Below are 538,149 nucleotides of genomic sequence, written 5' to 3' on the forward strand. Positions count from 1 at the left end.
CCAATCTGCCATTTATTTGTTGATTGTTTCCTTGGCTGTCCAGAAGCTTTTTAGTTTCATGTAGTACCATTTATTTATTGTCGCTTTTGTGGCTTGAGTTTTTGGTGTGATGTCCAAAACTCATTGCCAAGGCCCATGTCCAGGAGATTTTCCCCTATCTTCTCTTCTGGGAGTTTGATAGTTCCTGGTCTTACAATTAGGTTCTTTATCCATTTTGAGTTGATGTTTTGGTATAGTGTAAGATAATGGTCAAATTTCATTCTTTTGCATATGGAAATCTAGTTTTCCCAGCACTATTGAGACTACCTTTTCCCATTGTGTCTGTTGTCAAAAATTAGTTGACCATATATGTTTGAATTTATTTCTTGGTTCTCTATTCTGTTCCATTGTTCTATGTGTCTGTTTTTATGCCAGTACCATTACTGTTTTGATTACTAAAGCTTTATAATATAATTTTTCTTTTTTTGAGACAGGGTCTCGCTCTATTGCCCAGGCTGGAAGGCAGTGGCATGATCATGGCTCACTGCACCCTCAAACTCTGGGCTTAAGCAATCCTCCCACATCAGCCTCCCAAATAGCTGGGACTACAGACATGTGCCACCACACCTGGATAATATTTTCTACTTTTCGTAGAGACACAGTGTCACTATGTTGCCCAGGCTTGTCTCAAACTCCTGGGCTAAAGCAATCCTCCTGCCTCAGCCTCCAAAAGTGCTGGGATTATAGGCTTTAATATAATTTAAAATCAGGAAGTGTAATGCCTCCAACTTTGTTTTTCTTTCTTGGAATTGTCTTGGTAATTCATGGTCTTTTATGTTTCCATACAAATTTTAGGATTGCTTTTTCCATTTCTGTGAAGAATCGCATTGGAATTTTTGTAGGGATTGTGTTGAATCTGTATATTGCTTTAAGTAGTATGGATATTTTAACAGTATTAATGCTTCCAATCCATGAGCATGGGGTAGCTTTCCATTTATTTGTGTCTTCTTCAATTTCTTTCATCAATGTTTTACAGTTTTCAGTGTAATTTTTACACCTTGGTTAAATTTATTCCTAAGTATTTTATTTTATGTTACTTTTTCATCCTATCATAAATGGGACTGTTTTCTTGCATTCTTTTTCTGTTAGGTCATTATGTGTATAAAAATGCTACTGATTTTTGTATGTTCATTTTGTATTCTGAAACTACTCAATTCATTTAGTGGTTCTAATAGGTTTTTGTGAAATCTTTAAAGTTTTTAAAAATAAGATAATGTCATCTGTGATAGAGATAATTTTACTTCTTTTATAATTTGGATGCTTTTTATTTTTCTTGTCTGTATGCTCTTGGTAGTACTTCTAGTACTGTGTTACACAGAAGTGGTGAGACTGGGCTTCCTTGCCTTTGTCTTTTACCACATCTTAGAGGAAAAGCTTTCAGTATTTCCCCATTGATTATATGAAGAACTAACATATGTTAGCTGTGGGTTTTTCATAAATGGCTTTTATTACGTTGAGGAACTTTCCTTCTATACCTAAATTACTGTAAGTTTTTATCAAGAAAAAATGTTGGACTTTATTGAATGCTTTTCCCAAATCAATTGAGATGATCATGTGGTTTTTATCTTTCATTTTGTTAAATCTATCACATTGATTGATAAGCATGTTACACCAGACTTGCATGGCTAGGATAATTCTCATTTGGTCATGATGTATAATCTTTTTTACGTATTGTTAAATTCAGCTTGCTAATATCTTATTGAGAATTTTTGTATTAATATTCTTCAGAGAGACTGTCCTATAGTTTTCTTTTCTTGTGATGTCTTTCACTTAGGTATCAAAGTGAAGATGGCCTCATAAAGTTAATTTGGAAATACTCCCTCTAGCTTTATTTTTTGGAAGAGTTGTATTAAGAAGCATTGGTATTAATTCTTCTTTGAATGTTTGGTAGAATTAAGTGTGAAGCCATCTGGTCCTGGGCTTGGCTTTTCTTTGTTGGGCAGTTTTTAATTTTTTTGGTTCTTGTTTTTTTTGTTGGTGGTGTTGTTGTTGGTGGTGGTTTTTTGTTTTTTGTTTTTTTTTTTGAGAGTTTCGCTGTTGTTGCCCAGGCTGGAGTGCAATGGTGCAATCTCGGTTCACCGCAACCTCCGCCTCCCGGGTTCAAGTGATTCTCCCGCCTCAGCCTCCCACGTAGCTGGGATTACAGGCATGCCCCACCATGCCCGGATAATTTTGTATTTTTAGTAGAGACGGGGTTTCTCCATGATGGTCAGACTGGTCTTGAACTCCCGACTTCAGGTAATCTGCCCGCCTTGGCCTCCCAAAGTGCTAGAATTACAGGCGTGAGCCACCGCACGTGGCGTTTCTTGTTTTTTTTGAGATGGAGTCTTGCTCTGTCGTCCAGGCCGGAGTGCACTGGCTCACTGCATTGGCTAACTTGACTCACAGCAACCCCAGCTTCCCAGGTTCAAGCAATTCTTGTGCCTCAGCCTCCTACGTAGCTGGGATTACAGGCACCCACCACCAGGCCCAGCTAATTTTTGTATTTTTAGTAGAGATGGGGTTTCACCATGTTGGCCAGGCTGGTCTTGAACTCCTCACCTCAGGTGATCTACCCGCCTTGGCCTCCCAAAGTGTTGGGATTACAAGCGTGAGCCACTGCTCCTGGTTTTTTATTACTACTTCAATCTCTTTATTTGTTATTAGTCGGCTCATGCTTTCTATTTCTTCCTGACTCAATCTTGGTAGCTTGTATTTTTCTAGGAATTTATCCATTTTTTCTAGGTTATCCAATTTATTGGCATATACTTATTCACAATAGTCCCTTATAATCTCGTTTTTTTATTTCTGAGACATTGGTTGTAATTTCTTCACTCTGATTTTTTGAGTCTTCTCTTTTTCTCTTAGATGATTTATCAATTTTATTTATTTGTTCAAAAAACCAACTCAGTTTTATTCTTTCTATGGTTTTTCTGTTCTCTGTTTGTTTTATTTCTGTTCTGATTTCATTGTTTCCTCCCTTCTGTTAATTTTGGGTTTAGTTTATGCTTCTTTTTCTAGTTCCTTGAGGCATAATGTTAAACTCTATGGGATCTTCTTTTTTAATGTAGGCATTTGTTGCTATAAACTTCTCTCTTAGAACTGCTTTTGCTGCAGATGTGTTGTTTCCATTGTTATTTGCCTCAAGATTTTTGTAAATTTACCTTTTGATTTCTTCTTTGATCCATTGATTGCTCAAGAGCATGTTGCTTAATTTCCACATATTTGTGAATTTTTAAAGATTCCTTCTGTTATTGATTTCTAGTTTCATACCTTTATGGTCTGAAAAAATACTAGATATGACTTTATAAGCTTGTTAAGACTAGTTTTGTGGCTTAATATATGCTCTATCCTGGAGAATGTTCCATGTACACTAGAGAAAAAATGTGTATTCTGCTGCTGTTGGGTGGAAAGTTCTGTGTGTATCTGTGAGGTTCATTTGGCCAAAAGTGCAATTCAAGTCCAGTATTTCCTTATTAATTTTCTGTTCAGTTGCTCTATCAATCGTTGAAAGTGGGATATCAAAGTCTCCTACTATTATTGTATTGCTGTCTATTTGACCCATGTTCATTAATATTTGCTTTATGTATTTAAGTATTCCAATGTTAGGTTCATATATATTTTCCTCTTGATGGATTGACCTCTTTATCATTAAATAATGACCATCTTTGTCTCTTGTGACAGGATTTGACTCAAAGTCTATTTTATCAGACGTAAGTATAGCAACCTCTGCTTTTTTTTTTTTTTGAGACAGGGTCTCATTCTGTTTTCCAGGCTGGAGTGCAGTGGCACAAACATTGCTTACCACAGCCTTGACCTCCTGGGTTCAAGTAATCCCCCTGCCTCAGCCTCCTGAGTAGCTGGAACTACAGGTGCATGCCACCACGCTTGGTTAAATTTTAAAATTTTTTTGTAGCGATGAGGTCTCCCTACAATGCCCAGGCTGGGCTCCAACTCCTGGGCTCGAGTGAGCCTCCCACCTTGGCCTTCCAAAATACTGGGATTGCAGGTGTGAACCACCATGACTGGCCTCCCTGCTCTTTTTTGGTTACCATTTGCATAGAATACCTTCTTTCATCTCTTTACTTTCAGCCTGTGTGTATCATTAAGGCTTAATTTGGTCTCCTCTAGATAGCATATAGTTGGATCTTATTTTAAAAATCTATTTAGCAACTCTATGTCTGTTGACTGGAGAATTTAGTCCAACTACATTCAGGATTATTATTAAAGGAAGGACTTACTATTTTTACTTTGCTATTTTATATCCGGTTGTTTTGTAGCACCTTTGTTTATTTCTGGTTGTTTTGTAGCACCTTTGTTTATTTCTTTTTTAATTAAAAAAATTTGTAATCCTCTGTACTAAGAGATTCTAAGATTTGTTTTCTTTCTCTTTATTGTTTGCATAACTGTTATGGTTATCATGAGGCTTACGTAAAACATCTTATAGTTATAGTCAACTGTTTTTAGCTGATAACATCTGTTGCATGCAAAAACTCTAGACTTTTCTCCTCTACATACTGTGGGTTTTTTTCTTCTTTCTTTTTTTTTTTTTTTAAGAGACAAGGTCTTGCTACATTGTCTAGACTGACCTTGAACTTCTAGGCTCAAGTGATCCTTCCACCACAGCCTCCTGAGTTGCTGAGTTTACAGGCACATGCCATGCCCAGCTACACAATTTGTGTTTTTGATGTCACAATTTACACCTTTTTATATTGTATATTATTTAACAACTTATTGTAGCTTGTTATTTTTTTTATCCTTTTGACTTTTGACCTTATACTAGAGATATGTATAATTCACATACCACCAGTACAGCAAAATACTCCAAAATTGGAGTATTTTGGGTTTATCTACATATTTATCTCTACTAGTGACTTTTATACTTTCATATGTATTCATGATAATTATCATCATCCTTTTGTTTATACTAGAACTCCATGGCTGGGCATGGTGGCTCATACCTATAATCTTAACACTTTGGGAGGCCAAGACAGGAGGATCACTGGAGTCCAGAAGTTTGAGACCAGCCTAAGCAAGATGTCAAGACTCCATCTCTACAATAAAGAAAGAAATAAATATTAGCTGGGCACAGTGGTACATGCCTATAGTTCCATCTACTTGGGAGGAATTCAAGGTGGCAGTGAGTCATGATTGTGCCACTGAATTCCAGCAACAAAGCAAGACCCTGTCAGTGAAAGAAAGAAAGAAAGAAAGAAAGAAAGAAAGAGAGAGAGAAAGAAAGAAGAGAAGAAGAGAAAAGAAAAGAAGGAAGGAAGGAAGGAAGAAAGCAAGAAAGCCCAGCACTTTGGGAGGCCGAGGCAGGTGGATCACCTGAGGTCAGGAGTTCGAGACCAGCCCGGGCAACATGGTGAAACCCCGTCTCTACTAAAAATGCAAAAATTAGCCAAGTGTGGTGGCAGTTGCCTGTAATCCCAGCTGCTCGGGAGGCTGAGGCAGGAGAATTGCTTGAACCCAGGAGGCGGAGGTTGCAGTGAGCCAAGATTGCACCATTGCACTCCAGCCTGGGGGACAAGAGCAAGACATCAAAGAAAAAGCAAAAAAAAAGGAAAGAAAGAAAGAAAGAGAAAGAGAGAGAGAGAAAGAGAGAAAGAGAGAAAGAGAGAAAGAGAGAAAGAAAGAAAGAAAGAAAGAAAGAAAGAAAGAAAGAAAGAAAGAAAGAAAGAAAGAAAGAAAGGAAGGGAGAGGAAAGAAAGAAAGAAAAGAAATAAACATCTATTAGGCATTTATTGTAGGGCAGGCCTAGTAGTGATAAGTTTCTTCAGCTTTTGCTTGTTTGGGAAAAACTTTATTTCTTCTTCATTTCTGAAGGTCAGTTTTGTTGGGTGTGGTATTCTTGGCTGACAGTTTTTTTGTTTTTGTTTTCCTTTCAGCACTTTGAGTATATAATCTTATTCTTTCCTGGCCTATAAGGTTTCTCCTGAGAAATCCACTGGTAGTCTAATGGAGATTCCCATATATGTGACTTGATACTTTTCTCTTGCTGCTTTTAAAATTCTTTTTTTCTTTAAATTTTGACAGTGTGATTATCATGGGCCTTGGTGAGGATGTCTTTGGGCTGTATTTATTGGGGGATCTTTCAGTTCTATGAATCTGCCTCTCTATATCTGTCCCAAGACTTGAAAGGCTTTTTTAAGCAATAATTTCACTTAATTTGAATTCATTATCTCTTCTCCTTAACTCCCATATTTCATTATCTCTTCTCCTTAACTCCCATAATGTGAATATTTATTCACTTAATGGTATATATTCAGTTATTATTATAAATAATAATAACTAAAATAGTTAATCATAATAGTTAATATTTATTTAATACTTAGTCTTTTCTTTTCTTTGAAACAGGGTCTCCCTCTGTCACCCAGGCTAGAGTACAGTAGCATGATCATGGCTTACAGCTGCCTCAAGTTCCTGGGCTCAAGGGATCCTCCCACCTCAGCCTCCTGAGTAGCTGAGATTATAGGCACATGCCACCAACAGCTGGCTAATTAAAATTTTTATTTGTTTGTTTTTTTGTAGAGATGAGGTCTCCCTATGTTGCCCGGGTTGGTCTCGAACTCCTGGGCTCAAGCGATCCTCCCACATCAGCCTCTCAATGTGTTGGGATGACAGGCATGAGCTATCACGCCTGGCTAATACTTAGTATTTTCTAAGTGTATCATGTAGGAACTCATTTCTTTCTTATGACGATTCTATAAGTACAGGTTCATGATCTATTATTTACAATTCTGAAATTGAAAATGGTCTGAAAACCACTTTTAAAAACTCACCTATAGTCCCAGCTACTCATGAGGCTGATATAGGAGGACTGCTTGAGTCCAGGGGTTCAAGACCAGCCTGGGCAACATAGCAAGATGCCATCTCAAAAATATATATTTGGCAGCAAATCCTGGCCTGAACTGGCATATGTCTATCTATAGTCTTTTACTTATTCCTCTTAGTATGGTTAGTCATACATTTTGCTGCAGCTCTATAAATATATTTGATTATAGAGTACTGCCCTAGAAGCTGTTGGGGTGTTGCATAATACAAGGTATATTCATTGGATTACTTTTCAAAACCTAAATAATTCTTAACTCAGAAAACTATCTGGCAGGGGTGATGAACTAGTATAGATAAGGGTGGTGAACTGGTACTATCATTATCCCCATTTCACAGCTGAATAAATTGAGACTAGAAGTTGCCACTTACTCAAGGTTTCATTGTTAACAAAAACAATAAGCAATGTAGTTAATAATATTTTTGAGGGCTTCTTGTGGCAGTCACTTGGTTAAACGTTTTATGTGCATTAATGTAATCATCACCACAACCCTATGAGTACTATTATTACCGTCATTTCCCAGATGAAGTTTAGAGAGGTTTTAAAATTCCCCCTCAAGACACTGTGATTAACTGTGGTGAGAAAGGATTTACAAACAAGCCAGTCCAATATCAATGTATTTGATTATTACACCATCCTTTACAAATCTACACCACCAGTCCTTTCCTCTCTTCTAATGCCATTTAGACTACATACTCAATTATCTAAAATTAAAAAGATTTTAAAAATATAACTCAGATATTTTACTTACTTGCTTAAACTCTATGCTTTCTACTTCATATAGAGTAAAGTCCAAATTTCTTACGATGACCCCTTTCTACTTCTCCTATCTCATTTCCCAACAGAGCAGACTTCTCTTACGCCTTTGCACTACATATACCCTTTTCCTGGAAGGCTCCCAGGCTGTCACACATTTAGCTACCTCTTGTCATTTAGGGCTCAGCTTAAGCTAATCCTGTTTTTCCCTGATTTACCCAGTAAGAGGAGGTCTTTAATCATATCATTAATCCCATCATTCTCTTTACGTAGCACATAAATATATTTTCAGTGTTGATCTGTTTATTTTCTTTTTCCTTTCATTTGAATGTAAATTTAACCAGAGTAGGCACCTTGTCTGTTCTGGTTTCTTCAGAAGTTCCAATCTCTCATATGGTAGGTGCTTAATTTTGGCTAAATGAATGTTGTACACAATCAGTAAAAAGCATCTGCTTGTTATTGAATGGTAGGAGATAAACTGATGAGGCAGGTAGGTGACTAAAGTGAAAATGTAAAGATATCTCGAACATCAACTTGATGAGATTTCAATAGTATAAACACCGCCAAGCATAGTTTCTGATACAGAGAGATGACAAACATTTGTTGAATGACTGGACAATAAATATTATCACTAACTTGGATCTTGAGGCAAATTACTTAACCTTTCTGAGCTTAGTTTCTTTGTCTACGAAGATTAAAAGTAACTTTTCAGGGTTTCCCTACAAATTATATGGATAATGCATGTCATGTGCCCAGCATAGAGCAGGTACTTGTTAGTTTCTTTCTCTTTACATACATATATGCTACTTTATGGTTTACAAAGTTCTTGTAAGCTCTTCTAGATTCATGACCTCATTTTATTCCCACAATCTTCTGCAGTACCTCTTATTAGCCTCATTTTACAGATGAAAAACAGACTCAAGGATTGAGACGTAGCCTCTTCAGGTAATGAGAAGCCAATGGACCTGCTTTATAAGCATAGGAGCCACATGATAAAAAGCAGTGAGGTTTTTTTGAAGATTAATCTGTTGGTGGCCTATAAAATGGGCTGACTTGAAAATTTGAGAAATATTATTTTACTACTAGCATAAAAATCAAGTTTAAGGGCCGGGCGCAGTGGCTCACACCTGTAATCCCAGCACTTTGGGAGGCCGAGGCGGGCGGATCACTTGAAGCCAGGAGCAGGAGACCAGCCTGGCCAACATGGCGAAACTCCGTCTCTACTAAAAAAATACAAAAAAATTGGCCAGGCGTGGGGCCCTTGTGCCTCCTAGCTACTCCGGAGGTTGAGGCACATTTAGAATCGCTTGAACCCGGGAGGCGGAGGTTGGCAATGAGCCGAGATCGCGCCACTGCACTCCAGCCTGGGCGACAGAGCGAAACTCAGTAACAACAACAACAACAACAACAAAAAATCATGTGTAAGATGACAACGGCCTGGCAGAAGTGTTTAAAAGCCTAATGAACTTAAAACTATTGAAAAGCCAGATAAGTCCCCCAAAAGAACAAAAATTTAAGAATAGTAGTTTTCAAATCTGGCTGGCTGAGAAAATGATGGTACAAACAACACAAACAATTGAGAAATCCAACTTGGCAAAATCGTTGGTCGGAAGACCTCTCCAATACCTAGGCAGAACTTCTGGCAAACAATGACAAACATCTGAGCCATTTCTTCAGTGTCATAGCGACTTCTTGCTTTCACTCCTCCCACTGGCTTCACCACCTGGACAAGCTCATCTTAAGGTCCTTCTGATCTTGCTTCCTAGCAGTCTGATGGGAAGCAGAATCTGGGTGGTATGGAATTAGAAACCAAGGTTTTGAAGTTCCAGGACTTGGACTAAATCGACTTTTTCCTTCTCTGTTAAATAAGGGGACTCTTATTTCACCTCCTTCCCTAGTCTTAAGACTAGACATCCTCTCCATATCAGCACAAAGCGCTTTTATTTAGGCGTCTGCCACCAAACCCAAGGCGCTCGCGCCGAGCGGAGCCCCTGTCGGTGAGCTTACGTCACTTCCGGCGCGCTGACGCTCAGTTCTGCGTGCCGACGCCCGCGTCAGCAAAGAGCGGAGCTGGGGGTACCCGGTTTGAAGTCGTGCGGGTCGGAGGACTGCCGCCTCCGCTACTGTCTTGGACCCCTGCTCTCCGGCCGCCGCGGGGACGAGCTCGGGTAGGCGGCAGGGCAGATGCCCGAGGGCCTGCGCTGGAACGCTCCACGCCGCACCGGCCGCTCCCCTGTGCTCCGCGGCCTGGGCCTGCGCCTCTCAGCTTTCTGGAAACTAGCGCCTCAGCTGCGCGGCGCGTAGGTCGCGGGGAGCTCCGAACCGCCGGCACCCGGCCATGGCGGTCTCCAGGTGGGTCTTGCTCCAGACGAGCGAACTGAAAGGCGACTCAGGCAAGGCATGGGCTCCTCTCAGAGCCCCTACTCCTAGAGAAGAGCGGTTCTCATTGTCACTGGGCTCTGGCGCTTTCTTCAGTAGACTTCGGAGTTCGCCCCGTGGTCGGCGGGGGTTTGGGCTCGGGTTACTCCTGGGTGAATCGGTTCAGTAATGCCTTTTTCGTGTTAAATAGACCCCTTAGCACGTTAGAGCTGTTTTTTCTCTTTCCTCACCATGTTTCTGTTCTCTGGTTTCTCTTCCCTCTTTCGGTTCTAGGAGAGTAAGTCTCTTATCTTTCTCAGTATTCTAAGGCTGGTCCCTAACCTCCATTTCATGGGAAAACTTGGTAGTTAGTGTCGATGGAGGGGAAACCTGAATTACTATTATCTAAGAGACCGTCTAATTACGTTAACAGTTTTAATTTACGTTTTTAGGGGTATGTTCTTTCCTGAGATGTTTTTTAAAATTAAGTATAATTTCTCCTTTTGTTTGGCAGTAAACATTCCAACGTCAGCGTTGTAACCTTAAGCCAATTATCGTATTAGCATCATTTTCCGTAGCTAAGGCGTGGAAGATAAATCACAAATCTTATATTCTTTTGAAATATTGCCTGTCAACAGGAAAGCCCAGGAAAACTATAGAAAAACTAACAAGACATTTATTTGTATAGCGATAGGAGAAACATTCTTCTTTCCTCCAGTGTGATAGAATGGTTGGAAAGCTTTTGTAGGCGGATTTTGGTGGCCCTGTATACATGTGATTAAGGGATAGTTCCTCTGTGATAGTAATCTGGTGGATTCACCAAGTTCTTTAGAGTTGATATGGTAACTTTTAATGAGAATTGGATTCTTTTACCGTATAGACTGAAGGAATAAATGATGAAAACAAATAGTTTTCCTTCTTTTTTATAATTAACTGAACACATTCTTGGAGCATATTAAGTGCGCAAGTTTTATCTGTTTTGCAAGAGAAAGGATAACCCATTCCTTACAAACTCCCTAGATGACTGATGAAATAGTGTGTGGGAGAAGCCCATGGGAGTTGGGTGAAGGGGGTTGCTAGGTGCCGTAATATGGGGCATCTGATTTTTATTTTATGGATTAATCTATTCAATGTGAGTAAATTCTTTTTTTAAATAAAACTGCCTTGAGAGAATGCAAGTGACATTTTACATTTTTGCAAATATAGAAAGGTGTATCTTCTAATTTGTTACCTCCTGTATAAATACATGAATATATACATTGTAAATGCATTGCTATATAAACTTAATATAACATTTATCAGGTAATACAGTGTTTAAGGAAATGAGGACTTCCTTTCTTAGAGTAACATGTGTATTATCACAGGATTGGATGTAGCTTTATAAAGACAAAATGAAAATGTTTAAAAAGAACCTAAACTTCGGGCAACATTAATCTCTCTCTCTTTTTTTTTTTTTTTTTTTTGGTTTTTATTTTTTTGAGACGCAGTCTGGCTCTGTCACCCAGGCTGGAGTGTAGTGGCGCGATCTTGGCTCACTGCAAGCTCCGCTTCCCAAGTTCAGGCCATTCTCCTGCCTCAGCCTCTCCAGTAGCTGGGACAACAGGCGCCCGCCACCACGCCTGGCTAATTTTTGGTGTTTTTAGTAGAGACGGGGTTTCACCGTGTTAGCCAGGATGGTCTCGATCTCCTGACCTTGTGATCTGCCCGCCTCGGCCTCCCAAAGTGCTGGGATTACAGACGTGAGCCACCGGGCCGGCCTACACTAATCTCTTTTCGGAATTTTAGGACACTTAATATTTCTGAATGACTGAGTGGGTTTTGAAGGTACTGTCTTTTGTTCTGGATGTTGTGTTTCGAAGACTAGCACTCTTTTTCTGTAGATTTTTTTCTTGTTCACTTTTTAAAAAGCCTGTCATGTTTTTATGAAAGAGCTATTTCTGTGCTTAAACATTTTGAGACACCTTGTGTGTTTTGGGGGTAGTGTCAATTCTTGACTTTTTCATCTGTGGACTTCTTTGAATGGCAAATTTTAGTTTCAAGCTGATCTTCTCTACGCACGAAGCATAGTTCTGTGCTAACCAAACTTCCTTTCTCTCCTGTTGGTGCAGACTCATTTTAATACTATTTTATGTAAAATAGGTGGAAAATAGCCCAGGAGGTAAAAATCATATGCCAAAATCAAGTCTAAAATATTTTTTGCACTGTTTATTACATATGCGTAACTGAAGAGACACTGTAATATTTTTAAGACATTTCCACCAGAATTTCCAACAGATGGGAAATAGTAAATTAGTACCATTATTCCCTCAATTGTCTGGTCAAGAAATTTGAGAATATTCTTTGACTTCCCTTTTCCTCCCACTTCCCGTGTCCAGCCAGTTACCAAATCCAATCCTGTATATTCTGCCTTTCTAATCTTTCTCCAGCCAATCATTTTTCTTTCTATACCGGTTACCACAATCCTAAAACATGCCACCATCTCTAGTCCAAGACACCTTTAGAGAGACGCTTCCCTTTTGTCGCTGTAAAGCTACATCCAATCTTTTGAAAATATACACTCTAGAAAATATACATTTCTAGCCCTAGGAAAGGAAGTACTCATCCCTTTAAATATTGTATCACCTGATAAATCTCATATTAAGTTTATGTATCATTGTATTTGGTATTCGGACTAGACTGTTTAGTCCAAGACAGGAGCCTCTCTCCTTTTCCTGCCTTCCATGGCATCTCATTCAATCTGTTCTTCACTTCAATTGCATTATTTACTGATTTGCAAATTTGAACATGAACTTGGTCATCTTTCTAATTAATACCCTTTAGTCGTTTCCTATTGCCCTAGGATAAAGTCCGCATTCCCAAACAAACGTATTTTAGCAGATCCTTTGTGATCTGGTTCCTGCGTCGTCTTTTTAGATTCATCCTGTGTCAGGTTCTCTGTACTTCCCCTTCACCTTCTCTCTTCTATCCTCCACCCTCCCCAGAATTCATTTTCTTACCCCCTACTCTTTATGTTTGGAACACTTCTTAGCCCCATCTCAAGTATGGCTAGGTCTGACCTTAGTTTTGTTTTTTTTTTTTTTTTGAGACGGAGTTTTGCTCTTCTTGCCCAGGCTGGTGTGCAATGGTGCGTTCTTGGCTCACCATAACCTCCACCTCCCAGGTTCAAACGATTCTCCTGCCTCAGCCTCCTGAGTGGCTGGGATTACGGGCACGCACCACCACGCCAGGCTAATTTTGTATTTTTAGTAGAGACGGGTTTCTCCATGGTGATCAGGCTGACCTCGAACTCCTGACCTCAGGCGATCCACCTGCCTCAGTTTTTTGATCTAAGCATATATATCACCTTGTTCAGGACTTTTTCTCTGGTTTTACTTCATCTGAGCTATTTGCACCAATACATATTCCTGTCAGTCATAATATTTATATTTTGTAATTGGTTAATTGTTATCTTACTTGCTGGATACATAAACTCTGTGAGAGAAGGAAATGTGTCTTTGATTTTTTCCATCCTCAGAATGCCTGTTTCTTAGTGGGTATTCAGTACATGTAAAAAAAATGAATGAGTGATTTTGCTTCCTGCTTTAATACCTTTTGAGTTGCCATATGAGTTGCCTCATAAAGCAAAATAATGGTATTCAAAGATATAACAATTATTATTTAAATTATTCACAAGAAACACCGAAAGCCTGTAACATATACTAATTTGTTTTTTGCTGAGATTGACTTTGTGGAAGCAAGTCAAGTAGCTAGTGAATGACTAGCTGACTTTCCAGCATCCGCATCTTAAGGACAACATTGTTCTCTACTCCTACATTTGTAGGAGTATGATTTTACTGTAATTTGTGCATAGTAGACTATTTCCAGTGTTTTTCAGTGAGTGCTTTTGAGTTTAACTACTTTTTTTCTTTTCTTTTTTTCTTTTTTTGCAGTAAGGAAGACTTTATAGCTTTTAATATTGGCCATTTTCTAATTTTAACAATCATCAGAATATTTTTTTTCTTTTTAAAGCTACCTCCTACAGGAAGGAAATTAGAATAATTTTTTGAAGTTTATAATACAGTAAATTCTGTAATAGCATGGTCATTTATAATGCAAAATGGATATGATGTATTTTGTGTGGTCATATATTTTAAACCCTGCTTAATAGGCTTGGTTTTACTGTACTTTCAGTTGTAAGAATGTGGCAGATTATGAAATGCATGACTGTTGATCTGTAGCTGAGTTACATCTTGCAAAAATAATTTTGTTACTCTCTGAAATTGTAAATACAGTCATAGCATTTGAAGTTCTCTGTGAAATGCAGTGAAATATCAATGGAAAATGATATGACTCTTTTAGACCCTTAGTACAAGACTCAAAATACAGATGTAGGAGTAGAGGAGAATGTTGTCCTTAAGATGCAGATGCTGGAAAGTCAGCTAGTCATTCACTAGCTACTTGACTTGTTTCCACAAAGTCAACCTCAGCAAAAAACAAATTAGCATATATTACAGACTTTCAGTGTTTCTTGTGAATAATTTAAATAATAAGTGTTATATCTTTGAATACCATTATTTTGCTTTATGATGCTTTTTCTCATTATCATCTGTTACTTAGTTGGGATTTTGCCACCAACAGTAAAAGCTACCTTTGCGATCGCACCACTGCACTCCAGCCTGGGTGACAGAGCAAGAATCGGTCCCCCGCCCCCTAAACAAAGCAACCTTAGATGGATTTCTTAGGCATTTTGTTGTTTGTTGTTTGTTTTTGGAGGCAGGGTCTCACTCTGGCCTCCAGGCTAGAAAGCTGGAGGGCAGTGGCACAATCACAGGCTCTAGTGACCCTCCCATCTCAGCCTCCCAAGTTGCTAGGACCACAGATGCACAGCACCATGCCTGGCTAATTTTTTTTGTGTATTTTGTAGAAGTGGGATTTCATCATGTTGCCTAGGCTGGTTGCAAACTCCTGGGCTCCAGTGATCCACGCGGCTTTGCCCCTAAAGTGCTGGGATTACAGGCATGAGCCACCGTGCCTGGTTTAGGTTTATGGAATCTATAGCTGTGTTGGGAACCATGACTTAATACAATTTTTAAAACAGCTTGTTTTTGCTACCTTTGCCTGTTTATGCCACAATTAATGGAACTGATTATTGTACATTGGCTAGTTAATAGGAACATAGTTTTTCCTCAATCAGCTAGAGAAGGTTTCAAAAATACATAGTTTTCCCTCAGTGATCTGTGCTGTAAAGGTCATGTCTACAATGTCTAGACAGTACTTATGATATGACTGTTTTAAAAGCCATACCTTAGATTTCTCACATATCTTTGCATTTGAAAATGTTACAGTGTTCAGAAAGGGTTCAGAAAAAACAAAAACGCATCCTCTTATGGAAGAAACAAATTGCTACATATGAGCAGACCTTCGCTCAATTTTGTTCATTTTCTGTTTGCACTGTTGATACTTCAGAGCAACATTGTTTCAGTAGGCCTATTCTGTCAAATAAAAGGAAGTTTCTTGATGTAGGGGATGTTGAGTGGATCCTGGACAGGAAAATGTTAATGTAGAAAAAACTACCAATAAAGGACAACACAGATTTTCTAGGGCTATTCCTCCATTACTGTTAATTTATTTTTAATAATTTTTTAAAAATAGAGATGGGGTCTCTCCATGTTGGCCAGCGTGGTCTTAAACTCCTGCCTCGAGCATGCCTCCCACATTGGCCTCCCAAATGCTGGGATTACAAGCATGAGCCACCTCACCTGGCCCTTATTGTTAATTTCAATCCATTATAAGATGACAGAAGGGACTGTTGTAAATTCTAATTTATCAAATATCTCATACTTTAAAAAATTTAGAGATAAACCAGAAAAAGTAGAAGAGGCATTATCAAAGCTTTTCCATTTCAATCCCAATGGTAAATTCCTCCTTATTTCTTTGGTTTGTTTCTCAAGGTACTTGTTTGAAGTATTATTTTTAATTTTTTTTCAATTGTGACACACACATAAAAATAGACTGTTTTAACCGTTTAATAATACACTTTAAAATGTATTATGAAGTTTACATGTTAATACATAATATATATTAATATGAAGTTTTAAAACCACCCATACTTCTGCTAAATAACCTAGATTAGTATGTACTATGTTTTGTCATTAAGATAAAGTCATGCAAGAGGCTATAGGTTGTTCGATCAGGGATGGAGGGTAGAAAAAAATGTCTTGAAGGAAATAGCATAGCTTGGTTGTACATTTTCACCATTCTTCATTCATTTAACCAATACTAACTGAGTGCTTTCTGTGTTATAGGTGCTAGAGGTATAGCAGAGAAAAACAGTGTGCTCTCCATTCTCATGGAGTTTATGGTCTGGGGTAGAATGGGATAACTTATCTAGCATACGCCTGCCCTTACACCTGGCTTTGGTATGGTTTCACACCTTCATATTGATTCTTAGTGTTCTGTATGATATCTTTATGTTTAAAACAACATAACATTAACATAGTTTCAAATTATCCACAACATGACCTAGAAAGTATATGTTTAAAAACACTAATCTAGAGAATTTGTTGGAAGTTGTTTCTTTTGAAACATATTAATGATAATATGTACACTGTGCTAAGTTCCACATATTAAGTACACACTGTGCACTGTACTAAGTGATGGTCATGATCTTTCCTTATTTCCTAAGTAACACAGAAAAGTAAACATTCAAATCATCTATACTTAAAATTTTACTGTACTTTTGCTACGTATAAAATATGTGTAACTAAATGGATACTCTTGACTGATCATGCTTTTTTAGTTAAGGACACAAAGCTATCTTTGTGAGGCATTCTGTCAGTTGACCTTCCCTAATTTATCAGAGAGTTTAACTTTATTTCGAAAATATCAGTGTGGCTTTTTGTGCCCCACCCCCCGGGATGTTTTAGAGTGGAAATACAGCATGTGTTTGTTTATTAACTATGAAGTAGTAATCTAGGACACGTTTTATTGTTTAAAATGCGTGACATTTCTTTGTTTATTTTTACGGCTTTACTGTTATGAATTAACATAATGCAAACATCTGGAGAGGAGAGAGGTTGGATTGCAACTGCTAGCATAATCTCTACAAAATTCTATGTACTCTTTCCTTTTTCTAGGCAGTCTTTAGAATATTTGCCTGAAATCACAGGTTACATGAATCATGTCTTGTTTAGTTATTTCTTGGAGTTAACATCCAGATTGAAAATGGGCCAGATTTCTTATTCTCAATAAATTTATAACCAGTGGATATTATAAAATATAATTTTCTTATGTTTTACTTATCCTTCTATAGTCTTTGGTACCTTCCATGCAGCTTGACATCTGTTACCTGTGTCTCCTCTGTCTGTCTGTCTATCGTTCAGAGAATGAAGAATGTTACTTTTTTCTGCTAGCTGTTCTGCAACAGAAGTTTTAGCCAAAAGTAGTATGGGAGTAAGTACAGTGTTCCCTCAATCAGCCCTCCTTTTAACTTTCCCTTCTCTTCTGACCGTCTAGCTTCCTTCAGACCTTTCCCTCACCAAGGGCCCTGTCTACCCTCCAACATAATACTGACTCTGTCTCACGTTCTTTTCCTTTCCCCACCAGTTCACTGTACCAGCCTTTTCCATTGTGGCCTGGCCCTGATGCTTACCCTGCTTGCCTCATAGCTGGCTACCCTGAGATAACAGGTTAGACTGCCCTCTTGTCAGATCTTTGTCTGCTCATCTCTTTGTTCTTTTGTTCTTCCTTTTATGTGGTGTCCAATCTGCTCTCCTGGAGAGAGGAATGGGGCTATGAAAGGGGCTTTAAGTCAAGAGAATCAAAGAAGCATTCTTGTGTCCCCATTCCTCTATTCAGGGAGGCAATTTTGGTTACTATCCAAAGTGGAAGAAGTAAGGATAAACAGGCATGGAGTGGATGAGAGAATGAGCTGATCTGCTACCTTAGGGCATTTGGCTGGTGGGAGAGCAGAGGTGACGTGACATGGCATTGGGATAAAAGGCTCTGCAAAAAGGAGAGGCAAGAGGAACTGTGTGGCTGTGGGACAGGATCAGCATTAGGTTAGAGAGGAGTCTATAAGGTCTTTGAGCAGGAGTTCTAAGTGAAGCTGGGTAGCAGGGGACCAAAGGAAAGTTTAGGAGGGATGGAAATTATGGAAGGAATACAGTGCCTATTGCATGGCATTTTTCAGCTTGCTATTTGGGACAGGCTTAACTGCCTTGTTCAGAATGCTGAAGTACTGCTGTGCTGATCTTTTCATTTACTGAAACATTACCTTACCAACCCATTTTTTTGTGTAATACTGCTATCACAGATTAAGGATGTTTCTCAAAGGAAGCAGGAAAAAAAAAATACAAAATACTTTTTCTTTCCTTAAAGTTGGTTCTTAAACTTGTCCCTAAGAAACTTGAACTTTTCCTTAAGTATAGTTTTAGTTACAGTAAATATCAACTACATAACAAATATTTGAATACTGTGCAAAGTGTTGTGCGAGATAAAAAGAATGATTGAAGGAGATGAAGCCTAATGAGGAAAATTAGACATCATGTGACTAATGTGAGAGATGCCACCAAATAGCATGATAAATACTTAAGTAGCTGTTCAAGTTGAGAATTCATGTGGGTTTCAGAAAAGGAAGTAATCTCTGTTGCATAGTAGTTTGAAATGGTTTCAAGAAGGTGAGGGACTTCAGCTGAATCTTGATGAATGGGAGCTAGCTGAAAAGTTGAACAAAGAGAAAATATTTTGTTTGTTTGCTGTAGCACATTTTATTCTCTTGTTAGAGAAGCAAGCTCAGGCACACCTGAAGATCACGCCTAATCGTGTATCTGGTTAAATTCCAGGTGATATACCCATATTCTCAGCTGTGCCTCCCACCAGCAGTTCCTGTCTCACACCTGGGGCCGTTATATCTGCACAGCTGCCTGCTGTTGCAGTGAGGCAGAGTACCTACTCACTGCAACCACAACCAGTGACCATTCTGGGGATCTGGCAGAAACTGGCCAGGAAACCATCCCCTCAAAGAGGGGTGAGCCACTGTAACCCTAGCTTGGAGGAGTGTGAGAGACATTCTAAGTGGAGAAAACAGTATAGGCAAAATTGTGGAAACCAAAAATACCCATATTTGGGAGATACTTTTTGTTTTGGATTACTGTCTAGTAGGTAAGTGTGAGCCATTGAAAGTTTTAGAGTAAGGTAGTGGTTTATTCAAAGGGTGCTTTAGGAACTTAATCTGGCAACAGGATGACAAGGCAGTTGGGAGTGTGAAACTGGCACTCTCAGAGGGCCTGGACTTGGGGAATATTTGTTCTGGATATAATTTAAACAAATAACAGTATACAGTTTCCTCAGGGAGAAACTGATGAGAGTTGAGCAGCCAAGGATTGAACATGAATATTCTCCCAATATTAATATTAAGAGTATTAAGAATGGGAGAACTAAGGAAAGAAGAGTTTGGAGAACAGGGTAATATAATGTGCAACCTAGGAAGGAAAGTAGTGTAAGAATGGGGTGCTTGCTGGTCACAGCTGTCAAGGAAGAGTCAAGAAAAGTTGGCCTTTTAAAAAACTATTGGATTTGGAGCCTAAGAGTTCATTGGTGACCTTCAGGTGTGATATTTCAGTGTAGAAAGATGGAACCTTGATTTATATGGATTAAATTGTATGTGATGAGGAAATGTTGTTTTAAACACTTGTTCAAGATGCTTGACAGTAAAAAGAAAGTGTTCTAGAGAGTGGAGATCAAGCAGTTTATTTTCTCAGTAGGGAGAGAGCTCTGCATATTGGAAGAAGAGAATGGATTAGTAACACTGATTTGAGATATTGGAGAAAGGATAATTGAATGAGGGTAGAAGGGGGATGGTATCAAGACAAAAGTAGGTCAAGAAACCATTTTTTCCCTTTTTTTGGTCTTACTGTCTGATTGACTGTTCACCAATCCTATAGCAAAAGCCAGTGAATGAATGGGTAAAGGCAAGTGTTTAGACACAGTCTCACTTTGTCACCCACGCTGGAGTGCAGTGGCGTGATCTTAGCTCACTACAACCTCTGCCTCCTGGTTTCGGAAGCAATTCTCCTGCCTCAGCCTCCCTAGTAGCTGGGACTGCAGGTGGATGCCACTACACCCAGCTAATTTTTGTATTTTTAGTAGAGATGGGGTTTAACCATGATGGCCAGGCTGGTCTCGAACTCCTGACCTCAAGTGATCCTCCCACCTTGACCTCCCAGAGTGCTGAGATTACAAACATGGCCATGCCCTGCTGAGTTTCCTTCCATTTTACTTCATGTATCACACTGCTGCCGGATTAATCTTCCTAAAGCGTAGTTTCAGTTCCATTACTTTCTTGACCCAAGACCTTCATGGTTGCAAGTTCATTAAAAGGTCTCCACAGTAGGATTCCAGCTACTTCTGTAGCTGTATCTCCCACTCTTCTCTTAAGTATACCCTGAATTACAACCAAACTGTGTTATTCATTTCCCTAAATATACTCTCCCTTCTCTTATTGTTGTGTTCTTGTTTTCCATCTTCCAGGTATTTCTTCCCCTTTCCCTTTCACCACCTAATCTCCACCAGTGTTAAAATTCTTTTCTACCAGTAAGATCCATCTCATACACCATTTATTTTATGAAGCCTTTTCAGTATTACATAGTTGGGGATATAGTATTTGCTCCTTTCTTTCACAATCCTCAAAGCACTTTGTACTTCTTTTTCTGCCATGTATCGTATTGTACTTGCCTTACCTGCTCCCCTCAACCCCAGTAGCAAGTTCCGTAAGAGATTAGGCATCTCTTGTAATCCTAGCATAGGTCACTTTTATTTTTATTTTTGCAATTTTAGAAAAAGTATTATTTTAATTGACACATAATTGTACATTATTATGGGGGTACAGTGTGATATTTTCATATACCTATACAATGTAATGATCATATTAGCATATTATTCACCTTAAACATTTATCATTTCTTTGTGTTGGGAACATTCAAAGTGCCTCTCTTCTAGCTGTTTGAAAATATACAGTAAATTGTTTTTTAGTCACTCTACAGTGCCACAGAACACTAGAACTTGTTCCTTCTATTTAGCTGTAAATAGGTTAACCAGCCTCTTCCATCCCCCTTGCCTCTCCTACCCTTCCCAGCCGCTAGTAATCACTATTCTACTCTTAACTTCTATGAGATCAACTTTTTAGCTCACATTTATAAGTGAGGATATGCAGCATTTATCTTTCTGTGTCTGACTTATTTCACCATAATGTCCTTCCGGGGCTTATCTATGTTAGTGTAGGTCTTCCTTCATAGCATCTGCTCAGTGCATTTGTTGGCTCAAACTTGTACATATGAGGAAAAACATTTCAGAATAACCATTGTATTTTTGTTATTTCAGGCTCGATCGCCTTTTTATTTTACTGGATACTGGCACTACTCCTGTAACAAGAAAAGCTGCTGCACAGCAACTTGGAGAAGTGGTGAAGCTTCATCCCCATGAACTCAATAATCTCCTGTCTAAAGTAAGAACTTCTTTTTTCTTTTAGTATAGTACAATTGTAGAGACTTATTCATGGATAAGAACACAAAAATAAAGGTAAACATCATCTTAATTTTTAAACATTTTTGCTATTTCTTTTTTTCCCCCTTGGTCACAAGACTTAAACTTTTTTTTTTTTTTTTTTTTTTTTTTAAATCAAGTTTAGTAGTTTAAGGGATTTGAGTATAGATCCTTTTGCCTGTGGCACAAAATTGAATCTGTCCCAGTTTGGTAATGAACTAAGTTGTTTATCTGGTTTGTTAGTGGTCTAACTTGTTCTTAATGACTAATAATTATATTATAGTTGGTAGTCTTTGAATGGATGAGTACTCATGGGCAATGATTGAAATACATGAGAAGTTGGAGTCTTATTACATTCTTAGTTATCAGCTGTTTGAAAATGGAGGCTTTCTGCTTTGGTGGATCAGTGTTTTCATAATCCTAGTCCATTTTCTTCCCTTAAGCAACTGCTGTATTTTTACTGAACTCTGTATGCTTATTGAAGTGTACCTGTATCGTAACAAGTGGCAAATTCTATACATTTAATTTCCTGACATGGAAAGTAAAGCAGGAGTGCTTTGTGTAGGAGTAGGGGAGTTGGGGAGGTAGATACAGGGTAGTGTAGGGGAGCAATATGTTTGCCCAGATATTGGGAGCTCCAGGATCTCTCTCTCCTTTCAGTTTGACCCCTTTTTTCGTTCTCATCTGTCCATCTCTGTTGTGTATGAGTGGGAGTTCCAAGCCCTTTTCAACATACACACATCTGCACTATGTGGTTGCTACCAGAAGGACTAACAGTGACTTTCTTTCCAACATAATTCCCACTTACATATTATCCGAACTTTCTAACTAGGATGTAGATGGAGAGACAGTGATTTGATACCTAAAGGCTCCATGTTCTTAGAATGAAGAAGGATGCATGTTAGGCAGTATTCGTGTGTAAGGTGGAGACAGAGAGAGGCAACATATTTCTTCTCCTCAGCCCAAGAGAAGAAATGGAGGACTGAATGACCTGAAACTATGAAACAATGAACAGGCCCCATCTGTGCTGAACTGAGAAAAGTTTTCCAGCCTTCCAAGTGAGTTCTGGTCTTCTTCACTCAGACCTCAGCATATTGGCTACCATCAAATCATTCCCAAAGAGGCAGAGTTTGTCTTTAGCACTGTCTCACCGTCTTTCCTCTTTTCTCGGCCGTCAATGTTTTCCTGTTGCCCGTTGGTTTTGTTTCTTTCTCTTTTCTTTTCTTTTTTTTTTTGAGACGTCTCACTCTGTTGCCTGGCTGGAGTGCAGTGGCGCCATCTCGGCTCACCGCAACCTCTACCTCCCAGGTTCAAGCGATTCTCCTGCCTTAGCCTCCCAAGTAGCTGGGACTGTAGGCGCGCACCACCATGCCCAGCTAATTTTTCTATTTTTAGTAGAGACGGGGTTTTTCCATGTTGGCCAGGATGGTCTTGATCTCTTGACCTCGTGATCCTCCTGCCTTGGCTTCCCAAAGTGCTGGGATTACAGGCGTGAGCCACCGCACCCAGCCGGTTTTGTTTCTTAAACAGCTTTATTGAAATATAATTTACATCTGTAAGTTTCAATTTAGTGGTATTTAGTATATTAACATTGTGTACAGCAGCCATCACCATACTGTAATTTTAAAACATTTTATCACCACAAAAAGAAGCCTCATACCTACTAGCAGTCACTCTTCAATACTCCTGCACTCGTGCCTGACAACCACTAAACTAATTTTGTAGGAATATTTGCCTATCCTGAACATTTCATATAAAATGAATTGTAATCTATTGTGATTGATTTCTTTTGCTCAAAGTAATGTTTTTATATTGTAGCATGTATATTCATTTTCATTGCCAAATAATATTCCATTGTGTGAACATACATGTGTACATCTTACTGATTTTTCGGATGATGAATATTTGGGTTGTTTTCACTTTTTGGCTGCTGTATTATGAAAAATGCTGCTATGAAAATTTGTGTATAAAATTTTGGAGGTTTTTTCCCATTCTCCAGAGTATATATATACCTGGGAGTAGAATTACTGTACCATATGGTAACTTTATGTGGAACTGCTAAACTATTTTCCAAAATGGTCCCATCATTTACATTTTCAACAGTAGTGTATGAGAACTTAGATTTCTCCACATCCTTGTCGATATTTCTTAACTGACTTTTTGATTATAGCAATCCTACTGAATATGAAGTGGTTTGAATTTGCATTTCCCTGATGACTAATGATATCAGGCATATGTATTTATTATTCATTTGTATGTCTTCACTTGATCTTAGCCAAAAAGCAGAGAAGCAATACATTTGTATATCTTCTTTGGAGAAATGTTTACCTAGATCCCTTGCCCATTTAAAAATTGGGTTATTTGTCGTTTTATGATGGGTTGTGAAAGTTCTTCGTATAGTTCTTCATATACAAGGTATCCAAACTATACAAAGGTGTATTATTAGGAAATAGATATTTGATTTGGAAATACACTCTTCTGTGAGCTTTCTACTTTCTTGAACATCACTTCTGCTTTTGGTGTCGTATCTAAGAAACCTTTGCCTAGTCCAAAGTGACAAAGATTTACCCCTAAGTTCTCCTCTAAGAGTTTTATAGTTTTGGCTCTTACTTTTGGGTTCTGTGGTCAGTTTTTTAGTTAATTTTTGTATATGTTATGAACTAGGTATTCAACATCATTCTTTTTTTTTTTTTTTTTTTTTTTTTGAGATGGAGTCTCACTCTGTCCCCAGGCTGGAGTGCAGTGGCGCAATCTCAGCTCACTGCAAGCTCCGCCTCCTGAGTTCATGTCATTCTCTTGCCTCAGCCTCCCGAGTAGCTGCAACTATAGGCGCCCACCACCACGCCCAGCTAATTTTTTGTATTTTTATAGAGACGGGGTTTCACCGTGTTAGCCAGGATGGTCTCGATCTCCTGACCTCGTGATCCGCCCACCTCGGCCTCCCAAAGTGCTGGGATTATAGGCGTGAGCCACCACGGCCGGCCAACATCATTCTTTTACATGTGGCTTTCCAGTTATCCCACCACCATTTGTTGAAAAGACTGTTATTTCTCCATTGAATTGTCTCAACGTCTTTGTTGAAAATCAGTTGACCATAGACACAGGTTATTTATTAATTCTTAATTCTGTTCCATTGATTTGTATGTCTGTCATTTTGCCAGTACCACACTGTCTTGATTACTGTTGCTTTGTAGAAAGTTTTGAAGTCAAGAAGTGTGTGTTGCCAAGTGTGGTGGTACATGTCCATAGGCACAGCTACTCAAGAGACTGAGACAGGAGAATTGCTTGAGGCCAGGAATTTGAGGCTCCAGTGTGCTATGATTGCACCTGTGACTAAGACACTGCATTTCAGTCTGGGTACCATAGAGACTCTGTCTCTAAAAAATAAAAATAAAAGAAGTGTGAGTCTACTTTTTTTTTTTTTCAAGATCGTTTTGGTAATTCTGAGTCCCTTGCATTTGCATATACATTTTAGGATCAGCTTGTCCATTTCTGCAAAAAAACAAAACAAAACAAACAAACAAAAAGCTGGGATTTTAATAGGAATTGTGTTGAATCTCTTCATTAATTTATTGTATATTACTGTTGTAACAATCTTAAGTCTTTGAATCCATGAACACAAGGTGTCTTTATTTATATCTTTAATTTCTTCAACAATATTTTTAGTGTTTTATAGCTTTCATTGTACAAGTCATACACTGCTTCTGTTAAATTGATTCTTATTTTCTACATTCTGATGCTACCGTAAATGGGATGGTTTCTTAATTTCATTTTCAGATTGTTTAATGTGTGGAAATACAATTGATTTTGTGTATTGATCTTATATCTTACAACCATACTGAACTTGAGTATTTGTAACTTTCAATTCTTTGTATTAAGTAATGGGACTTAATGAATAATATGTACTTTGCTTTTTAGTATGTTAAATGGCTGTCATTTTTAAAATGCACTTAAACATTCTTTAATTACAAGTTTCTTTTTTTTTTGAGACAGAGATTTGCTCTTGTTGTCCAGGTTGGAGTGCAGTGGCACCATCTTGGCTCACTGCAACCTCTGCCTCCCAGGTTCAAGTGAGTCTCCTGCCTCAGCCTCCCAAGTAGCTGGGATGACAGGCGCGTGCCACCATGCCTGGCTAATTTTGTATTTTTTGTAGAGATGGAGTTTCACCATGTTGGCCAAGCTGGTCTTGAACTCCTGACCTCAGGTGATCTGCCCACCTCGGTCTCCCAAAGTGCTTGGATTATAGGCATGAGCCACTGTGCCTGGCCACAGGTTTCTTAAATCCCCTATTTAAGGTGATAGTGATTTTTATGTGAATGATAGAATCTTGTAAATTAATTTAATAATTTCTAAGGTGTTTTATATATATTTGGATGGCTGCCAAATTATACATTAATAACAAGTAAATTTGTATTTCTCTGTTCTGGCTACCTTGCACAAACAATATTTTTGTATACATAACTTGTATTTTATAATTTTTAAGGTGTTGATATATTTAAGGAGTGCAAATTGGGATACCCGGATCGCAGCAGGACAAGCTGTTGAAGCTATAGTGAAAAATGTACCTGAGTGGAATCCAGTGCCAAGAACCAGACAAGGTGCTTTTAAGTGGAGACAGTAGTTTTAAGTAAAAACCTAACTGTAGAATTAATTATAATATGCATTTTATATTTTAATAATTTCAATTTTAAAGTCTTAATTTCCATGGTTTTAGGTACAGCTTTGTCAGGAAATGATACTGAATAAGGTGATTTTTCACCACATTGAAAAAAAATATACTGGATATAGAAAATGTTTTTGTATGCATTTTAAGTTACACATTCTACAGTATGCTTGATTTACAAAGGTTATTACTTCCCTTCAAGTAATTGACATTCTAAAAAAAGAAGTTAAATCAGTACAGTGTAAATATTTGAAAGTCTATTTTTTTCTTGTTGCTGAGAGAATAGTATAGGGTAGTTATTTTCTACATTTAAGCACAATTATATATAGATATTTGGAGTGTTAAGTCTTGTTTTTTATGTGCCCTTTTTTAGATTTCTTGTAGTGGGAAAAAATGTGTTCTGATTGCCTGCAGTGATATTTAAAAACAAATTACGTGCTTCTGAAAAGCTGGAAAGTTGCACATTTTAATTAAATCAAAATTTAATGGTACAACTAGATTCATTTTCAACTATTTTATTTTATTTTATTTTTTTGAGACAGAGTCTCACTGTGGCACCCGGGCTGGAGTGCAGTGATGCAGTCTTGGCTCACTGCAGCCTCCGCCTCCTGGGTTCAAGCGATTCTCGTGCCTTAGCCTCCCAAGTAACTGGGATTACAGGTCCATGCCCAGCTCATTTTGTATTTTTAGTAGAGATGGGGTTTTGCTTTGTTGGCCAGGCTGGGGTGGGGGTTTGAATTCCTGGCCTCAAGTGATCTGCCCACCTCAGCCTCCCAAAGTGCTGGGATTACAGGCATGAGCCACTGTGCCCGGCCTCAACTCACTTTAATAACATCACTTTTATCATAAGTCTTAACTTGCCTAAAACAGTTGGTTTATATTTCCTGATACCTGTTATTTTGAGTTATTTTGTTAATTTGTCTTCTCTCATTAAATGAAATGTGTGACTAGAGAAGTTGTAACTTGTTTTAGAAAAGAGCCTTTTCCTTTTCAGCTTGTTATCCCCACTTAGTTTGGTACATAAAGGTGGTACAACTTAGTTCCATTTTTAAAAGACTTAATTTTTTTAAAAAACTAGCATTACACTAGCATTAAATTTTTAACTAGCTGTAAAATTTTTAGTAAGTGAATTTGCTTATCATCACTAGAAAACTTAAAATACTAATAGAAATTCATTTTAAGTTAAGCAGTTATACTTTAGTTAACAGATGAGTTTCATGCAGGTGCCAGCTAAACAAACTATTAAGTCAATGAGTTATTATATTTTAACATTTATAACATATAGCTTTTTGAGGAAGGAATACAGAACATTTTATAGATGTTTTTAGACCTCACATGTATATATGGTTTTGGCAACTTACCAGGAGATTCTTATTTGCCCAGAGTATGGGAACTGAGTCCTGCTGAGTGCATAGTTGCTTCGTGGCTCAGCGTATTCCTCAGGTATGGGGAGGGATGATTCTTATTAGCCTTATTCATGAATACATTCTGTGAATATTTTTATCTTCTAACTGAGCTATAATAAACTCATTCTGTTACCTTGGTATTTTTAAATTCTTACAGTAAGTGGAGACAGCATGGTATTTAACATATACATTTTAACATGGGAATGCATTTCTTTATATACATAACATTTTGCTTTTGTGGTTGGACACAGTTACACATATACTCACTAAAATCTGATGGTTGGTGAAAGAAGAACCACCAGTTTATTCATAGATAACTAAGAACTGATCATAAACCCACAGTAGCTTTTCTACTTCCTCCACTTTTACTTTTCTCAAAATATTACTGTCTGGGTACAATGGCTCACGCCTGTAAATTCCAGCACTTTGGGAAGTTGAGGCAGGAGGATTGCTTGAGCCCCAGAGTTTGAGACCAGCCTGGGGCAAGATGGTGAGACCCTTGTCTCTACAAAAATAAAAATCACTTAGCTAGGCATAGCTGTGTGCACCTGGAGTCCCAGCTACTCTGGAGGCTGAGACAGAAGGATTCCTTGATCCCAGGAGTTTGAGGATATAGTGAGCTGTGATTGTGCCACTACATTCCGGCCTGGGCAACAGAGCAAGACCTTGCTTCTTAAAAAAACAAAAGCGTGTGTGTGTGTGTGTTGTGTGTGTGTGTATAACTGATGCAACTGTGTGTGTGTGTGTGTGTGTGTGTAACTGATGCAACCCAAGTAATGATATGCTGTTTTCTTTCATTCCACACTTTGGCTATATGGTCAAATTAATATTTTTAAACCTCATGTAGAACCTACTTCCGAAAGTTCTATGGAAGATTCACCTACTACAGAGCGATTGAATTTTGACAGATTTGATATATGTAGATTGTTACAACATGGTGCATCACTCCTGGGATCTGCTGGTGCCGAATTTGAAGTCCAAGATGAAAAATCAGGTCTGTAGTGGTTCTGTAGAAGAAAGTCTAAAATTTGTTTTTTCAAATGAATTTGTCACTTCATATGCTGTTCATTAGTTACACACAAACTAACATGTCATGAAATGTAAATTAACTGAAGTTTGCAGGTGGAGGGGATGCTATGAATTTGAAGGTAACCCAGCTGTATTTGGTTTAAAGCTACAGTATGAGTATTTTTCCTCCTTTAAGTGAATATGTGCATCATTGGTTGATACATATTAATATTTCAGCAACAATTGTATTAGGTAATATAGAAATTATAGAGTGTTACCCAAGAGCCCCAGTTTAATATATTATAAAATCAGGATTAGTACAGATTGTGGTAATGCTTTCCCAATTCTGGAAATTTGAGAGATTGTTTTGTTTTTATCACATATTTCTGGTATTAATTGGGTTTACTCATGCTGGTGTCCAAAGCAAAAACTAAGAGTGAAAAATAAGACTTGGATAGATATTCATGCCTGTAATCCCAGCACTTTGGGAGGCCGAGGTGGGCGGATCACCTGAGGTCAGGAGTTCGAGAGCAGCCTGGCCAACATGGCGGAACACCGGCTCTACTAAAAATACAAAAATTAGCCAGGCGTGGTGTCAAGTGCCTGTAATCCCAGCTACCCGCGAGGCTGAGGCTGGAGAATTGCTTGAACTTAGGAGGCAGAAGTTGCAGTGAGCCGACATCACGCCACTGCACTCCAGCCTGGGCAACAGAGGTTGACTCTGTCTCAAAAAAAGAAGAAAAAAAGACTTGGACGGGTATTGTCCTAATATTTTTAAACTTACAGAATCTATCTGAATATAAAATAAATGTGTTAGCCATTCAAGATAATGGCCTGGAGTGGGGAAAAAACCTTGATGTTTTAAGTGGATTTTTGCAAGTAAATAAGTTGCCTTTTTGACTAAAAAACAAAACAGAATAAAACTCTGTTCTGTTGCTAATTAACCGTCATTTAGAACCTTATTAATATATTCACTTTTTTTATCATAAAAAATTGTCAAATTCTCATTTCATCTTGTTTAGTATGGTTTCTATTAAAAGATCTAGTTATTTTTGCAGAGAATTAAGAGGATAATTTGCTTAAGTTTTGGAAAAGCAGTTTTTCTAATAATGGAGGTAAAAGTCTTCAAAAACTTTTCATTTATATCACTAAACAGTAAGTTTACTGACTTTACTAGTGTACTCATGGACATTATCAGAGATAAAAATTGTATATGTTTTGGTTTTGCCGTATTCTGATTTCATAGATCTATAAAGAAGTGTAGGTAATTGTATTTAAAAGAAAAGCCCGGCTCAGCATGGTGGCTCACACCTGTAATCCCAGCACTTTGGGAGGACGAGGCAGGTGGATCCCCTGAAATCGGGAGTTCGAGACCAGCCTGGCCAACATGGTGAAACCCTGTCTGTACTAAAAATATGAAAATTAGCTGGGTGTGGAGGCGGGTGCCTGTAATCCCAGCTACTCTGGAGGCTGAGACAGGAGAATGGCTTGAACCTGGGAGGCGGAGGTTGCAGTGAGTGAGATCATGCCATTGCACTCCAGCCTGGGTGACAAGAGTGAAACTCCATCTCAAAAAAAGAGAAAAGTCCTATAGGTGATTCTGATATGTAACCAGGATTGGGAACTGCAGTTTCTTGGGAACTCAGTTTTCTCGTGCTACTAAGTCAGAGCTTGCTGAACAGTGCTTGTTTAAAACCCTGTAGTTAGGTTTTCTTTAAATGTTGATCTGTGTTTGTCCCCTCCTATGTATTAGTGACGCCATATATGATTAGTATACATACTGGTCTGGGTTTCCTTTGTAGCTTATTTCCCCCAATAGGACTTCCTCTGGAATGAGAGGACCAATTTTTGGCTCTGTGTAAGTGTATTGGGGTTGTGATCAAGCAGTCTTTTGGATGCCTAATGTTTTTCCCTACTTGGTAGAGCAGTCTTTAAAAAAATTTTCGGCCGGGCGCGGTGGCTCAAGCCTGTAATCCCAGCACTTTGGGAGGCCGAGACGGGCGGATCACAAGGTCAGGAGATCGAGACCATCCTGCCTAACCCAGTGAAACCCTGTCTCCACTAAAAAATACAAAAAACTAGCCGGGCGAGGTGGCAGGCGCCTAAACCCGGGAGGTGGAGCTTGCAGTGAGCTGAGATCCGGTCACTGCCCTCCAGCCTGGGCGACAGAGCGAGACTCCGTCTCAAAAAAAAAAAAAAAAATTTCAAGCAACTTTATTGAGATATAATTTATACATTATATAATTCGTCATTTAAAGTGTACAATTCAGTGGTTTTTAGTATACTCACAGGTATGTGTAGCCATCACCACAGTCAATTTTAGAACATTTTCGTCACTTTAAGAAGAAACCCCATATCCTAAGCTATCACCCTTTATCCTCCTACTTCCTCCCCTCCTCTTCTTAGCAACCCCAAGTCTACTTTTGGTCTCTTTAGATTTGCTTATTCTCAACATTTTATATTTGGTCACATACCACATAACAGCATTTAAGTCAGCAACAGACTAAGACTGTATATACAGTGGTGGTCCCATAAAAGTATATTACTGCATTTTTACTGTACGTTTCTATGTTTAGATATATGAATACTTACCATTGTGTTACAGTTGCCTGTAGTATTTAGTAACATGCTATACAGGTTTGTAGCCTAGCAGCAACAGGCTATACCATACAGCGTATCTGTGTAGTAGGCTCTACGTTCTAGGTTTGTGTAAGTACACTGTGATGTTGACAACCACAAAATCACTGAATGACGCGTTTCTTGGAATGTACTCATCATTAAATGGCATGTGGCTGGTAAATGGAATCATACAATATGTGGTCTTTTGTGAGTGGCTTTTTTTACCTAAGAGAATATTTTCAAGGTTCATCTATGTGATAGAGTATATCAGTACTTTTTTTTCTTTTCTAAATGTTATTACTCTTAAGGGATATATTAGGTTTTTTAAATTGTGGTAAAATATATATAATAAAAAATTTACCATCCTTAACCATTTTTAAGTTTAGTAATATTAAGTATAGTCACATTGTTGTGCAGCCAGTCTTCAGAAGTCTTCATCATGCAAAACTGAAACTATACCTATTAAACGTCAAATCCCCATTTCCCCCTTTCCCCAGCCCCTGGCAGCCATTATTCTTTCTATCCCCATGAATTTGACTACTCTAGATTCCTCACGTAAGTGAATCATACAGTGTTTGTCTTCTTGTGATGGGCTTATTTCACTTAACATGATGTCCTCAAGGTTCATCTGTGTTGTAGTATAGGACAGAATTTCCTTTTGTTTAAGGCTGAATAATAGTCCATTGTATGTATATAGATTTTGTTTATCCTTTCATTCACCAGTGGACGCAGGCTTATTCCACATTTTGACTGTTGTGAATAATGCTGCTGTGAACATGGATGTACAAATATCTGTTTGAGTTACTGCTTTCAGTTCTTTGGGGTATATACCCAGAAGTAAATTGCTGGATCAGATGGTCATTCTATTTTTAATTTTTTGAGGAGCTGCCATTCAGTTTTCCCTAACAGCTACATCATTTTACATTTCTACCAATAGTACACAAGGGTTCCAGTTTCTCCACATCCTTGCCAACTCTTGTTATTTTCTGTTTTTTGATAGTTGCCATCCTAATGGATATGATGTGGTAGTATTTCATTTTATGGCCAAATAATATTCCATTGTATGAATACCACAGTTTGTAAAGCTTTTCATTAGTTGATGGACATTTGGGTTGTTTCTACCTTTTATCTGTTTTGAAAAATACTGCTGGGAGGCTGAGGCGGGCGCACCTGAGGTCAGGAGTTCGAGACCAGACTGACCAACATGGAGAAACCCCATTTCTACTAAAAATACAAAAATTAGCAGGGCATGGTGACGCATGCCTGTAATCCCAGCTACTTGGGAGGCTGAGGCAGGAGAATCACTTGAACCGGGGAGGCAGAGGTTGCCGTGACCTGAGATCATGCCATTGCACTTCAGCCTGGGCAACAAGAGTGAAACTCCATCTAAAAAAAGAAAGAAAAATACTGCTATAAAAATTCATGTACAGCTTTCTGTGTGGACATATGCTTTAATTTCCCTCAGGTAGATACCTAGGAGTGGAATTACTGGCTCATATGGTAACTGTATTTTACCATTTGAGAAACTGCCAGAGTTTTCCAAAGTGGCTCTGCTATTTTACATTCGATTTCTCAACATCTTTTCCTGACACTTGTTATTATCGGACATTTTGATTATAGCCATACTAATGGTGTGAAGTGATATCTCATTGTGATTTTGATTTGCATTTCCCTGTTGTCCAGTAACATTGAACTTCATTTCGTGTATTGACCATTCGTATACCTTCTTTAGAGAAATGTCAATTCTTATAACTTGCACGTTTTTCGTTGGGTTGTTTGCCCTTTTCTTATGAGTTGTAAGAGTATATGTTCTTAATACAAGCTTCTTAACAGATACGTTATTTACACGTTTTCTTTTTCTTTCTTTCTTTCTTTTTTTTTTTTTTTTGAGACGGAGTCTCACTCCATCACCCAGGTGGAGTGCGGTGGTGCGATCTCTGCTCACTGCAACCTCCACCTCCTGAGTTCAAATGATTCTCCTGCCTCGGCTCCTTCCCACAGTAGCTGGGATTACTGGCGCCTGCCCCTACACCCAGCTAATGTATTTATTATTAGTAGAGATGGGATTTCACAGTGTTGGCCAGGCTGGTCTCTAATTCCTGACCTCAGGTAATCCACCAGCCTTGGCTTCCCAAAGTGCTGGGATTATAGGCGTGAGCCATCACGCCCAGTCTAATGTACACATATTTTCTACTGCTCTATTGGTTATCTTTTCATTTCCTCTGTGGTATCCTTTGAAATAGAAAAGTTTTTAATTTTTATGAAGTCCATTTTTTTTGTATTTTTTTTGTTTCTCAGGTTTTTGGTATTATATATAAGAAACTTGCCAAATTCAAGCTCATTTACCTCTCTTTTCTTTTTTTTTTTTTTTTTGAGACAGAGTCTCGCTCTGTTGCCCAGGCTGGAGTGCAGTGGCCGGATCTCGGCTCACTGCAAGCTCCATCTCCCGGGTTTACACCATTCTCCTGCCTCAGCCTCCCGAGTAGCTGGGACTACAGGCGCCGGCCACCTCGCCCGGCTAGTTTTTTGTATTTTTTAGTAGAGATGGGGTTTCGCCATGTTAGCCAGGATGTTCTCGATCTCCTGACCTCGTGATCCGCCCGTCTCGGCCTCCCAAAGTGCTAGGATTACAGGCTTGAGCCACCGTGCCCGGCCAACCTCTCTTTTCTTCTGAGAGTTTTATAGCTTTAGTTTTTAGTTCTTTTATTAATTTTGAGGTTTTTTTGTATATGTTTTGAGGTTAAGGGTCCAGCTTCATTCTTTTACATGTGGCTATCCTGTTGTCTCAACACTATTTGTAGAAAATACTGTTCTGTTTCCCATTGAATTGCTCTGGAACCCTTGTCAAAAATCAGTTGACTATTGACACATAGGTTTATTTCAGGACTCTTAATTCTATTCCATTAATGTCTATTCTTATGCGAGTACCACATTGTCTTAATTATTGTTGCATTGTAGTAAGTTTTGAAATCAGGATATATGAGCCTCCAACTTTGTTCCTGTGTTTCAAGATTGTTTTGGTTATTCTGAGTCTCTTGCATTTCCATATGAATTTTAGGACCAGTCTGTCAATGTTTGCAAAAAAAAAAAAAAAAAAGCCAGGTGGGATTTTGATAGCTATTGTGTTGAATCTGTATATACATTTGGGAGATATTAGTGTTTTAACAATATTTACTCTTATGATGCATGAACATTTTCATTTGGTTTTAAATTTTTTTTCATTTTATACTTTACAGAATACAAGTTGTTTTCGTAAATAGAATTGTTTTCTTGATTTCATATTTGGGCTTTTTTTTCCTTGTATCTTTTTTTCTCTTTGTTCTTTAGATTGGGTACTTTGTATTGCTTTATCTTTTTTTATTATTATACTTTAAGTTCTAGGGTACATGTGCACAACGTGCAGGTTTGTCACATATGTATACATGTGCCGTGTTGGTTTGCTGCACCCATTAACTCGTCATTTATATTAGGTATATCTCCTAATGCTATCCCTCCCCCATACTCCCACCCCACGACAGGCCCCAGTGTATGATGTTCCTCGCCCTGTGTCCAAGTGTTCTCATTGTTCAGTTCCCACCTGTGAGTGAGAACAGCATTGCTTTAAGTTCGCTTGCATTTTGTCCTGTTATCTTCCATTAAGCTGTTAAGTCTATCCAGTGGTTTAAAAGAATTTTTTTTTCAGATACTGTATTTTTTAGTTTTAGAACTATTTATTTATTTATTTAGAGACAGGATCTAACTCTGTTGCCCAGGCTGGAGTTCAGTGATATGATCATAGCTCACTGCACCCTTGAACTCCTGGGCTTAAGCAATCCTCCCATCTTGCTAGGACCACAGGCATGTGCCACCAAGCCTGGCTAATTTTTTATTTTTTTTTCTGTAGAGATAAGGGTCTTGCTGTGTTACCCAGGCTGGTCCCAAATTCCTGGCCTCAAGCGATTCTCCCACCTCAGCCTCCCAAAGTGCTGAGATTACAGGTGTGAGCCACTATGCCTGCCCCAGACCTTCTTTTTTATTTAAAAAAAAAAAAAAAAAAAAGTTGTGTTGGCATATTTTGCACATTATTTAATTCACCCTTTTAAAGTGTACAATTCTATATATTTTTTAAATTTTTTGTATAGATGCGATTTTGCCATGTTGCCCAGGCTGGTCTTGAACTCCTAGGCCAAAGTGATCCTCCTGCCTTGGCCTCCCCGACTGTTGGGATTACAGATGTGAGCCACTGTACCCAGCCTGGTTCTTTTTTATAGTTTCTCATTCTCTACCAAGGTATCCTCTGTCTTTTATTCATTGTGACAGTATCTTCTTTTACAATGAGCATTCTTATGTTAGTTTCTTACAAATCTTGCATTCTGGCCAGGTGCAGTAACTCAGGCCTGTAATCCCAGCACTTTGGGAGGCCGAAGTGAAAGGATGTCTTGAGCCCAGGAGTTTGAGACCAGCCTGGGCAATCTAGAGAAACCCCACCTCCACAAAAAATAAAAAATTAGCTGGTGTAGTGGTGCATGCCTGTGTTCCCAGCCACTCAGGAGGCTGAGGTGGGAGAATTGCCTGAGTCTGGGAGGATAAGGCTCCAGTGAGCTGTGATCATGCTACTGCACTCCAGCCTGAGCAGCAGAGCAAGACCGTGTCTCAAAAAACAACAGAAATCCTAAAACCTTTTAATTCTAACATCTGAGACATCTCAGAGTTGGTCCCTATTGTCTTTCTTTTGAAAATGGATTACATTTTCTTTTCTTTGCTTTTGTTTAATTTTGTCAGTTATTCTGCACATTAGGAACGTTATGTGGTGTGGACTAGATTCTGTTATGTTCTTCCAAAGATTGTTTTGCTTGTTTTTGCTTGCTTATTTTAGCAGACATTTAATTTGATGGAACTCAAAATTTCAAACTCATTCTTCTTTGCTGTGGGCAATAGCTCAAATGTCAATTTTAGCTTTTTAGATCTTAGCTTTAGCTGCATTGTTTGGAGTTTGCTCTGTGCATGCATAGTTCAGGGGTCAGCCAGAGATTTGGGCTGAGTTTACAGATAATTTTGGCCTTCGTCTCTCTGGTTCTCTCTTTTGGAGGGTTTTCCCTTTCTAACTTCCTGGGATTGCAATGGCCCCTAACTCTCTTCTCATGCTTCAAGCCAAGCCAGAAAGACTGGGTTTTGGCCAGGTGCAGTGGCTCACGCTTGTAATCCCAGCACTTTGGTAGGCCAAGGCAGGAGGACTGCTTGAGGCCAGGAGTTCAAAACCAGCCTGGGCAAACATAGTAAACCCCATCTCTAAAATTAAAAATTAAAAAAAAAAAAATTAGCCAGGAATGGTGACACATGCATATAGTACTAGCTACTCAGAAGGCTGAGGCAGGAGGACTTCTTAAGTCCAGGAGTTTGAGGCTGCAGTGAGCTATGATTGTACCTACTGCCTGGGTATCAGAGTGAGAGACCTTGTCCTTAGTTGGGGGAAAAAAAAGAAGACTAGGTTTTCAATTCAAATTTTAGCTGCCACACATTTCGTGGACTGCCTCTATCTTCAGGCTAAATGTTACAAAAAGGGAAAACTTTTTTTTTGTAGCTTTTAGCTTTTGTAGCTTTTAGCTGTTAGTGCTATTCCCATCTTTTTAAGTACTGACAGTTCCCCTAAGTAAATGCTTTTTTTTTTTTTCTTAGTGCCTTTAGGTAGTTTGTTTTTTCTGTTTTGGCCAGAGTTTGTTAGGTGCAGAGGGTTAGTCCAATAGGAACTAACTCAGCCATTATTAGAAGCAGATTGTTATTGTTTTTAAAATATCAAATTTTTTTCAATAAGGTATAACTCTCTTTTACAGCTTAGCTGTTTTAAGGGGAAATTTTTATTTTTAAATGTCCTTTGGTATGTCCTGTTTTGTCTGTTTTGCACCGAAGGATTGAGGGTTTTACTTGAGACACTTAAAAACCTGTCTACTTTTATTCCCTTATCGTTATTATTTGGGATATTAGGGCTGTATCAGCTCAGAATACATAAAGGCTACACTTGGAGTAAGCATTTGTTTGTTGAGCCCTTTTACCATTGAACAAAATCTAGATATTGGTTTGTTTTTTGTTTGTTTGTTTGTTTGTTTGTTTGTTTTGCCCAGTGAGAGCTTCCATAGGAGGTACAGGTGTAGCTATAAAATAAAATTGATTTGTTTCCATAGAGATGATTTTTTTTTTTTTTTTTTTTTTTGAGACATGGTCTCACTGTGTTTCCCAGGCTGGACTGCAGTGTTTTGATCACAGCTCACTGCAGCCTTGACCTCCTGGGCTGAGCAAGCCTCCCGCTTCAGTCCCTGGAGTAGCTGGGACTACAGGCGTGCACCATCATGCCCTGCTAATTATTTTTTATAGAGATGGGGCCTCCCTACATTGTCCAGACTGGTCTCAAACTCCTGGGCTCAAGTGATCCTCCCACCTTGGCCACCCAAAGTGCTGGGATTACAGGTGTGAGCCACTGCACCTGGCCCAGGAATGAATCTTACTATTTTATATATATTTGCTAATTGACAGTTGGGGAATGGGGGAATCTCAGTGAGAACTCCCAGAATGTTTTGTTAACTAGAACACTATTTTCCAATGTGATTAGGTAACAGAGTTTATGAGATGTTCAGAGATGATCATGAATGAATATGGTTGGTTTTATTGGCAGAAGGGATGTTTTAATAGTGTGTTTATTTTGATGGAGTTCAATGTGCACATATTAGAAAATTTCTTAACTGATTTGGGGAAAACGTGTTTCTTTTCTGTTGAAAGGTGAAGTGGATCCTAAAGAGAGGATAGCACGCCAACGAAAATTATTACAGAAGAAACTTGGCCTTAATATGGGAGAAGCAATTGGAATGAGTACTGAAGAACTTTTCAATGATGAGGATTTGGATTATACCCCAACTTCAGCAGCCTTTGTAAACAAACAACCTGTAGGTAAAACGTTTGGTTATTTGATTGCAAGTAATAATACAAAGGGTTTGCTTCATTTTGCTCATGTAATTATAGTTTAAGAAAATGTTATACTTAGCTCTGTTCATTGCTGCTTAGTGCCACCATGATTTAGCATCTTTTTAAACTGGATTTCTGATGACAGATTCTATAGAGTCAGAAGCTCAACCTACCTCCCAGACACTGGACTGTTAAGTTGTATTAGACCTTTTAGGAACTACTGGTATTGAAAGATTCTAATTGCTCCAATTGCTCTTTTTTTGGTATGTTCTTTGATGGAGGGAAAAGTAATTTTTTGGAGGAGAGAGAGATAGTAAGGGCTATTATAGTCAGATATGATAGTAGAAGTGTTTAGTGTTATGATTTATTCTTTTTAAGTGAGAAATATGACAAGACTTGCAAACACCCAAAAAAGGGTATATAATATGAAGTAAAAGGAAGTTTTTTGCCAATAGGACACAAACATTTCCATGTCCCGTAGACAACCATTTTCAAGTTACTTGTGCATCATTTCTGAAACTTCTGTGTACAAGTGCGTGTGTGTGTGTGTGTGTGTGTGTGTGTGTGTGTATTACTTTTAAGCCATGTTTGCCTTTTCTCACTTCATACAGCTTAAGGTATCAGTGTATTCAGATTGACCGCATTCTTCTTGGACAGCTTCATGGTGCTGTTTTGTTTTGTGTCTGTACCATAATTTCACTGATTTCTTCCTCCTCCTCTGTTCCAGTTCCCAGTGGATACATTTGTGCTGCTTAACTTTTTTTATGCCACAGACTCTTGAAGCGCTAGTAAAAGCTGTGGTTCTCTCTTCAGAAAAATGCACATACAATGCGATATTACATCGCAAGGGGTTCTGTACTCTTTTACCTGACCCCCAGTGTTCTTTTAGGGGTCCACGGGCTGCATTAAAAATTCCTGCTTTGCAGTTATGAATCTCCTATCTTGTCATTCCCTTGTTCATTTCCTTTGCTTCAGTGGAGATTGGTTCTATTTGCCTTTATACGAATGGCAACTTAAACCATTAGAATTTGTAAAGTGTATTTTTTAGGGTTGGGGCGGTGTGTGATGATGAATAACTTTCGCAGACAAGGGGGAAAAGGGCAGATACTAGGAGAGAAAAAAGAGAGAGTATGAAGAGGGCGAAATACAGCAACACCCTGAAAGGAACAGAAGGAAATGGGGTAGAAAGGAAAGTGTAAGATGTAACTAGAAGATAAAGAGGAAAATAGAATAAAATAATGGAGAATAAAAATGCAATAACGTGATCACAGTATGAGTAATTGAACATGGTGTAATAAAATGAATGAGCAGGTGTATTAGAAAGTGGGCTATTCACATCAGATTAATTGGGTGTGGGATAGGCAACACCAATTTGGGATTTGCAAAATCCAGGTTTATGTATCATGGACCTTTGGGGGAAGTTGCTTAAGGTTCATCGTTGCCATAAGTCATTACAGCTGCATTGCTTGTATATGTGCCCATAGTTCTTTATCAAGACTGCAGCAGAACATCCACACCAGTGACCTTAACTGGTTGCGGAAGTATAAATTTCAGTTGAATCTTATGGGTAGGCACAGAAGGGATTTTTAGGCTTGAGCTTAAAAATCTAACACACAGACTTTATAGTGTCTTCTGTGAATGGAAAAGAGCAATAAGAGTTAGGCGGTAAGTAGTTAAGAGGAAAGGGGCATATGAGCTAAGCTGAACAATAGCATGCTGGACCAATCACTTAAGGCTATAATTTACTTATTTATTTATTTCAGCAGATGGTGATGATCAGTTTCTTTTGTTGACATTTATTCTCATAACTTTTTGGTGATATTATTTTTATTTTGAAGTCTTACCTCTTCAAAGCCTTCTCTGTGGGTTAGGATCATACATTTGTACCTCATAATGTAGCATAAAAAAAGTTAAGAAGCATTATGTGTATCTGTTGGGAGTTGGAATAATAGAGAAGAGGGAGGAAAAGACTGAAATTATGGTACATACAACAGAAGAGTGTGAGTCTGTCAAAAAAGAATGTGATCGATGTATATACACTGAAATTTATAGACTTAGTCTTCTTCTGAGGCTGAGACTATAGGTATTTAAGTTCAAAAGTTCCAACTCAGCATTCTTTTATTCTTTTAGACTCTTCAGGCAGCTGAATTGATTGACTCAGAGTTTCGAGCAGGAATGAGCAATAGACAAAGGAACAAAGCTAAAAGAATGGCCAAGTTATTTGCAAAACAGAGATCCAGGGATGCAGTGGAAACTAATGAGAAGAGGTAGTAATCTTTTTTTGCTTATTCACTTAAAACAAGAGGGCTGTGTGGCTTTAATCTGTGTCTGCTTGATTTATAGAAACATTCTGCTGACATATTTAGCTGAGGAGTACTGTTTGGATTCTCTTACTCAATTGTCAGAGAGTATTTATTGTTACTGGGAACTGAGACCACTTCCCCAGAAAAATCCACATGTACAGACTTTTTTCCTACTAATTACCAGTTTTGAATGAGGGCTGAGGATCTCCAAAGGGAAGAGCATTCCAGGCAGAAAAAACAAGTTTAAATGCCTTAAATGGAATATTCAAGAAACAAATAGAAGGGCAGTATGGCTTTCTGTACTGGGATGAGTGCACGCAGGAGAGTGATAGAGAATGAAGTCAGAGAGGTGTCTAAGGACCACAAGTTAAGAATACTCCCTTAGTAAAGTGGGAGGTATTGTCACGATATTACCTCACCTGTTCCTTAAGCTGGGGCTATGCTAAATAGCCAATGATAATCTAGGTTAGTTTATGTAGTCCTGTTGAAGAAAAGAACTCTGTGGGTAAAGTCACTGTCCTCTGTTTCTTCATGAGTTGCTAAAAGTGATCATCTTTGCATGGCTTGGAGCAGCATTTCTCAAAGAGTGGTTCAAAACTATTTCCTTCAGGTGCTCTTTGAGGAGCTTGTAAAAAAAATGCTGTTTTTTTTTTTTTTTTTTTTTTTTGGTTTTAGTTTTTGTTTTTTGAGGTACAGTCTCACTCTGTCGCCCAGGCTGGAGTGCAGTGGCACGATCGTAACGCACTGCAGCCTCAAACTCCCAGGCTCAAGCAGTCCTCCTGCCTCAGCCTCCCAAGTAACTGGGACTACAGGTGTGCACCACTATGTGTGACTAATTTTTAATTTTTTTGTAGACATAGGGTCTCCCTGTGTTGCCTAGGCTGGTCTCTAACTCCTTGGCTCAAGTGGTCCTCCTTCCTTGGCCTTCCAAAGTGTTGAGATTATAGGCTTTGAGCCATCACACCTGGCCAATAATATATATTCTTGGATCCCACTCAGATCTGTTAAATACGAATCTTTAGTGGTGCTCAGGAAATGTTTGCATAAATGCTGAATTAATAAAAAGCCTCGGAAAATAGGATTTGCAGATGACAGAACTTTTTGTTATATGTGTTCACATAAAGCTAAAAAGTGTTTAGTGTTTAAAAGCTAGACAAAAAGGGGGATAAATAGTAAACATATACTTGGTAGAAATTTATACTTGAGGCTGAATCTTTAACTGCAGACTTTTTATTCAGCTTGTTAATGACAAGATGTTAAGAAAGTTAGCAGCTCATTAAGATCATATAGTAACCTATTAAGTTTTTCTACTGGTTTTTATTCATACAAGCAGTTTTAGCCAAAGATTTTAATGTTGGAAATATTAGACTTTATTTTTCAGAGTTCATAAGTCATTCATTTCACAAACATTTATTAAATACCTTCTATTTGCCAGGTATTGTTCTAGGCCCTGAGGACATGAGTAAATAAAATAGATAAGAATTCCTGCCTTTGGAGGTTATAGTCTGGAGGGAAAGAAAGATGGAAAATAAATAAGTAAAATAGAGTGTGTGTGTCTGTATGTGTATATATATAAAATACAGATCATGTTAATGATAAGGGTTAAGGAAAAGAAGATAAAATAGGGAAGAACATGTGAAATATTTTTGGGGTATAGAGTTTAGAGTTTGAAATTTTAGATAGGATGGTCTGCGAGGCCTTCATAGAGGTGAATTTTAAGTAACAACCTGAAAGAAATGAGAGTGCTAGTCCTGTGAATATCTAGGAAAAGTTTCAAATAGTTTTAAATAGTTGAAGAAAATGTTATGCTTTCCAAATAGAGGGAATTTCAAGGACAAACGTCTGCAAGTGGAAACATGCCTAACAAGTTCAGGGACTTAAGGTGACCTACTAATGTGGCTAGATGTGGATATAATTGAGGGAAGAGTAATAGGAAATGAGGAAAGGGAGGCTCAGATTTCTTTTATCACCTTATAGAAAAAATGGTTGACCAAATAAATTTCACTATTAAGATGGAGAGAGGGGAGAAGTATTTATAGAAAATAATGCTGTATATGCTTTAAAATGTGCTGAGTTTTTCATTTCTAAATGTTGAATAAAAGTAGTTTGACTTGTCCTCTCCTTTCCAATATTAGGCTAGCCTCAATATTTTGGGTCTTTAAGTCAATACAACATTTCCTCAAATTTCTATATTATTTTTTCATTGGTCAATTGTTTATCTCTCCATATTTTTCAAGAACTGGTAAGATTATACTGTATTGCTCAGTATATTAGTTTTCTCTAGTATATAAAAGCCTAAAAACATTAGTGTTATGCTGGACCAGATGCAGGTTATATGCAGGTTATAAAAAAGATGAGGAGCTGATTGTAGAGAGGAGGGAAAACTGGCCTATTAAATTCAAGATCCAATTTGAAAAAAAGAATTCACCAACCTATAGTGTACTTAGGATATATTTTGCTCAAAAAATTTTAAGCAGTTAGTCGTTTGATACATGGCATTTTAAGTAAATCATATAAGCAGAATATGGTGTAAAACATTTGTTTAAATGATGAGTTATCTTAAATTCGTCGTGATTCACATTATCTTTTATTCATTTCATTCATTGTGGTTCACATTATGCTTTATTCATTTTCTAAATGGTGACTTTTATTTTTTAGCAATGATAGCACTGATGGGGAGCCAGAAGAAAAGAGACGGAAAATAGCAAATGTTGTTATTAATCAATCTGCAAATGATTCCAAAGTCTTGATTGATAATATTCCAGACAGCTCTTCCTTAATTGAAGAGGTACTCTTGAAAGACTCTAAAGTATCCATTAAAATTGCTTGTAATCTTTGGGCCAGCAGCAGTGATTCACACCTGTAATCCCAGGACTTTAAGAGGCCAAGTCGGGCGTATCACGAGGTCAGGAGCTCAAGACCAGCCTGGCCAACATGGTGAAACCTCATCTCTACTATAGATACAAAAAATTAGCCAGATGTGGTGGTGCACGCCTGTAATCCCAGCTACTTGGGAGGCTGAGAATCGCTTGAACCCGGGAGGCAGAGGTTGCAGTGAGTGGAGACTGCGCCATTGTACTCCAGCCTGGCCGATAGGGCGAGACTCTGTCTCCAAAAAAACAAAAAAAAGAAAGATTGCTTATAATCTTTTTCAAACTAATATATCCGTAGAAAGTATTGAATAATCTGTCTATTGAGAGAATTTTTATTGGTAAAAATACATCTTAATTAGTTAAAAAATTAAATTTTTAAAAGCTTGATTGCTACTACTAGACCTACAAATAAAATTTATTGAGTTACTTAAATTGTTAGCATAAAATAGACCTTTTGAACTAGTAGTAATTCTGTTTTTCTTATTCAGACAAATGAATGGCCTTTGGAAAGCTTTTGTGAAGAACTTTGCAATGACCTTTTTAATCCCTCCTGGGAGGTAAGATTTCTTCATTACAGTTTCTCTCAGCTCTGTTTTCTGTGCTAATGAAGGGAACAATGTCAGGAGCAATATACTTTTTTTTTTTTTTTTTGAGACAGAGTCTCGCTATGTCGCCCAGGGTGGAGTGCAGTGGCCGGATCTCAGCTCACTGCAAGCTCCGCCTCCCGGGTTTTTACGCCATTCTCCTGCCTCAGCCTCCCGAGTAGCCGGGACTACAGGCGCCCACCACCTCGCCCGGCTAGTTTTTTGTATTTTTTAGTAGAGACGGGGTTTCACCGTGTTAGCCAGGACGGTCTTGAACTCCTGACCTCGTGATCCGCCCGTCTCGGCCTCCCAAAGTGCTGGGATTACAGGCTTGAGCCACCGCGCCCGGCCAGGAACAATATACTTTGTCAGAGTTCCTGTTCTCTGTTCATCTCAGGACTCAGGGCATGTCGTACCATTAACCTAAATAGAAAACTATAGATTGATTTTCACCTTTCATATCCTTCAGTCATATTCTTTAGTGAATTGTTTGTTTCTTTTTGTTCTTTCCATTATAATCCAAAGGCTTGAATATCTCTCCCAGGCAGTAAAAAAATACTTCCTTTCCTTTGGAAGTGGACAATTTTGATTGATCAAGAGCAGTAGTTTCCAAGCCAGCTTTTTAGCCTCAGAAATCTTTAGAGAACATCTTGAACAGTTCCCAATGTGTAGAAGAGAAGAAAGAGTGAAGTTCCTCTGCTTGAAGTTGAGGATTGATAGTTTCAAACTATTGTTTTTCCCCTCTGTTGACCTCTGTGTAATTTAAAAAACATTTCTTTAGAATACCTTTTAGTTGTGTTTCCTTAGTGTAATTCTGTTTAAAGTTACTCAAGTCATAACTCATGGGGTCTTAAGAAGTGGATACAGTGTCAATAGCTTGTCCTTTTCCTTTCCAGATGACACTGCAGAAAGTAGCCTCACCTTCTCAAAGAAAGGTGGTTCATCCCCAGGATGTGATGCATTAATCATAAGACATTTTATTTGTATCGTCTTCTTTTGGCACTCACTTATCACTGGTAGCTTTGGAGCTTAGGTTTTTTGCTTTTTGGTTTTTTGGCAATGGAGTCTCACTCTGTCTCCCAGGCTGGAGTGCAGTGGCATGATCTTGACTCACTGCAACCTCCACTACCCATGTTCAGGTGATTCTCCTGGCTTAGCCTCCTGAATAGCGGGGACTACAGGTGCGCACCACCACACCCGGCTAATTTTTAAAATATTTTTATTAGAAATGGGGTTTCATCGTGTTGGCCAAGCTGGTCTTGCTTGAACTCCTGAGCTCAAGTGATCTGCCGGCCTGGGCCTCCCAAAGTGCTGAGATTACAGGTGTGAGCCACCGCGCCCATCCTGGAGCTTAGTTTTGATGCACATATTTTGAAAATACATGTGTTGGGATTATAAAGAACACCGTGGGCTGGGTGTGGTGGCTCACACCTGTAATCCTAATACTTTGGGAGGCTGAGGCGGAAGATGCTTGAGGTCAGGAGTTTGAGATCAGCCTGGCCAACATGGAGAAACCCCGTCTCTACTAAAAATATAAAAACTAGCCAGGTGTGGTGGCAGGTGCCTGTAATCTCAGCTACTTGGGTGGCTTGAGGCAGGAGAATCGCTTGAACCCGGGAGGCGGAGGTTGCAGTGAGCCAAGATCGCATCACTGCCCTCAAGCCTGGGCAACAGAGTGAGACTCCACCTCAAAAAAAAAAAAAAAAAAAAAAAAATATATGATACTTTGTTTCCTCTCTCTTGCTGTGGATAGTGCTGAATGAAGGTAGAGGATAAGGGAGTGAAAACAATGTGAATTTATATCTCAAGAGGATTTTAGAATAGCTGTTTTCTTGCTTGATTTTAAAAAAAATTCCATATAACCAAAAGCAGTCTGAAATTTATATGTGTAATTCTTCTTAGATAGTTGAAGAAAAATACATTCTTGTAAAGTTCCAGTTAGTTTATTCTAATTTCTTAAGAATCCAGTATCCTTATTTCGTGTAGAAGAAAAATCAAACTTCGTTTCTTAAACATTTAACCTCTAACATTTGCTTCTTGATTCTTTTCAGGTTCGACATGGTGCAGGCACTGGACTTAGGGAAATTCTTAAAGCTCATGGGAAAAGTGGTGGTAAAATGGGTGACAGCACTTTAGAAGAGGTAAGTGTATTAACGTAACAATTATCACCAAGTATTAATAGTTGGCATCTTTTTCCAATGTAGGGAAGTAACGAGTATGTGCCGTGAAGTAGGAATGAGAGGTAAATAAGAGGAAGAGATATGAAAAGGTAAATATCATACAATGGATTGAAAAGTAGAGTAAGATGAATAAGAGGCTAGTTGAGAGGTCAGTGAGCAACATAATTGCTATTGCCTGGAGACACTGGTAATAGTATAAATAATAGATATGTGACCGGTGTACTTGATATGAGAACAACCTGAAGTAATTAGTTTCTTAATTTCTCTTGGAGTGTAAGTAACATAATATAATCCATGAATTTTAAGAATTTTGATATAGTATTTCTAAATTGAGTTAATGATCAAAGGGGATATGGGATATGTTTAATATTAGAGACATTAATTGGGACTATTCTACTTTTTGGTTATTGTCCCTACAGCTAAAATAATCTGTTCCCATATTTGTTTTTGATTTTGGACCTAAGGTGTCCCCCAAGTCCTCAGTACAATGTGTGATCTTTGTTTTAAAAAAATACTATGTTTAAAAAAATGTGTGTGTGTGTATATATATATATATATATATATATTATGTTTTAACAGATGATTCAGCAGCATCAAGAATGGTTGGAAGACTTGGTTATTAGACTCCTTTGTGTTTTTGCATTAGACAGATTTGGAGACTTTGTTTCTGATGAAGTAAGTATCATTTAAGGGAGGCTTTGCCCAATCAAATTTCAAATTCTACAAAATATGTTTTTTGCAAATATGAGTTTTCTTCCTTTTTCATCTGTAGGTTGTGGCACCAGTTCGTGAAACTTGTGCTCAAACATTAGGTGTGGTTTTAAAACACATGAATGAAACAGGAGTTCATAAGACTGTGGATGTGCTGCTAAAATTACTTACACAAGAACAATGGGAAGTTAGACACGGTGGTCTACTGGGAATAAAATATGCTTTGGCAGTCCGTCAGGTAAATATTTCAAGTTTTGAAGCATATGTGGGAGAGATTTTTCCTCTCATAGTTTATTTTCACAAATTAGAAGAAATGGCCTTAGATTCTTACTGTTACAGAGAAGCCAGTCTTCCAAGATTTGCCTTCTTGAGACAGTGTTATAGAGATAGGTGGCGCTCATAAAAATTTAAGTATAAATCAAAAGATGGTTAGTTACATTGTTGCTTTTTAAGGTCAAAGATTATTTTTCCTTTTTAATCCATTGCTACAGTTAATTCAGTGCTCTTCATGATTTGGTTTTACTGTTTTAACTCATTTGAATATTAAATACATGCTCTGAGGGCTATACAACATGATGCCAAGTTATGCAGTATACATACAGGAGTAGACATCAAAGTGTAAAGAAGACAATCTGTATGATCATGTACTTTTTACATAAACTGTCAGTGTGTGTGTGTGTTTTGTTTTATCCTTTATGACAAAACTTACAAGAAGAAAATGCATGTAGTCTTATTATTTTCATATAGGGAAATAAAGTTCTGAAAAATTAGATGCCTTGCTGGTGGTCACAAAACTAGTTAAGGTTAGTACTAGAACTAGAAACTAAATGGCATGTCTTATAGAACAGTGTTTATCGTAATGTTATATATCATCTAGGATGACAATACCTGCATGTGCACACAGTCCCCTACTTAGGAACATTTATGTACCCTTAGTAGGTTATTAAAAACAGATATATTCTGGCTGGGAATTTGGTTATTAGGTTGGTCCACAAAAGCCTATTTCATATATAAATATATCTAAAGTCCTTTACTAAACTAATAAGTGCTATGTAATCTATATATACACATAACATTTTTGTGGAAAAATTGATTCTGATTACCAATGTGAGATGCCAGTAAAGCATCTCTTTTCTCCTTCTCCCTACTTCCCCACTATAGAACTAGTGACAGAATTAGGGACTTCCACAAATAGTTGTCTTGACTCTGAACATAACAGGTCAGCAAAGAGTGAGTGTTGACTAAAAAGAGACGTGGAAGTAAAGGAGAGATTATGAATGAGGAGCTAGAGAGAGACCAGGACCTTTTCTTACCAGTTTAATTTCCCTGAATACTTTCCAGTTGGTATCAGCATTGTCAGGGTGTTAGGCATTGGCCTATATAGGCATTTCACTATCCATTATGGCTACTTAATGCTTCGTGCCAGCTTTTCTCCTCTTCCCATGCTCACTGTATAACAGATTGGAACCTCGCTTTCTGTCTCAAAAGGCAAGCTCAAAGGCCTTTTGAAGTTTTCTAAGATCGTCTCTTTTTTTCCCTTTAACTGCCAATAACAAAGCATTCATGATTCTGCTGAGAGACCCGAGCTTTCTGTTCAACTCTTTCTCCCTCTGCTCCCTTCCTTCCTCTTCCTGGCCCTTTTAGTTCTCTTCTCCCCTTGGCAGCCACCCTCTTGCCCCCCATAAACAAAACCTTTTTTTCTGTGTTCTGCACTCTAGCCTCTGTAGATAACAGCAGACTTATATGGAAATGGAAAACACCTTATAGGTTTTTGAAATGTTATCCCTATTTCATAGTGAGACCAGTTCTCAGGGAGATTCCTAGTATATGATCACAGGAGTAACGTCTGGGGGCTGGCTCTGTTGGGGGAAATGAAAAGACATTAAATTGGAATAATGAGAAGTGGGAATGTATGGCTTTTCTTCCACTCTTCTCTCATTCTCCTTTTGGTGGCATTGAATGAGATATGGAGGCTAGGATTCTAGCAGAGGGGTTTGTGTGTGTGTCTGTTCACACAGAGAATTCATAGTCTTACCTGTAAAACATGTTTTGATGGTTTACGTCTCATTGGATAAAGCGCTTAATGCCCTTGTAGTCTTTTTCAAATGGGATTACTTAGGCTTCTCTTGATGTTATATTTTTGTTTATGTGATTGTTTTTTAGTAGATACAGTCATAATGATATTTCGGTCAGTGATGGGCCACATATATGATGGTGGTCCCGTAAGATTATAATACTGTACTTTTATTGTACCTTTTCTGTATTTCGATATACCAATACTTATTATTTTATTAGTAGCTGCCTACAGTATTCAGTTCAGTAACATGCTGTGCAGGTTTGTAGCCTAGAAGCAATAGGCTGTATCACATAGCTAGGTGTGGTGTAGGCTATACTGTCTAGGTTTGTGTAAGTACACTTTATAATGTTCACAGAATGACATAATTGCCTGATGTATTTCTCAGAATGTATCCATTGTTAAGCAGTGCATGACTGTAAATACTGGAATTTAGCTGTCATGTGGCAAATTGAAATTTTAAAATGTTTTCATGTACTGTTTTACAGGATGTAATTAATACTTTATTGCCTAAAGTTTTAACTAGAATAATTGAAGGACTCCAGGATCTTGATGATGATGTCAGAGCTGTTGCTGCAGCATCATTAGTACCTGTAGTAGAAAGCCTTGTCTATCTTCAGACACAAAAGGTAAATTAAATATTTTTACAATTTCTTCCTATAGAGCTTGTTTTCATTTGGGATATGGAGTATTAGAAAATACATTGAGTACATTTTTCTCCTTCATCTTCAATTTTTTTTTGACCAGCAGCCCTCTGATGCATGCAGTCTTGATTATATATTATACTTTGGAAGAGTTCATTGGATCCATTTGTCTACTTTCCCTTCATGTACATAATATATAGGGAACTTCCTTGAGAAGAATGCAGCCATGTCTTCCTTATTTTACTCCTGGTTTTTAGATATATTGGAGTTTTGTTTGTTTTGATTTTTTTTTTTTTTTTGAGACAGAGTTTCACTCTTGTTGCCCAGGCTGCCGTGCAGTGGTGTGATCTTGGCTTGCTGCAACCTCCACCTCCCAGGTTCAAGCGATTCTCCTGCCTCAGCTTCCCAAGTAGCTGGGACTACAAGCACGTGCCACAACACCCAGCTAATTTTTGTATTTTTAGTGGAAATGGGGTTTCACCATGTTGGCAAGGCTGGTCTCGAACTCCTGGCCTTAAGTGATCCACCCACCTCAGCCTCCCAAAGTGCTGGGATTACAGGCATGAGCCACCATGCCCGGCCTGTTTGTTTTGATTTTAGTTTTTGGATTTTTTTTTTAAATTTAGTCTCCCCTCCCCTCCCTGTCTCTCCTCTCCTCCCCGTCTCTCCTCTCCTCTCCTTATTAATTACTAATTATTAATTAGTATTATTAACAAGTGCTGTGTAATCTGTATATACACATAACATTTTCTTTTCTTTCTTGGATCTCACTCTGTCACCCCGGCCGGAGTGCAGTGGATGACATGTAGCCTTACTCTCCTGGGCTCAAGCAGTCCTTCTTGCCTCAGCCTCCCAAGTACCTGGGACTACAGACGCATGCCACTGTGCCTGGCTGAGTTTTTTAAAATTATTTTTTGTAGTGATGGGGGAGTCCCCCTCTGTTGCCCAGGCTGGTTTCAAACTCCTAAACTCAAGAGATCTTCCCAGTCTTGGCCTTCTAGAGTGCTGGGATTACAGGTGTGACCCATCACACCCACCCCTCTAGTCTCATTTTTTGAAATGACTTTTTTAAAGATCTGGCTGACTTTCTACCTGATTATCAAAATCAGAACACAAAGTTAGAAGTATAGTAAGCAGTATTTTAAGAGCTTAAAAACTAAAAAAAATTTTTTTTTAATGATGATTGGTACCACTTTAAATGCAGTAAAATTACATAGAGGAGCATGTCTTGTGTCTCCATGCTCTGTTGTTTTCAGAGTTTAGTTTTTTACATAAAATAGTTTTGGCTCTTTTATTTTCTGAATTCTACCCGTTATGAGTCTGGTCAGGAAGGGAAGTATCAAAGTAGAGTTGAATGACATTAAAAAGAAGGTATAGAAAATTGTTAAAGGCAAATAGTGTCACCTCCTTAACTTTGCTCAAAACTGACACTGTCCAAGGTCGTTGGAATTGCATGTGTTGTTGAATCAGTAGTGACCCCTGGGATACAATTTGGCAGGGTTTGTGAGTATTTTGTACAAAATTGATAACTTTTCTTGAAAACTGATCTTATAGGTACCCTTCATTATAAATACATTATGGGATGCTCTTCTGGAATTAGATGATCTAACAGCTTCAACAAATAGTATTATGACTCTCCTTTCATCCTTGTTAACTTATCCTCAGGTCCAACAATGCAGGTAATTATTTCTAATTAGCGGAATAAAGTAAAAAGTCTTTATATACCTTTCGAGATAATTTAGCCTAAACATACAATATTTTAGCACCTTTAAGAATAGTACTGTTTAAGCTGGAGATGCCAAAGACTACTGTTTTCAGAAGGCTTTGTCTTTTTTACTCTTCAGCCATGTGGGCAGCAGCTTACAAAGATCATTTTTTTTACCCTTGAAATATTTCAGTTATATAATTCATCATCTTGTTCATCTTATAATTGTTTATTTAGAAATATAATCATTGAACAGTATTTCCAGTTCTAGCCCTAGAATGTAGAATTTTAGCTTTATTTAGTAATAGTTAACAGAATTATCATCAAACATCAGCTTTATATTTTCTAAAACTTGCCCCTCTGTGAACTTTTTTTTTGTAATGTTCATTTCTTCAACTCTTGTTCTTGATTTCAGTAATTACTTATCAGTAAGGGAATACATAATAATGTAATATAATGTCCAAAGGCAGAGATCAAATGAAGCCAAAAACATACATCAAAAATTTCACGTCACCAATTTTCCTGTCCTGATACATGAATCTCAGCTCAGCTAATTAACATTCCCTACCTTGTAGACTGGCCCTTGAATATTATTAGAGATAAGTGTCCTTAGAGATAGAGAAGAAAAAATTATTATGCAACTTAAAAAAATTCACAGATGAGAAAATTACTGTTCTTGTCCTAGTGAGGGCGTTCAGTGAACGTTCATATAATTATGCTTATACATGGTTTCTGGCTCTGTGAGTATTTCCCATGAAACCCATAGATGTATAAAAACACATGTGGAAAATATTTCAAATAATACCGACCTAGTGGATGTACCTTAATGCTAAGTTTACATTAGTTGGACAGCACTTAAGTAGAAAGAGCAAAGTAAGTGCCTATAATAGCAAAAGAAGAGAAAAATTGAAGTGGTAGTACATTTATGGGGTTTCCTGATTTTCGATGTTTCTGTTGCTAATGAAAGCTGTACAAACTAAATGAGTTAATGTATGTGAAAGCCCTCTTTAAGATGCAAGATGAAGGGGTTTTTGATTACTGTAAATCAAGGATTAGTAATCTTTTTCTGCGAAGGCCCAAATAGTGGGTATTTTTGTTTTGTGAGCCAGACAGTCTGTCAAAACTACTAAGCTGTCACTGTAGTGTGAAAACAGCTGTACATAGGTAATACGTAAGAGAATGAACGTGCTTGTATACACAGAAAACTTTTACTTAAAAAAAAAAGAGTGGAATGGATTTGGTCTATGGGCCTTAGTGGATGGTGTCAGAAAAACTGGGTAATATAAGAAAGAATATAGTGAAAATTCTATTAATTCAATGTGAAATAATGTGGCTTTCCATCTTTTTTGTTTCAAATTTGCTTCATATATTGTGATACTTGGCAGATACTTTCTTCTAGCTTATGTAAGAAGAAATGTAGCATGTTATTTGGAGCATGAGCAGTTAGACACTTAACAAGACTCTGTTATAATGCTTTTATGTATTTTGTGTCTTTTTTATGTCTATGTGTACCTGTGTTTAAGTTAGAATATTATAAATAAATTTGCCAAATATGAAAATAAAATACAAGAAGTAGTGTTCATACAAACCTGCAAGTAATGAAAATAGTGTTAAAAGATAGGCCTCCTGGGAGGAACCACAAAAGACCAAATAGTTACAGTGGCATATTATTTTTTGTTCATGTCTTTTTCTGTGGAGCCATATATTTCAAATGCTGCTTATGAATTATTTCCTAGTTCCAGGTAATTTTTACAAATGACTCATGAATGTGACAGGAATCCTATGGCCCAAGTTAGTCTAGACTTGGCTTTGTTTGCTTCCCCATTTAAAACTTAAATCTATGAGAAGGAAGAAATTTGAGTTATCCTAACTTAGTAATGCTACACCAGGATAATAAATTTCAAAGTTGCTGCCCTACCACCACTTGCTCATTTGATATGTGACAGAGATGGCCCCAAAGGGAGATGGAAATTTTGTGTATCTACCCATTGGGGTTAGCCTTGGGAAAGAAGTTAGGATTAGCAGTCCTGATCATGTAGGCTGACTGCCAGCTAGGATACATGTCCTATTTTCCTGAGAACAATTATATTGGGAAGTCCTAACTTGATAAAGGTGACTCATGGCATTAGTGCCATAGAAGAACCTGATGTTAGTATTTCCACCCTTCTTTTTGACTGCATTTGCTCTGGCTCTTCTGGTGCTGCAATAACAGTTGTGAATGACATTGTTACAAGAATGTTCATATGAAAACGGTATTATCTTTTAAGAATTTATTCGTCAGGAAAGTCACATGATGTCAGCATCACTAGATCCCATGAGAATATTTAGATAATGTATCTACAGAGTTTCAACTTAGAATAAGTAAGATTAATTTGTGTCTTCTTTATTAGTATTCAACAGTCACTCACAGTTTTAGTTCCACGTGTCTGGCCTTTTTTGCATCACACAATATCATCAGTTCGAAGAGCAGCATTGGAAACTCTGTTTACATTATTATCAACACAGGACCAGGTAAGAACTGACAACTATAGCAATCTTGAAACTTATATAAATTAATTTTATAAAATAAACCTGATCATTAGCTTACCCTTGCTGTATATCCAAAGATCAGTACAATGTTGGGCCTAGTGGTATGGTAACCATGTAGATGAATGTAATCACTGTAAGAGCAGAAATATTTTAATATTTTGTTCTAGGTTGTTTTGTCAGCCCTTGAAATCATGCTTAACACATAGGAAGTCCTGAGTAAATGTTTGTTGAATGAATGATTGATTGAATAGTCTCTCCCTGTCAGAGACCTGTTATATAGTCTTTGCATGCTCTTTGTCTGTGTGGCTGACAGTTGGGTGGTTGACAGAACCCATGGCCTAGATTAGAAGGCTGCATTTGAAGCTCTGTAGTACAACTCTTAAAGACTTACCGTGGAATTCCCAGGCTCTTGCCTTTATTAAAAGATTTTTCAATCTTAAGAGCATGCTATTTTCAAGGATAGTGTACTTCAGGAGTCACATTGAAATGTCTGTAGAGATCATTCAGATAATATCCGTGTGTAAATGGAGCCTGTGGTGAGCTTAGGAGTCCTTGCCCTGTTTATAAAAGGCTTCACATTACCATTTTTAAAATAGCCTTATAGGTCAAACAAAATACCTAGATTTAGGGAACTATCAATAAGAAGTTCAGTTTTCTAGCATGCTGTTAAGAGGTACTACGGTTTGGGCCAATCATTTTTTTAAAATAGTGACTAAGTAGTGAATAAGTGCCTTTTTTGTGTTCACTAACCGTGGATTCTCATGTGAATTAGGAACATTTTGTGTAGACTTGCTTTAATGTGCAGCATGATAGTGTGTTGAACTTCTGTAAATAAACATCTGTAAATTTTATTTTGCATTTTGTCTAATCCAAATTTTGGTTTTGTCTAATCCAAATCTCTGAGAACAACTGTCAGATCTGTTTTACAGTTAGTTAGTCTGTTTTACAGTTAGTTCTCAGTTGGTCATCGTGGGCTGATATGACAGCTGGCATGGGTTGTTCTTAATTTTCATTTCATTTTTGCTTTAATTTTATGATTTTTGCCTAAATGTTTGTGAATTTTTAAATTCATTTTATGTAGACCTTTTGAAGTTACCAAATTTTTTCTCTTTATATGGTTCTTTTTGTATATATGGACTTTATTTTTAATAGCAGTTTTAGATTTACAGAAAAAATGAAGGAAAAGTACAGACAGTTCCCGTATACCCTTTTATCCCTCCCACTACCCACACATAGTTCCCCTTATTGTTAACATCTTGCATTAGTGTGGTATACTTATTAAAACTGATGAGCCAATACTGATACATTAAAGTCCACACTTTACAGTAGGGTTCATTCATTCTTCTGTACATTTTGTACATAATGTACATTTACACATGTACAATAATGGTATGTACCCACCATTACAGTATCATACAGAGTAGTTTTGCTATCCCCAAAATCCCCTGTGTTCCACCTATTCATCCTTCCTTCCCTGTCCCTGAACCCTTAGCAGCCACTGATCTTTCTTACTGTCTCTTTAATTTTGTCTTTTCCACAATATCACATAGTGGAATCATATAGTGTGCTGCCTTTTCAAATTGGCTTCTTTCACTTAGCAATATGAAATTAAGGTTCCTCCATGTCTTTTCATGTCATGGTAGCCCATTTCTTTTTATCATGGAGTGATACTGCATTGTCTGTACCAGTTTATTCACTTGCCTTCTAAGGACATCTTAATTGCTTCAGTTTTTGACAATTATGAATAAAACTGTTATAAACATTCATGTGCAGGTTCTTATGTAGGCATTAAGTTTTCAGCTCACTTGGGTAAATACCGAGGAGCGTATCTGCTGAATTGTGTGGTAAGAGTATGTTGATTTTTATAAGAAACTGCCAAGTCTCTTCCAAAGTGACTGTACCATTTTGTATTTCTACCAGCAATGAGTGAGGGTTCCTATTGCTTCGCATTCTGGCCAGCATTTTTTATCAGTGTTTTGGGTTTTAGCCATTCTAATAAGTGTAGTAGTATTTCATTGTTGTTTTAATTTGCAGTTTCCTAGTGACACATGATGTTGAGCATCTTTTCATATGTTTATTCGCCATCTATCTCTCATCTTTGGTGAGGTATCTGTTCAGCTTTTGCCTATTTTTATTTATTTTATTGTATTTTTTAGATAAGATCTCATACTGTTGCATGGGCGTGATCATAGCTTATTGCAACCCTGAACTCATGGGCTCAAGTGATCTTCCCATTTCAGCCTCCTGAGTAGCTGAGACTATAGGCACGTACCACCATGCCTGGCTAATTAAAAAAAAAAAAAAGAAAAATAATTTTTTGCCTATTTTAATACTGGGTTGATTTCTTATTGTTGAATTTTAAGAGTTCTTTGTATATTTTAGATACAGTTTCATATTGTTTTTTAAAGCCCCTTTATTCCTTGTTAGGTGATTAAGCCACCTGCAGGCTATTTTTGACTTGTGGCTTCATTATTTATTTAGTAATATCAACTTTACGTTACTAGAAAATAAAGTGTTCTGTATAAATGAAATTTTCAAATAACTGAAATATCCTTTTTGCCACAAAAAGATAGTTAACTATTAAAATGACTGCCACAGTAGATCATCCTTTTAAAGTATATTGAACATAAGCTAACTTTTTTGGTGAATCAGTCACCAATATTATTTGTTGGTTATTAGTTTTTATACTGTTTATTATAGCGTACTGTGGGAATATTGAGATACATGAGTCACTGCTTGCAGTAATTGAACTGTTTTTTTTCGATTGCATTTGCCTAATTTTTATCTCCTCTGCTGTCAATTGTGATTTCTCACTTTTGTTAATCTTGTAATGTCTCCTCCCTTGTTCTAAAATTTTTACTATAAATTAGATCCCAAGATTGTTATAAATCACCGTTGGGCCTGGCACGGTGGCTCAGGCCTGTGATCCCAGCACTTTGGGAGACTGAGGCGGGCAAATCAGTTGAGGCCAGGAGTTTGAGACCAACTTGGACAACATGGTGAAACCCTGTCTCTACTAAAAATACCAAAATTAGCTGGGCATGGTGATGTGTGCCTGTAATCGTAGCTACTCAGGAGGCTGAGGCACGAGAATCGCTTGAACCTGGGAGGCAGAGGCTGCTGTGAGCTGAAATTGCACCACTGCCACACCTGGGTAACAGAGTGAGACCCTGTCTCAGAAAAAAAAAAAATTCCCCTTCCAAGTTTATGTTCCTCAATGGTTATGGGTATTGGCTTTTAAAATTTCCTGGTTGTGAAAACATCTCTGTGTTCTTTGATGTTAATTTTCATGTCCAGGATTTTTTTTTTTTTTCCCTTTTGAATTTGCCTTTGCTGGCTCATAAATGAAGGCTTTGGTACTAGCCTTCGTTTCTTTATCATTTAATGATGATTCTTTATCATTTCCTATACCAGAACGCCATTGTCTTTGTATATAATTTGTGGCATGTCAGCCACCTCTTAAGCATAGGGCCTCAATGTTTATTAAGTAAATTAGTGTAAGATTCTGTGTTGGGTTTTCTGGGAAATAAAAAAAAGAAATCTTATGTATTAGCCTTTTTTTCACACTGCTGATAAAGGCTGGGCAATTTGCAAAAGAAAGGCTTAATTGGACTAGTTCCAACATGGTTGGGGAAGCCTCACAATCTTGGTGGAAGGCAAGGAGGAACAAGTCACATCCATGTGGATGGCAGCAGGCAAAGAGAGAGCTTGTGCAGGGAAACTCCCGTTTTTAAAATTGTCAGATCTTGTAAGAATTATTCACTATCATGAGAACAGCACAGGAAAGACCCACCCCATGGTTCCCTTATCTCCCACTGGGTTGCTGCAACAACACATGGGAATTATGGGAGCTACAAGATGAGACTTGGATGGGGACACAGAGCCAAACCATATCATCCTACATGTTTCTTACCTTGGAAAAGTTTACAATATGGTTGCTGTAAGACTATTACATGGTAAGTTTAATAACCTCTGCAAAGAGTTAAATAACAGAAGACCAGTATGTGAGAGGTGTCAGAGAGCAGCATTAAAAGATAAACTAAGCTGAAAGGTCAGGAAGATTAGACGATGTGGTTAAAAAAAAATTCCCTCACTTCTCTTTGATTCATATCTAGTATCTTTGATATGTACTTTCACAGACATTTTACTGAATATGTCAATTTCAAATTAGACAAGTGTACAGAACGTGTTTTGAACAAAAGTGCTTTTCTAGTCTGTTCCCTTTAGCCTTTTAAATACATTCTACTTCCATATTTTTCTTCCAGTTATTCTGACATGTTTGTGGTCCTTTTTTGTTGGAGTCTTAATGTTTATTGTGTTTCCTGTATCCTTTTGTGTTGGTTATCTATGCCTTTAGCTTCTTTTTTGCTTATTTTTCATAACTTTTTGATGGCATCATTCATGAAATTTCACTTGTGTCTAACCTTTATCTTCAGCGTATCTCTTTACTGAAAGAGATGCTGTCTCCGAAACTTAATATTGATACTTCCAGATTTTGTGCTTTGTCACTGCCCTGATCCTTGCTGTTTATTATCTTCACCACCAAAGACTATGGCTATAGCACTAATCACTCATTCTTAGCAGGCTCTGATTTTGGTCCCCACATAGATGTTTTACTATTTTTGTTGGCTATTTCGTTCTGTTTTTTCAAATAATTGTATAAAGCCAAACTTTTTTTTTTCTTTTTCTCTGAGATGGAGTTTTGCTCTTGTCGCCCAGGCTGGAGTGCAATGGCATGATCTTGGTTCACTGCAACCTCCACCTCCCAGGTTCAAGTGATCCTCCTTCCTCAGCCTCCTGAGTAGCTGGGATTACAGGCATGTGCCACCATGCCCAGCTAATTTTTGTGTTTTTAGTAGAGACGGGGTTTCGCCATATTGGTCAGGCTAGTCTTAAACTCCTGACCTCTGGTGATCCACCTGCATCGGCCTCCCAAAGTGCTGGGATTACAGGCATGAGCCACCGTGCCCAGCCCAAAGCCAAACCTTTTAGGAAGCTTTTCTTAATACTACCATCTATTTCCTTCTTTTAAATTTTGGGATTTTTTTTTTTAATAGAGAAAAGTGCAGGGAATTTTATGAAACAACATTCATTTATGTTTACACAATCCGTAATTGACATTTCTTATAATTTTGTCTTGTTTCAAGTTTTTGTAATAAAAAAATTAAGTTATAATCCTATCTTCTAATTTACCTACTTCTCCCTTCTATGTATTCATAAAAATTATCATCCTTTCTCCAGTATGCTCCTTCAAAGTTTGGAATTTTCGTTTCTGCACAGTCATAGTATTTCTAAAAGGAAAGAATTTTAAGTTTCAGAAGGATTTGGGGGACGATAGCCTCAGTTACTCACAAACTGGTTAGTAATTTGTAATTGCCTAACACTATACTAGGATTAAATTCCTGTCTTTCTTGGTCTTCTGATACTTGGCTCTGGTCAACATTTCACCCTAATATTTCCTAATATGTACTCTGGAGTCAAGGACATTTTCTAAATCCACTCCTGTATCCTAAGTGTAATCATGTTCATTTGATCAAAGTATCTTTGGACATGGCTCCTTGTCCCCTGCTCCCCTACCCCCCCTCCCTCGCACTCTCACCTTCCTAAATTTTAGCTCCCTTTCTTCCTCCCTGTACCTTTTCTTTCATGAGACAGATCAAATCTTTAGTGCCACAAAGCATCTCCAACTTCTATAACTCGTTTTATCTAAATCATTGTTTAAAGTCATTATTATGAAGTGAAAACTCATTTAATTTTTATTGTTAATCTTGTGATTCCCAGCAACATTATTTGCTTTCTGAAAAGCTGTACGAATAAACCATCTCTGATGCTTTTATCTGTTACTGTATTCCTCTCCACAAATTGCCTGAAAGTTACTTATTGATTAATTTATAGCTGTGTGCAAACTCTTTTTGTAGTGCAGTTCCATGATTCCTTTCCTGCAACTTTGAAAGCCAAAGCTTTTTGTGAGTTGGGTCAATTTATAAAACTACTAATTTGGTGGCAAAACCTGACCATTCTGAAGAGAAACTGCTTAGTCTTTATCCCACTTAATGTGCCTATTCACACATTTTGCTGCAGAAATATTAATATATTTTATTTAGGTGCTGCCGGTATTCTATTGTAGATACTATATAATATACACTGTATATAATTCATTATTCTAAAATTTGAAAAATTTCTGAGTTTCAAAACACATCTGGCTCCAGGGAATTTGGATGAAAGATCATTGACCTGTCGTGGTAATAAAAATCTACTCTCACTTTTAATTTGTGTTCCTTTTTCTGAGCTGCTTCCTTGCCTTTGATTTCTTGGTGGTGGTAAGTATTCCTAATTAGTCAGCAATCCTTTATGGAAGCAATCATAATATAAAGAGCAGTTAAATAGAGCTTTTTATCACTGTTGTTAACCCCTTCAGTGGTATAATTAAAAGATCCCTTAAATAGACAGGATCTGAGTTCTAACCTTGGCTCTATCATTTGCTAATTTATGACCTTGGTCAGATTTATCTAACCCTCTCTGGTGATTATCTCTGGCCTCTCTCAGAGTTACATGGATCAAGTGAGATAATGTATATGAAAGTGCTTTGAAAATGTTAATGCTATACAAGTATAAATAATAGTACAGATACTAAAACAATAATTAGTATTTCCATTCTGAGCATTCTTATTCTGGGGTATAGGAATGATGTTTAATTGTGGTAATAATATAAACTATTGAGGGCTTACTTTATGCTAGGAACTGTGCTAAGCAGTTTACATGAGGTGGCTACTGTCATTCCTGTTTTGCAGATGAGAGAACTGATAATCAAAGATTAAGAAACTTTCCCAAGTTCATATAAACAGCTCACTTCAGTTTCAGATCTTATTCTGGTGTTCAGCTTTTACTAAATTTTATATGGGGACAAAATAATTATGTGTCTAATTTCTTTCCCACTTCTGAATATGGAGTTGTTTTAACTACAAAGTGAGAAAAGAAAACTCACCTGAATTACTAGTAGCTGTTTCCTGGTTTCAGTTTCTAACTTCTCAAGCTATACCTCAGTAATTCTAAAGTAACTTTTCAAGATCAGACTTGGCTATAGCTCAGTGTATCACTGCCTTGTAAAGATTGATGCTTCTGTTTCCTTGAAATTATCCTGGTTATCTTTTGTAATTTTTTGGTTTTGTTTTGCTTTGTAAAATCAGTAGATTTTATAAGGGAGATGTCCTTATTTTTAAAAGGTATCCATTATTAAGTATGTGTGCTGGCATGCACATCTCTAAAATGTCCTTAAATAGAACCACAGTTAATACAGTTGTCTCTGAAATGTTATTTCCTTTATACTTCCCTGTGGCATACCATAGCATTTGTGAAAATATATTGTTTAATCCGTGTGCCTTCTTCTGTGATGTTAACATGTGAAAGAATTGGCAAGCTTGGCTTCCTGGGGAGCATGAAATAGGAGCTCTTAAGAAAAAGCATGGCCGGGCACAGTGGCTCACTCCTGTAATCCCAGTATTTTGGGAGAACAGTGCAGGCAGATCACTTGAGGTCAGGAGTTTGAGACCAGCCTGGCCAACATGATGAAACCCTGTCTCTACTAAAAATACAAAAATTAACCGAGAGTTGTGGGTGCCTGTAATCCCAGCTATTTGGGAGGCTGAGACAGGAGAATCGCTTGAACCTGGGAGGGAGAGGTTGCAATGAGCCAAGAGATCACGCCACTGCACTCCAGCCTAGGTGACAGAGTGAAACTCTGTCTCAAAAACAAACAAAAAGAACTAGTTTTATTTCATAATGATTTATAATCAAGGTTTAACTTTTTTTGCTAAACTAGCAGCTTGGTAATCAAAGTGAACGACTTTACCATTTGTCCTTTCTATATTGTCTCTTTGGCCAGTGTGTTTGTATGTGCTGAGTATACCTATTAATATATATATCTATCAGTGAACTACTGAAATATCCAGATTAACTAGTGTTGATAACTGGTAACTGTTGTTGCCAGACAAACTCCTAGACATGAATCTCCTATTTTGCCTTCTTTACTGACTGGGTCAACTTTTCCATTCCATTGCATCTCAGTCACTTTGTGAGTCATTCCAAAATTTCAGTTACCAGTAAATTAACTTTTGTTTGAAGGGCAAGTTTAGTTATTACATGAAGATATATGTGAGATTGGGTTGGAATCTGAAGCATAGTTTAGAATGTTAGAAAATTTAACATACACAAATAAGTAGGAAACAAAGAGCCTGAACTAAGACTTTGGCCTTAGAGAATGCTAGCATAATTGGGTATTGCCAGATTTTATAAAAATATGAAAAGGAGAGAGCAAAGTTGAAATATTTAGCTGATCTTCAATAAATGTTGGTTGGAGAAATGAATAGAACAAGGCATTATAAACTGTCTAAATATGGAAATTTTCTTTTCCTTTGGCTGTGGATCAAAATAGGGTTTCAGAGCAAATTAGTAAAATTAGTGAAAGAACTCAGTGTGATTCATCACCAAGTTATAGATTCTCTCCTGATAATCTTCCCTGCAGTCTGAGAACATTTGATATGCTAGTAGACATGATGAATTGGCCTGCAGGCAAGAATCAGGTGTTTGTGGTAATGCTCAGATTGCTCCTTTTTTTTCTGAGTGTACCCATTTTGTGGGAAGATTAAAGTGGGATCATAACAAAAGGGTACAGACAAGATCTTATCCCACCTGACATGCCAAATCTGCCAGTTAGGGATCTGTTGCTGAGCCATTTTTACAATACAACATTCCTGACACCAAATCTGCGGGTTTTCTTCCTTACACCAACCAATTATCCAACTCCCTGGATGCCAGCTGGGTATCATACAATTCAGTTCAGTTCTGACAGTCTACCTGGAATTAGTGTCAGCTCCTACAAGTTAGAGGGCTCAGTCACACAACAGATACCAGTTGCAAGTGTTGGGCCTTCCATACTTCTTACCTACTATCTGTAAACTGGATTCTCCTGACCCTGTCCTCAGGTTTGATAACTTGTTAGAATGCTTCCCAGAACTCAGAAAGGCTGTTAAACTGATAATTACAATTGCCAGTTTACTGTAAAGGACACAACTTAGGAACAGCCAGATGGAAGGAGATACACAAGGCAAGGTATGGGGATGAGGTGCTTGGAGCTTCCATGCCTTCTTTAGGCACGCCACCCTCAGCACCTCTGTGCACTCACCAACCCATAAACCCATAAATTTAGGGGTTTTATGGAGACTCTATTATGTAGTCCTGATTGATTGAGTTAGTAACCATTAGTGAGGTATTAACTTAATCTCCAACCCCTCCAGCTCTGGAGGTGGGGAGCAGAAGGCAGGCTGAAAGTTCTAGCCCTCTAATCACATAGTTAGTTCCTCTGGCAACCAGCCCCCATTCTGAAGCTATCTTGGGGCCTACCAAGAGTCATTTCATTAGCGCAAACTGAATTACGGTTATTATGAATAATCCCTATCACTCAGGAAGTTCTTTGGGTTTTAGGAGCTCTGTGCCAGGAGCTGGGGACGAAGATCAAATACGTGTTTCTTTTTAAGACCCTGTACAAAATGCTGAGAAAACATTTCTTATGTTATACGACTTTGGATCATTTCCAGTGGCCAGGATGGATTTCAGCAACTATTTAAGTGCCTGCTGTGTGCTTGAACAATTTTCTAGACAGTGGTAAGAGGCAAGGCCTTTGCTCTCCTGTAGTGCTTAAAATAGGAAACTAGACAGACAGGAGAAGACAGATAACTAAACAAGAATAACTTAATAAGGTAACTGTCTGATATGGGAGGTAGAAGACACTATTGGATCCTAAGTGAGATGGGTGATGGACAGGGAAGGCATCAAGTTAGAAGTGAAGTTTAAGCTGAAACCCGAAGGGTAAGTGGAATTTAGCCAGGGGAAAATAAGGGTAAGAGTCAGAGGAAGGAATAGTATGTATAACTCTGGAGGCAGAAGAGAGCAGGATGGCACTAAATTAGTAAGTGACAGGAAGTTGGTTTGGTGGAGGGCAACATGGAAGGGGGATATAGATGGTTAGAAGTTTTACCTTCATTTTCAGGTACAGTGAAACATCCATGAGTCCTATTTCTGTTTGTCATCAACTCTCCTTATTCTGAGTCTCAGGAAGGCAGATCAAAGGAAGAAATACCATTTCCATAGTTTTGCCTTTTCCAGAATGTCATGTAGTTGAAATCATACGATATGGAGCCTTTTCATATTGACTTCTTTCACTTAGTAATATGCATTTAAGATTTCTCTGTGTCTTTTCATGACTTGATCGTTCCTTTTCTTTTTAGTGAATAATACTCCGTTGTCTGGTTGTACCAGTTTGTTTATCCATTGACCTACTGAAGACATCTTGCTTGCTTCCAGGTTTTGGCAGTTGTGAATAAAGCTGCTATAAACATCTTGTGCAGGTTTTTGTGTGGACTTTTTTGCCTCCTTTGGGTAATATCAGGAAGCACAATTGCTGGATGTTAAGAGTATTTTTAATTTTTGTGAGAACCTTCCAAAATAGCTGCCCCATTGGTAGGATTGCAATTCCTACCAGCGATGAGTGAGAGTTCCTGTTGATTCATATCCTGGCCAGCATTTGTTGTCAGTGTTCTGGATTTTGGCCATGCTAACAGGTATAAAGTGGTATCTCATCGTTGTTTTAATTTGTATGTTCCTGGCAACATACGATGTGGGCCATCTTTGCATGTACTTATTTGCCTAGACTTTATTTTTCAGAGCAGTTTAGTTTCAGAGCAAAATTGAAGAGAAAAGTACAGTTTCCATATATCCCATCCCTCATCCTCAACACTGCCTCCCCCACCATCAGTATCCCATACCAGACTAGTACTAATGTGTTACAATCAGTGAACCTACATTGACACATTATTATCAACCAAAGTCTATAATTTACATTAGGGTTCACCCTCAGTAGTATACATTCTATTGGCTTGACAAACATGATGTCATGTATCCACAATTACAATATCACACAGAATAGTTTAACTGCCCTAAAAATCCTGTGTTCTACCCTTGTATCCTTTCCTTCTCTAGTTGTTTTTAATAATTGTAAAGTAGAATTTAGTACAGTAACGATGTTTGTAGCCTGAGAAGACAACTACAGTTTATATCACATGTATTGGTCATAAATATAGGGGGAAAATCTTCCTGTATAGATGTGACTTTTGGGGACCTACAGGCAACTGCTTGGATTGCCATTGTTGGGGTTGAGGGTCAGGGAAGAGAGTTGGTAAATATGTTGGGGGGAAAATCAGAAATTAAGAGATGTTATGGAAGAGTAACACCAAATTATTTGCTTATTGCTATTATAGCTTTCCTGATTCTGTTAAGATTGTCCCTAATTCCCTCCAATGAGAAAAGAAGAACTTTTTTCTTCCCAGCTTCCCTTTCCCTTTCAATGAAAGTAGAGTTAAGACATAGCGAAGTAGTGAGAATGCTCCTCCAGTTGATGACTTATGGCTTGTTTTTTTTTTAACTTTCATTTTAGGTTCATGGGTACATGTACGGGTTTGTTATATAGGTAAACTTATGTCATGGGGGTTTGTTGTAAGATTATTTTGCCACCTAGGTACTAAGCTTAATAACCAACAGTTATTTTTTCTGATCCTTTCCTCCTTCCCACCCTCAAGTAGACCCCAGTGTCTTTTGTTCCTCTCTTTGTGTCCATGTGTTCTCATCAGCTAGCTCCCACTTAAAGTGAGAACATGTACTTCTCTGTTCTTGTGTTAGTTTGCTAAGGATAATGGCCTCCTGCTCCATCCATGTTCCTGCAAAGAACATGATCTTGTTCTTTTTTAAGGCTGCATAGTATTCTATGGTGTGTGTGTACCACATTTTCTTTATCCAGACTACTGTTGATGGACATTTAGGTTGATTCCAGATCTTTGCTCTTGTGAATAGTGTTGCAGTGAACATATTCATGCATGTGTCTTTATGATAGAATGATTTATATTCCTTTGGGTATACGCCCAGTAAAGAGATTGCTAGGTCAAATGGCAGTTCTGTTTTTACCTCTTTGAGGAGTCATGTGGCCTTTTTAAAACTTGTTTCAAACCATGTAGCGAACATAAAACCCTGGTCCTACCTTTGTCATTAGTTTTCCATTGGCTACAAATTATAGGTAGCTTTCTAAGTTAAAAAGCATTTATTATCCCTAGAACGTGTGGATTTCTGCAATTTCAGTTAAAATTTCCAAATTTCTCATAGAGACACTGTATTTAATTCTTTAAAAAAGTCATGTGGAGGGCAGGATACTGATAGGTACTTTGAGCTAGTTAGTAGAATTTCTCTGATGGACATTTTTTATCCAGTGAGCTTATAATTGTTTGAATAGCAATAGACAGTTTGGAATTCCTTATTCTGGGAATTCTAGACACACATTAGATACTTGGTTAAGCACTATTTGGTTGCTTGATTTGGGTGGGCCTTTGAATTGTTAGGAAATTCCTTAAATTGAGGTTCTTAACCCAGGCTTTAGGAGATTCCCTGAACCTTGGAAGGAAAATATTGTTTGTAATTATATGTTTTTCTGATAACACAGTGTACATAGTTTTCATCAGAGTTTTAAAGGGCCCCTGACCCAAAATAGATGAAGAACTTTTACCTTAATTTTGTAGTGAACTCCAAGTAGAAGTTTCTGGGTTGGATATTATAGTATAATTCATTACTTGGATTATTGGTGAGCACATAGAACTTAAACTCTGATCATCTGGCACAACAGCAGTAATCTGAGTATTTTACAGATTTTCTTGACAAAGCAGTGATGTATGATATAACCAGAGAGATGTTGCTGGTTAGAGGATGGTTCCATATGGAGGATGATTTCAACTTTGAGGCAAAATTGTTGTTAATGATAATCAGACTTTTTCCAGCTTCTCAGTGATTATATGCTGTTATTTCTTCAGACCATTGGTATAGTAAATAAGGTGTTTGTTGCCTCAAAATCTTGTCAAAGTTTATCACTTGTTTAGCCTTTTTAATGAAACCATGCAATCTTTTCATGGTAGTACTTCTGTTATTTGACATACAATTCTTCAGGTAAGCTAACATCCAAGAATTATGTGCTACAGCTTTTAATTCTGTTTTTGTTTTCAGAACTCTTCGTCTTGGCTTATACCTATACTGCCTGATATGCTCCGACACATTTTTCAGTTCTGTGTTTTGGAAAGCAGTCAGGAAATTCTGGACCTTATTCACAAGGTACACAGCAAATGTATTTGTATTCCTTTTCCTGGTAACTTTTGTAGGTTTTTAAAATTTTTCATAATCGCTGTTCTGTTGATCATTTATATCTCTTGGAGATTTGAAAAGTCTAGAGATCTGCAAGATGAGACAGAGAACTAGGCTTCTTACATGTAGCATGTAATAGTTTTGATTGGCCATGCTTCTTCCTCCTATTATCTGACTTACATGTGTGTTTTAAGCACTTTCTGATAGCCTCAATACAGAAAATGAAATGAGGAAAAGATTGCTTTTTTCTGGCCCTCATCTTGTTGTTTATCAGCATGCTTATAGATTCTGCAAAGTACCTTTTGGGATCTATTGGTAATATGAGTCTAATTATTGTTGAAACTTGTACTTTTTTCCCTACTTAGAAAGAGTGAATGTATGTGTTAGAATCATTAAAGGAGGAGCCATTTGATATATTTAATAGCATTTATGGGGGGAAATGGTACTTTTGTACCTTTATAATCTGTTAAATTACTCTTGACTTGTTGGCCTCTAAAGTGACTCATTGTTAACAACCTTGGATGAACAGTGGTGGTCTTTCCATAGGCTAGTCCTAGCCCATTAAATGTTAGGCATCAGGAAAGGTACCTTATCCTTATTAAGTAAGATCATGAATCAAGACTTACACTGTTTTAAATTTATACTAGGTTATTACCACCTCTGAGTTTAGCAGAGAATATTAGGAGCTATTTTTAAGTGTGTGTTGGATATAGGACAGCATTAATATTGAGTCCTATGATATATGCAAAGGATTTATTTCAGTGACTTACTGAGATTTTGACAATTCTATAGTACTTTTATGGGCATGTTTTTTTTAAAAAAGATAATTATGTTCATTTTTTAAAAAAACTTTCCTTTGCATTACTTTTTTTTTTAGTGTACAAACCTATTAGAAAACAGTACTATATTTCAAAAATAAGTCTCTATATTGAATTTCTAAATCTCTGTGCTATTTCCTACTTTAAAAAACCTCAGTATTCCTAAAGATAAGTGTTAGAGTTTAATAATTTTTTTAGAAAAAATTCACTTTCATGTCCCCGTTTTACCCTGCAGGTTTGGATGGAACTGTTGAGTAAGGCTTCAGTTCAGTATGTGGTAGCAGCTGCTTGCCCATGGATGGGTGCTTGGCTTTGCTTGATGATGCAGCCTTCTCATTTACCTATCGATTTAAATATGTTGCTAGAAGTAAAAGCTAGAGCCAAGGTAAGTGTAGAAGCACATAATGTATTTGTGTGTTCATCATCTAATTATTAATACAGTAACCGTATTAAAAAATCTGTATTGCCTTGTTATAAGTGTGATTTAATTAACATAAGTAAGGAGAAACCATTATTTTATTAGGACCCTGACAAAATGAATAGTAATGTTTATCCATTAAAACTTTGTGAAAAGAACTGTATTTTACTGGGATTATTTTAAAAAGATCATATTTTTATTGTTGCCTATTTAGTTTTAATGATTAATCTTTATTGTTTTTCTTTTTTCCCCTCCTTCTGTAGGAAAAAACAGGTGGTAAGGTGCGCCAAGGCCAAAGCCAGAGTAAAGAAGTACTTCAGGAGTATATTGCAGGGGCCGAAACCATCATGGAAGACCCGGCCACCAGGGATTTTGTGGTTATGCGGGCCAGAATGATGGCAGCCAAGTGAGTGTACATTAAGTGCCAGGTAGTCATACATTTACAAGTCTGGCCTTCAGAGGTTATTTAACCAACAAAACATTCCTCTGCTGTCTCCATGAATCCTTCCTTTCTTCATCACACTAATTATAGCCTAAGGAAAAATTAGAGTAAGTAAATACTTCTAATTATTTTGAAGCTTTAAAAATAGGATTTTTATCTTCTTATGAAGACAAGATAGTCATTATATCTTCTGTGGGAAAAGTTATGGGTTCAGAAAGCCAAATTTTACTTCAAGTAATTATAGGAAATTGAAGTAATTTCTCGAAGTATGGGGAAACTTTACTTCAAGTAATTTCTTATAGTAACTTCCTTTTTCTCCCTCTTAGGTTGTTGGGAGCACTTTGTTGCTGTATTTGTGATCCAGGTGTAAATGTGGTAACTCAAGAAATTAAACCTGCTGAATCCCTGGGCCAGTTACTACTCTTCCATTTGAACTCCAAGTCTGCTTTACAAAGGATTAGTGTAGCTTTGGTAATCTGTGAATGGGCTGCTTTACAAAAGGTAAGATTTTGCCCCAAAAGTAAGAAAGACAAATTAAGTAAAGCAATTTCCATTAGCTGTTAGGCTTATTTACATTATAATTTACAACAGAAAAGTGCCAATTTTCAATGTATAAAAATCCAAGAGTTATAGAAAAGTGTCCAAATTATATTGAACATTATTTCTCTCCCATTTACTTTTAACTCTGGACTTCTGTCTTAGAACCCCTACTCACACCTCCAACTACTAGTTATGCTCATACTTAATATTTGCTCTTGACTGTACAGTCTGTTAAGAAATGTCCCTATTAAAAACCGTGTATATGTGAAGGTAGTCCAGAAACTATTGGTCATCCATTCCTCTGTATATCTCTCAGGTATCACTGAAAACTACAAAGAATGAGGCTTTGAGTATTAGAGATCTATTTGTGTGAGTAGTAGCAAAGGCAGAATTTTTGGTCACAGGAAGAATAACATCTCTGTATTTAAACCAAAATCTTCATGTTTCCAAATAAACCATTCCCTTCCAGCCTCTTTAACTTTTAACTTCTAGGGAGAGTGTGATTTTGTATAAGACATACTTCTGTAAATCAAAGAAACTTTCTACTGGCTTTGTTTATTCCGTTGACTGGAATTCTGGAAATTTAACTGTCTGCACTTGCTGTGAGAGTTACTCGTTACTGCCTCTTAGCAGTTTGTCAAAGCTATGTCTAAAAGTAATTGAGCCATGCTCCATTGCAACTGACACCCCTGCTTGGCCTCTGGAAAGAAGCAAAGCTCATCTGTTTTTAGGCAGGAGTTGGTGTGCTGGAGAGGCAGTGATGCTATGTTTTTGTGCCTCTCAGACTCAGCAGCAAGTGTTGACAGTTCGGTTTCTGGACACTCACAGAGCTTCATGGACTTACTCTGTGAAGCCCAGGCTGATCGCCCAGGCTGATCACCCAGATCCCACAGAACCCCTCATGGCTCACCACTGAGGCCATTTCCCCTCGGTTTGGGGCAGAAAACAACCAGAGAGAGTGGGAAGGGTTGGTTAAATTTGGGGGCAGGTAAGTAGCTTTTAAATTTTGTATCCACTTTTACAGTATGGCATGTGAAGCTTAGGGTTCACTGTTATCCAATAATGAGTTTTTAAATAACATTTTTAATTAGTGCATGATAGATGTTCTTTTCTGACTGATTTTTTTTTTTTTACAGTAATATACTTTAAAATCTGTGATATATATACACGTAAACTTTGGATAGGTAGAGAATGAAATTGTAATAGTTCCATATGCATGTTCTGTAGTCATTCATGTTAACATTTTACAATAATTTGGGTGTAATACCCTTTTTTCTGTGCAACTAACTGTTGTTTGGAGAAGTAACAGATTATAGATTCAATATAAGAAAGAATTTAGAACTTGGTAGTCTGCAAATGATGATTTCTGTATCTGTAAAGTTTATGTTCATATAGTTGCCCTATTTGTTGTCTGTTGTATTTTAGGAGTGTAAAGCTGTTACCTTAGCTGTGCAGCCACGTTTACTTGATATCCTTTCAGAACATTTATATTATGACGAAATTGCCGTTCCATTCACGCGAATGCAGAATGAATGTAAACAACTTATATCATCATTAGCTGATGTACATATTGAAGTTGGTAACAGAGTAAACAACAATGTTTTAACAATAGATCAAGCTAGTGACTTGGTGAGTAAAGAAATAACTTTCTTAATTATAGATAGAACATGAAATATAGGTTAGAAATTTGTCATGACATGTTTATCACAAAAACACATTAATTTGTTGAGTCTATATGTGGCTTGATAGCCTGTCAACTCTACCCTTTAGAAAAGATATTTCATTGTATAGGCTTTTCTTGAGATAAGAGAATAATGGAGGATTTTTTTTTAAAAACTAAAATTCTGATAAATCAATGCACCTTTATTAGAAAAAGCTATTATATTTTGTCATTTCAGTTTTGTTTAACACTGCAGAGTATAGAAAAAACTGCTTCTACAAGTTCCTGAGTACTACTTCCTGCTCTCAGCCTATAATGAAAATATTCAAACATATAGAAAAAGTGATGAAATTACATAACACTCATACTTAACAGCTAGATTTTATAGTTAACATTTTACCAGATTTACTTTATCACATATGTATTCACCTACCTACCCCTCTATCCAACCATGAATCTATCCAGGGCAGTTTTTTTTTTAATGCATTTCTAAGTAAGTTTCAGATATCATTATACTTCAGCATTTTATATAATTAACTAAAATTCAGTATTTGTTTATGATTTTTTGCTATTTTGAGGCAGAATTTATGTGCTAAAGCACACAAATCTTAGGTGGACCATTTGGTGAATTTTGACGGATGCATATACCTATGAAACCTGAACCCCTGTCAAGATACAGAACATTACCATCACCACTTCCCAGTAATCTCTGCCTCGCCCTGCCACCAAGTAACCATTATTCTCATTCCCCCCACAAAGATACATTACTTTTGCCTGTTCTAGACTTTCATGTAAATTGAGTCATACACTGTACTCTTTGGTGTAAGGGTTTTTCTTAGAATGGTGTTTTTGAAACTAATCTGTGTTATATATATATCAATAACTTATTCTTTTTTTATTGCTTGAGTTTTATTCATTGTATTATTATACCACAACTAGTTTAAGCCATTCTCCTGTTTATGGACACTTGGGCTGTTACCACTTTTTGTCTGTTGTGAACAAAGTCGCTATAAACATTCTTCTACAAGTCTTTGTGGACATCCGCTTTCATTTTTCTTGGGTAAATATATAGGAGTGGAATTGCTAAATCATAAGGTAGTTGTAGGTTTAGTTTTAGAAAAAACTATGGACTGTTCCCCAAAGAGATTGTATCATTTTACCCTCTGACCATCAATATGTGAGAGTTCTGGTTACTCCACATCATCAGTATTTGATGTGGTCAGTCCTTTCACTTTTAGTGATTGTGTGATAGTGTTACTGTGGTTTTAATTTCCATTTCCTTGATGACTAATATGTTGAATACTTTTTAATTTTTTATTGGTCATTTGTATATTTTTCATTTCTGAAGTATCTTTTTCAAAATATTGTCTACTTTGAATTAGGTTGTTGTTTGTTATTGAGTTGTGGGAGTTCTTTATGTATCCTGGATTCCAATCCTTTGTCAGATAGATGCTTTCTAAATATTTTTCTGGCAGTGAGTGGCTTGCTTTTTGATTCTCAGTGCTGTCTTTGGATGAGCAGATATTTTAAATTTTGGTGAATTCTATCAGTTGTTTTCTTTCATGGCTACTATGTTTTGTGACTTAAGTAATCTTTTTTTTTACTCTCCAAGTGGCAAAGGTATTCAGATATGTTTTCTTTTAAAGTTTTGTCATTTAATTTTTATGATTTATCATTCATTTGGAATTAATGTTTGTGTATAGTATGGAGTAGAGGTTGAGGTTTGTTTTTCTTATAGATATCTAATTTTTCCAACATTATTTATTGAAAATACTTTCCTTTCACTACTGGTGATTGTTTTGGCGCCTTTGTCAAAAACCAACTGAAGTTATAAAGTATGGCTGTGTATCTGGGCTCCATTTGTTCAGTCTGTTTGTCTTTCCTTATGCCAGCATCCATGCTTCATTACAGCAGCTTTGTGCTTAGTAAGTGCATGAGGTTAGGTGTAGTATATATGAGTTCTTCCTTTTTTAGGTATAGGATCAGAAGTTGAGCCACTTCATTTATGTTGGTCCCCATGAAAATAGTAATCTTCATTTTTTATCCCCATTTCTAGATGAATAATATAGTTGAATTTTTTTGCTTTCACCTGTGAGAGAAAGCTAAAATTGCTGTTTTTTTCCCCCTGGGTTCTCTTCTTTTATAACGTTATTTTCCTGATTGTTGTTATTCTGTAAGTTTTCCTTTTTGCCTCCTCTCCCTATTTTTTGCCTGTCTGGAATTAAATCTCAAATTTTCTTGAGTCTGGGTTCCCTGCCTACTATTTCTGGGAACTTTTATTTTTTAAGCTCATCAAATGGCCCCTTTAAGATTTGCTTATTCAGATCTTTTACTCTTCAGTTGTTTTGACTTGGGCTAGAAGACAAGCATAAATATCAGAATCACTGGGAGAAACTTTTTTTTCTTTTTTCTTTTTTCTTTTCCTCGAAGAGACTTTTGAGGGAAGGGCAGTTTTCAAAGGAGCCACTTTTTGTGTCTTTCATTGAATCCCTATTTTCCTGTTACCTGCCAAATATAGACATTTCCCTGCTGTCTATCTTTGTCTCTTTCACCATTCTCATGATTTAGTTCCTACCCATGTACTGTGTGGTATCTACTGTCAATCTTTCTTACATTCTCTTTTAGGCATTTTTACTTAAATATCTCACTGTCACTTCACACTGAACCCAACAAAAACTGGATTTTTTTTTTTTTTGGACAAAGATATTCTTTTTATTCCAGTCACAAATCTTGTCAGCATTTTCTTTCAGAAAGTCTCATGTGTTTAGGCCAGGCACAGTGGCTCACACCTGTAACTCCAGCACTTTGGGAGGCCGAGGTGGGCGGATCATGAGGTCAGGAGATCGAGACCATCCTGGCTGACACAGTGAAACCCCATCTCTACTAAAAATATAAAAAATTAGCCGGGCGTGGTGGCGGGCGCCTGTAGTCCCAGCTACTCGGGAGGCTGAGGCGGGAGAATGGCGTGAACCCAGGAGGTGGAACTTGCAGTGAGCCGAGATCATGCCACTGCACTCCAGCCTGGGCCACAGAGCGAGACTCCGTCTCAAAAAAATAAATAAATAAAATAAAGTCTCATGTTTAATCTCTCCTCTATTTCCATTATCAGAGCCCAGTCAGATCTTAGTACTTTATATCTAGGTCCAGGTTCATCTCCAGGGCTCCAGGCAGCCTCTGGTCCATTTCATCCTGCATGCTGTGCTAGACTAGCAATGCTCTTTTTGTGCCACCCTGAACATCCCTCTCCTGCTTAAAAACATTATTTTCCTTTTCCTTGCTTTTTCATTTTTATCTTTCTTCTTTTCATCACCTTCTTCTAAATTCTCCATCTCTTATCTCCTCATTATTTCTCGGACTTTCTCTACATGCCCAGTTAGCTTTCTTCTTGCAGAAGTACACTACACTCATTCACTTCTGCTCATTCTCACTTCTGGGCCTGAGCTTCTCTTTCCTTTGCCAGGAATTCCCCACCCCTAACCCTCTGTGCTCATCCAGAGTTCATCTCTTTTTCTGCATGTTGTGCTCAAGCCATGATAAACTTTTCAATTCCATGGACAATGTCCTGTTTTCCACTCCCTACCTCACTTTGTTTGCCAAGATGTCCCTATAATCCCTGATTGGCCTGTTCTTTAAAAACGAAGCATAAGTGTTACCCTCCTCTGGCAAGTATCCCACTAATATCTTCTTCTAAGAAGGATTAAGCAATGCTCTGTATTCCCACAGCAACTTGCACTTAGTGCAGTTATATGTTACATTTTCTTAATTCTTTATTTATATCTCTCCCACGTTAGTCTCTGCATTTTTTGAGCATATTAAGACATTATGTCTTATCTTTTAATAAATATTGGTTGAATGAATTAATTTGGGGGTAACTGGGAGGCTTTTCCTCAGTTGTCTACAGTCATTGAAAAGTGACATGAGCATAGTGGATTTAGGACAGTGTTTTGAAACTTTTTAGCATTGTAACCCTGTTTCATATAAATCTTATACATTGTACATTTCAAATGGGTAATTTTTGTGGAATGCAAATTATATCTGAATAAAATTGTTAAAAAAAGATGAGCTGAACAGTCTTTTAATGGGGCTTGTAAAGTAGTCTGATACAACAGTCCTGTAGTCTTAGACAGCTGTTGGTAATTAAGTGAATGATAACTGCACCATTTTGTTCTGTTTTGTTTTGTTTCTTTTTCTTCCATTGCCTGGGCATCTCCACCAGAAGGGAGGTTAAAGAAAGAATGAGAATGATTCAGTTAGCAACACTTTGCCACTTAGTAAACAGCCCCTCAAGTTTTTGTGAGTTTTAGAGTTGAAAATATTTTTCCCAAAAAGAAGTTTGTGAGTTTTGGAATTCCTTAATGAACAGTTAGTTTATATTTGCCTATAGCTTTCTCGTTTCACCGGAGTACTCTGTGGGTGTTAAATGTGATTTTCCTCAAAGCCATTAGACATATTTAAAGGTTAGGTAATTTTATTCTTCTCAAGAGAATGTCTTTCTTAAAGAATATAATGCTAATGTTAAATTTCAGTCAGATTAAGATAAAGTTTAGTTGGGACGTTTCAGACATTAGTTTACTGAGTACTAAAACAATACTACATATTGTGGAAACCAAAATTGAAACAGAAAGCTTGCTGTCTACCCTTTAGGAGCTTACATTCTGTTTGGGGTTGATATGATTAATGATTTTTAATTTCTTTTTTTTTTTAATAGGTCACTACTGTTTTTAATGAAGCCACATCATCTTTCGATTTAAATCCTCAAGTGTTACAACAGTTAGATAGTAAACGTCAGCAGGTCCAAATGACAGTTACAGAGACCAACCAGGAGTGGCAAGTGTTGCAGTTGAGAGTGCATACTTTTGCTGCCTGTGCAGTTGTGAGCTTGCAGCAGCTTCCGGAGAAATTAAATCCTATCATAAAACCATTAATGGAGACAATTAAAAAAGAAGAGAATACACTAGTGCAAAACTATGCAGCTCAGTGCATAGCTAAACTCCTTCAGCAGTGCACAACAAGGACGCCCTGTCCCAATTCAAAAATTATTAAAAACCTCTGTAGCTCACTTTGTGTGGACCCATATCTAACTCCTTGTGTCACATGTCCAGTACCAACACAAAGTGGCCAGGAAAATTCTAAAGGTATATACCTAAACTTTTATTTGGGGTAGAGAAATAACCTTTTAAAGTTGTTTTTGTTAAGTTATGGGTATAATTAAAGCACAAAGCCAGTTCATGTTAATGCTTTTTCCCCTTCTGAGATAAAAGACTTAATTATAACAAAACTCTTTGTTACATGAATTTGCACATATTGCTTATCAGTCACAAGCCTTTAAGTTCAAATAAGCCATTCATAGATCTGATAGCTGATATAAGATGACTGAAATCTGTAAGACAGGTGTTCACCTTTACCTTTGCCTTCAAAACCATCATTATATGGTTTACTGTCTCAAACTAGAAAAGTTGATTGTGTCAAATGTTATTTAATGAATTTTTTTTTTTTGCTTAATCAAAGGAGCAACCCTATTGACTGGAAAAGTTATTATAAAATCTTTGGTTTCCCTAATTTAGTGCATGTTTTATGAGATTAGTGAACTTTTAGTACTTTTGGTAAATAATACTTAACCAACTTTTTTGTTTTCACTTGGAGAATTTATATGGAAAATGAGAACTGTCCTCTGCAGGCGGGTCTTAAAGACCAATGTTTCCTTCATACGACTCAGTCCTGTATGATTTTTGTATGTGTGATTGTTAACAAGATATTGGGAGAACAAATTATTTGAAATGTAATAGACTTACAGCTTTAGTGCAGCATAGATCTTGAAAAATATGTGAATGAACTAGAAGAAGATGGACATTTTGAATATTAACATCTTAAAAATGCAATGGGGTCATTCCCTGCCCCCCCCCCCCCCGTTACCTGCCCTACTCCATTGCTATGTAAGGCAGCATTATTTTGCAGTGGCCAATGTTTTTTTGAATTCATGGTGACTCTGGACTTTCCTTTTAGAGAAAATTTGTTTGAGATATTTTTTAATGTTTCTCGTTATGCTTAGGCACAATAATTTTTTAAAAAGTAGTAGACCAGGCCGGGCACGGCGGCTCACGCCTGTAATCCTAGCACTTTGGGAGGCCGAGGCGGGCGGATCACCTGAGGTCAGGAGTTCAAGACCAGCCTGACCAAAATGGAGAAATCTCATCTCAACTAAAAATACAAAAATTAGTCAGGCGTGGTGGCGCATGCCTGTATCCCAGCTACTTGGGAGGGTGAGACAGGAGAATGGCTTCAACCTGAGAGGTGCAGGTTGTGGTGAGCTGAGATCGCGCCATTGCATTCCAGCCTGGGCAACAAGAGTGAAGCTCCGTCTGAAAAAAAAAATTAATTAATTAATAGGCCGGGGCCAGGTGGTGCCTCATGCCTGTAATCCCAGCACTTTAGGAGGTCGAGGTGGGCCGATAACTTGAGGCAAGGAGTTCGAGACCAGCCTGGCCAACATGGTGATACCCCATCTCTACTAAAAAAAATATATAAAAATTATCTGGACGTGGTGGCACGCGTCTGTAATCCCAGCTACTTGGGAGGCTGAGGCACGAGAATCACTTTAACCTGGGAAGCAGAGGTTGCAGTGAGCCAAGATTGCACCACTGCACTCCAGCCTAGGTGACAGAGTGAGACTCCATTTCAAAAACAACAACAACAACAACAACAAATTAATAGGCTGGGCATGGTGGCTCATGCCTATAATCCCAACATTTTGGGAGACAGAGGCGGGCAGATGGAGTGAGCTCAGGAGTTTGAGACCAGCCTGGGCAACATGGTGAAACCCTGTCTCTTCAAAAAATAAAAAAATTACCTGGGTGTGGTGGTGTGTGCCTGTAGTCCTAGCTCTTCAGGAGGCTGAGGTGGGAGGGTTGGATCGCTTGAGCCTAGGAGGTGGAGGTTGCAGTGAGCTGAGACCGTGGCACTACTGTCCAGCCTGGGCAACAGAGAAAGACCCTGTCTCAAAAAGAAAATTATATATATATATATATGTGTGTGTATATATATATACACACACACACACTAACTGAAGGCACAATAATTTTTTCATGTGCTGTTTCTCATTGTTCAGATGATGACTCTGCGACCTGAATTGTATTAGGTATAAATCCTATTTAAATAAGACTATTTTATTGCCATTCCATTGTCTAAAGAAAATGTCATTGGCCTATAAAAGTTGAGGCCTAAAAGACATAGTTTAAAAATGTTGCATCTCTTACGGAGCCGAAAACATTTGGTATCACCAATATTATGATTAAAAGATTATTTGACTTTTTTCTTATTAGGATCCACCTCAGAAAAAGATGGAATGCACCATACTGTCACCAAGCACAGAGGTATAATTACACTCTACAGGCACCAGAAAGCTGCCTTTGCTATCACAAGTAGGCGAGGTCCTACCCCCAAAGCAGTAAAAGCTCAAATAGCAGATCTTCCTGCAGGAAGTAGTGGAAATATTCTTGTTGAACTTGATGAGGTAAATAGTTTTTTTCTTTGAATGCTTTGATTTTAAACAAATATCTGGCTTACAAATTGAGAACTAAGTTGTATTAGCTTCCAAAACTGTTTTTAAGTGAAAGGACTGGGATTAATTTTTGGAGTACTCCAACAATATGATCCAGAAAAATGGCAAACTTCAAATTTCTCATGTCTTTTGTAATTTTTACCAGCTTAACTTTATCTTCCTAGGCAAGACAGCCTTGTAAACTAATTCAGTCCTATAGCAGTGACTGTAGAGAAGGTGTTGAATAATAGTGAAAGCTAACTTTTCTCTGTCCTTTCAATGCACAAATGTCATATAATTGCCACCCACCTGACTTTTTTAGTCAATTTGATGTTTATTAAATGCATAGTGTGAGGTAGGGTTCTATATTTTCCATATGAACAGCTATTTATCCTACTATTGAATCCTTTCCTCTCTGATTTATAATGGCACCTCTGTTATATATCATGCTTCATATGTGTGAGGGTTTCCATTATTCAGGCTTTCCATTATTTCCCATTGATCCACCTGTTACACAGTACAGTCTTAACCAGTGGTTTTTTAAAAAGTGTTTTGTTTTGAAAATCTCATAGTCACATTATTAGCAATGGAATGAATGCTCTCTATGCATTGCAAGGCATAGGAATTTACCTCGGTTCAGCAGTAAACCATCAATACTAAAAGACATGTTTCTGTAAAATACAGGTCTCTTTTAAGTTTCTTTTTAAAATCAACAGCTTATTATCTATATTTCCCTTAAAACATTCTGTAAAGTCTTTTTCACTGACAATATTTCCCTATAATAATTTTAATAACAATTTTACTGTGATTTTGATATTTATATCTCTGTAGTTTGCATAGTTATTCCTCCAATTAAACATAATTTAAAAAATATATATTAATATCTTTGGGGGGACAGATTTATGGACTAATTACTACTGAATAAGAATTATTAATCTTGGGGTTAGCTTAAACAGATGATCTTGTTCTATCCCTTAAGTGAGTATAAATAAGGACACATCATTTTGTCTATCTTCTCTTTAGCTGACAAGTTTCTTTGGGGTAGAGAGAAGGAAGAAAAAAAAATGTCACTTAGGACTATCTCTAGAAACAGCACATATCCTTCTGTTCCTTATCCTCAACCCCAAAAAAGTGTTTTACTTTTGACACAAAAATCTAGTTAGGTGTTGTAGGCCCCTGTAAATTTAATTATTGGGAAATGTTTATAATTGTGATAAACATGTCTAATAATTGCTTACTTGGTTAGTGATAACCTTATGAATTCTTAGATGGTGACTTTTAAATTCTCTTGATAAAATTTTAAATGTATTATGATTTTTTTCTGAAATTCTGTTTTTATCTAACATTTAATTTTAAGGCCCAGAAGCCTTACCTGGTACAACGGAGAGGAGCTGAATTTGCTTTGACAACTATAGTAAAGCATTTTGGTGGTGAAATGGCAGTGAAGTTGCCGCATCTCTGGGATGCTATGGTTGGCCCATTGAGGAATACAATCGACATAAATAATTTTGGTATACACATATTTTTATGAGTCCAATTTTTAACAGATTTTAATGTCTATTAATTAAATATTTCCTTATAAAATAAAAATGCCTCTATGCCTCTACCTGTTTATTCCAGACCAGCTGGTAAGTTTTAAAATGGAAACTTGGTTTAAAAAACACAAACACATTTATTTTAAAAAAGAGATACTTGGGTTGGGCGCGATGGCTCACACCTGTAATCCCAGCACTTTGGGAGGTCCAGGTGGGCGGATCACTTGAGGTCAGGAGTCTGAGACCAACCTGGCCAACGTGGCAAAACCCCGTCTCTAGTAAAAATGCAAAAATTAGCTGGGTGTGGTGGCACACGTCTGTGGTCCCAGCTACTCTGGAGGCTGAGGCAGAAGGATTGCTTGAACTCTGGGAGTGAAAGTTGCAGTGAGCTGAAATTATGCCACTGCACTGCAGTCTGGATGACAGAGCGAGACTCTGTCTCAAAAAAAAAAAAAATTTTTTTTTTTTGGAAGAGATACTTGAAATGGATCATTATGTTTAAGTTCTTTGGTTGCTCTACATGTAGTACTCCAGCACTTAAGGTCTTGGCATTTAATTTTAACACTAAAAAGCAAAATTGACTCTCCTATGCTAGCTGAAAAAGTGCTAAAAGTTTTTGTGTGCTCTAGATTTTGAAAAATTATTTGCCAGATAATACAGACAATATATTTTAACAGATGGAAAATCCCTCCTGGAAAAGGGAGATAGCCCTGCTCAAGAATTGGTGAATTCTCTGCAAGTTTTTGAAACAGCAGCAGCTTCAATGGATTCTGAGCTTCATCCCTTGGTAACTAACTAATGCAAGTGTAATATACAAGTGATCTTATTAAAAAGTCTTAAGGTTTAAAAGGTACAACTTTGATGTCATCCTTAGTAATTGCATTTTTCTTTGCTGTGGTATAACTAGATTCCTCCTTTACTAACAGTGCAACTCTTGTGGGCTTTGATGTAGACCTGGCTGCTTGAATTTGAGAGAAAACCCAACCTGGAAGCTTAGAATGTGGGGGAATTGAGGGAAGGACTCTGATGGCACAGGAGCCAGACATAAATAGGGAAGAAAACTGCAGCCCTGTTCATCCAGATGATCCTAATAATATAGCTCCAAGAAAGGAAAAGCATATATAATGAAATCTGTTTCCTAGATAAGTATAAAGGTGAAAGGAGTTATCTGCCTAAGGTGAAGCTGGTCAGTGCAAAGATAGAACATTGGTTTGTGATTTTTTTTTAAAACTATTAAAATGTTTCTTATAAAAGAATTAGGACAGAGGGAGGAGGAAAATAGAGAATTCCCTGGTTTTTTTTTTTCATAAGAGAGTATTATTCTTTTCATGTATCTTCAATAAGAAGCTCTCTGCAGTTTACCCCATTTTGAAGGATATTAGCCCAGTTCTCTTTTGTTATTTAACACAAAAGGGAAAATCTATCAGAGGGTAGAGAAGAATGGATTTTTTTGTACACAGTAATAAAGTATGTCCTTTTACTTGTTAAAAGTTCTGCTGATTTACTATTAGTAAAGAAAAGTAGGCCAGGCGTGGTGGCTCACACCTGTAATCCTAGCAGTTTGAGAGGCCAAGGTGGGTGAATCATGAGGTCAGGAGTTCAAGACCAGCCTGCCCAATATGGTGAAACCCCATCTCTACTAAAAATACAAAAATTAGCCGGGCGTGGTGGGACACGCCTGTAGTCCCAGCTACTCGGGAGACTGAGGCAGGAGAATCACTGGAACCCGGGAGGCCGAGGTTGCAGTGAGCTGAGATTGCGCCACTGCACTCTAGCCTAGGCAACAGAGCAAGACTTGGGCTCAAAAGAAAAAGAAAAAAAGAAAAAACAACAAAAAAAAGAAGAGTCCATCTGTATGGTCTTAACCTCCATAATTAGCAACATGCATTCAGCTGAACTGTAAGGCACATCAAACTGTTGAACAGATACCTGGCTCATCAGCATTAATTCTGGTGTTCCATGCAGCAGACATTTAATAATAAGGTGCTGTCATAATGCTGTTGTGATTATAACACCTATGGTAAGCCAGAAAGCTACAGTGGAAGATACCTACCGAAGTATGGTGCTAGAATAAAATCGGTAACACTCAAGCCACTGAATAAAAAATATGTACCTAAACCTAAATTAGTGCTACCAAATTTAGAGGGGGCTGGTGATGTGTGGTGCTGTTTTTCCAGCCTCAGTAGGAGAATCTTGCCAAGTACTTTTCGGTTTGTTTCCTGTTAATTTTGGAAAGAATTGAGTGTTCCTGTATGCCTAAGAGAGGATATGAGCAGAAGAGAGGTTCTATACCCTTTTTTCCCTTCTTTTTGAAAGAGTTGTAATACATTAGTTTGGATTTGGATTAGATTTCTATTGAGAATGTTTTGACAGTAATGTTTTGAAGTATTTGGAGGTATTTTTAGAGTCACTTAGAATATTGAAAACTTTCCTGAGTATGGGCTATTATAGTTACATATTAAACAGTATTTTCCTAATAAGAATTCTAATTGTCATTAACTTTTTGTTTTTAGTTGGTCCAGCATTTGCTACATCTTTATATGTGCCTTCAGTACCCCAGTACTGCAGTGAGGCACATGGCTGCTCGTTGTGTAGGAGTCATGAGCAAAATAGCTACCATGGAAACAATGAATATTTTTTTGGAGAAGGTTCTTCCATGGCTGGGAGCAATTGATGACAGTGTCAAACAAGAGGGTGCAATTGAAGCACTTGCCTGTATCCTTTTTTATTTGACAAACTGTTGAGGAATTATATTCATTTCACTTAAGGATAATTAAAATGAAATTGATGTATTCAAATATGCACATAAATAACCTGCCTTGTTCCAAAAAATACCTATTCTTTTTACATCTTATTTTGAAATATTTTCGTATTTTATTACAAATATGTTACAAATTGATTTGCATTTTATGATAAAAATTTTCACATGGAAAGTTTGGAAAATTGCTATTAATTTTAAAACATCTTTTTAATAGGCAAAATAGTTTTATGTACTTTATGAACTATATGTCTAGTAAGTGATTTATTTGTTTATAATCAGTATCTTATTAATCAGGTATTCTGTAGGTAGTCCTTATGTTATAAACATGTTATGTTTTTAAAGTTTGTTCATTAATTGGGTTTAAAATGACCAAAATATACTAGATAATTAGAAATATACAGGCAAGCCCTTTGCTAAGGGTATGGCAGCAACTAACATTCTTTAACTCAAAGTATCTGAAAGATATTTCACAGAGCACAAAAGATGGATGAAGATCAAATCAGTAGAACTCTGGTTCAAAAATACTGAAGATTACAGGAGAACTGCGCTTACTAGGCTCACTATATCCTGCTGGTGATTGTCAAGATCCTGGTGGGAAATTTGGAATTAATCTTTGAGTGACACTCAGTTGTATTCCTTTACTTACAATGTGACTTATTTTATTTTGACATTGGAATTCCAGACGCTTGTAGCAATTTCTCTATGAGAAAAATCTTATTAGTAAAGCTTCTTCTGGCCTTCCTCAGAAGAAAACTGTAATTTTATATTCCTAATCATGAGAAAGTTACATAATATTTTGCAAGAAGCAACAAAATGGGCAGATACTGTTATAATTGAATCATAGGCCTGGAGGGTCAGTCTCTTCCCTCATAATACAGATGAGAAAATGATGAGCCTTTTAAAAAGTTACAATCTTGGTATCAATTTGTTTGTGAAAACGTGTGTCTCGGAACCATTTCAAAATTTCCTTAATCGCTTACTCAGGTGTAATGGAACAACTGGATGTTGGTATTGTTCCATATATTGTCCTTTTAGTTGTTCCTGTATTGGGAAGAATGAGTGATCAGACAGACAGTGTGAGATTCATGGCCACACAGTGCTTTGCAACGCTAATTAGACTCATGCCGCTTGAGGTAAGTCAAAGATACTTGCTGTATAGACTTAATGTTTTCTATAACTTGATCCATAATAATTGTAACCCTTTTTAGGGCAAGGTACAAAGGCTCATGCCTGTAATCCCAGCACTTTGGGAGGCTGAGGCAGGTGGATCATCTGAGGTCAGGAGTTTGAGACCAACCTGGCCAACATGGGTGAAACCCTGTCTCTACTAAAAAAATACAAAAAACAAAACTAAACCAATTAGTTGGGCATGGTGGTGTGTGCTTGTAGTCTCAGCTACTCAGGACCCTGAGGCACGAGAATTATTGGAACCTGGAGGCAGAGGTTGCAGTGAGCCAAGATCGTGCCACTGCACTCTGTCCTGGGCAACAGCAAGACTCCATCTCAAAATAAAGAAAAGAAAAGAAAATATTAACACTTGTCAAAGAACATGTCAGGCTAAAAAAAAGAAGGCATTATTTCAAAAATGTTTATATTACAATAATTAAGATTTTTAGGCTTTTAATTGGTACTTTTTTTCTTTAACACAGAGAGTTTTAATTTAAGTAAAACAGGAAATCGGACACTATGATTCCTAAAAAAATTTACTAATGCTTTTCTAGAAATAGAATTGTTCCTAAGTTTTTCTGGTAGCATCTACTTGTAGACTGTGGGCTAAAGTTTAGGCAAAAGATAAATTTGAGAGATGGTAATTAAGACTGTAAAAAGCAAATGAGGTCTCTGTGGGAGTATGAAAAAGAAGACTAGAAGGATCATGTTGGAGCATTTTGGAGTACATTCATGGGGGCGCAAATAATGTGTGGCCAGTGCAGGAAACTGAAGTGACTTGAAACACAGAAAGAGCCAGGAATAATTCAGGAAATGGTAGGTATGGCATGTCATCCATGTTGTAACATGTACAAGTACTTCCTTTTTATTGCTGAGTAGTATTCCATTGTATGGACATACCACATTTTGTTTATCCTGTCACCAGTTGATGGATATTTGGATTGTTACCAGCTTTTATTAATAGTTATTATGGGCTGGGTGAGGTGACTCATGCCTGTAATCCCAGCACTTTGGGAGGCCACAGCGGGTGGATCACTTGAGGTCAGGAGTTCGAGATTAGCCTGACCAACTGAAAATACAAAATGGTGAAACCTCGTCTCTACAAAAAATACAAAAATTTGCGGGGTGTGGTGGCGTGCACCTGTAATCCCAGCTACTCAGGAGGCTGAGGCAGGAGACTCACTTGAACCTGGGAGACAGAGGTTGCAGCGAGCCAAGATGGTGCCACTGCACTCCAGCCTGGATGAGAAAGTGAGACTCTCTCAAAAAAAAAAAAAAAAAAGGAACAATACTACTCTGCATTTGCATTTGTAAGTCTTTGTGTGGATGTGTGTTTTTATTTCTTTTGAGTAAATACTTAAGAATGAAATGCCGGGTCATACGGTAAGTTCGTTTAATTTTTTTTATAAAACTGCCTAATTGTTTTCCAAAGTAACTGTATCATTTGACATTCCTACCAGCAAAATAATGAGTTATAAATAGGATAGCGTCTTTGAAAAACAGTTTGGTTATATCTGGTAAAATTGAAGATACCCAGCCTAATGACCTGAAAAATTCATCCTACATATATACCCTAGAGAATTCAACACATTTTTTCAAGAATTTTTTTTTTTTTTTTTTTTTTTGAGACAGAGTTTTGCTCTTGTTGCCTAGGCTGGAGTGCAATGGTGCGACTTCAGCTCACTGCACCCTCCACCTCCCAGGTTCAAGCGATTCTCCTGCCTTAGCCTCCCAAACAGCTGGGATTATAGGCATGTGCCACCACACCCTGCTAATTTTGTATTTTTAGTAGAGACGGGGTTTCTGCTTGTGATCAGGCTTGTCTCAACTGCCAACCTCAGGTGATCCTCCCGCCTTGGCCTCCCAAAGTGCTGGGATTACAGGTGTGAACCACCATGCCTGGCCAAGAATATAACATCACTTATAGGAGTCTAAAACTGGAAATCACCCAGATGGTCATGGAGAGTAGATATGTAAATTGTGTACTGTTATACTGCAAGAAGACACAGACACATACAGTAATATTCATGAATCCTTAACATAGGATTCCTTTTTTATTAAATTCAAAAACAGGCAAAAGAAATTTGGTGATAAAGGTATAAAGAAAAATAAGAAAGAAATTACCATAAAAGTCAGTGAAATGATTACCTCTTGAGGAAAGGAGAGAGAAGGTTATGATTGGGAAGGAGCGTATGGGATCTTCTGGGGTGACTGCAGTGGTATTTTTCTTGATCTGGTTGTACAGATGTTTGTTTTATAATTTACTAAACTGTTTCTTAGATCATTTCTCTACATGTATATTTTACCTCACACTAAAAAGTGTGTGAAAAAAAATTACTGCAACAACACAGATACTAGACCATGGTGTCAAAAGACCGAGGTGTCATTTCCAGAATTGTTTTCATCCTCTGCTTCCTACATTTTAACTCAGATTCTTTTAACTCCGAGGCCTTCATCCCACTTTTAAACCAAATGTGTTGTACTTAGTCTCCTTGGCCGTTTCTTAGCTTTGAAATAAGTGAGCAGTGGGAAGCTATTATGTGTTCTTTAAACAAAGGAGATGATGACCGCAGTTTTTGTTTGTTTTTAAGGAAAATTAGTCTAACAGCTGAAAGTCATATTTTAGGAAAATCGGTTTAATAGCCATTTAAATATGGATTAGAATTCAAAGTGCACCAAAATAGAGCTCACATCCACTGTGAGGTGATAAAGGGTCTAAACTCTAACACTTAGCAATAGTCTTTTGGGGTTTTCTTGGTTGGTTTTTTGTTTTGTTTTGTTTTGAGATGGAGTTTTGTTCTTGTCGCCCACGTTAGAGTGCAATGGTGTGATCTTGGTTCCTGCAACCTCTGCCTCCTGGGTGAAAGCAATTCTCCTACCTCAGCCTCCCTAGTAACTGGGATTACAGGTGCTAGCCAGCATGCTAATTTTTTGTATTTTTAGTAGAGACGGGGTTTCACCATGTTGGCCAGGCTGGTCTCGAACTCCTGACCTTAGGTGATCTGCCCGCCTCAGCCTCTCAAAGTGCTGGGATTACAGGCATGAGCCACCCGGTTGGTTTGTTCTTAAGGAAAAACAACAATACTTGATAACAGAGTGACAAAAGAGATTTTGAACTTTAGGTATTGAGAAAAGATTAGTAAGACTCACTTTGATAGATGTGAAAATTACAACACTACTGTGATACAGATTTTGCTGCTGGCCATGATGGAAAAACGGGCGACAAGATTTATCCTCCTACCTTAACTAGAAAACCAGACAAAACGTACCAAACAGTGGTTTTCAGGCATTGGACGACAGGCAGCACTGGTAGTGAACTATGAGAGAAACGAAACAAATGAAGTACCCTGGCTTATTGCCTGAAGCCATATCACAGAGAAGGGAAACCCAAAGAGAGCCCAGTAGTCTTGCTGAACTGAAGAGTTAAGACAAAATTTGCAAGACAGAGTACCTGAAGGTAGATACTGCACAGACAGGAGGTAGCTGCACAGAGAGAAAGCTCCAGAAGTTCACAGGGGGTTCTCCCAAGCTTTTGGCTGAGTATTCATCTGCATGTACTATGACAACATCTTTGAGACTGGGGAAAGAATCACTGTAGAAAGGAATAGGTGGAGCAATTTCCAGACCTCACACAGGGCTGGGAATAGTTTGTATTTCCACTAAGGAGATTAAGAGTAACAAGACCTTCTACCATACTGAGCATCAAGTCCTTAGAAGCATATTGCCTCAGTAATAGGGCCAAGTTAGCCCTTGACAAAAGGCTGATTTGGATCTTCCTGGATAAAGCTTAAAAGCAAGCCTCAATGGGATCTAATTAATTTCAGCTGAACTAAATATTGCCCAGAAAAAAAAAAGCCTCAACATTATTTAAAGGAATAATTAAAAAAAAAAATACAGCACCCAACAACATAAAACTTAAGATGTTTGACATTCACCAAAAAATTACCACACCCAAAAATATGTCCAGTAACTGGGGGAAAATACAGTCAATAGAAACAGTCCCCTGAAGAGACCCAGATAATAGACAAGGACATTAAAATATACTCCAGGGCTGAGTGCAGTGGCTCACCTCTGTAATACCAGCACTTTGGGAGGCCAAAGCAGGCGGATCCCTTGAGCCCAGGAATTCGAAACCACCCTGGACAACATGGTGAAACCCTGTCTCAAAAAAAAAAAAAAAAAAAAAAAATATATATATATATATATACACACACACACACACACTCACACACACACATACACATACACACACTCCATGTGTTCAAGGTAGAGGAGGAAAGCATGAGTGTGATGAGCACAATGAAAAATATAAGAATGACCCAAATTGAACTTCTAGAGATGAAAAATGCAGTTATAAATAAAAACACACTGGATTGCATTAATAGCAGGTTAGACATACTGTGGAAGAGAATATTAGTGAATTTGAAGATATATAGCAATAGAAACAAGAATGATGCCATGAAAGTTCATTCCTGTTCCTCTTTATTTTGATTCTCTCTGTTAAGTCTTCATAGAAAAAGTCATCTACTTTTCCGAAATGCATGTTGTCAAAGAATCTTGGAATATCAACCAGTGATTTTTATAGAAACACTAATTCCCTGCACTGTTAGTAACTTTTGCTGATTTTTATGGGAATTGGAGTGAGAAAGACACTCACAAGAGGGGTTGCTGGCACTGAACCAATATTTGTGACGCTTGGGTTTAGGGTTTCATTGTTAGGGAATGGACCTAGCTATGTAGCCCTATGTCTTGTCATTTCTTAAAATTTCCATGAGAATAAATATATGAAGATTTTGTTATTTGTAAAGCATTGTGCAGAAAGACTTTAATGATTATCATTATGTTGTTAGATGTTCTAAAATGTTCGTTTTTATCTTAGTAGATAGTTAATTCCAAAACCTTTGAAAATAGACTCATTGTACATACCTCACTGCCCTAATGCTATTTTTAGTGTTATGTGGAATATATATTTTAGTTAGATTTAATTGAAATTCTGTTTCCAGAATTTTAAATTTCTTAAGTTGGGAGACATCATAGGGCAGTAGTTCTCAAATTTTTTGGTCTCATGACTTTTTTGGTCTTTCATTTTTTATTAATAAAAAACATGTGGCCAGGCATGGTGGCTCACGCCTGTAATCCCAGCACTTTGGGAGGCTGAAGTGGGCAGATCATGAGGTCAGGAGTTCAAGACCAGCCTGGCCAACTGGTGAAATCCCGTCTCTACTAAAAATAGAAAAATTAGCCAGGCATGGTGGCACGCACTTGTAATACCAGCTACTCAGGAGGCTGAGGCAGGAGAATCACTTGAACTTGGGAGGCGGAGGTTGCAGTGAGCTGAGATGGGGCCACTGCACTCCAGCTTGGGCGACAGAGTGAGATTCCGTCTCAAAAAAAAAAAAAAATGTTATGGTGTCCAAAATGATGTTGTGAAATATATCAGACCAATTAATATATCTTAGTTCATACACTTATCATTTTTTGTGATGAAAACCCATTTAATTAAATTTTAATCTTTTAGCAGTTTCCAAGTGTACATCATCATTAACTGTAGTCACCATGCTGTACAGATCTACAGAATGTATTCATTCTAAATAAACTTTGTACCCTTTAACCAACATCTATCCATCTCCCCTCAGTCCTCTCCCCTCTACCTACTAAGCACCTAGCAACCAGTCTTCTACTCTGCTTCCATGAGTTTGACATTTTAGATTTCCACATATAAGTGAGGTCACATAATATTTGTCTTTCTGTGCCTGGCTTGTTTACTTTAGCATAATGTCATCCAGGTTTATTCATGGTGTCACAAAATTTCCTTCTTAGAGGCTGAATAGTATCCAATTATATATAGATACACTACAGCTTCTTTATCCGTTCATCACATAGACGAACACGTGGGTTGATTCCAAATCTAAGCTATTGTGAATAATGCTGCAATGAACACAGAAGTACAGATACCGCTTCAGTGTACTGATTTCATTTTCTTTGGATATATAGCCAAAAGTGGGATTGCTAGATTATATGGTAGTTTTATTTTTAGTTTTTTGAGTAACATCCATACTGTTTTCCATAATGCTGTACTAATTTACATTCCCACCAACAGTATGCAAGGGTTCCCATTTCTCCACATCTTCCTCCACACGTTTTGTCTTTTTAGTAATAGCCATTCTGACAGTTGTGAGGTAATATCTCATACCAGTTTTAATTTGTATTTCCCTGATGATTTATGTTGAGCATTTTTTCATATATCTCTTGGCCGTTTGTGTGTGTGTATGTGTGTGTGCGTGTGTGTGTGTGTGTATATATATATATCTTTTTTTTTTTTTTTTTTTGAAGAAATACCTATTCAGATCCTTTGCCCATTTTTAAATCTTATTTTCTCTCTGTTGAGTTGAGTTCCTTTTATATTTTAGATACTAACCCCTTATCAAGATTTATGGTTCACAAATAATTTTTCCCATGCTGTTGGTTGTCTCTTCAGTCTGTTAATTGTCTCTTGTGCTATGCAGAAAGCTTTTTAGTTTGATGCAGTCCCATTTGTCTATACATGTTGAGTATCCTTTATCTGAAATGCTTGTGACTAGAAGTATTTAAGATTTCAGATTTTTGAATGTTTGCATTATACTTACCAGTTGAGCATCCCTAATCTGAAAATCTGAAATCTGAAATGCACCAATGAGCGTTTCCTTCATCTGTCATGCTGGCATTAACAGTGTTTTCGGTATTTGGATTTAGGATGCTCAACCTATATTTTGATTTTGGGTTTTTGTTTTTGAGACAAGGTCTCACTCTCTTGCCCAGGCTGGAGTGCAGTTGTATGATCATGGCTCACTGCAGCCTCGAACTCCTGGGCTCAAGTGATCTTCCCACCCCAGCTTCCCAAGTAGCTGGGACTTCAGGTGTGTGCCACCATGCCCAGCTAACTATTTTGTGTAGAGATGGGGTCTCCCTCTGTTTACCCCAGGCTGGTCTTAAACTCCTGGGTTCAAGCAGTCCTCCTGCCTCAATCTCCCAAAGTGCTGGGATTACAGGGGTGAACCACCATGACTGGCCTGTATTTTGATTTTGTTTCTTGTGCTTTTGGAGTCATATCCAAAAAATTTGCCCAGACCAATGTCAAAAAGGCTTTTTTCTATTTTTTTTCCAGTAATTTTATAGTTTCCAGTCTTACGTTTAATTTTTTGATCAATTGTGACCTGAGTTTTGTACTTGGTGTAAGATACAAAGGTCCAGTTTCGTTCTTCTGTGTGTGAATATCCAGTTTTCCCCAACACCATTTATTGAAGAGGCTGTCCTTCCCCCTTGTGTGTTCTTTTGTCAAAGATTAACTGTAAATACATGCATTTATTTCTGGTCTCTCCAATCTGTTCCATTGGTCTTTGTCTGCTTTTTTGCCAGGATCATACTCTTTTGATTACTATAGCTTTGTAGTATATTTTGAAATCAGGTAGTGTGATCCCTCCAGCTTTGTTCCTTTTGATCAAGATTGCTTTGTCTATCGGGGGTTTTTGTGGTTCAACATGAGTTTTTTTTGTTTGTTTTTATAGAAAGCTTATTCAGAGGGATAATAGAGAACCATATGAGTTTTAGGATTGCTTTTTCTACTTCTGTAAAATATGCCACTGGAATTTTGGGGATTAGGGATTCTCAGTGCAGTGTAGGGATTGCATCACATCTATAGATCGTTTTGGGTAGTATGGACATTTTAACAATATTAGTTCTTCCAGCCCAAGAACATTTATTTTCCATATTTATGTCCATTTATTTGTGTCCCCAGCAGTTTCTTTCATTAATGTTCTTTTTTTTTTTTTTTTTTTTTTTTTTTTTTTGAGACGGAGTGTCGCTCTGTCGCCCAGGCTGGAGTGCAGTGGCCGCATCTCAGCTCACTGCAAGCTCCGCCTCCCGGGTCTACGCCATTCTCCTGCCTCAGCCTCCCGAGTAGCTGGGACTACAGGCGCCCGCCACCTCACCCGGCTAGTTTTTTTTGTATTTTTTAGTAGAGACGGGGTTTCACCGTATTAGCCAGGCTGGTCTCGATCTCCTGACCTTGTGATCCGCCCGTCTCGGCCTCCCAAAGTGCTGGGATTACAGGCTTGAGCCACCACGCCCGGCCGATCATTAATGTTCTATAACTTTCAGTGTATAGATCTTTCACCTTCTTAAATTTATTCCTATTTTTTGTTGTTGTTGCTGTTGTAAATGGGATTGTTTTCTTGATTTCTTTTTTAGATAGATTATTGTGTCAGTACTTCGTTACACTCTTAAAAATTGACACCAAAGAGCTGTTGTGTATAATATTTTCTGTAATAGATATTAAAACTGGGAAATTTTTAAATAATTCATTTAAATAACAAACCTAAATGTTAACATAATTAACTTTTTTGACGAAAAATAACTTTTCTAAAACAATGTGTGAGTGACAAGAGTGACATTGTTTTATACTATTGCAAATCTTTTTTATGTCTGGTTTTTGTTTTTGTTTTTTTGGGTTTTTTTTTTTTTTTTTTTTTTTTTTTTTTCCTTGAAACAGGGTTTTACTGTGTCACCCAGGCTGGAGTACAGCAGCACAATCACAACTCACTGCAGCCTCAGCCTCTCCTGGACTCAAGCGATCCTCCTGCCTTAACCTCCCAAGAAGCTGGGACTACAGTCCCGTGTCACCACACCTGGCTTTTTTTAAAATTTTTTGTAGAGATGGGGTCTTACTATGTTCTGCAGGCTGGTCTCAAACTCCTGGGCTCATTCCTCCACCACACCCAGCCAGTATTTCTGGTTTAATGGTAGATAGCTGGATTCTCATGTTTGCTTGGGCATTCAGTCTGTTGCACTATGTTTTGGTTCAGGATATATAAAGGAAGTCCAGCCTCACAGAGATAGTTAGAAAAAGGAGCAATATTTTGACAGCCTTCTCAAATAATTGTGGATATTATTTTATCTGATAACATACCAGAACTCAAAAAGAGAAAGTTTGTTAAGTGTTATGTGCAATATAAATCCTATCAATGAATGTTTCATACTGTCTTACATTGAAATTCATTGGTTTGTCTTACACTTTTGTGATCATGGTATCTGCCCTTCCAGGTAAGTATGTCTTATACTTTTGAATGAATCTTTTATTATCCATACATGTTTTGTAACATTATGCATCAGTCATTTGGAAAATATTGGTTCATTGAGTTATGTAAATCTTCCACAGGTGGACACAATTCATTATATAATATTTTAAAAAATCATGTTTATTATCAACAGCAGAAAATTGTTTTTATTGGAAACTGTCAATTTATCTTGTAAATACGAATTTTATCAGTGACAACAAGTTAATGTCAGTTGTTTTCCTTGAAGTGACAGGTTCATTTTTGAGAAAATGTCAGCCAAATACCAAACTCAGAATATCCATAGTTTATCAGTCCTTTCAAGTAAAATGTTTTTCCTTTAAAAAATGGCTATGTTAATATACTTTCTTTCTCCTGGGCACAGTTTGTCTAAATCTAAGTAGTAAGTATTGTCTGGTGTTTCCAAGTTTAATACCCATAAATCTTTATTTTAAGAATATGAAACATCAACCACCAACAAAACATATGGTTGGGTACACCCAGGATGGATATGTAATATAAACACTACTGAGTTTGTCAGGGAAATTCTTGGAGTATTAAAGACTTCATATTTGGGTCTTTTTTTAATGGCTAGTTCAGCTTCTCAATAGATTGTACTTTGATAAGCAGCAGAATTCACAGTTTTTTTTCTCACAGAATGTTAAAAAAGACATGCATTAAAGGGTTGAGATTTATTAAAATAGATCATTTTTACTGCTTTATCATATTTTTTGTCTTTTTTTTTTTTTTTTTTTTTTTTTTTTTTTTTTTTTTTGAGATGGAATCTCGCTCTGTCACCCAGGCTGGAGTGCCATGGCATAATCCCAGTTCACTGCAACCTCTACCTCCCAGGTTCAAGCGATTCTCCTGCCAGCCTGGGAGTAGCTGGGACTACAGGTGCACACCACCGTGCCCAGCTAATTTTTTTATTTTTAGTAGAGAGACAGGGTTTCACCATGTTGGCCAGGCTGGTCTCGAACTCCTGACCTCAAGTGATCTGCCTGCCTCGGCCTCCCAAAGTGCTGGGATTACTGGTGTGAGCCACCACACCTGGCTTATCAAGGACATTTTAAAGTAACACTGGCTATTTGAAAAAATGCTAATGTATGGTTCTAAGAAATATGACTGCTAGCACATTTTGGTGCCATTGCCTTGATTCTTTCTGAAGTACAGGCAGTTTTCTTCGTTATAACTTTTGCAACATCCACACAAATGTCAACACAGTGATTAAAAGCAAATAATGTTCTCCTTTTATTATGAAATAGTTGAAAAGGTCTTAGAGATCCATAGGGGTCGTGCAGACCACATTTTGCGAACTAATACTGTAGGGTATCAGAACAGTAAAATTGAGAAGTGCCAGTAATAGTATTTAATTCAAAATAAACTATGCAACTTTATATGCCTCTTCATCAAATAATGCATGGTGTGGGAAAATGAAGTTGTAGATTGTGGTCTTTCAGATATTCCATATGTATTTACTTAGTAGTCAAATTGTAGCACCTTTAATACTTGTCCATTTCTTTAACCTCATTTGTCTTCAAGTCTTTGTACAATTTTCAGAATTATTTTTTCTGTGTGTTTTTTTTGTTGTGTTTATTTGATCTAAGAATGAAAACTGAGTGCATAGTTTTTAATAACTTAAAAAAAATCATTTTAGGCAGGCATTCCAGACCCTCCAAACATGTCAGCAGAATTAATCCAATTGAAAGCCAAGGAGCGACACTTTTTGGAGCAATTGTTAGATGGGAAAAAATTGGAAAATTATAAAATTCCAGTACCAATCAATGCTGAACTCAGAAAATATCAGCAGGTAAGTTTTATACTTATCTTGTAAATAGGAATAGTGAGTTTTCCTTTCAAATGAATGTTGAAGCCTTGTGGCTTTTTTTTTGTTTTTTGAGACAAGTTCTTGCTCGTTGCCCAGGCTGGGGTGCAGTGGCAGAATCATGGTTCACTGCAGCCTCAAACTCCTGGACTCAGGCCATCTTCCCACCTCAGCCTCCCGAGTAGCTGGGACTATGCATGTGCACCACTATGGCCAGCTATTTTTTTTTTTTTGGTAGGGGCAGGGTTCTCATTTTGTTGCCCAGGCTGGTCTTGAATTCCTGGCTTCAAGTGATCCTCTCACCTCAGCCCCCCCAAAGTGCTGGGATTAGAGATGTGAGTCACCATACCTGGCCTTAAAGCATTTTGTAAAATTGATTTAGTAAAATCTTGTGTTTAGTGTCTTATACCCATTTATTTCACTTTTGCGTATAGAAAGATTTTTGTTTTGTGCAAACATGTTTATAAGAAAATGTTTTTATAAGAAAAAATAAATTTATGATGTATTCACATTTATGATTTTTCTCTTTAACAGGATGGTGTGAACTGGTTGGCATTTCTTAATAAGTATAAACTTCATGGAATTCTGTGTGATGACATGGGTTTAGGAAAAACTTTACAGTCCATCTGCATTCTAGCAGGAGATCATTGTCATAGGTAATTTAAGATATTATTTTAAAATAAGGTTTCCAGATTTGGAGAAATGTAAACAAGCTGGTTAATTTATTGTGTTTTGCTATTGTAAAGGGCCCAGGAATATGCAAGATCAAAATTGGCAGAATGTATGCCACTTCCTTCCTTAGTGGTTTGTCCGCCAACATTAACAGGCCATTGGGTGGATGAAGTAGGTAAATTTTGCTCCAGAGAATACCTCAATCCATTGCACTACACTGGACCTCCCACTGAAAGAATAAGGTAAGAGGTGTACGACAATAACAAAATATTTCAGCTTTTGTCGTAATTAAGATGAGGAACAATAACATTTATTAAAAGTGAATTCTAATTAGCTCTTTTGGTTATGTGACATAGAAACTTCACTTATGAAAAGTGAGTGTACTTTGGGAAGATGTAATCAGTGAGGCTTATCAAAATTGAGGACTTTTAACCATTGTACAATAAGTTGAGCTTTCCTGGAGCTGCTGAACTATCAGGAACCAAAGCCGCTTTTGTATGCCCCTTTTGGGAGTCTGTGACTGTAGCATCTTTTTGGTGCTTCTGTTTTATTGTCATTTTCTACCCACTTTCCTGAGATCTCTTTGAGCCATGTGCAGGGGAACATGCCTGTAGTCCTGAATATTCAGGAGGCTGAGGCAGGAGGATCGCTTGAGCCCAGGAGTTCAAGACTAGCCTGGGCAACATAGTGAGTCCCCCTCTCTTAAATAAAAAAGAGTTCCCCTTTGCCTTGTTCCCTTTCCTTCCCTCTCCCCAGAAGTACTTTTTGTCCACTATGGCTGCTTTAACTGCTGCTGCAGTCATGACTGCACTAAATTTTAGAGTTCTTTCAGCTTTACCCCTTCCCTATTAACTAATACATCTCTTATGTTCCTAACTGTAAATTTTTTCAAGTGGAAGCTCATTGATTTGAGTTCATTTTTTAAGGTTGGATAGTCATAGTTGCTGATTAGTCCATAGATTTGCTGTACTCCTATGTTAATAATAGCAAATATTATTAAATAATGTTATTAAAATTTTTTAGTTTTTAGCACTTACTGGCCAGGCACTATTCTAAGCAGTTTTTTTTTTTTTTTTTTAATGTAAAATTGTGTATTATGTATAGAAGGAGCAGAATTGAAAAAAAACTAAAATTGTATATTATGTATTCTCACAGTCACTTTGTGAGGTAGGAATACTGTTGTTCCAATTTGCAAATAAGGAGTCTAAGGCATTGGGCCTGGGTCCAAGGTCACTCAACTAATGAAGTGGAGAGAGTGAGGATTCGAATACAGGCAGCTCAAAAACTTGCACTCTTGAGCAGTTTACTGTAGTGCCTCTTTGATAGAATTCATTCATTTGTAAATGATAGAAATTCAATTCAAACTAGCTTAAGCAAACAGAAAATTCATTAATTCACTAACTTGAGAATTTCAGGGGTAGATTGTTGCTTCAGGCCCATCTAGATTACTCTCATTCACTCTTCCTCCCCTTACATAACTTATTGTTACTATTGGGCTTCAGTCCACAGTTGGTAGATAAGATGACAATGGGCAGTCTCTGGCCCATATTCTCTTAGTTTGGCAACTATAGTAAACAGATCTTCCCTCTCTCTCATGAATATATCAGTACTGGAGATGACTGACTGGCCTTGTTTGGGTCATGCTCCCAAAACAGCCTTTGTGGTTAGGGGATTAAATATTGTGAATAGCTTAACCTGGTTAAAATGCTTCATTTCCTTGGTGATTATGGGGGCACATGATTGGTAGTTCCCCCACATCACCTAGAACAACATGGAATGATAAAGGAATAGTGCCCCTAAGGAAGAGGTGTTGGCAAGTAAAGTTGAAATATCCACCATATTTTCAGTCTAATGTTCATCTCTTTTCTAATGAGACTGAGTAGGGCAACACAGCCAAGTCATCAGAAGAGTAGCCCTTCAGGGTCATGTATGTAGAGTAAGCAGAAGGGAATGCTGGGCTTAGTGGGCAGATTGAAAGCACTTTATACAATGGTAGCTATTAAGAACTTTTCAGGGTCTCTGTTTTCTAATTTTATTCATTTCTAAATAAAGGTTACAGCACCAAGTAAAAAGGCACAATCTAATAGTGGCTTCATATGATGTTGTGAGGAATGACATAGATTTCTTTAGGTAAGAATTAAAATTTTTTTTTTTAGAAAAATTAATATCAAATTTGAAGACTCTTAATATTTTCCCACTTTAAAGATTCTTCATATAGTTCCGGACATATAGCAAAAGTTGTAAAATTTTCTATTTATTCTCCCTTAGAAATATTAAATTTAACTACTGCATTCTTGATGAAGGCCATGTCATCAAAAATGGAAAAACAAAGTTGTCAAAAGCAGTAAAACAACTGACTGCTAATTATAGGATTATTCTTTCTGGAACACCAATCCAGGTAATTATTTACTATTCTTTTTTTTTTTGCCAGGTGGAGGGTAGGCTTGGTATTTGGCAGTGAATTAAAGAAGATTTTTTTTGTAGTTATAGGAATGATAATTTTCCAGTATATAATTATTGCTTGTTTAACGGTTCATTGTTAAACAAACCAGGTTTTCAAAGTCATTTTTAAAATGTAATTTTAGACTATGTAAATAGAAATCTTGTGTCAAAAGTATGAAAGACATAAAAATGAGACTCTACTCCACACTGGCCATTCTCCTTCTGTAGTAGTACACTGCAGTCTGATTTAGCATTGAAAAGCTAGAGCTGAGTCAGAGATGAATCATTATATAGTAGAAGTGTGAACACCTGATGTCAGGAGGAAGTTGAAGGCAAGCGATTGTAGAAGTTTATTTTGGAAAAGGAAGGAGATAGGTATGTAGATACCTTTAGATACTTTTGAGAAATTCTCTTGTCCTCCAGAAGAATTGGTTGCAAATGTTCACATCTAGCTTGGATAGTAAACTTTGGTGGGAAGACCTTCAGTCATTCTCAGTAGAGAAGTAAACACCATGTGACCTGTAAGATCCCTTCCAACTTTAGAAATTGATGGTTCTTTATGTACTTACCTACTCGCGCTCTCTTTCTCTTTCTTTCTTTCTTTTTCTCTTTCTCCCTTTCGTTCTTCCTTTCTTTCCTTTCTTTCTTTTTCTCTTTCTCTTTCTTTTTCTCTTTCTTTCTTCCTTTCTTTCCTTTCTTTCCTTCCTCCTTCCTTCCTTCCTTCCTTCCTTCCTTCCTTCCTTCCTTCCTTCCTTCCTCTTTCTCTTTCTCTTTCTTTTTCTCTCTCTCTTTCTTTCTTTCTTTCTTTCTTTCCTTCCTCTCTCTCTGTCTCCCGCTTCCCCCCCCCCCACTCTCCCTCTCTCCCTCTCTCCCTTCCCTCTCCCTCCTGGGCTCAAGCAATCCTCCCATCTCAGCCTCCCAAGTACCTGGGGCCATAGGTGCATGCCCCCATGCCCGGCTAAATTTTTTTGGTATTTTTTGTAATTATAAGGAAATAATCCCCGTACGAAAGATAATTGGTGTTCCTGTTTACAGAACAACGTTTTGGAGCTGTGGTCATTATTCGATTTCCTCATGCCAGGATTTTTGGGTACTGAACGCCAGTTTGCTGCTCGATATGGTAAACCTATATTAGCAAGTAGGGATGCTCGAAGCTCCAGTCGAGAGCAAGAAGCAGGTATGAAAGAGATGTAATTATAACCCTGTGTAAGTGAATATAATTTATTCTTAACTTTTTTTGAAGCCGTTTTCTCTTAACTATTAACAGGTGTTCTTGCTATGGATGCGCTGCACCGCCAAGTACTGCCATTTCTTTTGAGAAGAATGAAAGAAGATGTTTTGCAGGATCTTCCACCTAAAATTATTCAAGACTATTATTGTACTCTTAGTCCTCTCCAGGTTAGGAATCTCGTGTTTATCATTGTTAGTGGTATGTTTATTAGCAGATCATTTTGTATAAGCCACAAAACTATTGAGTAAAGGGGCTTAGCCTTTGGCTTTATCAGATGCAGATAAAGCCTAAATGATGTGGATATAAGTTTGAGTGTATACATTTTGAATATAGCATGAAAACAAAATTCAGTATCATAGTTGCTTTTAAAAATTTTTTTTAAGAGACAGGGTCTTACTCTGTCACCCAGGCTGGAGTACAGTAGCTCAGTCATGGCTCACTGCAGCCTCAGCCTCTGGGTTCAAGTGATTTTCCTGCCTCAGCCTCTCAAGTAGCTGGGACTTGCAGGCACATACCACCATGCCCGGCTAATTTTCTAGTTTTTGTAGAGACTGGGTCTTGCTGTGTTGCTCGGGCTGGTCTCAAACTCCCAGGGTCAAGCAGTCCTCCCACCTTGGCCTTCCAAAGTGCTGGGATTACAGGTATGAGCCACCGTCCCAGCCTATAGTTGCTTTCTTATGTGTCTAGTTAATTGAAAAGATTGCAAGGTATTAAATTGGTAAGGAAACAAGCCAGTGTTTATAAAAAGGCCAAAAATCTGCCTCTGAATGTTGTCAGGCTGTCCTCACAACATTATAGGTATTATTAATCCCCAGTTTCGCAAATAAAGTGATATTCAGAAAAGTTACCTACCTCGGCTACAGTCAGAGCTAATACACAATTGTACAGTGCTAATGGCATGAGTGATTTCTCAGAAACGCATCATTAGGTGATTTTGTCATTGTGCAAATATCCTAGAGTGTACTTACACACACCTAGATGGTATAGCCGGTTGTTCCGAGTCTACAAACCTGTGCAGCATGTTACTGTACTGAGTACAGGCAGTTGCAACACAATTGTATTTGTATATCTAAGCATAGAAAAGGTATGGTAAAAACACAATATTGTATCTTATGGGACAACCATTTTATATGTAGTCCATTGTTGACCTCAATGTCCTTGTGCAGTGCATGACTATATATCAGAGCTGAGTTTTAAACCTCGGTCAGTGGGACCTCACTCATTCCCTTTGAAGTATTATTTCATTACCTAAAAATGTTCAAAATAAATTTTGCCTTCTGTACAGTTCTGATTTTGTACATAAAGACCATTATTAAAGGAATTTATTGTGAGCCTTTCCTTGTACTTTTCCGAGGAGCTACATGGAAACTGTTCCTTGTCTTAGTAAGACATGGCCTCGGGGTCAGAATTTTCTCTTTGAAAATTTTTTTATGTTCTAGGTTTGTATGTGTCAGTCTATCTTACTATTAGGATTTGATTCACTATGGTCAAATGAATAAGAGATATACATACCCAGAAACGTACTTTTTCCCCCTCCATTGTATAGATGGTTAACCTGTTAGCAGGTATTCATCTGTTCATCTTGGGCAGGATAAGAAGTTGAGAGTTCTTTGATTCTTCTATACTATCTGCCTCATCTCTCAGGTTCCCCTTCCTTCATTTGCAAAAATTAGTATGTCTTGAATATTTTTGAAGCGAAATGAAGACTTCTTAAAGTAGGTACAGTAAAGATGTCACGTGAAAAAAATCTGTGGTGATTTACTGGTTGTGGTGCTATAACATAGGCATAAAACACATGTAAGTAATCAATCTAGAGAAAGCGAGCTCCAAAGAGAAGTGGCATTTTGGCTTTGTTTAGCATTCACAGATTTTGTATTCTCTGATTTCTGTCCTTTAGCTCTCTAGATTATCTTTTCTTTCACATTATTTTAGCTTGTACAAGGTAGGAACCCAGACCCCAGCGTAGTGCTTTAAAACTTGACATATGTTCCCCTTTTAGGCTAGCAGTAACATTCTTGTAAAATTTGATGTCCTGAAACATACATACAGGGTCTTGATCGTGTAACTTCATTTAAGGAAGATTTTTCTCATTTACTGCTAAGGGTTCAGATTTTCTTTTATTGGTAATGTATTTATTTTCCTGAACAGTAGAAAAATTGAGTCTTGGACCATTTGACTTGTATTTTTCATATTTTAGCAGCCCAACTTAATGTGTTCATACTTGTTTTCTAAATGTAGTTTTAAAGGAATTCACCAAGATGGAGTGGATAACCTGTAATTCCTGTAGTGAATTAGAGATATCACAATTTGTTTTCATTAATGAGGGCTGATTTAAATTACTACTGTTATTGGCCTTTGCTAGTTATGTGTTTTAAACAATTGAAAATAAATATACTTAAACTTCTCCCATGGGGGCCATTTTACAGGTTCAGCTCTATGAAGATTTTGCTAAGTCTCGTGCCAAGTGTGATGTTGATGAAACAGTTTCTTCAGCTGCACTTTCTGAAGAAACTGAAAAACCAAAGCTGAAAGCTACAGGCCATGTATTCCAGGTATAGATTACTTCCTACCTTTTTTTTTTTTTTTTTTTTTTTTTTTAGATGGAGTTTCACTCTGTCATGTAGGCTAGAGTGCAGTGGCACGATCTCAGCACACTGCAACCTCTGCCTCTTGGGTTCAAGCTATTATGCCTCAACCTCCCGAGTAGCTGGGAGTAGAGGTGTGCGCCCACCACGCCTGGCTAATTTTTGTATTTCTAATAGAGATGGAGTTTCACTATGTTGACCAGGTTGATCTCAAACTCCTGACCTCAAGTGATCCACCTGTCTTGGCCTCCTCAAGTGGTGGGATTACAGGCATGAGCCACCGCGCCTGGCCCATTCCACTTTTTAAATGTTGAAGAATGAATTTTAATGAGGCACTTTTTATATGGAAAAATAAAATACGGATCTATGTATATTTGTTTCAATATTATGTATATATGCTTGAAAATAAGTTAAAATACCTATTTAATATTATCTTTATATTAGTAAGCACTTTAATATTAAAATTAAATGTATAAAATGAAATATATGTTTGTATATTACCTGAAAAGAAGGGCTTTAGAATAGAGAATCTTTTGCTTTTTTATTCAGAAAATATTAGAACACCTACTACATGGCAGTAATTTTTCAGAGCTCTGGGGTTACTTAAAACAGCGGATAAAACAGACTCCTTCCCTGGTAGAGATGAAAAATACTTAGGTATATATTATGTGTAAGACAAAGCTGATAATGTGGTTATAGTGTATCAGAGTCCAGGGTAGGTTGTGGTTTCTTAATTGAGGGGCTAGGGACTGCCTCACTGAGAAGGTGACATTTGAGCAAAGATCTGAAGGAGGATTGAGGCATGCAGGTGTATGGAGGGGAAGTGATTCCAGGCAGAGGATACAAAAAGTATAGAAGTCTCAAGTCAGATCATGCCTCATATGCTTGAGAGAATAACAAAAAGAGGTGGCAAGTGTCACTTTAGCTTTCCCTCTTGAATAGTCCACCACAGAAAACCTCCTGCCAATAGATTAAGTACTGTAGTATTTTTAAAGATAGAAGAAGGAAAAGGTAGTTGTGAAGACCTAGTTTTTTGTTTTTTTTTTAAGAGAGAGAGTCATGTTTTGTTGCCCAGGCTGGAGTGGTGGGATCATAGCTTACTGCAACCTCAAACTCCAGGGCTCAAGCGATCCTCAGCCTCAGCTTCCTGAGTAGGTAGGACTACAGGTGCACACCACCACACCTGGCTAATTAAAAAAAATTTTTTTAGTGATAAGGTCTTGCCATGTTGCCCAAGCTGGTCTTGAACTTTTGACCTCAAGTGATCATCCCTCCTCAGCCTCCTAAGTAGCTGGGATTATAGGTGCAAACCACTGCAGCTGGCCTCTCCCACAGTTTTTAATCCTAGTGCTCAGCACTGTCTTGAGCCTTGCCAATGGAACTTACTAATAAAACAACTCTGTGCCAAGGCTGAGACCCAGATCTTAAGCCAAGTAAGAGGCAGAAGAGAAAGTATGGCTGAATCAGAGAAGAGACCATATAAGGTTCTGTTTCACAAATATAACCACTTGAGACAGTCACCTAGCTCCCCTTCCCTGCTCTCCTCTCATCTGCTGAATCAGAATGTCAGGTTTATAAGGTCCTCAAGAATTTTTTTTTTTTTAAAGACCAGGTCTCGCTCTGTCACCCAAGCTGGAGTGCAGTGGCATGCTCTTGGCTCACTGCAACCTCCATCTCCAGGGTTCAAGCAATTTTCCTGCCTCCACCTCCCAAGTAGCTGGGATTACAGGCACATGCCACCTTGCCCGGCTAATTTTTGTATTTTTAGTAGAGACAAGGTTTCACCATGTTGCCCAGCTGGTCTTGAACTGCTGACCTCAGGATCCACCCACCTCAGCCTCCTAAAGTGTAGGGTGGATTATAGGGGCAAGTTACCGTGCCTGGACAGAAATTTTTTTACTCATTGAAGATTGAGCAGCTTTTGTGTCCAAAATGATGCCTGGTTCCAGAAGCATCTGTCTGCATTACTGGGTACTTTGGGAAAGGGTTTTAAAGAAAACAACTAAGATGCTCAATTTGCCATGTGAAGCTCATTGTCTGGTAGGAGAGACAAACAGTACAATTTATATGCGTTGTAAATGTCTGCATATAAACTGCACAAGAATCTCAAATGAGACATTTGAACTGGTTCTTGAAGAATGAGTAGAAGTTTGCCAAGCAAGAAGAGGAGGAAAGGCATTCTATACAGCACAGGAAATAGCATAAGGAAAGATACAGAGATAAAAAATATTTGTGATATGCAAAATTGACTCATACATACTTTTTCTTCCTCTTAAAGGCATTACAGTACTTACGTAAACTGTGCAACCATCCAGCATTAGTCTTAACTCCTCAACATCCAGAATTCAAGACCACTACCGAAAAACTGGCAGTTCAGAATTCTTCTCTACATGATATTCAGCATGCCCCTAAGCTCTCAGCTTTGAAACAAGTATGTATGTCTTTTAAGTGCCAAATGTGTGTTGCACCCCAGGAATATAAATTCTTGATAAATTTGCTTTTCTTAAAGATTACTACTGTGTTTACCATTTATTTTTAAATTTGCTTAAATTTTTGATACAGCTTTTTATAAAAATGTGGTTAAAATATATACAGCACAAAATATGCCATTTAAACAATTTTAAGTGTGTAAATCTGAGGCATTATATTTACAATGTTATATAACCATCACCATTATCTTACTTCTAAAATGTTTCCACCACCCAAACAGAAACTCTATATTCATCAAGCAATAATTCTTCATTCTCCCTTCCTCTAGCCCCTGGTGATCTCTATTTTCTCTATGAATTTGCCTGTTCTAAATATTTCATTTAAGTGGACTCTTAAAATATTTGTCATTTGCAGTTTGTTCATTAGTCAGTTTTATGGATATACCACATTTCATTCATCCATTTATATGTCAGTGGACACTTGGGTTGTTTTCACCTTTTGGCTATTGTGAATAATGCTGCAGTGAACATTGGCTTACAAGTATCTATCTGAGTTACTCTTTTTAGTTCTTTTGGCTAGAGACTAAGGAGTGGAATAGGTAGGTCATATAGCATTTCTGTATTTAACATTTTCAGGAACTGCCAAACTTTTTTTCACAATGACTATACCATTTTACACTCTCACCAGCAATGTACCAGGGGCTACATCTTCATATCCTTGCCAACACTTGTTAATTTCTTTTAATTATAGTCATCCTACTAGGTATGAAGTGATAACTCCTTATGGATTTGGTTTGCTATTCCCTAAAGACTAATGATGTTGAGCATCTTTTCATGTGCTTATTGGACATTTCCATATCTTCTTTAGAAAAATGTGTAGTCAAGTTCTTTACCCATTTTGATCGGAGTATTTCACCTTGTTGAGTTTGAAAAGTTTTTTTGTTGTTGTTTTTTGTTTTTGAGATGGGGTCTCAGTGTGTTGCCTAGGCTGGTCTTGAACTCCTGGCCTCAAACGATTCTCCCACCTGGGCCTGCCAAAGCCCTGGGACTATAGGCATGAGCTACCACACCCTGCCGAGAAGTTCTTCGTAATTCTGGATATTAAACCCTTATCATCAGACTTATGATTTGCAGATATTTTCTCCCATTCGGGAGGTTATCTTTTTACTTTCTTGATAATGTCTTCCCTGGTTTCTGATGAGAAATCAGGTGTTAATCTTACTGAAGATCCCTTTTACGTGACCATTTGCTTTTTTCTTGCTGCTTTCAAGATTCTCTTTGTCTTTCAACAGTTTATAATGTGTGTTGATGTGGATTTCTTTATTTTACTTGGAGCTGCATACTCTTACCATTTTGCTGATGTCACCCTCTTGGTGTTGCTTTTAAAAATGAATTTTTTAAAATTCTAAGATTTCAAAAGATTAAGAGAAACAATTTCAAGCACCAAAATGTTAGCACTAATGCCATTTAGTTCTAACTACCCTTATAAACGAAGATTTTAGTGTAAAATCTAGACTTAGTAATTGTTTTAGCTTGCGGTCTGTAGTTATTCTGGCCTAAAGCTCATTGAGAACAACTAATGAGTGAAGATTTTAGATTCCACATAGGTTAGTGTGGAAAATGTTATCTAATAGTGTATCTGGCATATATATCCAAATATATATCCTTATATCACTAAACGTAAAATGGACTGTGGACTTTCAGACTACAAAACTGAAGAATGATTGTTATCTTTAGATATAAGGAATGGTTTTCTTGTTTGACCAAACCTTGGTATAGGTCTTTATATAAAATGTTCATGGTTTTCCTAACATAGCTAGTGTGTTAGGTAAAGCTGTAAGATATACTTAGTCAAGGAATCCTCTAATTAGATCTATTTTCAAATAAAAATTGAATTTCATCCATATTTGAATTATACATAGGCTCTTACAGCTTTTTTTTTCCCCCCCAGCAGTTGCTGCTTAAATTGATCTCTTATTTTAGAGTATGCTTCTTGTCACCCTGACACATCTTGAATTAAGATGCTTAGGAAGTCTGCAACTTAAAGAGACCCAGATTTTTTCTGGCTGTCCTCATGGAAGACTTTTCTACTAGCCTTCTTTTCCATTTTCTTGGTTCTTTTCAGCCAGAGTGAAGGTTCTGTCTCAGAAAGGATAAATTTCTTTTTTAAATCTAAGTATGTCTGTGATGAGAAGTGTTACTTGCTTTCTAAAAATCTGTTAATAGAAACATGTTTATCAGCAAGTAGTGCTGAGAGAAGTATCTAATATTGCCAAAGCTAGAATGAAAAATTCCAGGAGGCTGTAATGATGAACTAAAACTGTAGGTGAAATTTAACGGAGATAAGCAGAGTCAGTTTTAAAACACTTAGGTGTATTTTGACTTTGTGAGCAAATATTTTATATGAGGCAAAGTTGAGTTTGATTTGATGGCAAATTCACTATAAGAACGGTGTGAATTAGTTGCCAGTAAATAAAACTAATAGGATCTTGGCTGGGATTAATGACTATATAATGGCCAAAATGAGGGCATCGTAGTTTCACTGTATTTCATACTAGTCAGAACAAATATTGTGTTTTTTTTGTTGTTGTTGTTGTTTTTTTGAGACAGAGTCTCGCTCTGTTGCCCAGGCTGGAATGCAGTGGTGCGATCTCGGCTCACTACAAATTCCGCCTCCCGGGTTCACGTCATTCTCCTGCGTCAGCCTCCTGAGTAGCTGGGACTATAGGTGCCTGCCACCACGCCCGGCTGATTTTTTTTTGTATTTTTAGTAGAGACGGGGTTTCACCGTGTTAGCCAGGATGGTCTTGCTCTCCTGACCTCGTGATCCGCCCGCCTCGGCCTCCCAAAGTGCTGGGATTACAGGTGTGAGCCATCGCACCTGGCCCAAATTTTGAGTTTTATAGTTTTGACCAGTACAAGTGGAAGATCAAAATGGCAAAACATCTAGAAGCCATTTTATATGAGGAATGATTGAAAAAACTGAGGTAATTTAGCCTGTGCTGAAGTTAGGGCAAAATAAAATTGAAATGCTTTCTAGGGAGTCAGCTGACCTCTCAAACACCCATTATTAGATGTCCTTGGTAAATATTTGCTAGAGTCTAGTAATCAACTTTTCAAGGCCCTGAACTAGATCAGTCTCTCAGAGCAGACTCGGGTTATAGATTAGTGAGAATACCAGAGTATCAATTCTGCTGCCAGACAGGAATACTCATGTCAAATGGTATGTCCACATATTCAGTAGGATAGCTGCATCTGGGAAAGATTGCATTAGGAAGAATGTCTGGTAAGTATGGACTTGGAGAAGTCCTAGTTGGATATCCTTAATTTAACTGGTTATCTTTAAGGTTTTGACATTGCTGCCTATGGAACTCAGTAATTGAGTGTGCATGATACAGACATTCTGATAAAATTTCACTCTGGAACTCTTATGGGATCTGTATAGGAAGTTGCACTTATAACACTTTTTTTTCTAATCCTATAGAGAGGGTCTTACTCTGTCACTCAGGCTGGAGTACAGTGGTGTGGTCATAACTCCAACCTCAAACTCTGGACTCAAGCAATCCTTTCACCTCAGCCTGCCAAGTAACTAGGACTACAGGTGTGCACTACCACACCTGGCTAATTTTGTTTTGTTTTTTAGAGATGGGGTCTTCCTATGTTGCCCAGGCTGGTCTGGAACTCCTGGCCTCAAGCAGTCTTCCCACATTGGCATCCCACAATGCTGGGATTATAGGCATGGGCCACTATGCCCAGCCAATATACATTATTTATACTGGGTACCACACAGTCACGTCTCTCCTGAGACACCTTAGATAGGACTTTTTAAAAGAAACAGCTTGAATAGTAATTTGTTCGCAGATTTAAGGGCAAGATGTAGGGATAATTACATCGATCAGACTTATTTATTTGGAGGAATGCCTCCCCTGTATACCATATACTACTATATAATAAAAATCTCAAACTTTAAGGGCTGTGAGGTAGAAGAGTGAGAACATGTATTCTTCCTCAAGCATTGAATTGTGACAATAGATGTGAAATGTTGTCTACCAGGGAAGATTATTAGAGATTCAGTGCCCAAAGTTTTTATTGGGGGCTGGTCACATATACTCCCTTTGCCTAGCATGGATCAAAATTCCAGACCCTCAGAAGGCAGGTTTCAGCCTAAATCGTATTATTTGCACAATAGTTTAGGCACAGTAAACTATCATTACCAGTTAGGGACTGATGGGAAGACTCCCGAAATCCAAGTTCCAAACTTCAACCATACAAAGAGGACTTTCTGAGGAAAACAATGTCCTTCTCTGTACAACACCCTAAGTGTTTTACATTGAATTTGGAGTTTGCCTGGATGGCGTTTTGGTTATCTTTCCTATCAGAGCTTTTGTTTTTTTGAGTAGCTTCTGTTAGTAGAAAGGAGAAAGCATCCTGCATGAAGATCTTAGATTGGCCCGGTGAAGTGGCTCATGCCTGTAATCCCAGCACTTTGGGAGGCCGAGGCAGATCACCTAAGGTCAGGAGTTCGAAACCAACGTGGCCAACATAGCGAAACCCCATCTCTACTAAAATTACAAAAATTTGCTGGGCATGATGGTGGGCATCTGTAATCCCAACTACTCTGGTGGCTGAAGCAGAATATCTTGAACCCAGGAGTTGGAGGTTGCAGTGAGCCAAGATCACGCCACTGCACTCTAGCCTGGGCAATACAGGGAGACTCCATCTCCAATAAAAAAAAAAAATCTTAGATTTTGTTTTTGCAACCTCCGCCTTTGGGGTTCCAGCAATTCTCCTGTCTCAGCCTCCCAAGTAGCTGGGACTATAGGTGTATGCCACTACACCTGGCTGTTTTGTATTTTTGGTAGAGACAGGATTTCGCCATGTTGGCCCGGTTGGTCTCGAACTCTTGACCTCGAGTGATTTGCCTGCCTTGGCCTCCCAAAGTGCTGGGATTACAGGTGTGTAAGCCACCACCACTGGCCCAGCCAGCTCTTAGATTTTGAACAGAGTTCAGTAATACCTGAAATACTATGGTTGAAGAATAGTACTATTGGGTATATGGTTTGTCAAATTGATCTAAACATAATTCTCTTGGATTTTATTCAACCATTTATTTATTGTACTTGCTGTGTGCAAGACACCGAACCACTTTAGGAATAAGTATAAATGATCTATAGCAAAGTGTGGTTTCTGCCATTAAAGATCTTGGTCTACAGATAGAGTAATAAGCTCTCTTGAAAAGAATCCAAATCTAGCTAAATGCTTCTTTTCTATAATTTTTTCTACCAAATGTTGCTACTCTGTTGTTTTCTTCATACATTATTGAATAACCCTTTATGAACCAGTTTGCCTGTGGCATCTTCTTTGTCATTACTTTCAATAAACATTTATTGAGGCTTCAGCCTCAAGGATTGAGGAAAAGGTAGGTAGGTTTGTTATTAGATAAACTTCTGGGCCGGGCGTGGTGGCTCATACCTATAATCCTTGCACTTTGGGAGGCCAAAGCAGGAGGGTCACTTGAGCTCAGGAGTTCAAGACTAGCCTGAGCAACATAGTGAGACCTTGAGTCTATAAAAAAAAAATTAAATGAAAACTTCTGAAGAGGTGATCAGGGAACTCTAAGCCTGAGCACCTCAAAAACTAGTTCAGTGTGCTGCAGGGTGACAGATTGCAGCCCAGAGTGCTAATCTGCTTTCCAGATTTCAGGTACATTTAACCTTTTCTTGCCACAGAGAGAAATGTCATAGTGAGATTGCTTATCTACTTTTATTGAACACTTATGTAGTTGTTGTTTTTTTTTTTTCTTCTTCTTCTTCCTAAGTTGCTGTTGGACTGCGGTTTGGGAAATGGCAGTACTTCCGAGAGTGGCACAGAGTCTGTTGTGGCCCAGCACAGGATACTGATCTTCTGTCAGCTGAAAAGCATGCTTGATATAGTAGAGCATGATCTCCTCAAACCTCACTTGCCCTCTGTCACTTACTTGAGATTAGATGGCAGCATACCTCCTGGTCAGAGGCATTCCATTGTTTCCCGGTATGTGGCTTCTAAGACTCTTATTTGTAAATAAATATATTACTACTTACATAGAAGTTTGTCCTGTGAAATATTTTCATTGGCTAAGTATCTGCAAATGTGTTTTTTCAGTTGTTTAATCCACCCCAAATAAACCCTTTTATATATAGAACTACAGAAATATAATCGAATAGATTATTTGTTTAGTATATGAAAAGGTATGACTATAATAGGAAAGCACTCTGAAGAGCATGAAAGAAATTTAAGGCATCAACCAATAGTAGGGATGACTACTTCCCCCTTCCTTACCTTTTTGGGAGGATTAGGGTGAGAGGAACCAAACAAGTGACTTAGATAAAATCTCCATCCTAATTCCTGTTGGTGCACTGAAAACAAGTTGGAATCTGGCCCAACTAGGAAGCAGAACTGGTGAGTGCAGTGTTCACATGTGGTCTGCAGCCTCTACTTTAAAAAATCTCAGTGGTTGCTTTTTTAAAAATGCAGATTCCTAGGTTCTGCTTAGTCCCAAAGCTGCTGACTTCAAGAGCAGGCATTTTTAACAAGCATCCCAGCCGGGTGTGCTGACTCACGCCTGTAATCCCAGCACTTTGCGAGGCCGAGGTGGGTGGATTACTTGAGGTCAGGAGTTCAAGACCAGCCTGGCCAACATGGTGAAATCCCATCTCTACCAAAAATACAAAAATTAGCTGGGTGTGGTGGCACATGCTTGTAATCCCAGCTACTCTGGAGGCTGAGGCAGGAGAATGTCTTGAACCCGGGATGCAGAGGTTGCAGTGAGCAGAGATCGGATTGGGCCACTGCACTTCATCTTGAGCAACAGAGCAAGACTCTGTCTCAAAAAACAAGCATCCCTAAGAGATCATTAGGCACAATAAAGTTAGAGACCCCAGGAAAGGACTTTGGAGGCCGACAGGCTCAGGTTTGACTGCTGACTCTGCTATTTAAGCAGTGTTCTCTTGGGCCTGTTTATCATTCACAGAGCCTCAGTCTAAAATAGGGATATTGGTAATAATACCCTTATAGAGCTATGGTAACAATGAAAATAATGCATATAATGCATATAAAATACAAAGCCTATTGCTTGACTCGTAGTAAGGATAATAAATCGTAGCTTGATAGCTGCATCTTTAATGTTAGTTTGTTCTTTTTCCTAGAAGTTACTAGATATCCTTTGTCAGTGTCTTCTAGGATTAGTATAATAGTAGCAACCCTAACACTCTCACCTTCTCTCTTCCCTGAATGAAAGTCTAGCCTGTTCTCATACTTCTGTCTGTCCCCATACTTTAAAGGTTCATAGTTGGGTTTATCTTAATTATAATTAACATTTAATTATATTTTTGCAAGTTAGTCCTTAACTGATGTTACTAAATTCAGTGCAGTTTGCCTTATTTTGTATTTATGAAATTCCTGACTAGCTTTAGAATGCTCTCTTTTGCTAAAAACATTATACATGTTGGGAGGATATTTTTCTCAGATGATCACATAAGTATCCCTATTGTGGATTTTTAAAGCAGCATTTTCATTTGTGCTCTTTAGTTTTTATTTAACAGTTTCTGTTATAGGACTTAGGAATGGACTAATTTTGTTTTTGTTATCTATACCTTTAGGTTTAATAATGACCCATCTATAGACGTTCTGTTACTTACCACTCACGTTGGTGGCCTGGGACTTAATTTGACAGGCGCCGACACGGTAGTCTTTGTGGAGCATGACTGGAATCCTATGCGAGATCTACAAGCCATGGACCGGGCCCATCGCATTGGGCAGGTAAAAGTCAATTTTACCTCACAGATGTTAACCTGTGCATGAAAATATACTCCCCGCAAAAGATGGGAAACCTTGGTTTAGTTCTTGCTCTGGTGTTAACATACATGTGTTACGATCTTGGACAGATCACTTAACTTTTCTGTAGTATCACTTCCTCATGCATTAAATGAGTGCTAGCACTAAGAAAACCTGGATCACTGTTCATCCCTAATATTCTGTGATTGCTGCACACATTTTGAGCTCATGTGGCCAGACAAAAATCCAACCCTAATTAGGTAGTAGAAAATAGTACAAGTCTAAAGACACTCTGACTTGTTGGAACCTCAAAGCTTAATATGTGTTACCGTTGTTTAACTGTTTTTCTTATCCAGAAACGTGTGGTTAACGTATACCGATTGATAACCAGAGGAACATTGGAAGAAAAAATAATGGGGTTGCAGAAATTCAAGATGAACATAGCGAATACCGTTATTAGCCAAGAGAATTCTAGTTTGCAGAGCATGGGGACTGATCAGCTTCTTGATCTGTTTACTCTTGATAAGGTAAAGAAACAACTTGTTGTATCTTTAATGAGTCACAAGCTTCCTGTGACTGCTAAGTTGAAAGTATTAAAGGAGCAGCAAAATGCATTCACTTTAGTATCCATGAGATCACCACTGGAGGGAATTTTTGGTGCCCAGATTAACTCTGCAGCATACTAGGGAATGTGTGAAGTTTTGATTTTTTTTTTTTTTCATTGATGTCTTCAATGTCTTGCCTCAGTTTCTTTCCTTAGTCCTTTTCTGCTAAAGCACAGCTTATCACTGGAGTCAGTAAGACTAATGGATGAGAGTTCTTGGCCCTGCCTCCTGTTAACCTTAGGCAGATTATCTCTCTGAGCTTCTATAACTATTTTACTACATGGTTGTGAGGTAAGATAATATATGTAAGCAGTCAGAAAGGATATCTAGTGGAGATTCTCAATAAATAATAGCTATTATTATTGCAGATGATGGAACTAATACATCAGATAACAATCTATAATTAAAAGGATGCACAACTTGGAAATATTAGTGAGTCTAATATTGTAAAACCAATATAGTTGGATTTAAAGTCCTACATAGGTTCAGAAAATCCACTGCATACTTAGTATAAAATTATGGTGTGAAATAGCCTTATATGATGAAATTAAAACTAGCTGTAATAACAGAAGTGTACTTTCAAGTAAGAGAAAATCGTTCTGCCATATTATGTATATGTTAAACCACATTTGAAATATGTCTAGTTTGGGGTGCTACATTTTAAATGGTAACAAATTAGGTCCCCGGTGGCCAGAATGGAGGCAGGTTCTTCAATCATGTCATATTGAAAGTCAAGATAAAGTTGAAAGAATGAGACATGTTTAACATAGAAAAAAGAAGGCTCAAAGAAACATGCATAGCTGTCTTCAAATAGCTTTTATTCTGTTTGAAGGAATATTCTTATGGGTGACTTTCAGTGAGTAGAACTGGGCTCAGAGGGATGTTTTAGGGAAATGGCCTATTGCCATAAAAGGCACTATTTAGACAATTGGCAGAATTTGAAAACAGACTATATATTAGAACATTTTAATATCAGTGTTAGGTTTCCTTAATCTGATCTTTATATGGTTATGTAAGAGAATATTCTTGTTCTTAGGAATATATGCCAGTTCCTCTCAAAGGATAAAAGGACATGATGTCTACAACTTTCTCTCAAATTGTTAAGGGAAAAACCTGATATCTAACTATATTTCTGACATCCATATATACATACACATATATAAATGGGGAGAGAGATTGATAAAGCAAATAAGTTCTTTGATATGTTCTTATAATTCTTCCATAATTTTGAAGTTCTTTCCAAATAAGAAACTGACAAATAAATATGTTTGGAGATCATGAATTTCCCCATCACTTAAAGTACTCAATTCTGTTGAATAATTGTAGTATTAGAAACAAGTGTGATTTTAAAGAAAAATACAATTTGTGAAGTTAACCTCTCTTTATTTTTTTTTTTGCCAATTTTTCTTAAGGATGGCAAAGCAGAAAAAGCTGACACCTCTACTTCTGGGAAAGCAAGTATGAAATCAATTCTTGAAAACCTGAGTGATCTTTGGGATCAAGAGCAGTATGATTCAGAGTACAGCCTGGAAAATTTTATGCATTCTCTCAAGTAACTATCAAATATTGTAAATGCAATTGCTGCTAGTTCAGTTACATTTCTGCTGATATTCAGCAAATTTCTAAGTTTATGGTGAACTTTTAACTCAATGTGTAAATAGATCTGGAGAATATTCAGCATAATGCTGGCTCTTGTTTCACTGGGGGAAACAAGTTATTCTCAAATATTTGCACTGTATTAAATTTAAATGTTAATGTGAAATGGTTTAAATTTTACATGCTGAAAAGCTGCAGAGCAGAGGAACCAAACCAGGTTTATTTGTGCTACCAGGAGGTGTTCTTACTGGGAACAGGCCTCCTATCTTTAGTCACATTGTACAGGATGATATCCATGAGTACTTTAGTGTTTGTGTATGTTTTTTCTTTTAAATAGAACTTGTTTTTATAATTGATTTAAAATAGGGCTTTTTTTCTATAAAAGCCTTAATGAGCCATAATTTTAAGAATATAAGAATAATGACTATGATATTGGTCAGTCTTAGAACATAAAAATGTCAGACAATGAATTTAATCGGGCCCTTGGTGGAAACATTTATATATTTAATGCAGATGCATAGTGTTTTTCAAATCTTTAACATCATTTTTTCAACTTTTAAGATATAATATCAACTATCCTAAATACAGGTAATGGTATATTTAAGGCTACCATAACATCCTATTTAGAGGGTGGTTTTTTTTAATTTATCTAATGGCTACAGTATAGCCAGATTCAAATAACATATGTACTCAATAGGTTTCAATCATATAAATAATATATTTTTTGTAACTATGAACATATACAGTTTTCCAGAAGTAGATTTTACACTGTTTAGAATTCCAACACCTATGGTGGAAAGACTGTTTATTGTAGTAATGCATGGCTGAAGCATAAAAGGGAGAGGTAATTTCTTTATATACACAAACATACATGAATATGCATATCTATATGCATAGATGTACCTATCCTGCACCTACAAAGGTGCCTGACATTGGCACTAAAATCATGTAGTTATACTGGGCAGCAATAATAATTGGGCATGAGGCTGATTACTCAATGGTGAGGGTAGGTATATGTAGATAGATGTGCATGTATGTGTTTGTATATATAATTTTATAAGTTTCACACATAAATTAATACATGCCTGTGTGCATACATATGTATGGGATATATTTGTATATATATGTACAGATAATAAACATCCCCAGGGTTTGTGGCTGGCCATACACATAGGCATCAGTTTAACAACCATCAGACCTCAGCTGTACAATAACAGGTGTTTTGTTTAATTAAAATTATACTGTTCTGCAGCATTTAGACATTTGTCACATTTCATTAGCTTTGACAACCATACTGTAACATTAAACCTAGCATTCCACAAGAGAATAAATATAAGATTGAAACTGTAAAATATATGCAACTGTGTGTTATTTGTAGGAAACGGTCACTAGAAAGAACAAAAGATTATTCAGGTGTACAAGTTTTTTTTCATTGTTTAGGATTTTAACTCAAAACTTTATGTAGAAGAACATTTCAGTATATTTGAGTTGAATATTTTTTTATTAACTATTTATTTGCTAGTTCCATAAACCAGCTCTTTAACATAGCTCATAGTAATTGATATTTTCTAAGAATAAGTACAGAGCGATATATATTATTAAAGGGCTGTGAAGGAGCAAAAGAAATCACACCACAAAAATTAGTACTTTTTCCCAATTTGAAATATCAGAGCTAGAAGTCAGATATTTAGGCTGTTTAAACTTTCTAAGAGTTTAATCAAAAAGTATGTATTTCTAGAAGGATGACTAGGAAAATGATGTGTGGTTGCTTCTGAATGGGAAACAGGAGTCAGGGCTGACAGGAAAACTTAGAATGGCTGTAACATTTTTAAAATAATCTTTTGAGTTGTGAAATAGTAAATCACACATTCCAACTTTTCCATAGAAAGGAAAACACGTAAACAGGTAAGAACTAAGTATTCTCAATTAAATGACCCAGTCATTGTAGTACATCTTAAGAATAATGAAGAGATGTGGAGAATTGAACTGAGTAATGAATGATATTAAAGAACTGTCAATTTTATGGATGTGATGATTTGGTAGTTGTTTTTTTTCAATGTATGGGTGTGGGAAATAAAACAAGCCTGATTGATAGAATGTTAACTATTTTAAACTGGGAATTGGGTTCATAGATATCCATTGTACTATTTCCCTTGGTTTTTGTGTGTTTATGATAGGAAATAGCAAACTTAAAAATATAGATTATTAGGCTTATTATTTGGGTTTCTTGTAGGAAAATCTTAACATTTGGGGGCCTGGGTATAATTTTTGTTTCTTATATACACTCATATATATGCTTATTGTATATGCTTATTTATTCTAGAAACATTTCTCCAAAAAATATTCTAGTGAAAGGGTAAAAGTCTTTGATGTTGGGACTGATTGAACTGGTATAGCATTATTCCTTCTGGATGATTTATATAAACTTATTCAAAAGTAAATATTCCTCTGAAGCTATTTGAGAATGTGATCACTTAGAGACAAAAGTGGAACTCGAACATAATAGAAATTATAGAAAAGTAACAAGCACTCCATCACACATATGTTCTAAATATTTAATCCTAATAGGATCTTCTACCTCCTACAGACCTCCCATGCTGGCGCCAGTGGAGTCTAAAGTGAAATTGGGCTGGGCACGGTGGCTTATGCCTATGGGAGGCCAAGGCAGGAGGATCACTTGAGCCCAGGAGTTCAAGACCAACCTGGGCAACATAGGGAGATCCTGTCTCTACAAAAAATAAAAAAAATAGCCAGGCACAGTGGCATGCTTTTCTAGTCCCAGCTACTCAGGAAGCTAGCCGAGTTTGAGGTCGCAGTGAGCTACAACTTCACCACTGTGCTCTAGCTGGGTGACAGGGCAAGACCCTGTCTCAAAAATAATAATGTGAAATTGATAGCAGGTACACCTGTTGTCAGATGCCAGAGGACTTAAGATGAATCAATAAAACAAAAACTTGAGTTATATCAATTAATAGAAAATGTTTCCTATTTATACACAGCATTTTCTTTCTTTTCTTTTCTTTTTTTTTTTTTTTTGTGATGGCGTTTCTTGTCGCCCAGGCTGGAGTGCAGTGGTGCCATCTTGGCTCACTGCAACTTCTGCCTCCAGGGTTGAAGCCATTCTCCTGCCCCAGCCCTCCCGAGTAGCTGGGACTACAGGTGCCCGCCACCACGCCCAACTGATTTTTGTATTTTTAGTAGAGACGGGGTTTCGCCATGTTGGCCAGGCTGGTCTTGAACTCCTGACCTCAGGTGATCCACCCGCCTTGGCCTCCCAAAGTGTTGGGATTACAGGCATGAGCCACCATGCCCGGCCTATACACAGCACTTTCAACCACCATCTGTAAGGAGATACAAAGTGCCTCCTGCTTCAAGAGAGGGTTCCTATGAGTCTATAATAAATTCACTAAAACCAGTGAAGTTCTGTTAAATATAGGGGCTGAGATCCTAATTTCCATGTAGAGACAAGAGAATTAGTCCCCTCCATAAATCTGCAAAGAGATCACGTATTCAAGTAGGAATAGATCCGGGAGCACACACACACAGTTATCTATATGAAATCAGAATCCCCGGCCTTTACGACGGGTTTAAGTGTAATGTCTGGGTTTATGCTAAGTGTTTTATACTGTAAGAACCACAAGTCAAGAAAATAAAATCAATCCTGGCACCCCAGCAGAAACAAATACAAAAACTGCCCTTTAGGGAGAGTTTCTAATAGGGTCCTATAGGATTATCATAGAAGGAAATATTAAGCCTACATACATACCATCTACAGGAGGAAAAGTCAGCAGATACAAGTAGAATTAATTCTTTAAGAAGTGCAAATAAATCATAAAACAGGAAAATACTATGAAAGATTAGACATTTGAAAACCAATAAATGAGAAATAGTTCTGAATGCATTTTACACACAGTTGAAGAGAGAATTTGTGAACTGGAATGTTGAACAAGAGAATCTTGTTAGGAGGTCCAGAAGGAAAGGGAGATCATGGGAACAGAGACAAGTCACTCTTAGGACTATTTTTTATATGCCCCTGCATCTAATCCATCAGCAGTTTCTACCATCTCTAGCTACAAAATATATTTCAAATGTCTTCACCTGTCTTCATCTCCACTGCTACCACCGTAGTTCTGTGATACCCTAACGTGTTAACCTGATTGACTCTCTCTTAGCCTGACGATTCCATTTGGCTCCTTCATTTGCTAAACACATTAAGGGCTCCTTACCCACCCGCTTCCTCAAGGACTTAACTTGTGCAAGCTGACTCCCAGCACATCAAAGAGTGCAGTTAACTGATAAGTTAACAGTAGTGGCAAGCTATGTCCACAGTTCCCAGGAATTCGCTCTGGTGATAGTACTCTAAAGCTCCCGTGTTTGTGTCTGGCAGATAACACCCAGAGCCCCCACACCTATCACCTTGTGATGAATTTAAAGCCCCTGCACTTGGAACTGTTTGTTTTCCTGTAACCATTTGTCTTTTTAACTTTTTTACCTGTTTTACTTCTGTAAGATTGCTACATCTAGGGTCTACCTCCCCTCTCTAAGCCAGAGTATGAAGGAAAATCTAGCACCTTCTTCAAGGCTGAGAGAATTTTGAGCACTAGCCATCTCTGGGTCATTGGCTAATAAAGGACTCCTGAATTGGTCTCAAAGTGTGGCGTTTCTCTGTAACTTGCTTGGTTACAACAGTTCCCACCACCACCTTGCCTCTCCTAGACTACTATTGTCTTACTGGTCTTCCTACTTGCCGAATCCTCCAGTGTCGTCTTGTCATCCTCAGACCAAAACAGAATTCCTTACTATCAGCCCTACAAGTTGTGGCCCTTGCCCATCCCTCTGACTTTGTCTCCTGTCATATCCAACTATGTTTACCTCCAATCAAGTCAGTATGCCCTGCTTGCTATGCCTCAACATAAAACTACATGTGTTTCCATCTTAGTTTTGATTCTCATACAGCTGGGTAAATGGTATGTATCATGGGGGAGATGGGGAAGACTGAAAAGGGAGTAAATTGCAGGTGGGTGGAGGTGGAAAGTAGGAAGTCAAGAATTCTGTTTTTTTCATGTTAAATTTGAGGTGCCTGTTAGATGTATCAAAGTAAGGATACAGAGTAGGCAGGCAGATACAGGAGTCTGGAACTCAAAGGAAAGGTCAAGACTGGAGAGAGAAATTTAGAAGACAGTATTTTAAGGTATGGGTCTGCATGAGAGCTCCTGGGGTTTACTTATATAATGGAATCCTATAGAGCAGGAAGAAGTCAATGAGTAATAAAACATTGTTGAATCTCCAAACAGCAGTGAGTTTTTAAAAAGTATACTTTGAGTCCATTTAGATGAAGATCAAAAACAAAATATTGTTTATGGCTATATAAAAACACAGTCACACATTTGGTTATTTCACATTTTAAGAATAAAAATTGTCAGTCATATTAACATTTACTGATTGTTTCCTACTATGTACTAAACACACTGGGAGAAACTCAAAGACCAGTGAGGAAGGAGGATACCGCAGCCAACAGCTGGCATTGTTACATTAGTTTTAGAAAAGTAGCCTTCAGGCAAAAAGTATTACTTGGAGTAAAGAGGGTATCTCCTAAAGATATTCAGGCCCAGACGTAGTGGCTCACACCTGTAATCCCAGCACTTTGGGAGGCCGAGGCCGGCAGAACACCTGAGGTCAGGAGTTTGAGAACGGCCTGGCCAACATTACAAGACCCCGTCTCTACTAAAAATACAAAAAAAAAAAAAAATTAGCTGGGCATGGTGCTGCAAACCTGTAGTCCCCAGACACTTGAGAGGCTGAGACAGGAGAATCGCTTGAACCTGGAAGGCGGAGGCTGCAGTAAGCCAAGATCGCGCCACTGCACTCCAGCCCGGGTTACAGAGTGAGACTCAGTCTCAGAAACAACAATAACAAAAAACATACATCCAAAAAAAAAAAAAAAAGATTCGGTTAACCAGGAGAATAAAGCAATTCTAAGTTGATACGCACTTCAAAAACATGAAGCAAACATGGACAAAACCACAAAAAGAAATGGACAAGTCCAAGGTCATAGTGGGATTTTAACACACCTCTCTCAATAAAACAAGAAGAAAACATGCAATAAGATAGAGACAATTTTAGTACAGTGAACAAGTGTGATTTGACTCATATGTATACTCACATATATAGGTATGTGTGTGTGTGTGTGTATAGAGACAGAAAGAGATACTTTTTTTGTTTTTGAGATGGAGTTTTGCTCTTGTTGCCCAGGCTGGAGTGCAGTGGTGCAATCTTGGCTCACTACTACCTCCACCTCCTGGGTTTAAGTGATTCTTCTGCCTCAGCCTCCCAAGTAGCTGGGATTACAAGAATGCACCACCATGCCTGGCTAATTTTTTGTATTTAGTAGAGATGGGGTTTCACCGTATTGGTCAGTCTGGTCTTGAACTCCTGACCTCAGGTGATCCACTCGCCTCAGCCTCCCAAAGTGCTGGGATTATAGGTGTGAGCCATTGCGCCCAGTTGAAAGAAACTTAACAACTTCAGAATACAATCTACATTCTTTGGAAGCTCATGTGGAACAAGGACCCAAAGTGACCATTATGCTGAGCCATAACTTCTGGCAGATTTCAAGAAATTGAAATCATACATACTGTCCTCTTTCTCTGCTCCTATTCAACAATATACCTTAGATCCTAGCCAGTGTGGTAACACAGTAAAAATAGGAAGACAATACAGATAAGAAAGAAAGCAAGCTTGCTTTATTCACAAACAACATGAGTGGGTGGAAAATCCCAAGAATCTACCAAAAAAAAGCTACTAGAATTAAGTGATTTAGCAAGCAACAAAATCCAGGAAATAGATGAAAGTTTTACAAAATATGTAAAAGGTCTGCTGAAAACTATACAACAGATAAATCAAAAAGGCCTTCAAAAATAGATGTACCATGTTCATGGAACACTTAGAAGTGGTTAAGGTAATTTTATTTTTTTTACTTCAATTAAAAAAGGGATTGAAAAAACTGCTAACAAAAAGAAAGCTGGGATAGCTCAAAGAATTCCTAACAAAATTATTAAAGAGGGGCATTGTATAATAAAGGGACCAATTCTCCATGAAAATAACAATTTTTAATGTGTACACACATTTTAATGTGTAACAACAGCATCCAAATATGTGAGGTAAAAACGGATAGAACTGCAAGGAGAAATAAATCTGCTATAATAGTTAGAGGCTTCACACATTTCTCTCAATAAATGACAGATCTAACAGGCAGAAAATCCTAAGGATTTTCTGAACAATAGTCAACAGAAGAGTAAACATACTTCTCAAGCTGACATGGAGCATTGACCAAAGTAGACCATATTCTGGGCCATCACACCTCAACAAACTTAAGTACGCTCTTAGACACAATGGGATTAAACTACAAATCAATTAACAGAAAGATAGCCAGATAATCTCCAAATATTTGGGAGTTTAACACGTGGGTCAAAGAAAAAATCTCAAGAGAAATTAAAAATATTTTGAAGACAGTGAAAATACAACTTGATAGGATGTGGTAAAAGCACTTGAGAGAAATTTATAGCATTGAATGCAGTTAGTAATGAAGAAAGATCTAAAATCTAAGCTTTCACTTTAGGAAATTAGAGAAAGAAGAGTAATATAAAACTAATGCAAACAGGAGAAAAATAAAAATTAGAGCACAAAAAATCATTGAAAATAGGAAAGAGAAAAATCAATAAACAATAAATCTCTGACCAGGCTAACAAAGAAAAAAGAAGACATTGCTCATATCAGAGAGGCCATCCCTATTGAGAACACGGGCATTAAAAAGATAATAAAGGGGCCGGGCGCGGTGGCTCAAGCCTGTAATCCCAGCACTTTGGGAGGCCGAGACAGGCGGATCACGAGGTCAGGAGATCGAGACCATCCCAGCTAACCCGGTGAAACCCCGTCTCTACTAAAAAATACAAAAAAAAATATATATATATATAGCCAGGCGAGGTGGCGAGCGCCTGTAGTCCCAGCTACTCGGGAGGCTGAGGCAGGAGAATGGCATAAATCCGGGAGGCGGAGCCTGCAGTGAGCTGAGATCCGCCACTGCACTCCAGCCTGGGCGACAGAGCGAGACTCGGTCTCAAAAAAAAAAAAAAAAAAAGATAATAAAGGAATATGATTAACAACTCTCTGCCCACAAACTTCATAACAGATGAAACGGATCAGTTCCTTGAAAGGCACAATCTACTAAAATCCACACAAGGAGAAATAGATAATCTGAATAGGCCCATATCTACTAAAGAAATTGAATCAATAGTTTTCTGAAACAGAAGACTCCAGACTGAGATGTTTTTACTTATGAATTCTACCAAGTATCTGAAGAAGAAATGATATCAATTCTCTATAGTGTCTTCCAGAAGGTAGACGCCAAAGGAATTCTTCCCCTGCTCATTGTATGAGGACAGCAATACAGAAGCATCTCCCTCACCACCAATCCACGGTTGCTGTTTCCTTCTTTTTTTTTTTTCCTGAGACAGAGTCTCACTCTGTCGCCCAGGCTGGAGTGCAGTGGCACAATCTTGGCTCACTGCAACCTCCACCTCCCGGGTTCAAGTGTTTCTCCTGCCTCAGCCCCCCAAGTACCTGGGATTACAGGTGTACACCCACCATGCCTGGCTAATTTTTGTATTTTGTAATTTTGTATTTTTAATTTTTGAAGTGACAGGGTTTCACCATGTCAGCCAGGCTGGTCTTGAACTCCTGACCTCAGGTGACCCACCTGCCTTGGTCTCCCAAAGTACTGGGTTTACAGGCATGAGCCACCATTCCCGGCCTCCTCTTGTTCAGTTACCTGTGGTAAATTGTGGTGTGAAAGTATTAAATAGAAAGTTGCAGAAATAAACAATTTGTAAGTTTAAGCATCGTGCTGGGTAATGTCATGAAATCTTTTGCCATTCTGCTCCGTTTCACCTGGGTGTGAATAATCTTGTCTACCCTGTATACATTACCACCCATGGTCACTGATACTGTCTGCTCCTGACATCCAGCCATCAACATCATTACAGCTTGATGATCCAGGATCACCTGAAGCAAATGATCCCCCTGAGGTATTAATATCATCACGTCAAAGTGGCCTAAGGCTACCTCACAATGCCCGCACCATTCACCTCACTTCCCTTCGTTGAATTTTATCATTGCATCATCACAAGAAGGGTGGGTATGGCAAAAAAGATTGAGAGAGAAACCACATTTGCATAACAATTATTCTATTTTATCAGTGGTTGTTGTTAAGCTCTTACTGTGCCTAATTAAACTTTAAACTTTATCATAGGCATGTATATATAGGAGAAAACATAGTATATACAGGCTTCAGTAATATGTGGTTTCAGGCATCCACTGGGGGTTTTGAAACATGTTCACCACCGATAAGGTGGGGGCTATTGTGGACTACTGTACTCTAATATAAAACCAGATAAAGACATTACAAGAAAGATAAACTATGCACCAATATCTCTCATGAACATAAATGCAAAAATCCTTGCTATAGAACTTCTAGAAAATAACATACAAGAAAATCTAGATGACCTAGGATTTAGTGATGACTTTTTAGATACAACACCAAAGATACCATCTGTGAAAGAAAGTAACTATTAAGTGAAAGATGCTAGGCCAGGCACCATGGCTCACGTCTGTAATCCCAGCACTTTGGGAGGCCAAGGCAGTCAGATCACTTGAGGTCAGGAGTTCAAGACCAACCTGGCCAGCATGGCAAAACCCCATCTCTACAAAGTAAAAAATAAAAAATCAGCCAAGCATGGAGGCACATGCCTATAGTCCCAGCTACTCGGGAGGCAGAGGTTGCTGTGAGCCATGATCGTGCCACTGCACTCCAGCCTGGGTGACAGAGCAAGACTCCACCTCAAAAAAAAAAAAAGAAAGATGCTGTCAATAGAATGAGAAGACAAGCCACAAACAGAAAACTATCTGTAAAACACATACAGGACTTGTATCCAAATTTTGAAAAAAGAAAAAAAAAAAAAAAAAAAAAACTCTTAAAACTCAACTAAAGAAAACTATTAACCCAATTAAAAAATCGGCAATAGCTCTGAACAGACACCTCACCCAATAAGATACACAGATGGCAAATAAGCATGTGAAAAGATGCTGTATGTCATATATCATTAAAGAATTGCAAATTAAAACCACCAGGTACCACTAAACACCTCTCAGAACAGTGAAAATGCAAAACAATACCAAATGCTGAAAAGGATACAGAGCGACCGGAACCCGTTGCTGGTGGAAATGCAAAATGGTACAACCGCTTCAGAAGAGTTTGGCAGTTTCTTACAAAGCAATACAAGGTCTTACTGTACAGTCAAGCACTCATACTCATATTTACCCAAATGAATTGAAAACTTATGTCCACACAAAATCCTGCACATGGATATTTATTTTGTCAGAACAGAAGAAACACACAAAATCCTGCACATGGATATTTGTCAGAGCAGAAGAACTTGAGCACATGGCTATTTATAGCAGCTTTATTCATAATTGCACCCAACAGGAAGCAACCAAGATGTCCTTCAGTAGGTAAATGGATTTTTTAAAAAGGTACATTCATATAATGAAATAATACAGTGATTAAAAAGAAATGAGTAATGAATCCAGGAAAACACATGGAGGAACCCGACATGCATCTGCTGCATGAAAGAAGCCAGTTTGAAAAGGCTACATATTGTGTGATTCCAACTACATGACATTTTGGAAAAGGCTGAAACTATAGTGACAGTCAAAAGTCCAGGGGTCCAGAAGAGAGAGAAGGGATGAAGGGCTAGAACACATGGGGTTTTCAGGGCAGTTAAATTCTTCTGTGTGACACTGTATAATGGTGGTTAAATTATGCATTTGTTAAAACACAACAATGTACAGCACAAAGAGTGAACCCTAATGTAAACTGTGGATGTTAATAATAACGTATCCATATGAAACAATTGCTGATTCTTAAAAATGTACCACATTTTAGCTGTTACTTTTCCAAGCACAGCTACATTAAAAAAAAAAAAAAAAAAAAAAAAGACCACACTAATGGAAGAAGATGTTAATAATAGGAGAAACTGGGGGAAGGATGTTGAGAGGCTCTGGGGGAACTCTGTACTATCTGATAATTTTCTGTACCATTTGAGCAATTTTAAATTGCTCTGTAAAGCAACTTAAGAATAGCCGTAAAGCACTCCTCAGCAAATGTAAAAGAGCAGAAATTTTAACAAACTGTCTCTCAGACCGCAGTGCAATCAAACTAAAACTCAGGATTAAGAAACTCACTCAAAACCACTCAACTACATGGAAACTGAACAACCTGCTCCCGAATGACTACTGGGTACATAACGAAATGAAGGCAAAAATAAAGATGTTCTTTGAAACCAATGACAACAAAGACACAACATACCAGAATCTCTGGGACACATTTAAAGCAGTGTGTAGAGGGAAATTTACAGCACTAAGTGCCCACAAGAGAAAGCAGGAAAGATCTAAAATTGACACCCTAACATCACAAAAGAACTAGAGAAGCAAGAGCAAACACATTCAAAAGCTAGGAGAAGGCAAGAAATAACGAAGATCAGAGCAGAACTGAAGGAGACAGACACAAAAAACCCTTCAAAAAATCAATGAATCCAGGAGCGGGTTTTTTGAAAAGATCAACAAAATTGCTAGACTGCTAGCAAGACTAATAAAGAAGAGAGAAGAACCAAATAGACACAATAAAAAATGATAAAGGGGACATCACCACCGACCCCACAGAAATACATACTACCATCAGAGAATACTATAAACACCTCTACGCAAATAAGCTAGAAAATTTAGAAGAAATGGATAAATTCCTAGACACATACACCCTCCCAAGATTAACCAGGAAGAAGTTGAATCCCTGAATAGATAATAAGAGTCTCTGAAATTGAGGCAATAATTAATAGCCTACCAACCAAAAAAAGTCCAGGACCAGATGGATTCACAGCCGAATTCTACCAGAGGGACGAGGAGGAGCTGGTACCATTCCTTCTGAAACTATTCCAATCAACAGAAAAAGAGGGAATCCTCCCTAACTCATTTTATGAGTCCAGCATCATTCTGATACCAAAGCCTGGCAGAGACACAACAAAAAAAGAATTTTAGACCTATATCCCTGATGAACATGGATGCAAAAATCCTCAATAAAATACTGGCAAACCAAATCCAGCAGCACATCAAAAAAGCTTATCCACCATGATCAAGTGGGCTTCATCCCTGGGATGCAAGGCTGGTTCAACATACGCAACAATAAACATAATTCAGCATATAAATAGAACCAAAGACAAAAACCACATGATTATCTCAATAGATGCAGAAAAGGCTTTTGACAAAATTCAACAACCTTTCATGCTAAAAACTCTCAATAAACTAGGTATTGATGGGATGTATCTCAAAATAATAAGAGCTATTTATGACAAACCCACAGCCAATATCATACTGAATGGGCAAAAACTGGAAGCTTACCCTTTGAAAACTGGCACAAGACAGGGATGCCCTCTCTCACCACTCCTATTCAACATAGTGTTGGAAGTTCTGGCCAGGGCAATCAGGCAGGAAAAAGAAATAAAGGGTATTCAATTAGGAAAAGAGGAAGTCAAATTGTCCCTGTTTGCAGATGACATGATTGTATATTTAGAAAACCCCATTATCTCAGCCCAAAATCTCCTTAAGCTGATAAGCAACTTCAGTAAAGTCTCAGGATACAAAATCAGTGTGCAAAAATCACAAGCATTCTTATACACCAATAACAGACAAACAGAAAGCCAAATCGTGAGTGAACTCCCATTCACAATTGCTTCAAAGAGAATAAAATACCTAGGAATCCATCTTACAAGGGATGTGAAGGAGCTCTTCAAGGAGAACTACAAACCACTGCTCAATGAAATAAAAGAGGACACAAACAAATGGAAGAACATTCCATGCTTATGGATAGGAAGAATCAATATTGTGAAAATGGCCATACTGCCCAAGGTAATTTATAGATTCAATGCCATCCCCATCAAGCTAACAATGACTTTCCTCACAGAATTGGAAAAAACTACTTTAAAGTTCATGTGGAACCAAAAAAGAGCCTGCATTGCCAAGACAATCCTAAGCCAAAAGAACAAAGCTGGAGGCATCACGCTACCTGACTTCAAACTGTACTACAAGGCTACAGTAACCAAAACAGCATGGTACTGGTACCAAAACAGAGATATAGACCAATGGAACAGAACAGAGCCCTCAGAAATAGTACCACACATCTACAACTATCTGATCTTTGACAAATCTGACAAAAACAAGAAATGGGGAAAGGATTCCCTATTTAATAGATGGTGCTGGGAAAACTGGCTAACCATATGTAGAAAGCTGAAACTGGATCCCTTCCTTACACCTTAAACAAAAATTAATTCAAGATGGATTAAAGACTTAAATGTTAGACCTAAAACCATAAAAACCCTAGAAGAAAACCTAGGCAGTACCATTCAGGACATAGGCATGGGCAAGGACTCCATGTCTAAAACACCAAAAGCAATGGCAACAAAAGCCAAAATTGACAAATGGGATCTAATTAAACTAAAGAGCTTCTGCACAGCAAAAGGCAGTACCATCAGAGTGAAAAGGCAACCTACAGAATGGGAGAAAATTTTTGCCATCTACTCATCTGACAAAGGGCTAATATCCAGACTCTACAAATGGAACTCAAACAAATTTATAAGAAAAAAACAAACCCATCAAAAAGTGGGCAGAGGATATGAACAGACACTTCTCAAAAGAAGACATTTATGCAGCCAACAGACACATGAAAAAATGCTCATTATCACTGGCCATCAGAGAAATGCAAACCAAAACCACAATGAGATACCATCTCACACCAGTTAGAATGACAATCATTAAAAAGTCAGGAAACAACAGGTGCTGGAGAGGATGTGGAGAAATACAAATGCTTTACACTGTTGGTGGGACTATAAACTAGTTCAACCATTGTGGAAAACAGTGTGGCAATTCCTCAAGGATATAGAACTAGGAATACCATTTGACCCAGCTATCCCATACCCAAAGGATTATAAATCATGCTGCTATAAAGACACATACACACATATGTTTATTGCGGCACTATTCACAATAGCAAAGACTTGGAACAAACCCACATGTCCATCAATGATAGACTGGATTAAGAAAATGTGGCACATATACACCATGGAATACTATGCAGCCATAAAAAAGGATGAGTTCATGTCCTTTGTAGGGACATGGATGAAGCTGGAAACCATCATTCTCAGCCAACTATCGCAAGGACAAAAAGCCAAACACCGCATGTTCTCCCTCATAGGTGGAAATTGAACAATGAGACCACTTGGACACAGGAAGGGGAACATCATACACCAGGGCCTATTGTGGGGGAGGGGGAGGGGGAGGGATTGCTTTGGGAGATATACCTAATGTAAATGATGAGTTAATGGGTGCAGCACACCAACATGGCACATGTGTACATATGTAACAAACCTGCACGTTGTGCACATGTACCCTAGAACTTAAGTATTAAAAAAGAAAGAAAAAGAATAGCCACAGGGGCAGGATGCGGTGGCTCACACCTGTAATCCCAGCACTTTGGGAGGCTGAAGCACATGGGTCACTTGAGGCCAGGAGTTTGACCAGCCTGGCCAACTCGGTGAAACCCTGTCTCTATTAAAAATAGAAAAAAATAGCTAGGTGTTGTGGCACAGACCTGTAATCCCAGCTACTGGGGAGGCTGGGGTGGGAGAATAATTTGAACCTGGGAGGTGAGGTTGCAGTGAGCCAAGATCATGCCACTGCACTCCAACCTGAGTGACAGTCTCAAAAAAAAAAAAAAGCCACATGATAAAAACAATCCTGTCAGAAAACAGACAGATACAGAGACATTTCACTGAAGAGGATATTAAAAAATGGCAGATAGGCACATGAAAAAATGTTCCACATTATTAGCCATTAGGGAAATACAAGTTAAAACCACATTGGGATATTACTACACAACTATCAGAATGACCAAAATAAAAAGTAGTGACAATATCAAATCATGAGGATTCAGAGGAACTGCATCACTCATATATTTTGGTGGATATGTGAAATGGTACATTTGCTCTAGAAAAGAGTTTGTACTTTCTTAAACAGACTACCATATGACCCTGCAGTTGCCCTCCTCGGCATTTATCCCAGAAAAAAATGAAGAGATATTCACTCAACCACCTGTACATGACAGTTTATAGCAGCTTTATTTAATAGCCCAAAACTAGAAACAATCCAGATGTCCTTCAACAAGTAAATCGTTAAACAAACTGGTGCATCCGTACCACAGACTACCACTTGACAATAAAAAAGGGATGAACTATTGATACATACAAATGGGATGAATCTCCAGATAATTATGCCAAAAAATGAAAGTCCCAAAAGGTTATATATTGCTATTTCTGTTTATATAATATTCTTGAAATAAGGAAGTTACAGAACTGGAGAACAGATTAGTGGTTGCCAGGGTTAAAGAAGGGTGGAATGGGAAGGAAGTGGTTGTAACTATAAAAGGGAAACCTCAGTGTTCCTTGTGGTGATGAAAATGATCTGTATCTTTACTGGATCCATGTTAATATTCTGGGAGGTTTTAGAAGGAAACTGGGTAAAGAATACATGGGATTGCTCTTATTTCTTACAACTATATATGAATCTATTTCAAAATTAATGTTTAATATTATTTCAAAATTAATGTTTAATCAGACTATAATGTAGAAGTGGGGCCCATAGATCTTGGATGTTAAATAAGGCTGTATAGGCTGGGCACGGTAGCTCACGCCTGTAATCCTAGCACTTTGGGAGGCCGAGGCGGGTGGATCACATGAGGTCAGGAGTTCAAGACCAGCCTGACCAACATAGTGAAACCCCGTCTCTACTAAAAATAAAAAATTAGCCAAGCATGGTGGTGGGCACCTAAAATCCCGGCTACTCGGGAGGCTGAGGCAGGAGAATGGCTTGAACCTTGGCGGGGGGGCGGGCGGGGGGCAGGTAGTGGAGGTTGCGGTGAGCCAAGATCACACCACTGCACTCCATCCTGGGCAAAAGAGCGAGACTCTGTCTCAAAAAAAAAAAAAAAAAAAAAAAAAAAAGGCTGTATAGGCAAATCGGTATATGTACTGCGAGCGTCATTAGCTTTCAACGTTTGATGCTCACTGCTCAACAATCAACTGCAGAGATTAATGGATGAAATTTTTCACTTTATTTCTCTACTCCATGCCTTCTCCCAGACTGTCTAAAATTTTTTTTTTTTCAGAAACTCCTCTAGGATGTTGGTAGGCTTAAGGAAGAACAGAAAGGAACCTGAAGGCGGGGAGAGAAGAAAACTGGGGGCAGGGAAATTGAAGTCTGGGTGACTAGGAAAACAGGCCAGCCTGGGTGGGCAGCTGGTGGCAATGGCAAGCCAGAAAGGAAATCTGGTTTTCAAGAGTGTAAAAAGTGAATTATATGGAGGTTGCTTGGAAGAAAATTCCATTTTGTCCAATATCTGCTTTTAACTTTCACAGGACTCCTGTTTTCTTGTTTTAGTGCTCCATTGAAACTTACAGACAAGTACACAGATCATAGTGTACAACTCAATGAATATTCACAAAGTGAACACACTTTATATCCAACACCCAAATCAAGAAATTCACCAGCACTCTCAGATGCTGCTTTCAAGCCCCCTTGCAGTTACTCCTTTGCATATTTATATAAATGGAATCGTACACTGTGTACTCTTTTGGGGCTGGCTTATTTTGACCAGCATTAAATGTGTGAGATCTTTCTGTAACATGGCATGTTGTAGGTCTTCATTCTCCCTGTTGGGTAGGATTCCATATGTGGATATGCTATAATGTATCCGTTCTAATACTGTAGGCCATTTGGATGGCATTCAGTTTGGGGCTGTACAAATACTGCTGCTGTGATTATTCTTGTACATGTCTTTTGAACGTACACGTATTTTTGGTGGGCATACGCCAATGAGTGAAAAAGTGGGTCACAGGATATAGACAAATTCAGTTTTTATAAACCTTTTCCAAAATGGCTGTACCATGCCGTAGTTTGAATGTGTGCCCGCAGAAGTTCCTGTGTTGGAAACCTAATCCCCAGTGCAACAGTGTTGGGAAATGGTAGCTAAGAGGTGATGAGGTTGTGAGGGCAGAGCCCTCATAAAGGGATCCGTGTTGTTATCTAGAGAGTGGCTTAGTTATCATGATAGTGGGTTGTTATAAAGCAAATGTGGCCCCTGGTGCATCTCCCTGTCTGGAGTGTTCAGTTGCTCTTCTGTCACGTTATGACACAGCAAGAAGGCCATGCTCTTGGATTTTTCCACCCCAGAACAGTGAGAAACAAATTTCTTTATAAATTACCCAGTCTCTGGTATTCTGTTATAGCAGCAGAAAATGGACTAAACATATCACCTTCCACTTTTACCAGTACTTACCTAGATTCTTCCTACCATGTGGCATTTTGTGTCTTTTAAATTTTAGTCATTCTAGTGGGGGATGTACTGGAATTGCACTTTGGTTTATTTATTTATTTATTTATTTAGAGACAAGAGTTTTGCTCTTGTTGCCCAGGCTGGAGTGCAATGGTGCGAACTCAGCTCACTGCAACCTCCACTTCCTGGGCTTAAGCGATTCTTGTGCCTCAGCCTCCCGAGTAGCTGGGATCACAGGCATGTGCCACAAGACCCAGCTAATTTTTTGTAATTTTAGTAGAAATGGGGTTTCACCATGTTGGTCAGGCTGGTCTCAAACTCCTGACCTTAGGTGATCTGCCCACCTCTGCCTCCCAAAGTGCTGGGATTACAGGCGGGAGCCACCACGCCCAGCTGCACTTTGGTTTTCATAAGTAATGAAATTGAGCAAAATGACCCTGTCCTTTAATAAAGAGACCAGGTTGCACAACTCATCACCTTAGGGACTGAGACGTGCCAAGGGAGTTTTTCTTCCACTTACGAAGGGAGTTATTTGGTTTAGGCCTGCACTGAAGGTGACAAGTTGGATGTTTCCCTTAAGCTTAATGGTTGAGACCAGGTGTGGTGGCTCACACCTGTAATCCCAGCACTTTGGGAAGCGGAGGTGGGTGAATCACCTGAGGTCAGAAGTTCGAGGCCAGCCTGGCCAACATGGTGAAACCCTGTCTCTACTAAAAATACAAAAACTGGGTGTGGTGGCGGGCGCCTGTAGTCCCAGTGACTCAGGAGGCTGAGGCAGGAGAATCGCTTGAACCCTGGAGGCGGAGGTTGCAGTGAGTCAAGGTTATACCACTGCACTCCAGCCTCCAGCCTGGCCAACAGAGTGAGACTCCATCTCAAAAAAAAAAAAAAAAAAAAAAAACAAAACAGCTGAGCCCAAACCAGCTTAACCAAAGGTTTGACCAATAACAACAAAGAAGAAAATGACATGACTTGGGCTGACCCTTGAGGGCCAGAATTAAATGTTGAGATGAGAGCTTTTGCAGTTAAAGCAAAGTCCTCTTTATCTAAATACAAACAATGCCCAAACCTCAATTTTATTCCCTTCATACTACTACGTAATGGGAATGAATACAGATAAATTTCAGTTACGTTTCAGTGACCAGCAACACTCCAGCCTGTGAAGACCCACTTGGAATTCAAGACTTGATATAAAGATGATGATGATGATTATGATTAAGACGGAGTTTAAGTTCTTGTTGCCCAGGCTGGAGTGCAGTGGCACCATCTCGGCTCACCGCAACCTCCGCCTTCCGGATTCAAGCAATTCTCCTTTCTCAGCCTCCCAAGTAGCTGGGATTACAGGCACTCACCACCACGCCCGGCTAATTTTGTATTTTTAGTAGAGACGGGGTTTCACCATGTTGGTCAGGCTGATCTCGAATCCCCGACCTCAAATGATCCACCCACCTCGGCCTCCCAAAGTGCTGGGATTACAGGCGTGAGCCACAGCACCGGCCAAAGATTATTTTAAACTAAAGACATTTGAGATTCAACAGATGCAAAAGTGAGCTTTTTCGGAGCTTCCTTTATGTGACTAAAGGCAGAAACTTCTGAGAGTGAAGCTGCCGTAAATCCCCTCCCAGGGAGCTTTAGTGGGCATGAAAAGGGATGGAGACCATTGGCACCTACATAAATAAACATCGCTAGAAACTTTCCTATCTCCTAAAACTCATTTGTCTTTCCTAAAGAAACCACTTGATCTTCCCATAGATGCCCTTTTCTATGAGAGAGCTCCCCCTCTTTCCCTTATTGTGGGTTATATAAACCCCATCTCTAATTATGGAGGAAGCCACTTTTGTGCACTTCCATGTGTGTATGGATAAACTTTGTCTTTTGTTAATTTTTAGTTAATCAGTAGACCCTCAATCAAACCTGATAGAGGAAAGAGTTTTTCCTCCTGACAATCCTTTGAATGGCAGTAGGACCCACCAGTTTGGGCTTTCCTCATCCCATTACTTTCCTCACCCCGTTAATCAATACCCTTTGTAGAACAGTTCTCGTTAAAATAGTTTTAATATCATATATTTGATTTAAAATTTATGACTCCAGCGTGGGAGTGCTTATGTGAATATTGCTTCACACACGTGTGCCAAAGGTCTAGTGAAACATCACCACGCCTTAGTGTTAAAGCTTACTGTCCATCCGCGCTGCTGGCGATGAGTTTTCCTTTTGGTAAAGCCAGGACCTTGGACATAACCTCTGGCCGCCTCATGGGGCCTGTCCCGCACAGCCATGCAATTAGCAAGCGGGGCTGCTGCAGACCTCAGGCACAGGGAACGCCAGGGCTACCGACTGATTTTCCCCCTAGTAACTTTTTTTTTTTTTTTTTTAATCGGGACAAATGTGTGCTCCTAGTCAGACCGAACCTCTGAAAGTAGAATTTCAATTATGGCCTTAATGTATGTTGTTATTTCTAATAAAAGCAGACTTAAAAGGGACTCAAACACATTTTTCTCCCCATTTGGGTCAGGGGAGGGGGACCAAAGGGCACGAGAGCTCCAAACGTTCCATCTGATCCCAGCGGAACAAGGGCTGAGCCTCCTGATTCCCCTTGGTGAATAGTGGGGCACCTGCTCGCTGCCAGGTGAAAGCTCGTGCTGAACAGAGCAACGTGCAAAGCTGCGCCTCGCGCAGAGCCGGGAGCGACTCTCCCAGGGTGGGTCCTGAGCTGCCCTTCAGGCCGGTGGCACGGAGGGGCGCGATCCAGCGGCGCAGGTGAGCTTACCTGCAGGGGCTGCGGCCAGGAGGAAATGCGCCACCGCCCAGGCCAGGGCCCCGGGTGCGGGAGGGGCACAACGTGGGACCCGCAGGGGGGACCCAAGGGCTGCGGGCGGGAGAATACGGGTGGGGCGGCCTGGGAGGGAGCCTGAGACAAGACCCGACGGCCCCAGCCGCTCCACGTCGCTCTGCAGCGGCCCCGTCCACTTCCAGGCGTACACGGGCGCGACTGGCCTCGACCGCAGTAGGAAGGCGCTGCACCGGCCCGAGACACAGACACAGCGGCTTCCTATCATGGGGGTGATCGCTGGGGAGTTTAAAAACACCTGTGGCCAGACCCCAGCCCAAACCAAGTGAATCTGTCTCGGGGACCAGGCTGGGGGGACGCTGGTCCTTGCTTGTTCTGAAGGCCCTGAAGGAGATTCGCTGGTGCAGCCACTTGTGATCCGTTTTCTAAATGGATTAGTCAGTGCCTAGGAGATGGCTTCTAGCACATCCAAAATCGATAAGGATTTTTAAAAGACTCATTTTCTGAAAAATCGGAGAGCCAGGTGTGAAAGATAAAGCGAAGTGGCGCACCTACCTTTCCACTGACAGGTTTGGTTGCGATTTTGAGAATTGGCTTCATGTGGCAAGTCTGGCATAAAAACCCAACTGCACCTCTAAAAACGCGTGTTCACATGTGTCAACAAATACTTTGTTGCAAATATACTTGCGTGTTTTTCATAAACGAGTGTTATTTGTGTCAGAGAAAGGGTGAATTTTGCTGTACTTAGTCTGCTTTAAGGGGATTTGTCAAAAAAAAAAAAAAACTAATCAAGCAAACTGGAATGCACCAATGTTCCCAGATGTGAACCATATACTCCAAGCTATTCCTCAGCAAATGCAAAGGATGACAAGTGTCAGTACTTCATACAACTAGATTTAATAAGTTGTTATTACAGAAAAAAATGAAGTCCAAACTACAAAGTTTAAGCAGTTGTAAGCAGTAGCTGCATTGAGCTCCATGTTTAGTCACAGTACTGTAGTTCCATACAAGCAATATTAGTCCAAGCCCCAAAGGCAGAAGCTGAGTAAGGGTTACTAGCAAAAAACAATCTAAGAGAACAAGTAATAAAAGATACAATACATTTAAAATTAGTTGTTAGTTGAAAAACAAATACAGAGATCTTAGCTGTGAACACCCTAAAAGTTAAGTCCATTATTTTGACAGCAAAAATACAAATACCTAATACTTTATACCCCAACAGAACTATATCCAGGTAAGAAAAAGAGCATAAGTTATCCTGTATTAGCACCCAAGTTTTCTACTTGTTGCAATTAACTTTGTCATCATACAAATTTAAACATCCCCGAATCATATAGCCACTTCTTGACCCATTTTGGGGTATAAAGTCAACAGCATTAATTATAAAACACTCTGTGGTAAGATGGAACACTATTGCAGCTGAGATAGAGAAGTTTAGTTATTATAAAAGAAAAAAAAACAAAGAAATGTTAGCTGACATACCATACAAGCTAGTGAAAAGCAACAATCCATTCAAATAAGCCATTTTTAACAAAAAGATACATTTTTTTCACTAATCTGTGACTAATCTTTCACTCAAACCTTGCAAGTAGAGATGTCACAATACTCAAATATTTAGGTAGGAGCTTTACCCAGTTAAATGCCATTTTGTTGCTAATATAATAGATAAAATGAAAACTAGCAGTTATTCGCTAATTGCATAAATGCAGTACATTCTGCATTAGCCCATGCCTCACTAACAAGCTATAAAACACAAGATATAGGCAGAAATCTAAGCATAATCTTTATACCACTAAGCAAGAATTTTCCGATTTCTTTTCTTCTGTTCCTAATCATTTATTTGTAGTTAATGTAAAATTCCAACCAGTAGTACCCAATTTGAGTTAAAATTTTACATCACAACTTGATCTAATCTATATATTATTTACAAAACTGAATACATAGAGCATACCCAAGACCAACTCTGGACACAAGTTTCTCTGAGTTATTGATGAACCTCACCTCCACAGCGATGGAGCTGAAAGAGGCCATCAACCACTAGTAGAAACATATCATCTATCTGGAGCAAGTCATTGGCTGTTCTGTTTACGCAACACCAGTTTTGCAGTTGTAGTTTTTGCTTTGACTGTAGGTGCTATTGCAATGACACATTAATGACTGTGCCTTAACTGCACAGCTTCCAGGTGAGGAGGGTGTTGGAAAAGCAGCAGCAGAAAGGCAGACAGATCATGCACGCAGTTGCCACAATGAAAGGCAAACAAGGGGCACCAGCACAGGAAGCAGGCGTGGGTGTGGAGGAAGATGCAACCCGACACATAGTCAGGGTCCACAGACAGTGGTGACATCCGAGTGTGCTTCTTCAGTGCCACCAACTGAGCCTTACAGGGAGGCAGCACGAGTGAGACCCTGCAGGTGAGGTCTGCAGTACACCACGAAGGCGGTGTCCTCTTAGCAACTTCCTGTACGACTCAGACATCACCACTGTCAGTGCTCGGAAAAGATTCGGCCTGGGAGAAAGGCACTGTCTCACACAAGGACAGCAGTTGGTGGCAGGTTCTCTCTCTTTCTCTCTCTCTCTCTCTCTCTCTCACACACACACACACACACACACACACACACACACGACATAATGAAGAGTTAGAGGGGAAAAAGCAATGAAACATTCCGTTGACTTAGCCAGATTTGAAACCCGGTGGTATTCCGGTTGGGGTGACTTCATTCTCAGGGCCACAGGTTTGGCTGCACCTGGTGTTGTATAAATCCACCGTGACATCCCTAGAGAACTGCACTGTGACATCCCTAGTCTTACACTAAACCACTGTGATAAAGGAAAAGGCTTCTCAAAATCTCACATGTTCTGCTCATTCTGTCATTTTATTACCCAATTATCCGTTACATTTCCAATCACTTTACATAACCAACCATTTTCATCGTTGTCACACTATTGTAAACCACATCAGCAAGTTAATACATAAAGCTTTGCATTTCAAAAAACTAGACACTTTAGTAACAATATTACAAAGGTTTTAGCTTCAAAAATAACTGAAAATGAAAAAAATAAACTTTTAAAGAATTAGCATCATAAAATTAATTTATTCCAATAAAAATACAAAATAATATTATGACATTGACCAGATATGAAAGTCCCTCCCAGAAACAACTCTATTAATGATTGAGAAAGCACTCCTTAAAGAAAATACGAAATAAAATGAAAAATATGTAAATATGTTTAATTTTTTTCTTAGCAAAAAATCTTTCTAAAAATAACAATGAAAATTTGTCTCAGTACAAAGGCTACATTACTATTGAAAAAATACCAGCATGAAGAAAAGGTACATATTTGACAGTAGAAAAATGATTTCAGTGAATCACAATGTCTAAAGTTTGCAATGAAAATAAATCTGCAATAAAGATTTATGCCTTTTTTCTTTTCTTTTTTTTCTATTTTTTATACAAACAGTACAAACAGTATTGCACATAACAACAAATAGTCGAGGTTAAGTTATAGCCTTCAAAAAATCGACTAGTTCAAGTGTCACACCAAGGAAAGGCCACAGCAGGACCTGTGTTACCCAGGGGCTTCCCAGTCAAGTTGCAGGTCAGAACACCTCTGTGTTTTAAAAAATAATTTTTTTGAAGGACCCTCTCTTTTAATATAACATTAACAACTTGGGGGCACATTTATTTACAAAACAAAAGGGAACGTGTTATAATTTAATAAACTAAAAAAGTTCTCTTTAAAAAAATACAAACAGAAGAACTCTTTCACAATCCTGGTCAGTCGCGCACAATCAACGCTTGATTAGAAATATACAAATTAAGGGAAAGTAGTTTCCACCATCTATTCACAACGTTCAGCACCAAATGGAGTTTATTTTTTGTAACCTATTCTTCAGGACAATGTTTTTTGTCTTCACTTTAGCTTTATGCTGTACAATCTTCCAGCTTTTTAAAAAATCTCAGTGTTATTTTAATACATGAAAGAGGGGCGCTTCTTCAAAAAGTTTTGCTTCTTTCACATAATTAGGTAGATTTCTGTAGGTTAGATATGATCTTTAATATTATAGTTATAAAGCTCTAACTTCTTCATTTTCAAAAAACACAAATAAGCATGAAAAAAATAAAGTTACCCATCTGTTAAATCATTTTCTTGCAGAATTAAATTAATATATATTTTTCTGAATAAACTTACTTAGAAAATATCATTTTCTTTCCTATATTTCAAAATTGAGGTATTGCAAAAGATCATGTCAGTCAGAAAGCATGCCTTTTTCCTTAAAAACAAAAAAAAAAATCTGCCAACTTTTGAAAACTGTCTAGAATACAAAAAGTAGTAGTGCATAACAAAATTTCTTGTACAGATGAAAAAAAACCCCACAAACATAGAAAAAAACAAACAAAACCACACCGGGGCTGGAAAAAAGCAATTATTACCAAAAAGCCTTAAAAAGGGGAGAATTCTAAAATAAGCATTTTTAATCCAGTAAAAAACTATTTTGTTTTTCCTTTTTGAAAACAAACTATAGCTTGAGAGTCAGTAATTGCAACCAAACATGGGAGAACGAAACAAAAGCAACACTAACTTAAGACAGTACAAGGACATCACAGCACAGAAAACACAGCGACTTAAATCTATTCTGCAGTGTCATATCCAGTCAGATTGTCCCCAGAATTCCAAAACATAGGAAGAAGATTAAAAAAAGATTTACATAGTCTTGCAATCATTGTGTGTGTTTATATATTACTATCTGCAGCCCAAGGGTGAATGCTAGAAAAATGTCCACGCTAGTGCTAGCAGGCCTCCATTCTAGACCACGCTAGGGCTAGCAGGCCTCCATTCTAGACCACGCTACGGCTAGCAGGCCTTCATTCTAGACCACGCTAGTGCCAGCAGGCCTTCATTCTAGACCACGCTAGTGCCAGCAGGCCTTCATTCTAGACCACGCTAGGGTTAGCAGGCCTCCATTCTAGACCACGCTAGGGCTAGCAGGCCTCCATTCTAGACCACGCTACGGCTAGCAGGCCTTCATTCTAGACCACGCTAGTGCCAGCAGGCCTTCATTCTAGACCACGCTAGTGCCAGAGGCCTTCATTCTACTCAAGCTTAACAGGATAAATCCAGGGAATTAAGTAGTTAGTTTCTCACCCAGACAACCAACTCTGCCCAGGCCATCTTATTTTGTACAGACATTTCTTTAGCATCACCATTACACAACTTTCTTAAAAATGTGCCTAGTTTGTCAATCTGACAACTTATCTCTATATCCTGTATATATTCTTAGTGTTTGTAAGCTAAGATGAGCTCTTTGGTTTTCTGGACAAGGTCTGAAGCTATGTAAAATGGTGCAAGCACTAAGAGATTGTAACTAAGAGCTCATGTGTTAGTTTATAATATACCAGTTATGAACTGTCAAGTTCGTTAATGTCTGACAGAGGCTTTAAACAGTTAAGTTTGATCACAGTTAGACATAATCACTTTACTATATAAAATAAATTGCACAATATATAACAGAGCACCGCAAAGTACTTCATCTACCATCCACAAATTTGCTTGAAGAATATCCTACACCTAGGTTTTATATCGGTTGTAATATAGGTCATTCTGTTATGGGCTCTTCTCATTCAGAGCATTCCATTTACTGAGGCATGCCTTCCTCTGGTCAATTACCAATTCTTTGAATGAAAAAAACTTTTTTTAAAAAATGAGTATTTTATAGCTTATATAGATTCTTAATTTGTGCATTGTGGGAACGTTTTATACTAGACATTGGATATAAAATTTATTGCATGCAGCAACCTGATTAAGTAAACATGCAGTCAGAAATAGTGACCTTCCACCGAAGCTTTCTGAAGTCTATTCTGATCTCCTTTCGGCAGCTGACTCTATCCCTAAAATCACAAAAGTGTGTTGTTGGGTTTTTGTGTTTAATTGATATCTTAGCCTGAATAGAGTATTATGGTATTAATAATACCATTTTAATAGCAGCAAAAGCTATTGCAGCATAAATTTACATAATACTAAAAGATCTAACCAAAATCCTCGGCAAAACAAAAATCAAACATGAAGGAAAAATAAAAGATCCAGCTTATGAGGTATCCTTACAAGTCAAAATAGAGAGCAACTAAAGGCTTATTTTCATGAAGGGTTATCCTTACTCTAAGTGACCCGAACTAATGATTGCTGAATTGTTGTGAAGTTTTTGCTACATCTGCCACCTACTCACGAGTATTACCTTTGGTAAGTCTTGTTCTAGGGGCAACTCTCTAAGTTTCTGAAAATAAGTGCATGCTCCAGTTCAAAACAATCAGAACAACACCACCACAGCAACAAACAAAAGAATCACAGACAGTAGCCTGACGGCCGCTAATGAGAATGGCAGCCTACATACTGTCACGAGTGACAAATCAGGTATAAAAAATTAAGGTACCAAGCAGACAAAGGTGTGAATCAAAGTGCAAATCAGTACCATTCTACACTCTGCAATTCTGCATTATACTGGACACTGAGTTCAGTAATATGACTGTAAATAATAATAATAATAATAATTAATAATAATAATAAAAAGACCCAATTCTTCTTTAAAAATCAAGAACGAATGCACAGATTTCCAGAACACTGTAAGCCCTGAGGCAGTGCCCTCTCTCTCCCCTCCTTGTTATCTACTCCAGTACTGTGGCTGGGTCGGCCGTGGCTCAGCTCCAGCGGAACGGGACGTGACGAGGGCGGTCGCCTCCCTCCTTCACCAGCGGTTTGTGGAACTCCCGCCCGGCTCGGGAATGTATGCTCGCCCAGCAGTATTCACAGTAATACTGCAGACAGGTGACGTTGGCACAGAAGAACGGGGCAAACTTCCCACCACAGCGTGTGCCCTGGCACTCATCACACATCTGATCATCCAGCACATATGGCTTTACTTCAACCTGGACCCAAAGAGGAAAGACAGAGAAAAATGGTTTAGCAAAGCTTCCTCACATGTCTTGCTTTTGAGAGTTTATAGTATAGCTTCACGGTACGTCTCAATCAGATGCTGCTTTCAACTCTGCTGATACTGGATGGTAATCGACAGCATACACTTTGGAATAAGCTCCTTGATTTACTTCTTGTGTGATATGAGACAAATTCTTAAAATCTCTGTGCCTCTGTTTGCTCTATGACTATATCTGTAAAATGGGTATGTTTTCACACACATAAACACATCTAACACACACACATTTGTGTAATCTGTAAATGGGTATAACAGTGTTTACATCAAAGGGTGCTGGGGAGGATTAAGAGGGGCTGAGCTGAATCCTGAAAGCTGAATCCTGAAAGCTGAATCCTGAAAGCTTTGTCTGACAGTGCAGGACAAAGAACACTGCAGGGAGAGGAAGCAGCCAGGACAAAGGCCATAAGCAAGAGGAGGCAGGCACATCCTTGGGAGATGCTGTGGCTGGAGCCAGGCCTGAGGGCAAGAGGCACACTGAATATGGGAGGAGCTGAAGGGTACACTGCTGTGAGGCTGTGCACCTCAGTGTCGTAGTGATGCAGCTCCCTGAGACTAACACCCCAGTACTGCATACCATGGACTGGAGAGGAAAAGGGACTCACAGCTGAGGTGTTAAGAAGCTACTATAATAATTGGGGCTTTTTTAGTTTTGGAACTTTCTCTGTTACCTTAATCTCCCCCCAACACTGGAAACTTCAATAGAAGACAACTTTTCATCACAGCCCTTTAGGGAACATTTTTATATCTAAATGAAGCAAAGCTGTATGACTGAAAACCAAAAGAAGAAAAAAGTTACCACGTTCTCACCCACTTTCCTTTCCTAGAACTTTAGAAAAGAAACATCATTAACTTTATTTTTAATTATTATTATTATTTTTGAGATGGATTGTCACTCTGTTGCCAGGCTGGAGTGTAGTGGTGTGATCTCGGCTCAATGCAACCTCCACCTCCCGGGTTCAAGCCATTCTCCTGCCTCAGCCTCCTGAGTAGCTGGTATTACAGGAGTGCACCACCACGCTCGGCTAATTTTTTGTATTTTTAGTAGAAATGGGGTTTCACCATGTTAGCCAGGCTGGTCTCAAACTCCTGATCTCAGGTGATCCGCCTGCCTCAGCCTTCCAAAGTGCTGGGATTATGGGCGTGAGCCACCATGCCCGGTCGAAATACTATCTTATTGTGGTTTTGATTTGCATTTCTCTAATGATGGACAATGTTTAGCATTTTTTTCATGTGCTTGTTGTCCATTTGTGTATCTTCTTTGGAGATACACAACTCAATGAGGAAATGCATAGAGAATAATTCACATAAGAATTCACAGACAATTCACATAAAAATGTTTATATTAGCTGGTTGTGGTGGCATGCACCTGTAATCCCAGCTACTCAGGAGGTGAGAGGATCACTTGAGCCCAGGAGTTCAAGCCCGGCCTGAGCAGCATACTGTTTCCCTGGCTCTTAAAGAAAAAAAAGAAAAAAAAAAAAAAAAAGATGTTCATATTTACTTGTAGTCAGGAAAAAAAATTGATGCCATTATTCTCATCAGACTGGCAAACATTTAAAAGAGTGATAACTATTTCTCATCATTTGCTGATAGAAATATGAATTGCTACAACTTTTTTTTTTTTTTTTTTGAGATGGAGTCTCACTGTTGTTGCCCAGGCTGGAGTGCAATGGAACAATCTCAGCTCACTGCAACCTCCACCTCCTGCAACCTCCACCAGCTCACTGCAACCTCCACCTCCCGCAACCTCCACCTCCCAGGTTCAAGCGATTCTCCTGCCTCAGCCTCCCAAGTAGCTGGGATCACAGGTGCCCACCACCACACCCAAATATAATTTTTATATTTTTAGTACAGATGGGGTTTCACCATGTTGGCCAGGCTGGTCTCAAATTCCTGACCTCAGGTGATCCCCTGCCTTGGCTTCCCAAAGTGCTGGGATTACAGGCGTGAGCCACCACACCTGGTCTGCTACAACATTTTTGAAAAGCAAACTAGCAAATTATTCAAATTAAAAATATGTATACCCTTCAACCCAAGAATCCCAGTGTTGGCTATTGTTCCAGATGCAATCCCAATGCTTGGAAATATAACCACCAGAAGTGAGGACATATGTAAAGTATATCTACTGCGAGACTTGTCCACAATGGCAAAAAATCAGAAACAAAGTAAATGTCTAGCTACAGGGAAACACTTGAATAAAATATGGGTTATCCATTCCGATGGAATATCATGCAGCCATGAAAAAGACTTAATTATGCTCCATCGGTTGATGAGAAAATATTTCCATTACATAGGGACATTAGTGGAATGATGGCTACTGCAAGCTGTAAAATGCTGAACAAACATACGTAAGGTCATGTAATACATTTGTGCTGATATTTGAAAATGCAGTATTAATAAAACAGCACCTTCTGTCTATTTGAGCTTCCAACTAAGCTTGGTAACAGTGCTCCTTACTGGCTAAAGGGTTTTGGGGGATCTAGTCTACACAGTAGTTCAGAAGATGTGTCATGAAGGCTTTCATGACTGCCTTGAGGCCAGAGGCACACAGTGATGCCTTATTTACCAGCTTTCTTAGGGAATAACATATACTTCAAGTTATTTTTCCAGAAACCAGGCACTTCTCCTTTTTGGTGCCAAAATATCTTGAATGTTGATGTTTTTTGACAAAAATCTTGCTAAAATGTACTAGTTCCCCTCCCCCTCTTAGATAGGAGACATTATGAACATTATTCCTAAGGAATGCCAAGTAATACAATGCAGTAGAGAGTTTTCACTTTTTCTGTCAGCCCCCTTCAAAATCTGGTGGTCCGTTATATCTAAAACACGTTCCAAACACCTCTTTTAGGTTTGCAATTTCCAATCATTTTCATTTTGCCTTGAAAGTTAGAAAAATCAAGTTTGTGAAGAGCTGAACATTAAATGCCAATAGATATGACTCTTAATATGGTGAAAAAAAATAGGCTGGGTGCAGTGGCTGATGCCTGTAACTCCAACACCTTGGAAGGCTGAGGCAGGAGGATCCCTTGAGCCCAGGAGTTCGAGACTAGCCTGGGCAACAACAACAAAAAAATTAGCCCTGCATAGTGGGATGCACCTGTAGTCCCAGCTACTTGGGAGGCTGAGGCGGGAGGATCCCTTGAGCCCAAGAGCTAGAGGCTGCAGTGAGCCAAGATCCTGTCATTGTACTCCAGCCTAGGTGACACAGTGAGACCCTGTCTCAAAAATATATATGTAATAATAGTAAAAATAAAAAACAGAATGTGGCTTTTGGATTGCTACTGTGCTCTCAGGGGCCTTTCCTGAAAGCTTCCAGAGGGCAGTCTTCCAGAGGGATGAGCGGTGCTGTCCCTGCAGAGCTGCTCCTGAGGGTGTCTGAAGAGCAGAGGTTTGCCTAACGACAAGACACACACCATGATGATCCACAAACACAGACATGCGAGTTAGCTACTATGACCTCTCAAACAGCAACAGGCAAACAGTATTTCTGGATTGAAATCAACAAAAGAGAGGCAGAGCAAGATGGAAGAACAGAAGTCTCTGCCGATCAACCTCCACCTGACCCATGCCCCACAAGAACAGGAAGTTAGTAACAATCTACACAGAAAAAAACACCTTTAGAAGAACCAAAAATCAGGTAGGTCCTCCTAGTACCTGGTTTTATCTTCATATTGCTGAAAGAGGAACTGAGGAGATAGAAAAATAGTCCTGAATCACCAAGTATTTAAACCAGCCTGCGCCTGAGGGGAATCTCCAATTCCAGCAGGGGGAACTCGAGTTCCCCCAAGCCTCGCCACTGTGGGCTACAGCGCTCTGTGTCTCCAAATCAACTTGAAAGTCAGTCTAGGCCATAAGGACTGCAACACTTAGGTGAGTCCTAGTGCTGAACTAGGCCCAGAGACAGTGGATTCAGGGGGCACATGGCCTACTGAGACATCAGCCAAGGGAGGGCTGGCATCACCCCTGCCCTAACCCCAGGCTGCACAGCTCATGGCTCCAAAAGAGACCTCTTCCTTCAGTTTGAGGAGAGGAGAGGGAAAAGTGGGAAGGGCTTCGTCTTACGTCTTGGATACCAGCTCAGCCACAGAAGGACAGGGCACAGTCAGAATTGTGAGGTCCCTTTTCCAGGCCCTAGCTCCCAGGTGACATTTCTAGACACACCTTGGGCCAGAAGGGAACCCACTGCCTTGAAGGAAGGACCCAGTCCTGGCAGCATTCATTACCTGCTGACTGAAGAGCCCTTGGGCCCTGAATAGCCAGCAGTGATACCCAGGACCTTGGGTGAGCCTCTGAGACTTGCTGGCTTCAGGTACCAGCAAGGCCACAGTTGGGTAGAGCAGTGGGCAGGCTCCTGGGGTCCCCAACTCTAGGATTTGACTCTTGGATGGCATTTCTGGACCTGCCCTGGGCCAGAGGGGAGCCCAGTGCTCTGAAAGAGGGTTTCAGGCCAGGCAGTGTTTACCACGAGCTGACTTAGGGCCTTAAGGGAATGCTGGACTTAGTCTGGCAGTACTTCTCATGGCCTGGGGTGGCGGTGGTGGAAAAGTGAGACTCCTCCGCCTTTGGAAAGGGGAGGGAAGAGTGGGAAAGACTGCAATTGTAGTTTGAGTGCCAGCTCAGTCACAATACAATAGAACACCAGGTAGACTTCTAAGGTTTCCCACTTTAGTACATGATGCCGGGACAGCATCTCTGAGTCTGCCCAGGGGCTTGGGGAAACTCACCGCCCCGAAGGGAAAGACACAAGCCTGGCTGGCTTTGCCACCTGCTGATAGTAGAGGCCCAGGGCCCTGAGTGAACACAGGCAGTAACCAGGGAGTGGTTACGGCAGGCCTTACGCAAAAGCTGGCTTCAGGTCGGACACAGCACAGTCAGAGTGGTGGTGGCCACAGGGGTTTATGTCACTCCACCCCCAGCTTTAGGTGACTGAGAACAGAAAGACTCTTTGTTTGGGAGAAAGTAAGGGAAGAGAACAAGAATCTCTGCCTGGTAATGCAGAGAATTCTCCCAGATTTTGCCCAAGACCATCAAGGCAGCACCTCTACGAGTCTGCAGGAACCGTAGTAGCTAACTTGGGCTTAGGTGACCCCTAAAGCAGAAACAGCGTAGAATACAACACCCAAGTCCTTTCACATATCTGGAAAGCCTTCCTAAGAAGGACAGGTATAAATAAGCCCAGGCAATGAAGACTACAATAAATACCTAATTCTTCAATGCCCAGACACCAAAGAACATCTACTAGCATCAACACCATCCAGGAAAACATGACCTCGCCAAATAAACTAAATAAGGCACCAGGGACCAATCCTGGAGAAACAGAGATATGTGACCTTTCAGACAGAATTCAAAATAGTTGTGCTGAGGAAACTCAAAGAAGAGACAAAGGTCACTATATAATGATAAAGGGGTCAATTCAACAAGAGGATATAGAAATTTTAAATATATATTTGGGCCGGGCACAGTGGTTCACGCCTGTAATCCCTGCACTTTGGGAGGCCAAGGTGGGTGGATCACCTGAGGTCAGGAGTTTGAGACCAGCCTGGCCAACATGGCAAAACCCCGTCTCTACGGGGTACAACACCCCTGTACTATATTAGCAGGCATGGTGGCAGGTACCTGTAATCCCAGCTACCCAGGAGGCTGAGGCAGGAGAATTACTGAAACCTCAGAGGTGGAGGTTTCAGTGAGCTGAGATCGCGCCACTGCACTCCGGCCTGGGTGACAGAACAAGACTCCGTCTCAAAAATACATACATACATACATACATACATACATATATATATATAAAATTGATTATATATGTATGCACCCAACACTGGAGCACCCAGATATATAAAGCAAATATTAGTGCTAAAGAGAAAGATAGGCCCCAATACAGTAATAGCTGGAGACTTCAACACCCAACTTTCATCATTGGCTAGATCTTCTAGACCAAAAATCAATAAAGAAACATCTTTATTGATGAAAGATGCAGACTTAATCTGCACGACTGAACAAAGGGATCTAACAGATATTTACAGAACATTTCATCCAAAAGCTACAGAACACACATTCTTTTCCTCAGCACATGGATCATCCTCAAGGATAGACCATATGTTAGGTCACCAAGTAAGTCTTAAAACATTCAAAAAATTGAAATAATATCATGTATCTTCTGTAACCATAATGTAATAAAACTAGAAATTAATAACAAAAGGAATTTTGCAAACTATACAAATACATGGGCCGGGTACAGTGGCTCACACCTGTAATCCCAGCACTTTGGGCCAAGGCAGGTGGATCACTTGAGGTCAGAAGTTTGAGACCAGCCTGACCAACAAGGAGAAACCCCGTCTCTACTAAAAATACAAAATTAGCCAGGTGTGGTGGCGCATGCCTATAATCCCAGTTACTTGGGAAGCTGAGGCAGGAGAATCGCTTGAACCTGGGAGGTGGAGGTTGCAGTGAGCCGAGATATTGCACTATTGCACTCTAGCCTGGGCGACAAGAGTGAAACTCCGTCAAAACAAAAAAAAAAAAGAAAGAAAAAACAAATACATGGAAATTAAGCAATACGCTCCCGAATGACCAGTGGGTCAATGAAGAAATTACGAAGGAAACTGAAAATTTTATTGACACAAATGATAATGAAAACAGAACATACCAAAACCTATGGATAGAGCAAAAGCAGTACTAAGAGGAAAGTTTATAGTGTAAGCCTACATCAAAAAGGAGGAAAAACTTCAAATAAAGAATCTAATGATGAAACTTAAAGAACTAGAAACGCAAGAGGAAACGAAATCCAAGATTAATAGAAGAAAGAAATAATAAAGATCAGAGCAGAAATAAAATGCAACTGAAATGAAAAAGACAATAGAAAAGTTAAACAAAACCGACAAACTTTTAGCCAGACTAAGAAAAAGAAAAGATTTAAATAAATAAAATCAGAAATCACAAGGTCAGGAACTTGAGACCAGCCTGACCCACATGGTGAAACCTCGTCTCTACCAAAAAGACAAAAATTAGCTGGGCATGGTGGCACATGCCTGTAATTCCAGCTACTCGGGAGGCTGAGGCAGGAGAATCAGTTGAACCTGGGAGGTGAAGGCTGCAGTGAGCCGACATCGCGCCACTGCACTCCAGCCTGCCAACAGAGCGAAACTCTGTCTCAAAGAAAAAAAAAAAAAAATCAGTCAATTATATCAACAGAATGGAGGATAAACACCATATTATCATTTTAATTGATGCAGAAAAAGTATCTGATAAAATTCAAAATCCCTTCATGATAAAAATCCTCGGCTGGGTGCTGTGGCTCACTCCTGTAATCCTAGCACTTTGGGAGACCGAGGTGGGTGAATCACTTGAGGTCAGGAATTTGAGATCAGCCTGGCCAATATGGTGAAACCCCGTCTCTACCAAAAATACAAAAAAATTAGCCAGGCGTGGTGGCACACACCTGTAACCCCAGCTACTTGGGAGGCTGAGGCACAAGAATCACTTGAATCCGGGCGGTGGAGGTTGCAGTGAGCCAAGAGCATGCCACCGCACTCTAGCCTGGGTGACAGAGCAAGACCTTGTCTCAAATATATATATATATATAAATCAAAATAGATTAACATCTTAAATCTAAGACCTCAAACTATGAAGCTACTGAAGGAAAACACTGGGAAAAATCTTTAGGACACTGGTCTTGGCAAAAATTTCTTGAGCAATACCCCCCACAAACAGACAACCAAAGCAAAAATGGACAAATAGGATCACATCAAGTTAAAAACCTTCTGCACAGCAAAGGATAAAATCAACAAAGAGACAACCCATTGAATGGGAGAAAATATTTGCAAACTACCCATCTGACAAGGGATTCATAACGAGAATATGTAAGGAGCTCAAACAACTCTCTAGGAAAAAAATCTAATAATCCAATCACATATGGGCAAAAGATTTGAACAGACATTTCTCAAAAGAAGATATACAGATGGCAAACAGGAATATGAAAAGGTGCTTAACATCATTGATCATCAGGGAAATGCAAATCAAAACCACAATGAGATATCATCTCACCTCAGTTAAAACGGTTTATATCCAAAAGACAGGCAATAGCAAATGCTGGTGAGGATGTAGAGAAAAGGGAACCCTTGTACACTGTTGGTTGTAATGAAAATTAGTACAACTACCAGGGAGAACAGTTTGGAGTTTCCTTAGAAAAGTAAAAATTGAGCTAACATATGATCCAGCAATCCCATTGCTGGGTATATACCCCAAAGAAAGGACATCAGTCTATCAAAGAGATATCTGCACTCCCATGTTTGTTGCAGCACTGTTCACAATAGCTCAGATTTGGAAGCAACCTAAGTGTCCATTGGCAGATGAATGGGCCAGGTACGATGGCTCACACCTGTAATCCCAGCACTTTGGGAGGCCAAGGCAGGCGGATCACCTGAGGTCAGGAGTTTGAGATCAGCCTAGACAACATGGTCTACTACATGTTGTATCTACTACAAATACAAAAATTAGCCAGATGTGGTGGTGGGTGCCTGTCATCCCAGCTACTTGGGACACTGAGGCAGAAAAATCGCTTGAACCCGGGAGGTGGAGGTTGCAGTAAGCCAAGATTGCACCATTGCACTCCAGCCTGGAAGACAAGAACGAAACTCTGTCTAAAAGAAAAGAAAAGAAAACAAACAAACAAACAAAAAAGCATATGAATGGATAAAACAAATGTGGAACATATACACAATAGAGTTCCATTCAGCCTTAAAAAAGAATGAGATCCAACTATTTGCAACAACATGGATAGAACTGGAGATCACTATGTTGAGTGAAATAAGCCAGACACAGAAAGACAAACATCACATGTTCTCACTTATTTGTGGGATCTAAAAATCAAAACAATTGAACTCACGTACATAGAGAGTAGAAGGATAGGCTGGGAAACGTAGTGGGGAGCTACAATGGGACAGGAGATGGAGACAGATAATGGGTACAAAAAAATCAGAAAGAATGAATAAGACCTACTATTTGATATCACAACAGGGTGACTATAGTCAATAATAACTTAATTGCATATTAAAATAAGGAGTGTAATTGGATTGTTTGTAAGTCAAAGGATAAATGTTCGAGGGGATGGATATCACATTCTCCATGATGTGCTTATTTCACGTTGCATGCCTGTATCAAAATATCTACTATCTACACCCACTATGTATTAAAATTTGGCTGGGCACAGTGGTGCACGCCTGTAATCCCAACACTTTGAGAAGCAGAAGCGGGTGGATCACTTGAGGTCAGGAGTTTGAGACCAGTCTGGTTAACATGGTGAAATCCCACCTCTACGGAAAATACAAAAATGAGCCAGGTGTGGTGGTGGTGCCTGTAATACCAGCTACTCCAGAGGTTGAGTGAAGCAAGAGAATCACTTGAACCTGGGAAGTAGAGGTTGCAGTGAGCCGAGATCACACCACTGCACTCCAGCCTGCCTGAGCAACAGAGTGAGACCCTGTCTCAAAAAAAAAAAAAAAAAAAAAAAAAAAAAAAGCCAGGCATGGTGGCACACACCTGTAATCCCAGCTAAGATTACCAACAAAAATGAAAAATAAAATAAAAAATAAATTAACAAATTGTTAAAGAATAAAAGGACATAAGGAACAACAACAAAAAAAATCAACGAAAGAGAAGCAGCTGCATGAAGGATTAAGGGTGCTTAGTTTGGCTCCTACTAAAGGGTGATTATTTTGGGTCGAGTGGCCTCACCCTCGTCACTAGTATTTATGGAGTGCCTATTCGCTGTCAGCCACCATATTACAACTGAAATGAACTGTAGACCAATACAAAGTTCTTCCCTAAAATAACTTACGGTCTGTAAAAGAGTTTCTGAAAAGCATTCCCAAACCATTTGTGGTTTTTGCCACATCCCAGTGCTATCTATACAATTACCTAATATTTTAGTAGATTATCCAAATTAACTCTATTTTTCCCAACAAACAAATATATAACAAAATAAAAACTGGCTTATCTGTTAACCTCTGCAATTACCTGGAATATCATTAACCTCTGACACTTCGGACATACAAATCTGGTGGGATCACGTTACTGACCTATATTACCATTAAAGCTCAAATACTAGAGCCCCATGCAGAGCTGATCACATCATTAAGCTGACCCTCTGTTTCAAAGGGCCTTGCAGGCAAAGGAGATGAAGGAGATGAGAAGTACCTACCGAGAGACACTTAGATTCATACTCATAAGCCTAATGGGGATTACTATACCCAAAGATGCTGAAGAATACATGTAATTTATTGATGAGCTTGTAACCACTAAGGATAAGATGGACTGATATGGAGCCTTAGATGAGTGGCTATAGAAAATGGTAAAGGGGCTCGGGCACGGTGGCTCAAGCCTGTAATCCCAGCACTTTGGGAGGCCGAGACGGGTGAATCATGAGGTCAGGAGATCGAGACCATCCTGGCTAACACGGTGAAACCCCGTTTCTACTAAAAAATACAAAAAACTAGCCAGGCGAGGTGGCGGGCGCCTGTAGTCCCAGCTACTCGGGAGGCTGAGGCAGGAGAATGGCGTGAACCCGGGAGGCGGAGCTTGCAGTGAGCTGAGATCCGGCCACTGCACCCCAGCCTGGGCAACACAGCGAGACTCCGTCTCAAAAAAAAAAAGAAGATGGTAAAGGGAATAATATATTTAGAATGTTACAGACAAAGAGAAAGCCGTACTTTGTAAGTTTTGTAAGTTTAAACTGATGTCAATCCTTAATTGTTTTGTTTCTAATGAGCTAGAGAAAATATTTCCGTCTGCAGTCATTTTGTTATTACTCAAAAAACTGACCTCCTGAAATAAATAAAGCAATGGCTAAACAACTCTTAGTGGCAGAGAACAGATACTAGGGAGACCACAAACTGTTCGCAGGTGCAGAATTCCTTCTTCTCAGACCTCAAAAGTTGTAGTAATAGAAAGGAGGCATTGGCCAAGGTCAGGCTAAGCTTGAGTTATGTACTAAAAGTTCTATTAAGGACAGCCAAAGACTGGCCTCTGTTACAGTCTGTCTTTGGTGGTGGGAACAACCAAATAAATCAGTCAGATACCAGCCAGGCCCGGTGGCTCACGCCTCTAATCCCAGCACTTTGGGAGGCTGAGGCGGGCAGATCATGAGGTCAAGAAATCGAGACCATCCTGGCCAACATGGTGAAATCCCGTCTCTACTAAAAATACAAAAATTAGCCAGGTGTGGTGGCACGCACCTGTAGTCTCAGCTACTTGGGAGGCTGAGGTAGAAGAATCGCTTGAACCCGGGAGGCAGAGGTTGCAGTGAGCCGAGATCACGCCACTGCTCTCCAGCCTGGCAAAAGCGAGACTCCGTATTAAAAAATAATAATAATAAAAATAAAAATAATCTGTCAGATACCTAGTTATCCTAGGCACGTAAAGCATACTTATGGGTGACTAGAAGGCAAGTAGAAGCAAGGATTTCAGATAACAGAATCAAAGTAGACAAGCTGGAAAAAGAAGCAAAGTGAAGTGATATAATTTAATAGGAACAAATATAAGGCTGGCATCTACTCAGAAAAATTGGCAGCACACAGCCAAAGTGTAGTATTAGGTCAAAAAAAGAAAGAAAAATATTGGCAGCACAAATACAAGGTGTAAGTCAAAGTGTAAAGAAGATGTAGTTAAGCAGCACATCAAGCAAGGCTTTAACTCAAAGAATCAGGAATATGAAGAGGCTGACAAAAGAACAAACCTAATCTAAGGATCTGCTGCAGGTCATAAGAAAGAAAACAATGAACTGGAGATCGTGGGTGTGAAGGGCAGAAGAGAAGATGTGCAGAGTTGCCACACAGAGGAAAGAGACAATGACATGGGCACCTCTGTGCTTAAGAGAAATCCAGCAAACAGAGGTCAAGCCAGAGAACACTGGCTTCAGGTGGTGATTTCGGAGAACTCAGAAAACAGAGTAGGTGAGAAGTAGTGTGGGGGCTACTTGAATGGAAAACATTAGCTCTGAGGTTGGGTTCCTCTTCTGGCTTCAAAGGAGAAGCTCTCATAATCACATTGTTGGGGTAAACTACTGGACACAGGGATTTGAGTGAGTACCTTCTGTTTCTCTCCAGACTACCCAGAGATTTAGGCCAAATGCTACGAGGGACCATTGCAATGTCAGGCTTTATCAACAGAGGCAAAATATTTAGACCACTGAAAGGAAGAGCCAGCTGTACTCTGGGTAAGAAACCTCAACTCTGGCTTTCCATTTTGAGGACAACACTTTAGAAGGATATAACATTGTCAGAAGGACCTGACTCACTTGGAGATCCTACACTATGCTGGCTGAAAGGAGGCCACGATTCACAATACAGACATCTAAAATATGGCCATAGACATCCACAGCATTGCCAGGAACAGAAGTAGAAACTCCAACTAGAGGCTGCCCCGTGGTCACTGTTTAGTGTGAGCTCAATATACTGTGTGTTTCAGAAATACTCTGATAGCTCTTAGGAATGAGTTATATTCATTAAAGAGGTACACTTCAGTAATGAGGAATTTAGTTTCTTTGAACTTTTTTTTAACTCACTAGGTTACTTTGAGAAATCAGACCAAAGTAGTTATCCATGATAAAAAGAAGTGACAAATCGACTGATAACATAAGCAAGCTGTTGACACATTTTCAACTGTGAAAGGCAATACAACAGAGCTAAGTCTAGACACAAGATAACCAGAGCTCACTGCCATGATAGATAATGTCCCCCATATTGGGTAATCAATGTATTAGTTAAGATGGTTGCAAATATATGACTCAATCAAGAGAAGAGCATTTCTTTACTTTTTAATTTTTTATTTTACTTTTGAGACAGGGTCTCGCTCTGTCACCAGGCTGGAGTGCAGTGGCATGATCTTGGCTCACTGCAACCTCTATCTCCTGGATTCAAGTGATTCTCGTGCCTCAGTCTCCCGAGTAGCTGGAATTACAGGCATATGCCACCATGCCTGGCTAATTTTTGTATTTTTGGTAGAGACAGGTTTCACCAGGTTGGCCAGGCTGTTCTCGAACTCCTGGTCTCAAGTGATCTGCCCGCTTTGGCCTCCTGAAGTGCTGGGATTACGGGCATGAGCCACCACACCTGGCTAAAGAGTATTTCTAAAGTAAGTATTATTTCTGACCAATAGAGGAAAATTTCAACCCCAGTTCACTAATTTTTTTTTAGACACATTCCTGAGGTCTGAGAAAATCTAAGGGAACATAGCACCTCAAATAAGTTTAATAAATTATATTTAAACTACAATAGCTTCATTTAAAAAGTACATCTGGGACTCAGTGCTTTAACATGAGCCCATTTAGAATCAGTTCAAGTCATAATTTGAACTCACACCTGGGTTTTGCCTGTCCTTTAAAAAGTCAGCTCGGCCAGGTGCGGTGGCTCACACCTATAATTCCAGCACCCTGGGAGGCCAAGGCGTGGAGATCATTTGAGCTCAGGAGTTCAAGACCAGCCTGCGCAACATGCTGAAACCCCATCTCTATCAAAAACACAAAAAACTGGCCGGTTGTGGTGGTGCACTCCTGTGGTCCCAGCTACTCGGGAGGCTGAGGTGGGAGAATCACTTGAGTCTGGAAGGCAGGGGTTGCTGTCAGCTAAGATTGTACCACTGCACTCTAACCTGGGTGATAGAGTAAGACCTCGTCTCAAAAAATAAAATAAAATAAAAATTTAAAAAAGATTTTAAAAAGCCTGGCAAAATCCCAAAACTATGACTCTTCAGAGTCAAATCAAGCAGAGATCAGTAATAATGTATCAAAGTTCTCCTTTTTTTTTTTTCCTGAGGTGGAGTCTCGCTCTGTCGCCTAGGCTGGAGTGTAGTGGCTTGATCTCGGCTCACTGCAAGCTCCGCCTCCCGGGTTCACGCCATTCTCCGGCCTCAGCCTCCCGAGTAGCTGGGACTACAGGCGCCCGCCACCACACCCAGCTAATTTTTTGTATTTTTAGTAGAGATGGAGTTTCACCGTGTTAGCCAGGATGGTCTCCATCTCCTGACCTCGTGATCCGCCCACCTCGGCCTCCCAAAGTGCTGGGATTACAAGCGTGAGCCACCGCGCCCGGCCCAAAGTTCTCCTCTTTAAAAAATATACTATGCAATGGCTAGGAAAAAAGCAGCACTAAAAACTTGGTTTTAGAACTATTTAAGGGAACAATGTTTAAAAAATGAAGGGTTGGGCTGGGTATGGTGAGGTGTGCCTATAATCCCAGTTAGTTGGGAGGCTGAGGCACTTGAGCCCAGGAGTTCAAGTCGAGCCTGAACAGCATCTCCAAAAATAGATAGATAGATAGATAGATAGATAGATAGATAGATAGATAGATAGATAGATAGATAAGTAAATAAATAAAATTAAGAGTTGAGTGTAAGTGTCCCTGTTTTCAGATCTGGCCTTGATGCAAACCTGGGCACCCCATGAAAGGGCCCTGGCTGACTTAGGCCATTTCCTAATATCTGGGGCAACAAAGCTTCTTGGAAAGCCCATTTATTTGGTGTGCTAAAAGCTTTTCAACATAATGTGATCATAATCTTCTTGGCATGTGTTATAGAGCACATCTAGCCAGGCCTAAAAACCACAGTAATCTCATTAATATTCCCACTAAATATAGTGTCTGGTTGTTAAAGCAGGGCCTCCACCAGCAGACAATACAAAGAACGTCTAAACATATATTTTGGCTGGACGCGATAGCTCACATCTGTAATTCTAGCACTTTGGGAGGCCGAGGCGGGCGGATCACTTGAAGTCAGTAGCTCGAAACCAGCCTGGCCAACATGGTGAAATCCCGTCTCTACTAAAAATACAAAAAAAAATTAGCCGGGCATGATGGTTGGCGCCTGGAACCCCAGCTACTTAGGAGGCTGAGGCAGGAGAATTGCTTGAATCTGGGAGGTGGAGGATGAAAGTGAGTCGAGATCACGCCACTGCACTCCAGCCTGGGCGACACAGCAAGACTCCATCTCAAAAAATAAATAAATAAAAATAAATTTTTAGTTTTTCAACCATGAGCTGGAATGCTGTTGTTTAGAAAGCAGATGACAGATGCCTAGAAAATTAAAGTGGCAGCCAGGTGTGGTGGCTCATGCCTGTAATCCAGCACTTTGAGAGGACGAGGTGGGTAGATCACCTGAGGCCAGGAATTCGAGACCAGTCTGACCACCATGGCGAAACCCGTCTCCACTAAAAATACAAAATTAACCGGGCATGGTGGTGCATGCCTGTATCCCAGCTACTTGGTAGGCTGAGGCAGGAGAATCGTTTGAACCTGGGAGGCGGAGGTTGCAGTGAGCCAAGATAGCGCCACTGGACTCTAGCCTGGGCAACAAGAGCGAAACTCTGTCTCAAAGAAATTAAAAAAAAAAAAAAGAAAATTAAAGTGGCAGGCTGGGTGCAGTGGCGCACGCCTGTAATCCCTGCACTTTGGGAGGCCGAGGCAGGCGGATCACCTGAGGTCAGGAGTTCGAGACCAGCCTGACCAACACAGAGAAACACCGTCTCTACTAAAAATACAAAATTAGCTGGGTGTGGTGGCGCACGCCGGTAATCCCAGCTACTTGAGAGGCTGAGGCAGGAGAATTGCTTGAATCCAGGAGGCGGAGGTTGCAGTGAGCCGAGATCACACCACTGCACTCCAGCCTGGGCAACAAGAGCAAAACTCCATCTCAAAAAAATAAATAAATAAAAATAAACAAAATTAAAGTGGCAATGTGAAAACAGCTTTTCCACACCAACAAGGTTATCCAAAATTCTCAGATATAGTTATTAATTTTAGAAGCAATCTAGGGTAGATTTTTAAAAATCCGAGGGGAAATAATTGGGATTTTATTTTCTTTTTACCTTACAAAGGATGAGACTTACCATTTTTCACATTCTCAAGTGCTAGGGGATGAAAGATTTTAAAATTATCTTTGTGCCCCTCCCACAGTTTAAGAACTTACTTATTTTCCCATAGCAGGGCTTCTGTGTCAATGTCTCTGCCATATGTTTATGGAGTGCAAAGAGATCTATGAGTGCTGCTCTGTTTAGCCCTAAGATAATGTTTTCATGAAACACAGAAGGGTGGGCTGATAGTATCCGGCACAGTCTGGTTTCCTGCTATGCTGCTTGGAAATGGGGCTGGAAGTATGGGTATAAATCAGTCCAAAACCAAGTGCTAGTAGTAGAAAAGTGTATCATATGGTGAACAAAGGGCAAGAAAATCATTAAAAATGTGAAACACATAACTATCATGGTATCAAGCCCTGAGGGTATAGAGATGCAGAGCACCCTGGCTATACCACAACCTCATGGGCCTCTGTTTCCCCTAGCCTATGAGGGGTTTGAACCAGCTCTTACAAATAGGAATAAGCATTCACCAAAAGACTGCTAACTTACTTCTGACACCTGACTTCCAGAGTTGAATCTGAATGTTCTACTGAGATAAGCATTTAGAAAAAAGGCAATGGACATTTTTCCAATTCTTTATCTCATAAACAACCTCTACACTCAACTATGAGCAGGAAAGATGAATATTTAAATCACTATAAAGAGTTTTCATATTAAATATGATCACGAGTCCAAAGGAGGAGACATGAAAGAACAGAGAAGGACAGGAGAGTCAGAAGTCAGGACTTGGAAGGAGAGCCTGGACAAAAGGTTCTATTCCATTCAAAGATCTTTATCTTCCTTTAGATAACCCAAACTCCCTTTAAAAAACTATTTCTAGTCAAGGGCTCTGAGACTCCTAGCACTTCAAAATAAGCCCAGGTAGGATTAGTTCAGATGATATTTGAACTCACTTCTGAGTGTTGCTTCCTCTAGGGTCAAGTCAAACATAGCTATAGACACAACTAGGAAGCTTTCAAGCCAGGTCAGGCAAGAACCACTAAGAGCAGCAAGATAAAGGCTGGGTTGTATGAATCCCAACTAAGGATAGGAGTAGAAATAGTCTGAGAACAGGTCATCTCACCCTCACTTCTTTTGCTATTGAGTCATTGTATATATTCCCGCTGTGGTCAGGAACAAAGTACGGTATTATCAACATTTCTGTTAGTATGGTTCCTAACGGAAATATGGGTCATATTAATCTTCATGTAGGCTAAAAATATACAGCCTTTGGTAGTCTACTAAATTTATGCCCAATATGTGTCTACTAAACAGAGAGAGAGAGAAAAAAAAGATTAAATATATTAAGTACTTAAGGTACTTGCAAAGAATGGTACAATGGATAAAAGGCCATTAAATAAAAAATTGACTACTCTAAAGAACATGCTACTCAAAGCAAATATTATGTGCTTAGCTATCACAATGCCCTTTTTGAGACAGGGTCTTACTCTGTTACCCATGCTGGAGTGCGATGGCATGATCTCGACTCACTGCAACCTCCACCTCCGAAGCTCAAGTGATTCTTCTGCCTCAGCCTCCTGAGTAGCTAGGATTACAGGCAAGTACCACTACCGTCTGGGTAATTTTTGTATTTTTATTAGAGATGGGGTTTCACCGTGTTGGCCAGACTGATCTCGAACTCCTGACCTCAAATGACCTACCCACCTCGGCCTCCAAAGTGCTGGAATTACACTTTGTAATGAGCCACATGCCAGCCACAATGTTCTTTAAATAAAAAGTATTAGAAAGTCCAAAACTGGCAAACTGAAAAGCGCCCTGGTTCCCAACATGAAGCTAAAATAGAGTCACGGAACACTTTGTCAATGGTGTACTGATTTCAACAATGATTTTTCCTTCTTATATGGAGAAATTTTAGATGTGACAGATAATCTCAAATAATCAAAAGACAAAGAATTACAAATACTAAAGGGAATATCAACCACAACGTCAATGCCCCACTACTACATGGATATGCAGCTGCTATTTCCTGGCCCTGTCCCAAACCCTCTGTAGACAGAAAGTACATGGTAGATGGGACACACTTGGACAAAAGGGACTAAGAGAAAGGGAAAAACAATCAACTGCTTATGAAGCTTCTGAATTTGAGCAGGAAAGAAGGAAAGAAGCTGCAAACACAGTGTTTTTCTCAATTGGGTTCTCTAAAACATTATTTCCAACAAATGACACATTTTTCCATGATCAAAATAAATTTGTGAAAAACTGCATATTGCCTCCTTCTTGGGTCTTCGCAATGAAGATTAGTATATGAAAGATTATAATATGTCATAGAATAAACCAGCCTTTCTTTAAACGAGTATTTCCAAACTCATTTGACTCAGCGAAATTTTTAAAATAAAAAAAAATTTTAAATTTTTTAAATAAAATAAAATATAAAAAAATTTTTTAAATAAAATAAAATCCCAGGAGACTCATGTTTTATGGAGCATACGTTAAGAAACATTGAGGAACTAATTCTAGGGACATTTTCCCTAGAATATGGGTAGAGAAGACCTGCCTGCTGAGATCTCTCCCCCTCCGTTTAAAAAATTCATATATGGCCGGGCACAAGTGGCTCACACTTGTAATCCCAGCACTTTGGGAGGCCGAGGCGGGTGGATTACCTGGGGTCAGGAGTTCGAAGCTAGCCTGGTCAACATGGAGAAACCCTGTCTCCACTAAAAATACAAAACTTAGCTGGGCGTGGTGGTGGGTGTCTGTAATCCCAGCTACTCGGGAGGCTGAGGTGGGAGAATCGCTTGAACCCAGGAGGTGGAGATTGCAGTGAGCCAAGATCGTGCCACTGCACTCCAGCCTGGGCAACAAAACGAGATTCCATCTCAAACAGCAACAGCAACAACAAAAATAAAAATAAGAATAAAAGCCTCATATATGAGCTTCAAGTCAGTGACAGGTTTAAAAAAAAAAAAAAAGAACTCAAATAATCAACCAACTTTACCCTGATTTTGCCTGAAATATTTAACTCCCTTTATCACCTGAAATTCCAATTAGATTGTTTTTAATAAGCATGTTCCAGAAGAGTTCAAATATTAGTCATCCATGGTTTGACATAAATTAATGTTATCAGTGCTACTGTATATTGACAGAGTGCTTTACAGTTTTCAAAAACACTTTCATTTACACACACACACACACACACACACACTTCCTTCAAGCTTTATAATAAGTGGTACAGTCAAGACTAAAACCCCAGATTGGCTGATTCTAGTCTAGTATCCTTTCTACTAGTAAAAATATTTCTATGGAATGAATTGGGAAACTATAACCAATATACTGCATGATGCATTTAAAGTTGTAAACATCTGATTTACAAATTTCTAGGGGACAACATGACCAAGCTGAGCTAGACAATGGTTGTGTTGGGGGGCAGGGGGAATTGCCTCAGATTTTTATAAACAGATTTTTCATATCTATCAAGTCATATGTTTTTGCTAGGCTAAGGGAGATTCAACTGATTCTACATTTTAAAAATTTTCTCATGACCACACAGAGCAGACGAGGGTAGAAAACCGGCTACATAAAAGCATTACCCATTTTCAGTGATCTCATTTGCACACCACAAAAATCTTTCATATGTAAATAACCTAGATTTCCATTACATTAAAAAAAAAACTGTATTTAGCAAAGCTTTTACATCTTAAGAGTTCATTTGGCATCACTTCTAAAAATACCATTAGAACAGAAAGAATATGTACAGGTGCCATCTTTGGCTCTTATTGTGTTTAAATACTTTAAACTTAGTTTTTTACAGAAACACCATTCAAAGGAATATAAGCAAAATTTAATCCTAACGTGTATTTCATTTCAGGTTCAAAATCTTTTCATTATCAGAGAAATGATACTGGTAAAAATACCACTTTCAAGACTAAAGTGAAAAAAGCCTTCAATCCTTTAAATAACATACCCAGTTGTCTACATCTATAAAAGGAACTTAGTCTTTACATGTGTGTCTTGACCGACATCCAATCAGAATGTTGACAGATTGGCACCTATGTTAACTTTAAGTATCAACTTCAACTATTTCATTTTCCTTATATCAAGGATACTTAGTGGAACTGAATAAATACTTTAAAAGGAAAAAAAAAAGAGCCAACAATTAGCCTTGGACATATGATTAGGCCATAGCACAATTTAAATAAGCCAGGCTCAGCAATCATACAAATCAACATCTGTCTGTACAGCCTAGTAACCTCCCAGAGCACCTCTTCAACTGTCATGGTTTCTCTGTGCAATGAAGTGTGAGGTAGTTAGGCTGGTGTTCTTATTACCTCAGGATAATGAAATCAAGCCTCTAAAGGTTAAGTAGCTTGCCCAAGGTCATACCACGATTGGAAAACAGCTAGGAATAGACCCAGATCTCTCAATTCCTAAGCCAGTACTTTTTTTTTTTTTTTCAAACTACAGCAATGGTTCTTAGGAGGTGGGGATAGAGTTGAGTATGGAATGTATCCCTGCTTACATGCTAATGGTCATGCCTGTAACTGCCCCACCCTATTAGAGTTCTAGGGAGCCTCTGTCACCCATGAGTGTAACATACACTTCAAGTATGTGGAGGCAGAAGAAATGCTGAGAATTATGTGCTGAGTATCATACAACATTGATGTTGTCAACACATGGACAAATAACCAATTAGCCAATAACTAGTGAACATGAGCCATAAGTAAGCCTTAATTGATTTATTTCAAGACGTTAATGACTTTTTTCCTTGGAAGTAAAAACTAAGGCATGAATCTGTGTCTTTTTTTTTTTCTTTGAGATAGGGTCTCACTGTGTCACCCAGGCTAGTACAATTGTAGCTCATTGCAGCCTCAAACTCCTGGGCTCAAGCAATCCTCCTATCCCAGCCTCCCGGGTAGATGGGACTAGCAGCATGTGCCACTATTCCTGGCTAATTTGTTTTATTTTTGTAGATACTGGGTCTCACTATATTGTCCAGGTTGGTCTTGAACTCCTGGCCTCAAGTGATCCTTCCACCTTGGCCTCCCAAAGTTCTGGGACTACAGGTGTGAACCAGTGTGCCTGGCCCCATCTGTGTCATTTACAACAAAATGTTTCAGACGCTAGGCCCATTGGTTCATGCCTGTTATCTCAGCGCTTTGGGAGGCCAAAGCAGGTGGATCACTAGGGTTAAGAGTTTGAGACCAGCCTGGCCAACATGGTGAAACTCTGTCTCTAGTAAAAAAAATACAAAAAATTAGCTGGGCGTAGTGGCAGGCACCTGTAATCCCAGCTACTCGGGGGGCTAAGGCAGGAGAATAGCTTGAACCTGGGAGGCGGAGGTTACTGTGAGCGAAGATCACGCTACTGCACTCAAGCCTGGGTGACACAGCGAGACTCCATCTCAAAAAAACAAAAACATAAACAAAAAATAAGTTTCATAACACTAAAACTACCAACATCTTTACTAAATTTTAAAAAAATTAAAGAGATGGGATCTCGCTTTGTCACCCAGGTTGGAATTCAGTGGTGCAGTCATAGCTCACTGTAGCCTCAAGCTCCTGGGCTTAATAGATCCTCTTGCCTCAGCCTTCCAAGTAGCTAGGACTACTGGCATGTGTCCCCACACCTGGCTAATTAAAAAAAATTTTTTTTTTTTGGCGAGATGAGGGTCTTGTTATGTTGCCCAGGCTGGTCTTGAACTCCCGGCCTCAAGCTATCCTCCTACCTTAACCTCCCAAAACATTAGGATTATAGGTGTGAGCCCCTGGATGAGCAGCAAGGCTCAGGAAGGGCATCCAACGAAGAGAGCTCTGCCCTCAATTGTCAAGTATCTTGAGAAAGTTTCCAAACCTCTCTTAGATTCTCCTGTGTACAAAACAAAGGGGGTTGGACCAGATCATACCTAAGGTTAAGTCCAACTTGAGTGTATTATAAGTGCCAAAAAACACTTTTGATATTCTAAACAGCGAAATCTAAATTTCTTTATTATTTGAGTGTCTTTAAGTACAAAAAGAAAGCTGTGCAAAGTGCCCTCTGGTGGACAGTTGGATATGTGAAAGAATGGTATAAAAGGTCTTCCATCTGGGCCACCTCTCTTTTTAACTCTTTTTAATTTTTTTTAATTAAAAAAAATTTTTTTAAGAGAATGAGGTCTCGCTACATTGCCCAGGCTGGTCTCAAACTCCTGGCCTCAAGCAGTCCTCCCAGCTCAGCCTTCCAAAGTGCTGGGATTACAGGCATGAGCCACTGTGTCTGGCCTCTTGTGTCACCTCTCAATCATCATTCATTCACTATAATAACTCATTCATGCATTAATTCAAAAATAATTAATGTGTGCCCACTAGATGTCAAGCATTGTGTATACTGTAGTTAAACTGAAAGACACAGTTATTGCCCTCCTGAATTTGTATCATCTAACAGAGTAGATGGACATTAAACAAAGCATTATTTCATTATACTGGCATTTAATGCCACGAATGAATGGCAGACATGTATTACAACAACAATCTATGGGGGAGGTGTAAGCTCCAATGAAGAAAGGATTCTTAAAAATATCACAATTAAGCTGAGACCTGAAGGAAAGGTGGGTATTAGCCAGTCACCGTATGTATAATGACCCTGAGAAATAGGGGAAAAGGCCAGCTGTGGCTGGCTCAAGATAAGGAAGGGAGAAGTGAGTGCTAAGGCAGAAGTACATAGTACATGAAGGGTCATTTAGGCAATTTTAAGGACTTTGTTTGACCTTTATCCTAAGGGCAGTGGAACATAATCAAAAGGTTTAAAGGAGTGAAAAGACATGATTAAATTGTGAGTATAAAAAGCTTGCTCTGGTTGCTATGTAAAAACTGACTTGGAGATGGGATAAAATTGAATTGGGAGCCCCAGGGGAAGATATTCTGGATGTCCAGGTGAGAGATGACTCTAGATGTCTAGTATTCAGGCTTCCATGGCTGCTTCCAGTCCTTGCCCTAATATATATCCTCCTACTTGATTCTGCACATTAGTGAGTGCCTGCTGTGTGCCAAGCACTTCCATTCAGACTCCTGAGCAAAAGTGACAGAATTAAGATCATAGCAGCGCTGTGAGGAACTCCCAGCAGAAGAAGCCTCTTCCACTTCTCTTAGTCCTCCCACATTGCTGATGTGTACATTTATCAACCTACTCCAACAAGAGGGACTCTAATCACAGTTATAGCAGGGTTCAGAAGTTTCCCCCAAGAGCCTGGGCTACTTTGTTCCTGTGACTTTGAAGAGTGCGGCTTAAATAAGTAGGATCCTCTCTAAATTATGAGCTGAGTAATTACAGAGAATAAATAAAGTGTATCCCCTATAACCATTCCACTATTGTTATTATGCTTATGATCTTCTTATTGCAGACTTAAAGGCTGTACATTAAAACACCTCTATGTTCCTTAAGACATGAAATACAGGATGATTAAAAAAATACTTCTGTTCTAAAAGTGATTGTGATGGCTACACAATTATGTAAATATACTAAAAAACATGCAATTGTACACTTTAACTGGGTGAACTGTATGCTATGTGAATAGCATAAAACAGCTCAACAAAGCTGTTACAAACAACAAAAACACCTCTTCCTTAAAGATCATGAGATTATGGATGAGTAAGATGACAGCAGAGATGAAAGTACCAAATCTACAGGATAACACAGATAAATTAAATGGTGCATATTGACATATTTTATACTCATAAGCAAGCCAAAAAGTCTCTTAAGATGGTGAGAAATCAAATCTATAAAGCTTGTATTTCTCCCATGAAACACTCCATATAAAAGCTTCGCCAAAGATCAACAACAATAATAAACATATAAATTATCAAAAGAGATATCTTTTTTGGAAAAAGCTGGCTGGATACAAAAGAGGTAAAGGAGATATACCAGTCAATTTCTTCTTCATGTACCTTCCACAGTGTACATAAGAAAGGTGCAACCTGAGGGGACACGCATCATATGGCCCTACTGCGTTCACTGTCCCAGCACTTAATGAATTGTCTCACTCGATGGTCAGGCATTGCTGCTCTGCAGGTGGCCCCCTCCCACTCTCCTTGAGGGATAAGGGCTGCAAAGACGAAGTAAGTGACCCTTCAATGCCATCTCTAGTTTTAAAAATTCACTGCATCTATATTTATAATGATGCAGACAGTAAAGGAGGATGCTTTGAGTAAAAAGGTAATAAAGGTTGATGCTACTTAAAATAGTCAAGGTATTGGTTTAAAGCCAACTCTGGGCTCGCATCAGAAGGCAGGAGATGAATGCTATGACCAAAGACTGAAGTTCTCTGTAGAGTCCGCAGCACTCAATAGTGCTCTATTTTCCTGAGGAGATATAAGACAGCCACTACATAATCATCACATAATAATCCATGATTTATTATTATTTTTTTTTTTGAGACAAAGTCTTGTTCTGTTGCCCAGGCGGGAGTACAGTGGCATGATCACAGCTCATTGTAGCTTCGACCTCTTGGGCTCAAGCAATCCTCCCTCCTCAGCCTCCCCTGATAGCTGGAATCACACAGGCACGTGTCACCATACTTGACTAATCAAAAAAATTTTTTTGTGTGTAGAGATGGGGTCTCCGTATGTTGCCCAGGTTGGTCTCGAATTTCTGAGCTCAAGTGCTCCTCCCACTTTGGCCTACCAAAATGCTGGGATTATAGACATGAGCCACTGTGCCTGGCCTACTCATGTTCATTGATACGGGAAAGTAAATAAAGGTCTCAAAGTAGAGGAAGAAAAAAGAAGGAAGAAGAAGGAGGAAGGAAGAAAAAGAAGGAGAAAGAGAAGAAGGAAAGAAAGAAGAGAGAGAAGAAAGGAGAAGGAGGAGGGGGGAAAGAAAAAGGAAGGAAGGAGGGAGGGAGGGAGGGAAGGAAGGAAGGAAGGAAGGAAGGAAGGAAGGAAGGAAGGAAGGAAGGAAGGAAGGAAGGAAGGAAGGAAGGAAGGAAGGAAGGAAGGAAGGAAATGACTGTGGCACCTCGGAATCTGTAATAGCAAGGAAAAGGGACTGTGTACACAGGTGGACATGTGCTCCTGACTTTTGGTACTGCAAGTTTCAGAACCTTTCCATGAGATATCAGACTACTACTAAAAACCTGGAGGGGTTATTCAGGAAACAAGGTTTGCCTAGTGATAGAAATTATCTGTAGACAATCATGGATGATCATTTTTTCTGAAAAAGAAAAATGGCATTACCTAAGGAAATACAAATGTGCTTATATGAAATGGGAGCTCTCTGGAAAGCTTAAATGTAAGCTTTACGAGAAAGATGAATAAAAATAAAACCATGAATGAACCTAAAAATGTACCTATGAAAGGTATAGTTAACAGAAGCTCAAAATGCCAGAGGCAATAAAATAAAGTACTACTGGCTATATTCTAAGCAAGAAGAAAACGAAGGGGACAGAGTAACAGTTTGGGGGAAGGGAGTGTAATGTTCACAGATGAACAGTGAAAAAGGAGCCCAACTCAAGATGGAACTTGGCTTGCGTCTCATAATAAAGAAAGGATGTTGGGCCGGGCGCAGTGGTTCAAGCCTGTAATCTCAGCACTTTGGGAGGCTGAGGCAGGTAGATCACTTGAGCCCAGGAATTTGAGCCCAGCCTGGGCAATATGGTAAAACCTTATTTCTACCAAAAATACAAAAAAATTAGCCAGGCATGGTGGTATGCACCTGTGATCCCAGCTACTGGGGAGGCTAAGGTGGGAAAATCACTTGAGCCCAGGAGGTTGAAGCTGCACTCCAGCCTGGGTGACAGGGTGAGACCCGGTCTCAAAATGAGAAGAAAATGGAAGAAAATGGGAGGGGAGGGTAGGAGAGGGGAGGGGAAGAGATCTCCATACTGGTCAGAGCAAACAAAGAAGATGGAGCTGATCCCTGACGGGAAAAAGGGAGAGTAGGGACTTTGCCACTTTCAATGACTTCCAATATTCCCCCTCAGATGACTCTCATCCCAGGGCACTGAAGAAACTGTTGGGTCCTTTCCCAGTGTCACATGGAAGCAGCATTCTTGTCCCACCATACACATACACAGTGTACATACTGCTTTCTTTTTTTTTTTTTTTTTTTTTTTTGAGACGGAGTCTCGCTCTGTCACCCAGGCTGGAGTGCAGTAGCCGGACCTCAGCTCACTGCAAGCTCCGCCTCCCGGGTTTACGCCATTCTCCTGCCTCAGCCTCCCGAGTAGCTGGGACTACAAGCGCCCGCCACCTCGCCCGGCTAGTTTTTTGTATTTTTTAGTAGAGACGGGGTTTCACCGTGTTAGCCAGGATGGTCTCGATCTCCTGACCTCGTGATCCGCCCGTCTCGGCCTCCCAAAGTGCTGGGATTACAGGCTTGAGCCACCGCGCCCGGCTACTGCTTTCTTGAACAATATCTCTTCTGGGCTTCTCACCAATCTCATGGGCTATTACTATTACCTTCACTGTACACTGAAGCTCAGAATTTAAGTGACCTGCCCAAGGTCCATATAACCCCAGGGAGAACAAGACCAGATCTAGACCCAGGCCACCTGACTCGGGACCAGTGCTTTTTTCACTAACCACTGAACCTTTTTGCTACTTCTTCAACAGATCAACTTTTAAAACTCAAGCTATAAAATATTAACAAAAATCAATATTAAGTACATTTGTAGTAAGATGAATACTTGCTGGTTAAATACTTGTCGACCTGCCATAAGGATCTGGCTTTTCAGAAGTAAAATTTCATTTAATCTCCAGACCATCCCCAGGAAGGAGTTACAGATGAGGACCTGAGGCTTCCGGCCTTAAGTAACTTGCTTGGGCTTGACAGTGACTGACTGAAGCAGCAAAGGTTTAAATGTATTGGAATCTGTTCTTGCTCCAAATTCCCTATTCTTTCCACTACAACTGGCTGCTACCTTAAAGTGTTCACCAAAGGCTACTCTGAGATATAGACAGTATATGGTTAACCCAATTATAGCAATCAGAAAAGTCAATGGTTTTCCTGAGCCCTGAGAAGTCTGATGTTCCAAACACATTTTCATAGCATGTTCTACAGTCATGCTAACAAAAGCAAAGCCATTTCTCTCCTTTTTAGCCTAGTTCTAATCTTGTGGGAAGAAATACTGAGGGCCTGAGCCTTGCAGTAGTTGTGGGAATAGCAGTAGGCAACCAAACAAATAAATAAATATCTGATTTTATTCTGGTTCTTACAGGGGCTCAATGCCTACTATAAATCCCTGGGGCAAGCATATCTCCCTCTACTAAGGAATAGGACAGGAGGTCAGTAGGATGGAGGCAAAGGGAAGGCAGAGACATGGGGAAATGGAGACCTCCTCTAGACTTTATTATTTCCAGGATCTACTTCCTGTACAGTCACTAGTTCTGGCTTTAGAGGAGAACAAAGAAAGCTACTTCCAAATAAATAAGAAGCCAAGGCTCTTCAGATTAAATTCATTGCCTAGGTTCACCAGTGATAGTCGCGATAGAGGTCTCAATGTAATGGAATCTGGTACACGACTCCCAAATGTACAGGCACAAGCACGTCTACCAGCAACAGCAGCAGAAGTTAAAAGAACCCTCAAGTAGCACCACGTGTTAATTCAACAAAGGTTTATCAAGCATCAATGACTAAATCGAGCAACGGGTAAATACTGGGGATCAGACAGAGAATGAGACAGCACCACGCCCATCTTTGTGGAGCTTACAGTCGTGTGGGGGATTACAGTTACAAAAGGGCATGCTCAGATTGCTATGGATACTTAAAAACCAGGAATGAAGTTGAATCTTTATTATGCCTTTGTATCTCCATGAATTTAAAGTGTTTCAAAATTCTAAATTATTTTATTCATTTTAATTAAAACCAAACCACTACCACTTACTCTCAGGAAGCTCGGTGAAGTAGCAAATAGAATATTTATTCTAAGTCCTGGCTCTTGTACTTTTTGATCAGATACATGTCTTAACAAAACTATAATCCTGAACATGAAAAATCCATCACCAGTTAAAATTTTTACCTAAGAAACTTGCCTGCTACACAAAATGAGTCAAAGTTGACTGTAAAGGATATCATGTGAAACTTCGTATGGAACAGATTTACTACTTTATTAATTCTAGTCCAGTGTGTGCCCCAAGAACATTCTTTACTAGAAGAATTAATAGTCACTACACCGTTGCACAGGCAGGTGTTCAAGACTTGGTGCTACTCTCCTACATGCTCTTTTCATTTATTAATACAGGGTCCAGATTGGCTCTTACTGCCTTCCATACCCCTAAGCTTCCTGACAGTGGCAAAGCTGGGATTCAAGGAATTTAAACTCATGCCAATCTACAAAACCAATTAAGTACACCAACTGCCTAAAACTCTACTTCATGCCCCCTCTTTACATCAGAGGTAGCACTCTTAATGTCTCTAGAGGGCAGGCAGGTAACACCGATGAACAACATGGCCGGTAATGCATACGCATCTATGGTGTAAGCAGGAGAAACGGAGTGAGCTGAAGGGGAGACTGAAGGGAAAAGCAGCTATTTGATTCCAATGATTGCCACAATGTATGATCTTGCAGTTTTCTTTTCTTTCTTTTTTTTTTTTTTTAGACGGAGACTAGCTCTGTCGCCCAGGCTGGAGTGCAGTGGTGCGATCTCGGCTCACTGCAAGCTCTGCCTCCCGGGTTCATGCCATTCTCCTGCCTTAGCCTCCCGAGTAGCTGGGACTACAGGCGCCCACCACCACGCCCAGCTAATTTTTTTTTTGTATTTTTAGTAGAGACAGGGTTTCACCCTGTTAGCCAGGATGATCTCAATCTCACACCTCGTGATCCACCCGCCTCAGCCTCCCAAAGTGTTGGGATTACAGGCGTGAGCCACCGGGCCCAGCCATCTGACAATTTTCAAACCAGAAGTTCAACATCTCATATATACTCCTGAATGTTTAAATGTTAATCTAAGTTTCTTTGTTGTTTGTTTTAAGAGCACTATGTAGGTCAAGCAGGTCACCAGCTCTCCACCTCTGCTAACACACTGTCAGTGTCATCTTCTGAACAGCACTAGTTTGGTATGCTAAATTTTGCAAGATTATTTTCATAAGTGTAACATCACTCTGGGGATGGGTGAGGCAGAAGATTCCTTAATGCCTTAAACATCAGTGGTGCTCTCTTCTTCAGGTAGCCTAGATGGACTCATGGACTAATGCCATGCAAGGTAGAGCTGCTCACTTACGATCATAAGATGCCTTTCTTCCCAGGAAACCACAGAACAAACTTCTTTTCTCTCCCATAGCAGTTCCACCCTCAGTAGGTGCTTACCCGTTTGTCAATGTCATTGTGCTGAAGCTGCACAAAGCGAGCACTGATGGCTGCGATGTAACTCTGCTGATTGGAGAATGCCACGCGGCCAGCACCTTTGGGGTACTTCAGCTCTGGGTCCGTATCAATGCCAGCATAGCAGACACCACCGTACAAACGGTCCATGATCATTGCCAGTTCAACTGCAAAAAACAAAACAAAACATGGATGTGTATAAATATTTGGGAGGTACTCCTGCCCAGGAGAAGGAAGAATTATTTAGAGATCATGCAATGTAATTAAGAAAAGGAAAACGCATGTTAAGTATCAAGAAGACTGTCCACACCAGTCTTACAACTCAAGTAGGGAAGGTCTTAATAGGGTGTTTTGCAATAAAATGGAAAAAAAATTAGGAATTTACACACATACACACAAGGATTTATATAATCAGAACTTTAGCAGTAGTATTGAAGAAATGAACTACCAGTAATCCTCCTGTTCTAATTTCTAACTGGTTAGTCCAGTAGAATGTGCCTTGGGTAGGCAAGGCATTTCATGCTGCCCTAACAAGTTAATAACAAACAGTCCTACTTACTAACCTCTAAGACTAAAAGAAATTACTAGTGTTACACTACTATATTAGGACTAAGCTATAGAAAGGATTAACTGCTTGTTTTAACTAGAGACAATTTATTTACAGCCTTAAAGTAAATCTCCACAATTTAAAAAAAGTAAAGATTTTAGAGTATATTCTAATCCAACTGTGAACTCTTCATACTAACCTCTCCCATTGAATTCTAAATAATAATACTAGTAATGATAATAGCCACAATAAACATTTACTGAGCACTTACAACCTACCACAGAGCACTAAGGTGCTACACAAATAGTAAAAACATACCCATGCTGTACCTTGCTATAGATCCAGAGGTGTGGCCTGTACTCCTTGTCACATTTCTTCTAAATATGCCTTTGTTTGTTTACTGAGACAGAGTCTCGCTCTGTCACCCAGGCTGGAGTGCAGTGGTGTGATCTTGGCTCACTACAACCTCCCCAGTTCAAGTGATTCTCCTGCCTCAGCCTCCCGAGTAGCTGGGATTACAGGCATGCGCCACCACACTTGGCTAATTTTTGTAATTTTAGTAGAGATGGGGTTTCACCATGTTGGCCAGGCTGGTCTTGAACTCCTGACCTCAAGTGATTCGCCAGTCTTGGCCTCCCAAAGTGGTGGGATTATAGGCGTGAGTCACCATGCCTGGCCTAAATATGCCTTTATATTGGTATAGTTATAAAACAATAAAGGTCCCATTAGAAAAACATGTAGCACTTACCTGCATACCAGATTGTCTGAAGGCAATTGTTTACTTGATAGTGGACAGCACCTTCTCCAGGTATGACCATTCCTTTTAGGCTACTCACATAGTATAAGTCCAAAAGACTCAGCACTACCCCTGGGAAGTGACCCAAGAACCTGTTTCAACACCTATATATGGTATTTGGAAAGGAGAAGACAAGGAAGACAGACAATGACCTGGGCCACAGCCAATGTGCAAAGATCATCACATAGTAGAGCTCCACAGCAATCAGTATCTGGGGAGATGGAGAGCAGCACAACTCTTCTCTTCTAGGAGAAGAGTTCTGCAGAATGTACAAAGGGTGAAGGGCTGAACAGTAGAAGAACTCCACTAGATGTCTATGAACAAAAGGAAAGCCAAGCATTACTGGTTTCTGTACTACGAAACTGCTGAGGCAGTAAGTAAAACTGTGTTGCTACGTCAGAGAGGCTATCTTTACACTTCTCCAAAAGTTCTTTACATACCAGATTGCCTATTGGTGACTATTTTCTAACTGCCTATTTTTAATAGGAAGGACAACCCATAACCAACAAGTAATTTTCAGAAGGTGAGAAAATAAGCTAGTAAGAACTAAGCCTAAGAGTAAGCGCCATTAAAGACAGAGCAGCAGAAAGTTATCTCAATTATACCACTATGGTCAGAATTACTAAGCCATATCAGCCAAGGGAGCATTGTCTGTTAAAGCCAAGTAGCTGCTTACTGCAGTCTTGGGGCAGGATCCAGGAATCACATTCATTCAAACAATGTAACAGGAATTGTGCGCATACCCTGAATATCAGAGGTCCTTATACTTCATCCCAACAACCTCTGATGGTTTGAGGATCTCCTCATATGGCTATTACTGCAGTAACAGAGACCAAGAAACTGAAGGCAGAATTAATTGTTAATTGCAGTCATTAATGCATTTCCCTTATTGGTTGAATGGGTTTAGTGAAATAAGTAACCTCAGGACCCTATAACTTAAATACTAATTTTCAAAAGACAAGGCTTCCTCTGTAGTGAAATAAGAGAAGTAACAATCTCCAAGCCTGGTGAATGGCCAGGAAAAGAATGCTGGCAAGGAATTGAATGGCACTTGTCTTCCACCATAGGAAGGACTCAACAAAGTGTCTGATTTAGAAAGAAGGCACATGAGTGGTAAGCTTGAAACTCCAGCTAAGCAGAAGAGTTACTGTAACCACAGATTTTTCTACACCACAGTGTTCTCCAAAAAATCTTCAGGATCTTCTGATGCCAGAGAAGCACAAACATTCCATTACTTTGTGAATCTATCTGTTTGAAATCATCTGCACGTTCCAAGGATTAGATCATGACTGATGTTGCTGGCAGTTAAGTACTTTTGATAGGAAGCAGAAACCCTCATCTGCTTATGCTCTTATGAAAACTAATTATAAATAAATAATTTCCATTTATGAACTTATATATAGTTGCTTTTTTGGCCACCAAAAAGTCTGCAGACATTTGAGTCAATTAGGTCTCACTTAAGTGAAGGGCAATTTGTTGAGAAGCTAGAAGAAACCAAGGTGACTTAAGAAGAGGTTTTTGGGAGAAGAATATGAAAATTTCCCATCTCTCTCTCTACCCTCATCTGTATTTTAACTACAGAAAGTCTAATACTATGACCACCCTTGAAGAGAAGTAAATGGTAGTCAAACAGCTGCTGTTTGTACTTGGTCTTCTGCTCAACCAGTAAGTCTTCATTCAGCATACTTCCTGCAGGCTGAACTCATTTAAGTACTAAACAGAATTTCTAGTCCTCATTTGAAACCATCCTCTGCAGAGGGCAAAGACAAAGTAGCTCCCAGGAGCATGTTCTTAACATTTCACCTGAGGAAGATAAGGGTACCAGAGCAGGGCATAGAGGTGAAGGAATCCAGCGTTCACATAGAGGTGAAAACAGGTATACAGTCCACGAGGAAGTCAAGACTTTCCAAACCATTTTTTATTTTCTTTCCCATCCAGACAGTGCTCATGGGTCTGTCTGGTCATGGTGGGAAGATGGCAGGTCTAATAGCTATGGTTCAAGGGTATACCGTACTTTGGACAAGATGCTCTGTGATCCTAAGACAACTTAAATTGTCTCATGAACAACTTCCATGGTAGCAGCAACACAATGAGTCTAATCCACATGCTGGCTCTTGTGATGAGAGTCACTGTGCTGCAGACTGGAGGGGCAAACTAGAATACTGCAGCAATGTGGAGCACATAGCATCCCCATGAATTCCTTTGGATTGTGATGACTATATCTCTGGAGTTGAATGTAAGCTTCAATTATGGTTCCTTGGATTTGCTCCTGATTCTTTTTTTTTTTTTTTTTTTTTTTTTTTTTTTTTTTTTTTTTTTTTTTGAGATGGAATCTTGCTCTGTTGCCCAGGCTGGAGTGCAGTGACACAATCTCGGCTCACTGCAACCTCCACCTCCTGGGTTCAAGTGATTCTCCTGCCTCAGCCTCCCAAGTAGCTGGGATTATAGGTGTGAGGTCACCATGCCTGACTAATTTTTATATTTTTAGTAGAGATGGGGTTTTGCCATATTGGCCAGGCTGGTCTTGAACTCCTGACATCAGGTAATCCGTCTGCCTTGGCCTCCCAAAGTGCTGGGATCACAGGCGTGAGCCACCGCTCTTGGCCTGCTCCTGATTCTTTACAAAGATGTGAAAGGGTCTTTAGTTCACCAGAGAGGAAACCCATGATGACTCCTCCCAGTCCTGCTTCACCTCACGGCCCTATTTATATCATTTAATTATAATATATTTCAAAGCCAGCTAAGGCAACATGTGAGCCTGAGATACTGGACAGCCAAATGAGATAGAGTGGAAATGAGGATTCCAGAGGAAAATAACACATTCGTCTTTACAGATTCTAAACTGTGAATCTAGAATCCGTATTTCTTCTCTTTGGAAATAAGGACAAAACAGATAGGCAAGAGGCATAGGGCACCTTAAGATATCTAAGAGGTCTCGACTTCTGAAAGCAGGAAGATTAAACTTGACGAGGGCTTCCTAGGTTTACCACAATTGTCAAGGGCAATTCACATACTTCAAGGGGAAGAAATGTGCTCAATAAGCTTCTGCTCTGCATCAGATATGTCGGGAAGTTAAGAATATTTTCAAATAGATGGTATGAACAATGAACTAAATCAGACAGAGTGCACTGGTACCAAGTTGACTGTTACTACTGTTACTGAGACAACACCTCAGATCTCAGCTTAATAAAGCATCTTTCTTTCGACCTGAGAAAGACCAATTACTCTATCTGAACTCTGCTTCATCATCTCTAAAGCACAGTCTACCACTTATAATCTCGCAGGGTTACTGTGAGAATTAAACATCCATGAGAGCTCTGGGCACACTGCTAAGGACAGAGTAGTATTCAAATGTTTAGTTTTGTCCAGGGTTCTTGCCCCACTCCCATCCTGTGAATCTCTGCTTAACATTTAAGTTGGCCTGGTTTCTGCTCTGTAAGTATCAATTCATCGCAGTGTTATTTTGGCTGTAGGCTAACATCACACAGCCTGCCACTGATATGGCAAAGTTTGACATCAGCTATGGATGAGGGTTTGCTTTTGGTGCAGAGGGAGGACACAAACACATACTAACATTAGAAAATCCTTATCCCTAAAGGTAATACAGTTAATCAAGTCAGTATGCCAAATCTGGAGTTTATCCAGGACAACCCATACTGAACTTAGGACATGGTGAAAAAGCTTCTACTGTTGAAAAACTTGATACAAGATGGTTTCTGCCTGCAACCACTTCATAAAACAACAATAAAGGATACGGTTATAATACTCCTGTTTCCTAAATCACAAATCAGGATATGGTTTCTAATACATGTGAACTATGAAATGTTTATACAAAATGTCTGAAATAAATGATCTTAGAAAAATTCAGGATATATGTTCTCTAGATATATGCCATATATCTCTGAATATTTACTTCAGAAATTTTTGCCTCCCACAGAAAAACCATCCTCACAACAGTCAGGGCAGGTAAGGAAAGACAGAAAGAAATTTCAGGATTCATCACAGAATATTAGTAGGGGAGAAAAAGAAAGGAAAGAATTATCAGAGCAATTGTTAGGAAAGATAGGGCTGAAAGATGAACGAGCAAACAGTAGGCTGTGGGGACTCAGATGAGCACTCTCTCGAGATCGATCTGTTTTGCAGGGCCTAAGGAAGTCATGAAGTAAAGAACAGTTCATATGCTTCTAATGAGAAAGACTGAAAGTTTTTCCAGCCTGATCAAGGTTGGGAATGAATGGATCCAAAAGCTTGGTCACTGAGGCAGTCTTCCAATCAGATGCCAAAACCAAGAAATTTGGGATCAGAGAAATACTCATGTTAATCAACTGGGGAAGAGTACAGAGACCACATACCTCACTTCTACTTGTTCCTGGTGGTATCATAACCCCCAAGCCTGGCACTTATTTTCTGTCAGAGTGAAGAGGTATGTATTCTGGAGAGGTCCTAATGCCATAGGGATATGCAACTGGGCTATTTCTGTATGGAGATTTAGGAAGACATGTTGCTCATATTACGTGAATGAAGCATAGTGGCAACATGTTGTACTTCCAGGTGGCAGCAGGAGAAGAATCAAATTGCCCATTTCCCTGTACTGACTCTGAAGAATATGTGAGCTTTAGCCACATGGTGGCATGGTGAGTCCACTTACAGGCTTTCCTAATGTGAGGGTAGGGTGAGATGGGGAGTAGAAAGAAGACAAGATCTGATAAACACCAGGAGACTTCAGGCAAACCATCCTTGGCTTGCTATTGTCACCAATGGGAGTGATGAAAGGAAGAGACAGTAAGAATGTGGATTATTTGACATAGAGAAACCCACAATCAGGCAATAAGTAAGCTCATCTAAATTTTCCACTGATATTTTCCCATTTTCAGCTTTTCTTTTGTTTTCCTTTCCAGGACTGTGATTTTTTCCAACCTATTTTTTTTTCTTTTTTTGAGATAAGGTCTTACTGTCACCCAGGCTGGAGTGTACTGATGCAATATCAGCTCACTGCAGCCCCGAGCTCCCTGGGCTCAAGCGATTCTCCTGCCTCCGGAGACTGCGCTACAGGCGTGTGCCACCATGCCTGGCTAATTTTTGTATTTATTATAGAGACAGGGTTTCACCATGTCGCCCAGGCTGGTCCAACCTGAGTTCTTAAAAGGAAGGTTTATCAAAGAACCAGAAACTCAGGACAATACTGCTTAAAACAGGTTGCCTTTTCATTTTAGAGGTGTTTGTGTATTTCTGTTTAAAGGGATAAGGCCTGTATTCAGAATAACTATCAGTGATATTGGTCCTTGTGTTACAATGAGGAAATATCAAAGATAAATAAAAAAAAACCCCAACTCACAAGATCCAAAGGAATAACACTTCAGTGATAACATTTTAGTCACTGTGACGTATTAAGGGATACTTTTTGGCCCTTAATAAGGTAAAAATCCACCTGGACATCTAAAATCTCACCTGTTGAGTAGGGATGCCCATATCTAGTCCATGATCACTCTGCATAAAATGCTTAAAATAGTTTTAGACTTTCCAAAATTCCATAACTAGAACATTCCTTGGAAATAATAAAAAATGCTCTAAAGTATTTCAAAACCAAATTTGAGAATCGTGTTAAAGAATACAATCTGGTCTCCAATTAATTGAGTTCACATTCTGTAAGCACATTTATTTTCTCCTGACATTTTTTGACTCTGTATATGATGACCTCTTTAACATGATAGTGGGATATTCAGTTTTGCATGACACATACTTTCTTAGTGCCAGTAATACAGTAGATGCTCAATAAATGTTTATCGTTCAAGTGAACTATACTGTATTCAATTTCAGCTTGTCTAGCAAAGTCACAATGAATTCTTTAAAAATTGTCTTCTATTCCAAGGTATACATCAGTTCCCAAAGCTCAGTGTGTTTCAAAGAAACCCAATTCCTATGATTATAGATAAAAGTTGCAGATGTTAACTTTTTGTCTTGATAACATGGCCCTCTAAACTAGAAGTCTTGGGATGAATGGTAAAATTCTAAGACAATAATATAGATTACTTTGCCACCTAGAAACTAGCTACGCTTAAGGGAACACTATCAGTAATACAAGTGATTTTAGATTACTATCCACATAACTATAAAACAAAACATTTTAAAACAAAACACTTTAGCGTAGTTGAAAAAAGAGAACTTCTCCCGGGCACAGTGGCTCGCACCTATAATCCCAGCACTTTGGGAGGCCGAGGCAGGCAGATCACGAGGTCAGGAGTTTGACAGCAGCCTGGCCAACATGGTGAAACACTGTCTCTACCAAAAATACAAAACAGCCGGGCATGATGGTGAACGCCTGTAGTCCCAACTACTCCTGAGGCTGAGGCAGGAGAATCGCCCAAACCCGGGAGGTGGAGGTTGCGGTGAGCCGAGATCATGCCACTGCACTCCAGCCAGGGTGGCAGAGTGAGACTCATCTCAAAAAAAAAAAAAAGGAACTTCAAATTATGAAAGGTATAGTATAGTATCTAGTCAGGGAACACAAAATCCCATTTCTTACTAGACAACTAAATATAATTCTTGTCTAATCCTAGAATTTGTGGCATCTTGCAGACAACAAATATTAAAGAATATAATTTCAGGTTCAGGGGTTCACTTCTTGCAGTGTTGGTGTGATCATACAGCAAGTGTGGAAAAGAGATCTTCACAGGATTTACAGAAGAAAAATGATATATAGGCCCTTACCTATCCTTCCAAATCATTAAAACAGGAAGAATAAAGAGTGAATAAACCTCTATGTCTGTGCCTTAAGATAGACATAAGACGTTACAGCCAGTTCTGTTATTTTTTATAACTATAGGACTTTTTCAGAATATTTTTTCAGATTCCTATCTAGGAAAAAAAAGGAAAGGGGCTAGAACATAAAAACTCATTTGTGACCGGACGTGGTGGCTCACGCCTGTAATCCCAGCCACTTTAGGAGGCTGAGGTGGGCGGATCACCTGAGGTCAGGAGATCGAGACCAGCCTGACCAACGTGGCAGAACCTTGTCTCTACTAGAAATACAAAAATTAGCCAGGCGTGGTGGCACACACCTGTAGTCCCAACTACTTGGGAGACTGAAGTTGGAGAAACCCTTGAACCCGGGAGGCGGAGGTTGCAGTGAGCCGAGATGGCACCACTGCACTCCAGTCTGGGCGACAGAGTGAGACTCCGTCTCAAACAAACAAACAAACAAAAAAACTAATTTGTGCTTGTAGATAGTTGCAAAAGGAAAAGCTACAATACTAGCTATGATTGTCCATTTGTAAAATAAGAAAAAGGATTTCTGTCCCTCTCCACTCCTAAATATAACACTAGTTAGAAAAATTCAGAAATATTCCACAACACCCCCATCATTTTTTTTAAAAGCACAAACAGTTTACAAACAAAGGTCTGCATTTGCCCCCATCTCATAATGCTTTTCACATTTGAATTAGCCCTTCTTAGACTTTCTTCTCCGACTGCAGATAAAAGGGAAGCATCTCTGCTGCTTTGCTTTCTACCTTTTGTTTGATAGTTTTCCATTGGAATGAAGAAAATAAGACCCAGTCAGAAAAAATATGTTTAAAAGTCCTTCAAAATGAAATTATTAATGTCTTTATATAGGTTTAAAGTTATCTTTTAGGTGTAGCCTGGAGATGGGATTTGGATAAATATGTTAGAAATGTTGAGGAACTTTCAGAATTAAGAAGTCACGAAAGTCATACAGCTAAATAACGTTAGGTTACATTTTATAATTCTGTTTCACAACATGATTTTAATGATCTCTGCTTTTTGTTTTAATTTTTAGGTAGAACTAAGTCTATGTGCATATAAATAACACAAAAGAAATGTACTTTCACAACTACAGTGGCAACAGTAACATTTTTTGTTTTACTTTAAAAAAATAAACTTAATTATTCTAAGTGCTTCAAAAACTTAGATCTTAGAAATAATTTTGTTATACTCCACTGGCATTAATACTGGTTATTAGGAGGCTGATGCACAGCTGATTGGATTTGTCTTTGGATTTAAATATGTATTGAAGCCATCAGTTCAACAACACTTCAAACTCTCCAGTCAATTATGATTCTGCTCAAATCAAGCAGCACAATTATTTCATCATTGGAAAGTAACTTAAAAAAAAAACAACAGGGAAGCTTTAAAAAAGACAGATTTCTGTCATACATAACAATGCTGACTGGCATAAGAATGCACACTGCTAAATGTGTTATTATTTTTTACATAAGGGATTAAATAGGAAAGCACTAAATAAAATTCATTTTTTCAACATAACTGTTTAATGAAATTCACTTTTGCACCATAACAAAATAGAGCATTTTGGGAGAAAACCTTTAATCCTGAAAAAGCTCAGTGAAAACGACAACAGCCTTCTTTTTGGAGACTATGTATAGCTCACTGGAAACCTAGAAAATATTTAAGACTAAAGGCATTGGGGATTTTGTTGTTGTTGGTTTTGTTGTTGTGGTGTTACTATTTCCACTCACCAGCTCGAAGGGGTCGTGGAACTCCCCCAACAAAGATAGTTTTTCTGGGGTCCAAAGGCTGAGAACCATCCATTACAAAGTCACTGTCACTTAGGTTCCATGGTCGAATTTGCACCTGAAAAAAAGTCGTTTACTTGGTCCTTACTTCATTTCCAGCAACCCCAAATGAGAATAAGATGACTAAAGACAAACCCACTGATTTGTGCATTTCACAATGAACATGACCCAAACAAAATCCAGTTAATTAGTTAATGTAATCCGCATTAAGTACCTTTCAATAGATCTCTTGGGGAATCTACTTACAGGTACTGTACTCAGCACTCTAGACATATGACATATAACATGAAACCACTGGAAACCACCTCTGCCTGTGTTTTTTTTTATTGTAAGGCAGGCTTTTAGAGACAGTCTGCATTTTGAATCAGATTCATTTTAACACACGATAGAGACTGTTTACAATGTGTCACAATACACCACTTTGTTTTAAGAGTTCATCTAAAGTACATCAGGAGTATTTTCTAAAAATTATCCATGTCTGACTTTTTAATTCTCATCACCTTCCAAATTCAAACATATCTTTCAGCAATATGATTTAATACAGATTAACACGCAGCAAGTTAGCATAGAATTACCAGAGATAACAATATAGCACAAAGAGAGTACTCTCTGGCCAGGCACGGTGGCTCACACCTGTAATCCCAGCGCTTTGGAAGGCCGAGGAAGGTGGATTCCTTAAGGTCAGGAGTTCGAGATCAGCCTGGCCAACATGGTGAAACCCTGTCTCTACTGAAAATACAAAAACTAGCTGGGTGTAGTGGCTCACATCTATAGTCCCAGCTACTCAGGAGGCTGAGGCATGAGAATCACTTGAACCCAGCAGGTAGAGGTTGCAGTGAGCCGAGATCGCGCCACTGCACTGCAGCCTGGGTGACAGAGCAAGACTGCCTCCGGAAAAAAAAAAAAGAGAGAGAGAGAGATATCTCTTTCGGATTTATCTGATTTTGACAAACGAGGCTGGTTAAATAAAAGCAAGCCTCAAAGTTTAAGTAAATTTTGTTTAAAGCAGAAAAAGAAATCTTTGTGGCATATTTCTATTTGGTCATTTTTCTTAACTGGGACTCTGACTTAGTGCCCATAGTTTGTACTATTTTATCACAGAGTAAAAAATAAGGTATTTCATTAGAATTTTAACCTTAAAACATGAGCCTTTATGTATATGATTTTATACATGAAACCTTAAAACATGTTATCAAAGAATAGCTTAAAACAAAACAAAAACACAAAAACATCCTCCTGCATGAGAAGGCAAATTCTGCACTGCCTCAAAACCAACCAGTTAGGCAAGTAGCCAATATGCTCTGAGAAGCGGGCTGGGTGCAGAAAGGGAACCTGGTATCTGTCCTCAAGGAACATGCCATTCCCCCTCCCCTCCACCAATGACTAAGATAGAAAACAAAAAAGTTGACTTTTCATTTCCTTAGTATTAATAGAATTGTTCATTTTCCCCCTTGCTCAGACATCAACACTCAATGCAAAGAAACATATGGGATAATTTCGTATGTGGCTTGGCTTATACCCAGGAGTACTCCCACTTGAAAGGTAGCACCTGTGGCAATTATACTTTCAAAAATTTTGAATTAACTTTAAAACTGGAATTGCTCAGTTAGAAATAGTCTACTTTTTTTTTTTTTTTTTTTTTTTGGAGATGGAGTGTCTCCTTTTTGCCCAGGCTGGAGTAAAGTGGTACCATCTTGGCTCATGCAACCTCCAACCCCTGGGTTCAAGAGAATTCTCCTGCCTTGGCCTCCCAAGTAGCTGGGATTACAGGTGACCGCAACCACACCCAGCTAATTTTTGTATTTTTAGTAGAGACAAGGTTTCACCATGTTGGCCAGCTGGTCTCAAACTCTTAACCTCAGGGGATCTACCCGCTTCGGCCTCCCAAAGTGTTAGGATTACAGGCATGAGCCACCGTGCCTGGCCAGTCTACACATTCTTTAAGATTGCTAAAAAAATTCACCCTCACCTAACTTTTTGCCTTTATTATTATTATTTGAGACAAGAGTGTTGCCTTATTGCCCAGGCTGGAGTGCAGTGGCATTATCTCGGCTCACTGCAACCTCTGTCTCCTGGGTTCAAATGATTCTCGTGACTCAGCCTCCTGAGTAGTTGGAATTATAGGCACCTGCCACCACACCTGGGTAATTCTTATATTTTTAGCAGAGACAGGGTTTCGCCATGTTGGCCAGGGTGGTCTCAAACTCCTGACCTCAAGAGATCTGCCCACCTCGGCCTCCCAAAGGGCTGGGATAACTGGAGCGAGCCACTGAGCCCAGCCACTTTTTGCCTTTTATGACACTGTTGGCCTCACCACTTAGCCAGAAGACACAAAATCTCCATTTCTTCCCTAGACCCTGAAAATTTGGACCTGTTTACAATACCGTTCACATTCAGACATTTGCTCCACCTTTATTGCATGAAAAAAAATGCAGTTCTTTCCGTGTAAACTTTGGTCTGTTTGACTAAATTATCATTCCCTTGACATTTACTACAAAGGCAGATTCACTAATACCATAAAGCATTACTTTTAAATGCCTTCATGAGGAACTATTGCCTATTACTAATTTTTTCATTTAATACACAATAATTTCCTGACACTGTGAGAACAAACAGTAAAGATTCCCTTAAATACACACATACACACACACACACACACACACACACACAGATGTATCTTTTTCTACACACAATCTCTCTTCTGATCTCATTCCTAATAAAGCAGTTAAGGCAGCTTAGGGACCTGGTAAGGTAATTCCAATCACTTTATGTTAATTGCATTCGATCATAGATAACTTTATTTAAAAAATGAAAACTATTCTTGTGTAGTATCCAGTGGTCTGCTTTCATGCTCAATTAACTGAGACAGGAAATACAGCCTTTTATCAATAGCTGTAGGTTACCACTGCTCAAAAGAACTCTGCAAAAGATCTCAAACCTTCCTGCTGAGAGCTTTCATTATTGCCTACTGCCTTTTCTGCCCACTCCCCAACCCCCGACCTCACTTCATCACATTGCACACAACCCATTCCTTTATTCTTGGCATTGTAGATAAGGTAAAAATATAGGAAGAGGGCTCAAGACACAGTGCTGATTAACCCTATTCACAAAACCTACATTTCCCAGCTGCCACCAGAAAACAGTTGCTCAGAGCTGTCACCTCTGCAGAATTAATCAACATAGAACAATATCAACACACTCTATCTACTAAGCAAATAATAATATTGTGGTACTACCTGTATGAAAAGTTACACTCACACTCTGGTTTCTCTCTGAAATCTAAGCCCATTCTCACATCAGGCCTGTTTCTCCAGACCTCAGGTCCTGATATCCATGTTCTATCCTTCTGGACTTACTCTTTGTTTGGATATATTTTCTGGTCCTGATTTTCTGTGTGTGTGTGTGTATGTGCATATATATATATATATATATATATATATGTATGTGTATATATATATGTATATATATACTTCATTGTTATATCATACTTTATAAGCTAATTCAAATATTTTGTGGAGAGTATAAATAAAATAACCACTTTTTAATTATCTTCGTTTAATAATTATTTTTGAGAATAGATGAAATTATAATTCTGTCCTAATTCAATATAAATTTCCTCTCTCTATACAAAACTGGTCCTCCATGTCTGAGGGTTCTGAGTCTGCAACGAGGGTCAGCCAATCTCAAATAGAAAACTTTTTTTTTTTGGAGATGGAGTCTCGTTCTGTCACCCAGGCTGGAGTGCAGTGGCACAATCTCAGCCCACTGAAACCTCCACCTCACAGGTTCAAGCAATTCCCCTGCCTCAGCCTCCTGAGTTGCTAGGGCGTGTCACCATACCCGGCTGATTTTTTTTTTTTTAGTAGAGATGGGGTTTCATCATGTTGGCCAGGCTGGCCTCAAACTCTTGATCTCAGGTATCTACCTGCCTCGGCCTCCCAGAGTGCTGGGATTACAGGTGTGAGCCACTATGTCCGGCCTAGAATATGTTTTAAAACAAAAATAACAGTAACAATAATACAAATTTTAAAACTACAGTAGAACGACTATTTACATAGCATTTACATTGTATTAGGTATTATAAGTAATCTAGAGACAATTCAAAGTGTATGGGAGGATGCACATAGGTTACACTATTTTATGTAAGGGACTCGAGCATCTGTGGATTTTGGTATCTGAGCGGGGGTCCTAGAACCAATCTCTTATGCAAACTTAGGAACAACTGTACAGGGCTAACTCTGTGAGTGTGTGTGACAAAGAAGGTGTGTGAGTGAAACAACTCTTCCAGTATGTTGTCAAGTAGGCGCTTTAGGGGCAGTAAAAGCCTCAGCATCCTGAGGACAAGTATAAGGATGTCCCCCAGAAACAGTAAAGATTCCCTTAAATTATCCTAACATGATTCCAGCACTTCTTCCTGGAGCAGCCTGACCACATTTGCTTGTAAAGGTGACTCTAAAAAGAGTTTGCTGGCCAGGTGCAGTGGCTCATTTCTGTAATCCCGGCACTTTGGGAGACCGAGCTGGGCAGATCATTTGAAGTCAGGAGTTCGACAACAGCCTGGCCAACATGGTGAAACCCCGTCTCTACTAAAAATACAAAAATTGGCTGGGTGTGGTGGTGGGCACCAGTAATCCCAGCTACTCAGGAAGCTGAGGCAGGAGAACCACTTGAACCTGGGAGGCAGAGGTTGCAGTGAGCCAAGATTGCACCACTGCACTCCAGCCTGGGTGATTAGAGTGAGACCCTGTCTCAAAATAAAATAAAAATAAACATATAAAAAGAGGGGCTACAGTATCCTTTGGGAAGCTCCAGCTCTTGGGCCATGCCATGTCCTTACAGTAGGGGGTCACACAAACTCAAATGGCCATAGGGTCAGACAGGTAGCACAAATGTCAAGCCACGTTTGGGTTAGTATGCAGGCAGTAACACACTGGAGTAAACTACTTCTCAGCTCCAGCAAGTAGTTACCACTTGCCTATGTATTGTCAGACTTTTCTCATTTTTCAAGAGTGGCTAGAAATTCAGATTTTTAAGTGAAACTTCAAGATTCTAAAATAGGAACTAATTCAAATGTTAAAAGTCACTATACAGGCTAAATAAAACTATCTGCAGACCAGATGTATGCCACGGGCCCCACCCAGTCCATGATCTTTGGCTTGAAGAGTTTAGTTACCACACAGCTCACAATGATGGAACGTTTTGTTCCATTAGCACATATGAGAGAAAATACAAAAATCGTTTTTCTTTAGTTTCTCTCTAAAGCACGTATTCCTATGGAAGCTCTCCTGAGGACTACTTTTGGCTGAATTACATTATCTTCTAAATTCTTATCTTCTTTTTCATATAACTGCTTACCTCCAAAGGCAAAATCTTTTTAGGAATAAAGACAAAAACCAAACACAGTGCTGAGTGCTATAAATATAATAATTTATACCATATAGTGACTTTAACATCAGCCTTTAAGAAATCTAAAAGAATTTAACATTAATAATATCAACAGTTAGTAGTGAAATCAGTAATATTCCTTTTCAAGGTTTCTCAAAGTGTGTTCTGTGGAACATGGGTCCCTAAGGTTGGTCTGCCAGATAAGCAGTGTTGGGGAAAAGCTGTAGATTATCTTCTCCTTCTTGGCGTTTCATGGCACCCATTAGTGTACTTAATTAAAGGCTCTAAGAAATTCTATAGAAATCTTTTCAGCCAGGTGCAGTGGCTCACACCTGTAATCCCAGTACTTTGGGAGGCCAAGGTGGGTGGATCACCTGAGGTCAGGAGTTTGAGACCAGCCTGGCCAACATGGTGAAACCCCATATCTACAAAAATACAAAATCAGTCAGGCATGGTGGTGCATGCCTGTAATCCCAGCTACTTGGGAGGCTGAGGCAGGAGAATTGCTTGAACCCAGAAAGTGGACGCTGTGGTGGGCCAAGATCACACCACTGCACTCCAGCCTGGGCACAAGAGCGAAACTCCACCTCAAAAAAAAAAAAAAAAAAGTCTGGCCGGGTGCAGGGGATCAAGCCTGTAATCCCAGCACTTTGGGAGGCCGAGTCGGGCGGATCACGAGGTCAGGAGATCAAGACCATCCTGGCTAACACGGTGAAACCCCGTTTCTACTAAAAAAAACACAAAAAACTAGCTGGGCGAGGTGGTGGTGGGCGCCTGTAGTCCCAGCTACTCGGGAGGCTGAGGCAGGAGAATGGCATGAATCCGGGAGGCGGAGCTTGCAGTGAGCTGAGATCCGGCCACTGCACTCCAGCCTGGGCGACAGAGCGAGACTCCGTCTCAAAAAAAAAAAAAAATCTGTTCAATGTTGTTTAATTCAGCATTTCTAAAATTATTTCCATAGACCCCATTTTTTGCATGATACCTATTAATACCTACACTTCCAATAATTCTGCCCTACTATACCTTGCTCTTTTTTTTTTTTTTTTTTAGACGGAGTTTCGCTCTTGTTGCCCAGGTTGGAGTGTGATGGCACAATCTCGGCTCACCGCAACCTCTGCCTCCCAGGTTCAAGTGATTCTCCTGTCTCAGCCTCCCAAGTAGCTACGATTACAGGTATGCACCACTATGCCTGGCTAATTTTGTATTTTAGTAGAGATGGGGTTTCCACCATGGCTGGCCCAGTTTGAAATTTTTATCAATAAAGAGTAAAATAATTATAGCTCCATATAAAAACTAAAGTTTCATCCTACTTAAAACTGAAGGTCATTAATAGGGATAAGATTAGGTCAAGGGCTAGGAAAAACAAGACATGCAATATGGGTCTTTTCGTCGCCTTTTTTTTTTTTTTTTGAGACAGGGTCTCACTCTGTCACTCAGGCTAGAGTACAGTAGTACATGGAGTACAAGCATGCGCCACCATGCCCAGCTAATTTTTGTATTTTTTGTAGAGACAGGGTTTTGCTGTGTTGCCCAGGTTGATCTTGAACTTAGGGGCCCAAGCAATCCACCCACCTCAGCCTCCCAAAGTGCTAGGATTATAGGCGTGAGCCACTGTGTCTGCCCTCTACAATGGGTTACTTCTTTAATCAGAATGTTATATGATAACATCATTTCCTAAAAAGAAAATTTCATTGACAATTGACCAGAACCTCTTAGTTAAAATTAAATATAAAATGCATTTTTGGCCAGGCACGGTGGCTCACGCCTGTAATCCCGGCACTTTGGGACGCCGAGGCGGGTGGATCACCTGAGGTCAGGAGTTTGAGACCAGCCTGGCCAACATGGTGAAACCCCATTTCTACTAAAAAAAAAAAAAAAAAAAAAAAAAATTAGCTGGGTTTGGTGGCAGGTGCCTATAATCCCAGCTTCTTGGAAGCTGAGGCAGGAGAATTGCCTGAATCCGGGAGGCAGAGGTTGCAGTGAACTGAGATCACGCCATGCACTCCAGCCTGGACAGTGAAACGCCGTCTCAAAAAAAAAAAAAAAAAAAAAAAAAAAGCATTTTTGGCCAGGCATGGTGGCTCATGCCTATATAATCTCAGCACTTTGGAAGGCCAAGGCTGGAGGACCACTTGAGGCCAGGAGTTCAAGACCTGCCTGGGCAGCATAGTGACACCCTGTCTCTATGAAAACCTTTTTAAAATTAGCTAGGTGTGGTGGCTAAGGTGGGAAGATCGTTTAGGCCCTGGAGTTTGAGGTTGCAGTGAGTTGTGATGAAGCCACTGCACTCCAGCCTGGGCGACAGAACCAGCCCTTCTCTCAGGAAAATATTTTTGTTGTATCTAATTTAATTACAGGATAAGAGAAAACACAAGTTTTTGTTTCTGTTTTCCCTCCTTGCAGCAGGGAGAAAACATATTTGTTTTCCCCCCAGCAGCAAGGAGAAAACATAGTTGTTTTTTTTGTTTTTTTTTTGAGACAGAGTTTTACTCTTGTTGCCCAGGCTGGAGTGCAATGGCACGATCTCTACTCACCACAACCTCCACCTCCCGGGTTCAAGCGATTCTCGTGCCTCAGCCTCTCAAGTAGCTGAGATTACAGGCATGCGCCACCACGCCTGGCTAATTTTTTTGTATTTTCAGTAGAGACAGGGTTTCTCCATGTTGATCAGGCTGGGCTCAAACTCCCGACCTCAGGTGATCCGCCCGCCTCGGCCTCCCAAAGTGCTAGGGTTACAGGCGTGAGCCACCACGCCCAGCCTGAAAACATAGTTTTAATACGAATAGTTTGTTTTTTGTTTTTTGTGGTTTTTTTGATGGAGCCTTGCTCTTGTCACCTAGGCTGGAGTGCAATGGCACAATTTCGGCTCACTGCAACCTCCACCTCCTGGGTTCAAGTGATTTTCCTGTCTCAGCCTCCTGAATAGCTGGGATTACAGGCGCCCGCCACCATGCCCAGCTAATTTTTGTATTTTTAGTAGAGACGGAGTTTCACCAGGTTGGTCAGGCTGGTCTCGAACTCCTAACCTCAGGTGATCCACCACGCCCAGCCGATAAGATAAGAACAGTTTTTGTTGTTGTTGTTGTTGTTGTTTGAGAGAGTCTCACTCTGTCGCCCAGGCTGGAGTGCAGTAGCACGATCTCAGCTCACTGCAAGCTCTGCCTCCCGGGTTCACACCATTCTCCTGCCTCAGCCTCCCGAGTAGCTGGGACTACAGGCACCCACCACCACGCCCGGCTATTTTTTGTATTTTTAGTAGAGATGGGGTTTCTCCCTGTTAGCCAGGATGGTCTCGATCTCATAACCTCGTGATCCACCAGCCTATGCCTCCCAAAGTGCTGGGATTACAGGCATAAGCCACCGCACCTGGCCATGAACTGTTTCTAACACAAACCTCAAGACTTCAAATTTCTCAGCATAACCACATATCCCTACACCTAGAGTTCTCAGTTACAATTTAGTATTTAGATATTCATCTACCAATACATATCATCAAGTTCATTTTTAACTTCTCACTCTGTATGGTCCCTTCTTTAGATTACAGCATCCATCATATGAACATCCTACTGCATAGGATTTCATTTTCATCTGTTCATCTCAAGGCAGCTCCAAACGGCAAACTGTTCGGGCAGCCAGCTCGGGAAACTACCTGACTAAAGACCCCCTCAAAGCCATATGCTCTTTTTCCCATAAAGGACCTGGTTCAGAGCTCAGCTACTTCCCCCATACTCTGATTTCCTTTTTCCTTTTCCTCTTTTCAGTACCCTTCAAACTCAAGCTCTTTAGGAAAAAAAGTCTCCATTATTCTCTCCCCAATCCTACAATCCTTTTAGTCTACATAAATCAGAAAAACAATACTGCAGAACCATCAGGACTGCTCTCCCCAACAAGCAGCAGCACCCCAGCTCATCCCAATAGCCAGGATGAGTCAGCTAAACCTAGGTCTGCTGACATACAGCTGCAACAGCTCAGTTGTAGTGGTGATGAACTCAGACCCACCCCAGCTGTCAGCAATTCTATTTTAAGCATCACAGACTTCACAAAATGACTGGATTGCCCCAGCAATATCAGAAATAAACTAGTTTGTGGCCAGGTGTGGTGGCTCACACATGTAATCCCAGCACTTTGGGAGGCCAAGGTGGGTGGATCACTTGAGGTCAAAGTTCGAGACCAGCCTGGCCAACATGGTGAAACCCTGTCTCTACTAAAAATACAAAAATTAGCTGGGCATGGTGGTGTGTGCCTGAAATTCCAGCTACTCAGGATGCTAAGGCAAGAGAATCGCTTGAACCTGGGAGGTGGAGGTTGCAGTGAGCCGAGATTATGCCACTACACTCCAGCCTGGGTGACAGCCTCTGTCTCAATAAATAAATAAATAAATAAATAAATAAACAAGCTAGTTTGTGGTTTGTGAGGCATCTTTATCTCTTCCCTGGCATAAGGAGTTGGTTTATTATTAATCACCAAAACTAAGAGCCACAATAATAATTGTGGTTTGGACTCCTCACAGCACACTGATATTGGCATCTCATTTCAACATAATTTTGACCACATAGCTCCCTAACAAATAGGTCAGCAAGTTTCAGGAGTTTAGATGCTATCTATTATTCTCAAGTGCTGAAGAGAAAGAGAGGCCTTCCCTGCATCTTCTGGGGGCAGTGGAGAGAAAGGAACAGCTAATCAGAGTCTTTGGCCTTAGTAAGACTTCTATATTCCAGGTAGCTCTGGGGGCTTCAGTCAGACCTCCGTCAGGCCTCAAGGCAAAAAGCTGTAACTCTCACATTCAGACTATTCCTCCCATTCCCTAGATACAAGTAGTCTCCAAGTAGAAGGAGAAAATCTTCGTCAAAATAGCCAGGATTCTTCCTAGACAGGGAGCCAAAAGTAACCCTAGGAAATTCTTTCACGTCCTATTTGGATACTCCAAGTCCACCCTCAGGTTTAGGAAATAGTCCAGGTACAAAAAGGAAACTCCTACCCCCATCACCAGGCTGCAGAGCCTATTATCTGATGCAAGGCGACTACAGGCTTTACAACCCCTTTGGGACCTTCAGTTACTGATGAACAATTCGAACAATTCGGTACACTGTTTCATAAGGGCACTCAGTGCAGAAATAGAGCATGCATAAACTGACCCATGAAAATGGTTATGCATATCTTTGCACTGTATTTGATTTAATAAAGCCATTATCAATTAAATGTTATGCCCAGAAGACTCAAGTCAACACCTTCTCTCTAAAGGCTTTTCTGACTGTCTTAGAAACATCTGAGTACTCTGCCCTTGGAGCGCTCTCCCCATCACAACTACTCCCTCTAATACTTCCATGCAGCTATTTTAACTTTCAGGTTTTCAGAGCATCTGTGGCTCCTTAGGTCACTTACTGGTCATATGTCTATTTCCCTCTATTGGACTCTAAGATCCTCTAAGGCTGAAACCATATATTTGTGTGGATCCCAACTGCGCAGCACAGTGCCTAACCATTAGTGAGTGCTCTGTGCAAGTTTGGTGTGTAAACAAATGTTTTCCTGAGGGGCTGACACTGGTGTCACAAAACATGTCCAGCAGCTGCTCTTCCACAGCTCCCAGATTACTCTCCTCACTCCACTGAGAGCTACCTTCCAGGGGTAGGAAAATAGGGTGTATTTGGTCACCAGTGAATGCCCAAGGTCTTGGGCTTAATGAGTGCAAATCTCTGATGCCACTAGGTGAGACCCACTCAGTGATCAAAATTATCTAGTGTTCATCATCACTGCTGATGCTGCTACATCACTCAGAAAGCATAAACATGACAGCTGATTCCCTTTTGAAAGAAAAAAGAAATCAACAGCACGTTTGAGCACTTATATTGCACTACTGTGCTGGGCATTTTACAGTCACACTTAAACAGCACCACACTATATGCTCTAAAAATTATCCCTACTTTAGAGCTAAGGAAGCTAAGGATCAGAAGAGGGAAGTCATCTCGGAACTGAACTCCAGGTTTATAAAACAGTCTACATGTACTCTTTCCACTACAATCATGTTGTGTGCCTGCAAGACTCCCTGTTCTCCAGGCTACTGGCCACCAGTCACAGCTTCCAGAGAGGCTCCTGGACAAGTCAACATGAATTTTTACTGGTGAGTGATTAACAACTCTTTTTTCTCCAAACTCTTTATGCCTATTTGCAATGCATCAAGAAATGACCAACGGACATCTGTTGGACCTATTAACAAAACCAGCAGTTAGCAAAGCTCAAGAAAAATGAGTTAGCAGTGAAACTAGCACTGTATCCAGCTATTTTAACTTTCAGGTTCACAGTCTCAGGCAATCTTGTACTCCAGCCAGACAACTTCGTCCAATGTCTACATAAATATGAACTTTCAGCTCCATGGTACTAGGACAAGGATGTTGTTACTGGCATGCTGATCACTAAAACTCTTGAGAGGAATGTACACATAAAAGTTCAGGTTACCGAAGTTTTTCCTGGGAAGATGCCTATTCTTTGAATGAGCTTCATGGAATACTAATTCCACAGGAATCTACACGAGTATCATCCCCAAAGCAGGTATGTAAAATGCTGGATTAAACAATTTTACACAAATGTATATATTGTAAGACTTCTCAGAACCTTAATATATCAATGTTTCCCAAATGATTTTGGCTAAGGAAACTTTAATTAAAAGACAAAATGGATATACAATGCACAAAGTGCTCAAAAAATGACACCTATTACCATTATGAGGAAACCTTTTGTCAACGATCCTCTCAAGAGATTAGTCTTTGATGGGAGAAGTATTCTTCAGAACACTGGAAAACACTGAACATTATCCCTTAAGGAGTGGCATTGGCTATTTTGTCCACTAGCTACCATTTAGTACAATGGAAATGCAACTTTTTTTTTTTTTTTTGAGACAGAGTCTTGCTCTGTCACCCAGGCTGGAGTGCAGTGGCACGATCTTGGCTCACTGCAAGCCCTGTCTCCCAGGTTCACACCATCCTCCTGCCTCAGCCTTCAGACTAGCTGGGACTACAGGCACTTGCCACCATGCCCAGCTAATTTTTTTTTTTTTTTTTTGTATTTTTAGTAGAGATGGGGTTTCACTGTGTTAGCCAGGATGGTCTCGATCTCCTGACCTTATAATCCGCCCACCTCAGCCTCCCAAAGTGCTGGGATTACAGATGTGAGCCACCACACCCAGCTGGAAATGCAACATTTTTTAGACCTCCCTGGGAAAAAAATACAGCTTCCAAAGATTCGAGCACTAAGAAACTCTGGACCAATTTGCAGATTCAGAGACCCAGGGCAAAAAAATCAAATGTATAATGAATAGGAGATACTTCTCTCACTTTGGAAAGGAAATTCCTTCTTTGAAGAAATTCCTATGATGGAAGGTGTCCAAACCATGATTTCTTTCTTTTCTTTTCTTTTCTTTTTTTAGAGACAGGGTCTCACCGTTGCCTATGCTGGAGTGCACTGGTGTGATCACAGCTCAGTGCAGCCTCGAACTCCTGACCTCAAGCAATCCTCCTGTCTCAGCCTCCCAAAATGCTGAGATTACAGGCAAGAGCCACTGTGCCCAGCCCCAAACCATAATTTAGACCAAGAATTCAAGAAACAAATAAATAAATCAAGATAAGAAATGCTAAAGATTTCCAAGGTGGGATATGACACACATGCTGATATGGCTTAGCCGTGAATTCTAAGATGGACATACAAAACCAGATTCGAATGGACCAAGATAAAATTGTAGTTATGTGTTAGGAGGTACCAAGCAAAGAATGAAATACCTTTAGTAAACACATCACAAATGAAGGATTGAGGCAATCAATCAAGGTGCTCTATAACTTAGTCTCTATCTATTTTGCTCAATTTAATTCTCTCTATTCCCGTTCATATATTTGTGCTCCATTTAACCAACCTAAATATTCTCCATTCATGTCACACCATTTCCCATTTCTGTGTTCATGTTTTTACCTTTCTCTGAAATTTCTATTCCCTATACTTCCACCCTTCTCTTGGCCAACTCCACATTCTCCTCATCCTTCAAGCCTAATTCAAATGACACTTCATCCAGGAAGTTTTCTTTCATCATTCTAGGTATAGGTGAACTCTCCAAAGTACATAATCTGTATCTTATTCTTTTGTTTTGTCTTTGTTACTTTGGTAAATATTTGAGAACCTTTTATGTGTTAGGTTCTATAGACACTGTGTATTTATATACTTGTTTTGTGGGTTGTTTTTTTTTTTTTTTTTTTTTTTTTGAGACTGAGTCCTGCTCTGTCTCCCAGGCTGGAGTGCAGCAGCCCAATCTCAGCTCACTGCAACCTCTGCCTCCTGGGTTCAAGCGATTCTCCTGCCACAGCCCACCAGCAGCTGGGATTACAGGCATCTGCCACCATGCCTGACTAATTTGTGTATTTTTAATTTAATTGAATTAATTAATTAATTTATTTATTTTTGAGATAGAGTCTCCCTCTGCTGCCCAGGCTGGAGTGCGATGGTGCAATGTCGGCTCACTGCAACCTCCGCCTCCTGGGTTCAAGCGATTCTTGTGCCTCAGCCTCCCGAGTAGCTGGAATTAGAGGCGCCCACCACCACGCCTGGCTAAGTTTTGTATTTTTAACAGAGACAGGGTTTCACCATGTTGGCCAGGCTGGTCTCGAACTCCTGACCTCAAGTGATCCACCCACCTCAGCCTCCCAAAGTGCTGGGATTACAGGCATGAGCCACCGCACCCAGCCTATACTTATGGACACAAGATTTTATATCAACTTATAGTACGTTCTGATTCATAGTAACCAGTACTGTGCCTTGACCACAGCAGGTACTCAAACACGGTCTGAAGGAAGGCACACCATTTTAAAAAGATGGCTCTAGATGGGGCTGGAGACAGCTACAATAATAGGTAACATTCACGATACATGACGTGGTGATCAGGGAAGGATTCATGAAAGAGATGGCATTTGTGAGGAGTCTTGAAATAAGGGTAGGAATTAGAAATTGAGATGGGAGGCCGGGCACAGTGGCACACGCCTGTAATCCTAGCACTTTGGGAGTCCAAGGTGGGTAGATCACCTGAGATGAGGAGTTCGAGACTAGCCTGGCCAACATGGTGAAACCCAGTCTCTACTAAAAGTATAAAAATTAGCCAGGTGTGGTGACACATGCCTGTAATCCCAGCTACCTGAGGCAGGTGAATCACTTGAACCCAGAAGGTAGAGGCTGCAGCGTGCTGAGACTGCACCACTGCACTCCAGCCTAGGCAACAGAGCAAGACTCTGTCTCAAAAAGAAAAAGAAAAAGAAAAAGAAAGAGAGAGAGAGAGGAAAGAAAGAAAGAAAGAAAGAGAGAGAGAGAGAGAGAGAGAGAGAGAAAGAAAAGAAAGAAAGAAAGAAAGAAAGAAAGAAAGAAAGAAAGAAAGAGAAAGAAAAGAAAGAAAGAAAGAAAGAGAGAAAGAAATCGAGATGAGAGCACAGATATTTCCGTTTGGTTAAAATATGGGGTTCAGAAGGAAAGCAGAAAAAGGCAAAGCTGGAAAAAAATTGAAGCCAGACTGGGAAGGTCTTAAATAGCTGGGAAAAGGATCTGGACTGCTTTTGTAACTAAAAAGGAATGACTGAAAAGTGCTACACATCTCACTGACATATAAACAGGGGGAGGAAACACCAGAATGATAGACAGATGGGACAGAATTAAAAACTGAAGAATTAAATTGGCCTTTATTTCCAGATTCCTTATTCTTATTCTTATCCTTATCCTTATTCTTATTCTTATTCCTTATTCTTTTCAATTTTTGTTTTTCAAGTTTTAAGTGGATGACCACATTACCTGAGCAATAACATAAAGAATGGATCCCCACATAAACATACTTTAGTTTGGTAATATGGTTATTAAATTTATAGCAAAATCATTCTGTCGTGTTTCAGGATATAGAGAAACTGTGATCGTGCTATAAATAAATCATAAGGAACAGGAAGCAGGAAACTCCTCTGATACTCCTTTTAAGGTGTTTGCTATCCCACATCTCTGGCCAACATGTTCTAGAATCTTAAATAGCTCCTTCCCCACCTTCTTTTCAAGATTACTCTTTTTCAGCCCCTATCTCTGATAGACCTTCTAGGTCCCTTGCTCTATTAGCTTGCTGTCTGGAACCTTCAGGTTCAATCTATTAATATACTCAAAAAGTAGTCACTCTGATGAGAGGACCACTGTGAACAATGTCTGCCTGCTTCACTGGAATCCCTGGACACAGCTGCACATGGACACAGCTGTCTTCTCATATGCCTGGGATACCTGAACTATGAAACTCCTCTTACTGGAGAAGGAAAAAAAATCATAGATCTAGAAGCTCCTCAGTATCTCTTCTTGCTCTTGCCAATTTGTCTTCCCATTCTTTGGAACTGAGGAAGTCAATCAATCAGGCCATAAATACAGTTCCTTCTGCAATCTTTCAGGACCAGAACTATGCACAGAACAGTCTGAGTTGAGTCATTTAACAAAACGTAGTCACTGACCAAAAATATCTCCCTAATACAACCTGAAATCCACAAATTTGGAATTCATTTGAGTTAAAAAAACAAGCATGATCCTGGACAAGATAGGTGAAAGGAGACCTCACTACCAGGTTCTGCATTAGAAAAACAATCTGATTAATCTGTTCCAAAGGGAATAGGAGTTTGAGGGGAAACGATGAGAAAGAAAGACAAAGGGTAGAAAATCTGCAAGGTCATTTTGGAACATGGTGTATTTCCACGAAGAAATCCAGGGAGAGTCAGAAAGAATGAAACAACAGAATGAGGGCACTGGGATCCTGAAAGGTAGAAAATAAAGGCTAGCCAAGCCAAAAGCTGGGAGCAAGGAAGCGCCATGGCTCAAAAAAAGTTCGGTGAATGAGCTCCAAAGTGTGACTTTGCCTTGAGCTACTGCCAAGGTCCTCATTTACTTCCAAAGGTTCAACACAGTTCTTGCTTTTTTTCCCCTCATGGGAGCATGCACAATGAGGTGGAATGTACCAGAACCTAGGTAGGGATGTATGAATAAATGAGGCGGGGGGGTGGCAGATGTGGAGCTAAAACCAAGAAAGAGAAGGTTTCAAAAATAAAGCCAAAAGAGTGGAACCCAAAGTAGGATCCAGTTCATTAAAATTGCAGGTGTTTGGGGACTTTTAAGTTTCCTATCCTAAGTTTTACTCAAACTGTTTATGCTGGAAATTCTGAGTATGCCTGGGTCAAAGAAATGTGTGATTGGCAGTCACCATTCAGAATTCACCAAGCTACAATAAAACTGCTGCACTTGAGCTCAGAAAATGAAAACTGTAATAAGGCAGAATTTGCCAAAACACAAACAGTGAAAGTTAGTTTCCCCATAAACATTTCCAAAACAGATAATTCTACTAATTATTTTCAAAAGTCCTTCAATCCAAGGGTAATACATGTGTTTCGAGTGAAAACACTCAAGAGTAATGGCATTGCCACCACAACACCTCCGTCTGACCACTACTGCTGCTCACTCCCTGCTCAAGAGACATCCTGTCCAGCTGAAGGCTTGTCCCACAAGGCATGTTATTCTCCTTCCCTACAGAGCCAGTGACATGATTCTTCCAAGGTATATAAACTCTGTGTGCTCATCTCTAGCTTCTTAACCTATGTGGACATAACTACCTCAATGTGTACTACTATCCCTCTGCCTTTTTATGTAGAAAAATATATTTCTAATCCTCTCCTATAGCGTGTGATCTTAAACCTTCCTAGCTCACTCCAGCTTCTCTCCAACTGACATGCCAGTAGCAGAGGCTCTCTGGAGGTTGAGAATTTGCCTCTCAGATATCTGACCCTATCAAACTGGGTACAGATTTTTTTTTTTGAGACGGAGTCTTGCTCTGTCGCCCAGGTTGGAGTGCAATGACGCGATCTCGGCTCACTGCAACCTCCGCCTCCCAGGTTCAAGCAATTCTACTGCCTCAGCCTCCCAAGTAGCTGGGATTACAGGCACATGCCACCACCCTCAGCTATTTTTTTTTGTATTTTTAGTAGAGACCAGTTTTCACCATGTTAGCCAGGATGGTCTCGATCTCCTGACCTCATGATCTGCCCACCTCGGCCTCCCAAAGTGCTGGGATTACAGGCATGAGCCACCGCACCTGGCCGGGTACAGATTTTTTTGTGTGTGGAGAGGGGCTTGTTTCTTCTTTGGGTACAGACTTTCTAAACTCATACCACTCCAAAATTTGGCAACAGCCCCCCAGATTTGAAAATTACAGTCACACTTTTATACTGGCTAAAATCCTTGCCTCTTTTTCCGCATCATTTGCTTACTCTCCAATGAATATTCTCAATATCCCCATTCTTTAGTAGTTCTCTCTTCTGCTTTAAGTGCGGCACTCTCCCCTTTATATGTGGCCAAGTCCCAATATCATTTTTTAGCAAACAGTCGCAAACCCTGTTCAAGATGTCATCATCCTTCTCAACAGATATTGCCATGTAAGTGAGTTCTAATCTTGCTCTATTGAATCCTACGTAGGACTGATAACATTAGCCAGTTAAATTTGTACAAGTATCTGGCCTCTACCAAATGCTTTCATATTCATTTTCCTCTTATCTGAGCCTCTCAACAACCCAGGGAAGAATGATTCTTCTTCCCATTTTCCAGGTGAGGAAACCACAGTTCAGCAAGGATTAGATGATTTATTCAAAGCCAAGCAGATATTTAAATGCAAGAGTCAACACTCAAACTTCTATATTCAATCCAACTATTTCCCCATGCACATTTCTGAAAATAAACCTAGCTGCTAAGTAGGCCCCACACTTCTGGTGCTAGTCATACAGAGGCCGCTGCAAGCCCTCTGGTATATATAGCTCTGGTCTCTTGCACACCCTGTGTCATATTTTTGCTCTATTTGCCACACCTAGCACGAAGCCTTGACATACAAACTCACCTCACCCCACCCCTGCCAACTTCCCAGAGATCCCTACTTCTGTCAAATAAACAAAGTTCTTTTATTCTGCTCTGAACATGATCTTGCCCCTTCTTCACTGATATCTCTTCTGCCAGAGAAAGGACACAATCTTCCTCCCTTATCCAGTGACTTACTCACTCATACTCTGGCTCAGAAGCCACAAACTGTTAACCACAAACTCTGTATTATGGTTTTAGCTCCACGTTATCTGCCCTTCCTCTCTCCTGCTCTGTTGAAACTATCCATTTTACAGTGTAAGCTCCTGACCCAGAAGGCTCTATTTAACTAGCTGTGGGTACCACCCAGCACAATGCCTTGCATTCAGAGGCACACAAACATCAACAATTATGACCTTTTTCAAAAATAAATAACTCCTGTCCTTGATCTGAAATAATGACGGAAACCAGCTGCCAAAACCGCTAAGAGCATTATTTACCTCAATTCAGAATTTCTGAATAGGAATTAGCTTAAAATAGCTGTAAGTGAAAGACAAGGACATATTTGTTTACACACAGTCCCAAAGGTATAAAATGAAATACTGAGTAATTTATTATTAGTTTCCCATCACCAACGAAAGTCCAACTCTACTGCATAGCAAGGCCAAGCTGGGTAAGAGGATCCTAGTTACCAGCATTTCCATTATCAGAAGGAGGAGGTCAGCTATTCCAATCGCTTATGTGCTCTGGAAAAGCAACAGCTGGCCATGTATTACTTACTGGCTTATCCTTGATGGTGGGGCTTGACACACACAGGTACAGTTTCCCATCTTCTTCCAGGCAGGCATCTATCAAAGCTTGTACTGAGCTTTCCTCCTGGAACAGCAGAAAGGCATAGCCTTGGGGAGAGCAAAAACAAAAGGGAGAATCAGTACATTAAACTCAAAGTACCAATTACAAACTATCTGTTGTTTCATTTTGGCAAATTTTACTAAATCGAAAAAGTTCAAGTGGGACAAAGGGACTTTGTCCAGGAACTAAGTTAGGTGCTCATTGATATTATCTTAATTTTTATAATTACTCACAGGAGCAAGTTTAGAACACATCTACGGAATTTCCACTAAATACATCTGGTTGTCCTTAATGAGGGCATGTGGACTCACCATTAGCCTTAGCCACAACTAACAAGTACCCAGGAAACAAGCACCACCTGCTTTCCAATTTCTACCAAGCTCTAGGCTGGCCACATGCCACAGGGATAAACCTTGAAAATATTATGCTAAGTGAAAGAAGCCAGACAAAATATGTCCAGAACCAGCAAATCTATCAAGACAAAAAATAGGTTAATGGCTGCCTAGGACGGGGAGGCTGGAGGGAATAGGCACTGAGTTTCTTTTTGGGATGATACATTTTCTAAAATTGATTGTGGTGATGATTGCACAACTCTGTAAACATGCTGAAAACCACTGACATGCACATGTCACATTGGTGAGTTGTATGGTATGTGAATGATATTTCAACAAAGCTTTTTTTTAAAAAAAAAAAGCTAGAGCTTTTCTACCTAGAGCTTGGTAGAAATTGGAAAGTAGGAGGTGCCTGTTTCCTGGCTACTTGTTAGTTGTGGCTAAGGCCAATGGTGAGTCCACCTGCCCTCATTTTTTTTTAAAAAGCTTTGTTACAAACACACACACACAAAAAGCTTCATGAAAAGTTTTTAAAAAGGCCAACAATAAGCTGGTGTGCTTTTGCATGCTATTTCTGATGATGGTGCTCTGCTTCTCTAAGGGATGCCCTCTTGGCAGAGTACAGTAGGTCTAGAAAAATGGATACTAGCTGCAGGATTTCCATAGACACAGCCAGTTTTGTTCAGTTTAATTCCATAAGATTTACCAAGTAACTGATGCAAGTGGGACATATCCATGGTTTATGAGAATACTAAAATGAGCAAGACCAGGTTCCTCTTTTTTTTTTTTTTTTTTTGAGATGGAGTCTTGCTCTGTCACTCAATCTCAGTGCAGTGGCGCAATCTCTGTGGTATGATCTTCGCTCACTGCAACTTCTGCCTCCCGGGTTCAAGCGATTCTCAGGTCTCAGCCACCCAAGTAGCTGGGATTACAGGTGCCCGCCACCATATCTGTCTAATTTTTGTATTTTTAGTAGAGACAGGGTTTCACCATGTTGTCCAGGCTGGTCTCACACTCCTGACCTCAAGTGATCCACCCGCCTCGGCCTCCCAAAGTGCTGGGATTACAGGTGTGAGCCACCACGCCTGGCCCCAGGTTCCTCTTGTAAAGAAACTTACGAAGTACATGAAACATTTAGACAATTAACTACTCACTACAAAGCTGAGGGAGATAAGTGGGGGAAAATGTGTCACTGAAATCCTAAGGAGCAAAGGCCCAACTTGGGAGAATCAGCAAAGACTTTAAAGAGAGCAACAGATATTCAAGGGCCCACCTGTGGCACTCGTGGCCACACTGGCATTCATAAATGACAACTGAGCAAAGGCCCATCATGAACCAGTCTAAGCTTTCAACTTCTCTACAACCCTGCTAGCTTTGCTAAATCTCTCAGCTGTCATTCCTTCTGCTACTAACCTCAAAGGAACCATCATCAATAGTGTTCTCCTCTGGTACACTGCATATCAGAAGAAGGTAAATGGCAGAGAAGGATACGAATCCCCACATACAGAAGATTCTCACACATCAGAGGTGTTTAATTCATAATCAACTGGCTAAGAAGCAAAACTCTCTGGAGTCCTGGGCAACATGTAGTGACAGTGGCAATGGATAACGGCTATTCATTTTTAGCCTTTTCTCCAACTGCCCATCTACTACACAGAGCATCCAAGCAAATACAGCAGAAAAAAAGACCAGCCACTCCCCAGCATAGCAGGCAGAAACTAACACACAGGGGAAGGCACCAAACTGAATGGGCAGCCATGTAGTTGCAAGAGAGAGACTGCCAAGGTTTTAGGACCCAGAGCTGTTTTCTGGGCTTTAGTCTCATGCTGCATAGGTCAGAAGATTCTGTTGGTGGCTAGTCAGGAAAAATAAAACCTGATTGCAAAACTAGAAAAGATAATAAATACATCATTTCTTCATATCCTCTTTTGCAAACAGTATTGAACTATCATCAGGTGCCAGGGAATCTTAAAAATTCAGTATTTTCACTTAATATGAGAACATTAATTCTACTTGCTAAAGATAATATTAGAAATAAGAGGGTTAAATAGTCCAAATATCACAAAGAGGAGGTCTCAGCAGGTTCTTTAAAACCTCCTGTCTTACCAGGTTAAATACTGGTACAGATATCTACAAAGATTGTAAGCATATTGAATATCCTGCAGTCAAAGTACCCATCTATGTATATACTGTATTATGCACACATCAAAAAGGCCTGGTGATAGGGCATGCCCAGTGAGTTGGGGCTTTCTCTTATTCCTTGCCTCAAGAAGGCCTCCAGGCTGACTCCATCTTTCCTGCACATCACTGCCCACCCTCTGCAATCTTCCACATCAAATCCAGTTTTGCATTGACCTTGGGCATCCAAAGAAAGGGCGGTTGTCTCCCTACAGCAGCTGAGTAGCTCCCACAAAAGCATGCAGATTTTCACTTAGGCCCATCTCTCAGCCATAAAATATCTACACTGGCAGTAGATAGAGTAAAAACAACTGGGAGTCACAAGTAAAAGCCTGCTACAAATACTATTATCAAAAGAAATATCTACAAACAATTTTTCCTTTCCCAGGAAATGGTCCATAACAGTTTACCAACTTCTTCAGGATGGCTCTTTTACTATAAATAATCCTGTGTCAAAACAATTATCTTTACTCTGAGGTCACCAAGCTGCCATTCTCTGCAACGGCAATATTCTCTCAGCACTGCAGATAAGAGATATGGCTGAACTCCCCCCAACCCCCAAAATCTGGGCTGTAGTCCAACAATTTCTTTCAACTCTACTTCCCACTTTAGGCCTTCCAACCAAAACAAAATTCACCAGAAACACCCAAAATCACTCTTGAAAACAACTTTATGATATCTTCACCTGCTAAAACACCTTCTGATACTTCAATTGAGTTCAAGCAAACCCAGATGACAACAGAAATCAGAGGATTTTTAAAAATCAGGAAGAATCTTTCAAACACATTTCTCTTTTGATCTTGAGAAATTTAAAGTCAAAGTAAACGAAGTAGAAAAAGATCCCTTCAAGAATAACAAGATCAATGTGAGGCAGAAATTCATTCAATGATTTACTAAAAGGTAAATTGCACATGGTACTATGAAAAGCGTTCTGGACTAGGAGACAGAAGCTCTAGATTTGGGTACAAGTCCTAACATTTACTAGCTGTGTGATAATAACAGCTAATAGCTAACATTTGTTGAGATTTACTGTGTACCAGATACTGTTCTAAGTTAACTCATTTCATTTTCACACACACCCTATGCAGTAGGCCCTATTTTGAATTCTGCTTCATATTTAAGGAAATTACACAGAGTGATTAAGGGACTAGTTCAAGATCACCCAGTAAGTGGTAGAACCATGAACTTGAATATTAACATTTCTGAATCTTGCCTCTCTTCTCTGTCAAATGAAGAAACCAAATATTTGTCCCAATTACCGTACAGAGATGTAGGTTGTAAGATAATGTATACAAACGTATTTCATAAACTAGGGAGTTATGTGAGCATTGATTTTTCTTTTACTGCATTTTCAATTATTTCTGTAATAGATAAAATTAAAGTTTTTGCATATGGTCTCATTATAAACATTAGAATTCAAATTAATAATATGCACTTTCTATTTTGCATTTACAAGCATTTGGTGAATAAAGAGAAGTAACCTAGATACTGAAGAAAAGCCCTAAAGTTACTTGAATGACAGGCTGAATATTACTGCAAACAAACAGTGGATGACTGAATATCTGCTTTCATACATGATTAGCCATTTCCCCCACGAGAATGTCAGATGTAGTATTATTTTCTGATTTTAATACATTTTTAAAGTAAAAGCCAATTATGCCTATAAATAGAGCTTCTCTATTAGTTTGAAAGGTATTAAAAAAAAAAAAAAACTTGGCCAAAAAATTATCAACTTCCTCTGTTCTCTCTTGCCCTCTGACCCAGTAACAGATAATATGATTATAAAACTCTTCCAGTTTCAGAAATGGTAACCTGAGAAGTATGTGGGGGCTTCAGTGATGTGGTGAGCTATGAGAGGCCCTCAGCTCCAAGCCTGTCTATGAAGGCAGATGGCTCTGGAGGGAACAGGAGCAGTTCCTAGTCACTGTCACCAACACAACCCTGGGTTACAGGTAGAATGGATGGCCGAAAATTCCTTGCTTTCCCACTGATGCCAGACAGGTTGGGGAAGAAGGGTAGAACACTGAGGGATTCTTTTTCAACAATCCTAAATTGACAAATGCAATTTTCTGGGAGAAAAAGGAACACCAAGGTTTGGGGAGGAACTTAATTAGGATAATTCCATTTCATTGACCAGGTGTGTGAAGTGTAAATTTAATTAAAATGTTTTTTTTCTTTTTGTTTATTTGAGACAGGGTCTCACTCTGTCACCCAGGCTGGAGTGCAGTGGTGCGATCTTGGCTCACTGCAACCTCCGCCTCCCAGGTTCAAGCAATTCTCTGCCTCAGCCTCCCGAGTAGCTGGGATTACAGGTGCCTACCACCATACCTGGCTAATTTTTGTATTTTTAGTAGAGACAGGGTTTCACCATCTTGGCCAGGCTGGTGTGGAACTCCTGACCTCATGATTCACCCGCCTCGGCCTCCCAAAGTGCTGGGATTACAGGCATAAGCCACCACGCCTGGCCGATTTTTTTCTTTTAATACCTGAGAACACATTAAGTATAACAACCTCTAAAACATTCTTGGCTACCTTTCAAAAACAAAGGTTCCTGATCTCTTAAATACCTAATTTTTCATGTTACAATTTTTTAATACTTGATCCCTAGTACAAATTATCAACAGCTCTACTACCACAACTATCAAGTACTAAATGCTCACAATGTTCTAGGCACTTTGCTAATAAATATTGTACATGTTAGCTCATTTTATCTTCACAGTAACTCTATGAGGTAAATACAGTTGTTATTATTACCATTTTACAGATGAGGAAAATGAAGCTCAGAGAGGTTAAGGGAATTCTCAGATTAAAACCTAGGAATGAAATCTGGAATTAAACCAGATCAGTTTCCAGAGCCCATTAATTTATGCCATCTCATCTAAAAATGTCAAGATAAACTTTTCAATATCCCTCATAAAGAACTTGCCTTTAAAATGTCCTTGTGACAGTGACCATTTGACAGTTTTTTTGTTTTGAGACGGAGTTTTGCTCTTGTTGCCCAGGCTGGAGTGCAATGGCGCGATCTCGGCTCACTGCAACCTCTGCCTCCTGGGTTCAGGTGACTCTCCTGCCTCAGCCTCCCAAGTAGCTGGGGTTATAGGCGTGCACCACCACGCCCGGCTAATTTTTGCATTTTTAGTAGCGATGGGGTTTCACCATGTTGGTCAGGCTGGTGTCGAACTCCTGACCTAAGGTGATCCACTAGCCCCGGCCTCCCAAAGTGCTGAGATTACAGGTGTGAGCCACTGTGCCCGGTCTGACACTGTTTTAATAGCAGTAAGTGGTCACCCTGTGCTTTAGTCCTATAATTTAAGGCCTATGTACATATAATTGCTCCAAAGTCCATAAAAACTATATTAAAGGATATTCTATAAAACAATGGGCATGGACTCTTCCAATGATATAAAAGACAAAAAGCCTAGGAAACTGTCTAAATTAAAGGAGATTAAAGAGATATAACAACTAAATGTGGAACCCAAGATGGCTGCACTCTTGCTGAGACATGTTGGTCGACATTGCCTCCGAGCCCACTTTAGCCTTCAGTTCTGTATCAGAAATGCTGTTCCTTTGGGAACCACGGCCAAAGAAGAGATGGAGCGGTTCTGGAATAAGAACACAGGTTTAAACTGTCCCGTATCTCCCCGCGTCACTATCTATAGTTGGTCTCTTCCCATGGCGATGGCCATCTGCCACCATAGCACTGGTACTACTTTGAGTGCAGGAGCCTCTCTTTTTGGCATGTCAGCCCTGTTACTCCCTGGGAACTTTGAGTTTTATTTGGAGCTCGTGAAGTCCCTGTGTCTGGGGCCAGCACTGATCCACACAGCTAAGTTTGCACTCGTCTTCCCTCTCATGTATCATACCTGGAATGGGGTCTGAAACTTGATGTGGGACCTAGGAAAAGGCCTGAAGATTCCCCAGCTATACCAGTCTGGAGTGGTTGTCCTGGTTCTTACTGTATTGTCCTCTGTAGGGCTGGCACCCATATGAAGAATGGAGGTTCCCAGCATCATCTTCTTATGCATTATTACATTCACCCATCTTTCTGTTTGTCACTCTTATCTCCAGCCTGGGAAAAGTTCTCCTTATTTGTTTAGATCCTTTGCGCTTTCAGATCCCCTTGGAGCAGTAGAGTACCTTGTAGACCACAATAGTGGAAAAGGGTCTAGTTTTCTCCTTGTTTCTAAAGATGGGGTGGCTGCAAAAACTTTTTTGCCCACAGCTTGCCTACTCCTGGGACTAGAAGCAGTTATTCTCTTTCCATATTGGACTTTGATTTGTGCTGAGGGTCAGCTTTTGGCTCCTTCTTCCTGAAACAGTGGAAACAATACCAGCTCTGTGGCTTCTGCCCTGGGGACTGGGGATGAGGCTTTGGGTCCCACTGCCTGTGGGCTGCTGGCTTAAAGGACGGTTCTGTTCATTGGTGAGAGCCCAGGCCATTAACACCTATGCAGTGTTATTGAAAGAAGAGAGATGAGGGTGGAGGGGAATTAGTCTATCCCAGCTAGAGGGAGATAAAGAGGGCTAGTTAGTTCTTGGAGCAGCTGCTTTGAGGAGGAAATATATATATAGCTTCTGACACAAGAGGAAGATCCAGAAAATTACAAAAAATCCAGCTAATTTTTTGTATTTTTAGTAGAGACGGGGTTTCACCGTGTTAGCCAGGATGGTCTTGATCTCCTGACCTAGTGATCCGCCCACCTCGGCCTCCCAAAGTGCTGGGATTACAGGCATGAGCCGCTGTGCCCGGCCTAGCAATTTGTTTTTTTTTTTAAATCCAAGATCCACTCGAAGAGATACAACAACTTGCATTTAGTTTTTTTTTTTTTAATGAGTATTTTAATTTAGTTTCAGAAAAAAATGGTACATGACTTGGATGAAAAAGCATAAAATTAAGAGGGTTTTCTGGATATGCAAGAAAAAGAAATAACCTTTAGTATGTTCAATGATTAGTATGTTTCACCATGTTGGCCAGACTGGTCTCAAACTCCTGACCTCAGGTGATCCACCTGCCTCAGCCTCCCAAAGTGCTGGGATTACAGGCGTGAGCCACTGTGCCCGGCCTACAACTTACTCTTTTTTTTTTTTTTAGATGGAGTCTCACGCGCTATCACCCAGGCTGGAGTGCAGTGGCACAATCTCGGCTCACCGCAACCTCCACCTCCAGGGTTCAAGCGATTCTCCTGCCTCAGCCTCCCCAGTAGCTGGGACTACAGGTGCGTGCCACCACACCCAGCTAATTTTTTGTATTTTTAGTAGAGACGAGGTTTCACCATGTTGGCCAGGATGTTCTTAATCTCTTGACCTCATGATCCACCCGCCTTGGCCTCCCAAAGTGCTGGGATTACAGGCGTGAGCCACCACGTCCGGCCTACAACCTACTCTTAAATGGCTTTTGGGAATGGCTCAGTTCAAACAAGCACCTGACCAAGGAAACTGAGACCAGACTGGGGTGTGGGAGAGAACTGGTCAAACTAGTTGGGTAATTTCATTATTATTGAGCATTACATTTAAATCACAGGCAAGAATGCTAAGATTACTTAACACCTAATAAGCCTAAGTATTATATTGGTGCTTACATGCACTGCCTCACAATCTTTTATATATAGAGAGAGAGAGGGAGGGAGAGAGAGAGAGAAAGAGAAAGAGAGCGCGAGCGAACATGCACGCACAAATGTGGCAAAATGCTAACAATTGGTGAATCTAGAAGAAAGCTACATAGGTGGCTTCACTGTAATATTTTAGAGCTTTTTCTTGTAGGTTTGACGTTTTTCAAAATAAAAATTTGTGGAAAAAAAAGTACAAGGTCTCCCATTCTAAAAAGAGGTGTATAGTTTTTTTTTTTTTTTAAAGAATCAACAGTTCTTAAAATCAACTAATACTATTAGTGATGTATTTGTTTCAAGTACCAACTACAAATGGAAAAAAAAAATCAGCTTGTGTTGCTGTGCCCAGAACCACTGTAGCATTCATAAAATGGCAGACCAAGGAATGGCTGGTTTCAGATTGAGACCAACCCTAGAAGGAAAGGTCCATGACCTGGACAGAGAGGCAACTCTCTCCTCTCACAAAATCAGGCTTCCTATTACCAGTGACCTTCCTAGAGAAACCTAGAGGGCACTGCTCTAGCCAGAGCTGCCTGAGTTCAGACTTTTTTTGGCACAGGCAGTCTGTCCTGAACATTCTCTCTGACCCTGGCTTTCAGGTCAGAGGACTTACCTGGTTTGCCTCAGGAGACTTTTTTTGGATTCAATTCAAGGGTACCAAAAACATTTAGGAGGTGCCAGGTTTGATGCTAAGTACTGAGGTTGCAAAGATGAACAAGCCAAAGAAGAACCCTCACCCAGAAAAAGTCAGACTGTAAATAACTAATAAGCAACATTAAAAGTGTTATGTTGGAGGTATGTCCTACAGGACACCGGGGAGGAAAAAAGGGAGCAGATTTGTCCAAATATCAGGGAACATCAAAGAGCAAAGGCCATATCTGAGCCGGCAACCGATTACTTTTCCAGAAAGTAAGGGCATTCCAAGTTCAGGAAGGTGCACAGGCCAAGGCATGGAAAGGCCAAAGGGTCGGCTCACTTGGAGAACAGTGAGCAGAGTTCATTATAGGATTGAGAGTGGTGGGTGGGAAGAGTTGAAGCAGCTCATCAATCCCTGCCTGCAGCGGAGAGCATTCACTGTAGGTCTCTGAACTGGATCTCTTATTCATTTTCCTCTCGAATGAGGACACCTGATCTCCAAGATTTACTCAACACTTATGTAATCTACGCACTGCAGGGGAATACTATCAGGAGCAAATTCTTGTTCTTAAGGAGTTGATACACTAGCACTAGAAGATAGTATAGCATAAATACACAGAGAACTCTAACTTAGGAACAATGCATTAAGGATCCTAAGAAGTATTTTTGTAAACATATTTTTAAAAGTTGGACTTCACAGAAAGAAGATCATTTTCAGAGAAGACATGAATAGAGAAATCAGGAAAGGTTTTCTGTAGGTGGTGGCACAGGGGCCAGACCTTAATGGTATGACAGGTGAAAACACTGAAAACACGGAGGAGACATTCCAAGGCAAACAACTAACCCAAGTTAAGATGTAGAGGTAGCTCTGCAGATAGATACTGCCTAAGTGCAAGAATTCCTAAACATTCCCCTTAAGATTCAAAACTAAACATATTTCTTTAACAATATTTACTGTGTGGGGCTGAGGCTTGATTCTAGCCTGTTTTGTGTTTTCTGTGACACTAGTAACTTTCTTTGTGGGTTTGTTGTTTGGCGGCAGGGGTGGGAATAGTTGGGAATGGACAAGAAAATAAGCTGGCAGAGTAGAACCACCTCAGAGTTCAAAATTGGTAATCTACTTCCTGTGTTCTTAGTAAAGTCTTGCAGTCCAGGGCAGTGACCTGGGGCATTTGGACTTAAAATCTGCTGTTTACATAATCATACATTCCCTATATAAAGAGGTCCTTGTGAAGTCTGCCAATCTGTCAGTTCTAGTCACAGTCAGTTCAAACAAGCACCTGACCAAGGAAACTGAGACCAGACTGGGGTGTGGGAGAGAACTGGTCAAACTAGTTGGGTAATTTTATTATTATTGAGCATTACATTTAAACCACAGGCAAGAATCCTAAGATTATTTAACACCTAATAAGCCTAAGTATTGTATTGGTGCTTACACGCACTGCCTCACATAATCCTCTTAACAACCCAAAGAGTAGTAGTAACTCAGATAAGTAAACTGAGGCTTAAAGGTTAAATTACTTGCTCAATGTCATATAGCTAGTAAATGCTGGTGCCCATGTCTGAGTCCACAAACCTAGCTTATGCCCCACTGCCTGTTACGATCCCTCAGTCAGCAAACAACCAGGGAACTCTGTTTCAATCCAGGTGATGCTCTCCTATAGACAGATGAAGCTTTAGTCTGGCCTTGTGCATATACTGCCTGAGCTTTGATAGTCTCATTTCTTCTCCTCCCTGGACTTTAACATTCCTCTGATCAGTTCTTAATGCTGTTTCAAATTAGTTTTTTCTGTGCCACTCTTCTCAAGACTAAAATGGGGCCATTCTCTTTTTTGAAAGACAACCCAGGTCTTTGGTCTCAGTTTTCAAAAAATTTCACCAGACCCTCCCAGCTGGCTTCCCATTCCTAACTCTTCAATTAACATATCCTCTCTTGGTCTCACCTGCTCATAGCCTTAGCCCTATCTAACTACCGTCAGCAAGTCCCAAAACAAGCCATACCCTCTTCTAAAACATCCTCTCTGCCTCAGTCTGCCAAATTTCCATCTTCCATTTCAGTTCCTAAAGTCTATTTTTTCCTCAAAAAAAGTTCTCATCAGGAGGAGTTATGACTTCTCTGAACTAAAAAAGCATTTCCCCCACCCCATCACCTCTGCCTGCTCATAGCACAGTGTGTACTTATGTGATCTTGAACAAGATGTTTATGTTATTTATGTGGCTGCTGAAGCTTTGTCCTGTGGCCTATATATTCCTAATGACTTCTTTCTGTACAGTCCCTCAAACTATAAATGCTTTGAAAGCAAAGACTAACTTTATAGTTCATCTTCAATACAATGCAGAAGAGACAAGTGTTTATAAAAGTGTAAACTGAGAGTGTGCTAAGCTTTTAAAAGCAAAGATAGATGAACTCCATCTGTCAAAACAGAACAAAACAAAACACAAAGCCCACCCTTGCTATCACACAATGCAGTTTCCATGTTTTTACAAAAAAATCCTTCCTGGGTATGAAAACCACAATCAAGTAAAATATTAAAATATAAGATTCATAAATCACCAAACAGTGTGAGCACTATAAGCCAGGACCTGATTTTTTTTTTTTTTAAAGGAAGACAGAATGTTACTCAAAAGATGACAAACTGCAAAAGGTTAAATACAGGCTAAAACCCTTGGCTTCCCAACTTGATCAGTTTACATAACTCAGAAGGTGGAAAAACTTGGAATCTGGCCTAAAACAACACTGACTTATTTCCATTCAAGTTATGCTACAAGGGAAAAAATGTGAAGTTTGAAAACTTTCCTTTCCAAAGCGAGATTTAGACAAGTTGAAGGAAGAAGAAATAAATGCTACACTGCAGCCCACTGCAGCTCCACAATGGCCTGTTTTTGCCCACTCAAAGTAGATTCCTCTTCCTTGTTCCTCAAGCAGTATCTCCTTAGCTACCTGGCTTGTGTTCAATCCGAATAGTATGTGGCCTGGCTTGTGCCAGGTTCACAAACCATGCTGGTACTGCATAAACTTCCACAACTACATGACCTTAGTCAAGAGGATCAAGAGGTCAAGAGGACCAAGAGGGCAAGCTAGCCAAGCAGTGCAGAGGACGTACAGAATCACCAGTAGAAATAGCCATTCAGGAATACAAACTTTTCTAAAAGTGAGTGGGAATCATTAGTGCACAAGGGTTTGGTCACTCTTGTATAAAGCTGTGTGCCTATTATTTCTGTTCACCTGGACCCTGTGCCCCTAGACTGCTGAAGCTAACACTGTAAGCTGCCCGGTAAGCTGAGAATGACAGCCTCCTCCATTCCACTGCCAGCATCATTGGCTTCTCAAAACAGTTTCAGAGCCAGATGGCCAAACTCCTGTACAATATCTGTAGCTGGCTGCCATCATTGCCTTTGCCCAAGAGGCCTCAACAATGGTAGCATAGCTGTGCTCATTGAACAGCAGAAGCCAGCTCCTTTCCCTGGGCTCATATTCTCTGTCCCACTATGAAAGGTGAGGCTATTGCAGTATCAGGATCAGCTCTTAGTGCAGAACAAGGGGTAGAAGGCTCAGGGTGGATAAATATTTTTTGGTAGCTCCAGTGACAGCAACTTTGGAGATGTGATATTCTCCCAGTGGGCAATGAGGGAGGTTATGCTATCTATCTTCAAGCTTGTCATGTCCATCTTATCCCCTAGTGGCCACATTCACAGCTGCATGCTAAAGGAAACAGAATTCTCTTTTTCTTTTTTTTTAAGACAGGGTCTCACTCGGTTGCCCAGGCTGGAGTGTAGTGTGGCACAATCTTGGCTTACTGCAGCCTCTTTACCTCCCCAGGCACAGGTGATCCTCCCACCTCAGCTCCCAAGTAGCTGGGACTACAGGCATATGTCATCATGCACAGCTAATTTTTTGCATTTTTTGTAGAGATGGCATTTCACCATGTTTCCCAGACTGGTCTTGAACTCCTGGGCTCAAGTGATCTACCTGCCTCGGCCTCCAAAAGTACTTGGATTACAGTCATAAGCCACTACACCTGGCCCTATAACTTCTTTTACTAAGTAGTCAAGGATTCTAGGGCCCTATCATTAGGATGACCTATGTCACAGCTAGGTGTTAAAAGATGAACTGGGTCAATCAAATTCCCTCTCTCTGGAATTTAACTAGAAATATGAAAACTATACAAACTGAGTCATGACAATGGTGGGAGATTACAATGGATAATTAGTAACTTCCACTGTTCAAATCCCTGCAGTTTGTCACACCCTAGTACAGCCTCCATGATACCTGGTTATATTATAGCTCCTGTTCTTGGACTCCCCTTGTCACTCATAACCACACCTCTGATTTGAGGTAGCACAAAAGAACTTATCCTTACAGTCAAATAACTCATCTAGCAAGCAGTTCACCCATGTCCAGAAATAGTGTGGTATTATCCAGGAGGCAGAATTCCATGGTTAAGTTATGGCTAAAGGGCAGCTCAAACCTACAGCCCCAGTGTAAACCACCTCTTTGGAAATACTCCAGCTATGTGAGTATGACAAACAGAACACGAAGGCTCAGGAAAAAGCCAAGGACCACTTTCGTTTTCAAATGTTAAAATGTACCTTGGGTCATATAGCTTAAGATGCTAATTTTAATATAAAATCCAGCCTTGTAAGTAACAGCATTATCTATCAGATTATATAGCTTAAACCTGTCCTCCTTTTCCACAAATCATAAACAGCGGCAAAACAAATAAAAATAACTTTATTATCCACCGGGTAAAATAGTATAAACTATTGGTCTGTCAGGTTCAAGTATGTCTAATAAAAGCTGCGTGTTCTTATGAAAAGATGCTTCACCTCTTTCAGTCTCAGTTTAAAATAAAGGTTGCACTAGAATGAGACAATCTTTGAGGAACTTTCCAGCTCTAAAATGTGCTGGGTTCTACTTTCTGATCAAGTAATGAACTCATCATTTGCCAGGATACAATTCATTCATTTAATAGATACCTGAAGGTCACTGAGCCAAGTACGCAAACTACTTGGTACAGAGCAGTGAACAAAATATAAAAAATTCCCTGTGCTCATAAAACTTACATTGCAGTCTGGTAAAAAGTCAGAAAAACACATCTGATCTTTTCAGGTCATAATCAGCATTTTAAAGAAAAATAAAATTAAGGTTAAAAAGAAATAAATTGGCCAGGCATGGTGACTCACATCTGTAGTCCTAGCATTTTGGGAGGCCAAGGCAGGAGGACTGCTTGAAGCCAGGAGTTCAAGCCCAGCCTGGACCCCATCTCTACTAACTAAATAAATAAGTAGACAGAAAGAAAATGCGAGTAAGAGGAATACAGAAAAAGAGGATACAGGGGCTAGACATTTGGGCAGTGTCTAAGTGAGGAAGTGCTCCATTTAGAAATGTGGGGGAAGGCCGGGTGCAGTGGCTCACGCCTGTAAATCTAGCAATTTGGGAGGCCGAGGCAGGTGAATCATCTGAGGTCAAAAGTTCGAGACCAGCCTGGGCAATATGGTGAGACCCATCGCCACTAAAAAATACTAAAAATTAGCCAGATGTGGTAGCACACACGTATAATCCCAGCTACTTGGGAGGCTGAGGCATGAGAATAGCTTGAGCCTAGAAGGTGGAGGTTGCAGTGGGCCAAGACTGTGCCATTGCACTCCAGCCTGGGCAGCAAAGCGAGACTGTCTCAAAACAAACAAAGAAATGTGGAGAAAGAGGGTTTCAGATAAAAGGAAGTACTAAGGCCCTCAGAGGCCTCAGTTGTCTTGTTCAAAGAATAGCAAAGTAGTCAGTGTGGCCATAGTGGGTAAGGGAGAGAATGATAGGAGATAATGTTAGAAAATACCCAAAATTCAACAGATGAGACCTAAGAGAAAAAGATTTAAAACACTTCAAGTACAAGACTCATACCAATGCGGCCCCTGGCTTCTTCAAGGGTGCACTATACGCCAAACACAGAAGCAAAAAGGTAAGTTCACAACCACAGCACACTATTTATCTGACTTGAAACTAAGCACAACATTTGATACAGATGTCCAAACTGGCAAAAACTGCATAAAGAAAATTGCTTTGGGAAGCCAAATAATAGCAAATCTGGAGTCATTAATATTTTCATTTATTTTAACTGTGGTTAAGTAACCTTCAAAAAATTTATCCTACAGAAAATAATCTGAAAGAGAAGGCCATGTACAAAAATATATCAACAGAAGCATCATTTCTAATAGCCCTTCAGAAGCATCCAATCTTTTGGCTTCCCCGGGCCACACTTGAAGAATAATTGTCTTGGGCCACACATACAATATAGTAACACTAATGATAGCTGATGAGCTTTAAAAAAAAAATCACACACAAAAAAATCATGATGCTTTAAGAAAATATACAAATTTTTCCTGAGCTGCATGTGGCCTGCAGGCAACAGATTGGATAAGCTCGGCCTAGATGACCAAAAAGCAAGTCAGTTATGGTACAAACTCCTTGAAAGGTGACCTCTTTAAAAATATGAAAATTGGGAACTAATTAAACTAAAGAGCTTCTGCATAGCAAAAGAAACTATCAAAAGAGTGAACAGACAACCTACAGAATGAGAGAAAATTTTTGCAAACTATGCATTTGACAAAGGTCTAATATCCAGCATCTATAAGGAACTTAAACAAATTTACAGGAAAAAAAAATAGTTCCATTAAAAAGTTGGCAAAGGACATGAACAGACACTTTTCATAAGAAGACACACATACAGCCAACAAACATATGAAAAAAAGCTCAATATCACTGATCATTAGAGAAATACAAATCAAAACCACAATAAGATACCATCTCACTAGTCAGAATGGCTATTATTAAAAAGTCAAAAAATAACAGGAGCTGCTGAGGTTGCACAGACAAACGAATGCTTATACACTGCTGGTGGGAGTGTAAATTAGTTCAGCCATTGTGGAAAACAGTATGGCAATTCCTCAAAGACCTAAAAACAACTACCATTCGACCTAGCAAACCCATTACTGGGTATAAACTCAAAGGAACATAAATAGTTCTATTATAAAGATACATGCACATGTATGTTCACTGCAGCACCATTCACAATAGCAAAGACATGGAATCAACCTAAATGTCTAACAATGGTAGACTGGATAAAGAAAACATGGTACATATATACCATGGAATAGTATGCAATTATTAAAAAGAACAAGATCATGTCCTTTACAGGAACACGGATGGAGCTGGAGGCTATTATCCTTAGCAAAGGAGTGAACAGAAAACCAAATACCACATGTTCTCACTTATACATGGGAGCTAAATGATGAGAACACATGGACACATAGAGGGGAACAACAGACACTGGCACATATCGGAGGGGGAAGGGTGGGAGGAGGGAGAGGATCAGGAAAAATAACTAATGGGCACTAGGCTTAATACCTGGGTGACCAAATAATCTATATAACAAACTCCTATGACCTACATAACAAAAAGACTGGAAGGAGATAGAAAGCTGATGATGGTTAGTTCTGCTGGGATGGTTCTGCTGTTCTGTTGGGATTATTCTTATTGTTTATAAAATAACATGTTCAAAGAGAACCAGATTGCTTTGTTCTGGTTCTACTACTTCATTATAATACTAAGGTCTAGAATTAGAATAACAATAGAAAATATTGGGATCATGTAACTGACAAGAGGGCCTTCATATCTACTCTCTCTGGGAGACTAGATCAATTCAGGAGAAAAAAAATCCTTCTTTAAGGCTCTTTCTTCCATTTTTCTTCTACCTCACAACATCCCTGTTGGGCATGGTAGCTCACGCCTGTAATCCCAACAATTTGGGAGGCTGAACTGAGAGGATCACTTGAGCCCAGGAGTTTGAGAACAGCCCAGGCAACAGAGCAAGACCCTGTCTCCACAAAAAAATAAAAATAAAAAATAAGCCAGGCATGGTAGTGAGTGCAGCTACTCAGGAGGCTAAGGCAGGAGGACTGCTTGAGCTCAGGAAGTCAAGGCTGCAGTGAGCCATGACTGTACTACTGCACTCTAGCCTGGGTGACAGACTGTGGCCCTGTCTCCAAACAAACAAGCAAAAAACAAATTACAGCCACACTTCCTTCATTTCTCCAAAGGCCCAAAAGCCTTTTTTCATACTTAGTTCTCCCTGTATGATAGTCCTCTGTTTGGAATTTGCTTCCCTACATGTTCTAGCTAACTCCTCAATTTTCAGGTCTGCTTAAATGCCATTTTCTCAAACAAGCTCTCTCCACACTCCCAATCTGAACTGATGCCCCCTTTTTAGAGTCTCTACTGCACTCTATTTTTCCTTCAGAGAACTTACCAGTTTGTAATCATGTTTACTTTTGTGACTATCTGATTAATTTCTTATCTCCCCCATAGGACTATAAGTTTGTGAGGTCCAGGACCAAATCATGAAAACAAACAATGTGACTTTTATGCCTGCCTTTGCCTTCCGTGGTCTCAGTGGTGCTCTGAAGGGCAACAAGCATTTCCTTACTCGTGGTCCACAGACAAACTGATCCATAAGGCTCTGTATATCCTCAATGGGTCATTAAATGTCTTAATGGCCCTTGTGCTGAAAGAGCTGAAGTCTGCATGGCTTCCCACTCCGCTAATTCAAAAACATGCAATGAGACAGTCCATGTATCTGGTCACCTGGCCATTCTTTCCCTTTGTGGCTTTTTTTTTTTTTTTTTTTTTTTGCCACCAACTGAGGTCTATCTATGTGAATATTAAACTCTCAACAATCCATTGAAAACAGTCATGCTTTTACAAACCCTACTTCAAATCTGCACCAAGGTAAACTTGCCAGATGAACAGATGATTCTATTTCATTACATATATACTATCTGAGAGAAAGGCTAAAGGGCTCAATAGTGGATGGTTCATGTTTTCCTTTCTAGTTACACATAAGCCTAATACAGCCAAACAAACTTTACCTAATGGCCAATGTGAGGTGACCTAAGAAAAATTATTATCAGCAAGAAGGGGCATTATTAAGAAGGCACCAAATAGTTTGAGGTGAACAATGTAGATATTCCTAACATTGGAATAACATCAAATTTCTTTAGGCTCTCCCCAAATAGGTTATCAACCTTCAGACTTTAGCTGAGAGCAAGACACAACAGGAGCCAATAGTCTAATAATTATTTATCTTCCCTGACCCCAATCACCAAGAAGGCAATCTGCTCTCTGAGGATGCAAGCCTGAAGACCAGAATTAGGAGATCAGATTCTCTTCTTGGCATAGCTCTCACTGGTCCATCTCAACACCTAACCTCAGCTATAAAAATTAGTGCACCAGCACTAATATACTGCAATGTACTACAGTTCTATATTTAATGCTGCTATTTTGGAGTGTACCAAGAGCTATCTGTGGAGGCTATAGAGGTGCTAAACTCCATACTGCTCTGAAAAACCCTAACGTGCTTTCCAATTCTCAGTTAACAATTTAAGTAGGATGTTATAAAATACGGCATATACACAAAGAAGGCAGAAAAGAAGAATGCTGATCCAGAAACTATTAGACATAACCTATAACTTAGAAAATAAAAATATTTAGCTTGGAAAGAGAAACTGATAGTCCTTTAAGTACCTAGAGTTAGATGTCACAATGATGACTTATTCTGTCTTACTTCATAAGACATCATTGACCAAGGAGTATAGATTTCAGGGAAGAATTTGATACAATAGAGGGAAACATTTAATAACTAACTAGGTCTACAAATATAAAGACTTCTTCTGAAATAAACTGCGTCCCTTTGTCACTGGATGTCTCAAAGCAAAATGAGCAATTCTGTGGGCTATTTTGGAGGAGTCAACATACGTTTTCTGTAAAGAGATGTGTGTGCCACACATAATTCCTTAAAGATGTAAAAAAAATCCTTAAGCTCACAGGCCATACAAAAACAAGTAGTTTGTTGACCTTTGTTCTAGAGAAGCACTGTTTAACAGAAATGTAATATAACTCACATATGTAATTAAAAATTTTCCAGTATATATATTTTAAAAGGTAAAAAGAAACTGGTGAAGTTAATTTTAATATCTTTTTAATCCAATATCTCCACAAAGTTATTTTAACATGCAAACAAAATTATTAATGAGATTCTCTACATTTTAAAAAAACTAAGCCTTTGAAATGCAGTGTATATTTTACACGTAAAACCATATCTCAAGTCAAACTAGTCACATTTCAAGTGCTCATTAGCTACATACTGTATCAAGTAGTTCTAGAAAAACTGTGCATTTCTTGAGAAACAGAAGAGATGACCTTCCAATCAATATTCAATTCTAACAACTCAAATCAATGAGGAAAAAATTGGACCAGCCTATAAACAAAATTGGGGCATCTGTCAAGCTACCTGAAAAAATAAAGCTAGATCCTTTCTCGTGCCTTATTCCAATATAAATTCCAGACCAAAACAAGATATCAATGTAAAAAGTAAAGTAATACAAGCAACAACAAAAAGAAAACAATATGTGGCCGGGCGTGGTGGCTCACGCCTGTAATCCCAACACTTTGGGAGGCTGAGACCGGTGGATCACGAGGTCAGGAGATCAAGACCATCCTGGCTAACATGGTGAAACCCCGTCTTTACTGAAAATACAAAAAATTAGCCGGGTGTGTTGGTAGGCACCTGTAGTCCCAGCTACGTGGGAGGCTGAGGCAGGAGAATGGCGTGAACCCGGGAGGTGGAGCTTGCACTGAGCCAAGATCATGCCACTGCACTCCAGCCTAGGCGACAGAGCAAGACTCTGTCTCAAAAAAAAAAAAAAAAAAAAAAGAAAGCAAACAACATGTGTAGTATTTTCTTACTGTTTTGCAGTGGGAAAAATCTTTTAAGGCATGTCATAAATATTCAGAAACCATAAAGAAGACATTAATAAATTTACTTATATAAAAATTTATAATGTTAGTACTACCAAAAAACATTAAAGAGGGTCAAAAAGTAAATGACAAATCGGGGGAAATATTTTAAACACAGACCAAAGTGTGATACGGTTTAGGTCTGTGTCCCTGCCCAAAGCTCATGCTGAACTGTAATCCCAAGTGTTGGAAGAGAGGCCTTGTGGGTGGTGATTGGATCATGGAGGCAGATTTCCCCCTTGTTGTTCTCGTAATAGTGAGTGAATTATCACAAGATCTGTCTGTTTATGAAAGTGTGTAGCACCCCCCCACTTTGCTCTCTCTTCCTCCTGCTCCAGCCATGTAAAACATTTCTCCTTCCTCTTTGCCTTCTGCCATGACTGTAAGTTTCCTGAGCCCCCACCCCAGTCATGCTTCCTGTACAGACTGTGGAACTGTGAGCCAACTAAACCTCTTTTCTTTATAAATTACCCATTCTCAGGTAGTTCTTTATAGCAATGCAAGAATGAACTAATACAAAGTGTTTTTTAAAACTCTTTTTTTGACCAGGCGCAGTGACTCACGCCTGTAATCCCAACACTTTGGGAGGCCGATGTGGGCAGATCACAAGGTCATGAGTTCAAGACCAGCCTGGCCAATATGGTGAAACCCGATTTCTACTAAAAATACAAAAATTAGCCAGGCATGGTGGCATGCACCTGTAGACCCAGTTACTTGGGAGGCTGAGGCAGAAGAATAGCTTGAACCTGGGAGGCGGAGGTTGCAGTGAGCCGAGATCATGACACTGCACTCCAGCCTGGGTGACAGAGTGAGAATGCATCTCAAAAAAAAAAAAAAAAAAAAACAAAAAAAAAAAACCTCTTTTTTTTTTTTTTTGAGACAGAGTTTCACTCTGCCACCCAGGCTGGAGTGCAGTGGCACGATCTCCACTCACTGCAACCTTTGCCTTCCGGGTTCATGCAATTCTCCTGCCTCAGCCTCCCGAGTAGCTGGGATTACAGACATGTACCACCACGCCCAGCTAATTTTTGTATTTTTAGTAGAGACGGGGTTTCACCATGTTGGCCAGGCTGGTCTCGAACTCCTGACCTCAGGTGATCCACCTGCCTTGGCCTCCCAAAGTGCTGGGATTACAGACGTGAGCCATTGTGAATGGCCCTAAAACTCTTCATATAAAAAGGAACGTTTACATTGCAGTGACAAAAGACTTAGATCAAAACACTCAATTTCCTTTGAATATTTGCAAAGCCTTCTCAAGAAGGATGGGTACAAACCAGCCCAGACAGCAAAGATAACAACAAATACCTAACTCTTCAATGCCCAGACATCAATGAACATCCACAAGCATCAAGACCATTCAAGAAAACATGACCTCACCAAATAAACTAAATAAGGCACCTGGGACCAATCCCAGAGTGACAGATAGTGACCTTTCAGATAGAGAATGTAAAAAAACTATTTTCAGGAGCTGAATGAAATTCAAAATAACACAGAGAAAAATTGAGAATACTATCAAATACATTTAACAAAGGGATTAAAATGTTTTTTAAAAATCAAGCAGAAATTCTGGAGTTGAAAACTTCAATTAACAAATTGAAGAATGAGGCCAGGCAGATGGCTCACACCTATAATCCCAGCACTTTGGGAGGCCAACGTGGGCAGATCACTTGAGGTCAGGAGTTCAAGACCAGCCTGGCCAACATGATGAAACCCCATCTCTACTAAAAATACAAAAATTAGCCGGGCATGGTGGCGCACACCTGTAATCCCAGCTACTCAGGAGGTTGAGGCAGGAGAATCGCTTGAACCTGGGAGGTAGAGGTTGCAGTGAGCTGAGATTGCACCACTGCACTCCAGCTGGGCGACAGAGTAAGGCACGAGAGAGGATCCAGCTTTATTTTTTTCCATCTCAAAAAAAAAAATTGAAGCATGCATCACAGTCTCTCAATAGCAGAACTGATCAAGCAAAAGAATTAGTGAAATTGAAGACAGGCCACTTGAAAATACACAATCAGAGGAGAAAAAAGAAAAAAGAATGAAAAGAACGAAGCACACCTATAAAAACTAGAAAACAGCTTTGAAAGGGCAGATCTAAGAGTTATTGGCCTTAAAAAAGAGGTAGAGAGAGAGGTTAGGGCAGAAAATTTACTCAAAGAGATAGTAACAGAACTTCCCAAACCAAGAGAAAGGTAACAATATCCAAGTACAAGAAGGTTATGGAACACCAAGCAGATTTAACCCGAATAAGACTACCCCAAGACATTTAATAATCAAATTTCCAAAGGTCAAGGATAAAGAAAGGGTCCTCAAAACAGCAAGTGAAAAGAAACGACATACAATGGAGTTCCAACATATCTGGCAACAGACTTTTCACTGGAAATCTTATAGGCCACAAGACAGTGGTATGATATATTTAAAGGGCTTAAGGAAAAAACTTTTATCTTAGAATAGTATATGCAATGAAAATATCCCTCAAACAAGAAGGAGAAATAAGGACTTGCGCAGACAAACAAAAGCTGAGAAATTTCAACACCTGATCTATCCTACAAGAAATTCTCAAGGAAGTTCTCCAATCTGAAAGAAAAGGACACTAATGAGCAATAAGAAATTATCCGAAGGTACAAAACTCACTGGTAAATACACAGAAAAATACAGACCATAACACTGTAATTGTGGTGTGTAAATGACTCGTATCTTGAGTAGGAAGACTACAAGATGAACTTATCAAAAATAATAACTATAACAACGTTTCCTGATATAGTACAATAAGATACAAACAATAAAAAGTTGAAAAGCTGGGGGGAATGCAGTTAAAGTACAGAGTTTTTTCTTTGCCTGTTTGCAATCAGTGTTTTCATCAGTTTAAAATAATGAGTTGTAAGGTGTTATTTACAAGCCTCATGGTAACCTCAAATCAAAAACAGATACACACAACAGATTCACATAAAATAAAAAGGAACCCAGAAAGGAGGTCAGGGAATCAGGAAAGAGGGTAAGGAGAAAGGAGGGAGGGAGAGAAGACAACAAAACTAGAAAACAAATAACAAAATAGCAGTAGTAAATTCTTATGAATAATAATATTGAATGGATTAAAAAAAAAAAAAAAGTCCCATCTGCTGCCTAGAAGAAATACACTTTACTTATAAAGACACATATAGACTGAAAATAAAGGGATGGAAAAAGAAATTCCATGCCAATGAAAATGAAAAAAGAACAGTAGTTATATCAGATAAAATAGATTTCAAGACTAAAACCATAAAAGAAGACAAAGGAGGTCATTAATATAATAATAAAGAGGTCAATTCAGCAAGAGGACATAACAATGATATATATGCACCCAACACTGGAGCACCCAGATATATAAAGCATATATTATTAGAGCTAAAGAGAGATACAGACCACAATACAATAATAAGCTGGAGACTTCAACACACCACTTTCATCATGGTACAGCTCTCCCAGACAGAAAATGAACAAAGTAATATTGGATTTAATCTCCAGTATGGACCAACTGGACCTAACAGATATTTACAGAACATTTCATCCAATGGCTCCAGAAGATGCATTCTTTTTGTCAGCATATGGAACACTCTCAAGGGTAGAACATATGTTAGGCCACAAAACAAATGTTTAAATTTAAAAAAAAATGGAAATAACAGCAAGTATCTTCTCCGACCACAATGGAATAAAAATAGAAATCAGTAACAAGAAGAACTACACAAACACACGAAAATTAAACAGTATACTCCTAAATGACCAGCGAGTCAATAAAGAAATTAAGAAGGAAGTTTAAAAATGTCTTAAAACAAATGAAAAGGCAACAACCAAAACCTATGGGATACAGCAAAAGCAGTACACTAAGAGGAAAGCTTACAGCAGTAAAGGTCTGCATCAAAAAAAAAAAAAAAAAAAAAAAAGTAGAAAAACTGCAAATAAGCAACCTAGCAAGCATCTTAAAGAACTAGAAAAGCAAGCACAAACCAAACCCAAAATTAGTAGAAGAAATCAGAGATCAGAGCTGAAATAAATGAAACTGAAACAAGAAAATTATTAAAAATTCAATAAAATGAAAAATTGGTTTTTTGAAAAGATAAAATCAACAAATCTTTAGCTAGGCTAACTCAGAAAAAAACAAGAGAAGACTCAAATAAATAAAATTAGAGATTAAAAAGGAAATAACCGATACTTCAGAAATTCAAAGGATCATTAGAGACTACTATGAGCAACTATCTGCCAATAAATTAGAAAACCTAGAAGAAATGGATAAGTTTGTAGACACATACAACCTACCAAGATTGAACCACGAAGAAATCAAAAACTGAAATGGACCAATAACAATAAGATCAAAGCCATAATAAAGTCTCCCAGCAAAGAAAAGCTTGAGACCCGATGGCTTCACTGCTGAATTCCACCAAACATTTAAAGAACTAATACCAATCCCATTCAAACTATTCCAAAAAAAAAAATAGAGAAGGGAGTATTTACAAACTCATTCTACAAGGCCAGTATCACCCTGACATCAAAACCAAAGACATGGCTGGGTGCAGTGGCTCATACCTGTAAACTCAGCACTTTGGGAGGCTGAGATGGGCAGATTGCTTGGGGTCAGGAGTTCAAGACCAGCCTGACCAACATGATGAAACCCCATCTCCACTAAAAATACAAAAATTAACCAGGTGTGGTGACACATGCCTGTCATCCCAGCTACTTGGGAAGCTGAGGCATGAGAATCACTTGAACCTAGGAGGCAGAGCAGTGAGTTGAGATCATGACACTGCACAACAGCCTAGGTGACACAGTGAGACTCTGTCTCAAAACAAAACAAAACAAAAAAAACCCAAAGACACATCAATAAAAGAAAATTGCAAACCAATATCTCTGATGAACATAGATGCAAAAATCTTCAACCAAGTACTAGCAAACTAGCAAACTGAATTCAACAACACATTAAAAACACTGTTCATCATGATCATGTGGGATTCATCTCAGGAATGCAAGGATGGTTCAACATATGCAAATCAGTCAATGTAATACATCATATCAACAGAATGAAAGATAAAAACCATATTATTTCAATTGATACTGAAAAAGTATTTGATACAATTCAACATTCCCTCATAATAAAAACCCTAAAAAAACTGGGTATAGAAGGAACATATCTCAACACAATCACAGCTATATATGAAAGACCCACAGCTAGTATCATACTGAATGGGGAAAAAATGAAAGCTTTTCCTTTAAGATCTGCAACAAGACAAGGATGCTCACTTTCACCACTGTTACTCAACATAGTACTGGAAGTCTTATCTAGAGCAATCAGACAAGAGAAAGATATAAAGAGCATCTAAATTGGAAAGGAAGAACTCAAATTATCCTTGTTTGCATATGATACGATCTTTTAGAAAAACCTAAAGAAGGCCAGGCGTGGTAGGTCACGCCTGTAATCCCAGCACTTTGGGAGGCCAAGGCAGCTGGATCATGAGGTCAGGAGTTCAAGACCAGCCTGGCCAAGATGATGAAACCCTGTCTCTACTAAAAATACAAAAATATTAGCTGGGCATGGTGGTGGGCACCTGTAATTCCAGTTACTCAGGAGACTGAGGCAGAGAATTGTTTGAACCCAGGAAGCGGAGGTTGTAGTGAGCCAAGATCGCCAATGCACTCTAGATTGGGCAACACAGTAAGACTCCGTCTCAAAAAAAAAAAAAAGAAAAGAAAAGAAAGAAAAACCTAAAGATGACACCAAAAAACTCTTAGAACTAATCAACAAATTCAGTAAAGTTGCAGGTACAAAATCAACATATAAAAATCAGTAGCATTTCTATATGTCAATATTGAACAATCTGAAAAAGAAATTTAAACAGTAATCATATTTACAATAGCCATACATAAAATTAAATATCTGGGAATTAATCAAAGAAGTGAAAGAGCTCTACAATGAAAACTATAAAACATTGATGCAAGAAATTGAAGAGGACACATCACACACAAAAAGGAAAGATATTCCATGCTCATGGATTGGAAAAAACCAATATTGTTAAAATATCCATACTACCCAAAGCAATCTACAGATTCAATGTAATGCCTATCAAAATACCAATGATATCCTTCACAAAAATAGAAAAAAAAAATCCTAAAATTCATATGGAATCATAAAAGACCCAGAACAGCCAAAGTTATCCTGAGCAAGAAGAACAAAACTGGAGGAATCATATTCCCTGACTTCAAATTATACTACAGAGCTATAGTAACAAAAGCAGCAAGATACAGGCATAAAAACAGGCACATAGACTAATGGAATAGAACAGAGAACCCAGAAATAAATCCATACATCTACAGTAAACTCACTTTTGACAAAGGTGCCAAGAACATGTGTTGGGCAGAGGACAATCTCTTCAACAAATATTGCCGGGAAAACTAGATATCCATAGGCAGAAGAATGAAACTAGACTCCTATCTCTTGCCATAAAAAAAAAAAAATTAAATCAAAATGAAATAAAAACTTCAAAATTTTTTTTTCTCTTTCGAGATGGCTGAATAGGAACAGCTCCAGTCTGCAGCTTCCAGCACAATCGACACAGAAGATGAGTGATTTCTGAATTTCCAACTGAGGTACCAGGTTCATCTCATTGGGACTGGTTGGACAGTGGGTACAGCCCACGGAGGGCAAGCCGAAGCAGGGCGGGGCATCACCTCACCCGGGAAGCGCAAGGGGTCGGGGATTTCCCTTTCCTAGCCAAGGGAAGCTGTGACAGATGGTACCTGGAAAAAATGGGACACTCCTGCCCAAATACTGTGCTTTTCCAATGGTCTTAGCAAACGACATACCAGGAGATTATATCCCACGACTGGCTTGGCGGGTCCCACGCCCAAGGAGCCTTGCTCACTGCTAGTGCATCAGTCGGAGATTGACCTACAAGGCAGCAGCCTGGCAGGGGGAGGGGCATACGCCATTGCTGAGGCTTGAGTAGGTAAACAAAGAGGCTGGGGAAGCTCCAACTGGGCGGAGCCCACCGCAACTCCGAAAGGCCTGCTGCCTCTGTAGACTCCACCTCTCAGGGCAGGGCATAGCTGAACAAAAGGCAGCAGAAACTTCTGCAGACTTAAACATCCCTGTCTGACAGCTCTGAAGAGAGCAGTGGTTCTCCCAGCATAGTTTGGAGAACTGACAGACTGCCTCCTTAAGTTGTCCCTGACGCACCTGTAGCCTAACTGGGAGACACTTCCCAGTAGGGGCCAAATGACACCTCATACAGCCAGGTGCCCCTCTGGGACAAAGCTTCCAGAGGAAGGTTCAGGCAGCAATATTTGCTGTTCTGCAATATTTGCTGTTCTGCAGCCTCCACTGGTGATACCCAGGCAAACAGGGTCTACAGTGGACCTCCAGCAAACTCCAACAGACCTGCAGCTGAGGGACCTGACTGTTAGAAGGAAAACTAACAAACAGAAAGGAATAGCATCAACACCAACAAAAAGGACATCCACACAAAAAAAAACCCCATCTGTAGGTCACCAACATCAAAGACCAAAGGTAGATAAAACCACAAAGATGGGGAGAAAGCAGAGCAGAAAAGCTGAAAATTTTTAAAGCCAGAGTGTCTTCTCCTCCAAAGGATCATAGCTCCTCACCAGCAATGGAACAAAGCTGGACAGAGAATGACTTTGACAAGCTGACAGAAGTAGGCTTCAGAAGGTCGGTAATAACAAACTTCTCCGAGCTAAAGGAGGATGTTCGAACTCATCACAAGGAAGCTAAAAACCTTGAAAAAAAGATTAAACGAATGGCTAACTAGAATAAACAGTGTAGAGAAGACCTTAAATGACCTGATGGAACTGAAAACCATGGCACGAGAACTATGTGATGCATGCACAAGCTTCAATAGCCGATTCGATCAAGTGGAAGAAAGGGTATCAGTGATTGAAGATCAAATAAATGAAATAAAGCAAGAAGAAAAGTTTAGAAAAAAAAGAGTAAAAAGAAACGAAAAAAGCCTCCAAGAAACCTGGGACTATGTGAAAAGACCAAATCTACATTTGATTGGTGTACCTGAAAGTGATGGGGAGAATGGAACCAAGTTGGAAAACACTCTTCAGGATATGATCCAGGAAAACTTCCCCAAGCTAGCAAGGCAGGCCAACATTCAAATTCAGGAAATACAGAGAATGCCACAAAGATACTTACTGAGAAGAGCAAACCCAAGACACATAATTGTCAGATTCACCAAGGTTGAAATGAAGGAAAAAATGTTAAGGGCAGCCAGAGAGAAAGGTCGGGCTACCCACAAAGGGAAGCCCGTCAGATTAACAGCAGATCTCTACAAGCCAGAAGAGGGTGGGGGCCAAAATTCAACATTCCTAAAGAAAAGAATTTTCAACCCAGAATTTCATATCCAGCCAAATTAAGCTTCATAAGTGAAGAAGAAAGAAAATCCTTTACAGATGAGCAAATGCTGAGATATTTTGTCACCACCAGGCCTGCCTTACAAGAGCTCCTGAAGGAAGCACTAAACATGGAAACGAACAACCGGTACCAGCCACTGCAAAAACATGCCAAATTATAAAGACCACTGATGCGAGGAAGAAACTGCATCAATTAAAAGGCAAAATAACCAGCGAACATCATAACAACAGGATAAAATTCACACACAACAATATTAACCTTAAATGTAAATGGCCTAATGCCCCAATTAAAAGACACAGACTGGCAAATTGGATAAAGCGTCAAGACCCATCAGTGTGCTGTATTCAGGAGACACATCTCACACGCAGAGACACACATAGGCTCAAAATAAAGGGATGAAGGAAGATCTACCAACCAAATAGCAAAAAAAAAAGCAGGGGTTGCAATCCTAACAGGCTTTAAACCAACAAAAGAGACAAAGAAGGCCATTACATAATGGTAAAGGGATCAATTCAACAAGAAGAGCTAACAATCCTAAATATATATGCACCCAATACAGGCACACCCAGATTCATAAACCAAGTCCTTAGAGATTTAAAAGACAGACTCCCACACAATAATAATGGGAAACTTTAAAACCCACTGTCAATATGAGACACACCAACGAGACAGGTTAACAGGGACATCCAGGACTTGAACTCAGCTCCACACCAAGCAGACCTAACAGACATGTACAGAACTCTCCACCCCATATTGACAGAATATACATTCTTCTCAGCACCACATCGCACTCATTCCAAAATTGACCACACAGTTGGAAGTAAAGCACTCCTCAGCCAATGTAAAAGAACAGAAGTCACAACAAACTGTCTCTCAGACCACAGTGCAATCAAATTAGAACTCAGGATTAAGAAACTCACTCAAAACCACACAACTAGGATGGAAACTGAACAACCTGCTCCTGAATGACTAAAGGGTAATAACGAAATGAAGGCAGAAATAAAGATGTTCTTTGAAACCCATGAGAACAAAGACACAACACACCAGAATCTCTGGGACACATTTAAAGCAGTGTGTAGAGGGAAATTTATAGCACTAAATGCCCACAAGAGAAAGCAGGAAAGATCTAAAATTGACACCCTAACATCACAATTAAAAGAACTAGAGAAGCAAGAGCAAACACATTCAAAAGCTAGCAGAAAGCAAGAAACAACGAAGATCAGAGCAGAATTGAAGGAGATAGAGACACAAAAAACCCTTCAAAAAAATCAATGAATCCAGGAGCTGGTTTTTTGAAAAGATCAACAAAATTGATAGACTGCTAGCAAGACTAATAAGGAAGCAAAGAGAGAAGATCAAATAGATGCAATAAAAAATGATAAAGGGAATATCACCACCGATCCCAGAGAAATACAAACTACCATCAAAGAATACTATAAACACCTCTATGCAAATAAACTAGAAAATCTAGCCAAGAAATGGATAAATTCCTGCACACATACACCCTTCCAAGACTAAACCAGGAAGAAGTTGAATCTCTGAATAGACTAATAACAGGCTCTGAAATTGAGGCAATAATTAATAGCCTACCAACCGAAAAAAGTCCAAGACCAGACAGATTCACAGCTGAATTCTACCAGAGGTACAAAGAGGAACTGGTACCATTCCTTCTGAAACAATTCCAATCAATAGGAAAAGAGGGAATCCTCCCTAACTCATTTTATGAGGCCAGCATCATCCTGATACCAAAGCCTGGCAGAGACACAACAAAAAAAGAGAATTTTAGACCAATATCTCTGATGAACATGGATGCAAAGATCTTCAATAGAATACTGGCAAACTGAATCCAGCAGCACATCAAAAAGCTTATCCACCACGATCAAGTTGGCTTCATCCCTGGGATGCAAAGCTGGTTCAACATATGCAAATCAATAAACATAATCCATCACATAAACAGAACCAACAACAAAAACCACATGATCATCTCAATAGATGCAGGAAAGGCCTTTGACAAAATTCAGCAGCCCTTCATGCTAAAAATTCTCCATAAACTAGGTATTGATGGAACGTATCTCAAAATAATAAGAGCTATTTATGAAAAACCTACAGCCAATATCTTACTGAATGGGCAAAAACTGGAAAAATTCCCTCTGAAAACTGGAACAAGACAGGGATGCCCTCTCTCACCACTGCTATTCAACATAGTGTTGGAAGTTGTAGCCAGGGCAATCAGGCAAGAGAAAGAAATAAAGGGTATTCAATTAGGAAAAGAGGAAGTCAAATGGTCCCTGTTTGCAGATGACATGATTGTATATTTAGAAAACCCCATCATCTCAGCCCAAAACCTCCTTAGCTGATAAGCAACTTCAGCAAAGTCTCAGGATACAAAATCAAAGTGCAAAAATTACAAGCATTCCTATACACCAATATCAGACAAACAGCCAAATCATGAGTGAACTCTCATTCACAACTGCTACAAATAAAATACCTAGGAATCCAACTTACAAGGGATGTGAAGGACCTCTTCAAGGAGAACTACAAACCACTGCTCAACTAAATAAAAGAGGACACAAACAAATGGAAAAACATTCCACGCTCATGGAGAGGAAGAATCAATATCATGAAAATGGCCATACTGCCCAAGGTAATTTATAGATTCAATGCCATCCCCATCAAGCTACCAATGACTTTCTTCACAGAATTGGAAAAAACTACTTTAAAGTTCACATGGAATCAAAAATAGCCTGCATAGCTAAGACAATCCTAGGCAAAAAGAACAAAGCTGGAGGCATCATGCTACTTGACTTCAAACTATACTACAAGGCTATAGTAACCAAAACAGCATGGTACTGTTACCAAAACAGATATATAGACCAATGCAATAGAGCAGAGGCCTCAGAAATAACACCACACATCTACAACCATCTGATCTTTGACAAACCTGACAAAAACAAAATATGGGGAAAGGATTCCCTATTTAATAAATGGTGCTGGGAAAACTGGCTAGCCATATGTAGAAAGCTGAAACTGGATCCCTTCCTTACACCTTATACAAAAATTAATTCGAGATGGATTAAAGACTTAAATGTTAGACCTAAAACCATAAAAACCCTAGAAGAAAACCTAGGCAATATCATCCAGGACATAGGGAATAAAGGGTATTTATTTACTGGCAAGGACTTCATGACTAAAACACCAAAAGCAATGGTAACAAAAGCCAAAATAGACAAATCAGATCTAATGAAACTAAAGAGCTTCTGCACAGCGAAAGAAACTACCATCAGAGTGAGCAGGTAACCTACAGAATGTGAGAAAATTTTTGCAATCTATCCATCTGACAAAGGGATCATATCCAGAATCTACAAAGAACTTAAACAAATTTACAAGAAAAAAACAACCCCAACAAAAAGTGGGCAAAGGATATGAACAGGCACTTCTCAAAAGAAGACATTTATGCAGCCAACAGACACATGAAAAAATGCTCATCATCACTGGTCATCAGAGATATGCAAATCAAAACCACAATGAGATACCATCTCACACCAGTTAGAATGGCAATCATTAAAAAGTCAGGAAACAACAGATGCTGGAGAGGATGTGGAGAAATAGGAATGCTTTTATACTGTTGGTGGGAGTGTAAACTAGTTCAACCATTGTGGCAGACAGTGTGGCGATTCTTCAAGGATCTAGAACTAGAAAGACCATTTGACCCAGTGATCCCATTACTAAATACCCAAAGGATTATAAATCATGCTACTATAAAGACACATGCATACGTATGTTTATTGTGGCACTATTCACAATAGCAAAGACTTGGAACAAACCCAAATGTCCATCAATGATAGACGGGATTAAGAAAATGTGGCACACATACACCACAGAATACTATGCAGCCATAAAAAAGGATGAGTTCATGTCCTTTGCAGGGACATGGATGCAGCTGGAAACCATCATTCTGAGCAAACTATCACAAGGACAGAAAACCAAACACCGCATGTTCTCACTCATAGGTGGGAATTGAACAATGAGAACACTTGGACAAAGGGCGGGGAACGTCACACCCCAGGGCCTGTCGTGGGGTTGGAAGCAGGGGGAGGGATAGCATTAGGAGAAATACCTATTGTAAATGACGAGTTAATGGGTGCAGCAAACCAACCTGGCACATGTATACCTATGTAACAAACCTGCACGTTGTGCACATGTACCCTAGAACTTAAAGTATAATAATTTAAAAAAACTTCAAATTAAGACCTCAAACTATGAAACTACTAAAAAAAAACTAAGACAAACATACAAACAAACAAACAAACAAAAAACATTGGGGAAAATCTCCAAGACATTGGTCTGGACACAAAAATTACTTGAGTAATATCTCACAAGCAAAGACAACCAAAGCAAAATGGACAAATGGGATCACATCAAGTTAAAAAGTTTCTGCACAGCAAAGGAAACAGTCAACAAAGTGAAGAGACAACCCACAAAATGGGAGAAAATAGTTACAAACTGTCAATCTAACAAGGGTTTCATAACAATATATAAAGAGCTCAAACACCTCAATAGGAAAAAAAAAAACCTAACAATCTGATTTAAAAATGGGCAAAAGGGAGTTTCTAAGGATCATGTCTGAGAGTGAGTACTTCTTTTCTTTTCTTTTTTTCTAAGGCAGAGTCTTGCTCTACCACCCAGGCTGGAGTGCAGGGGCACGATTTCGGCTAACTGCAAAGTCTGTCTCCCAGATTCAAGCAATTCTCCTGCCTCAGCCTCCTGAGTAGCTGGGGTTACAGGCGTGGGCCACCACGCCCAGCTAATTTTTGTATTTTTAGTAGAGATGGGGTTTCACCACGTTGATCAGGCTGGTCTCGAACTCCTGACCTCATGATCTGCCTACCTTGGTCTCCCAAAGTGCTGGGATTATAAGCGTGAGCCACTGCACCCAGTTCTGATCCAGAGAAAATAGTCCCAATGAGATGGAGCCTGAAGGCATCATTGAGAGAAACTGGAATGAGATTGCTGACAGTTTTGATGATATGAACCTCTTGGAGTTCCTCCTCCATGGCATCTATGCCTATGGTTTTGAGAAGTCCTCTGCCATCCAGCAGCGAGCCACTCTTCTTGTATCAAGGGTTATGATGTGATCACTCAAGCCCTATCTGGGACTGGGAAAATGGCCACTTTTGCCTTATAAATTCTGCAGTAGATTGAATTAGATCTAAAGACTACCCAGGCCTTGGTTCTAGCACCCACTTGATAATTGGCTCAAAAGATAGAGAAGGTGGTCATGACACTAGGAGACTACATGGGTGCCTCCTGTCAAGCCTGTATTGGGGGCACCAATGTGCGTGCTGAGGTGCAGAAACTGCAGGTGGAAGTTCCCCATATCATCGTGGGTATCCCTGGTCACGTGTCTGATATGCTTAACCAGAGATACCTGTCTCCCAAATACATCAAGATATTTGTACTGGACGAAGTCGATGAAATGTTAAGCCATGGATTGAAGGACTCAATCTATGATATATTCCAAAAGCTTAACAGCAACACCCAGGTGGTTTTGCTATCAGACACAAGGCCTTCAGATGTGCTTAAGGTGACCAAGAAGTTCATGAGGGACCCCATTTGGATTCCTGTCAAGAAGGAAGAGTTGATCCTGGAGGGGATCCACCAATTCTACATCAATGTGGAACATAAGGAGTGGAAGTTGAGCACATTGTGTGACTTGTATGAAACCCTGACTGTCACCCAGGCAGTCATCTTCGTCAACACCGGAAAGAAGGTAGACTGGCTCGGCCGGGCGCAGTGGCTCACGCCTGTAATCCCAGCACTTTGGGAGGCCGAGGCAGGCGGATCACAAGCTCAGGAGATTGAGACCATCCTGGCTAACACAGCGAAACCTCGTCTCTCCTAAAAATACAAAAAGAAATTAGCCGGGCGTGGTGGCAGGCACCTGTAGTCCCAGCTACTCGGAGGCTGAGGCAGGAGAATGGCATGAACCCGGGAGGCAAAGCTTGCAGTGAGCCGAGATCTCACCACTGCACTCCAGCCTGGGTGACAGAGCAAGACTCTGTCTCAAAAAAAAAAAAAAAAAGAAGAAGAAGGTGGATTGGCTCACTGAGAAGATGCATGCTTGGGACTTCACTGCCATGCATGGAGATATGGACCAAAGGAATGAAATGTGATCATGAGGGAGTTTTGTTCTGGCTCTCACAGAGTATTGATTAGCACTGACCTGCAGCCAGAAGCATTCATGTGCAGCAGGTTTCTTTAGTTATCAACTGTGACCTTCCCACCAACAACGAAAACTGTATCCACAGAATCGGTTGAGGTGGACGGTTTGGCCATAAGGGTGTGGCTATTAACATGGTGACAGAAGAAGACAAGAGGACTCTTTAAGAAATTGAGACCTTATACAACACCTCCATTTAGCAGATGGCCCTCAATGTTGCTGACCTCATCTGAGGGGCTATCCTGCTACCTAACCCCAGCCAGGATTCAATCATGGGAAACTGAGGAGCAGCAGGAGGCAGAAGGAAAGAGAGCCAAGGAATGGACATCCTGTAATTTTTTTTTTTTGAATAAATGTCACTTTTTGAGGGAAAAAAAAAGGCGGAGGGGAAGATCTGAATAGGCATTTCTCAAAAGATGACATACAAATGGCAAAGAGATGTATGAAAAAGTGCTCAATATTACTGATCGTCAGCGAAAGGCAGATCAAAACTACAATGTGATATCATCTCACCACAGTTAAAATGTTTTTTATCCAAAAGACAGGCAATAACAAATGCTGGTGAGGATGTGAAGAAAAGGGAACACTTGTGCGCTGTTGGTGGGAATATAAATTAGTATAGCCACTATGAAGAACAATATGGAGGTTCCTCAAAAAACTAAAAATAGAGCTACCATATGATCTATCAATCGTACTGCTAGGTATATAACCAAAAGAAAGGAAATCAGTATATCAAAGAGATAGATACCTGTACTCCCATGTTTGTTGCAGCACTATTCACAATAGCCAGGATTTCGAAACAACCTTTATCCATTTGTCAACATACGAATGGATAAAGAATATGTGGTACATGACTATGCACTGTGGTTCACGCCTGTAATTCCAGCACTCTGGGAGGCCGGGGCAGGTGGATCACCTGAGGTCGGGAGTTCGAGACCAGCCTGACCAACATGAAGAAACTCCATCTTTACTAAAAACGCAAAATTAGCCGGGCATGATAGCGCATGCCTGTAATCCCAGCTACTCAGGAGGCTGAGGCAGGAGAATCTCTTAAACCCCAGAGGTGGAGTTTGCAGTAAGCCAAGATTGTGCCATTGCACTCCAGCTTAGGCAATAAGAGTGAAACTCCATATCACCAAAAAAAAAAAAAAAAAAAAAAATATGTGGTACATACACACAGTGGAGTGGTATTCAGACATTAAAAAAAAAAAGAAAAGAGTCCTGTCATCTGCAACAATATGGATGGAACTGGAGGACATTATGTGTTAAAAAAAATAAGCCAGGCACAGAAAGACAAACTTCCCATTGTCTCATGCATTTATGAGAGCTAAAAATCAAAACAATTGAACTCATGATGACAGAAAATAGAATGATGCAAGTTACCAGAGGCTGGAAAGAAGGTGGGGGTGGGTAGGCAAAAGTGGGCATGGTTAATGGGTACAAAAACATAATTAGATGGAATGAATAAGATCTGGTCTTTGATAGTACAACAGGGTGACTACAGTCAACAATAATCTACTGCATTTTTTTTTTTTTTTTTTTGAGAAGGAGTCTCGCTCTGTCTCCCAGGCTGGAGTGCAGTGGCGCGATCTCGGCTCACTGCAAGCTCCACCTCCCAGGTTCATGCCATTCTCCTGCCTCAGTCTCCCGAGTAGCTGGGACTACAGGTGCCCGCCACCATGCCCGGCTAATTTTTTGTATTTTTTTAGTAGAGACGGGGTTTCACCGTGTTAGCCAGGATGGTCTCGATCTCCTGACTTCGTGATCTGCCCGTCTCGGCCTCCCAAAGTGCTGGGATTACAGCCTTGAGCCACTGCGCCCGGCCTGCTGTGTATTTTTAAATAACTAAAGTATAACTGGAATGTTTATAACAGAAAGAAATGATAAATGCTTGAGGTGATGGATACCCCATTTACCCTGATGTGATTTTACTTACTGTATGCTTATATCAAAATATCTTGGCCAGGCACGGTGGCTCACACCTGTAATCCCAGCACTTTGGGAGGCCAAGGCAGGCGGATCATGAAGTCAGGAGTTCGAGAACAGCCTGGCCAATATGGTGAAAACCTGTCTCTACTAAAAATACAAAACTTAGCCGGGTGTGGTGGCACACGCCTGTAGTCCCAGCTACTCGGGAGGCTGAGGCAGGAAAATTGCTTGAACCCAGGAGGCAGAGGTTGCAGTGAGCCGAGATCATACCACTGCACTCTAGCTAGAGCAACAGAGTGAGATGCTGTCAAAAAAAAAAAAAAAAAGCAAAAAAAAAAAAAAAAAAAAAAAAAAAAAAAAAAAACCTCATGTACTCCACAAATATATTAATATATATCTACTAGGTACCTGTAAAAAATAAAAATTAAAAAAAGGAGTCTTTACAAAAAGACAAATACCCCAAAATTAAAATGGATGAAGTATATAGTTAGCAAGATTAAAAAAAAAAAAAAGTTGTCAGTTTAGCCATCAGATTGGCAACGATTGAAAAAGCCTCAATAAAACTTAGTTTTGGGCTTGGCACGGTGACTCATGTCTGTAATCCCAGCACTTTGGAAGACCAAGGCAGGCAGACTGCTTCGGCTCAAGAGTTTGAGACCAGCCCGGGCAACATGGCAAAACCCCGTCTCTGTCAAAAATACAAAAATTAGCCAGGCGTGGTAGGTAGCACATGCCTGTGATCCCAGCTACTTGGGAGGCTAAGGTGGGAGGATCACTTGAGCCCAACAGGTGGAGACTGCAGTGAGCCAAGATTGTGCGCTCCAGCCTGGGCGACAGAGTGAGACCCTGTCTCAAAAAAATGTACATAGTTTTGCAAATTTGGTACTATCAATGGGAACATAAATGTATATGGGCCTTCTTAGTGCATTCTGGCAATCTGTATGAACATGGAAGTTCGCTTCGAGAAATTTACCCACAGAGGTAATTATAAAAGGGCAAAAAGTTAAAGGCACAAGGATATAGCAGGATTTATGAAAGAAAGCCACTGGAAGCAACTTACATGCCATCAAGAGGCTTAATTAAATAAACTAAGGTCATTAAGGATAATGTAGGTTTGTTATAGAAAGATGTTAACATTGCTAGGGAGGGAAATGTAGGTTATAAAACAGCATATATAGTATAATTCAAAATTTCACATAAATGTATATATTTATAAAGAGATTTCAGAAGGATATTTAGCAAAATGTATACAGTGATAATCTCAAGTAGAGGTAGATTGGGATAATTTCCTTTAAACATGACCACATACATGTTTATCTTCATTTTTACTTTCTACCGTGATCATCTAATGGCTTTTATCTCAGAATTATTTTTATAACTTTCTCAGCATTTTTTTGTAACTATCACTCTTAGAACTTTTTTTTTTTTTTTTTTTTTGAGAGGGAGTCTCACTCTGTCGCTCAAGCTGGTGTGCAATGGCGTGATCTCGGCTCACTGCAACCTCTGCCTCCCCGGTTCAAGCAATTCTCTGCCTCAGCCTCCCGAGTAGCTAGGATTACAGGTACCCACCACCACTCCCAGCTAATTTTTGTATTTTTAGTAGAGACAGGGTTTCATCATCTTCACCAGGCAGGTCAGAAAAATATTTTATGCACGTCATTTTATAGAGTATGTTACTTACACCACAATGTGGTGAACACATTCATTCACTGAAAAAACAAAAAAAAAACAAAAAAAAACTACCCTGATGCATGAAATAACTAGCATCGCTAGTAACATATTTCATACGTGTATCATTACATAATATAATACTTGCACCATAGTGTGATGAACATATTCTTTCACCGAAACAATCAGCATGATGATCATCTTTTCTGATTACTATAAACTTAATATTTTTAACTTACAAATTTTTCTGGAATTAACAAAAGATTGTTAAGAATAAGCAACCGCCGGGCACGGGGGCTCATGCCTGTAACCCCAGCACTTTGGGAGGCTGAGGTGGGCGGATCATGAGGTCAGGAGTTTGAGACCAGCCTGGCCAACATGGTGAAAACCCGTCTCTACCAAAAATACAAAAATTAGCCAGGCCTGGTATCGCGTGCCTGTAATCCCAGCTACTCAGGAGGCTGAGACAGGAGAATCGCTTGAACCTGGGAGGTGGAGGTTGCAGGAGTCGAGATCACGCCATTGCACTCCAGCCTGGGCAACAGAGCGAGACTCTGTCTCAAAAAAAAAAAAAGAACAAGCAACTCTGTATTAACTTATTTTTGTGGGTTATAAAGAGAGTGATAATTGGAGAAGTACAACTGACAAAGAAACCTAATAAACAGGACATAAAAGGAAGCCACTTGCCTTCCTCAGGTTAAGCTATAATTTGATTCATTTATGAGGCACAGGAAGGACAAGTATTTTCACTCCATCTTTTTGTGCTGGGTAATATTACACAATAATATGTATTAAAAAGCCATTTATCTGAAATGAAATGTATTCTTGAAACCTATCTACAAATGTAACAAACAAAACCTTTAACCCAAAACATTCTTCTATATAAACCTAGGAACACACCCAAGTGAATATCACCAGTAAAGTTCCCTAGATTCTGCAGAAATGACAAACTAGGAACAAAGCAATATATTTTCATGCCCTCATAAATTATCAAATGAGCCTCCCCAAAAATCACAGAAGCAGGGTCATACGGAGAGTCTTTTGCTAGTTTGCCCTCCACTCCCAAACAGGCTAAGTCACTTAAGATACAGATGTGGATAAAAATAATTTTGTACAATGCCATTCTTTAGCCACTAGGTTTCCCACGTTTGGGGTTTACAAAATCTATAAAACCATAGGGTTATGGAATGCAAATATAATCTGACCCTAAATAATCTTTTTCTTTACCATTGCTGACATTCCTCAAAACCCTAGATCTTTTCTTTCAAAATAATGAAAATTAGCAGGAGGCTCATCAACAACAGACTCCCAGGGTCTCACTGTCAATAAAATCGGTGCCATGAAACCATCAGTGTGCTTCTGGGGAAGAGTCTCTAAGTGGAAACGTAATACACAAAAGGATGATAAACATTAAAATGTTTTCCTAATTGGGGGAAAAAATTCAACAGCTATTGAAAAAATTCAATAGCTAAAATTCAACAGCTAAATTCAACCAGTAAAAGGCTGCCTTTTATTGAACTGTCATGCTATCTCTCCAACAGGCAGGCAGTGAAGACATTCTAAGAGCATTACCTTTAGGAGGAAAATACGACTTGCTTTCAGCTTTGTGAGGCCAGTCTACCACGAGAGGTCCAAACCTGCGAAAGCTGGCAGTGATCTCATCTACAAAACAAAGAAAGAATCTTAGCAAAAGAGAAAAAAATATTGCAATCAGAAAACCAGAATAGCACAAAACATGTCTTTTTAGTTTAAAAAAATGTTTTGAGGGTTGTTTTCTAAAGCATTTTTACAGAAGTGAAACCTACTAAGTGAAATACCATTGCTTGGGTGTACATTTGGTTATTCATTTTTAATCATGTAAAGTGTGTTTCTAACTATAATTCATTTCTTTTCACTGCCAATAAACTTGACATAAAGAATTTGGAAGAAAAATATCTCATATTAAACTAAGGTGACTTCTATGTCAAATAGAAAGATTCTAAAAATAGGAATGTTCTCTGATTTTTAGGAAGAAAGTAAGATACAGAAAATATTTAAAATATGGTTTCACTTGTATGGAACCTCTAAGATTATTTAAGAAATAGATATGATTCTTTTGGTGAGGAGTAGGGGCAATAAGTAGGTAATTCCATTGAGTGATAAGAAAATGTTGACAGCCAATACTATCTTTAATAACTACATATTACATACCCTATATAGAAAATATATCAAAAATTATAGATCAACACATTTATATTTTCCTTCTGACATATGACCCAAAGCAGAGGTTATAACCTGGCTCCTACTCAGGTTTAGGGTACCACTTTCTCAGCCATGATCTTAAGAATTGTCTTGAAGAAAATCTAATCAATAGATGAGATTAATATGAATCCAAGAACAATTTGGAGGAAAATAAGCGTTCAGCTATGTATAACTTTAATGTAGTTAGTCTAAAATAACACTACTTTTTGAGACTTTTCTCCTTTCACCATGAAAAAAGGAAATCATGATAAATTAGAAGTGTGTCATAGCCAGAAAAATGCTGGAAAAACAAGACTGTTAGAATATCAGACAGTATTTTTATATCAGACCCAAAGCCTACTGGAACTAGAGTTGTTTTTTGCTTAAGTTAACTTTGTCACAATTTTATTTCATTCATCCTTTCAACAAATATTTATTGACAACTTACTGTGTGCTAAAATAAACTGGCTTTAGGCATAAGTGAACACTCACTTTTGGACTGATAGCATCTCAAAACTATTATTAAGAAAAATTCAAATTCATTTTCATTCTTTTAAAGAGGGGGATTATGCTTTTTTAAATAGGTATTTGTTTTTATTTATTTATTTACTTATGAGACAGGGTTTCACTCTGTCACCCAGGCTGGAGTTCAGTGGTGTGGTCACAGCTCACTGTAACCTCAAACTCCTGAGCTCAAGTGACTTTCCACCTCAGTCTCCCAAGTAGCTGGGAATACAGGCATGCACCACCATACCCGGCTAATCTTTTTATTTTGTAGAGACAGGGTCTTGCTATGTTGCCCAGGCTGGTTTTGAACCCCTGGGCTCAAGTAATCCTCCCACCTTGGCCTCCCAAAGGACTGGGATTACAGGCATGAGCCACTGCACTGGCCAGTATTTATATTAAAATGTGAGATGGTCTGGTGTGATGGACATAAGCAAAAGCTCTGGAATCTAATTGAATTTGAGTTGTAACTGCACCATCAGCTATATAACCCTGAACAAATTATTTCTCTCTGATCCTCAGTTTCCTTATCTATAAAATGGAGATGCTAGGATATCCTTATAAGATAGCTATGAGGATTAAATGAGATAATGTAACATGAAGTACTTAGTACAATAATAGACTATTACTTTCTAATCTACCAAATAGCCTCACCTCCTATACACTAAGATATAAATGTCCTAAAGTTGACTTGGAGAGGAGAGGCAGGGTCAGAACACACAAAGAACAAACTCAGCCTTTGCAAAATCATTAATGAATGCATAGTACCTTCATCAATATCAGGAGGAAGGCCTCCAACAAACACCTTTCTAGAGTAGCGTTCTACTCGTTCCCCATTTTGACAGCGAGTGGGAGAACTTAAGCCAGATGACAAGGCCTGATCGCCGTGGCTGTCGTCCAGGAAGGCATCTTCAAAGGGAAAGAGAGAAGATCGACCTGAAACAAATGTGGGAGTTTCTATAATTAAAATGATTTTCTAGGACAATAAATGCTCTATTAGAAGCCCGAAGTGCAGAGAGAAGCATACAAAACAAAAGTGTCCTGAGCTGTGACTTTTCCAAGATTACCAGGACTGAAGATTACCAGATCTAGATAACTTTTTATCATCATTTTTGTGTGAGGGTATGCACAGCCTTGGGACGACCAGATTGCTAACTAAAGAAAAAGAATCGTCCAGGTGGGCATGGTGGCTCATGCCTGTAATCCCAGCACTTTGGGAGGCTGAGGTGGGTGCATCACCTGTCAGGAGTTCGAGACCAGCCTGGCTAACATGGCAAAACCCTGTCTCAACTAAAAATATAAAAATTAGCCAGACATGGTGGTGCATGCCTGTAATCCCAGCTACTCAGGAGGCTGAGGCAGGAGAATCGCTTGAACCCAAACCCGGGAGGTGGAGGTTGCAGTGAGCCAAGATCGTGCCATTGCACTATAGCCCGAGTGACAAGAGTGAAACTCAGTCTCCAAAAAAAAAAAAAAAGCATCAAAATTTCAGTGGTTTCCTTGCTAAAAAATCACTACATTTTACTCATTCAGTCTCTATCATAGCTACTAGGAGTATATTCAGCAGCTTTTCTTTCTTTAGTCATTTCTTAAAATAAATGGACAAAGTAATCTCTATCCACAGATTTTTACCTGCTCTTTACAGTATCCTCAGAGGTTTAGTTCTAAAGAGTGGTCCTGATAGCCAAGGGAATACAAAACTGGTGACAGAGGCTGACAACTTCTTTTCTAATAGCAGAACTAAAGATCATCAAGTTTTCCTTGTCATTCCAAGCTACTCCAATTTGGAAATAAACATATGCAATAATAAAGGACAGGGTAAATAAATGAAAACACATAACTTAAGATGTGGGAGTATAAATGTGGATGTGGTTATGAAACCCTTAACCCTACCAATTTAGGCTATATTTTATATCACTCAAAAAATATATAAAAAGAAATGAAAAAAGAATTATTTTCATTAACTTTATAGCCAAATAAAGTTTGTAGAGCAAAAGTACCTACCCACACCACATGACTATAAGAAAGATACCACAGTTAGAGTCAGCAGTAAATTTACCAGCAGTAAATGTAATACAATAATGCCATTTGGCATTACAAAATAAAATCTAAATTTAAAATCAAATATATTTCCTGTTTGAGTCAGTGACTTCCTAGTAAAACTTTCCACTAGGTTCCACTCTAAAAATGAATCATTAGAGCACTCTAACTTTTGGGGGGGAAAGGAAAATTCCCCTCTAAAGTAAATTCATATACTCTTAAAAAAAAAAAAAAAAAAAAAAGAGCAGTGTCTTCCCCATTTAGTCTATCCTATCTTTATTTCCCTGAAACCTAGGTTTTTTGTGTCACAACAGCCATTCTATCAATAGCCCTTAGAAAAATACTGAACATGTAATTCTTTTACAAAAAAGTTAAAGTTATTAATATAACTCTGGTTATTTCGTGAACAACTCAGTTAGTGTAAGAAAGACACTGTTATAATGCTAGGAGTTAAATAAAAAGACCAAAGAATTTTTTGTTCAGTTTTCCCCAGCTTAGCTACAAAGAAACAGAACAAAATCTGTCATCTCATGCCACCTATCTTTTTTAGCCTGGCAGCAACAAACAATAGACAGTAAATTCTCATCCCTTGATGTTTGTTTTGATCACTGGGGGTGAAAGAAATACATTTGCAGCAACTATAAGCAAAAAGAGCTTCCCAAAAACATCCAGTGACATTCTCCTAGAGCTGACAGGTTTGCTTTATTCCATAGACCACACTCAGTGAATTACATGCCTACTCAGTGTCAGGCACATGCGCAAATCAGCATTTCCCACTGAGTGTTCCTAACTCCACCTCTTACCTTCAACACTAGTAACATTAGATACTCAGAAAACAAGAGCTGGGGAAGGGGAAAATAAATAAGCTGGGAAAAAAAATGCATATGTTATGCCTTTCCACCTCAGAAAATAAAAGGCTATGAAAAGTTCTACAGTAAAGAAACATTAACTGGCCAGGCATGGTGGCTCATGCCTGTAGTCCCAGCACTTTGGGAGGCCGAGGCAGGTGGATCACTTGATTCCAGGAGTTCAAGACCAGCCTGGGCAACATGGTGAACCCCGTCTCTACAAAAAATACAAAACTTAGCCGGGCATGGTCATGCATATCTGTAGTCCCAGCTACTGGGGAAGCTGAGGTGGGAGGATCACTTGAGTCCAGGAGGTAGAGGTTGCAGTGAGCTGAGACCGCACCACTGCACACCAGCCTGGGTGACACAGTGAGACCCCGTCTCAAAAAAAAAAAAAAAAAAACATTGCCGGGCGTGGTGGCTCACGCTTGTAATCCCAGCACTTTGGGAGGCCGAGGCGGGCAGATCATGATGTCAGGAGATCAAGACTACGGTGAAATCCCGTCTCTACTAAAAATACAAAAAATTAGCCGAGCGTGGTGGTGGGCACCTGTAGTCCCAGTTACTCGGAGATGCTGAGGCAGGAGAATGGCGTGAACCCAGGAGGCGGAGCTTGCAGTGAGCCAAGATGGCGCCACTGCACTCCAGCCTGGGCACAGAGCGAGGCTGTCTCAAAAAAACCAAAAACCAAAAAACAAAAAAAACCAACATTAACTTACGCCAGCATTACCCAGATGTTAAAGTAACCCTTCACTATACAAAACTCAGTGGAAAACACTTGAGGAAATATTCACCCATATTTCAGTGACACCGAACAAATAAGATACTTCCTTGCCAAAGAAATCACAGTCTGGTGGGGGAGACAGGCGAGTACATAAATAATTATAAAACAGATACGCTAAGAGAAGACTTTACCAAGTGACACAAGAGCACAATTTACTACCCTTCTGGAGATGGGCGGGGAGAGATTTTTAGAGTATTTTCACAGGAGGGCAATTTTGAGCAGAATCTTGTCAGAATGGGAATTTCTGAAGTAAAAGAACAAGAAGCCACAGAGCAAGTACTGTCAAAACAGCTCTTGATCTTTCCCTCCAAAATTGCTCCTTCTCTAGTAGTCCCTAAACTCTCAATAAAAATGCTGATTATCCACACTGGATTCAATCCAGAAACCTAGAAATCATCCTTGGCATCTCCCTTTCTCTTACACTCCATGTCAAATCCATCTCTTGAATTAGTCTGCCAATTCAAGCAGACTAAATAGTCTGTTTAGTCTACTGACTTTTACCTTGTACCCCACAATGCTTTCTCCACAAAACAGCCAAAGGTACTATTGTCAAACATTAATTTGAACATGTAAGCACACTCCTCATCCCATCCTCAAAAGCCCTCAATGATTTCCCATTACTTTTTGGATAAATTTTTAAAAAATTACTGTCAACTGCAAGGCCTCTGCACACCTCTTCTACATCACAGTTGCTGCCTCTCCCTCTTGCTCACTAACTGCCAATCACACAGACCTCTTTCGTATTTCCGATTATTCCTCCTTGCTGCAGGCCATGAGGACAATGTGTTCCCTCTACCTAAAACAAACATACCCTTTTCAACTCTCCAATTTTCTAATTAATTCCTACTAATTCTTCAGGTCTCAGCTGAAAAGTCTTCCTCAGGTCAAACTCTCCTAAGCCTTTAGATTAGGTTAGATTCCCTTTTCTATCCACATACAGCTCCCTGTACTTCTCCTTCCTAACACTTTCCCCAAGGACCATTATACCATTTGGATGCATTTTTATTGAGTATCTCTTTCCCTAACCCTATTAAATTGAAAACTCTATTAGGATGGGACCAATTTAATCTTGTTCACCACTGTATCTTCCTGCCCTAATTAGGTCACATAAAAGGCACACCAAAAATGTTAAATATGAGGCAGCATCCAGGGAAGGAAAACAGTATGTGCAAAAGCATGTGGCTGCAAATCTATGATGAAACACAATACACAGGTGTGAGAATGACAGAGATGTAATCATGTCCTAGAAAACTGAGACCTTTCCTATTGCTTTTTTTTTTTTTTTTTTTTGAGACGGAGTCTCGCTCTATCGCCCAGGCTGGAGTGCAGTGGCGCAATCTCGGCTCACTGAAAGCTCCGCCTCCCAGGTTCACGCCATTCTCCTGCCTCAGCCTCCTGTGTAGCTGGGACTACAGGCGCCCACCACCACACCCAGCTAGTTTTTTTTTTTTTTTGTATTTTTAGTAGAGACGGGGTTTCACCGTGTTAGCCAGGATGGTCTTGATCTCCTGACCTCGTGATCCGCCCGTCTCGGCCTCCCAAAGTGCTGGGATTATAGGCGTGAGCCACCGTGCCTGGCCTCCTATTGCTTTTATTTGGTCAGGCATTAATGTTCTACATTACAAAATGGAAAAAATTATTTTCCCACTTTTCGAATTTAATATTTATTTGAATACTGTTTTTTTTGTTTTGTTGTTGTTGTTGTTGTTTTTTGAGACAGAGTCTCGCTCTGTCACCCAAGCTAGAGTGCAGTGGCACAATCTTGGCTCACTGCCACCTCTGCCTCCCAGGTTCAAAGGATTCTCCTGCCTCAGCCTCCCCAGTAGCTGGGATTATAGGCATGTGCCACCACACCCGGCTTATTTTTCTATTTTTAGTAGAGACAGGGTTTCGCCAAGTTGGCCAGACTGGTCTCGAACTCCTGACCTCAAGTGATCTGCCTGTCTCTGCCTCCCAAAGTGCTGGGATTACAGGTGTGAGCCACTGTGCCCAGCTCTAATAGTAGCTTTTTTTGAACTACACTAACTCCATAGAGACCATGATATTCTCACCCAATCGATCTTCTGTCCTGTCAGAATGACTTCTCTAAGATATCTATGACCATGTTAGTCCTCTAACCAAAATCCTACCATAACTTCTATTACTTCCACCAACATTTTGAACTTAGGGAGGGGGTGGATGAGGTGAGAGTCTGAAGAAATCTGTGACTGTCCAGATGAGACATGAGGAAGTCTTGAATCAGAGCAGTGAAAGAGAAGAAGCAGATGTGGAAGACATTCTGGCACAAAAAGAACTTTCTGCATGGTCAACATAACCACAGCTCAGAGTATTTTGGCAAAGAAAACAAAATCAAGAGTTGTAAAAATTTGGACAGTTTTATTAAGTGGTTATGGGTAATTAAGAAATTTCCCAAGGTTTTAAAACCAAACCTCTGTCTATTAGTATTGAGAGTACTAGAGACTTTAGCAATACAATAAAGTTGCCCTTGGAAATGAAACTGCTAAGAACTAACGCATAAATGATATTTCTCTAAGTGTGGGTAATAATTAAGAATATAGGTATGAGAGCCCAATCGCTAGATCTACTAATCTGAATCTGTGGGGGTCAGGCTTGAAAATCTGAATTCACACAAATTTCCCCAGTGATTCCTATGCTCAAGTTTAAGAATCACTGAGGTGGAGATTATTTGTCTGCTACAGGCAGCCATTGAAAGAGATATTTTGTGTGAAGTATATGCAGCCCTGGGAAATATCCAAGTTCAATCAAGTTAAGGAAAGTATATTCTCAACACTGGAATGTAAAATCTATAACCTACTCATCCTTACTGTAACGTGACTGCCTGAAGTGTTGGCAGAACAAGAAGTCTGCAGAAAGGATTTAAAAGACAGAATTGTAGAGTAAGAGCTTGTAGTGTTTACCCAGTGCAGACCAACAGGAGATACGATAACTTTATCATACTATGTAGGCTTATTCCTCCAGGGGACAGAATGGTTCACCTGGTATTTCCAGAGCTTGAAAATAATCTATTTCCCTCTGCTCGCTCTCTCTCTCATTTTTTTTTTTAAATATAGAGATGGGGTCTCACTAGGTTGCCCAGGTTGGTCTTGAATCCTGGGCTCTAGTGATCTTCCTGCCTGGGCCTCCCAAAGTGCTGGGATCACAGGCATGAGCCACCGCTTCTGGCCCCTATGCTCTTATTATAAGCTCTTGAGGGACTATTGTTAAATTCAGGACTCTGCTATTGTGAAGGGGTGATTCTTGAGCTTGTAGACAGTCAGTTACTGAAATTTTATTTCTATATACATCCAGCTCATGAGAAAACAATGGTATTCTGATTTGTCCAGTAATCCCTTGTGAGGGTGGTATTCATGCATTCATTTGATTGGCATAAATCCATCTCCAAAACAAATCATCCCTGAGAAGTCGGGAAAATTTTAGTTCCTGGACATGTGTTACTAGAAACTGAAAATTTAAGAGGCTGCACCTAAATAGTGCCCCAAGAGGAGTCTTGCTTCACTAACTAGCATCTCTCTGACATATTTCTTTTTTTTAAGGAAAACATTTCCAATACCAAAATGTGTTAAGCAAGCCACATTACTTATCAAAAATTATATTTCTATGTGAGGAGAATATAAACCTGCTTTAGAACACCATGATACTGCCACATAAAATATGTATATTCAATATTTCAATAAAAGCAGGAGAAAGGTTTCTCAAATGCTGCAAGTTGGCCATTTGGCTTTCCACCAATGGTCTGGTTCTCTGATATCTATTTCAATTACTATCTACAATTAGTTTTTGGTCCAGTAATTGGACAAATCATCTCTGAATGTGGAGATGGCTTAAAACCAAACGAGCTTGTAGGAAAAGTGCCAAATAGAAGACTTGCAAAGCATTAGTTAAGCATGGAAGGCTTGTCCAAGATAATTCCTCCCCAGAAGGTTCCCTTTCCTTCAGCAAATGATGGAAAAACAAAAGTCTATTGGCCAAACTATGCTGTCAAAGCTGCTAGGACCTCACCTCTGAGCTCCCACCAAGGCCTCTGCCATCACTCCAGCAGCTCCAGGGTACCTCTGGCCCAGCACTTCTATTCCAAGCCTGACTCTTTTCATTTTAGTCTTGCAAGTAGCTCAGAAATCAGTCACTTTGGGGGTTTAAGAAAAAGGAATTATGAGGCATAACTCCCTCATAAAATACATATATATTCCCTAGAAGTCAAGATAGTTTCCAGCCTAGTGTCCAGTATGTGATTTTGAACAAAAAACATTTCACTTATGGTCTCATTTGCATAATGAGAGAGTTTAACTAGATGACAGGCTTTCAGATCCCTGCGGACAGGAGAATCCCTTTTATTACACAGAAATCTTACATAAATATAGATTTACTTCATATTAATATCTGGTATTTCTTAGGCATCACAAACTTAATGTGTTTACAAGTGAACTTTTGACATCTACCTTAAACTTATTCTCTCCCAGTCCCATTTCAATATGTGGCATTACAATTAACCCAATCACTCAAGCCAGAATCTCAAAATCATTTCTGAGTTTTCCTTCTTATTTACTCTCCAAGGTTAATTCAGCAACCTGACACCATCTGTTAAATGCCACTGTTGATCCCATTCTCCAAGATATATCTTTAATTTGTTCACTTCTCTCCAACTCCACGGCCATCACCCTATCCTAACTATCCTCATCTCATGCTTAATATCGCCTCCTAACCAGGCAACCCACTTCTCTTTCCACTCCACTCCAAACAGCAACCAGATGTGCTCTTTTAAAAAACATAAATCTGGCCGGGCGCGGTGGCTCACACCTGTAATCCCAGCACTTTGGGAGGCCGAGGCGGGCGGATCACAAGGTCAGGAGATCGAGACCATGGTGAAACCCCGTCTCTACTAAAAATAGAAAAAATTAGCCGGGCGCAGGGGCGGGCGCCTGTAGTCCCAGCTACTCGGGAGGCTGAGGCAGGAGAATGGCGTGAACCCGGGAGGCGGAGCTTGCAGTGAGCCGAGATTGCGCCACTGCACTCCAGCCTGGGCGACAGAGCAAGACTCCGTCTCAAAAAAAAAAAAAAACAAACAAACAAAAAAAAAACATAAATCCAATCATTTGACCTTGCTTTAAAGCTTCAAAGATTTCCTCTTGTACTTGGACCAAGTTCAAAATCCTTACCAGGAGCTAATGTCCAGCAAGATCAGATTCTCTTTCCTTCCTCCAAACTCATCTTAAGACATACTCCTCCATCACCTACCAAGTATCAGCCATTCTAGGCTTCCTCAAAGTAAGCCCTTTCTTGCCTGAAGCCTTTTTTTTTTTTAAAGAAACATGACTTTTTCAAAATATAATTCTCATATTATACAATTGATCCATTTAATCCAAATTGATCCATTTAATCCATTAGCAGTCCCTCTTCGTTTTCCCCCAATCTCTCAGCCCTAGGCGACCACTAATCCCCGTTTTGTCTCAATACATCTGTCTATTCTGGACACTTCATATAAACGGTATCACACAAATATGTGACTTTTGAGATTGGCTTCTTTCACTTAGTGTAATGTTTTCGAGGTTTATGTTGTAGCATGTATCTGTACTTTGCCTCAAGCCTTTTACAAATGCAGTTCCTTCCACCTTCCCCTTTTAAACTAGCTATCTGTCTCATAATACCTGAAATTCCCTTTAAAATATTCCTGGGGAGAAAGGGAAGAGAATACATGAAACAAAACTGGCAAAAATGCTGATAATAATTGAAGCTGATGATGGATATATTGGTGGTCATTAAAGTATTCTATATTTGTATATATTTGAAAATTTCCTTAATAAAAAAAAAAGTTTTAGATAGCTGTCCCTCCATCCTTTCAGTTTGTTTAAATATCACCTCTTCAGAGGTGACCTCCCTACCTTGGAGGGACTCCCCTATTCTTTTCTGCCTAGTATTTATCACGACTGTTAAGAATAAAAATATTAGTTTCACTTATTTATTGTCTCTCTCCCTACTAGAGTGACCATTAAGCAATGTCAGAGACCACATCTGGAGTCTAGTACAATACAGGTATGAAAACACTTAATGAGCAAAATTTGGGTGTAAGGCCCAGAAAATCCCTCCTTCAGTCTTTCTTTTGGTCCCTCCCAGATTAACTTCCCATAAAAGTGAAAAACTAGTCATCTTCCCCTCACTATTGTCTGTGCTCAAATTTTCCTATTACTATGAGCAGTAACATTTTCAGATATTATAACCATGAACATTCAGAAAATTCTCCGATTCATGTCCATGTTTTATTCTAGAATCATCCATACCCTTAAACAAGCAAGCTCATACAACTGGATTTGAATTAGCAGGATGGTATGCTTCTAGCATGGTCTCACTGGAATAGCTGATCTCTCTTCCCTTAAGCAGGCTTTTGACAGAAATACTCAACTTCAACTCAGCACACAAGTTTGTCTGATTGGATTTTAGAACTTTTGTTATCAATTAAGTAACCAATTAATATCAATATATTTTTATGAACTAAATATATGCAGGAGTACATTTATAGCAGTAACTCTAATCATTCTTTGTATTTTTCCATTTGCATTGTTTAAAGGACCTTTTATATTCTCCTTGCTGATCTATAACTAGGAAATTCTGTTAAACATCAAAAATACTGGCATGAGCCAGGTATGGTGGCTCACGCCTATAATCCGAGCACTTTGGGAGGCTGGGGTGGGCAGATCCCCTGGGGTCAGGAGTTTGAGACCAGCCTGGCCAACAAGGAGAAATCCCATCTCTACTAAAAATACAAAAACTAGCCGGGCATGGTGGTGCATGCCTGTAATCCCAGCTACTCTGGGGGGCTGAGGCAGAAGAATTGCTTGAACTTAGGAAAGTGGAGGTTGCAGTGAGCCGAGATTGCGCCACTGTACTCAAGCCTGGGCAATGAAGCGAGACTCCATCTCAAAAAGCAAAAAACAAAAACAAAAATACTGGCATAGCCAACATGTCTTCTTATGGACAAGAGTGTCACGGAGACCATAAAAACTCATACTCGTGTAAATGAAAAGCACAATATAAATATGTAGGCAAAAATCTTAAATGACACTACCTGGTAGACTAGTTGTATTTTCTCATTTGCATTGTTAAAAGGACCTTTCATATTCTCCTTACTGCTCTATAACTAGGAAATTCTGTTAAACATCAAAAATACTGGCATAGCCAACATGTCCACTTATGGACAAGAGTTTCATGGAGACCATAAAAATTCATTCTCATGTGAAATGAAAAGCACAGCATATATTAAATGTGTAGGCAAAAGTCTTAAGTGACACTACCTGGTAGACTAGTTTCTAACAGCGGTTGCAGTTGTATAGGAAGACACATATTAAAGCTTATCAAAGGCAGAATACTACCAAAGAAAAATGGTAAGATTCTTTGGTGTGATTCTTATTCCACAAATGAAATCAAGGTTTGTCTACTGGAACAAAATAAAAATAGATATAAATTGGGTATTTTTAAACTATACATAACTGATATTTATTTTCAAATCTTATTCTTTTACATATAATTCTTCTCATTTCTCATTATTACTGCTTCAACTACATTACTAGAAGCACTTGGTTTGCTAAGAGTCCACCTTCAATGCCCCCATCCAAGCCTTGAGCTGATGTTCAAGTTATCTCCTGCTTTCATTACTTTATCATAAAACCCTCTTTCTAAAGCCTGACAATATCTGTGTCCAGGAGTTTCACCTTCTGTTTCAAAAACATTCATTAAGGCAGCATAGATCGTCTTACTACCAGCTTCTCCTCTCCAGCTGGCCCCACAGCATACACTCAGAGATATGTACTCTAAGCATCTGGTCATGGCAATCTCATCTTTAAGCTTTCTTCTAAGGAGAAATACATACTAGAATGTCTTGCTTCCCATTCCTATTCCATTATCCAAATAGGTCCTGAAATTCTACTTATCCCAGGAAACTTTTCACACTTATCAGGAGAGGTGTAAAAGTCCACTGGCCAATAGAACTCAAAACTTTCACATACATTACATTCCCTTTTTTTCTGTTCCTAGAAAATTTACCAACATGGCCAGGTGCAGTGGCTCATGTCTGTAGTCCCAGCATGTTGGGAGACGTGTGGATGGCTTGAGGCCAGGAGTTCAGGACCAGCCTAGCCAATATGGTGAAACCCCATGTCTACTAAAAATACAAAAATTAGCCAGGTATGGTGGTGCAAGCTTGTAGTCCCAGCTCCTTGGGAGGCTGAGGCAGGAGAATCGCTTGAACCCATTAGGCGGAGGTTGCAGTGAGCCAAGATTATGCCACTGCACTCCAGCCTGGGCGACAAAGTGAGACTCTGTCTCAAAAAAAGAAAAAAATTTACCAATGTGTTTATGTAACACGTAGAAAATGAGCTATAGCTCCAGTTCTATTCCTAATCATAGGTAGAGGGAAGTAACGTACATCAGCAAGCTTAATTTTTATGATTTTTGGGCAAGTCTAAATGTTAATTAGAGGAAAGGGATCAAAAATTAATTTAATCCCTGATCACATGAAAAAATAAGCATGAGGACGTGTGCCAATTCCTCAGAAGTATATTATGCAGAGTTGGCTCAAATGAATACATTTCAGAGAATGAGCGTTCTAGATATGAGATCTAGACATACTTCATCCCATATGGTTATATCATTACATTTAAGGAAGATGACTTCTTTTTCAGCTTTGGAAATGAAATACTTATTGAAAACATGGACAAAACATTTTCTGTCCATTCTTTTTTATTACAGAAAGCCAACATTCAGTCTTTTAGCATTTGTGCTTCTCTCTTTCTCTCTCTCATCATTCTCTTCTTCATCTATACCTATCAAACTGCAGACCAAGAGCAGGGACCAAGTCATTCTAGGAAATATTTAGTATAGCACCTCATACTAAGAAGACAGTGACTTCTGAGAACAAGAAAATCAACCTCACAAATAGATAGGGAGAAAGTAAAATGAAAAAAGGATGAGTATTTTTTTCAGAAGCTTGGAAACTATAGGTGACTTTATATTCTTGATGTATAGTATTAATATGCTATTATTTATAAAAATAAAATAATTTTAAAAAAATATGATGCCAAACTCTGCTCTGCATAAATGTAGGGTGTTATTTCAAAATAATCCTTATCAATAAGCACTTAATGAGTGCTAACTATACATACCGCCCAGTGTTAGGCACTAGAGACAACTATCCTCAAAGAACTTATCCCAGTTGAAGAATCAGGGCATACAGAAAAGGCAGGAAAAATGCAAGACAACAGAATCAGAGGAAAACACGGTCTGCAAGAAACTGGGGAAGGCTTCCTGGAAAGGGTTAGGTTTGAACTAGTAAAATAAGGATAGTCCTTAGATACATAGATGAGAGGAAGGGTGACCTGTATGGCCAGACAGTGGGAAAGCAAATAGATTGGTCAGGGGAAGATGAGGTGAGAAAAATGAAGATAATGACGTTGGTAAAAGAGGCAGAGGCCAGATCATGGGGACCCTGAATTGACAATGGGGTTGACATAGACAAAGTGGTGTTTCAGAAAGATGAAGCTGTAGAAATGGAACAGGAGAAACAAAAATAGCAGAAATGAGAAGGACAAAACCTGAGAAAATGAGAGGGAAAAACTTGAAAAGATCTGGTGACTGATTAGCACGTGAGAAGAGGAAAAGTCAGTCCCTGCTGTCTATTCTCCAGATGGTGTCTATTTTCTATATAAAATAGTCCATTTCCTTTTTTTCCTGACAGCGATCATTTTTCTAGCAACAGGAAACAAATATGGTACAAAATATGTCTTAATAACATTATTTCTAGGCTTTAACTTTTTTAAATTTAAAAAGAAGGCAATAAAATTTAATGATATTTATTTCCATGGATAGAAAATAATCATTTACATAAATGTTTTTCCACATGATGATGAAAAGCAAAAGGACTGTATGATCCACTGTACATACATATTAGCTTCTGCCAATAGTCACTCATTCAACAAATATTTGCTGTGAAAGAAATGATAAAAGTACTGTTTGGATAAGCATAGGCAGAAAATATTTGTAATATTTTTTTAAATAGCATAATAAAATACTCTGAATTTAGCATCATTATCTTCTCTTCATGACTCAACTACAAAGTCAGAGACAGCCTGATGAATGGTAAACATTAGCAAATAAAGAGCCAAAAGACACAGATTGTGATCTTGACTCTGGCTTTAACTTGGTCACACGGCAAGTCAATTACTACTTCTCCTTCAGCTTCTGCAAATGAGCACCAAAGTAACTTACATTTCTGGAATACTTTTAATTTACATGGATAGCTTTTCATTTCCCTTTTTTTTTTTTTTAACTAGAACTTTACTAATACTCTGAAGTAGGACAAGACTGGTTTTATTACCTCATAATTTACAGATAAGCATACCAAATCTAAATGATGTCAGTGATTACAACCTACGTGTCTGACCCTAAGTCCCATATGCTTTCTACTACATCCGGCTTCTCCTAGCTACTTCGTAAAATTATTTGAAAAAACTACAGATATAGGAAATGCTTTAGAACAGTTACAGCATTACACAAATGAAAGTCGTATTGCTTCGTTTGGGTATAACCAGGAGAGAATGCAGGTTTTATGGGGACCAAAGCCTCTTTTGGGGTCCCTCTTTAAGAAAAAGAACACAAAAATTAGGTAGACTTTGGAAGGAGTCTAAGCAAGTGAGAGGCCCTGAAACTTAAGCTTCATTTACCTCTGGGGTAAATCTGACTCTGAATATAACAGAAAGAAATTCACCAGCCAACCTAATAAGATCAAAAATTGCCCTCCAAAACCAAGTTCTGCCTTCCAAGTTGTATGAAAAGAACACAATGAATACAGGGCAGAAAAATACATATGCTTGGCCTTTATTTCCTCATGTTTATTCACAATAAGCTATATAACAAAAAACTTTAAGGAGAAATAGTCTTTGCTATATCTTTTTTATAATTAAAAGAACAAATTACCAACTAACAACAAGAAGTAATTTTAATGAAAGTGATAAATTATTTTGCTAAAATAAGATAGAACATCACACCATATAATAATTATTGTTTTACACACACACAGGTATAAATACACACACACATAAACACACTCATATTTACTCACAATTTGGCAAGCAAAAGATCTCATTAAAAAAAAAAAATTTTACCTCGTCTCCGCCCATAGCTCCTGGCTGCATGTAAACATAGAAGAAAACCATGGGTATTTGTATCAAAATGGTGAATTTAGAAATTAAAAAAAAATTCACACAAAGCTTTTCTATGTATTCTTGGAATTATTTAATTGATATGAAGATACTGTTCAACTTGACTGCAAACACTATATTTTTTAAAAAAAACCTTTATGAAGTACAAGCTAAATCACAATCTTAAAAAGAAATTTAACTGGATGTGGCAGCCACTGGAACAGATACAATGGATGTTTCAGAAGTCTTATGATGGTTTATATTGGAGCCTATTATGTATATCAGACATAGAGTACTTTAAAAAACTGATTTGTAAATCTTCATTTGTACTTTATCTTACCACCAGATAAGAAAAAATTATTCATTCTAAATAACTAAAAACTGTACCATGCGGTGGTCACTCTGAATTTCTTACTACACACACATTCCCCCTAAACACACACACACACACACACTCTCTCTCTCTTCATAGATTCCCCTGAAAAATGTACAGAAATTTCATACAACCAGCTGTTACTTTACAGAATGTGTTTCTGTACAATTTTCAGTAAAGTTTATCTTACTCTCTCCATTTACTTTCCACTCAGTATTACAGATGGGGGAATGTAATATCTTTTTGATCTACAAAACAAACTGCAAAAGTAAAATGAGATTAAGGCACTGGGTCCACCTCAGGCCATGCTTAATAATACAGTGCTTTAAAGGTTTTCTTCCTCTTTAAAACTCCAGCCCTATAGAATGTATTGTTATAGTGTTTAATAGAGCTAGACTATGGTGTCATGTATCGCTAAAAATCCTGTCATGTAAAATGATTTTCAGAGTGGAAAGTTTCTCAAATTTGAAACCTCAGGTTCCATTTTTTTTTTTTTTTTTTTTTTTTTTTTGAGATGGAGTCTTGCTCATCACCCAGGTTGGAGTGCAGTGGTGCAATCTCGGCTCACAGCAAGGTCCGCCTCCCAGGTTCACGCCATTCTCCTGTCTCAGCCTCCCAAGTAGCTGGGACTACAGGCGCCCACCACCATGCCTGGCTGATTTTTTGTATTTCGATCTCCTGACCTAGTGATCTGCCCGCCTCGGCCTCCCAAAGTCCTGGGATGACAGGGGTGAGCCACCACGCCCGGCCAGGTTCTGTTTTTTAAAACGATTTAGAGCTTAATCCATTTCTTAAAAGCATAACAGGCTGGGTGTAGTGGCTCACACCTGTAATCCCAGCACTTTGGGAGGTCAAGGCAGGAGGATCATTTGAGGTCAGAAGTTTTAGACCAGCCTGGCAAACATGGTGAAACCTCATCTCTACTAAAAATACAAAAAATTAGCTGGGCATGGTAGCGTATGCCTGTAATTCCAGCTACTCAGGAGGCTGAGACAGAAGAATCGCTTCAACCTGGGAGGTAGGGGTTGCAGTGAGCTGAGATCACGCCACTGCACTCCAGCCTGGGCGACAGAGCGAGACTGTCTCAAAATAAATAAATAAAAATAAATAAGTAAATAAACAAAAGTGTAAAATGTCACACAACTAGCTTATACTGAAGAAGGAAGATACTTTGGGGTTATATTTACAGTGTATTATATTAAGCATTAAAGAAAACTATTTCTGACTGGGCACAGTGGTTCACGTTTGTAATTCCAGCACTTTGGGAGGCCAAGGCGGGCAGATCACCTGAGGTCAGGAGTTTGAGAACAGCCTGGCCAACATGGTGAAACCCCATCTCTCTAAAAATACAAAAATTAGTCAGGTGTGATGGCGGGCGCCTGTAGTCGCAGCTACTCAGGAGACTGAGGCAGGAGAATTGCTTGAACCCGGGAGGTGGAGGTTGCAGTGAGCCAAGATCACGCCTCTGCACTCCAGTCTGGGTGACAGAGCAAGACTCCGTCTCAAAAAAAAAAAAAAAAAAAAAAAAGAAAGAGGCCAGGCACAGTGGCTCACACCTGTAACCCTAGCACTTTGGGAGGCTGAGGCAGGCAGATCACAAGGTCAGAAGATCGAGATCATCCTGGCTAACACAGTGAAACTCCGTCTCTACTAAAAATACAAAAAAATTAGCCAGGCGTGGTGGTGGGCGCCTGTAGTCCCAGCTACTCGGGAGGCTGAGGCAGGAGAATGGAGTGAACCCGGGAGGCGGAGCTTGCAGTGAGCCGAGATCGTGCCACTGCTCTCCAGCCTGGGCAACAGAGCAAGACTCTGTCTTGAAAAACCAAAAATTAAAGAAAAGAAAAGAAAACTATTTATTCCATAGGAAAATAATTCAGACTTTTCAGCCAGAGAGTTGAAATACCACTAAGTCAATCTCATCTTCTACTACTTTCCACTTTTCCTCAGGTATCAGACATGCCCTCACTCCACACCTTTAACTTCTTCACTTTCCCACTACTCAAATATTAGAAAGGATTATCCAGCTCAAGCTCTATTTTTTTTCCTTGATTCCTTCTGTACTACAACCCTCAACAAAAAAAAAAATCTTTTTTTTTTTTTTTTCTGAGATGGAGTCTCACTTGCTCTGTCACTCAGGCTGGAGTGCAATGGCACAATCTTGGCTCATTGCAACCTCTACCTCCCAGGGTCAAGCGATTCTCCCGCCTCAGCCTCCCAAGTAACTGGAATTACAGATGCCTATCACCATGCCCGGCTAATTTTTGTATTTTTAGTAGAGATGGGGTTTTACCATGTTGGCCAGGCTGGTTTTGAATTCCTGACATCAAGTGATCCCCACCTCGGCCTCCCAAAGTGCTGGGATTACAGGGGTGAGCCACTCTGCCCAGCTGAAAAAAATCTCTCCTGAATTTACATAGCTTTTACTGTTTACATAATTTACAAAAGGGGGGTGCATTCCAAAAACAATTTAAGGGACTTTTATACTGTTTATTATTTGCAACCTAGAATTCCTCTTCTTACAAAAAGTATAATAAATGGTAGGTAGCTTCCTAGCTTGACCCTTCCCCCAAATTTGCTTCATCCACAATTATATGGATGAATATAACACTTAAAAGATGAAATAAATTTTGACATCCTATCACTTGTCTCTTTGTCCCTTCTTCCCATCCCAAAGGATGTTATGCTGCCTGACATCCCAATGAAAAATCTCTATTGAGAAAGGAAATACTCCACATTTTAAAACTACTTATTTCTCTCCCAAACAACAAATTCATTTTTTTCCTATTATATCTGATTTCTGGCCAGATACCCAATGAAAACAAATCTGACGCAATACTAAGGTAAAAATTACTCATTGGACATTAACACCCATAAAGGATAAATGAGATTGTTGTTCACACAAGTCTTCAACCACTAAACATCCAAGTAATATAGATGAAGTTAATAGATCTAGACAGGCTTAGGGGTGGAGGGCAGCATGTTGAATGTGGGAGAGAGGAAGAATTACAAAAGACCTACCTGGGAGTTTTGTTGGTTTGTTTTTTTGAGACAGGGTCTCACTCTGGCACAAACGCTGGAGTGCAGTGGCAAGATCTCTGCTCACTACAACCTCCACCTCACAGGCTCAAGCCATTCTCCCACCTCAGCCTCCCAAGCAGCTGGGACCACTACCCCTAGCTAATTTCTGTGTCTTTTGTAGAGACAGGGTTTCACCATATCACCCAAGCTGGTCTCCTGGACTTCAAGGGATCCACCCACCTTGGCCTCCCAAAGTGCTGGGACTAATTGGTTCATGATGGTTGGGAACTCTGACATCAGAGAGACAGGATGGCATATGGAATAGGTAGTCAATATCAGGTAGTGATCTATCTGAGATGCTTAGATTTTTTTTGTTTCGTTTTGTTTTGTTTTGTTTTGTTTTTGAGACGGAGTTTTGCCCTTGTTGCTCAGGCTGGAGTGCAATGGCATGATCTCGGCTCACTGCAACCTCTGCCTCCCAGATTCAACTGATTCTCCTGCCTCAGCCTCTCAAGTAGCTGGGATTACAGGTGCCTGCCACCTTGCCCAGCTAATTTTTTGTAATTTTAGTAGAGACACGGTTTCATCATATTGGCCAGGCTGGTCTCGAACTCCTGACCTCAGGTGATCCACCCTCCTTGGCCTCCCAAAGTATTGGGATTACAGGCATGAGCCACCGCACCCAGTGGCTTAGATTTGTTTTTATCATTCATTGTGGAATTTATTATGTACTATCTTGGTCCTGTTGCAGTGATTATCATAGCAGCTAATGAGTGCTTCCTATGTGCTGGGAACAGTTCAAAATGCTTCACATGTATCACCCAGGCTGGAGTGCAGTGGCATGATCTTGGTTCACTACAACCTCAACCTCCACAGTTCAAGAGATTCTTCTGCCTCGGCCCCCTGAGTAACTGGGACTACAGGCGTGCACCACCTTGCCGGCTAATTTTTGTATTTTTAGTGGAGACGGGATTTCACCATATTGGCCAGGCTGGTCTTGAACTCCTGACCTTGTGATCCACCCGCCTTGGCCTCCCAAAGTGCTAGGATTACAGGCGTGAGCCACCGCGCCTGGTTGACTCCACATTTTTAAAAAGAGAGTAATGTGACTTATTTCATTTTTCTAATATCCTATCTATGCTAAGATGAATTTATACCAGATATAACAAGACAATATTCTTTCAAAGGTCCATCTACTCCCTCTAAGAACTTTAATTCTCAGTTATCAACTTTTTTTTTTTTTTTTTTTTTTTTTGAGACTGAGTCTTGCTCTGTTGCCCAAGCTAGAGTGCAGTGGCACGTTCTCGGCTCACTGCAAGCTCCGCCTCCAGGTTCACGCCATTCTCCTGCCTCAGCTTCCTGAGTAGCTAGGACTACAGGCGCCCGCCACCTCGCCCAGCTAATTTTTTGTATCTTTTAGTAGAGATGGGGTTTCGCCATGTTAGCCAGGATGGGCTTGATCTCCTGACCTCGTGATCCGCCCGTCTTGGCCTCCCAAAGTGCTGGGATTACAGGCGTGAGCCACCGCGCCCGGCCAATTATCATCTATTACCAGTCTTACAGATAGAATTCTTTTTTCTTTAAGACATAGAATTCTTTTACTGTTTCATATATATTAAGCAATTTAGAGCCCATACAAATTACCTATAATTTTTATAAATCAGAGTAGTATTACCCTTGGCTAGAGATAGTAACCAGAGAGGAGCCTAAGGGTGTAGTTTGGGGTGTTAGTAATGTTTTGGTCTTGATCCAGGTACGAGCTACACGGGTACGCTGAATTTGTGATACTACATTGAGCAATATATTAAACCTATGTATTTATGATTTGTGTACTGTTTGTATTTGAATAGTTAAAAATGAAACATTACAAATATTTTAATTAGTTCACTGGTTATAAAAATAGTACAGAAAATCCACAGTGCTAATATTTTTGTAGCTTTTAAATCATAAACCTGAATAATTAAAAATTGAAAAAAATACTTATTTCCAATCCATCAGAATAAAAATTAAAAGGTACATGTATTTTACAGGTGGAAATACAAGAATTATTCCAAAAGTGGATTTGTATGGTCAGTGACAAGTACTCTGTGAACAGCACTCTCATGTTAACGGCATGGTACTTTGCTGGGCATATGAGGCAACACTAAAATAGATCATCTGTTATTCCTTATGACTTGGCCTGCACTAAGTTTTAATGGTTGCATTCTTATAAATGTGACTTCCCAAGGGAAGGGCATGTTATGCTCTACTCTTTTGTTTTTTTTAAGACTTTATATTTTTAGAGCCTTTTTAGGTTCACAGCAAAATTGAGAGGAAGGCCCAGAGATTTCGTGTATGCTCCCTAGTCCCACACTTGCATAGCTTCCCCAATTATCAACATCCCCTACCATAGTACCTTTGTTAAAACTGATGAACCTATTCTGACACATCATAATCATCCAAAGTCTACAGTTTACATTAGGGTTCACTCTTGGTGTACATTCCATGGGTTTTGATGAATGTGTAACATGTATCCACTGTTACAGTATCATATAGAATAGTTTCACTGGCTTAAAAATCCTCTGTGCTCGGCCAGGTGCAGTGGCTCACACCTGTAATCCCAGCACTTTGGGAAGCCAAGGCGGGCGGATCACCTAAGGTCAGGAGTTTGAGACCAGCCTGGGCAACAAGGTGAAACCCCATCTCTACTAAAACTACAAAAATAGCCGGGCATGGTGGCGCATGTCTGTAATCCAGGAGGCTGAGGCAGGAGAATCTCTTGAACCTGAGAGGCGGAGGATGCAGTGAGCTGAGATTGAGCCATTGCACCCCAGACTGGGCAACAAGAGTAAATCTTCATCTCACCAAAAAAAAAAAAAAGGAAAAAAAATTCCCCTGTGCTCCATCTATTCATCCCTCCCTCCCCCTTAACCTCTGGCAGCCACTGATCTTTTTACCATCTTCATAGTTTTGTCTTTTCCAGAATGTCATATAGTTGGAATCATATGAAACCTTTTCAGATTGTCTTCTTTTACTTAGTAATATGCATTTAAGGTTCCTTCATGTTTTTTCATGGCTTCATAGCTCATTTGTTTACAGTGCTGAATAACATTCCATTATCTGGATGTACCACAGCTTATTTACATCTTGGTTGCTTCCAATTTTTGGCAATTATTAATAAAACTGCTCTGAACATCCATGTGCAGGTTTTTATGTGGATATATATTTTCAACTTCTTTGGGTAAATACCAAGAAGTGCAACTGCTGGACTGTATGGTAAGAATATGTTTAATTTTGTAAGAAATTGCCAAACTGCTGATATGGGGTTTAAATCTAAACGAACTCTTCTGTTACATGGATTCCTCTGAATGTGAGGAAGTCTCTCTAAGCAAGGTAATATCACATACAGATTCCATGATACTGGCTCGAAAAATGAGAAAGAGCAAGAAAAAAGAAAAAGGGAAGGGAGAGAGGGAGGAAGGGACAGAGGTGTAGGTAGGCAGGTAGAGATAGATAGATATTCCCTCGATTGTGGATCAATGCAGCACACAACATTTTCAAAACAGGCAGAGCCCCTGGAATGCTGTGCCTGATGAAAAAGGAAGGAAGATTCAAAGAATTTAGTAAAACATTTTATTAATTGGCATGGAAGTTTTTGTCAAAACTATTAAAAGTGACTGTAGGAGACGCTAGGCACGGTGGCTCACACCTGTAATCCCAGCACTTTGGGAGGCCGAGGCAGGCAGATCATCTGAGGTCGGGAGTTTGAGACCAGCCTGACCAACATGGAGAAACCCTGTCTCTACTAAAAATACAAAATTAGTCGGGCATGGTGGCACATGCCTGTAATCCCAGCTACTGGGGAGGCTGAGGCAGGAGAATCGCTTGAACCCGGGAGGCAGAGGTTGCATTGAGCCAAGATCACAACATTGCACCCCAGCCTGGGCAATAAGAGCAAAAAAAAATTACTTTCCTTGTGATAAAATCAGTTTTTAAGAAACACCTTGCAACTTATTTTTTGAATCACAAAAAATGATTTTTTTTGATTCAAAAATGATTTTTTAAATCATTTCAGTAGGCATCATAAAACTATTCAAACATCTAATGTTCCCTTTCAGCTTGCCTTGGAGTATTAGTCATAGAAAAAATTTCACTTAATATGGGTTAAGATCTTAAAGTTTGAATCAAAATGTCCCCCTTTCCCTCATTAGACTATAAATTCTTACACAGCAGGAGCGCTGGGGTTTGTCTCTAAATGCTCCTCCTATATCTTTGTCTTACAATGGCAGATAAGACACTTTTAACCCAATGTTTGATGTTTGATAGCATTTCTCAAACTAGGCAAGTTATAATTGAAAATATCAATTTCTCCATGAACAACATGAAAGTGGCAGGTAAAAAAGATGCTTGAAGGGGAAGGATATATATTCATCTGCTACATTCACATTAAGTATTTGTTTTATTTTTGTTTTTGTTTTGTACATATTAAGCATTTGGATGTCTTAAAAATTCTTCCTTCCCTTCTCTTTCACTCTTACACATTCTTCTCAGAAAAATCTTCTTTCCATTGTATTTGCAAACCTAAAAACTAATACTAATGACTGATAAGCAAAATACTAGCATTACTGGGGTATTTTATAAAGGAGAATGACTATCATAAAGTAAAATAATAACCTGCTGATAATTTATCATGTTCCAGGCATATGCTAAGTACTTAATATGTCTTCTAATTCCCAAGGCAGCTATCATTATACACATTTCCAGATGGGCAAACCAAGGTCCAAAGAAGATGACTGGCCCAAAGTTATGCAGCTACTAAGCAGCAGAGCTGGGACTGAATCCAGGTTTAGTCTGGCTCTAAAGCACCTACTTTAAGTCAAGATATTATTTACAGTCAATAAAATTTATCCACTTTAAGTATATGATCTGATTAATTTTGATAATTATATATAGACATATAACCACCACCATTCTAATCAAGATATGACAGTTCAACACCTTTGAAAATTTCTTTGTGTGCTTTTGCAGTTGATCCCCTCCCCTAACTCATGGTTCCTGGCAAGCATTAATCTCCCTTCTCACCATAGTTTTGTTTGCTTTTTCTATGATTTCACATTAATGAAACCAGTATGTTTGACTTCCTTCACTTAGCATGTTTTTGAGATTAATTCATGTTGTTACATGTATAAGTATTTTGTTTCTTTTTATTGCTGAGTAGTATTTCATAGTATGGACAAACTACAATTTATCCATTCACCAGTTGGTAAACATTTGAAAAACCCTCACTCTTAACCACTAAGACTGAAGAATCAGTATTTCAAATCTAGAAATACCTTGAAAGTACCCAAAAATTCTCTTCAGAATTTTCACAGGCTCCATTATCCTGTTTTTCAGCAGCACAAGCCAAAATTTAAGAAAATAAACTTCTCACCCCTATTTTCTTTTTTAAATTTTATTTCATTATTAGTAACAGAACATTCTTGTTTTCTACTAATTATTACACTTAAAACTGTTATTTCATGAATTAAAATACAGGGATACCTCAGAGATATTACAGTCTTAGGGTTCCAAACCACTGTAATACAGCAAATATCACAGTAAAGCAAGTCACACAATTTTTTTATTTCCTAGTGCATACAAGTTATGTTTACATTATACTGTAGTCTATTAAGTGTACAGTAGCATTATGTCTTAAAAAATGATATATAGCCGGGTGCGGTGGCTCACGCCTGTAATCCCAGCACTTTGGGAGGCCGAGGCGGGCGGATCACAAGGTCAGGAGATCGAGACCATCCTGGCTAACACGGTGAAACCCCGTCTCTACTAAAAATACAAAAAATTAGCTGGGCGTGGTGGCGGGCGCCTGTGGTCCCAGCTACTCGGGAGGCTGAGGCAGGAGAACGGCATGGGCCTGGGAGGCGGAGCTTGCAGTGAGCTGAGATCGCACCACTGGACTCCAGCTTGGATGACAGAGCGAGACTCCGTCTCAAAAAAAAAAAAGAAAAAAAAAGATATATATAACTTAATTTAAAAAATACTTTATTGTTGCCCAGCACAGTGGCTCATAACTGTAGCCCCAGCTACTTAAGAGGCTGAGGTGGGAGGATTGTTTGAGGCCAGGAGCTCAATGCTACACAGTGAGCCATCATCATGCTACTGTACTCCAGCCTGGGTGACAGAACAGGAACCTATCTCGAAAAAATTTAAAAATAAAAAATAAAAAATACTTTATTGCGAAAAATCTCAATGATCACCTGTGCATTCAGTGCATTCAGCAAGTTATCACTTTTTTCTTCTTCTTCTTTTTTTTTTTTTTTTTTTTTTTGCTGGTGGAAGGTCTTCCCTCCATGTGGATTGTTGCTAACTGATCAGAGTGGTGGTTGCTGAAGTTTGGGGTGGTTGAGGCAATATCATAAAAAAAGAGAGCAGTGAGGTTTGCCACATCGATTGACTCTTCTTTTCATGAAATATTTCTCTGTAGCATGCAATGTTTGAGAGCATTTTACCTATAGCAGGATGTTTTTCAAAACTGGATTCAATCCTTTCAAACCCTGCAACAGCTTTATCAACTAAATGTACGTAATATCTAAATCCTTTGCTGTCATTTCAACAATGTTCACAGCATCTTCGTCAAGTAGACTCTACCTTAAGAAACCATTTTCTTTACTTGTACATAAGAGGCAATTTTTCATCTATCAGGTTTCACCATGAGATTATAACAATTTGGTCACATCTTTAGATTCTACTTCTGGTTCTCTTGCTATTTACGCTGTATCTGCAGTGACTTTCTCTACTGACATTTTGAACCCCTCAAAGTTGTCCATGAGGAATGGAATTGACTTCTTCAAATTCCTTTTAATGTTGTTATTTTGACCTCCTCCAATGAATCACAAAAGTTCTAAATGGCCTCTAAAACAAAGAATCCTTTCTAGAAGGTTTTCAACTTTGCCTAGGTTCATCAGAGGAAGTGCAATCTATGGCAAGTATTGCTTTACAAAATGTATTTCTTTTTCTTTTTTTTTTTTTTTTGAGACAAAGTCTCACTCTGTTGCCCAGGCTGGAGTGCAGTGGCATGACCTCAGCTCACTGCAACTTCTGTCTCCCTAGTTCAATCGATTCTCCTGCCTCAGTCTCCCAAGTAGCTGGGATTACAAGCATGCACCACCATTCATGGCTAATTTTTGTATTTTTAGTAGAGATGAGGTTCCACCATGTTGACCAGGTTGGTCTCAAACTCCCGACCTCAGGTGATCCATCCGCCTTGGCCTCCCAAAGTGCTGGGTTACAGGCATGAGCCACCACTCCTGGCCTACAAAATGTATTTCCTAAACAAGATGGCTTGGAAGTATAAATTCTACCTTGATCCACGGGCTGTAGAATGGATGATGTGTTAGCAGTCATGAAAACATTACTGCCCGGTTCATCTCCATCAGGTGCATTGTCAATGAACAGTAATATTTTGAAAGGAGTATTTTTTTCTGAGCAGCAGGTCTCAATAGTGGTTTTAAAATATTCAGTAAACCATGCTGTTAAACAGATGTGCTGTCATACAGGCTTTATTGTTCTATTTGTGGAGAACAGGCAAAGTAGATTTAGTATAATTCTTAAGGGCCTTAGGATTTTCAGAATGGTCAATAAGCATTGGCTTAAACTCAAAGCCACCAGCTGTATTAGCCCCTAACAAGAGAGTCAGCCTATCCTTTGAAGCCAGGCACTGACTTCTCCTCTCTAGTTATGAAAGTCCTAGATGGCATCTTCTTCCAATAGACGGCTGTTTCACCTACACTGAAAATCTGCTATTTAGGGTAGTCACCTTCACCAACTGTCTTAACTAAATCTGGGTAAGTTACTTGATGTAGCTTCTCCATCAGTACTTGCTGCTTCACCTTGCACTGTTATGTTATGGACATGGCTTTTTCCCTTAAACCTCATGATCCAACCTTTGCCAGCTTCTAGCTTTTCTTGTGCAGCTTCCTAACCTCTCTTAGCCTTCATAGAATGGAAAAGAGTTAGGGCCTTGCTCTGGACTAGGCTTTGGCATAAGGGAAAGTTATGGCTGGTTTGATCTTTAATTCAGACCTCTAAAACTTTCTCCACAGCAACAATAAGGCTATTTCACTTTCTTACCATTAGTGTGCTCATTGGGATAACACTTTTAATTTCCTTCAAGAACTTTTCCATTTGCATTCACATCTTGGCTAACTAGAACAAGACGCCTAGCTTTTAACCTGTCTCAGCTTTCAATATGCCTTCCTCACTAAGCTTAATCATTTCTAGTTTTTGATTAAAAGTGAGAGACGTGCGACTCTTTTTTTCACTTGAACACTTAGAGGCCATTTTAGGATTATTAATTGGCCTAATTTCAATGTTGTGTCTCAGAAAATGGGAAGGTCCGAGGAGAGGGAGAGAGACAGTAGAATGGCTGGCTGGTGGGGCAGACAGAACACATTTATCAATTAAGTTTGTATCTCCTACAAGCGCAGTTCATGGCATCCCAAAACTACTACAATAGTTACATCAAGGCGGGCACGGTGGCTCATGCCTGTAATCCCAGCACTTTGGGAGGCCGAGGCAGGTGAATCACCTGAGGTCAGGAGTTTGAGACCAGCCTGGCCAACATAGTGAAACACTGTCTCTACTAAAAAATACAACAATTAGCCAGGCGTGGCAGCGCACACCTGTAGTCCCAGCTACTTGGGAGACTGAGACATGAGAATCGCTTGAACCCGGGAGGCAAAGGTTGCAGTAAACTGAGACTGCACCACTGCACTCCAGGCTGGGCAGACAGAGTCAGACTCTGTCTCAAAAAAATAAAATAAAATAAAATAGTACCATCAAAGATCACTGATCACAAATCACCATTAACAGATATAGTAATAACAAAAAAGGTTAAAATATTGTGAGAATTAACAAAACATGATATAGAGGGAAAAAAGCGAGCATATGCTGTTAGAAAAACAGCATAACTATTGCCACAAACTTGGAATTTATAAAAAACAAAATTCTACTGAAGCATGATACAGTGAAGCACAATAAAATGAAACATGCCTATAGGTATTTTTGTGGATTGGTCAGAAAATTCAGTTGTTATTTGGAACCTAACAAAATATATCCTGTATTCTCACCAACTGAACTTTTGCAACATCCTGTTTCACTGTTTTCAATATCTTACAGAGAAACCTACAGGTATCTTAAGCAAAACACGAATTATTTCTGGAACTAATAGAAAAGTGTTTTACCTGGTTCTGCTAGAATACCTTAATAAAGATATTATGAGATAAAAAGTATGAGATAAAAGAATAAACAGGCTTGCTTCAAGTCTCTTCAGCCTATTCTAATGTGTTTTTTCCAAACTTCTTTCTAAATAGCTGATACGGTTTAGCTGTGTCCCCACCCAAATCTCATCTTGAATTGTAGTTCCCATAATCTCCATGTGTCATGGGAGAAACCCGGTGGGAGGTAACTGAATCACTGGAGCGGTTACCCCCATGCTGCTGTTCTCGTGATAGTGAAGTGAGTTCTCACGAGATCTGATGGTTTTATAAATGGCTTTCCCCTCTTTGCTTGGCACTTCTCTCTCCTGTTGCCATGTGAAGAAGGATGTGTTTGCTTCCCTTTCTGCCATGATTTTAAGTTTCCTGAGGCCTCCTCAACCATGCAGAACTGTGAGTCAATTAAACCTCTTTCCTCTTTTTTTTTTTTTTTTGTGAGATGGAGTTTTGCTTTTGTTGCCCAGGCTGGAGTGCAATGGTGTGATCTTGGCTCACTGCAACCTCTGCCTCCCAGATTCAAGAGATTCTCCTGTCTCAGCCTCCCACGTAGCTGGGATTACAGGTGCATGCCACTATGCCCAGCTAATTTTTGTATTTTTGGTAGAGATGGGGTTTCTCTACTATTCTCACTATTCTCACTATTCCATACGTCAGACCCATACATTCCAGTAATCCCAATTCAACCTACTCTTCCAGTATTATCATTACAAGTAAGCACCTATTCAGAGAGTATAAAAATCTTGATACCTGCATGTCTTGACATCTAGTCTCTTCTACTCCCTGGGAAACCCCTAGTCCACATTGTCCATTTCCTCTATTATTCTTCTTCCCATCTTGTACGAAATGCAAGCTCAAGGCTTTGCTATACCACATTTCAGCATCCCCACATACTTAGTATTACTTTACTTTCTAAATTATATTTAACATATAAGATACTAATACAACTTCTCAATATATAACATGTTATCAAAGTAATCACTCTAGAATTTCCAAGTTCATTTCCTAAATTCCTCATCAAAACAGAAAAAGATAATTGAAAATGTATACATCAGACAAGGCATCTCTGGAAACAAACCTAGGTAAAGAATCCCTCTACATAATACTACTATACCTTACAGGAGAGAGTGGGCATCCACACTCACTCACATCAGGTGATGTTTATGCACTCTCATACTCGTGACCTGATAGCATTCCACTAGGAGTAATTAATTACCACCTTGCTTTTATTTCAGTAGCACATTGCTAAATCAAACAATAACTGATGAAAGAAAGAGAGAGAAAAGAAGGAAGAAAGAAAGAGAAAGATGGAGAATGAAAGGAAGGGAGGGAGGGAGAGAGGAAGAAAGAGAGGGAGGGAAGGAGGAGGAGAGAGAAAGAAGAAAGTTATAAATTTGTAATTACACAACGGAGTATTTTGTATTTTATACTGATCAATCTGTCCAATTCAGGTCTGAAATTGCTTACTACAGTGGTATACACTCAAATATCTGGCATCTGTTTTCAACAAACCATCTTCTCTGAACCACTATGCCAAAAATCTCATGAGATTTCTACAACTTTATATAAAGACTCAATTCCTACACTGTTCAGGACAGCCAATACTTGCTAGTTCTACATTTCTGAACTCCCAAATAATATAAGGAATAATACAGAAAGAAAATAAGGTAAACAAAATGGGTGCTGGTGTGTTCAGGAGCCTAAGCTGAACCAAAGGTTGGGCCCCTTCGTCAGTGTTGTCTTCTCTCTGTCAACAAGGCTCCTCTCATGTGGGAAGGAGAGTTCCTTCACAGAAGAAAGTTATGTCAAGGAATTCACCTGGACATTTGGGAAGGGCTGCAGTAGCATGGAGAAGCTGCTCATTCCTATCAGCCCTCCCCTGATCCTTCAAAAACACCTTCCTCTTCTGAACTGGACTTGGGAAAACTTTCAGGGAACAGTAAAGGCAGACCGAGTCTTGAGGGAAAAGAAAGAACACTAGGATATGCACAGCATAGTCCCTATACTACTTGATTCCTTCATCCTCAAATAAAGATAGACACACATCCAATTCTGGTCCTTTCCATATCCTTTGCCCACCCTCTACCCCCAACCAGATTTCACTCTAGGCCAATGAAATTACAGTCTCTCAGGCATGGGTGTTTTCTATTTTGGCTCCTGTTTTGATGATACAACTGGGGTTCAGAATTAGTGTGAACCCAAAAGGAAACAAAGGAAAGGGGGTAGAATAGGGAATAAACAAAGACTAACATTTGTTTGGTGTGTACTTCTTCTTTTTTTCTCTGTTTTTTTTTTTTTTTTTTCCTTTTTTGGCCAGAGAGCGTCTCACTCTGTTGCCCAGGCTGGAGCACAGTGGTGTGATCTCGGCTCACTGCACCCTCCTCCTCCTGGGTTCAAGTGATTCTCCTGCCTCACCCTCCCAAGTAGCTGGGATTACAGGAACACACCACCATGCCCAAATAATTTTTGTATTTTTACTAGAGATGGGGTTTCACCATGGTGGCCAGGCTGGTCTTGAACTCCGGACCTCAGGTGATCCACCCACCTCAGCCTCCCAAAGTGCTGGGAAGTACAGGCGTGAGCCACTGCACCCAGCCTTGGTGTGTATTTCTTGCCAGATATGGTAATAGGAGCACTACACACTTAACCTCACCATTTGTAAAGAGGTGTTAAACTGTCCATTTAAAATAAAAGACACAGGCTTAGTGCAGTAGCTCACATTTGTAATCACAGCACTTTGAGAGGCCAAATCAGGAGGATCTTTTGAGCCTAGGAGTTCAATACCAGCCTGGGCAATATAACAAGACCCTGTCTCTACAAAAAAATAAAAAAATAAAATAAAAAATAAAAGACACAGGTAACTTGCCACAAAGTCACGTGGCAAATAAGTGATGGATTCGGGGTTTAAACTCAGATCTGTCTGCCTCCCTACCCCAAACTGCACTGTTTCTACTGTATTCAGCTGAAAAAAAAAACAAAACAACAACAACAACAACAAAAACACAAAACTTTAGTCATATAACAAAAGTGTATGTGTGTGGAGGGTAATAAAGATAACAATGCATTTAAAATTCCTGCTGCTATTGAGGGGGACTATGTTCTGAAAGTAACACTGAACATGTGTGGAAGTATATTGACTCTCCACAATCAATAAAGTATTATTTATTTAATTGTTATAAAGGAGTTAAATGAAACCCAAGTTACCTTTTGGGAAAATCCAAAAGAGTAAAAATCACACTGGATTAGGAACTGGTTGGCAGAATAATCTGTGTGTCTAAACCTTATACAGCTATTTGCTGGCTGTATGACATTAGCAACTTGCTGACATGCAATTTACCCATGTAACAAACCTGCACATGTAACCCCTGAACCTAAAAGTTGAAAAGGGGAAAAAACTGCATTTCAGTTTCACACACTACTCTATCATATGGCCATGTTTTGTCTGGATAAGAGAATAGTCCTGGGGTAAAGTTGGTGCTCAAGAAAAGAGGATTTTTTTCCACGTTCTGGAAAAACCATAGTAAGCATTACAAAAGCACAGAGGTCTGGGAGACCACTTCATAAACTGTTCATTGCTAGATCTATATGTGTTATAACCACCTTTCAAAAGGAAGAATTAAAGCACATCTTTTAGGAAGAAATTAAGGTGGACTGGATATTCTCTAAGACTGTTAGACTGTGCTTTTCACAGTCACACTGAGATATTTTCCCACCCCTCCTTCCCTCTCTTCTGATCATCCACATTGAGTGCCTATTCAACAGGCCAGGCATTATACTTGAAGCCAGGGACCAACTGTGAATAAAAGCTAGTCTCTGCCCTCTTGAAGCATACACATTAAAGAAAAACACCAACATTAAATAGTTAATTACAAGTGGGGTGAGTGCTATAAATGTGAAGTCCAGTTTCCACTGCCTACACAAGTGGAGAAAACAGGGAAGTCCACAGGGAAAAGTAAGTAAATTTTCAGTTTTCTGTATCCTCCTTATTTGGTTAGCACTACCCAATACTGTCACTTTACAGACATTCACAAATACAAAGAACTTCTTCCAAAATGCAATAAAGTCAGTCAAGAACATTTCAGACTTCATTTATTAACAGTATTCAATATCGGGCCATGTAGACTAGGTTTACTATTCTATTTTTCAGGAAAAGAGAATTTACTAAGCATTCAGAGCATAAACAAGGTGACAAATAATAACAACAGAAAAACTATTTTCCCAAAGACACCGAATTTGCATGTTTGCGTTAAGGCAGTAAATAATAATAATAATAATAATAATAATGTAACCACTTGTAACAATTAAGTATCTAAAGCAAAAGTTACCACCCTCAACCACGAGGCAAGAGGTTCTGCTCCTAGCTCCATGTCACCCTGGCCAATTCCCATAGCCTTTTGAATCTCAGCTTCCCAACTGTAAAATGAAAAGGTCAAAACAAAACAATCTCTTAGGTCCCTTACCACGTTCATGTGCAGCATCCAACTAGAATGTTTTGAAATTTGAGTACTTAGAAGTCATGGAACATTACTTATCCTTCTAATTTTTTCATTTTTAAATTAGCCATCCTTTGCAACGTATTCATAGCACAACCATACATTAGTTTTACTTCTAAACCTGTTCAGATAGAAACCTGTTCAGACAGAAACAGAAAGTCTGAATCTTGTCTTCAAAAAGTTCAAAATTCTCAGACAAAATGTCTTTAATCTGAGAATCTCAAAATAATTCCTTTACTACACTTTTTTATGCTACCAAGAAATTATTTACTTATATCCACTCACAGTGTACAGAAACAACAATGTGTTCTTCAAATTTTGGAAAATTCCATTTGGAATTCTAGCAAAGCTGGCTCTATTCCCATTCTGGCATCACGTGCTCAGCTCCCTCTCTGCCACTTCCTCTCAGCTGAGCCGCTCCCCAAGGAGTTCACTCCCAGCAGAGGATAAAAAGGAGGGGGAAGAGGAGGCTCTGCAGCCACACAGGAGTCGCTACTCAACACAAATGTTCATGTCAATGCCCTTTCACATTGCCTCTTTTGATTCAACAAATGCACTGTCAGCCCTCAGTTCAAATAGAAATATAAGCAAAATGTTCTAAAATGCTTTCAAGGCATTAATAAGGGGAAAATGTGGAAAACAGAATAACATAAAGTTCCAAGTTTCTTGGTGTATCAGCTATGTATATGTTGTTTAACAATCAATGACCTCAGAGCTTCTAAAGAGGTGCGTGTCTTTTTTTGGCTTAAGATATAAAAATGTTTATATACCAATTCATGAGCTATAGAAAAAATAACGAAGAAAGATATCAAGGCCGGGCGCGGTGGCTCAAGCCTGTAATCCCAGCACTTTGGGAGGCCGAGGCGGGTGGATCACGAGGTCAGGAGATCGAGACTATCCTGGCTAACATGGTGAAACCCCGTCTCTACTAAAAATACAAAAAACTAGCCGGGTGTGGTGGCGGGCGCCTGTAGTCTCAGCTACTTGGGAGGCTGAGGCGGGAGAATGGCGTGAACCCGGGAGGCGGAGCTTGCAGTGAGCCGAGATCACGCCACTGCACTCCAGCCTGGGAGACACAGCGGGACTCCGTCTCAAAAAAAAAAAAAAAAAAAAAAAAAGATATCAAAAGTTTAAGTCTTCAAACTACTTAGGTTTTATTCTAGGAATCTTCAATTTTGCAAAGTTACATACTTTGATATGGAAGAGTGAGGGTAAACAATCATCTTTCCTTGTCAGAGGGGAAGTGGTACTTCAGAATTCTTATTTATCTCCTTATAACTTGTAACAGACTCTAATTACAACATCAAAGATCTCAGAAAAGGAATGGCAGGAAAACTTTTAATTTAAACAAGATTGAATCTCTGTTATATTACAAAGCTATGATCTTTAAAAACAACAAAAAAAGTAACTCTCTGAAAGTATCTTCTCTGAGTGAGACTATGCTTCCTACTTCCCAAATGTAGCAGTAATAATACCTTATTTGTACATGTGCCTTACTTCATCTGAATCTCACAAAAACAATGAGAGTAAATATCCTAACTGCCCACTTACAGGTTTTCAAACAAAGGCTTAAGGAGATTCAGAAACTTGCTCAACTAGATGCCATCATTACACATGACTTCTTCTCCAAGATCTAAGCCTTCACTTTTGTCCTCTGAAAAAAGAAGACAATATTACTACAAAAATTCCTTTCTTGAAGTTGTTGTATTTTTTCACACTAGATTACTTTACATTTTCCAGAATTTTATATTAACAGGATCATCTAGTATGTATTCTTTTGTCTAGCTTTTTAACTTAGCATAATTATTTTGACTGTCATTTATGTTGCTGCATGTATTAATAGCTCATTCCTATTTATTTGCCAAATAGTATTCCATTGTATGGATGTACCACAATTTGTTTATCCATTCTCCAGTTGAGAGACATTTGTTTTATCTACAATTTTTGGCTATTAAGAACAACGCAGCTTTGAATATTTGCATATATATCTTTGTGTGGACATACATTTTCATTTTTTGTCTTGGGTAAATTCCCAGGAGAACTCCTGTATCATATGATAGTTGTAAATTTAACTTTGCAAGAAACTGTCAAATTGTTTTCCAAAGTGGCTGTATCATTTTATTAATATGTTCCAAACAGCAGCATGTGACACTTTTTAAAGTGCCAACATCACAAGATATTTAACAACTGAGAAAGGCCTGTAGGGTCCAAAGATGGTGCGTGTTTGCATGTTCCAAAGTCAAGTAATAGATAGAAAGTATTTCATCCAGAGAAAAAGATTCACACAAAAACAAATGGAACCACATCTCAATACAGCTACGCTAGCTTATGTGATGACTTACAGGTGTGCTGTCTTCGATTCCATCAGGAAAGCACCTATCTAAACGTGGCCGGGCATGGTGGCTCACAGCTGTAACCCTAGCACTTCGGGAGGCCGTGTCAGGTGGATTGCCTGAGCTCAGGAGTTCGAGACAGCCTGGGCAACATGGCAAAACCCCATCTCTACTAAAAATACAAAAAATTAGCCAGGCATGGTGGCGTGTGCCTGTAGTCCCAGCTACTCGGGAGGCTGATTCAGGAGAATCGCTTGAGCCCAAGAGGCAGAGGTTACAATGAGCCGAGATCACACCACTGCACTCCAGCCTAGGCGACAGAGTGAGACTCTGTCTCCAAATAAATACATAAATGTAACCAAATGACTTACAGGGGTGCTGTCTTAAATTCTATCAGGAAAGCATCTACCTAAATGTAACCAATGTGAGATAAACTTATATTTTGGAAACTAATATGTAAAGAAAGAAAGATCTTTAAAGGTAATAATAAGGCTGTTGCAAGCATTCACAATAGCAGCTCATATGAGCATTATCTACAAATCAGGCACTATACTAAGTTTTATAAAATATATATATAACCACTTTACTGATTTCTCTCTCCATTTTACAGGTGAAAAAATCAGAGGCAAAGAGGAGTTAAGAATGTGGCCTCAAGGCCATATAGCTTGTAAAGGGGGAATGGGATCTACCCAACTCCAGAAGACGCTTTTGGCTTCGCTAATTCACTGCTGCATCTTCAGGTTTCACATGCTTTCCAGCCTGCTTCAAAGACATCTTCCTAGAACTGAATGATACTATTCCTTAAGAAACACTACTCCCAGTTTCTACTTTTGTACCTATCAAGCAACTTCCCGATATTTTGTTTTCCCATATTCTGATATTCTGTTTTCCCAAGCCCATTTTCTACTTGGAAAAAGAGGAACTGACCAGTTAAATGGAGTAAAGACTAGGCATGCTGATTTTGAACATAAATTTGGTTCATGTGATGAACCATGGAGGCACCAGTATCCTTTTCTAAGGATCAACATAATAGAGGAAAAGTCACCAAGTCAGGCATCAATCCTACACAAGACCACGAATGCTAAACCAACTCTACACCTAGAATAAACTTGTCGAATCTCTGTCCCGCAAGCCACATGTGGCCCAGGATGGCTTTGAATGCGGCCCAACACAAACTCGTCAACTTTCTTAAAACACTATGAGATTTTTTTGTGTGTGTGATTTTTTTTTTTAAGCTCACCAGCTATCATTAGTGTTAGTGTATTTTATTTGTGGCCCAAGACAATTATTCTTCCAAGGTGGCCCAGGGAAGTCATAAGGTTGGAAATCCCTGACCTAGAATGTAAAAAAGAAAAAGAAAAAGGAAACACAAGCTACTATTAGTATTAGAAAAATATGGATGGTAGCACTACTACTACATACGTAGCTAGAAGAACTCTTAGCAGCCTTCTTTCTCCAGTGGGAAAAATTAAAATATATTATGCAAATGTCAAGTGTTTTCATTTAAAAGGAAGATTAAAATATAATGGGCAGAATTATTAAACAGTTAAGAAAAAATTATATTACCTGATTAAGTGGAAGGGGTATATTGCTTCAGAACTAACTTTATTTTGGAAATACTGGACAAGTGGCAGGTCTTACTGATGGATTAGAGTTTCTTCCCCCTACCTCGCCTTCTATATTCTGTAATACTTGAAGACTTAATATTTTGAGAAAGGCCAAAATTTGGAATGTGCCTCTTGGGTTCCTCCATAAAGGCTGGCCTGCCAATTCTTATTATTAATAGATTCACGGTCTTGAACAGGAAAAATCAGTAGACTCTTTGGTTTACACAAACCTTGCCAATATTTCCACACCCTAAATGTCTGAAGGTTTACTGGTAACTCCTATTTGTCTTCCATAGTGGTATCCTATCTTTCTCTTCCAAGTTTCATTTTCTGTCTTCTAGATGACGTCAGCAGTGGTGATTCTCGGAGGAAGGTATAACTGGAGGGCATGCACTAGGAACACCAAAAAATGGGAACTTGGCCAATTCAAAGCTGGAAAGTAGTACTGAGAAGAATGTATATAATGACATCTATCTTTCCCATAAAGACAGGAGAACTGAGACCATATCTTTAGGAGACAGGTTTTGGTGAGGTCAAGAAAGTAAAAAAAGGATGGAAGATCTTTTGGAAAACATAATGAATGGCAGCTTTCCATAGAGACCTAGGAAGCACAAATTTCACATAGCAAAAAAGGGTAAGAAAGAACTACAGCTGACTCACATTTTCTTTTTTAAAAAAATTTAAACTGCCTCAATTTGCTATAATTTTCTTAGCCAATCCCTTCTTTTCTGAAAATACAGCTTAACTTCAACCTAGTCCCTTCCGATAATCACAAATTCTGAGTTAACAGTGTTTCAGGATTTCAGGATTTGTTACTTCTTCTCAATTATTCCTTTTTTTTTTTTTTTTTTTTCAGATGGAGTCTCACTCTGTCACCCAGGCTGGAGTGCAGTGGCATGATCTCGGCTCACTGCAACCTCTGCCTCCTGGGTTCAAGTGATTCTCCTGCCTCAGCCTCCTGAGCAGCTGGGATCACAGGCATGTGCCACTACACCCAGCTAATTTTTGCATTTTTAGTAGAGACAGGGTTTCTCCATGTTGGTCAGGCTGGTCTCGAACTCCTGACCTCAAGTGATCTGCCCACCTCGGCCTCCGAAAGTCCTGAGATTACAGGTGTGAGGCACTGTGCCCAGCCATCTCAATTATTCCTACATGATGGTTGAGAGAAAGGAAGAAGGATAGACCAGTTACAGGACAAAAAGTGTTAGGGCAACAAACAGTAGGCATAAAAAGAAAGACTGGGTGTGATGGTTCACACCTCCAACCCCAGCACTTTGGGAAGCTGAGGTGGGAGGATAGCTTGAGGCAAGGAGTTCAAGACTAGGCTGGGCAACATAGCAACACTTTCTCTCTACAAAATATAAAAATAAATACATATTTTTAAAAAGAAGACAAAAATAATAGATAAGTGTGTTTATGTTTGTGCATATGCTACATATGTAAGTCACCAGATGGGCTGGGATCAACTGTATGAAAGGGAAAACAAGGTTTATCCCAGCAAATTTGTCAAAGCCTGCAGGTCCCACAAGAACCTACTATGGAGGATATTTTTGTTCCGATCATCTCAAGCTGGAGTCAACTTTGTAACGTAAACATCAAACTCTGGTTGTTTGTATGGTTTATTTTAAGAAGACAACAAGGTTCTTCGACCTTGGGCAGCAACCACAGAGACATTCAAAGATTGATGCACTCTGATATCTGTTGCAAGTATGTGTAACTCATCAATATTTGTTACAGATATCAGCAAAATGGCCCTTTCAGTACTTAAAAAAAAATTACAGAGTAACAGTATCTTCATGCTGAAAACGGTCATTAAGATTACCTAATCAGCCCCCTTTTCGCAAGGATTGGAGAAATTGAAGCTAAAAGGGGAATTTGCACAACATGAACAAAACGGAAAGAGCATAAATGAAATCTTGGATTTCAAAGCAGAGAAGTAAAGAAAATCAAACCAAAGAAAATAAAAGGCTTTTAAAAAGAAAAATGTATTTTAGCTCCATTTTTTTCCCACAGAAAATCACAAACTATATCCTCTCCCTCTTGCAGAAGAGGATTCACATCATGTCAATTAGGTATTTTTGAGATACACACTCATTCCTTCAGGCAGACACACTACCATACTGTTCTTTTCTTCTACATTCAACTTTAAATCCCATAATCTAACTGAAGTCTTTTCACAATTAATTATTGCACAAGTTCAGCAAGTTAAGCATGTTTATTAATTCCCATCACACTAGAAAAAAAGTTAGAGGCAGCATAATCTAAATTTAAAGTGACCTTTCATTTAGAAGTTAGAAAATTAGAGGTAGATACCTTGGAATTTTTATTGTCTCTAAGACCACCTCCCCTTCAACCCCGCCAAAAGGAAGGGATACTAGCAATCTAGAAAAAAATATGCATGGAGAGGCTTAGGACCTGCATCATCAAGCACTGTCAGTGGTTCTCAGCAGTACTCACTGGTTGCATGTCAGAACCAAGGAGATGTAAAATATATGTTTTAGAGATAACCTAAAACCTGTTCTAAAGAACTCCAACAACAGTCAACCATACCTACTTCAAGCAAGAGGGAAATAAATAATATTGTACACAACCCTAGATTCATTCAGTATGTCTCCCATGTGTATTGACAGTCAGCTTGTATATCTGGGAAGATGAGAGGGGACAATCTGGTATCACTCATTTACTAGAGGAGAAAACTTAAATTCTAAAAGATTCAATGGCTTATACAGGTCCTTCTGAAAATGAAAAATTTCCATTTAGAGACTGTTCTTCTGCAAAGCTATCTGATCCATTGACACTAGGAAGGAGAGCTGATGCCACCCAGATATTTCTTCTGGTGTTAATTAATATGACTTCCTGGTTAGTAAGTTTTTGCTGCTTTAGAACTTGATCCAACAATTAAACTGACAAAACTGTTTCAAACCTGTAAAGCTGCTGACACATATACCATGCAAATTCCATTAATGGGAGACGCCTGGATGTCCAGCTTGAAATACCTGGCTATCTACCACAATGAAAAAATTCTGAGTTATGTATAAATAAGTTGATTTATTCATTCACATTACATTCTCTACCCCACTTCCTCTCTCCCTTCACCTACCTCTTCATTCCTCCAACCCAATGGTATGGAGCAGGAGTTGGCAAACATTTTCTGTAAAGGGTCAGATGGTAAATAGTTTGGCCTTTGTGGGCTCTGCCTTCGTAGCACAAAAGTAGCCACAGACAATCCATAAATGAATGAGTGTGGCTATATTCCAAAAAAACTTCATTTACAAAAACAGATTCAGCTTGCAGAGCTATAGTTTGCCAACCCTGGTTTGAAGAAGCAATTTTCAAACTTTAGCCTGAATCACAATCACACAGGCTTGTTAAAATACAGACCTCTGGGCCTCATCCTTAAGTTTCTGATTCAATAGCCCTGTCACGGGACCTGAGATTTTAATAAGCTCCCAAGCAATGCTGATGCTGCTGGTCCAGGGACCACACTTTGAGAACCACTAGTACAAAACAATGGTCTATACTACATTCAGTGGAAGGTTAAAATGTAACCAACAATCAAGAATGTAGAAATGACATGCTGCAAACTTGACTGCTAATTTCATAGAATATTTCATATGAAGACTTACTGTTAAGTGCCATAATATTATCTGTTCCTGGATGATGGAAATTTATCCCCATGCGTCCTAAAAAATAAAATAATTTTAAGCACAAAGAATGCTTAATGTAATCATTTCAAATACACCTTAAAATATAAACATTACAAAAATCTAAAACGGATTAATCTATAACAGTGCTATCAAAGGCCAATGCAGTTACAACAGCTTTAAAAATTAAGGCATAAAACATACACATGAAAAGTCTTAAAGCCAAAGTTTCAACAACAAATAAAACAAAACAAAAAAGAAGCTTCTGTTATAATAGTCTAAAATTTAACACACCTCCTGCATTCCAATTTAAACATGCCAACTCTTTGGATTAAGCATTTTATTTAAACAACCATTTATACTGTTCTTCCATTCAAGCAGCAAAAAAAAAAAAAAAAAAAAAAAAAAAAAGATTCAAACAAGTATATAAATTTGAAGCTTAGAGAGAACAAAAAGACAGGTTTCATAGTGGCTTAAAAATGCAACATAATAATCAGAATGGCAACCAGAAGGAAGATGGTAAAATTTATATAAGAGATAGAAGGGGGGAAAATGATTGGCCTAAAAATCTAGGGTTCTGGTGGCTCTCCTCACCACTAACTAGTTATATGACCTTGAATATAATGCTAATTTCCATATGTTCATCCTTAAGTTTATAACAGGAGTTGCAAACTTCTGCTGACATGGCTGGCTTCCTGTTTTTGTATGCCTCTGAGTTAAGCATCATATTTACATTTAGAAAGGCTTGTAAACACAACCAAACCAAAATTAAAACAAAGAACAATATATGACAGAGACCATGTGGCCCGTAAAGCCTAAAATCTTTACTCTTTAGCACTTCACAACTTTTGTCAACCCCTGGTCTGTAAGATGTTAAGTCAGAATCAGATGCTTCAACTAATGGCCCCTAGGGGCAAGAATGGAAGATGCAGACATTTTTGTTATGTTTTTTTCATTAATTATTTGGGACAAGGAGGTAGATGTATCAAAAGAAAAATTAGAGAGAGTCTTATATGAAAAAAAAAGTACTTAGAAACCTTTCTTGACCAAATTCCTTCAACAAAATAGTTATTGAAACAATGCTTTTGTTTAAAGCTAGTATCTATAAACTTGGCTCTGCAAGGTTTTAATGTTCAATTATGTCAAGGGTTATCATGAAATTCTCAAAAAATGTTAATCTTATTTCACTACCATTGTTTAAATAAATGTCAACAGTATCTTGGGGAGAAAGTAGTACAGAAAAAGCTGGAGATAAGGTTAAAATGATTGATTTTTACAACATATATACTTTTATATTACATAATTGCAAAAGAGTCAGTCATCATTTGATAGTAAACTCTGTTATGGGGGACTGGAGGCAAATAGCATAATTAAGTTCTTTTTGCCCAAAAGGAAAGCATCATAGTAGACAAAACAGAGCATCTGCCTTAAATAAAAAGGGAGAATCATGAACAAATCCTAAACAAATGAAGTTTTTGCCTAGACAGGACCATCCTGATTTCTTATGTCTCCCCAGGCTACGATAATTTGTAAAAGGTCATTTCATATTAACAGGTAGGGAAGGCCAGGCGCAGTGGTTCACGCCTGTAATCCCAGCACTTTGGGAGGTCGAATCATCTGAGGTCAGGAGTTTGAGACCGGCCTGGCCGACATGGTGAAACCCTGTCTCTACTAAAAATACAAAAATTAGCTGGGTGTGGTGGTGGGTGCCTGTAATCCCAGCTACTCAGGAGGCTGAGGCAAGAGAATCACTTGAACTCAGAATGCAGAGGTTGCAGTGAGCCAAGATTGTGCCACTGTACTCCAGCCAGGGAGTCAGAGCAAGACTCCATCTCAAAAAAAAAAAAAAAAAAAAAAAAAAAAAAAAAAAAAAAGTGGCAGGGAAAAACAAAATCCTCGCAAGCGAAGCGTCACATGTATTGGTGTGTATGTATGTACTGAAGAATGAGAAAATCTTAAATACATCCATAAATAAGAAAATCCACCAGAATTTGATGGATTCTGATGAAACTGTTCTAACTTTATCATGAAGCATTATAGAGCTTTCAATGAAAAAATTTAGTTTTTATTATTTCAAACCTTATTAGGAGAAAAATGTTTCATCTCTCTCTGGTTTTGCAGAGACAATTTTGCTAGCATTTGTAATATAGTAAAATTATTTTCTTAGATTAGATCATGTTTTCTATTAAAAAGCCATATGAGTAAAGAATCATCTAAGAGAATCATCTATTTTATTTTTATAGATTTCATAAACCTTTTCATATTTACTAGAAGCTAACTATTAGGAATTTCAAAAACTACCCCATTGTTAAAAGATACATGTACTGTATCTATATGTAATTGTTCAATGTGCCTGACGTTTTTTCAGTTCCTAAGTCATTTTAGAGTCCCTGAAAATTATAGTCAGCAACGAGTGTTATCTCCTACCACTACCTTTATCAGAACATATAATAGGAAAAACTGTCACCAGAACAAGGCTTTGACTCAGTAGGGAGAAAGCATATTCTCATTTCAGTTAGCTATCTCAATGTCCTTGCCATCATTTCTGGATAATCAAGACCTTATTTGGATTCATTATCATGAAATACCAATATCCATGAAAACTAGATATGATTTACTCTAAACCAGCGTTCATCCTTTTCTGGGGTATTCAAATATAACAGTAATTAGCCAGTTACTGGAAAGTCTACCTAAAAGCCCATCAAGACTTCAAAATCACTGCCCATCAGAACTTAAGGAAACCGTATATATGGAGGATCTTTTCAAACTCCAACCAAGGAATATTTAGAGGAGGGTGTGCTGTCTAAAAAGTTAGCAATATTCCCTAAATATTCCTAGAATAATAATAAAGGTTATCAAGGAAATCATGCAAGCCTGAATTTAACTGATCTTTATTTGACTTCTTTTCTTTCCTGTGTCTACAACCATGTATAGTAAAGAATTATGTAGTTTACAACCACTATATCAAATAAAGTTTTTACATGTTCCTATAACTACCTAGTTTCCCAAACATAAAGGGGTACCCTTTTTGTCCTCCAGAAGTTAAACATACCTGCATGGATCCTTTTTGACCCTTTCCATGAGCTCCTAGAACTTTTCAGCTTAGAAAGATGAAATTGAAAGGAAGCTTGGTAGTTTTCAAATTATCATTCTCTATCTTACATTGATTACTTCCAACCTAAACTTTCTTATGATGCATTAAAACGAGAGGCTTAGGCAGTGTTTTACAGATTGAAGGTATCACTAATTGATGAAAAGCAGAACACTTTTTACCTTTCCTGGTATTCTCTCTAATTCTTTGACCTCTTTGACTTCAACAGGTCTCTGGATGAAAGCTAGCAACAAAAGATTTTATAAGAAACTCCAGGCTGGGCACCGTGGCTCACGCCTGTAATCCCAACACTTTGGGAGGCTGAGGCGGTCAGATCACGAGATCAAGAGATGGACACCATCCTGGCCAACATGGTGAAATCCCATCTCTACTAAAAATACAAAAAAATTAGCTGGGTGTGGTGGCATGCGCCTGTAGTCCCAGCTACTCAGCAGGCTGAGGTAGGAGAATCACTTGAACCTGGGAGGTGGAGGTTGCAGTGAGCCGAGATCGTGTCACGGCACCCCAGCCTGGTGACAGAGCAAGACTCCGTCTCAAAAAAGAAAAAAAAAGAAAAGACAAGACAAGAAACTCTGGGTCAAGAAAGCCATATCCATCAGAATCAATTATCTAAATATAATCTAATTTTTCCAACTAATAATGTAATTTTTTAAAGTAAAATCACTCACAGCATCTTTAAGCTAGTTTCTTAACCTCTTCCAAAAGTAATTTTTAGATTATAAAATGCAATGCATTTTCATTGGAGAAAAATCACATAATGCAGAAAAATGGAGAAAGCAAGCTCACCAAAGATAAGCACTGTTAACATCTTGATTTACAGTCTTCCAGGTTAGGGAGTGTATATGTGTAAAGGTTTCTTTTCTAAAATTGAAATTATTTCATAATTTTTAACTTAATATATTGTATATCTTAAGTTTTACAGTTATTAAGGAATTTTGGAGGAAAATAAAATATATAACAGCAAAAGAAAAACTGATTCCAAATTCAGAAAAGGCCATTTCTTTTTTCTTCCTTTTGTCCAACAAATACTGCTGTTTAATCAGCTGTGAAAATAGAATCAAGTGTGTGACATCTGGTGATTTTTGTATAATGCAGTCTAGTGCTGCCAGCATGACATTTTGTCACCTGTCCATGGTCTGCTATTTTTAAATTGTTCTTGTCAGCTAGCGATCTTTTAAGTATAGTGTAAAATATAAGGTTTCAAAAACTGGAAGGCATACTTGGTTTTACTGAGTTAAATGATGCTGTGGAAATCTGAGACTGTGTCCCACTTTTCCCACTGCACAGGATCTGATAAATAGGGGTGAGAGGGGATGAAGGCAGAGGTTGGAAAACAGGGTTACATATGGTTATTCGTTCTGTTAAAATCACAGTCTCAGAAGCTCAATTCATATTCATATTTAAAACACTAGTTACAAAAAAAAACCCTACGTCTATCATGATTCAGTTTCAGAATCCAACTAAACTCATGCTTTTGTGAGCCCAAATTAAAAACTGAAATTTGTATTAACTCATAATTAATTATGAAAGTCATCTCTTTACTTCTACAACATGTTATGAGATAGGGAACAACTGCTGTACCTTCCTCTAATCACTCCCTTTGCTCTAAAAAGGCAAGTACTTCAGAAAGCTTCATGTAACAGAATGTTAGTGCCACGTTTCAGAAAGACTTACAGGTAAAATGCATATTCTACTGGGTTTTATTTCCCACTAATTTTCTCTATAAAGTTAGAGAGATGTTCCTTTAGAAAACTATCTAAGAAAATGTAATACTGTGATATGAAAAAATACAGTTAACTTTTTTTAATCTCTTTTCTAAGGAAATGATAAAACTTTGGTACTATAATATTCTAAGTATGTTCCAAATAACCAATAATCAAAAGCTGTCAGCTTAGACCTGAGGTCAAATCCTAGTTTATTCACATATTGGTAGTGGGTAATTTTTGGCAAGTTGTTAAATATTTTGTGCCTCTGTTTCCTCATTTAATGAAGGCTGTACTTGAGAACAATTAAATCACAATTCCCAGCCTGGCATGCACTGGTTCACACCTGTAATCCCAGCACTTTGGGAGGCAGAGGCGGGCAGATCGCTTGAGCTCAGGAGTTAGAGACCAGCCTGGGCAACATGGCGAAACCCCATCTCTACCAAAAAAAAAAAATTAGGTGGGTGTGGTGGCATGCACCTATAGTTCCAGCTACTCACGAGGCTGAGGTGGGAGGAGAGCTTGAGCCCAGGAGGCGAAGACTGCAGCAAGCTGAGATCGCACCACTGCATTCCAGTCTGGGTTACACAGCGAGACCCTGTCTCAAAATCATCATCATCATCATCACCATCATCTGTGTCTTTTGAAACTCAGGTGATTTTTCTTTTTTTTTGAGATGGAGTCTTGCTCTGTCACCAGGCTGGAGTACAGTGGCACAATCTTGGCTCAAAGCAAGCGCCACCTCCCCGGTTCAAGCGATTCTCCTGCCTCAGCCTCTTGAGTAGCTGGGATTACAGGTGCCCACTACCACACCTGGCTAATTTTTGTATTTTTAGTAGAGGCACGGTTTCACCATGTAGGATAGGCTGGTCTTGAAGTCCTGACCTCAAGTGATCTGCCCGCCTCAGCCTCCCAAAGTGCTGGAATTATAGGCATGAGCCACCATGCTTGGCCACTAAAAACTCAGGTGATTTAAATGCTATGCTTAAAGGATGATTACACAAATTAATGGAGGGTACTTATACAAATCACTCAATTTCTACTTAGTGTCTCTGCCCCCCAAGACACTCTCAGTATACCTTTGAAAAGCAAAGTTTTCAATATCATTTCTCAACTGACATCTTTTCATTTTTCAAATCTCAGTTCTATGAATGGTGAGGGAAGAGAAAATTCAAATACATAAAAATGTTTTACCAGGCACTAACCCCAAATAGTCAGCCAGGCCTTTTTTCTGCTGTAAGAGGCAAATTGCATGGGATGAAGAAAAAGTAACTCCTCCCTGTTTTTGCCAAGATGCCTGCTATACTGGGCTTCCCCAGTTAGGGTATATGATCTTACTTCTCTGCTCAATGTGCTATAGTTGCTATTTCCTTATTATCTTTCTAGAGTTCGGAGAATATGATTAATTAAACCTAATGACCATGAGTTTTCAGAGTGGTTCCATAGGAGCTTAGTGAACCTGCATTACAGGTAGAAAGTCAAGGAACAGCTATGAGGAAGATAATAGGGATGAATCTTTTTCGTTATCTCTTACCCCACCTCTCTCAACACCATTAATCCCCTTAATCTTCATAGTTAAGAAGAGAGTTGGATTTTCCTTCAATCCACTAGAAATGAGAACAGAGAACAATTGCTCCCTCCTACTACATCTGCCAATCCAAGGATTTCTGTACTGAGAAAAAGAAATAAGAAACAGGGTCAGGGCCAGTGGCTCATGCCTATAATCTCAGCACTTTGGGAGGCTGAGGTAGGAGGATCGCTTGAGCTCAGGAGTTCAAGATTAGGCTGGGCAACATGGCGAAACCCTGTCTTCACAGCAAATAGAAAAAATCAGCCAGGCATGGTGCCCCTGCCTCTAGTATCAGCTACTTACGGAGCTGAGGCAGGAAGATTGCTTGAGCCTGGGAGGTCAAGGCTGCAGTGAGCCAAGATTGTGCCACTGCACTCCAGCCTGGGTGAAAGAGCGAGAACCTGTCTCAAAAAAAATAAATAAATAAAATAAGAAACAGCTGCATTAGAGCATTACCCTCTTCAAAAGCCTCCTTTCTCATCTCTGAGGCATTCTCTCTAACGAAAGAAAAAGTATATGTAAGACATAGTTAAAAAACAAAAAACAAAACAAAACCCAGAAGATCATTACCTTATTCTGTTACAGCCAAGCACTGTAGTTTGGGATCTTTAAAAAGTAAAAAAAAAATAAAAAAATAAATTACTCTGGCTGGGCGCAGTGGCTCATGCCTATAATCCCAGCCACTTTGGGAGGCTGAGCAGGGAGGATTATGAGGTCAGGAGTTTGAGACCAGACTGGCCAACATGGTGAAATCCTGTCTCTATTAAAAAATACAACAATTAGCTGGGTGTGATGGCACACACCTGTAATCCTAGCTACTCAGGAGGCTGAGTTAGAATTGCTTGAACCAGGGAGGCAGAGGTTGCAATGAGCTGAGATCCCGCCACTGCACTCCAGCCTGGGTGACAGAGCAAGACTCCAGCTCAGAAAATAAATACATAAATAAATAATAAATTAGTCCAATTTTTATTTAAATACGCATTCTGTGATCTGATTAATACTATAGAAGATATTTTTCAGTGTGCTATGAAGAAAGTTCAATTCAGCTTTTCTTCTATATAATTTTTATCATGGGGGATGAGATAGAGAAACTTTTAAAATTTCCTACAAATATTTTCAGGGCTGGTCAACCGAATACATAACCAAAAAGCTATTAAAGTTTATTTACTTCACTAAAACAGAAGTCTCATTATCTCCTAAACTTCCTATTCTGTTATCTCCCACGCTAATAGTTTTTTCCCCTGAATCAACAGGACAGTTGAATAAAGGGATTTCTTACTGAATACATTTCTAAGATAAAATATTATTGTGAACATATTTTTACCATGTTCTTCAAGTACATCTTAAAATACTGGATATCCTATTTTATATTTTTTACATCATTCAGATATACAATTTTGGAAAGCCAAAATAATTGAAAAATTATTTTCCTTTCTAAGTGGCTTTGAAAATAAGATGTTTATCCTTCAATAATCACTACTTATGAAAAATATAAAATTTTGACAACGTGCATCTGAAAAATTTCAACATTTAGCTGCAGTCTAGTTGGAAAGAAGTCAATATTGCAAGTATACCATACTACTTCCAGCAAAAAATTGTGGATAACATTTGAGCAGTTTCTAGTGCCAGGGACTTTATTTGATCTTCGTACTCACTCTATGAAGTAGGGAATTTATTTTAACAATAAGGACACTGAGGCTTTAAAGAGGCTAATTTATCCAGATTAATAGGCAGACAGAGGCAGAGACAGAATTCACACCCAGGTTTCACTGACTGCAAAGTCAGAAAGGCTGAGTTGTAATTTCATCTCCTATATGGAGAATATAAAATATCTGGAAGGATGTTAATAAAAATAATAACCTTTGTTACTTCTAGGTGGAGTCTCTAGTGATTTTTTTTTTTTTTTTTGAGACAGAGTCTCGCTCTGTCGCCAGGCTGCAGTACAGTGCCACAATCTCGGTCACTGCAACCTCCAACTCCCTGATTCAAGCAATCACCACGTCCAGCCTCTAGTGATTTTTTTTTCTTTTTTACTTTCCTTTTCATCCTTTTACACACTATTTGCATTTCTTATAATGAGTAAAAAAATTTTTTTTTTTTCTGAAAAACCAAGGAAATTAAGCTCTAGGAAAAAAAAAATCAAAACAAACAAACATACAAAAACCAGTTACTCTGGGGCCAGGTGGGGTGGCACAGGCCTGTAATCCCAGCACTTTGGGAGGCCAAGACGGGCAATCGCCTGAGGTCAGAAGTTTGAGACCTGCCTGGCCAACATGGCAACACCCCGTCTCTACTAAAAATGCAAGAATTAGCTGGCAGTGGTGGCAGGTGCCTGTAATCCCAGCTGCTCAGGAGACTGAGGCAGGAGAATCACTTGAATCTGGGAGGCTGAGGTTGCAGTGAGCCGACATCACGCCATTGCACTCCAGCCTGGGCAACAAGAGCAAGACTTCATCTCAAAAAAACAAACAAAGACCAGTTACTCTGTACTTGAGTTTTGAGGTCCTCAAAATAGTGTTCCCCATGTTCAAGTGGGAGTAAAGGATATTAAAAGTAGGAGGAGGCTGGGCGCAGTGGCTTACACCTATAATCTCAGCACTTTGGGAGGCCGAGGCAGGTGGATCACCTGAGGTCAGGAGTTTGAGACCAGCCTGACCAACAGGGAGAAACTCCATCGCTACTAAAAATACAAAATTAGCTGGACATGCTGGCATATGCCTGTAATCCCAGCTACTCAGAAGGCTGAGGCAGGAGAATCTCTTGAACCCAGGAGGCAGAGGTTGCAGTGAGCTGAGAGCACACCACTGCACTCCAGCCTGGGCAACAAGAGCGAAGCTCTGTCTCAAAAAAAAAAAAAAAAAAAAAAAATGGAGGAGGAAAAGCAAGATAGTGTAGAGGGAAGTGCTTCTGAACAGACTTATACAGAAGCCACAAGGTAGGTCCTCTAGCCTACCATCCTTCTCTTAAAGCTCAATCCACCTAAATGTTTATCTCTTTTGACCCAAAGACTCTCACTATGAATTTACCTTAAGGAAAAGCTATGTGCAAGAACTCATCCATGGCAGCATTACCTTTAATGGAGGAAAAATTAGAAACAACCTAAGAGTCTAAAGTCAAGGCCTAGCAGTAAATTACAAAGATCTGATAGAAGCAATTACAGTATTTTAAAATATCGTAAAGTCTCTAAAAAGTCCTATAACCCATAAAAAGAACTATCTGTAATTATGAATTAAACACCAACATCTATCCTGAATTTACATAGGCTCTAAAAACAGGAAGTCCTAATACTGCTAACTTTGAGACCTTCTGCCTTATATTTAATCCAAAACATTTATATGCTTTAAGATATTTTCTTGTGTTTTGGCCTCAGAGAATGCAAAGGGTCACTGGCTGCCCGTAAGCCTGTGTAGTGATACTTCCTATACCAGGAAGGTGATTATGCTTTAATAAAATAGAAGTCCTTTATATGCAGTTTTCTGAAGCAATCTTTGGAGATTGGCTTACTAACTCTCACAGTTCCTTGCAGTATATATATATGGACTTAAATGAATTATCTAAGTTCAGCTGAGGATTCCAAATACACAAAGCCCAGAAAACCTGGCTGCTGGTCTCATGCTATTAACTCATAATGTGACTGATCTCAGCTACCCAATTCATGCTCCTGCCAGACATGACTGATAATAACAATCCACCTTGATTATTATAGGTAGCTGAACCCAGGTTTAAAAGAAATCAACTTTAAATACATTCCACAATGCTTTACAGAAGCAAAACAAAAACAAGCAAACACAAAACAAACCAGAAAAATCAAAATTATTAAAAAGCTGATTTTTGCTTAAAACACCAAGCAAGAAATGGACATATGAATATTCCTAACCTGCAAAATGATTCCTCCACATTATATCAGCGAAACTCATTGGTGGGCCACTGGGAGGGTAGTGTTTACCTTTCAGAGGCTCATGATCAGTCCTTATCATATCCATTAAGGAGTTCTCCAACGAGTGCAAGTTAAAAGTATCATAGGGCCTACTCCGGTCCTAAAAATAAAAACAAAAACAAGACAATACATAAAATTACTTCATAAAATTAACACCATATCATTTGCTTCCTGCTGTGGAATGATGACATGAATGAAAGTTACAGAGAGCCCTAATAGCATACAGTCCTTCTTTTTATTTGTTTATTTATTTACTTTGTAGAGATGGGGTCTTGCTATGTTTCCCAGGCTGGTCTCGAATGTCTAGGCTCAAGCAATCCTCTTGCCTTGGCCTCCCAAAGTGCTGGGATTACAGACATGAGCTACTGTGCTGATCCTGCTCTCTTCATTAAGAATAATGACTTGCCACACCTGTAACCCCAGCATTTTGGGAGGCCAAGGTAGGCAGATCACTTGAGGTCAGGAGTTCGAGACCAGCCTGGCCAACCGGGTGGAACCTCGCCTCTACTAAAAATGCAAAAAGTAGCCAGGTGTGGTGGTGCGCACCTGTAATCCCAGCTACTTGGGGGGCTTGAGGCAGGAGAATCACTTGAACCTGGAAGGCAGAGGTTGCAGTGAGCCGAGATCATACCACTACACTTCAGCCTGGATGACAGAGAAAGACTCCATCTCAAAAAAAAAGGAATAATGATTTGGCAACATTAAGTTTAATATAAGTCTCCATAACTAATTAAATTGCATCATCTCCCCTAATATTCTATAACGTAATGTAGTTCAGAGTGACTTTTTTGCAAATGAACTAAAATAGTAAATTTAAAAGGAAGAGCCAAGTTAATTGGTTTTGCTTTCTACCCTCCACCCAATAACTTCATTGTCAAATGAACACAGATGTTTCCCCCCTAGAGGAAGACCGTAATTTTTTTTTTTTTTTTTTAAGACAAGGTCTTGCTTTGTTGCCCAGGTTGAAGTACAGTGGTGCAATCATGGCTCACTTCAGCCCTGACCTCCTGAGCTCAAGTGATCCTCCCACCTCAGGCTCCCTAGTAGCTAGGACACATGTCGCCATGCCCAGCTAATATTTTTTTTTTTTTTTTTTAGAGATGGGGTTTCACTATGTTGCCCAGGCTGGTCTAGAATTCCTGATTGCAAATGATAAAGACCACAATAATTAAGAACTCAGATGGAATCATTTTCCTGAAAAACTAAAGGGCGACTATAATTTCAATGAAAATGTATTGGATATCTTTAACATTTCTGACCAGTAAGTTACATATATGGATACACTTTTTAAAAATAAAAATGTGGCTGGGCGCAGTGGCTCACACCTGTAATCCCAGCACTTTGGGAGGCCAAGGCAGGCAGATCACGAGGTCAAGAGATTGAGACCATCCTAGCCAACATGGTGAAACCCTGTCTCTACTAAAAATACAAAAATTAGCTAGGCGTGGTGGTACGTGGACATGCCTATAATCCCAGCTATTCAGGAAGCTGAGGCAGCAAATTGCTTGAACCCAGGAGGCGGAGGTTGCAGTGAGCCAAGATCACGCCACTGCACTCCAGCCTGGCGACATAGCTAGATTCCATCTCAAAAAGTAAAACTAAAAAATAAAAATAAAAATAAAAATGTGTTTAAAGTTGTATTCATGAAGATAATGGCAAAAAGAAAAAAAAATTTTAATGTGTCCAAAGTACTAAAATTATCTTTTGAAAAGCACTCACATGAAGAAACTTTAACCCAAAGAAGTATTTTCAAGATGTTACATTCAAAAACATTTTGAAACTAGAAATCTAACACAAACTAAAGAAAAAAGTGTTATTTCACCACATTTCACTCACGCCTTCAAGAGACTATCACCTACAAACTCTTCTTAGTACTCTGAGCCTCAAGGGAAGCATAGCTCATGTTCTAAGTTAATACTAAAGAACAGATCAAGTTTGCTTTGGTTAAGAAAAGCAAGGCAAGCATACATCTCAACAACCAAACCAAGTCAACCTACAGTGATGAGAGATTATTTTCAGGGTCTTGAACAGTCTTTTCCAGCTTTGCATTTGATCATTTATCCTCTTCTATGGATAACACTCACCCATTACCTATCTCTCCCCTTGGATAGGAAAGAGACAAGGAATATTTTCTTTGGTTCTCTACTTTGGTCTCTATACAATCTAAAAAGGTCTTTTCTTTTAGATTTAAAGTCTTCCTGCAGATCATTTGTTTTGCTCCGGGTTCAAGTTATTAGTGGAAACTCTAAGGAGTAAAGCTGAATTTCCAGAAACGCAGGCTTATCTGTACCCATAAGAGTGTCTATCATATACTTTGTCCAAAGAAAAAGCCAGAGGTAAAGAAGCATACTGATGAGGAGGCAAAATGATAACCTATTTCTGGCACTAACAATCCCAAAATGAATTATCTAGGAGCCCTCTATCACATCCACACTTCTAACTAGAACTCTGAAGACATGAGAGTGTTTCCGAATAGACTGACATGGTAAGGGAACTATAAGAAAAGGCTATTTGAAGGCATTCAAGAATCTTTCCAGACAGGACAGTTTATTTTTTCATTTAATTACTGATAATCCCTCAAGGTAGATAACAACATACCCATTTTACACATGAAGAAGGCAAGGTTCAGAGAAGATACAAGAGCCCTCAATGCCAAAACCTAAGGAGTATAAAAATCTGGCCAAAGAAATTAATTAAATCCATGGTTACTTCTATAGAAAAACTGCACTGTAACTAACTGCACATTCCTGCCAATGTAACAGTGAGTTCCTATCACAAATGGATATCAGACATTAGATGACTACCTGTCAGGAAAATTAAAAGAGGATTTTGGGAGGAGGGATTCATGTAACTAAACTGAAATGGTTCCCAAACCTGTCAGACTGTCAAAAATCACATGTAGAGCCGATTAAAACACAGATTCCTGGGCTCCAGCTCAAACCTACTTAATCGTAATTTAAAACAAAATAAATTCTATGACTGGCTAGAGCCACTAAACTGGATGATTCTTCAAGTTAAGCCTTTACACCCATGATTCTGTTCAGTAAAATTAGACAGTAAAGTGAGGGCAGGGACCAGTGTGAGCAGCAGGCAATAAACAAGCCTGGCCACCTTGTAGAGGGTCAGTTTTGCAGTCTTCTGATTTACTGTGTATTAGAGAAGCACTTGGTGGCCTAGTTTTTAAAAGCACAAATTTTAAAATCAAAATCCAATTTTCAAATTTTGGCTCTCCCACTTACTGGCATGTCATTTTGAATATGTTTCTAAGCCTTGGTTATCTTCATCTATAAAATGGGATAATTTTTCGGGTGCGGTGGCTCATGCCTGTAATCCCAGCACTTCAGGAGGTCAGGGCAGGCGGATCATGAGGTCAGGAGATCGAGACCATCCTGGCTAACATGATGAAACCCCGTCTCTACTAAAAATTCAAAAAATCAGCCAGGCATGGTGGCATTTGCCTGTAGTCCCAGCTACTTGGGAGGCTGAGGCACAAGAATCGCTTCAACTGGGGAGGCGGAGGTTGCAGTGAGCCGAGCTCATGCCACTGCACTCAGCCTGGGCAAGAGAGCAAGACTCTGTCTCAAAAAAACAAAACAAAACGAAAAATGTAGCCAGGTGTGGTGGCAGGTGCCTGTAATCCCAGCTACTCGGGAGGCTGAGGCAGGAGAATTACTCAAACCCAGGAGGTGGAGGTTGCAGTGAGCCTAGATAGCGCCACTGCACTCCAGCCTGGGCAACAGAGTGAGACCCCATCTCAAAAAAGAAAGGGGGAGGGATAATTCTCTCTTCACGGTTTCTTCAGTACTAAATAACAGAACATACAGGCATCTGCACCATGGTGGCTACCATAATATTAGGGAGAGCACAAAAAGATTTCTGTGATGCCATCTCAAGAGTACTGAAAAATGAATTTTTAAACCTAGCAGTTCACAGATACTAACCTAACAGGGTTCACTAATGCTCAACAGATGAAAACATATGACATGTGAAAGGCATGACAGAATTTACACAGGCTTAATTAAACTAACTTCAGGCCTCTGAGAGTTCTCATTAAAATTAATTCCATCCATGCCTCATCAACTTATATTTGCCGCATACCATTCATCCTTTTTGTTTTAGAAGTAGTAAACGTTGCTGAAATAAGTGATTAACCAGGAAGTCTGCAAGAAACAGAACAAAAAGGATAGAAAAAACAGAAAAATCTACAGTGGAATTCATCAACAGAAATTATGTATACAGAAAACTCAGCCACAATTTATCATTCAATGACAAAGGTTACAAGTGGTAACTAACCTGTTAGGTCTTTTTTCATAAGTTTTGTTTCCCAATATAGAGAAACAGGAAAACATCATTATTTGTTTTTAACAAGCAAACACACCAAGAAGTATTAGAACATCTATAAATAATGCAGCCCATTATTGACTTTCTTTGCAGATAATCAATGAAGATGTTGTCAGTTAGTTGTACACAAAACAGCTCACCTCCACTGCATTAGTCCTCTCTTTCTTCCCTCAGCTGGATTTAATATTAATAAATTTATCAAGCATTTAATATGTGCCTGTCACTGTTCTAAGTATGCTTATGCATTATCTCACAGCCCTATTAAGTAGGTAGCTTTTGTCCCATTTTATAAATTAAACAATTTTAAGTCGCTGGGTGCGGTGGCTCACGCCTGTAATCCCAGCACTTTGGGAGGCTGAGGTGGGTGGATTGCAACATCAGGAGTTCAAGACCAGCCTGGCCAACATAGTGAAACCCCATCTCTACTAAAAATACAAAAATTAGCCGGTGTGGTGTCATGTGTCTGTAGCCCCAGCTACTTGGGAGGCTGAGGCAGGAGAATCGCTTGAACCCAGAAGGCGGAGGCTGCAGTGAGCCAAGACCACGGCATTGCACTCCAGCCTGGGTAACAGAGTGAGACTCCATCTCAAATAAAATAAAATAAAAATTAAGTCTGGGAGAGAATAAATACCTGGCTCAAGGTTACAGGGATAGTGAGTGGCAGAGCCAGGGCTCAAATCCAGTCAAATCCAGACTGCTCTTAAGCATTCTCATTGTACTGCTTCCCTGACCTCCTCCTATTCCGTCTAGCCTTAAATCCTTTTCACAAACACGCCCTTTAACTTAATCTGTCACAATCCAGAGACAGGTTTCTTTGACCCCACTCTGCAACACAAGCAACTTGACCCTCACTTGCCCTTGGTCAATGACCTTTGCTCAACTGACAACTAATTAATCTCAAGAAGTAGTTTGATCTACCTCTAGGCAATCCCAGGTTCGCCTCTTAATAGCCCTATCCCATTCACCTGCCCTTTTCTTGGAAGAGGAATCCAGAATCCCTTGCTATCCTTTCTAGCTTATACCCAGACATTTCCTCCGCTAGACATACAAAGTGGAAGGCTGCAAAGGTCAACAGCATCTGGGGATAAAAGCTCTGGAACCAAATGATAAAATTAACCATGTGCTAGGCATTGGACTAAATGGTTTAAAGTGCCATCTCCTTCCTCATCACAACCCTGCAGGGTAGGTATTATCTCCATTTCACTGAGGAAAACAACCGAGGCTCACAAAGGTTTATGTAATTGCTCAGTCACAGAGCTGATCAGAAATAAGGACATAAAACCAGGTCTGTGACTCTCAAGTCCATACCAGTAATGTTCTAATGCTTCTACACTAACTAGCTGCAGTGTGGCCCGTGAACAATGGTTAGTTGGGAAGAAACGGACATAGTCAGGACCAAAAATCAAAAGGATGGTATATTTCTGAAAGAGCTAGGAAAAGATAAATGTGGTAATAGAAAACAGAAAAACTTTTTAGAGGAATTCCTAAAGAAGGGTTTTCTATTTATCACATGACTGCAACATATATATGGATAAAACATTCTAAAGTTAAATGCATGTAACGCATAAGAAAGGACTAACTGGCAGGGCGCGGTGGCTCACGCCTGTAATCCCAGCACTTTGGGAGGCCGAGGCGGGTGGATCACCTGAGGTTGGCAGTTCGAGACCAGCCTGACCAACATGGAAAAACCTTGTCTCTACTAAAAATCCAAAAGTAGCCAGGCATGGTGGTGCATGCCTGTAATCCCAGCTACTCAGGAGGCTGAGGCAGGAGAACCTCCTGAACCCAGGAGGCAGAGTTTGTGGTGAGCCAAGATCATGCCACTGTACTCCAGCCTGGGCAACAAAAGTGAAACTCCGTCTCAAAAAAAAAAAAAAAAAAAAAAAAGGCTGGGCACGGTGGCTCACACCTATAATCCCAGCACTTTGGGAGGCTGAGGCGGGTGGATCAAGAAGTCAGAGACCATCCTGGCTAACATGGTGAAACCCCGTCTATACTAAAAAATTAGCCAGGCGTGGTGGCACACGCCTGTAGTCCCAACTACTCGGGAGGCGGAGGCAGGAGAATCACTTGAACCCGGGAGGCAGAGGTTGCAGTGAACTGAGATCGCCCCATCATACTCCAGCCTAGGTGACAGAGACTCCATCTCAAAAAAAAAAAAAAAAAAGAAAAAAAAAAGGAAGGACAAACTCACTAAACTAGCTACTTCTAAATTTCCATCCTACTGCTCTTATTTTCTACTCAGTATATGTTATTGGGAAATATCTCAGGTCCCTTCTACATTATAAACAGTTTAAGAGCAATGAATATGCCTTATCTATTTTTATTATTTTTATTTATTTATTTATTTATTTATTTGAGCTGGAGTCTCACTCTGTTGCCCAAGTTGGAGTGCAATGGCACGATCTCAGCTCACCACAACCTCCGCCTCCTGGGTTCAAACAATTTTCCTGCCTCAGCCTCCCGAGTAGCTGGGATTACAGCCATGCGCCACCACGTCCAGCTAATTTTGTATTTTTAGTAGAGACGGGGTTTCTCCATGTTGGTCAGGCTGGTCTCAAACTCCCGACCTCAGGTGATCCACCCGCCTCAGCCTCCCAAAGTGCTGGGATTATAGGCGTGAGCTACCACACCCGGCAGTGCCTTATTTATTTTTAAATGGATATTCATTACATAATATACGAGCCTATTTTTCTCCAAAAACACACACACACACACACACACACACACAGACACACACGCAGAATTCTTTTAAAAAGCCAACATCTCCAAACCTGCCTCCACTCACTCTCTTCATTCAGTGGTATATTTTAACCATCCCAAAAAAGACTATTATATTTGTAGCCCTCTGGAAAACCTAATTCTATATTCTCCTTCAGTCCCTCAATGGCAAGCAAATGCTCCTTATATCTAACCTAAAGTCCTTATGAAGTTGAAACTTTTCTCCCTTTTCTGTCCTTGGGGAAGAAAATTAATCAGCATCTACTGTGAATTTTAATATTCTTTAAAATTGTTGTTAAACAGTCTTCCATGCAATAAATTCTCAAGAACCGTCAAAAAACCCTGGTATAAGATTAGGGAATACAGGCCAGGCGCGGCGGCTCATGCTTGTAATCCCAGCACTTTGGGAGGCCGAGGCGGGCAGATCACCTGAGCTCGGGAGTTCGAGATCACCTGAGGTCGGAAGCCTGACCAACATGGAGAAACCCCGTCTCTACTAAAAAACACAAAATTAGCTGGGTGTGGTGGCGCATGCCTGTAATCCCAGCTACTCGGGAGGCTGAGGCAGGAGAATCACTTGAACCCAGGAGGCGGAGGTTGTAGTGAGCCAAGATCGCGCCCCCAGCCTGGGCGACAGGAGAGAAACTCTGTCTCAAAAAAAAAAAAAAAAAGATTAGGGCGTACAGAGAAATTACAGATTTCCCGTCTTTTTCTTCCTGAGGATGACTAATTCCACTTACTTAAACCTTTTTATCAGATTGTGTTTTTACTTGCTGCCTAACCAGAAACCAAGCTAAGGTTCTGGAGAGGTTAAAAAAAAAACAAAGATAGTATCACCTGCTCTGAAGGATGCTCAAAAATTAGATAAGCATGACTCAACTTGAAGCACATTTTTGCCGAGTCTTTTCATGTTCTCCCCATTCCTAATGTTTCCTCACAGCTCTTCTGGTTTTAGCCAGGCAGGTCAGATAAGAGGCTTAGTATATCATACACCGAGAAACACGGCTCCCGGAATTACCTGACATGACCCTACATTTTGAGGCTGGATTCAGCAGGGTAAATGCTACAGCAGGTGACTGTATAAAAAATACAAATGCCTCCTGCTGCCATTGCTGACTGTGGTAAACAGTTCATAGTTAAGTACATATGCAATTTAAAAAGGAGTGATTTTTCCAGTCAATGGTGTCTGACTAAAAGAAAAAATCGAAAATAAAATAAAAAGGAGTGATTATACAGTTTAGCAATGTGCTAGGGAAAAGGCAGAAATGAGGCCGACCCAGGAAGGATACAGAAAGGGAAAGCAAGGCCGGGCGCGGTGGCTCACCCTGTAACCCCAGCACTTTGGAAGCCCGAGGCGGGTGGATCACGAGGTCAGGAGGTCGAGACCATCCTGGCTAACTCGGTGAAACCCCGTCTCTACCAAAAACACAAAAAATTAGCCGGGCGTTGTGGTAGACACCTGCAGTCCCAGCTACTCGGGAGGCTGAGGCAGGAGAATGGCGTGAACCCAGGAGGCGGAGCTTGCAGCGAGCCGAGATCGTGCCAGTGCACTCCAGCCTGGGTGACAGAATGAGACTCCATCTCAAAAAAAAAAAGAAAGAAAGAAAGAAAAAAAAAAGAAAGGGAAAGCAGTGACTATGATGGTCAGAAGAGAAGGCATCAAAAAACTACAAAAATTAGGCCAGATGCGGTGGCTCACACCTGTAATCCTAGCACTTTGGGAGGCCGAGGTGGGCGGATCACCTGAGGTCGGCAGTTCGAGAACAGCCTGGTCAACATGGTGAAACCCCGTCTCTACTAAAAATATAAAAAGTAGCCAGGCATAGTGGTACATCCCTGTAATCCCAGCTACCTGGGAGGCTGAGGCAGGAGAATCACTGGAACCCGGGAGGCAGACGCTGCAGTGAGTCAAGGTGCTGCTACCGCACTCCAGCTTGGGCAACAGAACAAGACACTGTCTCAAAAAAAAAAACTACAAAAATTAAAGTTGCCCCTTTCCCCGCTTAGTGTGCATATGTGACTTTTGAAAGTGATTAGCTGATGTCACCCCAAATCATTGGGTTGTTAGCCAGCAGAATATTATCTCAAGCAGTTTACTGGGCATTGATTTGTTAGGTATAACAATAAAAAGGGAGCTTAACCTTTGCTATCAAAACCTATCTTAAAACTTGATGCAACAAAGTACATACACCTCCTAATATTATTTTCTTTTTACTGATTATAAATGTCAAAATCCTTCTATGACACTGACCACTTCCAGGTATAGACTCTCCTTCCCCATCCCAGACTGATTCCAGGTAATTAGAATTAAGTATATTGTAATTACTTCTTTACATGCCTGTCACCCTCAATAAACTGTAAGTCTCATGGGAGCAGAAATGTGTCTTATTTCCCTGCATTCCCATTATCTAGCAGAGGGCCTGTCATATAACAGACATTCAGTAAATGCTCACCTCACATTTAAATTGTTCTTTTGATGAATCTATCTTGCAATATTTTTACTTTAAGAAAGAACCACTCACTTACTAGAATGGATGAACAAACAAACAAACAAACAAACACATACACTGACAACTCCAGATGCTGACTAGGATGCAGAACAACCAGAACTCGCATAAATTCCTAGTAGGAATGCAAAATGGCACAGCCACTTTGGAAAAACAGTTTGGCTGTTTCTTATAAAGTTAAACATATACTTAAGCACACAACCTAGCAGTCCCACTCCCAAGTATTTACCCAAGATAAATAAAAACACATGTCCACACAAAAACCTGTGGGTCCATATACACTGATGTTTATAACAACTTTATAAAACAATGTTATTTATAATTTCCCCAAACTGGAAACTACCCAAATGCCTATCAACTGGTAAATGGATAAACAAATTTTGGCACATCCATGTAATGCAACAACATTCAGCAGTAAAAATAAATGAAGTACTATAAATAAAGATACCTAGTATGCAACCACAAAAATTATAAATTATAAAATTAAAAATATAAAAAATTTTAAAAAATAAATGAAGTATTGATACATGCTACAACATGAACCTTAAAAACATTAAGTGAAAGACAATCACAAAAAATAACATATCATATGATTTCATTTATATGAAATGTCCAGAACAGACATATTATCTACAGAAATAGAAAGTAGATTGGTCATTGCCTAAGGCTGGAGAAATCAGGGCAAAATGCAGATTGACTACTAGTGTGTTTGGTTTTTTTTCTTTTTGGGGTGATAAAAATGTTCTAGAATTAGATCGTAATGACTGACACACAATTTTGTCATTATACTAAAAACCACTACACTGTATATTTTAAAAGAGTGAACTTCATGATATGTGAATTATATCTCAATAAACCTATTATTTTTATTTTTTCTTATCTTGTTTAAATTTTTTATTTTTAAGTTTGTTTGTTTGTTTGTTTTGAGATGGGAGTCTAGTTCTGTCGCCCAGACTGGAGCGCAGTGGTGCCATCTTGGCTCACTGCAACTTCCGCCTCCCGGGTTCAAGCAATTCTTCTGCCTCAGCCACCCCAGTATCTGGGATTACAGGCATGTGCCACAACGTCCAGCTGATTTTTTGTATTTTTAGTAGAGATGGGGTTTCACCGTGTTAACCAGAATGGTCTCAATCTCCTGACCTCATGATCCATCCACTTTGGCCTCCGATAGTGCTGACATTACAGGTGTGAGCCACCACGCCCAGCCTTTAAGCTATTATTTTTAAAAGGCATTTCTAAAACTTTAACAGAACTATGGCACTTCCTGTAAATTATCTAACTTTAGGTATAAGACATAAGAGACCATATATGTGTGTGTGTGTGTGTGTGTGTGTGTGTGTGTGTGTGTGTGTGTGTGTGTATTTTTAGAGGTGTATCTGGGATTACAGGAGCCTGCCTGCCACCACGCCTGGCTAATTTTTGTATTTTTAGTAGACACAAGGTTTCACCATGTTGGCCAGGCTGGTCTTGAACTCCTGAACTCAGGTGATTCACCCAAATTCAGGTGAGCCACCATGCCCTCAATTTTTTGAGCTCAAGGAAGGCAAAGTCTTGACTTCAGGTGCTCCATTCAGGAGCCAGTGAAGGACCCCAGGAATTAAACCTAAACCAGACAGTAGTAAAACTCCCAAGGTAACCCTACTGCCAGTCAAATAACTAATGCCATCTATCATCACAACATGCACCTTTTACATTTCTAAAAGATGTCTTTAATATTTCTTCAGGAACCTATAAGCAATTATTAACCATATTGCCCACAAACAGCATCTTCTCCTGTCTCCCACTGCTTCTGATGAGTTGTTTTTTTAATCCCCTGGATTCCTGTCTTACAGTGATATACTGTGTTCTTCAGAGGCCCAGCTGATCCCATTTATGACCAGGGCACATTTTAAGAATGACATGCAACAGCATCTCCCTAGAAGCGTCACTCTGCTGTAAAAGATAGCTATAAGCCTGCCCTGCTGCTGTTCATTTCAATTGCTGTTTGACTTGGGTGGCTGGGTAAGGAGATATACAGCAGAATTCGCAGATTCACCAGAATCTGACAGGGGCCGCGACGTGAACGCTTCTGCTGTGGCCCCCTGTTATCCCCTTGATCCTTGAATTCAGAAACTAAGCAGCAGCTTTTATGCAAATCATCCTATAGCAATGAAAGCAATAAAACAACAGCTGTGTCAGTTTGGGCTAGCAGCTTTCTAGGGCTCCTCCTCCTCTCAGAAACCAACAGATGATGCCCTGCCCAGTGTACACACAGATTAAGAGCTACAGACTATAGCTCTTCATTGTCACTCCCTAGCCATCACTGGAAAGGTCACCAATGTACGTGTCCGTATATTTTAAAACAGGGAACCTGATAAGTACCAAAGAACTTCACTCCAAGTTCATGGTGTGGGACCAGAGAAATAGAAGCTCATTATCTATTTTTTAGTTTCCAAACCCCTATCTTCTAGTAGAAGGAAAACAAACAAAAAACCCTTTGTATCTCAAGTTTATCACACAACTCTAATTCCAGATAAAAAGTGACTTAAAATGAGACAAATAATAAAATTGGATTAAATAACCAAAACAAACATAATAGAATATTGTATTCAAAAGCCAAAACTATCTTAACTACTTTTTTTTTTTTGAGACAGAGTCTCGATCTGTTGCCCAGGCTGGAGTCAAGTGGTGCAATAACGACTCACTGCAATCTCTGTCTCCCAGGTTCAAGCAATTCTCTGCCTCAGCCTCCCGAGTAGCTGGGATTACAGGCACCTGACACCACGTCCAGCTAATTTTTGTATTTTTAGTAGAGACAGGGTTTCACCATCTTGGCCAAGCTGGTCTTGAACTCCTGACCTCATGATCCACCCACCTCGGCCTCCCAAAGTGCTGGCATCACAGGCGCAGCTGTCTTAACCACTTTTAAAGCTTTATCATTTTTTAATTTGAACAGGCTTACGCCCAAACTGCTTTCATGCTAAACCTATCCCTGACAAAGTAATGCTGGTTTATTTTTCAAAAACTGCCAATCTGCCTCTGGGGAGAGGAAAATGGATGTGCATACTGTTTTCCATAACAAGCCTTGTAGAACTGATTAAGTCACAGTTACCATATAATAGATAATTAATATGTGCCAGACCCTGTGCTGATGAGTATCTCATTAGATTATCTCATTTAATTTTTATAACTGTCCTATGAAGTAGATATAACAATATCTTTTTTACAGATGAGGAAACTAAATATTAAATTCAGTTTTTTGTTTCCTTTTTTTTTTTTTTTTTGAGACAGAGTCTTACTCTGTCACCCAGGCTGGAGTGCAGTGGTGCGATCTTGGCTTACTGCAACCTCTGCCTCCCAGGTTCAAGCAATTCTCCTGCCTCAGCCTCCTGAGTAGCTGGGATTACGGGTGCACGCCATGATGCCTAGCTAATTTTTGTATTTTTAGTAGAGATGGGATTTCACCACATTGGCCAGTCTGGTCTCGAACTCCTGACATCCTGACATCAAGTGATCTGCCCACCTCAGCCTCCCAAAGTGCTAGGATTACAGGTGTGAGCCACTGCGCCCAGCCTAAAATCAGTTAAAACAAATCAAATATCCTTGAAGAAGGCTAACTACACACAAATTATTTGTTATGTAAGCATTCCAGGGAGAAAAGAACCTAAGTCTTTAACCTAATCTTCCGTTTAAATGTTACCCCATTTAAGAGATGAACATGTTAATAAAGCAACTAAAATGCAAAGCATCCAAATTTATTAAAGTATTTGGTATTTAGAAGACTAAAATTTTTTACTTTAAAATAAAGCCTGTATTATTCTAATAATGATACTTTAGGGTACTTTAAATGTCATAAAGTAAAATGCAGTAAATTCTTTTTTTTTTTTTTGAGACAGAGTTTCACTCTTGTTGTCCAAGCTGGAGTGCAATGGTGCGATCTCGGCTCACCGTAACCTCCACCTCCACCTTCTCCTGCCTCAGCCTCCCAAGTAGCTGGGATTACAGGCACACACCACCATGCTCAGCTAATTTTTTGTATTTTTAGTAGAAACAGGATTTCGGCATGTTGGTCAGGCTGGTCTCGAACTCCCAACCTCAGGTGATCCACCCTCCTCAGCCTCCCAAAGTGCTGGGATTACAGGCATGAGCCACCGCACCTGGCCTCAGAAAGCCTTAATATATTCTGGTGATAGTTGGGTCCAGAAAAAGTAATCTATATGTACTCTTTTTCCCTTTTTTTTGAGACAGGGTCTCACTTTGTCACTCAGGCTGGAGTATATCTGTAGCCTCCACCTCCTGGGTTCAAGCGATCCTCCCACCTCATCCTCTCAAATACTAGGACTTAAGGCACATGCCACCGCACCTGGCTATTTTTTTTTTTTTTTTAATTCTTAAACCTGTATTTATGTTTATATATTTATGTTCATATCTTACTTTTTAGGCAACAAATGTTTCCATGAAACTTGGGGAATATAATTAATTTTTGTATATTGAGTCCATTTAATAACCTTCAGATAGCTATACTTAAAGATCATATTGTAATTACTTTTCTAAGCAAATTATTCAAGTTTTTCACTTAAGTAAACTGTTTCCCCAAAATTGGGAAACAAACTGAAGTAAAACAGATTTTTTGAATCCTTTAATAGGTCTGGGAGAGGGATTTAAAATTATAGACTGAAAAAATGCTTTGGAATTATTGATGCTTTTGCTTTCCTTCATTATTGTGGAATTCAGCTTAATGAATAAGAAACAATATGAGAGGGTACATTTCTTTTTTCCTTTTTTTTTTCTTTTGGAGACAGGGTCTCACTCTGTCTCAACTCCAGTGGGCACGATCTTGGCTAATAGTCTGGACCTTCCAGGTTCAAGTGATCCTCCCACCTCAGCCTCCTAAGTAGCTGAGACCACAGGCACATGTCACCATGCCCTGCTAATTTCTGTATTTTTTGTAGAGACAGGGTTTTGCCCCTGTGTTGCTCAGGCTGGTCTAAAACTCCTGGGCTCAAGCAAGCTGCCCCCATCGGCCTCCCAAAGTGCTGGAATTACAGGCATGCACCACCATGCCCAGCCCATTTCTCTTTCATGTACATACACACACCACATACTAGGCTGAGTAGAAAAATAAGATAATGGTAAGACAATAGGAGAAATAAGAATTGCTAATTAGGAATAATTCTTAACCTAGAAACAGAAAGACAAAATGGTTTTAAGGCTCTGAATTGCCTGCGCTTGAATTTTGACTCAGATACTTTGTATGTGATATCTTCGTGCCTCGGTTTTCTCATTTGTAAATGGGATAATAATAGTATTTATTTCTATAGGCTTTAGTGAGGAAGAAATGAGATAAAACATGTTAATCTATGTTTAATCACAGTGCGGCCAGGCATGGTGGCTCATGCCTGTAATACCAGCACTTTGGGAGACCGAGGCTGGTAGCACACGAGGTCAAGAGATCGAGACCACTCTGGCCAACACGGTGAAACTCTGTCTCTACTAAAAATACAAACATTAGCTGGGTGTGGTGGCATGCATCTGTAGTCCCAGCTACTCACAAGGCTGAGGCAGGAGAATTGCTTGAACCTGGGAGGCAGAGGATGCAGTGAGCTGAGATCGCACCACTACACTCCAGCCTGGGCAATACAGCAAGACTCTGTCTCAAAACAAACAACAAAATGTTAAGTACTTAAAACAGTACTAGGCACACAGCCAATATTGGTCATTAATGTTCTGCTATTATTTACTTCCAAAAATTTTTGATAGTCCTATTGTTGGCTTAACAAGAGGAGAAAGGACCTGGGATATGTTGAAGTGGGATAGGGTATCCTAAGCAAGATATGTGGGAAAATGCTTTATGAGCTGTATAAGTATTCTATAAACAAAGAGTAATAGGAAGAAATTAGATTATTTTGTAACCTGAGTATGCTACAGAGTGAATATTTGCTTGTCTAGCTCAACAGATAATGGTAATATTTCCCTACAAATCCCCGAAGTTGAATACCAGGGTAAAGATTTAAGGCTACACATTTTAAAAGTCTTTAAAATAAAGTCAGACTCCTTTGTGGTAGAATGCTGTTTTGAACTTCTGTATATTCATACACAAATTAACCAGATGCTGTCCTGGAGAAAGGGTTTACCAAGCTACATCCTTAATGTTAATAGTTTTCAAGAATCTGGTAAGTATTTATGCAGAAAAAACTTGCTATTTACAAACAAATCTTAGCTATTTGCAGCCCTATAGCCTATGTGTCCTTTGAGGAATCTCTTCTTGGGTCTTTCCAAATTTTAAGGAAGTTGGGCAATGTGTCTGGCCTCCCTTTTCTGAAAGCCCTTTTTTTTTTTTTAAGGCAGAGTCTCACTCTTTTGCCCAGGCTGGAGTGCAGTCGGGGGATCTCAGCTTACTGCAACCTCCACCTCCCAGGTACAAGCCATTCTCATGCCTCAGCCTCCCAAGTAGCTGAGATCACAGGTGCACACCATCATGCCTGGCTAATTTTTTGTATTTTCAGTAGAGACAGGGTTTCACCATGTTGGCCAGGCTGGTCTCGAACTCCTGACCCCAAATGATTCACCCGTCTCAGCCTTCTAAAGTGCTGAGATACAGGGCAGGAGCCACTGCCGGCCTGAGCTTTTTTTGACTCCTGCTTTGTTTGTCCTCCCATAATTCCTAGCATATGGCTCTGTCATTGCATTTACCTCATTACATAATAATCATCTATTAACTAGATCACTAGCTTCTTGTAGTCAGAGATTATGCCACACTTAATCTTTTTATCTTCAATTCTTGGCATAGTACAGTTCCCAATAAACATGTGGAATAAGTGAAAAGTGAAACAGCCGTGAGCATACTTGGAAAAATTTTGTTAGCACTAACGTTTGACAGTAATAAAGCTATTATTTTAAAAAAAATTCTGTGATGTAGACATTTTGGAAATTCTGACTGAACCGTCTTAATTTACTGCATTTTAGGCCAGGCACAATGGCTCACGCCTATAATCTCAGCATTTTGGGAGGCGGATGCAGGTGGATCACCTGAGGTCAGGAATTTGAGACCAGCCTGTTCAACATGGTGAAACTCCATCTCTACTAAAAATACAAAAATTAGCTGGTTGTGGTGGCACACGCCTGTAATCCCACCTACTTGGGAGGCTGAGGCACAAGAATCTCTTGAACCCAGGAGGCAGAGGTTGCAATGAGACAAAATCGTGCCATTGCACTCCAGCCTGGGCAACAAGAGCGAGAAACTCCGTCTCAAAAAACAAAAAAACAAACAAAAAAGACTTTTTAGAGGCAGAAACAATAAGCAAGAAGACTGGTAGTATGATTATCTTCCTTCAATGACACTATCAGGTATATACAATATTCCAAATGCAAAGACTCAAAAGTGGAATTTCAGTGGCTCATCCGCTTGTAATCCCAGCACTTTGGGAGGCTGAGGCAGGCGGATCACGAGTTCAGGAGTTTGAAACCAGTCTGGCCAACACAGTGAAACCCCATCTCAACTAAAAATACAAAAATTAGCTGGGCGTGATAGCAGGAGCCTGTAATCTAGCTACTCAGGAGGCTGAGGCAGAAGAATCACTTGAACCCAGGAGGCTGGGGTTGCAGTGAGTCGAGCTGAGATCTTGCCACTGCATTCCAGCCTGGGTGACAGAGCTAGACTCCGTCTCAAAGAAAAAAAAAAAGAAAGTGGAAGTTCAAGGAACAATTTCAGGAGGGAAAAAGGAGAGAGAAGCCAAGAAGAAATGAAAAGGAAAAAGCAGACAGAACTCACTATTTATATAATTATATACCCCAAATAATCAGTCTTTCATTGGGATAACCTGTAGTAGCCAGAATTATAACACTCTGCTGCTCTGCAGTTAGATAAAAATAAAAAGATGTAAATCACAGCACATTGTTAAGCACTCAAATTTCAATAGAATTGAATAAGTTATTTAATCTCCTCATTTGAGAAATATGGATAGCCATAATGCCTACCTTACCTGGATGCTATAAAGATACAAATGAAGGTGGTCATAAACTATGGTATGGAAGCAGAAGGGACCTCAATTCTGTCTTCATGAAGAAGTAATAATGAACCAAAGTAAAATCAGGCATGATTTACAGGCAGCAAACTATGAAATTGTGAAAAAGGAAAGTGGCAAATATATTGCATTCAACTAAGTGGAACTGAATGTATATAAAAAAGTAATAGCAATAGCAAAAAAAAATTCAATTATTTTGAAATAATGCAGGATAGGAAAGTTGCTGGAAACCAAAAGAAAGGAAGAAAAATATTAAACATACATGCACACATATACACTTTAACGGTAATACATAAACTACTGAACAATCTGTAGTCTCTTGGAAAAACTGAGAGTGTAATTCAATTCCAATGAATATATGATGACCTTAAAAACTACTCTTCGGCCGGGCGCGGTGGCTCAAGCCTGTAATCCCAGCACTTTGGGAAGCCGAGACGGGCGGATCACGAGGTCAGGAGATCGAGACCATCCTGGCAAACACGGTGAAACCCCGTCTCTACTAAAAAACACAAAAAAACTAGCCGGGCGAGGTGGCGGGCGCCTGTAGTCCCAGCTACTCGGGAGGCTGAGGCAGGAGAATGGTGTAAACCCAGGAGGCGGAGCTTGCAGTGAGCTGAGATCTGGCCACTGCACTCCAGCCTGGGCGACAGAGCAAGACTCCGTCTCAAAAAAAAAAAAAAAAAAAAAAAAAAAACCTACTCTTCATTTGAATAATGTTATAATTTTGTTGATAACATCTATACTATATAAAAACAATTTCATTTAAAGCTATAAATATGGCCAGGCATGGTGGCTCAGGCCTGTAATCCCAACACTTTGGGAGGCCAAGGCGGGCGATCACTTGAGGTCAGCAGATCGAGACCAGACTGGACAACATGATGAAACCCAGTCTGTATAAAAATACAAAAATAAGCCAGGCATGGTGGCACGTGCCTGTAATCCCACTACTTAGGAGGCTGAGGCAGGAGAATCGCTTGAGCCTGGTACATATACAAATACAGGCAGAGGTTGCAGTGAGCTGAGATCATGTCACTGCACTCCAGCCTGGGCAACAGAGTGAGACTCTATCTCAAAAAATAAATCAACAAATAAAAGCTATAAACATGAAAGCTCAAAGAAAATGCCATGAAATATCTTATAATAAGTGAGAATATATGTAAAATGCTTTTGTCAGCTGTAAAGAAAGGACCACATAAAATAAAAACAGGGGTAGTACAATATAAGCATTCAGTCACTTTTAGACAATTTTTGTTTAGAAAATTTGATGAAAGAGAATACCTATAGGAAGTGAAGGCTTAGTCTGCTAATTTATCAAGTATCCAAGAAAACTCTTACATTCTCTTTTAAATTATATATTACATCTCTGTATATGTGTATTAATAATGGCATGCTAATGGAAGATCACAGATTTATGCATGAAAGTGAGAAATGAAACAGAAACCACACAGAAACAGAAACTATGACTCAGTACAGATAAACTGTGCCAAATCATGACACGGAACACAAACTATCTAAGCTCAAATTGTTTTAAACAACAGCTCATTCAAACATATATGCTTTTTTTGGTTTTTTTTTGTTTTTTTTTAGACAGACTCTTGCTCTGTTGCCCAGGATGGAGTGTAGTGGCGTGATCTTGGCTCACTGCAACCTCCGTCTCCTAGGTTCAAGCAATTCTCCTGCCTCAGCCTCCCAAGTAGCTGGGATTACAGGAGCCCACCACCAAACCAGGTTAATTTTTTTGTGTGTATTTTTAGTAGAGACCAGGTTTCACTATGTTGGCCAGGCTGGTTTCGAACTCCTGACCTCAAGTGATCCACCCGCCTCAGCCTCCCAAAGTGCTAGGATTACGGGCATGAGCCACCACACCCAGCTCAAACACTTATGTTCTAAGAAAATATATATTTTTCTTTTTTTGAGATAGAGTTTCACTTTGTTGCCCAGGCTGGAGTGCAGTGGCACCATCTCAACTCACTGCAACCTCCACCTCAAGGGTTCAAGCAATTCTCCTGCCTCAGCCTTCCAAGAAGCTAGAATTACAGGCGCCTGCCATCATGCTGGGTTTTTTATTTTTATTTTTTGTATTTTTAGTAGAGACAGGGTTTCACTATATTGGCTAGGCTGGTTTTGAATTCCTGACCTCAAGTGATGTGCCCGCTTTGGCCTCCCAAAGTGCTAGGATTACAGGCAAGAGCTACCATGCCCAGCTCCAACATATACGTTTTAAGACAATATATCTTTTTTTTTTTCTTGAGACGGAGTTTCACTCTTGTTGCCCAGGCTGGAGTATAGTGGTGCAAGCTCGGCTCACTGCAACCTCCACTTCCCGGGTTCAAGCAATTCTCCTGCCTCTGCCTCCCAAGCAGCTGGGATTACAGGCACACACCACCGCCCAGCTAATTTTTGTGTTTTTAGTAGAGACGGGGTTTCACCATGTTGGCCAGGCTGGTTTTGAATTCCTGACCTCAGGTGATCCACTCACCTCGGTCTCCCAAAGTGCTGGCATTACAGGTGTGAGCCACCTTGTCCAGCCTAAAACAATATATCTTCATTGTCCAATATAGTAGACACTATGGCTACTGAGCACATGCGGCTACTGAGCACTTGAAATGTTGCTAGAATAAATTGAGATGTGTTGTATTTGTAAAGTAGCCATTGGATTTCAAAGACTTAGTACAAAAAAAAGTAAAACATCTCATTAATAATTTTTATATTGATCATGTGTTAAAATAACATTTCATATATAGAGGTGAAATAAAATATATTATTAAAATTAATTTCAGGCCGGGCGCGGTGGCTCAAGCCTGTAATCCCAGCACTTTGGGAGGCCGAGACGGGCGGATCACAAGGTCAGGAGATCGAGACCATCCTGGCTAACACAGTGAAACTCCGTCTCTACTAAAAATACAAAAAACTAGCCAGGCGAGGTGGCGGGCGCGGGCTGTTCCCAGCTACTCGGGAGGCTGAGGCAGGAGAATGGTGTAAACCCAGGAGGCGGAGCTTGCAGTGAGCTGAGATCCGGCCACTGCACTCCAGCCTGGTCAACAGAGCGAGACTCCACCTCAAAAAAAAAAAAAAAAAAAAAAAAAAAAAAAAAAAAAAAAAAAAAAATTAATTTCAGCCAAGCATGGTGGTTCACACCTATAATCCCAGCACTTTGGGAGGCCCAGGTGAGAGGATCAGTTAAAGCCAGAAGGTCAAGACCAGCCTGGACAACATAGCAAGACCCCATCTCTAGAAAAAATAAATAAAATTTAAAAAATAAAATTAATTTCACCTGTTTCTTTTTACTTTTCAAATGTGCTACTAGAAAATTTAAAATGATCTATGCAGCTTGTAGTCTATTTCTTTAGACAGCACTGCTACAGACAGATTTCATGGTAACTCTGCTTAAATTCCTGCATTCCAAAGTTAAGACTAGTGACTATTTCAGCAACTAGGCCAGTTTATACATTTTACCAATCCCCATCCAAATCTTGTTTAACTTCTGCCCTAAAACCACATTATGAGTAACCCCAGTCCCCAAAACCTTATCAAGTACCCTAACTTCTCCCATCCTAAGACACTCCTTCTTCTAAGATACTCCTGAGGCTCTGTCAAGGTAGTGCTTGCTCAGCAAGTTTAGGAAACTCAGTTTTACATAATTAACAGATTTCCCTAGTGGGGTTTACGTGGGGCTTTAACAAAAGTCAATGAATATGAATTGTAAGTGAAATAAGTTGTGTTGGAGATTCATTAAGTTTAACAAACACAAACAAAGAAGATTGGTTTGAAAAGGGTAATTTATAAATAAGTTGTTCTAATGATTTAAATTACCGAAATTAAAATCCATACTTGCAGCAATCTACCTTATTTTGGTTCCCGGAATGGTAGAGTAGGAGAACATAAGATTAATGTAGAAACAACAGGCATAATATATCAACTTCACTGAAGCTTAATCTTAAGAACAGGCTATAAACATGTCCTAAATTTTCAGACTTTGTAGAACCTTACTGTTTTTATGATTTGACACCTAACTCCTGACTGGGTATTTAAAGCAGATTTTTTAAGTGAAACACAAAACAAACATGGCCATCTCCACTACTTTTTCCAACAGTCTCAGTACTCAGTAGACTACTATGTTAAAGCCCAACAACTAGGGTAAATCTCCTAGTCTAGAGCTAATTATAATATGGCAAATTAGTTGAAGTCCACCAAATCTCCCCAGTACACAGTGAATTATATACTCTGCCATTTTGACTGCAATTCAGGGTCACATTTACAATCTAGAATTACAGAAATATAGGTCATACTTCTAAAAAGCCAAATTTATCCCCAAAATCACCAAACAGAAAACCATACATATGACTCAACTTTCAACTTTTTACCATTGCACACATATTAATCTCAAGCAACACACAACCATTTTCATTTTCCACCAAATAGTCACCCATCCCACCTGCTATGGTCTGAATGTCCCCCCAAATTCATGTCTTCAACTTAATCTCTATTGTGGTGATATTAAGAGGTGGTGGGCCTTTTGGGAAATGATTAAGTTATGAGGGCTCCATCCTCATGCATGGATTAGCGCCTTATAAAAAGGTTAGAAGGAACCAGCTTAGCTCCTTTTTGACCTTCTGTCCCTCTGTCGTGTGAAGACTCAGCATGCTCTTTGGAGAATGCACCAACAAGGCACCATCTTGGAAGCAGGAAGGAGCCCTCATCAGACACCAAACCCACTGGCAACTTTGATCTTGGACTTCCCAGCCTCCAGAACCGTGAGGAAATAAATTTCTGTTCTTTGTAATTACCCAAATTGTGGTATTTTTGTTATAGCAACACAAATGGACTAAGATACTGCTCAATTTTTTTTTTTTTTAACATGAAGTCTCACTCTGTCCCCAAGGTTGGAATGTAGTGGCGTGATCCCAACTCACTGTAACCGCCGCCTCCCAGGTTCAAGCAATTCTCCTGCCTCAGTCCTCCAAGTAGCTGGGATTACAGGCATGCGCCACAATATCCGGCTAATTTTTTTTCTATTTTTACTAGAGATGAGGTTTCACCATGTTGGCCAGGCTGGTCTCAAACTCCTGACCTCACGTGATCCACCCGCCTTGGCCTCTCAAAGTACTGGGATTACATGTGTGAGCCACTATGCCTGGCTCGAATTTATTTTAACAATTTTTTTTCAACTTTCCCAGCATTCCCAACATCAGTAAAAGTTTTTTATTATTTATTATTATTATTTTTGTTTAGACAAAGTCTCGCTCTGTCACCCAGCTGGAGTGCAGTGGTGCAATCTTGGCTCACTGCAACCTCTGCTTCCTGGGTTCAAGTGATTCTCATGCCTCAGCCTCCCGAGGAGCTGGAATTACAGGCATATGCCACCACATCTGGCTAATTTTTGTATTTTTAGTGGAGGCAGGGTTTCGCCATGTTGGCCAGGCTAGTCTCAAACTCCTGACCTCAAGTGATCCACCCACCTTGGCCACTCAAAGTGCTGGCTAGCATCACGAACGTGAGCCACAGTGCTGAGCCAAGATTTTCTTTTTTTTTTTTTTTTTTTTTTTTGAGATGGAGTCTCATCTGTTGCCCAGGCTAGAGTGCAGTAGTGCAATCTCAGCTCACTGCAATTTCCAGGGTTCAATCGATTCTCCTGCCTCTGCCTCCCAAGTAACTGGGATTACAGGCACCTGTCACTACACCCAGCTAATTTTTTTTTTTTTTTTTTGAGATAGAGTCTTGCTCTGTCTCCCAGGCTGGAGTGCAGTGGTGTGATCTTGGCTCACTGCAAGCTCCACCTCCCGGGTTCACGCCATTCTCCTGCCTCAGCCTCCTGAGTAGCTGGGACTACAGGTGCCCGCCACCACGCCCAGCTAATTTTTTTGTATTTTTATAGTAGAGACGGGGTTTCACCGTGCTAGCCAGGATGGTCTTGATCTCCTGACCTCGTGATTCGCCCACCTTGGCCTCCCAAAGTGCTGGGATTACAAGCTTGAGCCACCGCACCTGGCCATTTTTTGTATTTTTAGTAGAGACGGGGTTTCACCATGTGGGCCAGGCTGGTCTCGAACTCCTGACCTCCTGATTCACCCACCTCGGCCTCCCAAAGTGCTGGGATTACAGACATGAGTCACTGCACCCGGCTTTTTTTTTTTTTTTTTTTTTTTTTGGAGACAGAGCCTCACTCTGTCACCAGGCTGCAGTGCAGTGGCACGATCTCGACTTCTGCAACCTCCACCTCCCGGGTTCAAGCGATTCTCCTGCCTCTGCCTCCTGAGTAGCTGGATTACAGGTGCCCACCACTACACCCAGCTAATTATCTGTATTTTCAGTAGAGATAGGGTTTCACCATGTTGGCGAGGCTGGTCTTGAACTCCTGACCTTGTGATCTGCCCACCTCGGCCTCCCAAAGTGCTAGAATTACAGGCATGAGCCACGACACCTGGCCTTGTTTTTTTTTTTTTTTTTTTTTTTTTGAGAACGAGTCTCACTCTGTCACCAGGCTGCAGTACAGTGGCACGATCTCGGTTCACTACAACCTCCACCTCCCAGGTTCAAGCAATTCTCCTGCCTCAGCCTCCCAAGTAGCTGGGACTATAGGCGTGCACCACCACACGCAGCTAATTTTTGTATTTTTAGCAGAGACGGGGTTTCACCATGTTGGCCAGGATGGTCTCCATCTCCTGACATCATGATCTGCCCGCCTCAGCCTCCCAAAGTGTTGGGATTACAGGCGTGAGCCACCGCACCCAGCTGATTTTTTTTTTTAATAAACGAAGATATCAGATACTCTCCAAATCCTAATGAACCTGAACTAGAACATCAGAATAAAAATCATTTAAAAAAATATATTTTGGTGGCTGGGTGCGGTGGCTCACGCCTGTAATCCCAGCACTTTGGGAGGCTGAAGAGCATGGATCACAAAGTCAAGAGACAAGATCATCCTGGCCAACATGGTGAAACCCTCTCTCTACTAAAAACACAAAAAATTAGCTGGGCGTGGTGGCACATGCCTGTAGTCCGAGCTACTCAGGAGGCTGAGGCAAGAGAATCACTTGAACCTGGGAGGCGGAGGTTGCAGTAAGCCAAGATCGTGCCACTGCACTCCAGCCTGGTGACACAGCAAGACTCTGTCTCAAAAAAAAAAAAAAAAAAATATATATATATATATATATATACACACACACACACACGTATATGCACAGAATAAAAATCCCAACTTGAGAGTCATGCACTAATGACATAAACCACTATGTTGGCATCTAAATATTAACATATTTAATTGATTAATCAATATGATGATTCACAATAAATTCTGCAACTTTGACTCCCAGAATGCTTCTCAAGTCTCTACCATCAATAAGTACTCAAGAAATCAAATTAAATTCATATTAACAAGCTGGGCGTGGTGGCTTACCTCAGGTGGATCACCTGAGGTCTGGAGTTCGAGACCAGCATGACCAACATGGGAGGAACCCCGTCTCTACTAAAAATACAAAAATTAGCTGGGTGTGGTAGCACATGCCTATAATCCCAGCTACTTAGGAGGCTGAGGTAGGAGAATCGCTTAAACCTGGGAGGCGGAGGTTGTGATGAGCCGAGATCATGCCATTGCACTCCAGCCTAGGCAACAAGCGCAAAACTCTGCCTCAAAAAAAAAATTAAAATATAAAATAAATTCATATTAACAACAAATGATCATAAATGACCACTGACAAAACAGTATTTCAAAATCAAAGAGGTTGGGACTGTAATTCCAGGACTTTGTGAGACTAAGGCAGTAAAACAGCTTGAGCCCAGGAGTTTGAGACCAGCCTGGCCAACATGGCAAAACCTCGCATCTACAAAAAAATACAAAAAATTATCTGGGCATGATAGTCCATACCTATAGTCCCAGTTACTCGGGAGGCTGAGGTGGGAGGATCACCTGATCCCAGGAAGTCACGGCTTCAGTGAGCTGTGATTGTACACTAGTACACTGCAGCCTGGGTGACAGAGGGAGACCCTGTCTCAAAAACAACAAGAAGGCCGAGCACAGTGGCTCACACCTGTAATCCTAGCACTTTGGGAGGCCGACGTGGGCAGATCACGAGGTCAGGAATCTGAGACCAGCCTGACCAACATGGTGAAACCTCGTCTCTATTAAAAATACAAAAAATAGCCCAGTGTGTTGGCACACGCCTGTAATCCCAGCTACTTGGGAAGCCAAGGCAGGAGAATCGCTTGAACCCGGGAGGTGGAGGTTGCAATGAGCTGAGACCGCACCACTGCACTCCAGCCTAGGCAACAGAGTGAGACTCCATCTCAAAAACAAACAAACACCCAAAACAAAATCAAAGAGAAATTTTGACTTTTAGATAACTGATACAACTTTGCCATTACATGGTCTACTGAAAATGTCTCCTACTCAGTCTTACAGGATGCATGGATATATGTCCATATGTGTATGCGTAGGTATATAAAAAATTGAGACATGGATCTGTGTTTTAACAAAAACCATTACAAGCATAGATCCTGTTCTCCAGCCTACCCATAAGTGAACTACCCACAAGAGGCCAACATAAACTGTTGAACAAAGACCTTTTGTGAATCCTATAGAGTAAGTACAATAGAGATTGTCATAGGGTGCTCTATAGCATGAAGAGACCTCTCATTTACTCCAGGGCCTGTCCTCACAGCAGTTCCACTTCCCCATCTTTTCTTTTTTTTTTTTTTCCCTTTTCAGACAGGGTCTCAATCTGCCACCCAGGCTGGAGTGCAGTGGTGTGATCACAGCTCACTGCAGCCTGGACTTCCTAAGGCTCAGGTGAACACAGACCTATAGTGCATAACTTTTCTATATAGTTTATCTTTTTACAATACTGACTACTGTGAGAAGCCATCAGTCCAGATTAATAATATATGCAATGCAAATTATGTTGAACATACTTTCTTTGATGGTTTGGAACAAACATGAAGTGTCTTCGGGGCATCATGAATACTATGATCATGCCCCAAGAGATTAAAAGATTGGGTTTTGAACTTGCTTATGACACCCCTAGAAGAAACTTTTTAATATAAATTCCTAATATCAGCTTGCTTGCCTATGGCTTGCTTGCATAAAACTGGAATATAAAATGGGCAATTGCTTAATTTCTTGGACCATATAAAATGGCTGCCCTTTTAAATATTTAATTATTGTAACAAAAGCTGTAGCATCCTTTTACCCAGCTTTGTCCTCTTTGCTGAAATCTTCACTGTCTTTCAGTGTCCTTTGATGTCTCAGTATTCAATACATTCTCTATTATTTATGTCCCACTAACAGAATATGTCACCTCAACCTCCTTGTATGTTTCAACCTTCCATTATACCTCACAATGTGAAGGAATACATTCACTATCAAGAGATTTTTCTGCCTTTAATCCTAACCACAGGCCTTGAATTTTTGACCTTAAGCTATAATTTCCTAAAAGTTGTTTTCTACTTTTCACATATAATGAAGCTCAGCCTAAAGCAGAATATCAGATATCCCGTTACATTTTAAAATGAAAACCTTGTGTTATACCTGCATGACTCACCTACCTAAAAATAGCTACTCTGGAATAACAGTTCATATTCTGGATCACACCAGAATTGATAGGTAAAACAGAATTATCTGCACTGGCAAATAAGTAGAAAACAGGCAGTAAGCTCTACAATGTTAACTAAATAATTTTGTTACCTTCTGATGAGCTCATATCTCTGAAATGTTGAGAAATTCTAGATCAAAATATGATAAAATCAATCTCCAGGCCAGGCATGGTGGCTCATGCCTGTAATCCCAACACTTTGGGAAGCTGAGGTGGGCAGACTACCTGAGGTCAGGAGTTCGATACCAGCCTGGTCAATGTGGCAAAACCCCATCTCTGCTAAAAATACAAAAATTAGCCAAGTGTGGTGGCACATGCCTGTCGTCCCAGCTACTCCAGAGGTTGAGCCAGAAGTGTTTGAACCCAGGAGGTGGAGGCTGCAGTGAGCGGAGATTGGGCCACTGCACTCCAGACTAGGCAATAGAGATTTCGTCTCAAAAAAAAACAATCTCCCATCCAGCCCCAAATCTTCTAAAATGTTAAATATGTAATGTGTATGAAAGTAAAATTTAAAACTTTCCATTCACTAAAAGTTTTAGTTTGTAACCATTAGCACAATTAGTCTTTGTTCTGTTTAAAATTAACACAAAGTTTAATTTGACAAATATTCAAAATAATGTTTCATCAGCAATGTAAAATCACTGAAATTATTTGGATTGTGTTTCTGCAGCATAAGAGCCAACGATTTTTAACTAGATTCAACTATTTTGATAATGCCATTCCATAGATTTAAATAGTAAAGCCTTCCCCACCCCACCCCCATCCCGCCCAGATAACTTTTTTCCCTTTGAATGAGCACTATGGCAATGAAGTACATGGTAAACCTACACCTTAAACTGCCATGTTGAAAAAATAACAACCTCCTTCCAGAACAAGTAAACAAGACAGGATCTTTTTGTTTTCATTTACATATACGCAGACCACCATGCTGAAAAACAGCTTAGAGCTGGCAAAAGCCTAGTCAATTGTTCTTACCAGGCCTTGATGTTAAACATCTTTAACAAATTGCATTCTGAAATGCTCTTTTGTTAAACGGGCTTCTTACCAATAGAAACAAAGTAATAGATGATGGTTAGGTTTCCATTCCAGCCTATAAGTAGTAGATAATTGATTACAAAGCTAAACAAAGAAACAAAAAACGCTACATCATCTACCAGTCTAGCAAGCTTCTCTGAGTTGAAGGTCTACTGTTGAAATCCAGAACTAGGGCTCTCACAGATGCCCCTCTGCTCCATAAATCACCAACTCCTACTCCTTTCCCCAGCTCTACTGTCCACTCATTTCATTAGGTTACAATAGTAGGAACAGACCTAAAATAATAACACCACCAAATAAGTGAATGCAGAGTAGAAATGTTCCCCTAAAGAGAGGAGGTCATGTATACAAACAGCAATACCTGACAAGTTAATATTTCTGAGTTATAACTCCTGTACCAGAAGTGTAACAACACCTGACTCTTGAATCAAAACTTTCAGGCCAGGCGTGGTGACTTGCGCCTGTAATCCCAGCATTTTGGGAGGCCACGGCAGGCTGATCACTTGAGGTCACGAGTTCAAGACCACCCTGGACAACATGATGAAACCCCATCTCTACTAAAAATACAAAAAATATCTGGGCATGGTGGCAGGTGCCTGTAATCCCAGCTACTCGGGAGGCTGAGGCAGGAGAATCTCTTCAGCCCGGGAGGCAAAGGCTGAAGTGAGATGAGATCACGCCAGTGCACTCCAGCCTGGACAACAGAGCAAGACTCTGCCTCAAAAAAAAAAAAAAAAACTTTCAAATTCATTTATTTATTCAACTATATAACAAGCATCTACTACAGCAGAAGCTTTGCTGCTGTGGTCCGAATGTGGTATACCCCCAAAATGCACACGTTGAAATTTACTCCTCAATGTGATAGTATTAAGAGGTAGGGCCTTCGGGGAAATAATTAAGTCACGAAGGCTCTGCCCTCATTAATGGGGTTACAGCTTTTATAAGAAAGATTGGCCTGTCGTCCCAGCGACACAGAAGGCTGAGGCAGGAGGATAGCTTGAGCCCAGGAGTTCAAGTTCAGACTGGGCAGCACAATGAGACCCCATCTCTTAAAAGAGGGAGAGAGAGACATTGATTGAAGGGTGTGTGTCTGCCCCTTCTGCCATGTGAGGACACAGAAAGAGGCACCATTCATGAAGCAGAGAACGAGCCCTTACCAATGAATCAGTTAGTGCCTTTATCTTGGACTTTCTAACCTCTAGAATTGCGAGAAGTATTAAAATTTCTATTATTTATAAATTACCCCGTCAAAGACGTTCACTTATCTGACTTTCCAGATTAACCTCTGTGTTTTATCTTCCCAATAAAAAATATCCACAGCACATTCAACGCTCATGACCAATAAGACCATAAATTTCTGTCCACCAGATGAATTGCAACCTTACCTAGAGATGGTAGAGGTTTGTCTCCAAACCTCTTTTTTTTTTTTTTAATTTTTTGTAGATAGGGGATCTTGCTATGTTGCCCAAGCTGGTCTCGAACTACTGAGTTAAAGCAATCCGCCCACCTCAGCCTCCCAAAGTGCTGGGATTACAGGTATGAGCCTCTGCACTCAGTTCTAAACCTTTTTAATGTCAGTATTATTGTAATTATGTGACTTAAATATATGTAAACCAATGGAATGAATGCCAAAAAATTATTTGATGAAAAGTAATTTGAATTTGCTAGATTTGAATTTAGAAAAAGCTAGATACAATAGCAATCAGGCTTCATTTATTCAAGAAGTTATTAAAGTTCAGTAGGAATTCTCTCAGCTCTGAAGAGGGAGAAAGAGAAATTTTAAGTCTGCATTGGGTGCCATATTGTTGGGTGCCATGTAGCAGTGCTTTTACTCTGTATCTGTATTTCTTAACCATTTTTAAGTTATGGACCCCTCTGAAAATTTAATGAATGTTACAGTTCACCTCTCTCCCTAGAAATACAAATGGACACATAAAATGCAGTTCTGGTGGCTCCTGTACCCTTTTCCCCACCTCCGCCTCAAAGCTCATCAACCTATGACTCTATCCACCCCAAGCTGCAAAGCATTTCATCATCTTTACAAGAAAACTAAGTCTTGTATTAGAACAGCAGAACTAAATTCCATAGGATCTAATTTCAACTTTGCTAAGACCTTATTAATGATATCTCAGACTGGCTAATAACATCCACTGATTTATCAGTGATTTTATTCAACTTAAATAATAAAGGATGGCAGGTTTCATTTATTTTATTGTGTATAATCCTCCCACATGATTAATTGGTTAGGAATTCCTTATTGTCCTTTGCAATGTCAGGCTATAACCCACAAACAAGATGACTAATCAACACATACTCTAATTCTCAGGGTGCAATTTAGGAAAATCAGGCTAGAGCCAGAAAAAGCTCTTCACTTAGAATGGTAGTTGTTCCTTTTCTAAGATGTAGTGTTCTAATAAGTAGTCCACAAAGTAATCTATCCTAATAAGGTTTTCCTTTCCACACATTAAGAATCACACAAAAGCATGGGTGAGTAAGAAATGTCAAATCACTTGTTCAAATATACCCAACACATGGCCTTCCTTTCTGAAATTCTTCTACTCTAAAACCTGCCTGATTTATGAGTCATGAAAATTCTAATCTGCCACTATTAACCATTTCCACCTCTAAATCATTTTCCCCAGCTGCCTAAACCAAAAATCTAGACTCCTCCTTCTCCTTTATTCCCTACATGCAAGTAATCACCAAGTCCTTCCAGGTAACCTCCTAATTACTTTTTTTTTTTTTTTTTGGAGACGGAGTCTCGCTCTGTCACCCAGGCTGCAGTGCAGTGGCACAATCTCGGATCACTGCAACCTCCGCCTTCTGGGTTCAAGCTATTCTCCTGCCTCAGCACCGCAAGCAGCTGGGATCACAGGCACCTGCCACCACATATGATTAATTTTTGTCATTTTTTTTTTTTTTTTTTTTTTTTTCAGTCAGAGTCTCACTCTTTCACCCAGGCTGGAGTGCAATGATGTGATCTTGGCTCACTGCAACCTCCAACTCCCGGATTCAAGCAGTTCTCCTGCCTCAGCCTCCCAAGTAGCTGATATTACAGGTGCCTGCCACCACTCCCGGCTAATTTTTGTATTTTTAGTAGAGACTGGGTTTCACCAAGTTGGCCAGGTTGGTCTCTTTGGCCAAGTTGGTCTCGAACTCCTGACCTTGTGATCCACCCACCTCAGCCTCCCAAAGTGCTGGGGTTACAGGCGTAAACCATCATGCCCAGCCTAATTTTGTATTTTTAATAGAGATGGGGTTTCACCATCTTGGCCAAGCTGGTCTTGAATTCCTGACCTCAAGTGTTCCACCCACCACAGCCTCCCAAAGTGTTGGGATTACAGGCGTGAGCCACCACGCCCCTGACTGTTGCTTAAATCTGTCCCTTCCTTTTAATCACTTTAGGTTCTCCCATGTTAACTGAGTTTGGTTTCCTGAGTTTGGTTCCTGACAAAGATATCCTAGGGTAATCATTCTGAAACAAAGATGCGATCACTTCACTCACCAACTTAAAAAAGCCTTACAATAACTGTGTTTCTCAGCTTAAAAATCCTTCAATGTTCCTCACTTGAGAAAGTTGAAGACACAGACTGCTAGAATGCCCTTTGTGACCTGGCGGCACCTATCTACTTCTCCAGCCTCATCACTTTCTTGCCTAACCCCTACCCTAAATCTCTTGCTCTCTCAGCACACCACGTCGTTTCTTGCCTGTACACAAGCTAGTCCCTCTGCTGGAAACAACAACAACAACAACCCTAGCTGAGCAAGGTGGCTCACGCCTATAATCCCAGCACTTTGGGACTGAAAGGATTTCACTGGGGTGAAAGGATTGCTTGAGCCCAGGAGTTCAAGATCCTGTCTCTACAACAAATTTAAAAATCAGCTGGGCATGGTGGTATGTGCCTGTAGTCCTAGCTACCAGGGAGGTTGAGGCAGGAGGATCGCTTGAGTCCAGGGGTCTGAGGTTACAGTGAGCTATGATCATGCCACTGCACACTGGCCTAAGTGACAGAGCAAGACCACCTGACTTCTAAAAAAAACTATATATATAAAACTTTATATATATAAATTATTAAACATATATTAAATATATACTTATATTTAATACATAATTAATATATATTAAATATATATTTATAGTTAATAATATAATAGTTATATATAGTTTAGCTATAAACTATATATTTATACTTAATAATTTATATATATAAATTTTTTTAAAAATCGAAACCTATCCCATTTTCTTTTTTTTTTTCTGTGGCGGAGTGACGCTCTGTCACCAGGCTGGAATGCAATGGTATGATCTTGGCTTATTGCAACCTCCACCTCCCGGGTTCAAGCGATTCTCCTGCCTCACCCTCCTGAGTAGCTGGGACTACAGGTGTGCACCACCACGCCCAGCTAATTTTTGTATTTTTAGTAGAGATGGGGTCACACCATGTTGGCCAGGATGGTCTCGATCTCTTGACCTTGTGATCTGCCCACCTCAGCCTCCCAAAGTGCTGGGATTACAAGCATGAGCCACTGCGCCCAGCCCCCTACCCCATTTTCTGATCTGCCTGTCAAACCCTGCCCACTTACCTCTAAATAAAGTATTATGATGCCTAAAGATGTTCATGACAGCATTGTGTTCAATATTCAAAAACCGAAAACAGCTGAGTATGGTAGCACATGCCTATAGTCCCAGCTACTTGAAAGGCTGAGGTGGGAGGATCTCTTGAACTCAGTTGGAGTCCAGCCTGGGCAACAATGCAAGACTCTATTTCAAACAAAACAAAACAAAAAAATCTATCTAAATCCCCCAAATATGAAAACATTTTATATAATGGATTAACATTTTATATAATGGATTAACATTTTGTCATAATGGATTCCCATAATGGAATATTATGCAATCATCAAAATGTTTATATAATTATATAAAATGTTTAAAATATGGCTATAAAATGGTAAAACTGCATAAACAGAATGATCTCCACTATGTAAATTACATTACACATACACAAAAAAGAGATAATTAACAGAAAATACATCAAAACATTAAGAGTATTTGTATCTGGTTAACAGAATTATGGGCAATTGGCTGGGTGTGGTGGCTCACGCCTGTAATCCCAGCATTTCGGGAGACCGAGGCAGGCAGATCACAAGGTCAGGAGTTTGAGACCAGCCTGACCAACATGGTGAAATCCCATCTCTACTAAAAATACAGAAATTAGCTGGGCGTGGTGGGGCAAGCACCTGTAATCCGAGCTACTCAGGAGGCTGAGGCAGGAGAATTGCTTGAACCCCGGAGGCGGAGCTTACAGTGAGCCCAGACTGCACCACTGCACTCCAGCCTGGGCAACAGAGCGAGGCTCCATCTCAAAAAAAAAAGAATTATGGGCAATTGGGGTTTTTTATCCGTGTTTTTTCCCTCTCAAGTTTTAAATAGTTAACAGGTATTACTTTCAAAATCAGAAAAACTCCGAAAATACCTTAAACTATTGAAGATTTTCCTGGAGATTTCCCAACCACACACAAATTTAATCATTCTTTTGTCTGATTCAAGTACAAACTCTCTTTGTTGCACACAACACACTCTTGTTTTAGACCTTATGATTCTATATTTTAATACATGTTTGTCAGGGAGTTGTCTGAAAACAGGAAATGTATGGTTCAACTTTAATTCCTACCAGCCTTACACTTGGTAGAAACCAGCTAAATGTTTTAATTACTCACACTGGTAGCTACATGCAAATGACCAATAAATGCCTAATCAGTCATTTGTAAATGTAAATCATCAACACACTCAACAAATATTTACCATGTGCCCAAAATATCTCAGGTAGTGTCACAGCCCCTGGAGACACTTCAGTGAAAAGGTCCTTGCCCTTGTGGAGCCTACATTCTAGTGCGTTAGAACAAAACGAAATAAACCGGCTCATTACAGAGAGTGATGAATACTATAAAGACAATGTAGTATAAGAGGAATTAGGGAAGATGTGGGTAAAGAATAGAACATCAAAGGCATATTGAGGGAGAGGCAGGAAGAGAGCAGGGCTGACCTGGGCAGAGTGGGGGCTCAGGGAGGAGACCCACAGGAGGGGCCAGGAGCTGGGAGAAGGGTCCTGGAGGGGTGGGGGCCTTTAGAAGGAGGGGGAAGGGATGGAGGGAACAGGGAGCAGGGTGCGAACTTGGATCTCCGCCCCCTCCCCCTTCAGAGCTGCAGCGCCTCCTGACTGAGCCCCAATTTTGTCAAACTCTGTATATGGTATATGCACAGACAGGAAACAGAAATAATACCTGTTCACTTGAAAAACAAGGTTGTTGCACAATATGGGCACTTTGTCCTATTTTTATAAAATGAAAACTAATAAGCCCCTCCTCTAGAGTGCTGTATGTTTGTGAGATTCCAAAACAAAAGGTCTGGGAGACTGCACTCCCCTCCTGGTTACCTCTGTGGTCTGAGGTTGGGAGAGTGGAGGAGAGTTCTTACTTCCAGTTAGGTAATAGTCTCTGAGTCTCAAATAGGATAATAATCCCTAATTCACAAGAATGTGTAAGGATTACATAAAATAATTTATGTGGAAAGTGTGATGCCAGTACTGGCATCCTGGTCCCCTATATTTGTGTTAGTAGTGTCTGTTTAGAGAAGGACATCAAAATAATACAACGCCCAAAAGCTGGAGCACGTGGATTATGATTTTGAACACAGGTGCCAAAAGAAACTTAACAATGTAAATCCCATCCCTTTGATCAGGAATTCCTTAATAGTTATATGGTTAACAAAAATACTACCTCATGCTATCCTTCTTAACTGTTTATCTGACCTCAGGATTCTACTACTAGTTACAACATCTTTATTTACTTATTTTATTTTTTTCTTTTTTTGAGATGAAATCTCACTCTGTCACCCAGGCTGGATACAGTGGGGCAATCTCGGCTCACTGCAACCTCCACCCACGGGTTCAAGCTATTCTCCTGCCTCAGCCTGTGAGTAGCTGCGATTACAGACGTGCACCATCACACCTGGCTAATTTTTTGTATTTTTAGTAGAGCACGGTCTCACCATGTTTGCCAGCCTGGTCTCGAACTCCTGACCTCAGGTGATCCGCCTGCCTCGGCCTCCCAAAGTGCTTTGAGATTACAGGCATAAGCCACCGCACCCAGCCTATAATTGCTTTAAACAATGATGTGGCAAAGAGTTGGACAGTCTACCCATAAAATCAAATGCGAACACAGAAACAGATTTATAATAAATGATCCAAACATTATCTGTCAGCCTTTCCTCCATAAACTCACAAACTTTACTGGTTTTCACTATTTTAAATTATCTGCTTATCTAGGTTATATTTCTCCGGTCCAAAAAAGGAAAATAAATTTTCCACTCCAGATTGCAAAAGAGAGGTGCTTCTAGATACATTTACCTCTTGTCTCCTTTAATTGTTGCTAATCTGAAACTTAAGAACTAGGACTCCTAAAGTTTGAGTAGGGGGTTCAATTGTCAGATCACTAAGATGTTTCCTCTGAAATATTCCCTCCCATCCCTAATCAGCCCTCAAAAACCCTAGCACATCTTTAAGATAGAAAATTATTTGCCTTTTACGTCTCTGCTTTCTAATCTCACATGCCTGGAATTAATGACTGCCTGAATGGGCCTACTCTAACCTGTTCTTTGTCAAACAAACCAGAAAATGCCCTCCTTATTTATTTATTTATTTATTTATTTATTTATTTATTTATTTTGAGACTGTCTCACTCTGTCACCCAGGATGGAGTACGGTGGCGCAATCTCGGCTCACTGCAACCTCCGCCTCCTGGGTTCAAGCAATTCTCCTGCCTTAGCCTCCTGAGCAGCTGGGATTATAGGTGCATGCCACCATGCCCAGCGAATGTTTGTATTTTTAGTAGAGACGGGATTTCACCATGTTGGTCAGGCTGGTCTTGAACTCCTGACCTCGTGATCCACCCACCTTGGCCTCCCAAAGTGCTGGGATTACAGGAGTAAGCCACCTCACCTGGAAAATTTTTTAATTTTAATTTTTTTAGAGACAGGGTCTCACTCTGTCACCTAGGCTGTAGTGCAGTGGCACAATCATGGCTCACTACAACCTCAAACTCCTGAGCTCAAGCAATCCTCCTGCCTCAGCCTCCTGAGTAGCTAGAACTACAAGCATATAACACTATGCCCAGCTAATTTAAAAAAAAAATTTTTTTGAGACAGTGTCTTACTATATTGCCCAAGCTGGTCTTGAACAGCTGGACTCAAGTAATCCTCCCACCTTGGCCTCCCAAAGTGCTGCAAATACAGTCCTCAGCAGCCACACCCAGCCTTCTCCTTAATATTTCTAAGTGTTATTGTCAAAATTATCCTGACTCTCATTCTAGTCTGCTCTATTGTTAATAACTCGACATGACAAGTACAGAAACAAACCAAATCACCATAACAAGATAAACTAACTCCAAAAGAGTGAGTCAATCAACGATAAAGGGATAAAGAAAAATCTAACTCTTAAGACATAAGCTAGTGTTCCCATTTATTGGCTGTCATAAACCTTTTATGTCAAAGCAAGAACTCTGCTTACTTCTTGGCATACCAAACCTACATATATGAAGTCACAGGCCAGAACTATGGGGTGTCCATAAAGTCTGGGGAACATAATATTTTATATTTTTACAAATTGAAGATGTCCTTTATAGTATTATGTACATTCACCTATGTTTCCATATTCTATAGATACCTTGTATAGAAATACTAGAATGGGCCAGGCATGGTGGCTCATGCCTGTAATCCCAACATTTTGGGAGGCCAAGGTGGGGGATCACCTGAGGTCAGGAGTTTGAGACCAGCCTGACCAACATGGAGAAACCCCATCTCTACTAAAAAAAATCCAAAATTAGCAGGGCATGGTGGCACGTGCCTATCATCCCAGCTACTTGGGAGGCTGAGGTAGGAGAATTGCTTGAACCCAGTAGGCGGAGGCTGCAGTGAGCTGAGATCGCACCATTGCACTCCAGCCTGGGCAACAAGAGTGAAACTCCGTCTAAAAAAAAAAAAAAGAAAAAAGAAATACTAGAATGGAGAATCTGTCACAAAAATATTAAATATATCACATTGTAAAGATAAAGGACAAAATTATAACTTGGTTTAAATGTTCATTCATTCATTTAATGAATACCTACTAAGTGTCAGGCACTTCTAGGCACTGATTTACTTCATGGCATTGACCATTTAATTAGTTGCACTGAGTTACTGCAGACAGGGAGTTACTTGTTTTTGATCTTGACCTTGAAATGAGTTTGAATGCTTGAGGAATGAAGCTATTTGGCCACACAATAGTCCTATGCATACATAATCAGTACACAATGTTTCCTTCCCTTTGTGTGTATTAATTCTATGATCACTTCAAATAATATAAAGGCTGTTTTGTGCCCATTTCTGTTTCTCTCCTCTGAGGCCTGCCAACAAGCATTTATATAATAATATTTATTATTTCTGAGAATTATATAATAGTGCTTTTTAGGAGAGAAAAGTAGGCTTTATTCCAAGATGCTAAGTTACCGTAGTACTTTAATTCACTAGTACTTTCCCATATTATATGGGAAAGTATATGCATTCCCATAAATATGCATTCCTATAAAATGCAAATATTAGAATGGTTTCACATTAAGAAGTTTAAATGCCCAGCACCATAAAGAACACTAAAGAGTGTGAAAACTAAATGTAGCAGAACTGAAGTATAATAGGTGAAATGTGGCATTTGAACCCTCACAGAAGCAGCTACCCACAAGGTATAAGGACCAGCTGTAGAAAATTCCTTGTGAGGCTGGTTTCTACCGCAAGTACAGCAACCTCCCCAGGAAAGCCTCCTATAAGTATGGCTATATTACCTCAACTCTCAAGATCAAAACTTGAGGCTCCATCCTGAATTCTAACTCTGACAACCACACTGGCCCCTACAGAGAGTCAGACATGGCCTACAGGGAAATGGTGGTAAGGAGATTCAAATTAGACCCTTGATATCCCCAGAACCATCAAAATCAACCCAACCCTTATAGCAGTCAGAAAATTAAGAGTTTTAAGCATTTCTCCCATCACCAATTAAAATGTTCATGGATCCAGGAAAACCCTTACGCTTACATTGGTGAGTCAGCCACAAGCACAAGCAGATAGTCACACATCTCCACCATTAGTGTGACATAAGTCTATATATACTCCCTCATCTTCAGACCACCATGACTAGCTTTCTAGAATAGGCAGTTACCCTAATATACAAAGTGCCTTTCAATGTTCTTCCATGCCTCTTTCTAGCCCCCTCCACTATATGCCATCAGCTAGTGTTTAACTTTGGACTACTGAATATCAACAATATTTCCTCTTTTAAACTCTAACTCCGACTACAATTACAGAAGTTAGGCAGGCATCCAAAAGCCACAACAGTATTCCTCTAACAGTATATAATTTTCAGAACACTTTGTATACATTCTCTCACAAACCAAACCCTGAAGCTAGGCTCCCTCTCCCCTCCCAGCTCCTTTTCCCTTCTGTCCACTCTCTCTCCCCTAGTCCTTCCCTCCATTTTCGCAGACTGGGAAAAGGAATCACTGGATAAGTGACTTGACCCCATCATTAGTGAGAGAGCCAAGGCTTTAACCAGTGTCTTCCTTATTCCAAGCTTCATGGGTTGTCCACTACTGTATGCTCCCCTCCATCTAATTCTCTTTTCTCAGTAAAATCAAACTTTGCTTTTTTTTTTTTTTTTTAAGACAGAGTCTCGCTCTATTGCCTAAGCTGGAGTGCAATAGCCTAATTTCGGCTCACTGCAACCTCCGCCTCCCGGGTTCAAGTGATTCTCCTGCCTCAGCCTCCCGAGTAGCTGCAATTACAAGAGCCCGCCACCACGCCCAGCTAATTTTCGCATTTTTAGTAAAGACAGGGTTTCACCAGGTTGGCCAGGCTGGTCTCAAACTCCTGACCTCAGATGATCCATCCACCTCGGCCTCCCAAAGTGTTGGGATTATAGGTGTTAGCCACCGCGCCTGGCCTCAAACTTCTCATATTGCAGTAAACAAAGCACTTTTTTTTTTTTTTGAGATGGAGTTTCACTCTTGCCATCCAGGCTGGAGGGCAATAGCATGATCTCAGCTCACTGCAACCTCCACCTCCCAGGGTCATGCAATTTTCCTGCCTCAGCCTCCTGAGTAGCTGGGATTACAGGCACCCACCACCACACTCAGTCAATATTTGTAGTTTTTTAGTAGAGACAGGGTTTCACCATGTTGGCCAGGTTGGTCTTGAACTCCTGACCTCAGGTGATACACCCACCTCGACCTCCCAAAGTGCTGGGATTACAGGCATGAGCCACCGTGCCTGAGCAACAGAGCATAATCTTTTGATACCTGCAGATCAAAATACTATAAAAAATCAACTTAGCAATGAAAACCAGTTCCAACTGGACAGCATTACACCTTATACAGCCCTTGAAATACATCAAATTGGGCCAGGCATGGTGGCTCACACCTGTAATCCCAGCACTTTGGAAGGCTGAGGTGGGCGGATCACAAGGCCAGGAGTTCAAGACCAGCCTGCCAACATAGTGAAATCCCGTCTCTACTAAAAATACCCAAAAAATTAGCCGGGCATGGTGGCAGGCACCTGTAATCCCAGCTCCTTGGGAAGCTGAGGCAGGAGAATCACTTGAACCTGGGAGGCAGAGGATGCAGTGAGCAGAGATCGTGCCATTGCATTCCAGCCTGGGCGACAGTGCGAAACTCTGTCTCAAAAAAAAAAAAAAAAAAAGAAACACATCAAATTGGCTAACCAACAGAGAAAGCTATGTAAGTAGAAATTTGTGTCTTTGTCAGAGGATATCTAAATTACATTTCTAAGAGGGTTCTTTGGTACTAACTCACGACGAGGTCATAAAAGAGTTTAAACAAAGCTAACCACTTTTCAACATGCAATTTTGAAGCGCATAGTTTTATATTAACGTTTCTAGTAGCACAAAAACCTAATATTTCCTAACCAATCCCTCTTTTAAATAGAAAATAGATATGTGGTTTTGCTGGCATTCATATCAACCATGTCATAACAGGTTCTGAAACAGTTTGTGGGGATGAGTGGACCTTAAAGTGGTTTTGCATTTTTAAGAAACCAACTAGAAAAGAGTTTTAAATCTAGGTCATACTATCCTTATTCAAAAGCAAGCATAAACAAGACCATTTATATTACCTCCTGAAAAGATGGTCTTAAAAAAAAAGGCGGGGGGCCAGATGCGGTGGCTCACACCTCTAATCCCAGCACTTTGGGAGGCCAAGGCTGGCAGATAACTCGAGATCACGAGTTCAAAATTAGCCTGGCCAACACGATGAAACCCCGTCACCCTGTCTCTACTAAAAATACAAAAACTAGTGGGGCATGGTGGTGCACAACTGTAATCCCTGCTCCTAGGGAGGTTGAGGAATGAGAATTGCTTGAACAGGGAAGGCAGAGGTTGCAGTCAGCCAAGATCATGCCACTATACTCTAGCCTGGGCGACAGATTCTGTCTTTAAAAAAAAAAAAAAAAGGAAATGGACAGAACACAAACTACTCGAAAAAAAAGGAAAAGGAACACAAACTACTTGAAAAATATTGATATTTCCTAAAAATTTATTATGAGTAGGCATATTTGTTTTGCTTTTAATATCATTTGTATTCCCATGAATTCATGTAAGAAATTTCTTCCTTTGTTATTGATAACACACCAGCAAAATTAATACTAAGTTATATTTAACTAGACATGTCATAAAATATAAAACTCCCTGCAATCACCTTTAACTTGGGAGCAGAAGGAAAAGGAGACAGATAGGCTAGGTGCGTTGGCTCATGCCTGTAATCCCAGCACTTTCGGAGGCCGATGCAGGCAGAACCGAGGTCAGGAGTTCAAGACCAGCCTGGCCAACACAGTGAAACCCCATCTCTACCAAAAATACAAAAATCAGCCAGGCATGGTGGCGCATGCCTGTAGTCCCAGCTACTTGGGAGGCTGAGGCATGAGAATCGTTTGAACCCAGAGGTGGAGGTTGCAGTAAGCCGAGATCGTACCACTGTACTCCAGCCTGGGGAACAAAGTGAGACTTCATCTCAAAAAAAAAAAAAAAAAAAAGAGAGGAATAAAGGCAGAGATACAGACAGAAAGCATGGAATAATGTGAATTTTTTTTCCAAATTAAATTTGAATCCAGGCAATCTGCTGCTAAAGCCTGCTTCTGTGACAAATTATCAACCTGAACCTGGGTAAGTCACTTCCTATTTCGGGACTTTGATTTCATAATATTCAAAAATATATAAAGTAAACAGAAAAAATTATAACTGGTGAATCATCATGGAAGTATATTTATAGTCACTGTATTTTTTTCTTCCTGCATTTCTACAAATACAAAATTTTTTCAAAACACAACTTCCAGCGTATCTCATAGGGTCAAGTACAGATTCAGTCCAGTTTCTTACATCTACACTGCACTATTAAGCAATGCCCTAGAGGTAGAATAGTCAAGGGAGTAGGAGCCATGGGCTCTGGAGGCAACTTTGCCAATTACTGGCTGTGGTCTTAAACAAATAGTGTAAATTTACTGAACCTCAATTTATTTGTCAATATAACAAGGATAATAGGCCGGGCACAGTGGCTCATGCCTGTAATCCCAGCACTTTGGGAGGCTGAGGTGGGCAGATCACGAGGTCAGGAGTTCGAGACCAGCCTGACCAACATGGTGAAACCCTGTCTCCACTAAAAATACAAAAATTAGCTGGACATGGTAGCGCGCACCTGTAATCCCAGCTACTCACGAGGCTGAGGCAGGAGAATCGCTTGAACCCGGGAGGCAGAGTTTGCAGTAAGCCAAGATCACGCCACTGCACTCCAGTCTGGGCGACAGAGCGTGACTCCGTCCCCCCAAAAAACAAAAACAAAACAAAACAATAAGCAAGAATAATAATAGTCCTCCTATGTCAAAGGAGTTCCTATCTCAAAGGAGTTCCAGTGAGAAACTAGATGTAAAGTGTTTGGCACAGGGCCTGGCCCATAGGTAAATGCTGGATCATCACATTACTACGATGGCCAAAGGCTCTGATCATGAGGGTACCATCAGATAGGAAAAAAGAACAAATGGCATTACACTGACGTTTGGGGATATTTAGAATGCAGTGTATGAAAAACTGGTAATCTACTTTGGTAGGCCAAGGCAGGCAGATCACTTGAGGTCAGGAGTTCAAGACCAGCCTGACCAATAGGGCGAAATTCCATCTCTACTAAAAATACAAAAATTAGCTGGGTGTGGTCTGTTATCCCAGCTACTTGGGAAGCTGAGGCAGGAGAATCACATGAACCCGGGAAGTGGAGGCTGCAGTGAGCCAACATCGCACACTGCACTCCAGCCTGCGTGACAGGGTGAGACACTGTCTCAAAAAACAAAACAAAACAAAAAAAAGAGCCGAGCGCAGTGGCTCAAGCCTGTAATCCCAGCACTTTGGGAGGCCGAGACGGGCGGATCACGAGGTCAGGAGATCGAGACCATCCTGGCTAACACGGTGAAACCCCGTCTCTACTAAAAAATACAAAAAAAAACTAGCTGGGCGAGGTGGCAGACGTCTGTAGTCCCAGCTACTTGGGAGACTGAGGCAGGAGAATGGCATGAACCCAGGAGGCGGAGCTTGCAGTGAGCTGAGATCCAGCCACTGCACCCCAGCCTGGGCGACAGAGCGAGACTCCGTCTCCAAAAAAAAAAAGAAAGAAAAAAAAAAAAAAATCAGTAATCAATATTATGACAAGATCATGCAAAGCCTATGGTCACCATTACAATAACAATAGTCATAACCTTACATTTATGGGATACCTTACTATGGGCCAGGCACTGTGCTACGCAGTTTATATTTAGTTTCACATTTTATTCCCGTTTTACAGGTGAGGAATTGAGAGCCAGCATGTTTATATAATTTGTTCATGATTACAAAGCCAGTAACTGGCAAAATGGAGATTTAAATCCAGGCAATCTGCTGTCAAAGCTTGCTTCTGACAGAAATTATCAACCTGAACCTGGGTAAGTCACCTCACATGTTGGGACTTTGATTTTATCCTCTGTAAAATGAGCAGAGTAGTCTAGAATGGGTGCTCTCAAAAGTCCCTCCTAATGTTTTCTTGACAGCAATGCTATTTAAACCCAAATTTACAACATAATATCTCAGCTCTAGTCCTTTTATTAAATTGGTGCATAAGTAATTGTGGGTTTTGCCATTACTTTTATGGCAAAAAAGTAATGGCAAAACCCTCAATTACTTACGCGCCAAACTCATATATACCTAGGCTTCCTTGTCTTATAGAAATATAGAAAGACTCATATATATAATTCCCTTCAGTGGAGTGCCTCACTGTTCCTGAGCTCTGTTGCTGAGAGGTGCATCACCAAAATGCATCGGCCTAATAGAAAACTTCACTAACCCTTTGAATGGAGTCCAAAGAGAATCTTACTTAAAATGAATTCTACCAGACAGCACCTGCACTACATGGACATTAAGGACACATACAACAAACTTAGCTAGAGCTGTAGGACTTGAGTTCAGTCACTCTACCTCTCACGATCTCAGTTTCCCTATTTATAGAAATGAAGTGACTTTTAGATAAAAGTAATCCCTAAGAAAGCAGCCACCAAAACCCAGGGAAACAAATCAACTTTATTAGAATAGAAAAGTATTATAGTTTGTAAAACAACATTCAAATACAGTGATTGCTAGGCCAGGCATGGTGGCTCATGCCTGTAATCCCAGCACTTTGGGACGCCAAGGCAGGTGGATCACCTAAGGTCAGGAGTTCAAGACCAGCTTGGCCAACATGGTGAAACCCGTCTCTACTAAAAATATAAAAAATTAGCCGGGCGTGGTGGTGGACGCCTTTAATCCCGGCTACTTGGGAGGCTGTGGCAGGAGAATTGCTTGAACTGGGGAGGCGGAGGTTGCAGTGAGCCAAGATCATGCCACTGCACTCCGGCCTGGGCAACAAAAGTGAAACTTTGTCTCAAAAAAAAAAAAAACAGTGATAGTGATTGCTTTTACAATATAAACCATGTAAGTAAAGCTACTCAAAATCTATTGTGTTGGTAGAAACTCGCAAAAAAGAAGCAGTGCAGGGTAGAATGGGTTTCTTTTAAAATTTTAACATACATTAGAGTAGATCACTGTAGAAAGACTCTTTTATTAATAGCTCAAAAAGTCTGTTAAATAAAAAATAAAGTTGGTATTCTATAAACTCTGATTTAAATAAAATCACATTTGCCAGAGTAAATATTTTGAAAAAGTCATCAGAACCACTTATTTTCTGCCTTATTTAGAAAAACTATTTCAACAATGCACATACACAAAATTCTGCACACAAGACTCAGGTGTTCTTTGTTTCTAAGACAAACTTGGTACAGTTATCAACAGAAACCAAGTCTAACATTCCAGCCAAAGCACAACCAGCTTCCTCCTCTGATCCTAAAATTGCTTCAACACCCTAAGCTCCGTTTTATGAAAAAGAAATGAGACATAATGTATATGTAATTCTTCCTGAGGCCAAATAAATAATGCTCAATTTTCAATAAAATCTGTCCTCCTACAAATTTTTTGGCCATTTTTGCCTATCTAATAGCATCACCAGGGATGGAAAGATGAGACTAAACTCAATCCAGTCCATTTGGCTCTTACTAGCATCATTGGTGAATGGTTTGCTGAGTAACAAATGGCAATCCCTATACTACTCATCAATATCAGGTTTGAGGAAACTATGTAGATTTAATCTCTCGCTAATCCCCATGCCAGGAGATAATTCACCAACAGCTAGTTGTATTCAGAGTCAACTCCTAGAAAAAGATAACAAGATCTGTCTACATTATCAGCTCCCGAAACTCCCTGTAAGATTTTAGGTTATCCTCCAGGACTGAACTCAGGTAGGGAGCATGAGAATAAAGAGAGGGAATGTTAGAAAAAGAGGGCCTCTCCTACCAAATGCAGCCTCCCTGCCCTACCCCCTCCAAAAATAAGCACATAAATTCCAGAAAGCAAATTCCTCCTTTTGTCTATGAAACGAATCCCATCTTGCAAAATCTCTTCATTTTATTAAAATAAACAAACTTTAGAATGGGAAGAAATACAACTTAATATTAAAATCTTCCATTCCTGAAGGATCGTTGTGAAAATCCCTTGTGAAGATCCTCTCTCGTTAAAAACTCTCATATACACAATTTAGAGGTTTCAGGGACTCCCTTGAACTGTCAAAGTTAAAAATTACTACTCTAACCTAGAGAGTCATGTTCTTCTCAATAACCTCATCTCTTCCTTCATGAATGGGAGCCACTCCAAACATCTGCAATATAAAGAGATGAAGGCTGCAACTGCACCTGACACTATACCTCTGTCAAACTGTCAGTTCTACCAAGCACTCCTCAAAGGATTTCTGCTTCATTTCCTTGACCATCCAAATTGGGTCTTGATGGAGGCCTTCCCCTCTCCCCTTTTTATTTAACTGAGCCTAGAAGCTTATAACCAAATCAACTTATACGTGAAGGATAAGCGTTTGCCTGGGAGCAAAAGCCGCCCGTGAACACACACCCGTACTACACCTTTCCAACCCAAGATGCCCAGGACGCTGCCAACTGCGATGGCTGTGGACTAGATCAGACAGCAAGAACAGAAACAAGGACACTCTTCATTTCAACCTTTTTGTCTGGGGCACTTCCTGAGTTTTTCATTGGCATTTAACACCAAGACACAAGACTCATTTTTCATTAAAGTTGCAAGACTTTCACTTTGCCCAGTTTCAAATGATGTAATTGATCTGTATTGTCTTCTTAACCCAACTGGTGAAGGACACTGCAGCTTTAAATATTTCAGTGCTAGCTAGCAAATAGACTCCATTGCAATATGGCTCTGAAGGTCACGTCCTATTGTCTCTTACCTCTTGCAAAAAAAAAAAAAAAATCCTTCTTCTAGGTAACATGGAAAGGGTTGCCCTTAGAATTTCCACTCTTCCACCTTCTTGCCTTACACAGTTGTGAGTGTTGATTGGAATCTCACACTCATAATTTTCCCAGCAGGGGCAATATGCTGATTGTTATTAATGATTCTAGCACCTTAGCGAGACATAAACACATGTGTTCACATTAGTTCAATTGAGCATATGCAACCGTCTGAAATAGCACCACTCAAGGGTTGTTAACCTCTTTAAGAGTAAAGCCAGGGTGGTTTGGGTGTGGACAGCTTGCAGGCGGCACCCTGAGCTCAGGATTGCATAACCTGAAATGTGTAGCTACTCAAAATGATAGGAATCTCAGCCTACTCATCCTAGGACTATGCCGGCACCCTGCCACACACTTGCAGCTTTACTTGTCAAAGGAAGTCAAAATAAGAGGTACAAACACCATGAAGGAAAAAATAAACTAAAAGAAAACGGCTTCTTCTACCCTGAAGGGACGAATATGATTCCTCCAGCAATCGCAACGTTCTCCCAACCTCATCTTCCGAGAATGGAACAGCCCTAAAGAACTGGAGGCTTCGGAAGGAGAAAGAGGAGCTGGACATTGCTGCTCTTTTTAAATAAAAGCGGGTAGATGATTAAAAGTCAGAGAAGGGGCAAAAGGAGCGGGTCAGGGGGAAGGAGTGTGCAGGTGCATCACAGCATTACCTGAAATGGCAACAGATTGTTACCATTATCGGTCCGGAAAGCGTTATCCTCCATCCAGGACTTAGAAGTGAGCGGGGCCGCGCGAGGGAACTTGGGCGGCGCGATCACGTTGCTGGAGAAGGGTTTTTTGAGTGGCGAGATGGGGTTGAGTGGGGAAGGCACCCCGACACCCACACCCACGCCCACACCGACCGCCCGGCGAGGGTCCCGGCCCGCCTGCAGGCCGCCCCAGGGGTTGGACGGTGCGCTCCAGGCTGCATTCACGCTTTGGTGCGTGTTCCAGCTGGACGAGGCCGACGAGGCGGCGGCTGCGGCAGCAGCGGCTGCAACCGCCGAAGACGAGGACGGCTTGCTGGTCATGATGGGCTGGTGGCCGTACGCTGCGGCGGCGCTCCTCTGCGCGTAGGGCGCCTGGCTGGGGCTGGCGGGCGAGCGGCGCTGCTGCGGGGGCTGCGCCTGCGGGGGCTGCGCCGGCTGTGCCGGCTGCGGCGCGGGCGCAGGCGGCGGCGGCTGCTGGTGGTGCTGGGTCTGCGCCAGGCCGATCTGCGGGGAGAAAGTGCCTCCGAAGACTGGGTTGACATGGTGCGGGAAGTTCTGGAAGAGCATGGTCCCGTTGACTGGGGTGATCCCCTGGAAGAAGCTGTCCTCTACCGCGTTCGTGGTGCCCGTGGACCAGGTGCTGCCGAAGGACGGCGACAGCGACGCGCCCGGCGCCGCGGGCTCCTGAGGCGGCGGCGGCTGCTGAGGGGGCTGATGGAAACTCAAGCCTGGCAGGAGCGGTGATTCCATCTGCATCTTGTCCGAGCCGTTGGGGGCCGGCGGGGCAGCGGCTGGGCTGAGGGCCTGCACTGCGCTGTTTTCCTCCGGCTTGGGGGTCTCTGAGGAGTGGGGCGTGGACGGGGTTTCGGATACGCTGGACTCAGGTTGGGGCTGCTGCTGCTGCTGCTGCTGCTGCCGCTGCTGCTGCTGGGGCTGGGGCTGGGTTTTGCTTTTGTCCATCAGTAAATCATCCTGCATGGTTTGCGCAGCTGAAACGGGAAAAAAGAGAGACGCGTTATTGTCAATGTGATCATGAATGTCCCTCGCTGAAGCGGGCGGGTGTTTCACTTGCGAAAATCCATCGCCACCGCTACTAGCCAATTGCAATGCAAATCCATAATCTCCCATTTAGAAGAACAGGTCGGGCTGTTGGGTGGGGGGTAGGGAAGGTGTCGAGCAAGGTCTCTAAAGATACTGTGAGAGCGTCTTCACCCTTTCAGAAGTCTTGGTTCCTTTTCTGTACTAGTGAGAGATGTGCTTATAAGACAGAAAGACAGCAATTTCGCCACGTCTCTTTTCCCTTCACCGGAACTCAGAGCGTTCGCCCTGCAATGAGAAACTGATTCTGGTTCCTGTTTTTTCCCAAGCACCACCCTCCCCCAGTTATTTGCATACGTCAATAAATACTGCTGCGTCCTTCAGCAAGGTTAAAAAGACACCGCACACACGACCCTTTCTTCTCCCTTCCCCAGCTCGAACACTTTTTAAAAAAACAAACAAAACAAACAAAAACACAGTTTCAGCCCTCTTTATTAGCAAACTGCCTTCTTGCGTTGGTAATTGTTTCATTTAGCTGCAGCGAACCACGAGGGAGGAAATCCTTGGCATTTGTTAGAAGGACTCGGCTGCACAATCATTCTCTGGCCTCCCAGTAGCTGCAGCTACTCCATTTTGTTAGGAGACAGTTTAAAAAAAAACGTTTTTAAAGAAGTAAAAACCTACTGAAACGTTTGGAAGTGCTTGCTTCTTGTTACTCTAAGGATTATGGTTTTTCTGCTTATTCCCCAATTTTCTTGTCTCCAATTCTGCCGCACAAGAGATTTCTTGGCATCTCAGTGCTTCAGGTCTCAACAGGAGCCTGAGAATTTCTCTGCAGAGTGGAGAAATGCTTCTGGTTGGATTTAAGGTCAGAGAGAGAGAGTGCGCACGAGCGAGCGAGCGCCTGTGAGATAGGGTGGGGGTGGGGCTTTAAAAAAAACCCTGAGATTAAAGTAGACAGTCAAGATAATTCTGGGGTTGCCAGATTTTCAATTTTGAATCCTCCTGCTGCTGTTGGTCACAAGACTTTAGCAAATTTAGAATCCATTCTCTTATCACTAGTATTAGCAGCGAAACACTATGGTTTGAAGACCCTGAATTACCATATGCTAGCAAAAGTGTTAAAAATAGAGGAGTACAAAGTCCCAAATTTTCATACATTGTAATTATAGTGCATTGCCATCACTGCTTCATTTAGCCATATAAGGAGTGTATGGTATTTTCCATCTCACATAGAAGGGCTATATTCACCTCTACCATATAGCCTGTTTTCTTATTCAAGGATGAAAATTAATCACTCAAAACCCAGAGATGGCCATACATGTAGTTAGCTTGTCCTTAGAACATCTTAATTGCTTTAAATATATAAATATTACACTTCTGAGACCCTAAAAACAAATATTTTGAATGTTAGGGGCATATGACCAAACATATAATTATTTTTAGATGATGATTCAGTACAATTGCAACTAAGTTATTAATAAATTTAATGCAGTTACTTAATTAACCCAGATACTTGGAGAGGAATCTTTCTCAGGACACTTGTGAAAAGGCATTCAGATACACACAGAAGCTCTGGCTCTAGACATCCTCATGATAATAACTATTGTTAAAATCAATGTATCAGAAAATGAAATTATTAACTATTATGCAAAATATATCAGACAAGAAATGGGATTAAAAGTAGTTCGATTATTTTATTAAAAACTATCATTAAAATGGTTCATTAATATCTTTTATTTCAAAGTTTCATACACAAAATAGTGGTGGGCTAAAGGAAATGCTTCGCAGCCACCTTGCTCTCCCTTCTATTCCTCATTCCCCTGCCTTTCCTCCCTTCAACCCCCCCAGGGAAAAAACCCAACTCAATATAATATACAACACAGATTGCCGGCTACTACCAATAAAATCTGTTTAATATTGCTTTCATGTTCCTTAGTTCCCTTGGTCTAAAACAATGGCTTTGATCGGTATTGCAAAATACAATACAAAGAGGCAAATGAAGCTTTGATTTAGAAAGACAAAGTTCTATTGCTGCCAAAGAAGATGGTCATAGAAACAGACATTTTCATACTTGGTTTAAACAGTGCTGCAGTAAACCATTATAATCTGAGATTTGAGTCACTTTCAGTGAGCTAGAATTGTCTTTATAATAGCCATATCATCATGGCTGAAATAGGCATTTGATTATAATTTTAATATCACTCTGCTTTTCCGGTTGCTTTTATCAATGCTTGTTGTTAATGCCTTCAGTTTAAACTACATGCTCTTCATGGAAAAATTAATGCTATACCTCAGCAAAAAAGCCAAAAAGTAAGCTGGACTCAGAACATTTTATAATAGCTGTAATCAATGTTAATATATTCATTGAATTTTAAAAATTTTATACCAGGAACACCCATTTCTCTTCTCAACACTCCTTAAAAATATAAATTTCGCTTTCTGCATAAATTCACTCTGTCAAGGTCAAGACACACCTTTAATAAATAAGACCTTTTCAAACAAAAGGTAAGCAATAGATTAAGATAAAATTTACAAAGGTAGTATGCAACGTCTCTCAGCAACTGCCTGTATAGTTTGTTTTGTGTTCTTGGGGTTGTTCTTTGTTTTTTCGGGGTTTTTTTGTTTTGTTTTTGTTTTTGCTTATTTACAGCAAAGTGAGAAATAGATACCTCCTTCCCCTCCCCCACCACACACAATAGATATTCTTTTACATGCAATAACCCAATTTCAAGTAACAAAATCTTAGTAGCAGTTACCTTTGAGTGTCCAGTTTTTAAGAATCGATAAAATTTAAAAGTATACAGTATTTATTTTCTTCTTTCAGGTTGATTATGTGACCGCTCTGGCAAAAGCACTTTGACAACTGTAAGATGAGAGGGCATGCGCACACAGGGAACTGTGGGGGCTGAAGTCCTTCACAAGGTACTCGGTCTGACTTCAGCACGTTCAGCCGGGAAAGGAGGAAGTCTCACAAATACAGATTCTGAGGGGAAAAGGTTGTGTCCTGATTACATTATATCCTCCTAACCAATCTAAATTACGAGTTGTTGAAATAAAAGGGAGAAAAATAAATTGGTTTGCCAACTTGCCATAGGAAGCCAGGATAAAGGGAAACTGAATTGCAGTACTCAGAATAAATAAACCAAGCAGAGCTACCTTAAATGGTTAGAATGGTAATGACTGGGTAGCCAGCAATAGGAATCCTACTAGAAAGAGACTGGGGTGGAGAGGAATAGGCAAGGGAGGGGGAACTACTGGAGAATGTTAGATACTTAAAATCTGACCATACTTAAACACTTAAATAATTTTTTTAAAAAATTTTCAGCAGAGATGGCATAAAATAATCACTTTTAGTATAGAATAAAAAACACCTTAATATTAAATGTGATATCAACCTTGGAGGTCGGGTAAAAATAGATTTTAGTCATAAATTTTTGACATCCACCAGATGTCTTTGTATTTTAGTTTTCAATGCAGGAATAAATCACTTACTTTAAGACTGTACCTGATAAGCTCTGAATCAACTCACCTCCTTATTTTTGTCAAAATAAAAGTTTACCTTGCATTATTCATACAAATGATTACTCGAATAAACTTCAACTCTTATACTACAATAATATTTGGTGAAATATTTTTAAATAATTGTATATGCTGCCGGGCAGGGTGGCTCATGCCTGTAATCCCAGCGCTTTGGGAGGCCAAGGAGGGTGGATCACCTGAGGTCAGGAGTTCAAGACCAGCCTGGCCAACATGGTGAAACCCCGTCTCTACTAAAAATAAAAAAATTAGCTGAGCATGGTGGCGGGAGGCTGTAATCCCAGCTACTCGGGAGGCTGAGGCAGGAGAATCGCTTGAACCTGGGAGGTAGAGGTTGCAGTGAGCTGAGATCGGGCCACTGCACTCTAGCCTGGGTGACAGAGTAAGACCCTGTCTCAAAAAATAATAATAACAATTGTATATGTTTAGTGTCATACTGCATAAGACAATGATTTCTTTCTTCAAGACAAACAGTAGATACAGTTTTCTGTTTCTGTTGTTTTTTTGAGACGGAGTCTCGCTCTGTCACCCAGGCTGGAGTATAGTGATACGATCTCTGCTCACTGCAACCTCTGCCTCCTGGGTTCAAGCGATTCTCCTGCCTCAGCCTCCCAAGCAGCTAGGACTACAGGTGCGTGCCACCACGGTCGGCTAATTTTTTGTATTTTTAGTAGAAACAGGTTTTCACCGTGTTAGCCAGGATGGTCTAGATCTCTTGACCTCGTGATCCACCCGCCTCTGCCTCCCAAAGTACTAGAATTACAGGCATGAGCCACTGCGCCTGGCCCAGTTTCTATTAAAAACTTTTTTTTTGGTATGGTTTTTCCTATTTTAACCTCATGATTCCAAGGCTGGAATCTCACAACATATTAAAATCAACTGCTATTATCTATAGCTTCTGAGAGCAATAGTTCAAGAACCGGTTTGTTCATGTAGGCAGAAGATATTTCTTGTGGGATTTGGTTCAGTGCCACTCACCCAAGCGGTTAGGAATAAATGTCAGTTGATGACTGTGCTGATTGAACTTGTAACTGAAAATGTCATCATTTAAAATTGTCTTAATTTTCTATTTCCCTTCTTCACCAACCAGAACTGAAGTATTACCAGAAACCACTGATTTGAAGCATATTGTAATCTTTGTTTCTAGTTATTTCTTTAAAAACAAACAAACAAACAAAAAAAGAAACCTAAGAAAAGAGCCTTTCTTTTTTTTTTTTGAGACTGAGTCTCGCTCTGTCACCCAGGCTGGAGTGCAGTGGTATGATCTCGGCTCACTGCAACCTCTGCCTCCCAGGTCCAAGTGATTCTCCTGCCTCAGCCTCTTGAGTAGCTGGGATTACAGGCACGTGCCACCATGCCCAGCTAATTTTTGTATTTTTAGTAGAGACCGGGTTTCACAACAGTGGTCAGGCTAGTCTCAAACTCCTGACCTCGTCATCTGCCCACCTCGACCTCACAAAGTGATGGGATTACAGACATGAGCCACCGTGCCTGGCCAATAATCTATTTTTTGACCCCCTAAGATTCTAGCCTAAGTCTGCAAGAAAAGAATCACTTTGAATGAATCCACCAAAAGATCTATGTAAAACAACTAAATGTTTACTTATTCCTACTGTGATGTGACCTTAGCTTACATTTCCCATTTTTTTTCTCTTCCTCTAGCCTCCTAAAGAAAGCTCCACTTTTGCCAAGGTGCTGTGGTCACTATTTGGATTCCAAAATTTGCAAGGATCAACTCACGGTTAATTTTATTCCTGAAGACTTTGCTAACCTACCAAACTTTTGCCACATTTTCAAGTACTCTAACTAAAATAAAATAGCCGGGCGCAGTGGCTCATGCCTGTAATCCCAGTATTTTGGGAGGCCGAGGTGGGTGAATCACCTGAGTTCAGGAGTTTGAGACCAGCCTGACCAACACGGTGAAACCCCGTCTCTACTAAAACTATAAAAAATTAGCTGGATGTGGTGGCAGGCACCTGTAATCCCATCTACTCGGGAGGCTGAGGCAGGAGAATCACTAGAACCCGGGAAGTGGAGGTTGCAGTAAGCCGAGACCGCACCATTGTACTCCAGCCTGGGAGACAGGGCGAGACTGCGTCTCAAAAATAAATAAAATAAAATAAAAGTAAATACCCTTCAAAACATCCTTATAGCTTCAAGAAATGGATTTTCAAGTACTCTAAAATAAAATAATCCTTCATAACATCCTTACAGCTTAAAGAAATAGATTTTTAAAATTATTTGAAATTAGGATGTCAACTTTTTTTTTTTTTTTGACACAGAGTCTCACTCTGTCACTCAGGCTGAAGTGCAGTGGCACGATCTCGGGCTCACTGCAACCCCTGCCTCCCGGGTCCAAGCGATTCTCCTGCCTCAGCCTCCCAAGTAGCTGGGGTTTCAGATACCCGCCACCACACCTGGCTAATTTTTTGTAATTTTAGTAGAGACGGGGTTTCACCGTGTTAGTAAGGAGTATCTTGATCTCCTGACTTCATGATCCACCCGCTTCGGCCTCCCAAAGTGCTGGGATTACAGGCATAAGCCACCACGCCCGGCGTAGGATGTCAACTTTTAATCAGTAACGTAGACATTTTTAAGTTATTACTTTCAAAGTTATGAATTGAAATGGTTTCTCTGGGCATTTATTAATCCACCTGACTCTAAGTGCAGGTCTATTAATATGCACAACAGACAAAAATAAACTTTGGCTCTAACCCTTGTTAAACCATAATTAACACTGCCCATACTTAATGGGATTGTATTGTATTGAAAAATAAACTAATCTCTGCTCTTTTTTTTTTTCCTTCCCTAAAATGAGCCTCAAATCTAAAAAGAAAATGACTCGAACATAAACACCAAGGTATAAATATATACCAAGAAAAGAAAAAATTATCAGAGAACCCTCAACAAGAACAAAGCCCTTCTCTACTGAAATGTTGTTTTTTCACTTAACCATAAAAAAAGTATCTTCTTTTTTATTTTTGTAACAGAGTCTTGTCTGTCACCCGAGGTGGCACGACCTCAGCTAACTGCAACCTCCACCTCCCAGGTTCAAGCAATTCTCCTGCTTCAGCATCTTGAGTAGTTGGGACCACAGGTGCACACCACCAAGCCTGACTAATTATTTTATTTTCTTTTATCTTTTTATTTGTTTTGAGATGGAGTTTCGCTCTTGTTGCCCAGGCTGGAGTGCAGTGGCGCGATCTCAGCTCACCACAACCTTTGCCTCCCGGGTTCCAGTGATTCTCCTGCCTCAGCCTCCCGAGTAGCTGGGATTACAGGCATGTGCCACCACACCTGGCTAATTTTGTATTTTTAATAGAGATGGGGTTTCTCCATGTTGGTCAGGCTGGTGTTGAGCTCCCAACTTCAGGTGATTCACCCACCTTGGCCTCCCAAAGTGCTGGGATTACAGGTTAATTTTTATATTTTAAGTAGTGACGGGATTTCACCTTGTTTGCCAGCCTGGTCTCGAACTCTTGACCTCAAGAGATCCGCGTGCCTCGGCTTCCCAAAGGCTGGGATTACAGGTGTGAGCCACCGCACCTAGCCAAAAAAGAGGCACTTTCTGAAATTTTATCTTCAGAGCACAGAACTTCACCATAAATCACCGCCCCCACCTCCTCCTTTTTTTTTTTTTTTTTTTTTTTTTTGCTTTGAGACAGAGTCTCGCTCTGTCACCTAGGCTGGAGTGCAGTGGCGTGATCTTGGCTCACTGCAACCTCTGCCTCACAGCATAAACCCCTTTTGAGTAGCCATTAAGGGCTATAAAAATACTTCACAGAGTTAACTCACGGAGATATATAGTTATTCCTCGGTATCTTGCTGGCTTAGTTCCAAACCCCCTACCCCACCAAATGTCAAAATCCACAGATGCTCAAGTAAGTCCCCTATGTAAAATGACATACTATTTGCATAAAACCTATGCACATCCCCCTATATACTTTAAATCATCTCTAGATTACTTATAATACCTAATACAATGTGTTATGTAAATAGTTGTTATACTATATTGTTTAGGGAATAATGACAAAAAAAGTTTGTACATGTTCTGTACAAATGCAAGCATTCACTTTTTTTCCAAATATTTTTGATCTGCGGTTGGTTGAATCAAAGAATATGTGGATATGGAACCCACGGATAAGAAGGACAACTGTACACGGGTCAAATACATCATTTTGAGCCTCCTTCCTTCTTTTCCTTCCCTACTTACATCCCTAGCACAATGCTTATATGTCCTGGGTAGTCGGTAGGTGCACTATACATGCTTGCTGAATATATGGATAAATGGATGGATGAATAAAGCATAGTTTTTGTATTACTTAAAACAGCCAGGTTCCAGTAAGTATTAAATTTAGAAGAGCAATTAATTTTCCCTCAGCTGCAAGGATGGGAAGGGGAGTGGTATAAAATAGAAAACCACTTTGGCTTTTATGATGGTCAGTAGTATGTAGACTATTTTATTATCATCATGAAATAACAGACCCACACCTCGCCCTTCCACAGAAATTGTTTCTCCAAGATTACAATAGACACTCTGAGTTAAGTCCAATGGATGTTTGTCAGTCTATCTTGCTTGACCTTGCAACAACATTGACATAACTGACCACACTTTCTGGATATACAGTCATGCATAGCATTAACAATATTTCAGCCAAACCACATATACAATGGTGGTCCCAAAGATTATAATGAAGCTGAAAAAGTCCAATCACCTCCTCACTTTGTAGCTGTCAATGTCATAGTGCAAAAGCATCACTCATGTATTTGTTGGGATACTGGTGTAAACAAAGCCACTGTGCTGCCAGTTGTATAAAACTATAGCACATATGGCCGGGTGCGGTGGATCACGCCTGTAATTCCAGCACTGTGGGAGGCCAAGGCAGGCGGATCACAAGGTCAGGAGATCAAGACCATCCTGGCCAACATGGTGAAACCCCATCTCCACTAAACATACAAAAAAATTAGCTGGGCATGGTGGCAAGCGCCTGTAGTCTCAGCTACTCAGGAGGCTGAGGCCGGAGAATCTCTTGAACCCTGAAGGCGGAGGTTGCAGTGAGCCGAGATCGTGCCACTGCACTCCAGTCTGGTGACAGAGTGATACTCCATCTCAAAATAAATAAATAAATAAATTATAGCACACACAATTACGTACAGTACAAAATACTCGATAATTATAATAAATTACTGTTATTGGTTCATGTATTACTTTTTACCATTATTTTACAGTGTACTCTTTAGTAGAAAGGTGATGCATGCCTGTAATCCCAACTACTTGGGAGGCTGAGGCAGGAGAATCATTTGAATTTGGGAGGTGGAGGTTGCAGTTAGCTGAGATCATGCCATTGCACGCCAGCCTGGGCAACTCTCTCTCAAAAATAAAAATAAAAAATAAAGAGAGACTCTCTCTCAAAAATAAAGATAAAAAATAAAAAAGTAAAAAAAAAATTAGAAATTTTAAGAGTTGAAAAAAGTTTATAGAATAAGGGTATAAAAAATATTTTTGGGCCAGGTGCGGTGGCTCATGCCTGTATTCCCAGCACTTTGGGAGGCTGAGGAAGGCAGATTACTTGGGGTCAGGAGTTTCAGACCAGCCTTGGTCAACATGGTGAAACCCTTTCTCTACTAAAAATGCAAAAAAAATAGCTGGGCGTGGTGGTGGGCACCTGTAGTCCCAGCTTCTTGGGAGGCTGAGGCAGGAGAATCACTTGAACTAGGGAGGCGGAGGTTGCAGTGAGCCCAGATCACACCACTGTACTCCAACCTGGATGAGAGAGTGAGACTCCATCTCAAATAAATATATATTTTATATAGCTATACAACGTATTTTTATTTTAAGCTGTTATTACAAGAGTCAATTTTTTTAAAAAAAGTTAAAAAAGTTAAAAGATTGCAATAAGCTAAGGTCAGTTTTCTTGGAGGGGGGTCAATTTATTATTGAAGAAAAGTTCTTTATAGAAATTTAGTGTAGCCTAAGTGTACAAAGTTTATAAAGTCTACAGTAGTATACAGTAAAATCCTACACCTTCACATTCATTTACTGCTCACTCACTGACTCACACCACAACAACTTCCATTCCTGCAAGCTCAATTCATGGTAAGTGCCCTATACATGTGTACCTTTTATATATATATATATATATATACACACACACACACACACACACACACACACACACACACATACATACTGGTTTTTTATTTGTTTGTTTGTTTGTTTGTTTTGAGACAGAGTCTCACTCTGTTGCCCAGGCTAGAGTGCAGTGGCGCAATCGCGGCTCACTGCAACCTCTGCCTCCCAGGTTCAAGCAATTCTTCGTGGCCAGGAGGCCCTTCATAAAATTATGGAATGAATGAAACAAATTAACTCAAGACTAACAGAGAGGTGAGAAACATAAAAAAACCCAAGGTGCTCTACAGATTGTCCACTAAGCCACATCTGGCTCACCTGGCTACCTTTCTGCTCCCTTTTCTCTTGTTCTGTTCTCAAACTTAGTCATGGCTAGAATTACTTAACAGATCCTTACTCAGAAGATGTGGACTTCCTGCAATTTCCTGCATGTGAATTGCCTTAGCTTTTAACAATTTTAAAAGCTTTCTAGGTTACCTAGGGAATATTGAATAATTGACCAAAGTTATTTGAATTTTTCTTTTCTTACACTGTGAGCTCTTTATAGTCAAGGAACTTTGCATCTTTTTTTTTTTTTTTTTTTTTTTTTTTTTTTTTTGAGACAGAGTCTCGCTCTGTCGCCCGGGCTGGAGTGCAGTGGCCGGATCTCAGCTCACTGCAAGCTCCGCCTCCCGGGTTCCCGCCATTCTCCTGCCTCAGCCTCCCGAGTAGCTGGGACTACAGGCGCCGCCACCTCGCCCGGCTAATTTTTTGTATTTTTAGTAGAGACGGGGTTTCACCGGGTTAGCCAGGATGGTCTCGATCTCCTGACCTTGTGATCCGCCCGTCTCGGCCTCCCAAAGTGCTGGGATTACAGGCGTGAGCCACCGCACCCGGCCCAGAATAGTCTTGAAGAATAATTTAAGGCCCTCCCTGAGAGACAAGTCTAACTGGTTGATAAAACTTATTAATCCTGCCTCCTAAATTTCTGACTGACATCCCCTCATCTTCATTCACAACCAGTATAATACTGTACCTGAACTACAGCAGTGATCTCCTAATGTCTCTCATCTAGTATTCTTCCAAATGTGGCCTCCATACTAAATCCTGAGTAATCATTCGAACATAGTTTTACCATGTTATGCCCCTTCCTAAAACTCTCTAATAACTTTTCCCTTGCCATGAGGATAAAATACAAACCTCTTTGTTTATTTTTGTTGTTGTTGTTGTTTTGTTTTTTGTTTTTTTGAGACAGTCTCACTCTGTTGCTCGGCTGGAGTGCAGTGGCGCATCTCAGCTCACTGCAACCTCCGTCTCCCGGGTTCAAGCGATTCTCCTGCCTCAGCCTCCTGAGTAGCTGGGACTACAGGTGCGTGCCACCACACCCAGCTAATTTTTGTATTTTTAGTAGATGGGGTTTCACCCTGTTGGCCAGGATGATCTCGATCTCTTGACCTCGTGATCCGCCCGCCTCAGCCTCTCAAAGTACTGGGATTACAGGAATGAGCCACTGTGCCCAGCCCAAACTTAACTCTTCTACACGTACTCTTCCCAGCCATGCCAAACTAACTCAAATGTCCATTCTTTGCAGCTTTCCTTGACCATGTAAGCAGAATTGCTGATTCCTTCCTTTATACAACTTTGTAATATACATATATATCTATTACAGTATTTATTCTTCATATTTCAGTGTAATTATTTGTTTACACATCTGCCTTTCCTAGAAGACCTGCAGGGTTGGGACTATATTCATCTTTGTAACCCAGGTACTGGGCCTCAAACATAGAGATGCTGGATAAAAGTTTGTTTATCAAATCAAAGAACAGATACCTTTTATCCCAATTTGTTGAAATGTCAAGCACTTCTTTAACATTAGACAAAGAGAAGTTACATGGATTCTATTGCCATAAAATGTGTTCCAAAAACCCTATGCTTAATAATACAAAGTTTAATGTTTACGAAGACATTCCATATTGAAATTCCGTATAATTTACCTTTCTCCTGTTGGGGGATATTTAATTTGTCACCAAGTTTTCACTATTTTCCAAACTGATTGTTTCCTTGAGCCATATTTCTAAAGAAGAAATTGCTCAATTGGAAGGCATAACATTGTTTTTGATACATATTAACAAATTACTTTATTTTATTTATTTATTTATTTATTTTTTTATTTTTTTATTTATTTTTTTTTTTTTTTGAGGCAGGGTCTCTGTCTCCCAGGCTGGAGTGCAGTGGCACTATCAAAGCTCACTGCAGCCTCAACCTCGCAGCCTCAAGTGATCCTCCTGCCTCAGTCCCCCAAGCAGCTAGGATTATAGGCTTGGGCCACCACACCCAGCTAATTTTTTGTATTTTTAGTACAGATAGAGTTTTGCCATGTTGCCCAGGCTGGTTTCAAACTCCTGGGCTCAGGCAATCCTCCTGCCTTGACCTCCCAGAGTGCTGGGATTACAGGCGTGAACCACCTTGCCAAAAAATTGCTTTAGAAAGCTTGCAGCAGTTTATACTTCCACTGGAAATTAGCTTCTATATAAAAACAACGTATAAAGAGTATTTAAAAACAGAATGTGGTTCCTGATAATGTAATAATGTAGAAAAGGACCTCAACTCTTTTTTTTTTTTTTTTCAGACAGAGTTTCACTCTTGTCATCCAGCTTGGAGTGTAGCGGTGCAATCTCAGCTCATTGCAACCTCTGCCTCCTGGGTTCAAGCGATTCTCCTGCCTCAGCCTCCCGAGTGGCTGGGATCACAGGCGCCCACCACCACGCCCAGCTCATTTTTGTATTTTCAGTAGAGATGGGGTTTCCCCATGTTGGCCAGGCTGGTCTCGAACGCCTGACCTCAGGTGATCCGCCCACCTCAGCCTACCAAAGTGCTGGGATTACAGGCGTGAGCCATCGTGCCCAGTCTCTCAACTCTTTCAATATGCCAAATAATATCAAGTCCCTTTTAACATCCTAATATATATTTTTTTATTTTTTTATTTTTTCTTTTTTTCTGAGACCAAGTCTCACTCTGTCACCCAGGCTGGAGTGCAATGGCATGCCATCTCAGCTCACTGCAACCTCCGCCTCCCGGATTCACGCGATTATCCTGCCTCAGCCTTCTGAGTAGCTGGGATTACAGGTGCCCGCCACCACACCTAGCTAATTTTTGTATTTTTAGTAGAGACGGGAATTTTGTCATGTTGGCCAGGCTGGTCTTGAACTCCTAACCTCAGGTGATCCACCCTCCTCAGCCTCCCAAAGTGCTGGGATTATAGGCATGAGCCGCTACACCTGGCCAACGTCCTAATATATTTAATACTTTGTCATTCTTCTTCATCACACCATCATATGATAATGAAATAGTGCAGATAAATTAAATATTTATAGCTGATGTTTATTAGCTGGAGATTCCTTTTCAGATTATGACACAAGTATACACGTGTGCATATTCCATAGGAATAGGAGAAAAAGATAAGTAGCCTTCATCTATGCTCAGTTTCCAGACCTCAATTATATTTTTTGAACTAATATTTATATATATATTTTTCATGTACTTGTGTTCATCTTAGGTCAAAAACTGTTCACTAGAACAGATATTTTATATACATATATATATACACACATACATATATATTTTTTAAAGAATCTCTTGACTCAGCCTCCTGAGTAGCTGGAACTACAGGTGCTCGCCACCATGCTTAGATAATTTTTTTGTATTTTTAGTTGACATGGGGTTTCACCATGTTAGCCAGGATGGTCTCAATTTCTTGACCTCGTGATTCGCCTACCTCAGCCTCCCAAAGTGCTGGGATTACAGGCACAAGCCACCATGCCTGGCCCTTTCTTTCTTTCCTTTTTTTTTTATTTTGAGACAGAGTCTCACTCTGTTGCCCAGGGTGGAGTGCAGTGGCGCAATCTCGGCTCACTGCAACCTCTGCCTCCCGGGTTCAAGCAATTCTCCTGCCTCAGATTCCTACGTAGTGGGGATTACAGGTACACACCACCATACCTGGCTGATTTTTGTATTTTTAGTAGACATGGGGTTTCACCATGTTGGCCAGGCCGGTCTTAAACTCCTGACCTCAGGTGATTCACCAGCCTCAGCCTCCCAAAGTACTGGGATTACAGGTATGAGCCACCGCGCCCAGCCATTCTGTCGTTTCTTTAGACCCCTGCTCAAACCCTACCTCCTAACAATATCATCTATGGCCGGGCGTGGTGGCTTACACGAGACCAGCCTGACCAACATGGAGAAACCCCGTCTCTACTAAAAATACAAAATTAGCCAGGCGTGGTGGCACATGCCAGTAATCCCAGCTACTAGGGAGGATGAGGCAGGAGAATCGCTTGAACCCAGGAGCTAGAGGTTGCAGTGAGCCGAGATCGCACCATTGCACTCCAGCCTAGGCAAGAAGAGTGAAACTCCATTTCAAAATAGATATATAGATATATAGATATAATCTATCTGTACCACATATTCATTGCTTTGCATTTCTGTTTACCTGTTCTGGCAAATAATTATGCTAATTCCCAAACTAGAACTCTAAGCTTCTTGAGGCCAGGCACTACAACTTATCTTTTTTTCTTTCTCAGAGCCAGTATAATATCTTACATAGAGCTTAGTAACAACTGCAGCTAATGTTTATGTGGCAAATACTGATACAATGCTAGGTACTTTCCATATATTAATTCATTTAACCCACACAATAAATCTATGAGGTTAATACTGTTCCTGTTACCAGTTGCAGATGACAAAACATAAACTTAAGTGACTTACCTGCCCACTGTCACAAAACTTGTGGCAGAACTAGGACCTAATTTCAATTCTGCTTGACTCTACAGCTGTCTTTTGGCTCCTCACACAAGCAAGTCCTCTTGTCCTACTTGATCCATGAAGCCCAGGAGATAGCTTGGACTCCAAAGGTGTGTTAAGAGGGCAAATTGTGATTCAGCAACTTTTCTTTCTCCCACTGACATAAAGCTTTTATGTAATGACCTTTCCCTGAAAACCAGAGATAAGCTCTAACCAAATAATTCTGAATTCCATTGATGGGCAAGACCCAGTCTTACTGCAGGGTATCCTAAAATCATATGTCTTCTGGCAGGGCGTGGTGGCTCCTGCCTGTACAATCCCAGCACTTTGGGAGGCAGAGGTGGGCAGATTACCTGAGGTCAGGAGTTTGAGACCAGCCTGACCAATATGATGAAACCCCATCTCTACTAAAAATACAAAAATTAGCCAGGTGTGATGGCATGCGCCTGTAATCTCAGCTACTAAGGAGGCTGAGACAGGAGAATCACTTGAACCCGGGAAGCAGAGGTTGCAGTGAGCCAAGATCACACCACTGCACTCCAGCCTGGGCAACAAGAGCAAAACTCCATCTCAAAATAATAATAATCATCATCATCATCATTTGTCTTCAAGATAATTTCTTATTTTTTTTCTTCTTCTTTTTGAGACCGAGTCCTGCTCTGTTGCCCAAGCTGGAGTGCAATGGCGCACCATCTCGGCTCACTCTACCTCCTGGGCTCAAGCAATTATCCTGCTTCAGCCTCTCGAGTAGCTGGGATTACAGGCACACACCACCACACCTAGCTAATTTTTGTATTTTCAGTAAAGACGGGGTTTCGCCATGTTGGCCAGGCTGGTCTCGAACTCCTGACCTCAGGTGATCCACCCACCTCGGCCTCCCAAAGTGCTGGGACTACAAGCGTGAGCCACTGTGCCCAGCCAGCTGACTGTTTTTAAGATGATTATTCATCAAAAGTACTAATTTTAGTCTTCAGAGATCCAGTGAGCAAGGCTGGTCCAGGCTTGAAGTAATGGAGAAAACCTTTGTTTGCTACAACCTCTACTTTAACAGCCAGCAGCTAGTAGGTTCTGTACAAGCTGATGAGTCATAGGGATCATCAGGAAAAAAAAAAGGGTAAGAGTCAATATGTCTACGCAGGTTGCCCTTGGATTCTAGTGTCTGAAACCAAGTAGTATTTGTGTAATATCAGTGTCTTACATTCACAAAGGCATTACACTTTATCTAACTCCTTCACCTTTATTATCTCACTTGATGTTAACAGCCCTGTTCAGTGAAGACAGTATAGACAGGACCCTCACATTCACTTCTGCAGATTGTTCAGTGTGCCAGAAGGCTAGCCAAGAAGGCTAGTGAAGATGGAAATTTAGACCATGCTCGTCTCACCAAGTTCATAAACCTTACTGTAAAGCTGTGTCTGTCCAAAGGGAGGGGTCCCTTTTTCGGTTTTTTTGTTTGTTTGTTTGTTTGTTTGTTTGTTTGTTTTTGAGACAGAGTCTCGCTCTGCGCTTAGGCTGGAGTGCAATGGCGTGATCTCAGCTCACTGTAACCTCTACCTCCTGGGTTCAAGGAATTCTTCTGCCTCAGTCTCCCAAGTAGCTGGGATTACAGGCGCCCACCACAACGTCTGGTTAATTTTTTGTATTTTTAGTGGAGACAGGGTTTTACCATGTTGGCCAGGCTGGTCTCGAACTCCTGACCTCAGGTGATCCACCCACCTCGGCATCCTAAAGTGGTGGGATTATAGGCATGAGACACCATACCTAGCCTCTTTTTTCTAAATTTCTACAAAGGGACTATGTGAGCAGGCAACAGCACTTAGGTTGACTGTTGGGATCCCCATCTTATAGATGTGAAAATGCAGGCTCAGAGATGTTACAAGACACAACTAATAAGTGGTGAGTCCAAGATTAGAATTCAGGTCTTCCAAATCATTAGTAAGCAAGCCTTTTCAACTATACTACAAGTCTCCCAATGGTTCAATTTAATATGTGCTATTTCTGTCTTGTCATGTTGCAGACTGGTATCCTCAGCCCGTTGCTCTAACCAACTGAAGCAAAATCTATAGGTTTTTGGCATAGCTGTAATCTGAAGTCATATCTATTCTCTTCTTGAGGAAGCTGAGAAATAGATATGTGTGCCAACTGTCCTAAAAGAGATACTTTAGATGAATCTCCTACCACTTTTGAAAAAATAAATTAGACCACCTGCCCTAATGCTGCTAACAGATCATATCATCACAGTAACAGGGTATTAACATTATATTATGGAGGTGATGTGTAAAAAGAACATGGGATATAAAATCTAATTATCTAAACGCAGATACTAGCACTACCACTTACTAGCTGCCTGTCCCTAGGTGATTAATAACCAATATTTATTGAACTCATATTAGTTGCAATGATGTGTACTTTATTTACATGAAGAATAATTTCGTACAACTCTAAGAGTTAAGTACCTGCATCATCCCCATTTCACAGATGAGGATTCTGAGGCTAAAGTAACTTGTCCTGGGCTATAATGTTGGCAAGTAGAGAAGACAGGATTCCAACCCAGGCAATCTAGCTCTAAAACCCATGTTTGGCTGGGCGCGGTGGCTCACGCCTGTAATCCCTGCACTTTGAGAGGCCAAGTCCGGCGGATCACGAGGTCAGGAGATTGAGACTATCCGGGCTAACACGGTGAAACCCTGTCTCTACTAAAAATACAAAAAATTAGCCAGGCGTGGTGGCAGGCGCCTGTAGTCCCAGCTACTCGGGAGGCTGAGGCGGGAGAATGGCGTGAATCCGGGAGGCGGAGCTTGCAGTGAGCCGAGATCGCGCCACTGCACTCCAGCCTGGGCAACAGAGCGAGACTCTGTCTCAAAATAAATAAATAAATAAATAAAAATAAAACCCATGTTCTTGGCAAGGCAAGGTAGCTCACGCCTATAATGCCAGCTCTTTGGGAGGCTGAGGGGGGAGGATTGCTTAAGCCCAGGAGTTCAAGACCAGCCTGGGCAACATGGAGAGATCTTATGTTTTTTAAATTTAAAAAAAATAAGTAAATAAATAAATAAAACCCATGTTCTCAATTTCTCAGTCTTTGTTTCCTCTGGAATAAAACAGAGATAACATTAACAGCTGCCTAAATAATTAAAATCATATAAGTGTGCATTAAAGCATCTTTTTTTTTTTTTTTTTTTTGAGACAAGGTCTTCTTATTCCTGTATCCCAGCGGGGAGCGTAGCAGCATGATCATGGCTCATTGCAGTCTTGACTCCAAGGCTCAAGAAAAAAAATCCTCCTGCCTTTTTTGTTTGTAGAGACGAAGTCTCACTAGGTTGCCCAGGCTGGTCTCAAATTACTGGGCTCAAGTAGTTCTCCCGCCTCAGCCTCCCAAAATGCTGGGACTATAGGCGTGAGCCATAGCACCCAGCCGAAAGCATATTTTTGTTGTTGTTGGAGACAGTCTCGCTCCATAGCCCAGGCTAGAGTGCAATGGCTCGATCTCGACTCACTGTAACATTCGCCTCCCAGGTTCAAGCAATTCTCATGCCTCAGCCCCCGGAGTAGCTGGGATTACAGGCATGTACCATCACACCTGGCAAATTTTTGTATTTGTAGTAGAGACGGGGTTTCGCCATGTTGGCCAGGCCGGTCTCGAACTCCTGGCCTCAAATGATCCACCCAACTTGGCCTCCCAAAGTGTTGGGATTACAGGCGTGAGCCACTGTGCCCAGCCCAATAAAGCATTTTTAATAAACTGTAAAGCAGTAAAGGTCAATGTATGAAATCCAAAGTTAATACTGACATGTGGATGAGATTGTCCAGTAGATGGGATGGTCTAGAATCTACACTTAAGTGTAGATTTTCTTCTCTCCTTCCCATTTAATATCAGGAGTCAAATTAGTTGTGTTAAGCCCATGCTTCTAGAAAAACAATGATCTTGCTACGCAGGTATTTCTTATCCCACCTCTTCCTATATCCTGTTTCCTGCTTATAGAAGCAAAATATACAGTGGGACATATTCTTAAACACCCACAGGATGCCAATTTAAAAAAAAATATTCTGTAGAGATGGGGTCTTGTTATGTTGCCCAGGCTGGTCTCAAACTCCTGGTCTTAAGGGGTCCTCCCTGTTGGCCTCCCAAAGCACAAGAATTACATGCATGAGCCACTGCACCTAGCCAGATTTTAAAATTAGTTTTAAAAATTTGTGTATTGAGAGAATTTCCTCATCCTCTGGTGATGATGTTTACACTAACTAGCATTCCCTGATCATTTAGTCTATGTAGGCATCTAGATAAGAATTTTACATGTCTTATCAGTTAATCCTCATAATAATCCTAAAAGATGTAAGCTATCATTCTTCTCATCTTTCAGATAAGGAATCTTAGAAATGATCAATAATGGCTGGTCACGGTGACTCACGCCTATAATCCCAGCACTCTGGGAGGCTGAGGCGGGCAGATCACCTGAGGTCACGAGTTCAAGACCAGCCTGGCCAACACAGCAAAATCCCATCTCTACAAAAATATAAAAATTAGCTGGGCATGGTGGTGCATGCCTGCAATCCCAGCTACTCGGAAGGCTAAGGTGGGAGAATCACTTGAACCTGGGAGACTGGGAGGCGGAGGCTGCAGTAAGCTGAGATCATACCACTGAACTCCAGCCTGGGGAACAGAGTGAGACTCCATCTCAAAAAAAAAAAAAAATGATTAATAATTTACCCAAGGTGACATAACTAGTAGGTGAATAAGCTCAGGTCTATTTTTATTCCGAGGCTTAACTGTTATCCCTCACCAACAGCCACACCCAGGCATAACTGGGAATAACATCAGTGCCTACATTTTCTTTACATACAAGCAGGCCTCTGCCTTCAGGTGTTTCTTCCTTTGGTGATCATATTTTTTCTCAATCAAAAGTCAGGCTTAGCCAGGTATGGTGGCACAAGCCTGTACTCTCAGCTACTCAGGAGGCTGAGGCACAAGAATCACTTGAACCCAGGAGGCAGAGGTTGCAGTGAGCCAAGATCATGCCACTGCACTCCAGCCTGGGTGACAGAGCGAGACTCCATCTCAAAAAAAATAAAAAAATAAAAATAAATCATTTGATTGAAGGCATATAAAAACATGGCTGGATGGTCGGGCACAGTGTTTCATAGCTGTAATCCCAACACAATGGGAGGCCGAGGCAGGATGATCACTCGAGACCAGGAATTCGAGACCAGGCTGCACAACATAGACTTTTCTCTATAAAAAAAATTTTAAGGCCGGGCATGTGGCTCACTCCTATAATCCTAGAACTTTCGGAGGCTAAGGTGGGCAGATCACCTGAGGTCAGGAGTTTGAGACCAACCTGGCCAACATGGTGAAACCCCATTTCCACTAGAAATACAAACATTAGTCGGGTGTGATAGCATGCGCCTGTGGTCCCAGCTTCTTGGGAGGCTGAGGCGAGAGAACCTAGGAGGCGGAGGTTGCAGTGAGCCTAGATCCTGACACTGCACTCCAGCCTGGGCAACAGAGCGAGACTCCGCCTCAAAGAAAAATAAACAAATAAAAGTCAAAGCATGTGGTCTGACAATTTGAAATAAATTTCAGAAAAATCCAAGACTTGTGGTTATTGGGCCTTTTACCTTTCTCCCCAAGACCTGATCACCTAGAACAAGCCCTATTCAGATTGTTCTCAGCTTCTCTTTTTAGACCAAGCCTAGCTCCTCTTAGTGTTCCAGAGTTAAACCATCTCCCAGGCAGAAGCCTCCATCTAAACTCTTCACCCAAAAGCCTCAAAGCCTCTTAGTGACAGACTTCAATTAGTCTTAGCCTTATGAAAAATGTCTCTCCCAAAAGAAAAAGACAGGGTGGGCACGACGGCTCATGTCTATAATCCCAGCACTTTGGGAGGCCGAGGTGGGTAGATCACCTGAGCTCAGGAGTTTGAGACCAGCCCGGCCAACATGGTAAAACCCCGTCTCTACTAAAAGTAACAAAATTAGCTGGGCATGGTGGCAGGCGCCTGTAATCCCAGGGACTCAGGAGGCTGAGGCAGGAGAATCGCTTGAACCCAGGAGGCAGAGGTTGTAGTGAGCCAAGATCGCACCATTGCACTCAGCCTGGGCAACAAGAGCAAAATTCCGTTTCAAAAAGAAGGAAGAAGAGAAGAGAAGAGAAGAGAAGAGAAGAGAAGAGAAGAGAAGAGAAGAGAAGAGAAGAGAAGAGAAGAGAAGAGAAGAGAAGAGAAGAGAAGAGAAGAGAAGAGAAGAGAAGAGAAGAGAAGAGAAGAGAAGAAAGAAAGAAAGAAAGAAAGAAAGAAAGAAAGAAAGAAAGAAAGAAAGAAAGAAAGAAAGAAAGAAAGAAAGAAAGAAAGAAAGAAAGAAAGGAAGAAAGGAAGAAAGAAAGGAAGGAAGGGAAGGAAGGAAGGAAGGAAGGAAGGAAGGAAGGAAGAAAGGAAGAGAAAGAAAGAAAGAAAGAAAGAAAGAAAGAAAGAAAGAAAGAAAGAAAGAAAGAAAGAAAGAAAGAGATGAAAGGAAAAAATCATTTTCTTTTTTTTCAAATATAAACCCTTGTTACGGTTTGAATGTTTGTGTCCTCCAAAACTCATGTGTAAACTTAATCCCCAGTGTGGTAGTATTGAGAGGTGGAGCCTTGAAGAGTTAACTAGATTATGTGGGCTCTGCCCTCATGAATGGATTAATCCACCATGGATTAATGGGTTAATGAATTAATGGGTTATGATGAAAGTGGGACTGTTGGCTTTACAGGAAGAGGAAGAGAAACCTGAGCTTAGTGCCCTTGACATGTGATGCCCTACACAGCCTTGGGACTCTGCAGTCTCCACCAGCAAGAAGGCCCTCAGATGTGGCAGATACAGCACCTCAACCTTAGACTTCTCAGCCTACATAACTGTAAGAAATAAATTTATTTTATTTATAAATTACCCACTTTCCAATATTCTGTCATAAGCGACAGAAAACAGACTAAGACAGCCCATAAAGCATTCCTTTGAAACATCCCACTCTAAACATCCCCGGCCTTTCCCAGAAGAGACAGGAGGAGGAAAAGAGAAGTTTATCCGTTCTCTTAAGAGAAAGGTATTGTCTCCTTTCTAAAGAGGCTTCTTTCTAAAGTCACTGCAGTTTGCACGGTTGGTCCTCTTAGAACAAAAAAGAAAGCACAAGCCCTAAACTTCATATGCAGAAATAATATTCAAATTCATTCATTCAATACATTTACTGAGTACACATTATATGGTAGGCTCCCAAAACTTACTATTCCTCCTTCCATCTACATGCATGATCAAGAATACTCAAAAGTAGTAAAGCAAAAAGACAAGCTTAGCCTACAAAGGGGAGCAGGAGAGGGAAGGAAAAAGATGGCTACTAAAAACAAAAATTTAAAAAATATCAGATGGGTATAAGCGCTAGAAAGAACAAAAGGGTGATGTGAGTGACAGATCTGGTAGAATATTTAGATTAGATGGTCATGGCCTGGCACGGTGGCTCATGCCTATAATCCCAGCACTTTGGAAGGCCGAGGCAGGCGGATCACCTGAGGTCAGGAGTTCGAGACCAGCCTGGCCAACATGGTGACACCCCATCTCTACTAAAAATACAAAAATTAGCAGGGCTTGGTGGCAGGTGCCTGTAATTCCATCTACTTGGGAGGCTGAGGCAGGAGAATCACTTGAAGCTGGGAGGCGGAGGTTGCAGTGAGCCAAGACTGCACCATCACACTCCAGCTGGGGGGACAAAAGCAAGACTTCATCTCCAAAAAAAAAAAAAAAAAAGGTGGTCATTAAAGGCCTCCTTGACTAGATGAAAGGTGAATTAAAAGAAAGAGCCATCCATATGGCTAGTGGTAGAGGATGCAGAGGGAACAACTAATGTGAAAATCCTAATGCAAGAGTAAGGCTTTCAAGCTGGGGTTGGCAAATTTCTTCTGTGGCACTACATAGTAAATATTTTAGGCTTTGTTAAGTCACAGAAAGTCTCTTGTTGCATATTCTTTTTGTTCTTGTTGTTTTACAACCCTTTAAAAATATAAAAACCATTCTTAGTTTTGGCAGTATAAAAATAGGTCTCCAGAAAAATTTGGCCTCTGCCAAGACTCCTGCTTTAGAGGAACACACAATCTATTGGAGCTAGAGGGTAAGTGGACCAGAAGGAAAGCAATATAAGATGAGGTGTGAAAGGCAGTCAGCAGCCAGATCATAGAGGGGACCTTTTAGACTAAGATTTTTTTTTTTTTTTAAGTGTGATGGGAATCCCCTGGAGAGTTTTAAGCAGAGCTGTGACATGATCTGATTTATGCTTTAAAAAGGTCACCTTGGCTCTGTGTGAAGAACAGACTGTGGCAGAGTTAAGAGTAGAAACAAAAACAGATTAGGAAATTGGTTATTATATCACCCAGGCTGGTAAGGACGAGTGTGATGCTGGTGGTAGAGATGGAAATGACTGAACAGGATGTGAACTGAACACCTTCAATGAAAGCCATGTTTATTATTGGTTAATAAAATCATGGAAGGATTCTTGAAATTTTCCTTTAAAATCAAAAGAGCTTGTGTTGATATATAAAATTAATTAATTAATTAATTTATTTATTTAGAGACGTAGTCTTGCTCTTTTGCCTGAATGGACTGCAGCGGCATGATCTCGGCTCACTGCCCCCTCCGCCTCCCAGGTTCAAGCGATTCTCCTGCCTCCAACTCCCAAACAGTTGGGACTACAGGCACGCACCACCATGCCCAGCTAATTTTTGTATTTTTATTAGAGATGGGTTTCACTATATTGGCCAGGATGGTCTCGATCTCTTGACCTTGTGATCCACCTGCCTCAGCCTCCCAAAGTGCTGGGATTACAGGCGTAAGCCACCGCAACCAGCCGACCTATACATTTTATTAAGCTAGATGGATAGAATAATCTTGGTTAATCAAATTTTTGCAACATTTTGACATGTTTGATTTGTAGATATTTGAACTTTTGATATTTTTTCCTCTCTTCCTAGTGAAATGATTCACAGTTTTTCTGTGAATATCACCTGTTCCTGATATTCATTACTTTCCCTTCTTCACCTAAATGCATGATAAAGTATACTTAAAATGTTCCTCTAGTCCGGGTGATGTGGCTCACACCTGTAATCTCAGCACTTTGGGAGGCTGGGACAGGAAGATTGCTTGAATAGAAGAGTTCAAGACCAGCCTGGGCAATGTAGCAAGACTCCATCTCTAGTAAAAAAATAAAATGTTCCTCTAATTTTCCTCTGAGTGTACTGCAGTCAACCAAAAGAAAACTGCTCTTTTAAAATCTGAGAAACTTCCAACTTCCCTTGGCAACACACTCTTCTCTCTCAAAGTTTTCACCATGAGGAGGTTGTAAACATAGGTTGGTCTCACACAACTTGAATTCATTTTCTTGTTCTTTCGTTCATAAAAACACTACTGAACATTTTTGAAAATTCATTAAGTGTACATTTAATTTGGGTACATTTTTGTATATCTGTTAAAAGTTATTAAACATTTGGGAGGGGGTAGCAGAACAAAACATAATAGACACAGAAAGAGGTTTCCATGATGGCAACCATTAGGGGTGGGGAGATTAACTGGGGAGTTTCATAGGTTGAGTTCCTTGGAAACACTACGAAACCAAGATTTGCATGCAAGAAATTTCAGGAGGGCACAATTAGCAAATACACTTGCAATGAAATGGGGAAGTCAGGATTAGTCACAGGGAGACACTGACCCCTACTATAGCTGCAACTGAGTCCTCAGTTGATTCTGTGATGAGCTCTGGAACTGGAATGATCCCTCAGTCACATCCTCAAATGAGCAGGGAAGCTGGATCTTTGTACCCTGCATCAGCCAGTCACTGGCGATGGGCTCCTGGGAGCACAACCTTGGGCAAGACAGTTTTCTATATCCTAAGGCAATGCCCAGGAAAAAAAAAAAGGCTTCAAGATATCAACAGCTACAATTCCCAGCAGCTAAGGGATCATCACCCATGAAGATGGGATTTGGGCTGAAACAGCACAGTATCTACCATCACGGCACAAAGTGTTTTACCATGGGCAAATAGTAATTTTATTAAAATACTATAGGAAGTTTTAGTATACCAAATATGCTAATTAGCATAAATATGGAATACAGCCATGGAATATAGCATTTCACCGTGTATATACAGTATTTTTATTAAAAATAAACAAAATCTTCATGTTCAAAGATTTGGGAATACTTTTTTATACATGCTGCTGGAAAAGTGACTCAAGTGTCATTTCAACTGTGCATCTTGACCCAGCTGATGATTAAACCCAAATTGTTTGTTTGTTTGTGATGCAGTCTCACTCTGTTGCCTAGGCTGGAATGCAATGGTGCAATCTCCTCTGCCTCCCAGGTTCAAGTGATTCTCCTGCTTCAGCCTCCCGGGTAGCTGGGATTACAGGCACGCACCACTGTGCCCGGGTACTTTTTGTATTTTTAGTGGAGATGGGGTTTCATCATGTTGGTCAGGCTGGTCTTGAACTCCTGACCTCAGGTGATCTGCCCACCTCAGCCTCCCAAAGTGCTGGGATTATAGGTGTGAGCCACCGCACCCAGCCAAACCTGAGTTTGTTTGTTTTTTTTTTGAGATGGAGTCTGGCTCTGTCGCCCAGGCTGGAGTGCAGTGGCCGGATCTCAGCTCACTGCAAGCTCCGCCTCGTGGGTTCACACCATTCTCCTGCCTCAGTCTCCCTAGTAGCTGGGACTACAGGCACCCGCCACTCGGCTAAATTTTTTCATATTTTTAGTAAAGACGGGGTTTCACCATGTTAGCCAGGACAGTCTCAATCTCCTGACCTCGTGATCCACCTACCTCCCAAAGTGCTGGGATTACAGGCATGAGCCACCATGGCCGGCTGAGTTATTTTTTTATTCTTCCTCCTCCCTTATCAAATCCTAGGTCTCCTTCGGTGATCACTGTCACCAATTCTGGTCCCCACCTTCATCTTTTCAAACTTAAATTCTCCTGTCTCCAGTTTTATCAAGTTGTTACGGCGGGTGGGAGGCAGGTAAGAGGATGTTCATGGCATCCCTTGCATTAATTCCTCAAACAGTCACTGAGAGCCTATGCAAGGTACTAGGGAAACAGTATTGAGCGAGAAGATAAATTTCCTCTTATCTTCTTATGGACATTAACTTCACGTGAATAAGACAGACTTCAATCAATTCCATGATGAATAATTTCATGGCAGTTGTGATTAAAATGCTATGAAAAAGTAGCAGACATATGAAACCCCTGGTTTAGTGGGTCAGAAAGGATTTTCTAGAGTAACATCAGCCTTAAAGAACAAACTGATAAAGTGCAAAGGAAGTGCATTCCATGCAAAGGGAATACCATGCTTCTTCCTAGCATTAGGATCTGAAGGAGAAGGAGGTGGTACATTCATGAAACTAAAGAAAGTCAGTAGCCAGGTGCTAGAGCTCAGAGTTCAACTGGGAAACAGGAGTGGGTAGAAGAGAAAAAGAAGCTAGTAGGTAAGCAAGGGCAATACAAGGCCATTAGAAGTGACTTTTATATTACTTTTTTTTTTTTTTTTTTTGGACACAGGTTCTCACTCTGTTGCTCAGGCTAGAGTGTAGTGGTGTGATCTGGGCTCACTGCAGCCTCAACCTCCCGGGCTCAAGCAATCCTCCCACCTCAGCCTCCCAAGGAGCTGGGACTCCAGGTGTGCACCACCATGCCCAGCTAATTTCTGGGGTTTTTTTTTCTTTTTTTTGTAGAGATGGGGTGTTGCCAGGCTGCCCAGGCTCATCTCAAGCTCCTGAGCTCAAGTGGTCCACCCATCTTGGTCTTCCAAAGTACTGGGATGCACCACTGGATCTGACTCTATTTTACTTTTTAAAAAACTTTTGGCCAGGCATGGTGGTTCACGCCTATAATCCCAGTACTTTGGGAGGCCAAGGCAGGTGGATCCTCTGAGGTCAGGAGTTTTAGACCAGCCTGGTCAACATGGTGAAATCCCGTCTCTACTAAAAAGACAAAAATTAGCCGGGCATGGTGGAGGGCACCTGCAGTCTCAGCCCCAGCCACTCGGGAGGCTGAAGCAGGAGAATCACTTGAACCTGAAAGGCGGAGGTTGCAGTGAGCCAAGATCGCACCACTGCACTCCAGCCTGGGCGATGGAGCAAGACTCTGTCTCAAAAAACAAACAAACAAACAAATATCTTTTCATTTTGAAATAATTTCAGAATTACAAAAATGTTACAAAAACAAATTCCTCTACACTTTTTGCCCCATATTCTCCAAATGTTAACATCTTATATTATCATGGTATAATGATCAAAATCAGGAAATTAAAACTGATTCAATATTATTATCATGAGATTATTTTACCAATTGACCCACTAATGTCCCACCCAGGACTCCAATTCACCATCACACATTCCATTTACTTGTCAAGTCCCTGTAGTCTCTCTTAATCTGGGACAGTTCCTCAGTCTTTGTCTTTCATGACCTTCACATTTTTGAAGAGCACTGGCCAGTTATTTGGTAGAATGACCCTCAATTTTGGTTTACCTGATGTTTCCTCATGATTGAACTTAGGTCATACATAGTTTTTGCAATAATATCACAGAAGAGATGTTACATCCTTCTCAGAGCATCATATCGGAAGGAACATGGTGTGGATTTAAACCACAGCGGCTATTTAACTTTGATCACTTGGTTAAGAAAATGTCTACCGGCCGGGCGCGGTGGCTCACGCCTGTAATCCCAGCACTTTGGGAGGCCGAGGCGGGCGGATCACAAGGTCAGGAGATCGAGACCACGGTGAAACCCCATTTCTACTAAAAATACAAAAAATTAGCCGGGCGCGGTGGCGGGCGCCTGTAGTCCCAGCTACTCAGGAGGCTGAGGCAGGAGAATGGCGTGAACCCGGGAGGCGGAGCTTGCAGTGAGCCGAGATTGCGCCACTGCACTCCAGCCTGGGCGACAGAGCGAGACTCTGTCTCAAAAAAAAAAAAAAAAAAAAAAAAAAAAAAATGTCTACCAGATTTGGCCACTATAAAACACCTACTATATTGCCCTTTTTACTTAAATATCTTTGAGGAGACACGTCTATGTAAATATCCTGTTAACATTCACCCACTAATTTTAGCATCCATTAATGATTCTTACCTGCATCATTTATTCTTGTGGTGTTTGCAAATGGTGATTTCATATTTTTATCAACCCTTCTACCTTAATTGGAATGCTACTATAAGGAAGGGTTTTTCCTCCTCCCCTAATTTATTCATTTATTTTTATCAGTAGATATAAATAATTAATATTTATTTCTATGGGTCCATAATGGATTCGTATTTACTCTATGGGTTATAATTCATTACTATTATTATTTTGTTGTTCAAAATATCTGACTTGGTCATTGGTGTCCCTTCCAGTTGCTCCGGGGTTAAGCATGGCCCCATTACTTTTTTTAAGACTAGTCAAGTGTGGTAGTGAGAGGGGGAGAAAGAGTAGAACAACGAGATTGATCTGTAACTGATTGTGAACTGAGATAACTTACTAGCTTTGGACAGACTCTCACCATTTTTTTTCATTATTCTATTCTATCCCATCATTTTTTTAGCACTTTCTTTTCTGGCACCGCAGATGTTCCAGGCTTAGGTACCTTTCCCGCCACAGTCTGCAATCAGCAAATTTCTCCAAAGATCTGTTTCCCTTTATTGGAGATAACACTAGGCATATTCATTGCTTCTAGGGTGTCACTGCCTAATGCCCTCTCATTAGATAGAGTTAGAAACCATATACAGGCACACATCTCTATGTGGGTATCTAGCTATAAACTCAAGAGTATGTATTGATATCTTCAATTCCAATCCAACATTACAGAGTTCATTCTATCCTTAGAAGTCTCTTTTATTTATTTCACCAAACATTTAGTGAACACCCTCCATGGGCCAGGCTCTGTGCTAGGCATTGTGGATACAGTAAAGGACAAAACAGGTATAGTCTCACACCCTTGCCTTCATGAAACTTAGATTTTAGCAAAGATCAATTTATGGATTATTTTCCTTTTCTCCAAAATTGTTAAATTTATGCTTTCTACCAGCTCACCAGGATTTAAACAGGTCACAGAAAGATTTTAATAAGGTGAGTAACACGATCAGGAGTTCATTACTTAAAAGGTCATTCTACTGGGTAGTCAATGGAGCAGAATGGACTGGACAGGCCAATTGCCAAATCAGTCGAAAAGAGGTGAAAGTGAATGCGGGGAGGCCAAATATGACACTGGTAATTACTCCAAGGTAAGAGATGCTGGTCAACTGGACAAGGGTAAAGGAAAGGGAAATGAAAACAATAGGTGGATTTGAGAGATATTTAGGAGATAAATGAACCAGATCTGTGACTGACTGGTGGGTAGGGGAATGTGGTAAGAGAGAAAGATGACTCCAGGAGAACACCTAGGATTCTGGGAGTGTGTAAATATATTGGCTCACATTTTCACATATTGTATTTTATTCTTTTATTTTTTCCCATCTAGGCCTTTTGTCTAGATCCATATACTGTAAATATGTCACTACATACTTGTCTCTTCTGTTAAACTGTATAACAACTGTATAATTACTGATACGTTTATTATTAACATTTTTGTATCGCCAATATCTCCTACAATATCTGGTATATAGTTGAAGCTCAATAAATAATGCTGAATAAATGATCAATTGAAGGTCGATTGTCTTCAGACTTACCAAGATTTTAGCTATAATAAAGTCCAAAATTAGATATAATACCCTCATAAAGGCCTAAAACTCCTCAAGTAGAGGAAAACTACTTATGCTGAATACCCATTCTCTAAAAAAGGTGTGTCTTGGTCTATCAGTTTATTATGTATATTTTCTCTTCTATCAATTCATTTATCCTACCCAAGATTTAAAACCCAGATGTCATAAAATGGAGGTAAACATTTGACCATAACAATAAAATTTCACTTCACACCTATCAGATTGACAAAAATTAATACCTATTAGTTGCCTATTCCTGGCAGAGGGTGAGGGTAAGGAGAGGCCTCTGTTTCCTCACCTGTTAAATGGAGCTATGATGCCTATGTGAGATGTTTCTGGTCCCAAGTAGGCATTCAGGAAAGGCTGACACTTTTCCTTGCTCTTTTATATATACTCCTCCTTGAAGATCCAGTTCAAACCAGTCTTCTATTAGGACATCTTCCCAGACCACTCTAACATGCAGCAACTTCTTTTCCCTTCCCTGAGCTCCTAGGGTACCTATCTGTAAAATTCTTCAGAAATTAATCATTGGTAGTCCCGTGATTGCTCCTGTAATAAATCACTTCTACTGTTAACTATTCACATACTCTTATACTTTCTGAAGTCAGCTGATTCAAATGTCAGGCATGCCACTTACTTGCTATGATTTCATTTTTCCAATGTTCAATTCTCTCATCTATGAAATGAAAGACGTATCCACCAACCTGAAAGGGTTGTTGTCACGATCTGAGATAATGCATGTAAAGGGCCCAGCACATGCCCATTGTAGATGTTCAGTAAGTAGACGCTTACTGAATAACAAGTGCTCCCTGAGTGCAGCGTCATCTTTTCTCAAAAGTCAATCTCCTTCCAGTTATGGCATCTCAAAAACTGCTTCACACATGGCTGCTCTTGATATTATTTTATACTTCACCTTGGTTATTATCTTGCCCACTTTATTACTTAAAGATTTGCCCCAATTTAGCATCATATAAATACAAACACTACAAGGGTATTTTAGTATTTTGCTCTATGCCATCCTCATCACCTAAATAGTACCTGGAATATAAGTATATGCTCAACAAGTACCTGATAACAAATGTCATTCTGGGGCCAGGCATGGTGGCTCATGCCTGTAATCCCAGCACTTTGGGAGGCCGAGGCGGGTGGATCATTTGAGGTCAGGAGTTCAAGACCAGCCTGGCCAACATGGTGAAACCCCGTCTCTACTAAAAACACAAAAATTAGCTGGGTGTGGTGGTGTATGCCTGTAATCCCAGTTACTCAGGAGGCTGAGGCAAGAGAATTGCTTGAACCAAGTGAGCCGAGGCTGCGCCAATGCACTCCAGCCTGCGCAAGAGAGGGAGACTCTATCTTAAAAAAATAATAATAAAATAAAATAAATGTAGTTCCTTCTGAGGAGTTGCCTTTATTTAAGGTATACTGTCCTCACTTCGCTAAATGGCAAGGAAGATTGATGAGATGTTCCCTCCTTAGATTTTGAACTGTGAGCAGAATAAAAACAGGGTTGAACCCATGAGAGCATGGAATGTTGCTGCTACCACAATTCTCAGGGACGGCCACTACTTGACTGTTCCCAGCTTGATTCTCATGCCTTACCTTCAATCCTGTGAGCTCACCCATGTCCTTCCAATGAATTTCCTTTTTGCTTAAGTTAGCTCTGGGTTTCTCAACCTCAGCACTGTTGATATTTTAGGCTATATCATCCTTTGTTGTGAGTGGCTCTCCTGTGCACCATAGTATGTTTAGCAGTATCCTTGGTCTCTACCCATCAGACGCCTGTAACATCTCTCAGTGTTAACAATCAAAATGTCTCCAGACATGACCAAACAACCCCAAGTCAGTACTCAATTAGCTAGAGCTGATTTCTGTGAAACAAAAAATCCTAAATGATGGATACCACATTCTGGGCAACTTTTCATTACTGGCCTATATAGAAATATCTCATTTGTTTACTAGCTCATGTTATATGGGTATGTCATAAATTATTGAGTAGAAAGTCTACTAACAGATTTTAAGGTTGCATCTGGTGTTATTATTAAATAACAGCTTTATGGAGCTATAATTCACTCACTTAAAGTGTACAATTCAGTGACTTTTAGTACATTCAGAGCTGTGCAACAATCACTATAATCAACTTTAGACCATTTTCATCACCCCAAAAAGAAACCCCAATACAACTTAGTTGTCAACTCCAAATCTCCAACTTCTCCAGCCCTAAGCAACCATTAATCTACTTTCTTTGTAGATTTGCCTAGGAATTATAGAATATATGATATTTTGTGACTGGCTCCTGTCACATAGCAAAATGTTTTCAAGGTTCATCCAGGTTCATCTATGTTATAGCATGTATCAGTACTTCATTCTTTTTCATTATCAAATATTCCATTGTATGGACATTCCACATTTTATCCATTCATCAGTTGATGGACATTTGGGTTGTTTCCACTTTTGGCTATTATGAATAATGATGCTTTTTTTTTTTTTTTTTGAGATGGAGTTTTGCTCTTGTTGCCCAGGTTGGAGTGCAATGGCACGATCTCAGCTCACTGCAACCTCCGCCTCCCAGTTTCAAGCTATTCTCCTGCCTCAGCCTCCGAAGTAGCTGGGATTACAGGCACCTGCCACCGCTCCCAGCTAATTTTTGTATTTTTAGTAGAGATAGGGTTTTGCCATGTTGGCCAGGCTGGTCTTGAACTCCTGACCTCAGGTGATCCACCCGCCTTGGCCTTCCAAAGTGCTGGGATTACAAGTGTGAGCCACCACACCTGGCCCATAATGCTGCTATTAACATTCATGTAATTTCTTTGGTTTTCTTGTAAAATAACAAGAAAAAGTAAAAACATTCATGTACAAGTGTTTGTGTAGGTATATGTTTTCATTTCTCTGGTATATACCTGTGAATAGAATTGCTGGGCTATATGGTAACTCTATGTTTAACATTTTGAGAAAAAGCCAGACTGTTTTCCAAAGCAGCTGTACCATTTTAACCTCCCACTAATAGTACATGAGGGTTCCAATTTCTTTACATTCTTGCCAATTCTTGTTATTAGCCATCCTATGTGAGAGTGAAGTGGTATCTCATTTTGGTTCTGATTTACATTTCTCTGATTAATGATGGTGACCATCTTTTCACATACTTATTGGCCATTTATATACCTTCTTTGGAGAAATACTTATTCAGATCCTTTAATTATTTTACATTATTGAGTTGAAGAGATTTTTTATACATTCCCTTTCAGATATGATTTTCAAACATTTGTTCCCATTCCATGTCTTTTCACTTTCTTAATATTATCCTTTCCAGCAAAAAATGCTTTGAGTAAGTCCAATTTATCTATTTTTTCTTTTGTTGCTTATGCTTTTGTTATTAATCTAATAAAACACAGTCTAATCCCAGGTCATGTAGATTTATGCCTGTGTTTACTTCTAAGAGTTATATAGTGTGAGATCTTACATTTTGGTCTTTCATCCATTTTGAATTAATTTTTGCTTCTGATGTGGGTAGGGATGCAACAACATTCTTTCACAAGAGGATATCTAGCTGTGCCAGCTTAATTTGTTAGAAATACTACTCTTTCCTCCATTAGATTGTTTTGGCATCCTTGTCAAAAATCTATTGGCTATAAAAGTAAGGGCTTATTTCTGGACTCTTCATCCTGTTTCACTGATCTAAATTCTATTCTTTTTTTTTTTTTTTTTTTTTTTTTTTGAGACGGAGTCTCGCTCTGTAGCCCAGGCTGGAGTGCAGTGGCCGGATCTCAGCTCACTGCAAGCCCCGCCTCCCGGGTTCACGCCATTCTCCTGCCTCAGCCTCCCGAGTAGCTGGGAGTACAGGCGCCCGCCACCTCGCCCGGCTAATTTTTTTTTTTTTTTTTGTATTTTAGTAGAGACGGGGTTTCACCGTGTTAGCCAGGATGGTCTCGATCTCCTGAACTCGTGATCCGCCCGTCTCGGCCTCCCAAAGTGCTGGGATTACAGGCTTGAGCCACCGCGCCCGGCCTAAATTCTATTCTTATGCCACCACCACACAGTCTTGATTATTGTAGCTTAATAGGAAGTTTTAAAATCAGGACATGTGAGTCCTCAAATTTTGTTCTTCTCTTTCAAGATCCTTTTGGTGGTTGGGCGCAGTGGCTCACGCCCATAATCCCAACACATTGGGAGATCAAGGTGGGTGGATCATTTGAGGTCAGGAGTTCGAGACCAGCGTGGCCAACATGGTGAAACCCCACCTCTACTAAAAATACAAAAATCAGCTGGGCATGGTGGCAAGTGCCTGTAGTCCCAGCTACTCAGGAGGCTGAGGCAGGAGAATCACTTGAAAGCGGGACGTGAAGGTTGCAGTGAGTTAAGATGGCGCCACTGTACTCCAGCCTGGGGGACAGAGCAAGACTCTGCCTTAAAAAACGGAAAGGCCGGGCGCAGGGGCTCACGCTTGTAATCTCAGCACTTTGGGAGGCCAAGGCGGGTGGATCACAAGGTCAGGAGTTTAAGACCAGCCTCGCCAAGATGGTGAAACCCCATCTCTACTAAAAATACAAAAAAATTAGCTGGGCATGGTGGTGGGCGCCTGTGATCTCAGCTACTCCGGAAGCTGAGGCACAGAATTACCTGAACCCAGGAAGTGGAGGTTGCAGTGAGCCGAGATCGTGCCACTGCACTCCAGCCTGGGCAACAGAGCGAGGCTCCATCTCAAAAAAAAAAAAAAAAAAAGATTATTTTGGCTATTCTGGACCACCTGAATTTCCATACAAATTATAGGATTAGATTGTCATTTTCTATAAAGAAGTCAGATGGAATTTTGATAGGGACTGCACTGAATCTGTAGATCAGTTTGAGGAGTACTGCCATCTTAAAAACAGTAAATCTTCCAACGAACATGAGATTCTTTCTAATTATATCTTTAATTTCTTACAACAGTATTTTTTACTTTTCAGATGTTATACACTTCTTGTGTTAAATTTATTCCTAAACATTTTATTCTTTGTAATGCCTTTATAAATCAAACTGTTTTCCATTCATATCTGGATTGTTCATTGCTAATTTACATAAACACAATACATTTTTGCACATTGAGCTTATATCCTACAACTTTGCTGAATTCATTTATTGGTTCTAACAGGTGTTTTCACTTTTTTTGATTCTTGGAATTTTCTAAACACAAGATCATTTCATCCACAAATAGAGATAGTTTTACTTCTTCCTTTCCAATGTGGATGCCTTTTATTTCTTTTACTTGACTAATTGACCTGGCTAGAACCTCCACTACAATGTTGAATACAGGTTGTAAGAGGACATATTCTTGCCTTGTTCCTGATCATAGGGGGAAAGCACTCAATCTTTCACCATCAGGCATGATGTTGGCTATGGATTTTTTTGTAGATGCACTTTATCAAGTTGAGGAAGTTCCCTTCTATTCCTGAATGGTCTTTTTCTCTTCCTCTTACAAGCAAGCTGCAATTGGAAATAACAGATCAGTGAACACCCTGGCTTTTGCTTCAGGGCCCAAAATGTTTAATACTTGCTTTCTGACACATTCCCAAAATGTTGCTTGATTTTCCTTATTTTTCAGTAAATTATATTCCTATTTGTTTGAGTTCTAGGTAACACACAATGGCTGCAGTCTGTGTTTTTCCAAAGCTCTATCGTCCCCCTTTGATAATCCACTTTCATTTTTCCTTCACAGTACTCCAGCGTATGTCTATTTATAGCACTTCATACTATACATTCATTGCCATCTTTATTCCTTGCAACAGAAGATCTGCCATTGTGAGCAGGGACCACTACTAATTTCTGTAAAGGCTTGAGATCAACAGAGGTTTGGGATAATAGCAAACTTTTAAAGTCAAGTTTTAGGAGCAACAGCTATAAATCAATTTAGGGTAAAGAACCTCACCAGGAGGGAAAAAAAAAATAAAGAGCAAAAAAACAGGCAAAGGTACCAATAAAAATAAAACCTAGGGAGGTCAAGATGGGTGGATCGCTTGATTGCTTGAACCCAGGAGTTTGAGACCAACCTGTACAACATAGCGAAACCCCGTCTCTACTAAAAATACAAAAATTAGCCAGGTGTGGTGGCACGTGCCTGTAATCCCAGCTAACTGGGGAGGTTGAGGCATGAGAGTCACTTGAACCTGGGAGACAGAGGCCGCAATAAGCCAAGATTGCACCATTGCACTCCAGCCTGGGTGACAGAGCAAGACTCCATCAGAAAGAAAGAAAGAAGGAAGGAAAGAAAGGAAAGAAAAGAGGGACAGAGAGAGGGGAAGAAAGAGAAGGAGAGAGAAAGAAAGGAAGGGAGGGAGGGAGGGAGGGAGGGAGCGAGAGAGAGAGAAAGAAAGGAAAGAAAGAAAGAAAGGAAAGAGAAAGAAAGGAAAGAAAGAGAGAAAGAAAGAAAAGAAAGAGAAAGAAAGAAAGAAAAAGAAAGAAAGAAAAGAAAAAGAAAGAAAGAAAGAAAAGAAAGAAAGAAAGAAAGAAAGAAGGAAAGAAAGAAAATACTGTAGACATTAAACCAGTAAAACATATTCTAGGAACCGAAGTCTCCTCTTAATGTCCTTTAGAGAGTAACAGGGACATTATCCACTTCAACTACTTAACCTATATAAGGATAATCAAAAACTAATAGCCATGTGAAAGCAAACTTCTGAAAATGCTTACAGACCACGGTCAAGTTACTCAGACCTAGCCAAGGCCTAACTCATTTCTGTTTCCAACCCACCATACATACCACTCCAAGATTAATCCCCTAAATCAGCCAGCACAGTGGTTCATGCCTGTAATACCAGAACTTTGGGAGGCCGAGGTGGGTGGATCACTTCAGCTGAGGAATTCGAGGCCAGTTTGAGCAACATGGGGAAACCCTGCCTTTACAAAAAATACAAAAAATTATCTGGGTATGGCGGCATGTGCCTGTAATCCTAGCTACCCAGGAGGCTGAGGTGGGAGGATCACCTGAGCCCGGTGGGCAAGGCCACAGTGAGCTGTGATTTCACCACTGCACTCCAGCCTGGGCGACAGTGAGACTGTCTCAAAAAAAAAAAAAAAAAAAAAAAAAAAAAAAAAATTCCCCTAAATCACTCTCACCTTTACTGAAGAACTCTGAAGAAATGTCAGTAATAATTATTAAGAGCCCTTAACCACATGTCTGGCCTTATACCGAACAATTTAAATGAATTTTCTCATTTACTCCTCCCAGGAATTCAAAAAGGGAGGTTCTATAACTCTCCCCACTTCCGCTGGAGATGAGGAATCTGACTAAAAGAGATTCTGTAACCTGCCCAAATCAAATCGCCAAGCTTCTGAGTATCAATGTTAAGACTCAAACCTACGTTATCTTTGCAGAGATTCTCTAACATTAAAAATCACTTAGAGAACTTGTTAAAAAGACAGCTAATTAGGCACCACTGCAGGGCATACAGATCAAAATTTCCAGGGCAGTTTTCTGACTCATAGCAGGTTTAGGAACCACTACAAGTTAACTTCCCAGTTCCTACAGAATGGGGTCTGTTTCTTTTTTCTTTTTTTTTTTTTTTTTTTTGAGACAGAGTCTCACTCTGTGGCCCAGGCTGGTGTGCAGTGGCACGATCTCAGCTCACTGCAACCTCCGCCTCCCTGGTTCAAGCAATTCTCCTGCCTCAGCCTCCCGAGTAGCTGGGATTACAGATGCTCGCCACCACATCTAGCTATTTTTTTGTATTTTTAGTAGAGACGGGGTTTCACCATGTTGGCCAGGCTGGTCACAAACTCCTGACCTTAGGTGATCCACCTGCCTCAGCCTCCCAAACTGCTGAGATTACAGGTGTGAGCCACTGTGCCTGGCTCAGAATGGGGTCTCTTTTTTTTTTTTTTTTCCTGAGACAAGAGTCTCACTCTGTCGCCAGGCTGGAGTGCAGTGGTGCAATCTTGGCTCACTGCAACCTCCGCCTCCCAGGTTCAGGCCTCTCCTGCCTTAGCCTCTTGAGTAGCTGGGACTACAGGCGCCCACCACCACACCCAGCTAGTTTTTGTATTTTTAGTAGAGATGGAGTTTCACCATTTTGGCCAGGATGGTCTCCATCTTTTGACCTCGTGATCAGACCAACTCAGCCTCCCAAAATGCTGGGACTACACACATAAGCCGTCACGCCAGGCCAGAATGGGATCTATTTCCTATGCCTAAACCCTCCCACAAGCAGCTTCCTCCTCTCCTAGGATAGGGCAAAATACCTTAAACTGGCATACAAAGCTCTGTGCTTCATAGCCGGTCACTCGGTGATATTTTTGGTTTTCTCTTGCCTCAAGATCTCCTTTTTGTTTCAGTTCTTCTATTCATCATTTCCTTCACAAGGCATTTGCACACGCTGTTCTTTGGCCTGGAATGTTCTTCCCTCTTCCCTTTATCTAGTTAATGCTGTTTTTCTTGGGGTCTCAGTATAACAGACACTTCCTCAGAGAAACTTTCCACGGCCTCCTGGTCTAAGTCAAATCCTAGTTATAATCACTCATAACACTATGTACCACATTTGAAATTTGATACATTTATTTATGTGATAATCCCTCTCATGATAAACTATAAACCCCACAAACAAGGTAAAAACTGTGCTTGTTTTTGCTCATCATTGTATCTTTAGTCCCTAGCTTAGTGCCTGCCACATACAATCAATAAATAGATTCAAGGTTTTTTAACTATTCTTCCGATTTAACCAGTTGTCTTCATCCATTTTATGCTATTATAACAGAATACCTGAGAATAGGTAATTTATAAAGAAAAGACATTTACTTGGTTCACAGATCTGGAAGCTGGGAAGTTCAAGATCAAGGGGCAGAAACTGGTGAGAGCCTTCCTGCTGCACCATAATGCGGCAGAAGGAATCACATGGTGAAAGTGCGACACAGAGAGCAAGAGAAGACCAAACTCACTTTTACAACAAACCTGCTCTCAAGATAATGAACTCTTTCCCTTGATAACTATATTAATCCATTCATGAGGGCAGAGCCCTCACAACCTCATCACCTCTTAAAAATCCCATCTCTCAAGACTGCTGCATTAGAGTTTAAGTTTCTTTCTTTTTCTTTTCTTTTCTTTTTTTTTTTTTTTTTTTGAGACACAGTCTCACTTGGTTGCCCAGGTTGGAGTGTAGTGGTGCGATCCCAGCTCACTGCAACCTCCAACTCCCGGGTTCAAGTGATTCTCCTGCCTCAGCCTCCCGAGTAGATGGGATTATGGGCACACGCCACCATGCCTGGCTAATGTTTCTATTTTTAGTAGAGATGGGGTTTCACCATGTTGGCCAGGCTGGTCTCCAATTCCTGACCTCAAGTGATCCACCTGCCTCGGCCTCCCAAAGTGCTGGGATTACAGGCGTAAGCCGCCGTGCTCAGCCAAAATTTAAGTTTCTAGCATATGAACATTGAGGGACACATTCAAACCACAGCACCAGCGCTTTGTATTTTCCACTTACATAACAGAGATCTATAGTTCAAGTTATAAAGGATGACTTCTTTCTTTACATCCTTTCATCCTCACCCAGACCCAAGATCCTTCTTTACCTCTTCACCCACATAATTACTCCTCTTGCTACAAAGTAGAGCCTAAATGGGTTTTACAAAGCTCTCTTTAACGCACCAGTCCACAACAGTTTCCAGTGGAACTTCTACATCACTCTAAATTTCTATGCCGTTTATTTGACATTTCCTCAAATGCTATCATGCCATGTTATCATTATACAGAATTACATCCTGTTTTATTTGCTTTTTTCTTTTTTTTGAGAAGCAGTCTTGCTCTGTCCCCAGGCTGGAGTGCTCTGTCCCAGGCTGGTGTGCAGTGGTGCGATCTCAGCTCATTGCAAGCTCTGCCTTACAGATTCATGCCATTCTCCAGCCTCAGCCTCCCAAGTAGCTGGGACTACAGGTGTCTGCCACCAAGTCCAGCTAATTTTTTGTATTTTTAGTAGAGACAGGGTTTCACCACGTTAGCCAGGATGGTTTCGATCTTCTGACCTCGTGATCTGCCCGCCTCAGCCTCCCAAAGTGCTGGGATTAAAAGCATGAGCCACCATGCCCAGCCTGCATTTATTTTTCTAAATGCAAACATATTTAGGTATGTAGATTGTATGCCTCTGAAGGGTAGCTATAGGCCAGGCACAGTGACTCATGCCTGTAATCCCAGCACTTTGGGAGGCCAAGGCAAGTGGATCACTTGAGGTCAGGAGTTCGAGACCAGCCTGGCCAACATGGAGAACCCTCATCTCTACTAAAAATACAAAAATTAGCTGGGCGTGGTAATGCACACCTGTGATCCCACCTATTTGGGTGGCTGAGGCATGAGAATCACTTGAACCTGGGAGTGGGAGGTTGCAGTGAGCTGAGATGACACCACTGTACTCCAGCCTGGGCAGCAGAGCAAGACTCTATATACAAAAAAAAAAAAAAAAAGTAGGTATAGTTGTATAGTTTAATTTGCTACTAGCGTACCTATGCATATATTTCCTGGAAACACCTGCTGAAGGAATTAATGAAAAAAAAAAAAACTTTCTGTAGCTTGGAATGAGGACTCAGCCTGCAGCTTATCACCAAATTTGGCAATTGACAGCTCTCCTTAGAGGGCACCTAAAAATATTATACCATTTCTGTAAGGAATACTCCAGGCCCCATTTTGGTAGACAGTTCAGAACAAGTGTGATGGAAGAACATTAGAGTGATATATTATTTTAAATTTTCTGACATATTTACAGCAGTTCATAGTTATCTCTAAATCCATTACAGAATTATTAAAATAGTGGTGTGTGCCTATAATCCCAACTCTTTAGAACTTTACATTGTCAAGTTTTGTTCTTGTCCTGTGAACTCGGGAGAATCTTTAAATATTTTCTGTAGGTTAATTTCTATTTCAAAATATATCTCTGAGGAAAAAGATGTTTTTGGCTATAGTCATGCTGGTTACTCTCTCGGCTGAATATCATTTATCATAGACTTTTTTTTGAGACGGAGTCTCACTCTGTTGCCAGGCTGGAGTGCAGTGGCATGATCTCGGCTCACTGCAACCTCGGCCTCCCGGGTTCAAGCAATTCTCCTACCTCAGCCTCCTGAGTAGCTGGGACTACAGGTATGCGCCACTATCATAGATTTTCAACCCTATGTATAAATGCAGGAGTGCATTTCAATGTGGTTTTGGTCAGACTAAGGTCTAAATAATTGAGACATTTTTTCCTTCAAAATCATAGAATATATTGTAATTCCAATTATTCTAAGTCTTACTGGAAAACCTAAGAGCCACAAAAAACAAAGTTGACAAACAATATTGAAATTCAGACAATATGTGTCACCCATTTCAAATGTTAGGATTTATTTCCTGAGTTTTATGAATCACTATTTTTGCCCATACTACTAAGAAGCAAAGTTTGATAATAAAGAACTATCAGTTATCTGTTTATATGTTTCTTTTTAGATACCTTTATGAACATTTTATGTGGAGCTAATTACTCTTTTAAAAGCTTTATTGAGATGTAATTTACATAACATTAAAATTCACCCATTTTAAGTGTACAATGGGTTTTTTGAGTATATTTACAGAGCTTTGCCACTATTACCATAATCTAATTTTATCTTATTTGTGATATAATTCACAAAATTATATAACCAGAACCACTATCTAATTCTAGAACATTTTCATCCCTCTAATAAGGAAACTCATACTCATTAGCAGTCACTCCCCATTTCTCCCCAACCCCTTCAGCCCTATGCAATTACTAACCTACTTTCCGTCTCTATGGAGTTGCCTGTTCTTGACATTTCATGCAAATAGAATCATACAATATGTGGTCTTTGTGACCGGCTCCTCTCACTTGTCATAATGTTTTCAAGGTTCTTTCATGTTATAGCATGTATCATAACTTTATTCCTTGTTTTCTCCTAATAATATTCTATTGTATGATATACCACATGTGGTTTATCCATTCATCAATTGGTGGATATTTGGGTTTCCACTTCTTGGCTATCAAGAATAATGCTGTAGGCCAGGGGCTGTGGCTCACGCCTATAATCCTAGCACTTTGGGAGGCCGAGGTGGGAGGATTGTTTGCGCTCATGAGTTCGAGACCAGCCTGGGCAACATGGCAAAACACCATCTCTACAAAAAAAAAATTTTTTTAAGCCAGACATGGTGGCACGCCCCTGTAGTCCTAGCTACTTGGGGGGCTTAAGCAGGGGGATTGCTTGAACCCAAGGCTGAGGATGTAGTGAGCTGGCACCACCGCACTCCAGCCTGGATGACAAAGTGAGACCCTGTCAAAAAAAAAAAAAAAACAGAATAATGCTGCTATAAACATTCACAAACAAGATTTTGTGTAGATATATGTTTTCATTTCTCTTAAAAATACCTAGAAGTGGAATTACTGGGTCACATGCTAATCACTCTTTAGACCAGTAACAGGATTTTTTTTTTACTTCAAAAGGTTTTTGACACAGCCAGGAAGCTGACTTTTCATAAAAATGCAAACATAAAATCCATTTGTTGGTATAATAAGGTCAATTTGCACACTATCAACAAAATGTATCATATTTTCCAATTTCAGTTGAAATGGATTTTCTAACATTGGGTAAGATCTTAGAGTCTCGGAGTTTGTACTTGTGTACTTATCCATATGCTGGGATAAAATTCTGTTTTTAAGCAGAAAGTATGTCTTCAACTCCTATGGCTGACAACTGCTTAAGAAATAAGTACACGATAAGGTTAGACTGACACAGCACAAGGAGCAAAAAATAATAATTTAAAATGTTAAGACACTGGGCTGGGCATGGTGGCTCACATCTATGATCCCAGCCCAATGGGAGGCCGAGGCAGGCAGATCACCTGAGATCAGGAGTTCAATATCAGCCTGGTCAACATGGTAAAATCCCGTCTCTGCCAAAAATACAAAAGTTAGCCGGGCACAGTGATACAAGCCTGTATTCCCAGCTACTCCAGAGGCTGGGGCACGAGAATCACTTGAACCCAGAGGCGGAGATTGCAGTGAGCCAAGATGGTGCCACTGCACTCCAGCCTGAGCAACACAGCAAGAGTCCGTCTCAAAAAAAATAAAACAGGCTGGGCGCGGTGGCTCAGGCCTGTAATCCCAGCACTTTGGGAGGCCGAGACGGGCTGATCACCTGAAGTCAGGAGTTCGAGACCAGCCTGGACAATATATAGTGAAACCCTGTCTCTACTAAAAAATACAAAAATTAGCTAGGTGTGGTGGCACACACCTATAGTCCCAGCTACTTGGGAAGCTGAGGCAGAAGGATCCCTTGAACCCAGGAGGCGGAGCTTGCAGTGAGCCAAGATAGCACCACTGCTCTCCAGCCTGGGCAACACAGCAAGACTCTCAAAATAAATTAATTAAATAAAATATTAGACACTGGCCACATGCGGTGACTCACGCCTGTAATCCCAACATTTTGGGAGACTGATGCGGGTGGATCGCTTGAGCCCAGGCGTTCCAAGACCAGCCTGGGCAACAAGGCGACAAGGTGAAACCACGTCTCTACAAAAATATATATATAATACATATCATATAATATCATATGTATATATTACATAATATATTATATGTTATATTATATATTACATTATGTATTATGTAATATATATAATACAAATATATATAAAATATTAGACATCCCGATTATACTACTCATTTTCTTTCCCTAGGAGGCGTGTGTGTGTGTGTGTGTGTGTGTGTGTGTGTGTGTGTGTGTGGTGGGGGGGTGCTGTTTCTCAAAAGCATATTTCAAAAATTGGAGGCCAAGTAAACTTCTGGTCACATTTTTGAGGGTTTGTTTTTTCCCAGCAATGAACGCTCTAGTTCAAATATACTTCGTAAATTTTGAACAGATAATGAAAAGTTGATTGTAAAACTCTACATTTAAAAAGAGCTTTAAAAACACATTTTCATTTTTTAAAAAATCAAACATCTTGCAGCAGAAATTAGACACAATCAAGGGAAAACTACCAGCGTCCTACCAGTCACAACCCTAGAGAAAATGCCACAGGTCGTCCAAAAAACGCATTCATTTGAGCCAACAGCTCTTTCCTCCCGCCAAAGCTATCCCTCGAACGTCAGAAGCTGACCCAAGGAGTGATTGATGATTTCTCCTTTTTGATTCCCCCTCACCCCCGCCACTCCCAATCCACCTGCTTTAAGGTGTCAACGCGACTACAAACGGTTAACAGTGACCAGCAGCAGAGAGAAACAAACATCCCTGACAACCCACAGCTGAGTAAGCAAGAGCTGTTTATTCACCAACGTGTTCCATTTGGAGACTGTCGGCGAGCCCTGGAAAGCCCAAGCACATTAAGGTTCCTGGAGAGGGAGAGAATCATCTTTCCTTCCCCCCACTCCCCAGCCCCAAACACACACTGAGAGACTCGGGTGGAAGCCGTCTGGTCCAGGCAGTCCCGACTTGCCCGCCCCCTCAAGAAAAACCTCACGCACCAAAGCAGCCGACCCCTTGCGGGGGTGGTGTAATTCCCCCAAAATGGGCTCTGCCGCAGGAGAGGCTGGCTGCAGCGCCGGGGGCTTCGGAAGGAGTTACTGCCACCCCCAATGCCGCCACTGCCCGCCCTGACGCCACGGCCGGGGCTGGGGACCCTGATGAGAAATGGCCCTTCAGCCCCCTCCCCTCACCTGGCTCGGTCCCACCTGAGGGCTAGAGCGGAGGCAAAAAGAAACAGGCAGGGAGGGCTGACCTTGTTGCTACTGACAGTGGAGCGGCGCATCCTGCTGCTTCCTGGAAAGCGGCCCGAAAGACATTTTTTGCCCCTGGAGGAAGGAAACGGGAGGGCGCCGGCCGGACGGCGGCGGGCGCGGAGGCGTTGGTCCGGGCAGGCTGTGCAGCCTCTAAGCAGGGACGGTCCGAGGACTACATCTCCCAGGCTGCTTTGGGCCGCCCTGCGTCGTAACCCCGGCGCGCACGGAGGCGGTGACTCTTACCTCACAAAGGTAGCTCCTCCGCCGGCAGCAACTCGGCGCCCGCGGTCCATGGACCGGAACCTCGGGCCGACGGACAGGAACCCGGGCCGCGATCGCCGCCTCCCCGCCTCAGGCTCCTCCTCCTCGTTCTCCGCCGCCTCCACCGGACGCCCGCAGGCCCCGCACCGCCGCCGCCCGGCTAGCGCAGCTGCCCCGGGAAGCTGGGTGACTGGTTCGCGGCTGCCGCCGGACTGCGGCCTACTCCGCCGTCTCTCAGTGCTATTGTCCCTGGGCCTGGCCTTGAGCGGGTCCACTGGGGAGGGCCGAGTGCGCCGGCTCCGCGGAAGATGCCGGACCAAGCCTTACAGCAGATGCTGGACAGGTACGGGCAGCTGTTGGGGGGGGGACCGGGAGCCGCCGACCCTCGCTCTGGCCCTGCCCGCGCCCGCCCTCGAGGCTCTTGGTGAGCAGAACTCGGCGTGCCGGGAGGAGTTCCACGGCCGGGGGGCCGTGAGAGGGGCAGAAAGTTTGGAGTCTAGACTTGGGGAGGACAGAACGAGCGGCCTGGGTCGTAGACTTTGGGTGAAACTTAGCTAAGGAGTGGCGTCTGGTTTCTTTGGAACCCCGTTTTGACGTGAGAGGGACCCATGTTAATCCACAAAATTAGTTTTCCTTACCCTCCTCCCCTCCCCCTACCTCCCTCCCCAACTTGTAAAGTGTCAGCGATGTCACTGGCAAGAAGAACCGGGTTATCTTTCAGGAGAATGACCCCCTTACAATTTTAAGTCTCTGTCTGAGAACCAATGATAAACATTCTTTTAGAAAGCCTGATAGGCTGATTTCGTTCTCTCCCCTTTCCCTGAGCCCGCACCACCCTCCCCCCGCCCCATCCCGTCCCCACTCTGACTGTAAGGTCAGAGTATCCGCAAGGGAGCTTTAACGGTCAGACCAAAGTAGAGGTTATGGAAAACAGCCAAATGAGTCCAATGCTGAACACTTAGTGTACTTGGCGATCGTTGGGTTCATTGAAAACGTTTCAGCTCGTACAGGAGTCCAGTTGCCCATTCTTGGGGGGCCCCAGTCTGTAAAACTCTTTGTGAAGTCGGGTGCACCGCCCTCTGCTGTTGAAATTCTAGTCCGTGGGTTCTACCATGAGTTTTGGGAGACTCTAGATCCACATTTCCCCCCAGCTGAGTCTTACTTTCTGGCATAGCAAGTTGTACAAGCTAATTCATAATGTTTGTGGTTGCTTACAATTCTCAGCAGACATCACTTGCCACCCATTTCAGCAGGTGGTACCAACTCTTTGTACTCAGTAAAATTCCAACTGTAAGGTGTTAAATGAAGGCCCTCCCTTGAGTTTATACCCAGTTAAATGCTGTTTGGGTCTGCCACACCCAGAACACAAGTGACCCAAGTGTACACATCCTTCCAGAGTGACAGACATTTTCTTGGAGCTTAGAATTTTGAGCCATCTCAGTTGATAGAAATTATGTCACTAATTTTTTTCAGTTGAGGTAACTGGTGATTCATCCAGCCCTTGTTTCAGGTCAACATTCTGACAATTGTATTGACTACCCTTTTATATATGTGTGTGGTTTATAAGCTCTTGGAAGGCAGAAACTTACTCACTATTTATCTTGAATCCCAGAACAGAGCCTGGTACTCAGTAGGTAATCAGTAAGTATTTGCTGTATGAACTGACGCACAAAGTTATTTGTCAGTTTCCCCAGTTGTCTAGGGGTCTGATAATTTACCAGGTTTACCTTTCATTGTAAATTGGCAAATTAAAATATGCCCAGAGGAGACCACCTGCCACTGCCAGTTCTGTTCTGTTGAAACCCTGTTTTGATGCAGGGTATTTTGTAATTAATTTTTTCCTCTGAGGGCCTCCTTTCATTTTTACATAGTGACTTTTTTTCTTCTTTTTTTGAGACAGGGTCTCTGTTGCCCAGACTGGAATGCAGTGGCAGTGGCAGTGGTCTGATCTCAGCTCACTGCAACCCCTGCCTCCCGGGCTCAGGTGATCCTCCTACCTCAGCCTCCCTAGTAGCTGGGACCACAGCACATACCACCATACCCAGCTAATTTTTTGTATTTTTATAGAGCTGGAGTTTTGCCATGTAGCCCCTGCTGGTCTCAAACTCCTGGGCTCAAGTGATCCAAGTGATCCTCCCGCCTAGCCTCCCAAAGTGCTGTGTCGTCAAGCATGAGCTATCGCGCCCGGCCTAGAAAAGTTCTTATGTCCAAAAGCTGACCTGGCTTTTCATATGCTCTTTGGAGATTTCCATAAAAGTAAGAAGCCAAAGAATGAGGCTGGGCACAGTGGCTTACCCCTGCAATCCCAGCACTTTGGGAAGCCAAGGCGGGCAGATTACTTGAGGTCAGGCGTTCGAGACCAGCCTAGCCAACATGGTGAAAACCCTGTCTCTATGGGAAAAAAAAAAAAAATTAGGCAGGCATGGTGGCATGGGCCTGTAGTTCCAACAGGAGGCTGAGGCATGAGAATTGCTTGAACCTGGGAGACGGAGGTTGCAGTGAGCCGAGATTGCACCGTTGCACTCCAGCCTGGGTGACAGAGCAAAACTCCATCTCAAAAAAAAAAAAAAGCTGGTGAGGCATTTAAACCTCAACAGAAATGTGAAGATTCTGGCTGCCATTTACTGAAATAGGTGACTATGACACTGGCTTACTTTCATCTTTGTACTCTTTTGACATATCTTAAAGTAGATCTTTAACATGACTTTCAAAGACCTTTATTGTCTAGATTAGTAGTTGGCAACCTGTTTCCATGTTAGAATTACCTGGGGAACATTTCAAAATATGCATGGATGCTGGATCCTGTCTAAGACCAGTAAGATCAAAAATTTCTGTAGGGTAGAGCCTGGGCATCTATATTTTAAAACTTTTTAAATGTTTCAGATATGGCTGAAACCTACTGCCCTAAGTCCTAAGGCAGTGATATCTTTCAAGATAAGAGATAATAAAGCATAGTGATTAAAGCTTGGGCTCAGAGATAGAAAGCATGAAATTCAACTTTTGCCACTTACTAGCTATGTGACTTTGAATTTAGATTCTGACACTATGTATATGATCATTTATAAAATGGGAACCCTACTTCACAGGGCTACAGCAAATGAAAACATACATCTCTGTAAAACAACAAAACACTCTGTTAGCCCAATAGAAGGCACTTAAGACTAATGTAAACCAGTTTGGCCGTTTTTCCCCCATCTACTTTATGTTTAAAGTTTTCTTCATCTGGGCTGGCCCTACTGCAAGTTGAACACAAAGATACTCAACATGGTTCACTTGAGGAATACCAACAGGGCCAAAAGACTAAAATATGTCAGCCTATTAGGACCCAGAATTCTTTTCATGAATTTGACTTCTCCTCAACCTGGTTTTTGGTGGCAATTTTTGAGGGACAGAATTTAGCTCAGATAACTGTTCGTTTGTTTGTTTCTTGAATGCAGGTTTTATCTTTGTGAAGACTAGGGAAATGTGTGTTACATATTGTTCTGTTGCTTTTAGGTTAAGTTATGTATTTTATTTAGGGCAGGCACAGTGGCTCATATCTGTAATCCCAGCACTTCGGGAGGCCGAGATGAGAGGATTGCTTGAGCCCAGGAGTTGGAGACCAGCGTGGGCAACATGGCGAGACTCAGTCTCTACAAAAAAATTTAAAAATTAGGCCAGGCGTGGTGGCACGTGCCTATGATTCCAAATATTCAGGAAGCTGAGGTGGAAGGATTCCTTGGGGGTTGTGGCTGCAGTGAGCTGTGTTTGTGCCGCTGGGTACTCCAGCCCAGGTAACAGAGCAAGACCCTGTCTTTAAAAAAAAAAAAAAAAAAAAAAAAAAAAAGTTGTGTTATTTTACAATGAATCAGTTATTAAACATTTACACTTATTGAATTTATTTAACAAATACTGAGTGTCTTCATATGCCCAGTACCATTCTAGGCCCTTGGTATATAGTGGTGAATTGAACATAACAAAAATGCCCTTATGGAGTTTCAATTCCAGTGGTGTTTGTGTTGTCTAAACCGTCAAAGTGAAGACTATTTTAATTGTAACATGAATGGTATGTTCAGTTTATACCACTTAATCTTTCAGGGTTTTTAAACTAGAGGTAACTTTTTTTTTTTTTTTTTTTTTTGAGGCAAGGTTTCACTCTGTCACCTAGGCTAGAATGCAGTGGCGCGATTTCGGCTCACTGCAACCTCTGCCTCCCGGATTCAGGCATTTCTTCTGCCTCAGCCTCCCGAGTAACTGGGACTGCAGGCGTGCACCACCACACCCGGCTAATTTTTGTATTTTTAATAGAGATGGGGTGTTGCCAAGTTGGCCAGGCTGGTATCGAACTCCTGACCTCAAGCAGTCCACCTGCCTCGCCTCCCAAAGTGCTGCCAAAGTGCTGGGATTAAAGGCGTGAGCCACCGCGCTCAGCCAACTAGTGGCAACTTCTTTTTTTTTTCTTTTTTGAGATGGAGTCTCTGTCGCAGTCTCAGCTCACTGCAAACTCTGCCTCCTGGGTTCACGCCATTCTCCTGCCTCAGCCTCCCGAGTACCTGGGACTACAGGCCCCCGTCACCACGCCCGGCTAATTTTTTTCTGTTTTTAGTAGAAACGGGGTTTCACGGTGTTAGCCAGGATAGTCTCAATCTCCTGACCTCGTGATCCGCCCACCTAGGCCTCCCAAAGTGCTGGGATTACAGGCGTGAGCCACCGCGCCTGGCACGTGGCAACTTCTAAATAGCTGAAGTTGAATTCCCTTGTCCTTTGCAAATAACTCACTTTAGTTTAGCTATTATTTGTTTATACTGCAGTATTTATAGGTGAAAAGAGTATATATATATATATGGATTTTTTTTTTTTTTTTTTTTTGACACAGAGTTTCGCTCTTGTTGCCCAGGCTGCTAGAGTGCAATGGCGTGATCTTGGTTCACCTCAACCTCCGCCTCCCGGGTTCGAGTGATTCTTCTCCCTCAGCCTCCCGAGTAGCCAGGATTACAGGCATGTGCCACCATGCCCGGCTAATTTTGTATTTTTAGTAGAGATGGGGTTTCTTTATGTTGGTCAGGCTGGTCTCAAACTCCTGACCTCAGGTGATCCACCTACCTTGGCCTCCCAAAGTGCTGGGATTACAGGGGTGAGCCACCACGCTTGGCCATATGGATATATGTTCTTTTGATTGCCTTTCATTTTTATAAACTATAAGTGTTTTATATAAATTTATTATTTGAACCTTTTAAGTTGTTGTGGGTAAACAAGAATGGTGGAAAGGGGGGTGATTTTTCTAGTGTTATGAATGTTTCAGTGTCACAAATATCATTTCCCTGAAATGATAACCATTCATAAGCCCAAACCCTTTATATCAGGCCTTTTGAACCTTAGTTAGCTCTTCTGTCTTTCATTGCTTCAATTCTTTAATAAGAAGTCGTTATATATTACTTTTTCTTTCACCACCGACATTCTCATTTTTCTCTAAAACTTCTCAAAGTTAGTGAATTTACAGAGAACAATGCAAAGAATATTATAACAAACTGCAGGAATGGACCTCTGATTTGAAGCCTGGACCTACTGAGAACTGCTTTTGGAAACTACTTCTGCTTCCCCCGTCTTAAAATAAAGACACATTAATTTGTTGAGGTTGTTTTGCATCACTTACTTGCATCTAGTGAGTAGGCAAGGAGTGTAGCCAGAATGTCCCCAGAATGGTCAGATGGGAGAAAGAGCAGGGTGGTCTGTTCCTCCAGCCCCCTCCCACAATGGTAAAGTGAATTACAATTCTGCTTCTGTGAGTGTGTTATCTACAGATGTATACCCCTTTGAAGACCAAGGAAGCTATACTCTGATAGGAGCAATGCTGTATAAACAATTTCTCTTTGTCAGTTGACCTCTTTTTCTCAATCACATCACCATGTTGACAATTACAGACCAATGCCCAGAATTAAAAACCATCATCAATTATATTTATTTCCAGATATGTGTAAAAAATGGAAACATCATAGATAAAATTAAATCCCCTTTGATCACCGTCCCCCATGCTGTATCTTCTCATCCCCACTCCACTATCATAAAATGGGTTTACATTCTTCCATCCTTCTTGGTTTAATGCTTTTATATAGAAAAGTGTATTAATAGACAGCTTTTTTTTTTTTTTTTTTGAATCGGGGTCTTACTCCATTGCTAAGGCTGGAGTGGAGTGTCACAATCACAGCTCACTACAGCCTCAACCTCCCAGACTCAAGTGATCCTCCCACCTCAGCTTCCAGAGTAGCTGGGACTACTCGTGTGCACCAACCACACCTGGCTGATTTTTTGTATTTTTTTTTGTGCAGACAGGGTTTCACCATGTTGCCAAGGCTGGACTCAAACTCCTGGGCTTAAGTGATCCTCTCGCCTCAGCCTCTCAAAGTGCGGGGGACTACAGGTGTGTTCCACCACACCCAGCTTTCAACTTTTTTTTTTTTTCTTTTTTTTGAGACAGAATCTCACTCTGTCACCCAGGCTGGAGTACAGTGGTGTGGTCTCGGCTCACTGCTGCAACCTCCACCTCTCGAGTTCAAGTGATTCTCCCACCTCAGCCTCCCAAGTAGTTGGGACTACAAGCGCATGCCACCACACCCAGCTAATTTTTTGTATTTTTAGTAGAGACAGGGTTTCACTATGTTGCCCAAGCTGGTCTTGAACTCCTGACCTCATGATCCACCCACCTTGGCCTCCCAAAGTGCTGGGATTTCAGGCGTGAGCCGCCACACCTGGCCTTTCTTCTTTTTAATCCAGTCTCGTTTATGACATTTAGGTTCTTATTTTCTCTTTATTATTTCTCCTGATAATTTGACTTTCATTCCCATTTCTTGTCGTTAGGTCTACTGAAAGTATACTGAAGGGCTGGGTGCAGTGGCTCACACCTGTAATCCCAGCACTTTGGAAGGCCAAGGCAGGCCTATCACTTGAGGTCAGGAGTTCAAGACCAGCCTGGCCAACATGGCAAAACCCCATCTCTACAAAAACTACAAACATTAGTAGGGCTTAGTGGCACACGCCTGTAATCTCAGCTACTCGGGAGGCTGAGGCACGAGAATCACTTGAACCTGGGAGGCAAAGGTTGCAGTGAGCTGAGATGGTGCTACTGCACTCCAGCCTGAGCAACAGAGCAAGACTCACTCTCTCTCTCTCTTTATACACACACACACACACACACACACACACACACACACACACAAGATCACCAATAATTTCTTAATAAATACAATGACATTTTCTTGAGGACTTTTTGTCCTTAAGTATCACTTTACCTTTTTCTTCCTTCAATTTCTATATATGGTTCAATTCTCAGCATTTACTATTTTGAAAAAGTATACTTACTCACTCTCTTTCCTGTTTATTCAAATGACTCCCAGATCTGTGTCTTTATTCCTGACCTCTTTTCCTCATTTCCTTTAGCACCTAATTTCTACCTGCCCAGTGGACATTTCCATTAATGTGTATACAGTATTGCCAATCAGTCTAAAACTAAGCTACTTATCTTGACTTCTTAATTTTTGGTCTTTGATATTACCAGTCTTGTCCACCAGCTATAAAACATAAATTTTGTTTGTTTGTTTGTTTTTGAGACAAGGTCTGGCTCTGTCACCCAGGCTGGAGTGCAGTGGCCCATCTCGGCTCACTACAACCTCCATCCCCCACCCCCCGGCTCAAAATACCCTCCCACCTCAGCCTCCTGACTAGCTGGGACTACATGCCAAGCTAATTTTTGTATTTTTAGTAGAGACGGGCTTTCGCCATGTTGCCCAGGCTGGTCTCAAACTCCTGAGCTCAAGTGACCCTCCTCCCTCAGCCTCCCAAAGTACTGGGATTGCAGGCATGAGCCTGGCCAAAACATAAAGTTTTTTATTTTCTTTGTTTTTTTTAAAGAGGCAGGGTCTTGCACTCCCAGGCTCAAGCCTCCCAAGTAGCTAGGAGCACAGTGCAAGCCAGCATGCCCAGCTAATTTTTTTTTAACTTTTTGTTTGGTGGGGAGGGGAATAGAGACGGGTCTTACTATGTTGTCCAGGCTGGTCTCAAACTCCTGTTCTCCACCAATCCTACCTTGGCCTCCCAAAGTGTTGGCACTACAGGCATGAGCTACCTTGCCCGGCCTTTTAAAATTTTTTTGCTTTCTTCTTTCCTTCGAGATCCACTTGTTTATCACATATTTTTTATTTTCCTTTTTCTAGCTTCAATTTTTCGCTTGGTCCAGTTTGGCCTACAGAGTGGCACTAGAATTAGCCAAGGCACAGTTAAAATCATGCAATTTCTGTACTTGAAAATCTGCCAGTCTCTGTGCCATCTAAAAGGATAAAACGTAAACTTTCAACAGGGTAATGTGCTTTGATCTGTTACTATAATCCAGCCCCAACCTACCTTAACCATCCTCTCCTGCACTCCCCTTCATTGACCCCTGAACATATCCTGCTCTATCATTTCTCTTTTTTTGCTTTAGGTGCCTTCCTCCCTCCTAAGACCTGGCGAAGTCTTACCCATATTGAATTCAGCTGAAATACTACAGTGACGCCTTGCACAGCTCCCCCACACAGAGTTAATAACTCCTTCCTTTGTTTCAATAGAACCTTTATGCATTTTTTATACTATATCACATTATACTGTAATTTTTTTAATATACTTGTCCCATGTCTCAGAGCTTCACACACAGACACACACACAAACCTTTACCACCACCACACATATTAATCTGGAAGTTCATTGAGAACAAAAACTGCCTGTACTCCCTATCCTATTTTCCCACAAGGGCCTTAGTACATAGGAGACCCCTTTTGTATCACGGTGTCTTTCTTTTCATTCTTTGTGACATATCAGTGCTTAGAATAATCGTTCAGAAGCACCATTTTTTTAAATTGCCTCATTTGCTCAAAACTTGTATTTTCTTACTGCTTATTGAGGTTAAGTTCAGGGCTGGGCATTTTGGGAGGCTGAGGCAGGAGGATCACCTGATCTCAGGAGTCAGAGACCCGCCTGAGCAAAATACTAAGACCCCATCTCTACAAAAAAATAAAAAAATTAACAAGTGCAGTGGTGCATGCCTGTATTCCCAGCTACTCAGGAGGCTGAAGCGGGAGGATCATTTGAGCCTGGGAGATTGAGGCTGCAGTGAGCCATGATCACACCACTGCACTCCAGCCTGGGTATAACAAAGCAAGACCTTGTCTCAAAAAGAAAAGAAAAAAAAGATCTGGCCAGGCTCAGTGGCTCACGCCTGTAATCCCAGCACTTTGGGAGGCCAAGAGGAGCAGATTGCTTGAGCCCAAGAGTTTGAGACCAGCGTGGGGCAACATGGAGAAACCCTGTGTCTACTTAAAAGAAAGAAAGAAAGAGGGAGGAGAGAGAGGGAGGGAGGGAGGGAGGGAAAGCAAGCAAGCAAAAATAGCCGGGTGTGGTGGTCCACACCTGTAATCTCAGCTACTGAGGAGGCTGGGAGGATCACCTGAGCCCAGGTTGTAGAGGTTACAGTGAGCTGAGATTGCACCATGCCACTGCACTCCAGCCTGGGCCACAGAGCAAGACCCTGTCTCAAAAAAGAAAAAAAAGAGATCATATTCTTTAGCCCATCCTTCAGGACTTCAGGACACTCACCGTTATTCACAGACCATTTATTATGCTCCCTATTATGTTTAAGATAAGGAGTACATGGCTGGCACCAACTGCCTTTTTAAAGCCTTTTTCTCTTTATGAATAAGTGTGTAAGTACCTAAGTCTTTTGCCCAAGCCAAATGGGCTTGGACACTTTCTTCCAAACATAAGATGGTTTTTGTTTTTGGGTTTTGTTTGGCATCTTTTCTTTCAAAGCTCTACCCATTCTTCAAGACCTAGTTAGGTTCTGCCTTGTTCATAAGGCTCTTCTGACCATGTCTGCAGAAATATTTTTCTTGTCGTCTCTAAACTCATGTAGCAATTCATCTTCAGTGCCTCCTAATTCTAATTTTATTTTATTTTATTTTATTTTATTTATTTTTTTTTTTTTTTTTTGAGGCAGAGCCTTCACTCTGTTGCCCAACCTGGAGTGGAGTAGTGCAACCTTGGCTCACTGCAGCCTCCACCTCCCGGGTTCAAGCAGTTCTCATGCTTCAGCCTCCCAAGTAGCTGGGATTACAGGCATGTGCCATCATGCTCAGCTAATTTTTTGTATTTTTGGTAGAGACAGGGTTTCACTGTTTTGGCCAGGCTGGTCTTGAACTCCTGGCCTCAAGCAGTCCTCTCTGCTCAATCTCCCAAAGTGCTGGGATTACAGGCATGAGCCACAACGCCTGACCTGCCTCCTAGTTCTTTATGTGCCATAGTTCGCAAAGATGACAATATTTATATGGCCTGTTGGAGTAAACTGAAAGGGATTTCCGTCTCTGGAGGAAGCGCCTTATGACTGCTTTAAAGTACCTTAGTAAAATGAAACACGTACTTTTTTGTACTGCTGTAATTTTCTAAGAAATGGGAAATGTAAGTTTTTCTCTGAATACACTATACATAGGGCAGCATGGTGCAGTGAAAAAAGCTGATGATTTGGAGTCATGGCCCAGGTTGCATCCATACCTCTCTACTTACTGTGTGGCCTTGGCCAGATCACTTAACCTTGCTGGGCTTTTGGTTCTTGTTTAAGATGGGATTAATTGTGCTTTCAGAGTTTATGAACATCAAAGACAAAAGGCATGGCATGAATATATTATACTCAATAAATGATTGCTCAGTATTCGTGGGGAATTGGTTCTGGGACCTCCCCAAGGATGCCAAACTGTGGATGCTCAAGTCCCTGATATAAAATGGTGTAGTATTTGCATATACATCCTCCTGTACACTTTACGTTCTCTCTAGATTATGTATAATACCTAATACAGACCTGGTGCAGTGGCTCATGCCTGTAATCCCAGCACTTTGGGAGCCTGAGGCAGGCGGATCATCTGAGGTCAGGAGTTTGAGACCAGCCTGGCCAACATGGTGAAATCCTGTCTCTACTAAAAATACAAAAGAAATTAGCTGGGCATGGTGGCACATACCTGCAATCCCAGCTACTTGGGAGACTGAGGCAGGAGGATCGCTTGAACCCGAGAGGCAGAGATTGCAGTGAGCTGAGAACACGCCATTGCACTCCAGCCTGGGTGACGAGCAAGAGTCCATCTCAAAATAAAAATAAAAATACCTAATATAGTGTAAATGCTATGCAAATAGTTGTTATACTGTATTGTTTATGAAATAATAACAAGGAAAAGTCCATACACGTTCAGTACAGACTCTTTTTTTGCAAATGTAATTGACCTGAGGTTAGTTGAATGAACAGATGCAGAACCCTCAGTTGGAGGGCTGACTATATTTCTTCTCACCTTTGTTTTTGGTAATGTGTCATGATTGTGGTTATATGTCTTTGATAGATCCAGGTACTTTAACTTCCATTCCACTAGGATGAATGGACATATTAGTCTCCTTGATAGCGTGCTTTCTGTTTCAGAATTCTTGGGTGTGACACTTAATCCTGAGACAAAATAAGCAGCATGTAGTTTTTTTTGTTTGTTTTGTTTTTGTTTTTGTTTTTGTTTTTTTGAGATGGAGTTTCACTCTTGTTACCCAGGCTGGAGTGCAATGGCACAATCTCAGCTCACTGCAGCCTCCGCCTCCTGAGTTCAAGCGATTTTCCTGCCTCAGCCTCCTGAGTAGCTGGGATTACAGGCATGCACCACCACACCCGGCTAATTTTGTATTTTTAGTAGAGACAGGATTTCTCCATGTTGGTCAGGCTGGTGTCGAACTCCCCACCTCAGGTGATCCGCCCACCTCGGCCTCCTGAAGTGCTGGGATTACAGGCGTGAGCCACGGTGCCCAGCCTAACATGTAGTTTTTTGTTTTTTTTTTTCATTGTCGAATGGAGTCCTCCTTACATTAACCAGAGTATGAATCTCCAAACTTGTTCTGAATTAAGAAGTGCTTGTTCTCTTTCCTTAGAACAGTCATGTAAATACACTATTATGGCACCATATATACTACAACAGCAGCAATTTAAGGCTTATTCCATGCTTGCTTTCTATATTCTCAAACTCTTCTATTCTGCTACACTCCAATTTTCATCACAGTGATTTCTCAGGCAGGAGTCTGATTTCCCAGAACTTCCTAAGAATCCAAAATAAACACCTGCAATTTGAGCCTGCAAAGAAAGGCTTTACTACCAGCTGTTTTTTAAGATACTGTACCTATCTTGCTTAATTTAGTGCCAGTGAGAAACTATCTTTTTGATAAATAAAGCCCCCCTCACTTTTTTCTACATACTTTGAAAATAACCTGTTTGATCAGATAGGCTGTAAATTAGTCACAAATGAACCCTATGAAGTGAGATTATCTTTGTTATTCATCCTTTCTCAACTGGTTTATAATACCTAGCTTCATCTTAAAATCTTTCTGCTCCAACCACATTGGTCCATTAATATATGTTCATTTCCATCTCTAAGCTTGCTTACTCTGTTTTTCTTACTTCAAACTCCTTTTCTTTCCACTCTAACTTGAATTCTCATCTGTAGTTCTTTCCTTTTGAAACCTCAGCTGTTTCATCCTGTTTCTTGGTCTCTCATCACATTTCTGTATTAAGGTGTCTAACAACTTTTCTTGGCACTTAATGCTTGGTATGGCAGGATTTTTTTTGTGATCCTTGTATGCATGTTTGTTCATTAACTAGACTGGAAGTTCCTTACATGTAGTTCCTTGTGGCATCAAATAATGAATGTACTTATTAGGTACTCAAGTGGATTTAGGAGGAGATCTTGAATAATGTTAGATGTAGGGCAATTTTGTCACGTATATTCCTTAAACTCTATATAAATTTTACTGTTTACACTTTATTAGTTTACTATATAACTGGCAAAAACCATCATAATTTTAAAGTCACATGGAATTATATTACCAATACCAGTAAGACTATACATCTGTTTTTAGAAATAAGTAATAGTCCTTAGATTTGTCTAGTTTAGTTCTCTTTTGTTGTCTTCATATAATGACAGTGATTTGTTCTTTGATCCCTGAACCAATCATGATACTTACCAGATCTCCTTTTACTTTGTAAATGAATATGCCCCAACTTGGTGAATGGGATGGTGTAGGAGTACATATATGTACGTCAGCAAGTAGGTGGCTAGAGCTACCAGAAGGATAATAAGGGTGAAAGAAATGAATTGAAAGGATTTAAATGAATCTTAAGTAGTGGTGTGGCCTGTTGAAAAATTGGGGAATGACTAGGAATCAAGAACATTTTCCACTGAATGCCAGGGTGCCAAGCAGAATTGCTTTATGTGCTAATGGTAAGAAAACTGCATCCATAAATTTTAGGAATTTGAATGGAAAGCTGACACCATCACTGTCGTCATTGTCAATGTTGTTATTGCTAGTGGTCATATGGAGGTTATATACATGCCAGGCAATTTTTAAGCAGTTTCTTAATCACACGTTTAATCTTTTACAATAGGGGACCTTAACATAAAACATTTTTTATGCTAAAACTCCTTTAGTGGTCTGGTTAAGCCTATGGGTTTCTTCTCAGAATGTTTTTGAAAGAATAAAACAAAATATATAGGATTAGAAATGAAACCAATTATATTGAAGTATAGCTATCAAAATACTAAAGGCCTAATACAGTAATATGAACGTTAACATATTAAAATACAAGATTTATCAGTTGGCCTGATAACTAATTTCAAATTACAATGAGCTAAATGTTATTTCACGATCTGTACAGCTGTAAAGTAATATGTAAATTTCTGGTTGCTATACTCATTTCTAATTGCTATGCTGCTAATATTACTGTGGTTTGCTTGCACCCATTATTGAAGAAAAGCTACATTTTAGAGCTTAGCAAAAATAAACATGGGATGGTTTTTCTCCCTTCATCCAGATTTACCTATCCCCACCCCCTAAGTTTTTCATAGACCCCAGATTAAGAACCCCTGCTTTGCAACAACTCTTTGAAAGAGATTCTTTCATTAAACCTATGTAGTTAGCAGTGGTTTGAACCCAGACAATCTGGCTCCAAAGTCCAGGTTCTTTAACCAGCTAGAATATCCTGAATTTGCATTATCTTTTTCCCCAAATTAATTTAACCTTGTTTCCTTAGGAAAAAATACCTCAAGCATTTTACTTACTGTTTAAAATTAACAACCAAATAATTTGAAAATGTTTACAGTGAGCATAAAATGGAATTTGATTTCTATGTTAGGGTGAGTTAAGAATATTACGGGGCCAGGCGCGGTGGCTCACGCCAGTAATCCCAACACTTTGGGAGGCCAAGGTGGACGGATCACAAGGTCAGGAGATCGAGACCATCCTGGCTAACACAGTGAAACCCCATCTCTACTGAAAATACAAAAAAATTAGCCAGACGTGGTGGTATGTGCCTGTTGTCCCAGCTATTCAGGAGACTGAGGCAGAAGAATTGCTTAAACATGGGAGGCAGAGGTTGCAGTGAGCTGAGATCGCACCACTGCTCTCCAGCCTGGGCAACAGAGCGAGACTCCGTCTCCAAAAAAAAAAAAAAAAAAAAAATTTACAAAGGAGAAATCAGAAAAAAGGAAGGAAGAATGGCCAGAGCAGAAGTTTTTCAAACTTTTGGGATCATGATCACCTGATGGGCTTTATTGAAACAAAGTGCTGGGTACCCCCAGAGTTTCTGATTCTGTAGGTCTGGAGCAAGGCCTAAAGATGTGCAAAAAACTCGCCCGGCTAGTTTTTTGTATTTTTTAGTAGAGACGGGGTTTCACTGTGTTAGCCAGGATGGTCTCGATCTCCTGACCTCGTGATCCGCCCGTCTCGGCCTCCCAAAGTGCTGGGATTACAGGCTTGAGCCACCGCGCCTGGCCAAGATGTGCATTTCTAATGCTTCCGCAGGTGATGTTTATGCATCACACTGAGGACTGAGTTCTGAGAGAGTCTTAGGGTTGGAGAAAACAAAAGGAAAAATAGATGTAAGGAGAAACTCTTAGTTTGGTCAGAAATTACAACTTCCTTTTTCCTTGGGTATGGACTTTGAGTGTTTTGGTTTTGGCTAATAATTAATTGGCTATTTTCCATTTCAAAAGACAAAACCAAAAACTAGTCCCATCTACTCAGGAGGCTGGGGTGGGAGGATCACTGGAGCCCAGGAGGTCCAGGCTGCAGTGACCCATGATTGTGCCACTGCTCTCTCACCTGAGCAACAGAGTGAGACCCTGTCTCAAAAATAATAAAAACTCTTTAGAGTTTACATTCTATGATTGTACTGAGGCCATCTCTTAGTACCCAACACAGTATCAAGATCATTTTGGTTGCACCATGATGCGGTGCAAATTGGTTAAGACAAAAACCCAAAAATCTACTGGTTTATGTGAGTTAACAGTACAAGAATATATTTAGCTTTAGGCACAGCACAGCTGGATCCATGTCTCAGTGCCGTCAGTTTCCACCTTCACTTCTATGGATTGTTAAGGCTCCGCTTAGTTGGTGGCTCTTCTGGCAGCAATAGCCTCACATTGTCTGCCTCTAAGCCCGGAAGAAGAGAGAAAGTCTGTATACCACTTTTCCCAGCAAAAGTTCTGAAGTTCACTAAGACCAGCTTTATGGACCCAGTCTCCCAATGATGTAGTCTGGAAGATGGGCTACAGTGGCCAATCTAAGTGTTTCTGGGGTTGGTTATGGTATTAACTGCCTAAACCACATGCATGGCTAATATTGGAGGGAAGAGTGATTTTCTGTAGAAAGCATGGGATACTATTTACTCCTAGAAGGTAGAAGGACTTGTGTTGTATGTACATTAAACATCAGATTTCTGCTGTTCCCTCCATTCCAAGATCTTGAGAAATTGTAAATGCATCATTTTCAAATAGCTGTTCTCCATCTGAAAAGGAAGGGGATGGAGAATTGGGGAATAAATAGTTGAAATAGATTAATTACATGGAGTGGGAGGGGTAGGGTATGGAGAAGCAAAAAGGGAAAGCATAATTATAAGACCTTCCCAGGTGATGTTCCTGGTCAGTCTATCAGAGGTTTAAAAAAAGGGGAGTGAGCAGGCACAGTGGCTCATGACTGTAATCTCAGCACTTTGGGAGGCCGAGGCGGGTGAGCTGAGATGGCACCACTGCACTCCAGCCTGGGTGACAGAGCAAGACTTTGGGCTGCCGGTTGTCCATTTTTATGGTTATTTCTTGATGATATGCTAAACAAAGAGTGGAATATTTATGCTTCCTCTTTCTTTTTTTTTTTTTTTTTTTTGAGATGGAGTCTCCCTGTTGCCCAGGCTGTCATGCAGTGGCCCAATCTCAGCTCACTGCAAGCTCCACCTCCCGGGTTCATGCCATTCTTCTGCCTCAGCCTCCCGAGTAGCTGGGACTACAGGTGCCCACCACCACACTCGGCTAATTTTTTTGTATTTTTAGTAGAGACGGGGTTTCACTGTGTTAGCCAGGATGGTCTCAATCTCCTGACCTCATGATCCGCCCGCCTCAGCCTCCCAAAGTGCTGGGATTACAGGTGTGAGCCACTGTGCCCAGCCTGTGCTTCCCCTTTCTAAATCATGTAGGGTAACTTCCTGATGTTGCCGTGGCATTTGTAAACTGTCATGGTGCTGGTGGGAGTGTAGTAGTGAGGACGACCAGGGGTCACTCATGAGCATCTTGGTTATGATAGGTTTTAGCTGGCTTTACTACAACCTGTTTTATCAGCAATATCTTTGTGACCTGTATTTTGTGCTGACCTCATATGTCATCTTGTGACTTAGAATGCCTTTACCATCTGGGAATGCAGCCCAGTAGGTTTCAACCTCATTTTACCCAGCTCCTATTCAGTCAAGATGGAGTTGCTCTGGTTCACATGCCTCTAATATTGCTATTTCAACTGAAAGCCTAACTCCTGATAAGTTCCCACTCTAAATCATCATTCAGCTATCTTATTTACCATAGTTGTGAAATTAATTAGAAAAAAATCTGAAAGTGCATGCTTTAAATGTCAGTTCTAAAAAGTAAATCCATACAAGTATTTAGGACTGAAATATACTGATACCTCCAACTTTGAAATGGAGCAAAAAATAAGAATGATGAATGGATGTGTGAGAAAGCAAATATAGCAAAATGATAAGAATTATAGAATCTAAATGTTGAGTATATGGGTACTCACTGAACAGTGTTCAACTTTTTTTGGAAAGTTTGAAATTTTTCATAATAAAATGTTGGGGAAAAGTAAACCTTATCTAGAATTTATGAGGAATATAATAGCTACACAAGTTTTCTCATTAGATCGAAATAAGAAATTTGACATCATTTTTGTAAGTCAAAAACACATGAATGTAGACTATTTCAGTTGTTTCAACCCAGTCCTAACATTGTATTTTATTTTTCTGATGACTAAAATTGGATTAATTTAAAATTTGATTCACCTTAATACTGATTAATTACGCTGATGTAGCCATACTTAGCTACATATGTGTTAAAATAAAGTATGACAAAAAGTCTCTAAATATTCTGCCAATATTTTGTTGCATAATACATTCCATTTCCTAGATGTATACAAATATGTTCACAGAATTACCTCAGTTGTAGGGAAAAATATATACTAACTACATCTCAACCAGTCTGTGTGCCAGTATACTTAAACCAATTGAAATTTTAATGCAAAAATCACATAGGTTAGAACCCAGTCCTAATATGGGTAGTCTTGGTGGTTGCACGACAGTATTAATATACTTACTGCCACTGAATTATACACCTAAAAAATGGCTACAGTGGTAGATTTTATGCTATGTATATTTGACGATGATAAAAAAATTTTTAAAAAGAACAAAGTATTTTTGGACAACCATAAGACACTGTGAAGGCCCAGACAGCTTAGCTAAAGTGGGTCAAAAGGGTCAGAATGCTAAACAAATGCTACCTACGTTCTAATTTTCCTTAGATCCTATGAAACCTGACTGAATTTGAAAGCTGAATATAACAACAGTTTTGGATATTATTGCCATGGATTCAGTTCAACTTTTTTCCTGTTCTAATTGAAAAATTTTAATCGGAGCACAGAATTGAAATTCGTGTTGTTCCACAAAGAGTGGAGAACCTCACCCATCTATAATACACCTAACTATATAGTCTTTCCCACTGAGAATAGTTAAGCTGGTTGTTCTGACAGAAGCCACTTACCCAATTAAGTGAAAAGTGCAGAGTAGGTAACATGCTTTAATTAGCAGTTGTTTCCACTTGTATAAATTCTAATGGAGGGGAGGAGAGAAGGGTCTCATTGAATTGAACTGTATTTGCCCTGATGGAAATCGACATCAAAACTTGTGTTAATTGGGAGAAAAACTGAGGAATTGCAACCTAATTCCACAAGAAAAAATTACACTTCATGAAGTACCCTTAAAAGCAAAGTGGGAAAATGTTTTAAAATTACTGATCTCAATAGAATTTTATTTTTATTAATATAAGCACCCCAGACTTGATACTTCTAGATTTCAGATTTCAAACATACACACCCAAATTTATCATATTGCTATCCTAAAAAAAAGAAAATTATCTTGATATATTTATCTCCTTTGTGCTTTTTTGAGAAAACAATATTACATAATAATACCGTTTTCTCTGTTATATTTATACTTTACCAGAAAGAGAAATGAGGTTTTTTTCCTCAGCTGAAAAATGGAATGACACTATATGTAAAATCACTCGTGTAATACTTTGTTTTTCCAAGTTCAAGGTATTGGTGATGTTGAACTGGGGAGAACACTGAATTTAATATATTACTGTGCTTACTATTCCTCAAAGAATTATTAGGTCTTATAAAACAAAAGCAGCTTGAGGTTTGTCTCCTTGCACTCAAGTTCATTAGAGAAGGTGAAGAATTACTGAAAAGATAGAGGAGATTACATAAAAACAAAGTTCAGAAAACATAAGATTCTGTAGAGGAAGACAAGGAAAAACAGAAAAAGTAGAAACTGCTCTAGTAGGAATGTATTGGTGGTTTTGTCTCCTTAGTCTTTTAATATAGGACAAAGATTCTGTAATGTAGTAGACTCATCTAAGAGCTGCAGTATAGAGGAGGCTGAAGTCATAAAGATATAAATGTCATCATTTTCTCTTTTAATTTACAGAAGCTGCTGGGTTTGTTTTGCTACTGATGAAGATGATAGAACAGCTGAATGGGTGAGACCATGCAGGTGCAGAGGATCTACAAAATGGGTTCACCAGGCCTGTCTACAACGCTGGGTGGATGAAAAGCAAAGAGGAAACAGTACAGCCAGAGTGGCATGTCCTCAGTGCAATGCTGAATACCTAATAGTTTTTCCAAAGTTGGGTAAGAATATCTTTAAAAACAACACAGATATATTTGATATTATATATAACTTTATAAGGTTATTTTAACATGAACCACCTCTTTGTTTTTGTTTTTTGGGGCATGAATTTCTACACTCCCTTTCTCTTGTTTCCTCTCTGAATGTCAGAGACATTTGTTTTGCTAACAGTTTACAGTATCCTTAATATATCCCCAAATTTATCCATTTGCCTGTGTATTAGCTGTCTATTTGATAGAAAGGAGAAAGAACTTGCATACCTGTGTGGATATAATTGAATAACAAAGCTATAATAAAAAAGCTGACTTTAAAAAAAAAAAAAGCTGACTTAGCTTAATTATCTGGAGACAGTTGGTGTAAGACAAAGAAAGCAGTAGTATGTTTTTTCTAATACTTCTCAATTCTTCCTGTTAAAGAATAAAAGTAGATAAATTAAAGATTTAATAAGATGTGACATTAAACTCATCTTTGGAATCCAATTTGTGTGGTTTCTTTCATGAACACTGCTGTCCCTTTTCTGTGAAGTGGCAGGTAAGAAATAACCAAAGATCTTTGGGAACAGGCCTAGCATGGAAAAAAAGTATAGCAGACTGCTTACAAGAAGCAGTCTAAGGCTGATGTTTAGTGAGCCTGTTCCATTACAGCCATACAGTTATAAATTGGTGTCAATCTCTTGGTTTGGTGTTTATACCATGCCAGCTGTTAAACTTTTTTTTTATAACCCTTGACTGTAACCAAGAAGTATAGGAAGGCAGCTTGGGTTCTGGGAAGGTCATAAGGAAAGAAGGACTTTGGGGGCAGAGGAATTCCGGAAAAATTGGAAAGAATTATTATGTATATTGTTTTTTATAAGTGCTATTCATACTGAAATCAGACCAATGTTTTTGAAAATGAGGCAACATAAATGCAGATAATGAAGTGCTTTTCTAATGTGAGAAGATTAATAATAAGGGCAAACAAAATTTCCTTGGTTCTCTGTTTTTCTCTAACACGCACAGGAAGAAATGATAGCTTCCTATGAAAGGGAAGTAGTGTAGTAGAGAAAGTAGTGTTTTCAAACATTTGGGATTTGTGGACCATGTGATGGGTCTTCAGTGCATACCACTGATGTTAGATAAACACAAAAGAATAATTCAAAATGTTTTTATTGTAAGATCAAAGCAGTATTTTTTTTTTTTTTTTTTTTTTTTTTTTTTTTGAGACGGAGTCTGGCTCTGTCATCCAGGCTGGAGTGCAGTGGCCAGATCTCAGCTCACTGCAAGCTCCGCCTCCCGGGCTTACGCCATTCTCCTGCCTCAGCCTCCCAAGTAGCTGGGACTACAGGCGCCCGCCACGTCGCCCGGCTAGTTTTTTGTATTTTTTTTAGTAGAGACGGGGTTTCAATGTGTTAGCCAGGATGGTCTCGATCTCCTGACCTCGTGATCCTCCCATCTCGGCCTCCCAAAGTGCTGGGATTACAGGCTTGAGCCACTACGCCCGGCCCAAAGCAGTATTTTTAAATCAGTATCAGGAAAAGCAATGATTGTTCACATTATTGTACCACCACATTAATGGTGAAAGACTTACTAAAGTCCAAGTTAAGGTTTCATATTTAACTGATTTCTTTTCTTGCTCTTAGTTTTATTAAATTAGCCCCACCTTTGAATTATAGATTTGGGAAAAGCAGCAAGTATATGGTATTTCTGTTAGATGTTTTAGATATTCAAATGGACACAAAAATTATTACAGTAATTCTCACTGAAAACTACATCAAGTTGACAAGTGTATGGCACTCAACAGGAAAGTTGAATATTTTAATTTGGGAGATGGCAATGTGTAGATGTGTCCTTTTGGTTGAATTCAGTTCTAGGAAATATGTTTTCAGATTTAGTGCAGTAATTGAATATGGTTTTAAGTCTACCTACTTGTTAGAAAAGAGTAAATCTCAGCCGGGCGTGGTAGCTCATGCCTATAATCCCAGCACTTTGAGAGGCGGAGGTGGCCAGATCACAAGGTCAGCAGTTCGAGACCAGCCTGGCCACTATGGTGAAATCCCGTCTCTACGAAAAATACAAAAATTAGCTAGACATGGTGAAGTCTACCTGTAGTCCCAGCTACTTGGGAGGCTGAGGCAGAAGAGTTGCTTGAACCCAGGAGGCAAAGGTTGCAGTGAGCCGAGATCGTGCCACTGCACACAAGCCTAGGCAACAGAGCCCATACTCCATCTCACAGAAAAAGGAAAAGAGTAAAACTCTTTGGTTAAGCTGTTTGTATCATTATTTAGTCTGCATATTTTGTTACTAAGAATTGTGGCCGAGCGGGGCGCAGTGGCTCACGCCTGTAATCCCAGCACTTTGGGACGTCGAGGCGGGCAGATCACTAGGTCAGGAGATCGAGACCATCCTGGCTAACACGGTGAAACCCCATCTCTACTAAAAATACAAAAAAATTAGCCAGGTGTGGTGGTGGGCGCCTGTAGTCCCAGCTACTCGGTTGGCTGAGGCAGGAGAATGGCGTAAACCAGGAAGGCGGAGCTTGCAGTGAGCCGAGATCGCACCACTGCGCTCCGGCCTGGGAGACAGAGCCAGACTCCGTCTAAAAAATGGAATTGCGGCCGGGCACAGTGGCTCACACCTGTAGTCCCAACACTTTGGGAAGCTGGGGCGAGTAGATTTGCTTGAGACCAGCCTGGGCAACAGGGTGAAACTCCATCCCTACCAAAAATAACAAAAAAAATTAGCTGGGCATGGTGGCAAACACCTGTAGTCCCAGCTACTCAGAAGGCTGAGGTGGGAGGATTGCCTGAGCCTGTGAAGTGGAGGCCACAGTGAGCTGTGACTGCGCCACTGTACTCCAGCTTGGGAGACAGAGTGAGACCCTGTCTCAACAACAAAAAAGAATTGTAGCCAGTAATGGTAGCTCGCATCTGTAACCCCAGCACTTTTGAGGCTGAGATGGGTGGATTGCTTGAGGTTACGAGCTCGGGACCAGCCTGGGCAACATAACAAAACCTTGTCTCTACAAAAAAAAAAATTTAGCCAAGTGTGATGGAGCACACCTGTTGTAAGTCCTGGCTACTTGGGAGGCTGAGATGGGAGTATCTCTTGAGCCCAGGAGTTTGAGGCTGCATTGAGCTATGATTGCGCCACTACCTTCTAGCCTGGGCAACAGAGTGAAACCAATCTTTAAAAAAAGAGAGAGAGAATCATAATTTTACTCTCAAATGCTATGTTCAAGCTGATCACTATACTGTCATAGAGGTATGGTACTTGAGTTAGCCACTTAAAATCATAGATATGTTTTAATGACATCAGTGTTACAAAAAAATGAATATCTGCTGGGCATGGTGGCTCACGCCTATAATCCCAACACTTTGGGAGGCCGAGGCAGGCAGATCACCTGAGATCAGGAGTTCGAGACCAGCTTGGCCAACAAGCCAAGAGACCAGTAGAGACAAGTTGAAACTTTGTCTCTACTAAAAATACAAAAATTAGCCAGGCGTGGTGGCAGGCGCCTGTAATCCCAGCTACTTGGGATGCTGAGGCAGGGGAATCACGTGAACCTGGGAGGCAGACGTTGCTGTGAGCCAAGCTTGCACCATTGCACTCCAGCCTGGGTGACAGAGCAAGACTTTGTCTCAAAAAAAAAAAAAAAAAAAAAAAGGTATATCCTTCATTTGAGTAGGTATTGTTAGCATATTTCCTCTTGACAAAACAGAAAAACAGTATTAGCTCCGCCTTTTTTTTTTTTTCAAGTAGATGTGGGGTCTTGCTATGTTGTCCAGGCTTGTCTCAAACACCTGGGCTCAAGCAATCCACCCACCTTGGCCTCTCAAAGTGCTAGGATTACAGGTGTGAGCCACCATGTGCCCAGCCTGCTGCTGTATTCTTAACATGCTGAAGATACCTGTTCAAGGGCTGCAATTTTAATTATATTCACAATTTTCCATGCAGTTATTAACAATGACTCAAGCCAGCTATTGTCTGTAAATGAAGCCATGTGTGAATTGGCTTTCAGATCGTGGGCTCTTCATTGCCACACACAAAGCTAGTGCCCTAGCCTTGCTGATTCCAGCACAACTTTTCAAGTCAAGGTTCAAAAATAATTGTTGGTTAAAAGAAAATATCTTCTTCTAAAAACTTTTTAAAAGTTGCTTGTATTTCTTCATTAACATATTACATTCGTATATGCTAAGAGTTGATTCGTACTCTGTAAACTAGTGGCTTCATGCAGCCATAAAACAAAATACTTAAGAGCATACATCTGTAATAATAATTGTTCTTCCTCTCTGTATAACACACATAGCACATAATGTCCAATAGTGTCATCTGATGATAGAATTTTGCCAGTAGATTGTTTTATTTCTGTCTGAGCACATTTGTCATTAATTTTGCAGCTGACAGTAGTTGAATCTGTTTTGTTAAAAGAAGTACCTTTGACTATTATTTTGATATTTTAATGACAGAATTCATAGTGGAGGCTTTGGTTGGTTTACTGGAGTTGTTGAAAATGATCTGAACACTTCAGTGGCTTCTTGTCCCTATTTAATAATATATCACGGTACAGTGGAAACAAGGATGTCTCCTAGTACAGAGTTATCACTCCTAGTTTACTGATCACAGCTCATTCTAAGATCAGTCTTCACTATAAAATCATACTGTTATCATTTACGGCATTCTGAGTTAAATGTATTTTTCACTTTTACTCTTTTGAACCATTGATTAATTTCCCTAAATTTGGGATTTAACACAGTATGATAGTAACAACAAAATATATGTTTAACCAATGTAAACAACTCACATGATGTGGAAGTATGTTAGCCCTTTCCATTTTCCTTATGATAGTGTTTTCTTAACGTATCCTTGTAGAGCTTGGGTGATCCTTAGAATGTAACAGCAATAAAGAACCTAAAAGGATTTCTATGAAAGTCATAATCTTCTCAAAATTTGTGAAATGTTTGTGATCAAAGCTTTTATCACTTTTTTCTCAAACTGTCTGTAAACCAGTTAATAGATTGCCAGGGACTGCCATTGGTCTCCAAAGACACTTGATAAACACTGACTAGAAGAAGGAATAAAAGACAGAAGATACAGAGAAGGAAAGGTGATGATGGTTAATATTCTATGGGATGATCTCTGTGCAGCAGATTTTGTGTTGTTTATTTTTTTAACTTTTCAAATGGATTTAGCCCCAGTCTGGCTGGTGCTAGCTGGCCAATTCTGCATCTTTTCTGGTACTTGTCATGGAAGGAATGAAGAGGTAGTATAAGTGTATGTTCTTCATTGTTAATAGGGAGTTACTTGTGCTCAGCTGTGAAAAACCTAAAGGATTCATCAGAATTTTATCCTTCTCACTGTTTGCCACCCATGTTAGTTTGCTTTTTTCTTTTTTCTAGTGAGTTAAGTCAGTTGTATGTATGCACCTACTTAAAACCTTGCTACTCAAAATATGATCTGAGGACCAGCAACATTAGCATCATTGGGAGTTATTAGGAATGCAGAACACCACCCCTTTTCTCCACCCCCCTTTTACTGAATAGAAGTCTGCTTTTTTTTTTTTTTTTTAATTTTTATTTTTTAAAGACGGTGTTTCGCTTTGTTGCCAACGCTGGAGTACAGCAGCACGATCATAGCTCACTGCAGCCTCAAACTCCTGGGCTCAAGCAGTCTTCTTGCCTCAGCCTTCCAAGTAGATGGGATTATAGGCATGTGCCACCACACCCAGCTAATTTTTCTTTTTCTTTTTAGAGACGGGGGATCACTATGTTGCCCAGTCTCAAACTTCCTGGCCTCAAGGGATTCCCAAACCCCCTTGGCCTTCCAAAGTACTGATAATGTAGGCAAGAACCACCACACCCAGCTGAAATGTGCATTTTAATGAGATCATTGAGTGATTTCTATGCACATTAAATTTAAAAAGCATTGCTTTAAAACATACAAGGAATACCAACTGAGAAAAGTTTGTTTTATGAATAAAGTCTGTCCATAAACTTTGAGACCTGGTAATAACCTTGTTATTATACAGTGATATTAATTGGTGATCCCGACCCTGTGTAGGCCTAGGCTAATGTGTGTACTTGTGTCTTAGTTTTTAACAAGAAAGTTTAAAAAGTAAAAATAATAAATTTTAAAAATAGAAAAAAGCTTATAGAATAAGGATAAAAAATTTTTTGCACAGCTGTACAATGTGTTTTAAGCTAAGTGTTAAAACAAAAGAGTCAAAGTTAAAAAAAGTTAGAAATGTATAGAGTTTAAAAGTTACAGTAAGCTAAGGTTAATTTATTACTAAAAATTATAAATTCAGTGTAATAAGTATACAGTGTTTATAAAGTCTATAATAGTGTATAGTAATGTCTTAGGCCTTCACATTCACTCATCACCCATTCACTGAATCACCCAGGGCAACTTCCAAACTTCCAGCCTTGCAAGCTCCGTTCATGGTTAAGTGTTCTATACAGGTATATCATCTTTTATCTTTTATACCATATTTTTACTGTACCTTTCCTATGTTTAGGAACACAAATACCATTGTATTATATTTGCCTACAGTATTCAATACAGTAACATGCTGTACAGGTTTGTAGGCTAGGAGCAGTAGGCTATACCATATAGCCTAGGTGTGTAAATAGGCTATACCATACTGACTCTATGATGTTCACAAAACTACAAAATGGCCTAAGGACACATTTATCCCTGTGTGTGGATACCCATCATTGAGTAACACATGAGTGTATGTTAACTGGGTTCTTCAGAGATGTCCTTTATCAGGTTGAGGATGTCCCGTCTATTTGTGATTTGTTAAGGGCTTTTGTCATGAAAAAGTGTTGGGTTTTGTCAAATGCTATTTCTCTATTGATAATCATGTGGGTATTGTTCTGTATTCTATTAATATGGCATATTACATTTGGTCGATTTTCATATTAGACCGGCCTGGGATTCCTGGAATAAGTTCTACTTGGTCATGTTTGCTAATACTTTGTTGGGAACTTTTGTGTCTGTACTCGTAATGGGTATTGGTCTGTAGTTCTTTTGTGATATCTTTGGTTTTGGTGCTGGAATCATACTGGCTCATAGGATAAGTTGGGAAGTGATCCCTCCTTTATATTTTTTAGAAGAGTTTGTGAAGGATTGGTGTTTTAAATGTTTGGGAGCAGTGAAGCCATTTGGTCCTGGGCTTTTATTCATGGGAAATTTTTTTATTACTAGTTCAATCTCATTACTTACAGGTCTATTCAGATTTTCTATTTCTTCTTGAATTAGTTTTGATAGTTTGTGTCTTACAAATTTGTCCCTTTCATGTATATTATCTAATTTGTTGGCATATAGTTATTTATAGTATTTTTTAATCATCCTTTTCATTTTTATAAGATTGGTAGTAATGCCCCTTCCTTAATTCATGATTTTAGTCATTTGAATCTTCTCTTTTTTTTCTGGTCAGTCTAGCTAAAGATTTATCAGGATTGGCCGGGTGTGGTAGCTCATGCCTGTAATCCCAGCACTTTGGGAGGCCGAGGTGGGCGGATCACCTGCAGTCGGGAGTTCAAGACCAGCCTGACCAACGTGGAAAAACCCCATCTCTACTAAAAATACAAAATTAGCTGGGCATGGTGGTGGGCACCTATAATCCCAGCTACTCGGGAGGCTGAGGCAGGAGAATCACTTGAACCCAGGAGTCAGAGGTTGCAGTCAGCCGAGATCATGCCACTGCATTCCAGCCTGGGCAACAAGAGCGAAACTCCGTCTCAAAAAAAGATTTGTCCAAGTTTTTTCTTTCTATTCTTGCATTCTCCGTTTCATTTGTATCCACCCTAATATTTATGTCCTTTATTCCTTCTGCTTGGTTTGAATTTAGTTTGCATTTCTCCTTCTAGTTTCTTAAGGTAGAAGGTTAGTTGACCTGGGATCTTTTTGCTTTCTTTTTGTCCTTTTTTTTTTTTTTTTTTTGAGACAGGGCCTCACTCTGTCAAACATGCTGGGATGCAGTGGCACAATCTCAGCTTGCTGCAACCTTGACCTCCTAGGCTCAAGTGATCCTCCCACCTCATCCTCCCAAGTAGCTGGGACTGCAGGTGCTCATCACCCAGCTAGTTTTTGTATTTTTTTTTAAACAGAGACAAGGTTTTGCCATGTTGTCCAGGCTGGTCTCATACTCCTGAGCTCAAGTAATCAGCCCACCTTGGCCTCCCAAAGTGCTAGGATTAGAGGCTTGCACCATCACAGCTAGCCTTTTGTTTTGTTTTGTTTTTGAGACGGAGTCTCGCCCTGTCGCCAGGCTTGAGTGCAGTGGCGTGATCTCAACTTACTGCAACTTCCACCTCCTGGGTTCAAGCGATTCTTCTGCCTCAGCCTCCTGAGTAGCTGGGACTACAGGCATGCACCACACACTGAGCAAATTTTTGTATTTTTAGTGGAGACAGGGTTTCACCATGTTGGCCAGAATGGTCTCGATCTCTTGACCTCGTGATCTGCCCACCTCAGCCTCCCAAAGTGCTGGGATTACAGGCGTGAGCCACTCATCCCCAGCCACCTTCTTTATTCTTTTTCAGAGTCTTGCCATGTTGCTCAGGCTAGAGTGCAGTAGCTGTTAACAGGTACAGTCAAGGCTACACTGCAGCCTTGAACTCATGGGCTCGAGTATCTTCCTGCTTCAGTATCCTGGTTAGCTGGGACTACAGGTGCATACCACTGCACCCAGCTCCTCTTTCTGTTTTTGTTATTTTTAAATAGATTTTAGAGCATTTGTGGGTTCACAGTAAACCATATACCAGCCTCCACCCCTGAGCACACACAGAGTGCTCACTACTTTCCCCACTATCAACATCTTGTACCAGAGTGTTACATTTTTTACAGTCAATGAACTTAAGTTGACACATCATTACCACCCAAAGTGTCCATAGTTTACATTAGGGTTCACTCTTGGTTTTGACAACTGTATAATATATAATGTATAAAGGGTTCATTCCAGGTTTTGACAACTGTATAATGACATGTATCCACCATTATAGTATTATGCAGAATAGTTTCGCTGACCTAAAAATCCTCTGTGCTCCATCTTTTCATCCCTCCCCGAGCTCCTGGCCACCATACATCTTTTTCTTTCTCCATAGCTTTTCCTTTTCCACAAGGTCATATAGTTCGACTCATACAGTATGTAGCCTTTTCAGATTGTCTTTTATTTAGTAACATGCATTTAATTTCCTCTGTATCTTTTTGTAGCTTGATAGATCATTTCATTTTAGTACTGAATACTCTTCCATTGTCTGGATGTCCCACAGTTTATCCATTCATGTACTGAAAGACATCTTGGTTGCTTCCAAGTTTTGGCTATTATGAATAAAGCTGTACACATCCATGTACAGGATTTTGTGTGGACATAAATTTTCAACTCATTGGGGTAAATACCAAGGAGCATGATTGCTGGATTGTATGATACAAGTATGTTTAGTTTTGCAAGAAGCCTTGAAACTGTCTTCCAAAGTGGCTGTACCAAGTACCATTTTGCATTTTCACCAGCAATGGATGAGAGTTCCTGTTGCTCCACATCCTTGCCAATGTTTTGATTTGGGTCATTCTGATAGATGTATAGTGGTATCTCATTTTAATTTGCAATTTTCTAGTGATAGATGATGTGAAACATCTTTGCATGTATGCCATCTGTGTATCTTCTTTGATGAGGGGTACAAGTCTTTTGCTCATTTTAAAAATCAGCATGATAGTTTTCTAATTGTTGACCTTTAAGAGTTCTTTGGATATTTTGGATAAAAGTTCTTTGTCAGATGTCTTGGGCAGATCTTTTCTCCTTGCTTGTCTTCTCATTCTTTTAATCTTCCTTCCTTCCTTCCTTCCTCTCTCCCTCCCTCCCTTCCTCTCACTGCAAGCTCTGCCTCCTGGGTTCATGCTGTTCTCCTGCCTCAGTCCCCCGAGTGGCTGGGACTACAGGTGTGCCCACCACCACACCCAGCTAATTTTTTGTATTTTTAGTAGAGACAGGGTTTCACCGTGTTAGCCAGGATAGTCTTAATCTCCTGACCTCATGCCGTGCCCGGCATCTTCTTTTCTAATGTCATTTACAACTATAAAATTTCCTCTAAGTGCTACTTTAGCTGTGTATCATAATTTTTGTTGCGTTTTCATTTATCTCAAAATATTTTCTAATTTTTCTTGTGATTTCTTCTTCGACTCACTGATTATTTAGGAATGTGGTGTTTAATTTTCACGTATTTGTAAATTTCCCAGATGTCCTTGTTATTGATTTTTTAATTTCATTTTGATCAGAGAGCATACTTTGTCTGATTTCTTAACTACATTAAAACTTTTTTTAATGGCCTAACATAGGTTTATCCTGGAGAATGTTCCATGTGTGCTTGAGAAAAACATGTATTCTGTTGCTGTTGGAGTATTCTATAAATGTCTAGCTGATTCTGTTATTTTCAAGTATTCTATTTCCTTATTATCTTTTACCTGTTTATTATTTAAAGTAGAGTGGTGAGTGGTGTCTTGTGCCTATAATCCCAGCACTTAGGAAGGTCGAGGTGGGAGGATCATTTGTGCTAGGAGTTCAAGACCAGCCTGAGCAACGTAGTGAGACCCTGTCTCTACAAAAAAAAAAAAAAAAAAACACTTTAGCCAGGCATGGTGGCACATGCTTGTGGTCTCCGCTAGCTCAGGAGGCTGTATCAGGAGGATTGCCTGAGCCCAAGAGTTCGAGACTGCAATGAGCTCTTATTGCACCACTGCACTGCAGCCTGGGCAACAGAGTAAAGCCTTATGTCTTTAAAAAAAAAGAGAGAGAGAGAGTGGGGCATAGAAGTCTCCAATTATTGTAAATTGCCTGTTCCTCTGGTTCCATACATCTTTGCTTAATTTATTTTGGAGCTCTGTTAAGTGCATATATTTATAATTGTTATGTCTTTCTGATGGATTGTCCCTTTACCATTATAAAATATCCTTTTTGGTTTCTAATAGCAATTTTGTCATTAAAAATCCCTTGACTGATATTCGTGTAGCCATTTCAGCTCTCTTATATCTCATTAAGAGTAAATTCTTAGTTTTCAAGTTAAATTTTTGTCATCTTTATTTTATTATTTATGTATTTATTTATTTGAGATGGAGTCTTGCTGTGTGGCACAGGCTGGATTGCAGCTGCACGATCTTGGCTCACTGCAACCTCCACCTCCCAGGTTCAAGCAGTTCTCCTGCCTCAGCTTCCCAAGTAGCTGGGATTACAGGTGTGCACCACCACATCTGGCTAATTTTTTGTATTTTTAGTAGAGATGAGGTTTCACCATGCTGGCCAGGCTGGTCTCAAACTCCTGAACTCCAGTGATCCACCTGCCTCGGCCTCCCAAAGTTCTGGGATTACAGGCATGAGCCACCATGCCCAGCTACTCGTATTTTATTGTTGCTCTTATAACTAAACATTAACTGAAACTTCTTATATAGAATTTTTACCAGTAACCATCCTCAAAAAGTGGTTTTCAAGTGTTGAGTGGAGTGTAAATGCTTAGAAGGGAAAGATGTTCACTGGGGATGAATAGGACCAATTCCTGGGAGAAACCTTCCTAGAGAATCTAGGATATAAAATTAATAGTTGTAACTATTTTATTTTACAATATTTTAATATCAGTGGTAATATCAATAGCTATCATTTGCTAATAGGCCCCTATTGCCTATTTTTCCATTCTCTGTTTCATTCTAGGCACTATGTTGATCACTTTGCCTATATTATTTAAACTTCTCAAAAGCTCTGCATAATAGATAGTGTCCTCAGTTTATAGATAAGGAATACACTCAGCAAATTTATGTAATGGAAGCCCATGGGCTTCCAGCAAATAAAGCAAGGAGCCAGAATTTTACACTGGCAAATTTCTTATTACTGTTACTCAGTGAGTCAGCTACCAGGCCACATATGGATAAGTAGTTTCAAGTACCATAAGAACTAATAGAGATAATGTGAATTTGAACTAATTTGAGATACTGTTAATAAATTACACAAATGATGTGTAAGTAACAAACATTTTATGAGTTAGTACCACTAGAATTGAAAGAGAAGTATATAGCCAAAAAGCAAAATGATAGCCAGCACTATCAAAAATGCAAGCACTAACAAATTGCCTATTCTCTTTTCTTTCTCTTGATATTTGCTTTGCTGGAAATGGAAAGGAATAGCAAATACATCAAAGAGAAGATGGAGCAACTACAATATCTCATAAGCAATTTTTTTAACTCATTTGATGTTTAAGTTTATATTTTTCCCCCAAGTAATGCATTGACACGGTCAGAAATTCAAAGACACAATATACAGTAGGATATTTAATGAAAAGTCTTTCTACCATGTCTGCCAGCCATGGTGGCGAGTAAGTTTTCTTACTTGGTTATAAATTACAACCATTGTTACAAATTTCTGGTATTTCATTGCAGTTTGTTTCTCTTTTTCTTCTCTCTCTCTCCTTCATTCTTCTCCTCTCCCTCTCTCACTGCACTTACACAGAATCTACAAATGTGAGAGTTAAAGGAACAACAAGGGATAGGGAAGTACCCAGGGCTTAGCAACCTTAGAAAACTGATAGTACAAGGGAAGGGAACTGTTAACAAGAGCTGCAGCAGAGGGAGAGAGCTCCTTAATAGGACCTGTAATCTTTCAAAATCCCTTGACTGATATTGCATTTCATAGAGAAATGCAAGCTACTTGCAGTGAGGGAACCAGGGAAAAGACTTTCTTTAACACTTTTACCACTTTCTGATGTTCTGGTCTCTCCTATCATTTGAACACATCAGAAGCTAGAGGGCAGGTTGCTTAAACTTTTTTTTTTTCTTAGCAGTATATCGTAGATACCATTTTGTATTCGTGTATAAAGAGCTTTTTTTTTTTTTTTTTTTTTCTATTAAAAGTAGCCTGGATAAAGAGCTTTTTAAAAAAACAGCTGTGTACATACATAGATGTATGGTTACTTACATAATCAGTCTTCCATTGATGGACATATAGGCTTGTTTCCAATCTTTTACTGTTACAGACAGTACTTTTATAAACAACTTTGGGAAATAATTTTATGCATGTGTGCAAATATATCTGTAAGATAAATGACTAGAAATAGAATTACTGAGTCAAAAGTATGTGCATTTATAATATAATAGATATCCTATAATTGGCTTTTGTAGACATTATACCCATTTAATCTCCCAACGGTGTAGTGGAGTTCCTGCTTCCCCATTGCCTTTGCCAACATGCTGCTATCAATATATAGAACTAGTTATATCTGCCACCTTAGCATTGATCAAAGCTTAGCAGAATGCTCACTCAGGTATTTTTTCTCTTTTACTATGAAATATTCCATTTGTGGAAAAGGAATATATCCCAGTTTCATATGAGAAGAGATAAACAGGGCAAAGTCAACACCACCATTGAAAAAGCTGACTTAAAAGGGCAAAAAAAAAAAGTAACTTTACAGTGTAGAAATGTGGCAAACACTACAACAGCCAAATAATCAAGGTCATTATCACCAGTAATGATTCATGTAGGTATTATGTACGTTTGATACGATGCAATGAAAATTGCACTTTGCCTCTGTGGTCTTCTTCCCTAAAAGTCCTAACTCCAAGAGATAATGAGAAAAACACCAGACAAATTCCAATTGAGGGATATTATACAAAATACCTGATCAGTACTCCTCAAGATTGTCAAGGTCATCAAAAGCAAAGAAGTCTGAGAAACTGTCATAGCCAAGAGGAGTGTAAGGAGACATGACTAAATGTAATTCACATGTCTTTATTCTGTTTCAGAATCTTATCCAAGATACCACATTACATTTAGTCATGTCTCCTTACACTCCTCTTGGCTATGACCTTGATTATTTGGCTGTTGTAGTGTTTGCCACATTTCTCCACTGTAAAGTTACTTTTTTTTTTTTTTTTTTTTTTTTTGCCCTTTTGTGTGAGTTTTGTCAATGGTGTTGATTTTGCCCTGTTTATCTCTTCTCATCCTTTTAATTCTTTTGGGTTCTTTTTTACGTTTATTGTGATACTGATATAGTTGGATTTTTATCATCAGATTTTGTGCATTCTATATGTCCTACTTTTTCCTTTAAGTTTTATGCTTTATTTCTCTAAGTGGTTATTCTTGAAAAATCTTGGCTTTTATCTCTTCACATATTGCTTTTCCCCCATTCTTACCATTCTCATTTTGTAGAACTCTGATTAGAGTTATATTAGACATTTTCCCTTTTTTTGTTATGATAGAGTTTCTCATTTCCTGGGCTTTGTTATGCTCATACACTACTAATACTTGGCTGTTTAATATGTTGTCCTATCCCCTGCATTTTGTGTAAACTGGTGTTTAGATCCTGTCAGTGAGGTTACTGTATATATATATATTTTTTTTTTACAGGAATATCTGATTGTGTGCTTCTTATTTCATCACATCACAAGGCACATAATGTAAGACCGAACAGTGTGTATAGGTATTATCAGCCTGATCCATTCGATAAAGTTAACCTATTCATTTCCACCTAATGGTTTTAGCAGAGATTGATACTTTATTATTCATTGCCTCTAGATCCATTGTTTCATTGATTAATACAAAACATTGTCATTCCAATTTTTTCATTCTTTCTCCATTTATTGGCTTAGAAAATTTATGTTACCAATCAAGAAGAGATTGCTGAGTCAAGAGGGTAAATTGCACATAGAATTTTGCTGGGTATTGCCAAATTTCCTTCCACAGGTGCTGAACCATTTGTATATTCACCTGTAATATGTGAGTGTGACTATTTCCTCATGCTTTGCCAGTAGGATGTGTTAGCAAACCAAGATTTTAGCCAGTCTGTTAAGAAAAGATACCTTATTGTAGTTTTAATACACATTTCTTTATCAGTGAGGAGGCTAAACCATTTTAAAGTAAGAATACTTAGATCGTAAAAGGGTACTATAGAGTAAGAAATATATTTTCCCCAAACTTAAAACTTCGCAGCTTCAATTTTATGGGGGTTTTACATTTTTGACTGATATACCAAGGTATCAGTTACTCCATAAAAATGCTCTGCATTGTTTTTCCTCTAGCCACATGACCTTCTGTCACTCACATGAACTCAACCTATTTCTTCTCTGCCTGCTCATAAAATATATCATTGGCTTATTTCACTACATAAAAAACAAATATGGACTTAAGAACTCAAGTAATAATCTTTTCATATTAATAAAATTTTCTAGTAATATTTACACTTAGCCTTCAGAAAATTTTTTTTTTTTTTACTTTGCTTTATATATAAGTTCCTATGTATGATCAAAATAAAGAAAAATTTAAAAACCTAAGTCCTATTCCATGGTGATTTAGTCTTTGAATAACCTTTGTTGTCAAAGCTTATAGTTAGAGAACTTATTTAGTCTTTTTTTTTTTTTTTTTTTTGAGACAGAGTTTTGCTCTTGTTGCCCAGGCTGGAGTACAATGGCGCAATCTCGGCTCACTGTAACCTCCACCTCCCAGGTTCAAGCGATTCTCCTGCCTCAGCCTCCCAAGTAACTGGAATTACAAGCTCCCACCGCCATGCCCAACTAACTTTTGTATTTTTATTAAAGACGGGGTTTTACCAGGTTGGCCAGGCTGGTCTCGAACTCCTGACCTCAGGTGATTCACCCGCCTTGGCCTCCAAAAGTACTGGGATTACAGGCATGAGCCACCATGCCTGGCCCTTCATTTAGTCTTTTGTAACCCTCATTGGTATACCTTCTTATGAGGCAAATGACTAGGATACCTTCAGAATAAGAGTTTTTTGTGTTACTGCTGGATCATGTTTGGTCTTGCTCCCTAAGTCTTAAAAGTAGATTAGTTTTTAGAAGTATCTTTCAACAGTGTGAGGCTTTCTGGGTACACACTGTAAATGAATACAAGTAGCTGAATTACAGGTCCAAAACATAATTATACAATTTTTTTTAAAGGAGCGGAGGATAACTGCTCTTTACAGAATCTAAATTCTCTTGATGTCTTCATTCTCCCTTTACATTTCCAGATTTTTTGGCTCCATTGACTCCTTCCTTTGCTCCTTGTCCTGGATCTTTAAGGAAAAGGGCACCTATTCTTTTTTTCTCACCTGAAGATTTCCTGAAATTGTCTTATTTTTATTCCAGAGCTATATACCACAGAATTTTTCTCAGACATCTCCTGTCTTTGATTATGCCTTCTACTCCACTGTCCTATCATGTTTAACATCGTTTGCCATTTTGAGGTGACCATACAGTTTAAAACTGGAAGAAATAATAGTGGACACAGATTGTTACTACATAACATTAAGTACGGAGAGCTTCATGTGAATTATTTTAATTTTTACAAAAACTCTGATATACATAACACCTTCATTGTACAGATGCAGAAATTCAGGCCCAGAGATGGCACTTTGTTCCAGTTCACACAGCAGACCCAACCTAATCCTTACCCACCTTGTTTGGTTACAGCCTAATGAGCCTAATACACAAGCTTCTCATATACAGGGAAGAAGAAAATTCAGTGGTAATGTCAGGTTACCTTCCTCAGGATAATGGTTACCTGAAGTTTATAACTCATTGTTCTTGTCTAAAATACAGCTTTTCTTATTAATAATAACAATTATATTATCATCATGGAAAATGTGAAAAATATACATATGCTTAAAGAAAAAAAGACAGTGGGTTATATAGTTAACTGGCATATATGTAGTATGTACATAGTGCTGCCAGTTGTTTTTATGTGTTAATAAAGGATGATTGGTGGTGGCGGTGGTGGTGGTGGTGGTGGTGGTGGTGGTGGTTTTTTTTTTCAACAAAGTCTTTCACTTCCAATTGGAAGGCTCTTCTTAGCATGCCTGCTTGGTTTTGCCTTGATTCAGTTGTGCTTTTTCTTCTTCACTTGGAATTGGCCTTCTTTTCACATCAGAGACTTCAAGTTTAGGTCAAGATTCATTTATTTAAAAAAAACAAAGAGCAATTTTTAAACACTCTTTGTATCCTTACCCCCTGTATAATCTTTACCTAAAATTTTCTTAACATTTATCTGTACAGTTTGTACCATACTGTCATATCTTTATTAATTTTGCCTTAAAAGTTTTCAGTTGTTTTATGTATATTGTTTGTCCCTAACTAGATTGTAGACTCCTAGGGGGCAGCAGCTAGTGTGTTAAATATAATTTACATTTATTTTAATACATAGTAAAATGTGTTTACAGTAGGTGCTTAATAAGTACTTAGTAGTTGATCTTACAGCTCACAAGTATTCTGTAAGCTATTATTTTATGAGTATAAATTTAAAATTTCCTTTGGCATAAGTTATGTAATCATAAGGAACTACTGTGGTGATCTTCAGTGATTAATCATGGAAATGCAATATATGAATATATAGATATGTCATGTATAGCTATGTACCATATATTTTTATATATAATCACATATATAATCATATATGTATAATCACTTATATATAATCATATATATGTATATATATAATCACTCATCGCTTTGACCTTAAATCTTTATTCTTCAGGGTTGTTCGGGTTAGTTGGTTTGTCTGTGGCCTTTTTTTTTTTTTTTTTTTTTTTTTTTGGTCAGATACTATTTTGGACCAGGCATGGTGTCTCATGCCTATGATACCAGCACTTTGTGACGCCAATTACCTGAAGCCAAGAGTTTGAGACCAGCCTGGGCAACATAGCAAGATACCATTTCTACAATAAAATATATATAATTAACTTAGTTATCTAAAAAGTTGTCCGAGAACATATCCCTTCTTTACAATCTAATGATTAACCTTTTGTTATTAAGCAAAGTAACTTACAACGTAAGTTTGCAGGATGTTTGTTCTTACATAAAGATGGTAAAATCTCAAACTACCAGCAGAGCAGTGAATCAAAGATGAAATTTATGTAAGCTTGTTTGGGGCTCTTGGACCTAGCCTCCAAAGTGTAGTGTTTAAAACAGTGGGGAATGCTAGAGAAAGAGGTAAAACTCTTTACTATCTCATTAGGATTCCCACATACTTTTTTTTTTTTTTTTTTGAGACAGAGTTTCGCTCTTGTTGCCCAGACTAGAGTACAATGGCGCAATCTTGGCTCACTGCAACCTCTGCCTCCCGGGTTCAAGTGTTTCTGCTACCTCAGCCTCCCGAGTAGCTGGAATTACTGGCATGCGCCACCATGCCCAGCTAATTTTTGTATTTTTAGTACAGATGGGGTTTCACCATGTTGGCCAGGATGGTCTCAATCTCTTGACCTTGTGATCTGCCTGCCTCAGCCTCCCAAAGTGCTGGGATTACAAGCGTGAGCCACCGCACCTGGCCTCCCACATACTTTTAATCAAGTTTGTTGTATTACTTGATATCTTCAATAAAGTTCACATTTGTTGGCTTGGGACCATATAACTAATACTTTCTTTTCTTTTTTTTTTTTTTCTTAAAATGTCCATTTAACAACAGATTGAGTCAAGTACTGGCCACAGAGTACTGTGGCTAGGTCCTGTGCCATTATATTCCAGTGCCTTGTAGAACAGGCCAAAGTGCCCGATACTGCCAAGTACCATGTGCTAAGATAGCTGTGGCCTAGAGGGTCCTTGAGAGTGATGCCAATCATCATTAAAAAGCATTTTTTAAGCACCTATCTGTACATGGTTCTGTCCTAGGCACTGTACAAAACGAGTTAAACAGACATGGCCCCTGTCCCCTGGGAGTTTTCAGTCTAAGATGATGCTGACATGGACAGACATAAAGGATACTGAGACAACTGAACAAACATTGAACAAGAACATAAAGTACTAACATTATGCACAAGCAAAGGGGTAAGTGTATTTTGTGGGGTAGTATGTAAAGGAAGCCTCATGGGACATGGACAGGGTGGGGTAGTCAGCCTCTATCAAGTTAGGTTAGTCTTTGCTGAGAAGTTGGGTTTTTATACAGACTTAAAGTAGGGACAGGACGTTCCACACATGTAGCAAAAAGACTTGGAGCAAGGATCAAAGTTTATATTGTTAAAGTGTCAGTGGCCTCAAAATTCTGCACTTCTGGATGGCTCTGAAAATGGGGTTGATGTCTTAGCTTTAGAAAGTTGCCATTTGAGGGCCAGGTACAGTGCCTCACACCTGTAATCCCATCACTTTGGGAGGCCGAGACGGGTGGATCATTTGAGACCAGAAGTTCTAGACCAGCCTGGGTGACGTGGCAAAACCCCATCTCCACTAAAAATAAAAAAATTAGCTAGGTGTGGTGGCCTGTACCTGTAGTCCTAGCTACTTGGGAGGCTGAGGTGGGAGAATCGCTTGAACCCGGGAGGCAAAGGTTGGCATGAGCCGACATCACGCCACTGCACTCCAGCCTGGGCTATAGAGCGAGACTCTGTCTCAAAAGGAAGTTGGCATTTGAGTTTGGCATAGGTCGAAATCAGTTCAATGCAAAGCAAAAAGCAAACAGAAAAAACATGGGAACTTGAGTGGCTTCTGTGAGCAGTCTGTCTTGCTTGTTGAATCTCTTTTATAAATTATTGGCCACTTAACAGAAGGAACTTATCTTCTCAGGAACTTATACCAGGTTGTCTTGTAAAGTACCTGCTTATGCTCATTAAATCATGTTCTGTGTTAGAAACTTTCATACAACAAAGTATAGAATTATGTTTCTCTGCCAGTCCAAGTGCATTGGTATTTACAACTAATTGATCATAACCAGTTACATATTTGTTTCTTCTCCACTCCAACAGCTTCACTTGACTAGCCTCTAGGAGTTCTGGGTGTTATTACAAGCAATGCCAGCAAATGTTGAACATTAAGTATTACCTACCTGCCCTTCAATCATTGACTTCTTTTTTTTTTTTTTTTTTTGAGGCAGAGTCTTGCTCTGTCTCCCAGGCTGGAGTGCTGCGAGTGCAGTGGCGCGATCTCGGCTCACTGCAAGCTCCGCCTCCTGGGTTCACGACATTCTCCTGCCTCAGCCTCCAAGTAGATGGGACTACAGGCGCCCGCCACCACGCCCGGCTAATTTTTTTTGTATTTTAGTAGAGACGGGGTTTCACCGTGTTAGCCAGGATGGTCTGGATCTCCTGACCTCATGATCCGCCCATCTCAGCCTCCCAAAGTGCTGGGATTACAGGCATGAGCCACCGCGCTTGGCATCATTGACTTCTTAACTTCCAAGGAGTACCTGTAGCAGCCAAAACATAAATTTTAATTTATATTACAGTGGCAGCAAAAATCTACTTTTGTTTGCTATGTCTGCCAGACAAAACTGATTACTCCTTTTTTATTAGACATAGACTTACAAGCCCCAGTAGTTCTCAGCTCACTTTTTGATATCATTTACATCTGAAACGTGAAAACTTGAATTTACCCAGAATATTAGGGTGTAGTTGTTCTCTTTACAAAAGCCTCTTTATTATACAAAAGAAGTAATAGTTTCCCTGCTAATTGCAAGCTTCTCTGGTACCCTTTAAATTAATAGATTTTTTTAAACTTAATATTTATACAAAGCTTCAGTTGCCATTCATTGTGTAAACACAGTGCTATTGGAAACGTAAGTGTTGAGGCCCACTAAGGCATTAAAAATTCAATAATGCCTTTTGAAAATATTGAAACTTTCTTACGCCCTTATATATTTAACTTGTAAGGTACATTTATTATAGTTCTTCCTCTACACCAGAATTAAGGTTTTCAAAGGCTGCTGTCTTGCCTTTTTCCACTTCCCGTAACTTTTTGTGATGTAATCTGACAGCAATAAGAATCTAGTAACGGTTGCTTTTTTCCAAAGTTTACGACCCCTGAGCCCAAGTCATGAGATAGTAGCACATAAACTTCATAAGAAGAGTATCAATTAGGGACTGTCATCCAAAAGATTTCAGTGATTGTTCTTACTCACCAAGTAGCTTGCCAGATAATCTTTAGCTCTCAGAAATACCTCCCCTGGGTGGCAGTTTATTATTCTAATGGTATGCTTAGCACTAGGCATTTATCTTTTCTTTTAAATGTTAAGCTAATCTTAGACTAGTGTCCGGAAAAACCTTGAGGTTTAGACAAAGTAAACTTAAGAGAAAAGCCAAGACAGAATTTTGTCAGAAAAAACTAGAATTAGGTGCTATAAAATGCAGCCTGTGCCTCCATTTTATCTGGTACATCTTTTGCCTGTAACACAAGAGATGAGTAGAAAATTTCCAAAGAGGAAATATGAAAAAAAATTTTTTCTTATACAAAAGAATTCACACCCAATGATACAGGAAGAAAATTGAGCTTAGGTTAGAACCTTCTGAGATCTTCCGAGAAAAAACAAGAAAAACAATTCAAACATCTGTAGGTTGTCACTGTTCATGATAGATAAAAGTAATAGTGATGGGTTATATTTTAGGAATTATGCTTTCATTCAAATATTTGAATTTTTTTTTAAGGAATTATATTGCTTTACTCCATCAGTAGGTAGTTCCAAGTACAAGATAATTCAGTTCAACAAATGATTGAGAGTAATAGGAACTTGAGATAGATCAATGATCAAAACATGATTTTCCCTTTGGAGTTTTTGTTTTGTGTTGTTTTGTTTTGTTTTGTTTTGAGATGGAGTTTCGCTCTTGTTGCCCAAGCTGGAGTGCAATGGCGCCATCTCAGCTCACTGCAACCTCCACCTCCTGGGTTCTAGCCATTCTCCTGCCTCAGCCTCCTGAGTAGCTGGGATTACAGGCGCATGTCACCACACCTGGCTGATTGTATTTTTAGTAGAGATGGGTTTCACCATGTTAGTCAGGCTAGTCTCGAACTCCTGACCTCAGGTGATCCGCCCACCTCAGCCTCCCAAAGTGCTGGGATTACAGGCACAAGCCACTGTGCCCGGCCTGTAGCTTATTTTCAGATGCAAAGATCAGCAAACCTTTCTGTAAAGAACCAGATAGTAAATATTTTAGACTTTGCATGTGCCCATGTTCCAATAAAACTTAATTTACAAAAACAGGCAGATGTCTGAATTTAGCATATAGCCCCTAGTTTCCCAACCTCTGTTATAGTAAGTGGAAACATAATTAATAGGTAAATTAGGGTATGTTAGGTGATAAGTGCTTTGGGAAAAAGAAAAATAGAGCAAGGTAATCAAATGGGGAGTGTGATGAAGTAGGGGTTCGTAAGTTGGGCTTCACTTAGGTCAAGAAGAAGAGGAAGGGGCATGGTGGCACACACCTGTAGTCTCAGCTACTCAAGAGGCTTAGATGGGAGGATCACTTCAGCCAGGAGTTTGAAGCCAGCCTGGGCAATATAGTGAGACTCCGTGTCTAAAAAGAAAAAGGAAAAAAGAGGAAGAACCAGCAAAGGAGACTGAAAAATGAGTAGTGAGATAGAAAGAAAAACGAGAGATGTTCTCGGCTTGGTCCAGTGGCTCACTCCTGTAATCCCAGCACTTTGGAAAGCCAAGGTGGGCAGATCGCTTGAGCCTAAGAGTTCCTAAGAGTTTAAGACCAGCCTAGGCAACGTGGCATGGCGAAACCTCATCTCTGCAAAAAATACAGAGGATAGCCAGGCGTGGTGGTGCACACCTGTAGTCCCAGCTACTTGGGAGACTGAAGAAGAGGATTGCTTGACCCCAGGAGGCGGAGGTTGCAGTGAGCCAAGATGATGCCATTGCACTCCCGCCTGGGTGACAGAGTGAGACTCTGTCTCAAAAAAAAAATAAAAGTTCAGGATAAGCCAAAGAAAAGGAAAACTGAGATTAGATTTGGCTAAATGGAAGTTGTTAGTGACCTTGATAATTAGTTTTGGTGAAGTGGGTTCAAAACTAAGGAGAGTATCAGATAGAGGGCCGGGCGCGGTGGCTCACTCCTGTAATCCCAGCACTTCAGGAGGCTGAGGCGGGCGGATCACCTGAGGTCGGGAGTTCAAGACCAACCTGACAAACACGGAGAAACCCTGTCTCTACTAAAAATACAAAATTAGCCAGGCATGGTGGCACATGACTGTAATCCCAGCCACTGAGGAGGCTGAGGGAGGAGAATCACTTGAACCCAGGAGGCAGAGGTTGCGGTGAGCTGAGATCGTGCTGTTGCACTCCACCCTGGGCAACAAGAGCAAGACTCCGTCTCAAAAAAAGAAAAAAAAAAAAAAAATTCTTCAGGGGAATTTCGTTGCAAAGGGAGCAATGAAATGAAGCAGTGGGGCAAAAAGGCTCAAGAAAAAATTTGGTTTTAATTTTTTTTTTTTTAACACAGAAGAAATAATAGCATGTTTGTTTGATGAGGAGCCAGTAAAGAGCAGGGAGAAATTACATAGGAGAGTGGGAGAGAATTGCTGGAGCTGTGGCCTTGAGTTGCTGAGGGGATAGGACCATCTAGTGCATAAGCGAGGGGACTGACTTCAGCTCGGTGGGATATTGGTTGATGGGTACATGTGCTGGAGGGAGTTGGTAAATGTTCTCTTATGGCTTCAGTTTTCTGATTAAAAAATTACTAGGCCAGGCATGGTGGCTCATGCCTGTAATCCTAGCACTTTGGGAGACTGAAGTAGGAGGATTGCTTGAGCCTAGGAGTTCTAGATCAGCCTGGGCAACACAGGAGACCCCGTCTCTACAAAAAAAAAAAAAAAAAAATTTAAATAAATAAATTTAGCCAAGCATGGTGGTGCACATCTGTGGTCCCAGCTACTTGGGGCACTGAGGTGGGAGGCTCGCTTGAGCTGGGGAGGTCAAGGCTACAGTGAGCCATAAGCACGCCACTGTACTCTAGTGTGGGTGACAGAGCAAGACCCTGTCTCAAAAGAAAAAAGAAAAAAATCTAATTATCAATCGATACAAAGGTTGAAGTGCTGAGGTTTTATATATACCTATTGTCTTTAACTTCTACTACCAGCATTTGAGGGATCTTTGGTGACTAAGATGACTTTTATTGTGCTTTCTAAGGGAGTTACAAACTTAACCCAGCAAATTTGTATGTTATGAGAATTCAGCACTATATTCTGAGATTAAATAATGATGCATGTAATGCCTGTGACACAGCACACAGTCTCATGTAGACCCTCAAGAAATGCTATTTATTAGAGGATGTAGAGTTGGTGTGCACTGAATTAGACTTGTTTCATCTCTCTGGTCCCGAAAGATACCTTATCATTGGTTTAAATGCTATGTAAGTTAGAGCTTGACAGTAATAAGTAAATATGCTATATGTATTATAAATGACAGGTCCTTTGACATCTCTTCTAATGTTCTCTACTTAACAATGTATAGTCTGTCTTCATACAGTGACATAGTGATATTATTGGCTCCAGTGATCAGCAGGGAGTCTTGATCAGAGGCTCCATAGATGGATGCTTTGTTCTTACCTGTTTAATTATTTTATCATCAGAATCCTATGTTAATTATTTATATAGAGAAAATAAACTGTTTTCGTGTATAGCTTCTGCCTTTAGATTATAAGTTCCCAGAAGGTAAGTAATAATTGTTACACCTTTCTAAGAAGTTTTCATACTTTTTTGGTGGCTCGCACACACCTGTAATCTCAGCTACTTGGGAGGCTGAGACAGGAGGATCACTTGAACCCAGGAGGTGGAAGTTGCAGTGAGCTGAGATTGCACCACTGCTCTCCAGCCTGGGCAACAGAGCAAAAATCTGTCTCAAAAAAATAACAATTAAAAATTAAATTGAAAAAATAAACTTAGGGCCGGATGCAGTGGCTCATGCCTGTAATCCCAGCACTTTGGGAGGCTGAGATGGATGGATCACCTGAGGTCAGGAATTCGAGACCAACCTGGCCAACAGGGTGAAACCCCATCTCTACTAAAAATACAAAAATTAGTTGGCCATGGTGGTGCATGCCTGTAATCCCAGCTACCTGGGAGGCTGAGGCAGAAGGATCACTTGAGCCCAGGAGGCGGAGGGTGCAGTGAGCCGAGATCCTGCCATTGTACCCGAGGCTGGGTGACACAGTGAGATTCCGTCTCAAAAATAAATAGCTGGCCGGGTGCAATGGCTCACACCTGTAATCCCAGCACTTTGGGAGGCTGAGGCGGGTGGATCACCTGAGGTCAAGAGTTCAAGACCAGCCTGACCAACATGGTGAAACCCCGTCTGTACTAAAAATACAAAAATTAGCCAGGCATGGTGGCAGACGCCTGTAATCCCAGCTACTCAGGACGCTGAGGCAGGAAAACCGCTTGAACCCAAGAGGTGGAGGTTGTGGTGAGCCAAGATTGCACCATTGCACTCCAGCCTGAGGGACAAAGTGAAACTCCATCTCAAAAAAAAAAATAAAAATAATAAATAAACTTAGATATTCAGTTATATTTGGCTTTTAAATCAGGGCTGAGACCCTTCCATTCTTGTGGAAAATTCTGGAGCTAAATTATATTGGGCTTAGTGGCAGTCAGAATACCTCCAAATGCTGCTTTTCCAAATAACTTCCAGAAGGAAGTAGTAATCAGATTTCAGAGTAAGCATATAATAATAGAAGCACAATTGGCACATACAGCTGTTGGAATGCTATAAAAACTGGCTTCATAATCGTAAAAAGAAATTTATTAGAGAATAATATTCAATTAAATACAGCATATTGAAAATCAAAGAGAGATAAATTGGCTTTATATAAACACAAGAAAATGGCCCTGGTTACCTTTATATGCTACATCAAGGTATACAGTGAGTGAAGTCAGAGAAATGATATTCTTACCAAATACGAGAGAATCTAATTTTTGCCAGGAATTTGATGGGAAAAGCAAGCTGAAATGACCATTTCACTCTACCGTGGCCAGTATGATTAAGAGATGAAAGTGAAAGGACTATTTCCTTTATAAGAAGCAACTATATTTGAGACTCTAATTTTAGGTTCAGTAATAAAGATAAAAATTTGAGGAGGCCGTTTGCGAGAGTTTATGAAGTAATATTTAGCTATTCGTGCAAATGACTGAGAAATTCTAAACTATTCTAGTCTGGGTTCCCATCAAATTTATAACAATTATTTCTAACGCATCAAAACGTCCAACTTCATGAAAGTATTTTAGGCTGAGTGTAGTGGCTCATGCCTGTAATCCCAACATTTTGGGAGACCAAGGCAAGAGGATCACTTGAACCCAGAAGTTCGAGGCTATAGTGAGCTATAATCATGCCACTGCACTATAATCTGGGTGACAAAGTGAGACCCTGTCTCTTTTTGAGGGGAAAGTATTTTAAATCTATAGAAAATATCAAACTAGTCATTTTAAAAGTCCACCCTGTGTTGAACCTTTACTTCTTTTCTTTGTGTTATAGGTCCAGTGGTTTACGTCTTGGATCTTGCAGATAGACTGATCTCAAAAGCCTGTCCATTTGCTGCAGCAGGAATAATGGTCGGCTCTATCTATTGGACAGCTGTGACTTATGGAGCAGTGACAGTGATGCAGGTTCACTATTTTACCTATATAGTGATATTACTTGGTGTGAAGATCTGTTAAACGTTTTCTTGTTAGACATTTAAAAGTGTATTATTTTGAATAAGAAATAACATTCTCATGTTCTTTCTAAATATGTTATTTCCCCTACTTTTTCTTTACCCAAAAAGGAGTATATTATAGCTGTATCTCCCTTTTTTCATAGTGAATCTTGGAGATCATTTCATATAAGTATGCAGAAATCTGCGTAACATTCTATCTATAGAATTACAGCGATTTACTAACCAACCTGTCTCTTGTGGTTAGACGTTTAGTTAGTTCAGTGTTTTGCTATAAAAACAGTGCTGCATAGCTTGCAATCCCAGCACTTTGGGAGGCCAAGGCAGGCGGATCACCTGAGGTCAGGAGTTCGAGACCAGCCTGGCAAACATGGTGAAACCCCATCTCTACTAAAAATACAAAAATTAAGCAGGCATAGTGATGCATGCCTGCAATCCCAGCTACTCGGGAGGCTGAGGCAGGAGAATCGCTTGAATCCGGGAGGCAGAGGTTGCAGTGAGCCAAGATCACGCCACTGCACTCCAGCCTAGGCGACAGAACGAGACTCCGTCTCAAAAAAAAAAACAGTGCTACACAGAACTTGGATAAGTAGTCAAAAATAAAAATTTAAAAAAGAAAAGAAAAACAGTGCTACAATCAATAACTGCTGCTGAAGATTAGAGAGACATAAATTTCAAAATTTAGTCCCAAACCCTTGACTCTTCTTTTTATACCTTCTTCTTAAAGATTTCCAGCTATCAGCTTAGTTCTTTTTGTGTTCAGGTCTTTTGTCCTGTTCTTTTCTCAAATCCAGTGCTGCAATGATCTCTTGTGACTTCATACTCAAAATTATTGAAATCAAACTTGTCATTTCTTCCATTTGGAACCTAAATTTATTCTCCATCATCATTCCTCTGTTTCTGTTTCTATTTTCCCATCTATAGTTTACATCCTTTTTTTTTTTTTTTTGAGACAGGATCTTGCTATATGTAGCCCAAATTGGCATGGAGTGGCACAATCATGGCTCACTGCAGCCTCAACTTCCTGGGTTCAGTGATCTGTCCACCTTAGCTTCCCTAGTAGCTGGAACTACGGGTGTGTGCCACCACGCCAAGCTACTTTTTTTGAAGGATGGTGGGAGGGGTCTCACTATGTAGCCAAGGCTGGTCTCAAACTCCTGGGCTCCAGTGATCCTCCTGCCTCAGCCTCCCAAAGTGCTGGAGTTACAGTTGTGAGCCACTGCACCCAGCCCATCCTACATGTTTGGAATTACGTTTGACTCTTCACCTGCCTCAATACTCTCCACAAACCGCCCCCCCCCCCCCCCCCAAAACAAAGTCTTACTCTGTCACCACAGCTGGAGTACAGTGGCGCAATCAAGGCTCACTTCAGCCTTACTCCTGGGCTCATGCCTCAACCTACCAAGTAGCTGGGACTACGGACACACACCACTATGCCCAGCTAATTTTTTATTTTTTGTAGAGATGGGGTCTTGGTATGTTGTACAGACTGGTCTCAACCTCCTGGCCTCAAGTGATCCTCCCACCTCAGCTTCCCAAAGTGCTGGGATCACAAGCATGAGCCTCCACACCTGGCCTAGTCTTCCTATTTTGTAGCCCTCTATTCAGTCCACTGAATAGCCAAGCAGTTTTTCCATTTTGATATGTCTTGCATCTGTGGCTTCTTTTCCACGGTCTTTACCACCTGACTTCTTGTCACTTCATCATACCTGGATGGCTGAAGAAGCTTCTTGGTTTATCTGACTTCATGTTCTTCTATCAGTCCATCCTTCCAAATGAATCCTCTTAAAATAGTACCGTCAAAATCTTACTCTCCATCTTAACATCAACATTATCTTAAGTAGTAGTCTTTACGAGCAGCATCTAGATTGGTTAAGTGTTTCCTAAGTAACTCTGTAGTAGTGAACACAGGTTTGTAGATGATATAATTTGCTTTTCTTTAATATAAATTAGAATTTACATGAACAAAAAAGGAATGCATGGAATTTTACCTAATATTCCAGGAGCTGCATATGTATCTATGCCAGGGTCAAACCTTTATAGCTTGCTCCATTAATGGTCATGATGAGACAGAGTATTATGAGACTTCCTTATAAAATAATGATGACATCCCAAAAATGTGGATACAGTTACTGAAATGAATCACAGTGAAACATCATTTGACATGAGTGTAGTGAATAAACTTTGAGAACCACTGACTTGAACTTTAGCCTGATTTGATATGCAGGGTACTCCGTAATTGTACTTCGTTCTGCTTTAAGGCCTGTTGGCTGCCTCCTCCAACCCATCCTTATGTTGTTTAGTTTTTTACCTCTGTCCTTTGGCTTATGTCATCCTCCCAACGTAATACCTGCCCTTCTAGTCTTCTGTATACTAATTCAAATCTAAACCCTCCTTCCAGGCTTAGCTAACTTTCCTCCACAGAACTTACAGGCAACTCCTGCCTGCTGTGATTCCTTCTTCCTCCACATTCTTGACATTTTTATTCCTCAAATGGCAGCTAGTCCTGCCCTGATGAAGTGACATTTCTTATATAGATTATCTATTTAACTTTTCTTGTTTTTAGGCCTTATTTTTCCTGTTAGGTAATTTCCTTGAAAGCAGAGTCCATTTTATGCTTCTGTATTCCCTGTTACAGCATCTACACAGAAACTAACACATTAAAGGGTTTCATAAATCTTTGTGGTTTTGTTTTTTGTTTTTCGTTTTTCTGTTTGAGACGGAGTTTCGCTCTTGCCCAGGCTAGAGTGCAGTGGCATGATCTCAGCTCACCACAACCTCCGCCTTCCAGGTTCAAGCGATTCTCCTGCCTCAGCCTCCCGAGTAGCTGGGATCCGGGCATGCGCCACCATGCCCAGCTAATTTTGTCTTTTTAGTAGAGATGGGGTTTCACCATATTGGTCAGGCTGGTCTCGAACTCCTGACCTTAGATGATCTGCCGCCTCTGCCTCCTGAAGTGCTGGGATTACAGGTGTGAGCCACTGCACCCGGCAGTCTTTATGTTTTTTATGTGACCAGTTTAAATAATGAGTATTAGTATGTCACCTGAGGAGGGAGGAGCAGGATGATTTCCTAAGACTGAGAAAGACATAGAAACTTAGAGGAGATTATACATTATTTAATGTACAAATACATTATATAGATATATATATTTTGCAAATGAGATTGAGTAATTTTCTTAAGACTTTATTGACCATAAGAAGTGAGATGGCTTTTTTTTTAAGAAAGGCTTTTAGGCTGACACAATGTTAAAATAATATTGGTAATTAATGGGACACTTGTTAAGGTGGTACTTGTTAAAACACAAATAAATTGAAAACTCTGATCCCCAGCATCAAGGTATATAGTCCAAGACAAGACGTTCATAAATGAAACCACTGGAGAACAGTTATAGGTTAGATAAATAAATGTAGTAAGAGGACAGAAGACTATATAAACAATATTTTAATTTAGTAAAAGTGAAAGATCATTTGATTTGAAATTATGAGAAAAGTCTTGAACTAACCCTTAAAGGAAATAATTTGAATCGGTAGAATGAAATAAGCAAGGAAGCAAAAACTATACTACACATATATTATGTGTTACTATTTAGAAATAACCTTCACATGTACTGTCTCACTTGAAAAGATTTTTTTTTTAAGCCCAGAAATGAGACTAGCTATGACAGTAGGTAGGTAGTGTTGTGTGATTTAAGAGTATTGGGAAGATGACTTTTACTTTCCTGAGCACATATGATAGAGAACGTGCCCCTGTACACCATCAGTAGTATTTAGAGTTTGCCTTTTAACACTTAATTGTTTTTCTCTGGTTCCTTAACAACTCTGCAGTACAAGTAAACCAAATTAAGGAATCAGATCACTGTTCTTTTCCCGTTTATTTTCTTTCCTTCTCCATGGACCTGTCATAGAATCAATACTTCTTAGTTGTGGGGAACTTGAATAGGACCTTCCTCTTGCATTTTTATTGAAAAGACAACACAATAATTTTTTTTTCCCAGCACTGGATTGAACACCTAGCACTGATGCATTTAATCCTTGCAATAATTTTATGACGTAGATTATTATTACTATAAAGTATTCCTAGTTTACTGGTTTAGAGAGTTTACATGTCCAGTGCCACATAGCAGAGAAGAAGCATTAGGACTTCTGTCCCTTGGGTCCTTAAGTGAAGCCTGGTCCCAGAGGCAACTGGAACATTTTATCCTGGAACAGTGGAAACTTAATATTTAGCCTAGTTCCCACTTTTGCCTCTAGTGTAAAGAGAACCCCCATTAGCATTGCCCATTCTTACTTACAGTACTTATCCTTAATTCTGAGTTTAAAAACCCTATTATTTCATCACTGTTTCATCCTCTCATTAGGATTCTGGCCAGGTGCCATAGCTCATGCCTGTAATCCCAGCACTTTGGGAAGCTGAGGCGGGCAGAACCCTTGAGGCCAGGAATTGGAGACCAGCCTGGCCAATGTGGTGAAACCCCGTCTCTACCAAAAATACAAAGAAAAAATTAGGCATAGTGGCTGTACTCCCAGCTACTCCGGATGCTGAGGCGTGAGAATCGCTTGAACCTGGGAGGCAGAGGTTGTAGTGAGCCAAGATCGCTCCACTGCACTCCAGCCTGGGCGACAGAGCAAGACTCTGCCTCTAATTAATTAATTAATGTAGGATTCTAGTAGTACTTTAAAATCTCAGACCTTAATTAAAACTCTTAGCCTTTCAGCAGCAATGAACTGCAGGCCTACCTAGATACGAAGATCTAGCTTTTAGCCCTTCTGCGGGAAAAACAAAAACAAAAAATATTTTTCTCTAAACCTGCAATTCTATAGGTCTTTTGTTTTTCTTTCTTTCTTTCTTTTTTTTTTTTTTTTTTTTTTTTTTTTTTTTTTTTTTTTGAGACAGGGTCTCACTCTGTTACCCAGGCTGGAATGCAGTGGCACAGTCATGGCTCACTGCATCCTTGAACTCCGTGGGCTCAGGTGATCCTCCCACCTCAGCCTCCTATGCAGCTGGGACTACATTCACATGCCATCATGCCCTGCTAATTTTTGTATTTTTTGTAGAGACAGGGTTTCATCATGTTTCCCAGGCCAGTCTCAAACTCCTGGACTCAAGCTACCCACCTACCTCAGCCTCCTCAGCGCTTGGATTACAGGCGTGAGCCACTGTGCCCAGCCAGGCCTTTATTTTATACCTAGATAACAAATTCTTAGACATTCGATATAATTCCTGGATCTCACCCCAAAATTGAAGTCTTAAAAATAATGTTTTTAAATCTTAGGACAAGAAAGCAGGATGTATGTGATTACACACAGGTTCACTGACTTTGTATTGGCCAAAATTGAATCAGGCCCATTGCTTATTCACCTTTCATTTATTGCCCCCGAGTATGATTATTTTAGCAGGTGGTGTACTGCAGGTGTTATACTACCTTATTTCTTCACAGTATATATATTTGCACACGTGTTTGGTTTGATTTTCTCTCACTTCTAGAAGACATCTGTTTAACCTGCCATTTCAGCCCCAGCACAAAGTCAGTATTCAGTTGAATGAATGAATGCATGTGTGAATGATGAGCCTCATCCCACTTCTAACTTGCTTGAGCACAGGCCATCTCTCTTCACTTTAGTTGTAACAAGTGAAATACCTTTACTCACTCTTTGCCCTATTTCCTTTTTTTTTTTTGAGATGGAGTTTCACTCTTGTTGCTCAGGCTGGTGCAATCTCGGCTCACTGCAACCTCCACCTCTTGGGTTCAAGCGATTCTCCTGCTTCAGCCTCCCGAGTAGTTGGGATTACAGGCGCCCACCACCATGTCTGGCTTGTATTTTTAATAGAAATGGGGTTTCACCATGTTGGCCAGGCTGGCCTCGAACTCCTGACCTCAGGTGATCCGCCTGCCTCAGCCTCCCAAAGTGCTAGGATTACGACTGTGAGTCACAGTGCCCAACCCCACTTCCTTTTTGTTTCCTTATTCTTAAATACCTTATAAGGTTTTTGCTGCTACCCATGAGGAACAAACTTCCTCTTGCTCTAGTCTATACCTGAATATTCACTCTCCTTTATATTTCTAAACCCAAAAAAAGGATATGTAACCCAACAAAGGATTTTTTTCAAATATTCTGAATTTATTTGCTAACACTTTGAGAATATTTAATCATACCTAGTTATAACTTTAGAGTGATCATTATATTGAAATTTTTTTTTTTTTTTTTTGAGACGGAGTCTCGCTCTGCCGCCCAGGCTGGAGTGCAGTGGCCGGATCTCAGCTCACTGCAAGCTCCGCCTCCCGGGTTCACGCCATTCTCCTGCCTCAGCCTCTCTAGTAGCTGGGACTACAGGCGCCCGCCACCGCGCCCAGCTAGTTTTTTGTATTTTTAGTAGAGACGGGGTTTCACTGTGTTAGCCAGGATGGTCTTGATCTCCTGACCTCGTGATTCGCGCGTCTCGGCCTCCCAAAGTGCTGGGATTACAGGCTTGAGCCACCGCGCCCGGCCTATATTGAAATTTTTAATGATATAAAAATAGAATTTCCTAGCCAGACGTGGTGGCACCCATGTGTAGTTCCAGCTACTCAGGAGGGTGAGGTGGGAAGATTGCTTGAGCCTGGGAGTACAAAGCCAACCTGGGAAACATAGCAAGACCGTCTTTTTTTTTTCTTTAAAGGAATTTCCTGGCTGGGCACAGTGGTTCAGGCCTATAATCCCAGCACTTCAAGGGGCCAAGGCAGGCAGATCACCTGAGGTCAGGAATTCAAGACCAACCTGGCTAACGTGGTGAAACCCCGTTTTTACTAAAAATACGAAAAATTAGCTAGGTGTGGTGGCACGTGCCTGTAATCCTATTTACTCGGGAGGTTGAGGCAGAAGAATCTCTTGAACTTGGGAGGTGGAGGTTGCAGTGAGCCAAGATTGTGCCAAGACCAAAACTCCGTCATAGATAGATAGATAGATAATTTCCTAGGAAATCATTATAGGTAAAACAATCTGGGCTACCATTATGGAATTGGGGCTTATGAAATATCATACACCAGACCATTTCATTTTAGGGCAACTCAAAAGGATCACCTTCCACATGCAAGATAGGAAGGTGTTAAGTTCTACCTGGAGACACAGAAGAATATCAAATTCGATGACATTATTGACCATTAGGAAGAGGCTAGCTTCCTGCCCTTTAATATTACATCTTAGTTAGATAAATTAACCAAGTAGAAATCTGGACTATATCCATAGCTCAAATTTGGTCCTCTCTACACACTTTTATAAAACATTTTTGGCCAGGCGTGGTGGCTCACGCCTGTAATCCCAGCACTTTGGGAGGCCAAGGCAGGCATATCACCTGAGGTCAGGAGTTCGAGACCAACCTGGCCAAGATGGTAAAACCTCATCTCTACTAAAAATACAAAAATTAGCCGGGCATGGTGGCATGCCCTTGCAATCCCAGCTACTCAGGAGGCTAAGGCAGAAGAATCGCTTGAATCCAGGAGCTGGAGGTTGCAGTGAGCCAAGATCACACCACTGCACTCCAGCCTGGGCAACAGAGTGAGACTCTGTTTCAGAAACAACAGCAACAAAAAGAGGTAAATTTAAGGCCAAGATTGATGTGGAAATGAAAAGGATTTTGGAGAGAGGGAAAAGGTAGAAATTCACAAATGCCAATTTTGTATTTCTTGCCTTCTGGGATCTATACCAATTTAGAAATAGCCCCAAGACTAGGATAGAGTAAGGAAAAGATTATATTAGCTTCATTACCCCCATAGATAGGGTACCCTAGAGTTCCTGGATTGGGAAAAATGCCTGGGATCTGTAACCAAAACTCCTACTACAGTCCCTCAATTCTAGACCTTGAAAGTGCACTTAAGGAGGATTAGGTCTGTAGGGTAAACACTTAGCCAGCCAGAGACATCACACCCTATCTTACACACCACTAAGTAAGGAGAAAGAGCCAAAGAGAAATGAGCTTTCAGGCCATCTCTTGAAGGCCAGTCCTACCTCTTGGCTGGCTATGCTTAATCTCCTAGAAGGAAGATCAGGAAAACAATTGTTTTGCTGGAAGACAAATAGAACTTAGAATTATATCCCAGTTCCATAGCCCAGTCTAACCAAATCAAATAAAGGAATAGAAGCAACAATCAGGGGTCCCCACCCCTCTATTGTAATGTAATCAGTCTGGGTCAGCCATTTTAAAAGCTTTTTTATTCCTGTGTGGTATGAAATGGCTTGAGAACTTCGTTTTTCCCTTGAAGGAGACATTTCTTATAAATAAATCAGGACTGATAGCTTTCCAGCTTATTTTTTAAACTTTTTATTTCTGTGTATTCTTTTGAAATGCTTACATTTTCTATTAAAAAAAAAATAGAGCTTAACATGCAACCCCTCATTTGAAAAAGAAGTAATTCTAACATATGCTATCTGTTTCACAGGTTGTAGGTCATAAAGAAGGTCTGGATGTTATGGAGAGAGCTGATCCTTTATTCCTTTTAATTGGACTTCCTACTATTCCTGTCATGCTGATATTAGGCAAGATGATTCGCTGGGAGGACTATGTGCTTAGACTGTGGCGCAAATACTCGAATAAACTTCAAATTTTAAATAGTATATTTCCAGGTAAGGCCCTGAACTGTGGTTGTAAAGTGCATACCAAATTGATCTTATAGAAGAACCATAACATGCTTTTTTAGCCATGTTTGAAGATATTCTAACTCTTCTGATTTATTAGCACTAATGCACTACATTTTTTTCTCTAGGGATTGGTTGTCCTGTTCCTCGAATTCCAGCAGAGGCTAATCCTTTAGCAGATCATGTCTCTGCTACTCGAATCTTGTGTGGAGCCCTTGTCTTTCCTACTATTGCGACAATAGTTGGTAAATTGATGTTCAGTAGTGTTAACTCTAATTTACAAAGGACAATCTTGGTAAGATGGCTTTAATATTACTTATATTACCTTGCAAAAGAGAATAAAGTGTATTTGTTTTTAAAAGGTGGGGAACTGTATAAATATTCAGTCTGTGGCTCCTACGCATTAAGCCTCTATTTGAGCCTCACTATCATTCAGTAGCTTGAGTGGAAATAAAAAGAGGAGAAACCACTGCAGCAGTTCTGGCCTTTTGGAACTATGTTGTAGGTGCTTTCTCGCATGGCATATGTGTGAATCATTACACCTGCCCCTCTTGCCAGTGGGATTACAGTGCAGAGCTTTTGCTTTACGATCAGATCCCCTGGTTCAAATCCCATCACAGAAATTGTCTTGCTGTGAAATCTAAATCAAATGTCTGGACTTTTCGTTCCTGTAGTATGGTGATGGTAATGATGGTAATAATCAGGATTATTGTGAGGATTGCATAAGTACTAGCATATAGTAAGCACTCATGTTGTTTGCTATTATTGTTATTTCCACTTCTCCCCTCTGGTGGCATGTAACCTGCACGGACCTTGGGGGACTGAACAAAGAGGGCAAACATGGGAATAAAAGACAAAGACAAGAGAGTATATTTGGAAGAAGGGGTCGGGGGCACCTTGCCTCTAGTGGACAAGGGCCCTGAAATTTACACAGCCTCCGTATGAGGCAAAAGAGATAGGAGAAGCAGGGATGATTGTTGGGTAATTGTCAGTCAGCAGTTTGGTTCCCAGCAGGCTTGCAAGACTGCATCCTTCGAACAATAGGCACTAGATTTCCCAGTATATGACTTCAAGGAACCCTGCGCCAGGGAGTGATGGCCCTCAGCAAACAGTTTGGTGAGGTTTGCTCACATCCTGCATTCACGATAAACAGTTTGCTGTTTGGTTATATAGCCTCCAGTGGAATGCTGAGTTGATCATGATCCCTTTGGCCTTTCTTGCTCCCAACAGTGGCAGTCTGCACATAGTGCCCTAGCATTCTTCTTTGTATATCAGAGTATATGTAAAACTACATGGAAGAAAGACTAGTCAGAAAGGATAATGGAGAAGGCATCTCTGTCCTCTGTTACCTGTAGTAACAGCGTATAGTCTGTCTCTCTCCCTATCTCATCTTCTAGTAGAAAAGGACAACTGTTTCATTTGCAGTCATCTGAATTAGTTTAGCATCAAAGCCTATGTCTTTTGTGATCTAAATAAAATTGCTGTTATTATTATGTTTCTCTAAATCTGCATTATAAAAAGGTAATTTTCCTCTTTATTTTAGGGTGGAATTGCTTTTGTTGCCATAAAAGGAGCATTTAAAGTTTACTTCAAACAGCAGCAATATTTACGACAGGCACACCGCAAAATTCTGAATTATCCAGAACAAGAAGAAGCATAAAACTGACTTCTGGTTGTTCTGCAGTTCTCTCATCCTTATGAATCTGTTGTGTTGTTTTGATTCCATTATTAATGCTCTTGTGGAGACTTGTGATAAGCTGCTGCTCCTATATTTTTTAAGAAATATAATAAAGCACTTAGGGCAGGGGAAATCATCTCGGTAATCACGGAACCTAAGGATGTGATTTGTTTTCATTGTTTGTATGTACTACTTTTATGGCAGTCATGTGAACCATTATCTTAGCATGGTGAACCTGGGTTTTGTTCATATTTTCTCCAGACAGAAATGCAAAGATCAAACTGTGCAAATATTTTAAAAATGCACATGCTGTTTTATTCAAATGCCTCTTTTGTACATGTTCATGTTTAGTGTTTTCTCAGAATCAGCAACTCAATTAAGGTACTATGAGGATTTTTCTCACTGACATAATTTGATTACATACTAAATAAGAGGACATGTTAATATGAGGAAATGTAAATTAAATTAGTTATAAATAACCAAAAATGTATGTAAAGATTCAAATGATTATCTGAATAAATGAGATTTTGTGGTGTTTTCTTTAACCCATATGATGTCCTCCAAAATGTGTAGGGTAAAAATTCACAGGGCTTCCAGATCACTTTTTCACTATTAAATTTTATTTGCATAAGGTTGACATCTCATACTTCATGAAGTAATTTTGACTCATGCAGTCTATGTGTGCGCGCGCGCGTGTGTGTGTGTGTGTGTGTGTGTTTCAGTGTTTCATCAGGTCCTTCCATCTCTGGGAGTTTTTTCAACCCATATTTCTAGAAATTACAGCTGCCAGTTTATAGTAGTTTGAGCAGAGAATGATTTGCCAAAAATAAAAATAAAGTTATTTTACTCTCCTCTTTCATTGATTCAGTTATTGAGATATTCGCTGATCACCTCCTATTTGCCAGGCACTGTGCAGAGTGCTATAGGATATAGTGGTGAACAAGACAGGCTTGGTCCAAGCTCTTACAGAGTTGATAATCTAGTTTCAGCACATAGAAAACCAGCAGTGAATAAACCAAGGTGAGGCCTTGAGCTCTTTGTTTTTATATTAATGAGGAGAAAAGTATGAAAACAAGAAGTCTTAAGTAAATATTGAGGTCATTGTTTTTGGCTTAAGTTTATTATAGAAAACCAACACTAATGTTTTTAGATTTTAATTGTCATATTGATGAGGCTACCACCTTAATCACTGTTTAGTTTTGTATTCATTTTTAAAAGCAATTATTTAAGCCACTTTCAATAGATGGGCCATTTTAATGTTCAGCAACCTGAATGGTTATTTTTGTTAATTAAAATTAAATTTTTAAGAGATATTTCCAAAACCCTATTTATTTTCTTGTTCACAGTAATGCATGACAATAATAAATGCTTCCCCTTACTGATAAGTGGCCACTTTAGGAGTGTAGCAAATATAGATTGAGCTATGTTAGTTTGCAATAATATATGTTAACTTTAGTAATTAAAGACTGGTTTCTATAGTATGAATGTCTTAATTTTGAGTTATATGATGTTTATTTGAATGACTGTTGAACATTCAAATTTTTATTATTTGGAGATGAAGAGAAGATCTGACTAACAGTGAGCCTTCTTAAGAGCACAACTACAGTTCTGAAGGGGAAATATAAAATCTATGATTATATATTTTAAAAGATTATAGGCTGTAATTATAAAATATATTGGCTTTTCTTTCATTTTCAATGTGAAAAGATATATTAAATGGGCATATCTTGCATAATTTTGTTATACAGAATAGTTTTTAGACAGCCTTTACTAAAGTTATGCAAACACAGTTCCCCATTTACTACTTTAATGCCCTTGACAGGGAGTAGCTGCTTGGGTTAATAGGTATTAGGGTTCATGAAGGGCGGGGAACAACTCTAATCCTTTTGGGGCAGGAGGGAGGGTTTTTTTAGGGTTGTGGGGAGGGAACTGCAAGTGCCTGAGGACCAGAGTGGCCTCTAGCCCTGGAATTGAACACTTTTAAACCTAAAGAGCCTTATTATTATTAGCTCAAGAAACACCACGTGCCAGTCTTTCCAGGAAGGTGACTTGCCCGACCATGAAGCAACAAAAGAGCACAGGCAGACTTAATCTTTGAAATGCAAGTAATGTTTATCTCAGACTATTTCTAGGATTAACTGAGAGATTAAAGGAACAGCAGCACTTTAGGCTCAAAATCGCCCCTACAGAGCAGTAGTTGTTTCTTAATTGCTAAGTAATCTGTTTGCACTCTAGAAAAAGTAAATGAAGAGGTAAAAGAAAGTCATTAGGGGACAAATGAAAGAGATGATGTAGATTTTTGGGATGGGTGGGTATATTTTATTTTCCAGTTTATTTTCATATTTCTTTACTGTGTTATTTCTAGAAACTTTAATGTTTTAAACCTCTTTTATAAAATTCAATGATGACTAATAGAATTCTTTTCAAAAGTTAACTTATCTCCAAAGTGGCTGAAAATATTGTTTATCATTACATGATTATGAAATGACTGTGAAGAATATAAAATTAAACTTAGTGACTTAATTAGTCACTGCCTTGCTAACTTTGCTGTAATTTTTTTTAAACGTCTTGTTTTTAATATAGCAAACTATCTCAATACTGGCTGGATTAGGTTAAATAAAGAATTTTTATGTTCTCTAGGTGTACTTTTAAATCTCAAAACATTCTGTACATACATAATTTTTTTTAATCACAGTTATCGAGATACTAGTTTATATAAGTAAAAGTAATCTGAATTTTTAAAAAACTGTATGGAGGAATTTGTCCTAATTTTGCAAACAGGCTAGCCTATATTCTAAGTATGTTCTAATGACTAAACTATATCCACGCTCACCCACCCTCAAGATCTCTTGCACTGAGTGTAATTAAGCAACTAGACAAGATCTATGGTTGGTCTCATGCCGTGATATCTTTTTTTTTTTTTTTTTTTTTGAGACTGAGTCTGGCTCTGTCGCCCAGGCTGGAGTGCAGTGGCCGGATCTCAGCTCACTGCAAGCTCCGCCTCCCGGGTTTACGCCATTCTCCTGCCTCAGCCTCCGGAGTAGCTGGGACCACAGGCGCCCGCCACCTCGCCCGGCTAGTTTTTTGTATTTTTTAGTAGAGACGGGGTTTCACCGTGTTAGCCAGGATGGTCTCGATCTCCTGACCTTGTGATCCGCCCGTCTCGGCCTCCCAAAGTGCTGGGATTACAGGCTTGAGCCACCGCGCCCGGCATATCTTAAAGTGTATTCTAGTGAGTTGGGAACACAAACTGCTTCTGAGATACTAAGAACTTAAATTTCTGAGAATCTTCTAGAATGAGTTAAAAAAATCTTTCCTTGCATCCATTGGGGATTATATTGGTTCTAAGTAATTTCATTACCCCATCTGAGAGACAGATGCTAAGAGGAGAAAGGGCATAGAATTGAACAGTCCTGGATGCATATGCTAGCTGACACTTGATTAACTGTAGGGCAAGTTACTTTACCTCTCAAACCTTCAGTGTCCTTATCAGTAAAATGAAGATTATAAAGTCCATCTCCTGGGTTATTGTGAGGATTGAGGTAAAATTCTAGGACAGTTTGATACATAAGGAAACTAAATCTCAATTTAAGTGCATAGTTGAGGTTTTGCCTACAGCCTTTTTTGGTCCACTGGAATCAAGGTTGCTATTTCCGTGCTACCTGCCACCCAACATGGCCATTAGAAATGGTAAGAGTGATGGAATGTCTTGTTTAATTGCCTTCCCAAAGCAAGGATCCTGAGCAAGGAGAATAAAGGAGGGGTTTGCATCTGAATACCCGCAGAAGCCTTGTGGACAAGCAGCAGAGGCTGGACCATCATTGTGGTCAATCCCGAGTGGATTAAAGCATTTTTCTGAAAACAGCCAGGTCAAGGTTACCGTATGCCAACAACATACACAACTCAAGTAGATATTTGTTGACCTATATCTGTGGCTAGATACTGTGCTCAGTCCCGGGGTTTTAAATAGTGCATAAGCCTGCTTTGAGATACTTAAAGAGTCCTACACTGCATAACAGATCTTAGTATGATGTTACTGTCATAAGAACGTAAGATCTATAAGGTTAAAAGCCTTTTTGTTTAGTTTACTTTTGTTTACTACTCTCCTCACAGTAGAACAGCACCCGCACATGGTAGGAGCATGATTGAACATTTTATGAACTTGGGAAAACACTCCTTTTTAAGATCAAAACACTTATCTTGATCCTAGTTCTTTTGGTCTCCAGAGTTTCTAAAAATTTAAATATAGTTAACCTCTTTTTGCCACTTTTTTTTTTTTTTTAGCAAGACAGCAACTTTGAAAAGTCATAAAACTGCCTATAATCCCAGCACTTCAGCAGGCCGAGGCAGGAAGATGACTGGAGCCCAGGAGTTCAAGACCAACCTGGGCAACATTATGAGACCCTGTCCCTAAAAAAAAAAAAAAAAAAGCTGAGTGTGGTGGCATATACACCTGTGGTCCTAGCTACTTAAGAGAGAGGCAGGAGAATATCTTGAGCTCAGGAGGTAGAGGCTGCAGTGAACCATGATCACATCACTACACTCCAGCCTCAGGGACAAAACAAGTTCATGTCTCAAAAAGATGGCCAGGCGCGGTGGCTCACACCTGTAATCCCAGCACTTTGGGAGGCCGAGGCTGGTGGATCACAAGACCAGCCTGACCAACATGGTGAAACCCCGTCTCTACTAAAAATACAAAACTTAGCCGGGCGTGGTAGTGAGTGCCTGTAATCCAAGCTACTTGGGAGGCTGGGGCAGGAGAATTGCTTGAATCCGGGAGGCGGAGGTTGAAGTGAGCCAAGATGGCGCCACTGTACTCCAGCCAGGGCAACACAGTGAGACCCTGTCTCAAAAAACAAAGATATAAAACCACTTTAAGTCAGGTAATTATGAAGGGTACAACACTAATCAGCAAGACTACCTAAGAAGGAACAGCATTGACCTGACCCCTTCAGAATATTTGTTTCTCACCTTTAACACCTGGAATCAGCATAAACAGCAAATGAGTACCTGCATACTAGCTTGTCTTCTGGGAGCCACTAGGACACCTTTAATGAAAGTCATCTAAGAGAAAATGAGGCTCTGTCACACTTTGCTGTCCTTATGGTTCATTCATGCAGAGAAATCAATGTATTCACTGGGATCTACTTGGTAGCTCACAGACCGGTGTGAATGTCAGGAATTTGGGCATGCTGTGGTTGAGGGGCTTAATGTTTAAGCCAATCACTGTCTTCCAGTGAAGAGTGCACACCATAATAGAAACCTTTCAGCAATGTCATCTTCACTTCAGCGAGCTCCTTCACACACACCTAAGAATTTATTGAACAATAGTAGGGCTTCCATTCCAACTTTCAAAATATGTTGCCACCTCAGAAAGCGCATGGACTCTGAATACCTGTCCCTGATGGTGCCTGCTAAAGTCAAATAGGAACATCAAAGAGGATTTTTTTTTTCCTCAAACTCAAACCCACCATTATCTTATTCAAAAGGAAAGACCATAACTGTGTGGACATTTTACTATTTCCATCATTAGAACCCTGACCACTTGGCCATACACTCATTTGCATACTTTCAGATTTCCAGAGCCCACACTACAGATGCTCAACAGGACCTCTGCAACATGACATAAGTAATGAAGTACATTTTTTAAAGTAAGCTTTTTGCAAGTTGAAATATATATACATGCACAATTATATGTGAAGCTCATAGCAGTACTATTCACTATAGCCAAAAAGTGGGAACAACACAAATGATAAGTGGATAAACAAAATATGGCTTATCTATACAATGGAATGTTATTCAAGCATAAAAAGGAATGAAGTACTGATACATGCTGCAACATAAATGAGCCTTGAAAACATCATAAGTGAAAGGAACCAGACCACAGCTATGATTCCATCTATATGAAAAATCCAGAATAAACAAATCCAGGAGACAAAGTAAATTAATAGTTGCCGGGAGCTGGAGGGAGGGGAAAATGGGGAATGACTCTTAATGGGTACAGGGTTTCTTCTGGGGACGCTGAAAATGTTCTGAAATTAGTAGTATTGGTTGTGTAACTCTGTGAATACACTAAAAACCTCTGGATTGTACACTTCAATTAAAGAGTGAACTTTATGGTAAATGAATTATTTCTCAATATTGTTTTCTACATTTTTAATATTTGTGGGTATATAAATATATATTTATGGGTTACATGAGATATTTTGATACAGTCGTGCATCATAATCATATCAGGGTAAATGGTGTATCCATCACATCAAGCATTTATCATTTATTTGTGCTACAAACCAATCCAATTACACTCTTTTCATTATTTTTTAATATAGAGTTATTGACTGTAATCACCCTGTTGTGCTACCAAATACAGTTCTTATTTATTCTATTTTTTATGCCTATTAACCATCCCCACTTCCCCCTACACCCCCTGCCACTACGCTTCCCAGCCTCTGGTAACCATCTTTCTACTCTGTATCTCCGTGAATTCAATTGTTTTAATTTTTAGCTCCCACAAATAAGAACATGCAAAGCTTATCTTTCTGTGCCTGACTTATAAATTCACTTAAGTTAATGACCTCCAGTTTCCTCTGTGTTGTTGCAAATGACAGGATCTCCTTTTTATGGCTGAATAGTAGTCCATTGTGTATATGTACCACATTTTCTTTATCCATTCATCTGTTGATGAAACTTCGGTTGCTTCCAAATCTTGGCTATTTTGAATGGTGCTGCAATAAACATGGGAGTGCAGACATCTCTTCGATATACTGATTTTCTTTCTTTTGAGTATATACCTAGGAATGGGATTGCTATATTTTATGGTAGCTCTATTTTTAGTTTTTTGAGGAGATTCCAAAGTGTTGTCCATAGCAATTGTACTAATTTACATTTCCACCAACACTGTATGAGATTTCCCTTTTCTCCACATACTCGCCAGCATTTGTTGTTGCCTGTCTTTTGGATAAAAGCCATTTTAACTGAGGTAAGGTGATATCTCATAGCTTTGATTTGTATTTCTCTGATGATCAGTGATGCTGAGCACCTTTTCATGTATCTGTTTGCCATTTGTATGTCTTCTTTCAAGAAATGTCTTCAGATATTTTGCCCATCTTTAAATCAGATTATTATATTTTTTCCTATAGAGTTGTTTGAGTTCCTTATATATTCTGAGTTTTTTCATTTTTCTTTTTTTAGATGGAGTCTTTGCTCTGTCACCCAGGCTGGAGTGCAATGGTGCGATCTCGGCTCACTGCAACCTCCGCCTCCCAGGCTCAAGTGATTCTCCTGCCTCAGCCTCCCGAGTAGCTGGGATTACAGGCATGTACCACCAAGCCCGGTTAATTTTTGTATCATCAGTAGAGATGAGGTTTTGTATGTTGGCCAGGCTGGTCTCAAACCCCTGACCTCAAGTGATCCACCCATCTTGGCCTCCCAAAATGCTGGGATTAGAGGCATGAGCCACTGCGTCTATATACTGGTTTTTAATCCCTTGTCAGACGGGTAGTTTGCAAATATTTTCTCACATTTTATAGTTGTCTATTTTATTGATTGCATCTTTTACTGTGCAGAAGCTTTTTAACTTGACGTAATCCCATTTGTCCCTTCTCACTTTGGTTCCCTGTGCTTGTGAGGTATTACTCAAGAGATCTTTACCCACTCCAATTTGCTAAAGAGTTTCCTCAATGCTTTATTTTATTTTATTTTATTTTATTTCATTTATTTTTTGAGACAGAGTCTCATTCTGTTGCCCAGATTGGAGTGCAGTGGTGCAATTGTGGCTCACTGCAACCTCTGCCTCCTGGGCTGAAGTGATCATCTCATCTCAGCCCCCCAAGCAATTGAGACTACAGGCATGTGCCATCATGCCTGGCTAATTTTTGTATTTTTAGTAAAGATGGGGCTTCACTTTGTTGGCCAGGCTGGTCTTGAACTCTTGACCTCAAGTGATCCACCCACCTTAGCCTCCCAAAGTGCTGGAATTACAAGCATGAGCCCCCTTGCCCAGGCAAGTTTCCCCAATGTTTTCTTGTAGTAGTTTCATAGTTTGAGTTATTAGATTTAGGTCTTTAATACATTTTGACTTGATTTTTGCATATGGCAAGACATAGGGGTCTAGTTTCATTCTTCTGCATATGGATATCCAGTCTCCCAACACCATTTATTAAGGAAACTTTCCTTCCCCCAGTGTATGTTTTTGGTACATTTGTTAGAAATGAGTTCACTACAGATGTATGGATTTATTTCTGGGTTATCTATTCTGTTCCACTGGTCTATGTATCTGTCTTTATGCCAGTGTCATGCCATTTTTGTTACTATAGCTTTGTAATATAATTTGAAGTCAGGGAATGTGATTCCTCCAGTTTTGTTCTTTTTGCTTAGCATAGCTTTGGCTATTCTGGATCTTTTGGGGTTCCATAAACATTTTAAGATTGTTTTATCTGTGTCTGTGAAGAAAGTCATTAGTATTTTAATAGGGATTGCCTTGAATCTGTAGATTACTTTGGGTAGTATGAACATTTTAACAGTATTGATTCTTTTAATCTATGAACATGGGATATCTTTCCATTTTTTGTGTGTGTCCTCTTCAATATCTTGCATCAGTGTTTTATAGTTTTCTTTTTTCTTTTTCTTTCTTTCTTTTTTTTTTTTTAGACAGGGTTTCACTGTATCTCCCAGGCTGGAGTGACATGGTGCAATCTCAGCTCACTGCAACCTCTACCTCCTGAGTCCAGGTGATCCTCCTGCCTCAGCCTCCCAAGTAGCTGGGACTACAGGCATGGTCCAATATGCCCAGCCAAAGTATTTTATAGTTTTCCTTGCAGAGATCTTTCACTTTTTTGGTAAGTTAACTCTTAGGTTTGTTCACTGTTGCCATATAGAAATGCTACTGATTTTTGTATGTTGATTTTGTATCCTGCAACTTTACTGAATTTACCAGTTCTGATAGTTTTCTTATGGAGTCTTTAAGTTTTTCCAACTATAAGATCATATCATCTGCAAACAAGGATAATTTGACTTCTTCCTTTCCAATTTAGATGCCCTTCATATCTTGATTGCTCTATGTAGGACTTCCAGTACTGTGTTGAATAACAGTGGCAAAAGTGGGCATCCTGGCCAGGCACGGTGGCTCAAGCCTATAATCCCAGCACTTTGGGAGGCCGAGGCGGGAGGATCACTGAGCTCAGCAGTTTGAGACCAGCCTGACCAACATGGAGAAACCCGTCTCTACTAAAAATACAAAATTAGCTGGGTGTGGTGATGCATGCCTGTAATCCCAGTTACTCAGGAGGCTGAGGCAGGAGAATCGCTTGAACCCAGGAGGTGAAGGTTGCGGTGAGCCGAGATCGCACCATTGCACTACAGCCTGGGCAACAAGAGCGAAACTCTGTCTCACCAAAAAAAAAAAAAAAAAAAAAAAAAAGTGGGGGACATCCTTGTCATGTTCCAGATCTTAAAGGAAAGGCTTTTAGTTTTTCCGCATTCAGTATGATACTAGCTATGGGTCTGTCATACCTGGCTGTTATTGTGTTGAGGTATGTTCCTTCTATACTCAGTTTTTTGAGAGTTTTTTTTTGTATCATGAAGGGATGTTGAATTTTATCACATGCTTTTTCAGCATCAATTGAAATGGTCATATGGTTTTTGTCCTTTATTCTGTTGATATGATGTATCACACTGATTGATTTCCATATGTTGAACCATCCTTGCATCCCTGGGATAAATCCCTCTTGGTCATGATGATCTTTTTAAAGTGTTGTTGAATTCAGTTTGCTAGTATTTTGTTGAGGATTTTTGCATCAATATTCATCAGTGATACTGGCCTATAGTTTTCTTTTTTTTGATGTGTCTTTGTCTGGTTTTGGTATCAGCGTAATACTGGCCTCATAGAATAAGTTTATAAGTATTCCCTCCTCCTCTGTTTTTCAGAATAGTTTGACTAGAATTGGTATTAGTTCTTCTTTAAATATTTAGTAGAATTTAGCAGTGAAGCCATCTGGTCCTGGGCTTTTCTTTGCTGGAAGCTTTTTTATGTCTTCAATCTTGTTACTTATTGGTCCATTCAGGTTTGGATTTCTTCATGGTTCAATCTTGGTAGGTTGTATGCATCTGGGAATTTATCCATTTCTTCTAGATTTCCCAATTTATTGGCATATAATTGCTTATACTAGCCACTAATGATCCTTTAAGTTTTTGCAGTATAAGTTGTAATGTCTCCTTTTTCATCTCTGGTTTTATGTATTTGTGTCTCCTCTCTTTTTTCCTAGTTAGTCTGGCAAAAGGTTTGTCTTTTTTTTTTTTCCTTTCAATAAACCAACTTTTTGTTTTGTTGATATTTTGTAGTGTTTTCTTCAATTTCATCACTGCTTTGATCTTTATTTTTTGCCTTCTAACTTTGCGTTTGGTTTGCTCTTGCTTTTCCAGTTCTTTAACATGCATCATTAGATTATTTATTTGAAGTTTTTGTTTTGTTTTGCTTTTCTTTTTGAGACAAGGTCTCACTTTGTTGTCCAGGATGGAGTGCAGTGGCGTGAACATGGCTAACTGCATCCTCAACCTCCTGGACACAATCAGTCCTCCCAAGTAGCCTTCCAAGTAGCTGGGACTACAGGCATGCACCACCACACCCAACTAACTTTTGTATTTTTTTGGTTTTTGGTGCTTTTTTGAACGGAGTCTTGCTCTGTCTCCCAGGCTGGAGTACAGTGGCGTAATCTTGGCTCACTGCAACCTCCAGCTTCCAGGTTCAAGCGATTACCCTGCCTTAGCCTCCCAAGTAGCTGGGAATAAGACATGCACCACCACACCGGCTAACTTTTGTATTTTTTGGTAGAGACAGAGTTTCACCATGTTGGCCAGGCTGGTCTCCAACTCCTGATCTCAGGTGATCTGCCTGCCTCAGATTCCCAAAATGCTGGGATTACAGGTATGAGTCACCATGCCTGGCCTATTTTTTGTAGAGAAGGGGCTTCACCATGTTGCCCAGGCTGGCTTCAAACTCCTGAGCTCAAGTGATCCACCCACCTCAGCCTCCCAAAGTGCTGAGATTACAGGCATGAGCCACTGACCTGGCCCTTTTTTTTTTTTTTTTTTTTTTTTAACTTTTTTTTATATAGGCACTTATAGCTATAAACTTCCCTCTTAGTATTGCTTTCACTGTATCCCATAGGTTTTAGTATGTCATATTTCTATTATCATTTGTTTCAAGAAATTTTTCAATTTTCTTCTTAATTTCTTCAGTGACCCACTGGCTATTCAGGAGCATATTGTTTAATTTCCATGTGTTTGTATAGTTTCCAAAATTCTTCTTGTTGTTAATGCTTTAAGATGTGTTTTGTCAGACAAACCTGCAGAATGGGAGAAAATGTTTGCAAACTGTGCATCCAGCAAAGGTGTAATATTCAGAATCTATAAGGAACTTAAACAAATTTACAAGCAAAAACCAAACAACCCCATTAAAAAATGGGCAAAAAATTTGGGCAACATGGTGAAACCCCATCTACATAAAAAATGCCTAAAAAATTAGCTGGGCATGGTGGCACACACCTGTAGTCCCAGCTACTCAGGAGGTTGAGGTGGGAGGATCACTTGAGCCCAGGAGGCTGAGGTTGTAGTGAGCTGAGATTGTGCCACTGTACTCCACCCTGGGTGCCAGACCAAGACTGTCTCAAAACAAACAAACAAACAAAAAACTGTTTCTCATGTAACATATGGTCTGTCCTTGAGAATAATCCATGTGCTCAGGGATAGAATGTGTATTCAGCTGCTGGATGAAAATGTTCTGTGGATATCTATTAGGTCCACTTGATCTACAGTGCAGATTCAGTCTGATGTTTCTTCATTTTTTGTCTGGAAGATCTATCCAATGCTGAAAGTAGGGTATTGAAGTCTCCGGCTATTATTATATTGGGGTCTACCTCTTTCTTTTTTTTGAGATGGAGTCTTACCCAGGCTGGAGTGCAGTGGTGTGATCTCGGCTCACTGCAACCTCTGCCTCCTGGGTTCAAGCGATTCTTCTGCCTCAGCCTCCCAAGGAGCTGGGACTATAGGCATGTGCCACCACGCCCAGCTCATTTTTGTATTTTTAGTAGAGACGGGGTTTCACCATATTGGCCAAGCTGGTCTCGAACTCCTGACTTCATGATCTGCCGACATCGGCCTCCCAAAGTGCTGGGATTACAGGCGTGAGCCACCATGCCTGGCGGGTCTACCTCTTTCTTTTTTTTTCCTTTTTTTTGAGATGGAGTTTCACTCTTGTTGCTCTTTCTGACTGAAGGACTCCCTTTAGCATTTTTCACAGGACAGGTCTGGTGTTGATTAAATCCCTCAGCTTTTGTTTGTCTGGGAAAGTCTATATTTCTCCTTCATGTTTGAAGGATATTTTCACCGGATATACTATTCTAGGATAATAGGTTTTTTCTTCAGCCACTATTTCCTGATTTGTAAGGTTTCCACTGAAAAGTCTGCTACCAGACGTATTGGAGCTCCATTATTTGTTTTGTTTGTTTTCTCCTGCTGCTTTTAGGGTTTTTCTTTATCCTTGACCTTTGGGAGTTTGATTATTAAATGCCTTGAGGTAGTCTTCTTTGGGTTAAATCTGCTTGGTGTTCTATAACCTTCTTGTACTTAGATATTGATACCTTTCTCAAGGTTTGGGATGTTCTCTGTTATTATTCCTTTGAATAAACTTTCTACCCCTATCTCTTTCTCTACCTCCTTTTTAAGGCTAATAACTCTTAGATTTGCCCTTTTGAGGCCAGGTGCCCTGACTCACTCTTGTAATCTCAGCACTTTGGGAGGCCGAGGCGGGTGGGTCACCTGAGTCCAGGAGTTTGAGACCAGCCTGGCCAACATGGTGAAACTCCGTCTCTATTAAAAATACAAAAATTAGCTGGGAGTGGTGGCAGGCTCCTGTAATCCCAGCTACTCGGGAGGCTGAGGTAGGAGAATCACTTGAATCCAGGAGGCAGAGGTTGCAGTGAGCTGAGATCATGCCATTGCACTCCAGCCTGGGGTACAAGAGCAAGACTTCGTCTCAAAAAAAAAAAAAAAAAAAAAAAAAAAAAAAAAATGCCCTTTTGAGGCTATTAGATTTTGTATATAGGCTTCATTATTATTATTATTATTATTTTATTTTATTTTTTTTTTTTTTTTTTTTGAGACAGAGTCTTGCTCTGTCACCCAGGCTGGAGTGCAGTGGCTGGATCTCAGCTCACTGCAAGCTCCGCCTCCCGGGTTTACGCCATTCTCCTGCCTCAGCCTCCGGAGTAGCTGGGACTATAGGCGCCTGCCACCTCGCCCGGCTAGTTTTTTTTGTATTTTTTTTTTTTTAATAGAGACGGGGTTTCACTGTGTTAGCCAGGATGGTCTCGATCTCCTGACCTCGTGATCCTCCCGACTCGGCCTCCCAAAGTGCTGGAATTACAGGCTTGAGCCACTGCGCCCGGCGTCTTTTTTTTTTTTTTTTGAGATGGAGTTTCGCTCTTGTCATCCAGGCTGGAGTCCAATGGTGCGATCTCGGCTCACTGCCACCTCTGCCTCTTAGGTTCAAGCGATTCTCCTGCCTCAGCCTCCCAAGCAGCTGGGGTTACAGGCATGCACCACTACTCCCAGCTAATTTTGTAGTTTTAGTAGAGATGGGGTTTCACCATGTGACCAGGCTGTTCTCAAACTCCTGACTTCAGATGATCCACCCACCTTGGCCTCCCAAAGTGCTGGGATTATAGACGTGAGCCACCGCACTTGGCCCATTCTTCTTTACTCTTTTTTTGTCTACTCTGATTGTATTTTCAAATAGCCTGTCTTCAAGTTCATTAACATTTTATTCTGCTTGATAATTCTGCTACTAAAAGATTCTGATGCCTTCTTCAGTGTGTCAACTGCATTTCTCAGCTGTAGAATTTCTCCTTCTTTTTAATTATTTCAATCTCTATGTTGAATTTATCCAATGAATTCTGAATTCCTTCTCTGTACAGTTATCTTGAATTTCTTTGGCATTCCTCAAAATAACGATTTTGACTCCTGTGTCTGAAAAGTCACATATCTCTGTTTCTCCAGGACTGGTCTCTAGTGCCTTATTTAGTTCATTTGGTGAGGTCATATTTTCCTGGGTGGTCTTTTGATGTTCGTTGGTGCCCGAGCATTGAAGAGTTAGGTATTTATTGTAGTCTTTGCAATCTGGACTAGTTTGTATCCATACCTGAAAGCTTTCCAGGTATTCAAAAGGACTTCAGTGTTGTGATCTAAGCCATGTCTGCATTAGATGGCACTCCAAGCCCAGTAATGCTGTGGTTCTTTCAGACTCTACAAGTCTGCAAGACTTGATGGTCTTCATGAGATCCAGAAGAATTATCCAGATTATCAGAGACTCTTGTTCTCTTTTCCTTACTTTCTCCAAAACAAATGGAGTCTCTCTCTGTGTGTGTAGAGCCACCTGGGGCTGGGGATGGAATGACATAAGAACCCTTGTAGCCACTACCACTGTGACTGCACTGGATCAGACCTGAAGCCAGCATAGCACTGGGTCTTGCCCAAGGCCCACTGTAATCACTACCTGGCCACTGCCTATGTTTTCTCAAAGCCCTAGGACTTGACAGTCATAAAGCTGTTTTGTTTTCTTTTTAAGAGGAATACCTTGGTATAGACAGAAGCTAAATAGCAGAACTCATTCTTCTATAGAGAGCCTCTGAGTTAGGACAGGCATTCCAAAAACACCAACTATGTATACCATACTACAGCACTTGAAATATATACTAAAATATATTTTCTAGTTCCTAAAATATTACTGAGTGTTGATTTTTTAATAGACTTATGCAACTTAACAGTATTCATGGGCCATTGTGATATACATTGAACATGGGTGCCCTGCTTAAATCAACGTGTCTCTACCTTAAAATTTGCAAGAAACAACGTGTACAGGAACTGAGAAGTAACATGCTCGAGATCTTTTAATAATACACATTTATCATTTTTAATCATTGTATTGTATTGACAATTATCAGAATAAATTGTACACCAAAAATAAAACACCCTAAAGTGAACAACTTTTTTTTTTTTTTCTTTTTTGAGATGGAGTCTCCCTCTGTTGCCCAGGCTGGAGTACAGTGGCGTGATTTCAGCTCACTGCAACCTCCGCCTCCCGGGTTCAAGTAATTCTCCTGCCTCAGCCTCCCGAGTAGCTGGGATTACAGGTACCCACCACCATGCCTGGCTAATTTTGTATTTTTAGTAGAGATGAGGTTTTGCCATGTTTGCCAGGTTAGTCTCAAACTCCTGACCTCAGGTGATCCACCTGCCTCGGCCTCCCAAAGTGCTGGGATTACAGGCATGAGCCACCATGCCCAACCCAAAGTGCACACCTTTTTTTTTTTTTCTCGGAGATGGAGTCTCACTCTATCGCCCAGGCTGGAGTGCAATGGCACGATCTCAGCTCACTGCAACCTCCGCCTCTCGGGTTCAAGCAATTCTCCTGCCTCAGCCTCCCGAGTAGTTGGGATTACAGGCATTAGCCACCACGCCCAGCTAATTTTTGTATTTTTAGTAGAGACAGGCTTTCACCATGTTGGTCAGGCTGGTCTTGAACTCCTGACCTCAGGTGATCTGTTGGCCTCGGCCTCCCAAAGTGCTGGGATTACAGGCATGAACCACTGTGCACGTGCACAACTTTTAAGTATAAATCATAGCGAATTTTTACAAAATGATCACGTATATATAGTCGGGGTTCAGTCAAGAGATAGAAATCACACCAATTATTTGAACACAGAAAATGTAACAAATTATTAACTGGTAGGAAGTAGTTAACTGCTAACAGGAGTAGAAGAGGACTCTAAAGGAAAGTAGCAGGGAGTCAAATAGTCGGTGCTACCTCTAGGCTAAGGGAGAGTAGTAAATAAAAGAACTAAGAACTAGGAGAGGGCCTCTTCCCTGCTGAGCTAAAGTTCAGCAACTGATTTATTAAACCCACTGGGTTGACATGGGTGTTTAGAAACAGGCTTTTTAATTATTTTTTAAATTTTATGTATTTATTTATTTTATTTCTTAATTTTTTGTAAAGACATAATCTCGCTATGTTGCCCAGGCAAGTCTCGAGGACTCAAGGATCCTCCCACCTCAGATCTCAAGGCATTGGGATTACAGGCGTGAGCCACTGAGCCTGGCCAAGAAGCTGGCATTCTTATCCGTTATGGCTGATATGTAAATCAGTATGGAGAGCAATTTTACAGTAGTCGTCAAAATTACAAATGTAACTTTGACTTAACAGTTCCAGTTCTAGGAGTTTATCTTACAATGAGCAGAGCAATATATTGATAAGGTTATTTGTTGCTACAGTATATATAATAACAAGAGATTGGAATCCAACTAAATATCAGTGGGGAATTGGTTAAATAAATTATGGTACATCCATAATGGAATACTATGCAGCTGTAAGAAATGAAATATATATATATATACACATATATACATATGTATATACATATATGTATGTGTGTGTATATATACAGGCTCATTGCAAGGTTATACATATATATATAACCTTGACATCACTGGGCTGGGCATGGCGGCTCATGCCTATAACCCCAGCATTTTGGGAGATCGAGGCAGGAGGATCACTTGAGCCCAGGAGTTTGAGACCAGCCTGGGAAACATAATGAGACCTCATCTCTACAAAAAATCTAAAAAATTAGCCAGCTGTGGTGGTTCATGCCTGTAGTCCCAGCTATTCAGGAAGCTGAGCTGGGAGGATTGCTTGAGCCTGGAAGGTCAAGCCTGGGCAACAGAGCAAGACCCCCTGTAAGAAATTTTTAAATAATTAAAAAGAAAAGAAAAGAAAAGAAAAAAAGGGCCAGGTGCAGTGGCTCACGCCTGTAATCCCAGCATTTTGGGAGGCCAAGGCAGGTGGATCACGAGGTCGGGGTTCGAGACCAGCCTGGCCAACATAGTGAAACCCCGTCTCTACTAAAAATACAGAAAATTAGCCTGGCGTGGTGGCGGGCACCTGTAATCCAAACTACTCGGGAAGCTGAGGCAGGAAAATCGCTTGAACCTGGGAGGTGGAGGTTGCAGTAAGCCAATATCATGCCACTGCACTCCAGCCCAGGCAACAGTGTGAGACTCCATCTCAAAAAGAAGAAAAAAAAAAAAAAAAGTGGGCAAAAGATTTCTTTTTCTTTTTCTTTTTTTTTGAGATGGGGTTTTGCTCCTGTTGCCCAGGCTGGAAAGCAATGGTGTGATCTCGGCTCACTGCAACCTCTACCTCCCAGGTTCAAACAATCCTCCTGCCTCAGCCTCCCAAGTAGCTGGGATTATAGGCATGTGCCACCATGCTCAACTAATTTTATATTTCTTTTAGTAGAGACAGAGTTTCACCACGTTGGTCAGGCTGGTCTCAAGTTCTTGACTTCTGGTTATTCACCTGCCTCAGCCTCCCAAAATGCTGGGATTATAAGTGTGAGCCACTGCACCCACCAAAAAAAATGGGCCAAAGATCTGAACAGAAATGTCACCAAAGAAGTTATACAATGGCAAGTAACCATATGAAAAGATGTTCAACATCATATATCATTAGAGGATAAACAACAGTGATGAGCCAAGCTCAGCGACACACACCTGTAATCCCAGCTATTTAGGAAGCTGATGGGAAAGGTTCACCTGAGCCCAGGAGTTTGAGTGTTTACAGCGGCTTTATTCATAATTGCCAAAAACTAGAAGCAGCCAAGGTGAATACATCTATATAATGGATTATTATTTAGGAAAAAAAAAAAAAAAGAAATGAGGCTAGGCACGGTGGCTCATCCCTGTAATCCCAGCACTTTGGAAGGCCAAGGGAAGCAGATCACCTGAGGCAAGGAGTTCGAGACCAGCCTGGCCAACATGGCGAAACCCTGTCTCTACTAAAAATACAAAAATTAGCCAGACATGGTGGCGCATGCCTGTAGTCCCAGCTACTTGGGGAGTCTTACCCAGGAGAATTGCTTGAACCCTGGAGTCAGAGATTGCAATGAGCCAAGATCATGCCAGTGCACTCCAGCCTGGCGACAAAGCGAGACTCCGTCTATAAATAAATAAATAAATAAATGTAAAGAATATTAAAGAAAAAAAGAAATGAACTATTGACCCATAGAAAGATATGGAAAAACCCTAAATGCACATTGCTAAGTAAAAAAAAAGCCAGTCTGAAAAGGCTGTATGATTCCAACTATATAACATTCTGGAAAAGACAAAACTATACTGACAATACAAGGATCTCGCCGGGCATGGTGGCTCACGCCTGTAAGGTTGGGAGTTTGAGATCAACCTGACCAACATGGAGAAGCCCCGTCTCTACTAAAAAACAAAATTAGCCGGGCATGGGGGCACATGCCTGAATCCCAGCTACTCGGAAGGCTGAGGCAGGAGAATCACTTGAAACTGGAAGGTAGAGGTTGCAGTGAGCGGAGATTGCACCACTGCACTCCAGCCTGAGCAAAAGAGCGAAACTTGTTCTCAAAAAAAAAAAAAAAAAATTAAATACTACAAGAAAATATAGAAGAGTTTGCCATTTTTATGTTAAAAACTGATAAAAGTCCTGGTGCAGTGGCTCATGCCTGTAATCCCAGCACTTTGGGAGGCTAAGGTGGGTGTATTGCTTGAGGCTAGGAGTTCAAGACCAGCCCAGCCAACATGTATGAAACCCCATCTCTACTAAAAATACAAAATTAGCCGGGTGTGGTAGCACATGCCTGTAATCCCAGCTACTCAGGAGGCTGAGGCAGGAGAATCACTTGAAACCCAGAGGCAAAAGGTTGCAGTGAACCAAGATCACACCACTACACCCCAGCCGGGGTGACAGAGCTAAGCTAAGCATGGTGGCACATGCCTGGGGTCCCAACTACTTGAGAGGCTGAGATAAGAGGATTGCTTGAGCCCAAGAGTTCGAGACCAGCCTTAGCAACATAGCAACACCCTGTCTCAAGAAAAAAAAAAAAAAAAATGTATAAAATGACATTAAGTTAAAATAAAAGCAAAATGGAAAAAGTCACAACTTAAGCACAGCTAATTTCCTTTATATACAAAGGTCTCTTTAAATCAATAAAAGACTAACAAACAACATTTTAAATACTCAACATGATCAGTTTCCAAAAAAAAAAAAAAAAAAACCAGCACTGAAGCATACAAAAATATATTTAACCTTATTAGTAATAAGAAATATCCCTTTTTTTTTTTTTTTTTTTTTGAGACAGAGTCTTGCACTGTCACCTGGGCTGGAGTGCAATGGTACAATTTCAGCTCACTGCAACTTCCGCCTCCTGGGTTCAAGTGATTTTCCTGCCTCAGCATCCCAAGTAGCTGGGATTACAGGCGCCGCCACCACACCCAGCTAATTTTTTGCATTTTTAGTAGAGATGGGGTTCCACCATGTTGGCCAGGCTGGTCTCGCACTCCTGACCTCATGATTTGCCTGTCTTGGCCTCCCAAAGTGCTGGGATTACAGGCATGAGACACGGTGCCCAGCCAAAATATCCAAATTAAAACTACAATGAAATACTATTTTTCACCTATCATGTTAGCATATAGTAAGAAATATTAAAGCACCTACCCTATGGCACATGCCTGTGATCCCAGCTACTCGAGAGGTTGAGGCAGGAGGATTGTTAAGCCCCTGAGTTTGAAACCAGCCTAGGCAACACAATGAGACTTCCTCTATGCCAAGTGGTGTTCAAAATTGTTTCTGTGTATCACCCCTTCTGTGATGGTTAATACTGAGTGTCAACTTGATTGGATTGAAGGATACAAAATACTAATCCTGGGTGTGTCTGTGAGGATGTTGCCAAAGGAGATTAACATTTGAGTCACTGGGCTGGAGAAGGCAGACCTACCCTTCATCTGGTGGGCACCATCTAATCAGCTTCCAGCGAATATAAAGCAGACAGAAAAACATGAAAAGGAGAGACTGCCTTAGCCTCCCAGCCTACATCTTTCTCTGGTGCTGGACGCTTCCTGCCCTTGAACATCGGACTCCAAGTTCTTCAGTTTGAGACTCGGACTGGCTCTCCTTGCTCCTAAGCTTACAGACAGCCTATTGTGGGGCCTTGTGATTGTGTGAGTTAATACTTCATAAACTCCCCTTTGGGAGGCCGAGGTAGGTGGATCACAAGGTCAGGAGTTCGAGACTAGCCTGGCCAACATGGTGAAACCCTGTCTTTACTAAAAATACAAATATTAGCCAGGCACGGTGGTAGGCACCTGTAATCCCAGGTACTCTGGAGGCTGAGGAGAATCACTTGAACCCAGGAGGCAGAGGTTGCAGTGAGCCGAGATCACGCCACTGCACTCTAGCCTGGGTGACAGAGCAAGCAAAACAAACAAACAACAACAACAAACTCATATATATATTTTATATATATATATATATAGGTTGATACACAGATACATATATATATGTGTGTGAGTATATATATATATCTCCTATTAGTTCTGCTCCTCTAGAGAACCCTGACTAATACACCTTCTAAATTCACAACATGAGTCATTTCACAAAGTTTGATAGCCAACTGAGTGGGTTAGGATGTAAGGAAACAGGGACTCTCCTGTACTGCCCGTCTATTCAGCATCTCACATCTTGTAGATGACCTCTTCACACTTTCTCCTCTGTCCTCAAATCTCCACAACTTCTTGCTGATCTTCCCTCTCAACTAATGTTGCCTCTCATCTCCTACTTCACTGAGAAGTTAAAAGCAGTCTGAAGAAAACCCATAAACTCCCCCAGTCCCTCAAAAGTACCTACATCTATATCCATGTATAATATGCCTTTACTCCTCTTACATTACCCAAATTGTTGGTGTTCCTATCCAAAGCCATCTGCTCCAAAGATTCTCCCTTTTCTCCTGCATCAGAAATCTTTTCCTTTCTAATCACACACACACACACACTTTCCATCTTTAAAATTTAACCCACATTCTCCTCCAGATAGTCTTATTTCTCTGTTCTTCTTTCTGCAAAGCTCTCCAGAAAAGTATATTTCTCCACTTTCTCTCTTCCCTTCCCATTCTCTCTCTCTCTCTCTTTTTTTTTTTTTTTTTTTTTTTGAGACAGAGTCTCATTCTGTCACCCAGGCTGGAGCACAGTGGTGCAAACTCAGCTCACTGCAACCTCCTCATCCTGAGTTCAAGCAATTCTCCTGCCTCAGCCTCCCAAGTAGCTAGAACTATAGGTGCATACCATCACGCCCAGCTAAGTTTTGTATTTTTAGTAGAGATGGGGTTTCACCACGTTGACCATGCTGGTCTCAAACTCCTGACCTCAAGTGATCAGCCTGCCTTGGCCTCCCAAAGTGCTGGGATTACAGGCGTGAGCCACTGCGTGCAGACATCCACCATGTCTTTTTAAATTTTTAAAATTTTAAATTCAGGGGTGCATGTGCAGGTTTGTTACATGGATATATTGTGTGATGCTGGGGTTTGGGCTTCAATAGAACCCATCACCCAAATAGTGAATATAGTACCCAATACGTAGTTTTTTGACCCTTTGCCACCCTTCCCCTCCCTCCTTTTGGTGTCCCCAATATCTATTATTCCTGTCTTTATGTCCATGTGTACCCACCCAACATGGGTTCTTAATGTCCTAAAATGACTTTTTTTTTTTTTTTTTTTTTTTTTGAGATGGAGTCTCCCTGTGTCACCTAGGCTAGAGTGCAGTGGCATGATCTTGGCTCACTGCAACCTCTGCCTCCCAGGTTCAAGCAATTCTCTGCCTCAGCCTCCTGAGTAGCTGGGATTACAGGCACATGCCACCACGCCCGTCTGATTTTTGTATTTTTAGTAGAGATGGGGTTTCACCATCTTGGCCTGGCTGGTCTTGAACTCCCAAACTCGTAATCCACTCGCCTCAGCCTCCCAAAGTGCTGGGATTACAGACGTGAACCACTGTGCCCAGCTGACTTATCTTTTAAAAAGTTTTTCTTCCTGCCTACATTACTTAATAGTGCCATATTTTCCATTTTTACCAAATACAATTTAACAACAACTGGTTTCTCCTTAGAGTCTCTAGGAGGATTTTTAATCCTTCAATGGTTCAACTAGGGTATGAGTTAAAGTGGATTTTATGGGCTGTCCCAAGGTCCAACAACTAATTAACGAAGAAAACAGGACTACAGCCTGGCCTGTGAGCCTCTTTCACAGCTTCTCTAGGTGGAAATTGCTAATGAGCACTTTTTTTCTTCTTTCTTTTTTTTTGAGATAGGGTGTGGCTCTGCGGCCATGCTGGAACACAGTGATGTGATCACGGCTCACTGCAACCTCGACCTCCTGGGCTCAAGCAGTCTTCCTGCTTCAGCTTCTCAAGAAGCTGGGACTACAAGCATGCACTACCACACTCGGCTGATTTTTAAATTTTTCTGTAGAGGTGGGGTCTCTCTATGTTGCCCGGGCTGGTCTAGAACTCCTAGGCTCCAACAATCCTCCTGCCTCAGCCTCCCAAAGTGTTGGGATTACAGGCATGAGCCAGCAGGCTCGGCCCCTTTTCTTTAGGTTGTTGCACATTCTACCAAAAGTGTCATTTGGAGAATGTACTCACTAGCATGCCATGTTTACTAGGCTTTGTTCTAGATTTTCCATATCCTGAACATAGTGGTGCCAAGAGAGGAAGGTCTTCTGTGTCATACCCTCTCCTCCTAGCATTTGGCTTTCTTTGGACATTGAAAAACCTCACCCTTTCTCCAGAATGTAATCATTGCTGACAAATGTGGAAGATTGTAGAAATGGCCAAATTCCATGTAACTTTTCGCTTTGGCAACTTAAGTCTAAGAAAGTCCCCAAAATACGATGGATTAAAAAACCACCCACATGTACAATATATCATCTCTTTTTCATAAAACCAAATTATTATAACAGTATTATGTGCTATGATTTTAAAAATTCAAACAGAACAGGACAAAAATGTTTAGTCTGCCCTGCTCTAGTCGCTCCTTAATTTGATGTGATTGCTGTAAAAACTTCAGTTGAGGCCGGGCTCGGTGGCTCAAGCCTGTAATCCCAGCACTTTGGGAGGCCGAGAAGGGCCGATCCCCTGAGGTCAGGAGTTCGAGACCAGCCTGGCCAACATGGTGAAACCCCGTCTCTACTAAAAATACAAAAATTAGCCAGGCGTGGTGGTGGGTGCTATAATCCCAGCTACTTGGTAGGCTGAGGCAGGAGAATTGCTTGAACTTTGGAGGCGGAGGTGCAGTGAGCTGAGATTGTGCCGCTGCATTCCAGCCTGGGTGACAGAGCAAGACTCCCTCTCAAAACAAACAAACAAACAAACAAACAAAAACACTTCAATTGATACATAAGCATATCTTCAGTCCCATTTCCCACATGTAAATCACCTCTATTCATTTTTTAATATTTTCATCATCTCTTTTAAAAATGACTAACAGCTGGGCATGGTGGTGCATATGTAGTCCCTGCTACTTGGGAGGATGAGGCAGGAGGATTGCTTGAGGCCAGGAGTTCAAGGCTACAGTGAGTTATGATTGCACCTGTGAATAGCCATTGCACTCTACCGTGGGCAACATAGTGAGACCCTGTCTCTTAAAAAAAAAAAAAAAAAGTAAATCACAGAAGTCTTTGGGACTATTAAACAAAAATTATGAGAAGTCATTATATTGTACTGAGCACTAGGCCCCAGCAGACCAGATCAAACCAAAATGGAGCCACTCATGCTAAATGCCACATTTGGCATTTAGCCAACAACTGGAGAAACCAGTTGTTAAATTGTATTTGGTAAAAAACGAAAAATATGGCACTATTAAGTAATGTAGGCAGGAAGAAAATCAAACTGAAACTTTAAGGTAGCAGATAGATCCCGAAATAGACCAGTTTTTCTGGAAACAAGAGATCCTGGTCTGCCTTAGTCAATATAATGAAGAAGTCCCCACTGCATCAATTTATTTTTTCTATTGTTCTGTTTCCATGTTCCCACCTTACAAAACCCACTGTTCTGCTACTGCCCAAGTGAGAGCTTTGATTTTATTTTGTAAAATGGAGGCTGCCCTGATTCATGAATCACAAATAAAAGCCAATTAAATCTATAACTAAATTTGCTGGAATTTTGTCTTGTGCCAGGATTAATAACTAGGTTTTGCTGGGCATTCTTCAGGTACGGCTAACTATGTGAGCCAGCAAGGGCTATGCATCCCTTCAGCCTTAGGGGCTGTCTGTTTTGTTTCGGTTGTGCTCTGGAGTCCAGGCCCCCGTAAAGGGTTCTAGTTGAAGAAATGCTTAGTCCCTGCATCCCTAACACAGTTCATCCCCACTGTAGGGTGGTTTTGGCAATGAAATATCACCTTCATTTGAATAACATTGTTACAGGGAATAATAATTAATGTTGCAGGAGAAAATGAAATTAGGATCGGATTCTCAAGACAAGATTCTATAGCTTTCTCATCAACTCTCCTTACCAAGGCAGAATAACTTTTGTACAATGTATATTTATTGTGCCTGTCTCCTTATAAAATTAATACATTCCTCTATTCCACCCACTCCCTAGACCTGCAGAAATGACAACCGTTAATAGCTTGAAGAATATTCTTCTGGTTTTTTTCCACAGAGCAAAATTTTTGTTGTTTTTCTTAATTTCCTAAATATTACGTACTTGTTGCAAAAACTTCAACTGATACAGAAGCTCTGAGAATACAGGGGGAAAAAAACCAAAGTGTTTTTTATTTCCTCTTGCTCAACAATCACAAAAGATTTCTGTGACCAGATGTGTGGGGATTTCACCAGCCATGAATTCTGCAGTGAATGCCAGCTGGCTGTCCTCTAATTCAATTCTGACCCTACCTACCTGAAGACAGTATTATCAAACCTAAGTGGGTTCCAATCTCCTGGCACAGTAAGACCAGGTAGGCACACTGAGGTTTGCAGTGAGAGAAAGGAAGACGTGTATTTGCAGGCAACAAGCAAGGAGATCGGGTAGCTCATGCTTAAGTCCTTACCTCCCCAATGGCTTGCAGATAAGGGTTTTTGGTTTTTTGGTTTGTTTGTTTTTTGAGATGGAGTCTCCCTCTGTGTCCCAGGCTGGAGTGCAGTGGCATGATCTCGGCTCACTGCAACCTCCGCCTCCCAGGTTCAAGCAAGTCTCCTGCCTCAGCCTCCTGAGTAGCTGGGATTACAGGCTCGCACCATCACGCCCGGCTAATTTTTGTATTTTTAGTAGAGACGGGGTTTCACCTTGTTGGTCAGGCTAGTCTTGAACTCCGGATCTCAGGTGATTCACCCAACTGGGCCTCCCAAAGTGCTGGGATTACAGGCGTGAGCCACCGTGCCCATCCTGCAGGGGTACATTTTAAGAAAGCAGAAGTTACAGGTAAAATCATAAATCAATGCATGGAGGCTACACATAGGTTTTGGCCTGAAAGGGTGGGATATCTTGCAGCAAGGGCTTACAGGTCATAGACAGATTCAAAGACTTTCTGATTTGCAATTAGTTAAGGAAGAGAAGTTTTGTTTAAAAATTTGGGGTCAGGCTGGGCGCAGTGGCTCATGCCTGTAATCCCAGCACTTTGGGAGGCCAACGCGAGTGTACCACCTGAGCTCAGGAGTTTGAGACCAACCTGAGCAACATGACAAAACCCATCTCTACCAAAAATCCCAAAAATTAGCCAGGCGTGGTGGCATGTGCCTGTGGTTCCAGCTACTCAGGAGGCTGAGGTGGGAGGATCGCTTGAGTCTGGGAAGTGGAGGTTGCAGTGAACTGAGATCATGCCACTGCACTCCAACCTGGGTGATAGTGAGCCGCCATATTAAAAAAAGAAAAAAGAAAAAAAACTGGGGTCAGGAGAAAAGAACATTAGCTCTGGCTCATGGGTGTGACTCCCTCTAGGCCTCTCAAGAATAAATTTAAAACAAAGAATAGTGGTCAGAATTCAGTCCTCAGCTCCCCATTATCTGACATCTGCATGCTGGCAGATCCATTCGGTGGGAGTCCAGGTTCCTCAAAAACAACTCAGAGACATATGTTAAGATACTATCATTAGTTTCTAAGGAAACCAAACATCCTATAATTCTAGTGTTCTGGTCTATTGTTTTAGGCTACTATTATCTCCTTGCTTATCAAGTTGCTTATTTACTTCTCAGGGCTAGCTAGGTGCTTGGAAATTCCCTTAAAGGAACTCAAGATTTTTCTTGATGAAAAATCGGTGACTCATGCCTGTAATCCCAGCACTTGGAGAGGCTGAGGTGGGTGGATCACCTGAGGTCGGGGGTTCAAAACCAGCCTGGCCAACATGGTAAAACCCCGTCTCTACTAAAAATACAAAATTAGCCGGGCGTGGTGGAACGTGCCTGTAATACCAGCTACTCGGTAGGCTGAGGCAGGAGAATCACTTGAACCCAGGAGGTGGAGGTTGCAGTGAGTGGAGATTGCACCATTGCACTCCAGCCTGGGCAACAGGAGTGAAACTCCGTCTCAAAAAATCAAAACAAAACAACAAAAAAAGGATATTACGAAGGATATAGATGAAGGGATGTATAGAGCAAGGTATGGGAGAAGGGGGAGGTTCTCGCGGGGAACCTCCATATGTTCAGCTACCCGGAAGCTCTCTGAACCCAGTCCTTTTGAGTTCTTATGGAGACTTCATTACACAGGTGTGACTGATTAAATCATTGGCCATTGATAATCAACTCAATCTTCAGCCCTTCTCCTCTCCCCAAAGGTTGGGAGGTGGGGCTGAACGTTCCAAACCTCTAAGCTTGCCTTAATCTTTCTGGGGAGCAACTTCTACCGCTGATGCTACCTAGAGGCTGCCAGCCATCAGTCAACTTATTAAAATATAAAGACACACATCACTTTAAAGATTCCAAGCATTTTAGGAGTTGTATGCCAGGAAACCTGCAAAGACATAATATATATTTCACAGTATCACAGAAGCATATCAAAATTTAAAGTGAAAATCTTCCCCTTCCACATTCTTTCTTAGAGTCAGTTTGGTGTATACCTTCCTTTCCAGACCTTTTTCTTTTTCTTTTTTCTTTTTTTTTTTTTTTTTGAGATGGAGTCTGGCTCTGTCTCCCAGGCTGGAGTTCAGTGGCATGATGTCGGCTCACTGCACTGCAGCCTCTGCCTCTGGGGTTCAAGCAATTCTCCTACCTCAGCCCCCTGAGTAGCTGGGATTACAGGCACCCGCCACCACGCCCAGTTAATTTTTTTGTATTTTTAGTAGAGATGGGGTTTCACCATCTTGATCAGGCTGGTCTCAAACTCCTGACCTCAGGTGATCCGCCCACCTCAGGTTCCCAAAGTGCTGGGATTACAGGCGTGAGCCATTGCACCCAGTTTCAGCCTATAGTACCTTTTAAAGAAAAAAAAAAAATTTTTTTTTTTTTTTGAGACGGAGTCTCCCTCTGTCACCCAGGCTGGAGTACAGTGGCACGATCTCGGCTCACTGCAAGCTCTGCCTCCCAGGTTCACGCCATTCTCCTGCCTCAGCCTCCTGAGTAGCTGGGACTACAGGCGCCCGCCACCGCGCCCGGCTGATTTTTTGTATTTTTAGTGGAGACGGGGTTTCACCGTCTTAGCCAGGATGGTCTCGACCTCCTGATCTCGTGATCCGCCGGCCTCGGCCTCCCAAAGTGCTGGGATTACAGGCATGAGCCACCACGCCCGGCCTTTTTTTTTTTTTTTTTTTTTTTTTTTTTTTTTTAATATAGAGACAGGGATCTCACCATGTTTCCCAGGCTGGTCTTTAACTCCTGGGCTCAAGTGATTTGCCTGCCTTGACCTCTCATAGTGCTGGGACTACAGGCGTGAGCCACCGCACTTGGCCTCTTGTAGTACCTTACACATTTATGCAACCATTTCTCAAGTCTAGTATAGTGGTCATCAGAATGGACTCTAGAGTTAAACTGTCTGGGTTGAAAATGCTAGCTCCAACTTCACCACTCTATAATCTTGGGCAAGTTACCAGACCTCCTTTGTACCTCAATTTCCCCATCAGTAAAGTGTGAATCAACAGTTCTTATAAGATGTATTGTAAGAATTAAATGACATAGAATATATAAAAAGCTTAGCTCATTGCCTAGAACATCTAAATACTCATTAAATATTGGTTCTTAATATTTATTAGTATCCATAAGATTAATAAACATTATTATAATCATCACTTCTCAAGAAAGCAAAAACGGTAAATTCAGAGAGCAGTAATTAGTTAAGAGTAATGATATCATTACCACTTATAGCGAATTATTTCACCAGACAGGTCAGTTAAGGAAAATTTGTTTTAGTATGTGAAGAATTTTACATTAAGCTAGTTGCATTAGAAAATCCAAACAATTTGCATCTTAAATAACAGAGAACAAGCCTTCTGAGGCCCAGAAGGGAAGACATTAAGTGGTAATTAGAAAAATCAATCTCTTAGCTGAAAATTTTAATAGCTTCATTTGCTTTTGTATGCCAACATTTCACCTGGTCATAAGCAGAGGCTGGAGGAAGGGAGGGGCAAGGAGAGTTCTGTGAGCCACTCTAGCAAGTTAATTTAGGACGGGGTAGAAACTGGTAGCACCTCAGGACAGGCCCCCGTCTTGCTCACTTTGTTTATTTATTTATTTTTTTGAGACAGAGTCTCACTCTGCCGCCCAGGCTGGAGTGCAGTGGTACAGTCTTGGCCCACTGCAACCTCTGCCTCCCAGGTTCAAGCAATTATCCTCCTCAGTTTCCTGAGTAGCTGGGATTACAGGTGCATGCCACCATACCTGGCTAACTTTTCTATTTTTTGGTAGAGATGGGGTTTTGCCATGTTGGCCAGGCTGGTCTTGAACTCCTAACCTCAAGCTATCTGCCCGCCTCTGCCTCCTGAAATGCTGGAATACAGGCATGAGCCACCGTGCCCAGCCTCGCTCACTTTAATATCATGGATATCATTTAATGTCATGAATCTCCACTAGGGATAACCGTCTTGCTTTTATAGCTTCGGAAACTGAGACTCAGAAACCATGTCATTTAGGGCACCGGTTTGCATCCTCAGAAACCAAGACAGACTGATTGAAGTGAAGAGGAGGCTTAGGCAAGGATGTTGGGAGATCACAGGGTGGGAGGAGTGGCTAGACAGCTTGGACCAGAAACAGGCAGGATTCCACAGGTGCACAGGGGCAAAGACAGGAACACAGCCGAAGAGCAGGAAACTCTGGTCTGAGTTCTGCCAGGTTTTTCAACACTCTAGTTAGATTCTAATTTCAGGGAGGAAGTGTCCAACTGCCAAATGCTTGTGAACAGACACATCAGCCGACAGCATCATCACCAGGGAACTTGTTAGAAGTGCAAAATCTCAGGCTCCACCCTGGACTTACTGAGTCATGACCTGCATCTTTTTAAATTTTATTTATTTATTTTTTTTGAGACAAAGTCTTGCCCAGGCTGGAGTATTGTGGTGCCATCTTGGCTCACTGCAACCTCTGCCTCCTGGGTTCAAGTGTTTCTCGTGCCTCAGCCTCTCAAGTAGCTGGGACTTCAGGCATGCACCACCACTCCCAGTTAACTTTTGTATTTTTAGTAGCGATGGGGTTTCACCATATTGGCCAGGCTAGTCTCAAACTCCTGACCTCAAGTGATCCGCCCATCTTGGCCTCCCAGAGTGCTGGGATTACAGGCATGAGCCACCACACCCAGCCAGAGCCTGCATCTTAACAGTGCCCTCAGATATGTGCACGTTACAATTTGGGACGCACTGGGAAGAGCCCCTAATGAATACTTTGTGCCTAATCAATTTCCCCATGGGGAAAGAGATGTCGATTCCTCAACAGGAAATTTGTGGTGCTGCTCCCAGAAGGAATGTCGCAGGCTGACAGGTTCTTTTTGCCCCCTGCCCCTTCTAAACCAATGAGAACGGCAGGTATTGCAGCAAAGAAAGAATTTAATAATTGCAGGGCAGCCAAATGAGGAGAACAGGGAGAAATTTCTCAAACCCATCTCCCTGAGAATTCGGAGGCCTGGATTTTTCAGAGTACTTTGGAGGGCAGGGGGCTGGGGAATGGGAACAATTGATTGACTGGGGATGAAATCACAGGGGCATCTAAAACTGTTTTCACGCAGCTGAGTCAGTTCTCAGGAGGTGGGGGACAGGGTTGGGGTGAGGGTATCAGGACAAGGTGGCATCTCTTGGTCTGCCAAAATGTGAAATCTGAAAAATATTTCAAAGACCAGTTCTTCAGGTTTCACAATAGTGATGTTATCTATAGGAGTAGTTGGGGAAGTTATAAATCTTGCAGCTCCCAGTTATTTGACTCTGGGGAAGTCAACAACTTACAGGAAAACATGCTAAGCAATGGCAGGTCATTACTGAACTCTGCTTATTCTTTAGAGAAGTCCAATCCCTCCCATAATTCTAACTCTGGCTTATGAATGTGGCTTCAATCTCTGAACAAGGAGGGGCACCAGTTTTCCTTGCCTCAAAGATTTTTTATTGTTTGTTTTGGTTTGGTTTTCTTTGAGATGAAGTCTTGCTCTGTCACCCAGGCTGGAGTGCAGTGGGGCGATGTCGGCTTTCTGCAACCTCTACCCTCCAGATTCAAGTGATTCTCGTGCCTCAGCCTCCCGAGTAGCTGGTACTACAGGCACCCACCACCATACCTATACCCAGTTAATTTTTATTTTTATTTATTTATTTACTTTTTTTTTAGACAGCATCTCACTGTATTCCCCAGGTTGGAGTGCAATGGCACGATCTTGGCTCACTGCAATCTCCACCTCCCGGGTTCAAGAGATTCTCATGCCTCAGCTTCCCAAGTAGCTGCGACTACAGGCGTGCACCACTACACCTGGCTAATTTTGTATTTTTAGTAGAGACGGGGTTTCACCATGTTGGCCAGGCTGGTCTTGAACTCCTGACCTCAGGCGATCTGCCCGCCTCAGCCTCCCAAACTGCTGGGATTACAGGTGTGAGCCACCGCACCCAGATCCTCAAAGTTTAACTATAAACTAAATTTCTCTCATCGTTTCCTTGGCCTCTATGATACAATAAGCAAAAAAACAAAAAAAATAATAATTTAGCCTGTGAGGTTCGAAGCAAGATGGAGTCAGTCATGTAGGTTTTTCTCATTATTTATAATTCTGCAAAGGTGGTTTCAGGAAGAGGAATGGACTTTAGGATACCCCGTAAAAGGCACTCCCTGGGATTCAAGAACATGTTAGTCTTCCCCAGACTGCCTCCTCCTGGCAACCCACACGGCGTGTGGATAGACAATTCCTGTTAACTTTCAGACAGGTTTTTTTCACGCTAGGTTGAATTTCTCAAGGGTTGCTGACATCTTAAAGATCTGAGAGAGGACTCAGCTGTAAAATCCTTGATGTCTTTCAACTGCTGAACATTAAAACCTTTTTCTCCCCTCTTACACAACTTTTTGAACAATGGTGGGATGTGAAACTAGCAGCTGCATCCCTTTTTCTCAGTGCTGCCTCTTTCCCAGGAACCAGCTATAGATTTACTGCTATTTTAAGGGATGATGAAGATGAAAGTTTTGCAAGGCCTTGTATCCAGGTGCTAGGGACAAAGGAAGCACCTGGCTTTGCCAGCACAAAGGATCCAGAACGGAAAAACGGACCCATGAACAGTGGAATGGCAAAGAAAGGCAGCTTCACTCTCCTTCATCCCGCATTGCCTTGACAGGGGGTTTTACAGGGAAGACCCTCTTTGGAAATTTTCTCCCGCTCCTGGAGCCCTGCCTCTTTCCACTCAGGCCCCTCCTTCTTGCCTAGCCAAGCCCACACACCGTCAGTCAGAGGAGTGGGGCATGTAGACCGCTATCCTTGGTCCTGAACTGTCGTTAGAGTTAGGGTAGTAGTTTACAACCTGGCTGCCAATCAGAATCAATGGGAAAGCATGATAAAAGCACTGACTGTTCATATCCTTTGCCCACTTGTTGATGGGGTTGTTTGTTTTTTTCTTGTAAATTTGTTTGAGTTCTTTGTAGGTTCTGGAAATTAGCCCTTTGTCATTTATGCAGCCAACACACACATAAAAAAATGCTCATCATCACTCACTATCAGAGAAATGCAAATCAAAACCACAATGAGATACCATCTCACACCAGTTAGAATGGCAATCATTAAAAAGTCAGGAAACAACAGGTGCTCGAGAGAATGTGGAGAAATAGGAACACTTTTACACTGTTGGTGGGACTGTAAACTAGTTCAACCATTGTGGAAAACAGTGTGACTATTCCTCAAGGATCTAGAACTAGAAGTACCATATGACCCAGCCATCCCATTACTGGGTATATATCCAAAGGATTATAAATCATGCTGCTATAAAGACACATGCACACATATGTTTATTGCCGCACTATTCACAATAGCAAAGACTTGGAATCAACCCAAATGTCCATTAGTGACAGACTGGATTAAGAAAATTGTGGCACATATACACCATGGAATACTATGCAGCAATAAAAAAGGATGAGTTCCTGTCCTTTGTAGGGACATGGATGCAGCTGGAAACCATCATTCTCAGCAAACTATCGCAAGAACAGAAAACCAAACACCACATGTTCTCACTCATAGGTGGAAATTGAACAATGAGATCACTTGGACACAGGAAGGGGAACATCACACACCGGGGCCTATTGTGGGGTGGAGGAAGGGGGGAAGGGGGAGGGATAGCATTAGGAGATATACCTAATGTAAATGACGAGTTAATGGGTGCAGCACACCAATATGGCACTTGTATACATATGTAACAAACCTCTACGTTGTGCATATGTACCCTAGAACATAAAGTATAATTTAAAAAAAAATTTAAAAAGCACTGACTGCAAAGTCCCACACCCCAGGTGCTCTGACTTGGTTGGTTTCTGCATTAAAAAACAAAAAAATATCCCAGGGCGGGGGCAGTAGTTCATGCTTATAGTCCCAGCACTTTGGGAGGTCAAGGCAGGAGAATCACCAGTCTGAGCAACATAGTGAGACCCTGTCTCTACGAAAAATATAAAAAATTGGTCAGGCATGCTGGACATGGTGGCTCACTCCTGTAATCCAGCACTTTGGGAGGCCAAGGCGCTCACCTGAGGTCAGGAGTTTGAGACCAGCCTGACCAACGTGGTGAAACTCTGTCTCCACTAAAATAAAATTAGCCGGGCATGGTGGCAGGTGCCTATAATCCCAACTACTCGGGAGGCTTAGACAGGAGAATCGCTTGAACCCAGGAGGCGGAGCTTGCAGTGAGCTGAGATCGCACCACTGCACTCCAGCCTGGGCAACAGAGCGAGACTCAGTCTCAGAAAAAAAAAAAAAAAGGCCATTTGACTGAAGGAGAAGAAAAACATAGCTGGATGACCAGGCACAGTATCTCATATCTGTAATCCTAACACAGTGGGAGGCTGAGGCAGGACGATCACTCGAGACCAGGAATTTGAGACCAGGCTGCACAACATAGTGAGACTCTTCTCTATAAAAAATTTTAAGGCCAGGCATATGGCTCATGCCTGTAATCCCAGCACTTTGGGAGGCTGAGGCAGGCGGATCACCTGAGGTCAGGAGTTCAAGACCAGCCTGGCCAACATGGTGAAACCCCGTCTCTACTAAAAATACAAAAATTAGCTGGGTGTGATGGCAGGCACCTATAATCCCAGATACTCTGGAGGCTGAGGCAGGAGAATTGCTTGAACCTGGGAGGTGGAGGTTGCAGTGAGCTGAGATTGTGCCACTTCACTCCAGCCTGGGTAACATAGCAAAACTCTGTCTCATTAAAAGAAAAAAAAAATTGTTTTTTAATTGGCTAGGTGTGGTGGTGAGCACTCGTAGTCCTAGCTACTCAGGTGGCTGAGGTGGGAGGGTCGCTTGAGCCCAGGAGTTCAAAGCTGCAGTGAGGTATGATTGTGCCACTGCACTCCAGCCTGAGTGACAGAGCAAGACCCTATTTTTAAAAGAAAACAAAACCAAAAACCATGTTGGGGCCTAGAGAGGTTGATACACCACAAACAGAGGTGTCCTAGGTTGAGTGTCACCAAAGTGCTAACAGATTTTTAGGGGAGGGGGTGGGGGGAGACAAAGTCTCACTCTGTCACCCAGGCTGGAGTGCAGTGGTGAGATCTTGGCTCACTGAAGACTCAAACTCCTGGGCTCAAGTGATCCTCCCACCTCACCCTCCCAAGTAGCTGGGACTACTGGGGAGCACTGCCAGATTTTTTTTTTTCTATCTCAATGAAAATGTTGCTGCTTTTACTCTGTCCTGGGTCTCTTTGATTTATGCTACATGGTTTCCATGGCTGAGCTCACTGCAACTTTGTTTCTTACATTTACAATTCTTGTTTTCTTTGAGGAGTTGGGCAGTGGGAACCCATCAGCATTCTGAGCTCAAGGTTCGCTCCCTTCTGTGGCATTATGGGGTGGGCACATCTGTTTTTTGTTGTTGTTGTTTTTTAGACTGAGATGGAGTTTCACTCTTGTTGCCCAGGCTGGAGTGCAATGGCACCTTCTCTGCTCACCACAACCTCCACCTCCTGGATTCAAGCAATTCTCCTGCCTCAGCCTCCTGAGTAGCTGGGATTACATGTATGTGCCACCATACCTGGCTAGTAGAGACGGGGTTTCTCCATGTTGGTCAGGCTGGTCTCGAACTCAGGTAATCCGCTTGCCTCGGCCTCCCAAAGTGCTCGGATTACAGGCATGATCTTTACACTCTCAGGTGTATGAGACCTGTAACCAAAACACAGAAAGGTCAAAAGGCCTTCAGGACTGAAGGGAATAACCCTCAGTGGTGTAATTCTAGGACATCATTTCTCTGAGTAGGAGGTACATTTGGGAGTAGCGAAGCATGACAAAAATGCCTATAACCACTTCCACATGGGTTTGAGAGTATCTCTGTCTGGCCAGAGTAGGAAAAAGGTATTCACAGGCATTGAAGTGGGTCAACATTTGCACTATGAGAGAAGACAGAATCTCCTGGAAGAGGTTCCAGGGCAGAGGTAATTAGGTAGAAGGCGAGAGCCCAGATGAGAGACCACTGGGGAGAACTGAAAAGCCAGGATAAAACATAAAAGGAAGCTATTTTTAGGGATGTGAAATCAGATTGTAGGACACGCGGATCTAGGCATCTGAAAATAGTCATTAGAAAAGACTTGAAAGCAAAAGAGAGTTAGGGCAATGTTATGGTGTTGAAATGACTGTCAGGAGACATGCAATTTTTATCAAATTTGGAAGTGGAGGAGTTGCCTCTGAGCCCAGGAAAATGATTTGTGCCACTTTGGACAAATGTTGCCCCTCTAATGTGGTGCAGTCATTAGATTATGAACATCATATTACATTGACCTTTCAAAATGTCATAGCTCAAAGTCAAGAGGAGGGAGAAAGCACACGGTGAATTCTGGAGGCTGATATTGATCTGATTTCTCTCCTGGAAGATGATTAAAAGAGAGCTCACTTTTAATTATTTCTTATGCCAGGCACACTGGCTCATGCTTGTAATATCAGCACTTTGGGAGGCCAAGGCCAGAGGATCAGTTGAGGTCAGGAGTTCAAGACCAGCCTGGCCAACATGATGAAACCCCATCTCTACTAAAACTAAAAAAAAATTAGCCAGATGTGGTGGTGTGCACCTGTAATCCCAGCTACTTGGGAGGCTGAGGCACAAGAATCCATTGAACCTGGAAGGCAGAGGTTGCAGTGAGCTGAGGTCACACCACTGCACTCCAGCCTGGGTGACAGAGCGAGACATTGTCAAAAAAAAAAAAAAAAAAAAGAATGCCCTGAATGTTTGTGTTCCTCCAAAATTCATACTTTAAAACCTAATCACCAATATCAATATGATGGTATTAGAAGGTGGGGTCTTTGGGAGGTGATTAGGTCATGAGGGTGGAACCCTTGTGAATGAGATTAGTGCTCTTACAAAAGAGACCCCAGGCCAGGCTCGGTGGCTCACGCCTGTAACCCCAGCACTTTGGGAGGCCAAGGTGGGTGGATCACCTGAGGTTAGGGGTTCAAGACCAACCTGACCAACATGGTGAAACCCCATCTCTACTAAAAACACAAAAATTAGCTGGGTGTGGTGGTGGGCACCTATAATCCCAGCTACTTGAGAGGCTGAGGCAGGAGAATCGCTTGAAACTGGGAGGTGGAGGTTGCAGTGAGCCAAGATTATGCCACTGCACCCAGCCTAGGTGACAAGAGCAAAACCTCTTATCAAAAAAAAAAAAAAGAGACCCAGAGAGCTGCCTTACTCCTTAGGCCATGTGAGGACACAACTAGAAGGTGCCATCTATAAACTAGACACTGAATCCGATCTTGGACTTCTCAGCCTCCAGAACTGTGAGAAATAAGTTTTGTTCATAAGCCATGCAATTTATGGTATTTTGCTAGAGCAGCCCAAACAGAGTAAAGGAAAAGATTATCAATGAATGCTAAAATTAGTGGGTAAATGCATGATAGAAACAGGATATTTTGCAGTCTTTCAAGATGCTTTTATTTATTTATTTATTTATTTATCTATTTATTTATTTATTTGTTGAGACAGGGTCTTACTGCATTTCAACCTGTATGACACCGTGAAGAGACTCCAACTCTAAAACACACACACACACACACAACCTGAATTTAACCATGAGGAACACAAACCCAAACTGAGAGACAGTCTATAAATTATGAAACAATGCTCTTCAAAAATGTCAAGATCATGAATGGAAAAAAAAAAAAAAGGGGGAAGTCTTCCAGACTGGAGAAATCTAAGGAAATTGGAAAACTAAATGCAATATATGATCCTGGATTTGATCCTGGACCAGAAAAAGATCATTAGTGGCTGAGCGCGGTGGCTCACACCTGCAATCCCAGCACTTCAGGAGGCCAAGGTGGGCAGATCACAAGGTCAGGAGTTTGAGAACAGCCTGGCCAATATGGTGAAACCCCGTCTCTACTAAAAATACAAAAATTAGCCGGGTGTGGGGGTGCATGTCTGTTGTCCCAAGTACTCGGGAGGCTGAGGCAGAAAAATCACTTGAACCCAGGAGGCAAAGGTTGCAGTGAGCCGAGATCATGCCACAGCACTCCAGCCTGGGCAATGGAGCAAGACTCCATCTCCATCTCAAAAAAAAAAAAAAAAAAAGAGAGAGAGAGAGAGAGAGAAAATAAAAAAGAAAAAGATCACTAGTGAGATAACTGGAAATATTTTAATAAGGTCAGTAGATTGCTGAATAGTACTGTGGTCAATGCCAATTTCCTTGTTTTGATCCTTGTCCTATGGTTATCTATGATATGAGCATGTTGGGGAAGCTATGGAGAGGAATTCTTTGTACGAATCGTGCAACTTTACTTTTAAGCCTCGTATTATTTTCTTTTTTACTTTTCTTTTTTATTCTGTTTTTTTGTTTTGTTTTGTTTGTTTTTGAGACAGAGTCTTGCTCTGTTGCTGGGCTGGAATGCAATGGTGCCATCTTGGCTCACTGCAACCTCCGTCTCCCAGGTTCAATCAATTCTCCTGCCTCAGCCTCCCAAGTAGCTGGAATTACAGATGTCCGCCACCATGTCCGGCTAATTTTTTGTTTTATTGTTTTGTTTTGTTTTGTTTTTTTGAGATGGAGTTTTGCTCTTGTCGCCCAGGCTGAAGTGCAATGGTGCAATCTTGGCTCACAGCAACCTCCGCCTCCCAGGTTCAAGCAATTCCCCTGGCTCAGCCTCCCAAGTAGCTGGGATTACAGGCATGTACCACCATACCCGGGTAATTTTGTATTTTTAGTAGAGACAGGGTTTCACCATGTTGGTCAGGCTGGTCTCAAACTCCTGACCTCAGGTGATCCGCCTGCCTCGGCCTCCCAAAGTGCTGGGATTACAGGCGTGAGCCACCATGCCCGGCCAATTTTTTGTATTTTTATTAGAGATGGGGTTTTGCCAAGTAGGCCTCGAACTCCTGACCTCAGGTGATCCACCTGCCTTGGCCTCCCAAAGTGCTGGGATAACAGGAGTGGGCCACCACTCTTGGCTTTTTTTTTTTTTTTTTTTTTTTTTTTTTTTGAGACAGGATCTTACTCTGTCACCCAGGCTGGAGTGCAGTGGCATGATCTTGGCTCACTGCAACCTCCACCTCCCAGATTCAAGCAATTCTCATGCCTCACTCAGCCTCCCAAGTAGCTGGGACTACAGGTGCATACCACCACTCCCAGCTAATTTTTGTATTTTTTGATAGAGATGGGGTTTCCCTGTGTTGGCCAAGCTGGTCTCAAGTGATCAGCCCGCCTCAGCCTCCCAAAGTGCTGAGATTACAGGTGTGAGCCACCATACCTGGCCTAGTATTATTTCAAAATTCAAAATTATCAGGCTTAAAAAATGAGACAGCTTATCAGTACTGATATGAAATAATCTCCAAAATACATTGTTGAGTGAAAATGCAGGAGGAAAAGCTACATGTGGCAGGATATTATCCTTTGTACAAAAAGGAATAATGTGTGCACACAACACATACACACACACACAGACACACACATACACATACACACATACACACACACATACACACAGACATGCTCACAGACACATGAGTGAATCTACATGGAATATCCCTTGAATAAAATGCAAGCAATTGGTTATAGTGATTGCCACTGGGGTGGGGAACTAGGAACTTGACAGTAAGGCTTGGCAGAAAAATTACTCCTTATCATACACAGTTTTTGGTATTGTTTGAGATTTTTAAAATACCATACATGTATTTTTTTATTTATATTCATATTTATTTATTTTGAGACTGAGTCTAGCTCTGTTGCCAGGCTAGAGTGCAGTGGCATGATCTCAGCTCACTGCAACCTCTACCTCTCGGGTTCAAGCGATTCTCATGTCTCAGCCTCCTGAGTAGCTGGGATTACAGGCGCATGCCACTACATCTGGCTAAGTTTCATATTTTTTAGTAGAGATGGGGTTTTGCCATGTTGGCCAGGCTGGGCTTGAACTCCTGACCTCAAGTGAATGAATCACTTGATGGCTGCCTCAGCCTTCTGAAGTGCGGGGATTACAGGCATGAGCCACTGCGCCCAGCCTCCTTGTGCTATTTTTTTTTTCCTTTGAGACAGAATCTCACTTTGTCACCTAGGCTGGAGTGCAATGGCGTGGTCTCGGCTCACTGCAACCTCCGCCTCCTGGGTTGAAGTGATTCTCCTGCCTCAGCCTCCCGAGTAGCTAGGACTACGGGCGCATGCCACCATGCTCAGCTAACTTTTTATATTTTTAGTAGAGACAGGGTTTCACCATATTGGCCAGGCTGCTCTGAAACTCCTGACCTCATGATCCACTCGCCTCGGCCTCCCAAAGTGCTGGGATTACAGGCGTGAGCCACCACGCCCAGCTTCCTTGTGCTTTTAAATCTTGCTGGTGATGAGTTCATAGGGCAGCTCCCAGTTTAAAAAAATAAATAAATAAATCTTGCTGGTGGGAGTGAAGCCTTTTTGAAAGAAGTTTGACGGCCGGTATTAAAAAATCAAAATTTGGCTGGGCACGGTGGCTCATGCTTGTAATCCCAGCACTTTGGGAGGCCAAGGCGGGTGGATCACGAGGTCAGGAGTTTGAGACCATCCTGGCCAACATGGTGAAACCCCGTCTCTACTAAAAATACAAAAATTACCCGGGCGTGGTGGCGTCCCAGCTACTTGCGAGGCTGAAGCAAGAGAATCACTTGAACCAGGGAGGCAGAGGTTGCCGTGAGTCGAGATCACGCCACTACACTCCAGCCTGGACAACAGAGTGAGACTCCGTTTCAAACAACAGCAATAACAACAAACCAAAATTTGAGCTGGGTGTGGTGGCTCATGCTTGTAAATCCCAGCACTTTGGGAGGCTGAGGCAGGAAGATTGTGTGAGCCCAGAGTTTGAGACCAACCTGGGTAACATATTGAGACCCTGTCTCTATTTATTATTATTATTTTTAAATTAAAAAAAAAAAAACAAAAACAAAAACAAATTTGCCAATGTGCAACTTCCAGCTATGGCTTTATGAAGAGGTAGGCAAATCTTCTCTCCCAAAAAATCAGAAAGAAATTATCAAAAACAACCATTTGAGGGCCCTGGAGATCAACCAAAGGCAAACAATACATTGAGAGACATTCATGCTGGGCACAGTGGCTCATGGCTGTAATCCCAGCACTTTGGGAGGCTGAGGCAGGTGGATTACTTGAGGTCAGGAGTTCGAGACCAGCCTGGCCAACATGGTGAAATCCTGTATCTTCTAAAAATACAAAAATTAGCCAGGCATGCTGGTAGGTGCCTGTAATCCCAGCTACTTGGGAGGCTGAGGCAGGAGCCTCGCTTGAACCCGGGAGTGAGCCGAGATCACACCACTGCACTCCAGCCTGGGCAACAGAGTGAGATTCCATTTCAAAAAAGAAATAAAGAAAAGGAAAGAGGCATTCAGGAAGAACTGCTGGTAGGAACCTTAGGTAGGAATAGGAGTCCGCAGTCTTCTTGCAGAAGACCTGCTTCCACCAGCTCCCTGCCAAGTTGGACAGCTGCAGTCACTGCACCAGGGTAGGCCAGGAATAGAAAAGCAGCTTGGCTGTGAGAGAGAGCACACTTGGTTTGGAACAGAGAGGAAAAGTCACACTTGACAGCGTTGTCAGTGAAGCAGCAAGCTCAGCAGAAAACGAACGTGGGAACCTGCAGCTCTGCTAGCCTGAGCCTGTGGCCCCAGATGGGGTGAGTGGCCAGAATTTCAATAGGAAGACTCTGGAAATGACAGAGCAAGAGAAGACTTATCTAAGCTCTCCACCTGTGTCTGGCTGACTGGGAAACTACACACACGTGCAGGGAGGAACAAGTGGGCCTGGAGAAATGTGAAATCAGAGGCAGGCTAGAGAACGGCCTGAACTTGAGATGCCCTGCCCACCCCACACAGCCTCGTCAGTGAAAGATGAGTCTTATGGGCTCAATCTCTGCCTTAATCAATGGCTGACCGCTAAGCAATGCAGACACAGGGGTGTCTCTTAGAAGTCAGGCTAAAAACGGCTGGGCGCGGTGGCTCACGCCTGTAATCTTAGCACTTTGGGAGGCCAAGGTGGGCAGATCACCTGAGGTCGGGAGTTTGAGACCAGCCTGGCCAACATGGTGAAACCCCGTCTCTACTAAAAATCCAAAAATTAGCCAGGCTAGATGACTAACACCTGTAATCCCACCTACTGGGGAGGCTGAGGCAGGAGAATCACGTAAACCTGGGGGGCGGAGGTTGCAGTGAGCTGAGATCGTGCCTTTGCACTCCAGCTTGGGCGACAAGAGCGAAACTCCATCTCAAAAAAAAAAAAAAAAAAAAAAAAAAAAGACAGCACTAAGAATTAAAAGCTGAACAGAGGATGTCAGGTTTCTGGTTTGGCACGGAAGGGGCTCAGCAGTCGCCACTCTACACTAACAACAAGTAAAAAGCTGAACAAACTGAAAAATCAACTCTTCTTAGATGCATAAGAGAAGTGAGGTCACAGGGCAAATCGCTGCCCCCACACTTAGAGAGATAGGCAGGAAAATACAGAGAATCACAACTTACCGGAGCAGCAACCCATGAGCTGAAATGGCCACAGGAACCAGCACCAAGGAAGAGAAACCTAAATTGTAAGTAATGAGCTGCGGGATGGTCCGTGTGCAGGAGCCTGAGAGGCAAAACCTCCAGGGGGCCGAGCACGGTGGTTCATGCCTGTAATCCCAACACTTTGAGAGGCCGAGGTAGTAGGATCGCTTGAGCCCAGGAGTAGAAGTTTGAGACCAACCTGGGCAACATAGCAAGACCTTGTCTCTACTGAAAATTAAACTAGCCGGGAGTGGTGGCACGTGCCTATAGTCCTAGCTACTCAGGAGGGAGGTGGAGGCCAAGGATTGCTGGAGCCGCAGAGTTTGAGGTTGCAGTAAGCTATGATCGCATCACAGCACTCCAGCCTGGGCAGCAGAGCAAGACCCTGTCTCTGAAAAACAAATGAACAAATGAAATACAAAAAATCCCAAAAACTCCAGTGGGTTCCAGTCATGGAGTAGGGGCTCCCTTATTTTTGTGAGTTTTACCTCTGGGAGCTCAACAGGTTCTACAGTAAATATTAGAGAAAAATCCCCTCATGCTTCCTGCAGGGGGAGGGGAAAGGAACCATTCTGAAACACAGTAACATACCACAACATTTTGGGCATATATGATGGTGGTCCCATGAAATGCTAATATTGGCTGGGCATGGTGGCTCATGCCTGTAATCCTAGCACTTTGACAGGCTGAGACGGGAGGATTGCTTGAAGTCAGGAGTTCAAGGCCAACATAGTGAGACCCTCATCTCTAAAAAAAAATAAAGTAAAAATTAGAAAATAAAAGATGTTAATATTGTATTTTCACTTTATTATTATTATTATTATTTTAGATGAAGTTTCACTCTTGTCACCCAGGCTGGAGTGCAATGGCTCGATCTCAGCTCACTGCAACCTCCACCTCCTGGGTTCAAGCGATTCTCCTGCCTCAGCCTCCCGAGTAGCTGGGATTACAGGTGCCTGCCACCACACTCAGCTAATTTTTGTATTTTTAGTAGAGACGAGGTTTCATCATGTTGGTCAGGCTGGTCTCGAACTCCTGACCTCTGGTGATCCACTCTCCTTGGCCTCCCAAAGTGCTGGGATTACAGACGTGAGCCACTGTGCCCTGCCTCACTGTACTTTTTCTATGTTCAGATGCATAAATACTCAGCATTGCGTTACAGTTGCCTATGGCATTCAGTACAGTAATATGCTGTGAGGTTTGGAGCCTAGGAGCCACAGGCTATACCATATACCATACAGGTGCGTAGTAGGCGATACCGTCTAGGTTTGTGGAAGGTCACTCTATGATGATTCCACGATGAGGAAATCACCTAATGATACATTTCTCAGAATGCATCCTCATCGTTAATCAAGGCATGACTGTATACAGAGCATTCGGTTTTTCTTAACGAGGTCTACCCTTAGGGGAAACTGATTAACTAGAGTCTAACCTGCTGGAGTTTTATCAGAGCCTGACTGACCTGGTGAAAGAGTAAATATCCAACTTGCTGGCTTTAGCCTTCAACATGGAGCAAGGGAAATACCCAATCCCAGCCCATTCTAGCCAGCCTGTCCCACTAAATGGGGAGGCAGGTGAACCGAGAAACGTGTAAAGTTCACAGGCCAGAGGCACAAGCTTACTGCAAGGCTGACACCTAATCATGGGAACATAGGATACTCCCCCTCCCCCACACCTCACCACCACATCACTCAAGGCCCATGTACAGCTATTCCTTTTACCCAGTGTATCATGTTTGGCTAGCAAGAAAAAAAATCACAAGACATACGAAAAGGCAAAAACACAATTTGAAGAGACAAAGCAAGCATCAAAATCCGGCTGAGATGGCAAGGATGTTGGAATTGTCAGACTAGGAATTTAAAACAACTCTGATTATATTCTAAGGGATCCAATGGATAAAGTAGATAGGCATGCAAGAACAGGTATGCAATGTAGGCAGAGAAATGGAAATTCTAAGAAACTATCACAGATAAATGCTATGTAACAGAAATGAAGAACGCCTTTAATGGACTTATTAGTAAACCAGACACAGCTGAGGAATCTCTGCATTTGAGGATAGCTCAGTAAAAATCCCCAAAGTTGAAAAGCAAAGAGAAAAAAGACTGAAAAACCAAACCCAGAATATTCAAGAACTGTGGGAGGATTATACACATAATGGGAATACCAAGAGAAGAAAGAGAAAAATGATCAGAAGAAATATTTGAAACAATAATGACTGGGAATTTCCCTAATTAATGTTAGATTCAAAACCACAGATCTAGGACGCTCAGAGAACACCAACAGGATAAATGCCAGAAAAACTATACTGAGGCATATCATTGCCAAATGACAGACAATCAAAGATAAAGAGAAATACTAGCAGGTGTGGTGGCTCACACCTGTAATCCCAGCTACTCGGGAGGCTGAGTGGGGAGAATTGTTTGAGCCCAGGAGTTTGAGACCAGCCTGGGCAACACAGTGAGATCCTATCTCAGAGAAAAAGAAAAAAGAAAAATACTGAAAGAAATCAGGGGAGGGGGCAGGGAACACTTTACCTGTAGGAAAGCAAAGAAAACAATTACATCCAACTTTTCATCAGAAGCCTTGCAAGCAAAAAGAGGGTGAAGTAAAATATTTAAAGTATTGACATTAAATTAAAAAAAGCCACCAACCTACAATTCTGTATCCTGTGAAATGATCCTTAAAGCAAAGGAGAAATACTTTCTCAGAAAGTAGAAGGATGAAGGAAGATATACCATGCAAACAATAACCAAAAGACAGCTGGAGTGGCTATATTAATATTAGACAAAATAGACTTGAAGCCAAGCTGTAATACTAGAAACACAGAGGTTCATTTTGGCTGGGCACGGTGGTTCATGCCTGTAATCCCAGCACTTTGGGAGGTCAAGGCAGAGGCCAAGATGGGAGGATTCATGCCTGTAATCCCAGCATTTTGGGAGGCCAAGGCAGTCAGGAGTTTGAGAACAGTCTGACCAATATGATGAAACCTCGTCTCTACTAAAAATAAAAAAATTAGCCAGGTGTGGTGACATGCACCTGTAATCCCAGCTACTTGGGGGTTGAGACAGGAGAATCGCTTGAACCCAGGAGGCAGAGGTTGCCGTGAGCTGAGATTGCGCTATTGCACTCCAGCCTGGGCAACAAGAGCGAAAACTCCATCTAAAAAAAAAAAAAGAAAGAAAAAGAAAAAATGATAAGAAATTTAGGAGTTCCACAAATATTTGGAAACTAAACAGTTTTTTGTTTTTTGGTTGTTGGTTGTTTTTTTTTTTTCCCGAGAAAGGGTCTCCCTTTGTCACCCAAGCTGAAGCGCAGTGATGCGATCATGACTTACTGCAGCCTCGACCTCCTGAGCTCAAGCAATCCTCCTGCCTCAGTCTCCCAAGTAGCTGGGACTAGAGGCATGTGCCAACAGCTATTTTAAAAAAATTTTTTAGAGACAGATAACAATATACTTTTAAATAACCCACGGTTTAAAGAAGAAATCACAAGAGAAAAGTTTCCTGAAAGGTCAGTGTATAACAGTCCTGCCGTCTTAACAAGGTTAAGTAACTTTCCTCCTGGCTGGTAAGCAGCTGATCTGGGACTCACACAGAGGTCTGCCCAGCCCAGTGAATAGCACTTTGAACACTTACTTCCCTGCAGCTATGGACTGAATGTTCGTGTTCCCCCAAAATTCTTAGGATGGACTCCTCATCCCCAGTGTGATGGTATTAAAAGGTGGGGCCTTTGGGAAGTAATTAGGTCAAGAGGGTGGATCCCTTGAAACCACCTTTGCACAATTATGACAGTGGGAGAGATCTAACTTAATCAACTCCGTCTTGCTTCTAATTTCCAAGCTGTCCTTTTCCATTCCTGGGCATAGGCTGAACTAACTTTGGGAGAAACTTAAGTTTAAAACAAAGACCTTAAGCAGATCTCCTTCCCAAAGCAGACCTCCTTTTTGCCTGGGAACTAGATTGCCTTTGTAGGACTAACAGTAGCCACAAGATTAGAAATTATGGTTTAGGGGTCATGCAGCTGGCTACAAGATTCTGATCCTCCCTAAACTTCTCCTAAGATCAGTGCTTGAGATATTTTGCAGACCCTGCACTTGCAGACCCTGGCACCACCCAGATTGATAAACTGGCTCATCTGATCTTGTGGCCCCCACCCAGGAACTGGCTCAGCGCAAGAAGACAGCTTTGACTTCCTATGATTTCATCGCTGACCAATCAGTACTCCTGGCTCACTGGCCTCCCCCCACCCACCAAGTTGTCCTTAAAAACTCTGATCCCCGAATGCTCCGGGAGACTGATTTGAGTAATAATAAAACTCTGGTCTCCTGCACAGCTGGCTCTGCATGAATTAGTCTCTCTCTATTGCAGTTCCCCTCTCTTGATAAATCTGCTCTGTCTAGGCAGCAGGCGAGGTGAAACCCACTGGGCGGTTACACCCTCATGAATGGGATTAGTGCCCTTGTGAGAAGAGTCACAGAACTTGCTTCCTCTCTGCTGTCCACCATATGATGATACTGATATAGGAGTTCAGAAATTATTTACGCAGATAGCGAGGGTAAGAAAGTCCTCGGTGAGGTTTTCCCGTTAATGAAAAGCAGCCCTAAAATCATTTCTTTTGTAACAAAGAGCAGCCTGCAAAATTGAGCTGCAGACATAGATAAGCAAGCTGGAAGCTTGCACGGGTGAATGCTGGCAGCTGTGCCAATAGGAGAAGGCTACCTGGAGGCCAGGCATGTTCAACATGGCGGCTCCATCTTCCCTCTTCTTTGTCAACCACATGTACAGTAAGGAACAGACAACATGGTGCTGGCCAGTTAGAGACCCCATCTGCACAATAAAAGATTAGGGTGGGATGGCCAGCTTCTTACCTGCTATCCAAATGTCACACCTGGTCTGACCAATCTCTTGGGCCCTATGTAAATCAGAGACACTCCCTCCTCAAGCTTGTCTGTAAAACCCAGTGCATTTCACCACAAAACCAGAAGACCCACTCAGGCACCCCCTGTTTCTGCAGGAGAGAGAAGCTATTCTCTTTTCTCTTTCTTTTGCCTATTAAACCTCTGTTCTCTTTTTTTTTTTTTTCTTTTTTTTGAGACGGAGTCTCACTCTGTCACCCAGGCTAAAGGGCAGTGGCTCGATTTTGACTCACTGCAACCTCCGCCTCTTGGGTTCAAGCAATTCTCCAGCCTCATCCTCCTGAGTAGCTGGGATCACAGGCGTGCACCATGATGCTAGGCTAATTTTTGTACATTTGTAGAGACAGAGTTTCACCATGTTGGCCAGGCTGGTCTTGAACTCCTGACCTCAAGTGATCCACCCGCCTCAACCTCCCAAAGTGCTGGGATTACAGGTGTGAGCCACCGTGCCCGGCCAATAAATCTCTGCTCTTAAACTCACTCCTCGTGTGTCTGTGTCCTCCATTCCCTTGACATGAGACAACAAACCTTGGGTATTTACCCCAGACAATGACGCTGCTTCAATACAATGAGAAGATGGTCACCTGCACACCAGAAAGTGGGCCCTTTGCAGACGCCAGATCTGCTGCCACATTGATCTTGGACTTACCAGGCTCATGCTTGTAATCCCAGCACTTTGGGAGACTAAGGCAGGAGAATTGCTTGCGCCCAGGAGTTCAAGACCAGCCTGGGAAACAAATCAAGAACTCACCTGCACAGAAGTTTACAAAAAAAAAATTAGTGGGGTATGGTGGTGCATGCCTGTGGCCCCACCTACTCTGGAGGCTGAGGTGGGAGAACTGGTTGAGCCAGAAATGTTGAGGGTGCAGTGAGCCATGATTGCACCACTGCACTCCAGCCTGGGTGACGGAGATCACATCTCAAAATAACTACATAAATACGTAAATACATAAATAAATGTTTGTTGTAAGCCACCCAGTCTATGGTATTTTTGTTGTAGTAGCCTGAACAGATTACAACACCTGTGGAGGCTACGGAGGAATACGTGAGTAAAAAATCCTGAAACAAGATTCTGTTTCTCCTCCTATTCCACTAATTGGCTCATTAATGAGACACACAGAAAAGCACAGACACACAAAAATACATGTGAGGGGCTCAGGAAGCTCTGCTTTCTATAGAAATTCATTGATTCTCCCAAGAAGAAAGCTGGAGGTGACAGAAAAGAATGTAACGTCATATTTAATTTAATGTTCCAATTCACAATTCATAATATTATTCCATTAGAGCCTATCCTTCAAAATGTCTCATATCCAGGAATGAATTATTATTTAACTAGGTGTTCAAACCTCACTTCAGAAGGATCCATTCATAATACATCACAATATTCTCAAAACCAGAACGAGGGTCATTGGGCGTTTTCTTTGTACTGCTTTTCACTGCAGCTATTTCTTAAAGTCCACGTGCTAAGTGTTGGCATGAAATGTCCTCTGCCAGCAAGAGCCATAGCCTACACTGGGCACGTTTACAGTGTCGGGACTTAGAGATCTGTATTCCAACCTCTTGATTTTCAGAGGAGGAAACAGGCTCAGCAAGGGAAATGGATATATGCACAACAGGAGGCAGTTTTCTGCCTGCTTACAAGCCCAGGTCTGCTGCCGTGTCCCTGTGCAGCAAATCCCTTACCTCCCTGTTTCCTCTCTGTGAAACGAGGATGATGAAATCTACCTTGTAGGGCCGTCATGAGGAGATGGAGATGATGTGTGGAAAGTGCTTGGAAGAGGGCCTGGCCTATGTGAGTGATTAGTTAAGTGCTGTTACTAGTGTGTGGCGGACATGGTATTAGGGCTTTGATTCCTGGATTCCCCGTCCAGCATCCTGAGCTCTTTCTCTTCCCCTGAACATCCCAGCTTGTTCTTCCCATCCTTCCTCACCTCACTTCATCTCCACCCTTCCAGATGCTCAGTCCCTAACTCTTGAAGCTTTTTCTTTTGCTCCTCACATCTAATCCATCCGTAAATGCTGCTGCCTCTACCCTCAACATACATCTGGAATCCAACCCCATCTCACCACACTGCAGGTTCCTGCCTGGCTCCAGCCACAGTCTAAACCACTCTCAGCTTTCACCTCCCACCCAGCCTCCTGCTCTGCCTGGGCTCCCTCGTAGTCTCTTTTTCACTCAGCAGCCACAGTGATCCTACTGAAATGTGCAATCCCTTTCTGCTCCTCTTTAAAGCTCTCTAACGAAAAGTTTGGCAGTTCTTAAACCTTCAGCCGAGGCAGATCCTGCAGCAATGGTGGTTCCTTGACCCAAGAGGGCTGGGAGAGACTGAAATTTACAAGGAGGAAGTTGGATTTGGGATCCGAGCTTCCAGAGGCCCAGGCTGCTTCCAGGGCCCTCGGAGCAGCATGAGTCTCTAGCAGGCCTCCCAAGGAAGAGAGTAGAAGCATGGCCCAGGTTCCCAGGCTGAGGGTGAGATCAGGGTTTACCTTTCTCCTCAGCATCTGCTCCTGGGACTCCAGTATTGTCCCCAGGGGCCACCCTTGTTTCCCTACCCCTAAGGGAAAGAGAAAGGGAAACTGGCTTCATGACAGCCTACGAGGCAGCAGGCGTCTGAATCAAAGCCCTTGGCATAAGGCTGCATGGTAAGGACGGGCTCCTCCTGCACCAAGGGCAGGTGAGAGGAGAGCAACAGCAGTGCCGGGAAGAACACAGCTTGAGCCACAGAGCACAGAGAGCCCAGAACCTTCATCTCAAGGCTGGCAGGGGCGCAGTTACCTTGGAGCTGGGGGAGAGACGGTGTCAGGAATACAGGGAAGAAGCGTATTAAGAACCCAGAGAAGAAACCAGAGGAACTAAGAATTTTATTTTTTTTTAATTTTATTTTTTCAAGATGGAGTCTTGCTCTGTCACCCAGGCTAGAGTGCAGTGGTGCGATCTCAGCTCACTGCAACCTCTGCCTCCCAGGTTCAAGCAATTCTCCTGCCTCAGCCTCCTGAGTAGTTGGGATTACAGGTGCGCACCGCCACGCCTGGCTAATTTTTGTATTTTTAGGAGAGACGGTGTCTCACCACGATGGCCAGGCTGGTCTCAAACTCCTGATCATGTGATCAACCCGCCTCAGCCTCCCAAAGTGCTGGGATTACAGGTATGAGCCACTGCACCTGGCCCGGAACTAATAACTTTAGATGTTTTTTCTAACTTCTCTAAGGATTTGGTGGACTTTGTGACCAGGTTCTCCTCAGGTTTTAGTTAGTTATTGCAATGTAATAAATCACCTCAAAATTCAGTGGCTTAGGCCAGGCATAGTGGCTCATGCCTATAATCCCAGCTCTTTGGGAGGCTGAGGCAGTAGGATAACTTGAGCCCAGGAGTTCAAGACCAGCTGGGGCAACATAATGAAACCCTTTCTCTACAAAAAATAAATTATTTAATAAAATGAAAATGAAAACAACAAGGCTAAAGGAACCAAGAGAGCATTTGGTCTACCTTCCTCGTTTCACAGACAGGCAAACTGAGCCCAAATGGCTCATCCGGGTGTTTACACGGCCAGTTAGTGAGGTTGGACCAGGTGCCAGGTGTCCTGTTTTTCTTTGATATCAGGTTATTTATTTTTTATTTTTTATTTTTTTTGAGACGGAGTCTCACTCTGTCACCCAGGCTGGAGTGCAGTGGCATGATATCAGCTCACCGCAACCTCTGCCTCCCGGGTTCAAGTGATTCTCCTGCCTCAGCCTCCTGAGTAACTGGGATTACAGGCACCTGCCACCAAGCCCTGCTAATTTTTGTATATTTAGTAGAGACAGGGTTTCACCATATTGGCCAGGCTGGTCTTGAACTCCTGACCTCGTAATCCCTTCGCCTCAACCTCCCAAAGTGCTGGGATTACAGGCGTGAACTGCTGTGCCGGCTGATATCCGGTTCTTATTACTACCTAGAGGCTTCTCTGTTCTGCCTCTCTAAACTAGAGATCTCATTCAAGCCCAGTGATGGCTCAAAAGGGAGAGGAGACTGAGCCAAGAGACTAGGTCGGCACTTCCTGATCTGCTCTTGCCAAATGACAGGGTAACTTGGTGCAGAGAGCTGTGCTGGGGAAGGCAGGCCTCCTCACCAGGGAAGGCTTTGGGCACTTAGATATAGAGGAGAGAAGGAGCCAGGTGTAAGTTTGGGTTTTGCCCGCTCCTTGCTCTCTCGCTGAAAGCAAAGGCCACCTAACTCAGATCTGAGATGCTTCCCATAGGAGGGACAGTAAATACATGCAGTTGGATTTTACAACAGGTCAAGACAAAGTCTGGAGGGGATGGGAGCCTCATACAGTACCTGTGTAACCACCTGAGGGGTTCACTTTGCCCGCTGTCTAGACAGAGCCAATTCATCAAAACAAGGGAACTGCAATAGAGAAAGAGTAATTCATGCAGAGCTGACTGTGCCTCCTGCAGTTTTATTATTACTCAATCAGTCTCCCCAGGCATTTGGGGAACAGAGGGTTTTTTATGTTTTTGTTTTTGTTTTTTTGAGACAAAGTCTTGCTCTAGCGCCCAGGCTGGAGTTGCAGTGGCGCAAACGCTGCTCACTGCAATCTCTGCCTCCCGCCTCCCAGGTTCAAGGGATTCTCCTGCCTCAGCCTCTGGAGTAGCTGGGATTACACACATTTGCCTCCACGCCCGGCTAATTTTGCAGACAGGGTTTCATCACATTGGCCAGGCTGGTCTCAAACTCCTCACCTCAAGTGATCTGCCTGCCTTGGCCTCCCAAAGCGCTGGGATTACAAGCATGAGCCACCACACCTGGCGGGGATCAGTGTTTTTAAGGGTAATTTGGTGGGTGTTTTTAAGGGTAATTAAGGGAGTTGGGAGTGTTGGCTGGTCAGGTCAGAAATGAAATCATAGGGAGTCGAAGCTGTCCTCTTGCGCTGAGTCAGTTCCTGGGTGGGGATCACAAGATCAGATGAGCCAGTTTATGGGTCTGGGTGGTGTCAGCTGATCCATCAAGTGCAGGATCTGCAAAATATCTCAAGCGCTGATCTTGGGCTTTACAATAGTGATGTTGTCCCCAGGAGCAATTTGAGGAGGGTCAGAATTTCATAACCTCCAGCTGCATGAATCCTAGACCACAATTTTAAATCTTGTGGCTAATTGATTAGTTCTGCAAAGACAGTCTAGTCCCTAAGAGAAGAGGGTTTGTTCTGGGAGAGGGCTGTTATTGTCTTTGGTTTTTTGTTTGCTTGTTTTTGTTTTTTTGAGATGGTGTCTCACTCTGTCACCTAGGCTGGAATGTAGTGGTGCGATCTTGGCTCACTGCAACCTCCACCTCCTGGGTTCGAGCTATCCTCTGCCTCAGCCTCCCAAGTAGCTGGGATTACAGGCACCTGCCACCACACCTGGCTAATTTTTGTATTTTTAGTAGACACGGGGGTTCGCCATGTTGGCCAGGCTGGTCTTGAACTCCTGACTTCAAGTGATCCGCCCGCCTTAGCCTTCCAGATTGCTGGGATTACAGGCGTGAGCCACCATGCCCGGCTTATCTTTGTTTTAAACTATAAACTGGCCTGGCGCGATGGCTCACGCCTGTAATCCCAGCACTTTGGGAGGCCAAGGAGGGTGGATCACGAGGTCAGGAGATTGAGATGGCGCCACTGCACTCCAGCCTGGGCGACAGAGCGAGATTCTGTCTCAAAAAAAAAAAAAAGAAAAGAAAAAAATTAAAAAAATAAAAAATAAAATAAACTATAAACTAAGTTCTTCCCCAAATTAGTTCAGCCTATGCCTAGGAATGAACAAGGACAGGTTGGAGGTTAGAAGCAAGGTGACGTTGGTTAGGTCAGATTATCTTTCACTGTCTCGATTATAATTTTGCAATGGCGGTTTCAGTATAATTGAGCTAAGAGACAATATCATCTCTTGCTCTGAGCCTTTCATGAGGTACCAGGGTAATAGTGTGTTTAATATTGGAGTTCCCTCATTGCATAACTCTCTTAGTAATTCCTTTACCACCAGCTGGCAGTCCTTCTCTCCATTTATACCTGTATTAGTTGGTTTGTGCTGCCATTACAAATACCATATGCTGGGTGACTTACACAACAGAATTTATTTTCTCACAGTTTTGAAGGCTGGAAGTTTGAAACTGAGGTGCTGGCACGGTCAGGTTCTGGTGAGGACTCTCTTCTTGGCTTGTAGACAGCCACCTTCTCACTGTGTCTTCATATGGTAGGAGGGGGCAAGTCTCTTCCTCTTCTAAGGCCACAGTCCTATGGGATTAGGGCCTCATTCTTGTGACCTCATTTAATTTTAATTGTCTCCTAAAGACCTTATCTTTAGATACAGTCACACTAGGGGTTAGGGCATCAATATATGACTTTTGAAGGGACATAATTCAGTCCATAGAATTAGTCCTGGCTCCCCAAACCTCAAGTCCTTACCACATGCGAAATAACTTTCATTTCTTCCAACCACCCTAAAAGTCTCAATTCAATCCAGCACGAACTCTAAACTCTAAATCCAAAATTACATCTAAATATCACCTAAGGCTGGGCATGGTGGCTCACATCTGTAATCCCAGCACTTTGGGAGAGTGAGGCAGGAGGATTGCTTGAACCCAGCAGTTTGAGACCAGACTAGGCAACATAGCAAGACACCATCTCTTAAAAAAAGAAAAAAGAAAAAAAAAAAAAAGAAAGAAAGAAAGAAAAAGAAAGAAAAGAAAAGAGGCCGGGCGCAGTGACTCACGCCTAAAATCCCAGCACTTTGGGAGGCTGAGGTGGGCGAATCATGAGGTCAGGAGATCGAGACCATCCTGGCTAAAGTAGTGAAACCCCGTCTCTACTAAAAATACAAAAAATTAGCCAGGCGTGGTGGCACATGCCTGTAATCCCAGCTACTTGGGAGGCTGAGGCAGGAGAATTGCTTGAACCCAGGAGGCAGAGGTTGCAGTGAGCCGAGATTATGCCACTGCATTCCAGTCTGGGTGACAAAGTGAGACTCCGTCTGAAAAAAAAAAAAAGAAAATTTACATAAATAAATAAATAAATATCATCTAGGTCAGATATCAGTAAAATTCATATGATTCATACTGAGGGAAAATTTCTCTTCAGCTGCAAACCTGGAAAACCAGACAAGTTATGTGCTTCCAAGTACAATGGTGGGACAAACAAGACAGACATTCCCATTTCAAAGGGGAGAAATAGGAATGAAGGAAGAGGTGATGGGTCTGAAGTAAGCCCAAAACTTAGTAAGGCAAATTCCATGAGATTTGTTTTTATTTTTAATTTTTTTTTATTTATTTTTTTTTGAGACGGAGTCTTGCTCTGTCGCCCAGGCTGGAGTGCCGTGGCCGGATCTCAGCTCACTGCAAGCTCTGCCTCCCAGGTTCACGCCATTCTCCGGCCTCAGCCTCCCGAGTAACTGGGACTACAGGCGCCCGCCACCTCGCCCGGCTAGTTTTTTGTATTTTTTAGTAGAGATGGGGTTTCACCATGTTAGCCAGGATGGTCTCGATCTCCTGACCTCGTGATCCACCCGTCTCGGCCTCCCAAAGTGCTGGGATTACAGGCTTGAGCCACCGCGCCCGGCCTTTTTTTTTTTTTTTTTTTTTTTTTTTTTTTTTTTTTTGAGACAGAGTCTTGCTCTGTTGCCCAGGCTGGAGTATAGTGGTGCAAGTTCAGCTCACTGCAACCTCCAACTCCCGGGTTCAAGTGATTCTCCCGTCTCAGCCTCCTGAGTAACTGGGATTACAGGCACACAGCACCATGCCCAGCTAGTTTTTTTGTATTTGTAGTAGAGACAGGGTTTCACCACGTTGATCAGGCTGCTCTCAAACTCCTGACCTCAGGTGATCCACCCGCCTCAGCCTCCAAAGTGCTGGGATTACGGGCATGAGCTGCTGCGCCTGGCCTCCACAAGATCTTAAGGCTCAAGAATATCTCTCTGGCCCTATGGCTTCCTTCTAGACCAACTGGGGCAGCACTTCTGCCCATGAGGCTATGCCCACCCCCCCTTGGCTCTGCATGGCGGTCTCACCCCTAAATCTTCAGGCAGGGGCCATCCTGCCTGTTGGAATCAAGGCAATAGCCTCACTCTTTGAACTGAGGAGGCAGTCCTTATGATCTCTGAATTGTCTTTGGGGTAATGTTTCTCTATTCTTGAAGAATAATGCATATTCACAGTCAAATAGCTCTATGGTCTAAGAAGTCCAACAGCTACCTTCATTTCATCTCATTTTTTCTGTCCCCTTTAACCCTGGCTAGTAGTGTTTCTGCTGGTATAATCTCATCTCTATTCCTGGCTTCTGCTGATGTGGCTGAGTAAGGCCATGAGTGGCACCCATGATCTCTTTATCAAATGGTTGTTGAGCCACACCCTTGCTATCCATTCCCACAGATGTTGCCCACATGTCTGTCTGTATAAGTTGGAAAACTCAAGTAGTTCTTTCAGAGGGTAGCATGATCCTGCAGAGGGTAATGTGATCCTTCAATCACACTTTTTATCTTATCTTTAGGGGCTTGCTGGGACTCGAGTCTAGTTATAGGTCTAGAAGTAAAGAGAGGTAGTGGGGATGGGAGACTTAGGTATTGTTTTGCACAACTGCCTCAGGGGAGGCCACTGCAGTTTCCTTGGGCAATGCAGGGTTAATTCCCTATAATAGGGGTAGAGAGGCAGCTTCTACTGGGGAAGGAGAAGTCGCATCTATAACTGGGGATGAGGAGGTCTCCTCCAATGGCAAAGAAGACTCATCAGAATTTAGGGGTTTCATGACCCTTTCATTAGGGTCTTCCTGCATGTCCTTGTTCAACTTGCAGGATCCCATTCCTTCCCAATCACTGTCCTCACTTTAACAGTAGAAATGGGCTGGGCATGGTGGCTCACACCTGTAATCCCAGCACTTTGGGAGGTCAAGGCAGATAGATCACATGAGGTCAGGAGTTCGAGACCAGCCTGGCCAACGTGGCAAAACCCTGTCTCTACGAAAAATACAAAAATTAGCTGGGTGTGGTGGCACGCACCTGTAGTCCCAGCTACTCTGGAGGATGAGGCAGGAGAATCACTTGAACCCAGGAGGTGGAGGTTGCAGTGAGCTGAGATCACTCTATTGCACTCCAGCCTGGGTGGCAGAGCGAGACTCCGTCTCAAAAAACAAAACAACAACAAACAGTAGAAATGCTGCAGGGCTGGAAGTTCAACTCAGCCAGTATCAAGATGAAGTTCTTCATTAGATTTTAAGCACTCTTAGCCCTGGGTCATAGGAGATAAGTATCTTTTTCAGAACACACAAAGAAATTTTCAGGCCACTTATATGGTGCTTGAGCTGGGAATGTGAATCCCTGAACTTATTCTTTTATTTTCCTACTTTGTGTTTTTGTTTTTGTTTTTTTGAGATGGAGTTTCACTCTTGCTGCCTAGGCTGGAGTGCAATGGCGCAATCTTGGCTCACCACAACCTCTGCCTCCTGGGTTCAAGTGATTCTTCTGCCTCAGCCTCCTGAGTAGCTGGGATTACAGGCACTTGCCACCATGCCTGGCTAATTTTGTATTTTTAGTAGAGACAGGGTTTCTCCATATTGGTCAGGCTGGTCTCGAACTCTTGACCTCAGGTGATCCACCCGCCTCGGCCTCCCAAAGTTCTGGGATTACAGGCGTGAGCCCCCGCACCCGGCGAGGATATCTCTTTGCTCATTGCTGGACATTATGAGCTGTAAAGTGTGTTCCTTGGTCTAAGGAAATGACTCAATGGTCCAAATTGGCACACTATATTCTGTTCTGATCCCTTCATAGTATTTTGGGGCTTTGCACCTATCACTAAGTATGCAAAACCTGGACCAGAGTGTCTGTCCCATCAGGATCCATACATAACCTACAGGGAAAACTGGCATCTTCCCAACTTGCCAGCTATGTGCAATGCCTCTCCACTGGGGAATCTGCCCCCAGAGCAATCTGCAGGCTCTGCCTTTTGTTGGCATTTTGCACTTCAGAGGGTGAAAGAAAAATATTTCTAGATTCAGCCCATCTCTGCGTTGCTGCAGTACCCACATACCCACTCGTTTCATGGATCAAGGTGGGCATTTCAAGTGAACACACCAGGATATCCAATTGCCATCTCCGAGCAACTTCGAATTCTGAAAGTGGGTTCTTCTGATGGACATTGGCATATCCTACTTTAATGCACCCCTTCAATTTTTATGGTAACTTCCACAGGGCTGTGCCTGTATAGCATCTTTTTTTTTTTTTTTTTTTTTTTTTTTTTTTTTTTTTTTGAGATGGAGTTTCACTCTTGTTGCCCAGGCTGGAGTGCAGAGTGGCACAATCTCGGCTCACCGCAGCTTCCACCTCCTGGGTTCAAGTGATTCTCCCGCCTCAGCCTCCCGAGTAGCTGGGATTACAGGCACCCGCCACCACGCCCCGCTAATTTTTTATTGTTAGTAGAGACGGTGTTTCTCCATGTTGGTCAGGCTGGTCTTGAACTTCTGACCTCAGGTGATCTGCCCGCCTCAGCCTCCCAAAGTGCTGGGATTACAGGCCTGAGCCACCGCGACCGGCCGAGCATCCCTTTAACACACCCGTTTTCCATTGCCTTCTTGAAGCAGGATCGTTATCCAGGGTAACTACCCGAGGGTCGTCATCTGGTGCCGAGAGGATTAACGACGAGGATACACACGCACTGGAGTGCATTAAGGAGGGAAAAGCTTAATAGGCGGAAGAAAGGAGAGAGGAGAGCAGCTCTCTTGTGAGAGAGAGACGCCTAAAAACAGGGAAAGCAAGCCCCCCGCAGCAGATTTCCCAGGCAGGCTTGAGGAGGCAGTGCCTGATTTAGGTAGGGCTCACAGATTGGTTCGATCAGGTGTGACGTTTACATTTACTAGTGCCTGGGGAAGGCTGGTTGCCCCACACTGATCTTATTAAGCAACCATTTGCATAATAAGATTATGCACTTTCCACTTGGGCGGCGCCATCTTGGCTACTCCTTGCTGTACTGGCGGCTGCGAAGAGAAGACGGAGCCACCATTTTGATCATGCCTAGTCCCAGGTTAGCGATTTTTTCCTATGGGCGAAATTGCTGGCGTTCACCTGTGCAAGATTCTAGCTTGTTTGTTTTATGTCTGCAGCTCGATTTTACTGGCTGCTCTTTGTTAGAAAAGAAAATGATTTGGGGGCTGCTTTTCATAAAAGGAAAACCTTACCGAGGACTTCTGTACCCTCACTATCTGCCTAAGTAATTTCTTTTTAACTCCTATATCACTCTGACTGACCGTATGACCAGGGTATTGGCGCCTCTCCTGAGTCAGGAAAACCCTGAACATGGGGCAGAGAGCATACAATTCGGCCAACTGAGCTGAGTTCTTTCCACTTTTTTCGGCGTGGCAACCTTCCAAACAAGGATGCGGTCCATTTGCGTTAGAACTGCCATCCATACAAGAGCTACATCCAGATAGTTCTTTTTTGGTCAATCAACAGCTGTTATTAGGGTACCACCCAAGTGACAAGAGGACCTAAAGGGTCTTCAGGTGGTCTTAAGGTCAGCCCTAGGGAAAAAGAGGCTTCCTGCTTGTGAATACCTTTTTGCACATCCCTGGTAACAGGTTCCTGTAGAAACTATTTCCATTTTATTATGGCACACTTCTGGGCACCGTCTTCCCCATTAAAGCATTTTGCCAGTGTCACCCAATACATCATGGATATTTTAGGTTTCAGTACTGCTTGATGTCCTTCAGTCGGAGGAGTAGTCTGAAGTGGTAGTAGTCTGACTACTCCTGTGATGGAAGGACATAAAATATTAGGGCCCAATAACTAGCTAGTCTTTATGGAAATGTTTTTGTCCAAAACCCAGCAGTCATTACTGGCTGATGCTCATGGGCTTTTGCCGTAAACTTCGGTCTATATTCCACCCACGGCTGTTGTACAGATAATTTGTCCGTACCATCACGTCTGCTTCTACTCTATGCTGCTTGAAAATAACAACATGTGTGGGCTCTGTGGGCTCATGCAATCTTATTGGTTCTCATTTGGATATCCAAGCAGTATGGGCACAGTGGTAGGTTTCCATGCCTTGTTTTACAATACTAGGTGGGGGAAGTGTTCTCCAGTCAGATATAATATCCATTCCCATTAAAACTTCAGGTAAATGAGAGACAACTATTTCCCATAAAGCCAGTTCAAACACTACTTTTCATTCAGACTTTCATCTTGATCAACCCTATATTCCTACGTCCTCCCAATTTAACTCTAGCCCTGATTAGGACTTTACCAATAGGTTTCAGAATCACAGTGCATGAGGGCTTACATGTCAAGGAGCCCCAGAAATGCCACCCCCTGACCATTTTACCCATCACGTGCATATGGCCTTGGGGCTGTAGCAGGGGTCAGGCCAAGGGACCCAGATACTTTCTGTTTTTGTTTTTGTTTTTTGTTTTTTGTTTTTTGTTTTAGACGGAGCCTCGCTCTGTCGTCCAGGCTGGAATGCAATGGCACAATCTCAGCTCACTACAACCTCTGCCTCTGGGTTCAAGTGATTCTCCTGCCTCAGCCTCCCGAGTAGCTGGAACTACAGGTGCCTGCCACCATGCCCAACTAATTTTTTTTTTTTTTTTTTGAGATGGAGTTTTGCTTTTGTTGCCCAGGCTAGAGTGTAATGGCACAATCTTGGCTCACTGCAACCTCCACCTGCTGGGTTCAAGCAATTGTCCTGCCGCAGCCTCCCTGGGATTACAGCCGCATGTGCCACCACGCCCGGCTAATTTTGTATTTTTAGTAGAGACGGGATTTCTCCATGTTGGTCTGGATGGTCTCAAACTCCTGACTTCAGGTGATCTGCCCGCCTCGGACTCCCGAAGTGCTGGGATTACAGGCATGAGCCACCGTGCCCGGCCCTAATTTTTGTGTTTTTTTAGTAGAGATATTGTTTTACCATGTTGGCCAGACTGCTCTCGAACTCCTGACCTTAAGTGATCCACCTGCCTCGGCCTCCCAAAGTGCTGGGATTACGAGAGTGAGCCACCACGCCTGGCCATGGACCCATATACTTTTGTTAGTTCTTATCTTGGTTAGACCTGGGACCATCACTCCAGGTTATTAAAGTTCAGGTTTATAATTGTTATCTTTGCCTTGAGGCTTTCCAAATTCTTCCAGACTATGGTGGATAAAGCAGATTTGTTTTGGGCCCTTGTTGGGAGAACCAGTAGGGGTCCTAGCCATTCATCCAGCTTCTGAGAGTGCTGCATTAAGACCTGTTTTGTTTTGTTTTGTTTTTTTGAGACAGTTTTGCTGTGTTGCCCAGGCTGAAGTGCCATGGCTTGATCTCCGCTCACTGCAACCCCTGCCTCCCAGGTTCAAGCAAGTCTTCTGCCTCAGCCTCCCGAGTAGCTGGGATTAAAGGCACCTGCCACTATGCCTGGCTAATTTTGTATCTTTAGTAGAGATGGGGTTTCACTATGTTGGTCAGGCTGGTCTTGAACTCCTGACCTCAGGTGATCCACCCCCCTTGGCCTCCCAAAGTGCTGGGATTACAGAAGTGAACCACTGCACCCAGCCTCCCTTATTTTATTTGAGCTATTATATGTAACTAGAAATTGTATATTTTGCTATGTGTTTCTTTGCATTTCCTTGTGTATTTAGTAAATTTGAGTCATCATTTCTAAATTCCATTGATAACTTTTACCTCTCTGTGCATGGCAGCACAGGCCTATAGTCCCAGTTACTTGGGAGGATGAGGTAAGAGGACTGCTTGAGCCTTGGAGTTCGAGACCAGCCTGGGCAACACAGTGAGAGCCCATCTCAAAAAAAAAAAAAAAAAAAAAGATAAACAATTTTACCTCTAGTAACTGATTACAACAAAGCTGCCATTTCATGCTATGAGAGACTCCATGGTTATCCAGAATGAAAGGTCTTTTTTTTTTGAGATGGAGTCTTGCTCATCACCCAGGCTGGAGTGCAGTGGCACAATCTCAGCTCACTGCAAGCTCTGCCTCCCGGGTTCACGCCATTCTCCTGTCTCAGCCTCCCAAGTAGCTGGGACTACAGGCGCCTGCCACCACGCCCGGCTAATTTTTTGTATTTTTAGCAGAGACGGGGTTTCACCGTGTTAGCCAGGATGGTCTCGATCTCCTGACCTCATGATCCGCCCGCCTCGGCCTCCCAAAGTGCTGGGATTACAGGCGTGAGCCACCGCACCCAGCCAAAGGTCTTTCATTCCCTGTCCTCTCATCCTTTCTCTTGCCAAGCCACATTTCGGGAGTCAGCATTGTTCTAATGGATGCCATTTGTCTTGACACTATCTGAAGTTAGCCAGACTTCAAGGTTTGAGAGCACAGTCTCCCAGTCTGCAAAGTTTGCCCAAGCCTCTGATACCACCTGCAAGGAGGTAGGGTCCCACAAGTATAGTGGGCATGGTTTTAGGACTTCCCTCACCTCTGACCCAAATGCAAGTTCAGGAAGTTTCCAAAACAACCTTCGGGTTCAAAAATTCACTAAAAAGAATCACAGAACTCTTTGAAAGGTGTTATACTCACAGTTACAGTTTATTTCAGGGAAAGCATAGAGATCAAAATTAGCCAAAGAAAGAGATACACAGAGCAGAGTCTGAGAGGGTTCCAAATGTGAAGCCTCTGGGGTCCTCAGAATGCATTACCCTGCTGATTTGGATGTGTGAGACAACACATATAGAATACTGCCAATCCGGGACACTAACCTGAGCTTCAGCGTCCAGAGTTTTTATTGGGGCTTCATTACATAGGGTATGAATGATAGACTTATTGTCCATGTGGTTGAACTCAGTGTCCAGCCCCTACCCCACTCTCTGGAGGTCAGGCTGATATCACCTGGCCTAAGGGACCTACCACGAGTCACCCTATTAGCATAAACTATCAAATGGTTGTTCAGCCACATACTTAATATATTTATATATATCCAACAGAAAGCCATATATATGTCCCCCAAAAACCTGAACAAGAATGTTTATGGCAGCACTATAACATCTGAAAACTGAGAACTACCCAACTGCCCAGTAATAGTAAAATGAATAAACAAATTAACAAATTGTGTTACAGTCACACAATGAGCATTTAGAATAATAAACAGTATGGGTGGATCTCACAAAAATATTGAGCAAAGGGCCGGGCACGGTGGTTCACACCTGTAATTCCAGCACCTTGGGAGGCTGAGGTGGGCAGATCATGAGGTCAGGAGTTTGAGATCAGCCTGGCCAACATGGCAAAACCCTGTCTCTACTAAAAATACAAAAATCAGCCAGGCATGGTGGTGGGCCTCTACAATCCCAGCTACTCAGGAGGCTAAGGCAGGAGAATTGCTTGAACCTGGGAGGTGGAGGTTGCAGTGAGCCAAGATCGTGCCATTGCACTCCAGCCTGGGCAACAAGAACAAGACTCTGTCTAAAAAAAAAAAAAAAAAAATTAAAGGAAGCAGACACAAAGGATTCAATACTGTATGAATCCATGTATGTAAAGTTCAAAAACAAGCAAAATGAATCTATGCTGTCAAAATACAGAAGAGGGGTTATCACTGCAGAGAAAGTGACTAGAAAAGGGATGTGGGATCTTGGGGTGCTGTAATATCTGTGTCTTGACCTGTATACTAGATAAATAGATGAGTTCAATTTGTGAACAGTCACCAAGCTGTGGGCTGATGATTTGTGCACTTTTATGTATATAAAGCATCTTTAAAAATCATGTAGGGGCATCTGGGTTCTCCCCCTGAGGTGCCAGTGATGGGTCCAGTACCTGGAAGTCCCTATCCCATGCTGAAGGAGAGGTACACCAAGCACAGTGGATTATTCACTTCAAAAAGAGTAGAAAAGGTGCTTTCTCAACCATAGCTGCAAACTCTACATTGAAAGATACTGAGACTGACATAGCAGCTCATGGAAGAGGGGAATCTATGCAAATGAAACTGGGCAAAACTCTAAATGAAAAAAAGATGATGAGCCAGGTGCGGTGGCTCAAGCCTGTAATCCCAGCACTTTGGGAGGCCGAGGCGGGCGGATCATGAGGTCAGGAGATCGAGACCATCCTGGCTAACACGGTGAAACCCCGTCTCTACTAAAAAATACAAAAAAACTAGCCAGGCGAGGTGGCGGGCGCCTGTAGTCCCAGCTACTTGGGAGGCTGAGGCAGGAGAATGGCGTGAACCCGGGAGGCAGAGCTTGCAGTGAGCTGAGATCCGGTCACTGCACTCCAGCCTCGGTGACAGAGCAAGACTCCATCTCAAAAAAAAAAAAAAGAAAAAAAGATGATGAAAGCTATCTTCCCCTCAGTGTCATAGATGGTAATAATGAACCTTATTGTGTCTTACACAACAGAACATACTTGTACACTATCATAATGCCAGCTAAGTTGTGGCATCATTTTGAGACCAATCACTTAAGAGTTTAAAGAAAAAATGAAATATTTTAAGTATAGATATTGTGGGCTCTTTAAATCCAAATATTTTTATAGCTTTTCTCGAACTCTCGACCTCAGGTGATCTGCCCACCTCGGCCTCCCAAAGTGCTGGAATTACAGGTGTGAGCCACCACACCCAGCCTGTTATCTTTTCAAACTAAAAAAGGCCATTGAAGCATCCTAGAGGTTTTAATTTCTAATAAGGTAAATATTGATAACTGTAACCCATATCAATAAAAAATCCTCTTTGTGGTCCTCAATATATTTTCTTTAAGAATAAAGAGTTCTTGAGACCAAAGCATGAGAAAGCCACATAGATTATCCTCAGCCTTGTTACTAGGCTTAGTTCTTCCTATGACCTCATAAGGAACCGCTGCTTTGGAATTCCAAGTACATATATAAGTCCCTGGCTTGGCTGAGGTTACTAGTTCTTCTTATTCTTTTTTCTTTTATTTTTCTAAATTTTTAAGTTCTTTTTTACTCAGCATTTCCTTTTCAGTTTGTTGCTTTTGCTTACTTTGATTTTTGTCCAGCGTTGTGCTTTAATTCTATTATAGAGCTCCGTTGTTCAGGTGAACTATGCATGTGATTTTCTTTTCAGGTGATTTGGACCAAGCTTCTCACCAGCTTTTCCCAAATTTAAGCCGACCTGGGACACCTTGACTCCAAGCCCACCAGTAAGTCTCACATGCCGCAGGGCCTCTCAGCCATCTCTGCTGAGAAGGGACCCTTACTGGCAGCTAGGATCCTTGAGACCATCGTCAAGGACAACCTGGCTAAGGTGGGGTTGGTCCAGGACATCCTGACTGGGAAAGCAGCAGCTGTGAAGTTCATTGATGAGACTCAGCAGATCTCCTCCAGCCTCTAGACACCATCCACAAAGTAGGAATCATTAAGGCTCGGATCACCCCAATATAGTGAAGGATTTGCTGTGATTGATAGTGAGGAATCTCTGTCTCATCACCAAGCATGCTAGCAAGAAGTTTGTGAATACCTACTCAGAGCAGGAAAGAGGCCTGAAGCAAATTCCACCAAAAGTGTCTGCTGTGCAAGCTGTCACCAGAAGTGTATTGTCCATGTTAACATGAACATCAGAGGTTGGGTTCAGGAATAAATTCACCTTTCACAGCAAGCTGGGTACCTTTTGTGGTAGTCCCCTTAGGCTGCCCTGGAATTCTTCTAGAGCCACAGATATGAGCTGGTGGATGCATGGAGTCTGGGAGTTATCCTGTATATACTGGGAAGCGGATCCTTATTTTTCGATGGACAGAACCTCAAGGAGCTATGAGAGCAGGTACTGAGCAGGATGTATTCCATTCCCTCCTCCATGTCCCTGGAGAGTGAAAACTTGCTGAGGAAATTTCTCATTGTCAATTGCAGCAAGAGAGGCCCTTCAGAGCACAGTGTGAGGGATCCATGGATGAATGCGGGTCATGAAGGTGAGGAACTTAAGCGCTGTATGCAGCCACTCTCCCACTGGGAGGACCCCCTGCAAACTAAGTTCATGGTATCCACGGGTTACAGACAGGAAGAGATCCAGGACTTGCTGAGGACTATGAGGACGCGTGGTCACCTGCCTGCTCCTGGGTTCTCTTTCATCCCAGGAGGTACAGCTCAGGGTCTCTGCCAGCCCAGAGCAGCGGTGGTTTCAGCAACCTGCCTTTCCCATCTTTCACGGCCTAAGAAGACTCAGAGGAGCCACCCAGAGCCTGAACAGGATCAGGAGACAGCGCGGAAGGGCAGCAACACAGAAACGGGCCAGCCAGCTCCCTACTAGCCTGGAGGGGACGAACCCCGCCCCTGCTGTGAACAGCGACCTCTCCACCAACACCAAAAAGAGCAGGAATTCCTCACTCGGGGCGAAAGCCAGTTTGGCCGGACCTCCACCCAGAACGACAACGGCAGCCCCACAGCGCTGGGGCCTGAGGCCTCCTGGGCTCTTGCTTCTCACCTCTACCCCGTCTCCCCGGCCACCAGCCCGGGAATCCCAGTTGGTCTCCTTGCAGCCCAACCAGGCCTCGGTGCTGCACCCCACGGTGAGCAGCTGGGAGGTGCCCGCCCGGCACAGCTCCCTCAGAGTGTCCCTGCGGCCTCCCTTCTACCCGCTTCATCAGCGGAGTGGGTAGAGCCCCGGGTGGGACCAGGTACGCGCGGCCGGGCAGCCCAACAGGTGCCGGCCCCAGAAATGGGGCCCAACAGGGTGACTCCAGCCTCTCCCTCTGGCAAAGGCGGCGGCCAGCAGGGGGCCTCCGGGAGCTTCTTCAGCAAGTTCAAGTTCACAGGCTGGACTCAGCTGCCGGTTTGCCCGAAGGAACCTGAAGGCAAAGACGGGGGAGGACACGATTCACAATGAGAAATTAGAGTCACTTTTTGGTACAGAAAAAAGAAAAAAAATTTAAAAAACCTAACCCCCAAAACAACAAAAATTACCCTGGCCCTCTCCCAAATATTAAATAGAGCTCAGTAGGTGCTCACAATAAGAACCCATCCTTCGCCTGCAGTATTTAAACGATTGTCGGTGGAAGTTCAGTCGTGCTCCTTTTTCGACAGCCGCTGGGTAACGGATCAAAACCCTTAACGTCCGCGGCTGGGGCGCGAGCTCGGGGCGCCGAGGGGCTCCGGGCCCGAGCGTCCACCGCTCATCTCCTGGGCTCCGGAGGTTTTCGCGCCGGGGGCTCAGCCCCAGATCCCAGGACTCAGGCGGAGCTGGGCCGAGCTGCGGGAGCCGTGGAAGCCCCAGGAGAGACTTTTGTATGACGAAAAAACCATATGCAAATTGCCTGGGAAGAGCTTAGACTCTGTGGCCAAACTGCAAGCGGCCGTTGCTAAAATGGGAAGCATTTGCAGGAAAAAGCAAACGGTTTCATCCAAGTGGATTCGACGACAAACTAAGGGAAGGCAAAAATGATCTCGGGAGTCGACATGGAGACAGATAAGGCCCAGAGCTCTGACCAGACACTTAGTACTTCATCACTAGTCCCTGGCTGCTGCTGTGTGGATAACAGCAGCTCATGTAAGCCAACCTCACAAAACCAGGGGCCGTCCACCTCCTTCATGCCGGCATGAGGAGGCTTCAGACGCCGAGTCCGAAGTGGCCAAGCGCAACTTCCAGGAGTAAGAGGGGCATTTCATAATGACTAGGGGTCAATTCTCCGGAAAGACATAGCAGTCTTTAACATGTGGGGACCTAGCAACAGAGCCTCAAAATATGGAATCCATCAAAGGAGAGAATTGCAAGAAAAAACAGATCCACTGTTATAGTTGGATACTTCAACACCTATCTAATAGTAATTGATGGACTCAGGACATAGCTGAGCTGAAGGGCATCATCAATCAGCTGAACCTGTTGACATGTATAGACTGCTTCATCCAACAAGTGCAAGTATACACTCTTCTCAAACTCAGATGAAATATTCTCCAAGACAGACTATGTTCTGGGGCATAAAACACACTTCTAACACATTTGAAAGAGTAAAAATCTTACAAAGTATATTCACATCACAATGGAATTAAACTAGAAATCAGTAACAGAAAGACAGCTGGAAAGCCACCAATTATTTGGTCATTAGACAACATACTCTGAAATAACACATGGGCCAAAGAAGTCTCAAGAGAAATGTTAAAAAATATTTTGAACTAAATGAAAATGAAAATATGACTCATCAAAATTTGTGGGTGGCAGCAAACCCACATTTGGTCATTAGACAACATACTTCCAAATAACACATGAGTCAAAGAAGTCTTAAGATAAATTAAAAAAAAATTTTGAACTAAATGAAAATGAAAATGTGGCTTATCAAAATTTATGGGATGCAGCAAAAGCAGTGCTAGAGGAAAATTTATAGTACTGAATGAATATATTAGAAAAGAAGAAAGATGTAAAATAAAAAATCTAAGCTTACACCTTAGGAAACTAGAGAAAGAAGAATTACATAAACCTAAAACAAACAGAAGAAAAAAACAGATAAAAAATGGATGACATTAAAAAGAGGAAAATTATGGAGAAAATCAAAACATAAAAGCTGAAACCAAAAGCTAAATCTTTGAAGCAATAAATAAAATTGGTAAACTTCTGGACTGGCTAGCCAAGAAAAAGAGAAAACACAAATTACTAAGAAATAAAAAAGAGTTTATCTCTACTAACCCACAGACATTAAAAGTCTAATAAAGGTTCTATGATAGCCATGTAAGAAGAAAAAAGTCGGCCAGGCGTGGTGGCTCACGCCTGTAATCCCAGCACTTTGGGAGGCCAAGGTGGGCAGATCACCTGAGGTCAGGAGTTCAAGACCAGCCTGGCCAATATGGCGAAAGCCTGTCTCTACTAAAAATAAAAAATTAGCTGGGTGTGATGGCTGTTGCCTGTAATCTCAGCTACTGGGGAGGCTGAGGCACAAGAATGGCTTGAACCCAGGAGGCGGAGGTTACAGTGAGCCAAGATAGCGCCACTGCATGCCAGCCTGGGCAACAGAGCTAGACTCCATCTCAAAAAAAAAAAAAAAAAAAAAAAGAGGCTGGGCGTGATGGCTCATGCCTGTAATCCCAGCACTTTGGGAGGCCAAGACGGGTGGATCACGAGGTCAGGAGATGGAGACCATCCTGACCAACATGGTGAAACTCCGTCTCTACTAAAAATACAAAAATCAGCTGGCCATGGTGGCATGCACCTGTAGTCCTAGCTACTCTGGAGGCTGAGGCAGGAGAATCGCTTGAACCTGGGAGGTGGAGGTTGCAGTGAGCCAAGATTGAGCCACTGCATTCCAGTCTGGTGACAGAGGGAGACTCCGTCTCAAAAAAAAAAAAAAGATTTATGCCCACAAATTTGGTAACTTAGATGAAATGGACCAATTCCTTGAGAGAGATAATCTACCAAAACTCACCAATAGATAAAGGTAATTTTAATAGACCTATATCTACTTTTAAAATTGAATCAATAATCTTCCAAAAAAGAAAGCATCAAGCCCAAGTCTTTTCACTGGCGAATTCTAAGAACTAATACCACTTCTCTACAATCTCTTCCAGAAAATAGAAGCGGAGGGAATATTTCCTTATTTCTATGAAACCAGCATTATTCTAATACAGAAACAGAAGATATTACAGGAGGAGAAAACTACAGACCAATATATCTACCATGTACAAAATGTATCTTTTTTGTATCTTTTGTATTGGAGATACAAAAATTCTCGACAACATATTACCACATGAAATCTGCTATGGTTTGAATGTTACTGTCCAAAATTCATGTGGAAATGTCCAATGCAAGAGTATTAAGAGGTGGGGGTTTTGCAGCCTTCAGTGTTGTTCCGTTCTGCCCCTTTGGCCATGTAAGGACACCGTGTTCTTCCCCTCTGAAGGATGAGGAGATGCCATCCTAGAAGCTGAGAGTAGCGCTCACCAGAAAACTGAACCTACCAGTGCCTTAATCTTGTACTACCTAGCTCCAGAGCTGTGAACACATTTCTGTTCTTTTAAATTACCCAGTCTCAAGTATTTTGTTATAGCAGCACATATGAACTTAAACAGAATTCAACAATGTAAAAAAAGAATTACATGTTATGACCAAGTGAGATTTATCCCAGGTATGCAAGGCTGGTTTGACAGGAAAACCAGTCACTTTAATCCATTACATCAATAGACTAACAAAGAAAAATCATATCAATGCAGAAAAAGCATTTTGCTCAATAGATGCAGAAAAAGTATTTCACAAAATCAATCATCCATTCACCATAAAAACTCGCAGCAAACTGATTAAGAGGGGAACATCCTCAACTTGATAAAGAATATTTGCAAAAAACCTACAACCAACATCATAATTAATGGTGAGAAACTATATGCTTTCTCCCTTGGATCAGGAACAAGAATGTTTCCTCTCACTACTCCTATTCAACATTGCACAGGAGGTTCTAGTTAATACAATATGATGAGAAAAGAAAAGGCATCCAGATTGGGAAGGAGGAAATAAAACTGTCTTTGTTCACAGATGACATAATTATTTATATAAAGAAATCCCAAAGAACCAACAAAAAGTGATTATAAGAAGGTTGCAGGTAGGTTAATATACAAAAGTCAATTGCTCTCCTATAAATTTGGAATAAATAATTGGAAGTTAAAAAAATTCTGGTGAGGTATACATAACATAAAATTTATAATTTTAATCATTTTTAAGTGTATTAATATAATTCAGTGGTATTTCATTAAGTACATTCACAATGTTTGGTAACCATCACCACTATTTCCAGAAATTCATCATTCCAGACAGAAACTCTGTACTTACTGAACACTAACTTCTCATTCTCCTTCCTCCAGGTCCCTGCTGACTTCTATTCTACTTTCTGTCTCCATGAATATGCCTATTCTAGGTATCTTATATGAGTGGAATCATATAGTATTTGTCCTTTTGTGTCTTATTTCATTTCGCACAATGTTTTCAGGATTCATCCATGTTTTGGCATGTATCAGAACTTCGTTTCTTTTTATAGCTGAATAATATTCCATTGTTTCCATTCTGGTTATTTCCACATTTTGTTGATTGGTTTATCCATTGAAGGTCATTTGGGTTGTATTCACCTCTTGGCCATTATCAATAATGCCACTATGAACATTGTCGTACAAGGATCTGTTTGAGTCCCTGCTTTCAGTTCTTTTAGGAATAGACCTAAGAGTGGATTGGCTGGATAATATGGTGATGCTATGTTTAATTTTATGAGAAATGGCCAAATTGTTTTCCAGAGTAGCTGCAACATTTTATATTCCCAATAACAATGCATAGGGTTCCAATTTTTCCACATTATAGTGAATATTTGTTATTTTTGTTTATTTATTTTTGAGACAAGGTCTTTCTCTGTTGCCCAGGCTGGAGTGCAGTGGCACGATCTTGGCTCACCGCAACCTCCGCCTCCTGGGTTCAAGTGATTCTCCTGCCTCCGCCTCCTGAGTAGCTGGGATTACAGGCGCCCACCACCACACCCAGCTAATTTTTGTATTTTTAGTAGAGATGGGGTTTTGCCATGTTGGCCAGGCTGGTCTCGAACTCCTGACCTCAAGCGATCTACCCACCTCAGCCTCCCAAAGTGCTGGGATTACAGGTGTGAGCCACTGTGCCCGGCATGGTGTTCTTTATATATTCTGGATTTTAATCCTTTATCAGATATATGGCTTGCAAGTATTTTCTCCCATTCTGTGAGTTGTCTGTTCACTGTCTTGATAGTGTCCTATGATGAACTAAAGGTTTTTATTTATTTTTATTAATTTATTTTTTAGACAGAGTTTTCACTGTTATTGCCCAGGCTGGAGTGCAATGGCGTGATCTCGGCTCACTGCAACCTCTGTCTCCTGGGTTCAAGCGATTCTCCTGCGTCAGCCTCCCGAGGAGCTGGGATTACAGGCATGCACCCCCATGCCCAGCTAATTTTGTATGTTTAGTAGAGATGGTGTTTCTCCATGTTGGTCAGGCTGGTCTTGAACTCCCGACCTCAGGTGATCCACCCGCCTCAGCCTCCCAAAGTGTTGGGATTACAGGCCTGAGCCACCACGCCTGGCCTTGAATTAAAGGTTTTTATTTGAAGTCCAATTTATTTTTTCTTTTGTTGCCTGAACTCTTAATGTTATATCCAAGCTCTCATTGCCAAATTAATGTCATAAAGATTTTCCCTTTTATTTTCTTTTAAGGGTTTTATACTTTTAGCTATTAAGTTTAGGTCTTTGGTCCATTCTGAGTTAATTTTTGTATATGGTATAAGGTAAAGGTCCAGCTTCGTTCTTGGCATTTGGATACCCATCAACATTTGTTGAAAAGATTGTATGTCCCAAACTGAATGGTCTTCGCACCCTTGTCAAAAAGTAATTGATCATATATAGAAAGGTTTCTTTCTGGGATCTCAATTCTGTTCCATTCTCCATTTATTTATATATCTGTCCTTATTTCCTTTGTGACTTCTTCTTTGACCTGTTGGTTGTTTCAGCGTGTGTTATTGTACATATTTGTTAGCTTTTCAGTTTTCCTTCTTTGATTTTTTTTTTGTTTTCGAGACGGAGTCTCGCTGTGTCGCCCAGGCTGGAGTGCAGTGGCATGATCTCAGCTCACTACAACCTCTGCCTCCTGGGTTCAAGTGATTCTCCTGCCTTAGCCTCCCAAATAGCTGGGATTATAGGCGCCCACCACCACGCCCAGCTAATTTTTGTATTTTTAGTAGAGATAGGGTTTCACCATGTTGGCCAGGCTGGTCTCGGACTCTTGACCTCAGGTGATCCATCCGCCTTGGCCTCCCAAAGTCCTGGGATTACAGGCGTGAACCAACGTGCCCGACCTCTTTCTGTTACTGATTTCTAGTTTCATTTCATTGTGATTGGAAAACGTGATATGATATAATACAATATGATAAAATATTTTTATTTTATTTTATAAAAAGAGATGGGGTCTCATTATGTTGCCCTGGTTAGCCTCAAACTCCTGAGCTCAACCTCCCTTGGCCTCCCAAAGTGCTGGGATTACAGATGTGAGCCACCCCACCTGGCCCAATCTTTTAAAATTTATTAAAATTTGTTTTGTGGCCTAATATATGGTCTCTCTTGGAGAATGTCCATTTGCATTGAGAAGAGTGTGTATTCTGCTCTTGTTAAGTACATGTGCTGTATACATCTGTTGGGTCTCACTAGCATATAGGGTTTTTCAAGTCTTCTCTTTCCTAATTACTCTTCTGTCTGGTTGTTCTATTCATTATTGAATGTGGGTTATTGAAGTCTCTAACCATTATTGTAGAACTCTCTTTATTGTATTGGAGAACTCCTTTTTTTTTTTTGGGACGGAGTCTCGCTCTGTTGCCCAGGCTGGAGTGCAGTGGCCGGATCTCAGCTCACTGCAAGCTCCACCTCCCGGGTTCACACCATTCTCCTGCCTCAGCCTCCTGAGTAGCTGGGACTACAGGCGCCTGCCACCTCGCCTGGCTAGTTTTTTTGTATTTTTTTTAGTAGAGACGGGGTTTCACCATGTTAGCCAGGATGGTCTCGATCTCCTGACCTCGTGATCCGCCCATCTCGGCCTCCCAAAGTGCTGGGATTACAGGCTTGAGCCACCGCGCCCGGCCAGAGAAGTCCCTTTAATGTATTCCTCCAGGCCAGGCGTGGTGGCTCACGCCTGTAATCCCAGCACTTTGGGAGGCCGAGATGGGTGGATCGCCTGAGGTGGGGAGTTGCAGACCAGCCTGACCAACAGGGAGAAACCCCGTCTCTACTAAAAATACATAAGTAGCCAGGCGTGGTTGAGCATGCCTGTAATCCCAGCTATCGGGAGGCTGAGGCAGGAGAATCACTTGAACCCAGGAGGCAGAGGTTGCAGTGAGCTGAGATCACTCCATTGCACTCCAGCCTGGGCAACAAGAGAGAAACTCCATCTCAAAAAAAAAAAATATATATATATATATATATATATTTATATATATTTATATATATATATTTATATATATTTATATATATATATCCTCCATTATTGTATTTTTGTCTTTGATTCTGTCAGCTTTTGCTTCATATATTTTGGAGTTATTAGATGTGTGTATGTTTACAATTGTCACATGTTCTTAAAAAATTAGTTTTATCAAAATGTAATATCCTTTGTTATCTCTCATAACCTTTTTTTGACTTATAATGTTTGTTTGTTTGTTTGTTTTAGAGACAGCATCTCACAGTGTTGCCCAGACTGGAGAGCAGTGCACTGCAACCTCGAACTCCTGGGCTTAAGTGATCTTCTGCCTCAGCCTCCGGAGTAGCTGGGACTACAGGTACGTGCCACCATGCTTGGCAATAATCTATTTTATCTGATAATAATATAGCCACCTCATCTCTATTTTGGTTACTATTTGCATGAAGTATCTTTTCCATTATTTTGCTCTCAACTTCCTTGTGTCTTTGTATCCAAAGTGAGTCTATTATAGACAACATATGGTTGGATTATACAGATTATACCAAATGTATAAAAGATACACATGAGGAAAGCTACAAAACTGTGATGACGAAGTCAAGAAGATCTAAATATTAATAAACGAAGAGATATTTCATATTAATGGACAGGATGACTCATACTGTTAAGATGTCATTTCTTCCCAACTTGATCTATAGGCTCAATGCAATCCCAATCAAAATCCAAACAAGTGAGCTCAGGAGTTCGAGACCAGCCTGGGCAACATGGTGGGACCCTGTCTTAAAAAAAAAAAATTTGTTTTTTTAAATTAGCCAGGCTGGTGGTGCACACCTGTAGTCCCAGCTACTCAGGAGGCTGAGGTGGAAGGACGGCTTAAGCCCAGGAGTTTGATTGCACCACTGCACTCCAGCCTGGGCAACATAGTGAGATGCCATCTCTAAAACAAGCAGAAGAAAAAACATTACTGCAAAACTGGTGACATTGAAAAGAGGAAAATTAACCAGGTGTGGTGGTTCACGCCTGTAATCCCAGCACTTTGAGAGGCTGAGATGGGCAGATTACCTGAGGTCAGGAGTTTGAGACCAGTCTGGCCAACATGGTGAACCCTCGTCTCTACTAAAAATACAAAAATTAGCTGGGCATGGTGGTGGGCACCTGTAATCCCAGCTACTTGCAAAGGTGAGGCAGGAGAATTGCTTGAACTCTGGAGGCAGAGGTTGCAGTGAGCCGAGATTGCGCCATTGCACTCCAGCCTGGATGACAAGAGTAAAACTCTGTCTCAAAAAAAAAAAAAAAAAGTAAAATTATAGAAAAAAAAAAAAACGGCACAAAGAGTGAGCTGTAAAGTAAACTATGAAGTCTAGTTAACAATAATATATCAATACTGATTTATCAATTGTAACAAATGTGCCACACTAATGCGAGATATTAATAATAGGGGATATTGCCAGGTGCCTCACGCCTGTAATCCCAGCACTTTGGGAGGCCGAGGCAGGCTGATCACTTGAGGGCAGGAGTTCGAGACCAGCCTGGCCAATACAGTGAAACCCCATCTCTACTAAAAATACAAAAATTAGCCAGGCATGGTGGCGGGCACCTGTAATCCTAGCACTTTGGGAGACTGAGACAGGAGAATCACTTGAACCTGGGAGGTGGAGGTCGCAGTGAGCCAAGATAGCTCCACTGCACTCCAGCCTGGCTCACCTGGCAAGACCCAGTCTCAAAAAAAAAAAAAAAAAAAAAAGCTGGGGGTGGGTATTCTGAAACTCTCTGTACACATTCTGTTCAATTTTTCTGTAAACCTAAAACTATACTCCTCCCCCATAAAATGTATTAATTTATTTAAAAGTGAGGTTGACTTTTTAACACAAAATGGGAAAGGCTTTAGGCAGGAAAGCCACATGGTCAGATATAGGTCTTGAATAAAGTTGTCTGGAGGCAGTATGAAAAGCCATGGTGGGGTGGTAGAGTGAAGCAGAAGGCGAAAGCGTACAAAGCCTGGCATCAAAAAGTAATGCATGGTCCAAGTAGAAGAGGGTGACAGTCTCAGCTAGAATAATGAAGAAGGGAAATAGGAAGCGGGCTTGAGAAATACTTAGGGGGTCAAATAGGCAAGATGAGGTGATTGGTTTTATGTGTACCGTAAGAGAGGGAAAGGAAAGAATGACATCCAGTTTTCTACCATAGGTGCTGAGGTGGGTAAAATTCTACTTAGTTAAATCTCAAGTTCCCCTTTTGCACTCTCGGATGGCACTCACTTCCATTCCTTTATCATCATAGATGGAAATATGTAATTGTGGGTTTTTTTGTTCATTTGTTTTGAGACAGGGTGTTGCTCTGTCACCCAGGCTGGAGTGCAGTGGCACCTTCGCAGCTTACTGTAGCCTCAACTTCCTGGCTTCTAGCAATCCTCCCATGTCAGCCTCCCAAATAGCTGGGGCTACAGGCACGAGCACCACACCCAGGTAATTTTTTATTTTTTGTAGGAACAGGGTCTCACTATGTCGCCCAGGCTGGTCTCAAACTCCCAGGCTCAAGCAATCCTCTCACCTTGGCCTCCCAAAGTGCAGGCCTGAACCACCATGCTGGGCCGGGCTTATTTGTTTGGTGGCAGTCTGCTTCTCTAGAGTGAAAAGGCAGTGGGGTGGAACCATGTGTGGTCTTGCTCATCCTTCTATCCCAGCCCTAGCACAGTGAGTGGCACAGAGTAGGCACTTGATAAATAGTTGTCAACAAATATAGACTGTGTCAATTATACCTCAATACATTGGGGAAAAAGAAATTAAAAATGGACTGAGAAAAGGAACATACAGAAAGAAAAGACACTTTAAGAAGTTCCTTTTTGGAGCCAGGCGCAGTGGCTCACGCCTGTAATCCCAGCACTTTGAGAGGCTGAGGCTGGCAGATCATGAGGTCAGGAGTTCAAGACCAGCCTGACTAACATGGTGAAACCCCGTCTCTACTAAAAATACAAAAATTAGCTGGGCATGGTGGCGTGCTCCTGTAATCCCAGCTACTTGGGAGGCTGAGGCATGAGAATCGCTTGAACCCAGGAGGCAGAGTTTGCAGTGAGCTGAGATTGAGCCACTGTACTCCAGCCTGGGTGACAGCGCGAAGACTCTGTCTCAGGAAAAAAAAAAAAAGGAAGTTCCTATTTGGACATGGTGAGTTTGAAATGACTATGCAAAAGTCCAGGTGGAGATGGCCAGGAGGCAGCTGGAAATGAGTTTGAGATTCAGGGAGAGATTAGGTTTGGAGATAGAAAGTTGAGAGTTAAGGTCGGGCGCGGTGGCTCACGCCTGTAATTCCAGCACTTCGGAGGCTGAGGTGGGTGATCACCTGAGGTCAGGAGTTTGAGACCAGGCTGACCAACATGGAGAAACCACATCTCTACTAAAAATACAAAATTAGCAGGCGTGGTGGTGCATGCCTATAATCCCACCTACTCGGGAGGCTGAGGCAGGAGAATAGCTTGAACCCTGGAGGCGGAGGTTGCGGGGTGAGCCAAGATTGTGTCATTGCACTCCAGCCTCGGCAACAAGAGCAAAACTCCATCTCAAAAAAAAAAAAAAGAAAGTTGAGAGTTAACAGCATGTCATAAAATAAAAGCAGGAAAGAAGTGTGTAGGAGCAGACCCCAATGAAGTTCAACATTTAATGTCATTTACTTCCTCCCACTTCTTAGTCAATCACCTCTGCCTTATCCAAGTGCACTGTCACCTTCCCCTGCGCTGCTCACGGGGATGGCATATGACACAGCCCCAGGGGACACATTCCTATGTTGTGCTCCAGGGAGGGCCTGCCTTTGCCTTCATGACCTTTTCCAAGGTGATATCATGTGCCTATAATATCTTTTCCCCATTTGCCAACTCAGTTTTCTCCAGTTCCTTAAACAGCCAGTGAATTCACGGAAATCCTCTTCCATTAAATCCTTTTGCTGCAGACCACAGAATAGCAACTATCCTGAATATTCTGACCTCTGAATAGCAAATTACCATTCTGCTGAATCAAAATGTGGAACTCTTACTCATTCCCAGTTCTTCTTCCAATTAGATGCCTTGTTGTTTACTCTTAAAATCAACTTAGGTCTCTTTCCTTTCTTTCCTATTTTTCCTTTCTTCCCACTTTTTCCTTTCTTCTCCACTTCCCCTTCCCCTTCCCCTTCCTTCCTTCCTTCCTTCCTTCCTTCCTCCTTCCCTCCTTCCTCCTTCCTCCCCTCCTCCCTTCCCTCCCTCCCTCCCTCCCTCTCTCCCTCCCTCCCTCCTTCCTTCCTTCCTTCCTTCCTTCCTTCCTTCCTTCCTTCCTTCCTTCCTTCCTTCCTTCCTTCCTTCCTTCCTTCCTTTTTTCTTTCCTTTCTCTTTTTCTTTCATCTTTCTTTCTCTTTTGAGATGAAGTTTCTCTCTGTCACCCAGGCTGGAGTGCAGTGGCACAATCTCAGCTCACTGCAACCTCCACCTCCCAGGTTCAAGCGATTCTCCTGCCTCAGCCTCCTGAGTAGCTGGGATTACAGACATGCACCACCACACCTGGCTAATTTTTGTATTTTTAGTAGAGATAGGGTTTTACCTTGTTGGCCAGGCTGGTCTGGAATGCCTGACCTCATAATCTGCCCTCCTCGGCCTCCCAAAGTGCTGGGATTATAGACGTGAGCCACCACGCCCGGCCCATTTATTTATTTTTGAAACCGGGTCTCACTCTGTCTCCCAGTGCTGTGGCAAGATCATGGCTCACTGCAGCCTTGACTTCCCAGACTCAGTCCTCCCATTTCAGCCTCTCAAGTAGCTGGGACAACAGACATGCGCCACCATGCCTGGCTAATTTTTATATTTTTTGTACAGACAGGGCCTTGCTATGTTGCCCAGGCTGGTCTTGACCTTCTGGGCTCAAACCATCTGACTACCTCAGCCTTCCAAAGTGCTGGGATTACAGGTGTGAACCACCATGCCTTGCCCAAATTAGGCTTGTCTTGATGCGAACACCTTGTTGTCTGTTGCTATTTGGTTTATTGTTTCTGCGTCATTGTCTGTGTGTTCGGCCATAGCAGTGATCTACGTGTCCTGAGCTGGTGCTTACCCTGAAGTAATCATAGGCTGTGTCAGGCAGAGCCATGACGGTCTGGATTATCTAGCACAGTTCTGTTGAAAATATTCATTTGATATGTCAAGCTAGGCATTTTGTTTTCTTTTTCTTTGTTTTATATAGAGTCAGGGTCTCACTATGTTGCCCAGGCTGGTTTTGAACTCCTGGCTTCCCACCTTGGCCTCTCAAAGTGCTGGAATTACAAGTGTGAGCCACTGTGCCCAACCCAAACTGTGCATTTTGGCTCAGAAAATGTTGTTAGGGCAGGAACACTTGGCAGATTTCTTGGTATTTACAATTAGGCACTTAATACATGCTTTTCAGAAATAATAACAACAACAAAAAAGGAACTTGAGCTTCTCAAGTCTTAGCTTTGTCTAAAGCCCACAGGGTCTCTTTAGAAAGGATAATGTCTAAAATCAACATTATAAATATATTTATAGGAGACTAATTTGAGTATTAATAAAACTCCGATGTCCTGCAAAAATAAAAATAAATAAATATTTATGGTCTATATGTCAATATAGTAACTTCTCAGTGATGGTCAGTAAGGGATAAATTACTCCATTTATTAAGTGCCTAACTGTAAATACCAGGAAATCTGCCAAGTGTTCCTGCCCTAACAACATCGGAGAACAACAGGAAGCCTGATCAACAGTGGCTTTTCCCTTGATAGCAAGTGCAGGGATAGGCAGTCCCCTGTAGTCCCAGCTACTCGGGAGGCTCATCCGCATAGGAGCTGCCCATAGTCGCCGTCAAGGAGGGACCCGGGCTGCTCTCACCTGTCCATTCTGCCCTTGTTAGTTACACTGGCTTTTGTCCTCACACTTGTCATCTCATGGACAGTGGTGGCTGCTCCACTTCTAAGTTTCATGTCCCCAGGAAGATGGTAGTAAGAGGTCGGGGGTGGAGGGACAAGGGAAAAAGACATTTCTTGTACTGAGGTGTTGTCATTTTATTCAGGAAGGGAAATCCTTCTTAGTGATTCCACTTACATCTCATTGACCATCTGTCCCTGCAAGGGAACAGAGAGATGGAGTTTGCAGGTTTTACAGCTTCTATGACAGAGCTAGACAAGCGAGATGGGAGAAATGATTGGGAGGTGCCAATCAAGTACTTCAGACTTAAGAAAAAAATCGAAACCACATTATTGCATCTGCATATTTCCTAAGATCCTGTGAGCAACACATCTTACACTAATTTACTTGTGCAGATGTTGATTTCTATCTACATAATTTACAGAATGATCTCATTTCAAAAATTTCCACTCCATAAAATATGAACAATATTACACTCCTTTCTCATTTTCAGTTTTGGTGTCAGTTTATATGGTCTATTTTATCAAAGTGAACTAGGAAAATGATTGAAAATATTTCTAGATGCTAATTCAGGTAACTGGGTGAATAAGAGATTTTTTTTTTTTTTTTTTTTTTTTTTTTTTTTGAGATGGAGTCTCGCTCGGTCACCCAGGCTGGAGTGTGGTGGCACAATCTTGGCTCACTGCAACCTCTGCCTCCCGGATTCAAGCGATTCTCCTGCCTCAGCCTCCTGAGTAGCTGGGATTACAGGCATGCACCACCACGCCTAGTTAATTTTTGTATTTTTAATAGAGACGGGGTTTCACAATGATGGCCAAGCTGGTTTCGAACTCCTGACCTCAAGTGATCTACCCATCTCGGCCTCCCAAAGTGCTAGGATTACAGGCGTGAGCCACCACGCCTGGCCAAATAAGAAATATTTTTAACCATGTGTCATTTTTTCTTTCTTTTTCTTTTTTTTTTTTTTTTTTTTAATGAGATGGGGTATTGCTCTGTTGTCCAGTCTGGAGTACAGAGGCACGATCATAGCTCACGGCAACCTCCAATTCCTGGGCTCAAGCAGTCTTCCTGCCTCAGCCTCTTGAGTTGCTGGTATTACAGGCATGAGCCACCACACCTAGCCGTCATTTTTATTTTACTTTATTATTTAATTTATTTAATTAATTTATTTATTTAGAAACAGGATCTCAGTCTGTCTGTTGCCCAGGCTGGAGTGCAGTGACATGATCATGGCTCACTGCAGGCTTCACCTCCTGGGCTCAAATGATCCTCCCACCTCAGCCTCCAGAGTAGCTGGGACTACAGGTAAGAGCCACTTTGCCTGGCTAATGTTTTTACTTGTACTTTTAGTAGAAATGAGGTCTGCCTATGTTGTCCAGGCTGGTCTTCAACTCCTGGGCTCAAGCGATCCTTCTGTTTCAGTCTCCCAAAGTGCTGGGATTTCAGGCATGAGCCACCATATCCATCCCTGGCTGTCATTTTTAAAGTTAGTTCCTGGTCTTTTCCTCTGTGGTGGCAAAAATTTCTTTGACTGGCAAGCAGCGGTACCAAAGGTAATGTTACCTACCTTCCCACGTTTGTCCCCACTTGGCACATTACATCAATTGGAGTCAGCCAGGTTCCATGGCTCATGCCTGTAATCCCAGCAATTTGGGAGGCCAGGATGGGAGGATGGCTTGAGGACAGGAGTTCAAAACCAGCCTGGGCAACATAGTGAGACCTTGCCTCTACAAAAAATAAAAAATTAGGCAAGGCGGTGAGCGCCTGTAGTCCCAGCTACTCGAGAAGCTGAGCCTGGAGGATCACTTGAGCCCAGGAGTTCCAGGCTGCAGTGAGCTATGATGGAACCACTGCACTCCATCCCGGGTGACAGAACAAGATCTTGTCTCTAAAAAAAAAAAAATAATAAGGGCTGGGCACGGTGGCTCACGCCTGTAATCCCAGCACTTTGGGAGACCGAGGCGGGTGGACTATGAGATCAGGAGTTCGAGACCAGCCTGGCCAACATAGTGAAAACCCATCTTTACTAAAAATACAAAAATTATCTGGGTGTGGTGGCACATGCCTGTAGTCCCAGCTCCTTGGGAGTCTGAGGCAGGAAAATTGCTTGAACCCGGGAGGAGGAGGTTGTAGTGAGCCGAGACCAAGCCATTGCACTCCAGCCTGGGTGACAGAATAAGACTCTGCCTCAAAAAAAAAAAAAAAAAAAAAAAAAAAAAATTTAAAAGAAGAAACCATAAATTGGAGTTGGTGTAGACATAAAGTCAGAGAATGGGTTTTGAGTGTGTGGAGCATTTTTCACTGAGAAGGGCTTTATCTCCATCTCGTGGACAACCTTATCTTTGCAATGTCAGCAGTGGTTCTCTGGCCTTAACCACATATGAGGATCACGAGGAGGACTTGCAAACAGTCCAATATCCAGTCCTCTCCACCCCACCCCCACCAACTCAGTTAGTATACATATATATAATCTGTAGCTGGGAGATAGGAGGCAGGAAAAAAAGATCTGTAGCCAACTTTCATATGCAATTAGGGCTAAAAACCAGTAAGTTAGAAGAAACTCTGAATCAGTTATGAATACTGGAACAATCATTCCTTCTATAAGACTGCCATAAAGTAAAAAGAGCAATATCTGTAGGTAAATTATATAATCTTCCCAAGGCCCTTTACAACTTGCAGAGAGGAAATCGAGGAGTTGCTAGCAATATGAGAAATCTAAATCCAAATCCAAATTGCTTCCTGTGCAACTCTCCCTATGATGAGGCAGAAATGTGCTGAGCAAAGAGACATGCAAATACACACACCATCAGACTTGTCCCTGGGCCAAACTGTCAAGTGGTTTCCTCCTGATTTTGGTATCGTATGTGTTTACTGGCTGCTTTCTTGCATATATCCTTGTTTAATTTTGGTTCTTCTCATGAATGCCAATAGTTGCCTGAGAGTACAGGGCCCTGGAGGGCCTCAGGTACCCACCCAGATCTTGCATTTTCCCTCTGTCTTTTCATTTATTAAAACTTACCTTGCCGGGATCTGATTCTTTCTCAGCTCATTATCTTTTTAAAAAGCTTCTCAAACTAATTCCTGCTGATGATGGGTGGGTCTTCATCATGATGCACGCATTACTGGAATACACTTTTTTGTTTTTAGGACGATGTCTCCCTCTGTCGCCCAGGCTGGAATGCAGTGGTGCAATCTCAGCTCACTGTAACCTTTTGCCTCCCGGTTCAAGTGATTCTCCTGCCTCAGCCTCCTGAGTAGCTGGGATCACAGGAGCCGGCCATCATGCCTGGCTAAATTTTTTTATTTTTAAAAGTAGAAATGGAGTTTCACCATGGTGGTCAGGCTGGTCTCGAACTCCTGACCTCAGGTGATCCGCTGCCTCGGCCTCCCAAAGTGCTGTGAGTACAGGCGTGAGCCACCAAGCCCGGCCTGGAATAAAATTTAGTCATTAAAATAGGAGACCAAGTTCTGCTTTGGCAGTGGTTGACTGCATGGTGCCGAAACCACTCACTGAAAACAAACTAGAAAAGATGTACAATATATACCGCTAAGAGTGAAAAGACAAGCCAAAGAGTGATAATAATAAAAGTAACAGAAGAGCTCAGACCCAAAATATATAGGACTCCTACAAAGCACTAAGGATTGATGACACAATTAAAAAATGGCTGACAGGCCAGGCATGGTGCCTCACGCCTGTAATCCCAGTGTTTTGGGAGGCCAAGCAAGATCACTTGGGGCCAGGAGTTCAAAATTAGACTGGGCAACATAGCAAGAACCCTGTCTCTAAAAAAAATTTAAAAATCAGCTGGGCATGGTTGGATGCAGTGGCTCACGCCTGTAGTCCCAGTACTTTGGGGGGCTGAGGCAGGCGGATCATCTGAGGTCAGGAGTTCAAGGCCAGCCTGACCAACATGGTGAAATCCCATCTCTATTGAAAATACAAAAAGTTGACAAGGTGTTAACTTTTCTCATATTGCTAGCAACTCCTTGATTTCCTCTCTGCAAGTTGTAAAAGGGCCTTTGGAAGATTATATAATTTACCTACAGAGATTGCCTCAGGAGGCTGAGGCAGGAGAATGGCTTGAACCTGGGAGGCGGAGGTTGCAGTGAGCTGAGATTTTGCCACTGCACTCCAGCCTGCGCGGCAGAGCGAGACTTTGTCTCAAAGAAAAGAAAAGAGAACAGAAAAGAGGCTGGGCGCAGTGGCTTATGCCTGTGATCCCAGCACTTTGGGAGGCCAAGGTGAACGGATCACCTGAGGTCAGGAGTTTGAGACCAGCCTGACCAACATGGAGAAACCCCATCTCTACTAAAAATACAAAGCTCGCTGGGTGTGGTGGCGCACGCCTGTAATCCCAGGTACTTGAGAGGCTGAGGCAGGAGAATCGCTTGAACCCGGGAGGCAGAGGTTGCAGTGAGCTGAGATCGCGCCATTGCACTCCAGCCTGGGCAATAAAAGCGAAACTCCATCTCAAAAAATAAAATAAAATAAAATCAGCTGGGCATGATGGCACACACCTGTCGTCCTAGCGACTTGGAAGGCTGAGGTGGGAGGATTGTTTTAGTCCAGGATTTTGAGGCTGCAGTAAGCTATGACTGCACCACTGCACTCTAGCCTGGGTGACAGAATGAGACCCTGTCTTAAAAAAAAAAAAAAAAATAGGTGAAAGACTTTACAAAAGGCAACATTGAAAAGTCAATAAACATGAAAATTTCTTAAGCTCATTAGTATGCAAAGAAATGCTATTTAAGACCACAGTGTATATACCTACTACATCCATGAGAATGGCCAAAATTTAAAAGACTAACAGTTGGTCCAAGAGTTGTGGGTTGTTAAGCTGATTAATATTGTCTCCCTCTACAACCATGCTTGCCTCGAAAAAATAAAGAAAATAAAAAATAAAAATGCTGGCCGGGCGCGGTGGCTCATGCCTGTAATCCCAGCACTTTGGGAGGCCGAGATGGGTGGAACATGAGGTCAGGAGATCGAGACCATCCTGGCTAACACAGTGAAACCCCGTCTCTGCTGAAAATATAAAAAAGTAGCTGGGCGTGGTGGCGATTGCCTGTAGTCCCAGCTACTTGGGAGGCTGAGGCAGGAGAATGGCGTGAACGTGGGAGGCGGAGCTTGCAGTGAGCTGAGATCGTGCCACTGCACTCCAGCCTGGGGGACAGAATGAGACTGTGCCTCAAAAAAAATAAAAAATAAATAAATAAATAAAAATAAAAATACCAACAATACCAAACGATGGTAAACAGCTGAAACTCTCGTACCCTGCTGTGAGAGTGTAAATTGGCATAGTCACTTAGGAAAATTGTTTAGTGGTGTCTAATAAAGTTGAACATACACATATATCCTATGACCTTGCAATTTCACCTTTTGTTATGCCCACAGAAATAGATGCAGATGTGTACCAAAGACATGTTGTTGTCGTTGTTGTTGTTGTTGAGACAGAGTTTAGATTTCGTTGCCCAGTCTGGAGTGCAATGTTGTGATCTGGGCTCACCACAACCTCCGCTACCCGGGTTTAAGTGATTCTCCTGCCTCAGCATCCTGAGTAGCTGGGATTACAGGCATGTACCACCATGTCCGGCTAATTTTGCATTTTTAGTAGAGATGGGATTTCTCCATGTTGGTCAGGCTGGTTTCAAACTGCCGACCTCAGGTGATCTGCCGGCCTCAGCCTCCCAAAGTGCCTGGCATCAAAGACATGTTTTAAAATGTTTAAAAATAGGCCGGGCGCAGTGGCTCACACCTGTAATGCCAGCACTTTGGGAGGCTGAGGTGGCTGGATCACCTGAAGTTGGGAGTTCGAGACCAGCCTGGCAAACATGGTGAAACCCCCGTCTCTACTAAAAATACAAAAATTAGCTGGGCGTGGTGGCACGTACCTGTAATCCCAGCTACTCAGGAGGCTGAGGGAGGAGAATCACTTGAACCCGGGAGGTGGTAAGCCAAGATTGTGCCACTGCACTCCAGCCTGGGTGACAGAGTGAGGCTCCATTTCAAAAAAAAAAAATTTAACAATAAAAATTATTGCCTGGAATCCCAGCACTCTGGGAGACCGAGGTGGTCGGCTCACTGCAACCTCTGCCTCCGAGGTTCAAATGATTCTCCTGCCTCAGCCTCCCGAGTAGCAGGGAATACTGGTGCATGCCACCACGCCCAGCTAATTTTTGTATTTTTAATAGAGACGGGGTTTCACCATGTTGGTCAGGCTGGTCTCGAACTCCTGACCTCATGATCTGCCTGCCTCAGCCTCCCAAAGTGCTGGGATTACCGGCGTGAGCTACTGCGCCCAGCCCATTTCAAGGATTTAAAAACTCTCCTATTTAGAGTGAAAAACACAGCCATCCATGGTGGCAAATTGCGCACTTTGGGGGACCAAGGTTTCAGGAGTTTGAGACCAGCTTGGCCAACATGGTGAAACCCCATCTCTACTAAAAATACAAAAATTTGGGAGCGGTGGCAGGTGCCTGCCCAGTTAATTTTTTGTATTTTAGTAGAGTCAGGGTTTCACCATGTTGGCCAAGCTGGTCTCAAACTCCTGACCTCAAGGGATCTGCCTACCTTGGTCCCCCAAAGTGCGCAATTAGAGGCGTGAGCCACCATGGATGGCTGTGTTTTTCACTCTAAATAGGAGAGTTTTTAAATCCTTGAAATGGGCTGGGCGCAGTAGCTCACGCCGGTAATCCCAGCACTTTGGGAGGCTGAGGCAGGCAGATCATGAGGTCAGGAGTTCGAGACCAGCCTGACCAACATGGTGAAACCCCGTCTCTATTAAAAATACAAAAATTAGTTGGGCGTGGTGGCATGCACCAGTATTCCCTGCTACTCGGGAGGCTGAGCAGGAGAATCATTTGAACTTCGGAGGCAGAGGTTGCAGTGAGCCGAGATGGCGCCACTGCACTCCAGCCTGGGTGACAAAGTGAGACTCCGTCTAAAATAAATAAATAAATAAACATAAAATAAAATAAAATAAAATAAAATAAAATCCTTGAGATGTACCTGGAAGTGCTCCTCAAACTTTACTGTATGTATGACTCACCTGGAGATCTTGTTAAAAGGTAGATTTTATCCAGTAGTCTGGGGCAAGCTCCAGTTGATGCCCATACTGGTCCACCAAGCATGCTTTGACTATCAAGGGCCTACGGCACTTCCCAAACTATGTTCCACCAACAGTTATGTTTTGCAAATTGTTAACATTATTAAATTACTAAAATATAATAAAAATTTACTTTAAAAACATAATACTGGCTGGGCCCAGTGGCTCATGCCTATAATCCCCACACTTTGGGAGGTCGAGGCAGGAGGATCACTTGAACTCAGGAGTTTGAGACCAGCCTGGGCAACAAAGTGAGACCCCATCTCTACAAAAAATACAAAAATTAGCCGGATGTGGTGGTGCATGCCTGTAGTCCCAGCTACTGGAGAGACTGAGGTGGGAGGATGGCTTGAGCCTGGGAGGCAGAGATTGCAGGGGGCCAAGATCGCGTCACTGCACTCCAGCCTGGGCAACAGAGCCAGACTCTGTCTCAAACACACACACACACACACACACACACACACACACACACACACACACACAAGATATATATATATAAAGTATTTTCAGGTTACTCTTATTTTGTAATAATTTGTTTTTAAAAGTCAGTGTGCCATATCTGACAATAATAACCTCGTAAACATAAAGCTCAGTAAACAGCTATGTGCCAGGTACTGTGACACTACCTAATTTAATCCCGAAGAATATGCCTGGAAGTGGCAGGAAAGGTCAGCCCATGATGAACATGAGCTGTCTGACGCTTCGCTGGAAAAGCAGCACTTAGCAATTGGCATCTCTGTGGTGGATTGTCTATTGATGGGGCCGGAAAACTTCTGTAAAACACTAGGTGGCAAATATTTAGGCTTTCCGGATGTCGAGACTCAGGAAATGCTACCCCAAAGCGAAAGCCTCAGAAGCAGCTCTCTCTGACCTCCTGCCCTTCTGTCTCTTCCCCGCTTTGTCCCCCAGGGCAACCCATAGAAACTAGAATCCTTCTTCTCCACGGTGGGTTATAAGGCCTAAAAATATTATTCTAACCTCTCCCCACCTTTCTGTCTAGAGATGGTCATAAAGAAATTCCCTGACCTATCTGGCTTGACTGTAGGTCATAAGACCCCCATTCCAGGATCCTGTTCTATACCTGAGAGGAAGAAATGCTACAACAGAGATGCCAAGAAGAACCTGAGCAAACGGGTCTTGCTCATCTTCCTCTTCTCGGTCTAGTGCATTAGATCACACCCTTTGCCACAGTTGTACATGACTGACCACTCTTCGTTGCATCTAAGCATAAAAATGGACAGTTTTTTCTATATCTCTGGGTCTTCATTTTGAAGGTTCCCATGTCATGTAAAACCATGATTAAATAAACTTGTTACACTTTTCTCTTGTTAACCTGTCTTTTGTTATAGAAGTGTCTGCCCTGACCCTTATGATGGGAACAAAAGGTATCACACCCTTTTCACCCCTACGCAAATCATAGTATCTGTATCATAACTACTCAGCTCTGCCATTATAGCATGAAAGCATACATATGTAAAAGAATGGGCATAACTGTGGTCCAAAAAACTTCATTGACAAAAAAGGTGGCAGGCCATAGTTTGACAAAAAAGGTGGCAGGCCAAAATAGCCTTTGGCCTATTGAATCTTTAGTCAGTGATATGTGTCTTGTTTTAAAATTTGCATATATTTTAGCTGACAAAATGTTTTAAAATCTATAGTTTGGTTTCCTTCCTTCCTTCCCTCCCTCTTTCCTTCCTTCCTTCCTTCCTTCCTTCCTTCCTTCCTTCCTTCCTTCCTTCCTTCCTTCCTTCCTTCCTTCCTTCCTTCCTTCCTTCCTTCCTTCCTTCCTTCCTTCCTTCCCTCCTTCCTTCCTTCCCTCTCTCTCTTTCTTTCTTTATTTCTTTCATCTCGCTCTGTTTGTTGCCCAGGCTGGAGTGCAGTGGTGTGATCTCGGCTCACTGTAGACTCCATCTCTGGGTTCAAGTGATTCTCCTCTCTCAGCCTCTGGAATAGCTGAGATTACAGGCATGTGCCACCATGCCTGGCTGATTTTTGTATTTTTAGTAGAGACAGGGTTTCACCATGTTGGCCAGGCTGGTCTCGAACTCCTGACCTCAGGTGATCTGCCCACTTCGGCCTCCCAAAGTGCTGGGATTACAGACATGAGCCACTGCACCCAGCCTATAGTTTGTTTTCTTTCTTTTTCTTTTTTTTTTTTTAAGATGAAGTCTTGCTGTGTCTCCCAGGCTGGAGTGCAGTGGCACAATCTCAACTCACTGCAACCTCCACCTCCTCAGTTCAAGCGATTCTCCCATCTCAGCCTCCTGAGTAGCTGGGATCACAGGCATTCGCCACCATGCCTGGCTAATTTTTTGTATTTTTAGTATCTTTAGTAGAGAAGAGGTTTCACTACGTTTGTCAGGCTGGTCTTGAACTCCCAACCTCAAGTGATCTGCCCACCTCAGCTTCCCAAAGTGCTGGGATTACAGGCGTGACCCACTGCGCCCGGCCTACAGCTTTCTATTAAAATTTCAAATATGAGTTCTAATTTTTTTAAAAATGAAGAATCCATTTACGTATTCTATCTCAAGAATGAATTTTTGTTGTTGTGAATGGTCATTCATGGTCATTTATGGTCACATAAGTTTAAAAATGGTCATCTAAGGACAAAGAGAGTCCCCACATTAAATGATATAGGCCAGGTGCAATGGCTCACACCTGTAATCTCAGCACTTTGGGAGGCTGAGGCAGAAGGATGGCTTGAGCCCAGAAGTTTGAGATCAGCCTGGGCAACATAGCGAGACCTTGCCTCTACCAAAAAAAAAAAAAAAAGAAAAAGAAAAAACTAGCCCGGTGTGGTGGTGTGAGCCTATAGTCCTTCCTACTTGGGAGGTTGAGGTGGTAGGATCACTTGAGCCTGGGAGGTCAATGCTACAGAAAGCCATGATCACATTCATTACCACTCCAGCCTAGGTGACAGAGTGAGACCCTGTCTTTACAAATTTTTTTTTTTAATTTACAAAATGATTTATGGAGTGACAATACAGAAGGGCTAAGTCTTAAGATAGAATTTGCATTCTTGAACCACATACTGCTAGGACACCAGGCAAACTGTACTACAGTTTCATAGAACTAGCAACCATCAATCATACTGCTAAGTTGGTGTACAGACTGCACAGAAATTAAGTATCTGAATTTAGATTCCATATAGAACCTATTCATACTGAGTCCATACTATGAGGCTATGAGAAAGCATTATTTCAACAAATTTAGTTTAAAGATCTAATTAGCTTTTGTTAGTGGCTCACGAATTGGGCAGCATCTCTTCTAAAGAACAGACGAAGTGCTCCAGTGGGTATGGTAGAGTAGTTGGTTTTCTAAAGTAGCTAAAGCAGGAGTAAGAAAACAGAATAACACAAAAAGATTGGTTAACATCAGGTTACTTATACGGGTTAAAGCAAAGGGGACTTCCTTAATGATACCTGTTCAGGTTGACTGGGTCTCTTTTTTTTTTTTTTTTTTTCCTTGAGATGGACTCTCGCTCTATTGCCCAGGCTGGAGTGCAATGATGCGATCTTGGCTCATTGCACTGAACCTTCTGGGTTCAAGTGATTCTCCTGCCTCAGCCTCCTGAGTAGTTGGGATTACAGGCACCCACAACCATGCCCGGCTAACTTTTGTATTTTTAGTAGAGACAGCGTTTCACCATGTTGGTCAGGCTGGCCTCGAACTCCTGACCTCAAGTGATCTGCTCGCCTTGGCCTCCCAAAGCGTTGGGATTACAGGTGTGATCAACTGTGCCTGGCCTGACTGGGCTCCTTCTGATTGGTTGCTGCAATCACCTGTTTTTAGGAAAAATGGTCTACTTGGGGTTTTCCTGCTTCCTTAAAGTTTCAGTTGGACGCTGGGCGTGGTGGCTCACGCCTGTAATCCTAGCACTTTGAGAGGCTAAGGTGGGCAGATTGTCAGAGCTCAGGAGTTCGTGACCAGCCTGGGCAACAAGGTAAAACTCCATCTCTACTAAAAATATGAAAAATTAGCCGGGTGTGGTGGTGCGCACCTGTAGTCCCAGCTACTCGGGAGGCTGAGGCAGGAGAATTGCTTGAATCCAGGAGACAGAGGCCGCAGTAAGTTGAGATTGTGCCACTGCACTCCAGCCAGGGTGACAGAGTGAGATTCTGTCGCAAAATAAAAAAAAATTTAGGCTGGGTGGAGTGGCTGACGCCTCTAATCCTAGCACTTTGGGAGGCCGAGGCGGGCGGATCACCTGAGGTTGGGAGTTTGAGACCAGCCTGGCTAACATGGAGAAACCCCATCTCTACTAAAAATACAAAATTGGCCAGGTGTGATGGTTTATGCCTGTAATCCCAGCTACTTGGGAGGCTGAGGCAGAATCACTTGAACCCGGGAGGCAGAGGTTGCCGTGAGCCGAGATTGCGGCATTGCACTCCAGCCTGGGCAACAAGAGCGAAACTCCGTCTCAAAAAAAAAAAAAAAAGTTTCAGTTTGATTGTCTGGCACTTTAGCATCAGTGATTCCATTTTGGTTTGGTCTGTTGGGGCTTAGTGTAGGAGCTCAGTCCAAAATAATGGCCGCCTATAAATTTAATCCAGGCCGTCAAAGATAAACAAAGCTGGACTTTAATTGAAGTGGTGACAACTGATGTTATTCAGTAACTGTTGACAGTAGTGGAAACAGCTGAACTTCATTCTAATTTACACAAGGTGCCTGTGTTTTAAAGGGAGCATGAGGGCGTAGGAAGGAGGAGCAATAGGGAACGCAAGTGAAACATTACAAAGGGTTGGTCGGTGTAAATGTGAATAGACTGTGTCTGCAAGCTGGGAATTACATTTTTGTTTGTTTGTTTTGAGACAGGGTGTCACTCTGTCACTCAGGCTGGAGTATAGTGACATGATCTCAGCTCACTGCAACCTAGGCTCAAGTGATCTTCCCACCTCAGCCTTTTGAGTAGCTGGAGGCTGAGGTGGGAGGATTATCTGGCTAATTTTGTGTATTTTTAGTAGAGACAGGGTCTTGCCATGTTGCCCAGGCTGGTCTTGAACTCCTGAGCTCAAGCAATCTCCCCTACCTTGGCCTCCCAAAGTGCTGGGATTACAGGCGTGAGCCACCACGCCCGGCCATACTAAGCCGGCAATTATGGAAGTTAGGATTTTATCCTCCCACAGAGACTGGGGGACAGAAGCACTGTCCTCATAATCATATCTTAATTTATTTTTTCTTGAGACGGAGTCTCACTTTGTTGCTCAGGCTGGAGTGCAGTGGTGCAATCTTGGCTCACTGCAATAGCCGCCTCCCAGGTTCAAACAATTTTCCTGCCTCAGCCTCCCGAGTAGTTGGGACTACAGGCGTATTTTTGGCTAACTTGTATTTTTAGTAGAGACGGGGTTTTGCCATGTTGGCCAGGCTGGTCTCAAACTCTTGACCTCAGGTGATCTGCCTGCCTTGGCCTCCCAACGTGCTAGAATTACAGGCGGGAGCCAATGCACCCAGCCTAATTTTATATTTCTAACTCACACTACCTTATAGTTGTGGAAAGATTCCTCTGAAATACTTCCGAAAATATGATCTTTTGCTACAATAAAGAACAAGTGTGACTGGGCACTGTGGCTCATGCATGTAATCCCAGCACTTTGGGAGGCCAGGGTGAGACGATCACTTGAGCCCAGGAGAGCTGGAGACCAGCCTGGGCAAAATGGCGAGATTCCTGTCTCTACAAAAAATTAACAAATTAGCCAGGTGTAGTGGCATGCACATGTAGTCCCAGCTACTCGGGAGGCTGAGGCAGGAGGATTGCCTGAGCCTGGGAGTCCGAGGCTGCAATGAGCTATGATGGTGCTACCACTCTCCAGCCTGGGTGACAGAGTGAGACCCCAGTTCTAAAAAATACAAAAAAAAGAAAAGAAAGAAAAGGAAAAAGAACAAGTGTATCTACTCTATAGCAGAAACAGAAACTTTGAAAACTGTTTTTGTAAATATGTGCTAGAAGCTTTCACTTGGCATTATCAGTACATCTAATTTTAGCTATGCTAGTCTGCATGGAATGGTATCTTTTTTTTTTTTTTTTTTTTTTTGAGACGGAGTTTCCCTCTTGTTGCCCAGGCTGGAGTGCAGTGGTGTGATCTCGCCTCACTGCAACCTGTGCCTCCCAGGTTCAAGTGATTCTCCTGCCTCAGCCTCCTGAGTAGCTGGGATTAGAGGCATGCGCCACAACGCCCAGCTAATTTTTTGTTATTTTTAGTAGAGATGGGGTTTCACCATGTTGGTCAGGCTGGTCTCGAACTCCTGACCTCAAGTGATCCGCCCGTCTTGGCCTCCCAAAGTGCTGGGATTATAGGCGTGAGCCACCACGCCCGGTCTCATTTTGTTTTTCTAAAAAATACTTTTTTCACCAGCAAAGGAGACAAAAAAAATCATTTAAAAAACTCAATCCAAAAGAAAACATTTAAAAATAATAAAAACAGATTTTAAAAATAGAAAATAGCAAAATAATAGATTTATACCAAATAACTTTTCCCCCAGCTTTTTAGTTGCTAAAGAACATTTCCGTCTGGGCACTGTGGCTCATGCCTGTAATCCCAGCACTTTGGGAGGCCAAGGTGGGTGGATCACCTGAAGTCAGGAGTTCGAGACCAGTCTGACAAACATGGTGAAACCCCGTCTCTACTAAAAATACAAAATTAGCCGGGCGTGGTGGTGCATGCCTGTAATCCCAGCAACTCGGGAAGCTGAGGCAGGAGAATCACTTGAACCCGGGAGGCGGAGGTTGCGGTGAGCCGAGATCGCACCGTTGCACTCCAGCCTGGGCAACAAGAGTGAAACTCTGTCTCAAAAAGCAAAAAACAAAACAAGCAAACAAAAAACGAACATTTCCATTGTAAAGTTTCCTCAAGTCCTTTCACCCTATGTCCTAGTTCCAGATTCCAGACAGTCACTGATCTCTCATTATAGTTTCGCCTTTCACTGTGGCTTTACTTTGCGTTTCCCTGATAGTCAATGACCTGGAGGATTTTTTCAAAGGTATATTGACGGCTGCCTGTATCTTTTTTAGTGAAGCATCTATTCTTTTACCAGATTTCTATTGGGTTGTCTTATAATCCAAGAGTTTCTCATATGTTCTTATATAAGTCCTTTGTTTGCTTTATGTATTGCAAAAACATCTTCCCAGTTAGCAGCCTGCCTTATTTTCTTAATGGTATCTTCTGAAGAGAAGATATTTTATCCAGGTGCAGTGGCTTACCCTGGTTGTCCCAGTTACTCTGAAGGCTCAGGTGGGAGGATCGCTTGAGGCCAGGAGTTTGAGACCAGCTTGGGCAACATAGTGAGACCCTGTATCTGATACACACACACACACACACACACACACACACACACACACACACACATATATATTTTTTTTGAGATGGAGTTTTGCTCTTGTTGTCCAGGCTGGAGTGCAATGGCGTGATCTCGGCTCACTGCAACTTCCAACTCCTGAGTTCAAGTGATTCTCCTGCCTCAGCCTCTCGAGTAGCTGGATTACAGGCGCCCGCCACCACGCCCAGCTAATTTTTGTTGTTTTTAGTAGAGACGGGGTTTCTCTGTGTTGGCCATGGTGGTCTCAATCGCCATGTTGGCCAGGGTGGTCTCGAACTCCTGACCTCAGGTGATTTACCTGCCTCGGTCTCCCAAAGTGCTGGGATTACAGGCGTGAGCCACTGTTCCCGGCCTAAAAAATATATTTTTTAAAAATTAGCCAGCTATGGTGGTGTGCACCTGTAGTTCCAGCTTACTCAGGGATGCTGAGCTGCGCCTAGCTCTTGAGTCTAGGAGTTTGAGGCTGCAGTGAGCTATGATTGCACCACTGCATTCCAGCCTGGGTGACAGAGCAAGACCGTTTCTATTTACAAAAAAAAACAACAAAACAAAAAAACCAATCAAACAAAGAAAAAACATATAAAAGAGAGAAGACATTTTTGGCCTGGCACGGTGGTTCACGCCTGTAATCCCAGCACTTTGGGAGGCTGAGGCAGGCAGATCACGAGGTCAGGAGATCAAGACCATCTTGACTAACACGGTGAAACCCGGTTTCTACTAAAAAATACAAAAAATTATCCAGGTATGGCGGCAGGCACCTGTAGTCCCAGCTACTCGGGAGGCTGAGGCAGGAGAATGGTGTGAATCCGGGAGGCAGAGCTTGCAGTGAGCCAAGATTGCGCCACTGCACTCCAGCCTGGGCCACAGAGTGAGACTCCATCTCAAAAAAAAAAAAAAAAAAAAAAAGACAGTTTTAAAATTAAAAAAACTTCAATTTGTCAATTTTTTCCCAAAAAGATTTCCCATTTCCTTGTAGTTTTATAGTTTTAGTTTTTATTTAAATCTGTAGTAATATTTACTTATTTTTTGAGATGGTCTTGCTGTCACCCAGGCTGGAGTACAACCTGGGCTCAAGAGATCCACCTCAGCCTCTCCAGTAACTGAGACCTCAGACACGCGCCACCACACCTGGCTAATTTTTTATAGAGATGGGGTCACATTATGTTGCCCAGGCTGGCTCAAGCAATCCTCCCACCTCAGCCTCCCAAAGTACTGGGATTACAGGTGTGAGTCGCTGCGCCTGGCTGTAGTCCTTTTTGTGTTAATTTAATTTTTTTATTATTATTTATTTTCCAAATATTTTATTATTTTGGAGATGGAGTCTCACTCTGTTGCCCAGGCTGGAGTGCAATGGAGCGATCTTGGCTCACTGCAACCTCTGCCTCCTGGATTTAAGCAATTTTCCTGCCTCAGACTTCCCACATAACTGAGATTATAGGCGTGTGCCACTACGTGTGGCAAATTTTTTTTTTTTTTTCTTGAGACGGAGTCTCGCTCTGTTGCCCAGGCTGGAGTCAGTGGCACGATCTCGGCTCACTGCAACCTCCACCTCCCGGGTTCAAGTGATTCTCCTGCTTCAGCCTCCCGAGTAGCTGGGATTACAGGCACGTGCCAACACGCCCGGCTAATTTTTTTTTGTATTTTTAGTAGAGATGGGGTTTCACCATATTGGCCAGGCTGGTCTCAAACTCCTGACCTCATGATCCGCCCACCGTGGCCTCCCAAAGTGCTGGGATTACAGGCATGAGCCACTATGCCTGGCCCACGCCCAATTAATTTTTGTATTTTTAGTAGCGGCGAGGTTTCACCACGTTGGCCAGGCTGGTCTCAAACTCCTGACCTCAGGTGATTCACCTGCTTCAGCCTCCCAAAGTGCTGGGATTATAGGCGTGAGCCACTGAGCCTGACCCTTTTTGTGTTAATTTTATACACACTGTGAAGTAAGGGTTAAGGTTAAATTGTTTACCTAAAGGACATCCAGTTATTTATTTTTTGTGACAGAGTCTCACTCTATTGCCCAGGATGGAGTGCAGTCTCACAATCTCAGCTCACTGCAACCTCCACCTCCTTGGTTCAAGTGATTCTCCTGCCTCAGCCTCCCGAGTTGCTGGGATTACAGGTGCCCCCACCACACCTGGCTAATTTTTGTATTTTTTAGTAGAGGTGGGGTTTTGCCATGTTGGTCAAGCTGGTCTCAAACTCCTGACTTCAGGTGATGTGCCTGCATGGCCTCCCAGTGCTGGGATTACAGGCATGAGCCACTGTGCCCAGCCCATCCCGTTATTCTTGAATGATTTGTTGAAAGACCATTTTTCATTCATTGAATTACCATGACACTTTTGTCAAAAACAACTGAAATCGATGTGTGGACTCTCAATTCTATTTCCTTTATCTGTATGACTGTTTTTAGGCCAATACCACACTGTCTTGATTACTGCAGTTTTCTATAAGCTTTGCTATCATGATGGGTAACTTTGTTCTTTATTTTCAAAATTAACTTAGCTATTCAGGATGCTTTTCATGTCCACGTACATTTTACTTATTTTTGAGATAGGGTCTTGCTCTGTCACCCAGGCTGGAGTGCAGTGGTACAATCATGGCTCCCTGTAGCCTTGACCTTGTGGGCTCAAGCGATTCTCCCACCTCAGCCTCCCAAGTAGATGGGACTACAAGCACGCACGACCACACCCAACTAATTTTTATTTTTTTTGTAGACATGGGGTTTCACCATGTTGCCCAGGCTGGTCTCAAACTCCTGGACTCAAGCAGTTCAACCACCTTAGCCTCCCAGTGTTGAGATTACAGGCATGAGCCAACGTGCCCTGTTGATTTTATTTTTGAGACAGGGTCTTGCTCTGTCATCCAGGCTAGAGTGCAGTGGTGTGATCACAGCTCACTTTAACCTTGAATTCCTGGGTTCAAGGGATCCTCCTGCTTCAGCCTCCCAATTAGCTAGGACTACAGGTTTGCACCACCAGGCCTGGCTAAATTTTATTTTATTTTTTGTAGTGATGGGGTTGGGGGTCTTGCTATGTTGCCCAGGCCAGTCTCAAATTCTTGGCTTCAACTGATCCTCCCACCTCGGCCTCTCAAAGTGCTAGGATTAAAGGCATGAGCCCCGGTGCCTGGTATATCTTATTACAGTATCACAGGACCTCAGTTATGATCCCAAGACAAGTGAGAAATATTTTTCCTCCCGTCCATCACCTTCCAATCCGTAAATATGAGCAAACATCCTTTTGGATCTTTAAATTTTTCTCTTAGCAATGCTTTGAAGTTTTCAGTGTACAGGTTTTACACACTTGTAGAACTTTACCCCTAAATTCCTTATATTTTGATGTGATTGAAAATTCTATTTTAATTTTGTTCCTAGTGTATAGATAATTGACTTGTTAATGTTGAGTTGTATCCTGCAATCTTGTTATTAGTGGTAGCATTTTTAGTATTCTCTACGTATGTGATCATGTAGTCCGTGAACAGTTTTACTTCATCCTTTCCAATATTTATGCCTTACTGCACTGACTAGGACCTCAAATACAAGTTTGAAGGGAAGTGGTGTCTTGGTGCAGATCTAAGGGGGAAAGTGTTCAACATTTTATCATTAAATATTACCTGTAGGCCAGGCGTGGTGGCTCATGCCTGTAATCCCAGCACTTTGGGAGGCTGAGGCAGGTGAATCACCTGAGGTCAGGAGTTCGAGACCATCCTGGCCAACATGGTGAAACCCCGTCTCTACTAAAAATACAGAAATTAGCCGGGCATGCTGACAGGCACCTATAATCCCAGAGACTTGGGAGGCTGAGGCAGGAGAATCGCTTGAACCTGGGAGGTGGAGGTTGCAGTGAGCCAAGATTGTACCACTGCACTCCAGCCTGGGCGATGAGACTCTGTCTCAAAAAAAGGAAAGAAAAAGTTACCTGGAGATATTTTGTAAATTCCCTTTATTACATTGAGAAAGTTACCTTCTACTCTTTAAGCTTTTATCATGAACTTTGTAAAATGCTTATGGTATCTATTGAAATAGTCCATAATGTGTTTTCTTATTTCTGTTACCATGGTAAATAACACTAATTGATTTTTTCTTTTCTTTTCTTTTTTTCTGAGACTAAGTCTTGCTCTGTTCCCCAGGCTGGAGTGCGGTGGTGCGATCTCAGCTCACTGCAACCTCCACCTCCTGGGTTCAGGCGATTCTCCTGCCTCAGCCTCCCGAGTACCTGGGATTTCTGGTGTGTGCCACCGTGCCCAGCTAATTTTTGAATTTTTAGTATAGACAGGGTTTTACCACGTTGGCCAGGCTGGTCTCAAACTCCTGACCTCAGGTGATCCGCTGGCCTTGGCTTCCCAAAGTGCTGGACAGGTGTGAGCCATCAGACCCTGCCTGATTTTCTTTTTTTTTTCTTTTCTTTTTTTGAGATGGAGTCTTGCTCTGTCAGCCAGGCTGGAGTGCAGTGGCGCCATCTTGGCTCACTGCAACCTCCGCCTCCCAGGTTCAAGCAATTCTCCCGTCTCAGCCTCCCAACTAGCTGGGATTACAGGCACACAACACCATGCCCGGCTAATTTTTGTATTTTTTTAGTAGAGATGGGGTTTCACCATGTTGGCCAGGCTAGTCTTGAACTCCTGACCTTGTGATTCGCCCACCTTGGCCTCCCAAAGTGCTGAGATTACAGGCGTGAGCCACTGCACCCAACCCTAATTTTCTTTTTTTTTTTTTTTTTTTTTTTTTTTTTTTTTTTGAGACGGAGTCTCACGCTGTTGCCCAGGCTGGAGTGCAGTGGCGCGATCTCGGCTCACTGCAAGCTCCGCCTCCTGGGTTCACGCCATTCTCCTGCCTCAGCCTCCTGAGTAGCTGGGACTACAGGTGCCCGCCACCGCAACCGGCTAATTTTTTGTATTTTTAGTAGAGACGGGGTTTCACTGTGGTCTCGATCTCCTGACCTTGTGATCCGCCCGCCTCGGCCTCCCAAAGTGCTGGGATTACAGGCTTGAGCCACCGCGCCCGGCCTCCAACCCTAATTTTCAAATAATATATCAATCTTGAATTCCTGGGAAAATTCCACTTGGTCATCATGTAAGGTTGGTGTAATATTTGAAAATCAATGGTATAAAAAATTCATTTTTATATACTGCTGGATTCAAATTGCTAATATTTTGTTAAGGACTTTTGGGATTGTTTTTAAGGGCTTGGAGCTTTCTTTTCTTGAAATATCTTTGAGTTGGAATAGGGGTAATCTAGCCTTGTCAAGTGAGTTGGGAAGGCCTTCCCTGTTTTCTAAAATGTTATGTAAGATTGGTATAATTCCTTCCTTAAATGTTGAATAGAATTCATTAGTGAAGCCATGTGGGTCTGGAAGTTTCATTATGGGAAGGGTGTCAATTATGATTCAATTTCTTTAACAGGTAAGGGAATATTCAAATCACCTATTTCTTTTCATGTCTGTTTTGGCAATTTGTGTCTTTCAAGTAATGTGTCCATCTCATCTAAGTTGTTAGATTTACTGGTATATAGTTGTCTATAACAAAGAGAAAGAAGACAAAGGCCAGACTTCCCTCTGAGTGAGGGAAAATTCCTTATCACATACTGACCTTGTTATTAGAAGACACTTGATGCAGTATTTAGGGGTGAGGAGTCATAACATCTGCAACTTACTCTCAAATGATTTGGCAAAACACATACGCGCGCAAGCACACATACACACATAAGAGAGAGAACAGACAGGATATGAAACAAACAAAATTGGTCAATACAGGGTGAAGGGTATCTGGGAATTCACTGGACTATTTCAACAACTTTTCTGTAAACATTTTTCAATATATAAAGTTAAATAACATATTCACATTCCATAACCCGCAATTTAAGGCAATAATCAGAAAACCACACACATACTCAGCACAAGAAAGTTTATCACAGATCAAAACTTGAAAACACCCTAAAACCCCCCCGGAAGACTCAATAAACAATACAGTATGATACCAAAGAGCCACCACCAACAACATACAACATACAACAACAACAAGAAAAGACATACTTTTTTCAAGGGTATCATGTGGAAAATGCTCAGTACAAATAGGCTACTGAGGGGAAGAGTTCCAACACTGAGTATGTGACCCCTTCCTATATGCACAGGAAGAAGACTGCAGAGAAACACCATGCAAGCAGTGGCTGTCTCTGTGGTGGTGTCACAGGTGAACATGACTCTTCCTCATACTCCTCTTCCAAACTTTTTTTTTTTTTTTTTTTTTAGACAGAGTCTCACTCTGTCGCCCAGGCTGGAGTGCAGTGCCACGATCTCGGCTCACTGCAACCTCCGCCTTCCAGGTCCAAGCAATTCTCTTGCCGCAGCCTCCCGAGTAGCTGGGAGTATAGGCACGTGCCACCACGCCCGGCTAACTTTGTATTTTTAGCAGAGATGGGGTTTCACCATGTTGGCCAGGCTGGTCTTGAACTCCTGACCTCAAGTGATCCACCCTCCTCAGCCTCCCAAAGTGCTGGGATTACAAGTGTGAGCCACCACGCCTGGCCTCTTCCAAACTTCTTGAAAGATCCCAGAAACTCTCTATCACTCCAGGGCAATAGGAGAAAGAGCTTACACTGGTTTAAGGCCTGGATTACCCCCAAAAGGAAGGGAAGGAGATTCTGCAGGCAGGGGTGATAACTGGTTTCAAAGTAGCCTGGCACAGTGGACTGGGTATGACTGTGAGATCTGGTTTCATGCCCTCCAAAGTAGGCAAGGTTAAGAGATCAAGTAAGATGGTACATGGGAAAAAGGTCAAGTTATATACACATGTAAAAGCAACTGTCTTTCTGTTTCACAAGGACATTCATCGGCTTGGAAGCTATTATTACAGGAAATCCACATGGAATAATGAGATCTACACTCTAAAGAGCTGAGCGGAGGTTTGAATCTGCTTCCTGGATGATCCCGTGCAAACTATTCAGCCTTTCTCAGCCTATTTCCACCTCTGAAAATCTGGGATGATGAAAATTTTTATCACTAGCCTCCCCGTTGAAAGACTGTGGGCTGGGTACAGTGGCTCATGCCTGTAATCTCCGTTTTTTGGGAGGCTGAGGCAGGAGGATTGCTTGAGGCCAGGAGTGCAAGACCAGCCTGGCCGACAGAGAGAAACCCTGTCTCTACAAAAAAGAAAAGTAAAATAATGTTGGTGTGGGGGTGCACATCTGTAGTCCTAGCTACTTGGGAGGTTGCATGAGCTCAGGAGTTTGAGGCTGCAGTGAGTTATGATCACACCACCACACTTCAGCCTGGGTGACAGAGAGCCTGTCTTTAAAAAAGTGTCTGGGTGCATGCCTGTGGCTCATGCCTGTAATCCCAGCACTTTAGGAGGCCAAGGCAGGTGGATCATCTGAGGTCAGGAATTTGAGACCAGCCTGGCCAACATGGCAAAACCCCATCTCTACTAAAAATACAAACAAGTAGCCGAGCAAAGCGGTGTGCACGGTAATCCTACCTACCGCAGAGGCTGAGGCAGGAGAATCACTGGGACCTGGGAGGCAGGGGTTGCAGTGAGCCGAGATCGCACCACTGCACTCTAGCCTGGCTGACAGAGCGAGACTCTGTCTCAAAAAAACCAAACGAAACAAACAAAAAAGCAACAGGGGAACCAGCTGAGTCCCCCGAGAATGAGAGCACAACTGTCCCAACTCATAAATCC

General features: G+C 40.7%; 4 protein-coding genes, 1 long non-coding RNA gene and 1 pseudogene across 15 annotated transcripts; 5 read left to right on the forward strand and 1 right to left on the reverse strand.

The window, feature by feature from the left end:
- Positions 1-9,640: 9,640 nt before the first annotated feature.
- BTAF1 (B-TFIID TATA-box binding protein associated factor 1) lies at positions 9,641-115,465 on the forward strand. Of its 4 annotated transcripts, none has more exons than XM_050805593.1 (38): positions 9,641-9,961; positions 21,326-21,449; positions 25,971-26,085; positions 28,404-28,550; positions 37,934-38,097; positions 40,247-40,383; positions 43,078-43,207; positions 43,781-43,849; positions 45,928-46,017; positions 46,636-46,731; positions 46,829-47,005; positions 49,330-49,470; positions 51,040-51,164; positions 53,581-53,701; positions 66,815-66,919; positions 68,003-68,152; positions 68,449-68,591; positions 68,954-69,128; positions 70,593-70,796; positions 75,536-75,962; positions 78,147-78,337; positions 79,722-79,875; positions 80,577-80,686; positions 82,413-82,614; positions 83,645-83,793; positions 94,574-94,726; positions 95,276-95,397; positions 95,488-95,655; positions 97,466-97,543; positions 97,682-97,811; positions 98,891-99,032; positions 99,123-99,253; positions 101,513-101,638; positions 103,950-104,102; positions 109,919-110,130; positions 111,738-111,897; positions 112,269-112,439; positions 113,930-115,465. In XM_050805593.1, exons 1-38 carry the CDS (start codon positions 9,948-9,950, stop codon positions 114,071-114,073), a joined length of 5,550 nt encoding a protein of 1,849 aa, XP_050661550.1. In that variant the 5' UTR covers positions 9,641-9,947; the 3' UTR covers positions 114,074-115,465. The 4 variants fall into 4 exon arrangements, with proteins under 4 accessions (XP_050661550.1, XP_050661552.1, XP_050661551.1 ...); XM_050805595.1 differs by having other exon boundaries at positions 9,645-9,961; positions 51,151-51,164; XM_050805594.1 differs by lacking the exon at positions 43,781-43,849 and having other exon boundaries at positions 9,645-9,961.
- Positions 115,466-139,481: 24,016 nt separating this feature from the next.
- Positions 139,482-381,887, reverse strand: CPEB3 (cytoplasmic polyadenylation element binding protein 3). 7 transcript variants are annotated; one of them, XM_050804444.1, is made up of 11 exons: positions 381,795-381,887; positions 336,827-337,854; positions 289,904-290,063; positions 279,624-279,680; positions 254,890-254,913; positions 240,818-240,985; positions 238,898-238,987; positions 199,435-199,553; positions 180,340-180,454; positions 170,490-170,671; positions 139,482-141,313 (listed from the first exon to the last, which is right to left on the reverse strand). In XM_050804444.1, exons 2-11 carry the CDS (start codon positions 337,841-337,843, stop codon positions 141,086-141,088), a joined length of 2,160 nt encoding a protein of 719 aa, XP_050660401.1. In that variant the 5' UTR covers positions 337,844-337,854; positions 381,795-381,887; the 3' UTR covers positions 139,482-141,085. The 7 variants fall into 7 exon arrangements, with proteins under 7 accessions (XP_050660401.1, XP_050660402.1, XP_050660404.1 ...); XM_050804445.1 differs by lacking the exon at positions 381,795-381,887 and adding an exon at positions 340,663-341,314; XM_050804447.1 differs by lacking the exon at positions 381,795-381,887 and adding an exon at positions 338,588-339,549.
- LOC126962850 (succinate dehydrogenase cytochrome b560 subunit, mitochondrial-like) lies at positions 205,497-206,113 on the forward strand. Its single transcript, XM_050804452.1, has 2 exons — positions 205,497-205,735; positions 205,900-206,113. Exons 1-2 carry the CDS (start codon positions 205,497-205,499, stop codon positions 206,111-206,113), a joined length of 453 nt encoding a protein of 150 aa, XP_050660409.1.
- Positions 214,160-233,961, forward strand: LOC126962971 (eukaryotic initiation factor 4A-I-like; annotated as a pseudogene).
- Positions 381,888-382,036: 149 nt separating the features above from the next.
- MARCHF5 (membrane associated ring-CH-type finger 5) lies at positions 382,037-438,624 on the forward strand. Its single transcript, XM_050804451.1, has 6 exons — positions 382,037-382,399; positions 401,150-401,352; positions 427,526-427,656; positions 436,120-436,303; positions 436,444-436,610; positions 437,859-438,624. The coding sequence occupies exons 1-6, from the start codon at positions 382,365-382,367 to the stop codon at positions 437,973-437,975; spliced, it is 837 nt and encodes a 278-aa protein (XP_050660408.1). The 5' UTR covers positions 382,037-382,364; the 3' UTR covers positions 437,976-438,624.
- A 56,625-nt stretch (positions 438,625-495,249) lies between these two features.
- Positions 495,250-524,483, forward strand: LOC126962851 (uncharacterized). 2 transcript variants are annotated; one of them, XR_007728835.1, is made up of 4 exons: positions 495,250-495,385; positions 501,352-501,427; positions 510,412-510,520; positions 524,162-524,483. It is a non-coding gene; the product is annotated as an uncharacterized LOC126962851 (long non-coding RNA). The 2 variants fall into 2 exon arrangements; XR_007728836.1 differs by lacking the exons at positions 495,250-495,385; positions 501,352-501,427 and adding an exon at positions 506,855-507,106.
- Positions 524,484-538,149: the final 13,666 nt, after the last annotated feature.

Source organism: Macaca thibetana, chromosome 9 (assembly GCF_024542745.1).
Source record: "Macaca thibetana thibetana isolate TM-01 chromosome 9, ASM2454274v1, whole genome shotgun sequence".
Taxonomy (NCBI): domain Eukaryota; kingdom Metazoa; phylum Chordata; class Mammalia; order Primates; family Cercopithecidae; genus Macaca; species Macaca thibetana.

Excerpts from the sequence above, each read along its gene's own strand:
- BTAF1 (XM_050805593.1), top strand. Across the intron at positions 38,098-40,246 it reads CCTTTGTAAACAAACAACCT|ACTCTTCAGGCAGCTGAATT; the intron begins GTAGGTAAAACG and ends TTATTCTTTTAG. Across the intron at positions 94,727-95,275 it reads AACTCAGAAAATATCAGCAG|GATGGTGTGAACTGGTTGGC; the intron begins GTAAGTTTTATA and ends TCTCTTTAACAG.
- LOC126962850 (XM_050804452.1), top strand. The coding sequence starts at position 205,497 with ATGGCTGCACTCTTGCTGAGACATGTTGGTCGACATTGCCTCCGAGCC. Across the intron at positions 205,736-205,899 it reads ACTGGTACTACTTTGAGTGC|TGATGTGGGACCTAGGAAAA; the intron begins AGGAGCCTCTCT and ends GGGTCTGAAACT.
- CPEB3 (XM_050804444.1), bottom strand. The coding sequence starts at position 337,843 with ATGCAGGATGATTTACTGATGGACAAAAGCAAAACCCAGCCCCAGCCC. Across the intron at positions 238,988-240,817 it reads TCCTCCTGATATTGATGAAG|ATGAGATCACTGCCAGCTTT; the intron begins GTACTATGCATT and ends TTTGTTTTGTAG. Across the intron at positions 141,314-170,489 it reads ACAATGACATTGACAAACGG|GTTGAAGTAAAGCCATATGT; the intron begins GTAAGCACCTAC and ends CTTTGGGTCCAG.
- MARCHF5 (XM_050804451.1), top strand. The coding sequence starts at position 382,365 with ATGCCGGACCAAGCCTTACAGCAGATGCTGGACAG. Across the intron at positions 401,353-427,525 it reads AATAGTTTTTCCAAAGTTGG|GTCCAGTGGTTTACGTCTTG; the intron begins GTAAGAATATCT and ends TTTGTGTTATAG. Across the intron at positions 436,611-437,858 it reads ATTTACAAAGGACAATCTTG|GGTGGAATTGCTTTTGTTGC; the intron begins GTAAGATGGCTT and ends TCTTTATTTTAG.